Here is a 516548-nt window from a genome sequence, read left to right on the forward strand (position 1 = left end):
TATTTCCTCTGGTGTCCCACTACCTGACATTACACATGTCTCAGCTCATTAGTTGCCAGCACCCTCAACAATGTCTTTGATAATGCAAGACCTGTGGTGTGTTTGGATTTTCTGAAGGCTTTTGACAAGGTCCCTCATAAAAGATTAGTGGGAAAAGTTAAAAGGCATGAGATAGGGAGTAATATATTGTCATGGATTAAGAATTGGTTATCAGACAGGAAACAGAGCGGAAATGCATTTTTTTTTCATTGGGTGGCAGGCAGTGACTAATTGGAATACCGAAACAGCCAATACTTGTGCTCCATCTATTCACTATATCCATAAATGACCCAGATGAGCGAACCAAATGCACCATTTCTAGTTTTGCTGTTAACACAACTCTGGGCTGGATTGTGAGTCTGAAGAAGGTACAAGGAGACAGCAAAGTGATTTAGAAAGGTTGAGTGAGAGGGCGAATGCATGACTGATTCAGTACAACATGGCAAAATATGAAGTTAAAAATCACACAACACCAGGTTATAGTCCAACAGGTTTATTGAAAACACTAGCTTTTGGAGCACTGCTCCTTCATCACCACCTGATGAAGGAGCAGCGCTCCAAAAGCTAGTGCTTCCAAATAAACCTGTTGGACTATAACCTGGTGTTGTGTGATTTTTAACTTTGTACACCCTAGTCCAACACGGGCATCTCCAAAGCAAAATATGAAGTTATACATTTAGGGGTGAAACATAAAAAGGAAGATTATTATTTAAATAGTGATATCTTGGGAATTATTGATGTACAAAAATATTTCGGTGCAACGTCACTTGGAATATTACATGCAGTCTTGGTCTGCTACTTAGGAAAGGATATACCTTCAGTTGTGGGAGTGCAGTGGAGGTTCACCAGGCTGATCCTGAGAATGACAACACGATCCTGTGGGGAGAGATTGGTTTAACTGGGCCTCAATTCACTTGATTAAATGGATGAATGGGAGCTGATTGAAATGCATAAAATACTAATATGTTTGAATGCTGTTGATGCAGGGAGGACGTTTTCCCTGGATAGGGAGTCTGGAGGCAGTATGTGAGGTACACCATTTAGAACTGAGATAAGGAAATGTTTCTTCATTCGAAGGGTGGCGAACCTATGGAATTTTCTAATACTAAAGGGCACAACACTGAACATGCTGTCCAAAAAAATGTGAATTGGCCATGCTAAATTGCCCATAGTATTAGGTGAAGGGATAAATGTGGGGGAATGGGTCTGGGTGGGCTGCTCTTCGGAGGGTCGGTGTGGACTTGTTGGGCCGAAGGGCCTGTTTCCACACTGTAGGTAATCTAATCTAAGTAATCTAAAATATTACAGAAAGAGATATTTTTAAAAAAAAACTTAAAGGCAACAGGGGTAAGGGTAGAAATTGGAAATATGGCACTGAGGTAGAAAAACAGGCATGATCTAACTGGATGGCAGAGCAAACTCAAAGAACCAAATAGCTTACTCCTGCTCCTAGATCTAATGTTTTTATGACTATTCCAGTGTGCTCCAGTTTGATCTTATGGAAACTTTGTAAAATTGAACTCATCCAAATTCTTGTTGCCTATAATCTACCTCACCCATCAACCCAAACATATTATTTTCATTTCAGAGGGTTGTTAAAAGTATGTTGTATAAAGTTAGTTTCAACAGTGTCTTAGGTCCATTTTAACAACTGAGAAACAGATTGTATGATCTATTTTTATGGGCCAACAATTTTTTCATTATCCTCAACACTCAATCCACCATTGCATCATTATAGTATTTAAACAGTTGGACTAAATTCACTTATGTGCTTTTAATGCAGTCTTGTCCTTGCTTCTAATGAAAGTTTTGAGGGTCCATCTACATAAGACCATGTGTATCGTAGGATAAGGTATAAGAACATCATTCTATAATGGCCAGGAATGTTGTCTTTCTTTTCTCTTTCTGTTTGGGAACTCCCTCATCTCTACTGTGTATTTGCTCATCGTTGCTAGAGCCAAAGTTTGCATCCAGTTCCTACTATAAAACAGCACATGGGTCTTCTAACAAGCTGCATTATCACATCATTTCAATCATTTACCACTTGTCCTATCTCAAATATAATTCAGGTTAAGGTGTACAGTGAGATACAATGTTACATTTCTGATGGCCAGACTAATATTTCATGAGAATCCAATTTGTATAAACTGAAGGAGAGTTTTCAGCAGAGAAATCTTAAACTGTTTGGCTTAACAGCTCCATGCTGCTCTTTGTGGTTTACATGAGCCTCCTCCAATCTTACTTTATTTTATTCTGTCAAGACTGTGTCAATTGTGGTCTCCCTGCTATAGGAAGGATGTTGTGAAACTGAAAAGGTTGAGTAAAGATTTACAAGGATGTTGTCAGTATCGGAGTGTTTGAGCTATGGAGAAAGGCTGAATAGGTTGGAGCTATTTTCCCTGGAGCGTTCGAGGCTGAGGGGGTGATCTCCTCGAGGTTTATAAAATCATTAGGGACATAGATAGTGTAAATAGTCAAGCTCTTTTTCCCAGGGTGAGGAAGTCCAAAACTAGAGGGCATAGGCTTAAGGTGAGAGGGGAATGATTTAAAAGGAGAGGCAACTTTTACATGCAGACGGTGGTGTCTGTATGGAATAAACTGCCAGAGGAAATGGTGGAGGCTGGTATAATTCCAACATTTAAACAGCATCTGGATGGACATTGAATAGGAAGGATTTAGAGGTATATGGGCCATGTCCTGGCAAATGGAATTAGATTAATTTAGGATATCTCGTCCACGTGGGCGAGTTGGACTGAAGTGTTTGTTTCTGTACTGTACATCTCTATGACTCTATGTTATTCCTGATGTATTTAATATACGTCCAACTTAAACTTATACAAACCATTTCCACAATGCCATGTGCTAATCAGTCTCTTGGTAAAGAGGTTTATCCTAAATTGTATTAGCTATTTTACGCATAGTTATATTCCCATTTTCATGGAAAATGCAATATACTCCGCAGAAGATAAAGATGAAAATAATGTCCATTGAAATGTCAGAAAATAGCAAGAGTCTATGTGATCTGTCAGATCTGTGTTAATGCCAGTTGCTCAACTGAAGCCATCACTTTAATTCATTTTCTTAGCATTTTAATTTTTTTTTTTGATTTACTTAATCAATTCCATTTCAATGTGACAGCCTCTGCCTCAATAGAAACTTGTGATGAAACATTCCATCTTGTAATATTCAGCTGTGTGGAAAAGTTTTCTTACTGATTTACATACTTCAATTATCTTTACTCACAATATGATCTTACAAGATTCAAATAGATATTCCCAGATGACACACAGTCAGAAAACATTGGAGCATGAAAGATTTTTAGTCACTGAAGGAAGTAGAATACAAAAACATGCCATATATGTGTATGGAAAATGATAGAAATAGCACAGCAGGAGAGAAACTATAAATTGGTGAGTTAGAGAACTTACAGTAAATGGTAGTTGGGAGCTCATGAATTTGGTTCAACCCTACCAATAAATCACGAAAGTAGAAAGTCACAATAAGCATCAACATGCCCCTTTTTTACAGCAGATTGGAAGAAGGACAAAAAAAGTAGATGGAGCAACATGACATTTTCCAATCAGAAGAATGCGAGAGTGGGAAGCGGGGAGAGTGGAGGGAATAAATATAACTTCAACTATTGTGTATAACAGGTGAGGGAGAGTCAGCTGCCTGTTAAAACTCTCACTTAATTATATTTTCCATTCAGTTCAATAGACAAAAATCAGAAGAGGTATATGTTGGTATGTGTCGACTCAGTTGGTAGTGTTTTTTCAAGAAGGTGCTGAATTAGAATGTTCTGAGGTTTCAAGCTCCTTGCCATTTCCAATGCCAACACTGCTGTGCTCTTCCAACACCACTAATCCAGAATCTGGTTTCCAGCATCTGCAGTCATTGTTTTTACCTAGTTGATTTTAACCCTACTGCGAATCCTCTTGCAAGGATGCCTGCCTTGAAGAAGTTTTCCTCCTCTCTCCACAAGAATCTCAGGGAGTCCCTCTCCCACTGCAACTCCCAGGTCATTTCCTCTGCCCTGAAGCTCTTACTCTATGCTACTTTGTCCCCACCCTCCTCTCATTTATCTCTCCACCCTTTAGGCTCTCTGTCTGTATTCCTGATGAAGGGCTTTTGCCTGAAACGTCGACTTTAATGCTCCTCAGATGCTGCCTGAACTACTGTGCTCTTCTAGCACCACTAATCCAGAATCTGGTTTCCAGCACCTGCAGTCATTGTTTTTACCTACTTCAGTGCAGTGGTGGTTTGTAGGAATCCAGTGGTTTTGAATGCAATGTCAAACTGACACCCCATTTCCTCTCTCAGGTGGATATAAAAACTCTCATCACTATTCTGAAAAAAGTTTAACTTTTTTTTAACTTTGTCCATCTCAGTCCAACACTGGCACCTCCACATCATATTCTGAACAAGATCAGGGAGAGCTCACTGACATCTTGGCTAATATTTATCATTCAAATAAAATCACTAAGACCCAGACAAACTCTTTCGAGTGTTGGCCCTTGGGTTCTCAAATCTGAGTGTCTTGAGCACCACTTTATACCCAACAGTTGAATTTCATAACATTTCAGTTTCAGTGTGCAAACTCTAACTAACTTATCTTCCGGTTTACATTGCCATCTGTCTCCTGCTTACGACAGCTATTTGCAGATGGAACAAAGGGTGACTGCTAACAGTTAATCACAAGTTTATCACAAGTTGACTTAATCAGCAAGGAGCCATATTCCACAAGAATAGACATCGCAAAATAGGTTACAAGTTGTCGTGATCAGCACATTTCACAGTACTAACTCATTGTTGTCATGTCACGGTTACAAGCTTATCTGGTCATTATCGCATTGCTGTTTGTAGGAACTTGCAATGCTCAAATTGGATGCTGTATTTCCTACATCGGAACAGTGAATACACTTCATCGTGTGCAAAATGTTTTAGGAGTCTTTTGATCATGAAAGATGATATAAAAATGAAAGTCTTTCTGCTTTTAAAAAGCATAAAAATTGAGATCATTAATTTTACATTTTCACAAAGTTAAATTTACCCTATAAGACACAAAATAACTCAGGAGGATGAGATAAGGTAATGAAGTGTTCTTTGGAGAACAATAAGTAGAACGTAAAAATAATCCAAGCACTTAGCATACCACCAGACAAGAATAATGTGGATGTAGGCATGTTATTTAACATAATCTTTGACTGCATTAGCAGAATATGTGAGTGCTTATGAGGTTTTGACTGAGAAACCGAAATGTTTAACATGGAAGAGGTTCCATCAGAGTTAATCAATACACTTATTTATTTTGAAAGGAGCTGAACGCGTATCTCATTTGCTGATTGTTAAAATGATTAGATGCATAGATAAATAAATATTTAACAGACTTGTAGATGCTGTCCTTTTCTTTATATTCATTTTTTGGTGGAAAACAATTGATCAAATGAATTAGATTATATTGTTAGACTGATATTGAGGGGAGAATATGGACATTGGTCAGCTGTGTTGGTAAATAAGATAGTAAAAGCAAAGTAAGAGGATGTTGGATGATTATTGCATCGAAGTAATATGGAATGGTATGAGAATACAACAAGAGATGAGATAATGCTGTTTGTTGGAAGAGCTGGTGGAGGCATGATGAGCTGAATGACATTTCACTGCACCATAACAATCTGTCACTCTGATTCTCTGGATGTTGGAGATCGGAAATAAAAACAGAAAGGCTGGAGAAACTTAACAAGTCTGGCAGTGTCAGTGGAGAGAAAACAGAGTTAACATATCAAATCTGATGTGAGAATGAAACAATTTCTGTTCTACATAATGGTAAATAAAGAAACTGGAGAATGCTTGAGGTAGAGGTAATGTGAAAACAAGAAAGTTGGCAAATATGTAAATCTCAATATTGGTGACAGGGAGATAGGGATTGGAGAATATGGGTTGGATGGCAAATGTACAAATCATCAGCTGCTCTTCATAAATAATGACATTTGAAAAATGGATGTATAGGATATATTAAAGAATAGATGTACAAGCTTGTGAGAGATGAGCACCTTGAAGAAAAACCATTTAATAATAATAAATGTGTCATAGGCATTTCCACTCATTTTTTACTATACTCAAATTCTCTCATATTTTCTGAACATTTTTTTAATTGAGTAACAACAAAAAAAAGTTATATCATGTCTTTAATATAATCAATGTCACAAGGAGTGTGACACAAGATATGACACAAAGCTACTCACAACCAAAATCTTAGAATGTTCCAGGGTTTAGACGTTTCAAAAGGAATGAGGTGGGGTGAAAAAGAGGTGGTGGAGTGGCATTGCTAATCAGGGATAGTATGACAGCTACAGAAATGGAAATCATCATGGAGGGTATGGGTGGAAGTCAGAAACAGGAAAGGAGCAGTCATTTTATTGGGAGTGTTCTACAGGCTCCCCCCCCCCCCCCCCCCCCAATAACAACAGAGACACAGAGGAGCAGGTTGGGAGGCAAATTTTGGAAAGGTACAGAAGTTGTCATGGGTGACTTTAACTTCCCTAATATTGATTGGAACCTACTTAGTTTAAGTAGTATGGATGGAACAGTTTGTGTCAGTGTCCAGAAAGGGTTCCTGACACAATATGTAGATAAGCCAACTAGAGGGGAAGCCATATTGGATTTAGTGCTTGGCAACAAACCATGGCAAGTATAAGATCTCTCAATGGGAGACCATTTTGGAGATAGTGATCACAACTCCCTGACCTTTACTATTCCCGTGGAGAGGGATAGGAGCAGATGCTATGGGAAAGTATTTAATTGGGGGAGGGGGAGTTACAATGCTACTGGCAGGAGCTGGGCCACCTAAATTGGGAACAGATATTCTCAGGGAAATGCATAACAGAAATGTGGAGGTTGTTTAGGAAGCAATTGCTGATAGTACTGGGCAGGTTTGTCCCACTGAGGCAAGGATGGGCTGGTAGATTGGAAGAACCGTTGGTGACAAGAGAGGTGGGACATCTAGTCAAGAGGAAGAAGGAAGCTTACCCAAGGCTGAGGAGACAAGGATCAGATAGGGCTTTAAAGGGTTACAAGGTAGCCAGGAAGGAACTGAAGAATGGACTTAGGAGAGCTAGAAGGGGGTATGAAAAAGCATGAGTGGGCAGGATTAAGGAAAACCCTAAGGCATTGTCCACTTATGTGAAGAAGAAGAGGATGGCCAGAGTGAGGGTAGGGCCAATCAGGGATAGTGGAGGGAACTTGGGTCTGGAGTCGGAGGAGATAGGGAAGGTCCATACTGAATACTTTGCTTCAGTATTCACTAGTGAGAGGGACACTGTCATTATGAGGACTATGTGAACAAGCCGACATGCTTGAACAGGTTGATGTTAGGAAGGAGGATATGCTGAAAAATTTAAAAAACATAAGGATAGATAAATCCCTTAGGCCACATGGGATATACGTGAGGATACTATGAGAGATTGATATGTTTTTGGCGATAATCTTTGCATCCTCACTGTCCACTAGAGTAGTGTTAGATGATTGGAGGTTGGCAAATGTTATTCCCTTGTTCAAGAAAGGGAATAGGGCTAATCCTGGGAACTACAGACCAGTCAGTCTTACATCAGTGGTGGACAAAGCACTGGAGATGATTCTGAGAGACAGGATTTATTATTACTTGAAAAACTATAGTTTGATTAGAGATAGTCAGGATGGCTTTGTGAGGGGCAGGTGATGCCTCACAAACCTTATTGAATTATTTCATGAAAGTAGAGCAGAAAGTAGAATCATAGAATCATAGAATACCTACAATGTGGAAACAGGCAATTACACCAACAAGTCAACACTAGCTCCCATTCCCCCCCTCCCTCCCCCAGAAGAGTATCCCACCCAGACTCATTCCCTTACACTATTACTCTACACACCCTGAACACTATGGGTAATTTAGCATGGCCAATTCACCTAACCTACACATCTTTGGACTGTGGGAGGAAACTGGAGCACCCGGAGGAAACCCACGCAGACATGGGGAGAATGTGTAAACTCCCTAGAGCTCGGTAACCAGTGGTGTTCCACAGGAATCAGTTCTGAGACCTCTGCACTTCATGATTTTTAAAAATGACTTGAATGTGGTGTACATGGATTTCAGCAAAGCGTTTGATAAGGTTTTCTCATAGTAGGCTCATTCAGAAAGTAAGGAGGCTGGCTGAAACCTGGCTGTCTGGATACAGAATTGGCTGGCCCATAGAAGGCAGAGAGTGGTGGTAAATGGAAAGTATTCAGCCAGGGTTGTTCCACAAGGATATGTTCTGGGACCTCTGCTCTTTGTGATTTTTATAAGTGACTTGGATGAGGAAGTGGAAGAATGGGTTAGTAAGTTTGCCAATGACATGAAGGTTGGTGGATAGTGTGGAGAGCTGTTATAGATTGCAACGGGGCATTGACAGGATGCGGAGCTGGGCTGATAAGCGGCAGATGGAGTTCAAACTGGAAACGTGTAAAGTGATTCACTTTGGAAGGTCGAATTTGAATGCAGAATACAGGCAGGATTCTTGGCAGTGTGGAGGAACAGAGGAATCTTAGGCTCCATGTCCATAGATCCCTGAAAGTTGCCACACAAGTTAATAGGGTTGTTAAGAAGGCGTATGGTGTGTCAACTTTCATTAGCAGGGGAATTGAGTTTAAGAGCTGTGAGGTTATGCTTCAGCTCTATAGACTACATTTGAAATATTGTGTTCAGTTCTGGACGCCTCATTGTAGGAAAGATGTGGAAGCTTTAGAGAGGACGCAGAAGAGATTTATCAGGATGCTGCTCGACTGGAGGGCAGGTCTTAAGAAGCAAGGTTGACGGAGCTTGGGCTTTTCTCATTGGAGTGAAGAAGGATGAGTGGTGACTTGATCAAGGTGTACAAGATGTTGAGAGGCATAGATAGAGTTGGTAGCCAAGAGATTTTTCCCAGGGTGGATATGTCTATCAAGAGAGTCATAATTTTAAGATAATTGGAGAAAGGTTTAGGGGAGATGTCAGAGGTCGGTTCTTTACACAGAGAGAGGTGGGTGTGTGGAATGCACTGCCAGCAGTGGTAGTAGAGTGAGATACATTAAGGACGTTTGAGTGGCTCTTGTATAGGCACATGGAAGATAGTACAATGAAGGGTATGTAGGATAGTTTGATCTTCGAGTAAGATAAAAGGCCAGCACAACATCAAGGGCCAAAGGGCCAAGGGGACTGTACTGTGCTGAAAAAAAAGAAAAAAAAAGAGGTAGGTTCGAAGCAGTGTCATAAAGGAAGAAGGCAAGTCTGAGAGAATGATATTCTAGAGCATGGGGTACCAACAGTGCACAAGAAGGCAGAATTCGAGGAGTGCAGTTATCCTCAAGGGTTATGCGTCTGTACAAGATTACACAAACAGGAAGAAGCAAGGCCAAGGACGGATTTGCAAATAAAGATGAGAATTATAAAAACCAAAACATTGCTTGACCATGTGCCAAGGTGAGTCAGTGAACACAGGGCTGTAGGGAACAGGGCTTGCTGCAAATTAAAACGTGAGCAGCAGACTTTTGGATGACTTCATAGAATATGGAAGGCCAGTCAAGAGTGCATTAGGATAGTCAGATCTAGGTAATGAAAGCACAACTGGGAGTTTCAGCAGCGGGTGAACAGAGACAGCAGCAAAGTTGGATATTGTCGCAGAGGTGAAAATAGATGGTCTTGGTTGTGGCATGACTATATGGTCTAAAGCCCATTTCAGGATAAAGTGTGGCACCGTGGTTTCAAAATTGTTCTTTCAGATAGTTACGAGGAAGTGAGATTGAGTCACAGAGTTTGGCCTGGAGACTGGAAGAAGTGGATTCAATCCTGACAATATGTGATTGAAGGAAATCTCTGCTCATCCATTATAGCATGGTGGATAAACAGTCTGAGGGTTTAATAGAGTAAAGGAATTGCGAGAGATGGTGGTGAGGTAAAGTTAGCAGTCAAAGCAGTCTTGAGAAAACTAATGTGCATCTTTCAATGATGTCAATGAAGAACAGCATGTGGATGAGAAATGGGATGGTAGCAATGGCAGATCATTGGGGGACATCAAAGAACTGGTATTTTCACAGGAAGAGAAACCATTCCACATGCGGGTGGCACGGTGGCACAGTGGTTAGCACTGTTGCCTCACAGCGCCAGAGACCTAGGTTCAATTCCCACCTCAGGCGATTGACTGCGTGGAGTTTGCACATTCTCCCCATGTCTGCGTGGGTCCCCTCTGGGTCCTCTGGTTTCCTCCCACAATCCAAAAATGTGCAGGTTAGGTGAATTGGCCATGCTAAATTGCCCGTAGTGTTAGGTAAAGGGAATGGGTCTGGGTGGGTTGCGCTTCGGCAGGTCGGTGTGGACTTGTTGGGCCGAAGGGCCTGTTTCCACACTGTAAGTAATCTAATCTAATCATGTTGTCTGGCTACAAGGAGACAGATAAAAATGGAGACAAATCCTAAGCCTAAGCAGCCAATTGATATTGGAGAAGTATTAAAAGAGGGCAGTTAATCATCTCAAAAGGTTACAAACAGATCAAAAGAATGACAGTGCAAGCCCACTTTTGATGCAGTCACATAGAATGTCATAGAGTCATAGAGACAGAGATGTACAGCATGGAAACGACCCTTCAGTCCAACCCGTCCATGCCAACCAGATATCCCAACCCAATCTAGTCCCATCTGCCAGCACCCAGCCCATATCCCTCCAAACCCTTCCCATTCATATACCCATCCAAATGCCTCTTAAATGTTGCAATTGTACCAGACTCCACCACTTCCTCTGGCGGCTCATTCCATGTCCATACCACCCTCTGTGTGAAAAAGTTGCCCCTTAGGTCTCTTTTATATCTTTCCCCTCTCACCCTAAACATATGCCCTCTAGTTCTGGACTCCCTGACCCCAGGGAAAAGACTTTGCCTATTTACCCTATCCATGCCCCTCATAATTTTGTACACCTCTATAAGGTCACCCCTCAGCCTCCGATGCTCCAGGGAAAACAGCCCCAGCCTGTTCAGCCTCTCCCTATAGCTCAAATCATCCAACCCTGGCAACATCCATGTAAATCTTTTCTGAACCCTTTCAAGTTTCACAACATCTTTCCAATAGGAAGGAGACCAGAATTGCACACAATATTCCAACAGTGGCCTAACCAATGTCCTGTACAGCCACAACATGACCTCCCAACTCTCGTACTCAATACTCTGACCAATAAAAGAAAGCATACCAAACGCCTTCTTCACTATCCTACCTGCCTGCAACGCCACTTTCAAGGAGCTATGAATCTGCACTCCAGGGTCTCTTTGTTCAGAAACACTCCCTAAGTCCTGCTAAGATTTGCTTTCCCAAAATGCAGCACCCCGCATTTATCTGAATTAAACTCCATCTGCCTCTTCTCTGACCATTGGCCCATCTGGTCCAGATCCTGTAGTAATCTGAGGTAACCCTTTTCACTGTCCACTACACCTCCAATTTTGGTGTCATCTGCAAACTTACTAACTGTACCTCTTATGCTCGCATCCAAATCATTTATGTAAATGACAAAAATTTGAGGGCCCAGCACCCGATCCTTATGGCACTCCACTGGTCACAGGCCTCCAGTCTGAAAAATAACCCTCCACCACCACCCTCTGTCTTCTACCTTTGAGCCAGTTCTGTATCCAAATGGCAAGTTCTCCCTGTATTCCATGAGATCTAACCTTGCTAATCAGTCTCCCATGGGCTACCTTGTTGAACGCCGTACTGAAGTCCATATAGATCACATCCATCACTCTGCCCTCATCAATCCTCTTTGTTACTTCATCAAAAAACTCAATCAAGTTTGTGAGACATGATTTCCCACACACAAAACCACGTTGACTATCTCTAATCAGTCCTTGCCTTTCCAAACACATGTACATCCTGTCCCTCAGGATTCCCTCCAACATCTTGTCCACTACCGAGGTCAGGCTCACCGGTCTATAGTTCTCTGGCTTGTCCTTACCACCCTTCTTATAAAGTGGCACCACATTTGCCAACCTCCAGTCTTCCGGCACCTCACCTGTGACTATCGATGATACAAATATCTCAACAAGAGAAATGTGTCCTGTGACTTTGAAAAAAGCTATTTCAATTCTGCAGGGGCAAAAAGCTAATTAGAGGGATTCAAACATGGAGTTCCAGCAATGATGGATTTTGGAGGTGACAACACGTTCAAGTAATTTGTTGATGAAAAGTAAGTTGGAGATGTCCATAAGATCATAAGACACATGAGCAGAATTAGACCTATCAAGTCTCCTCTGTCATTTGATCATGACTGATATATTTTTCAACTCCATTCTCCTGCCTTCTCCCCATAATCTTTCATTCCCTTGCCATTCAAGAACCTATCCATCTCTGTCTTAAGGACATTCAATGACTTGGCCTCCACAACCTTCTGCAACAATGAGTTTCACAGATTAACCACCCTCTGGCTGAAGGGATTCTTCCTCATCTCAATTCTAAAGGATCATCCATTCACTCTGAGGCTGTGCCCTCAGTTTCCAGACCCTCCTACCAGTGGAAACATTTTTTGCCTATTCACTTTATCCAGGCATCTCAGTATTCTGAAAGTTTCAGTCAGATCTTCCTTCAATCTTCTAAACTCCATTGAGTACAAACTCAGAGTTCTTAACTGCTCCTCAAATGACAACCCCGTCATCACCAGGATCATTCTTGTAAACCTCCTCTGAACCCCCTCCAATGTCAGTACATCCTTCCTTAGATACGGGGCCCAAAACTGCTCACAATATTCCAAAGGTAACCTGATCGCAGCCTGTACATCCTCACCTGTCTATCTGTGCTCCTGTATTCTACTCCTCTTGAAATGGATGCTAACATTGCATTTGCCTTCCTAACAGTGAACTGAACCTGCATATTAACCTTTAGAGAATCCTGAACTAGGATTCACAAGTTCCTTTGTGCTTCAGATTTCTGAAACCTTTCTACTTTTAGAAAATAGTTTAACATTTCTATTCTTCCTGTAAAGTGTATAACATCACACTTTCCCACATTGTATTCCATCTGTCACTTCTTTGCGCACTCTCCCAGCCTATCCAAATCCTTCTGAAGCTTCCCCCACTTCCTCAACACTAATTGCCTCTCCACCTATCTCTGTGTTATCTGCATTCTTAGCAACAATGTCCACAGATCCTTTGGTCAGATTGTTTATGTATAACGTGAATTGTTGTGGTCTAAACATGGACCCCTGCGCAACTCTGCTAGTCACCAGCTGGCATCCTGAAAAAGATTTTTGTACACTCTCTGCCTTCTGCCAGTTAGCCCATCCTCTATCCATGCCACTACTTTGCCCCAAACACCATGGGTCTTAATTTAATTGGCAGGCTCTTGTATGGTAACTTGTGAAAGGCCTTCTGGAAATCAAATTAGATCACATCTAATGGTTCTCCTTTGTCTAATTTACACCCCCATACTTCTCAAAGAATTCTAACAGATTTGTCAGGCATGACATGACTTCCTCCTGATGAAGCCGTGCTGACTCAGCCCTGTTTTACCATGCATTTTCAGGTACTCTGCAATCTTATTCTCAGTAACGGACCAAAATCTTACCAATAATCAAGGTCAGGCCAACCGACCTACAGTTTCTTGTCTTCTGCCTCCCTCCCTTCTTAAATGGGGGGTGTTAAATTTGTTATTTTCCAATCTTCTGGAACCCTCCAATAATTCTTGAAAGATCACCACCAGTGCCTCTACAATCTCCTCATCTATCTCCTTCAAACTCTGGAGGGTAGTCCATCTGATCTGGATGATTTATCCATCTTCAGACCTTTCAACTTCCCCAGCGCCTTCTCCCTTGATAGCCAGTACACTCACCTCTTCCTCCTAACTCTCTTGAAGTTCTGGTAAGCTGCTGTTGTCTTCCACTATAAAGACTGATGCAAACTGATGGGATGGAATACTGAAGCGTGTCAAGGATTTTATTTTAAAGAGAGAGGTAATGTCTCTACTGAAGAGAAAGAAGCATATATAATCCAAACATCACACTGCAGGACAGCTTCAAAATTGAAAGAGGCAAATTTCATTTATATCTTGGAAACATAGAAATACTGAAAATAGGTGCAGGAATAGGCCATTCAGCTGTTTGAGCCTGTACCACCATTCAATACGATCATGGCTAATTTTGCAATCTCAGGATCCCACTCCCGCTTTCTCTCCATATCCCTTGATCCCTTTAGCTGCAAGGACCATATACAGCTCCCTCTGGAATATATCTAACAAACTGGCCCCAACAGCTTTCTGTGGGAGAGAATTCCACAGGTTCACAACTCTCTGAGTGAAGAAATTCTTCCTTACCTCAGTCCTGAATAGCTTTCCCCTTATTCTTAGACTGTGACTTCTAGTTCTGGTTTTCCCCAACATTAGGAACATACTTTCCTCATCTAGCCTGTCCAATCCTATCATGATATTATATGTTTCTAAGAGATCTCCCCTCATTCTTTTAAACTCCAGCAAGTACAAGCCCAGTTGATCCAGTCTTTCTTCATATGTCAGTCCTGCCATCCTGGGCATCAGTCTGGTGAACTTTCGTTGGACTCCCTCAATGGCAAGAATGTTCATCCTCAGACCAGAAGACCAAAGTTGCACATCATATCCAAGGTGTTTCCTCACCAAGGTCCTGTGTAACTGCAGCAAGACGTCCTTACTCCGATACTCAAACTCTCTCACTATGAAGGCCAGTTTTCCTCACTGCCTGCTGCACCTGCATGCCAACCTTCAGCGACTGTTCCCCCATGACATCCAGGTCTCATTGCACTTCTCCTTTTCCTAAGTTGTCAGCATTCCAATAATATTGTATCTTTCACAATCATGGGATACCCAAAACCAATTTATAACCAATGAAATACATTTGGAATGTACTCACCATTGTAATGCAAGGAAACACAACAGCCGAATTAGCAAAAACCAAAATTCCACAAAAGAACCAGGAGAACCCATGGAGATGCCCACCCATCCCTTTGCTTTAACAGTTGAACAATGATACTGCCATCTGTACTGCACCCCATTATCACTGCAATTCTGTGTTAGCCTGGATTCCCATGTAGCTGCTCCCATTTTACCACCATGATCTCACTAGAAATGGGCAGCAATCATCAAGGAACGTTTTGCTCTTGGACTCAAATCTCTGAATTGGGAATGGGAGCCTCCAACTCAGAGGCAGGAGTGTTCCTACTGAGTTGAGGCTGAAATAAAATTTTATAGTGACATGCTTACTAGTTATGTGATACTGAGCTTAACTTTAGGAGAGAAACGATGCAAAGAGGTAGGTAATACTAAGTATATGTAGGAAAAGGTTTTTTTTTAAGTCCTGGTAAATAATGAGTTTGAACAGCAGAGACCACAATTAGCTGTGATTGCAACATAATGCAAGGATAGGAAGGAACTTACATAAACATTATGTTTTCCTGCTGTATTAATACAGAAATGTAAAGCCAATGATTTAGCAAGCACCTTTGAGCAGTCAGTCATTAGAGCAGCAACTGTCACAAACCTCATAGTTTGGCTGTGAAGCTAAGAAAAAAGAGGATGTTTATACTGAGAGAGAAGTAGAGATGGGAGTCGCAGAGGTGACAAACAATCCATTTTTACAAGCTAGAGTCCTAGAATGTTAACTCCCCTTCTGGAATAAAAAAACCCAGAAAATTATGGAAGTATACAGCTAGCCCATCAGCAGCTGAAAAGTGAAAAAGCAAGCTGTTTTTTGAATGCAGCCTTTTAATCAGAACTGGATCAGATAATTGCAGCAGACTGGAAAGGAAACGCAGACTTAGGACTTGCTTGTGCGTGGCAGGTCCTTTTAATGTAAAATATAAAAACAAATCATTAAAATGCAATGACTTCATAATTATTATAATTAAAAAAGGGTGAAATTGGCAGGCCGCAGTGGTATGTCTAAGGCTTTTTTGTGAAGACTTGATGTAGATTGTGAATCTCTTGATTAAGATTCAGCACAACATGCACACTTTGGTGTCTGCAAAGAATCATCATGAAAACAACTTTACAAACCACCCACCAAATGCCAAAATTAGCAGGTGCAATTAGCAGATAGAGAGAGCTGCCTCCAAACCCTCTCCAAAAGCCACTTTCTAGAATTTTCAAATTGCATTTGTGTAGACCATCAGAAAAATTCTCAGTTTAATTTTTCCTGATGAGAGAAAAAAACATTAACCCTTATATATATTTTATGTTTCAATTGATTCTACTGCTATCAGAAAGTCGTCTAACATGACAAAATCTCAATTACAAAATTAGAAATTTATCACTTGCCAAGCTTCAGGAATAAATATAGAATATTTCTTCAACGTATTTTATTTGTCCTCATAATATGAGTTTTCTCTTTCCATTGCCCTTTTCTTTAATCTGGGCATCAGTCCACATTCTGCCCTGAATACTTCTTGCCAGTCTCCAAATTGAGGTTTGGTGGAAAGTGCTTGTAAGTGACCAATTATGGGACACTACAGAATAAGGAATAAGGAAGGGCATGCTGGCCTCGACTCTATGTAATGCTCCTGCCAAGTTGAAGGCAGGCAGATAGATTAAAGGACTGCCACCCTGGGAAATGTACGGGATCCGGAGCTTACCAACTGGAAATCAAGGAATGGTAAAATTAGTGTTTAAGGTTGATTTGGCTCCAATGCAGCCAATACTGCAGCTAGAAAGGGTGGCTAGGATTGTATTTGTAAATGGCTGTGATGGTGTTTCTAGTCGTGACCATTTATGTGTCTCGTTCATTCCAGGCTGTAGCAAATTGATATTTAGATCAAGTTTAAGATTTCCAATGTCAGTGAAGCTTTGTTTTCAACGAGAGCTCAATATTCTGTCTTGTAAGATTGCAGCAGGCAGAGTGAGCATGTGACTTTATGAAGTCACAGTTTTCCCCATTGTGCAAAATGCCTTTGAGTGCAAGCAAATTGCTTTACAGGTGCCAAATTTTAATACTGAAAATTACAGCAACCCACACTCAAATGATGCAACTCAATATCCTGGCAGCAGTCATGATGCCCTCATTTGTGAGATTCCAAGCCGCCATCTGCATTTGAGTCATCACAACAAACCAAAGACCTGTTCGTTCAGTATGTGACTCAGAACTCCATGGCGCAGCCCACACACAAGAAGGCAATGTACCATGAAAAGCAGCTGCCACACAAAATGGGATAGAGCACACCACTGGGATGCTGAAACAATGTCTGCTGCCTGAATCACACTGGCGTATCCAGCAAAACAGGTAGCGAGAGTTATGGTGGCCTGTTATATGTTGTATCTTTCCACTAACAGGCCACAGCTCCTAATACCAGCTATGTAGTGACCAGTTGAGGGTGAGAGAGAAGAGGAAAAGGAAGAAAAGGAAAGGAGGATGCAACCAACGCAATCCCTTTCTGAATAGAGCTGTGCATGAATGTCTTCCTACATGCAATCCTTACTTCCCATTCACTAACTGGACCTGTGTTCCTGACCATCACAGCAACCTTCTTGGCAACTTTAAAAAATAAAACCAGAACAAAATAAGCAAATTGAATCCAATGCTTTGATCAAACTATGCCATTTTACATACAAATCTCAAGAAAGCTTCCTTGTATATTCACTTTGTGTTGTTTCCATCTGCTATATGTCTGTCCTGGTTTTCCCTACTGTGCAATGTGACCCTACTGGCTCCAGCAAGGCTGGCTAAAGCCTGCTGACTTTCATTGGGGAGGATTGTGGATGACCTCTCAGGAAAACGATGAACAGTTCTGCAGTGGGCATACCTTAAGATCACTCTGCCTTAGCATGGGAAGCACCAATATGTCTGACTGATTGAAAGGCCAGATCGTAGAGGATCAACAGGACTGGGATTGCAATTGCTGTCAGTGTGAAAGAGGACAACAGGGTTGTGCTCCATGAAATCATTGCCACTCCTCTGGGTTAGCTCCTCAACAGTCCTGATCACTGTTTGAAGGAGAGGTTGCGTCATTCCTGTAAGTCCCTTTGAACATTCCTTCCCACAGCTATGATGGCAGTAGTCTGAGCTTTTGCAAGAGTAGTCTGCATCTCTGCTGCAGCACCGAGTTACCAGTGACCTCTGCTTATACCGTTAAGGAAACTGAGACATCAGTCAGCTGGTTCAACCAACACTGGAGAGGATAGGATTGAGATTTCCACCAAGGCCAGTATAAATGTAGCACCATACTCTTCCAGGCACCTCAATAATTCAGACAGACTTTATGAAAATTCTGCCAATGCACCTAATATTTCACTGAGCACATCAAGCAGCCTTATGATAGTCTATCCCATTGAAGTCTTCATCGCAGTTCTCCACAGCAGAACTTGCAGGGTGGGAGGAGTGGTTTTGCAATAGATGTCAGTGTTGAGTCAGTCCCAACCTGGTTCCTGTAAAAACGCTATCCCTTATTCCCAATTCCTCTACCTCTGCTGCATCTGCTCCCAGGAGGACCAATTCCACCACAAAACATCCCAGATGGCCTCCTTCTTCAAAGACCGCAATTTCTCCTCCCATGTGGTCTACGATGCCCTCCAGCACATCTCCTCCACTTTCTGCACCTTCACCCTTGAACCCCACCCCTCCAGTTGTAACAAGGACAGAAGATCCCCAGTCCTCACTTTCCACCCCGCCAGATACACTGCACCATCCTCCGCCATTTACGCCATTTATAAACACACCCCACCACCGGGGTATATTTCCCTCCCAGCCCTATCTGCATTCCAAAGAGGCCATTCCCTCCGCGACTCCCTTGTTAGGTCCACACTTCCCAACAACCAACCCTCCACTCCTAGCACCTTCCCCTGCAACCACAAAAGGTGCAAGACTTGTGCCCACACCTTCCCTCTCACCTGTGTCCAAGACCCCAAAGGATCCTTCCACATTCAAGAGAGATTTACCTGTACGTCCTCACACATCATCTACTGTGTCTGTAGCTCTCGATGTGGTCTCCTCTACATCAGGGAGACAGGATGCCAACTTGCGAATCATTTCAGAGAACATTACTGGGACACACGCATTAAACAACCCCACTACCCTGTGACCAAACATTTTAACTCCCCCTCCCACTCCGCCAAGGACATGCAAGTCCTGCGCCTCCTGCACTGCCAAATGCTAGCCACTCAATACTGGAGAAAGAATGCTTTATCATCCTCCTTGGGACCCTCCAACCACACGGGATCAATGTCGATTTCACTCGTTTCCCCTTTTCCTCTCCCCACACCTTATCACAGATCCAACCTTCCAAGTCGGCACGGCCCTCTTGAACTGTCCTACCTGTCCACTTCCATTCCTACATATCCCCTTCACCCTTTTCTCTGACCTATCACCTTCAACCCCACCTTCATCTACCAGTTGCATTTGTTTCAGCAGTTTATTCCTTACTGACACTGCTTCCAGGGCTTGTTGCAGAAATTACCTATTTCTGGTGAAATAGATTAGATTCCCTCCCATGTGGAAACAGGCCCTTTGAAGAGTAACCCACCCAGACCCATTTCCCTCTGACTAATGCATCAAACAGTATGGGCAATGTAGCATGGCCAATTCACCTGACCTACACATCTTTGGACAGTGGGAGGAAACTGGAGCACCTGGGGGAAACCCATGAAGACACAGGGAGAATGTGCAAACTCCACACAGACAATCGCCCAAGGCTGGGACCCTGAGGCAGCAGTGTTAACCACTGAGCCACCATGCCGTCCACATTGTAATTCTCTGGTATGCACCAATCAGTCCAACTCTCATAATAGAAATCCTGACACGTTGCCCAGTCAGAAACTCCAGGCTGTGAAATCTAGAAACCTATTAACAATGGTAACATTTTTATGAATGGGGCAAAATGTTCCGTAAGTCTTGCATATCCAAAAATGAGATGGAAACCTGCAGAACTTAGAACATAGAACAACATACTGACTTGGGGCAAAATACTGACTTGGATTGGAAATTGTCTGGCTGACAGGAAGCAAAGAGTGATAAACGAGTCCCTTTCAGAATGGCAGGCGGTGACCAAAGGGGAACGCAAGGTTCGGTGCTGGGACTGCAGCTGTTTACAATATATATTAATGATATAGATGAAGGCATTAAAAGTAATATTAGCGAATTTGCTGATGATGCAAAGCTGGGTGGCAGGGTGAAATGTGAGGAGGATGTTATGAGAATTCAGGGTGACTTGGACAGGCTAGGTGAGTGGACGGATGCATGGCAGATGCAGTTTAATGTGGATAAATGTATGGTTTTCCACTTTGGTGGCAAGAACAGGAAGGCAGATTACTATCTAAATGAAGTCAAATTAGGTAAAGGGGAAGTATAACGAGATCTAGGTGTTCTTGTAGATCAGTCAATGAAAGTAAGCATGCAGGTACAGCAGGCAGTAAAGAAAGCTAATGGCATGCTGGCCTTCATAACAAGAAGAGTTGAATATAGGAGCAAAGAGATCCTTCTGCAGCTGTACAGGGCCCTGAGACTGCATATGGAGTATTGTGTGCAGTTTTGGTCTCCAAATTTGAGGAAGGACATTCTGGCTATTGAGGGAGTGCAGCGTAGGTTCATGAGGTCAATTCCCAGAATGGCGGGACTATCATATGTTGAAAGATTGGAGTGACTGAGCTTGTATACACTTGAGTTTAAAGGATGAGAGGGGATCTGATTGAGACGTATAACATTATTAAAGGATTGGACACTCTGGAGGCAGGAAGCATGTTTCTGCTGATGGGTAAGTCCAGAACCAGAGGACACAGTTTAAAATTCCAGGTAGGTCATTTAGAACAGAGTTGAGGAGAAACTTCTTCACCCAGAGAGTAGTGGATATATGGAATGCTCTGCCCCAGAAGGCAGTGGAGCGCACGTCTCTGGATACTTTCAAGAAAGAGATGGATAGAGCTCTTAAAGATAGTGGAATCAAGGGTTATGGAGATAAGGCAGGAACAGGATAGATCAGATTAGATTCCCTATAGATGGAAACATGCCTTTCAGCCCAACAAGTCCACACCGGCCCTCCAAAGAGAAACCCACCCCCCTCTGACTAATGCACCAAACAACTATGGACATGGAAACCGGAGTACCCAGAGGAAACCCAGCCAGCCACGGGGAGAATGTGCAAACTCCACACAGATAGTCGACAATGGTTGGGACTCTGGCACTGTGAGGCAGCAGTGCTAACCACTGAGCCACTGTGCCAGCAGGATACTGATTGTGAATTGTGAATGGTGGTGCTGGCTCGAAGGGCCGAATGGCCTGCTTCTGCACCTATTGTCTATTGTCTATAACATGCATGCTAAACAGTCAAAGCAGCATGCAATAGAAAGATAACCAATAAATCAGAACAGTCAGTAGTCCTGCTATATCTGGTCATGAACAAATAACCAAAGGAGGATTCTTCACATACTTCCTGTCCTTTAAGCTAGGAAAGCCCAGCATGTCAGGAGAAAAGACAAGGTTGAAACATTTGCAATCATTTCCAGCCAGAAGTGAAAAGTGGGAGATCGATTTCAGTTTCATCCTGAGGTTCCCAATGATCACAGTCATCCATCTTCAGCCAGTTATATTCAATCCACATGACATGAATATAAAGGCAATTGGACCTGACCACCTGAATAGTACGGAAACATCTTCACAGCTAGCTGTGCTTTGGCCAAGTTGGTCCAGTATACCTGCAAGATTGGCACCTACCTGACAATAGGAAAAGTTATCCAGGCATAGCCTGTGCACGAACAGTAGGACAGATCCAGCCCAGTCGGTTTTGTTCCATCATCAGACTCAATCATCAGCAAAGTGATAGTTTGAGTCCTCAGCAGTGCTGTAACGCAGCATGAAAACCTACACATGGATATTCATTTGGGTTCCACCAGGGACACTTGACTTCTGACCTCATTTGCAGCCTTGTCCACAAAGGGATAAAAGACCTAATTTCAAGAGGTGAGGTGAGAGCGACTGCTCTGGACATCAAGGCAGCATTGCATGGAGAATGGTATAACGGAGCCCTAACAAGGCTGAACTCAATGTGAATCAGGGGAAATCTCTCCTCTCGGTGTCAAACCCAGTGCAAAGGAATTTGGTTCTCGGGTTTGGAAAACAATCTTCTAAATGCCATAACATAGTCCCAGGACATTTCCAAGATCGCCTCTTAGGCACAACGATCTTCAGTTGCTTAATCACTAACTTTCCTTCCATCATGAGATCAGAAGTGAGGATGTTCATGGAGCTATTGTTCATGACTTCCTACAATCTGAAGCAATTTGTGTCCATATTCAGCAAGAAGTGGACAATATTCAGACTTGGGCTGATCAGTAATAAGTAGCAAACATACCACAAAGTGCAGAGCAATGAACATAACCAACTAGAGAAACTCTAACCATTTCCCTGTGACAGGTTCAATGACATTGTCAATGCTGCATCCCTGAGGGTTGTCATTGAACATAGATGTAACTGGACCAGTGACGCATTAGCTGTGGCCACAAGAGCAGATTGGAGGCAGGGGGATTCTGTGACGATGTCCCAATTGCCAAACCATCCCCATGAACTTCAAGGCACACCAAGAGTATGAAAGAATACTCCTCAGCTGTGTGGATGAGTACAGTCCATCAGCAGTCAGACAGCTCAATACCATCCAGGACGGAGCAGCCACTTTGAGCATTCACCTCAATCAACATTCACTTCCTCTACCAACAGCACACATTGTTAACAATGCATTTCACATAAAAGATACACTGCAGCTGCCCTCCAAATCTCCCTCATCGTTAGTTTCCAAACCGTCAATCCATACCAAATAGAAGGATCTTTCGGAGAAACACAACCTGTAAGGGCCCCTGCAGGTTGCACATTACTGTGGCTTGGAACTGTATTGCCAATCCTTCACTTCTGCTGTCTCATAAAGATGGAATGACCTGACAGCACTGTGGAATACCTGTGGACACAACTACAGCGGTTTGAGTAGTGGTTCACCAGCACTACCTCAGGGACAGGCAATCATTGCTCCTTTTTCTGAGATCAATGTAGCTGTTTGGCCATGGATCATCAAGCATATGGAAGCAGCTTCCCTTCATGAAAGAAGCTGTGAAAAGATATGAAAATAATTTAAAGGATAAATAAGAAATCAGCAGCAGCTAGAATATCAAGAGCAGTAACAGCAGCAAATGAACTCTTGGTTAATCTAATGACCAAGACCGCTGATCACTTTTACCTGGAGGCTGTTTGAATGTGCAGCTGGTCTTTCATCTCCTGGCTCTGTAAGAAGGAATACCATTTGGTTTCCAGCGTTCCTCTGTGTGTGGCTTTCATGGACACTTCAAAGGATTCCTTGTCTTTGATGATCCGATTTTAATTAATTCAGAAATAAATGATAGTGAAGGTGGTGACAGCTCATTGCTAGGATCTTAGTAAACCGGAATTCATCCACCAATGTGGATGTTCAAGCTCTTTTTAGCAAAAGCATGTTCCTTTTACAGATCTGGAACCATTCAATCAAAATGAGGAAGTCAGCCCACCCAATTTCAAACTTGCACCTCAAGTACTTTTATATGACACAATCTCAACTCTCCATTAAGGGCCTTGGAGATTTGTGGAGTACTCATAAAATTAACAACTGAATAAGAATCTGGCAGAATTGATCACTGGCCATTGTAGGACCTTCCTGATTCCTCCTCCACCAACATACCCTCACCCCTACAACACTTCACTGCCACCTACCCTTCTGACAACACCCAGCATTGCAATGAATGGAAGAAAAGCTATTTGTTCTATAATGGTCTACTGATTCTACGTGCGGAGCCAGAAGAGGTAGGTGAGTGTCTTAAACAAATATTTTGTGTCTGTATTCACCAAAGAGAAGGAATTGGTGGAGGACGATCTCAGGGAAGGGAGTGTTGAATTTCTAAGCCAAGTTGCTAATAAAAAGGAAGAGGTGTTGTGCATCTTAAAATATATTAAGATAGATAAGTCCCAGAATATTAGAGGAGGCAGGAGAGCAAATTGCTATAGCATCCATAGACATCTTTGTACCCTCTTTGGTCAGAGGTCCTAAAGGACTGGAGAGTAGCTAATGTTGTCCCTTCATTTAAATAGGGTAATAAGGATAGTCCAGGGAATTACAGGCCTGTGTGCCTCACATCAATGGTAGGGAAATTATTGGAAAAGATTCTAATGGGACAAGATCTATAGGCATTTAGAAGCAGATGGACTGATTAGTGATAAACAGCCTGATTTTGTGTGAGGGAGATCGTGCCTCACTAACTTGATCAAGTTTTTTGAGGAGATACGAAGATGATTGATGAGAGAAACGTGACTGATGTTGTCTACATGGATTTTAGTAAAGCCTTTGACAAGGTCCCTCATGGCAGACGGATACAAAAGGTAAAGTCACATGGTATCAGGAGTGAGCTGGCAAGATGGATACAGAACTGGCTTGGTCATAGAAGACAGGGTAGTGGTGGAAGGATGTTTTTTGGAATGGAGGGCTGTGACTAGCAGTGTTCCAGAGGGATTAGTGTTGGGACCTCTGCTGTTTGTGATTTACATAATTTGGAGCTGGTCTAATTAGTAAATTTGCAGACAATACAATGATTAGTAGGATTGTGGATAGTGAGGATGATTGTCAGACAGCAGGGAAGATCAGTTGGAGGCATGGGCAGAAAAATGGCAGATTAGGTTTAATCCGGACAAATGTGAAGTGATTCATTTTGGAAGGTCAAGTATAGGTGAAAATTATACAGTGAATTGCAGAACCCTTAGGAATATTGATACGCAGAGGGATCTGGGTGTACAGGTCCACAGATCAGTGAAGGTGGCACCGCAGATAGATAAAGTAGTAAAAAAAGGCTTATGGCATGCTTGCCTTCATTAGAAGGGGCATTGAATATAAGGATAGACAAGTTATGCTACAGCTTTATAAACATTTAGTTAGGTCACACTTGGAACATTGCATACAGTTCTGGTCATCATGCTACCGGAAGGATATGGATTCTGTGGAGAGGATACTGAAAAGTTTTACCAGGATGTTGCCTGGTATAGGAGATTTTAACTATGAAGAAAAGTTGGATAGGCTGGGTTTCTTTTCACAAGGACACCTGAAGGAAGTTTATAAGATTGTGAATAGCATGGGTAGAGTGGAAAGTATGAGGCTTTTCCCAGGGCAGAGAGGTCAATTACTAAGGGATACAGGTTCAAGGTGCAAGGGGGTAAGTTTGAAAGAGACGTGCGAGGCATGTTTTTCACACAAAGGACAGTGAGTGTCCGGAATGTGCTGCCAGAGGAGGTGGTGGAAGCAGACGTAATAGCAGCATTCAAGAAGTACCTGGACAAATACATGAATAGGAAGGGAATAGAGGCATTCAGATCCTGTAAGTGAAGACAGTTTTTAGTATGGAAGGGCAAAATATAGTTGTGCAGGCTTGGAGAGTCAAAGGGCCTGTTCCTATGCTGTATGATCGTTGTTTTCTTTGATTTCTGCTGGATTACTGATCAAGTGGTGAATTTGGAAATTACCTCCTTTTCAAGCTATATTAAGAACTCTGCTGTGGGCGAGCAGAACTCGAAAGGAAGCTCAATACAAAAGGCCATCTTTTGTCATTATGTCATTATCCCATCACAAACCTTTGGTTAAAAAGCTATCAGGTGTATAGTTTCTCCTACTTATGATGAAAGGTCAGTGACCTGATGGTAAAAATCCATTGAGTATTGCAGCTCCTTTGAGGTTTTTAGTGTGAACCCTGGCAGATGTGTGAGAAGTAGAAGCACAGTGGTGTCAGTAGTTCTGTATTGGCAGTTACAATGAAGAGACTGGCATTGAATGCATCAGGCAATGATAGAGGTGCCTGGCATCCAGCCTCCTGTATGATAGTCCTCTGAAATGGCGACTTTAAAATGCTAACTCAGACAATGTAGCATGTGGCATTGAGTAGACAGTGATACATGTCCTGGCTGGAGACAGATATACTTGAGATACCCAAGAGGGCTGGCATCCACAACCATCTCTGTCCAGGCTGTCTTCCAACAATCAGGATAGCTTCTTGTTGCCATTGCTAGGAAAGAGAATCTCTTTTCTCACGTCGACAGTCTTCATGAGAACCTCACTTTTTGCCTGGTCTCCAGGAGTGGGTGGGTATAATGAGTGGAAGTTAAGTGGTGCTGCTGTGTTGCAGAAATTGAAGTGGGTGTATTTAAATACAGCTTGGAGCATGGAAGGTCCTGGCAGGTTTCAGAACCTCCTGTTCATAACGTTTGATGTTTTACCCACAAACACATATGTAAAAGGGCTGAGAAGAATATAATCACACAGGAAAACCTGGCCCGGCCCCAGTCAAAAGTCTCTCCTATTTTTATAACCGCCTCAACATTTAGTCTAAAAACATTCCACTCATCAGGTCTAAGAGACATTCCATGTTTTCAAGTATATTTTGCAGCTTAGACTAAAAAAACTGTACAGAACATGGAATGTCATAATAGACAAAAAACAGTTTATTCTGTTATATACATATATACACATGGCCACAAGAGGATGCTATTACACTCCTCCATCTTAAATGAATATTTTACATAATCTTCAAAATTATATCCAGTTTAGATCTTATTTCCTTTTATTTACAATTCTAACTTGATCACTTCTTTCTTGACTTAAACTTTCAGAACTTGAGAAGGACATTACCTCCAACCAGATCAGACTTTGCCCTTGACCGACCATCATTGGCAGACATATTGGTATTCCATTCACAACTTGTATTGGAATAACTATTAGTACTCTATCACAGCTTTCTATTCATTGAACTCACTTGACTCTTCCCAACTCATTTCTTCTTCATGAATCTCTGAAGGTAAAATATGGTGTACATGTAAAAATCTAACCTTTCCAACACTGAAAAGTTTGGCTAAATATATGTTTGTTTTATTACTTGCCCTATTATCTATTTCAACCACTTGTGTTGATGTTCTTTCATCTTAACTTGCCGGTCCAACTCCATTCCTCTTTCTCTCACTCCACTCCCGTCTTAGCTATCTTTTTGTCTGGATTTTTTTTGCTGACTGTGGCAAATGTGTCTTCAGCAATTAAACCTTAATGTAGATGCCTTCTAAGAAACAATTCATCCAGCATTCCACCAGTTATAATATCAGATGTGTTACGATAAATAAACAAAAAACTCACCAGTTTGTGGTTCAATGGCATCTGATATTTCTTCCAGTTTGTATCTAGCATTTATACAGTCATAGAGTCATAGAGATGTACAGCATGGAAACAGACCCTTCGGTCCAACCTGTCCATGCCAACCAGATATCGCAACATTGTTTAACAAGAACAGCTTAACAATGTGTATTGTGCATTCTGCTGTTCTATTTAAAGCAGAATGATAGAGTGGAACCTGATTGTGTTTTACCTCACTCATTTCCATGAAATTTCAAAACTTTTCTGAACAAAACTGAGATCCAGTGTCAGACACTATTTCCTCTGGCAAACTACAGCAGCAATCAAACTACGTTCAATCTGTCAAGCTTTCCTAGTTTTTTTGATTCATTGGAAACAGGTCACCCCACTTCAAATGGCTATTGGTCACAATGAATTGCTGATGTCATTTCAAATTCTATAGTAGGTATGTCCAGTTGTAAAGATCACCAAAGTAGTTTATGAATAAAGTATATTTTTGAAACTAAAAAAAATTAACAGTGTGGCAAAGGTATACCACTGATGACTTATTTTCTACAGCTTGGCACACAGTTCACCATTTCATTGCATTTACTTAGCATTTATCTAATTCTGGTCACCAAAGATGACTTCTTGCTGGGATCTATGTCAAGCTTATCCCTAAGTATTGACCATAAGCATCACATAGCAACTGTAATCTGTATCTTTCTAATATTATAAATCTGGCTTCCCATGTTACACATTATTTATTAACACAACTCATTTTTACAAATTTTAAAAAGGGCTGATTTCCATTAACTGTTTTAGCTATCATCTGCACTATAATTCTATCCTCTTTGACAATACAATGTTTCTACAAGGTGTTCTACCAAGGTCATCTGCTGTGACTGGCAAGTCAACTATATATGTGAAGAAACCTATGTGTACTTCATTGGAAAAGAATGATAATCTAGCCATTGCTTTGGTGTTATGATGACCTACCAATCATCTGTACTTAATTTAATTTAATTTGTGAGCAAAGTCAAAACCCATCTCTGCACTTTGTAGGTAAAGTGGGAACCAGAGCCACTCTTTGCAAAATGGAATCGGTATTTCATGATAATTTTCAGCTGTGAAGCTACAAGTATTTAATTATCTATGAATCTTCTTGGTCCATAAATCAGAGACAATGCTTCATACCCTGAGCAGAATTTCACTCATTAACACTGAGGATGCATGAAGCAAATACAGCTGGTCATTCCTGAATATTTTCTAGCATGACAGATTACAGCACCTTCTGCAAATGGAGAGGAATCACAAGCTGGCTTAGTTTTTCTTTAGAGCACGTCTAAAGTACAAGTATTGTACCATTTTCCAATTTACTTTTGAACAACTTGAGTATGGCATCATCCTACTTTGTCCAAAAGAATACAACATCCTTCACAGGACCTTATTCAAGAGATGCAAATTTGATAAGTATGTTGTAATAAGTCTCAAGTCTCAGAAATATTCTGAGGCACATTTCTTTTTGTCTGAATTTTACCCTGGGTAGAATGTTTGTCCTCAATGTGACCCATACACTCAATGGAATTTTGAAACATTTCACATTTGATTGCCTTTGCTAAAAATGCATGTTTTTCCAAATGTTGGAGCATTTTCTGCAGCCTGTCATCATCAGCCTGCTAATTTGGAGATGACATCCAAATAAAACACTATCCCCCAATTCATTGCAAAACTTGGTTCATTTGCCTCTTAAAAGTTGCCGGGCCTGAAAAAAGACCAAGTAAACAAAAATGGACCCATGTGAGTATTAATTGTCGATTATGACTTTTACTCATCGTCTAATCCAAATTGCAAATAGATATTTGTCAGATCTAATCTTGAAAACTCTGGCTGCCTGACAATTTACTGAAAAGTTCCTTAATGTTTGGCAAGTTGTCACATAGTGCCTGATTTACTGTTACTTTATAATATCCGCAAACCTATGCTGCTGCCTTCAAAGGTCTCTGGATATGCACACCAAGATACTAGCCATATCCCCTACCGAGATATTACTTGCCCTATTATCTATTTCAACCACTTGTGTTGATGTTCTTTCATCTTAACTTGCCGGTCCAACTCCATTCCTCTTTCTCTCACTCCACTCCCGTCTTAGCTATCTTTTTGTCTGGATTTTTTCTGTGGCAAATGTGTCTTCAGCAATTAAACCTTAATGTAGATGCCTTCTAAGAAACAATTCATCCAGAGATCATTAATGTCCACAACAAACAGCAAAGGCCTCAGAGGATACAGGTTTCCAGTCACGAAGTTAACCTTTGACCATCACCCACTTCTTCCTACCACTAAGCCAATTTTGGATCCAAACTGCTCTGGATCCCATAGGCTTTTACCTCCTTGACCAGTCTTCCATGTGAGACCTTATTAAAAGCCTTACTGAAGTCCATGTAGATCACATTAATTGCAGTACCCTCATCAACACACCTCGTCACCTTCTCAGAAAACTCAATCTAACCTGTCAGACGTGATCTTACTCTGACAAAGCTCTGCTGACTACACTTGATTAATCCTTGCCTGTCCAAGTGGAAATTAATTCTGACCCTCAGAACATTTTCAATAGTTTTCCTACACCGATGTTAGACTCACTGGTGTACAGTTCCCTGATTTATCCCTAACACCCTTCTTGATGTACAAGCACAGTTGGCTGGATTCCTGGTGAAAGCGTGGTCTCAATTCCCTCATTGGCTGACTCTTCTTCTCAACCTCTTCCCTTGCTTGAGGCATGGCGACCCTCAGGTTAAACCAATCATCTCTCTCTGATGAGAGAGCAGCTTTGTAGTTGCTAGAAAATGGTGATTTTAGTTTTTAGTCGCCTGGAACCTCTCCTGTCTCCAGCGAAGGTCTGGAAATTAATGTCAGGCACCTTGCAATCTCCTCCCTTGCCTTCCACAGCAGCCTGGGACACATTTCGCCTGGGCCTGGGGCATCCAATTTCAACTCCACTAAAACTGTTAATAACTCCTTCCTTTCAATTTCAATTTGTTCAATTGTATCCTAGTCGGCTTCCCTGATTTCTATCATGAATACAGATGTAAAGTATTAATTTGAAACCAGCTCTAGGTCTTCTGGCTTCAGCCACAGATCACCACTTAGATCTCTAATGGGCTCTACTGTTTCTGGTGGCTCAGTGGTTAGCATTGCTGCCTCACAGCACCAGAGACCTGGGTTCAATTCCAGCCTTGGTTAACTGTTTGCACATTCTCCCTGTGTCTGTGTGGGTTTGCTCTGGTTTCCTCCCACAATCCAAATATGTGCAGGTTAAGTAAATTAGACATGCTAAATTGCCCATAGTGTTCAGGTAACATAGGGTAGAGGAATGCATCTGAGTGGGTTATTCTTTGGAAGGTTAGTTGGGCCAAAGGGCCTGTTTCCACACTGTGTATGGATTCTATGATTCTTTCTCTGACAATGGTCTCGCCTCTAATATTCTTAGAAAATGCCTTTTTTCATGCATTTTACCTACTGCTGTTCTTTCTTTCTTTGCTTCTTTGATTTCTTTTTTAAGTAATCCCCTACACTGACTAAATGCTTCGAGAGTTTCTAATGTTCTGAGCCTCACTATCTACCATAAACTTCCCTGTTTTTCCTTATCAAGTCATGTACATTCCGTGATATGTGGAATTTGTTTTCGCCCAGCTTCACCTTTACAAGAATATGATGGCTCTAAATTTTCACTTTTCTTTTGAAAGGCTCCCGCAGCTATGATGTAGATTTTCTTCAAATTGCTACTCCCAGTCCACTTTGGCCAGATCCTGTTTTATCATATTAAAATTGGCCTTCCCCAAATTCAAAACCTTTACTTCTGGACAATATTTGTTCATTTCCATGACTTGCTTAAATCTTACTGAATTACGGTCACGTATTCATTGGCAATGCTGTTTGGAAAGCTATGACAAAGGTAAACGTTGGCAAAGTCAATAACTTACTGTGAATTTCCTCACTGTTTAAACTGCATGCAGATTTGTCCCAAAATATGTTATCTTGAAACTTTCCAAGTTTACAAAAAATGGGAAGTTTTACAAAGCCATGATTAGCTCTGCAATATCCTCACTAGGTAATTAATCCCTTCCTCCAAGCTGATAGCTGTCTTGAAGTCTCCAACAGCTTGGGGCTGTTGCACTACTCAATCTTACAGAAAATGTTTGACAGGGACATGTCTTTTGGCTTCGCAGGGACAAGCAAATTCTTGAATGTTACATACAATTCTGGGCCTGCTTCAGTCAGAAATGTCATCCTTTTCCTCTTCTCCATTTCCAGGATAAAACTAACAGTAACACTCAAGCTGCCACACGCATGCACCTAAATGCCTTGTTAATGGCTTTATCATTACAGTTCTCTACAGCATGGACCAACTGTGATGGAATCCTAGCATTGGAATGAGGATGATGGCTCATTCTGCTGTCTAAACCTCACGGCATCCGCCCTCATTGTATTATCTGACCTGATGGAGTGTAGCCAAAGACTTCTTCCTTCCCTGCCCACTCCTTATCTGTCAACAGCCTTTAAGACAGAGATGGAGAGGAATTTCTTCTCTCAGAGGATAGTGAATCTCTCAAATTTTTTAAAGCAGAAGACTGGTGAGGGTGGGTCATCAAGTATATTCAAGGTTGAGATAGACAGATTTTTAATCAGCAAGGGAATCAAAAGTTATGGGGAAAAGCCAGAGAAGTGGAATTGAGGATTATCAAATCAACTATGATCTTATTGAATAGTGGAACAGATTCAATGGGCTAAGTGGCTTATTTCTACTCCTACATCTTATAGTCTTGCCTGAGCTTTAGGCATAGATTCAGTTAACAGGGTTTTGGAATGCCTGGCCATTTACACCCTATTTTCCTCAACCTTCAATCTCCTGATCTATGCAGAACCACAAGATCAGAAGCAATTTCTAATATTCTCTCCTGCTATTTACAAAGTAGAAAGGTAACATAATATCTTCTATGTTGGTGGGCGCTCAGCTCATTGACCAAATGACAGGAAGTGATCACGATTCATATTTGCATTTAACTTGTGAATTGTCCAGTTGTTAATGTTCTCCAAACTGATCAAGAATCTGGGCTTCATTTAGTTCAGTCCTGCTTTTGATTTTTTGATGTGATTAGATTCCCTACAGTGTGGAAACATTGGTGTCTGACCTTACTTGGAGGTTAGTGTAGAGTTGATATTGGAAGACTCAATGGCCACAAGTAGGCTGCAAACAGTGTAGAAATAAAGGATGGCTTATTTCCTTGCTCACTTACGAGGAGAAGAAGCAAACTAGAAGTTGGATGTGGATCTTAACAGGACAGCATTGAATAATCAAACACTGAATAAACAAAAAGTTCTGGATGCATTGGTTGCCCTGTACAGATGTATACCTGAAGTGGCAGTGGAATTGCTATTTTAGTAAGGCAAGCAAGTCAAGACAAAGCAAAGAGCAAAGAAATGAGAAGCAAGTATCGAACTAGACTTACATTTCCCAATGTGCTCACAAATTGGGATCTCCTGGATAGAATTGTGTGTGGTAGTTTATAATGCAATACTTATTATTAACATCATGCACATGCAGGAAATCTTTACTTAAAACATTGATTTGAGAGTGTAAATATATTGCACACCACTGCTCAAATTAAGTTGTATGGTATGTTCATATCTAACTGTGTATATATATAATATTGACATCAAGGCTTGCTAGGTAATGGTGTATCCATAGAAGACCCTGTACAAAATAACCCAATAGTAAGGCACATATGTGGTAAGTAATTTCCTGCTCAACTCCTCCCCGCCCCCCCCCACCCCACCCCACAACCTCGTCCCCTCCACCACCAGCTCCTAGATGTTAGTAACAGGTGGACCACTGAATCTCATTAACACTTCAAATGTATTACAATTCTTCACTTTTGACTTTATCATGGAGTGCCACAATGTTTTTGCATGCTCTGAAGTGCATGTTTGTGTTTTCCTGTGATTTGACTCCCTTGCATTCTCTGAAACTGTTCTGCAACACTTCTTCGCAGGAACAGCTCTGGCTTTTTGTAAATAACAAGCCACAAGCAGAAATACTATCCTCAGATTTGTTCCTGAACTTTAATCTGGTTCAGTTACACAAAGTATACACTGATCTGTTAGTGACACATGCTTCTTCTGAGCCCTGACAGCTCTCGGGACTTCCTGGAGCCTTGACTCCTCACTTTGCTGTCTAATAACACCATGGACCTCTGCTTGCATGCTGACAGCATGGAGTCATCAAAATGGAGTCCACACTGTGCAGACGCACTATGGTTCACTGGTCTTTCAGAAGTAACTGTTAACCGTTCTTTCCTGACTGGAGTTTGTTTCTCTCTTTATCTGTCAAATAACTGGCTGTAAGGAACATTCCCCTGTCATTATTTTGAGTAACCTTTTGAAAACTTTTCATCAACCCTGTCATTGTTGCTAGGCAGCATTGAATGCAACTATTATTTTGGAACAGTCAAATGTAGCAATCAGCAGTAGAACTTGAATGTTACAACACTTTGGAACTGCCTGTCCCTGTAATGTTACAATGCTATCCAATGGCTGGCTCTGGAGAATGCAAAAATGCATACTAAAGAAAAAATTGCACACAGGAAGATCAGGTCCCTCAAGAGATGTCTACACATCTTCAGGATACCATGAACAAATTTTGCTCACTTTGTTCATCTAATGTTCAGTATTCCGCATTAAGTTGATGTACTAATCTGATAGCATCAGTTTAAATTACCAAAACTCCTTAAAAAATATATTTGTAGCAAGATTAGATTTGAGTTGTTGATATAAGGTAGGGTTAATGAATATCAGCAACCTTTATTAAGTATTAATAATATGCAAGAGATGTATAAGAGGACACTTCTACATATTGAGGACCCATTTCATGTGATCTGACTTTATCATGACATAGCAGCTTATACACATGCTAAGTAGTTGTTACCTGAGTAAAGGTATAGTTAACCCTTTACTCCTCAACTGGAGCATGCCCTATCTCCATGGATCTGAATGATGCGCTGGAATGTTCTATGTTCGTGGTTAACACTGCTGCCTCACAGCACCAGGGACTCAGATTCAATCTCACCCTCGGGCGACTGTCTATGTGGAGCTTGAACATGCTCCCTGTGCCTGTGTGGGGTTCATCTGGGTGCTCCTGTTTCCTCCCACAGTCCAAAGATGTGCACGTTAGGTGGATTAGCCATGGGAAATGCAGGGTTAAAGGGATAGGCAAGGGGGGTGCATTTGGGTTGAATGCTCTTCAAAGGGTCTGTGTGGACTCGATGGGCTGGATGGCCTGATTTCCCACTGTAGGGATACTATTAAATGAAAATGGCGAAGTGATTAACAGCAACATAGCCATATTAACTACATTCACCAAGGTGTCACTATGACAAGCATTTGGTCCTCTTACTTGGTCTGTGGAGACTTAGCTTCACCAAGTCCAGAGAGGTTAAGTAAAAGGTTGTGCTAGGAATTGCTAGGATACCTGAACTACCTACAGCTTCAGGCAAGAACAGCTAATGATAACACCTGACGAATGAATATGCATGTGGACAAAAACAAATCTTTCAGGAATTTTGGATGCTTGGCTTTGAATTTTTATCCATCCACCATTTTTCAGTCGTATCACTAAGATGACAGCTATGATGGAACAATGCTGTGTTTGTTTTACAAAACCCCTTGGGTAGCAAATGAGAAGTTTGTCTGATTGGCACAGGATTTGTTGTTTTTTGCATTGTCCCAAAAGCTATTGATAGTGCATTTTATTGTGGTAATCTGTTGGACTACATATAACTCTGCAAATTATAATCATAGTCTTCAAGCAAAGATGATTGAGTTCTGTAAATACGTAGAAAGCCTCTCATCATATAAATAGCTTCATTCAACCTTGCTATAATTTCTCAGTATTGTAGCCTCATTTTATTCTGGATCAGTCTACGTTAACTCAAAAGTTTCAGACAGACAGCAACTTACAAGGCTGGATGATAGATAAAGATTCTTTGTTAACTTAATTTTGCTCAGATTGGCTGAAGCTGTTTGCATTGCTGCTTTAGCAATGGTCTCAGTTTATTTTTCCACTGCTTGGCTTTTTCCATAAACTAGTGATCACTGCTTGCAAGTTAAACCACTAGATCGATTATTTTACCTTCAGAGTCCTGTGGAAAGGAAATATGACAAAATGTACTTTTTCCATTGAAAACATTACCACAATAAAATGTACAGCATGCTAAAAATTTAGTTTATTCTGTGGCTAAATCATGTGTGTTACACTGAAAAGCTCAGAAAACTTATCTCTTTATTCCCAATTATGTCCTTCACAGCATCATCACCCACTGAGAGATAATGTTAACCTTCAATAGGAACAGGTAATTGCTTTTAAATCACAGGCAGTGGATCTAAACAGACCCAGTTTCTCGTGTGACCAGAAATTTAAAGACTCAATAATTTTGCATAACAGTAGGAATTTACTACTTGCTTTAGATATTACTGTCTTAGAAAATGTTGCTGCATGATTGTCTTCAGTATATGATTTGGTTAGTCTTTCATACTTGGTGATTGTGAAATTGATTAGAGAGAAAGAAGAAAAGGAAATCAATGGTTCCAGTATTCTTTTTGTCTGTATTCAAGTATTGATTCTGTCAGTTACTTTGGCAAGAAAGCCAGAGAAAAAAAATCAAAGCTGACAGTGCACCACCAGTCCAAATTGGAGAACATCGGGTATGAAGACAATTGAGAAAGTTTTAAAAAACAGTCAATGCATGTGGAATGGAGAACTGAAGGAAATGGGTTCTAATATTTTCAGACTTCGAAAATGCATTACATTCCAGTAATATTTCTTCCTCCTCCAGAACCAGCTGTGGAGGCCATGACACCAGACTGTGCCAGCCTGGCCCAAGGTTAAAATCAACTGGGAGGAAGTGAGCACTGCAGACGCTGGAGATCAGAGTCGAAGAGTGTAGCACTGGAAAAGCACAGCTTGTCAGGCAGCATCCGAGGAGCAGGAGAGTAATTCCTGATGAAGAGCTTACGCTCAAAACGTCGACGCTCCTGCTCCTCGAATGCTGCTTGAGGGGCTGTGCTTTTTGACCCTTGGTCCAAGGTTAAAGTATTCTGAGCTTTTTGGAGGAATGCCCAGCAATGTAGCAAGAAGGTCAATATCCTTCTCCACTTTACCAGTGTAAATGCCACCATCTTCTCTCCAATGCCTCACACTCGGTCTGTCTCCGCAACAGTCCTCACCTCCCCACCGAGGCTCGTGCTCTGCTCTGCCCATCTTGCACACATGCTCTTCCCACCCCATTCCCTGACATCACTAACCCTGCATCCCCTATGCACTGGCTACTCATTCACTCTTCACCTGCACCAACAGTAACACACTTTCATCTCCCATAATATATTTTAAAAAGGCAATGCAAGGCAAGACAGGAATGACATGAATATCCAGGCAGGCTCAGAGTGAGTGATTGTATGAGAGTAAGTGAAGAGCCCAAAAATACAGCCTGGTCCAGAAGTAGGTGTGTGTACCTCAGCACAACAAGTCTTTGTAAAGTATTACAATGTTCATTGCTATTTAGTGCAAACTGTAACATTGGCATGCAAAAGTATCCTGTGAGTGGATTAGAGATGTGCCAATGTCTGTGGAAGCATAGTGCGTAGAAGATGGGTGTCCTTAGGATTTGAACTGAGATGTTGGGGCTTGGTTTCCAACATGGAGATCATTTGAAGCAAACAGAGTTTTCAATCCACTAGGTTCTCACTCTAGTTTCCTTGCTGAGTTTTCCCAACTCTGAGGTTCTTTGGCAAGTTTGCTCATCTAGACGACTCAATATCAATTGGGCAAGTTGGACTGTTAACAAGGTGTTTACCAAGCAATGATCACTGTCAATTGGCAACTTGCCGCTGTTTAGTGAGTATCTTGCCATGGCACTTGTAAGCATTAAAGGTTGTGCAAATTGTTTTCAATGTCAGGATTAACTTTAACACACTGCTGTCTGATTCTGCCACACTTCTTATTATAGTTAATGTTGCTCAGACCCCTATAAGATTTCAAACTTTATGTTTATGATTATGCAGTTAATTTGAGCAGAAAATAGAACTATGAATTTGATTCAGAAAACAAGTGTCATTTGCTTTGCACATTTTGACTGTTGTAATGGTGTTCTAAGATAATTCCAGAACAGATTCTTACAACCAAGAATTTTTGTTAAATGATATACAATACTTACAAAGATGGGTAGTAGAGAGCATTCTGGGAACCCTACTACTCAGGCCTCATGACCATGCTGATCGATGTCAACAGGCACCATGTTTACTATTCATCAGCCGAACAGGACTTAACCATTGTCCTGTAAACCCTTCTGCGTCTTTGTTCTATCACTTTACAATCATTATGGTTTCATGATTAACATCGCTTAGCATTTAGCTACTAACATTTCCCTTATTTGTGACTCCCCCTACTGAGTTCTGTAGTATTCTGGAGTATTGGAAAGGTCACGATGGCTTCAGTTTCCTGTGGATCTGCCATTTTTTCCATTGCCTGAACCTCACAGCCCAAGAACTTGATCACTGACCTGGAGAACTCTCATTTGTTGATGAATGCCAACTCCACATCCTGTGACTTAGCAAGGCACTCCCTATTCCACCATCACATTGAGCTTCAGTAGTCCAGTGGATGGAAACACCCTCCTTGCTTTCTAATATATTGTACATGTCTCCATGGAAAACTTCATAGGCTGAATTATAAGGTTTTATTAGCTAAAGTTGAGTTGACTTTGTTGGTCACACTCTTGCCATGAGGCCAGAAAGGCTTCTTGCTGAATCTTATCAAACTTGCTGATTAATTACCTACTATACCCCTATTTTATTCACATGGCATTCTCAGAATAAGTCGCCATTCACTGGAGCTCTCTGGGGTGTGTTAGGGTTGTCACAAAACATGGGGTTGGCGGAAAACATGTTGGGGGCAGAGAGCTATGGGTTGAATGTTGGGACTTAAGAAGTGACTCTGTTAGGACAGTTTGGGGTATGCTTGATCCTTAGGCCAGATGGACTGATGGAGTGTCAGTCCTGGGATGTTGGAATTGTGTTGGCTAAGGGTATGAGGTCACGGGTACAGGAGATTTAAGGAGAATAGCAGTTAGAGGAGTGTGGAGGCTGTGGAATTTGGTGTTCTGCAGAGTCCTGATACTCAATTCCAGTCCATGATGCTACAATGGCTATCTAGCTATTGGGAGATCCAAGCCAATTCAAAAGCAGTAAGCTGAAGTCAGAAAAAGATTTAAACCAAAGAAATGTTTCTGAGGCAAAAAGAGCGTTCTTAAAAGCCAGAATATATTCAAATACAGAAAAGAGCGCCATTTTGTTGAGAAAATAAGGTGTGAATCATCCCCAGAAGATTAAAGGTTCAAATCCTCAATTTTGTTCAGGACAAGCAGAAAATGTGATACTCCCCCATTCTGATCCCTAAAACTAGTAAGTTCTTCCTTATTCTTCAGAACAAAGTATTTAACAGAGGTTTACAAAATTATGAGGGGCATGGATAGGGTAAGTTGGCAAAGTCTTTTCCCTGGGGTCGGGGAGTCCAGAAGTAGAGGGCATAGGTTTAGGGTGAGAGGGCAAAAATATAAAAGAGACCTACAGGGCAACTTTTTCACACAGAGGGAGGTAAGTGTATGGAATGAGCTGCCAGATGAAGTGGTGGAGGCTGGTACAATTGCAACATTTAAGAGTCATTTGAATAGGAAGGATTTGGAGGGATATGGGCCGGGTGCTGGCAGGTGGAACTAGATTGGGTTGGGATATCTGGTCGGCATGGACGGGTTGGACCAAAGGGTCTGTTTCTATGCTGTACATCTCTATGACTCTATGACTCTATGACTCTATTTAAAATAATTCTTCAAAATTTTTTGAAAAATATTGCTATAGTACAGAATTTTAAAGCTCTATTTTTTTAAGAAGTGCAAGTGCTTTACAAGAAATAATAAATCACCACAGAATAACAGTCAATCCAAATTATTTAGAAAAAGTTGATTTGGTTCAAGAGTGATACAGACTGAGACTGAGAAGTCAAGAAAAAGCTGCAAAGACATTAGTAAGTTCAAAGAATTCCTGAATACAAGAAGAAAAACTGACAGAGTATCATATTTAAAGCAAAATTGAAGTTACACAGGTTAAAATACTTTCACTGTAATAAATGTAATCAACATATAAAGGAGACTGGAAAAGAATCAGTAAATTCTACCAGATTTACCATCAGAAATGGTCCAAATAGAATACACAATGTCAGCAAATCTGAAGAAAACATTTCCTCAGATATAGAACTGTTGCAAAATTGATAACAAAATCAGAAGCAGAACAATTTAATGCATTATTACATCCAAGATCAGTCCAGTGAACCTTCTCTGGGCAGTCACTTCTACTGCCAGTATATCTCTTCTTAGATAAGGGACCCAAAACTGTTCACAATCTTTCGGCTATGGTCTGATTAGTATCTTGTACCATTTTAGCCAAAACTTCTTGCTTTTATACTCCATTTTCTTTGAAATAAAGGCTAACATTCCATTTGTTTTGTCAATTACTCGCTTTACTTGAATGTTAGGCTTTTATGATTCATGGATGAAGACTCTCAAATCCTTTTGTTTTGTAGCTTTCTGCAATTTTCCTCTATTTAAATAATGTTCAACACCTCTATTCTTCCTGCTCAAGTACATAACCTCATATTTTCCTGCATTACATTCCATCTATATAGCTTTTGTCTACTCACTTTACCTGATAACATCCCTGTGTAGACTCTTTGTGTCATCCTCACCACTAGCCTTCCCAACTATATTTGTGATAATCTCAAACTTCACTGTATTCACTTTTGTTATTCAAATCATTAATATATATTAATAATTGTGGCAGCAGCACTTCTCCTTGTGGCACTCTACTAGTTACAGGCTGCCATCCTGAAAATGTTTACCTTATCCCAAAGTCTGTCTTCTATTAGTTAGCCAATCCTCTATCCATGCTGATATACTACCTCTAAAACATTGGACTCTTATCTTACAAAGTAGCCTAATGTATTAGGGTTAGGGTGAGGGTTTGGGTTAGACATTATCAAACCGCTCCTGAAGATTGAATATATGACATCTACTGCCTCCTCTTCACCTAACTTGCTTGTTATCTCTTAAAATAATTCTAATACATTTGTCAGGCATGATTTCCCTTTTATAAAGCCAAGCTGACTCTAATTGTTCATATTATAGATTTCTAAATGCTCTGCTATTACATCATTTATAATAGACACTAATATTTTCCAGTAATAGATATTAAGCTAACTAGGAGAAAGTGAGGACTGCAGATGCTGGAGATCAGAGTCGAGAGTGTGGTGCTGGAAAAGCACAGTAGGTCAGGGAGCATCTGAGGAGCAGGACAATCGATGTTTCGGGCATAAGCCCTTAATCAGGAATGCTAACTGGCCTATAGTTACATTTTCTTGTATTTTTTCTCTTTTAAAATAAAGGTGTTATGTTGGCAGTTTTCCAATATTTAATCCTTTACAGCAGATTATCTGATGATTTATCTAATTACTGTTTGTGGGACTTCGCTGCACATAAACTGGATATTTCACGTTCCCACATTACACCAGCAACTCAATTCAAAAAGATCATCATTGGCTGTAGTGTACTAGGGGGCATCGTGAGGGTGGTTGATGTGTTATATAAATGCCAGCTTTCTTTTCTTTCTATAGAGGCATTACATAACCTTTCAGAAATCATTAAATATCAAATGATAAATTTCAAACTCAAAACTAAACTGAAGGTGAGGTTATTATCCCTGTTTTTCAGTTCAACATTTATGCTCCTGTTCTTCATATCCTGAAGGCAGCCTTTTACTGTGGCTTTCAATTTGCTTTTTGCTTCAGTGACAGAGTAGTTGTGTTGGATTTCAAGCCAATGTTGCTAAGCAATTCAAGGAGATGTTTGGAATCAGGCAAAATCTCATTAAATTCCTCGCTATTGTTTTACTTTAAATCTATTTCAGAATTATTTCATTTCAAAAATTTGAATTGAATGTTTGCAATGCAGTATGTTCTGACAATTTATGCTCTGCATAACCTGAACATTCTCAGAATTCTCTCATCAGGTTCTATTGTGTTATAAAGGAACTGTCATTTAATAACTTGGTGAAATTGCTTAATTGTTTTATGCTCTTGTATTTTGTGTCCAGTGTATCCACTTTATAAATACTAATGATTAAAAATTACAATACAAATCAATTTATCTCATCAGCATTATTTTCAAAAAGATCCAGCCAGGGAAACTCTTACATCATTTCAATCAATGTACTTCTCAGGCAACTCCTGAAGCCAAGTCAGTTGTGGTGATGAAATGAATATCAAAGTTTGACAAAATCAATGAGATGCTCAGTTTGGCCAAGGTGCTTCCATGTTATAATTCAGAACAACCAGCTATAATAGCAGCAGACACCTCACTCAGTTTAATGTTTTGACCTCAACCATTTTCTGTGATAGAGAATTCTACAGGTTAACTACTCTTTGGGTGAAGACATTTCTCCTTATTTCAATCCTAAATGGCCAATTCCATTTTATTAAACTGTGACCCTGGTTCTGGACTCCCCAGTCATCAGGAACATCCTGCTTGCTTTTATCCTATTTAGTCCTCTGAGAATTTTATAGGTTTCTAAGAGATCTCCCATGATTCCTCAAAATCCAGCGAATATGGCCCTAACTGATCCAGTCTCTCATACATTTTAGTCCTGCCACCGCAAGAACTCATCTGGTAAACCTTTGTTACACTCGCTCCATAGATAGAACATCCTTCTTCAGATAAGGAGGCCAAAACTGCACACAATGCTCCAGGTGTGGGCTCACCAAAGCCCTGTATAAATGCAGCAACACATCCCAGCTCCTGTACTCAAAGTTTCTCACAATGAAGACTAAAATGCCATTTACTTCCTTCACCACCTGCTGCACCTGCATCCTTACATTCAGCGTCTGGTGTACACACAGTTCTCATTGCACCACTCTCTTTCCCAGTCTATTCCCATTCAGATAATAATCTATCTTATTGTTTTTATTACCAAAGTGGATAACCACACGTTTATCCACATTATACTTCATCTGCCATGCATTTACAATCTCACTCAAATCACATTGAATCAATTTCTGCATCATCCTCGCAGTTTACTTCCCACCCAACTTTCTGTCATCTACAAACTTAGAGATATTACATTTGCTTCATTCATTTAAAGCATTATGAACAGTTAGGGGCCCTTATGGTACCCCACTTGTCACTGCCTTCCAAATAGAAAAAGACCTGTTTATTCCTACTTTTTATTGCTATTTTCCAATTAGTTTTCTATCCATGTCAATACACTACCCCAGGCCAATGTGCTTCCATTTTACTTGATAATCTTTTATGTAGGACCTTATTGAAAACCTTCTGTCCAAATCCAAGTAAACCACATCCACTGGCAGCCCCTTATCAAATCTACTTGTTACATCCTTCAAAAATTCTTGTAGATTTGTAAATCTAAGCTGACTCTGTCCAATCCTGGTTCTGGTTTTCCAAGTCTTCTGCTATTAATTCTTCTATAATAGTCTCTAGCATTTTCCCAACTAAAAATGTCAGGCTACTCAGTCTGTAATTCCATGCATTTTACCTCTTTATTTTTCCAACAGATGTTGATGGAAGATGGCGCTGTAATAGCATTCATATAGGCACTTAGACACTTTTTGCAAGTTGTCCTTATATTTTGTAACAGAATTAATTACTGGACTGTAATTTTGAAAAAAACAAGCAATTGCATTCACATCCTCATATTATCCCAAAGTTGATTTTAAATTAATTTTAAAATGTATTCACTGCAATGTAGCCAGTTCCCACAAACAGCAATGTGATAAATACCAATTCATTTGCAGTTCATCACAAATGATGAATGAATTAGATTTTTAAAAGTCTTGAAGATATATCTATGCTTTAACTTTGTTGGGTCCGCTATGGAGGAATTCCTGTTGGGACTAGGGACATACTTTAATTCTCTGTTGGCTTGTTGTTTACCTTTTGTCCTACTTTTTCACTTTTGGTGAAAGACCTACAATTTAGTTTGATTGTGTCTTGGACTAATTTGCTCTCAAGTGCAAGTATTACAGAATGGCTTCAAGATTAAATGCATAACTGATGTGATTTTGCTTGTTGATTATGTCCATACTGAAAATGTTAAATACCAGAATATAGAGACAAAGAGTCAACAATGAACTAAAAGAGATATGACTGGCTGTAAAACATATTAAAGTGATATTATTTTAAAGTATCTCTTCCTACTGTAGTAATAATATAACTTCTGTAATGGCACATGTTTCAATATGACAGCTTATGAATTGAATCTGAAACTTCTGAGGAGTTGCTAACAATCTAAACTAAGGGACTAGACAAATGGGTGACAGATAGGAGTGGCTGGTGGGAATAAATCCCACGCTTCCTTTTTATTGACCTGCCTCCTGAATGGCAAACCCCTTCTCTGTGATCAGGATGTGAGGCCTAGTTATTTTTTTCTCTCTAGCTCTGTTTTATCACAGAAAATGAGAAAAAAGAGTTTATTAGTTCTGTCTGCTGCTTAGCATTTTAGAATTGTCATTTGTTTGCATTTATCATTTAAACAATCAATATATTGTTCAAATTTTTCCACTAAAATACATGTTTACTGTTGTGGAAAATCTAATAAATTTAGTCTCTGGCCCCTTCAGTGAGCAGAATGGAAATGTGCCCCCTGCTGATGCAAAAAGATTGTACAAGCCTAGTTTGAAGGATTGGAGTCATTCTCTGCAATATTCAGAACAATGTGTCAGTGCTTTTCGTCAGAATTCATTATTGCACTATATTGACAATGTCTGTAACACTTTCTTTTAGAGATCATTCTTTTCTTTCAATGGAGGAGAGAAGAACTTAAGAAAAATAAGTTCTTACATCAATTACTAATGCTCTAAAGTGCTATTTCATACCCTAAGAATTTAATTATTCTTTTATTTATTCTCTCTTACTTTTTAAATGCAGGAAGATTCAATTACTTGTGTATTGGTTACAGCTCACTGCTTTTGTTGGCAGTGCTTTTGTTTCAATACAAAATGACAGATACTAACATAATAACATAGGAGAGTAGCCTTAATGTCCAGTCCTTTTAAGTGGGATTTTAGCAGTTGTTCTTAATATTTAGAATGCAGTATTTTTTAATGTTTCTAACTTCCTGATATCAATTCTTGAATATGTTAAAAAAAACTGCAGTTGTAAAATTCAATTCTGCAATGTTGCAATTTGTCTGTTCATAAGTGTATCAGATAATGAAATCTGAAATTTGATTTTAAAAAGATCAACTTTTAATTATAGTGACTGTAATGCATCAGATAATACACCATAGTAAGGGGTAATGAACTCTTACAGTTCAATGACTTACAGCAGATCAATGCAGATGTAAAAATTATCTGATATTTGTGCTGGTCAGTGCAAAGCAACAGATAAATTCAACCATACTTCTAGCTTGACTGAAGAATATTTTTAGCAATCACTATTATAAAATTGGAACTTCTTCCAAAGTGATTTTTTTTTGCTATTAGAATAATAGTAATCCAAAGTCATGGACTAATTAATCAAAGAATACGAATTGAAATTATATCTTTACAGATCAGGAATTTAGTTATTTTTAAACAGTTCAAGAACTGTAAAGAAGTTGATATCCATGCCAAATCTTTGTACAACTCAATTGATTCAAGACTCAAATGTCTGTCAATATTTGCTGGGTTCATCCTAATATGCCCTCGAAGAGGTGACAGCGACCTACCTTCATGACTTGGGTCAGTCCAAGTAGTTTTACATACTGCTGCTGAGAGAACAGTTCCAGGATATTGGCCCAATAAAAGTGAAGAACGCTAATATAGTACCAAGTCAAGATGATGTGTGGCTTGATGGGATCTTGTGGGTGGTGTTCAAACGTTCATCATACAAACAAGAATAAGCCACTCAGCTCTTTGAGCCTGCTTGCTCCATTCAATACGATCATGACTGATCTGATTTTAACCTCAACTCTACATTACCACATACCCTGCTAATCTTCCAACCCCTTGGTAATCAAGAACCAATCAAACTCTGTCTTAAAATTATTTTGAAAATTATATCCACTGCCTTTGAGGAAGGGAATTTCCGCGATCTCAAAACTCTGACAAAATTTTATTTCCTCATCTTTGTCCTAACTGGGTGTCCCCTTATTTTGCAACTACAGGAATCATCCTTTCAACATTCTTTTATTTTTACTCTTTCTTTTACTTCATCTCCTTCGACAGCAGCAGAAATGGCGACATCGCAGAGGAGAGCAGCCAGAGCGGTCCGCTCGGGAAAGTGGCAGCCTGGCTTGGTCATGGAGCCAGGGACTCCCAGGTGAAGTAAGCCAAGGGCCAAGGACTCCTAGTTATCGGCAAGGCAGCAGCGATAGCAGTGCCGTGGGCTCCTGATTGTGGGGCAGTTGTGGGTCCAGGATGGGATCGGGCATCGGCGGCCCAACGGTGAGGTGGGCTCAGAGATGAAGAGATGGCACCTGCAGAGTGGTGACTCTTATGTTGGTGGGTCCAGCACAGGTAGCAGAGGGGTAGCAGTGAAGGTATTGTTGGTCTGCCGGCTCAGGACTCATGGGGTGGTGGCGGAACGAAGCTGGGCTTCCTTTCAGCTATATCTTTTTATTCTTTATATTCATAAGATATTCAAATGACACTGGATTGTGGCGACAGTTGAAGCTTTTCACTATATTTTACTGTGTTGTTCATTGTAGTGTACAAATTATAATAAATCATCATTCATTCATCCGTTTAAGCCCCCTCAGGATCTTAGACATTTCAATTAAGTCACCTCTGACTCTTCCAAACAACAGAGGATGCAGACCTAGCCTGTCTAGCCTTTCATCTTAAGGCAACTTGTCATTCCAGATATTAATCTAATAAACTTTCTCTGAAGTGATTTCAACAAATTAGCATCCTCGTGTAAGTACAGTGACCAGCAGTGTGCACAGTTGCGATTGGATTAGGGTTAGATGTAGTCTCACTAATGCTCTGTATGACTGAAGCATTACCTCTCTATTAGCATTCAATTCCTTTTGCAATAAAACATAATATTTTATGCTTTAGCCAGCTTTCTTGATTACTTGCTGTACCTACAGATTAACCTTCTGCTATTCACACACTAGCACATCCAGATCTCTCTGCATCTCAAAGCTCTGCAACTTCTCACCACTTTGCCAATATGCTTCTATTTTATTCTTTCTGCAAAAATGAACAAGTTCATACTTGCCCACATTGAGCTCCATTTGGCAGATCTTTGCCAATTCACTTAACCTATCTATATCCCTTTGTAGGCTCCTTATATCCTCTTCATAACTCATTTTCCCATCTGTCTTTGTGTCATCAGCAAGTTTAGTGATCAATTCTTCGATCTCTTCACCCAAATCATTCATTTTATATTTTATATTCATAATTGTAGAGGGTTGAGGGCCCAAAACTGACTCCTGTGGCATTGCACTCATGACTTCCTAGTAAACCTAAAACAAGACACGGTGGCACAGTGGTTAGCACTGCTGCCTCACAGCGCCAGAGACCCGGGTTAAATTCCCGCCTCAGGCGACTGACTGTGTGGAGTTTGCACATTCTCCCCGTGTCTGCGTGGGTTTCCTCCGGGTGCTCCGGTTTCCTCCCACAGTCCAAAGATGTGCAGGTCAGGTGAATTGGCCATGCTAAATTGCCCGTAGTGTTAGGTAAGGGGTAAATGTAGGGGTATGGGTGGGTTGCGCTTCGGCGGGGCGGTGTGGACTTGTTGGGCTGAAGGGCCTGTTTTCACACTGTAATCTAATCTAAAAAAAAAGACCCATTTATTCCAACTCTCTGTTTTCTGTTAGTTGGCCATTTTTTCTATTCACGTCAATATGTTATCCAACACCATGAGATTTTATCTTAAGCAACAACCTTTGATGTGACACCTTATCAATTGCCTTATGGAAATCTAAGTACTGGTTCCCCTTTATTTGCAGAGTTACTTCCAATAACTCTAAGAAATTAGTTAATCATGATTTCCCTGAGACAAAGCCATGTTGGCTCTACCTGATTACCTTGAACTTATCCAAGTGGCCTATTATAATTTCTTTAATAAAAGTGTCTAACATTTTCCTAATGACAGATGTTAAGCTAACTGACCTGTAATTTACTACTTTGTGCCTCCCTTTTTTGCATAAAGGAGTTGCATTGGCCATTTTCCAATTGAAATATATCTTCTTAACCTAACAGGTTTTGCAAAATTACCTAGCCACTTCTTTTAAAACCCTAACATGAAATCCATCAGGACTTGGAGACTTGCAACTCAAAGTTCCAACAATTTACTCAGTAGTAATTTCCTGATAATTATAATTTTTTTGAGTTCCTCCCTCCTTCCAATTCCAACTATTTCCATGATGTTATCTGCGTCCTCTCTAATGAAGAATGATGCAAAATATCTGCTCATTTCATCTGCCATTTAATCTCTATCTTCCATTATGAATTGATCAAACTCTTTTTCTAGAGGGCCAACGTTTACCTTGTCACATCTTTTCTTTTTTAAAACATCTGAGGAAACCTTTTCGATATACTTTTTAAATATTTTTAGCTAACTTTCTCCTGAACTCTCATCTTTCCCTCCTTTTTAATCTTTTAGAAATTACTTGCTTTTCTTTATATTCTATTCAACCTTCTGATCTACTATCTATCTTTGCAGAATCATATGTCTTTTCTTTAAGTTTGATAATATCTTCGACTTTTTTACTTAACAATCAGAAGAACAGAAGAAGCCAGGGAAAGAACAAGCACAGTCAGGCTTTTCTCGCTTGTTAGCGTGTAGAGCGATGGCCGATATGTACTGTAGTGTTGTATTCAGTTCATTCTCAATTTGAAAATATTTTAGATCATTCACTGTCGAAAATATCTGCTGCCAACATCAACTGCAAATGAGCTGATGCCTTCAGACCACAGAACGTTTGATGGACAATAATTTCTCATTGTCTCAAGCAAATACTCAAAAGCAAGTCAGATTTGTGTACCACCAAGCCAGAATTTAATATCCATTTAAGTTGATTAGATTAGATTCCCTACAGTATGGAAACAGGCCCTTCATCCCAACAAGTCCACACTGACCTTCCGAAGAGTAACCCACCCAGACCCATTTCCCTCTGGCGGTACGGTGGGTTAGTGGTTAGCACTGCTACCTCACAGCACCAGGGTCCAAGCCTTGGGTGACTGTCTGTGTGGAGTTTGCACATTCTCCCTGTGTCTACATGGGTTTCCTCCGGGTGCTCCAGTTTCCTCCCACAGTTCAAAGATGTGCAGGTCAGGTGAATTGGCTGTGCTAAATTGCCCATAATGTTAGGTGCATTAGTCAGAGGGAAATGGGTCTGGGTGGGTTACTCTTCGGAGGGTCTGTGTGGACTTGTTGGGCCGAAGGGCCTGTTTCCACACTATAGGTAATCTAAAGTTAAACATTAATTTGGTGGCTCAGTGGTTAGCACTGCTGCATCACAGCACCAGGTTCCCAGGTTCGATTCCAGCCCAGGTGACTGCCTGTGTGGAGTTTGCACATTCTCCCTGTGTCTGTGTCCAAAGATTGGCCATGGTAACTTGCCCGTAGTGTTAGGTGCATTAGTCAGGGGTAAATGTAGGAGAATGGGTCTGGGTGGGTTGCTCTTCGGAGGGTCAGTGTGGACTTGTTGGGCTGAAGGGCCTGTTTCCACAATGTAGGGAATCTAATCTAATGCACCTAACACTATGGGCAATTTAACATGGCCAATTCACCTGACCTGCACATCTTTGGACTGTGGGAGGAAACTGGAGCACCCGGAGAAAACCCATGCACACGGGGAGAACATGCAAACTCCATACTGGCAGCCGCCCGAGGCTGGAATCGAACCTGGGATCCTGGCGCTGTGAGTCAGCAGTGCTAACCATTGAGCCACCATGCCTCCGAAGAGTAACCCACCCAGACCCATTTTCCCTCTGACTAATGTACCGAACACTATGGGCAATTTAGCTTAGCCAATTCATCTGATCTGCACATCTTTGGACTGTGGGAGGAAACCACCGACAGTGGGAGAATGTGCAAACTCTATACAGACAGTCGCCCGAGGCTGGGATCGAACCCAGGTCCCTGGCTAGGAAACAACAGTGCTAACCACTGAGCAACCATGCTGCCCTAATTGCTAGAAGAATGTAGAACAATAAATTTCAGATGGATTTAACTAAGCCCATGAAAGTAAGAAAAGTTACATATGGGGGTGACTTAATTAGGTGAAATGTTAAACCTTGAGTTCCTGATAGCCGGGTAAATTGGAGTGATAAAGTTTGTAGCCTATTTGGAGCATGTTTTACATCAGCCTGGGACTGCTTATAATATATTTACATACCTTGAAAACTAACATGAGATTATTTTTAATAAACCTTGAATACTTGAAGATAAAGTTAGGGGCCCAGTCAGTTCCCATTTGTTTAAAGGTGGCATGCACCTGTTGTATCCGAGGTCAGTGCTTTTCCTAGTGGAGCTCTGCACATGAGGAATGGGAGCAGGAAGCTGGCAGCTCACCTGGAGGCTCAGGTTCGGCAAGTGTAAGTCAGCGGTGCGTTGTTTTGTGGAACGGGATGTCATTGTGGTGACATGGGAATGGAGGAATTAAGTGGGAAAGGCCGGATGATGTGGGTTTGGTGGGAAACAGGGGACAGTCAGTCAAAGTATTAAAATAATCGGGCAGAAGTCAGTGCCTGTAATGTGGAACACTTCAGGTTATTGGTTGTCAGGTCCTTACATGGCTTTAAGTTTACCTTATTTTCATTATCCCTGTTGAGAGTGATCTTGGACTATATCCTCTGAAAGGAAAGTTCAGTTATGTCCCACAGACCAGAGTACAACACTGGCTTCTAATAGTAAAGTTCAGGTACAGAGTGAAAATAAAGGCACAACATTATATCTTGCATAATAAAGGAAAATTCTCTAAATCCCCTGTCAGCATCCACGTTTGCCAAGGCATGCCAGTACATATAGCTTTCTGAAGAAACTAGTCTAGGCAGATAGTGTTGAAGCACACAAGAATAAAATGAAACCAATACAATATGAAATATTTGTAAATTATTTGTAATTTGTAAAAAAACCCATGCCACCTTTGTGATCTCAAGACTTATCTTAAGAGTAATGTTGTTAGGTAGAAACATTGTGGCTGTGATGCAGGACTTTCCTGTTGGAACACAAGGCTATTTAATCAACTTTCCAGAGACGGAGTATGGTCAGCTGATAGTGAGTTTCATTGATGCAAAGTTTCCCCACTGTTGAATTAAATGTGTTTAGCATAGACACCTTTGGCACTTAGAATTTTAATTTTTAGGTTGTGGGAAATGGCAAAACTAGAGAAAAATAAGACTATGGTGCACTCACTCTAATCATACACCCAGGGTCAGTAGTGAAGTCACTTCCATAAACAATCTTCTTTTCACACTGTCAGAAGCATCCCATACTGCCCATGGTCTAATCAATTAATAAAATAACTCAGAGCCATAATAATCAGATCTTAACATAGTCGGGAGTGGACATTATGCCATTACATGTTCACTCCTGAGTGATTCTCTAGTTTTTCAGTGAGTAGACTGGCAACACACCAGAGAGATGTAACCTGAGGCAAACAGTTAATTTTTTTTATATCTTGTTTTTTCTTTCTGCATAACCATTTATTGCCCTATCTCCTGGACAGGAAACTAGCAGCTGATCTCTGACACAGGTCCACTTAGGCATTCCTTTCAAGTTGTTCAAGAAGTTGACTATTACTTCCTCTCTTAACTTGGATGTAATCCCTAAAAAGATCAATTTTAGTTTTCAAATGATTGAGACCAGCTTGGTATAATAACATGATTTCTTTTGTGTGAAACAGTGTGGAGGAGAGGCTTTCTTGCAAGGTTGAGGAAGGTATCCATCTTAAAGATAACTGCTGAGATTTCCTTTTGATGTTAATTGTATTTCTCTATCTCACATGTAGGTAAAAGCAGAGAGCTCTTGCCATGTGCTCCACAATAGCTTCCTCACTTTACATTGAAGTCCCGACCCAGAAAATACTATAAATGTAGTTGTTATTATTTGCAAATAAGAGAAAGAGAGAATAATCTTGGAAAAAAATTGAGCTATCCTAATAATTCTATCCACCTTTAGGTTTAGAAAAGAATCTGATATTGACAGGTGGGAGTCAAAGAAAATGCTGATAGCCAAGAGTCTTAAAGCTAGAGAGCAGGCAAACCATTGGCTTCTATGTCAGTAGCTTGCTAGCCCAGGCAGGTTTCGTATTGGTTTCTTCTATAGACAGTGTAACAAACATTGGAACTAAGTTTACAATCTCTTTCCGTAAGAGGCTCAGTCACTGTCAAAGTAACAATTGATCTTATTTTTTCTCCAGGCAGCATTTGATCTCATAAAATAATGAGTAGGTGACAGATGCCTCCTGTAGGAAAGTCATAAATTTCAGCTGTTTCCTAATGGACCCACCTTAACAGAAATAACAAACACTGAACTATTATTATAGTGGGATTTCTGTATATATAGGATGCTATGGATGTCACTGTGAGGCATTAAAGTTTCTGAGTGCGTCATTAGGCAAGGTCTTCATTCTATGATTTTACAGCTAATGAGTGATGCCAATCACATCATTCTGCAAAAAGAATTCATTCTACCCTCCAAGTATGACTATCTGAATTGTTCAGCAATGGAAATACATATGCTTGGAGACCTTGGCTACGTATTTCCATTGTTTTAGAATAACTTCAGGGACTAAGATTTAGAATAGGCTCCATGAAATATTTAGTACTGTGTGTATCAACTTTGAAGTGATTGTCAAAGTTCTGAAGTAGATTTTGTTTGGCTGGATAGAATGTGGGAGAGAAGCTTGCACTATAATCCAGCAAGAGTCTGAAGGGTTAGAGTGGAACACTAAATGTGGCATAAATTCTGCAGTTAGGAAAGGATTGAACTTTCTACTCGTAGAAGATCAAGAACAAATAAGTGGAAAGTCATTTCTCACAGCTATTCACTTGTAAAGGTAATGGTAGCATATTGGCAATGTTACTCGACTAATCCAGAAAACTGAACTCATGTTCTGAATTCCCATCTTGGCAGTTCATGGAAATTCAATTTTTTTAAAAAGTAAGTAATTTGTGATGCATGGATATCACTGGTCAGACCAGTATTTATTACCCAGAGGGCAGTTAAGAGTCAATCACATTGTGGTTGGTCTGTAGGCCAGACCAGATAAGGACAGTAATTTCCTTCCCTAAAGGACATTAGTGAACCAGATGAGTTTCTTTCTGACAATTAGCATTTGCATCATGGTCATTATTAGACTTAATCTCAGATTTCTAATTGAATTCAAATTCCATCTTCTGTCATGGTGAGATTTCGATTAATCTTTGGATTAATAGTCTAAAGATGATACTATGAGGCTATCGACTCCCCTTGTTTATGATTATATCATAAGAATAGAGAGTTCTAGTAAAACCTTTGCAAACTGTGAACAATGTGATCAGCCACAGATCAGTTCAAAAAATATCACAAGACTGGGAAAATGGGATTTTCAACTTTAATAAAAAAAAGTCCAACTTACTGAGCAAAGTTTAACAGTTAGATGAGAATCTCGCTAGTGAACAGTGAGAAGCCTTTTTGCATGCATTTAGCATGCATTTATATTTCATTATTATCTACTCTAACTTCGTTATTATGCATGTTGCTTTTCTCCCGTGCAACAGGAAGATGCTAAAGAGCGATAATTGCTGACATAAAAGTCTGAGTGGGTACCTGTCAGCTCCAGCTTGTCTCTCTGGTCAGATTTTCCCAACATCTTAAGGCACGCTCCATGGGCAGTGACTGTATGCACCCCTTCCATCCATGGAAGTTGCCACCAGACACACACCAACCTCAATATGCCAACATGGCTCATCCTGACTCACTTATAGTTCAGCACTTCCAAATGTCACTTTGGAACTCAACAATAGCTTTCATTGCAATATTGCTGTCTGACACATTTGCACACAGAGACAGGGATCTACCCTATACATTGGAATGGACTGTGCTTCGGGATGTGAGGCATGCTTTCATAGTGCTTACTCACCTCGCACTGATTTGCACCGCTGCTGTGCCTTGCCTTATTGTTTCTTTTTGTGCATTGCTGTATCATTCAGTCCCTACAGGCTTACAGGACTTGTCTTGCAATGGCATTGCTTTGTCTTTCAACACATGTACAAAGTCAGAAGCCATGTCATGTTCAGCAGTGATCAGTCACAACTATACTGTGTGTCAGCAGCTTACATGGCAAACACACTGAATGTGCTTTGATTAAATAACAACGTTTCAGAATTAAGGGGAGTGGTCCTTCGTCACATCAAAGAGCACTATGCTCAATCAAGGGTTCCACTCCAGTGAATTGTCTGATCTCTGTCCAGGGACATGAACAGAGTTAGTTAGCCACTTGGGTTGTTCAGGTTCAGTGGTTCAATATAATTGCAGTGAGGACACTATTTTAAAGTGGGGTCAGAAACAGTTAAAAAGAAGAGTTGAGAAGGAGTATAAGGAGGTTCAAATCCTATGGTTTTGATTGGGAATGTCAGGCGTAAATAAATTGAAAGGTTTGATAAGTTACCTGAATTAACAGGTGAAGCCTGTAGTGCCTTCCATCCTCATCTGACTTACAAATTTGCAATGGGAACAGAACACAGCTGCCACCACATCTGGAGTGGGCAGTGGATTTTCTCCTGTTAGAGGGAGCAGGTTCTGCTTCCAGTGATAGTCATATCCCATGAGTGATTAATTTTTAAAGAATTTTAAAATGTTCTGAAAAAAAAGATGAATTGTGCCAACGAGTGACCTGCAGCCTGATAATCAGTAGAAGTGATCAACGATCATTTTTACTCTAGAATTGAGGGACTCCGTCTTTACACCTCCCAATGCTATTGAGCAAAATTGACAAAAAACAACTCGCAAGTATTATAAACTTCACATCTTCTCAGAAAGGTAACACTCATAATGCTGCATAAACAAACAAAGCGAACGAAAGATTTCCTGAAAATAATTAACAAGTAAATAAATCTACATCCTTCATTAATAGAAAGAAATCCCACTCTTCATAACTGAGCAGTGCTTGAAAATGCAGCATTGACACTGACTAATAAAATTGTTAAACATTAAAACAGAGATGTTATGCTATAAGTCAACAAATGGCAATAACCATAGATCCTTTAGTGTTATACACTTTCCTAATTGTTCTGTGATGTTCATCTGCTATTTGCAAAGATTATATTGAAAAGTGTAATCTTAAAAAGGATACAGCTATTGTTGAGATAGATTTTAATGGTTTGAAGACCATTTGATTCCAGTCATACGAAAGTGTTCAATGTCAGCAAGGTGGCTTGGTCTATTTTTAGAATAAATGAGTAAGCTCTAAAAAGAAAACTGGATTAAATGACAAAGGGTGATATAATTATAATATTAATGAACCTCAAATTGATTTGGTTATTGATATAATTTTTCATGGTTTGGTCCTGAATGAATGAAGTGTAATAGGAAAGAAGTGGAATTTTATGACATTTTGTTCTTTTTTAGGGGCAAGGTTCTTTAATTTGAAATTTAGCTGAGTGTGAATTATAGTCTTGGTTCATTGTTGCTAAATTTAGCTAGATGTATGATCTATCATAGTCTATGTCTAAATACTTTATAATGTGACAGGCAAATTAGCTTGTGTTTTCTTCATTGCCTACTGCTTTCCTCATGCGCTGTAATTTCTGTGCATTTCTAAAGGTTTCTTGTTCTTTATTCAATGTATGGTAACCAATGCTTCACAATACCAAATGTTTTGTAATTTTAACGTTTCTATAACCTTATTGATGATATCACCTAGGACAATTACAGGACCAGAAGTGCCTGATCAGATGAAATGTCAACTTACCGCTTCACATCAATTTGCATTCTAGGCATGCGAAAATTCCTGTTGTTTTATTGCTTTAAGTACTATGATGCTTCAAGAGATGGGTATGCTAATAAACCAGGGACCAGAGTAATTTACTAACATATGCAGACTCGCTGTGCATACAAGAAAACATGGTTAGCTGTAACTCCAAGTTGCCATTATTGGTAAGCTATTACTTACTAATAACACATGAAATCCACCTTGGTGATCAGTGCTTGGGGTTTCCTTAAAAAAATCATACTTGAAAACTACACACCCACCTGATGAAGGAGCAGTGCTCCAAAAGCTAGTGTTTCCAATTAGACCTGTTGGTCTATAATCTGATGTTGTGTGATTTTTAACTTTGTACATGAGAAAATTCGTACAAGGCTTTAAACCAACCAGAGTTTCACTTAAAAGAGAAAACGCATCCCTCCCAATAAAGAATTCACTACACAAATAGCGAGGAGATGATGTGTAAATAAAAAAAAACCTCAAGCTACCATTAGAAACAGCACAGATCAGAGTATTAAACAAAAAGCTAAAGAAACAAATAGCTGCATGGTTGAAACTTCACACATCACAAACATATAGTAGCAAGATTACTTTACATTAGCTAAACAGTATTTTCAAAACATCAGAAGGATGACTACTAAATTCCCCAGCATGAATTGGAAGACGACAGATCTGAGTTCAGACTTTTTGAATAAAGGATGGAAATATCCTTTTTTAGATTTGATGTTGCAGAATCAAATATGCAAGCAGTGAAATAAAGACAGCCATTGAAAACGAAGGGTTGCATGGAGACAATACTTCTGCCCATCTCAAGAGAGATCTTGCAAAGCAGGAGAAAATGATAATCTGCTTAATGAAAATTAAACTTCAGAACTTTCTGTCCAGAGCAAATGTCAAAACAGTCAAAGAACAAAAAACAATACAGCACAGGAACTGCCCCTTCTGCCGTCCAAGCCTGCGTCAACACATTTTGTCCTTCTGTACTAACGCTGTCTTCACTTACAGGATCTGTTTACCTCTATTCCCTTGCTATTTATGTATTTGTCCAGGTGCTTCCTGAATGCTGCTATTGTGTCTGCTTCCATCACCTCCTCTGGCAGCATGTTCCAGGCACTCACCATCCTTTGAGTGAAAAACTTGCCTCTTTTAAACATCCACCCCACCCCCCCTCCAACCATGCACTTTGAACCTGTGTCTCAATTGACTTATCTAACCTAGAAAAGAGCTAAGCAGAGACATGCACAAGAATTCCTAGAGGCCTGGCATGTAAACCGGAACTCCATCAATAAACACATCAATTTGGACCCCATTTACCAACCTCTCAGAAAAAGAACTGGAAACAGTATCACCCACCACAACAGACCAAGATAGATAAATAGAAAGCAGGACAGAACACCAGCGCTTCACTGGAAGCTCACTGATGATGTTACCCGGCATGGTTACAAAATGTCTGAAAACAAACCTTCCAGCGCAGTGAGCAAACTTACAACCTGCTCCATAGCCTAAGCTACAGATTTGAAATAAAAATTGTATCCATATCCTTCTGGTAGTGTGGTGATGAGAACTGTATGCAATATTCCAAGTGTGGCCTAACTAAATTTCTATAAAGCTGTAACATAACTTGTCTATCCTTATACTCACTGCCCCTTCCAATGAAGGCCAACAAGCTATTAGCCTTTCTTACTATCTTATCTTCCTGCACTGCCACTTTCAGTGATCTATTAACTTTCTTACCCAGATCCCTCTGCATATCAAAACTCCTAAAGGTCCTGCCATTCACTGTATGCTGTGGTTCTGTTCGCCGAGCTGGAAGTTTTTGTTGCAGACGTTTCGTCCCCTGTCTAGGTGACATCCTCAGTGCTTGGGAGCCTCCTGTGAAGCACTTCTGTGGTGTTTCCTCCGGCATTTATAGTGGCCTGTCCCTGCCGCTTCCGGTTGTCAGTTTTAGCTGTCCGCTGTAGTGGCCGGTATATTGGGTCCAGGTTTATGTGTTTGTTGATGGAGTTTGTGGATGAGTGCCATGCTTCTAGGAATTCCCTGGCTGTTCTTTGTTTCGCTTGCCCTATAATGGTAGTGTTGTCCCAGTCAAATTCATGTTGCTTGTCGTCTGCGTGTGTGGTTACTAGGGATGGCTGGTCGTGTCGTTTCGTGAGAGACGACATCAACTAGCCACGAAACGACACGACCAGCTATCCCTAGTAACCACACACGCAGACGACAAGCAACATGAATTTGACTGGGACAACACTACCATTATAGGGCAAGCGAAACAAAGAACAGCCAGGGAATTCCTAGAAGCATGGCACTCATCCACAAACTCCATCAACAAACACATCGGCCTGGACCCAATATACCGGCCACTACAGCGGACAGCTGAAACTGACAACCGGAAGCGGCAGGGACAGGCCACTATAAATGCCGGAGGAAACACCACAGAAGCGCTTCACAGGAGGCTCCCAAGCACTGAGGATGTCACCTAGACAGGGGACGAAATGTTTGCAACAAAAACTTCCAGCTCGGTGAACAGAACCACAGCAACGAGCACCCGAGCTACAAATCTTCTCACAAACTTTGATTCACTGTATAATTTCCACCTGTACTTGACCTTTCAAAATGTATCACCTCACATTGCCTCACCTCACCTCATGCCTCCAATTAATCTATAACCTGCTGTATCCTTTAACAATCCTCCTCACCATCTGCAACTCCACCAATCTTTGTATCATCCGCCAATTTTCTAATTAGACCAGCTACGTTTTCCTCCAAATCATTTATGTCAATCACAAACAGCAGAGGTCCCAACACTGATCCCTGTGGAACACCACTAGTTACAGCCCTCCATTCCGAAAAGCATACTTCCGCTGCTACCCTCTGTCTCCTATAAGTAAGTCAATCTGTATCCAACTTGCCAGCTCACTCCTGATACCATGTGACTTTACCTTTTGTACCAGTGCCATGAGGGACCTTGTCAAAGACTTTACTGAAATCCATTTAGACAACAGCAACCATTTTTCCTTCGTCAATCATCTTGGTCACCTCTTCAAAAAACTCGGTCAAGTTAGTGAGGCACAACTTCCCCTGCACAAAACCATGCTGTCTATTGCTAATATGTTCATTCGCTTCTAAATGTTTACAGAACTTGTCCCTGAGAATCTTTTCCAATAATTTCCCTACCAAGGGCCTGTAATTCCCTGGATTATCTCTGTTACCCTTTTTAAACAATGCATCAACATTAGCTATTCTCCAGTGCTCTGGGACCTCACCTCTGGCCAAAGACGATACAAAGATATCTGTCAATGCTGTAGCAATTTGTTCTCTTGCCTCCCTCAGTATTCTGGGACAGATTCCGTCAGGACCTGGGGACTTACCTATCTTCGTACTTTTTAAGATGGAAAACACCTCTTCCTTTTTAATAGCAACTTGGCTTATAAACTCAGAACTCCCTTCCTTTAGATCATCCTCCACCAATTCCCTCTCTTTAGTGAATACCAGGACAAAGTATTTGTTTAGGACCTCACCTATCTCTTCTGATTCCCTTCTTTGTTCTTGAGTGGGCCAGCCCTTTCCATTGTACCCTATAGCTTTTCATATTTGTATAAAAGCCTTCGGATTCTCCTTAATTCTGTTTGCTAATAATTTTTCATAACCCTTTTATCCCTTCTAACTCATTGTTTAAGTTCTTTCCTACGTTCCTTATATACTTCATCAGTTCCCAACCTCCTAAACCTTGTGTATGCTTCCTTTTTCTTTCTGACAAGGTCACAACATCCCTCGTCATCTACAGTTCACATACCTTGTCATACCCATCCTTCATTCTCACAGGAATGTGCTGCTCCTGAACTCTTAGCAACTGCCATTTGAAATATTCCCACATGTCTGATGTCGACTTAATCTCAAACAGTTGCCTCCAATCAATATTCTCCATTTCCTGCCTAATAATGTTGAGGTTCACCTTCCCCCAATTTAACACCTTCACCTGAGGACTGCTGTTATCCCTATCCATGATTATCTTAAAATTTATGGTATTATGATCACTACTCCTGAGATGCTTCCCCACTGAAACTTCACTCACCTGGCCCGGCTCATTTTCCAAAACCAGGTCCAGTATAACCCCTTCTCTGGTTGGCCTGATTGCATGCTGTGTCAAGAATCCCTCCTGAATGGTCCTTAAAATTTCTGCTCCATCCAAGCCCCTAGCAAGAAGAGAGTCCCAGTCAACATAGGGGAAGTTAAAATCACCCACCACAACAACCCTGCAGTTTTTACATCTTTCCAAACTCTGCCTACATATTCTCTCCTCTCTCTCCCACTGACTGTTGGGAGGCCTGTAGATACCCCCAGCGTTGTGAGTTCACTTTTCCTATTCTTGATTTCTACCCATACTACCTCGCTGTATGAGTTCCCTGATGTGTCCTCCCTCAGTACAGCTGTGAGATACTCCTTTAGCAGTATTGCACACCCCCCACCCCCCACCCCCTTTTACATCTCTTTATACCACACCTGGAAGATCTGAATCCTGAGACATTCAGCTGCCAGGCCTGTCCCTCTTTTGGCCATGTCTCCATAATACAATATTGTCATAGTTCCAAGTACTAACCAAAGCTCTGAGTTCATCTACCTTACCTGTTACTCTTCTCCCATTAAAACACATACATTTCCAACCACCACCTCTGCTCTGTTCAGCAGTGTTTCCTTGCCTGTACTTGTTCTTAGTCTTGTTTGCCTTGGTTTCTACTTCTCCCATAATTTCTGTCTCTACTACCTCACTCCTCTGGTTCCCATCCCCCTGCTACACTAGTTTAAACCCTCCCTAACCATTCTCTACCAAGTATCTCCAAGGACATCAGTACCAGTCCTGCCCAGGTGTAACCCTTCCAGTTTGTACAGTTCCCACCTCCCCGGAACTAGTCCCAATGCCCCATCAATCTGAAACCCTCCCCCTGACACCATCTTTTCAGCCACATGTTTGTCCTATATATCCTGCTGTTTCTATTCTGACTAGCTTGTAGCACTGGTAGTAATCCTGACATAACTATATTTGAGCTCCCACATTTCTGCTTTCTATCTAGTTCTCTATATTCTGCTTTTAGGACCTCATTCCTGTTTTTCTCAACCTTTGTCGTTCGTACCAACATGTACCATGACCACTGGGTGTTCGTCCCATTCCCCCCCCACCCCACCAAGAATATCTCACAATCACTCTGAGATATCCAGGACCCTAGCAGCAAAAAGGCAACACACTATCCTGGACTTTCTTTTGCAGCTACAGAAACGCCACCATTCCCCTTCCAATTGAATCTTCTATGACACCAGCATTTCTATGGCTGTTTCTCCCTCCCTCTGCAGCAGAGCCAACCATGGTGCTATGAATTTGGCTGTTATCCTCTGAGAGGCCATTCCTCTCAACAGTATTCAAACCAGTATATCTGTTTTGCAGGAGAATAGACACAGGTGATTCCTGCTGTGTCTGCTTAGCCCTCCTGATCTGCCTGGTGGTCACCCACTCCCTTCTTGCCTGGGGAATCTGAGTTTGCAGTGTGACCACCTCTCTATATACTTGCTATCCACAACACGGTCTGCCTCACAAATGCTCCGTAGCATCAATCAATTGATCATTTTGTCAGTAGGTGCCATGATGAGGGCAAGGGCTATGATTTTTCAGAAGTTGAGTTGCCCGAGCAGATAATGGAGATGGTTATAATCGCAACCCTTTTCAAAGCTTTCCAAAAGACTTCCTCAAGGAAAAGAAAGGTCACAGCATCAAAACACAGCAGAAAACATTTTAAACCCCCATAAGACCATAAGAAATGTGAACAGGAAGAGGGTGGAGTAACCTTCACCCTAACCATTTTCCAGGCAGCAGTAGATGATATTTACAACATTTTACAATCCGTTATTTGTCATAGCATCACAGAGCTAATAGAAGTTCTGCAAATAACAGGAAAGGGCTTCAATGTCTCCTTACCTGCAATAGCGAAGAGTGAGCATGTAGTCTCTCCAGTCTAGCACCCAATCACTTATCAGGTGTCAGTAACTATACACTCACTGATTATGACTCTAAGCTATCTTCTAAAGTATGCAGAATGTCAGTACCTGACCTATTAGCTATTGGTGCCAGAAAAAGAGGCAGTGGTTCTTCATCAGAGGATCACGGTTGTTCTCACTCCTCTTGATGAGGCTGTGTTGGCAGGCCTAGTGACAGTTCTTCAGCATCTGAAAGTATAAAATGGGAGGCAAGGGTTGAAGTGAGGAAAGGAAGAGCACTCACTGCAAAGCAAAAGATCCATGGACGCACCATCTGGTGTTGCATGTTGTGCAGATTACAGTATGAGGGTGAGGTAGCATTGCATATAGCGCACATTCTGCATGTTCTGTCTGACATCAGGTGTTGTGGCTTCAGTCATATCCAGTCCAATAATATTGAGCACCATATGACCCAGAATGCTCGAAGGATACAGGGCGGCATTGTAACTTTCTGCTTCTCGCTGTGATTCTGCGAAACTGTGTCCTGCAAGTGAAAGGGAAGGATGTCACTGCATGTACTGTATTGCTTTGTATTCTGCCAGCTGCAGCTGTATAATAGGGGTCATGTGAGGGCTGCAAGAAATGGGTCTGAAGCTGACAGCACTGGTGTGCAATAGTAGACTTGAATTCTGAGTTCTGATTGTTGGGGCATAGAGAGGTGTTTCATTGAGCAGTGTGAGAAGCTGACGATCCAAAGGGTAAGAGATGTCCTTTGAGGCTGGAATCACTGACCTTTTGCCACCCATGTGATGCTTTTAAACTTTTCGAACACTGCAGTCAGACTCTTGGGCCAAACATTTGGGAATTGCCCTTTCTAACTTTTCTATTCCAGTTCCATTATGAGGTCTGCATTGGGGGCCATCTGAGAAACAAATAATCTCTCTCCAGTTTTCAATTTCCATTACTAAAGCACCCAATGCTGCATCTATATACCTGGAAGTTCTCTGTCTGTCTTATTGCAATGTTTGCAGTTCTCTTTCTCCCAGACAAGTCTTTCTGAGACTGTTCAAATGGTTCCTTAGCATGAGCACACCTGCCCTTTAAGAAGTGTAAGGTCCCTTTAAATGTGCAGGCTGGTTGTTGATTACTTAGCCAGACACTTTTCTCAGATGCTTTGTGTGTGCAACACGTCAGCAGCACATTTTATGCTGGGCTATCTCTGCAATAATTTTGATCAGCAAGCAGTACAAGATTGGCGTGTTGCCTGTCTTGATAGGACTGAGTACAGAGTAACCAGGTATCACAATCCTTGTGCCGATTGTCATGTCCAATTCTATTTTTCCTCCTCTGTACCTCATAAATACAGAGCAATGTATCAGGTCTGACAGACACAATATTTGTCGTGTTAGTCATCTGTCATTTTAAAAAATTGCCCTGGATCCAAGCACCCAAGTTTTTTCCCTTCTGCAGAATATTTCATTCTCAGTTGTTTGTGTCATAATCTAATGCTGTTTTTTTTGCTCTCTTCCCACAGGAATTATCCATCTTTACTTAAGATGCAAGTATTTTCTCGATGTGTGACATATGGAAATAAAATTCCAAATTGGATAGAGGAGCAAAGGGATCTGAGAGGACAAAGACACAAATCATTAAAAGTTGCATGTATGTTAATAAAACCATTACAAAAGCAAACTGATCATTAAGGTATAATCCAGGACGGACAGAATTGAAAGGTAGAAAAATTATGCTAAGATAATATCAAACCTCAATTAGATTCCACATGGTGTGCAATTCCAGTCATCATTTTATAAAAGGCTTCATAATTTTACAAAATAAAATTCATTTCATACGTCAATTATCTCAGCTCCAGGATGTCCCTCAAGAGTTCCTCAGGGTAAATGTTTTCTAATCAAGCTATCCATACAGGTTATGACAAAGCTTTGGAGCAGTGGCACTTAAACCCCATACTCTTAGCTCAGAGTGAGGGACATTACCAATGTTCAACAAAAGCCCTTCATCGGGGCAGTGTTCTAGGACTAAACATCTTAGCTGTTCCATCAAGGACCTTCCCTCCATTATAAGGTCAGAACTGGGATATTCCTCAATGACTGCTCAACGCTCAACACCATTTACAGCTCTTCAGACCTGAAACAATCTATATGCAAATGCAGCAAGACCTGGACAATATCCAGGCTTTGGCTGATACGTGGCTACAAAATTTGCAACATAGATGCCAGGTAATGACCATTTGCAACAAGATACTATCTAATTATCGTTCCTTGACATTCAATAATAATTACCATCACCAAATACCCCACTATTAGTATCCTGGAGTTACCATTGACCAGAAATTGAACTACAAAGCAGGTCAGAAATCAGGAATCCTGGTGAGTAAGGGTGAGTAACTCATGTCCTGACTCCCAAAGGCTGTCCACCATCTACAAGCCTCAAGCCAGGAGTGTAATGGAATACTCCCCACTTGCCTGGATGAGTGCAGCTCCAACAACACTCAAGAAGCTTGACATCATCCAGGACAAAACTGCCTGCATGATTGGCGCCACATCGACCAACATTCGCTCCCTCCACCAGCGATTTTCCATTGCAGCAATGTTTACAATCTACAAGATGCATCACCTTCCAAACCCACCACCACTAGAAGGACAAGGAGAGCAGATATACAGGAATACCACATTGCATCTGGGGCCTCAGCTATTTACAATCTGTATTGTCTGTTGGACAACTTAGATGAAGGGATTGAATGCATGGCTAAGTTTTGCTAATGACATTAAGATAGGTATAAAAGTAAGTTATAAAGAGATGGTAAAATATATGCAAAGGGATATATGCAGGCTAAATGAATGGGCAGAAAATTGTCCGATAGATACATGTGAGAAAAAGTGAACTTCTCCACCTTAGCAGGAAGAATAGCAAATCAGTATACTACTTAATTGGAGTGATATTGCAGATCTTGTTTCTACATTGATGTTACAGTATTCTGCTTCATCAATCACAGAAGTTATTATACAGGTATAGTTAATGATTATGAAGGCCAATGGATTGTTGCTGCATATTGCAAGGGGAATGGAATATAAAGGTAAGGAAATTCTCATGCAGCCGTACAGGGCTTTATCGAGACCACACCTGGAACACTGCGCACAATTTGGACTCATCTGAAATTTACATAATTGTGTTAGAAGCAGTTCAGGACATATTCACTTGACTCATTCCTGGGAATAAAGGGATTATCTTATGAAGAAAGACTGAACAGGAGTTGGGCCATTTTAGAGTTTAAGCGAATGAGAGATGATCTTATTGAAACATGTAAGATCTTGAGGGGCCTTCAAAATGTGGATGCCAGGAGATTAGAACTATGGGGTGCAAATTAAGGCATTTTTAAAATGTAAATTTTCTCTTTTACAACAGAGATGGGAATTTGTTTTCTTTCAGAGAATTATCTTCCCCAGGAAACAATAGAGGCTGAGTCATTTAATTTATTCAAGGCTGAATTGGAAAGGGTTTTGACAGACAAGGGAGCCAAGGGTTATAGGGACCAAACAAGGAAGTGGAGTTGCTGTGATCATATTGGATGGTGGAGCAAGATGGAGGGGCCAAATGATTCACTCCTGTTTTGAAGTTTAGAATTAGAGTCAGAGTATCCTTTATTGTCACGTGTACTCCATTGTAGAAGTACGGTGAAAAGTTTTTACAATATCTGCCTCTTATGGCACCATCTTAAGTACAAGTGCCTGGGCACAACTCTTGGGTGCAAAAGAAGAATAAAACGCAGTTGCATTTCTTTACAGAGTTAAAAAATAAGTTAGAAATAAGACATCATTAAGGAATTGACAACTATAGTCAGGTAAAAAAAATTCAAATAAACATTACATTGTAGCTGTTCGGCGAGGGGCCTCCACATATAGTCTGACCACCCCCAACCTGACCCAAGTCCAATAGCCGTCCCTGCTCCCCTCCAATTTCCCGTCCACTCCATATTGCGTTCAGATGCTTCAAAGTTAGTTCCAGGACTGCCATCCCCACGCCAGTCTCTGCCTGAGACTTGCTGTCCGCACTGCTCTGGGATTCCCTACCCATGCGCTGCCCTGGGACTCGCTTGCCACTGCCTCAGGATTCAAGAAAAAGTAAGAAAAAGGACAGGCGGAGCAGAAGAGAGAGATGAAAAAAAGACATGAACAGCAAATGTTTTACACAGAAGGTGGTTTGCATGTGGAATGAACTTCCTGAGGAAGTGGTGGATGCAGGCACAGATACAACATTTAAAAGACACTTAGATAAATCCATGAATAGAAAAGATTTGGAGGGATATGGACGAGGGGTAGGCAGATGGGACCAGTTTAGTTTGGGATTATACTCGACAAAGACTTGTTTGTCCAAATGGTCTTTTCTGTGCTTTATGATTCTATGAGTGTATGACTAAGAGAAAAATTAAAATCTGGCAATGCAAGAGAGTGACCAAGAAATCCATTAAAGACTTTACAAGAAATTTCTTCACAGGAAGAGTGATGAGAATGTGGAGCATACAATAACAGAGAGTCGTTCAGGTGAATGAAGTTAATGTGTTTTAGGAATAACTGGAAAAGAATGTGAGGGTGAATGAAATAAAGGGTTAGAGAATATTTAGGAATGATAGATAAAGATGAAATCCAAATGGAGCACTGAAGCTGGCAGGGACTGGTTAGACAGAAAAGCTCTACAGATATAATCAACAAATGCTCAATATGAACAGGTTAATCATCAACTGTAAAGAAAAAAGATAGGGATTATTCCCAGTGTCAGCCTTCACTGCAAATGAAACTAAAAGAGTAGAAAGGAAAATAGAACAGAAAGATTTTGCCTGAATGTAGTGTGTTTCGTGGTCTCAGTACGCCACAAGTAACTTTTAGCCAATGGCAGATTTTTGATCTGGAGTCACTCTTGTAAAATAGAATTGGAGAAGAAAAGACAAAAGTGAAAGCAACATTTGGTCATGAATAATCATTCTGTCGTCATAAGCAAGTTACAAGACCTCACTAGCACACTCTGCCCTCTGTCAGTGCCTGCAGCTGAATGCTGTTATCACTCTTAGATTCAGATCTTCCTGTAAATTGTCACACTATCTTAGCTTTGGTATTCCAAGTTATCTTATCCAATTTGGGCTTATTCCATCAATTTCTGGCTAGTATTTTGCCAAAGGGCACATATGCCTTTGCCATCACGATCATCTCACTGAAAAATGTATATTCAGTCAACAGACTGTAGCTTCTCGTTAACTCATTGCTGAGAAATCTATCTTGCCAGCTGATACATTGAAATATTCCTGTGTGACAAATAAACTCTGCAGTTAAAATGTTGTTATTCTGTTATATTCTTGAAGTGGATGGGGAGAGATACTTACTCAAAATTTGACGCAATCATATGTAAAGTCAAATTTGGCAGAATATAAAGTATTGACTGAGGTGATTACATCAGGAAAGTTAAATTAAAATCGTCCATCACCCTATCTCCCTTCACATCAGCTGTTTGCCTCCCTTCTCACAACCATTCAAACAACTTGCACAGTGCATGATGTAGTATCTTTTACAATTTGTTCTTTCTTTTTCAGTCTGCATTCTGAGTGGAACGACCTATTATAGAGGCCCAAGCGTTCTTCTGCTCAGTTACTGATACAGCTGCCCACAGATTCCATGAAAAACTGTTGGTGAATTTGACACAGTAATGCCATGTGAGTGACAGTGCCAAAGTGAACAGAAATTGTGGATGCAGAGGTGAAGCTGTTATTGACATCAGTCCTAATTATACTCTCACTCTTTCTGATGGTCACAGCTCACTGTGACAAAATGGAATTGCTGAACATCATATATCTTCTGAAATTCTTGAAACATCAAGATCAAGTTAAGTATTTTTTTCTCTTTTTTTTTGCAAAGCTCGACAGGTGCTTTTACTTAAAAGTTAACATTTTCTGTGAGACAAAATAATTACTACCCTGGGTCATCACTGCCAGGTCTCCCTGAAAACCAGTGTTACCTGGGCACGGTAATGGAGTGGCAATATTACTTGACAAGTAGCTTAGAAATTATAAGCTCGCAATTTTCGACAGCAAGTTACGCCACTGGTTTTGATACATCTAATAATTTGTGACCTAGCAACAGGAAAATGAATGCTGTTCGCTTGTTGAAAAAGAAGCTGCTTAGATTCACAGGAAGTTTGTATATCACTTTTTCGAAGGCTGACCTACTTCAAACGAAATGAAGAATCATCCCACGGTGACAACTAGTGTTATCTGTTCTATAAATAATATTCAGGTTGCACACGAAATGCAGTTCTACCATCATCATACAAATTCTGTAAGTTTTTCTTTTAAAACTGCACAAAGGGGAGGGGGATCGAGGGGGATCTGCCTTTGGAGGTAGTATGGGCTGAAGTCAGAAATAGGAAAGGAGCAGTCACCTTGTTAGGTGTTTACTATAGGCCCCCCAATAGCAGCAGAGATGTGGAGAAACAGATTGGGAAACAGATTTTGGAAAGGTGCAGAAGCCACAGGGTAGTAGTCATGGGCAATTTCAACTTCCCAAATATTGATTGGAAGCTCTTTAGATCAAGTAGATTGGACGGGGTGGTGTTTGTGCATTGTGTCCAGGAAGCTTTTCTAACTCAGTATGTAGATTGTCCGACCAGACGGGAGGCCATATTGGATTTGGTACTTGGTAACGACCGGGACAAGTGATGGGCTTGTTAGTGGGTGAGCATTTTGGTGATGGTGACCACAATTCTGTGACTTTCACCTTGGTTATGGAGAGAGATAGGTGCGTGCAACAGGGTAGGTTTTATAATTGGGGGAAGGGTAAATACGATGCTGCAAGACAGGATCTGAGGAGCATAAGTTGGGAGCATAGGCTGTCAAGGAAGGATGTTGTTGAAATGTGGAACTTTTTCAAGGAACAGATACGACGTGTCCTTGATATGTATGTACCTGTCAGGCAGGAAAGAGATGGTCGTGTGAGGGAACCTTGGTTGACGAGGGAGGTTGAATGTCTAGTAAAGAGGAAGAAGGAGGCTTACATAAGGTTGAGGAGACAAGGTTCAGACGGGGCATTGGAGGGATATAGGATACCCTGGAGGGAGCTGAAGAAAGGGATTAGGAGAGCTAAGAGAGGGCATGAAAAACCTTTGGCGGGTAGGATCAAGATTAACCCCAAGGCCTTTTATGCTTATGTGAGAAACATGAGAATGATGAGAATGAGGGTAGGTCCGATCAAGGACAGTAGTGGGAGACTGTGTATTGAATCGGAAGAGATAAGTGAGGTCTTGAATGAGTACTTTTCTTCAGTATTTACAAACGAGAGGGACCGTATTGTTGAAGAGGAGAGTATGAAATGGACTGGTAAGCTAGAGGAGATACTTGTTAGGAAGGAAGATGTGTTGGGCATTTTGAAAAACTTGAGGATAGACAAGTCCCCCGGGCCTGACGGGATATATCCTAGGATTATGTGGGAAGCAAGAGAGGAAATTGCAAAGCCTTTGGCAATGATCTTTTCATCTTCACTGTCAACGGGAGTGGTACCAGGGGACTGGAGAGTGGCGAATGTTGTGCCCCTGTTCAAAAAAGGGAATAGGGATAACCCTGGGAATTACAGGCCAGTTAATCTTACTTCAGCGGTAGGCAAAGTAATGGAAAGGGTACTGAGGGATAGGATTTATGAGTATCTGGAAAGACACTGCTTGATTAGGGACAGCCAGCATGGATTTGTGAGGGGTAGGTCTTGCCTTATAAGTTTTATTGAATTCTTTGAGGAGGTGACCAAGCATGTGGATGAGGGTAGAGCAGTGGATGTAGTGTACATAGATTTTAGTAAGGCATTTGATAAGGTTCCCCATGGTAAGCTTATGCGGAAAGTCAGGAGGCATGGGATAGTGGGAAATTTGGCCAGTTGGATAGAGAACTGGCTAACCGGTCAAACTCAGAGAATGGTGGTAGATGATAAATATTCAGCCCGGAGCTCAGTTACAAGTGGAGTTCTGCAGAGGTCAGTTCTGGGTCCTCTGCTGTTTGTAATTTTTATTAATGACTTGGAAGAGGGAGTCGAAGGGTGGGTCAGTAAATTTGCAGACGATACTAAGATTGGTGGAGTTGTGGATAGAGAGGAGGGCTGCTGTCGGCTGCAAAGGGACTTAGATATGATGCAGAGCTGGGCTGAGGAGTGGCAGATGGAGTTCAACTCTGTCAACTGTGAGGTTGTCCATTTTGGAAGGACAAATAAGAATGTGGATTACAGGGTTAACGGTAGTGTTCTTAGTAAGGTGGAGGAGCAGAGGGATCTTGGGGTCTATGTTCATAGCCCTTTGAAAGTTGACACTCAGGTGGATAGAGCTTGTAAGAAGGCCTATGGTGTATTAGTTTTCATTAGCAGAGGGATTGAAATTAAGACTCGTGAGGTGATGTGCAGCTGTACAGGACCTTGGTAAGGCTACATTTGGAGTACTGTGTGCAGTTCTGGTCGCCTCACTTTAGGAAAGATGTGGAAGCTTTGGAGAGGGTGCAGAGGAGATGTACCAGGATGTTGCCTGGAATGGAGAATAGGTCATCCGAGGATAGGTTGAGAGTGCTAGGCCTTTTCTCATTGGAACGGCGAAGGATGAGGGGTGACTTGATAGAGGTTTATAAGATGATCAGGGGAATAGATAGAGTAGACAGTCAGAGACTTTTTCCCCCGGTACAACAGAATGTTACAAGGGGACATAAATTTAAGGTGAAGGGTAGAAGGTATAGGGGAGATGTCAGGGGTAGATTCTTTACCCAGAGAGTGGTGGGGGCATGGAATGCGCAGCCTGTGGGAGTGGCAGAGTCAGAATCATTGGTGGTCTTTAAGTGGCAATTGGATAGGTACATGGATAGGTGCTTAAGCTAGGACAAATGTTCGGCACAACATCGTGGGCTGAAGGGCCTATTCTGTACTGTATTGTTCTATGTTCTATGTTTAACTCTGTCAGAAATCACAGTGCGATTGAGCATTACATTCAGTTTAAAAGAGAGAGGAGTAGGTCCAAGACTACTTTTTTAAAATTTCCATCAGAAAGGTCATGAGGGCATGAAAGCAAAACTGGCTAAAGTGAATTGGCAAATTAAGTTAAAGAACAAGTCAATGGCTGACACTCAAGGGGATATTTCAGAACGGACTGTTCAATGAATAAGAAAAATGCAAATAAATTGACCCACCTTTCTTGGTGAACTAGAAATCTTTAACACAGTATCAAACTAAAAGAGAAAAGATATAATTGTGCAAAGACTGGCCCCAGGTCAAAAAAAAATCAGATTATAAAAACATCAACAAAGAATGACAAAACAGTGAAAAGGGGGAAAAATAGAGTATGAGGGAAGACTGGTCAGAAAAGCAATAACAGATCCATAAATATTGAAAGAAGAAAAACTTAACAGAGTGTTGATCAGATAAAAAAAATGAGACTAGGGAATTAATAATTTAAAATAAGGAAATAAAAGATTAAATAAAAACAGGCATTTTTCATCAGTCTTCACAATAGAGGATCTAAGTGGCATCTCAGGGACAATGATAAACCAGAAAATAGGAAAGAACTTGGAAAAATCACAATTATCAATGAAGTGTATTAAATTGAAGTGTACTTAACAAGTTGTTGGAACTGGGGGCTGATAAGTGCTTAGGTCCTAAAGTCTTAAGAGAAGATTTTAATTTTTCAAAATTTCATTGATTCAGGGAATAACCCATTAGATTGGAAGATCGTGAATGTAACGCCTTTATTCAAAAAGGGAGGGAGACAGAAAGCAGGAACATAAAAGCCAGTTAGTTTAAATGTGAGAAATATGTTTAAAGAAATTATGGCAGGGCACTTGGATAAGTTCAAGTAATCAGACAGAGTCAACATCGTTTTGTGAAAGGAATATCGCATTTGACCAATCTATAGGAAATTTTTTCAAAGGTAATGCATGATGTGGATAAAGAGAAACTGTTGGGCGTTCTGTTCTTAGATTTCCAGAAGACATTTGATAAGGTGTCACTTCAAAGGGAAAATTGTGGAAAATAAAAGCTCATGGTGTGGAAGGAAGATCGTCCAGCTAACAGGAAGCAGACAGTAGGAGTAAATGGATCTGGATTAGTGGTGCTGGAAGAGCACAGCAGTTCAGGTAGCATCCAAGGAGCAGCGAAATTGATGTTTCGGGCAAAAGCCCTTCATATTTAACCCGGTAGGAGTAAATGGATCCTTTTCAGGTTGGCAGGATGCAATGCATGGTGGTCCACAGGGACTGTGACTACTACCTCAAAAGTTTACCATTTACATAGATGACTTAAAGAAGAGATAGAATAGATAGAGATGTCATGGTCACATTTGTTGACACCACACAGATAAGTAGGAAAGGTAATTGTGAAGAGGGCATAAGGAGCTACAAAAAAGTTTAGGTTAGTACAAAAAGGTATAACAAACTGAGCATAAAGTGGGAAAATGTGAAATTGTCAATTTTTGCAGGAAGACTATAAAAGAAGCAAGACATCTAAATGGTGAGAGATTTCAGAGTACTAAAATATAGAGCAATTCTGGGCCCAATGTATAATCTTGAGTTTAAAGACAGAACCAATTAAACTGGAGAATTAATATAAAGGAGGATCAACCAGGGAAATTCAGAGGAAATGTAGAATGAGAGTTTGACGTCTGTCATTGTTAAGAGTTTAGACTCCATTATTAAGGATGAGATTGTGGAATACTTGGAAATGCCTGATAAGCTAGGCCTGAGTCAGCATGGCTTTGTCAAGGTAGTCATGTCTGATAATCTGTTAGAATTCTTTCAACAAGTAATGAGCAAGTTAGACAAAGGAAAGCCAGAGGACGTGGTCTATTTGGATTTCTAGAAGGCATTTGACAAGTTGACACATATGAGGTAAGTAAATAAAATAAAAGTTCATGATATTAGGGGCAAGTTAGTAGCATATATAGAGGATCAGATGACTGACACAAGGCAGAGAGTAGGATTAAAGTGGCCTTTTTCAAGATGGCAGCTGGTGACTAGTGGAGAGGTCAGTATTGGGATCATAAGTATTCACGTTATACGTTAATGATCTGGATGGAGATACTGAGGGCATTGTCGCTAAGTTTGCTGATGACACAAAGATAGATGGAAGGACAGGTGGTGTTGAGAAATGGGGAGGCTGCAGCAGGACTTGGACAGACTAAGAGGGCGGGCAAAGATGTGGCAGATCGAATACAATGTGGGAAAATATGAGGTTGTATACTATTGTAGGAAGAATAGGTGCAGACTATTTTGGTAGGCATTGATATTTTCTAAATGAGGAAAGGCTTCAGAAATCTGAAGCATAAAGGATCTTGCGAGTCCTAGTTCAGGATTATCTTAAAGTTAACTTGCAGGTTCAGATGGCTGTTAGGAAGGCAAATGCACTGTTAACATTTGTTTCAAGAGGACTAGAATACAAGAGCAGAGATGTACTGCTGAGGCTATATAAAGTTCCATTCAGACCATGTTATGGAATTTTGTAAGCAGTTTTGGGCCCTGTTTCTAAGGAAGGATGTGCTAATATTGGAGGGGCTCCAGAGGAGGTTTACAAGAATGATCCCGGGAGTGAAGGACTTGTCATATGAGCTCTCTAGGTCTGTCCTTGATGGAATTTAAAAGGATAGGGAGGATCTCATTGAAACTTGGATAGAGTAGATGTAGAGAAATGTCTCCACTAGTTGGAGAGACTGAAACCTGAGGGCACAGACTCATATTGAAAGGACAACCCTTTAGAATTGAGATGAGGAGGATGGTGAATGTGTGGAACTCATTGTTGCAGAGAGCTGTGGAGGACAAGTCATTGATTGCATTTAAGACAGAGATAGGTAGGTTTTTGATTGAGAAGGCGGTTCAAGGATTTCGGGGAGAAGGCAGGTGAATGTGGTTGAGAAACATTTCAGCCATGATCAAAATTTGGATCCGACTTGATGAGCCAAATAGCCCAATTCTGCTTCTATGTTTTACAGTGTAATTGGCTGGGTGGTAAAGAAAGACAGGGGATGGAACTTAAAGAGCATTATTGTTGGAGGTGCAAAAGAGATACTGGCAAATGGAGTAAATAAACACAGATGTGAAAGAGGATCCATATGGTCAAGGAGGATAACGAAGAGTGGGAGCTGGATGTTAAGAGTTTTGGAGCACAATAGGCTAAATTGCAAACCACATCAGGGAGGGAGAAAGACAAGTGAAACTGAATGAAGGGATATTGTAGTGTGAGAAAGAGGCTGGGCATAGAGATCTAAATGGTAATGCGATCAGCAGGGAGAGCAGGAATTTCTAGGGATATAGTTAGGGGCTGATAGCTAAAGGGAGAGATTGAAGCAGAACAGAGTGATGGGAGATGAAAAGAGAAGGTTATCGAAAGTTATGATGGTGAGGAGTATACTCAAAAAGGAGAGGGTAGAAGATCAAAAGAAACATTTATCCACAACATTTTGCAGCAAGGCATTTTCCAAGTGAGGGAAAAAGGGAGGCACCCAGATTTGTTTGTTTGTGTTTAGACATAGCAACATATCTCCAAAAGAAACCATCAGAACTAAATATCACTGCATGGTTAGGATCACCATCAGTCACACCTGCCACAGTCTGCAAGCTGGCTTGTAGCCATTGGAGGAAGCACTATTCCAGGGACCGTAAGATCATAACAACATTGAAATTATTCACCTGTGGCATTTTTTGAAGCTCAATCAGGGACACATGTAGCATCTCTCAGTCTACAGCCTACAAGGACATTCATGGGGTTACCAATGCTGTTTACAGGAAAGCAATTCAATTTGTCCTGATCATGATGGACCCCGAGGGAAGCTCCCTGAGCCTTAGGAATTGCAGCTCCTGCCGGGTTCCCTCAGGTACAATGGGCTATCGATTGCTCAGAGGAGGTGGTCACAGCTCCCTGATATCATCCTGCCAGCCTCCTGAACAGAAAAGGATTTCACTTCCTCAATGTCCGGCTTGATTGTAACCATAGCCAACAATTCCTGCAGCTGTTACCTAGGAAGCTGTCATGACATGTACATTCTTTGAAGCTCTCAGGTTCCTCAAATGTTTGCAATGGGCCTAGCTCCATATCATCTCCAGGGCTGGTGTGTGGGTGACAAGCATGGCCTCTACAGAAAGCATGGCTCATAACGCCAGTGTGAAACCATCAGACTGATGGTGAACAGCACTGCAATGCAGTATTTTTATACACTCAGGTCATTGCTGAACAGACAGCTGAGCTTCCAAAGATGTACTTCCATGATCAGGACCGTACAGGGGGAGATCTTCAGTACTCACTGGACAATGTCTCCTGAATATTGAGTTTCCTGTGTACTCCACAATCTAGCTTGATAACAGGAACTTACAGCAATCCTCTTTCTCCTCTGATGAGGAAGGAGAGGAGTCTGAGAGAAATGCTGAAAGAGTGAATGCTGATGCTAAGGATGCTGAGGAAGTCGATGCAGTGGTAAGCTGAGGCAGACAGACCTGAGACAAGCTAATAGCAGCTAGATTTAAGAACTGATGAGTCATCACAAACATGGGAATGCACAGAAGTAATTGACAGTTGCGATGTATAAGCCTTACATCTCTGAAGGGAAATCTTGTTTCATTATGATGAATCTTTACATTCTCTTAATTGAGCACTATTTTTACACCAATAACTGCTTGTTCAGTTTAATGGCCAGAGCATCAGGATGGAATTCTGTGGGTTTATAAGGGAGTGAAGCGTGTGCCACATAAATCTTTTGCAAGGGACCTATCACAGAGAGGTAAATGAGCCATGTCATTCTGATTGACCATTTATTTTATTCTCCTGCTTCTCAGACAGTTTTCTCCTCCCAGATGAGACCCATGCATGACAGCATCAATGCTTTGTGCATCTAGAGTGACCATTGACCCTCAAGGCATTCTATAAAGGAACGCGAAACTACTACATTGCACAAGAGCACAGAAATGCAGAAAACCATGGTGGATTTATTTATATCAGTGTTTTGTCATGATGACTTTCGAGGTAGTCCTGTGATGACCCTGAGCCACGAAGGCCCCAGTCTATTAGGGCTTGTGTGCAATCTCCTCAAACTGAGCTGAGGCCAGATGTTCCAATGCTGGCCTACACAATATAGTCAGCTTATCACTGGCTGCTTCGAGAAGCTGGTCACCTGTAGTGGCCTCAGCAGGGGCCTGTTTTCCACAGATCTCTAAGTGCCAGTTTGATAACAGTGCAGAGCTGTTGGAGGCAGATAAAAGACTAACAGAGGAAGTGTAAGATAGAGGAATGTTGATGAATGGGAAATCAAGGTTATATTCTCTGGCTATGCACTCACATGAGATGCCAGGGAACCAGACTCTGCAAGGGCTGTCTAATTTGCCTTTTCTTCTCCAATTCCTTTCCTTCTTCTCCTCCATAGATCATAGAAGGCGAAGGCTGTGCCCTCAGGATGATGAGGACAGTGCAGGAGAGAGAGAGAGAGAGAGAAAACCTGCACAGTTACCACCTTTGCTGTTTGAATTCGTGTATCGCTGGACATCGGAGTGCATCTGGGAAAATTAACAAACAGTGAAATTCAGAATTAAACTTGGAGGAACTGTTGAGCGAAGTTCAAAGCACAGAATCAGATAAGTTAGTTGTTGTTTTAAGGTAAAAACAATGACTGCAGATGCTGGAAACCAGATTCTGGATTAGTGGTGCTGGAAGAGCACAGCAGTTCAGGCAGCATCCGAGGAGAAGCTGTACCACTAATTCAGAATTGTTGTTTTAAGTCTGTCCAAGAGAAAGGCTGCAGTAGTGGGTACAGTGGATTCTTTCTTGATTAGATGCTTTTGGAGATAAGTCTCTTGATTAAACTTAAAATATAAGTCATAGCTATTAATTTAACCTGGGCAGTGTTTGGAGAGGAATAAGACGGTGTAATTTTCTGGGTCTGTAGATTGTGAAGGAGCAAAAATGGCCTTTGCAGTGATATGTGCTTCTTGTCAGATGTGGGAAGTTAAAGAGAGTTTAAGAGTTACTGCGGATTATAGCTGCCATAAACGCTGTTGGATGCGAATCTTATCAGATCGAGTGGATCGGTTGGAGAGACAGATAGAAGCGATGAGGAATTTGCAACAGCAACAGTATGTGATGGATGGCAGTTATTGGAAGGGGGGAAAGTCTCAGATACAGTCACATAGATGGGTTAACTCCAGGAAGGGTAAGAGAGGTAGGCAGCTAGTGCAGGAGTCTTTTGTGGATATACCCATTTCAAACAGGTATGCTGTTTTGGTAAATGTAGGGGGTGATGGATTCTCAGGGGAACGTAGCGCAAACAGCCAAGTTTCTGGTACTGAGAGTGGCTCAAATGCAATGAGGGGTACGTCGGCTTCCAAGAGATCAATTGTGTTCAGGGATTCTGTAGTCTGAGGTACAGACAGCTGTTTCTGTGGCCAGCAGAGAAAAAGCAGAATGGTTTGTTGTTTCCCTGGTGCCAGGATAAAGGATGTCTCAGAGAGGGTGCAGAATGTTCTCATGGGGGAGAGGGGCCAGCAGGAGGTCATTGTCTACATTGGAACCAACGACATTGAAAGGGAAAAGGTTGAGACTCTGAAGGGAGATTACAGAGAAATTTTAAAAAGGAGGTCCTCAAGGGTAGTAATATCTGGACTACTCCCAGTGCTACGAACTAGTGAGGGCAGGAATAGGAGAATAGAGCAGATGAATGCATGGCTGAGGAGCTGGTGTATGGGAGAAGGATTCACATTTTTGGATCATTGGAATCTCTTTTGGGGTAGAAGTGATCTGTACAAGAAGGACGGATTGCATCTAAATTGGAAAGGGACTAATATACTGGCAGGGAAATTTGCCAGAACTGTTCGGGAGGATTTAAACTAGTAAGGTGGGGGGGTGGGACCCAGAGAGATAGTGAGGAAAGAGATCGATCTGAGATGGGTACAGCTGAGAACAGAAGTGAGTCAAACAGTCAGGGCAGGCAGGGACAAGGTAGGGCTAATAAATTAAACTGCATTTATTTCAAAGCAAGGGTCCTGACAGGGAAGCAGATGAACTCAGGGCATGGTTAGGAACATGGGACTGAGATATCATAGCAATTACAGAAACATGGCTCAGGGATGGGCAGGACTGGCAGCTTAATGTTCCAGGATACAAATGCTACAGGAAGGATAGAAAGGGGGGAAAAAGAGGAGGGGGAGTGGCATTTTTGATAAGGGATAGCATTACAGCTGTGCTGAGGGAGGATATTCCCGGAAATACATCCAGGGAAGTTATTTGGGTGGAACTGAGAAATAAGAAAAGGATGATCACTTGATTGGGATTGTATTATAGACCCCCCCAATAGTCAGAGGGAAATTGAGAAGCAAACTTGTAAGGCGATCTCAGCTATCTGTAAGAATAATAGGGTAATTATGGTAGGGGATTTTAACTTTCAAAACATCAACTGGGACTGCCATAGTGTTAAATGTTTAGATGGAGAGGAATTTCTTAAGTGTGTACAAGACAATTTTCTGATTCAGTATGTGGATGTACTTACTAGAGAAGGTGCAAAACTTGACCTACTCTTGGGAAATAAGGCAGGGCAGGTGACTGAGCTGTCAGTGGGGGAGCATTTTGGGGCCAGCGACCATAATTCTATTTGTTTTAAAATAGTGATGGAAAAGGATAGACCAGATCTAAAAGTTGAAGTTCTAAATTGGAGAAAGACCAATTTTGACGGTATTAGGCAAGAACTTCCGAAAGCTGATTGGAGGCAGATGTTCGAGGGTAAAGGAACGGCTGGAAAATGGGAAGCCTTCAGAAATGAGATAACGAGAATCCAGAGAAAGTATATTCCCGTCAGGGTGAAAGGGAAGGCTGGTAGATATAGGGAATGCTGGATGACTAAAGAGATTGAGGGTTTGGTTAAGAAAAAGATGGAAGCATTTGTCAGGTATAGACAGGATAGATCGAGTGAATCCTTAGAAGAGTATAAAGCAAGTAGGAGTATATTTAAGAGGGAAATCAGGAAGGCAAAACGGGGACATGAGATAGCTTTGGCAAATAGAATTAAGGAGAATCCAAAGGGTTTTTTACAAATATATTAAGGACAAAAGGGTAACTAAGGAGATAATAGGGCAAGATCAGCAAGATGGCTTTTGTGTGGAGCCACAGAAAATGGTGGAGATACTAAATGAATATTTTGCATCAGTATTTACTGTGGAAAAGGATATGGAAGATATAGACTGTAGGGAAAATGATGGTGACATCTTGCAAAATGTCCAGATTACAGAGGAGGAAGTGCTGGATGTCTTGAAACGGTTAAAAGTGGATAAATCCCCAGGACCTGATCAGGTATACCCGAGAACTCTGTGGGAAGCTAGAGAAGTAATTGCTGGGCCTTTTGCTGAGATATTTGTATCATCGATAGTCACAGGTGAAGTGCCGGAAGACTGGAGGTTGGCAAACGTGGTGCCACTGTTTAAGAAAGGTGGTAAAGACAAGCCAGGGAACTATAGACCGGTGAGCCTGACCTCAGTATTGGGCAAGTTGTTGGAGGGAATCCTGAGGGACAGGATGTAAATGTATTTGGAAAGGCAAGGATTGATTCGGGATAGTCAACATGGCTTTGTGCGTGGGAAATCATGTCTCACAAACTTGATTGAGTTTTTTGAAGAAGTAACAAAGAAGATTGATGAGGGCAGAGCAGTAGATGTGATCCATATGGACTTCAGTAAGGCGTTCGACAAGGTTCCCCATGGGAGACTGATTAGTAAGGTTAGATCTCATGGAATACAGGGAGAACTAGCCATTTGGATACAGAACTGGCTCAAAGGTAGAAGACAGAGGGTGGTGGTGGAGGGTTGCTTTTCAGACTGGAGGCCTGTGACCAGTGGAGTGCCACAAGGATCGGTGCTGAGCCCTCTACTTTTTGTCATTTACATAAATGATTTGGATGCGAGCATAAGAGGTACAGTTAGTAAGTTTGCAGATGACACCAAAATTGGTGGTATAGTGGACAGCGAAGAGGGTTACCTCAGATTACAACAGGATCTGGACCAGATGGGCCAATGGGCTGAGAAGTGGCAGATGGAGTTTAATTCAGATAAATGCGAGGTGCTGCATTTTGCGAAAGCAAATCTTAGCAGGACATATACTCTTTCTGGCAAGGTCCTAGGGAGTGTTGCTGAACAAAGAGACCTTAGAGTGCAGGTTCATAGCTCCTTGAAAGTGGAGCCACAGATAGATAGGATAGTGAAGAAGGTGTTTGGTATGCTTTCCTTTATTGGTCAAGAGTATTGAGTACAGGAGTTGGGAGGTCATGTTGCGGCTGTACAGGACATTGGTTAGGCCACTGCTGGAATATTGTGTGCAATTCTGGTCTCCTTCCTATCGGAAAGATGTTCTGATACTTGAAAGGGTTCAGAAAATATTTCCAAGGATGTTGCCAGGGTTGGAGGATCTGAGCTATAGGGAGAGGCTGAACAGGCTGGGGCTGTTTTCCCTGCAGCATCGGAGGCTGAGGGGTGACCTTATAGAGGTTGACAAAATTATGAGGGGCATGGATAGGATAAATAGACAAAGTCTTTTCCCTGGGGTCGGCGAGTCCAGAACTAGAGGGCATTGGTTTAGGGTGAGAGGGGAAAGATATAAAAGAGACCTAAGGGGCAACTTTTTCACGCAGAGGGTGGTACGTGTATGGAATGAGCTGCCAGAGGATGTGGTGGAGTCTGGTACAATTGCAATATTTAAGAGGCAATAGGATGGGTATATGAATAGGAAGGGTTTGGAGGGATATGGGCCGAGTACTGGCAGGTAGGACTAGATTGGGTTGGGATATCTGGTCGGCATGGACGGATTTGACTAAAGTGTCTGTTTCCATGCTGTACATCTCTATGACTCTATGACTCTATCAGTCAGCATGGAGCACACCAACATGAATCTTGACAGTTGTTCTGCTAAGCAATGCAGGGCTCTTCCACTGATTCAGAACACAGAGATCCCTGACATAGTGTACGTGGAGAAGGTGTTTCCACAAGTCGGAGAGACTAGGACCTAAGGGTACAGCCTCAGAGTAATGACACAATGCTATAGAATGGAGAGGAGAAGGTATTTCTTCAGCCAGAGAGTGGTGAATCTGTGGAACTCATTGTCACAGAAGGCTTTGGAGGCCAGGTCATTGAGTGTATTCAAGACAGAGATTGATAGGTTCATGGTTAGTGAAGGGATAAAAGATTATAGGATATGGCAAGAGAGTGGATTGAGGAACATATCAGCCATGACTGCATGGTGGAGCAGTTTTGATGGGCTAACTGGCCTAAGTCTGCTCCTGTATCTTGTAGTCTTATGGTCAGATCTATAGAATTGATTTGGTACCCAACAGTCTGGTTCTATCTCAATTCATGTGACAGCATAGTTTGAATTGTACGCATTCTGACCACTGGTTTGTGTGTTGTCTATTGAGGTATCACCCATGTCACCAATATCTCATCCGCATTGCCCTATAGCCACCTCTAGTTTGTAATTGCAGTTCAAATGTGATGGCATAGCTGGTTCCTGAACATGAACTGACCTGGAGTGGGCACATTTATGCAGCATTACCCACTTGATTCATTGTGTTTGGATGGACCCCAGCTGAAGGGTGAGGGAATGAAGTCCTTTCCATTTGTGGTATACCTTGGAGATGACGTGAAGTACCTGGAAAGCAAAGGGTATGCAGTCCATGATGCTCTGCACCTCAGGGAAAGTTACATTCCTCATGAAGCCATGTGTTCAGTCCACATCTCTGCTTATCTCTGAACAGAGACAATGAAATATACTCATTTCCCTTCAAATACAGAGCCCCAGTGACAGTTTCATGCAACATTGAACATCAAATGTACTACATCTCCAAGTCCATCTGCCATGGTGCAAGTCTCCCCACAGGGCTGAAAATCCTCACAATAAGCATCCAATCTCATTTGTACTTGCATGTCAATATTTGCCAGGCCATCAGAGTTAACTTTCTTCTCTTCAAACAGTTTTATATCTATCCAGGACAGACAATGGGCCTGTAGTTTAATATTTCTCCAGTGCCACAGACCTCCACACAGCAGCAAAGTGTCAATGTAGATTTTCCAGAATGGATCTCAAACCTACAATATTTCTAAATCAGAGTAAAGAGTGCTGTACACTAAGCCATTATTGGGATGAACAGCCAGCAGATTTCAGTAAATATGGAATTCAGTGAAGTACATACATTTTTTCATGCTGAGGATTGGGTATAAAAAATGTTTCCTGAATTCATGAAGTGAAAATGGCCTCCTGTTGACAACCTGTCCCCCTCTCTCCAGCAGGCTTCTGTGCAGGTCCTCTGTTCATTCAGCCAGCCACGCCATATTCCAAAAAGAATGGCTACTGATGCACAAGTCCTTGAACAATTACTTTGTGCTGCGGTCTGGAAGACAGGACAAATTACTTCAGCACATCTCTCACCACTTCTACTAGGGTCCAATGTTTCCCAGAGACCTTTAAAGTTGCTCAGGGTTTATATAATTGTAGCAATAGTCAGTTAAATCCATCTGCAACTAACCCAAGTAATCGACGATCCCTCTAAGTAGCCCTGTAGCAGGTTCCTTTCTGCTGCTGAATGCATGTTCAGCCAAGAATGATTAAGAGACAATGTTAAATGCTGATTGACATCATAAGTTGTCTCTTCATGCTTCCAACAGACGCTCATTGGGTATGACTAATGCCCTCACCAATATGCCATCTGTCTCAAATTCCACCAAAGTGTTCACACATGCCAACAGAAGCCATTTGGATGTCTAAAAGTAATTGTAATAATTACAACATAGGAACTAGACATCCAACTATTGCATGCAAAGACCTTCCTTTGAAGTTCTATTATTATGTTATTGACAGCATTGATACATATTCAAGGACAAAGGCAGCAAATTTATTTTTTGTTTGGGATAATTTTGTTTCACAAATACTTAATATTTCAACAATGACACTGCAAATAAGACAATAATTCATAAAAGCAATGCAATAACAGACACCAGGCAGTTATGGAACTATTCACAATTGAATATCTGAATTTAACTTGCACTGGTTTGGTATCAACCATCAACTTTAAAAGTTCAATTGTTCTGACTTTGATTATGAGTCTAGTCTTTGACCTATCGCACTGTACTTTACTGGTGTTGATCTGGGTGCAGTCTCAGAGAAAGATAAATGGTCCCCACAGAGTTAAAAATCACACAACATCAGGTTATAATCCAACAGATTAATTTGGAAGCACTAGCTTTTGCAGCTCTGCTCCTTCATCAGGTAGTTCACCAGGAGCAGCATTCCAAAAGCTAGTGCTTCCAAATAAACCTGGTAAAAACAATGACTGCAGATGCTGGAAACCAGATTCTGGATCAGTGGTGCTGGAAGAGCACAGCAATTCAGGCAGCATCTGAGGACAGGCAAAATCGACATTTCGGGCAACCGCCCTTCATCAGGAATAAAGGCAGAGAGCCTGAAGTGTGGAGAGATAAGCTAGAGGAGGGTGGGGGTGGGGAGAGAGTGGCATAGAGTACAATAGGTCAGTGGGGAAGGAGATGAAGGTGATAGGTCAGGGAGGAGAGGGTGGAGTGGATAGGTGGAAAAGGAGCTGAGCAGGTCGGAAAAGTCCGGACAGGTCAGGGGATCGAGTTTCTGGAGGTTAGAAACTAGGATGAGGTGGGGGAAGGGGAAATGAGGAAACTGTTGAAATCCACATTGATGCCCCCTGGGGTTGAAGTGTTCCGAGGCGGAAGATGAGGCGTTCTTCCTCCAGGCGTCTGGTGGTGAGGGAGCGGCGGTGGAGGAGGCCCAGCACCTCCATATCCTCGGCAGAGTAGGAGGGGGAGTTGAAATGTTGGGCCACGGGGCGGTTTGGTTTATTGGTGCGGGTGTCTCGGAGATGTTCCCTAAAGCGCTCTGTTAGGAGGCGCCCAGTCTCCCCAATGTAGAGGAGACCGCATCGGGAGCAACGGATACAATAGATGATATTAGTGGATGTGCAGGTAAAACTTTGATGGATGTGGAAAGCTCCTTTGGGGCCTTGGATAGAGGTGAGGGAGGAGGTGTGGGCGCAGGTTTTACAGTTCCTGCGGTGGCAGGGGAAAGTGCCAGGATGGGAGGGTGGGTCGTAGGGGGGCGTGGACCTGACCAGGTAGTCACGGAGGGAACGGTCTTTGCGGAAGGCGGAGAGGGGTGGGGAGGGAAATATATCCCTGGTGGTGGGGTCTGTTTGGAGGTGGCGGAAATGTCGGCGGATGATTTGGTTTATGTGAAGGTTGGTAGGGTGGAAGGTGAGCACCAGGGGCGTTCTGTCCTTGTTGCGGTTGGAGGGGTTGGGTCTGAGGGCAGAGGTGCGGGATGTGGATGAGATGCGTTGGAGGGCATCTTTAACCACGTGGGAAGGGAAATTGCGGTCTCTAAAGAAGGAGGCCATCTGGTGTGTTCTATGGTGGAACCGCTCCTCCTGGGAGCAGATACGGCGGAGACGGAGGAATTGGGAATACGGGATGGCATTTTTGCAAGAGGTAGGATGGGAAGAGGTGTAATCCAGGTAGCTGTGGGAGTCGGTGGGTTTGTAGAAGATGTCAGTGTCAAGTCGGTCGTCACTGATGGAGATGGAGAGGTCCAGGAAGGGGAGGGAGGTGTCAGAGATGGTCCAGGTAAATTTAAGGTCAGGGTGGAATGTGTTGGTGAAGTTGATGAATTGCTCAACCTCCTCGCGGGAGCACGAAGTGGCGCCAATGCAGTCATCAATGTAGCGGAGGAAGAGGTGGGGAGTGGTGCCGGTGTAATTACAGAAGATCAACTGCTCTACGTAGCCAACAAAGAGACAGGCATAGCTGGGGCCCATACGTGTGCCCATGGCTACCCCTTTGGTCTGGAGGAAGTGGGAGGATTCAAAGGAGAAATTGTTAAGGGTGAGGACCAGTTCGGCCAAACGAATGAGAGTGTCGGTGGAGAGGTACTGTTGGGAACGTCTGGAGAGGAAAAAACGGAGGGCTTGGAGGCCCTGGTCATGGCGGATGGAGGTGTGGAGGGATTGGATATCCATGGTGAAGATGAGGTGTTGGGGGCCGGGGAAACGGAAGTCTTGGAGGAGGTGGAGGGCGTGGGTGGTGTCTCGAACGTATGTGGGGAGTTCCTGGACTAGGGGGGATAGGACAGTGTCGAGGTAGGTAGAGATGAGTTCAGTGGGGCAGGAGCATGCTGAGACAATGGGTCGGCCAGGGTGGTCAGGCTTGTGGATCTTGGGAAGGAGGTAGAACCGGGCAGTGCGGGGTTCCCGGACTATGAGGTTGGAAGCTGTGGGTGGGAGATCTCCTGAGGTGATGAGGTTCTGTATGGTCTGGGAGATGATGGGACCTGTTAGACTATGACCTGGTGTTGTATGATTTTTAACTTTGTCCAACCCAGTCTAACACTGACACCTCCAAGTCATGGCCCCACAGAAGTGAATTTGGATAAGCATGGTGCAGGCATATTAAGCTGAATCTTACTGTTTTTGGCTAAACTCAAATTGTGTTCAGTTTTTTAGAGGGTTTCTTATCGCAAGTGGGTCAGGCAGGAATGATGAAGGGCTTTTGCCCGAAACGTCAATTTTCCTGCTCCTCGGATGCTGCCTGACCTGCTGTGCTTTTCCAGCACCACTCTAATCTAGACTCTGGTTTCCAGCATCTGCAGTCCTTGTTTTTACCTTCTTATCACAAGGCTGAATGCTATTTCTCACCAAATCTTACCTCATTAACTAACCTTGCTAACACTAAAATGGTGTCCCTCATGACCAATTCTAGCCCCAATTCTGTCACGCCTTACTCCCAGGACAGCTTAACACTGCCGAGATATCCTGGACTTGATTGGCTTCAGTTGCGTCCATGTGATCGTTATAAGCAGTGTTAGGTAAGTACTGCCAGTCTAAGCTTCCCTGCAGAGTCCCTAACATTTGCCCTGATAGACAGGGAGAAATCAATGCCCGCTTTGTGGGCAGAGACAAGCAAGTCCTGCTGGATGGGTTGGTACACAGGCAGGTCATTCTTCTCCCCCAAGCGCCAGCAGTGGAGGTAACGACATCAGACCATGCCAGGTTGATAGATGGTACCAGCTGGGTCTGTACTATCTCAGCCATCTGGAGGAATGCCCAGCAGTGTAAAAAGAAAGACAATATCCTTCTGCACTCCACTAGCTGAAGTGCCACTATCTTCTCTCTGTGGCTTCACATTCACTCAATCTCTGTTACTGTACCCACGTCCTTCCTACCAGGCTCCTGCTCTTCACTCACACCTTCACCCTTCACTCTCACACACCCCTTTGCTCCAACACTACTCAGCCTGCACATCCTCATCATTGTCGACTCACTCGCTCAAGACACATCCCCATCTCCACTGAAAATAACAGCTGGGGCCAAACACTTCCATCTCAATAATATCTGCCTCTCTTTCATTCTGGTCAGAAAAAAAAAACACAATAAATCAGAAATTGTGAAGATGGGACATGTGCTGAGGAGACAATCCTGATTCTGATTAATCTGAGAGGTTTATTGACTGGGTCCAAGCCCCTGGACTTAGAGTTCGGATACCTTGAGCAGAGGCATTCCCCCTTGATTTTACTAAGGCCTGCAGTTAACCATGACAAGCTTCCTGGCTTGGGGTCTGCACTAAACAGCAACGCAGGCAGATATAATATGAACCTGGTCGCTCTAGCTGAGAGGGCAAAGTGCACAAAGGCAAGGCAGTGGCAGACAGGGATGCTGTGAGCATCCAGAATTAGGCTCAGAGTTAGTGAGCACTAAGGGAACAAGCGAAGAACTCAGAGATGCAGCCTGGTGAGCTGAACATATATCCATGATACACGCTGTGTCCTTGCTGCAGTATTTCAATGATAGTTGTTGGTGCAGCACTGAGGTACAGAAGTTTCCTGTCAGGGGATTAATGATATGCCATGAGGGAAATTCGAGCCAGCCACATATCGGAGACCAATGTCAGTAGACGTGGATCCCATGCGGGCAGTGCCCGTGGAGCAAGCCATTTGATGTTAATGCCAATTTGAAGGACAATTGCATCAAGTGATGAACTGAAATTGGAAGGTGCTCTGATTTCATGTCGACATTTCCCAATATCTGGCATGTTCGGCAAATTCAGAGGGTGAATATTAATGAGATGATTTTTTGCCTTTAATAAGGTATTTAATGAGCAATAATCCCCATTAATTGACAACTCACTGCTGCCTAGCAAGAAACTTGCCACCCTGCTTGGTGTGGTAATATAAGCATAAAAGCTGCAACAAAATGCTTCTGTCCTCAAGATGGGCCTTATTAGACTTCTTGTCTAATTCTGCCCCAATCTCACATAGCCTATGTTTCTTCCCTTTCTTTTATTTTACTTGCTGCGTTCTCTGTCCCCAAGTCTTTTCTCCTCTCCCCCCAGCCCAGGCTGTTCTTTCCAATCTGGCAGTTAGACACATTGTTCTGCCATTCTCACATTCCAATCTCTTCATTTGAACCACCAACATCTTTTCTCCACCAACACTCTGCACTCCACCACATCACAATTCCTCCCCTCCCACACGCATCCCCCACCCCACCCCACCAACCACATCAACTATAGCATAAATGCTGTTCCCTCTACATTTCATTTTAGCTCTGATGAAGAGTCATCTAGACTCGAAACATTAGCTTTCTTTCTCTCCATGGATGCTGTCTGTCCTGTTGTGTACTCCAGCATTTGCTGTTTTCGGTTCAGATCTGCAGTAATTTGTTCCTGCATTGCTGCATGGTTCAGTCCATGGAATTGCAGAATTTTAAAACTTTTCTCAATAAATCTGTTGCACACAGTGTTATGTCTCCATTGATATATAAAATATCTGTCATAAGTAGGCCCAGTAACTGAATTAACATCAGCCCTACAAATATAGCACATGAAACAAGTCAGCCTAATACAAATATTAAATATTAATGTTACTAGCTGCATCCAAATATGTAGTTGCAGTTGGAAAATAGAAAACTTTGGATTTAGATGTGAAACAGCCTTTGCTCTGTCAAAACATTATTAAGGAAAGTAATCTTCAAGCAAACTTCCTAACTGAGTGTAAGTTCATAACATGGTTTGAAGAGTTTTGAACAGTGTGAAGACTATTAGATTCTTCTATACAAAATGTATTCAAGAAAATTTCAATAGACTAACATAACAGATGTCATTTTGGACACCCCTCCAAAAATAGGGATATGGAGCCATAGAGATCTACAACATAGAGAAAGGCCTTTCAGCTGATCGGGTCTGCACCAGTGAAAACAATGACCTAACTATTTCAATCCCATTTTCCAGCTCTTGGCCCAAAGCCTTGTCTGCCTTGGTGTTACAAGGGCACATCTAAAAACCTTTTCAATGTTATGAGGGTTTCTGTCTCTACCACCCTTATAGGCAGTGAGTTCCAGATTCCCACTACTCTCTGGATGAAAAAGGCTTTCCCCCATCCCCTCCAGAACTCCTACTTTAAATCTTTCTCCCCGGTTATTGATTCCCACCAAGGGGAAATTTCTTCCTGTGGACCTATCTATGCCCCTCATAATCTTATACAGCTCAATCATGTTCCCTCTCAATCTCCTCTGGTCTAAGGCAAACAATCCCAGTCACGTTATAACTGAAACTCTTCAGCCCAGGCAACATCCCAGTAAATCTCCTCTGAATCCCATCCAGTGCAATCACATCCCTCCTATAATGTGGATTCCAGAACTGCACACAATCACCTGATGAAGGAGCAGTACCCCGAAAACTAGTGCTTCCAAATAATTCTGTTGGAGTATAACCTGGTGTTGTGTGATTTTTAACTTTGTTCACCCCAGTTCCAACACCAGCATCGCCAAATCATACACACATTATAGTATGGTTCTTCTCCAAATGCAGGACATTTCCATGAAGAAGCCAGAAATGCTGCATATTAAACTGTACCATTTTGTATATATCTATATCGATTGAACTTCAAGATTTGAGTTATGTTTCCGGTAATAATTAACTCCAGTCATTGGCCTCCTCCAGTGACACTCCAGCATTACAAATACCAGTCATCAGCCAATTCAATTCACTCCATGTGGTATCAACAAATGCTTGTAGGTACTGGATCCAGCAAAGACTACAGACCCTGACAACATTCTGGCAATAGTAACGAAGACTGTGCTCCAGAACTTGCCGCTCCCCTAGCCAAGCTGATCCAGTCTAGTTACAATTTGACATCTACCCGACAATGTGGAAAATTGCCCATGCATGTCATATACAGAAAAAACAGGACAAATCCAACCCTACCAATTACCATCCCATCTGTCCACCCTCGATCATCAGGAAGATATCATCAACAGAGCTATCGAGCAGCACCTGCTCAGCAATAACCTGCTCAGTGACACCCAGTTTGGGTTCCACCAGGGCCACTCAGCTCCTGACCTCATTACATTACAGTCTTGGTTCAAGCATGGACAAAAGAGCTGAATTCCAGAGGTGAGGCGAGAGTGACAAACCATGACATCAAGGCCACATTCGACTAAGTGTGGCATCAAGGAGCCTTAGTAAAATTAGAATCAATGGATGTTGGGGGCAAACTCTCCACTGGTTAGATTCATACCTGACACACAGAAAGATGGTTGTGGTTGTTCGATTGCAACCATCTTAGTTCCATGACATCTCTGCAGAAGTTCCTAAGAATAGTGTCTTAAGCCCAACCATCCTTAACTGTTTTATTAATGACCTGTCTCCATCGTAAGGTCAGAAGTGGAGATGTTTATCGATGATTGCACAATGTTCAGCACCATTCATGACTTCTGAGTTGCTAATCAGTCCATGGCCAACTGCAACAAGATCTGGACAATATCCAGGCTTGTGCTGACAAGTGACATTCATGTCACACAAATACCGGGCAATGACCATCTCCAATGAAAGACAATCAAGTCACTGCCTTATTGACATTCATTGATATTACCATCACTGAATACCCACAATTAAAGTCCTTGGGGTTATCAGAAACTGAAATGGACATGCCACATAAATACACTGGCTACAAAAGCAGGTCAGAGGTCAGAAACACTACTTCCTAACTTCCCAAAGCATATCCATCATCTACAAAGTACAAATTAGGAGTGTGACGGAATACTCCCACTTGCCTGGATAGGTGCAGGTCCAACAACACTCAAGAAATTTAACACCAGCCAGGACAAAGTAGCCCACTTGATTGACAGCATTCACTCCCTCCATAACAATGCTCAGTGGCAGCAGTGTGTATTATCTATAAGATGCACCAAAGGTGCACCAAATTCACCAAAGGTCCTTCGATAGCACCTTCCAAACCCCAACCACCTCTGTCTAAAAGGACAACGGCAGCAAATACATGGAAATACCACCATCTGCAAGATCCCCTCCAAGCCACTCACAATCTTGACTTGGAAATATTTCATTGTTCCTTCACTGTCACAGAGTCAAAATCCTGGAATTGCCTCCTTAAGGGCATTGTGGGTCAACCGATAGCATATGGAGTAGATCAGTTCAAGAAGGCAGCTCACCACCACCTTCTCAAGGACAAACAGGGACAGGCAATAAAATAAAATCACTTCTGAAGAAGGGTGTCTGGAGTTTAAGTATTAAATCTGCTTTCTTTCAACATGTGCTGCCATACCTGCTGAGTTTTTTGTTTCTGATTTCCAGCATCCACAGTTCTTTGGGTTTATTTGTTACAGGCAATAAAATGCTAAGCAGGTAGTGATGTCCAAGTCCCACCAGTAAATAAAAATAATACAAACGGTCGTTTTAGTTCAGTCACCAAGTTTGTGAGCATTTTATTCTATCTCAGTTTGTCCTCTCAATTATATGTTGCATATTTTGCAAACCTCACTCTACTTAACCTTTTTTAAACTTGCTAGATTGAACATGCCCATTTATAAAGATATACAACTAACAGATCCAGCAATGCGACTTTTGCAACATCATTAGAATATTCGTAGATTTTATATTCAAATGTAACATAACCATCAGTTTTAATGGCATAGTAATAACTGAATGTCAGTGTTAAATATACCTGATTTTCTTGATTCCACATATTACCAATAATTCCTCTCACGAGGATCTCTTCAGATCATTAAAGTTCTTCACAAGTAGCTGCATTTTGTTTTGCCATTTTGAAGGTAATATTTTCTTTTCTTCCTGTTTCTCAATCCCCTGCTGAGGGAATTGAAAAGCGAAATGTGCTGCCCTTTACTAGTGTTGCTCTTTAACTTTTATCTGGAAAGTGCTTGAGGATGATCCCGACTCACTCAATCTCTAATTTTCCCTCTCATCGTGGGACTGTTTTCCTGCACCCTCGTACTGTTTAGGAGACTGAAACTGATTCTGGAACGTGGAATAAAACTACTGTGAGGTACAGCTCATTTATACATTCATTTCAGATTCATCAACCATTCTACTCTTAGCCTGGAGCAATAATAGGACTGTTCAGGACCATTCACTCTTATCTCTCCTCAGTAAAAGGACCACCCATGTGAGTGCATGTTGGAACATATCCTATATTTTTATTCAATACTATTCACACTAAGCCATTATTTCAGCTCTGCTATGCAACAACGCTCAACATGACAGATATAATCAGCTTAAAGATTTTCTAATTCTATAGGAAAAGGACATTGTTTGAGGTTAATTTGAATAACATCATTTATTAACTAGATCTCTAAAAGAAAAATGTTGCTTTTATTTTAATCACATTCTGTCATCAGAATGCAAAATTGACCTTTACAGGTTGCTGTAGGATGTTACAGAGAATTTGAAAAGTGTACCATATTTTTTTCACACAGAGGGTGGTACACATATGGAACAAGCTGCTAGAGGAAGTGCTGAAGGCGGTGACAATGACAACATTTAAAAGACATTTAGACAAGGACATGAGTCGGAAAGGTTTAGAGAGATATGGACCTAATGCAGGCAAATGGAACTAGTTCAGTTTAGAAAACCTGGTCAGCATGGATGTGTTGGGCCAAATGGCCTGTTCTGTGCTGTATGCCTTTGTGACTCTATATCATGGTATTAGGACAGGCTATTTGTATATTAAATACATGGAAAGTTTTTTTGCAACAGCAATGAAAGTTTGTGTTACATGTTGCAATTAGAGACTGAGCTGATTCTAAATTCTTCTGGTTTTACTGATCATATTTTTGAATCACCTTCTTGAACCATTCCAATTGTGATGATTCTGTGGCATTAAGAGGTCATTTTGTCCTATTTGTTTCTAAAGATAGGTTGAGCGAGATCTCTGTAAGAAAATAAACAGCTTGTGAGGCCTTAAGATTTTTTTTTAAGTTGAATAGGTGTGGTCAAACTCCCATAGAGCGAGGATCTTTAGGTTAGCTTTCAGCAGTTGTTGCTGGGGTCTCAGCAGGGTTGGAAGGCAGTGAATCTTTCTCTCTGAGTTTTCTCTGGGCTGCTGGAGTAGCATCAGAGACAATTCTGTTTTCTGAATTTGCCTTTTGCCAAGAGTGTGTTTATGGGATGTTACGATGTTGGAACAGTTACCGTTTAGTGGTAAAATAATCTATTATTCTATTAAGTTTTCCAATCAAGTTAAGTTATTCCAAGTTCCTCTTTCTTCTGTTGTATTATAATTATAGTGATTGAATAAAGTGCATTTTGCTTTAAATCCAGTAGCCTGACCAATAAAATTGTATCTGGAAAGCAACATTTTGCATTTACCTCTAAAACAAGAAAATGTTAGAGTCTAGACTATCTTTTGAATATTTTGAGAGGATTTGGTCTAGTCCATAATACAATCTATGCCATATGCATTCCCATACTGCTGTTAGAAAAGTAATTTCTAATCTTTAACTCAATGTCAGTGAAGGAATGATGATACGGTTCTAAGTCAGATTAGTATGTGACTTAGAAGCATAGAATTCAGTATTCAATACAATAGAATTCAATACAATTATTGCTGATCAAATGCTTCAATTCCTTTTACCCCTACCCAATAATCCCTTACACCACTGATAATCAAACATATAACAATCTCTACCATAAACATACTCAAAACTCTAAGCTTCCACAGCCCTCATTGTAAAGAATTCCAAATATTCATAACTCTGAGTAATAATAATCCTATTCATCTCAGACAGAAGTGTCATTCATCTTGTTTTTAAATCACTCCACTAGTTCTAAAATCCCAACCAGATTAAACTTCTTATCTCTAATACGCTATCTATCCCTTTAAGTACTTTCTTGAAGGGTATCTTTTCATCCGTGATACTCCCTTGCACCTGCCCTTCTAGGTGGTAACTTTTGTGGGTTTGTTAGATGTTGCTGATGGAGTCTTGGTGAGTGGCTGCACTAGCTCTTAGAGATGGTATACACTGCTACCAAGGTAAACCAAAGTAAAGGAGGGACAGATTGCTTTATGTGGTGAATGTAGTATGGATCAAATGGAAACACTAACAGAAATTGCTGGACAAACTCAGCAGGTCTGGCAGCATCTGTTAAGAGTAGCCAGAGTTAACATTTTGGTTCCAGTGGCCCTTCCACAGAGCTCTAACTCAATCAACCAGCCTATTTGTATTGAATGTTGCTACATTTTCTGAGTATTAATGGAGGTGTACATGTCCAGGTGAGTGGGGAATATCCCATCACATTTCTGACTTGTGATTTGTTGATGGTGGAATTGTGCATTAGGCCTCCTGAATAGCAATTTTCAAAACAACAAATTCTACCAACTAGAAGAACAAGGCAGCAATTGTGAGATGAGTTACATTCCATAGAATTCTCAACCTCTGACCTGCTCTTGTAGCTGGTCCAGTTACTATTCTAGTGAATAGTAGCCCTGAGGATGTTGATATTGGGGGATTCACTTATAGTTTTGTCATTGAATGTCAAGCAAAGATTGTTACACTCACTCTTGCTGGAGCTAGTTATTGCTTGGCATTTATCAGATGCAAATGCTATTTGCAACTCAAGATTGAATATTGTCCAAATCATGTTGCATGTGGGCAAACACTGTTTCAGTATCTGAGGAATTGTAAATAGGGTTAAACACCAGGCAATCCCCACTTCTGGCCTTATTGTGGAGGGGTGGTCATTGTCGAAACAGCTGAGGATGGTCATTGTTGAAACAGCTGAGGATGGTTTGGCAAAAAGGAACACTACCCTGAGAAACTCGCACAATAATGTAATGGAACTAAAATGATTGACTTCCAACAACCACATCTATTTTTCCTTAAGGCAGGTACAACTCCAACCGGTAGAGAGTTTTGCCCTCGATCTCCATCAACTTTAATTTTGCTAGGGCCCCTTGACGCCACTTCGTGATTGGTCAAATGTTACTTTGTTGTTATCATTAACAACCCTGGAATTGAGAATTTTGTTCATGATTGTGTTAGGATTGTAATCAGGTCAGGAGCCAAGTGGCCCTGGGGGAACTCAAACCGAATATCAGTGATAGGTTATTGTTGAGTAATCATCCCTTGATATCACTGCCTTCTCACATCATTTTTCTGATAACTGAAGATATATTGTTGGAGTGCTGGTTAGCCATGTTGGATTTATCCTTCTTTTTGAGGACATATCTTGGCATTTTCATGCATTGTTGACTAGATTTTGATTTTTTTTTACCACACTAGTCATTTTGTTTGGTCAATTCTACAAATATGTGAATGATCATTAACAGAAAGAGAAAATAATTAAATGAAATGAGAATATATGCTTGATAATTAAAGAGTTATTGGAAAATTGATTCAAAAACATTATTTTAATCATATCAAGTAAGTGGAAATGATTTAGTTTCTGTATTCACTATTTATTTAGAATATAAAGCATACATATGTAATATACAACCACTCTGTGAGGACTATTTGCAGGTAAAATTGTAAAATATTAACATTCCCATGTATGAGTCAATAAAGAATGATTCAAAAACATGCAAATAAAAATTACAAAGTTTCTTGAAAAGGATATCATAAGTCAGTGATCCCATAGGAAAGGTGCTATCCTTTGTGATATTATATTGACATCAATTTACTATTAATTATTTCTGCCTCGTTTGCACTTGAGTGTAAGCAATTACTTTAATGAGATGCATTGGTCCAAAATTAAGTAAGTAGAATACAACACCAGTAACAAAGCCTATCCAAACTAACATATGCAAAATCGAGTAAAAGTGCACAATCTCATCCAAATTTCCTATATGCGCAATGATCAGGCATGCTATTTAATGCTCAAGGACAAAAGAGGGCATCTGCCCTTTCATTCAATGCTCAGTTCTCAAAGCGACAGGTTTATTTTTTGTTCACACTTTGAGAAAGCAAAGGTTTCTCATTTTGTGGTCCTTCCATTTCGATATCAGTACCTTCACTTTATGGTATTCTGATGCATTTTGTATCATTCAAAAAAATAGAATTGTTAAAGTGACTGAAGAGATACACACTAAAAAGATTTCAATACAACTGGAAATTCATTTTGCCAGATGACTGGTAGCCCTCCAAAATCGTGATAATTTTAACATCATTCACACTTACATACAGAAATTCACTAGAATCTGAATATTGCTTTAATAAACAATTGACATTTTAAGTCAAACCCCAAAATTGAAGTACACGAATAATGCATGAAGTTTTTTTGCTTGCAAAATAACATTTGTCTAGGGCCTGCACTTTTCAAGTACATGGTATGTTAATCAATCAACACATTTATTCAATATCACATTCAAAAAGTACATTTAAAGTGTGAAATGTGCATGTTTACATTACATTCTCTTTCATTGTGGTTGTTTGAACTGTCATTAATGTCATACAAAGTCTATAAAATGTAATGTTACATTCAAATAAATAAAATAAAGGGCCTGGGATAGTTAAATGCTATAATGGCAAGCATTTTTAATACTTTATTCATACAATAATTTTATTTTTTGCAGGGGCTTCATTAGAAGGTAGGTAACAGTGAGGCACACATTTAGTTAACAAATATGAAAACTTTGGATTCTCAATAGAAGGAATGCAAAGGAGGTTACAGAACATCGTTCTTTAATGACTGAAATCAAGTGAATTAACTTGAAAAGATTCACCAATATAGTCTTCTAAAATCTACTGTGATCGGTAATGTTACATACATATATGCATTGAATAACATATTTATTCAGAATATTTATACATTGTATGTACAATCAAATTTCACAGTTCCACAGGACATCAATCAATATCACAACCTAACTTAGCACAGAACTTTATCAGGGGACGTACAACACACAGGCAAGAGTACAATGTTCCACATGATTCAAAAAATGGATTTGGGTTTCTGGAGTACCCTCAAAACTCTTTGAAGCTTTTGATGTGAATGTTTAATATTTGTACTACTAAAGTTTGCCAAAATTCTTCCAACAACCTCCCTTCAAAAATTATTTCTCAATGTTCATCAGATACGTTCCTTATTTGTTTACAAAGCCCGGTAATTCAACAGAAAACATAAATCATAATTTAGGCAACAAACTGATAATATAATTATTGTAAAAGAGATCCTGTGAAGCAAAAATGCATTTTTTTAAAAATGTGGAATGTGAACTCATTTAATGTTTCCTCATAACTGAAAAGAATTATAGCAATTTATATCATTCGTTGAATCTACCAATACATTTCAGCAAGACAGTGCAATATTTTATCTTAAAGTATTATTTTTCCTCATATACATACAGATTGGCTATAATATATAAATAAATCTTTACCTTCAAAATCAAACATACTCCTATTTTTTGTCTTTAAGTTTAGCAATGATTCAGTAATGTTATTTCTCCATTTTGAATTGTGACATAACATTAAATCATCATATTTTTAGAAAACATACTCAAGCATAAAGATTAAATGAAACAAACAAATATTTTAAAATGGCTGATAGAACTTTACATGTTCAAATGAGAATTGTGATGGAGACACCCTGATAAACAAATAATAACTGCTGACTAAGACTCGGAATTAAACAATGTTCAAGAAAAAAAGGAATGCAAGTATAATAAGCAGTGATAAATAGAGGAACAAACTGAAATGTTTTAATGTAGTTCATGGATAATTGAAATAAGCTGTTAAAAAGATTGATGTGCTAGCAGGCTTCAAAGAGACAATTGTCAAGGAATGAAGCAAAGATGGTTTGAAATGTTTTGTAAATACAGATGTCAATTGGAGAAGAGATATTATTGGTGAAGCATAATATCATGAGCATTAAAGGGTGAATAGCATAACAGAAAAAAAACTGTTGGGAGCAATTTCAGTTAATATGATTGAAATAATGCCAACAAGTAATAATAATTTGGACTCTGCCATAACTGCCAGCTCAGACAGGTAAATGCTTATGCAGAAGTAGAAAAGCTGACATCACATCATCACATGAAAGATAACTAAGATAGGGACACAACACTAATGATTCCATAATGATAGTGAGGGAGATATCTTACATTTTTGGCGAAACATCTTTCAAACAGCAGAACTTTTGTACACCACAAACATGTGGGCAACCACCCAATTTCCCAGCCTCATGCTGATGAACATACTGGAGGCAGAAGCCACATTGCACAGCATACATTAATGTTAACTATTTCAAAACAGGAATTATGAACTAAATCAAGCAATCTGATAACACAAAAGCAACAAAAGCAAATGCTGGAAATGTGAAATAAAAACAAAAATGCTGGAAATACTCAGCAAGTCAGGCAGTATCTGTGAGAGAAACAGGTCTGAGTATTTCCAGGATTTTTTTTGTAGTTTGAACATCCTGTTGATTAGCAAAGAAACATGTAGACATATTTAAATGTTCTAGTGCTCAATTTATGAAACCATTAACTTGGTGCTTAGCTGTAGTAATAATGGCAAATATGTTCCTGGGTTAAATTAACAGAAGAATAAAGTATGAATGTGAAGACATTTATTGCTATTGTCAAAAGCACTGCTTTGAATTGATCTAATGTTCTGTATTGAGTTCTGGACCCCACATTGTAGGAATGGAATCATTCCCATTGATAAGGACACAAGGGCAAATAAAAAGGTAAACTTGGGTATCAAGACTTTAAGTTTGATATATTAAAAATATTGAGTTTGAACAGGAAGATGCCAGTGGTAGTACTAGAGTCAGATACATTAGGTAAAAACAATGACTGCAGATGCTGGAAACCAGATTCTGGATCAGTGGTGCTGGAAGAGCACAGCAATTCAGGCAGCATCTGATGAGCAGCAAAATCGACGTTTCGGGCAAAAGCCCTTCATCAGGAATAAAGGCAGAGAGCCTGAAGCGTGGAGAGATAAGCTAGAGGAGGGTGGGGATGGGGAGAAAGTAGCATAGAGTACAATAGGTGAGTGGGGGAGGAGATGAAGGTGATAGGTCAGGGAGGAGAGGGTGGAGAGGATAGGTGGAAAAGGAGCGAGGCAGGTCGAACAAGTCCGGACAGGTCAAAGGGACAGTGCGGGCTGGAAGTTTGAAACTAGGATGAGGTGGGGGAAGGGGAAATGAGGAAGTTGTTGAAGTCCACATTGATGCCCTTGGGTTGAAGTGTTCCGAGGCGGAAGATGAGGCGTTCTTCCTCCAGGCGTCTGGTGGTGAGGGAGCGGCGGTGAAGGAGGCCCAGGACCTCCATGTCCTCGGCAGAGTGGGAGGGGGAGTTGAAATGTTGGGCCACGGGGCGGTTTGGTTGATTGGTGCGGGTGTCTTGGAGATGTTCCCTAAAGCGCTCTGCTAGGAGGCGCCCAGTCTCCCCAATGTAGAGGAGACCGCATCGGGAGCAACGGATACAATAAATGATATTAGTGGATGTGCAGGTAAAACTTTGATGGATGTGGAAGGCTCCTTTAGGGCCTTGGATAGAGGTGAGGGAGGAGGTGTGGGCACAGGTTTTACAGTTCCTGCGGTGGCAGGGGAAAGTGCCAGGATGGGAGGGTGGGTCGTAGGGGGGCGTGAACCTGACCAGGTAGTCACGGAGGGAATGGTCTTTGCGGAAGGCGGAAAGGGGTGGGGAGGGAAATATATCCCTGGTGGTGGGGTCTTTTTGGAGGTGGCGGAAATGTTGGCGGGTGATTTGGTTTATGCGAAGGTTGGTGCCTTTATTCCTGATGAAGGGCTTTTGCCCGAAATGTCGATTTTGCGGCTCATCGGATGCTGCCTGAATTGCTGTGCTCTTCCAGCACCACTGATCCAGAATCAGATACATTAGGGACATTTGAGCGACTCTTGAATAGGCACATGGATGATAGTAAAATGAAGGGTATGTACGTTAGTTTGATCTTACAGTAGGATAAAATGTCAACACGACATCAAGGGCCAAAAGGCCTGTACTGTGCTCTACTGTTCTACATTCTGGGAAGAGGTTGATTGTGATATCTCCTCTCTCACTTTTTCCAAACTGAAATAGCTCACTGACATGGAATGGGTCAATTTCTATCAGATTTCCCATTCCACTCATTGTATGAGTAACAGAGTTCCAGAAACTCTGGGACAATAACAGAAATGATGTTTATAGCATTTCTCTGAGGTTTTACTAGCTTTTATAGAGTCATAGAGTCATACAGCATGAAAACAGACCCTTCGGATCAACTTGTCCATGCTAATCAATTTTTCCAAACTAGACTAGTTCCACTTACCTGCATTTGGCCCATATCCCACTAAAGACCATAAAACCATAAGATGTAGGAGCAGAAATTAGGCCATTCAGCCCATTGATTCTCCTCCACCATTCAATCATGGCTAATAAGTTTCTCAAGGAGCAGCAAAATCGACGTTTCGGGCAAAAGCCCTTCATCAGGAATAAAATATGGTTTGAACATTAAACATACTCCTATTTTTTGTCTTTAGCAATGATTTCAGTAATGTTATTTCTCCATTTGGAATTGTGACATAACATTAAATCATCATATTTTTAGAAGAAATACTCAAGCATAAAGATTAAATGAAACAAATATTTTAAAATGGCTGACAGAACTTTACATGTTCAAATGAGAATTGTGATGGAGACACCCTGATAAACAAATGATAACTGCTGACTAAGACTCGGAATTAAATAATGTTCAAGAAAAAAAGGAATGCTTTTATTCCTGATGAAGGGCTTTAGCCTAAAACGTCGATTTTGCTGCTCCTCGGATGTTGCCTGAACTGCTGTGCTCTTCCAGCTCCACTAATCCAAAATCTGGTTTCCAGCATTGTTTTTACCTAATAAGTTTCTCAACACATTCTCTTGCTTTCACCCCATAACCCTTAATCGCCTTGATAGTCAAGAACCTATCTATTTCAGCCTTAAATATACTCAGTGATCTGGCTTCCACAGCCTTCTGTGGCAATGAATTCCATCGATTCACCACTCGCTGGCTGAACAAATTTCTCCTTATCTCCATCCTAAAAGATCTTCGCTTTACTCTAAGCTATGCCCTCAGGTCCTAGTCTCTCCTACCAATGGAAACATCTTCCCAATATCTACTCTGTCCAGGCCATTCAGTATTCTGTATGTTTCAATTACATCCCCCCCTCATCCTTCTAAACTCCATCAAGTACAGAAGCAGAGTCCTCAAACATTGCTCATATGTTAAGCTTTTCATTCCTGGGACCATTCTCATGAATATCCTTTGAACACACTCCAAGGTCAGTACATCCTTCCTGAGATATGGGGCCCAATCTGCACACAGTACTCTAAATGTGGTCTGAGCAGAGCTTTATAGAGCCCCAGAAGTACATCCCTGCTTTTATATTCAAGTCCTCTCAAAATAAATGCCATCATTGCATTTGCCTTCTTAACTACTGACTCAACTTGCAAGTTTACCTTGAGAGAATCCTGGACTAGATCTCCCAAGTCTCTTTGCACTTTAGACTTCTGAATTTTTTCCCCATTTAGAAAATAGTCCATGCATCTATTCTTCCCACCAAAGTGCATGACCTCACTTTCCACATTGTACTCCATCTGCCACTTCGTTGCCCACTCTCCTAACCTGTCAAATCCTTCTGCAACCTCTCTGCTTCCTCAATGTTACTTGTCCCTCTACATTCGTTATATTGTCTGAAAACATATCCAGAATGACCTCCGTTCCTTCATCTAGATCGTTAATGTATAAAGTGAAAAGTTGTGGTCCCAACACTGAGCCTTGTGGAACACCACTTGTCACCAGCTGCCATCCTGAGAAGAAGCCTTTTATCCCCACTCTCTGATTTCTTCCAGACAGCCAAGCTTCTATCCATGCTAGCACCTTGCCTCAAACACCATGGGCCCTTATCTTACTCTGTAATCACCTATGCAGCACCTTATCAAAGGCCTTGTTGAAGTCCAGGTAGATAACATCCATTGGTTCTCCTTGGTCTAAACCCTTCCTATTCATAAACTTATCCAAATGTTTTTCAAAATACTGTAACTGTACTTGCACCTATTACTTCCTCTGACAGTTCATTTCACACAACAACCACCCGCTGTGTAAAAAAAGTTGCCCCTCAGGTCCTTTTAAATCTTTCTCCTCTCATCTGAAAAATATGCCCTCTAGTTTTGAACTCCACTACCCGACAGAAAAGGCCTTTGCTGTTCATCTTATCCAACCCCCTTATGATTACAATAAAGGTAAAGTAAAATCCAATGTGAAAAGCTACTCTTTCAATCTTTGGGCTCTCACTTAATGAATTTATTAGATGACAGCTGATGCCTGGGCTGTTAAGACCAGGTAAGACTCAACTTCTCAGAGAGGAGAAATAGAGAGGGGCAAGTGGGGAGGTAATGACCTTGTGGTATAGCTCAACAATAAAAACCCAGAGACCTAGATAATTTTCTGGAGCTTGGGTATGAATCCTGCCATGGTAGATGGTAGAATATGAATTTAATAAGAGTCTGGAATTAAGAGTTTAACCAAGAAATTGTCAATTGTCAAGATTCCAGATTCCAGAATCTCAGCAATATGGTTGGCTTTTAAATGCAATAAGAAATTGGCATTAAATACTGGCTTGGCCGGTGACATCCATATCCCATGAAATAATGATTTTTTAAAAAGTGAAGGAAAATGCATTCAGAAGTAAATAAACAAGAAGGTGAAGTGATCTTCTTTCACACAAAGGACAGAAGTGAAATAAAGGTCATTAAAGTGAGCATTTTCAATATCTATTAGACTGTAAGCATTCCTGAGGAGAAAAAAACCTTATGAGTATGGTAACAATGCTGCTAGACATGACTGATTTAGAAAAACTATACAAATTTGATACATCGGCATCTCGTTTCAGGTCTGAGGTCGCCAGTTTAGCTACATTGAACCTGAACCTTTGACAGAAAGATTCTCCTTCATCCATGACAGTCAATGAAGAATCCTACAGACCTATTTCATTGAGGGTGCTAAAACAGAATGCAATGGCAAGGCAAAGACCTTCATCAACAAATAGTTATTGCTGACTAAGAATTAGAGTCAAATAACATTCAAGGAAAATGAAATGCAAAGTGTAATAAGCAGTGATAAACAGAAAAACAAGCTGAAATGTTTTAAGGTAGGTCATGGATAATTGGTATAAGCTGTCATAAAGATTGATATTTCTACCAGGGTTCAAAGAGGCAATTGTGAAGAAATAAAGTAAAGATGGTGTGAAATGTTTTATAAAGATAGGTATTTAATGGAGAAATGACATTATTGATGAAACATGATATTACAGGCGTATTCATTCAAACATCTAAAAGGCCTAGCATCTATTTTACGTTACAACTAAAGATACACTACTTTTGAGTGCAACATGTTTCACATATCAATGGGGTGCAGGACATTGGTATGTGAATTGAGCCTTACACTTCTTTATGCCAACAGAAAGAGTGCATTGAGATCCAATTTCAATCTGAGTGGTTTTATGGGCTACAGCAATTCTAAGTGGGATGAAATAAAAGCACAGTAAAAATAATATTATGTAGGTAATTTTTTTGTGTGGCTAGCCTATTCAAATGATCAATTTTACATTAGAAATTCAGTACTGCCTGCTAATGGTGCCATGGGCCAGCTTAGGATCAAACTTGTTGTTATATATTTTCCTAACAAACCTGTTCAGAGATAGTGTTACACACCTCGGGAGCAGGTGGGACTTGAAACTAGGTCATCTGGCTTACAAGGTAGGGACACTACCATTCCATCGCAAGAGCACCCATGTTTGTTGTTATAAAAAGGCAGGCTAATGTGCACTGTAAAGAGAAATGCAATGATCGAGCATGAAATCAATTAACAACATCTAGTCAGCCAGAAGATGTTAACAGATTAACTGGCATACATGTCACAGTAGCAAATGAAAAGAGGTAATTTAACCCTGCAATTCTTTGGTAACACTATAGTTGGAATTGGAGACAATTTTGGCACTTTATATTAGAAAAGGCAATTATGATTTGGAAAGAAGGGAAGCATTTATAATTCTGCAATGCAACACATGAAGTGTATACCTTTGAAACAGTTTTGGAGGCAGACCTTGAGAGATGAAATAACCTAACTCCATAAAATACTGAAAGGCATCACTAACATGATAAGAGGGGCAATTCTTTCTTGATTTTGCTAACTTTTATGGAAATGTTGATATGAAAATAAAGTACAGACATTGTTTTATATTAATGCCTACTTTTAAAAAATAATGATCTAGGAATATGTACTGAGTTATCTTAGAGAACCAAAGGATGCACATTGGACTTGAAACATTAACTCTATCTCTCTCCACAGATGCTGCCAGACCCCATTGAGTTTTTCCAGCACTTTCTGCTTTCATTTTAGAAATTTAGGCTGCTCCTCCCAGTCCCACAAAAAATATTGTAGAATTATTTTAGAGATGCCATCTTCTTCATAACTAACCTTTAATAAGTGGAACATTCATGTTGCATAGACCACTCAGTGGGCCCAAAAAACTACCTGATCCATGTGGAGCTGCCCAGTGGAAAGCCCAAGCAAAAACTGAGCAGAAAGGGGACAGTACATCAACCATCTGATGTTGTCTTGAGCAAGAAGGACATGAACTCTTTGCTTGTTTGTTCCTGTTGCAGGCTGTAGAATGTCACTTAACCATTTGCTTGCTATCAATTTTTCAAGTCATTAACATTCCCATTCTAAAAAGAGAAGTGCAATCAGCTGTACAGAAATACATTGTCTACAAAACAAACCAATGAACCTTTCAGTGTTACATTGTCAAGTTCAAAAGCTGCCTGATATCATGGTGTGGAAGCTTCATGGGTTTCAGTAAATGTGAATGCAAGGAAAAATTGATCTTGCCGTCATGGCTTAACTTCTGTTTTTGACAGTTTCTATTTATTCAATGGTTGTGCATCCTACCTGCCACTAGAAGTGAACATAGGTTTACTAATGATGCTCTGGTCTCACCTTGTTTTAACTATATTTGATTTCTATTGAGAATTCATAGGCACTTTTCCAATTATTAGAAACACACCCACTTTAAAAAATTTTGTTGGTGTCTCCAAATATATCTTAAAACAAAATATAATTTTAAATTAATAGTAGCTATAAAAATACTAAACTATAAATTATTTTCCTTCGTTATATTCTGGATAGCCTGGAAAAGAGGACATTGCACGTTAAAGTATTTGCACAGCCACAAAATATTTAATCTTTTGTTCAGTGGATCTTCAAGTTGAAACTTACTTCATTTGATCACTTGAGTCTGCAGTTAAAAACAGAAGTCAGAAACTCAGTTCTGCTGAAAGGGCTTGGTTGTCACTGGTAACATTTCATTTCTCCTTCAGATACTGATGAGCTTGCAGTTTTGTTTCTCAATATTTCTGTTTAGTTTTCTTAAATACAGATGCGTATCTGTTTTTGCTGCTTGTGCCACTTGCTATCTTTACATATATTCTTTATTTGAACCTCGCAAAACGATAATACCAGCTATACACATTTGTCCTCAGCAATAAGCTATGGTAGCTCTGTCTGAATGACTATTTTTCAGTTGAAATCAGCCATTTCTGAGAACCCTGCTGTCTGTACACATTGGATTAATAAACCTTAAATGAAACCCCTGCATTTTTTGATGGATTATGAAATGTTCTAACAGATAATATGGTTTTTCTGTAGCAGCAAAATTACATTTCACCTTCTGTTTTCTCCATGGTGTCTTTTGAGAGGTAGACTACCCAGTAGACCATGTTAAATGCACCAAACGTAACCGGAAAAAGTATGCGAGCATATTTGTCAATTTTGCTTGTTCCACTATTTGCAGGTGAAGCTGGAGGAAGGACTGGAGCAGATGAAGTGGTGGTGGGTGAAGAATGCTTTGAGGTTTGTCCAAATAGTCTAGATGGTAGCAGGTTCTGCTCTAGTGTTGCTCCACATTGGCGATGAACTGGAGTGGGTCTCAATGAGGCTATTGTTGGAGTGCAAGGAGGGGGTGGTGGTGTGCTTCTCACCAATGGCATTGTAGGGGATGCATGTGTGTGCCCAAATTTCCTGGGTGTTGGCACAGAAGAAGGTGAAGCAATAGTTGAGGGAGGTACCTGGCCAATTATAGATGGTCTTGATATCTCACTCTTGCTATCATTCTCCAAGTAATCTTTTTCACTGGCAAGAATATCTGATTGCACCAAGAAGTTCATTCTCTTCCTCAAATTGCCATTTGAATCAGGGTGCTTCAAGAGAATGGAGAAAAAACATTGCCTCAGTAGCTGAAAGTAAGAATTCATGTTGCATCTCATGGCAAAAAATGATTACTTAGAAATAATTTTGTGAATCTAACAGTAATAATATTTATCAGCCTAAATTTCTTCATTGCCAGCTGTTCATCAGGAAAAGCTGAACTATTTAATCACAGAACACTTTAAAATCTGGATTCTAACTTACAATCTCGAGAAAACCAACTTCTCCAATATCTTTTCATTCCCTTTTCAAAACTTTGGAGAAATGACTGAGGTCCAATAGATGTAGGAATTTGCTGTTATACCTTGAAGCAAAGTACACTGCGCACACAATATTTTTCACCCAGTAATTATTGGCTTGCATCAGTCAGTCACAAAGTAGAACTCTGCTCAACAGGTGGTTATAACAACAAAAGACTGAGCAGAACAGTGTTGCTTATGAATAGGAAAGGAACATTTAACTCACCCCCACCGTTTTTGCATACCTATCATCCAAATCCAAATCAACAAAGTTGAACTTCCGCAAATTGACCAGCATTGCATTGAACGCATTGAGAAGAAAGGAAATTACTTTGAATTATAAAAACTTATGCAAACTATGCAAATTGGTTCAGTGGGTGCCTGAAGGTTACAGATCAGAACTCTCCAATGTTGACCTTCAGTCTGCAGACTTAGCTTCTCAACCTGAAGGAAATGCAAATACCCTTGCTTTTCCTTCCTGACTGCTATTATAAAATCATAGGCAAATTGGAGGCTCAGAAAAAAATATGGGAATTTCATAGCAATTGTGTACCATACTGTTTTTCGCTTTAAAATATCTCTGAGGAGGTATAATCAGACTGCACAATATCCACAAGAGAAAGACGCTTTATTTCAAAAGGTGCCTTCAAGAAGCAGAGTTGCATCTTAGGTAATTGATCCCTTTGAGGTTAACTATTATAGTTAACTATCAAACTTTCTAAGTAATGCATACATTCTAATCAGGCAGCTGCACATTTGGAATTTTTCACTTTAACTTCCTGTAATTTTGAATCCTTTTGTAAAAAAAAAAATTGAAGAAAAATTAGAGAACAGATTTCAAAAGCTTTATTCAAGTAAGGATTATAATGATTTTCTTTGAACCACATAGGCTATGTGAGGGTCAGCTGTAACCTAGAGAAGCAAGTCACCCTCCTATGATAGAACATTCCTAATTTTTATTCCATTTATATTAATAGTATAGATGTTGAATGGATTCTACATTAAGTCAGTAAATAACCTCCTGTAATCCAGATAGAATGAAAAATATGACTCCACCTGCATGTGAATGAGTTTGTACAATTGATTATAACTTGAAGAACCTGAGGTTGCAGGGATGATAATAGACTGGAAATAGGCTTACTGCCCCATAAATGTCAATAGACAGCCTATTTCACTTTCATTCACCCAGTGATAAACTGAAATGCCTGCCTCTTTTTAGGCCTTCCTTAAAATGCAAATCAGGGATCTGTAACTAACAAAGCATTGCAAAGTTTCTGAAGGTTTGTAGCTCAGGTTGAGGTTTGCTCACTGAGCTCTAGGTTTGATATCCAGACATTTCATTACCTGGCTAGGTAACATCATCAGTGGCGACCTCCAAGTGAAGCGAAGCTGTTGTCTCCTGCTTTCTATTTATATCTTTCTCCTGGATGGGGTTCCTGGGGTTTGTGGTGATGTCATTTCCTGTTCATTTTCTGAGGGGTTGATAGATGGTATCTAAATCTATGTGTTAGTTTATGGCGTTGTGGTTGGAGTGCCAGGCCTCTAGGAATTCTCTGGCATGTCTTTGCTTAGCCTGTCCCAGGATAGATGTGTTGTCCCAGTCGAAATGGTGGTTTTTTCATCCGTGTGTAGGGCTACGAGGGAGAGAGGGTCGTGTCTTTTTGTGGCTAGCTGGTGTTCATGTATCCTGGTGGCTAACTTTCTTCCTGTTTGTCCTACGTAGTGTTTGTGGCAGTCCTTGCATGGAATTTTGTAGATGACATTGGTTTTGTCCATGGTTTGTACTGGGTCTTTTAAGTTTGTTAGTTTTTGTTTGAGAGAGTTGGTGGGTATGTGTGCTACTAGGATTCCGAGGGGTCTTAGTAGTCTGGCTGTCATTTCTGAAACTTCTTTGATGTATGGTAAGGTGGTTAGGGTTTCTGGCTGTGTTTGGTCTGCTTGTTGTGGTTTGTTCTTGAGGAATCTGTGCACTGTATTTGAGTATCCGTTCTTCTTGAATACGTTGTATAGGTGGTTCTCCTCTGTTTTCCGACACATCTGTCCTGGGACAGGCTAAGCAAAGACCTGCCAGAGAATTCCTAGAGGCCTGGCACTCCAACCACAACACCATAAACAAACACATAGATCTATCAATCCCTCAGAAAACGAACATGAAATGACATCACCACAAACCCCAGGAACCCCATCCAGGAGAAAGATATAAATAGAAAGCAGGAGACAACAGCTTCGCTTCACTTGGAGGTCGCCACTGATGATGTTACCTAGCCAGGTAATGAAACGTCTGGATATCAAACCTACAGCTCAGCGAGCAAACCTACACCCTAACAAAGGATTGCCATGGCCACTGGAAGCTAAAGGTGGCTGGAGCGACTTCTGCTGAAAACTGTAATCCAGTCTGCTGCATCCTCATCCTCTTCATTTCAATGAGCAAAACCTATCCTGAATGTACCTTATTACTAATAGGGTAACCTTGGAAATAAAAACAGAACATGCTGGGGAAACTTAGCAGATGTACCAGCATTTTCTCCATGTGAAGCAAAATTAATGTTTCAAATCTAAAATGACTCTTCTGTAAATTTTTCTCTGGACTGATCATATTTCCTGATGTTTGGAAAAATACATTTGGAATGCCACTGGGTTTGACTGAAATGAGTCTGGGTTGTGGTCACAGCCTTAATGAAAGACCATTACCATGCTCCTCATTCAAAACCCATGCAGAAGTTAAAATGAACTCTGCTAAATGTTTGTGTCTGTGTACAGAAATATCATAAAGAGATCATCAGAAATATCATGCATTTTGAAGTCATAGTATAACTGTGCAGCCCCAATGCATTGACTGATTTCATATGTAGGATTTACTTTTGAAAGCAAATAATTTTCAATGAACCATGACCTAGTTTTAAAACATCTACTAAGGTTACCTTGATATCAAACTGGTCAAATACCACAAGGAAAAATAAAATAGATATCTAAATGCATCAATAGGAGACTGCTTTTCATGAAAATAATTGAAACTGACTATGTGTAGACATTAAGTCAGAAATTCAAAATTCGAAACAAAATGGATGTACTGAATAAATATGTTCTGGTCGCTTTTACAGGGACATGGCTGTAGGATTAGGACCTGACTCTTGAAGGGTATAGGACATTTAGGAATGTTGGGAAACTAGGAAACAGTGGAGGGATGGCTTTGTTAGTTAATGATGACGTTCACACAATGGAGAGGGAAGAACTCAATTCAGGAAATCAAGATGTGGAAACTGGTGGAGGAGATACAAAATGATAAAAACCAAATCACTTGTAGGGATGATGCAGAGGGCTCCCAACAAGAACCATAGAATGAGGTAAGGCATAAAGGAATAAATAATGAGAAATTGTCCATCATGGTTGTTCACTGGGCAAGTGTAATTTGATCCCATTCTCATGCATTACTAAAAGATTGCTGCTCACTCAGCACTCTTTGTCACTGACATTTAGTCTGCACTGTCAGGTCATTCACCAAAGAGTTTTGCTGTTTAAACAATATCAGTTAAAGATTCCTGAATGAGTTCAAGTAAGTTTGACTGCTCAATTGTGTTCTCAGTACTGACATTTCTCACTAACTTAGCTCAGTTTTATCTTCTGATCTGACTGCCATGATAACAGGAATGTTTTCCAGACTTGCCAATCCTGTATGATCACAGATTCTACAATGAGTGAGAAGATCTTCAATCTCGTTTTAAGATCTTTAGCCAGCATACTGTTACCGAGCTCTGGCTTTAAGCCATAAGTATCCCCAGTGGATTCTTTCCAATGCATCTTCCAGAAAAGACATTGAAATAACTTGTCCCCTGCCATACTTTAGCAAGTCACCTCAGATGGTGTAATGTTGCTGGTGATCATTACGTTCTCAGCCAGGTCAATGGACTCTTGGTCTGGCCATCCTTCAACCAGTCAATGGTAACAAACTGCGGTCGAACCTCTTTTTTCTCATTTGTGGGATGTGGGCATTACTGGCTGGCCAGCATTTAGCAACCATCCCAAGTTGCCCTGAAAAAAGTGGTGGTGAGCTGCCTTCTTGAACTGCGACAGTTCACTTGCTGTGGGTTGACCCACAACGTTCTCAGGAAGGGAATTCCAGGATTTTGACCCAGCGACAGTGAAAGAACGGCGACATATTTCCAAGTCACAACGGTGAGTGACTTGGATGGTAACTTGAACATGGTGGTGTTCCCATATATTTGCTGCCCTTATCCTTCAGGATGGAAGTGGTTGTAGGTTTGGAAGGGACTGTCTGAGGATCTTTGGTGAATTTCTGCAGTGTATCTTGTGGATAATGCACACTGTTGCTACTGAGCATTATAGGTGGAGGGAATGGATGCTTGTGGATGTAGTGCCAATCAAGGCTGCTTTGTCCTGGATGATGTCAAGCTTCCTCAATGTTGTTGCGGCTGCAATCCCCTGGGCAAGTGGGGAGTATTCCATCATACTCCTGACTTATGTCTTGTAGATGATGGACACGCTTTGAGGAGTCAGGTGGTGAGGTACTCACCACAGTATTCCCAGCCTCTGACCTGCTTTTGTAGCCACTGTGTTTATGTGGTGAGTCCATTGAGGTTCTGGTCAATGATGACCCCCAGGATGTTGATCGTGGGAGATTCAGTAATGGTAACACCATAGAATGCCAAGGGATAGTGGTTAGATTGTCTCTCATTCATGACGGTCATAGCCTGGCATTTGTATGGCGCAAACGTTACTTGCCACTTGTCAGTCCAAGCCTGGATATTGTCCAGATCTTGTTGCATTTGGATATGGACTGCTTCAGTATCTGAGGAGTTCTAATTGGTGCTGAACATTCTACAATCATTGGCAAGCATCTCCACTTCTGATCTTATGATGGAGGAAGGTCATGGCTGAAACAGCTGAAGGTTGTTGGACCGAGTACACTACCCTGAGGAACTCCTGCAGAGATGTCCTGGAGCTGAGATGGCTGACCTCTAAAAACCACGACCATCTTCCAATGTGTCAGGTATGACTCCAACTAGTAGAGAGTTTGCCCCCTGATACCAATTGATTCCTTGATGCCACACTCGGTTGAATGTGGCCTTGATGTTAAGGTCTGTCACTCTCACCTCACCTCTGGAATTTAGCTTTTTTGTCCATGTTTGAACCAAAGCTGTAATGAGGTCAGGAGCTGAGTGGCCCTGGCTGACCTCAAACTGGGCGTCACTGAGCAGGTACTGTTTGATAGCACTGTTGATTACACCTTCCATTACTTTATTGATGATCATGAGTAGACTGAGGGGTTGATAGATGAAATCCATTGTTTGTTTATGGCGTTGTGGTTGGAGTGCCAGGCCTCTAGGACCTCTCTGGCATGCCTTTGCTTAGTCTGTCCCAGGATGGATGTGTTGTCCCAGTCGAAATGGTGGCTTTTTTCATCCATGTGTAGGGCTACGAGGGAGAGAGGATCGTGTCTTTTTGTGGCAGGTTGGTGTTCGTGTATCCTGGTGGCTAACTTTCTTCCTGTTTGTCCTACGTAGTGTTTGTGGCAGTCCTTGCATGGAATTTTGTAGATGACGTTGGTTTTGTCCATGGGATGTACTGGATCTTTAAAGTTTGTTAGTATTCAATAAGAACAGATACTCAAAAAATACAGTGCGCAGATTCCTCAAGAACAAACCACAACAAGCAGACCAAACACAGCTAGAAACTCTAACCACCTTACCATACATCAAAGAAGTTTCAGAAATGACAGCCAGACTACTAAGACCCCTTGGAATCCTAGTAGCACACAAACCCACCAACACTCTCAAACAAAAACTAACAAACTTAAAAGACCCAGTACATCCCATGGACAAAACCAACGTCATCTACAAAATTCCATGCAAGGACTGCCCAAACACGACATAGGACAAACAGGAAGAAAGTTAGCCACCAGGATGCCACAAAAAGACACGATCCTCTCTCCCTCGTAGCCCTACACACGGATGAAAAAACCACCATTTCGACTGGGACAACACATCTATCCTGGGACAGGCTAAGCAAAGACATGCCAGAGAATTCCTAGAGGCCTGGCACTCCAACTACAACGTCATAAACAAACACATAGATCTAGATACCATCTATCAACCCCTCAGAAAACGAACAGGAAATGCCATCATCACAAACCCCAGGAACCCCATCCAGGAGAAAGATATAAATAGAAAGCAGGAGACAACAGCTTTGCTTCACTTGGAGGTCGCCACTGATGATGTTACCTAGCCAGGTAATGAAACGTCTGGATATCAAACCTACAGCTCAGTGAGCAAACCTACACCCTAAGTGTTGTAACTTTATTGGAATGGATTGGCTAGGGGAGCAGCAAGTTCTGGAGCACATGTCTTCAGCATGTGATGATGCTGCTCCTTTAACAAAGTTATGTTGTCGTTTGTTTTTTTCAACAGTGTTGTATGAGGCAGGAGTTGCCAAGGTTTGGATAGGTTTTAGGGTCAATTTGGTTACAGCTAACAGATACTGCCTTAGGAAAAGGCTTTCAAGTTTTTAAAATGAAAAACACTTGTGCAATGAAAGGGGAGTGGCTAGTTCTCCCAGCTAAGCTTTTCTCTGGTTTGGGTTGGTTTGGTTTAGGTTTTAGCAGTCTGGTTGTTCAGAGAAAGCAGTCAATCCATTTTGAGGCAGCTGGTCAAAAACACAGCTACATGGCAGAAGGTGTTCCATGCTGAATCTCTCTACCGTCTCTCTCTGTGAATATTCAGCCTTATTTGCTTGACTCTTCCATCATTGAGGATGGGGATTATTGTGGAGTCTTTTCCTTCAGTTGTCCACCATTCACAACTGGATGTGGCAGGACTGCAGAGCTTAGATCTAATTATTGGTTGTGGGATCACTTAGTTCTGTCTATCACTTGCTGCTTATGCTGTTTGACATGCAAGTAGAGTTATTTGGTGGCTTTACCAAGGTGACACCTCATTTCCAGGAATGCCCTCCTGTACTCTCCATTGAACCAGGGTTGATCCCATGGCTTGTTGTTAATGGTTGAGTGTGGGACACAGATTTTGCTGGATGTTAATGCACACCATGCCTCATGGATGCCCAGCTTTGAGTTGCTAGATCTGTTTGAAATCTGTGCTGGATAGCTCAGTGACAGTGCCACACAACACGATGGAGGTTCTTCTCGATGTGAAGGCGGGACTTTGTCTCCACAAGGACAGTGCGGTGGTTGCTCTTACCGATACTGTCATGGATAGATGCATCTGTAGCCAGCAGATTGGTGAGGATGGGATCAAGTATGCTTTTCCCTCTTGTTAGTTCTCTCACCTCCTGCTGTACACCCAGTCTAGCAGCTATATCATTTTAGAGCTGATCAGCTTGATCAGTATTACTGCTGCTGAGCCACTCTTGGTGGTGGACATTGAATTCCTACATCCAGAGTACATTTTGTGCCCTTGCCATCCCCACTGCTTCTTCCAAGTGTTGTCCAACATGGAGAAATACTGGTTCATCAGCCAAGGGAGGACAGTCCATGGTAATCAGTGGGACGTTTCCACGCCCATATTTAACCTGAAGCCATGAGACTTCATGGGGTGCGGAGACAATGTTGAAGACTCCCAGAGCAATTTCCTCCCAACTGTATACCACTGTGCTGCCATCTCTGCTGGGTCTGTCCTCCTGGTGGGACAGGACATATCCAGGGATGGCAATGGTGGCATCTGGAATGTTGTCTGGAAAATATGATTCCATAAGGATGACTATGTCAGGCTGTTGCTTGACCAGTCTGTGAGACAGCTCTCCCAATTTTGGCACTAGCCCCCAGATGTTAGTGAAGAGGACTTTGAAGGTCAACAGGGCTGCCTAGGTCAATGCCGGGTAATCTGTCAGGTTTCATTTCTTTGAGACTTTGCAGCAATTGGTATAACTGAATGGCTTGCTGGGCAATTGACAGTTAACCATGTTGCTATGGATCTGGAGTCACATGAAGGCCAGATCAGATGAGGATGGCAGATCCACAGACCCAATATACCGACCACTGCAGCCGTCAGCTGGAACTGACAACCGGAAGTGGCAGATTCAAACCACTACAAATGCTGGAGGAAAGCTCACAGAAGCGCTTCACAGGAGGCTCCCAAGCACTGAGGATGTCACCTAGACAGGGGACGAAACGTCTGCAACACAAATTCCCAGCTCGGCAAACAGAACCACAACAATCACAATAATGATTGTTGTCAATATGCAGTTAGGAAAGGAAATCTGTCACCTTTACATGATGTGAACATTTTAGGACCCAAATCCACACTAACTGCCCTCAGAAATGGTCTATGAAGCCAGTCAGTCCTAGGGCATTTAGAGATGAGCAATAAGTATTGGCCCAGCCAGCAACATCCACATCTCATGAATGAAAGAAGAAAAGCCTCCATTGACATAAACAGGTTCGGTGTATCTTTGATCATTTGCATCACCAATTTCACTTTAAATGGCTCAGTTATCTTTTCTAGAGGAGATTGTAGTATTGTATTAAGCTCTTTGCATGCGTAGTCTGATCATTTTCTGCAAATCAGTAACGATGTGCCACTTTTGCACTTAAGGATTAATTTTGAGGCAGTGCTGTATCTTAAGAACTCTTGCCTCAATGAAGTTCAATCAAGGCTTTCATCAGTTTTTCACATTCAACTTCATTGAACAACAAGAAAAGCAATGGAAGAACAAACTGGACAACTGCATTTGCAGTTGGGATTAAACTAGGGATGCTTGCCTCTCTTGACCTGGGGAATGATGCTAAGAGACCTTAGGGTACAGGTTCATTGTGCCTTGAAATTGGACTCACAGGTAAACATGGTAGTGAAGAAGGCATTTGGTATGCTTGCCTTTATTGGCCAATGCACTGAGTATAGGAGTTGGGAAGTCATGTTGCACATTTGGAGGGTTTAAGCTATAAGATGAGCTAAATAGGCTGGGGCTAATTTCCCTGGAGTTTTGAAGGCTGAGGGGTGACTTCATACAGGCTTATAAAATCCTGAGGGGAATGGATAAGCTGAATAGATAAGGACTTTTCCTGGGGTGTGGAGTCCAGAATGAGAGGGCATAGGTTTAAGGTGAGAGGTGAAAGATTTAAAAGGGACCTAACGGACAGTAGTTTCACGCAGAGGGTGGTGTGTGTATGGAATAAGCTGCCAAAGGAAGTGGTGGAGGGTGGCATAATTACAACATTTAAAAGACATCTGGACTGGTACATGAATAGGAAGGATTTAGAAGGAAATGGGCTAAATGCTAGCAAATGGGACTGGATTTATTTCAGACGTCTGGTCAGCATGGTTGAGTGTGATGGAAGGGTCTGTTTCTGTGCTGTACAACTCTAAGACTCTCTAGTGTTCTGTACATTGCTGAATTTGAATCCGCTGGATACTATTATATCTTCATCCATTGCTTCTAAATGTGCTGATTAATGTTATTACCACTAATCTTTAACATTCTATATCATTGTACTATGACTTGCAATCTGCAGTTCCTTAAATTCATATCCACCAATGCAGTTTTAAATTAAATAATAGTTGAATTTGTTAGGTTATGTGCATTTATCCTTTTATTGGTTAGTCTTTTTAAAAATTCTTATAGTTGTACATTGTTATAATTATTTCATGGGATGTCATTATTGTTAGCTGGGCCAGAGATTATGCCTATCCATAGTTATCCTTGAGAAGGTGGTGGTGAGCTGCCTTCCTGAACCACTGGCTGAAGTCCATTTTCTGTAGGAAAGCCTACAATTAGAGAGAGAATTCCAGGACTTTAACACAGTGACACTGAAGGAATGGCAATATACTTCCAAATCACAATGGTGAGTGTCTTGGGATTTGCAGTGATTGTATTCCAATGTATATATTGCCATATCCTTCAAGATGGTAGTGAGCACTGATTTGGAAGATAATATTAAAAGGAGTCTTGTGAATTTCTACATCGAATTTTGTAGATGGTACACACTGCTGCCACTTAGCATAAATGGTGGAAGGAGTGAATGCTTGTGGATATGCTGCCAATCAAAATGGCTGTTTTAGTCTGGATGGTGCATTTTGCATGTTGTCAGTTACAAAAGCAAATCAGGAGAATTTCACCACACTCCTGACTTGAACATGGGGACATGCTTTGAGCAGTCAAGAGATGAGTTACTCACTGTACGATTGCTAGCTTCTGACCTGCTATTTTGGGCACTATAACCATTTAGATTGGCCAGTTCAGTTTCCAGTAAAAGGTAATGCCACCCTTACCCCAGATTGTTGCTAGTGAGGGATTCAGTAATGGTAACATCACTGAATGTCAAGGGAGGATGGCTAGATTCGCTCTTGTTGGAGATGGTCACTGCCTGGCATTTATGTTCTACAAATGTTACTTGCCACTTGTCAGTCTAGGAGAAAGTGAGGACTACAGATGCTGGAGAGTCAGACATGAAAAGTGTGGTGCTGGAAAAGCACAGCAGGTCAGGTAACAGGATAAAGGGCTTATGCCTGAAACATTGACTCTCCTGCTCCTTGGATGCTGCCTGACCTGCTGTACTTTTCCACTGCCACATTCTCGACTTGTCAGTCTAGACCTGGATATTGTGTAGGTCTTACTGCATATGGACATGGACTGCTGCAACAATTAGTGCAGTGTGCAAAGAGTGTATCACTGCAACTCTGCATCAATGTTTTCAATAAACCTTAAATTATATTAATTGCACTTCTGTAGTAGTTGTCTACTTGCAAGCATATTTAAATTTGTTCCTTTGTAATATTGTATCTCTGTACTGCTTACTGGGTTTTCTCATCGTCTTTAATGGTCAGAATGGAGGTAACCTATTCTAGGGTTTTCCAACCTTCTGCAGCCAAGTTGGAGTTTCAGCCATTTTTCCCAATGTAAAATGGATGTTTTCTTGCCTTTCACAGTCTAAACCACCAGCTCGTCTTTTCCATAAACCTTTAAATAATGCTCTCCGATTGCGGATTTTTAAACCTGCCCAGCAAGACTGTGGCTTAATGGGAGTCCCAGTAATTTTACTTCATTAACTCATCCTGGCCTTTCCTTTCCTGCTAGGATTTTTGTCACTAAATTGTTAAACAAATTCTGAAGTTTTCCAGAAACGGAGGCCCTGATTAAGACACTGATGAACATTGCTGGCACTGGAATGGAGGTGTGAATTCTGGATCAGGGTACGATCCTTTTTTTTCCCTATTGATGCAAGATAACTTCACATCAGGTTGAGAAAATCTGGCCATAGCTTTTCGTGACACACTTGTAAACTCATTAAGTAGGCAAATATCACAAAATTCAACAGCCACAACACGTACAAGTAACAGCACAACCATTGCTTTAGAAATTATCCATCTTTTAAAATTAAGACTTGCACTATTCTGTATCATTCTCTTAACAATTGATATCAAGGTTACCTGAATCACAACCTCTGAGGCAGACACTGTTTTTATTGGAGTCAGTGGAGATGTAGCAGGCGGCTTGGCAGCCCTTTTTTTGGCTTTTTCGGCTTGTATATTTGTGAAGTAGTTAACAGCAGCAAATTCGATCAGAGCAGAGAACACAAATGCAAAGCAAACTGCAATGAACCAGTCCATGGCTGTAGCATAGGAGACCTTTGGCAGAGAGTGTCTAGCACTGATGCTCAGTGTTGTCATAGTTAGAACTGTTGTTATACCTTCAATGGAGAAAATACATTATTTTATTCAAAAACAGGAATATAAGCAGGCACTTCAAGCTCAAAAAACAGAAACATTACACAAGTACATTTTAGCAATATGTCCATACAAATAAACCATTCTTCTGTTTCAGCTATCTTTTTTTTAATTTGTACAGTTTAGGAAAAGAGATCTTGATGAAGAATATTCCAATTGTGAACTTTAAACTTTTGTCAGGATATTCAAGCCAAAATGATGGCATAGAAAATAACCTGGAGCTTAAACATGTTCGGACATTCAGTATAATGACAATGTTTACAATGGCACAGACTATTGGAGGGTTCACCATTCAAACAAGTGTAAACCAGATATCAAAATATTCGAGAGCTTGCAGACTCTGTGTGCATTTGTCAACAGAAATGCCATCCACCCTCCCAGCTCTGGTCACTATCATATTAGTTTAGGCATAGCAGATTGAAGCTCCTGTCCATCCTCTCTTAAGCCTAGCTTGTGGGGTCAATTGCAAACTTATGAACAACCACCAGCTTCAGCAAGTGATTAAAAAGAGCAGTCGAGCCATCCGAAGCCACCATCCTCCAAAGGTGAAATAGAGAACCTTGTGCAGCGCAATAGATTTGGCTAGTGTATTGACAGCAGTTGATAGCAGATCTTCACCTGCTTCTGTGTCAGAAGGTTGTTTTACTTTCTAAAACTTCATCTCAGTTTTCAGTTCAGCTCAGAGTACTACACTCTTCATTGCATACTCCATCCGTTTGTGCCAAGTGGTGAAATGGAAGAGGCCTGATGAAGTAACACCAGAGTGAAATATCTCTGCACCCCATCACCAATCACTTCTTATTTACAAATGTATAGCCTATGACAATCACACTGCCTCTCACTGAGTGGCCATCACCATTCAGGGGGCCCAAAACCCCTGACATTCAGCTTTTAATGCTAGCCAGGGCTCGCTGATTGGACAAGGCTAGCAGCCCCTATCAGGCAACTCATATTCTCTGAGGTCCAGCTGGCTGACCACTTTAAAATCACTGTACAGAGTTATCTGGGAGCTGACAGGAGCAGAGGTAAATCATCCTGCTGCATCCAGACTACACTGCTGCCAGATTATCTCAGCATGCACAGCATAATCAACTGTGGGATGCTTTTTTGCAACTAACAAACACTATTGTAATAATGGGGTTGGCATTCTTGCTGTTGCTCATTTCTTCTCAGCCAGATGTAGTAGTTATCAAAGCCCTCCAGACCCTACCCCATTATTCCCTTATGCCATATGCTCTATGCACCATCCATGTCAAGTCATGTCAACCCATGCCCTCCATGCCATCCTATGTTCGTATACACATACTCAACAGTTCTTCAAACTCGCCATTCAATTCTAAACTCCTCTACCCATCCCAAATGTGCCTATGTGAACAACTTCCACAGTACCCACAGAATTAGTCCTGCAAAGCCCCTCTGTCATCACATGCCCTTATGCCAACAACCAATGACTTCATATCATCATTAATTCCAATGCTCTATTGGCCATCACCATCATCCAGCAGAGTCTCTATTCCCCCCATACTAGAATTCACACAAATTTAGCCCTATAAAGCTCCTAAGACACTCAAAGCCCCAATGCCATCACTCTGACCATTATGCAAACTTCTGGTAACACATGATTATCACTAACTCACCCACAAACATTTGCCCTTTCCTCTCCACGCTAACTCATCTAGTTTCCACTATGGGCAAGCCTTAGTGTCTATTCTGACTTAAGATCAAGTTATTGTATCTATTGATGGAATCAATATTTAAAAACATTTGCACCGATTAAAAAAAATCTATTGAAATTATTTCACCTAAACTATTATGAAAACAAGCATTTCATTGAGCAGATTAGTGCAATATTAAAGCAAACATGTCATGTAAGTGGTTACTGTCTTATGAAAATATTACCAGTGTAAAACTGCTTGGTACTGTTCATCAATGTACTCATTTGACATGAACCCCATTGTGGAAATGATCGGCTGGGAAATCAGTCTTGCAGCAGAAATCCTGTATTGGTTTATGCCAATGGGTACACTGAAATAACTAGCTTTTTCAAAACAAAATTTCTACAATTATTACTACTCAGCTCTTTGACATTATTGCTGAAAATGTGTTGCTGGAAAAGCGCAGCAGATCAGGCAGCATCCAAGGAACAGGAGAATCAACGTTTCGGGCATAAGCCCTTCTTCAGGAAAGCCTGTTCTCTGGATGCTGCCTGACCTGCTGCGCTTTTCCAGCAACACATTTTCAGCTCTGATCTCCAGCATCTGCAGACCTTACTTTCTCCTCTTTGACATTATTAACAACTTTAACTGTACTTTGGAAGCTTTGATAATTCTTTAACAACTTGCAAGTCCCAATGAGTTTATGCTTTTTATGGACATAAAAATACAAACACTGAAGAAAATGAGAAGATTTGACAATCTTGTGGCCAGAAATCTGTTATTAATGGAAAATTACAAGTGCACATCCTGTGCATATTAGACCATACACGTAGAGTAAAGCCTTGTTCAGAATGTAACAAGGATTTACTCAGAAGAGGAGCCTAGATGAACAAAAGGAAGTTGCAAATCAAATAGTAAATCACAATGTTCACATGCTACTGATTATTCTTAAGCCATCAATGCCAGTTAATGAGAATGTCAGAGTACATGAAAAACAAATGAAATCACAAAGTGACAATATAAAGCAAAGACATAAATGAACAGGCAGAAGGGAATTACGAATTGAGGCTAGAGATTAGACTCAGGTAAACTGACCAAATCACATGCACAATGTGCACCATCTATGTCTGGCCCTTTACCAATGTTTATCTCAGTTTAGATTAAAGACTCTTGATAGCAAGTAGGCCATAATACTTTAAGAGGATGTGAAGAGGATATAGTTCATTTGCTAATGAGTGATACTGATCATCCACTTCATCAGGTTGATGACACAGAAACACAACTACAGCTTCTTAGCAAATGTAAATCAAAAAGACTTTTATGTCCCAAAAACTATTTATGTTCTTAGAGAAAACAGACATTTTAAACTTTAAGAGATAACTTGACAGCATGGTTTTTGTTTAGAATGATTTAATTGAAAATAAGGTCTATCATTGAAAAGACATGACATTGTACTCAATGGTATAAATGCTCTGGGTTTGCTTAGTTAATATTGTTCACTGATCCTTGTAAACCTGCTTGATTACTTAAGCCTGTGGATGAAGTGAGGGAGTTAAGACACTGACTCCAGACATTGAACTCCAGAAAGGGTCTGGGCTCTGAACTCTAAACATGTGTATGTTGAAGCTCCTGCAAATTCTGAGATATTTTAAGAAATGTAAATAAACTGTTTGGATTTAAAACTAGATTCATCTCTATATCTCTCAGTGACAAACAAGATGCACAGCAAAGTGGCAAATGATAATACTCCTCGTCCTAAACCTAACCCTCAAATATTCTTTATCATAGATAACATTTACATCAATAATTTTAACCAATTGAATAATAAACAAATAGTATTTTATAGTGGAGTGCCTATAACTACAAAATATATTCTTTGAATAAGATCAATCTAAGCCTAAATTTCAAATACATTCCATGTCCCTGAATGAACAGGGACTTGAAGAATACAAATAAAAACAAATAAAGAAAAAATATAAAAGTAAAAGGCTTGAATAATGTCTCTAGGTTTCACTTCTCACATTATTTTCTAGCAAAATGGCTTATTCATAAGTAATGTTTCAAACCGATTACTGAGTCTAATTTTCTAATCCCGTATTAATTGATAGTTTTAATGGCACATTTAAGTATCCAGTTCCAAACTTCAGATCAAATTTATTCCATTCAAAATTATTTTGTGGAGAAATTAAGCATCTTATGACAAAAAATAAATGTCTGCTAATTCACAAAGCAATGATTTGCAATACTATGATTTTGAGGGTTTGGTATTTATTCAAATTTTAATGTAAATAGCCTTAGGTAGTCAGGGACTAAATAGCAGAGGTTTTGCATGAACTTTATTTAAATAGCTGATTTTAAATCAACTTCAGAAATCTTGAAGTCATATTAATTGACACAAGACTATTCCCATCTATCCAGTCAACAGTGTTGAATATTAATTCCAAAAATCCTGTGGTTATGGCAGAGTTTAAAATGAAAATAGAATCTGAAATGAGGATCCCATTTCTGAAGCCTTTAATATTCGGTTTTAATGAGGTAGAAAAAGATCGGAGCAACCAAGCAGTTTATTGGAAGCAGGTTAGTCATTGAAACCCGACAGTGAGAGATGTGCCTCCTTTTAACGTGTAATTATTGTTAGTTTTTTATTCCAGGTATTGAGGTATCGCAAGCCTTAGGAAACCTAGCAGTTTAATGGAGGTGAGCGAGTTTGAATCCATAAGGTTAATGCCTTTCCAGGAATGCTTGTGGACCAGAAAGAGCAGCAATATTTCCTTTAGCCCCATCCCCCATCACTGCAATAGATCTGATGCCCACTGCCAGTCACCAGGAAAGTCACTGGGGACCAACTGCATCTGCCAACCACCAACAACATAAGCACAGTCTTTAAAACTATGGACTACAATGAGAAAGAACTGTTCCTAAAAAACAGGGATTCACCAGAATGGCCACATAGTTACTACAGAAAGGAACTGGACACTTATTGTGCACTCTGCATTTTGTGATTATAGATTCCTGCAATGTGCAGTCGACTAAGAGCCAAGGAATTGTTTATAAGTGAAGCTGATTGGTTCACAGCTAACTGAGCAGATTGGAACTGGGAACAATTTACAGAGACACAGACACGAGGAGAGAAAGAAAGACACAGAGGGGTGAGCCGCCATTCTCCCTAGCCAAAGCTGCTAAATCTCCACAGGGGCAAAAAAAAGCTCAGTCATAAGAATAGAAAGAAGTAGGAGTAGAAGTAGGCCATTCGGCCTACAGTATTTGATCCACTATTCAATCACAGATGAAATGTTTCTCAACCCAATTCTCCAGTCTTCTCCCTGTAACCCTTGAACTCTTTACCAATCACAAACTCATCTATCTCTGTCTTAAAGACACTCAATGACTTGGCCTCCACTGCCCTCTGTGCCAATGAGTTTCACTGATTAGCCACACTCTGGCTGATGAAATCTCTCCTCACTTGGTTCTAAACAGTTCTCCATTCACTCTAAGGCTATGCCCTTGGATCTGAATCTCGCTCACTAGTACAAGCATTGTCCCGATGTCCACTCTATCCAAATTTCTCAATATTTTATAATTCCCCCCACCCCCCCAACCCCATCCTTCTAAACTCCACTGAGTACAGACACAGAGTCCTCAGCCACTCTTCATAGCCCTTCATCATGAGGATCACTCTTGTGAACCTCCTCTGGACCTTCTTCAAAGCCAGCAAATCCTTCCTTAGATATGGGCCAAAACTGCTGACAATATTCCATAATGAAGTCTGACCAGAGCTTTACACAACCTCAGCTGTACATTTCTGCTCTTGTTTTCTAGTCCTCTTGAAATGAATGCTAACATTGCACTGGCCTTCCCAACAGCCAACTGAACCAACAATTTAACCTTGAGAATAGTAAATTTGGATTCCTAAGTCTCTTTGTGCTTCAGATTTCCAAAGCCTTTCCCCATTTGAAAAGTAGTTTATATCTCTAATCTTCCTACCAAGAGTAAAACCTTACACTTTCCCATATTGTATTCTATCTGCCACTTCTTTGTTCACTCTCCTAGCCTGTTCAGTCCTTTTGTAGTCTCCTCAAATCCTCAACATTACTTGTCACTCCATGTATCTCTTTGTCCAGATCATTAATATATAATGTGCGTAGCTGTAACCCCACAATGACTCCTGCAGAACTCCACTAGTCACTGGATACTATCCTGCATAAGATATCTTTATCCGCACTCTCTGCCTTCTGACAGTCAGCAAATCTTTATCCCTTGCCTTGCCCCTAACACCATGGAACCTTATCTTACTTAGCAGCTTCCTACATGGCACCTCTCTGGGAACCAAAGAGATCACGTCCACTGACTCTCCACTGTCTAACTCAATCATTACCTCCTCAAAGAATTCTAACAAATGTATCAGGGCATGACCTCCCCTTGACGAAGTCATGCTCACTCAGTGCTACTTGATTATGCACTTCTGTACCCCACAATCTCATCTTTAATAATGGACTCTAAAATCTTATGAACAATTGAAGTCAGGCTAACCAGTCTATAGTTCTGTCTTCTACCTGCCTCTCTTCTTAAACATGGGTGTTACATTAGCCATTTTCCAGTCCTCTGGACCCTCCCTGACTCCAGTGTTAATGAAAGATCATCACCAATGCCTCCACAATCTCCTCAGCTATCCCCCTTCGGAATTCTGGAGTGTAGTAAAACAGATCCAGGTGATTTAGCCACTTTCAAACATTTCAACTTGCCCAGCACTGTCTCTTTAGTGATGGCCACTATACTCACATCTGCCCCCTACTCCCTTAAAGTTCTGGTATGCTACAGGTGTTTTCTACTGTGAAGACTGATACCTACTCAGTTCCTTCACCATTTATTTGTTCCCCATTGCTATATCTCCAGTCTCATTTTCCAATGGTCCAATATCCATTCTTGCCTCTCTCTTACCTTTTGTATGTCTAAAAGAACTTGTGTAATCTTCACTTATATTATTAGCTATCTTAATCTCATATTTCATCTTCACTCCCCTTCTTGCTTTTTTAGTCATCTTCTGCTGGCATTGAAAGGCTTCCTAATTCTCTAGCTTCCCACTAATCTTCACCACACTGTTTGTTTTTTATTGTGCTTTTATGCAGTCCCTGACTTTCCTTGTCAGCCATGATCATCTCGTGTTCCCCTGAGTATGTTTCTTCTTCCTTGAGATGAATCTGAGTGTGCATCCTGAATTACTTCCAGATACTCTTGCCATCGCTACTCCACCATCTTCCCTGCTTGGGCTCCCCTTCCAATCAATTCTGGCCAGCTCCTCCCTCATGTCTTTGTTGTTACCTTTACTCAATTGCAGTACAGATATATATGATTCCAGCCTCACCCTCTCACACTGTAGGGTGAATTCTATCACATTGTGGTCACTGCTCCCTAGGTGTTCCTACACCTTCAGCTCCCTTATCAAGTCTGCCGCATTATACGTCGCAAAATCCAGAAATGCCTGTTCCCTAGTTGGCTCTATCACAAGCTGCTCCAAAAAAAAACATTGTACACATTGCACACATTTCTTGGGATCCACTTCCATCTGATTTTCCCAGTCCACCTGCATATTGACTTTGCCCATGATTATTGTAATAGTGCCTTTCTTATGTGCCTTTTCTATCTCCTGATTTATTTTCCTCCCTACGTTCTGCCTACAGCCAGGAGCCCTGTATTTAACCCCCATAAGGGTCCTCAACTTGAAGAAAACCAGTTACTTTTTCTGCAGCAGTTGTTGTGCGCTGTGACTCTGAACTGATAAATCAGAGACAACTTCCAAGTGAATCAGTCGCTCTGTTCTTTTTACAAATCAGCAGACACTTCCAGAGAAAGACAAATGAACTTCAATAAAGGGAGAGTTTATAAAGAGATTAGAGTTTTAGTTTGCAGTGTTATAGGCCAATGGTTTGTATCTATTTACCTGTGGCTAGAGTCTAATTATTTGTAATTAATAATAATTCTTGTTCCCTACAGGCACCTGGTCTGTGTCTCCTATCAACCTTGAGCTGAAAGTCAGGGAAACTGCAGTACTGTACATACTTTAGTAAAACAACATTCCCACAATGCCAGGAATATCACGGCACAATTTACAGCATGCTACCCAGTGGGTCATAAAACCAATACACTTACACTGTTCAATGATGCCCTCTGACAATCTGCAACAGACTTCCTGCACTCCAGTGGCTCAGAAGGGAAAGGGAGAGAATAGAAAAGTGCCAGTGGTAGGAGACTCAGTACTCCTACCTAGACAGGGGACGAAACGTTTGCAACAAAAACTTCCAGCTCGGTGAACAGAACCATAGCAGCGAGACACAGTACTTAGAGGAACGGACAGGAGATTCTGTGGTTGTAAACGGGACTTCTGGAAGATATGTTGCCTCCCAGGTGCCTGGGTCCGGGATGTCTCTGATCAAGTCTACAAGATTCTGAAGGGGGACGGTGAGCAGCCAGAGGTCGTGGTGCACATTGGCACCAATGACATAGCCAGGAAAGTGAATGAGGATCTAAAAAGTGATTTCAGGGCATTAAGTTGAAAGCTAAAAAGCAGGATGAACAGAGTAATAATCTCAGGTACCACGTACTAGTGAGCAAGTGACAGGGAGTGAGTGCAGCTAAACACGTGGCTAAGGGGCTGGTGCAGGAGGGGTGGCTTCTGATACATAGATCATTGGAGTACCTTCTGGGGAAGGTGGGACTTATACATGAAGGACAGGTTACACTTAAACTGGAGGGGTACCACTGTCCTGGGCTGTAGATTTGCAAAAGCACTTTGGGAGGGTTTAAACTTGTTTGGCAGGGGGATGGGAACCTCAGCTACAGATCAGAGGAGAGGGTAGTTGTTGAGTGGGCTGAAATAGAATGTCTGTCAGGAAAGATACATAGTTGATAGGGCAAATGGATGATTAAAGTCTCTTTCAATGCAAGGAGAGTTGGGAACAAGCATAATGAACTTTGAGCATGGATCAGTACTTGGAACTACGATGTTGTGGCCATATCGGAGACATGGCTTTCACAGGGGCAGGAATGGTTGCTGGATGGTTTCAGGCTTTAGATCTTTTCAAAAGTACAGGGAGGGGCGTAAAAGTGCGTCAGGGCTGCAGAAAAGAAGGTTGTTGAGGAGGGTTTCTCCACTGAGTCAGTATGGGTGGAAGTCAGTAACAGGAAAGGAGCCACTCACTTTATTGGGTGTTTTCTAAAGATGCCGCAATAGCAGCAGAGAGATGGAAGAACAGATTGGACAGCAATTCTTGGAAAGGTGCAGATGTAACAGAGTTGTTGTTATGGGTGACTTCAACTTCCCCAGTATTGATTGGAACCTCCTTAGTGCTAATGGTCTGGATGGAGCTACCTTCCCCCCAGCCCCAACCCCCTCCCATTTATCTCTCAGCCGCCTGGCCCACAAGCCTCATGCCTGATGAAGGACTTATACTCAAAACATTGATTCTCCTGCTCCTCGGATACTGCCTGAACTGCTGTGCTTATCCAACACCACACTCTTAACTTTGATCTCCAGCATCTGCAGTCCTCATTTACTCCTGAAGCCGATTTTGTCAGGTTTGTCCAGGAAGGATTCCTGACTCAATATGTAGATAGGCCAACTAGGGGGGAGCCATATTGGATTTGGTGCTAGGCAGCGAGCCAGGCCAGGTATCATATCTTTCAGTGGGAAAGCATTTCTGTGTCAGTGACCACAATTGCCTCACCTTTACCATAGCCATGGAGAGAGATAGGAACAGATAGCTTTATAAAGTATTTAATTAGGGGAGGGGAAATTATACCACTAATAGACAGGACCTGTGGTATATAAATTGGGAACAATTGTTTGAAGGGAAATACACAACAGAAATGTGGAGGCTGTTTATGGAGCACTTATAGAGTCATACAGATATACAGCACAGAAACAGACCCTTCAGTCCAATTCATCCATGCCGACCAGATATCCCAACCCAATCTAGTCCCACCTGCCAGCACCTGGCCCATATCCCTCCAAACCCTTCCTATTCATATACCCATCCAAATGCCTCTTAAATGTTGCAATTGTACCAGTCTCCACCACTTCCTCTGGCAGCTCATTCCATACACGTACCACCCTTTGCATGAAAAAGTTGCCCTTTAGGTCTCTCTTATATCCTTCCCCTCTCACCCTAAACCTATGCCTTCTAGTTCTGCACTCCCCCACCCCAGGGAAAATACTTTGTCTATTTATCCTATCCATGCCCCTCATGATTTTTATAAACCTCTATAAGGTCACCCTTCAGCCACTGATGCTCCAGGGAAAAAAGCCCCAGCCTGTTCAGCCTCTCCCTTTAGCTCAAATCCTCCAACCCTGGCAACATCCTTGTAAATCTTTTCTGAACCCTTTCAAGTTTCACAACATCCATCTGATAGAAAGGAGACCAGAATTGCATGCAATATCCCAAAAGTGGCCTAACCAATGTCCTGTACAGCCACAACATGACCTCCCAATACCTGTACTCAATACTCTGACCAGTAAAGGAAAGCATACCAAACGTCTACTTCATTGTCCGATCTACCTGCAACTCTACTTATAACGAACTGTGAATCTGCACTCCAAGGTCTCTTTGTTCAGCAACACTCCCGAGGACCTTACCATTAAGTCTATAATTCCTGCTAAGACTTGCTTTCCTAAAATGCAGCACTTCGCATTTAACTAAATTAAACTCCATCTGCCACTCCTCAGCTCATTGGCCCAACTGATCAAGATCTCATTGTAATCTTTGGTAGCCTTCTAAGTTGTCCACTACGCCTCCAATTTTGGTGTCATCTGCAAACCTACTAACTATACCTCTTATACTAACATCCAAATCATTTATATAAATGATGAAAAGTAGTGGATCCAGCACCAATCCTTGTGGCACTCCACTGGTCACAGGCCTCCAGTCTGAAAAACAACCCTCAACCACCACCCTCTGACTTCACTTGTTGCGAGTGTTGGAGAAATTTGTCCCACTGAGACAGGCAAGGAATGGTAAGCTGAAGGAGCCTTGGATGACAAGAGCAGAGGAGGTTCTCATCAAAAGGAAGAAGGAAGCTTACTTAAGGTTGAGGAAGCAAGTATCTGGCACAGCTTTAGAGGATTACAGGACAGATAGGAAAGAACTCAAAAATGGACTGAGGAGAGCCCGGAGGGGGCACAAAAAGGCCTTGGTGGGAAGGATTAAAGAAAACCCAAAGGCGTTCTCTACCTACGGGAGGAATAAGAGAATGATCAGGGAGAGGGTAGGGCCAATCAGGGATAGTGGAGAGAACTTGTGCCTGGAGTCTGAAGAGGTAGTGGAGGCCCTAAATGATTTTTATGCTTCAGTATTCGCTAGAGAGAGGGATCTTGTTGATAGTGAGAACACTGTGGACCAGGTTAATAGGCTTGAACAGGTTTATTTTAAGGAAGTGGATGTGCTAGAAATTCTGGGAAGCAACAAGTTAGATAAGGCCGCAGGGCTGGACCAGGTATACCCAAGGTTACTACGGGAAGTGAGGAATGAGATTGCTGTGCCTCTGGCGATGATCTTTCCATCCTCACTCTCCACAGGAGTAGTACCGGATGATTGGAGAGGCGAATATGGTTCCTCTGTTCAAGAAAGGGGACAGGGAAATCCATGGGATTTACAGACCAGTCAGTCTTAGGTCTGTGGTAAGCAAGGTACTGGAAAGGATTCTGAGAAATAGGATTTATGACAATTTGAAAAAACATAGTTTGATTAAAGATAGTCAGCATGGCTTTGTAAGGGGCAGGTCCTGCCTCACAAGCCTTATTGAGTTCTTTGAGAACGTGATGAGACAAATTGACGAAGGTCGAGCAGTGGATGTGGTGTATATGGATTTCAGTAAGACATTTGATAAGGTTCCCTATGGTAGGCTCATTCAGAAAGCTAGGAGATATAGGATACAGGGAAATTTGGCTGTCTGGAATTGGCTGGTCGAAAGAAGATCGCAACTGGTAATAGATGAAAAGTATTTGACCTGGAGCTCGGTGACCAGTGGTGTCCTGCAGGGATCTTTCTTGGGCCTCTGCTCTTTGTAGTTTTTATAAATGACTTGGATGAAGAAGTGGAAGGTGAAGTAGTAAGTTTGCCAATGACACAAGGTTGGTGGTGGTGTCAATTGTGTTGAGGGCTGTTACATGCTACAACAAGACATTGACAGGATGTGGAGCTGGGCTGAGAAGTGGTAGGTGGAGTTCAACCTGGATAAATGTGAAGTGATTCATTTTGGAAGGTTGAATTTGAATGTTGAATACAGGGTTTAAAGACAGGATTCTTGGCAGTGTGGAGGAACAGTGGGATCCTATGGTCCACGTACAATGATCCCTCAAAGTTGCCACCCAAATTGATAGGGTTGTTAAGAAGGCACACGGTGCTTTGACTTTCATTAGCAGGGGGACTGAGTTTAAGAGCGGTGAGGTTTTGCACAGCTGTATAAAATCCTGTTTAGACCACACTTGGAATATTGTGTCCAGTTCTGGTCGACTCATTATGGGAAGGATGTACAGGTAGTTGCTTTAGTAAGGATGCAGAGGAGATTTACTAGGATGCTGCCTGAATTGGAGGGCTTGTCTTATGAAGCGAGGTTAAGTGAGTTAGGGTTTTTCACACTGGAGAGAAGAAGGAAGAGAGGTGACTTGATAGAGGTGTACAAGGTAATGAGAGGCATAGATAGAGTAGAGACTTTTCCTCAGGGCAGAGATCATGAGGAGTCATAATTTTAAGGTGATTGGAGGAAGGTTGAGGGGAGATGTCAGAAGTATGTTCTTTACACAGAGAGTGGTGGGTGCATGGAATGAACTGCCAGAGGTAAGTTGTAAAGTCAGAGACATCAGGGCCATTTAAGCGGCTACTGGACAAGCACATGGACAGCAGTATATTAAGAGGTGTGTAGGCTAGGTTGATCTTAGATTAAGATAAATGTTTGGCACAACATCAAGGGCCAAAGTGCCTGTACTGCGCTGTACTGTTCTATGTTCTATGTCCTGCTGACAGGACTATAATCAAAACCCTCCATTATTCATAATCACCATCTCGCAATCTGTGCCACACACTCCCCCACCCCTTAATGTGGTTGTGCTCATTTTTAGGACTACCTGTCCTCACAGCCTTCAGCCCTGTAAATCAGGCTTCTCTCACAAAAAGCTTCCAGTCTGTCAATCAGGCTGCTTTTGGGTGCAAACTCCAGTTAAAGGTGTTCTGTAGTTATGTTTTGCAGTACATCTAAGAAACACATCCTTCCAGTTTCCCAACCCCACAATAGCATTCCCACTCAACAGCACAGATTACACATTCAGGTTAAAATCCAAGCTGCAGTTCCACTCACTGTGTTGTCGCTTGCTAAGAACTGGAAGCTGACCATAAATGAAGAATCAACAGGAGTTTAGTACAATATAAGAAAGGAGGGAATGTGAATCACAAGCTCTTTCAATACAGATTTCAGGTTCTGAAGGAACTACAAGTCATTGAGCTGCAGCCTAGAGACACCTCAATGAATTTGGGCATGGAAGGAAAAAGTCTTAAAGACAAAATTAATCAAAAATGGCTCAGATGCATCACTGAATACAACTGCAAACTCCTCGATCCTACCAAACTTTGGTGCAGTGACCTCTGAATGGCTAAGGTCAGTTTCTTCCCTGTACTACACCAATGGCTACACTTTACCACTTGTGGAGCATATTAAGATGACACAAGGACTTGAAAACTGCAATGTAAATGTAATGCTCTTTCCTTTTTTCTTCACCTGCTTTGAGGTGACAATGAGCCAGTTAGAGTTTTACCATTTCAACATATGGGATATCAGATGTCTGTGACAGTCAAGGTCATCACATGCTTAAGTTTCTAGTGCCACTCTGATATACACCAATATGATAATCACACATGTCATAGACAGGTTAATTGTCTGTCTATCATCATGATGTTGGTTCATTCACATTGCCTGTTCACATGTATGTCACAATGAAATTGACATCTGGATTTGTGAGATAATGGAAACAGTATAAAAGGTCCTGGAAAAAGGACTCAGCATTGTGAAGAAACACTTTCTTAACTGGTTTTCCTTTTATGTTCTCTCTCTGTTTTAACACAGCCTCCCATTAGCCTTGTGCCATTTGCTGTAACTTACCTTATTCCCTACTCTATTACTGACAACAATGGCTTTTCCAATGGACACCTCCTTATCTGATGTGCTTGAAAGAAGAAGATGCAAGGAGATCAGTCATGAGAGATGATGATTTGTACCCATCTAGAAGCTCAGAACAAAGATCAACACAAATTGCATTGACAAACTGGGAAGCTCAGAGTGTTTGCAGAACTGAATAATTGGGAATTTCATGTGGGTGGAAATTCAAAGAAAGAGAACAGGAGTGCCTCCTTTCACTTTTCTCTTTTATCTTATGATTTTTGTTAAAATCTCTAAGGCTCTAATTTTCTGTTACTTTTCCCTCTAAATTATTATCTTAAACTAGATAACCAGTTGATTGATTGAAGTAAAAACTTAGAAGCAGATGAAAACTAATCAACTGATTAAACTAATAAACGGATAAGGTTAGCTAAACATGGAAGGGAAGGCAGTGTTCCATAATTGCAGCATGTAGATGCTTGTAGGGAATGTTAAGATCCCAACTGATATTTCCTTTGATAAGTAACTGCACCTAAGGAACCTCAACTCAAAATTACTGAGCTGACATCTAAGCTGCAGACATAGGTGTAGCATCAGGGAGGGGGGAGTGTTACTTAGACACTTTATTCCAGCAGACAATTGCACCACTTAGGCGAGGTAAAGAATTTGAGTTGTTCAATGGTTGGGAAGGTGTGACTGTGACTCAGGTAGGGAAGAGGATCCAGCAGAAACGATGGAGAAGCTTTAGCCTTTGAATTTGTCCAACAGGTACAAGGTACGCACTCCTTGTGTCAATCGGAACAACTGCAGGGAAGATAAACAAACTAATCACAGCAACATGGTACAGGAGGTCTTACAAGTGGGAAAGTGGACAGAATTGTGGTAATAGTCAGAGTCAGTACAACTGGAGGTGGGGCAGCGAGGGGGGGGGGGGTCACTCGATATTATACTCCATAGCCTTGACCAGGAGTTCTGAAGGTTATGTTCCCTGCCCAATGTCAAGGTTAAGGGCTTCTACCCACAGGTGGACAATGGTGGATCCCTTGTCCACATAGAAACCGATGAGATAGGTACAACGAGGAATTAGCATTCTTATTAGAAAGCTGTATCTCAAAATTAGAAACTGCTGAATTATTACCCGAGTCACATGCTAACAATGTATGGATAAACAGATTAGAAAGTTAAGCATAGTGCTGGAGTAGTGATAGGGGAGGGGCTTTGATTCATGGGCTATTGGTATCTCTACTAGGAAAAGATGGAGCTGCTCCATTTGGATGGTCTCCACTGAAACAAGACTGGGCCAAATGTCAAATAAAATACTAACGTAACAGACTGAACTTTAAACTGATGAAGGTGCATTGGGAGGATTCAGGAAAGAGGTAATTCAAAGACATGAAGCGAAATTCAGGCTTTAGAGCAGAGCAGTGTTTTGCGTGAAACAAGCAAACTGGGTTTGGAAGGCACGGTGAGAGGACCAAAATAATAAGGCAATAGAAACTAAGATGACATCAAGGAAAATTAGAAAAATACCAAAGTTAAAGACACTACCTAAATGTGTGAAGCATTCACAATACACAATATGTATTAATAAAAGTTATTAGCATTGGTCTAATATCCATTGTGGAGGAGTTGTCATAAAGTGACCACAATTCAGGACTAAGTATTCCAGGTGACTCTTTGGAAGAGAGAGTTAAAATGGAAAAAGAGGACAGTTGGTGATGATGGGATAAAATAAAGACAGCCAAAAGAAAGGATCTTAGCTCAGAAAATCAAGAAGGCAGCAACAATCTGAACGGAGATATGAGGAGGCAAACATTTGTGGGAGTTATCCGTAAGAACATAAGAACTAGGAGCAGGAATAGGCCGTCCAGCCATTCGAGTCTGCTCTGCCTCTCAATAAGATCATGGCTGATCTTTATAAATCCCTATAACAGTAATTGAAGTGTAGGGCAGATTATAATTTGGGAAATTTGAAGCACTTGTAATAAAGGGAAGAAACCAATACTGAGATCTTCAATCTTAACATAGATGGGCAAACCAAATCATAGCAATAGCATGGAAGATAAGTTAATCAAATATATATAAGATAGTTTACAAGCTTGGCATATGAGGAACCAACTTGGGAACACACTGCTTTGGAACAGAGTGTTTTAGACAGTGGTAACCTGTCTAGGGAAGAGTAACCATAATTTAGTAGAATTTTATACTGAATTTGAATGAGATTTACTTAAGCCTGAAACTAAGACCCTAAATCTAAACAAATCAAATTATGTAGCTATGAGGGCTGCGCTATATAAGGTATATTGGAAAAGATAATTAATATTACAACAGTAGAAAAGGAATGACTAGCATTTAAAGAACTAATATATAACTGGCAACAAGTACCCAGTCTTCAGGAAAACTCTACAGAAAGAATTGATGTAATCATGTCTAACAAGAAGGTAGTATTAGATCAAAGGATGAGGTCTATGATTTTACAAAAAGGATTGAGGCCTGAGGACTGGGGGAATTTCAGAATTCAACAAGAAAGACCAAGAATTTAATAAGGAGGAAAAGAAAAGGGTATGAGAATGAACTAGCACAAAGCATTAAGATATGTAAATAGTTTAATAAAAATATGAATAGCAAATGATTAGTGAAGGTAAACATGAACTCTTAGAGGCAGAGACAATTGAAATTATAATGGGTGATGGAAAATGGGTGATGGAAACATTACCAAATACTTCATTTTTATTCATTCACAGGATGTGGGCATCTCTGGCAAGGCCAGCATTTATAGCCCATCCCTACTTGCTCAGAGGGCAATTAAGAGTTAATCATATTGCTGTGAGTCTGGAGTCACATGTAGGCAAGACAAGATAAGGATTGCAGTTTCCTTCCCTAAATGACATCGGTGAACCAGATGGGTTGTTTTCCTGGCAATCGGCAATGGTTCCATGATCATCAGGCTCTTAATTCCAGAATTTTATTGAATTCAAATTCCACCATCTGCCAACACGGAATTTGAATCCGAGTCACCAGAACATTACCAGGTCCCTGGATTAACAGTCCAGTGATAACATCACCTGGGCCATTATCTCCCCAAACTTTGTATGAGCCTTCACGATAGGAGGTAAAATACCTTCTGGAAATAATGAGAAACCAAGGGGTGTGTCAAAAACAAGGAACATAAAGAAATCAGATTCAGTAACTCGATAGTACTAGAGAAATAAATGTAAATAAAAGGCAATAAATCTCTTTGAACCTTATGACCTGCATCCTCAGTATTTAAAATAAGAAGCTTCTGAGGTAGTAAATGCATTTGTATCGAGCTTCCATAATACTTTGGATGCCAGAACATTCCCCAAGGAATGAGATGTAGCAAAAATAACCATTCTGCTCTAAAGGAGAAAGGGAATAAACAGGGAGCATCAGCCTAACATCAATAGTAGGCAAAATTTTGGAATCTGTTATTAGGGATATGATAATAGGTCAAGGGGGAAAAGCTAAAAGTCATGGAGCATATTGACAGCCCCTATGGGATGGAAAAAGTTGAGGTCCTACAATCTAGATTGAGCAGCTGTGGAGGAAGCTAAAAGCAAGACCTCAAAGGTATTAACTAGACTATGTTATGCATTAGTAAGAGTGGAAGTAGGGGAATTTAACAGTTGGTAAGAGACATGGTGCATGACTCAGAGGCATGACTAAGTTGAATCAACTCAGACTGTGCAAAAAGTCATCATGTTGACATATCTGTTAGGAAGTTTTGAGAATGTAAATATTAAGATGGAAAATGGGCAATCAGTGGATGCAATGAAATGAATTTTTAAAAAAGCATTGAATAAGGTTCCAGACAAAAGGTTGCTACGTCAAATTAGGACTTGTGATATTGTTGTATGATATTTGCATGGACTGAGGATTGATTAATAGACAAAAGAAGATATTTGCAATTATAAGGAATATTTTGGGGTTTTAGGGTATAACTGCAAGGTACGTCATGCAGCTGTACATAGGACTCATTTGTCAACAATCTAAATTAATGGTTTGAATGAAGGGACTGACCACAATGTATCCAAATTTAAAGTTCCTTCATCAAAACATGAGTTAATCTTTTTGATAGTATATTGGTCCCAACTCAATTCAGACCTTGAGCAGGCCATTCCACCTATAGGTTAGTTCCAAATTTCCCAGGAATCTGGAAGATGTCTCTAATTATATGTTAATCTGCCACAGACTGCTACTTCTACTTTCGCTGATGAATAACAATGAGTGGGAGTAATCCAGAGGTTATTACCATTCAGAACCTGCTTTTAACTTGCTCTTTGCCTTCTTAATTCCAGGCTGCAGAACCTCAATACTCTTCTGCCCCATGTCTGTTCTTCTGACATGCTCTATGACTTCTAGCTCTTACCCTTCATTCTACAGAATGTTATACAAATCCTCTCTGTTAACCTTTAACCTCACAGAACTGCCTGTCTGTTCTCTTGATTGTGGAGTGTCCAGTGATTACTGCATGCCTACACTCTTCCATTCCCACTGTCCAGCCCTTTCCTCATGGTACCAGACATGGTGCTGCACACCATCGACATTTCTTCACCTTCAGTGGTATTCAATGGTAAATGTCAGATTGAAAGTGGCACATTCCTAACAATTTCCTGCATAGTCTGCTTCTTTCACACAATATGTACTTGCTACTCTGTTCTCTGTCTGGCAGTTGGATGGCCACCTCTTGGAACCTGTGATTAAACCTCATGTTCGCCCTCAGGTTCAGAAACTCTAATACTCACAGCCTGGGCTCAAACACCACTGGAAATCAAGAAATAACCTAAAGCACACACATGGTACCAGAACTGTGGACTATAATGGCAGTTTGTAAACTTATTTTCAGCTACTAAAAATCAGGTTCCTTTTCTCACAGGTGACAGACCAATCACACTTAATGGAGATATTTATATAATATCAAACATATTTTTATGTCATATTCATAAAATATATCAGTATACCAAAGAGAAATGTATTTAAAAATGTAATGCTATCAATAAAATAACATGCTACTACATTCTATAATGCTGCTCCATGGAAACTTATTTGTGTGTCACGCTACAGATGGAGCTTCAATTGCTTCCAGATTGTCAAATACGCCCAAAACAATGTTCCTCAGGCATGCACTATAAAATGTAGCAACATCATCTATACACCGGATTGAAAATGATCGATGACACTCTGTAGGTGAAGGTGGCACATAACATGAGTGAGAGGTGGATGATCAGCTTAATAGGGCACTCAGCAAGCCATCACCTAATCTGTCTGGAGAAAATGATCCAAAATATCATGGAACCAGAAACAAAGCAGCCTGTGGCACCTGACACATCAGAAGCATCCAGGATGGCAGAAACGGGCAGCTTCCTGTCCGTTTACAACTCACTGTTCCTACCCTCATCCTAAGAAATGGCATCAAATGGATGGTGAAGATGTGAATCTTGTTTACTTCACCACTCCCTTTCCTTCTCCCCAGCCATCGCTTGTTGATTTTAGACTTTCTGATTCTGAAAGGTTGCTCCCTAACTAACTCAGCAGAGGCAACAGAAACAAGTAGGACTATTCCATAGAAGTAATAAGCATGTACCATCTTAGACATGGAGGCAAGAGTTCTGATATTGACACTGCAAGGGCTTACAGGATATTATGAGTCAAAGACAATACTTAGTGACCACATGGCCATGTTATTACACTGTAGGACTGAAGAATGTCAACTTTCAGACTGGTCAGCAGTTCTTGAAGGCATGTCCTCCATCCTTATTTTGCCTACTTATTTTCTTCTTATTTTCTTATCTACTTCTTCCAAATATTGTACTGCACTCTTACTTTTACTGTAAACTTAAACACTTGCCCTTCAGAAGATGGAAAAAAATTGAAAGTATCAGAAAATGGCATAAAATCTATTAGCTGTAGGTTAGAACCAGGCTCCACATGTCAAAATGAGAAATGTCTGCCTCTATCTCCTGCTTGTAATGTTTGGGACAGCATTTATACAAATTTGGCTTCTCAGCATCTGTCAATGTCATGACTATCCAAGCCTTGAGCTGCATTTTGACACCAGTCTTAAAATTCACATGAAAACTGGTTGCATAGGAACCGGTCTTCTATGGAAACTGACTGAAAGATCGGACAGTTGAGCAGCTCTAAAAAGGTCAGGTTGCCATGGCAATAATAGCTTCAATTACATAAAATATCCACAAGAGGCAGAACTGACTTACCAAGTGCAGTGAGGGCAATTTGTTAGCCTGAAAAGATTCACAAAGTTCAAATTCAAATCCCAGGATTTGATGTGCCAAAGCTATGTTATTTTCACACATCCCTCAGCTTCCTGCCCTGCCCCGTTTTTGTTTTAACTGAACTTAATCAAAGAATGCAATGGAGATCTGATATGTGTCCATTTGCCATTCTAGCACCCCAGAGAGTTAAAATCCATCCCATCTTAATTAAATAATAGTAAAATGACACTAATCTCCATGACAAACAAATTACCAGTGACTGACCCCAATGAATAAGTCTCGTTTATTATGTTTTGTGGGCTAGATGCACAAACAAAAGTGAAGGATACTTCAAAGTGATTAGAAAACAACTTAAATCCAGGTTTTTCAACCTTGAAACCTCAATAATAAATCAGCTGCTTTCACATGTTGCAACCCCTCCTTCTGCATGGTAATCCCCACCTACATTATTTCCATGGCAGGGTGGTTGGGGCAGGGTGGAGTTAGAACTACTGCCCATGGAAACAGGCTCAAGTTGGAAAGTGAGGATAATAGATGCTCAGGTGGGCAAGTTAGAAGGCCCATCTCCAATCATAAGAATATTTTCCCTGTTCAAGCAGAAGAATAGGCACTTTAACCCTCGCCTCCCTTATTAACACTCACCCATGCCCACATTTCACACCCCCTCATGTATCCCCTTGCCCACTGCTTCTGGTTATGCCCCCTCTATACTCCTATTTATTCTCATACCACTCCCATACCCAGTCAGCCATCATCTACCTATTACAGAATGCATAAGCCCTATTATAATACTGGGAAGTCTGAGAGATGCATGTGAACTATCAAACACAGCAAACAACCATTCAAAAACCACTTTAAAAATGTCAATGTCAAATGGCTCATAAAACTGCCAGTCAAATACACAACTATTCAAACTCAACTTGAAAACGGGTTAGTCCTCCCAATAATGGTCAAAATAAACTTCTTCAAAAATGTTAATTCTATTAACTGTTCATAAACATTCACAGTTCCCTTATTAGCGTGCCAACAACTCCTACTCAACGAAAGTCATTATTTAGATTTGATACTTAGTCATGCATTCATAAAGGGATCCACTACAGAGTTGTATCAACAGAACCTCCAAGGCTGAACACATTAACATTTTTGTTAGTTCGAAGGACCTCAGCCATTCGTTTAAATATTGAAGCAGGAGAACAAATGACCATCTGTTCCATTGCTACAAAGCTGAAACAAATAGATGAACTGCCAAATAAAAATATGAATTCTAAAGCAAATTAACACATTAAAATCCAAGTCTCAATATTTTTATCAAAGAAGGATACTTTCTCTTTGGATAAAGTACTCCATTGTGTCTGAACAATTCCACAATGCTGGCTAATTTACTGATCACTTATCATTCCTAAACCAAACCCTGGCATTCATTCAGTAGAACAAGCATATGAGCTTATTATGCACCATTACATTATAACCTGTGAATGTGTCAAACACCTTTTGAACATATCAGTCAAAAGGTTCTCAGTTGCAGACTGCTTTGAGATGCTGTGAACCATATATTTCCTACTAAAGTGGGACCAACTGCATGGGAATATTGAGATGTCTGAAATGTCAACCCTTGTGGAATAAGCATGTTGGGATTCCTGCACAGTAGGTTCACTACTTGCACCTTTGTCCTGAGACAATAAAAAGCCCTGCCTGCGCTCTGACACAAATCGAGTTGAGAAGATGTTTCTTAACCAAGCAGCAATGCAAGATTGTCAATCGGTAAGCTATTATGCAATTCATTGGGCCCAAATTTTCTGTAGCAGGAAATTTAACATCAGCTTATTATCAGTTACACTTTCCCCTGTACCCTTCAGCTGAAAAACCTTTTGCTCAGAAGTTATTGGAAATTTGAGCTAAGATTGATCTAATAAGAGACTCAGCGCAGTTGACACTTGACTAAGTGTCATAATGTTTCTTATTAACCAATCAAATTCAAGAATTTGGAAATTAACGTATGAAAGATTGAAATAAAAGGGTGATTTTAGTGGATGAATTCAAAGCAAATGAGATACAAAAATGAAATAAAGAGAAGGTAAGAAATATAGAGATACGAAGGAGTGAAAGAAGAGGTGGAAATTATAGCAATAAAAAGCATTCAGTATAAAATAAGACATTCTTGAAATCATTGTAAAAATGTGGGAACCTAAAGAAATGAATTTTCAAACTTGTAATAATTTTTGCTGCCTTAAAGCTTGATTAATAGTCAGTAACATTAATGTTAAATTAGTAGTTTGATGTCTAATGTCAAGTATTAGCTTTCTGTGGCAGGTTTAACGGCAAAATATAGTCAGTTCATAATGAAATAGGGAAGCAAAGAACAAAATGCCATTTTTTGCAAGTTATTAATGGAGCTGGCAGGTGGGGATGGGGGGTCAATTAGTTCAGTTGGCTGGATAGCTGTTTTGCATATCAGTGTAGATTCAATTGTCACACCAGCTGAGATTAGGTCCCACCTTCTCAACCATTTCCCTTGCCTTAGATGTGGTGACTCTCAGGTCTTCATTACTTGTTTGTGAATTAAATCTATATCTCACAACTTGAACCTTGATTTCTGTACAGGCTTTTCTTGTGTTACCAACATCAGGTCATAACCTAATGCATGCTTCAGCCATTCTGATTCAGCAGGTTAAACCTCAATACACAAAACAGCAAGTTTTGTGTTTTTACTGGAAATTCTGTAAAACTAGGCTATCATTTGGGAAATGCTTCCCAAACATTTTCCCTTTATGATCCCATTTTGGTGCTTGAAAACTCTCATGCAAATCACTTTGGGGGCTGGGGGAGATGAAGTGGGGACATGGGTGGGGGATACAGGGGTTATAGTTGTATTATTCAGAGATTTTAAGTAAAAAGCATCTATCTTTCCACTGAGTATTATAATAAGACAAGCTTGTTTCAAGAGTCAATCAGTTAGGCTGTGATTACTATTAAAATAATTGCAAATGTTTAAAGGGGCTGCCCAGCTATAGCACTCAGAAGTTCCATTGCCTTGGAATCCCTGGCTCCAAACTTTCAACTGGTGACTCTACTAGAGTCAACTTCGAGTCAATGCAACTTAGAGTTTGGGAAATGCTGTTATAGACTGATTCGGAATGCTTTGTGTAACTACAGTAATACTTACTGATCCCTGAAAAACACATGTATCAAGATGTAAGTTTCTGAATCAGAGTGGACGAAGCAAGCATTAGGATATGGCCTGATTTTGTATCTCAAGAAAAGCCTGCACAGAAAGGGAAGGCTCAACTAATCACTACCAACTTATGGGTTGACAGCTCAGCTAGATTTCTCCAATGTTGCAAACTTTGGTCACTCGTGGACTATTCTCACAAATTCCTCAGCTGCTTTGACTTTGCTTTTCACTGTATACATGGAGTTGTGATCGTCTTTCAGCTAAAAAGCAGAGCTATTAAACATATCACTCCTCCAGCCAAACTTCCCACCTGTCCTGCTAAATGGATATTAATTATGGGCATCAGGTCAAGGAGCTAAGTGTTTGCAACTGAAGAGAATTTAAAACATCATGGTCAATATTTCTTAAGAGTAGTATTGGTCTGATCTGCTTAGCACAGCTTTTACCAATTTTATTTCCCATTGATAGACACCTTTTTTGGCTTCTCTTCAGTACTTCATCAAGAGATACAAAATATGATTGTCAACTCATCTCTACTTCCATTTATATTTAAAGCAAAATATAACTATACACCAACTAACTTTCCAAACAGATGATCCTCATATAGGTTTTATAAGTTGAAAGTTAAATGTTCAAGTTACGTAGGGTTTGATTTGTGATTTAGGAGAGAAATCAGTCAATGTCACTAAGATTGGAGGTTACCAGTGTCAAGCAATAAGATCAGGTGAAGAATGGAACTAAGGGCTGTTAGAACTAACTGGAATAGTTAAAATGAAATAGTGGAAACTGACAAAGCAAATCTGATCAGTTGGAAGTGGAAATGGATGATGTCAGAGTCAATTGATCAGACATTGATTTGTTTTCCCCAATTTTGTTTGCACTTGAACTTGAGGGAAAAAGGTATATCTTCTATAAGGTATTTTTCCAGTGCCTTTATTTATTTATATTCATTTATTAAGGTTGAGAAACAAATATTTACTTAAGATTCTATCAACCCTCCATATTTAGAAGGTCTCCAATGTTCTTTAGTGATATGTCAGGTAGATCATTAAGTGGCCTGCCTTATTGCTTGAACATGTGCTATAATTTTTACAGCAATTTTCAGTTTGCTTATCTGTGTTTGGTTAAGGGTTCAGGGACCTTCAATAAGCTGGAGTACTTAGAAGACAGCCCATAAATCTATGGTCAACATTGATTCTAAGGTTTAATTTTGGTAACATTGACATACCCCTTATCCCCCTTCAAATTACACAAGCCAAAATAGATCAATATGGCCCAAATTCAAGTAACTCCTGCTATTGCAATAGGATCAGGATCAAAGGCAGATGGACTATTGTGCCACTTTTGTGAGCATAGAATACATCCAAGTTGAGGTCATAGTATGTACATCATGGTGAAGGTTTCTGTCCACAAAATAATATGGTGCATCTAAGATTTGGTTGTCAATGAAAGGGACTGAATATTTTCACATTATACTGAAATTCAAACAAACATGTTTCTTCTCATATTAAAACTTGGGCACTCAAATTGGCAAAATGATTTTGATCTAGAATTCAGGATTGTATTTTGCATAATACATCAAATGAAGTACATAAACAAATTAAAGAAACTTAACTTTAACAAGTTACAAGAGTAGGAAATGTGGCATGTGTCATGATGCAATTAGGTAGGATACAAAAATTTGATTTTCAATAGTTGAGATACAGCGATGAGCTGTGTGTTTACAGTGCACTGAAAATAACAACCGGTCATGGTGGGCTCGTATTTTTAATACATTGGTATATCTCGAGTACTCAATAATATGAAACAATTTCCAATCATGTCCTATCTTCAAGGGCAGCACATAAGAATCTGATGGCATTCGGTTCATGATCATATGAAGATGGCATTCACTTGTTAGCTTTCTGCAGTTGTGTGTTAGTTTTGCTTGTTTAACTCAACAGCATGAGGAGGAGGAGGAGCAGAAGAATGGGCTCTTGCATGGAGGCTCTGGACAGATTCAAGTGAGTTAGTAGTGAGAGGGCTGAGGAGTGAGAACATGAGAGCAGTGGGAAGGTCCTTGCGTCCTTGGTGCATTGCGGCTGAGTGGGTGGGGAAGGCAGGTAGCAACTAGGACAGCCAGTTAAGGTCAGAGAATGAGGGGTCTTAATTGTAGTGGCAGTCCTATCCAAATGTGGGTCCACCTTACAGTGTTCACTGGCAGAGTCCTTACAGGGCTTTCCGTTGACCTACACTAGTTCAATTATCCTAACTGAGAGTGATTGTTGACAAAGCCCTTTACAAGGTATTGAAGCAGGAGCCAGCTGAGCCTGCGATTTCAGCTATGTTCCATAGAGAAGCATGCACAATACTAGGTACTAATATGAAGAAACAAGAAACACAATATTGTATCTTCCACAATAAAGAAAAATTCCATGTTCCCATATAACTATCAAGGCATGCTAACCGACATGTTGTTCATCTTGAAAGGCACAGAAAGGATTTTCAAGAATATTGTCAGGGTTTGAGAGTTTGAGCTGCAGGGAGAGGCTGACTAGACAGGGGCCATTTTTCCCTGGAGAGTTGGAGGCTGAGGGATGACCTTATAGAGTTTTATACAATCACGCTGTAATGTAATCTAATCATGAAGGACGTGGATAGGGTGAATAGATAAGGTCTTTTTCTCAGGGTAGGAATATCCAAAACTAGACAGCATAGGTCTCAGGTGAGAGGGGAAAGATTTGAAAGGCACCTAAAGGCAATGTTTTCACACAGAGGGTGGTGTGCGTATGGAATGAACTGCCAGAAGAATTGAGAGAGGTTAGTACAAATACATCATTTATAAGGCAGCTGGACAGGTACATGAATTGGGACAGTTTAGAGGGATATGGGCCAAATGCTGGCATTTGGGACTAGATTAATTTAGGATATCTGGTTGGCATGGACGTGTTGGACCAAAGCTGGCATCAACAAAAAAGCAATGACACAGACATGATTAAAGTAAAACCAATCCAATACAAAATGCTTACAAGCGATTCAGTATTGAAAAAGACATCCATGACTTCAAGCACTCTTTGTGCTGTCAAGACTTGTGTTAACAGCTGCAGAAAGGTTGCAGTTGTGATGCAGAGCCTCCTTGTTGGATTACAAGACTTTTTAATAGGCTTTAATAGTATTGTGAGTTGATGGTGGGTTTTATCAATGAAAAGCTTCCCCAAATTTTGAATCAAATGTTTTTAGGCTCGACTGTTCATAACTGTTGGATCTCTCTTTGCAATCTAAATTTGCATTATTTCACCACCTATTTTAGGGACCAATTCTAAAAATCTGAAAATTGGACAGATGATAGTAGTGGGAAGTTGCATGTGGAGGCTGAAGAGATTGGGGAGACACTGAATGAATACTTTTCTTCAGTATTTACTCAGGAACAGGGCATTGTCGTCGATGTGAATACTGAGTCACAAATAAGTAGAATGGATGGCTTTGAGGTATGTAGAGAAGAGGTGTTGGAAATCCTGGAAAAGGTGAAAATAGATAAGTCCCCTGGGCCTGATGGCATTTATCCTAGGATTCTCTGGGAAGCAAGGGAGGAGATTGCAGAGCCATTGGCCTTGATTTTTATGTCCTCTTTGTCTACTGGAGTAGTGCCAGAAGACTGGAGGATAGCAAATGTGGTTCCCTTGTTCAAAAAGGGGAGTAGGGATAACCCTAGTAACTATAGGCCGGTGAGTCTCACTTCTGTTGTGGGCAAAGTCTTAGAGAGAATTGTAAGGGATAGGATTTATGCACATCTGGATAGGAATAATGTGATCAAGGATAGTCAGCATGGTTTTGTGAAGGGCAGGTCGTGCCTCACAAACCTTATTGAATTCTTTGAAAAGGTGACGAAGGAGGTTGATGAGGGGAAAGCGGTAGATGTGGTATATATGGATTTTAGTAAGGCGTTTGATAAGGTTCCCCATGGTAGGCTACTGCAGAAAATACGGAGATATGGCATTGAGGGTGAGTTGGAGGTTTGGATTAGGAATTGGCTGGATGGAAGAAGACAGAGGGTAGTAGTTGATGGCAAAGTTTCTTCATGGAGTGCCGTCACTAGCGGTGTTCCACAAGGATCTGTTTTGGGACCATTGCTGTTTGTCATTTTTATAAATGACCTGGAAGAGGGGTTAGAAGGTTGGGTGAGCAAGTTTGCGGATGATACGAAAGTCGGAGGAGTTGTTGACAGTGAGGAAGGATGTGGCAGGTTACAGCAGGATATAGAGAAGCAGCAGAGCTGGGCAGAAAGGTGGCAAATGGAATTCAATGTAGCTAAGTGTGAGGTGATTCACGTTGGGAAGAATAACAAAAAGATGGGGTACTGGGCTAATGGTCGGATACTTGGTAGTGTGGATGAGCAGAGGGATCTTGGTGTCCATGTACACAGATCTTTGAAAGTTGCCACCCAGGTAAATAGTGCAGTGAGGAAGGCATATGGCGTACTGGCTTTTATTGGTAGAGGAATTGAGTTCCGGAGTCCTGAGGTCATGATGCAGTTGTATAAGACTCTGGTGCGGCCGCATCTGGAATATTGTGTGCAGTTTTGGTCGCCATACTATAGGAAGGATGTGGAGGCACTGGAACGGGTGCAGAGGAGGTTTACCAGGATGTTGCCTGGTATGGAAGGAAGATCGTATGAGGAAAGATTGAGACACTTGGGGCTGTTTTCATTAGAGAAAAGAAGGTTTAGGGGTGACTTGATTGAGGTGTACAAGATGATTAGGGGTTTAGATAGGGTTGACAGTGTGAACCTTTTCCCGCGTATGGAGTCGGGTATTACAAGGGGGCATAGCTTTAAATTAAGGGGGGGTAGATATAGGACTGAAGTTAGGGGTAGGTTCTTCACTCAGCGAGTCGTAAGTTCATGGAATGCCCTGCCAGTAGCAGTGGTGGACTCTCCCTCTTTATGGGCATTTAAGCGGGCATTGGATAGGTATATGGAGGATAGTGGGTTAGTATAGGTTAGGTGGGCTTGGATCGGCGCAACATCGAGGGCCAAAGGGCCTGTACTGCGCTCTATTCTTCTATGTTCTATGATTTTTAAAGAAAAATATAGACTGCAGATGTCATTTTAAACATTGTTATCAGCTCTGGATGTGCAATCTGAATTTATAGAGTGGTATCCGGTTCCAAAATAAATAAACAGAGACCTCATGACATAATCCCAGCTAAAGATTACAAGAACATCATTGCAGTTGTACAAAAGTTATTTTACTTACTAATTTACGATATCATTGACTGGTTATATTATTCTTGAACTGTTTTGAAAATAATACTTTGCAAATCAAAGGACACTGTCTACAGCATAAACAAAGAACAAGTTGCTTCACTGGAGATATTGAAGCTGTAATACTTTGAAAGAGACAGAGACATTCAGTTTGGGATAAAAAATGTTTTTTTGAGCACAGAGAGAATTTGCTACAGAGAAAATAGCTTTTGCCCTCTCTTTCCTTCTCTGAAATCCCTCTGATCAAAGTTCTGTAAATTGAAATCCTACTGAAATATCCCATCTCCACAAGTAGAAGGTTATTAAAGGAGAAGTGTAAATCTACACCGCTGTATCCAAAATGAAGCATCAAGCAATCATTACTGATTCAGGAAGAAACCCCCATTCTTGAGAGGAAAGTAAGTTCAGCTGCATTTAGACATCTCTATGATTGATCCTTTTTTTTGGAATTTAACAGTTACTTGGCCAAGGGTTTTATTTCAGATTTAGAAGATGTTGGGGGGTGCTATTTCCATGTAGCATGGTTGAATATATTTACACATTTTAAAGCTTTTGTTAATGGTTTTCACTGCTTTGTCCAAGTTATTATTTTCCAATAAACTAATTATTTATTTGTCAATTTCAAGAACCTGGAGGACGTGTTTCTGATACTAAGCTACAGACAGTCTAAGATACAGAATACATACATTAATTGTGATGTCACACTCCCCCCAACTTTTGAATTCAGACTTTTCTGTGATCAGTAAAGAGTGGGACAAGTAAAATAATTAGTTCATCCCTCCTAACTGAATTATAACACAGTGAAAACAATAAGTGTCTAATTGTCAAAGGTTATAATTAATATTTTTATCTTATACAGCGTATGGTGGTCCACTGCTCAGATGATTTCTACAGGTTAGAGGGAAAGCCAGGGGGAAATAAAAATTTCCACATTGATACATTACATTGTCAAGGCTAATTGTCATTATTTCTCTTTATCCTATTTACTTCGAGGGAATTTACCTGAGGAGTTAAGTCTGGTTCAAACTGTCCATATTATAGCCATTGTACAGAAAGTTAAAAGTCTTTTTTTTTGCATTTGGCCTTCCTTTTTGCTTCCACTATCAAAATCATAAGCACTTTATTTTTACAGCTTCAGAAGAAATAGGAAGCAGGACACATTTGGCATTTGTTTATGATTTTGCTATAGGTAGTAAGTAAACAAAGTCAGTCCCGTAGGTTATCAAATTACTTGTTGCTTGGGTATTTATAACCAAAGCCATGATAGATTCAGACTGATCTGTTACTTCTATAATCTGCTTGATGTAAATTCTAGTACAAAGATCAATAGCTTCATATTTAATTGAATTTGCAATTCCCCAAAGATAAGACGCTTGGAATTCCTTATCTTCCAATTTATCATTGAAAAGAAGTTGCCTTTAAGTCTATTTTCTGGAATGAATATTGTACCAAAATTGAATTGCCCTTAAATTTCGAAAAATGACTGTTATAAAATACATTTAGAGAAAGCTATAAAACAATAATAAGCTAAAATGACCAAAAGATAATTTGGCTATTCGATAAAAAAGTTCTAATGGGAGACTGCAATGAATTCATTCTGTTCTCCTCACTCTCAGAGTAAAAGAACAGAAATCCAATTGTTACTGCTGTCTCATAATGACATTGGGTAATGCTTCAATATCGTTTATTTTCACTGAACTTTTTTATGTCCATTCTTTCAAGTATTCTTGTAATATGTTAACAGTAAGGTGACAAAATCAAAGCTATGTTTTAGAGGAAATGACAGAGTAAATTAACTTGCTGATAGTAACATCCAAAATCATTATGGGAATCACTTGACTAATATATTAGTTTATGTGGCAAATTATATTACCATATATAATTTTATTTCCAAACTCAACTGAATTCTTGAATAGCATGTAACTAAGGATGTGAGTTGATTTTCTAAAGAGAAATATCTCAATCATTTCTTATTTATGACTAATTACATGAGTGATTAAATAGGGCCAAGAAATTTGGTGACTCTGTACCATTTTGGAGATGCAAAACAGGTGACAAAGCTTTCAAAATGGCCAGCAACATGTGCATGCACATTCTGACAAGGAAGTTTTTCAATATTCCTTATGCTTGTCTAGGTAACTTAAAAGTCAGCAAGAGGATGCATTTGAATCAGCCATTAGGCTAAGTGGGAAAATAAATAGCTTAATGATCAAAGTTTGTGCGAAGATTTGTAGCTCGGGTGCTCGTTGTTGTGGTTCTGTTCGCCGAGCTGGAAGTTTTTGTTGCAAACGTTTCGTCCCCTGGCTAGGCGACATCATCAGTGCTTGGGAGCCTCCTGCAAAGCGCTTCTTTGATGTTTCCTCCGGTGTTTACAGTGGTCTGTCCCTGCCGCTTCCGGTTGTCAGTTTCAGCTGTCCGCTGTAGTGGTTGGTATATTGGGTCCAGGTCGATGTGTTTGTTGATGGAGTTTGTGGATGAGTGCCATGCCTCTAGGAATTCCCTGGCTGTTCTCTGTCTGGCTTGCCCTATGATAGTAGTGTTGTCCCAGTCGAATTCATGTTGCTTGTTGTCTGCGTGTGTGGCTACTAAGGATAGCTGGTCGTGTCGTTTCATGGCTAGTTGATGTTCATGTATGCGGATTGTTAGCTGTCTTCCTGTTTGTCCTATATAGTGTTTTGTGCAGTCCTTGCATGGTATTTTGTACACTACATTAGTTTTGCTCATGTTGGGTATCGGGTCCTTCATTCTGGTGAGTTGTTGTCTGAGCGTGGCTGTTGGTTTGTGTGCCGTTGTGAGTCCTAGGGGTCGCAGTAGTCTGGCTGTCAGTTCCGAGATGCTCCTGATATATGGTAGTGTGGCTAGTCCTTTTGGTTGTGGTTTGTCCTCGTTCTGTGGTCTTTCTCTTAGACATCTGTTGATGAAGTTGCGCGGGTATCCGTTTTTGGCGAATACCTTGTATAGGTGTTCCTCTTCTTCTTTTTGCAGTTCTGGTGTACGCCTAATGATGCTTTGTGGCTCCCTTTACAAGACTGGTTCAGTCAACGTTGAGGAAAAGCAAGTCTCTATACATTCAAAGTGCAATCCTTAGGGGACATCTTCCAGCTCTACCAAGAACTACGTTTTCAGAAACTACTTACCTGAAGATGGAGCTCGGGGTGTATGCTCCTATCAGTTGTACAGAAACCAAAAACCCAACATTAGCTCCCTTTCCTAAGTGTTGCTTTCCTTCCTCTCTTGATCTCTGTCTCCCCAACAAATTTCCCAATCACTGCCACAGCAACTCAGAATTCAAATAGTCTTGACCATGGAGAGTCCTATCATGTAAGTCACCAAAGCATCAACAACAGTGAGCATGGTTTTGTTAAGGAGAGGTCATGTCTGACCAACTTGCTGTATTCTTCGAAGAGGTGATCAGGTGTGCAATTGAGGGGAAAGAGGTGCTGCATTTTGGGAAAGCAAATCTTAGCAGGACTTATACACTTAATGGTAAGGTCCTAGGGAGTGTTGCTGAACAAAGAGACCTTGGAGTGCAGGTTCATAGTTCCTTGAAAGTGGAGTCGTAGGTAGATAGGATAGTGAAGAAAGTGTTTGGTATGCTTTCCTTTATTGGTCAGAGTATAGAGTACAGGAGTTGGGTAGTCATGTTGCAGCTGTACAGGACATTGGTTAGGCCACTTTTGGAATATTGCGTTCAATTCTGGTCTCCTTCCTATCGGAAAGATGTTTTGAAACTTGGAAGGGTTCAGAAAAGATTTACAAGGATGTTGCCAGGGTTGGAGGATTTGAGCTATAGGGAGAGGCTGAACAGACTGGGGCTGTTTTCCCTTGAGTGTTGGAGGCTGAGGGGTGACCTTATAAAGGTTAGAAAAATCATGAGGGGCATGGATACGAGAAATAGACAAAGTTTTTTTCCCTTGGGTGGGAGAGTCCAGAATTAGAGGGCATAGGTTTAGGTTAGGGTGAGAGGGGAAATATGGAAAAGGGATTTAAGGGGCAACTTTTTCACGAAGAGAGTGGTACGTGTATGGAATGAGCTGCCAGAGGACGTGGTGGAGGCTAGTATAATTGCAACATTTAAGAGGCATTTGGATGGGTATACGAATAGGAAAGGTTTGGAGAGATATGGACCAGGTGCTGGAAGGTAGATTGGGTTGGGATATCTGGTCGGCATGGACAAGTTGGACCGAAGGGTCTGTTTCCATGCTGAACATCTCTATGACTCTAATGCTTTTGATGTAGCCTACTTGGATTTCAGCAAGGCATTTGATATTGCCCTAAATGGGAAACTAATAGTGAAGCCCACAGGATTCAAAGAAGTTTGGCAAATGGATCCACAGTTGGCTGAGTGGCAGGAAGCAGAGGGTGATGTTTGAAGGGTGTTTTCCAACTAGAAGTCGGAGTACTAAAGGGGTCCCACTGTGATCAGTGTTGGGGCCTTTGCTGTTTATGGTTTATATGTATGATTTCGACTTGAATGTAGGAGAGTTGGTCAGTAAGTTCACAGATGATATAAAAATTGTTGGCTTGGTAAATTCTGGAGAGGATAGTGTTAGATTATAAGAGGACATAGATAGGCTGATCCATGGATCAATATGGATAAGTGTGAGGTGATGCACTTGGGCAGGACAAATAAGGCAAGTGCACACATGATGGAAATAGAACCCTGGGAAACACCAAGGATTAGAGAGACCTTGGTGTACATGCTCACTGGTCCCTTAAGGTATCTGAACAGGTGAATAAAGTGGTTAAGAAGGCAGATGGGATACCTTTATTAGCCTTATATATTGTTATCAGCCAAGGTATTGAGTTTAAGATCAAGGAGGTTCTGGAGAGTTTCAGTTATGAAGGGACTCAATTTGTTTTCCTTATAGCAAAGGAGATTGAGAGGGAACATGATTGAGATATATAAAATTATGAGGAGAAGAGGTTGGGCAGACAGGGAGAAACATTTCCCCTTAATGGATGGCTCAATGGCCAAGGGGAAAGATTTAAGGTAAGAGACAGGAGGTTTCGAGGAGATGTGAGGAAAAACCTTTTTACCAGAGGGTAGTGAGAAGTTGAAACGCACTGCCTGTAAAGGTGTAAAGGCAGAAACCCTCATAACATTTAAGAAATATTTAGATGTGCACTTGTCATGTCAAGACAGTCAAGGCTGTAGGCCAGGTGCTGGAAAATGGGATTGGAATAGTTAGTGGTTGTTTTTGACCAGCATAGACAAGTGCTGTTGATCTCTATCAGCCTATGATATATGCAGCTCAACAGTTTAGCTAAGACAGGAGTTCCAATATCAAATGGTAACATTAACCTACATCTGTCAAAAGTAATACATACAGTGCATTAAGCTCACTTTCATAATTGTGGCATGCAGCCCAGTGTTAAATGAGCTGCTGAGTGGCTGCACTTTCAACAATGGCTCAAGTTCCTACAAAGTTAACACCAATTAAAATTAATTCATGCTTCTTAAAGAGAAAGTTGAATGCAAGAGTTCATTCAACTGGCTGGGAACCATTTTAGGAACAGGAAGAGTTCTGAGTAAAGGGATTGCAGACCAGAAGAGGGTTCCTAAAGGAACTAATGCAGAAAGATGAAAGGAAGAGAGAGCTGATCTATCCACAAGGGTCCAGGCGGTCTTCCAGGCAAACACTGGAAGAACTGGGTCAATGCCAATGATTTAGTCATGAGGACCTGAATACCGTGCCAGAAAATACTCAGTGATCTCAAATAGTGGTTAGGCTCAAACATTTAATATTCCACATGTCATATCCTACCACTGGGCTGGCAATCTCACCAACTGATTAATGTACATGCTCCGTCATTCACTCATCAACAAATCTAGCAATCCACATTGACTGTATGCCCCACCTCACCCTCACACACTTGGCAATGCAGCAAGCCTCACACCCACTTCTCACAACATTCGCATGCACATCATCCTAAAACATTGCAATACATTCTCTGTTACATTTTCCACCCTTTAGCAGTATTCCGGAAGCTATTGAAGTGACAGAATACCACTGTTTACAGAAGTCTTATATGTGCTTATAAAAGTCTCATGAAGAATATTCTGTACTGTTGAGGGTAAAGAAGGCACCATCAACTGTTTCACTGAAGCTGTGTGAATTTAATTTGGGTGGCTCGGTGGCTCAGTGGTTAGCACTGACACCTCACAGCACCAGGGATCGGGGTTCAATTCGAGCCTTGGGCAACTGTCTGTGTGGAGTTTGCACATTCTCCCCTTGTCTGCGAGGGTTTCCTCCCACAGGCCATAGATGCGCAGGGTAGATGAATTAGCCATGCTAAATTGCCCTTAGTGTTCATGGATGTGTAAGTTAGGTGCATTAGTCAGGGGTAACTACAGAGTAATAGGATAGAGGAACGGGTCTGGGTGGGTTACTCTTCAGAGCGTTGGTGTGAGCTTGAAGAGCCTGTTTCCACACTGTAGGGATTCTATGATTCTCTAGGGTTGCGCAATAAAGCTGACCTACCCACATCCTATGAGTGAATAAAAATAACCTGAACTCAGTTAAAGCAGCAAAAAAAAAGTCTAATAAGTCATAAGTAACACTCATACCACACATGCCCCAGGCAATGACTATCTCCAACAAGGGGAGAGCCAACCATCTCCCTTTGACTTTCAGCAACACTGCCATCAATTTCACACATTCATTCACCCATATCCACCCGTTCACACCCCCTCCCCAATACCCCCAGAATGACCATCCTATGGATAAACATTGATAAGAATTTGAACTGTACCAGCCACAAAAAAAAGTGTGGACGATGCAAGCAAGTGAGAAGCTGCAGGTTCTGCAACAAGTAACTCACCTCCTGACTCCCCAAAGCCTATTCACATCTATCAGGAACAAGTTAGGACTGTGACTTCCCTAGATTAGTGGAGCTCTAATGGGACTCAAGAAACCTAATGCCACACAAAACAAAGTGACTCTCTAAATCAATATCCTATCCATAGCCTGAAACATTTTTTTCCTCCACTGCTTGTACACAGTGGAAGTAATGTGATGCATTACTTGTAATGATCCCTGTGATGATAGCTTCTTCAAAGTGTGAACTTTCTCGAAAGACAGGAGCAGCTGACACATGGGATGACTGTCACCTTCCCCCATCTAGTGAAGGGCACATATCATCCTGACTTGCAGCCAATCCCAGGATTTTCCCTAAGTAGCTGTTTTAATGACTGAGATGACCCTCATCTCTAACAGTGATAAAACCAACTGGAATTAAAAGTCAATCAGGTATTTAAATGGTCATCTGATGGGTAATTTGGTAAATGAATTCCCAACACCCATTTCCCCCAGAAGCAGTTGGCCAATCAGAGGTCAGCAAACATTATAAGGAGCATTTCCACTTCAGACTATCACCATTCCTTTAGTGTCCCTGGGTCAAACTCCTAAGCCTACTTTTCCAGGAGCAGTGTGGTCATACCTATACTGAATGGATGAAGGAATTCAAGAAGGTAGCTCACTACCATCTTCTCAATGAAGGGGACAAGGAATGCTGACAACGCCAGCAATGCCCACATCCCATCAGAGAACTTATAAAATGCTTCAAGAATTACCCATAGCCAGAAATCTACGTAGAGACTTAATTGCCTCCATCGATGTTTTAGGTGTTTGTGTTGTGTTTTTCTGTGCAGAAGGTAGAGGGAAGGGTTTTCACACAAGCAAGATATTAATTCATATATGAACATAGTAAAGATTCCAAGGAGGTGCTAGGGATGCTTAAAATAACTAGTAGGATGATGACAACCATGTTTTGTGTGCACATCCAGTGCACACAAGGTGTCCAGTTGCAAGGTCAATGAGTGTAAGACAAACGTTGCCCCTAAATATGAGCAAACCACAAAGAAATTTATCCCCAGTTTCATCTTCTGTTTACTGCGTTGCCGTTTACTGATTTTTCTGATGATGGTCCAGAAAATGCTTGTTGCAAGGTATCTTTTACTGGATGAATTTTGTTCAAGATCTCAAAGAAAAATTGATCTAATGTTTCATTAACTCATAATAAACTCCTCTTATGTTTCTTCAAAGATTATTTGAAACAGGCATTTCCATATTTATCAGAATTACTGTCAAAATCAAACCAATAGCTTTGGGTGCTAGAAAAGTCAATATTTATCTTTCAATTCTTCCGCAATGCTCAATGTTATTAGCAAAGAAACAACTCATGTTTCTTTGCTAATAGCTCATGTCAGAGCTAGAAACAGCTTTAGAAGGTGAGACAGCTTTGGAATAGATTAAAAATGACAAAGGTTTTTGGCAGGGTAGTCAGAAAACTTTACAAAAGAGATATGGGAACAAAATAGACATGTGGGACACACATAGACACATGCGCATATATAGCATTACCATTTAAATGAAGAGATACCAACTAAATTTGGGTTTCCATGTTGGGCAAGTTGTCTTTAGTAGTATCTTAAAATAGGCATGAGTTCCTTTAGCTAATGCAAGAAAATACAACCACGTTTCCTTTCCTTTCTCCTGACTGAATTCTAATGAAATATGTTTGTGTGTATTGGATGCATTCCAGGGTGTGTTCTACCCATGGTCAACAACAACTAGTATTCAGAGAAAGTGTTTAAAATGTCCCAAGAGTTTTAGCTATCAAAGTTTGATACCAAGCCACATAAGGGAATATTAGGACAATTGAGCTGAAAAATTTAAGTATATTGTCAGAGAAAAAAGAGGATGTAAGGCAAAGTAGTTTAAGAAAAAAATTAGAGATTTGTCTCATTCCCACAGAAGGCATGGCTGCCACAGGTGGAGTGATTAAAATTGGGGATGTTCAACAGGGAGGGTCCACTTGCAAGAGCAAGGGGATACTCAAAGCAGATCTCCATCCCCTTCCCTCACTCTGACACTGAATACTTTTGAATGAGTGAGAACCACCATTAGTCCCAATCCCTGTGAGCCTTCAAACAGCTCCACATGTATTTTTTTCTTTGTCATATTCCTTGTATTGTGCACCTTCCTGCCCATCACAGCGTTAACATCAGCAGTGATGGATAGGGTAATAAAGCGAGCACTATTTACCACATAAAGGATTCAGAAAAGATCATCCAAAGGTCTTCCCATTACAGATTTCATCACAGTGGAAGTGAAAAGCAGCAGGATCCACACTCACTACTCTCCCTGCTGTCTTTGTGTACCCTCCAACCATTACAGAATTTGCCATAGGTAAGAGATTTAAGGTCTGCTAAACAATCCTGCACAAGGAAATCTTAAACCAAAAATATGTCCCGGTTAGCAAGAACCTTAAGTTCTTGACTGAACTCTCATCAACTCAAACTTCCCGAAGACTTCTGAGGCCTAGAGAGCAAGTGTTCTGATCCTATAGTAAAAAGGATTCTCATGAGTGAATTAAGAAATGTGGAAACAGAAACCACACTGACAAGCAACAAAATATTAACACTTCAATTTTGGGGATGGAGAGACAGAGAATTAAAATGAAATTACCCAACATACATCTTACAGGTTAAAGGTACATACCAAAAACTGTTCGAGCTGGAACCGATTCCTTGTTAATCCAAAATGACACTTGAGAGAGAATAACCGTCATAATACAGGGTATGTAAGTCTGAATCATAAAATAGCCCATTTTCCTTCTCAAGTGAAAATAGACTGTCATCACCACATATTCTCCTAAAAAAATGAAAAAGAACTCCATTCCATGAGCATTAATTTGGATTTAACTTTGATTAACTGATATGGATAGAAGTACATTAACAATCTGGCAATAATTATGTATTATATAACAAAAATAAATCTTCAAAGTGTACTCTGCTGTTCAGAGATTGTAATGCTTGTTTAAGAATTCCATAAAGGTAGGCCTTTACCTGTGATGGATTTAACTGTGCCACTAGAAACTGTTTGTCCAACAAGATCATATTGCACCAAGCTAGAAGACTCTTTAGGCACCTCCACTGATCGTTCAGGACCTTTTGTCCATGTGTATATTATTTCACTTTTAGGATATGCATCTAAAACATAAAAATACTAAACTTATCACAATATTATATAAATTTTTGAACAACAAAATAAATATGTGTAAAAAGACTTATTCAGCATAGTTTATTTTAAAATTATTACATAGTTGCCTAAATATTCAAGACATTTTATGGTAGTGTGCAAATCTATTTTGGTGTTAATGCTGTGATCTAAATAAAGGAAAATGATGATCATTCCAAATCCAGGAATAATTATTCTGCCTTTTTTTTCATCAGTTTACAGTATAGTCAACTGCTTGCTCATTTTGTTTGTTTAATTTCTTCAAATCAGTTCCAAGCAAGGAAATAAGATATTAAACCTTTTCCATTTTAAGAAATTAGAACATATTTGAAATTTTATCTACAACAAGCACAAATATATTTCCCCAAAGGTCACAAGAAAAATTGATTTCTTATTAAAATATGTGCACGATTCCAAAGGTTAAAAATATTGAATAGTACCAGTGAAGTTCTGCATGTGAAGCCAAAAACAGGGTCAACTCACAGCTTCCAAACTTAAGGGGACAAGCATGGCCATCCATTGGGAAATCAACCAGTTTCATAGGACACTCTGCACTAATGGTAAGTCTAAAATTTAAAAAATGAAAATCACATTAGATTATTTTAAAAATTGGAATTAGCCTCTTTCAGTACTTTAGAAATAGTACTAAACACACCTGACTTTATACAATGCGCAAATCCTACCTCATGGTGTACAGAATTGTGCCATTCTGCATTATTCTGAATAGCTTATTTGGAGCGGTCATGTTATGGGAAATTGATTTTTTCCCGTTCCTGAAGAACGTGTCGGGTGTCCAGACTTTAGTGACCATCATGTTATTGAGACGAAGAATTTCAATAGGGCCGTCGTACTTCAGTCTCTTGTCCACCCAGGTTTGGCGGAAAAACACATCCATTGTGTACTCCTTTGGAAGGAAACAGGGCAAGAAGCGCAAAAACTGGATGACTGAAGTAAAACACGGTCGTCTAACGTGTGAAGTTGCTTTAAATAAATATTTAGTATTATAACGTTTACTTTATTTGCCAGAGCGGCATTATGTCACTGTACAATGTGCACTGTTCCTGTGTAAAGTATTATTTAATGTTCAGCCGCTTCCAAAGCACTACACAACAGGACACCGGGCTAGAATCTACATGGGCTACATCATGCAATCATATTTATCTTTTTTATTTCGTTTTCTCTTCGAGTAAAATGAATGGTGTAGCATTATTCCATGTATGTGATTTATTTTCGAGGTAAATGTTATAATATGGTATGTATTGACTTATCTATGGACATTTGGAATATGTTGATTCCGTGTTTGAGTACTAATATGTTAATACACGCCAATTAAATAGCATTTTGCAAAATGTCTGAAGGTGGAATGTCCACTTGAAACACTTAAGTTTTAAACGTGAAATCCTACCATCTCAACGTCAGACACTGGCCCAAAACTCGTTACGTAGATATCTGTTTTCACTTCAGTCACAGTACCTGTGGAATATAACATGGCAACCGTTTTACCATCTCAACAGCAACCTGTCCCACAGAGGTGGCCAAGAACAAGTGGACACTTGGATTTTCAGTTACTCCTAAATACTGGTGTATGGAGCAGTCTGCAACCACCCTCTGTTTCCCACACATTTGGTGTACTCTCTCCCAAGTTTTATTGACAGTAATCACCAAGTTACACGCTTCGGGCTCCTTTCCTTAACACAAATGCGCACGAATTCAACTTTGCTAGTGTGCCTTTCTTGCAAGGGTGCGTGCACACCTATAGAGATGTGTTCGGATAAACCCGCTCCCGAGCAAAGCTCTTCGGAAGGGAGTAACAGAGAAGCAACAAGATAGCGGAATGCACTTCTCTCCAGCACTGATCTCCATATCAGCTGTTAACGGACGGGTGGCCTCCTCGGCGATAATGACATGGGCTTGTATCTTTATCATCGCTATCTACTCTCTGCCAACCAGTCCCCTCCCCACCCAGCAGCCCCCCCTCGCCGCTTCCTATTCATGGCGCCTACGTGTTTATCCATCTAACCCCCCCTCCCCTCTCTCCCCCGCCCCAGGGTAGATTAACTGTCCTGTTTATAATCATACTTGAGACATGAAGCTACAAAACAGCCATCGTTTAAAAGAAAAAACACAAAATGCCAGAGCGGGCAAGATGCTCTGAGAAGTCAAGCTATAAAGGTCGGAAATAAATAAATGTGTAACCTTACCGCCGAATCCAGGTCGCAATCGGTTGTCATAACCGTCCAGGAGTCTGTCCAGTATACGGGTAAAATTCTCTGGATATAATTTCTCATCTTTCTTGGTTTCTGGGGAGCTCTCACCGATACTGAAAGTGAAGACATGAACCTGGTGAGACCAGACAATGACAAGGCGGCAGCTCCTGACCGGCCACCTACTCCCGATCGATCTTTTTTAGTCCCCCCACGCCGTCCTAAGGCACAAAGCAGGGACACTGGCTAAACAATTGTGAGAAGGGGCGGCCGGGCCGCTGTCCTTCCATTACTTACCACGCTGTCACGTAGATAAAGTAAAGCAGAGTGGAAATGTAACTGGAAGACATCCTGATCACAGACTCCTTGGCAGGAACCATCTTTGCATGCCATACTTTAAGCCTCTTCCCTTTCCCCGCCGCCGATTGCCTTGTCCTGAGGAGAGACCACAGCCGTGAGAAAACACAAGCCCCATGCACACGCTGGGGTTTATGGAATGCTTCCCTCCCTCTCCTTCCCTTCCCTTCCCTCCCCGCTCCACCCCACCTCCCCTCTTCCACCTCCTCCTCCTCCTGGCAGCCTTCACTAAGAGGCGAAGGCTCTCGCATCAGCCTGACCACTTCCCCAAAGCGTTTGGCAGGCGCCGGGCTGGTAGCACAGGGTCAGAACTGAACCGCAACTTCACATCAGCGCGGAGAGATCAGCAACTCACTCTATCACCTGCTGCATGGAGTGGTGGGGGCAAAAGGAGGGGGTGCCAACTAGAGCTGCTGGCAATTATAAGACACACATTTCTGCTTTGAGATGAACACGTAGAGATGAACCAGTTCCTGTACTTTTTTTTTTGCACAGGCGCCTTGCGATAGTTTTGCGGTCAAATGAATGGATAGAGATCGATAGGCAGCTAACCTGGGATTGGATCTGTTGTCACTGGTCTGCCCACGACTGATTCTGCTGCTAGTATTGAGCTGCTGTTTTTTTTCAGGGTTTTGCCTGGTGTCCCTTATCTCGGCTGTCCTCACTACCGGCTAGGGGAGTGCACAGTTTCTGTCATTCGGGCTGGCTGGAGCTGATCTGACGATATGAGGGAACTGAGTTCTCTGTCCTTGCTCAGCTCCTATGACCGGGGGCTCAGTGTACCGGTTCTGCACCAGGTTAAACCCCATGTTTGCACTAAATCGAGTCACGCAAAGACGTTGCATAACGAGCAACCAGGTTCTCTGGAGTTTCATAACCGTGTAGTCCGCATGAGAAACGGCTGGGAAACAAACAGCGCCAAATAAAAACACTCTCACGTTGTCTCATACATTTCACCTCTTGCCCAGCTATGAGTTAGTCTGTGGTACACAACAAATCATTTGGAATATTAGCTAGCATTGGTTTCAAGCGTGCCTTTGCCAATTGAGATTAAATGTTGCATGTTCCAAAGTCAAACAATAAAATCACAGCTATGGAAAAAGTAAGCAACATGTATTTAACATTGCCTCTTCTACAGAGGGTTCAAAGAATGCGTCCCATGCTATTCTGTTTAAAAATAATATTGTCACAAATCAAAAAGAGAGTGAGTTTCCTGATCTCTCTGCGTCTTTTGATGGCTCGTCATCACTTTTGACCGTTATCAATTTTAAAAGCTTGAATTGAATTGCGTGGCTCCTCTGTCAGAGTGAAATACGCCCCAATTTCGCAATTTGTATCTTTTTTTTCCAGGGTAAGTAAACAATAACATTTGCTGCCAACAACTGCTCAGTGTTTCGGATGGTCTTTACCCACTGTTCAGTGAAATGGTAACATTGCGGTATACCTTTGGAAAAAGCTTTCCTACACTGTACCAAGGCACTGTTTTCAATGTCATTCCACCTTCCTGAAGCAGTCTCACCACCTTAATACAAATTGGAGCCACGCTCCGTTTTTCCTGTTGAAGGTAATTCAGCTAACACCGAGTTGAGACCTTGTGATTTAATTAGCATAATAACAACCCTGTAATCATTTGAGAGAGAGAGAGTAGAGAGAGAGAAAATACCTTGAAGGGTCTGATTGTTTGAATATTTTGCAAGGGAAATTGTTTCCACAGCAAACAGTGTTTGATGTTGTGGAAGCTGCGCGCATGCGTAGCGCCTCGGAATTATTGTACTGCTTTGGACTAAGTTGCATTCCTTGAATCTTCGCTGAAAGAGCTTTCAATAATCAAAGTTAGGAATGTGGAGAGTTCAGGACAGAGGATGCTTCGGGATTTTGTCGATCCCCGTGATGGTGGCCATGGTTTGCTATGCCCAGAGGTGAGATGTGATCTCTAACCGTTCCTTGCCATTGTTTGTTTTCTCTGCTTTCACATTTAGTGCCAATAAAATCCACATTTCTCCCCTCCTCAGAGTTAACGAGTCCAACAACATGTCATATGTGAAAGACACCGTGGATAACTTGCTGAAAGGATATGACATTCGATTAAGACCAGATTTCGGAGGTAAATCAGCTCCTCTCGGTATAGTCCCATGTATCTGTGTATAGTTCCTGTTCTCCGGCAGTCAGTAACTAACCAAATAAACATGACTTACTGTATATACATAATAAAGAATAACTACAGCAGTGCAACATCTGCTGCCCGCGGTGATGTGCACCGATGTATATTTTTTTTAAAAAAAACGTGGATTGCAATATCACAAGTAGATAATGTATTGTTTACCTCAAGGTCTCCCTGTGGACGTTGGTATGAACATAGACATTGCCAGCATAGACATGGTCTCTGAAGTCAATATGGTAAGTGCACTCTTTAAATACCGGTCTGTGGAAATGAACTCTACAAGCGTGTTGTTTTAAATATATTTATCTATTTGAAATGCGTAATCCCCCATTGTTCCCAAGGACTCGATGCTGATGGTGAGTGTAGAGCCGTTTCCCGAATATTGTATTTACTGGAGTTACATGAATTTGTTCGGTAATTGAAACAATTACTACGTCGCTGTATACTACTCCCGTGTAGACGTGGCTTCCTTACCTATGGATGCTTAAATCTACTCAGAGTAGTATTATAATAAGGCGTTTAACTTCCTAGAATGTATAATACCGCCATCTGGTGATTATAATAATTCACTACGTTTCAGTGCCAATGACAGACCATACCCAGAACACGATTGTTATGCAGGTGGGGGGCTTTAATGGCATGGACAGATCATACACCTGATCCTAGTTATCTAGAGCCTGCTCGTGCCAATAACGTAATGTTCCAGATAACACTAGTTGCAAACCCCAGCAACAGCTGCGACTTATATCCCAGTTCCACAGTGGATCTAATCCAGACTACAAGATGAAAGTATATATTAGCAAGAAAATAGTGTACACACCTGTAACAAGGGATGACCCCTGTTAATTGAAAAGTCAAGGTGAAGGGCAAAATTCAGTGCTGCAAGACCAGCAACATGATTGAAAGGGTAAAGAAAAGAAACTGCCAACTAGTGATGGATGATGTCTAGTGTTTTAGTGAAAAGACAAAGACTGGAGGAGTGAAAGGACATTAGGTCATATGGATGAATTGAAAAGTTGCAGACTTGAACCATGAATCTTCAATGTAACATATCATGGAGGAAATTATAAAATAAGGTAACCATATCTTCATATCTATGATTAAAAATAAGGAAGATTGTAACTGAAATAGAGGAACTGGAGCTAAGTAGAGAGGAAAAAAATCTTTTATCAGATAGATCACTTGATTTTTGACAACAGTGTAGAGGAATGCCATTTCCAGATGCAAAGATGCATTACATTTTAGACAAATGAAGGAGATTTAAGAAATTTTGAAAGCATTGAAGAAAACAGAGGGTCTATTGCAATTTACACATTTGTCATTATTATCTATTATGGATAATTATGAATCACATTTCAGTTGTATATATTTCAAATGCATTAATACAAAAAAACTCTCAATTTCCTTTGCCACTAAATTTATAGAATTATATTTAAAATAGAGGTTCCATTCAAATTCAAAAAGTAGCACTACCTGTAATTAGTGTCAGTTATACTACAGATAAATAGTTATCATTCTGCATAAATTCCATTGTTTGAATGAGCTTAACAAAGGGCAGTTTTACTTTGGGGATGCAATGGACCCATAACTCATCCCTTATTTGGTGAATTTGCCTGTTTCAAAAGATCATATGAATATATTTCTCAAGTCTAGTGTTTTACTGTTTGTCAGGTGTGAGTAAAAAGAAAATGATAACTCACCAACTAATTTTCTGACATATTTTAATTATATGGGTTGTAATAAGTGATGGAGGAGACATAAATTGCTTTTGGGGTCTATGAACTCATGGAAACAGTTTCTAAGCTACATATTTATATCCTTCATGCACCTTGCAATACATTTCTTTTTCATCTGCACTAACCGTTAAATTGTTGTACTGTACATGAAGTCCCGTAGATCATAAGCCTCCCTATGGTCTCCTTATTTAAGGAGATGTATTGGCACTGGAGGGGTCGAAGAGGAGGTTCTGTAGGTTGTTTTCGGAGTTCAGAGGGTTGGTTAATGAGGACAGATTGAATAGACTGGGACAATATTCATTGTAATTTAGAAGACTGAAGGAGGATCTTACAGAAACATATACAATATGAAGGGAATAGATAACATAGAATCAGGGACATTGTTTCCACTTGCAGGTGAAAGTACAACCAGGGGACATAGCCTCAAAATAATTAGGGAGGGATATTTAGGATTGAGTTGACGAGGGACCTTTTCACCCAAAGGGTTGTGAATCTGTCGAATTCTCTGCCCAGTGAAGTAGTTAAGGCTGCCTCATTGAATGTGTTTAAGACAAAGATACATTTTTGAACAGTAGGGAAGTTGAGAGTTATGAGAAAGATGCTAATGGGTCAGTGTCAAAAAGTGTGGTGGTGGAGAAGCACAGGAGGTCAGGCAGCATCCGAGGAATTGAGGGTTACGGTGAGAGGGCAGGTAAGTGAAGCTGAGTCCATGAACATGAATGGCAGAGCAGGCTCAACAGGCCAGATGGCCTGCTCCTGCTCTTATTTCTTACGTTCTTATGCTTTCATAACAGAGTGTATTACTGATTTTGAAAACATAAGCTCAATACATTAGTGTTCTACCTTCATAATCAAGGTATGAGTATTCAAGACATTTCACTCCATCTCCTAGTGCAATCATTTATAAATCTCTCTTGCCCTCTTGTTAATATAGTTCCATGTAAGAGAATGATCAGGGAGAAGGTAGGGCCGATCAGGGATGGCGGAGGGAACTTGTGCGTGGAGTCTGAGCAGATAGGGGAAGCCCTAAATGAGTTTTTTGCTTCAATTTTCACCAAGGAAAGGGAACTTGTTGTAAATGAAAACTTAGAGGAGCTGGGATACGGTCTTAACCAGATCAAGATTGATGAAGATGATGTGCAAGACAATTTGGAAAACATTAAGATTGATAAGTCCCCAGGGCCGGACCAAATTTATCCTAGGCTGCTCCGGGAAGCAAGAAAGGAAGTTGCTAAGCTGTCGGCGAGGATATTTGCCTCCTCACTCTCCACGGGATTCAGACCGGAGGATTAGAAGGAGGCGAATGTTGTTCCACTTTTCAAGAACGGTAATAGGGGAATCCCTGGCAATTACAGACCAGTCAGTCTCACGTCTGTGGTCAGCAAAGTTGTGGAAAGAATTCTGAGGGATAGTATTAAAGGCAGTCAGCATGGTTTTTGTAAGGGACAGGTCATGCCTCACAAATCTTATTGAGTTCTTTGAGGAGGTGTCAAGACAACGGTCAAGCAGTGGATGTGGCATATATGGATTTCAGCAAGACATTTGATAAGGTTCCCCATGGTAGGCTAATTCATAAAGTCAGGAAGTATGGGATACAGGGAGATGTGGCTATCTGGATTCAGAAATGGCTGGCTGACAGAAGGCAGAGAGTGGTTGTAGATGGAAAGTATTCTGCCTGGAAAACAGTGTTGAGTGGGGACCCGCAGGGCTCTGTTCTTGGGCCTCTGCTCTTTGTAGTTTTTGTAAATTACTTGGATGAGGAGGTTGAGGGGTGGGTTAGTAAATTTGCAGATGACACAAAGGTTGGAGGTGTCGTTGATAGTATAGAGGCTTACTGCAGGCTGCAGCGCGACATAAACAAGATGCAGAGCTGGGCTGAGAAATGGCAGATAGAGTTCAACCTGGATAAATGCGAAGTGATGAATTTTGGAAGGTTGAACCCGAATGCTGAATATAGGATTAAAGACAGGATTCTTGGCAGTGTGGAGGAACAGAGGAATCTGGGTGTGCAAGTACATAGATCCCTTAAAGTTGCCACCCAAGTGGATAGGGTTGTTAAGAAAGCGTATGGCATTTTGGCTTTCATTAACAGGGGGATCGAATTTAAGAGCTGCGAGGTTTTGCTGCAGCTCTACAAGTTCCTGGTGAGACCACACTTGGAATATTGTGTCCAGTTCTGGTCGCTCTACTATAGGAAAGATACAGATGCTTTGGAGAGGGTGCAAAGAAGGTTTACCAGGATGCTGCCTGGACTGGAGGACTTGCCTTATGAAGACAGGTTGAATAAGCTTGCACTTTTCTCTCTGGAGAGAAGGAGGAAGAGAGCAGACCTGATTGAGGTGTACAAATTAATGGCAGGAATAGATAGAGTCAATAGCTAGAGACTTTTCCCCAGGGCAGATTGACTGGTATGAGAAGTCATAGTTTGAAGATATTAGGGAGAAGATATAAAGGAGACATCAGAGGTAGGTTCTTTACGCAGAGAGTTGTGAATGCATGGGATGTGTTGCCAGCTATGGTGGTGGAAGTGAAGTCATTGGGAACATTTAAGCGACTGCTGGACATGCACATGGATAGCAGTGAGTTGAGGGGTGCGTAGGTTAAGTTACTATACTTTAGGATTAAACCTCAGCACAACACCGTGGGCCAAAGGGCCTGTTCTGTGCTGTACTTTTCTATGTTCTATGTTCTATGCTCTAATGTTCCATGGAGTAAATAGACATAAAGGTAGACCATATAGCTGTTCAATCCTGCTCCACCAGTCAACAAGATCAAAATACTTGTAACTATTCTGAAATTTCTCACCTGGATGACTATGTCCAATACTAATCAATAATCATGATTACAATGCACATAAGCATAAAGAAAGTTTCAATTCAATTTATGGTAATGTGATAAGCAGCTGTAAGTTCATTTTTTTCATGGATCTTATTTACATTAAGATTAAGCTGAAACTTAGAGATTTTTGGAAAAAATGTCAAGTGATAAATTAATCCTGAAGACTGCGCAGATTTAAGAAAGAATTACTCAATGAGAAATATTCTTCAATGCCTGAATTCATACATTCATCAGTTAAAAGAGCACAAGACAAAAGTAAGAAATAAGGCATGTTGGGGGCCGGCAAGTGAAAGTTTCAAAGCCAAAGATGACATACACCCAAGGATCAGCATGGGGGATTCTGATTGCTAGAGATATTCTACCTGGAAAAAATGAGACAGGAAGTATCATGGATATCAATATTTAAAAGATGGCATTGAGCTATGTGATTGGTTCAAGAATGGATACCGAGGACATTAGAGAAAATTGCTGAAGTTCAGTAGAAAAAAATCCGTAAAAATGTAGAAAGTAGGCGCAGGAGTAGTCCATTGAGCCTGCTCCACATTCAATATGATCATGACTGGCCTCTATCGCAATTCCTAGTCTTCCCAAACCCCTTGATCCATTAAGTATGTAGAAATCTATCTATTTATTGCTTCAATATGTACAGTGACTTGGCCTTCACCATCTATGTGGTAGAGAATTGCATAGATTTGCCACTCTCTAAATAAACAAATTTCACCTCTTCTCAGTCTGAAATAAATGGAGGATCAACCATGATCATATTGAATGGCAAAGTGGGTTCAATGAACAAGGTAGCCTACTCCAGCTACTATTTTCTATATTTCTACATTTCTAAATGATTTACCTAAGACTGTGACCTCTTGTTCCAGACCCAATCCAATTTATACTATCAGCTTGAGCCTCAAAAAGAGTACAAGAGTGAAGGTGTAAAGAGATTATATGAAGAGACTTGGAGAAAGTGAGTAGTTGCAAATACTTCGGTCAGTGGTGGCAGAACATGGAAGTATGGAAATGGAAACTTGGGTGGCATCAAGCAGAGAGAGAAAAAATGCCTGGCTATTAATGAGATGTAGATGCTGAAATGCATGTGTGGATTAAGAAGAAAGAACAAAATCAATAATTAGCACATCAGAGAGTCAATGAAAATTATAGAACCTTCAGAAAATGTAGCAAAGAAGAGATTGAAATAGTACAGTCATCGGTTGCAGAGAGAGTACACAAGTTGAGCCAAGTGATGAAGAAGGAATTATCAGGAAGAAGGAGGAGATGCAAAATGTCATCAACCAACCTTGTGACAACCCCCGGTATAATGAGAGAGGAGGGCAGAAAACATAGTAAAGCCACTTCTATAAATACATATTTAAACAAATGTAATGTTTCAAGGAATAAGAAATAACATAATAGTACAATCAAATTGAATCCAAAAGATCAGATAAAGTTCCTCAGACCTGGCTTCCCCATTTCAGTATCTCCTCACAGGACTGTCGGCAAATTTGACAACGAACATGAAATGGGGGATTAAAGTCTCATATGCTTTTGGTGCTATTACAGCACAAAATCCAGAAAAAATTTATTTATCAAATTTCAAATTCTATACCTTACCAATGTACTGCACCATATTTATCCAGAACCTATTAAAGTTTAAAATCTTCCAATCCTTTGATATGTGACATTGTTTCTAGCTGCGGTCTAAAAGATCAAAAGTGCTGAACATTGTACATTTGGAAAAAAAGTAAAAGAGCAACATACCAAAGAAGGTTTGAAATTTTGTAACAACACAAGAAAGTTTGATCAATAAGTAAATTAACTCTTAAAACTGCAAATCATCTTGAAAATGCTGAACAATTTTGCCTGTACCAATACCTACATTAAATTTGGAAATTGTAAAGTGAGTATTGAAATTATATTCCACAGAATTCAAGTAAAATTATTCAGCTCCTACCCAGCAACAAATTGCGCAGTGGTCATGTGCCTAATATCACTTAAAATATTCACACGGTGTTTCAAAGGTTCCTTTTGATAAGGTCTACATTTTTATATATCAACCATGGAAATTGTTCAAAAATCTAGTTCTGATAAGGAAGTGCATATTTTGTACAGTTTATTTAAAAGTAATGAAACAAAGGAAGCAATCCATTTATCTTCATTTGTACTCCATACTAATCTGTGTATGTTTGTAAATAGACAGCAATTAATTATAACATCTTAATGAAAAGGCTTTTAACATCGACAAATCATTTTGTAAATAAGATAGAACTTGTAATATAATTCACCAAGAAATATTTCAAAGTATAAACAATATATCACAAACCAATGGCCATCAAAATCATTTTCATTACATTGAGAATTGAGTTGGGAATTGGCATGCACTGTATTACATTCATTTGTTGTACTGCTGATATATATATATATAATGGAAATAGAGCTATAAACATTTATTCTGTCTTCATAGCTAGCAATAAAAATATAATGTTAGTCTTACATTTGAAGAAGAGAAAGATTCTAATATAACAATATTAGAACAATTGTATTGACATTACCATAACGAAAACTAATGTTTTTGAATTTCACTCTTGAATTCAGGAAAGGCCAAATAGATTGCTGTTGTGGAATTTATGTAAAGGACATAAAGCAGCAATACCCTTTGGATAATTTTTTTTAATTGTTCATTTTGTGGTGCATTTAATTAACAAACTGTTGTTTTCTCATGTGCAAGTCCAGAGGCTTTTTGCTCAAAAGTTACTCATACAGTTTTAATTGGCCGAGAAGTTGATAAATGGAATAAAATATTTCATTAAATCATAAAATAGTCGAAGCACAGAAGGGAGTCATTCATCCCATCTTGTCTGTGCTGACCCTCTGAAGGAGTAATTCCCTTGCATTTTGTCTGTAGCCCTGTAAATTGTTCCTTTTCTCATGATGATCAAATTTCCCTTGAAAAGTTCCAGTTGACATTGTTTCCAACATTATGGGCTGTGAATTCCAGATGCAAACCACTCACTGCATGGCATTTCTTTAGTATTTTGCCATTGCTTTTTTTGCCAATTGCCTTAAATCAGTACCCTTTGGTTCTTGATCCTTCTATGAATGGGAAATTTCTCTATATCTATTCAGTCCAGATACCTCATGATTTACAGTATCACTATCAGATGTTGGTGGTGGAGGGAGGGTATGTTTGTGGATGTAGTGCCAGTTAAGCAAACTACTTTGTCCTGGATGGTGTCAAGCTTCTTGACTGTTGTTGGAGCTGCAATCATCCAGGTAAATGGGGAGTATTCCATCACACTCCTGACTTGTACCTTGTAAGTCAGACTGGCTCTGTGGAGTCATGAGAAAGGTTACTCACTGCAGTATGCCTAACCTCTGACCTGTTCTTGTAGCCATTATATTTACATTGCGAATCCTGTTGAGTTTCTGGTTACCTCCACGATGTTGATAGTGGAGGATTTGGCAATGGTAACACTACTGAATGTCAAGGAGTGGTTGTTAGATTGTCTCTTATTGGAGATGGTCATTGCCTGCCATTTGTGTGTTGTGAATATTACTTGCCACTTTTCAGCGCAAGCCTGGATGTTGTCTAGATCTTGTTGCATTTGAACACGGACTGCTTCAGTAACTGAGGAGTCACAAATGGTACTGAACATTGTGCAATCATCGGTGAACATCCTCACTTCTCAACTTATGATGGAGGGAAGATCATTGATGAAGCAGCTAAAGGTCGTTAGGCCTTGGACATTACTGTGAGGGACTCCTGCAGAGATATCCTGGAGCTAAGATGACTGACCTGCAACAACCACAAACATGTTTCTATGCATCAGGTATGACTCCAAGTGGCAGAAAGTTTGCTCCCTGATGCCCATTGATTCCAGTTTTGCAAGAGATTCTTTGTGCCAAACTTGATCAAATGCGAACTTGATGTTAAAATTGATTGATCATTATTAAGGCTGATTAACCATTGATTTTTGTTTAAAATAACATTTGGCTCAGTAAAAAGCTTTCAGGAAGGAAATTTTTCATTCCTACTCGGTTTGGCTATTGTCTGACTCCAGATCCAGATCAATGTGGTTCACTTTGAACCCCATCCCTCTCTAAAATGGCACAGAATGGCATTCAGTTCAAGTGTATTTAGTCATGGTCAACAAATTACAAAAAGAGTAAAGGAGAAAAAGTGACTGTTTAAGAATTAGGAGTCTCCCATTTAAAACTGGGATATGGGACATTTTTTTCTCAATATGATTCATAGGTCATGGCATGCTCTTGAGGGCAGTGGAGGCTGAGCTATTTAATATGTTCAAAACTGGAATAAAAGCAAAATACTGCAAATGCTGGTATTCTTAAAATAAAAACAGAAATTGCAAGAGAAACACAGCAGGTCTGGCTGCATTGGTAGAGATAAAAGCAAAGCTAACATTTTCAGTCTATTACAATTTTTCTTCAGCACTGTCCTTTGCAGCCCTGTCCAGGTTTACCCCCGATTCTCACACACTTCCCAAATAATCCCTAAAAGCAATACTAAATCAGCTCCTCAAACAAATTAGTCCTAATTTAGTAAAGCTCTCAAATCCCTAAGACCTGATCTTATGTTGTGAGAATGTAAAGCCCTTGCTCCTGCAGCATTTCTTTCAGCCACAATTCCCTCTGCTGTGTCCTTCCTCTGTACTCAGTTGCACATGGTACAATGACGCTTCTGGAGCTTACTGCTTTTGAAGTCCTACTTGTTATTTTCCAACTTAGCTCCCTAAATTCTGACTGCAGGACAAAATGCCACTTTCCATCGATGCTGTTGGTACCAATGTGGAGCACAAATGCTGGCTGTTTATCTTCTCCCTTCAGGGTGCTTTGCCAATATTCAGTGATATCTTTGATCCAGGCCTGGATCCCAGCTTGGATTGATGTCAGTCGCTATAGAAATATTTGTCTGTTCCTCGAACGATTGAATGTCTTGTCGCTAATTTCCTCTTAGCCCCTTTTTGTGCCCCCTGCCATTAGTACAGAAGGAACAGCCACGGTTACATCGAATAGAACTAAATATGATTTAGAAAGTGAAATGAAACCTAGGTATCCCTTTAATTCCTGCCTATTTCTCTTCACTGCCTCTACCCTGCATACTCTGCCATTGCAGTGTAATGACATGTACAAAAATGTAACCCACAAAACTCCCAACCTCACAGGAACGTCACAGTTATGCCACCATTGTTCAAACTCTGAAAACCAGACACAATTTGTTTTGTGCATCTTATTCAGAACACAGTAAATGTCCTCAAATTCTCACATGGAACAGGATTTGCACTCTGAAATAACTTCACAGAAGCCGATATCCTGTCACCCCTTATTTACACTGATCCAGCTCCCTCAGAAACTACTCTCAGAGTGAACAGAACTTCTGACACTCCTGTTTATTTATTTTCTTCTTTGTTCTTTCTTCAGTCCCCTCCCTAAAATGGAGAGTCCTTCACCACTGATACAGTTCCCTCAGAAGCAGCTCTTACAGTGGACAGTCTGACAACTCCTGTTTATATTTTTTTCTTCCCCCCTAACACTGCTGTTTAACAGCAGTAGTGCTTATTTTTCCCCAGCATGCATGTTGTGTGTGTGCAGGTGTTGGACACAGCGAAGAACAAACAAGTGTGTAAATCTTTATTCATATTCCACCATCAGGAAGAAGGAAACAACCAAGTGGCCAGTGACAAGCAGTGCCCTTCTCAGAGGGCAATGCTGCATGGTCAAACAGTGAAGGGGAGGGCAGGGATTAAATCAAAATAGAGCTGGAGGAGGAAATAATACACTCCACTCCCTGCGGAGCCCACATTTCCCTGAAAATCTCAAGGGTGTTGGTGGACACCGCGTGCTCCTTCTCCAGAGACACCCAGGCTCTGACATAATCACAGAAGATGGGCAGGCAGTCAGCCCTAACAACCCCCTCCAGAGCCCACTTCTATACCTGCTTATGGCCAGTTTGGCCAGGCCCAGGAGCAGAGCCATGAGGAGGTCCTCTGACCTACCCTCCCCCCTCTGCACCAGGTGCCTGAAGATCAGAAGCGTGGGACTGAAGCGCAACCAAAAACAGAGAAGGAGGTTTTTAAGAAAATCAGGAAGGGGGTGCAAGTGCCCACACCCAATATATACATGGTTCACAGACCCCACAGCACCACAGAACAAGCGGTTGGACTGGGAGTCCGTGAACCATCATAATCTGCAGTTTCAGGGAACTGTTGCATGCAGCACCCTCCATCCCACATCCCCGAGAGAAAGGGGAAGGATTTTTGTGCAGAGGGCCCTCCACTGGGGATCCCCACCACCGATAGCAAATGGCCACGCTAAGGCATGTCCGGGCGGTGGATGAGGGAGAAGAGGTGGACGGTCTGCAGCAGTAGTCGATACAGGGCCCATCGTTTTATGTCCCTAAGAGGGTTAACACAAAAATCCCGGCTCAGGTTGTGGGGCACAGGTTCCCGCGGGAAGTATGGGATCTTGGGGCCAATGTGAAATTCCGTCCGGGCTGGGGTGAGCGCGGACGGGATCCCACCGCACACCTGATCGTCCTCCAACTGGTCCACTACGTCGGGTCCGAGCACCGCCGTTTTAAGGCGTTGGATGGTGGTGGCCACGTACTGGATGTCTACCGCTGCCCTGCTTGCTATGTCCTGCGGCAGCGTCCAGCCCAGGCCCCCGGCACCCAGCATGTCCCCGACCCTGGTCACCCTCGCCGCCACGGCCCTCCCCTCCGACAGCCACTCGAACCCGCGAGTACGGAGGTGCGGATTCCTGAGCAACGGCTCCCTGACGACAGCCGCTACTCCAGCCGGAGGGTAGGCGCGACGCGATTCGACCATGTTCCAGACAGTGATCAGGTTCTGGTAAAAGACAGGCAGCATCCTGCAGGTGACCTCCAAATCGTCACGGTCGATGAACAGGAGCTGTGTGTCGTAGTTGAGGTTACACACCTGGTGAAAAAAAATATATCACCAGGGCGCACCACCTCAGAGAAGGCTCAATGTAAAGGTATCGCTGCAAGGTCTGAAGGCGGAAAGTCGCCACCAAGAAACTAGCACTCATTCTCGGATGTGAACCCGGGACCTCCCAAACTTTGACACTGTGGAAAGCCCAAAGCAAGAATCATATCCCTAGACCAACGAGACACAGGCCTGATGGGACTCCTGTTTAATTTTTTTTTTTTTTTTATTTTAACCCCCACACTACCACCTAAGTGCGGTAGTGCTTATTTTATCCCCAGCACCCATGGTGTGTGTGTGCAGGTGTGAGACACAGTGAAAGACACAAAGTGCACCAATCTTTATTCAATTTCCACCACCAGGAAGATAGGAAGACACCCGGGTGGCCAGTGACAAACACTGCCCTTCACATCAAAGGGCAGTGCTGTGTGATCAAAACAGTGAAGGGGAGGGTAGGGACTAAATCAAAATAGAATTGGAGGGAGAAATGATGCACTCCACTCCCTGCGGCGCCCACCTCTCCCTGAACAACTCCAGGGTGTTGGTCGACACCGCGTGCTCCTTCTCCAAGGACACCCGGGCTCTAACATAACCGCGGAAGAGGGGCAGGCAGTCGGCCCTAACGACCCCCTCCACGGCCCGCTGCCTGGACCTGTTAATGGCCAGTTTGGCCAGGCCCAGGAGCAGACCCACGAGGAGGTCTTCAGACCTGCCCTCCTTCCTCCGTACCGGGTGCCCAAAGATCAGGAGCGTGGGACTGAAGTGCAACCAAAAACAGAGGAGAAGGTTTTTCAGGAAATCAAAAAGGGAGTGCAAACGCCCACACCCAATATACACGTGGTCCATGGACTCCACAGCGCCACAGAACAAGCAGTTGGGCTGGGAGTCCGTGAACCACCGCAATCTGCGGTTGCAGGGGACTGCTGCATGCAGCACCCTCCACCCCAGATCCCCGAGAGAAAGGGGGAGGACTCCCGCGTAGAGAGCCCTCCACTGGGGATCCCCACCGCCCGGTGGCAAATGGGCACGCCAAGGCGTGTCCGGACGGTGGATGAGGGAGAAGAGGTGGATGGTGTGCAGCAGCAGTCGATACAGGGCCTTTCTCTCCACCTCCCTAAACAAAACAAAATTAAAATTTCGGAGGCGGCTCAGGTTGTGGGGCACAGGCTCCCGCGGGAAGTACGGGACCTTGGGGCCAATGTGAAATTCCGTCCGGGCTGGGGTGAGCGCAGACGGGATCCCACCGCACACCTGAGCGTCCTCCAACTGGTGCACTACGTCGGGTCCGAGCACCGCCGTTTTAAGGCGTCGGATGGTGGTGGCCACGTACCGGACGTCTACCGCTGCCCTGCCTGCTATGTCCTGCGGCAGCGTCCAGCCCAGGCCCCCGGCACCCAGCACGTCCCCGACCCTGGTCACCCTCGCCGCCGCGGCCCTCCCCTCCGACAGCCACTCGAACCCGCGAGTACGGAGGTGCGGATTCCTGAGCAACGGCTCCCTGACGACAGCCGCTACTCCAGCCGGAGGGTAGGCGCGACGCGATTCGACCATGTTCCAGACAGTGATCAGGTTCTGGTAAAAGACAGGCAGCATCCTGCAGGTGACCTCCAAATCGTCACGGTCGATGAACAGGAGCTGTGTGTCGTAGTTGAGGTTACACACCTGGTGGAAAAAAATATATCACCAGGGCGCACCACCTCAGAGAAGGCTCAATGTAAAGGTATCGCTGCAAGGTCTGAAGGCAGAAAGTCGCCACCAAGAAACTAGCACTCATTCTCGGATGTGAACCCGGGACCTCCCAAACTTTGACACTGTGGAAAGCCCAAAGCAAGAATCATATCCCTAGACCAATGAGACACAGGCCTGATGGGACTCCTGTTTATATCTGTTAGCCAGGGCTCTCTGATTGGACTAGATTGACAGCACTAATCCAGGAACTCAAATTCTATGAGGTCTACCTAGCTGGCCCTGTTATAATCACTACAGTAGGCATTGATGAAGACTGAGTGATTCAACAATATATGAACAAGCAGCCATCAATTAAGGTGGCTAAAACAATTTCAGCCATCTTCAGCCATGTGTATCAAGTAATGAAGTAGCTGCTCTCCTCTTTTAAAGTCATCTGTATCACAGATACCAATCTTCAGACATTTTGATTCACTCCACGTGATGTCAAGAAACAGCTGATGGCATGGGATATTCCAACGCTATGGGTCCTATCAACATCCGAGCAATAGTACTGAAAACTCATGCTTCTGAGCATGCTACGTCTTTAGTAAAACTGTTTGGCACAGCTACAATGATTAGCATTGACCCAACAATGTGGATCATTGCCCAGGTCTGTCCTGCGCACACCAAATTGAACCCAGCCAATTACTGTCCCTCAGCCTTCCTTGTGATCATCAGCAAAGTGATGAAAAGTGCACATTCACATGGCACTTGCACAGCAATAATCTGCTCACTAATGCTCTGTTTGTGTCTGTCAGAACCATCTGACTCCTGACCTCAATGCAGTTTTGGTCCAAAAGTGGAAAAAAGAGCTGTAACTCAAGAGGGGAGGTGAGAATGACTGTCATTGGCATCATGGCTGCATTGACCAAATATGCCATTGAGGAACCCTAGAAAGGATGGAGTCAATGGGAATCATGGAAATGTCTCCACTGATTCGAGTCATTCCTGGCATACGGGAAAATGACCGTGGTTGTCAAAGGCTAGTCATCTCAAGTTTTGGAGGATTTCCTCAGATCATTGTCCTGGGCTCATAGCTACATGGATAGCATGTGTAGGTAAATTGTCACACCATAGATTAGAAGTGTGGAGGCTGAAAGTGTGAAAGCTGACTGCCAAGCAGTTCAAGAAAGTTCAGGGGTCATCTCAGGTTCATGCTGATTAATTGTTCTTTTTGTTTTCGGTACTGATTAGAGCATTTGTTTCTCAGAAATGTGCAGTCAGAATCCGGTTTATAGTACCAACGGTGGCTCAGCTGTACAGGAGGAGAGCAAGAAGAGTACTGGAACAGTAGCGATGGGGGAATATGTTAGTTAAGGGAACCTGCAGGCATTTCTGTAGCTGTAGTCATGACTCCAGGATGGCATGTTGCCCCCTTGGTGACAGAGTCAGGCATTTCGGAGAATGGGTGCAGTACATTCTTCTGGGGAAAGATGAACCACCAAAGGTCACAGAAACAGAGAAGGTAGGAGCAGATGGAGGCCATTCAGCCCTTCAAGCCTGCTCCACCATTCATTACAATCCTGTCTGATTGTCAAACTCAGTAGCCTAATCCTATTTTGTCCCCATAATCTTTGATCGCATTCGCCCCTAGTGCTATATCTAGCTGTCTCTTGAGTACATTTATTGGGTTTGGGTATCAACTACTTCCTTTGGTAATGAATTCCACTCCTCACCACTGCTCATCTCCGTCCTAAATGGTCTATCCCGAATCCTCAGACTGTGACCCCTAGTTCAGGACATGGGGAACATCCTCCCTGCATCTACCCTGTCCCTTTCTGTTAGAATTTTATAAGTCTCTGTGGGAACCCCACCCCCACTCCGCATTCGTCTGAACTTCAGTGAAAACAATCCTAATTTAGTCAATCTCTCCTCATACGTCAGCCGCGCCATCCCCGGAATCAGCCTGGTAAACCTTCGCTACACTCCCTCGAGGGCAAGAGCATCCTTCCAGAAAAGGAGACAAAAACTGCACACAATATTCTTGGTGTGGCCTCACCAAGGCCCCGTATAACTTCAGTAGCACATCCCTGCTCCTGTACTTGAAAGCTCATGGACCACGTCTTTACTATTGACTCAAGTAGATAGGGGGATGAGGTTCTGAAAGCAGATTTCAGGGAGATAGGAAAATGATTAAAAAGCAGTTAAATGGGTAAGATTTAATTGCCATTATAGAAATATGGCTACATGGTAATCAAGGTTAGAACTGAAATATGCAAGAATATTAATCAATTAGAAAGAATCTGCAAAAAGGAAAATGTGTTGAACTTGGATTCTTCATTAATGTACAAGATTAGCAAGAGTGGATCTTAGACTAAAGGAACAAGATGTAGAATCAGTTTGGGTGGAGCTAAGAAATAGCTCCATTGGGAGTTGCCTCTAGGTCACCACACTGTAATAGTTATAATAGTCAAGATTTTAATCAGGAAATTAGAGTTGCATGTAACATGGTTAACACAATAATCAATGTGACTGGGTTAACTAAATCAGCAGTGATGCTGGAGAGGAGTTTTTCACCCAGAGGGCAGTGAATGTTTTGAGTTTCTACAGCTGTCTGGCATAGAGAACTCCATCATTGAACATGTTCAAAACCGAAATCGAGTGATTGATGACATCAAGGGATACAGAGATGGTGTAGATATATAGAACTGAGGTAGGTGATCAGCCATGATTGAATTGAAAAAAAAAATCTAATTGAGTGATGAATCAGAGTTGCAAGAATGAATGGCCTATTCTTGTTAATTTGAAACTAACATAGTGTTAAATTACAATAGCCCATATAACCTTTCTCCATTGCATCTTTCACTGGAAATAGAAAACACTGCATTTCAAAACAAAGGCTTTTCTAATTGATACTAATTCGTACAATTTCATAGAGCATATAATCAGTTAGGTAATGCAACAGCTGTTGTCATCCTATATTGTGTTTGTTAAAATAATTAAGTTAAACAGCATCTTTTAAGAGATGTAATTAGTTAGTATTCTTCTCTGCATGTTTCAGCAGGTTGGTTTAATTAGTTGTTGTAAAAATGTCCACCACAGAGAGCAATAACTGGGTTGCCTTATCACTTTAAGACCTAACTCATACTTATAACAGCATCAGTGTATAATTCAATCTGACCAACAAGAAAAGACAAAAAAAGTTACTGAAGATTTATGAAAATAATGGTCTAGTTACCATGAAACTCCATTAGGTAAAAGACAGTATTACATTGAGGTGACTTGAATGCTTTCATTTTACGAGGTAAAAACAATGACTGCAGATGCTGGAAACCAGATTCTGGATTAGTGGTGCTGGAAGAGCACAGCAGTTCAGGCAGCATCCAAGGAGCTCCTTGGATGCTGCCTGAACTGCTGTTCTCTTCCAGCACCACTAATCCAGAATATGCTTTCATTTTACGCAGGCAGTGCTTTCTTTGATGCAATATGTTCACTTGTTCTCATTCTGAGTAATCCCTTGCAAGATCTCAAAGTTGCTAGAAATCTGAACTGAAAGCAGACAATGGTAGGAATATTGAACAGATCAGGCAGCATCTATGGAGGTAGGCATGCTGAATAATTTCAGCATTTTCTCTCTTCCTTCATTACCAAGAGAAAGTCTTCACCTAGGAATATGAATATTTCAAGATGAATGTTATAATGTTTTGCTAAAATGCTACAGAAGAATAAGAGAGTCATAGAGATATACAGCACAGAAACAGACCCTTCAGTCCAACTCATCCATGCAGACTAGATATCTTAAATAAATCTAGTCCCATTTGCCAGCATTTCATACATATCCCTCTAAACCCTTCCTCTTCATGTACCTATCCAGATGTGTTTTAAATGTTGAAATTGTATCAATCTCCACCAATTCTTCTGGCAGCTCATTCCATGCAGGAAAATGTTGCCCCTTATGTCCCTTTTAAATCCTTCCCCTTTCATCTTAATCCTATGCCTTTTAGTTTTGGACTCCCTCACCCAGGGGAAAAGACTTGTCTATTTACCTATCCTGCCCCTCAGGATTCGATAAACCTCAACAAGGTCATCCCTTAGCCTCCGACACTCCAGGGATAATAGCCTCATTCTATTCAGCCTCTCCCTATTGCCCAAACCTTCAAACCCTGGCAACATCTTGGTAAATCTTTTCTGAATCCTTTCAAGTTTCGCAACATCCCTTCTATAGGAGGGAAACCAGAATTGCACGCAATATTCCAAAAGTGGCAGAACCAATGTCCTGTACAACCGCAATGTGACCTTCCAACTCCTGTACTCAATACTGTGATGAATAAAGGAAAGCATACTAAATGCCTTCTTCACTATCCCAGCTCCCTGCAACTCCACTTTCAAAGAGCTATAAACCTGCACTCCAAGATCTGTTTGTTCAGCAATACTCCCCGGGACCTTACCATTAAGTGTATAAGTCTGCCTTTCCAAAATGCAGCACCTCACATTTATCTAAATTAAACTCTATTTGCCACTCCTGAGCCCATTGGCTCATCTGATCAAGATCCTGTTGTGCTGTCCACTATACCTCCAATTTTGGTGACATCTGCAAACTTATTAACCATACCTCCTATGTTAGCATCCAAATCATTTATTTAAATGACAAAAAGTGGTGGACCCAGCACCGATCCTTATGGCGCATCGCTGGTCATAGGCCTCCAGTCTGAAATATAAGCCTCTGTCTTCTACGTTCAAGCCAGTTCAATATCCAAATGACCAGTTTTCCCTGTATTCTGTGTCATCTAACCTTGCCAACCAGTCTCCCGTGGGGAACCTTGTTGAACGCCTTACTGAAGTCCAAATAGATCACGTTCACCACTCTGTCCTCATCAATCCTCTTTGTTACTTCTTTAAAAAACTCAATCAAGTTTGTGAGACATGATTTCCCATACACAATGCCATGCTGACTATCCTAATCAGTCCTAGCCTTTCCAAAATCATATAAATCCTGTCCCTCAGGATTCCTTCCAACAACTTGCCCACCACCGACGTCAGGCTCATCGGTCTACAGTTCCCTGGCTTTTTCTTTCCACCTTTCTTAAATGGTGACACCATGTTAGCCAACCTCCTGTCTTTGGGCATCTCACTTGTGACTGTCGATGATAAAAATATGTGAGCAAGGGGCCCAGCAATCACTTCCCTAGCTTCCCACAGAGTTCTAGGGTACACCTGATCAGGTCTTGGAGATTTATCTACCTTTATGCATTTTAAGACATCCACACTTCCTCCTCTGTAATGTGGACATTTTTTCAAGATGTTGCTATTTGTTTCCCCAAGCTCTCTATCTTCCATATCCTTCTCCACAGTAAACACTGATGCAAAATACACGTTTACTGTCTCTCCCATCTCCTGCGTTTCCATACATGGTCTGCCTTGCTGATCTTTGAGGGACCCTATTCTCTCCCTAGTTACCCTTTTGTCCTTAATGTATTTGTAGATTCCCTTTGGATTCTCCTTAACCCTATTTGCCAAAGCTATCTCATGTCTCCTTTTTGCCCTCCTGATTTCCCTCTTAAGTATACTCCTACTGTCTTTATACTCTTGTAGAGATTCACTTGATTTCGTCTGTCCATGCCTGACATATGCTTCTTTCTTTTTCTTAACCAAACCCACAATTTCACTAATCATCCAGTAATCCTTAACCTACCAGCCTTTCTTTTCACCCTAACATGAATGTACTTTCTCTAGATTCTCATTATCTCATTTTTGAAGGCTTCCCATTTTCCAGCTGTCCCTTTACCTGCCCCCAGTCAGCTTTTGAAAGTTCTTGCCTAATACCCTCAACATTGGCTCTCCTCCAATTTTGAACCTTAACTTTTAGATGTGGTCTATCCTTTTCTATCGCTATTTTAAAACAAATAGAATTATGGTCACTGGCCCCAAAGTGCTCCCTCACTGACACCTCAGTCACCTGCGCTGCCTTATTTCACAACAATAGGTCAGGTTTCCACCATCTCTAGTCAGTACATCCACATACTGAATCAGATCATTTTCTTGTACACACTTAACAAATTCCTCTCCATCCAAGCCCTTAACACTATGACAGTCCCAATCTATGTTTGAAAAGTTAAAATTGCCTACCGTAACTACCCTATTATGCTTTCAGATCACTGGGATCTCCTTACAAATGTGCTTCTCAATTTCCCACTGACTATTGTGGGTCTATACTATAATCCCAATAAGGTGATCATCCCTTTCTTATTTCTCAGTTCCACCCAAATAACGTCCCTGAATGTATTCAGAAGGAATATCCTCCCTCAGTACAGCCATAATGTTATTTGTAATCAAAAACGCCACTCCCCTTCCTCTCTTGCCCCTCTTTCTGTCCTTCTATTGCATCTATCCCCTGGAACATGAAGTTGCCTGTCCTGTCCATCCCTGAGTCACATCTCTGTAATTGCTATGATATCCCAGTTCCATGTTCCCAACCATGCCCTGAGTCCATCTGCCTTCCCTGTTAGGCCTCTTGCATTGAAATAAATACATTTTCATTCATCAGTCGTAACTTGTTCCCTGCTTTGTTCCTGCCTGCCCTGACTGTTTGACTTACTCCTTTTCCCAACTGTATCAGTCTCAGACTGATCTCTTTCTTCACTATCTCCCAGTGTCCTAATCCCCACTCCCTTTTACTAGTTTAAGTCCTTCTGAGCAGCTCTAGAAGTATATTGGACCCCTTCCAATTCAAATGCAATCTGTCCTTCTTAGACAGATCACTTCTACACCAGAAGAAATTCCAATGATCCAAAAATGTGAATCCTTCTTCCCTGCACCAGCTCTTCAGCCACACATTCATCTGCTCTATCCTCCTATTCCTACTCTCACTAGCTCATGGACTGTGAGTAATCCAGATATTACTATCCTCCAACTTCTTAAATTCCTGCCTAACGTCTTATATTCTCTCCTCAGAATCTCGCACTTATCTCTTCCTCTGTCGTTAGTTCCAATGTATACAACAGATTCTTGCCGGTCTCTCTTGCCTTTGAGAACATTCTTACCCTCTTCAAGATATCCTTGATCCTGGCTCCAGGGACACACCATTCTGATTTTTCACTATTGGATGCAGAAATTAGAGAGTCCCCTTTCACAATTGAGCTCTTGGAACCTGGCATATTCCTCATCACATTAGAGCCCGTCACGGTACCAGAAACCTGGCTATCCATGCGACATTCCTCCGAAAGTCCATCGGCCCCTACCTTTTCCAAAACGGCATACATGTTTGAGATGGGAATAGCTACATGAGACTCCTGCACTACCTGCCTCCCTCTCCGATCTTTTCTGGCAGTAAGCCATCTACCTGACAGTATCTGTGGTTTATCTCCCTCCCTGCAACTACCATTCATCACACCCCCAGCTCCTATAAATTCCTCATTGCTTCTAACTGCCGCTCCAACCTATCCAAGTGATATGATAGGATTTGCAACCAAACACATTTCCTGCAGACACAATCATCAGTTACATGGAAACTCTCCCTAATCTCCCACATCCGACAGGAACAGCTATCTTAACAATCTACAGACACAGAAAATAGGACAATCTTACTGCTCCAGGCTAACTTAGTACCTTTTTTTATATTTTAAAAGTTTAATCAAGTGACAAATCTCAATAAAAGCATATAATCAAAAAGGAACCCACTCTACTCACTATTGTAGATTTACAAAAAAAGTGAGGTTACACCTTAAAACTAGCCACTGAGCTGTTCCACTGCAGTGAGCGGTCAGCTGTGAATTTCATGATACTTGAAACCAAACAGCAAAGACATATCGATTATTTTTAGCACTGGGAAACAGATTCAATTCCAAATCACCCAATTATCATTTGGATAAAGGAAGTTCAGGAGTTAGAGATAGTTTCAATGACAATTAACCACACTATTTGCTTGGAGTAATAGTTAACACTACTAACTATTTGGGTTGAAAGGCTTGTTTCCAAACTGTAATTTCCACATATTATAAATCAAGTATCATTTTTGTGTTCCTGATTACCTTTTCCATCTGTCCAGTAACTTCAGAGATCTGTGAACATCAGTTCCACAGTCACTCTGTTTCTCTACACTACTCAATATTCATCACTTAAGTGTTCCCATGTCTTGCTATGCTTCATGTAATGCATTATTCACACTTCACAGGATGGTTTCCCATTTGCTATCTGGTCCATTGAGAGCTTCCTACCATCTTCCTACAGCTTTGTTCCACACTATCAACCACACAATTTTATATCTGCTGCAAATGTTTTCCTATCTCTTACATTCAATTCCAAATCATTGCTACATATCACAAAAGAAACAGTATCTAGAACCAAACCCTATAGAACCTACTGAAAATAGTTTTTCAGTCACAAAAATAATTATTGACTCTAATGTTTGATTCCTGTCTCTAAGCTAATTTTGGAGTCAACTTGCTACTTCACCTTATACTGCATAGACCATTACCTTTCTGAACAGTCTGCCAAAAGCTTTGTTCAAATCCATATAAACTCCATATAATGTACAGCTCGCTTAAAAACCTGCATGTTAAATCCTCCAACAATTCAATATTGATAGAAAGACATGACTTTGCCTTCTCAACTCTGTGCTGACTTTTGTCATGATTCATTGGGATAGCAAGCTGGAAACAAGCCCTCCTGTTCCCAGAGTCATCACAAATGTGAACATTTCATTTAAACACCAAATTGGCTCGTTCGAACTAACAGTCTAATTCTGGTTAAAAATTTTTAACTAAAAGTCTAATTCAGGTTAAAAGGTTCTAACTAAAAGTCTAATTCAGGTTAACAGGTTCTAACTAACAGTCTAATTCAGGTTAAAAGGTTCCACGTTGTTTATTGCAAATAAATTATTTTTAGCCAGTGGACTTCCCCCTTATCTGGTACTGACTTACCTTTCTGATTTCTTTGTATTTATTAATGAATCATATATTGCCCTTATCAAAAATCTTTCAGAAATATCCATAAAATATCTCAACTACAATCTGTTAAATGTAATGTTTCTGTTACCTGTTCAGTGAATTCAATGGAATTCCTCTTGTGAAATTGACAGCTATTCAATATTTTCTTTCAGTTTATAGATTTTGTTCCTATTTATCCTCCAATAGGGATTCCATTATTTTTCCTTTCATTCATATTAGGTTGATTGGATAGTAGTCAGTTGAGCATGTTCCATTTTTCATCTTATTCACTCACGACAACTCTCAAGATTGTAGTTTAGAACCCATGTACACATGCACATTTGCACACCGTGCCAACAATAGGAGCATTACTGCCACAAGGAGTGATGAACATCATGCCATTGGCAATGTCAAGCAATGGTTTGGTATCAGGACAACTCTGGAGCAAACCTTCATGTATCAAGATTTGTGACAGTGAGCAGCTTGCCCCATAGTCTCATCATTAAGAGGAGCAACCCTTGCCAGTGTCTATCAGGGCAGAGCTTTAAGGAGATGTGTGATCTTGAAAAAGCGGACAATGAAGACAAGGATATGCAGCAGAAATTTGCAAAGGAAAGAGTACAAAGTAATGAGTCCCTTTAAGTTTGTGTCTAAATGATCAAAGAGTTCACGTATGATTACAGAGTTGTAACTACAGCTTTCTATTTGACCAGTCACATGCTTCTTAATTTCTCTATAATTGGCCATCAATTTGACCTTTGTCTGACAATGCAAAAGTAAAACCTACAGAAGGTGGGCATTGTAATTCAGGGGACAGACTTTCCCCTCCCAACACTGACTGCACTCGCATCCAGAAGCATACAGGTCCACAGTTTTAAAGTTGGGCCATTCAGAACTGACACCATTTTCTCATAGTTGAGAACTGTAATGTGTTGTAGTGCAATTCTCACATAAGGTGACATTGGAATCATCATTTAAATGCACACATCAGATATAATTTTCCTTAACATTGGTATTTTCTTCGAATTATATGGATTTTGGAAAGCAGTGGGAACCATATCAGGTTATTTAATTTACAAAACTTGTTGGGAGCTAATGGTGGAATTAAGAACCGCTTAAAAGATCTTACTGACTTCAAATACTATTATGTAATAGTGTGCGATGATTTAACTATGTTTACAATGTTGTGATTGATGATAGTGTTCTCTCCTAATTAGGTGATTGACCAGCATGATGTGCGTGTTCAAATTGTTATGACAGTGGATTAGTTATTGATGTTTTTTGAGGAGTTATGTCTGCAATTTATGAAAATTGACTCATTTGAGATGCTGAGGATATACTTGCACCTGTTTTTTTTTAAAGGCAACTGAAGGACCAGTGTGGGACTTCTTTAAAAAAAGGATACTTTCTATAAGTCACATGACTTAAGCTAACTAATTAGACTAGTTGGAAGTCATATGTCTGTGTTTTTGGCTTTCAGGATTATGATTATTTGATATCATTTTGGAGTTCAGGTAGTGTCAACAAAATTGCCTGGCTTCCTACTCTTCTCTCAATACTTATCTGAGGACAGGTGCTGGCATAGTGGTAATGTCATTGCAGTAGTAATTCAGTGGTTGGGTTTGAATGCCACCATGACAAATGGTGAAACTTGAATTCAAACAAATAAAAAACTAGTCTAATAGTGGCCATGTAAACACAGTCAATTGTCTTAAATAACCGCCGTACTTTAAGGAAGGAAATCAGGCCGACATTTGTTTCCAGACCCATAGACTCTTAATTGCCCTTTGATATAACTGGCCCAGCCTACATCACATGAATGAATAAAAAGAACAGGCATTTCAATAGAGGCCTGAACTAAAATGTTATCAGCAATTTCGTAAAATGAGCTATTTCCAATAACATGTTCCTTTGTCAGTACTGCAGCATTAGGCAGCTGCTGGTGAATATGTTCACTCTACACTTGAGGCAGAAAGAAACTTACACCTGCTGTATCATTTTTCATATGTTATTCTTCATCATCAGCATCTTTGCCCAAGAAAGCTTGAGACCGTGTGGCATTCCTTTGGCATCTGATCCAGGTTGACAGGTTTTCCTGGACTAAGGAAAAGATGCCAGATGACCATGTTGACATATTCCACTTTAAACAACTAGTTTTTTATTTTAACAATAATCAGCAGCAGAAAGAACTATGTAAGACCTGAATGGTCAGGCATTGATCTACCACAAATAAAATCTGTCACAAAATTCGACACAATACTGTGTCGACACAAGCTTAGCCAACTAGGCCCATGCAGGAATGGCTCTGCCAAGGTAGCTGCTGTGTGACTCCATAGTCTACACAAGCAGCGGTCTGCCAGAATCCTGCAGCGCACAGTCAGATCATACAGGTCACAGATTACTTGTTTGCACAGGCTATTCAATTAATCTGTTTCCCAAGTGAAACAGAGAGCAGTGCAACTTCACTGTGCAATAACAGCAGGATTACTTGGATTACAAAGCAGGAGTGATAGTTGGCATACTTAGGTGCTACCAGCTATCAAAGCAAGCTGTAATAGATTGGACATTTGCAAAGGTACCCAGAACATTTCATGTATTGCAGTCAACTTCACACGTTGCCAATCCTCAAACCAACACTGATTCAACCTTGAGTAAGTCGTATCAACGTCGACACACATGGCTGCGGACAAATATGGCCACACCATTTTCATGCTGGAGTTAGTTGATAGAACTGTGCTCTTATTTCTTACTGAAGTGTTCATATAACCACAAGTATTTTCAGAATAGAATATGTGACAATAAGGACTATTCTATTCATACTCACACTCATTCTGATGCAATTGTTCTTGCGCACTCATATCTTACAGCCACCTTCACAAATGGTGGCCTTCCTCCTCTCCACAAATGCCATTTCTAATATCTTAACTGGCTGCTTTCTCTCTTTGCAATGAAAAAGGTTACACAACCTTGGTCAAGGGCAGAAATCTAGTGGAGGGAGAGTGTTCCTCCAGTGATAGGCACCTTATTGCTGACTGGCAATATGTGTTCTGCTGATCCACTGGGTCAGTCTAGTTCCAGAATGACAGATACAAGTTGGAGCTGTGTAAGCTGTTCCCCAGCCCTGGTGAAGACTAACTGTATGGAAATGCAACTGAAGATGAAACTGTTAAGCTTTGAAAGCACTTGATCAGAGAAGAAGTGTTTTTAGCCATAGCCTCTTACCTGGCCTTGACTGGAATTCTTCATGATGTGGAGGTGCTGGTGTTGGACTGGGGTGGATAAAGTTAAAAATTCTTCAGTTCAGGGATCAAAGCTTTCCAACCTGTCAGTTTCACCAAAGAAGCTCATCGAGCCTGGCAAAATGTGTACAGGTTGGGAATTAAGTATCTAAATTTTAAATCTGGAATTAAGTATTACGACATAACTTTATAAAAAAACTTAATTACTTACTAGGCTTTTCCATTTGTTTTCAATCCTGCCTCAGTGAAAAAGAGGGTAGAATGATGACCCAATCTTGATCCAACATTATGTTTAGAGTCTTTAACTCTGCTGCATGTATCAAAATTTGCTTTCTCTTGCCTGGGAAAGTTTTACCCATTATGCTGTATCTTTGGAGAATTTCATATTCATGAGAAAGATTGTTAGCTCTTGGAAGTGGAACACATTTTTCTCTTTTGATTCCAAAATGGTCATTTTCCAACTGAGTACTGCTGTTGAGTTGTCTCCCCTAATGGGAACACACACCAGGAATTCAATTTTGTTGCAAATGATCTTCCAACCATTCATTTAAATGGCTGGAAATTAAATCTCCAGTCTGTGCTCATGGTGAATGAAGCTATCCACTAGGACTGGAATATTAGAAACTTACATTTCAGCATTGGCAACAGATACTCCCTGATCAGTGACAGCATGAGCTTCCTTTATACTGCTCCAAATGTCTTTCTTCAGTTTACAACAAAAACACCTCTTGTATGCTAAATGACATTTTGCTCTCCAAAACTATCTTTTCCTGAGTGAGGCTGCCAGTAACAATTAGACCTTAGTCATCTGCAATGTTGCATTGTTGATGTTCACCCACTGGGAACTGCGTTGAGGCTGGCCAATTTCACTTGGAAAGCAGTCAGTAAAGATCCTTGCCCATTAGTCAGAGCTGAATTAGAATCCAGTTCCAAAACTAGTACAATCAACTATCTTAGTGTCCTTTTTTCTGTATGGCATTAGTTCATTGAAAGCTGGTAGATAAAGACAGAGATTCCTACTAATTTCTGCTTTGGATTTTTATGCAATTTATGAAAATAAAGCCAGTGGCTTTCAAGTGCAGAAGGCGTATACAATTTTATGCATTTACTCATATATTCATTTTGCTGTGGTACACCAACATTCATTTATTGCTCACGATCTCAATCTGGTCTCAAGTGGCCACATTTCACAAACAACACTGAGGCAGACCAGTGCAAAGAAAGGAATGAAACCAAATGGACTATCTCACAGTTACTGGAAATGAAATAGCAAACATAACCCCATTGACACTGTAAAGTCCTTCTTATTGCATATGGAGGCTTGCACCAAACTTGGAAGCGCTGTCCTCAGACAGGTTTGACAACTGTCTGACATAGGAATCACTCCTTATAGTTAATGTGTCAGACACCACCATCACATCGCAGGGTCTGTCCTGTCCCACTGTCGGGGCATACACTCCAGGGGTGGCAGCACAGTAGTAACCGTCAAGAGGAAACAGCCTTACGAGTCCTCAACATTGACTTCAGACCCCATGAAACCTCACGACATCAGATCAAACATGGGCAAGGAGATCTCCTACTGATTACTACATAGTGCCCTCCCTTGGCTGATGGATCAGTGCTCCTCCATGTTAACACCACTTAAAGGGAACACTGAGGATGACAAGGACACAACATGTATTATGGGTGAAGGCTTTCAATGTCTATCATCAAAAGTGGCATGGTAGCACCACTGCCGACTGAGCTGGTTGGGTGCTCAAGAACATAGACTGTGTCTGTGACAGGAGGCGAAGAAACCAGCAAGAGGAATACTTGGCCTCATTTTCACCAATCTACCTGTCACAGATTCATCTGTCCATGATAGTATCCGGTGTTCTGGTGTACTAGCCCATGAGCACAGCTGACTCCCACCCTTGGAACTAAATGTTTATAGAATCTCAACCATTCCCTTCGCCCATTTATTAACCTCTTCAATTGTAAACCTATACTTGCTAGCATTTTACATTGATAGTAACCTTGATCACTACATTCAATTTTGTGCTCCATAATCTATTTTAACTCCTATGGTTTACATCTTGTTCCACTGTTCTAAAATGACTCAAAAATTAACTGATACAAAATGGGATCAAAACAACTACATTTCAATTCATTAGTGAAAATCATGTTTCACCCTCAGAGTGTAAAATTGAAAAACAGGAGGAGTAGGATCATTGGCTCCTTGAGTTCTCCACCAACATTAAGATCAAGACTGTCTGACTGTGCTTATGTCTTTACTTCCCTACCTGGCCTGACCCTGCACCCCCTTTCTTCTCTCTCCATAACCCTGGCCTCCTTTGAAGATCAAGTATCTGTCTAACACAGCTTTTAATACGTTCAAGGATCCAGCCTCTAAAAGGTCTTTGTACGGGAAAGTAGGATTAATGTAGGTAGTAGTGTATCTTTTGGCAGTACAGACTCGATAGGCCAAAGGGGTCTCTGTATTTTGTGATACTCTGTATGGAGGAGAATTCCAAACATTAACTGCTTTATCTTGTCTTTTAAACCAGTACTGCTACCCTCACATTGAGGTACTGTGCCAGAGTATCAAGTGTTATTGGCATCTCGCATACACTTTCCTTGAGGCCCCTTCTTCCTTATTACTAAGTAACATTCTTTACCTCCTAATATACTGTAACACTGCTTACATCTGGTACAGTGATATCACAGTGGCTTATCAAGTACAGCTCTTTAGTGCATTGTCTCAGACCTCCCCCTTTGCATACACATGCTAGACCGGTGTCTTCTCTTGTCCTGATGTCAGAGTCATGTGGTCAGTGACATCATCATGACTTACATGTATCACAGTGTGCTGTATCTCGTGTATTTCCTGTTAAGGGTTAAACAGCAACCATTTCCAATAATCAGCCATTAATTTATTTCCTTATGCCGGCATCTACATTTTTTTCCAATTTGACTCTATGCAGCTTTCAATTGTCCTGTCCTTTCCTGGTTATTTGGGATGAATGTTTGGGATTCTCCTCCATACAGAGTGAAGGCTGGACCATTGACTATGTTCAAAGCTGAGTTGGACAGATATTTGGTCTTTAAAGGAGTCAAGGGTCATGTGGATAGGAGGAAGGGGGAGTAGAGTCAGGGTAGACAGGGAACTGGAGATGAGAGCACAATTAGTTGGTCTTGACCTCAATGTTTGATGGAGAAGGATTAAGAAACCAGATGGTGCCAGTTCACAACACACTTGAAGTGGTTACCTGGTGGTTACGGCTCACCACTTGCTCCTCCAGGTCATCACCACAACATGTCTGCCTGTTTTGTGAACACTGCCCCCCCCATCCTTTGTCTACACAATTCGGCATCAGGAAACCACATGATGAGAACCAACTCAAACACCACCTCAACCCTGCAGCGCATCACTCTAGAGCTCAGGGATACTTACAACGTGTATGCTTCTGCTGTGTCACTTTCAGTGCAGGGACAAAACTTCATGTCATCATGTACACAGGGTGCATCTTATGCCTCTTAGCTGTATTTCTTAGTGCTCACTCACTGTGCTTACTCGGAGGCTGCCAGCTTCTGTGATTTCCATTGTAGTTTCACATGGAGGGGAGGCAGGCAGCTTATCACAAGGAACATTGAACAGGCAAAGGACTGGATATCATTGTACAGCACAGTGTTTAAACAAGTCCACATCAAAGAGTCATAGATACAATGAGTCATTGAGTCATGCAGCACAGAAACAGACCCTTCAGTCCAGCTAGTTCACGCCGACCATAATCCCAAACTAAACTAGCCCCATATGCCTGCACTAGGCCCATATCCCTCCAAACGTTTCCTATTCATATACTTCCCCAAATGTCTTTTAACTGTAACTATACCTGCATCCACCACTTCCTCTGGCAGTTCATTCTACACATGAACCACTCTCTGTATAAAAAGGTTGCCCCTCGTGTCCTTTTTAAATCTTTATCCTCTCATTTTAAAAATAGTTTTGAACTCTCCCACCGTAGGGAAAAGACTCTTGCTTTTCACCTTATCTATGCCTCTCATGATTTTTTTAAAAACCTCTCTAAGATTCCCTCTAAGAGTCCTACATTCCAGTGTAAAAAGGCCTGAGCCAACAGCTTAGATGGCCAACACACTTCAATGTGCCTCAGCAAAATAGCCATATCTGACATTCCAAGGGGAGCAGTTCTCAGTTGGTCTAAGAGGCCTGCAGTCTGTTCAGGGTGTCACCACAGGGTGAGCAGTTTGGGAAGATGAGGTTGGTGAGAGCTGCTGAGTGGACATGATGTTCTGCACAAGAATAAGTGCACTTATAATCCACACATTGAGTACCACCTCTGCTTTGTACTGTGGCTTTTCTCTTTTGCATTCTCCTGATCTTGAGAGATTGTGTTTCACCTGAGGTTGTGGTCTAAAACTGAGACATCTGTTTTTACCCTTCTTCCCATTTATAATTTCATTAGCATCAAGTCTCTATTATTCAATGGTGTTACTCTGTGACTGAGCAGACCTAATTCTTAATCTGAGTTCTTATGTACCAGGGACTTCACAGTCTTGACTGTTCTTTCTGCCTGTCTGTTCAACTGAGGATTATGTAAAAAAAAAACACATTACATCTAGATGCCAACCTACACATGAACTTCCTGAAATCCCCATTCACAAATTGACGTCCATTTTCCCATACTAGTTCTTCAAGAAAACCTTATATCACAAAGTTCATTTTCAGTGCTCTGATCACTGAATCTGCTGAAATTGCGTGAAGTCTTGCCACCTCAAACCATCTTGAAAAAAGTTGTGAAATATATCTTGCTTCTAAAGTCAAATAAATTATTGCTTGCTTTTCCCATGGTCTTTCTGGAAATGTTCATGACACCATGTGCCCATTTAGCAAGATGAAATGTAATCCTGTCTGTCTTTTGAAATGCCTGATAACCACTGAATATTGTTCTCTTGCTCTGCACTTCATAATACCTACATGCTCTCTATGGAGGTTCTGTAGGATTTATCTTCACATAGACTTTGCTATTCCATGCTCATACATTAATGAACCTTCCACTATTGAAAATTGTTGTTTCTGCTCTTGGCGCCTGTTCAGCTCTTGGTCTGCTGGACTATATTTTGACCACTCTTGTGGACAGAGTTGGCTGAATTTTTTATATGGGGAGAAAGTGAGGTCTGCAGATGCTGGTGATCAGAGCTGGAAATGTGTTGCTGGAAAAGCGCAGCAGGTCAGGCAGCATCCAGGGAACAGGAGAATCGACGTTTCGGGCATAAGCCCTTTCTGAAGAAACGTCGATTCTCCTGTTCCCTGGATGCTGCCTGACCTGCTGAATTTTTTATATTTCTTGTCAGATTTTAAGTTACATGACTCTGTCTGAGTTTTCCCTCAGTTGCTGGTAAAGTGTCAGTTATTGCTATGGAATAAGGAATTCCATCTTCTTTTACAATAAGATCCTGTTTTTCTGCTGAATCTATTGCACTCTTGAGTGTGCTCATTGTTAGCTGTCTGTTGTCTGGATCATTGATTATTCTATAATTGTATCTCATCAGTTGAAGCCTAAATATTTGTATGCATTTTAGAGATTTACTTCAATCCCACTAATGTTCCCAAGACTTGTAGCTCATCTTGATCTGGAATTTTAATCCCATGAAGTAATCTGTAAATGTTTCACATCCCCACATAACTGCTAATACTCCCTTCTGTATGATTACATACTTCTGTTCACTCTTTGCCAAAGTTCTTGACATAAAATAGACCCATTTATGTGTTTCATCAGTCTTCACTTGAGTAAGGACTGGTTTTAATCCTGTGATGTGGAGGTGCCGGTGTTGGACTGTGGTGGACAAAGTTAAAAATCACAACACCAGGTTATAGTCCAACAGGTTTATTTGGAAGTACTAGCTTTCAGAGCACTGATCTTTCATCAGGTGACTAGTTACTTGATGAGGGAGTAGATCTGTGAAAGCTAGTACTTCCAAATTAACCTGTTTCACTATAACCTGGTGTTGTGTGATTTTTAACGTAATCCTGTGGACAATGCATCTGCAGCTACTATCACAAATTAACCTGGACTGTAAAGTGTAAGAACATCAGTAGAAAGCAATTTCTCTTTAATATTTTTAAAAGCTGAGATCTGTTCCTGACTGCAATATCATTGTGAGCTTCTTCTTTTGAAAGCTCTGTGATGGATTGAGTAAAACTGGCTAAGTTAAGGACCAAATTTCCCAGTTAATTCGCCATGCCTAAGAAGCACTATACAGCATTGGCATAGTTCAGTGCCAGAAATTTACTGATGCCTCTGGTCTCTCTTGGATCCATTGTGTTGCCTTGTCCTGGGGTAATGAGGCAGATTTCCCATTGACCAGACAGTTGTTATTATGGGGAGATGGCAGTTGCACAAGGGGACCCAGGGGAATCCCTATTGTAACATGCTCCAAAGGTATTACCCAGGGAATTGAAAATTTTACTGGGTTGCTTCTCTATGCTAAGATCGCTCTGAAAGACTGCACTTAAAATGGATCCAGTTAAATTAGGTAAAACAGTTAATTAGGAAAAGTTAGGTTATTAGATATGTAATGTATCTCCTGAGGAACTATTAACCAGGCTCCATACTTACCTCCCACATCCCCAATTAGACCACCCCAAAATCCATTTACCCCCAGGACCTGATTCCCTCTTAACATCACCACCAAAAATTGATGTGATCTGAACCATTCCCCCCCACATGGGAACCAAACCCCTTCCCACCACAGTGGACTCTGATTCCATGACAATCCTTGGGAGGTGTCATTCCTCAGAATATTTGGCCCAATATGTTCTAACAATGGTTTCAGCATTCTAGAGGTTGGCATTTCTCCTCTACGGTAAGTTCTGTGTTCACTTGCAACTCCCTCACACTTTGTTGTTTTCTTCTCTGTTTGGCTACACAGTAAGAAATTATCCTTCAGGCAAGTGGTTCCCCGGTTCATTCAGGATTCTAGATATCACTTCAAGTTTAGTGGAGAACCAAAATGGTAGGCAGGTAAAGCAATACTGCCTGAATAGTGTTGAACTGAGTGATATCTGTGTACGTTTTTTAACTCTCCGTTGGGAACAGTTATTAGTTGTGAGCACCAATGTGCCAGTTCTGTCACTGGTGATATGACCCTGCTTTTAATCATGCTGTCGAACTGCGAATTTATTTTTTCCCAGTCAAAGAATGAGGATTTTTTCTGAGAATATACAGTCAGAGTAATGTCATCAGTTACATCATCATGGTTCACATGAAGATATTCCTCCTCTTGGCCATCTTAAATGCAAGATCCCTTGCAATGTACGGTCAGTACCTAGCCTGTCAACCCCACCCACCCTGTGTCTTTAACGTTTCAATAAGGTCATCTCTCATTCTTACCAACTTGAATAAGTATAGGTTCAACCTGCTCAACCTGTCTCCAGGACTCTGCTGATTTTTGCTATACTGGGTTCTTGCAATGCAATCGCCTCTCACTTGTACAATGTTCTGAATCATTTTATACAACATTATCAACAAAAACAGCCAATTTAAAATAGGTACCACATTCAGAACAGCATAGAATGGAAAAATCACTCTTCACTGACCAGTACTTTGCTCTGTAGTGAGCAGTTCGGTTGTCTATCAAGCGGCCCACTCAGTACTTAAGAGAGAAAAACAACAAGTAACAATCATCTGGTCAAAAATGATACTTCAGTAATCACTCACTCCATACAGTTCAGGTCATGTGTCTGTATTCACTTCAGTGCCAATCCTTACAAAATTCAGTGCCAATGTCGATACAAAAAGGGTCTGTGATTGATCAGTAATATTGCCTACAGTTGTTTATAGATGTCACACTATAGATTGTTTTAGCATCAGTAATTTGTAAGTGTGAATAAAACATAAACAAGTCAATTGTTTTACTCTCCCGAAAAAACTGTCAGCCAAAAAATTTTGATAGACGCCTTTGTTTTGTATTTCACTCCAATAATTAGAGACAAAACCATGGAGGTAGATGTCATTTCTTATGCTGCTTTACAATAGTCAGTGTCAGGACTAGGGGGAAGTGAGTGCTCAATTCCATCTACAGGGAATTAGGAAACTGAGAACAAAAAGGAAAGTTGATACAAATAGTACAGTGAAGATGCTTGGGGGAAGATATACAATCCAACTGCTGCAAGTTTATAGTGAAATAAACCAGTTGAGTTGGTGAACCATTTACCAGTGGTGTTGTACTGTTATAGTTAAATGGATGAATTGTACTAAACTCCATTTTTAAAAATAAAAAGTTGAAAACTTCTATTCATAGATATAAGAATGCGGGAACTAATATTGCAGGGGATACCAAAAGGGAATCAATGTCTTGAACATGACTTTGTTGGGAGATGAAGTGCATTTTACTCTACAAAAGCATTTTGAATAAAGTTCATCACTATTGTTTAACTATGAGGAAAAGTTGTAGAGTCACATACTCATAGACATGTAAAGCATGGAAATAAACCCTTCGGTCCAACTCATCCATGGTCGATATCCTAAATTAATCGAGTCCCATTTACCAGCATTTGGCCTATATCCCTCTATATCCTTCCTATTCATATACCCAACCAGATGCCTTTTAAACGTGGCAGTTGTACCAGCCTCCACCACTTCCTGTGGCATGCACCATTCTCTGCATGAAAAAGTTACCTCTAACGTCCCATTTAAATATTTCCCCTCTCACCTTAAACCTTTGCCCTCTAGTTTTGGACTTCCCAACCCTGAGAAAAGAGCTTGGCTACTCACCCTATCCATGCCCCTCATGATATCATAAACTTCTATAAGGCCACCCCTCAGCCTCCAACACTCCAGGAAAAATAGCCCTAGCCTATTCAGCCTCTCCCTATATATCAAACCCTCCAACTACAGTAACATCCTTGTAAATATTTTCAGCACCCTTTCAAATTTAACAACATCTTTCCTATAGCATTGAGACCAGAACTGAATGCAGTATTCCAAAAGTGATTTAACCAATGTCCTGTACAGCTGCAACATGACCTCCCAACTCCTATAATCAACTCACTGACCAATAAAGGCAAGTGTACCAAATGCCTTCTTCACTGTGGCTCCACTTTCAGGGAATTATGAACCTGCACTCCAAAGTCTCTTTATTCGGCAACACTCCCCAGGACCTTACAATTAAGTGTATATGTACTGTCCTGATTTGCCTTTCCAAAATTTTATCTAAATTAAACTTCATCTGAGACTCCTCAGCCCATCGGCCCATCTGATCAAGGTCCCATTGCACTCTGAGATAACCTCCTTCAGTGTCCACTCCATGACCAATTTTGGTGACATCTGCAAATTTCCTAACTATACCTCCTACATTCACATCCAAATCATTTATATAAATGATAAAAAGCAGCAGACCCAACACCTATCCTTGCAGCACACCTCTGGTCTCAAGCCTCCAGTCTGAAAAACAACCCTGCACCACTATCTTTTCTCTCTGACCTTCAAGCCAATTTTGTATCCAAATGACTAGCTCTCCCTGGATACCACACGATCTAACCTTGCTAACCAGTCTACCATGAGGAACCTATTGAATGGCTTGTTGAAATCCATGTAGACAAGGTTCACTGATCTGCCTTCATCTTATGCTGGAATATGTACTTTTCCATTTAATACTTGCATTTCCTTTTTCCTCTGCAGTGGTGAATGCTGTGTGGGAAGAATGTATTATTGAACCCTTTAAGGTACAGAGATTCTTTTTCAGATTAGGATCAGAGCTTGAGTAGTAGCTTCTCCTCATCTCTCCACAGTATGGGTACCTACACGAGAGAAGTGAAACAATTAATTTGCAAGTGGATCAAGGGTTACAGGAAGAAGGAAGGTGATTGGGGTTGAGAAACATATCAGACATAATCAAATGGCAAAACTGACTTGTTAATCTGAATTAGACATGCAAGAGGCTGGAAGAACAAATCAAGCCAGGCAACATCAGGAGGTGGAAAAATCAATGTTTCGGGTGTAGCCCTTCTTCAGGACTGGGGGTCAGTGTAGAGGGAGCTTCAGATAAAGGGGGTGGAGGGGGTCAGAGTGGTGAAGTGGGGATAGGTGAAGACAGGTAGAGGGTACAACCTGGTTGGTCAATGGGAAGAATGAATCCAGTTGGTGGCAGGGAGGAGTGGAATGGATGGGGAGAGGCTTGGAAGGGAGTTGGGAGATGGGACGGGAGTTTATTTGAAATTGCAGAACTTAGTGTTGAGTCCTCCAGACTGTAAGCTACGCAGTGGAAGATGAGGTGTTGTTCCTCCAATGTGCAGTTTGGCTTGTTGTGGTAATACAGGAGGCCAATGATGGTAATGTTGGAAAGGGAGTGGTTAAAATGGGTAGTGACTGGGAGGTCCAGTCAGCCCCTGTGGGCCTGGCTGAGATGCTCAGTGAACTGCTCCTAAAGTTTACGTTTGGTCTCCTTGATGTAGAGAAAACCACATTGGGAGCACACTCAATGGGCTGAATGGCCTAATTCTGCTCCTATTTTTAAGGTCTTACAATTAGCACCTCTGCCTTTCAAACACCTCCTCCCATCCATGGGTATAGAGATCTGCCTGTCTGCCAAAAAGGGTTAATGACACTGTTGTCCTCCTCACTTTCAATGCCTTAACACTTTGGACTTTGTATTGGAGATGGAACAAACTCCATCTCAAACAGGGTCAAATTTCAAATATCTGGCATTCCTCCTTCCGCGTTCGTGTTTATATAATTTTTGTGAACCCTTAGACTACAAGATGGTCTAAGGGGAAAGCCATAGTGGCCAGGTCTCTGTTACTGAGCCTGGCTTTATGGCTCAAAAGGGAAGGGAGAAGAATAGGAAAGCACTAGTGGTAGGTGACACAATAGTTAGAGGTACAAACAAGAAATTCTGTGGTCGCGAACAGGACTCCCGAAAGGTATGTTGCTGCCCAGGTGCCAGGGTCTGGGATGAAGTCTACAAGATTCTGAAGGAGGAGGGTGAGCAGCCGGAAATGGGGTGAACATTGGCACCAATGACATAGCCAGGAAAAGAAATGTGGATCTAAAAAATGATTTCAGGGAGTTAGGTTGGAAGCTTAAAAGCAGGATGAGCCTATTAGTAATCTCAGGCTTACTAGTGAGGCAAGGAACAGGGAGCAAGTGCAGCTGAACACGTGGCTACAGGCTGGTGCAGGAGGAAGGGCTTCAGATACGTAGATCATTGGGGTGGAATTCTAGGAAAGGTGGGACCTGTACATGAAGGACGGGTTACACTTAAACTGGCCGTAACGGAGACATGGCTTTCACAGGGGCAGGAATGGTTGGATTAGAACAGACAGTATTGGAAGATATTTAATCGAGGGAGGGGAAATTACACTGCTACTGGACAGGAGCTGTGGAGTATAAATTGGGAACAATTGTTCTATGGGAAATGCACAACAGAAATGTGGAGGCTGTTTAAGGAGCACTTGTTGCGAGTGTTGGATAACTCTGTCCCACTGAGACGGGCAAGGAACGGTAAGGTGAAGGAGCCTTGGATAACACGAGCAGAGGAGCTTCTCGTCAAAAGGAAGAAAGAAGATTGCTTAAGGTTGAGGAAGCAAGTATCAGGCACAGCTTTAGAGGATTACAGGGCAGATAGGAAAGAACTCAAAAATGGACTGAGGAGAGCCCAGAGGGGGCACGAAAAAGCCTCGGCGGGAAGGTTATGGAAAACCCAAAGGCATTCTAAACTTATGTGAGGAATAAGAGAATGATCAGAAAGAGGGTAGGGCCGATCAGAGATAGTGAAGGAAACTTGTGCCTGGAGTCTGAAGAGGTAGGGGAGGCCCTAGAAGAGTTTTTTTGCTTCAGTATTCACTAGAGAGAGGGATCTTGTTGATAGTGAGAACACCATGGACCAGGTCAATCGGCTTGAACAGGTTGATATTAAGGAAGCGAATGTGCTGGAAGTTCCCCAGGGCCAGACCAGGTATACCCAAGGTTACTACGGGAAGTGAGGAATGAGATTGCTGCGCCTCTGGCGATGATCTTTACATCCTCACTCTCCACGGGAGTAGTACCGGATGATTGGAGGGAGGCGAATGTTGTTCCTCTGTTCAAGAAAGGGAACAGGGAAATCTCTGGGAATTACAAACCAGTCAGTCAGTCTTAGGTCTGTGGTAAGCAAGGTACTGGAAAGGATTCTGAGAGATAGGATTTATGACTATTTGGAAAAACATAGTTTGATTAAAGATAGTCAGCATGGCTTTGTGAGGGGCAGGTCATGCCTCACAAGCCTTATTGGGTTCTTTGATGATGTGATCAGACAACTTGACAAAGGTCAAGCAGTGGATGTGGTGTATATGGTTTTCAGTAAGGCATTTGAGAAAGTTCCCCATGGAAGGCTCATTCAGAAAATTAGGAGATATAGGATACAGGGAAATTTGGCTGTCTCGATAGAGAATTGGCTGGCTGAAAGAAGATAGCGAGTGGTAGTGGACGGAAAGTATTCCAGCTAGAGATTGGTGACCAGTAGTGTCCTGCAGGGATCTGTTCTCAGGCCTCTGCTCTTTTGTAGTTTTCAGGAATGACTTGGATGCAGAAGTGAAAGGGTGAGTTAGTAAATTTGCTGATGACACAAAGGTCGGTGGTGTTGTAGATAGTGTCAAGGGCTGTTGCAGGCTGCAGCATGACATTGACAGAATGCAAAGCTAGGCTGAGAAGTGGCAGATGGAGTTCAACCTGGATAAATGTGAAGTGATTCATTTTGGAAGGTCGAAATTGAATATTGAATACAGGGTTAAAGACAGGATGCTTGGCAGTGTGGAGGAACAGCGGGATCTTGGGGTTCATGTACATAGATCCCTCAGTTAATAGGGTTGTTAAGAAGACGTATGGTGTTTTGGCTTTCATTAATAGGGGGATTGAGTCTTAAGAGTCACGAGGTTTTGTTGCAGCTCCATAAAACCCTGTTTAGACCACACTTGGAATATTGTGTCCAGTTTTGGTCGCCTGATTATAGAAAGGATTTGGATGCTTTAGAGAGGGTGCAGAGGAGATTTATCAGGATGCTGCCTGGATTGGGGGGCTTGTCTTATGAAGAGAGGCTGAGTGAGCTCGAGCTTTTCACACTGGGGAGAAGGAGGAAGGGAGATGACTTGATAGAAGTGTACACATAATGAGAGGCATAGATAGAGTGGGTAGCCAGAGACTTTACCCCAGGGCAGAAACGTCTGTCACGAGGGTCCATAATTTTAAGGTGATTGGAGGAAGGTTTAGGGGAGATGTCAGAGGTATATTCATTATATAGAGAGTGGTGGATGCATGGAATGAACTGCCAGTGGTAAGTCGTAGAGTCAGAGACATTAGGGACATTTAAGCAACTGCTGGACAAGTGCATTGACAGCAGTAAAGTGAGGAGTGTGTAGCTTAGGTTGATCTTAGATTAAGATAAATGCTTGGCACAAGATTGTGGGTGGAAGGGCATGTACTGTGTTGTACTGTTCTATGTTCTATGTTCTCTATGTTCTATGTAGGAGCCGAAGTTGGCTATTCAAATATATTGCAATCAATGTTTCCCCTTTATCAATCCTGCCTGATACCTTCTCAATTAGTTCTAATAAATTTGTCAGGCATGATTACTCCTTTGTGAAGCCTCTGCTTGATCATATTATGTATTTCTAAAAGCTCTGCTGTTGCATAATTTATAATCGACAGTAAAAATTTCCTAACAACAGATATTAAGCTAACTGCCCATAATTATTGTTCTTTGTTTCCTTTCCTCTTTGAATAACAAAGAACATAGAACAGTACAGCACAATACAGACCCTTCAGCCCACAATGTTGTACTGAGCATTTATTTTAATCAAAGACCCTTTATCCTACTCTAAGGTCAAACTAAGCTCCGTACCCTTCATTTTATTATCATCCATGTGCCTATCCAAGAGTGATTCAAATGTCCCTAATGTATCTAATGCTACTACCACCATTGGCAATATATGCCACGGACCCACCACTCTCTGTGTAAAGAATCTACCTCTGACATCTCTCCTAAACCTTTCTCCAATCACTTTAAAATTATGCCCCGTTGTGATAGTCATTGTGAAAAAATCTCTGACTATTCACCCTATCTATGTTTCTCATCATCATGTACACCACTATCGAGTTACCTCTCATCCTTCTTCGGTCCAAGGAGAAAAGCCCTAGCTCCCTCAACCTGTCTTCATAAGACATGCCCTCCAGTCCAGGCAGCATCCTGGTAAATCTCCTCTGCGGCCAGAACTGAACACAATAGTTCAAGTATGGTCTAACCAGGGCTCCATCAAGCTGCAGCGTAACATCACGGCTCTTAAATTCAACACCTCTGCTAATGAAAGCCAACGTGCCATATGCCTTCTTAATAACCCTATCAAGCTGGTTAGCAACTTTGAGGACATGGACATGGACCCGAAGATCCCTCTGTTCTTCCACACGGCCAAGAATCCTGCCTTTAACCCTGTATTCTGTATTCAAATTCGACCTTCCAAAATGAATCACTTCACACTCTTCCAGGGTGAACGCTATCTGCCACTTATCAGCCCAGTTTTGCATTCTGTCAATGTCCATTGCAATCTCCACCAGCCCTGCACACTATCCACCACTCCACCACCTTTGTATCATCGGCAAACTTACTAACCCACCCTTCCACTTCCTCATTCAAGTCATTTATAAAAATCACAAAGAGCAGAGGTCCCAGAACAGATCCCTGCATTGCACCACTGGTCACTGAGCTCTAGGCAGATAACTTTCCATCTACTACCACCTTCTGTCTTGTTTGGGCCAGCCAATTCTGTATTCAGACAGCCACATTTCCCTTTATCCCATGTCTCCTTACTTTCTGAATGAGCCTACCTTGGTGAACCTTATCAAACACCTTGCTAAAATCCATATACACCTCATTCACTGCTCTACCTTCATCAATGTGTTTTGCCACATCTTCAAAGAATTCAAAAAGGCTTGTGAGGTATGACCTGCCCCTCCCAAAGCCAGGCTGACTATCTCTAATCAGACTATGGTCTTCCAAGTAATCATAAATCCTGTCTCTCAGAATCCTCTCCAGTAATTTTTCCATCACAGATGTAAGACTAACTGGTCTGTAATTCCCAGGATTATAGTATTCCCTTTCTTGAACAAGGGAATAACATTTGCCATCCTCCAATCATCTGGCACTACTCCAGTTGGCAGTGAGGGAGCAAAGATCATCGCCAAGGACACATCAATCTCTTCCCTCGCTTCCTTAGTAACCTTGGATGTAACCCATTTGGCCCAGAGGATTTATCTATCCTTATGTTTTTCAAAATTTTCAGCACATCCTCATTCTTAACATCAACCTGTTTGAGCATATCAGCTGTTTCATGTTGTCCTCACAAATGTCAAGATCCCTCTCAGTAGTGAATACTGCAGCTAAGTATTCATGAAGGACCTCCCCTATCTCCTCTGACTCCAGATGAAAGTTCCCTCCACTATCCCTGATTGGCCCTACCCTCACTCTGGCTATCCTCTTCTTCCTCACATAAGTGGACAACGCCTTAGGGTTTTCTTTAATCCTACCCACTCAAGCTTTTTCATGCCCCCTTCTAGCTCTCCTAAGTCCGTTCTTCAGTTCCTTCCTGGCTACCTTGTAACCCTCTAGAACCCTGCCTGATCTTTGCCTCCTCAGCCTTAGATAAGCTTCCTTCTTCTTCTTGACTAGATATTTCACATCTCTTGTCACCCAAGTTTCCTTCACCCTTCCTTGTCTCAGTGAGACAAACCTGTCCAGCACTATCAGCAAGTGCTCCCTAAACAACCTCCACATTTCTGTCATGCATTTCCCTGAGAACATTTGTTCCCAATTTAGGCACCCCAGTTCCTGCCTAAAAGCATTGTAATTCCCCCACCCCCAATTAAGTAGAGGTTTTACACTGACAGCTTTCCAATCCTCTGGGACTTCGCTAAAATCTAAGGAATTTTGGTAGATTACTAACTGGGCCAGCCACTTATCTCTGTAGCTACTTCTTTTAGCATCCTGGAATATATCCCATCAAGCCAAGGGCACTTATCAATCTTTAACCCCATTAGTTTCCTCGCAGTTTTTGTCTAGTGATAGTTATTGTATATATTTCCTCTCCTACTCTTGCCCCTTGATTAATTAGTAACTCTAGCATGTTACTAGTGTCTTTTACTGGGAAGACTCTTCCACAATATTTATTCAACTTCTCTTCCACTTCCTGGTTCTCCATTATTAATGCCCCAACCTCTCTCTCTCTCAGGGTCCTATATTACCTTTGGCCACTCTTCCTTTTTAGATATTTAAAGAATTTCATGTTATCCATTTTGATATTACTTGCAAATTTACCCCCTGCAGTTTATTTATTCTCGTGTTATTATTTGTGTGGTCATCTTTTGTTGACTTTTAGATCTTTGCCAATCCTTTGGTTTACCATTAATATTTACTACATTGTATGTTTTATCTTTCAATTTGATGTTATCCTTAATTTCCCTACATGACCAAGGATGTCCTACCCGCTTCCTGGAATCTTTCATTCTCACTGGGGTGTATCTTTGCTGTGAGCCATGAAATATTTTCTTGAACCTTTACCAGTTTTTTGCCAAGCTTCTTTGTTGTTAAACTCCTTGCCCAGTCACTCAGCTCAACCCTCATTCCTTATCTAAGCTTAGCACAGTTGCTTTTCACCCAACTTCCTCTGTCTCAAACTGAATGCTAAATTCTAACATATTATCATCACTGTTTCCAAGGGGATCTTTTACTGTGACAACATTTATTAAAACTGCCTCATTACAGCTATTGAGATTCGAAATAGTCTGATCCCTGGTTGGATCCCAGGAAATTGTCTTGAACATACTCTGTGAATTCTTCCTTGTGTCTACCTCTGCCAAGCTAAATATTCCAATCTCTATGAAGATTAAAGTAACCCATGATTAATGTATTGTCTTTGTTACATGCTCTCTTAATTATTCTCAGTCCCACTGAATAGCTACTGTTACCATGCCTATAGATTATTTCCACATGTTTTATCCCCTATTTCTTATCCCCACCTGTGTAGATTCTATAACTGCTGATCAATGATAATTTCTTTCTATAATATTTATTCCAACCTGTACTAAGACTGATACCACACCATTGCTTCCTTCCTGTTTCCTTCTTAAAGTCACATACCCCTGAATATTTAGCTCCCAGCTATAAAAGCACGTACTGTGATGGCTGTAAGATTGGACATATTTATCTGTATTAAATGGGAGAGCAAACTTCAAGAGCATAGTGCATTAAATCTATTTTTGTTGGCCTTCTCTCAGGCCATGATGGGTACATATGTCTTTCTCACAGTTCCACATGAGACTTGATGTTGACACTAAGACTGAGAAGCCTGCAATCGACAAATAGTCATTGCTCTTGAGGAGTCCAATGCAGGGAACAAGTGTGCATGCAGCTGCCCTTGTAATCTCATCTAAGTTATTGATTTTCCACCAGTGGCCTACCTCCAACCCCAATGCACATCTTGTTCACTCAACCTCGCTCTTGAGTGCCAAGAAGATCATTCACCCTCTTCCTAAAGTGGAACCAGAACCCATGGCTGCTCAACTCTGCTAAAACTTCAACCCATGCCTCTTCAGTTAGATGGAAAGTGGAAACAAGATGTCCCACAGTTCCCAAATTTAAATTTGATAGGATTCCCTATAGAGTGGAAAGAGGCCCTTCGGCCCAACAAGTCCACACTGATCCTCCTAAGAGTAACCCACCCAGACCCATTCCCCTACATTTACTCCTGACTAATGTACCTAACACCACAGGCAATTTAGCATGGCCAATTCACCTGACTTGCACATCTTGAAATTGTGGGGAGGAAACCCATGCAGACATGGGGAGAGTGTACAAACTCCACACAGACAGTCACCTGAGGTTGGAATTGAACACTGGTCCCTGGCGCTGTGAGGCAGCAATGCTAACCACTGAGCCACCGTGCCACCTTTCCAGGAGACATCTTTGAATGAAGGAATTACCCCGTGTGTACCTTTTGACATGGCTTGTTTTTAATGCTTTGGGTATCATTTCTCTAAATGCGCAAAATGATTCTGAACTTTGTTATGATCTCCATGGAGATGGACAAATCTAAAGAATTGAATTCACTGAAGGCCCCAATAAAAAACCAATGGACAATGTTTCACTTATTTTACTCTAAACAATCAAACCAGATTCAACATATAAACTACAGATAAAGTAACAGACAACTCATGGGCAACATATGTTATAAGTTGTACATTAAATAGCAGCTACAATAAAGATCGATCCTGGGTATTTACCAGGTGGTCCACTCAGCAGATATGACATCAAAGTTTGTGAGAAGATTTGTAGCTTGGGTGCTCGTTGTTGTGGTTCTGTTCGCCGAGCTGGGAATTTGTGTTGCAGACGTTTCGTCCCCTGTCTAGGTGACATCCTCAGTGCTTGGGAGCCTCCTGTGTAGCACTTCTGTGATCATCAACGCCACACTCACAAGAATCCGATTCACGAGAGAGGAAGAAAAGGACAACCAACTCCCATTCCTAGACGTTATGGAACAGAGAACACCGAACGGAGAATTCACCACAAAGGTATACAGGAAAGCCACACACACAGACCAAGTCCTAAACTATGAAAGCAACCACACCAACACACACAAAAGAAGTTGCATCAAGACACTATTCAAAAGGGCCATAACACACTGCAGTACACCAGAACTGCAAAAAGAGGAAGAAGAACACCTATACAATGTATTCGCCAAAAATGGATACCTGCGCAATTTCATCAACAGATGCCTAAGGGAAAGACAACGGAATGAGGACATGCCGCAACCCAAAGGACTAGCCACATTACCATACATCAAGAGCATTTCCGAACTGACAGCCAGACTACTGCGACCACTAGGACTCATAACAGCACACAAACCAACAGCCACTCTCAGACAACAACTCACCAGAATGAAGGACCCAATACCCAGCATGAGCAAAACCAATGTAGTGTACAAAATCCCAATGCAAGGACTGCACAAAACACAAAATAGGACAAACAGGAAGACAGCTAACGATCCGCATCCATGACCACCAACTAGCCACGAAACGATACAACCAGCTATCTTTAGTAGCCACACACGCAGATGACAAGCAACATGAATTCGACTGGGACAACACTACTATTATAGGACAAGCCAAACAGAGAACAACCAGGGAATTCCTAGAGGTATGTGGCACTCATCCACAGATTCAATCAATAAGCACATCGACCTAGACCCAATATACCGACCACTGCAGCGGACAGCTGAAACTGACCACCGGAAGCGGCAGATTCAAACCACTACAAATGCCGGAGGAAAGATCACAGAAGCGCTTCACAGGAGGCTCCCAAGTACTGAGGATGTCACCTAGACAGGGGACGAAATGTCTGCAACACAAATTCCCAGCTCGGCGAACAGAACCACAACAGATATGACATTAATGCAGTCAAAAAATCCTTCAAAGATATAATCTTTTTCCAGTAGAAGCCCAGCTGCTTTTCCTCAAAGATTTAGCTATTGATTTTCATGTGAAAGCAGCTCCTGAGTTTCACAGGTTGTTCAACAAAATGGTGCACTTTTCCAGAGGTTCCTCAGTTCAGCTTTGAATGTGTGTGTCCACCAGTCTGACCTTGTCACTGAGGCCTCAGTGACAACTTTGTATTGTGTACCCTGAGACTGGGCAGTCAAATACTTTAAGTAATGACAAAAGCTGAAGAAACAATGTGCTTATTTATTGTATGTCTTGGTTTTTCTCATTCATTGCATTATTAGGTGAGCGGAGTTCAAAAAGTACTATGCTTTTTCTCTAGTTTCAGTTTCCCATTATCCTGAAGTTTCCATTTCATGAGAAGTGTTTATGGTTCTGTGGTTATAAAACTGAAGTTTCAATCTCCCATTCAGTTAGGGTCTGACTCAAACAATACAACCTTTGAAACCACAAACAGTGTGCCCAGCAGCAGAATGAATAAGTCATCTGTTCAGGCAAAGCCCACATGTTTTTCTCACTAGTTCTGCAAACTAGGGATTCCCGGTGCCTGAAACATTGATTCTCCTGCTCTTTGGATGCTGCCTGACCTGCTGTGCTTTTCCAGCACCACACCCTTGACTCTGATTCTCCAGCATCTGCAGTCCTCACTTTCTCCTAGGGATTTCATCAGAGGATGAAAGTGACTAACTTTGAATCTAGATTGTTCAGTTCTACATACAGACAGGCCATTCATAGAGCTGAGGTGTACCACTGTGAAATTCTCATGTCTTTCCCTTGAAGCAGTTGTGATGATGCTGCCCCTTTAATAAGGTTGTTTTGCCTTTGTGTTTTTTTAAGAGGAGTCTTAAAGGCAGAGGTGCTGATATGTCTGAACTGGCCAGTTTAATAATGGCTAACAAATACACCCTAAGGCGACAATCAGAGAAAAGGGCTTTTAGGTTTGGTTTTTTTTTAAAAGAAATCTTGCACAAAGAACTGCTAGTTCTCCCAGTTCAGGGATTTTTCTAGTTTAGTTTAGTTTTGTTTTAGCTGGGGACCCCAAGAAGGTGCTGGGAAGAAAGAGGATTCATGTTTCAGCCAATGATCCCTGATTAATTCTCTCTGCAATCTCTCTCTCTCTCTCTCTCTCTCTCTCTCTCTCTCTCTCTCTCTCTCTTTCTCTCTCTCTCCTGTAAGAACCTGTGTTTCAATTTACCTTTTTCCCAAGGGGTGAGGAATATCTTGTCGGTCAAGTTTTCAGATAGTTGTTATTCAAAATACTGTTTTATTTTGCCTGTGTTTCATGCGGTAGTCTGTGAATAAATGCTGCTTTGTTTAAAACTGAATGGTTTGACCAGCTGCATCACTCGTGGAATATCCACTTTACACCTGATTAAAACCAGCAGCAAAGCTAGGCTCTGGCCTGCCTTCTTGAAATGTTTTGAGTGGGTCTGGCCTGGTCCATAACACAGTGAAAGAGTACTTAACTGTCCATGCAGGGCCAGTTGCCAATTAAAAATAACACCACCGGGTGCTTGACATCCCCCCCCCCCCGGCTCTCAGCACAATCTCAGAACAAGCACCATGCCTTCTGCCTGGTAATTGGACAGTATCCATTTAAATGCATTTTGCTAATCATTTCTATCCTGCATTGCTATGTCATCTATTTTCATGTATGGGAGCAGACCCCCATCTGCATGATTAAATTCTGTCCATGTTCCATTATGTGATGAGCTACAAAATCAACACAAAATAGTCAACAGAACTTCAATACAGAGTTCAGCCAAAACTTCTTTATCTAGAGGCTGGTGAGTTGGTAGTGCTTGATACCATGGAGAGGGGTTGAGGGGAATAGTACAGGTGCATTTAAGGGGAATCTAGATAATAATATTTAGAAGCAAAATGTAAGAGGATTACGCTGATAGAGATAAATAGGACAAGGTTTGAATTGAATATAAATCCTGAACTGTATGATATGTTCTGTGCAATTTTAGTCATTAAATGACATTCGCTTAAAGTGTTTTTCTCCTTCAGTTTTGTATCTGTCCACTGGACTACCAGAGAAATTCTAAATTTAACATCTCACCTCAGTTATATGCTATTCAGTTTCAAGCTCAGAGTGTGTGTAATAATCTCACACAATCATATTTTAGAGTTGAATTGGGACCTGACTCTGCAGTAATGTGCTTTTGCATAATCGAGATCGAGAAATTGTATAATAAAATGGTCTAATAGCCTCTATTCTTGAAACAGAAATTCTAAAGTGGGGGTGGTGATGGAGGGAGTTTCTTAATTAGTTTTCCTGCTGTTGCATAATTTCTGACAAATTAGACTATGGTTCAAATTGCTGAGGAAATAGAAGTTAATCAGGAGATCAGATTTCAGCCTGTAGTTAATTTTTCAGCTCCATGACAGCTAATAGGAGAGTACAACACAACAGGGGTGTAAAGTAGTATGTGAGCTAGCTGAATGGATTAAAACCACAACCTGTCTGAATGATCGGATATGCTTTAGAGCTGAATAATTTATACCAGACCCAACCATATGGTGGACTGCAGTGTTTTGAATGGTCAAATGAAGGGTTATCCAGATAGCTACAACATCATGGCTACTTTGACTGAAAGTGAGGTACCGCAAAAGTACACCAAATGGGAGATATCCTTGTCCATAGGACATGGCAATGCAACTGGCAGGTGCTTATTGAAGATTTGATCTGACATGACAAAGAGATGCACGTGTCACTAGCTAGTCCAGAAATCATTGGCTTCCATAGGAGGCATCCTAGAGAGCAGTTAAGAGTCAACTACAGTGTCGTGGATCTGAGTCTCACGTCGGGCAGATGAGATAAGAATAACAGATTCTTTTCGTTTTCTTTTTCAAGAGCATTAGTGAACATGATGGATTTTTTTTGCAATAATCAATAGTAATTGACATTAAACTAGTTATTAATTCCATTTTTAAAATTGAATTCAAATTTTGACAAGTGCTATGTTAGGATTTGAACCCATGATAAGGACACTACCACTGTGCCACAAGAACCCCTTGCTTCCACTTTGCATCTACCCAGCCAATTAATTAGTGAGTGGTTGGGTGGCACGGTGGCACAGTGGTTAGCACTGCTGCCTCACAGCGCCAGAGACCCGGTTCAATTCCCGCCTCAGGCGACTGACTGTGTGGAGTTTACACATTCTCCCCATGTCTGCGTGGGTTTCCTCCGGGTGCTCCGGTTTCCTCCCACAATCCAAAAATGTGCAGGTTAGGTGAATTGGCTATGCTAAATTGCCCATAGTATTAGGTGAAGGGGTAAATGTAGGAGAATGGGTCTGGGTGGGTTACGCTTCGACGGGTCGGTGTGGACTTGTTGGGCCGAAGGGCCTGTTTCCACACTGTAAGTAATCTAATCTAATCTAATACAACCCTAATCATCTGCTTAACTACTTGCCATGTCAGAAGTTAGAAACAAGCTCATCCTACCCTCAAAATATTTCTGATCGGATTGAAATAATAAATTGTTAATGGAATAATGGAGTCTTTTAAGACATTTAATCAATATGACATCAACTTAGCAGTGTGTTTGAAATATTCCAAGAGTTATTTATGTGTTAATTGCCTGCATTGTTATACACACACGATAATAAATTTCCAATGCTACCTTGTCATATTATTTTACTCTAAGGAAAGAATGATGAAATTTCAGGCAGATTGCTGTTACAATTCACACATGTTGAGTGATTCTAAATTTGTACACTCCAGTCCAACATCGGCATCTCCAAACCATGGCTGTTACAATTAACTGAGTAGTAGCTTTAAAGGAAGAAGCCAGTAATCATTATGCTCATTGCTAAAATGGACTTTTCACCATTTCATTTGTTTCTGTAGAAATCTCTATATATTCTCAAGGAATGCATACTTATTTATTTAGTTATAGATATACATATACATCATGTCCATATAACATTTGGTCAATACAAGGAACGCAATACAAAGCAAAGACTTTTTCAAATCATTAGGAACTGTTTGCATAGAGGCTGGGGAGCAGTGATGAAGTGTTTAGGGAGCTTTTCACCTTTCTAGAACAGACAGACAGTTGACGGAGTTAAAACTGACCAATAATGCCAATCCCACCCATGCGTGTTTTTAATGGGTTGCCAAGGCAGATGATTAAATGTCTTACTGAAGCTGTGTGGACCAATTGAAGTCCTGTGGGCTGGATTTCTAAGGACCCAGAAAACCCAGCAGCTGCAGGGAGCCAGAATAGCCACATGCCACTGTTAAAGTGAATTTCCAGCACAGCGTATATACCAAAAGCAGCAAGAGCACTTGCTTCATCTTCTCAAGCTAACCTACTATCCTCGATATGAATAATACCTTGACCCTGCAATCGGGACAAACTCCAGATCCACCCCTCCCCCAGCCTTTCCGGTTTTCTTAAAATCCTGCTAATCACCCCCATGGCCTTCACAGCAGAGTACTACCTGAGATCTTGCTCTGTGGTATGTAGTTGTGTTTCAGATCTTAATTCATTGCGTTCCTCTCATTACCAAATCACGTCTCAGGTTTAAATTGTAAACACTCCTGAAACATGCCTGCTCTTCACAAGTTTCTGATTTGACAAGCTAAGGATTATAATCACTTACCGTAAGAAGTACAAACGAAGCTTCCTAATTCACTTCTAAATGAGTCACACTAGTTTAGATTTTGGACATTCACTGTGTTGAATAACAATTGGACGAAGTACAGTGGATGGCAAGGGTATAGAGTGTCCTTCCACAGGTGGATCACACTGTCCACCACCAAGTGTGCCTTGGCAACAGCATTATTGAGGGAGCTGGTCAAGTCCTAAAGGACATAGCTGTGAGACTGCGTCTGCAGCAGGTGGTGAGGAAATGAACAAGAAGGAAAAATATACTTGACCTCATCCTTACTAATCTGCCTTTTGCAGAAGCAACTGGCCATAACAGTATCGATAAGAGTGACCATCACACAGTCCTCAATGAGACAATGTCCTGCCTTCACATTGAGATTACCCTCCATCATGTTGTGTTATCACTGTGCTAAATGGAACAGACTTCAAACCGATCTGCAACTAAAGACTGGAAATCCATGAGGCACTGTGGGCAGCCGCAGAATTGTACTCAATACAATCTGTCGCCTCATGGCCCAGCATAGCCCCATGCAACAATTACCATCAAGCCAGGAGATCAACCTTGGTTTAGTGAAGAGGGAGAGAGGGCATGCCAGGAACAGCAACAGGCATACCTGAAACTGAAGTGACTTGCTAACCTACAAAAATTGATAATAACAGATGGTGAGACATTTGATTATTTTATGTTAACTTCTGATTTTTATTCACTGTCATATGTTGAATGCATGCACCAATGGTCAATAAATGATCAGAAATTAAAATAGATGATTTATGCTCCTTGATTTTGAAAGCTTTTATTCAATGTGTTCTCCCAGGTTTAAAAATGAAAGCTCAATAACAATGTCGCAGAAGCATTTCAGCAAACTGACAAGTTGTTGTTATGAAGAGTGTTAGACATGTGATAGCATCAGAGCACAGAAATGATCAAATAAAACAGAACAGAGCCTTTGCAGTGAATATGCGGTTTAGTTGCCATGGAGTTTAGACCTCTGTCTGTCTGTTAATGTTACTGCTACCATAAATGGTCATTTTGAAAGCAGTTGCTGCCATGTAAATGATGCTTTGTGCACTAACTATACAGCATGTTTGTCAGCTATTCATTATGTAGTCCAAGGCTTTCTACACAGGACATTCGTCATTGAGGTAATGATTTCAAAAACATCTCAGAAGCAGGGTAGTCAAAGCAGCTGTCACAGTATTGAAGTCTGACATTACGTAAAAGAAAAACAAGACATCATCACGTCTGACTAGGTAGAGTGATGTGCTCTGTCTGTTATAGCATCTTTGCTGCTTGTTAAATGATGGCAGTTGGACAAGTAATAGGGAAACAATTTGCAATGAGTAGCCAGATGCTGGTGCTATTTATGTTGTATTCAATGGTGTTCGAAGTTCCAGTGCAGTACAGACACATTTATCTGAAGGCAGCACATACATTTCTGTTAAAGGTAATTACCAACAACAGCTCACTTTAAATGAAAATAGATTAGGTGTGCTAGCCACTAAAAAGGTAGTAGATTCTTTCCTGAGGTTGTAGTGTTACAAATCCAAAGCCCAGTGAGTCTTATAAATTGAGGCTATAGCTGCCCTCTCAGATAGGTGTGAAATTCTTATATCCCAACAATGGAATAAGAGCAGAGAGCCCTTCCTGATAGCCTGATCCAATGTTTATCCTTGAACAAACATCACTAAAGATCACTTTATCTGGCCATTAGCACATTGCATTATATGGCATCTTGCTGTTTGCAAATTAGCAGCTGTGTTCCAACATTATGATAGTGACTACACTTCAAAGGTATGAAAATTATTAATTTGATGATAATGCTTTGAGACATTCTGAAGCAGTATATATAGAAATGTAAGTCTGACAATGTCTTTCTTTGATTATTTTAGTGTTATTGATTGTCAGAAAGTTAATGTTTACATTCATTGTGTAACAAATTGCAATGTCAACAGAAAACAGTGCTCCCGCTGAATGTTGTGGTAATATCATGTATTTTGTGGCAACTGTGGTACAAAAGAAGACAGTAACTTGATCAGTCAATTCCACAAGGAAACAATGGGGGCAATAAGAACTGATCTCAAGGCAACTAGATTAGGAAGAATACTAAATAAAGCTGCTGTGTGGTAACCCTCCACATCACACATATTAAGGACGTTGACTATGAATCAATATGAAACTGCATATGAAAGAAGGTGGTGGCTCAGTGGTTAGCACTCCTGCCTCACAGCACCAGGGTCCCAGGTTCAATTCCAGCCTCGGGCAACTGTCTGTGTGGAGTTTGCACATTCTCCCTGTGCCTGTGTGTGTGTTTCCTCTGGGTGCTCCATTTTCCTCCCACAGTCCAAAGATGTGCAGCTCAGGGTGAATTGGCCATGCTAAATTGCCCATAGTGCTAGGTGCATCATTCAGAAGGGAATGGGTCTGGGTGGGTGTTTTAAAAAATTCTCAAGGTCAAGGACCAGGCTCGCAGGAAAGTAGTCTGACACAGAACAAACAGCCAAGAGGCGAGTCTGCTAGAATATAAGTGTTTTATTCCCCGCAGCGTCGCCACAACCAGGTCTCGTACTTACAACGGGTCTGGTTTATACTCACTCTACGTGTTACCGGAACTGGGAGCCGTCAGTTCTCGTAGAGCGGTTGCCAACAACCCACGCTCGGCGGTTAAACGCAACCCCAGAGCAGACTCTACCGAACTGGAGACTTTTCCAGCTGATATACTCTTTTCGAGATCTAAACATTCATGTGAACAGCAGAGCAAGGCTGAAAAACACATTCCATTCTGGTCACATACAGATAAGAAGATTCACATGGGAAGGTGTGTAATAAGATTCACACGGGACTAAGCGACACCTTCCATTTTCGGTTAGATTCACACATGTATTGGGACACAATTTTAACCCTTTCACCACATTCCACTGCTTGGCCCAATACATGTGTTACATTATGATTCACACATGTATTGGGACATAATTTTACACCACATTCCACTGCTTGGCCCAATACATGTGTTACATTATGAGCACACATGTATTGGGACACACCACATTCCACTGCTTGGCCCAATACATGTGTTACATTATGCCCATATGTATTCTTTCTAACAAGCGCCTACGTACACGCCAAATATACAAGCAAGTCAGGACATTACAGCATGTTAAAATCACCAGGACCGCTACCAGGATCGACAAGGGTGGGAACAGGAATGTCCCCGCAGTGGAGGACATACCACTCAATATGTTCCACCAATGATGAGCTGACTCCACGTCCACTACACGGGCAGCATGTACTACCTCCTGTCCATGTGTAAAGGTAGACACCGTAACCTTGGTGACATTGGTTTGATGCTTTCGTAATATCTGCTTAAGCTCCTCGGATCGGTCCAATGCTCGCTTAAACCGGTCCAGGGAAATGTTCCAAGGATTCATCAGCACTTTCCACTGCACCTTGGTAAAGTGGCGAGCACTGCTATAAGTGGTCAACAAATAGGTCTGATTCTGCCAGTGCCACTGATAGACATTTGAGAGGCATCCCGAGAACGGTGCTGAGGGAAGCATAGGATGTGGATTATTGGTAGCCACACAGAGCGTGTGTGGCCCAATCTGCCACATCATGTCCCTTGGAGTTTCAACAGTCCATTCGCACAGGGCCATTCCCTTAGTCAAGCAAGGGTCCCGATACCTGTCCATCAGTAGGCAAGTTTTCCCCTGATCAGTCTGTTCACAAGCGGACAGATCATAGGTAATATTGGTATCTGGGCTAAACCACTGTCCCCTTGTCTTCAGAAAATAATATCCAGAAGATGTAATCACTGGTAATACATAATATCGACAGACCGTAACAGTGTGGGTTACATTCATGGTAACAAAGTATCCGTTACACATAGTTGCGTTACACCATGTTCGTTCTGGATGGGTTATCATCCACAATTTCTCAGATACATTCCATAGTCCCCTCCACGCTTGTACATTGGGGGATGTTACCACACGCAAAAAGCGTTCTTTCTGTATTTGAGCATGCAACATTTGAATATGACAGGCAGTCCAATTTAACTGAGCCGTAATGTTCTCAAACAGTTCCTGAGTGGCACCCCAGACATCCAGTTCCCATTGCAGAGATCGTATCATTATTTCAGCTGTCTCTCCTTGAGTCATCATTACGGATGGCATCCACCTTCCAATAGTATGTAGTCCTTGTGAGTGGCCTGTCCCGTGTTAGATAATTTAGTACGGGTTACCTCAGAGTCAATGGCATTCGAGATACCCATAACAGTTCCTGCGCCTCCCAGCAGGGTGTCGTACCACGCTCGTCGCCGCCTCTTGGTATGACACTCGGGTATGAGGGGCAACTGTACCCGCCAATGAACATCAGTGTGCAGTACCGCCCGGGCCATCTGTTGACAAGTTGACATAATAGGGGCCAACTGTGTTCGATGCGACCGCACGCCCCCCGTGGCACCCCTCTTCGGTGCTGGCCCGCCCCGCGTGGGGTTTAATAACGCCTCAGATGGGGCGTTCGTCGAGGGCAGTACCATTATTAACCACATGAATCGATGACGATTCCGAATATCGGTGGCATTGCGCAGCCACAGATCTTCCCCCCGAGCTGTGACGCTCCAATGAGTCCCCGTTGTCCCGCATGTCTGGGTGCGTCGGTCCCACAAACACGTCTTGACTTGGGCATTTACCACCAGGGTGCAATTAGGCGGTATGAACGATATGTCATATTTTTCCCCATCCCGGCGCATGTAGCACTGTGCACACGTGTACAATTGACAGTCGCTGGTGAGAGTCAGAACAACGCACTGCTGACCGGGTTCACATGTAAAATTGTCCTGCGTCCGTCGCTGGCTACTGGCCTCCCACCGCACCTCGTGGCGGGCGACCGGTACCAGCGTCCAGGCCGTGATACCGATGCCCTGGAGTGGCCATCCGATCGCGAACATCGCCAATAGGAGTCGCAATCCCCATGACCACCCCATGTTCAAGGCGGAGGGCCAGCCTGCGGGTGCATAGCAATTACAACATTATTTAGGTCTCACGTAAGTAGCACTGGTTCGCCGGGACGTTTGCCCAGGTCGGGTCCCCGGGGTACATAATGGTGACCAGACTGTCCTTCCCCTGTGCTATGATTTCGGCCGGCCTGGGGGGGCCGGTCGTCTGGCGCACCCATACCTTGGCCCCCTTAGTGTCAGTAGACCCAAATCCCCCCGTCCCACGCTCCGTAACCGTAACGGGAGCTCCCGTCTCTTCCACCGTTGTAAGGTTACATGGCTTAATGACCAATTGCGCTATTCTGTCCCCCTTCTGTATCACGTAAGGTTCAGCAGTGATGTTGACCAGGACCACCCCCAACTCCCCTTGGTAGTCCGCGTCAATTACGCCTGCCATCACATCAATCCCCTTTAGTGACAGTCCCGACCGCGGGAGGATATGCCCATAGGTTCCAGGGGGACAAATCAATCCTAATCCGGTCTTAATCACCGTAGGTTTCTGTTGGATCAAAGTCTGGGCAGTTAGTGCTCGTAGGTCCAGTCCAGCCGAAGCCTGCGTGGCCCTTACGGGAATATCAGCTTCCTCAGCGAATTTCCACATTTTAATAGGCTGAGTCTTTGGGGTATCACATACTCGTATCATCCTATTCAAGGGTGTTACCCCATTTCCTAATGGGCGGTTATTAATTTGTTTCACCACCCGAATTAGTTGCTTCTTCCAACCTGTTAAGTCATTGCAACCTCCTGCTTTTCGTAGTGAGGACTTCAGAAGCCCATTCATTCGTTCTATAAGTCCCGCAGCTTGTGGGTGATAGGGTACATGATAAACCCATTCCACGTGGTTATCGTGACACCACTGCTTTACCGCCCTTCCTGTGAAATGGGAGCCATTGTCACTCTGGACCTGTATGGGCAATCCATAAAATTGTTCAATCAAATCTAAACATCGCAAGGTAGCCTGTTGATTGTTGTGACGACAGGGATGGGCTACCAAAACCCCAGACATAGTGTCCACAGCTGTACATATGTGGTTACATCCTTGTGAGGAGGGTAAGGGACCCACAAAGTCCATTTGCCAGCTCTGTCCCGGACCATCCCCCCGATGGATATGTCCCATCATGTGTTGGGGCACTCCCTGCCGCTGATGTTGACACTGCTCACACTGGTTTACTGCAGTCTTAACATCATCTACCATAAGATCTATTCCTCGGTCTCGAGCCCATTGCAAGGTTCCTTGCACTCCCCAGTGCCCAGCCTTAAGGTGTGCCCATCTAGCTAGGTCCACTGAGGTGCCCCTTTGCACAATCATGGTTCGGACGATACCATCCACATATCGGTTATGTAGAGCTTCCACATCATTTCGAGATGTATGGGCATCTACGTGGGTGATGTATATGACCAGGTATTGAGCTTTCTCCCATATATCTTCCCATAACTGTTTACCCCATACTTCCCTATTCTGGATCATCCACTGATTGGCCTGCCAAGTTGGCATCCATTGTGTCATGCCGTTAACCACTGACCACGAGTCAGAGAACAAACAAACTCCCATGACCCCTGCTTGCATGACTACCATATGCACTGCTTTTAATTCTGCCCACTGACTACTTTTTCCCTCCCCTAATTCTTCTAGGGTAGTGCCTTGTTTTGGGTTAAAGGCGGCAGCTTTCCATCTACGCTGTCCCGCTTTCCATTGGGCTGACCCATCTACGAACCAAGCCGTGGCTTGTTCATCCGGGGTCAGTTCATCATACCGTTTTCCCATCTTAACGGGTGATTCCTTGTATTCAATCACCTCAAACCGTTTTTCCCCTTCCTCAGGGGCCTCCGCCACTTGCTCATGTAGGACTGACACTCCTTTCTGTCCAGTCCGCACTCTCTCCGACACATACCATTTCCATTTAATGATGCTGCTCTCTTGGGCAGTTCCTATTCGGTGGGTAGTGGGGTCACTAAGTACCCACGGAAGAATAGGGATAGCTGTTCTCATGATCACTTCATGTCCAATGGTCAGGGCTTCGGTTTCCACCAAGCCCCAGTAGCATGCTAATAACTGTTTCTCAAAGGGGGTATACCGTTCCCCTGCCGGGGGTAATTTTCGGGACCAAAATCCCAATGGCTTACGGGTTCTTCCCTGTTTTTGCCATAAGCTCCAATTGGCATAATCCCCCTGTGCTGAGACTTGCAGTTCTACAGGTCCTGACTGTATCTTTCCCAAGGATACAGCTTGCTGTATCGCTTGCTTGGCCATTTCAAATGCAGTTTGATGGACCTCCGTCCATTCGAACGCTGCCTTTTTCCTCGTAACTCGATACAAAGGTTTTTAAATTTGTCCTAAATGGGGAATATGCTGTCTCCAGAATCCGAATAACCCAATAAATTGCTGCACGTCCTTCTGGGTGTGAGGGACGGCAAAGACCTGAATCTTATTTTTAGCTTTCGCAGTGATTTCCCTTTCCCCCTTGTTCCACACGATTCCTAAGAATTTTACCGTTTGTGAGGGACCCTGGATTTTGGCTGGGTTGATCTCCCACCCATATCCTCGCATATGTTGAACCAGTTGGTCCAGCAATTCCTGAACCTGCTTCTGACTTGTCCCCTGTATCATCATATCGTCAATATAGTGCGAGATCATCACTTCGTCAGGCACTTTAAAGGCAGCCAAGTGTTCTGCAACTATCCGGTGGCAGATAGTAGGGCTATGCAGATATCCTTGGGGCAATCGCGTGAACGTGAATTGTCTACCCTCCCAAGTGAATGCGAACTGTTCCTGCCTATCTTCGGGAATAGGAATTGTGAAGAAGGCATTAGCCAAATCAATTACTCCGTACCACACCCCTGGATGATGTTGGATTCGTCCTATAATAGTGACGGCATCCGGGACCGCTGCCGTCAAGGCCGGAGTGTGACGGTTTAGTTGCCGATAATCTACCGTCATCCGCCATGACCCATCGGCTTTATGTACGGGCCATAAGGGGTTATTCCACGCCGTGGTGCATGTCCTAAGCACTCCCGCTTCCAAATAATCCTTAATTGTGGCGGATATTTCTTTATGTCCGCCGGGAATCCTATACTGTCTAAGACTTATTACGCGATCGGCGATCGGGATGGGGAAGGGGTCCATTTTAACCTTTCCCACTAACACCGTCCTACAGCGCAAAGCCATTTTCGTGATTCCAAATTCAAACTTCCCTTGTTGGAGGTGAAGTGTTAAACCGGCCAGAATGTCCATTCCCAGGATCCATTCTCTAACTGGTGTAATGATAATTGAATAAGTTTTAATGGGCATTGTACCTATCTTTAGGGGCAATTGTACTGTTTTTCCTTCAATCAGATTACCTCCCAGCCCAACCAGCGTGACTGGGGTTCCTTTAAACTTATGGGGCGTCCCATAGATTAAGGTGGCCTCCGCCCCTGTGTCCACTAGAGCCATAACGGTTTGGACGGATTTGCGCCAATAGATAGTCAATGATACATGAGGTCGAATGTCGTCTGCTGACCATTGGCTCGTTCGTGGGCAAACCCTTGGGGCTTGGCCCGATTCCTATTGTTCCTCCCATTCATCTTCCCCAGACAGCACTGGGTAAAGACGTTTGCCTCGCCCTTCTTTGTTCTTGCCTTTCTTACTAGGTTTCCGGCCACGCCTATCCACTTTATAACACTCTCGGAGGGGAGGCCGTACCTCCTCCTCCTCCTCGTCCTCCGAGGATTCCCACCGCTGGGAAGTGGAAGTTCTACCCCTTCGAGGCTCATTAACAACCGGACCCCGTGTCTGACATTTTTGTGTTAGTAATTCCACTAGGTCTTCCATAGTGGGTCGGGACTCCGTCTCTACCCGGGACACCTTCAGTCCCTTTCGTCTGCATAAGTCTTTTAATTCCGGTGTAGGTAGGCCATCAATCTCCGATGCTGGGACCTGCGCCCGTATCAAAGCTTGCCACAAAGCACGCCGTGAGGGGCCTTGGTTACTTCCTTGATTAGGGTTTACTTTTCCCCCTGCCCGAGCCTCAGGGCGACGCCCCTCCGTGCCCCCCTGAGAAGCACGGGTTGTGGGTCCCCAATCCCCCAAACCACCCATCTCCCTCATCATACTACGGGCATCTCCTAGGGTTTCTCCCCGTCCACTCAACATTATGGTTAATAACAGTGGTTTATAATGGGGGGGGGGCAGTCTTCACTAGGTGGTCTCTAGTCTGTCTACTAACATTTGTGTTATCTACCTCGTCCAGCACTCCCAGCAACAGGGCATCCCGCACACACAAACGGGTTAGCCTCTGAACCCCTTCTTTAATTGTTGTCCAAGTTCCTTCCAAGGGGGGCCAATCGGACGGGAAGGGATACTGTTCGGCCACTGTCCTGGCATACATCCCAAATAAGGTCCCCATACTGCGATCTATTACCATATCCTTGGCTTGTCTGCGGTACCCCAGGTCTATGGCAGCATCCTTTGCTAATCCACCAAACTTGGGAGCATCCTGATAGTCTACCTGCACTTGTTGCCCCCCTTCCTCGAGGAGCCGAATTAGCCATAGCTCTAACGGCTCCCCAGGATTACGTCGGGTTTTCTGGGTGATAAACAGCACCTCATCGGTAGTGAAGTCTTCCGTTAATTCAGAGAATTCTGCAGGAGGCTGAGCCCGCGGTAATTCATGCATAATTGCCTCCCCTTGTTCATTCCGTAGAGGGTTTCCTTCCTCATCTAACATTACCTCCCGTTGCACTGGGAGACGTCTCTGAACCTGCTTTCTCCTAACCACTGGTTTAGCTTGGAGTACGGGTGGGTCCTCTTCGTACTGATCATCTGAATCTCCCCAAATGTTCCCATCCCAATGATCGATATCCCACCGATCCCCGTTATTTAACTGGGCTACAAACGCCCGTACTTGTACTGGGTCCGGGGTTCGAGGGACCTTCCTTTTCTCTTTCCGTTTCTTAGCAGACAGATACATAATAGTTCGTCCTGCTAGTTCAGTTAATGCTGTCAATTCAGCTTTTAACTTCATAATTTCCTGCCTCAACATAGAGGCATCTCCCGAACTGAGTCCCTGCTCATGTTTCAGGAGGGCTAATTCTGCTTCAGCTTTTTGGCGCTTGTCTGACTGTTGTCTACAAGCCGCCGCACAGGCCCACATCCTCCGCTGTACCCCAGGCAAGGGGTTCTTCGGCAGGACTGGGATCCTCTCAAGGGTGGACAGCAGCGACCCTGGGGTTCCTACGCCCTCGGCCTCCCAGTTCTCCGGTCGCCCCCCACCATTTCTCAAACAAACTGCCACGCCATGCCACGGTCCATGCCATCCCGGGACGGTCGGGACCTCCACAGTTTGTTCCTCTGGTTTCTTAGCCTTTTTCCAAAACATTGTTCTGTATCAAAATCTTTCCTCAATTGCGATTGATCCTGCCGACTACGCCAAAATGTTTTAAAAAATTCTCAAGGTCAAGGACCAGGCTCGCAGGAAAGTAGTCTGACACAGAACAAACAGCCAAGAGGCGAGTCTGCTAGAATATAAGTGTTTTATTCCCCGCAGCGTCGCCACAACCAGGTCTCGTACTTACAACGGGTCTGGTTTATACTCACTCTACGTGTTACCGGAACTGGGAGCCGTCAGTTCTCGTAGAGCGGTTGCCAACAACCCACGCTCGGCGGTTAAACGCAACCCCGGAGCAGACTCTACCGAACTGGAGACTTTTCCAGCTGATATACTCTTTGAGATCTAAACATTCATGTGAACAGCAGAGCAAGGCTGAAAAACACATTCCATTCTGGTCACATACAGATAAGAAGATTCACACGGGAAGGTGTGTAATAAGATTCACACGGGACTAAGCGACACCTTCCATTTTCGGTTAGATTCACACATGTATTGGGACACAATTTTAACCCTTTCACCACAGTGGGTTACTCTTCGGAAGGTTGGTTTGGACTGGTTGGGCTGAAGGGCCTATTTCCACAGTGTAGGGAATCTAATCTAAAAAAAGTTAACATATCTATCTGTGCAATGTAGGGTCTTGTATATCAAAGGAGTTCTGTCCTAAGAGTGCATTGGCTGAAATGGTGTGTAACCGGGAAGATTAATTGAAATTATTACTATTAAATAGATCATGTATCTATTTAATCAAGGTCTACTTACATCCAAATGTCCAATAAATCTCATTAATGTATGCCAGAATGTAACATAAAATTTCACCAGATATCAATGAAGTGTTAATGTTGACATGTTAACATGGAATGTTTCTTTCTATGAACTTCAGTGAGTTTTCTCATGGTATTCTTTGCGCAACTCATTAGCTGTGCACCACACCTTTCTGACATACCACTTGTCCTATACTCCCTCTCATCTGAGGCAGAAGTACTCACCACTGCAAGCGTATCCTTGGCATTCTGTCATTTTTAGAGCCCAGTCAGGCAGAGCAAGATCTGCAAGCCAAGAATTGCCCTTCACAGTACAGTGAGAAAGGTACCAAAAATAAATACTTCTGAGGCAATGGAGGTGGCACAGCTGACTGTTCCTTGCAAATACAGATGCACATTCATAAATGTATTGCTACTTAGGAACCAAGCTCTCTAGGTTTCCCATGCTTAGCATTAACCAAACTTAGAACCCTGTCTAAGGGAGTGCTACTGTTTCCCCAAAGCCCAATGTATCCAAACGTTTGTTTTCATTCACTCATGGGACATAGGCATCACTGGTTGGGTCAGCATTTGTTGCCTGTCCTTAGTTGCCTTTGGGAAAATGGTGGTGAGCAGCTCATTCTTCTTCTCATTGTTCAATGTGGGGGCATCACACACTGGAAAGCCTGCAAATGGTTGAAAACATAATCAGCAACAGCAAAAGTGCAGAATAAGCAAACAGACAGAAGCCGCATTTGTTTCTGGGAACACATAGACACCACTTTGGACATCAAATAATTTCTACTCAATGAATGATCACTTCACCTAGCTCAGATCTGTCAGAACTGAGTGTTAGTTAAATCCTGCCTGGCTTGTTATGCCTGACACTACATTGCTCTGATGGTGAAGGTGATGTTCTTCTGACCTACTGTCTTTATTTTCCTCTTTGGAAAATTGCTCAGGCTCTCCTAGCCTCTCAGCATCCATCACATCTCTTCTTAGCCTGCTCCAGCTGTGTCCTGCACAGCTTGCTCAGGTTGTGCAGCACATTGTATGGAGTGTAATGAAATGCCCCGACATCAGACTGATCCAAACCTTTGAAGCTCATCTTCTGGAGATCTATCATCCTCTCCATCTTGACGCTGGAGGAAGGACGGGCAGCATTGCATCAACACGACCTCAGTCAGAGGATTCCATAGTAGAGTCATCACCTTAGTCTCCACTCGTCTCCTACTAACTATCCTGGTTAGCATCCAACCCTTGATGGGTTTAGCATACTCCCACTAAAGTATGTGCATGTGAACGTTCTGATAAAGGGGGCTATAGAACATAAATTGCTGGAGAAACCCAGCAGGTCTGGCAGCATCTGTGGAGAGAAACAGGTGATAATGTTGAGTCCAGTGTACCTTCCTCAGAACTTAAGCAATGGAAACCTTTGACAGTGACCATTACATACAAACACAGGAGGAGATTGGACATGCTATATGACCACTGAAACCATACTCCTACCCTCCACATCAGTCAAGAAAGGTAGCATTGCAAATCGGAGCATGTTGGTGAATACTTACATTCCAAGGTGAGAGGAACTCAGCTTTTGTTGGATTGTTTTTGTGGTTTGTGGCCTCTAGGTGACATTTCCAAAGTGATTACTTCTGCTTCACGGAAATGACTATGTTCAAACCACAATGACCAATGACATGCTAAGATTGCTTGTGACCAGTGTTTATATGTCACACAGTTGGACACTGCAGGCTTTCACATGCAGGGTACTATGATTACAGATGTCTTCAACCAGTGATGTGAAAGTGCCTGATTAATACAATTGCCCCTTGAAGGACTTCACATTTCACCCCAGCAGACCTTGTGTGTGCAGATGGAAAAGAAACACTTACCTGCCCACTGAGGGTCATTGCAGCCATTTTCCATTCTCATTGTACATTTATGATTTGCATGAATAAGGCAATGCAGATCTCACAGAGTGCAATGACTAGTAATCAAGGAGCCCTACCTCCCCCAAACCTCCATATTCCTTTCTTCCTTGCTATTGAGCCCATTAGTACTGAGCTTCTGCACATCTCTTTGAATGACAACTTTACCTCCCACATTACGCCCTAAGCCTGGTCCTACATCTGTTATGTCAACCAATACTGTATTGTCACCCTGTCAAGGCCAGGGTGGTTGTGACCATCAATGACCACCCTCATCCTCAGTAACCCATGACCCCCATTGCACTATTATCTCTTCCATTCATATGTCGAGACATAATTATTGTCCTCTCAGCACTTCCTCCAATGCTCAGGATTGACTAAGCCAGCTTCTTTATCATAGCAGTGGCCCTGATAACCTCTCTGTTAAACTTTCATTGAGCTGATTGTGGGTGAGCCACTGTCAGTCCTGTCAATCAACCAGCTCTGACTGATGACTAATCAGACTCCTGGATGACATTTGACTTTCCATGACTCCCTGGAATGATTGCACTGAACAGGCAATATAGACGGTGGCCCTATATCTGACTGTAGTGATACAGACTCCATGACCTTGACTGCCCAAGACAGCCAACTAACCATGCCCAAGCCCCTGGATGATATCAGATGATGCCCTTGATCAACTCTTCTGGCACGTCTTGACTGAAGGTTGTCTCCTTTGATCTCACTCAAGATTACTCCCCTTAGACTTTGAGACATTTGGTTGATGCATATACACTGCTTTTCACATATGCTGCTGGCACATGGTGCAGGTGTAAGACTGACATAGCAATGACATACAGTGACATTTCCATTCCCTTCACTAATCACTGCTGACAAGAATGACAGGCTGCCTAGCTTTGTGTCTATGTTAAATAGTGAGGCAAGTCAGACATACTGTGAGCATTTAAGCACTTGCTGAGAGGGCAAAGCACAAAATAGCAAGGTAAAAACAATGACTGCAGATGCTAGAAACCAGATTCTGGATTAGTGGTGCTGGAAGAGCACAGCAGTTCAGGCAGCATCAGAGGAGCAGTAAAATCAATGTTTCGGGCAAAAGCCCTTCATCAGGAATACAGGCAGAGAGCCTAAAGGGTGGAGAGATAAATGAGGGTGGTGGGGGTGGGGAGAAAGTAGCATAGAGTACAATAGGTGAGTGGGGGAGGGGATGAAGGTGATAGGTCAGGGAGGAGGGTGGAGTGGATAGGTGGAAAAGAAGATAGGCAGGTAGGACAAGTCATGGGGACAGTGCTGAACTGGAAGTTTGGAACTGAGGTGCGGTGGGGGAAAAGGGGAAAATGAGGAAACTGTTGAAGTCCACATTGATGCCCTGGGGTTGAAGTGTTCCGAGGCGGAAGATAAGGCGTTCTTCCTCCAGGCGTCTGGTGGTGAGGGAGCGGCAGCGAAGGAGGCCCAGGATCTCCATGTCCTCGGCTGAGTGGGAGGGGGAGTTGAAATGTTGGGCCACAGGGCGGTGTGGTTGATTGGTGCGGGTGTCCCAGAGATGTTCCATAAAGTGCTCTGCCAGGTGGAGTCCAGTCTCCCCAATGTACAGGAGACCGCATCGGGAGCAACGGACACAATAAATGATATTAGTGGATGTGCAAGTTAAACCTTGATGGATGTGGAAGGCTACTTTGGGGCCTTGGATGGAGGGGAGGGAGGTGGTGGGGACGCAGGTTTTGCAATTCCTGCAGTGGCAGGGGAAGGTGCCAGGATGGGAGGGTGGATTGTTGGGGGGTGTGGACCTAACCAGGTAGTCACAGAGGGAACGGTCTTTGCGGAAGGCAGAAAGGGAAATATATCTCTGGTGGTGGGGTCAGTTTGGAGGTGGCGGAAATGTTGGTGGTTGATTTGGTTTATGCAAAAGTTGGTAGAGTGGAAGGTGAGCACCAGGGGCGTTCTGTCCTTGTTACGGTTGGAGGGGTGGGGTCTGAGGGCAGAGGTGCGGGATGTGGACGAGATGCATTGGAGGGCATCTTTAACCACGTGGGAAGGGAAATTGTGATCTCTAAAGAAGGAGGCCATCTGGTGTGTTCTATGGTGGAACTGGTCCTCCTGGGAGCAGATATGGCGGAGGCAGAGGAATTGGGAATACGGGATGGCATTTTAGCTGGAGGCAGGATGGGAAGGGGTGTAATCCAGGTAGCTGTGGGAGTCGGCGGGTTTGTGGAAAATGTCGGTGTCAAGTCGGTCGTCATTAATGGAGTTGGAGAGGTCCAGGAAGGAGAGGGAGGTGTCAGAGATGGTCCAGGTAAATTGAAGGTCAGGGTGGAATGTATTGAAGTTGATGAATTGCTCAACCTCCTCACGGGAGCATGAGGTGGCGCCAATGCAGTCATCAATCTCGCGGAGGAAGAGGTGGGGAAAGGTGCCGGTGTTCTACGTAGTCAACAAAATAGAAAGGTAAGGCAAAGATGCTGTAAGCTTCCAAATTAGCACAAAATGAATGAACACTAAGGGAGCAAGCAAGGAACCCCTAAGGTGCACTCTGTTTGAATCCACGACATGGATGCTTGTTCCTGGGTGCAAAATATCCTGAGAGCAGCATTGCGATGAAATGGGCCAGTGCACTCCATAGTGCAGAACAATATTCTGGGTGGGTTGAAGATGTACCACAAGGGTGTGGTGAGGCTGTTAAATGTTCAATATCTGTGGATGGTGGGTATGTACATATGGACTATGCCCTGAGTTGATGGAGACTTCTGCCTAAGATGAGAACCTAGATGCGGTAACCAGGCACCATTTCTGGCCTTCTTGTCAGAAATTCTCACCATCTAGTTTCTATCCAGTACTGGGGAGAATGGGAAACTGCATTTCTTGTAAATGCATGCAAGTCAATGAAAAAAGGCTGTTCACTGCTAACCAGTGAGATTCTTGTCTTGCTGATCAAAGCTTAGTTGGAGAATCAGACTTTTCTCAATGTCAAGAAAATCCTTTCTGCAAATCCCACTCTATTTTCCTGACTGATTCACCAAAGCCCATGTCATTCAGTAGCTGGGAAGATTCCGCCAGACTTTCGAAAGCTGAAATCAGAACCAATGACTGAGCCTAAGGAAAATGCTAATTCACACTAGATATTACTTCCTTTAATACTGGTAAAAAAGTACATGTCACAAGCCATTACTTTCACACATTTCACTCAGAAGAAGGTTAAGAACCTACCCTTGAGGAAACTTTTCAATTTTTATAGTGTCATCAAGCTGCAGTTAAATGATCAGAAAATGCAGGGCAAAGAAATTGATTAATAATGATAATAAACAAGAAAATGCACCAAAACAAGTTTTGTTTCCAGTTTTATCGAGAATTATAGGCTTAATTATTTATGGGCTGACCTTGCATAATTGTGGGAAATTCACAGGTTTAAGCCAGTTTCATGAGCCAATTCAAATTTGGACAAAGGAATTGAGAGATGAGTAGAAAAGATATAGAAAATTACTGCATTACACAATTGCAGCCAAATTTTCTTCATCTTTTGTGCTGGGAATTTTCTTTCTCTTTATAGATAGGAATATCAAAATCGGCACCTGCAATTGAATAGGACATTTTAAGGAGCAAGTGACTGAAATCCAGTATCCCCCTTGGCATACAGAACTGTATTCAGAGCATTACAGAAGAAGAGTAGTGTCATTCCCTGCAATTTTCTTCTGAAAAATTACAATGGGAAGAATTGCAGTGTTATGAGTAATAGTGGGATAGATCAACTATACAACAGTGTTCGACAGACTCTCCGGAGTTTCATAAAAAGATTCATAGAATCACTACAGTGAGGAAGCAGGTCATTCAGCCTATCAAGTTCTCACCAACTCTCTGAAGAGCAACCCAATTCCCTACCTCTGTAACCCTGTATATCCCATGGATGGTCCACCTAACCCTGTATATCCCATGGATGATCTACCTAACCTGCGTATCCCTGGACACTATGGACAGTTTAGCATGGCCAATCCACGTAACCAGAGTTGGCAGCCTGTTTTACATCCTTCTGAACTTTAATTTCAGTTGATTTACCTAATAAATACACCTAATGATATATCTAAGATTAAAATGGATGAACAAACTCCAATTAAAACATACAATGTAAATGTAATAAGAGAACTGCAGATGTTGGAACCTTGGAATAAAAACAAATTGCTGGAGAAATTCCACAGGTGTGCAGCATCTTTGGAGAGACTGCACAGATGCAGAGTTGATGTTTTGAGTTCAGTGACCCTTCTCCAGAACTAATTGCAATGAGGAAAAGATGGCATGTGTGTTGAAGACTGAGTGTGGGAGATGGGTGGAGATGGAGCCCAGACAGACAGAAAGAAAATTCAGCAGACAAAATGGGTGGGCAATGGTAAGCAAAACTGATTATGAGGATGAGAAGTAGGTGAAAAGGAGTTGGCTGTGCTGACAGGGCCTGGGGTGTGGGGGTGGGAAAAGGACATACAGGAAGATGTGTAATATAAATGTTATTTTTTACTTGTCACTGGAAAGCCACTTATAATTAGTTTGGGCAAAATCTCTATTTGCCTTAAAGGAATAAGACTGTACTAATAGGCTAGGGAAACTGTAAATCAGCTTTACGTTAAATGTTTCCTATTATGTCTGTAGCAAAATGAAAAGGAAAAGTTAAGATGATTCAACTTCAATTAGGCAATGGTCTGCATAAACTTTAATCTGCCAGTACACAATTTCTGCGTTGATTTAATTTTTAATTTTTTAAAAAATACTTTTGCTGTTTAGTCATAATGATGGTTATAAAGTTCCTAGGTTGGATTATTTTGTAATGAGTTCTTCTTATAACAATGTTTTGTTGATAATATGTTTTTAATAAAATCATATTATTCAAACGTCCAGCCTCGATCCTGGTTTTTGCTCATCCTCCATTTTCTACTCTTTGATAGTTAGGTGATAAGTGTAGCTGAGCAAATTAGCCTCCACAGAATTAGCAACTAATACACACAAAATTCATGGCTGTATTACAGTACATGGCAACCTGCTCACTCACATTATTGCATAGCTCTGCAACAGAAACATTGCTTAAGGTTTTTTTAAAATTAAAATCTCCATTGCAATAGGAAAACCACACAGTAAGTTGAATGATCCCTGCATGTAGAAAATCCTATTTGCGCTATTATGCCAAACAAATGTGTGAAACTGTGACGTGCTGTTTGGTATAGATATTTCAGAGAACTATATATGGTTTGTTATTCCATTGATATAGACTGAACAGACTAGAGTTTATAATAGACCATAACCAGTGGAGAACCAGATTTAATGTTCAATGTTTGGTTATATTCCTGTGAGATTTCTGATCAGAGTAGTCTGGAGATTAGAACGTGTGGAATATTGTGCTGTTGTTTATTGTTTTGTGTTGTTGAAAGATATGGGAACAATTTATATATTTTACTTTAAAAATAAAGTGCCAAGTAGTTTGTGGACAAATTTTGAGTCTTGAGACCTGAGTCTATTGATATTGTAGTAGAGAGGAACGATGAGTGTAAACGCTAATCAAAAAGCTGGCAGCTCTACATAGCCCGAATGGTAGGTAGGCATTGCAGAGATATGCTTTACACTATCAGGGCTCCTTCATGGAGGTCTTTTGGGAGGTGTAGATTGAAAGTAAAATATTCGGAGGAATAAGGTCAATTGGCCCCTGAGAGAGAAAGAGAAACTCTTTTAACAATACATTTGATCTTTGGATGTAACTTTGCCTGCCCTTGACATTGTCATTCAGCCAGAGTGCCTGTTCTTCTAACATGTGTTGCCACAGGGACACTGCTTCTGCTGAGCCACTGAGCAAAATGCAAGTTTGGTCACAAAAAACTGTCCCGAAGTGAGGTCTTGAAGCTTTAACTATTGTAATTGGGCATACAGCTCTGTCCCAAAGCAACTCCCTCCACTCTTTTAATACTCTCTCTTCATATACACACATACACTATGCCTGCCCAGGAACAGGAAAATTTAGACTTTGCTTTCTCCCCACACAGTCCTTTCCCACTTACGTTTTTATCAACAGTAAATACACTCACTCTCTTTATCCAAGGCATTACTACAGGTTGTAAGCAGCTGATTCCACAACAAATCCCTGTGGCATCTGGCTGGTTCCCAAAAACATAGGGATAGTATGGTAGCTCAGTGGTTAGCACTGCTGCCTCACAGCATCAGAGCCCAAGTTCGATTCCAGCCTCGGGTGACTGTGTGTGGAGCTTGCACATTCTCTCTGTATCTGTGTGAGTTTCCTCTGGGTGCTCTGGTTTCCTCCCACAGTCCAAAGATATGCAGGTAAGGTGATTTGGCCATGCTAAATTGCCCATAGTGTTCAGGGATGTGTAGGTTATATGCCTTAGTCAGGGAACATGTAGAGTAGTAGGGGAATGGGTTGGTGTGGACTCGTTGAGCTGTAGTGATTTTTTAAAAAGTCAATCCTGAAAATGACCCATTTCATAGTCATCTGTTTTCCATCAGATAGCCATTGTTGTATCTTAGCTTTTTTAAAAAAAAAAAAAAATCAGCCTTTACATTGGAAAGTTAATTATTTTGCAAAATATTTGGATGAAAAATTCCCAGAACATAATTTGTAAGATTTATACAGCAGGATGATAAGGCACCACATGGTGACCAGAGAGGTAACCACAGCAGTCAAACAGGCTAGTGATGAATAATTGTTGAATGATGATAATCATGCTGTTTAAAATGATTAAAAGAGCTGTTAGGACAGAGCGACAGAAATTGTTTCCTCTGTTCAGAATTAGGAGGTATCATTCTCTCTTAGGTTTAGGCCATTCAAGTGTGAAATCAGGAACACTTTCATAAAGAGGAAAGAAAATCTAGATCTCTTTCCCTTATTCACTATGGATTCCAGAGAAATTAAAATTTCCACTTCTGTAATCAATACAATTTTTTTTTAAGTGAAGAAATCAAAGGATATAGATCTAAGTTGTGTAAATGAAGCTGATGCACAAATCAATCGAGATTCATCTGTGAATGCTGAAACAGACTTAAGGAACTGAATAGCCTACTCCAATTCCAGTGAATATGAAAAATACTACTAGAGGATGACCTATTAGCATCATAGAGAAACAAAACAATTTGTTATTTTGATATGGGCATATATATTAGAAATGTTCACTGGCAGATTTATAATGGATAAATGTACATTCATTAGTTTTTGTGTCAGCTTACAAATATCCTGCTTTTTTTGCTTCTTCTCTGGACAATTAATTAAATTCTGCTCCATCTTTGTCATAGACCTAGGTGGTATACAGATTGACACTGGTGTTTTGCTATCTACAACCTGCTATCTGCGAGAATATAACAGTGTGAATTATCAGAGATTTACAGAAATATGTGTTACAACCAATTTGTAGGAAACCCTATTGATTTTCTTTTTGGAAAAGAATTATGTGGTGCATTGATGGTAATATTGTTTGCAATTTTGTTTGTTTTGACATATCTTGAAAAGTAATATGTCCTTTACTGATGAAGAAACATAAGATATGATGTGTTACCTTTTTATTTCATTATTTCTTTAGTGCTGTCTCAATACAGTTAGGACCTGTCTGACTTAGGATACAAAGATCTGGAGCACTATTTTTTTTTAAGTTCTGAGCTCATTCAATTTAATAGCTTCAGTGAAGGCTGCCCGATATAACAAAATATTTAATGCAAGAACAAATTATGCCACGAAGCTTGTCCACATAGAAAATTCAATAGCCTCTTCTTAAATCGGTCTTTTATTAATATGGCAACGGCCTTATTTTTCCCCTTGGTGCAGCTTCACAAATGTTATTTGTCCCTGGTTCAGTTTATTATTCAGTCCCTGTAAGCATACACGACACTTAAGCCATATAGTTTTCATTGCCAGATTTTGGTTTTCTGTCTCCTCTTTGTTCATAGCACCATACCATCTCCTTGCACCAGCTCCTGGGAACAGTGAGACGGAAATTGCTTTGGGGGATAGAAAGTGCAAGCATATCAATCTGAGCTTTGCTTGTGATTTTAAATGGCTTAGCACATCTGCTAATATATTAAAAAGTAGAATCTCTGACAAAGGCATAAAACATTTGTTGTTTTTCTTATTATTTTGCACATTTTCGGATGGCCTTTAAAGAGGAGCTTCTCAGGCTGAACTCTCTGATCAGCACAAATAGTTCAGATTCCTAGTTCAGATACCAAGGGATTTTTCATCTCAATTTCACTTCCTTAGATGACATAAATGAGAGAAGCAAAAGCATGATAACTGCTTCATCATTGACCTGCCTTCTGTCATAAGGTCAGAAGTGGGTATATTTGCCAATGATTGCACAATGTTTAGCACTATTCACAGTTCCTCCAATACTGAAGTAGTCTGTATTGAAATGCAACAATATCTGGACCTGGACAATATTCAGGCTTGGGCGAACAAGTGGCAAGAAACATTTGTGCCATACAAATGCCAGGCCATGACCATCTCCAATAAGGGATGATCTAACCAACCCCTTTGACATTCAATATATTACCATCACTGAATACCCCACTAACAACACTCTTGGTATTACCATGATCAGAAATTCAGCTAGACTCGTCACATAAACACAACAGCTATAATAACAGGTCAGAGAGTAGGAATAATGCGGAAAGTAACTCAAGACACAAGTCAGGAGTGTGACGGAATCCTCCCCACTTGCCCGGATGAGTGTAGCTCCAACAACACTCAAGAAGCTTGACACCATCCAGGACAAAATAGATGGGCAGGAGGCTGGAAGAACACAGCAAGCCAGGCAGCATTGGGTGTAGACTTCCCAACCTCTTGATGCTGCCTGGCTTGCTGTGTTCTTCCAGCTTCCTGCCCATCTAATGTGGATTCCAGCATCTGCAATTTTTTTGTTCCCTAACTATCCAGGACAAAGCAGCTTGCTTGATTGCTATGGCATCCACAAACATCTACTCCCTCCGCCACTGATACTCAAAAGGCAACAGTGTGTACTATCTACAAGAAATTCACCAAAGATCTTTATACAGCATCTTCCAAACCCATGATCACTTCCATCCACAAGGACAAGATCAATAGATGCATGAGAACATCACCACCTTCAAGCCAATCACCACCCTGACTTGGAAACATATCGCCGTTTCTTCACTGTTTCTGAATTTCCTCTCCAATGGCCTTGTGGGTCAACCCACAGCAGGTGGACTTCAGTGTTTCAAAAAGGCAGCTCGCAATCACCTTCTCAAGGGCAACTAGGCACGGGCAATAAATCCTGGCTAGCCAACAATGTCCATATCCCACAAGTGAATTTGAAAAAAGCTAAATATGCAAACATCAAGATAGGTAGGAAAGTATGTTGTGACAAAGACATAAGAAAGTTGAAACAGAAGTAGATAGATTGAGAGAGTGGGTAAAAATCTGGCAGATGAGCTAATGTCGGAAAGTGTATAGATTTCACTTTAACAGGAAACATGAAATAGCAGAGTATTACTGGTGTAACATGACCGGAATCCAAAATGCAGAAGGATTTGCAAGTTTCATTGCATGAGTCACAAAATGTTAATGTACTGTTTCAACATACGATCAAGTAGGCTAATGGATACTGTCCTTTATTATGAGGGGAATTGAACAAAAAAGTGAGGATTCTATGCTTCAATTACACAGATCATTGATGAGATCACATCTTGAATATTGTGTGCAATTTTGATCTTCTTTAAGGAAGGTGCAAATACATGGTTCACTAGAGTGTTGCCTATGAGTTGGTTTATTTGGTAGGTTGCACAGGCTGGGCCTGTGTCCCTTGGAGTGTAGAAGAGTGAGGGGTGACAATCAAAGTGTATAAGAACTGAATAGTCTTGACAAGGTGGAAATGGAAAGGATATTTCCTCTTGTGGCCAAATCCAGAACAAGAAGGCTGTGTTTTAAATTTAGGATTATCATTTGAAGAAAGAGATTAAGAGAATATTTTTGTCTTTCATGACGTTGGGTCTCTCTGTCTCAGAGAACAATGAGGTGGATGAACTAAATATTTTCAAAAGAGGTAGATTGAAAGTTGTAAGCTTTATACTTTTATAAATATATCTGAGCAATTACAAAGATTATCTTATTAATTACACTCAAACTATGCAGTGAAAAAGTGCTTCAAAAAGAAACAAAATGGAAAGAGAAAACTGAGTATATTCAGTGAGCAACAAAAACAGATTGCTGGGAAAACTCAGCAAGTCTGGCAGTGTCTGCGGTTTCAGTAAATGATATCTAAAATATACAGTAAACAGGTGGGCAGCAAAATCAGCAGCCTGACTGGTATTTTAAAATGCTTTTTAAATTAATTATTTAAATGTGCTCAGGACAGTTCAGTTTAGCTTATTGAATGAAAGAGGTAAGTAGTGTTAAGTTAAAGGTGAGATTTACTATTACTGTTCGACTGTACATTTACAATTGAATAACACAGTTTAATGACTTATGTCTCAGCTGATCACTAAAGCTAGTTCAGCTTTTAGAAGGTTAAAGAAGTGCTCATAAATTTACCATTTGGAAGAAATCAGGAGATGCTCCATATAGAATAGAGATAGATATAGGGCAGATTATCAAAGCCTGGGTTGTAAAGGTCGTGTGGTCTGCATAAAAGAATGATTCAATTTTTAATAATGGAGAAAACTAGCCTTGTATTATTGATTTAAACTGAAATATTCTAATAAGCAAGTAACTAGGAGGTAGAACATGTGGCGAGCAAACATTACACATTGTTAACATTTGGAGTCTGTCTGTGAAAGATCAGAAAGACCCTGTTACACCATAGAACCTGCTATGGGATCAACATGATTCATCTTTTCGAGCTGATGGCTTAGAGACAACTAAAAAAGAATTCAATTGATCAGTCTGTCAACAGGTTCCATGACACCAGCAAGGTCTAGATTTCTCAGAAGCTGAGCAGTCTGAATGGAAAGTAGATCTGGTTATAGTGTCTTTGCTGATCAAAGCTTTCCAAGAAGGTCACTGGAGAAGAGGAAAGGTCATGGTATTGACACAGTAATAAAACCTAAGACAGTACCCTCAAGAACTTAGTGTAGCTGCCAGTATTGGTGCAATAAAAAGAACTATGGATGATGGAACTCAAACAAAAACCGGAAATGCTGGACAAACTCAGCAACTGTGGAGAGAAAGACAGAGTTAACATTTCAAGTTCAGTGATCATGGAACTCAAAACATTTGCCCCGTGTTTCTCTCTACAGATGCTGCAAGTCCACTATTGATGTGGTAGCCAGGATACAGAAAGCAAGTGAAGTGAGCTATTGCACTCACCACAAAACTGTCTTGTGTTCCAAGATCTTTGCAAGTTATTTGAGCAAAATGAGACTGGACTCTGGGCTGTACAGGACATCTGGTTCTAGAGGTGCGACCAGATGATAAAATTCAACATAACCAAAGACAACGGGCAAACATTGAGAGGGAGTGTGGCAGTGATTCCGATATGCAATCAAATGCATGATGTTAGCAACTTGAAATAATACAGTGAAGATTCAGAGTAAAAAAAGTGACTAGGCTTTTCACATTGAAACAGAAACAGTCAGAATGTTTTGCTACTATCAGCAATGATATGCCCAAAGCAAAGCAAACACATATGTATTTTCAAAGTTGACAAAGGAGTAAACTCAACATCTTACCAATAGGATTCTAAAGGATATTATCAAAAGTCAACCTATGTTACCAGATCACCATGTATGATGTGTGATTTGAGGTGTCCGATTTATACATATTTGTGTCTGGGATTTGATTTAATGGCGTGTGGGTTTTGGTTTCCGTGATTAACTTGTCAGTGTTTCTGGAACCTTTTATTAGATTGGTGTGAGGGCAAGGGCAAGAGGACCTAGAGTGACAATGGGAACTTGTTTGTGTTGTGAGAACTTTAAGGTCTGACAAAGTAAATACTCAAAAGAATTGGCTTGCTTTCAGTTTAAAACAGTCATGACTTTCTTTCACTTAAGGGAAAAACCCATACCTTAGAAAGCTTTGTTTTCAGTTTGCAGAAATCCTGTTTGAATTTAGATGTAAGAAATAGTTACTCCTGATGAAAGGAAATAGTTCAGAACAGTTCGGAAAGAGGTTATCTAAGTGTAAAGATTTTACTTTGGAAGTTTCAGACTAAAAGTATTTGATTCAAACTCTGAAGGGATAATGTAGAGCTGAGAAAATTGAAGCTCAGTTTTGCAATAATCAAGGAAGAGGCTATTAAACCCTCAAAATTAAGAATTGAAAGGAACAGTTTAGTAAAACCTAAAGATATGGCAGAGAAGGAATTCTCTCTGGTAGTTGAGTATGGGAAAGTGATAGTGTTGGGATAAATGGAATTGTATTTTATTCTGTGTTTCGAAATCTTTCCCTAACCTTGACCGTAACTACTTCCACAATGAAATAACCAGATTCCTAGAAATCACCCCCTTGACCTTTGAAGATGAGCAGAGTGAGCCTTCAGGAAGTGCCCACCAACACAGATACTGATACCTTGATGGGAACATCAGTCCATAGAAATTTTGAGAGCACAGTCTGGTGAACACCTCACTGCGACAGCTCTGCAGCTGGCTGAGGAAGCCTCCCTGCCACCCCCAAATCAGGCTTACCCTGAAGCCATGTTCTCCCAAGATCCCACCAGTTGTGGAATTTAATACAGTATTCATGGGAGCTAAGTTCTTCTCCAAGTTGGAAACCAAATATGAGTATTTGTCAGTTCACTTGGTGGAGTGATCTCAAGAAAACACTACCCCTTCCAGGACACCATTTAAAACATACTGCTATCAGAGATTACATTATGGTTTATCCATCAGTCCAGACCTCTTCCAGGGGGATGTGGACAGAATCGCAGGAAATCTTGTCGAATGTATCTGGATTGCTGATTTGATTGTAGTTACAGTGCTAATCAAAGAAGAGAACATCCAAAATTTACACTCAGCAGCTTGTTGTGAATGATTCATCTTCAACAACAAGAAATAACATGTGAATGTAGATGAAATGCACTGTTTGGCTCTATCTCTTCAAGTTCTGGGATTGGGCAAACTCAAAGATGTATGGCACACAAAACTTCCCAGCACCATACTTGCCAGACTCTGCCAATAAAGCATCATTATTAAGAGAGTTCTTAAGGAAGAACATTCCATATGTATGGCAGAAGAACCACCAAACAGTGTTCAGGTCACTTAACCAGGTATTGTCAGGCGAGATATATTATGACCAAGGAGAGAGATAATCTTGGAAGTCAAAACATCTCAACAAGGATTAGAAGCATGTATTGTCTCGAATGGAAAAAAAAAGTGTTCCATGTAAATCATGTCCTGAAGGCAATTTAGTAAAACGTTTCCAAGGCATCCAACTTCTCAGAATTATAAACAAAAACTCAAAAAAAGGGGAGAATGAAAACTGATATGCAGTCACTGAATATATTGAGCCAGGGAATTTATCACCCACTGAAGTATCCAAAATATGCAGTGAGACTGAATCTTATGAAGTCACAATTAACGGGGTGATGTTAAAAACAAACAGAACTTAGGAGAAACTGTAAAAATACACAATGTCCAGTTATGCACAAAATATGTCCAAAGGTCATCTTGGAGAATGAAATTGTGGAAGATGACCATGAAAACAATCAGCCACCAACAATATATGAGATACCAACATACGTACAAGTTGCACGAGTCTACAAGTCAACAGTACTTAACTAATAAGTCTAGATACTAAATATTTACAATGAATCTGTCTGCTGAGCAATCATATGATGCTCCTCCAGATAATAAGAATTTACATTTAGGTTACCAGTGTTGGCGTGAGATTGGTAAGCTTGTTTTTAGAAAACAGAATCACAACAAATGGAATACAGTAGATTTTCATTCATTCCAAACAAGAAACAACAATTTATGATCTGATTAAAGTTTTTTTTTGTTCTTGTGGCCAGCCTTAGATTCTCAACCATCCAGCATCTTCAGTTAATTGAAACTTCTATCTTCATTGACTTACATCAAATTTAAAATGACCATTCTTCCGTTTGAATCTCCTTGTGTCCTTTCTGTTCTTGATCTATCTAGTGCCCTCTAACTCTGCAGCGTCTGACTTTTGCACTGTCCACAACCCTCTCCACTGTGACTCGTGCTTTCTTCAGTCTGCACCTCACCTCCTGGAATTACTTCTGCAATTTTCTCTGTATATTGACTTTTATGGCATTCCTTGAAAACCATCTTTTTGATCAACGTGTTGTTCCTCAATCCTGTTACCTGATTTTCTCACTCAGTAACTAATAATTTATCCTCTGCAAATCACAATGGTCATTTAGTTTTATATTGCAGGTGTTATAAATGCAAACTGCTGCTTTTTGTTATTGGAAAATGCTTCCTTTACCATGCGTTTTATTAGGTGTGGCCAAGACTGGGCACCCCACCGTAGATCAGGAAGTCTTCAGTCTAGTGAGAGTGGACATTGACACCAGGATGATACAGAAGATCTCTTAATCCATCAATGTAGATGTTAACATCCTTAACAACAGGGCAAGATATTTATCCAATCAGGTTCAGTATATCCATCCTCAACACTCCCCATACCTCTGAAACCATACCCTAACTCCATCCCAACAGCCATTTGGAGTAATACAGCCAGACCAATATGTGTACATATGAGAGATGACAGACATGATTTCACGCAGCCAAAAATATTCTACAAAAGTGCCAATAGCGATTAGTGACAGAAGCCTACATTGAGAGATAGTTTCAACCTGGAGCAATTTGATTTCTAAAGACAAATCTATAGAGGTAGTACTGCAGGTTTATATATTGCTGAGTTTTTAATGTCCTTTCTGAGAAGCAATAGGAAGATAAATCACTTGAAGCTAGATCTATAATGCTATGTAATAAAGCAGTCACAGCTGCTAAAGTCTCTGGTAAGATTTTCAGTTACAAAGGCAAAAGCAATGCATAGAATTTCCACTCAGTATCCAACTCAGCACCTTCCACAGGATTTCCCGCCCATTAAATGGAATGGTTGAAGAATCCTGATGCACACACTGATCTCAATTCTTGACCTCCCAGTACTGACCCCTGAAGAGCCCTGTCCCTAGGGAAACTAATTCAAGTAAAATTGCCTCCTGAAGATTGCATTGGCTGTCATGTCTACCACAAAATTTAACTTCAAAGCATGACATCTTTTCCAGAGGACCAAGCAGGAATGAGGCTGATTAAAATCTCTCAGTTGAAGGGAAATCTTGTAGAGAGAAAATATTTTCAGTTTAAAGTGACACTGAATGTCAGATAATTTTGTTTATAAAAAGTATCTCTATCTCTAAAGTATAAGCATTTGTTGGAATAGCTCTATGTCTGCTGAATTGTTTCTGTGAATGAATGTTTGACAATGAATTCTTCACTAACTACACCAATCAGTTTTACACTAGTTTCCTTTTGATGCTGCCATTCGTGAATGTTTCTATTTAGTAACTGATAGCAGCACAAAACTGAATACTGGTGACTATAAGAGATCCATTCGAAGATATCCTTTGATATTGCTCAGGTTGAGTAAGACACATGACTAACTGACTTGTAGTGGAATGAATGTCTGGGGGCATGAGAGACTGCAGTGTGAGAGTTCTTCATGGAGCGTAGAAACAGTGAAGGTATGGTGGCTGTTGGAGAATGATAAAACCATGGCTGTGATTTACAGCACCAAATTTGGGAAATATAAGAGCAGAGGAAATAGGAGCAAGAGTAGGCCATTCTGCCCTTAAAGTCTATGTTTTCAACATGATCATGGTTGATCATCCAGTTCAGTACCCTGTTTATTCTTTCCCTCCATACCCTTTGAACGCATTTTAGCTGTCTCTTGGAAACAAGCAATGCTTTGGCTTCAACAGAGAATTCCACATTTGGGAATGAAAAATAGGAGAGAAACTGTAGAGAGAAACAGAACCTGCTAGGTGGGAGACAGAGGAATCGGAGTTATGCACCAGTTTGAAGAGAGGTATGAGCCACAGGCGCCAAGCTGTCACTTCTAAACCAATTTAGTAAACAGCTTGTGAGGCCTTAGGGATTTTAATTTTAAAGTTGGAACAGTAGAAGCAGCATGAATGGATGGAGTCAGTCACCCACAGAACCGAGGTTTAGTTTAGTTTTCAATGGTTGGGTTTTGGAACTACACGTGGAAGCTGCTATGTCTCTCTCCCTCTGCTACAGCCAAAAGCATGGGTTCTCTCACTGCTGCCAGAATTATATGTGAGACAATCTGTTTTACTGACTTTGCCTTTGCCAAGGGTATGTTTATGGGATGTTACCATTTTGGAATGGTTACTGTTTAGTAGTTAACTAACCTATTATTCCGTTAAGTTTTCTAGTAGAGTTAAAGCCTAGTTGTGTGCCCAATCGAATCACATTTGGAATTCAGTGCCTTACACTTGCCTGTAAATAAGATAAAAGTTAGAGTCTCGGCTATCTCCTGAAAATATTTTGAGGGATTTTGGCCTGGTCCAGAACAGTCTGTGGCTCTAAAGACTCTTTATCTGCTACCCTGTTGTTTTATGTTAATGTGGGTCACAGTCATCTGGGTTCTGAGGCAGTGGACACAAACAAATTGAAGTTAAAGCCTTTAAGGGCATGCAGTGGGGGGTCAGAAGCAGAAGATTGACCCTTTCCAAAATGAAATGCAGCTAAAACCAGAATGAGAATACTCAGGCTACTATAGCAGGTGGCTGCATATGGAAGAGGGAACAGGCATAAGCAGTGAAAGGTGTCAGGCAGCATAAATAACAGGCATCAGAAAACAGGTGACTATTATTAAAAAATAAAAGAAAGACTCAAGGTATCTTTCATGATTCCTAGGCATCCTAAAATGCCTTAGTGTTAATTAAGGTACTTGTGAAACATGGTCACTTGGGGAATCGAGAAAACATGACAGCCAGTTTGTGCACAGCAAGATTCCACAAATAGTGATGTATAATGACCAGATAATGTGTTTGTTGTGATGTTGTTTGAAGAATAAATATTGGTCAGGTTAGCATGGGAATCTTACCTGATCTTCTTTCCATTTCCTCATGGAATCCTTTGTAAAACTTTGCATCACATCCAAAAGAGAGTGACTCCAAACCCAAACTCATATTGACCTTGATTTTGTGCTCAGGTCCCTAGAGTGGATCCTGAATCCACAAAAGAAAAAGTGCTGCCATTAAAAAAAATGGCTGACACTAAGTCATTTTAGATTAGGAAGCTTAGATTTATTATGACTGATTAATCTTGATTGCCTGATTTATCATTAAGTACCTTCCACATTGTCTGAGGTTGCTAATCATAGCTTATGGAATGAAATTAGTGTGATGCATGGCCAGGAGGCAGATCCTTAGACTAACCTTAACCAGGAATTGGAGCCATATTATTGATGTTAACCTGCAACACACTTTAAACATCTCAGCAATTGAGTTACCTGGTTTATCAGTAAAGGTACAAATATGATGGAAGTGCAGATGCAGTGACACCAACTAGTTTTTAGAGAAGTGCAAGTTAAATGCCATATTAAGTCTGGATAGCTTGGAGGCAACCAAGACATATAGATAATAGATCAAGAATCAAGTGTGACAACAGGAAGTATATGCATTTGCAAGGCATTTAATATAGATTACTAAAATAGATAGCTATGATTTTAAAACTTGCATTCCAAACATGGATTAATTTCTAGATGATCCTCGTGGCATCTGGATTTAATTGCCTTGAAGGAAAGAGAATATTTAAATTTGATTTTTTTTCCTCTTAAGACTTAGCCTTATAAGTTTTCAGCTCGTAAATAGCTTCACAAGGACATATTCCTTGTCAGTAAACCGTTACCTTTCATTGGATAAAATGATAATTAATCCAGTTTCCATGGCACTATGTGACAAATTATAACAACAGCCCAAATTATTTCAGCTGCCAATGGTAACAAACATTAATGAACTCCAAGCATCAAATCAGATGGCAAGTACTTAACACAAAAAGAATTGAAACTTTGCAAATGTCAGTAACTGGAGAAATTACTATATTGAATTAATGTTTTGTAATTTTATAATAAACACAATTTTACAAAATAATTTTGATTTTGGTAATATGGTTAACCACTAAAATGCTTCTACAGTCAACAAGTGTGTTCTGAAAGTTTGTACAAAGATGTTATTTGTCTTGTAATAGTTATAATAACAGTTGATTTGTTAAATTATATGTACTGGCATGAAAGTCAGAAAGTGTGGTGCTGGAAAAGCACAACAGGTCAGGCAGCATCCGAGGAGCAGGAGAGTCGAGCGATTCGGGCAGAAGGTGCATAAGTCGAATCTCCTGCTCCTCGGGTGCTGCCTGACCTGCTGCGCTTTTCCAGCATCACACTTTTTGACTCTGATCTCCAGCACCTGCAGTCCTCACTTTCTCCTGTACCGGTATGAAAGCATACTAAGAACAAGTTACATTGATAAAACACCTTTGAAATAATAAAAATTTCCCAGCATTCTCCACAGGTATAAAGTCAAACTAAATTTGATATCAGGCCAAACATTAGGCAGATAACCAAATGTCAGCGATAAGATTCAAGAACTTAAAGGAGGAAATTTCAGGGCTCAGGGTTGAAGGTTTTTTTTTAATGTATTTGGTTAATTGACATGCTGCTTGTGTCCATTTATTTTCATGCAAAAAGTCATTACTTAAAACTAAAAATATACACACATTCCATCTTCACACAAGGCTGGAGCTTCTGCCTCTTTCCAGATCTCTTATACCTAGTCATGTGACTCTGACATGATTGTTGACACCACCATCTTCCTGTATTTTTCTGTTGCTAACTCCATTAATCTACAAAAGATGCCAGTGGTAGACAAAATAAAATTGGGGTGCTTTAAGCATAGGTGTCTTGAACATAGAAGGCTTAGAGGAGATTACAGAGATAGGAAGGAGCCAAGCCTGGAGTAATTGGAATTGAGAATGACAATTTAAAATCAAGCATTGCTTAACTGGAAATTGATTTAGAACCACGAACGCATGTGTAATAAGAGAACAATAATTGGTATAAGTTAGGACGTGGGCAGCAGAGTTTTGCAAGTGTGCAAATTTATAAAGGGTAGAAGATGGAAAGCCAGTCAGCAGTGTGTTCAACAGTTAAGAGAAACATGCATGAATGTCCCAGCAGTAAATGAGTTGGGACACGATTCTGTAGGGTGGAAATATTTGATCGATGTGATTCGACAAATATGAGATTGAAAACCAACATGAAGTCAAATATAAGATCAAGGATGCACACAGTATGTTCCTTGCATGTTGCGGTTGTACATGACATTGGTTGCCCACTTTTAGAATGCTATATACAATTCTGATTTCCCTCCTATAGGAAAGATGTTGTTAAACTTAAAAGGGTGCAGAAGAGATTTACAAGGATGTTGGGGGGTTTGAGCAAAAGGGAGAGGCTGAATAGGCTGGGTTTATTTTCCCTGGAGTATTGGAAGCTGAGGAGTAACATTATAGAAGTTTATAAGATCACAAAGGACATGGATACGGTGAATAGCCAAGGTCTTTTTCCCAGGGTAGGGGAGTCCAAAACTAGAGGGTATAGGTATAAGGTGAGAGGGGAAAGGTTTAAAAGGGATATAAGAGGCAACCTTTTCATGCAGAGTGTGGTGCGTGTATGGAATGAACTGCCAGCGGAAGTGGTGGAGGCTGGTACAACATTTAAAAGGCATCTGGATGGGTATGTGAATCGGAAGGATTGACAAGGATATGAGCCAAAAGCTGGCAAATGGGACTAGATTAATTTAGGATTTCTGGTCGATATGGACAAATTGGACTGAAGAGTCTGTTTCCATGCTGTACATCTCTATGACGCCATGACCCAATCAGATAGTTGCTACATTCAGAAACAAAGACAGTAACTGGGAATAGAGATTGAATCAGGAAAAGAAAGACAACCAAAGGATTTCTTTTGGTTATCATTTAGAATTAGTTTATGATTTTGATCCAAATTACACAGAGAAAGTCTCCCCATGATTTATTTTTTATTTGACATGTTGCAGGTAAACTGACAAGTAAAATTTTTACAGGCGACAACACTTGCTTTTCAACTAAAGGAATTGTAGTAGTGACTGCTGTGCTTTTTCAAAAATAAAATTAGCTTCTGGAACAAGAAAAAATGAACTGATTTGAAAATAGCAAGTGCATCTGCAATTGAGCATTCATAATTGGAACAGATGTTTCAGTCCACAGTTTGATGGAAAATGACGGATTTCATTAATCTGAAGAAATGAATGAGCAAACCACAGACATGCTATTCATGAGTTCACTGATTACATTTTTGCAAGGTATGGGTCAAAAAGCATGTTAAGATTTTTAAAATTCAATGCATTTACTGTCCAACAGATTTCGGATTACACTGTAATTGGATTTATAATGTTAGACAAAAAGTTACAAATGGTACTTGAGGATAATGCCCAAATTAATTGTAATTCTTGGTAATGGGACAGAGCTACATTTCATGATCGGTGTTTCAGTCAGACAATGAACAATCAGCAAAGTAACCACTGTACTGCTGGACCATAGGGCTGCTCTGTCCTTAGAGAGAGAGACAACTGGTGGTAGTATAACTGAGGGTTACTATGCCTCAGGTAAGAGAAGAGGTTGAGAAGGAGAATCCTTCATGGTAACATCAGCCAGTGCAGGAATTGGACTCAAGCTGTTAGCATCACTTTACATTTGCAAACCAGTCATCTAGATAACTGAACTAGATTAGATTAGATTCTCTATAGTGTGGGAACAGGTCCTTTGGCCCAACCAGTCCATACCAACCCTCCAAAGAGTAACCCACCCAGTCCCATTTCCCTCTGACTAATGCACCTAGCACTATGGGCAATTTAGCATGGCCAATTCACCTGACTTGCACATCTTTGGACCCGGAGGAAACCCGCACAGACACAGGGAGAATGTGCAAACTCTACACAGTCACCCGAGGCTGGAATCGAACACACACACACAAACCCACATGCACACATACATATATATGTACTTGCAGAGTTACATTATATTTTGCTCAAAAACTGCATGAATCCACGTAAGACTCTGTTAACTCATTTTTTAGATTAGAATCAGTCTAAACATTATGGCATAGACAACAGCCCACAGGGAGCTAACACCTTCAACACATTATCTGGGCTGACACCAATTGTTAAAGTTAACCTGAGAATGCAACTTTTAAAAAATGTTTTGTGATTTCCATATGAAAGAAGTGAAACTATCATGGTCATTCTAATAGATGAGAGATTTAACAAACAATCAAGGTATTTTTCAATGATAATTTAAGTTACATCACATTGTAAACTTTTGCTATAAATTCTGTGCCTTACAATTGTGTACTCCACAACCACCTGATGATGGAGCAGCACTCTGAAAGCTAGTGCTTCCAATTAAATCTGTTGGACTATAACCTGGTGTTGTGTGATTTGAAACTTTGTACACCCCAGTCCAACACCAGCATCTCCAAATGATGAAACAAAATCTCCCAAACGGAGGAATAAATGTGGGAAGCAGTCTGAATTTCTTGTCAAATGAAGCCTGCCAGTCACCATTGGCATCAGATTTAGTGAAGATCTTGTTTTTTCTAGAACTTGGTTAACCGTTAATTCATAGGGTGGGTTTCTCTAACCACTGTCTTATTGATACATGTAAGATCAACACATAATCTGATCGAACAATGAGGTTTTTACATGGTGACCATGCCAAATACTATGCTATTGGTCTTGTCACCTGTGAAATGACACCCATGTTGGTCATCTCACTGAAGAGGACTGGGAAACTGTGTACTTGCTCAACAATAAACTCTGCTGATTATGGATGAAATATACCTTTTTTCTATATAACAATAATCTTTGGCCTCAAAGACATTGTTAACATCCCTGTAATTTTGATGGTCGTTCCACCTCCACCCCTCCCTGACTAGTATTATCCCAAGAAGGATGCAACTTCATTTTCTTCAACTAAGGATTTTTTTAAGATAAAACAGTAACACTCACCTTTATGACACTTTCAAAATGAATTGAATGACCGATATGCTGTATTGTCTCTTTCATATCTAGTTCAGATGAGTCACCCAAGGAAAGCTTGATTCATGTTATCTAAATGTAGTATATTATCATGTAACAATATGTGTCCTCATGATGATATGTCTTGTATTCTGGATTTTCTTCCAACATGCTTGCTGTAAGATGTTAACCTCTTTGTGCACATAGCATTATTAATTCCATGGTTGAAAAAAAAATTGTCTTTGACTCTTGCACAATCTCTGGAAATGTTCCACTTTTCTACCAAAGTTGCATAGGTGTGATAAAACTGGTGTGTTTTAACTCCATGTCTAGAATAGTAACTTGCAGCATCAAAACAGTTAAAAATAAGTTGTGCTGGTCTGCCATATGATACTTTAATTTTTTTGTACCTTAGAAATTTGACAAAGTCTGATGAGCTTCTTGACGTAGTTTGACTTTCTGTTCGCATCTTGTTCTGTTTTCAGATTTTACCTTCCAGTACAATTTGGAAATCTCATCCCAATGTGTGTTTATCTTTGATTGAAAAATCCAAAAGATGATTCTGTCTCTAATTTGATCTGGTGATAGAACATCACAATCACAAAGTTCTGACAATATGCCAATGTAATTGATAACATTGTCAACAAGATCTCCTTGAAGCTGTATCCTTCTATTAAACCTTGGCCTTTTCATTTTATGATTGGTACTTTATGTAAAGTAATTGCCTATTACTCTTACCATACTATTAAAGGTATCAAACTCCAAGAATGCTGGAGAAACTCAGTAAGTCTGGTAGCATCCATGGAGAGAGAATCAGTTGAAAATGTAGTAACAGACTCACACCATTAACTATTTTTCTCTTCACATACCCTTGCAGACCTGCTGAGTTTCTCCAGCATTCTTTGTGTTTATTTCAGCTTTCTGTTATCTTGAAACATGATTTTCTATCAGACCCACAGAATAAAAAAAAAGTGTTCACTTGTTATTCTCTGGGATTCTTCCATAATCCTTAGGCAATTCTATATTGCAGAACTGTATATGTTTCCATATAATCCAGTTTATTTTACAGTCTGAAATGTTTGAGATTTGCAAATCTACTTTACCATTGTGATGCAGTATTTTGGCAATAATTCCAGCTGCATTGACTGCCATGTTGATCCTCAGCTATCAGATTGCCTTTTCAACTTCATGGCAAATTGGGATTGTGGTGAGGTGGTGGACAGCTGGATCAGTGATAATCCACTGGACAGTGTGAAACAATCATTAAACCTTGGGAGGGCTCTCTGAATGAAGGCAGAATTAACAGTGAAGTTCAACACCCTATCTTCAGCCATCTGAGGTGCAATATATTTGAAAAGAAAATGCTCAAACTCATGGCCTACAGGGCAGCAACATTACATTCCAATCTGCAAATGTCACAGACAGGGGCAATGTCCAGCAGACACCTCAAATCTACGGAGAAATGTCACTAACAAAGGATGAGCAAATTCCAGTAGCAGAATAGGTGTTCCTCTCTCAGGCCAACAGCCCTAACATTGAGACACTGATAGAATCAATCAGATGCATTGGTCAATCATAACATACACATGCCTGATACAAGATTTCCAAAACAAGCTTTCCATTCTGGGTTTCATCACAGCAAGCAATTACCTGGAGGGGCATGAAATGCTTCAAGAACATCGTCAAAGTCTTATTGATAAACTTTCTACTGACCCATGGGAATCTCTTGCCCAAGACTACCTAAACTAGACAGGAAGTATCTGCAAAGGTACCAACCATCTCAAGCATCTCCAACAGACCCAGGTAGAGGCCAAGCACAAATATTGGAAGGACCAAGTGCAAACCCAACCTGTCCATTTCATCAAATACTACTCCCCCTAGTGGTGGCAGGGTGTGTGCATCCAGTATTGTGGTGTTTAAGCACCTCAGGACGCACAACTGCCAATGGAAAGTCATTCTCAGACCCAAGGGACCACCGAAGGATAAGACTTCAATGATTTATATTTTACAATCATGTCAGTTCTATTAAATGTTGTCTTCTTCAGAAAGTTTTTAAATACTTTCATTTTTGAATATGGTAACTATTTTTAATTGCTGTATCTTAAAGATGAATTGTTAATAAACGCTTGTGTTAATAAAGATTTTTAATTGCTATCTTTTATTCTCTTTTTCTAAATTTTCATTTAATTTCCGTCATTTAAAGCTGAAAAAAGTTTAAGTACTTCAAAATTATCCTCTTGGTTCTGCTGAAAAAATATTCAATAATTTAAAGATTGTGGAATTGTTTAAAATTGAAGGTACACTATAATCTATTTCTTCAGAGATGAAGGGAGAGTGTTATTTCAGAGTCTTTTCCCCTTCTTCCATGGTTTTCAGGTCCTTTTTTTTGCAATATGGATTATTTATGCTTTTCTGCTTGTTTCCAACATACTTGTGCTGGTTTAGATTTTAAAAATGTGATATGCTGTTATCATGCCTTTAAGAACATTTTTCATGGAACAATGAAACTTTGATTTTCTCTCAAAATGCTCATTTTTAAAGAATTCCTCTTTTGCTTTCAGTTTTCTGATCGCACTGTACTCTTTTTTAATCATTTTAATGGGAGCCCTTTTTTCCTGAAGTATTTTGAAGATTCTGTGGAAAATTTAAATGAATTTAATAATGTTCATTTGCTTTATCTGTAATTTGAGCTTTTGTTCAGCATCTCAGCCGAGAATTTTTCCACAAAGATAAGAACTTTCAGTCTTCCACAAAGGGTATGATCTTACTTCAGGTATCTGATATCGACTACTTCTCCTTGGTTTTTTCCCTTGTGCTTTCGGTAAGACTCTCCTGGATCTGCACATGCTTCTTCAATAGTTCTAACCATTTCTAGCTCTCCTAAACTCCTAGAGGCAGGCTGGCTTTTTTTTGTTTTTAAGCTGCTGAATATTTAAAGATATTCTCAGAATGTTGTGACTGGAATGTTTATGTTTCTTCTTTTCCTCAGGTGTCTGTGACTTTTGTAGAGCTGAAGGTTTCTTCAGACTAGCAGTATCAGGTTGCAATCCACACTGCCATTCAGTAGTTGTTGCTGAGTTATCTGTTCAGACTGCCACAGCTGCTACCACATGAAACCCTTGTGCCAACTGTTGTTACTGTCTTATAAATGCTGTAGTTAGCTTCATCTGACTATCCAGGATACCTTAGGTAGATTCACTGCCACCAATCCTTCTTGTTTGTATCAGTCTAAGCTACTGATACTGTGTGGGGAAAGATGTCCACACAAGTCTTTCAGCAAAATATTGCCTCAATTTTGTTAAATGCTAGAGGTTTATTACATGGCACTTAATAACTATTAACATTACATCTACAATACCATGACTTGCTCATGTGAGACACCAAGCTCAACTCAAAAGGAAGTACTCATGAGTGCTTCTGAAACATTCTCATACTTTTTTGGGAACTAACACAGAACTGCTCCCTTGTTTAAGAAAGGAAGCGAGGATAATCCAAGAAATTATAGGCCGGTAAGCCTAACGCCTGTGATGGGGAAGCTCTTGGAAAAGATATTGAGGGACAAAATTTGGAAGAAAATTAACTAGTTAGTGACAGGCAGCATGGTTTTGTATGGGGAAGGTCATGTCTCACCAACCTGACTGATTTTTGGAAGAGGTGACAAAGATAATTGATGAGGGAAGAGCTGTGGATGTGGTTTATGTGGACTTTAGTATGGCATTTGATAAAGTCCCAAAAACTAAAACTAAAATCACATGGGATTCAGGATGGGCTAGCTAGATGAATACAAAACTGGCTTAGTCATAGAAAACAGAGGGTTGTGGTGGAAGGATGTTTTTCAGAATGGAGATCGGTAACTATTGGTGTTCCAAAGGGATCAGTCTTAGGTCCTCTCTTATTTGTGGTACATATAAATGATCTGAAGGAAAATGTGAGTGGTCTGATTAATAAGTTTGCAGATGACACAAAGATTGGTGGAGTTGCAGATAGTGCCAATGATTGTGAAAGGATACAACAGGATATGGATAGATTGGGCAGAGAAATGGCAGATGGAGTTTAATTCAGATGGAGTTTAATCCAGGTGATGCATTTTAGAGGATCAAATTTAGGTGTGACTTATACAGTAAATGGCCGAACCCTTTGAAACATTAACATACAGAAGGATTTGGGCGTGTAGGTCTACATTCCTACATTGGCAACGCGGGTGGCCAATGTGATTAAGAAGGCACATGGCATGGTTTGCTTCGGGGCACGGAATACAAGAGTTGGCCAACCATATTGCAGCTATATAAAATCCTTGTTAGGCCGCATTTGGGATATTGTGTGCAGGTTTGATCAGCAGAGTATCAGGAGGACGTGGAAGCTTTGGAGAGAATGCAGAGAAGGTTCACCAGGGTGATGCCTGGTCTAGAGGGCATTGGCCACGAGGAAAGATTAAAAAGACAGGAATGTGGAAAGATGGTGGCTGAGCAGAGACATGATAGTGTGGACAGTCAGAGGCTTTTTCCCAGGGTTGAAGTTTCAATTACAAGGGGGCACAGGTTCAAGATGTGTGGGGCAAGGTTTAATGGAGATGTCCTAGGGAAGTCTTTCATGCAGGGAGTGGTAGGAGCCTGGAACACACTGCCGGAAGAGGTGGTGGAAGTGGGCATATTGGTGATTTTTAAGAAGTATCTGGATGGTTACATGAATAGGGATGGAATAGAGGGATGCAGATCAAATAAAGACAGAAGGTTTGTTTTTTAGTTTAGTCAGGACATGATGATTGGCACAGACTTGGAGGGCCGAAGGGTCTGTTCCTGTGCTATACTTCTCTTTTGTTCTTTCTACATTTAATGAGTTCAGATCATATAACTTCATCACCCAGAGTTTCGCCTATTGCAAATAACTCAATAACATCTGTTTAAGATCCTCCACTGTGGATTAATTGATTCAACTGAACACATATTCACCAGCATTTCCAAACAGAATGCAGAAGCCTAATGGAACATTCTTCGATATACAATTTACAGTCCCTCACTCTCAAAAGATCAGAAGCAAGAATGAAAAAGACTTGTGACTAATATTGCTGTAATGATTTGTAATAATATTGCTGTAATGATTTGCAGGTGCCGGTATAGGACTGGTGTGTATAAAGTTATAAATCACACAACACCAGGTTTTAGTCTAAGAGATTTATTTGGAAGCACTAGCTTTCAGAGCACTGCTCCTTCATCAGGTGGTTGTGGAGTATCGGTTCATAGGACACAGAATTTATAGCAAAAGTTTACAGTGCAATGCAACAAAAATCATATATTGAAAAAGGCCTGGATTGTTTGTTAAATGTCTCATTTTTAGAATGGGTATGCTGTTTTCAGTTCTTTCATATGTAAATCCCAGAACTTTCTTAAAGTTACCTTCTCAAATGAACTTTAACAATAGGTGCCATGTTGGCCCAGATAATGTATTGAAGGTGTGAGGTGCCCTGTGTGAGGCTGTCTGTGCTCCAATGTTCAGATTGATCCTAATCTAAAAAAGGGATTTACAGAATCTTACATGGATTCATGCAGTTTTTGAGCAAAATAAAATGTAATTCTGCAAGTACAAATTCACCCCACAAATTTATATGTGTGTGTGCATGTGGGTGTGTGTGTGCTGAGGGTATAAGTGTCAGTGAGAGAGTGTGCATATGTGTATGTATGTGAGTGTGAGTGTAAAGGGGTATAAGTCTGCGAGTGGGTGCCTGTGTGAGTGTGGGAGTGTATTTGTGAGTGTATGAGAGAGAGCTTGTGCATGAGAGAGGGTCTGCGTGAGTGGGTCTGTAGGGGTATGTGTGTGTGCGTGCATGTTTGCCTAGTGCAGTGGGGTTACCTATAGTGTGACATAATCAAAGGTCTCGGTTGAGGCCGTCCCCAAGGGTACCGAACTTGGCTATCAGCCTCTGCTCGGTCACTGCTCGGCATTGTTGCCTGTCTCGAAGTCTGCCTTGGAGAATGGTCACCCGAAGGACCGAGATTGAATGTTCTGGACCGCTGAAGTGTTCTCCAGCTGGAAGGGAACATTCCTGTTTGTTGATTGTTGTGCGGTGTCCGTTCATTCATTGCCGGAGCCTCTGCTCAGTCTCATCAGTGTACCATGCCTCAGGGCATCCTTGCCTGCAACGTATGAGATAGACAACGTTGGCTGAGCCGCATGACTACCTCCCACGTACACAGTGGAGATGACCCTACATGTAATGGTGGTATCCATGTAAACACTCTGACATGTTTTGCAGCGTCTACCATGGCAAGGTTGTATGGTGTTGTCTTGAAAGCTGAGCAGTTTGCTACGAACAATGATCTGTTTGAGGTTTAGTGGTTGTTTAAAGGTGAGAAGTAGAGGCGTGGGGAAGATCTTGGTGCGGTGTTCATCCTCACTGATAATGTGTTGCAGGCTGTGAAGAACATGGTGTAGTTTTGCGGGTCCTGGGAAGTACTGGACAACAAAGAGTACCCTGTTGGTTGCAGTTCGTGTTTGTCTCCTGAGAAGGTCATTACGGTGATGGAATGTGTCTATGAAGCAAATAACATTACATTCTTGTTAATTACAACAAGGATCTGAGTTCAAAAGCTCTGAATGCTTTAAGTGCTGCACAAAGTAAAATCCAATGAACTAATGGCTATTGGTTACAATAGTAGAATACCCTAACATCCTCCAATACCAGGATGAAGGCATGTATGAAAGGATCAAAAAGGCAACAGATCCATCAGCAAAGAAATTAGGCTGTACTAAAACCAAAGGAGGCTGTTACCAATTGCAACAAACAACTGCAATTGAACTGAATTGAATTGAATTGCATTCAATGGAATTGAAATGAATTGAATTAGCTTTATTGTACTCAAATAAATACAGTGAAAAGTTTACAAGTTGTCACTTACAGCACCATCTCAAGTACAAGGTACCCAGGTATAAATTCTTCAGTACAAGTTCTTAGGAAAAATAATGAAAAAATAAAGAAATACGAAGTCCAGCATGACAGATCATAGGAATAAATTAGAAAATTGAGAAATAAAATGTTCAGATCAACAGTCTTTCCCATCCAGTCCAGTAGAACACAGACTTGAGTTGTACTCTAGAGCCAACAAGATCACTTTGGAAGTATGGTATGGAAATCAAATGGATATGTTTAAAAAGTTCACCAGATAATGATGTGAGAATTTGGGGGTATTGCCTCACACTAATCTGCAGAGTTGGTGGATGTCCCCATAGAGGGAGGAAGGAATTTTAATCTGGCCATTTGGCATTGGTCTGTTTCTAACAGCAAGTCTGACTTCTACATCTGTAAATCAAAACTCCTCCTAGCCAACCCTCTCCCAATTTCCACAACAAAGCCGCAAATCCAGCCCTTATTGTTTAGGAAGGACTATAAGTTAAATGTTCCTCAGCCGAGGGACATCAGTACCTCCCAGATAGTTGTCTAAAATCAGAATATGATTTGGAGATGCTGGTGTTGGACTGGGGTGTCCAAAGTTAAAAAACACACACCACCAAGTTATACCCACATGCACACATACACATATACGTTTCTGGGCTGAATTTGTACTTAGAGTTACATTGTACTTTGCTCAAAAACTGCATGAATCCATGTAAGGCTCTGTTAACTCATTTTTTAGATTAGAATCAGATAGATTATGGCAGACAACAGCACACGGGGGTGAACACCTTCAACACATTATCTGGGCTGACATCATTTGTTAAAGTTAACTTGAGAATGTAACTTTTAAAAAAAAAGTTTTGTGATTTACCTATGAAAGGAGTGAAACTAACATGGTCTTTCTGCCAGATGAGAGACTTAACAAACAATCAAGGTATTTTTCAATGTATAATTTCAGTTACATCACACTGTAAACTTTTGCTATAAATTCTGTGTCTTACAATTGTGTCCTCCACAACCACCTGAAGGAGCAGCATTCCGAAAGCTAGTGCTTCCAATTAAACCTGTTGGACTATAACCTGGTGTTGTGTGATTTTTTAACTAAAATTAGGACAAGTTGTGACCCTACTTGTAATTCCTAGCGGAGACCCATTCAGAAGACATTTCTGCACCTATTCGCAAATTGGGGATTCACAAACTCTTTTAAAGCAGTCAAGATATTGTAATTTCTTATCATCCCTTGTTCACATTTCCCACCATCCATGTTGCATCAAACTTTACAGAATTTCTCTTCAGTGTTTATGTGGACAAGCAGAGTTTCATGTTTGATTCAAGTGGCATCAAGTTACTATTTCAGCAAGTCTGAGACAGTAGATTTTGGAAGAACAAGGTGTGCTGGCAATTTGTGCTGGTTAATTTGGAGCATCTCAGCAATTTTATCTAGCAGGACAGTCTTTTTCAAGCTGAGATTAGTGACATTCCACTTTCCAGTCATGTTTTCTTCTATAACCTTCAACTGCTTATTAGGACAGGAAGCACAGAGGATAATGGCAATTTATAATGTGCTATCTATTCATTGAATATAGTTGTTATTCCACTCAGTACTGAATATATAGTACAGAAACATAACAATTTTACAGCAATGAAAGAGACTCTTTGGTTCATCAGATCTGAGGTGTTTCACTGTGTCTGTGAAAAAAGAGAGAGAGATCTAGCCTATAGTTCCACTTTCCACCTCTTAGTCTGTAACTATGTATGTGTAGTTTAAGGCATTTCAAATGCATGTCTTAAGCATTTTTACACGTGATTAGAGTTTTTGCCTCTACCAATTTGAAGGAATATCCTCTTTAAATACATGTGGTTCAAGAGATAAGGACTATATGTCATTATGTTTTGAGAATACTGGGCACTATTCATGAACCAATTGTATTTGGGCTGAACTCTTAGTGCAGTTTGAATCCCAGGATCATAAAGTAATGACTCTATAGTGGCTGAAGTATCTTATTTACAACTTAAAATAGTACATACATGCAACCTCTTAATTAAAACAAACGAAATTAAATGTAAATGCTACTCAGTGAATTGTTTATTAGTTTATTTGCAGGTGAATAATTAATATGGAAAAGTCTTATGTGGAGAAAACTTATTAATATATGAATTTTCTAAATTCAGTAGAATATGAATCTGAGACTGAGAATTGCTGTTACTGCACCAGTCTGTTTAGTGTAAGCACAACAGATATATAGGTTACTGTTTTGGCTATTGTATTTTCCTGTGCCTTCTATACTTTACTTTTTCTTTATTTCCTATTCACTTGCATTTCTGTTTTCTGCATAATCCAGCTCTATCCTTTGCAGCAGTGAATTTTCCAAAATGAATTTGCCACCATTATCACCCCTCGCTTAAATAGATATAAAATTCACAGAACTCATTCGAGAAAAGAGTCTGCATAAAATAGTGAAAATGTTAAACATTGACACTAAGGGAACTATAATTTTAAATATTTTATTCTCTAGTCCTGACAAAGGCACATATAAAGGAACACAAAAATGAATCATGACAAGCAAAACTAAGAAGACTGGATATACAGTCCACAAAGCAGTTAAAGAATACCACAACACAGCTGTCACAAATTTTGTGTGACCAATAATTTCTGAGAAAACTATGTTAAGGCTGCAAATCCCCATGTATCTATTTTTACGTAATGCATCGGAGCATGCATTCAAACTAATTATGCTTATTTTAACCTGTAAAAGCACATATAGTGATGAGTAATTTAGTGCTGCAATTTGCATTGCATTCTACACTGATCCACTGCAAGGATAACTGTGAAACTGTCTGGCCTTTTTCTTGGGGAGTGTGCACGAGAACAGAGAAGCCTTTGAAACTGGTCCCCTGTCCTGCATTATAATCTGGCAAATCGTGATTCTAATCACCTTACTCTTCACCCAAAGCCAAGAATGCTGCAGATTGATACATGTCTCATGGACATGGCCAAATCAATCTTCAAATTCATTAAATGTTATTGAAGAAATTTCATCATTAAATGAGTTTTCTTACTGATAGTGCCAGCTGTCTAAACTGGTCCACATGAGATAAGTCAGTAATGCTGGAGTAGGTTTAAGCTAATTTACTCCTACATAAGCAAATACACATATGCTGTGTGAACCTATTCACTGGCTCCTGATGTGCATCTGTACTCACAAATTATTCTTTTGCCTTTTTTAATTATGAGAAATTGACTCAAAAGTTCTGCTTACATTCATTAAAGACAGCTTGTGTGCACTGTGTTGTGTTGATATAAAATATATTTACTGCAGATAAATAGGCAGGACGTATTTGCTCATAGGAGGAAATATTCCACAAAGTTAACAATTTTTTATCAGTTCTGAGGAAGGGTCACTGGACCAGAAATGTTAACTTTGATTTCTCTCCACAGATGCTGCTTGACCTGAGCTTTTCCAGCATTTTATGTTTTTATTTAATAAAATTGAGATCCATTTGATAATTGTTCATCATAAATTTAGTGTCACTAACCAGGCCACAGTTTCATCATTATAAAATTTGACTATTATCTGCCCTTTAATGTTTGGGTAACTTTTTCCTATTGCTTAGTTTAAGTTTAAATTGCACAGTGACCATAAACAACAGCAAAATTAGGCACAGTAAATTACTCTGTTTAAAAATACAAATTCAGCATGTTACAAAAAAAAGTGCAGGTCCAACCTGATGTACCAAGATGTAGACTCAAGTAGCAAAATGGTCAAAAATCTTTATAATACCAAATTGTGAAGGCATATTGAAAGTAGAAAGCATGAAATGGAGGGATAAAAGCCCACTCATGTTACATACATGTATATCAAAACAAAGGGCCCTGCCAATTCTTTGATCTATATTTCTAATCAATCTGTTTGGCAATGTTATTACACACCACTGGAGCAAGACCCCAGGCCTCCTGGCCCGGGGTAGGGAACTACCACTGCACCTCTGCCAATACTTTGAAACTCTTAAAAGTAGATTGGGTAAATAGTTAATGAGTTCTCAATTTGTCATTCTATGAATGCCAATGTTCTGCCAAAGTCGGGCTAATAGTTGACAAGGACAAGTGTCATGTTCCAGGAGGAAGTTGCTTTAATGTATAATGCACGGTCTGACATGCCATACAATTTGGTTACTAGCATAGGTTACTCATTTATTCGGTGACACAAAGACCAGGAAGTATTTTTAAGAGAATTTCAATGAAGCAGTAGGGGTTCCCAGCCTATCCAACCGGTCTACTATGTGCCTGTAATTCATAAGCAACTTACAAAGAAGCACAGATCTGGAAATGGTTTCGGAATCACAAACCTGGCTTGGGGCAGATGTGCACCTAAACTATGATCTCCTCATTTATTTTGGGACGGGACAAAATCTACTGTACCATTCCACCTCCCTTGGCAAAAGTGAATTAATTTGCTTTATTTTCCTCTATTTGCCAAAATTCTGAAAGACTCATAAGAACTAGGGCATGGCTGACAACAGTGTGGCAGACATGGCAACTGCATGTATTAGTGTATACCCTTTGTAGTCATGATGTTACCAAACTCTCCCTAACGGGAAAAACATCAGAGGTATGAACAGGAATAAAGAAAAATGTGTCCTCACGAAATTCCAACTGCATCCACCCAGATCATTGAAAATAGCTGCCAGGTGGAGCACACAATATCGATGCAGTATTATTTGCAAAGCAAGAAAAATGCAGCCCCCACTGGTGTCAATGCTGTTTGCTCATGATAGCCTGTGTGTAGCATATCACCTACAGAAAAATAGATTTTCTCTCTGTCTCTCTCCCCACCGCAAGCTGCATGTTGTTACTTTCTGCATTTAGAAGTAAATATACCAATCAAAGACAAAGATTCATGAGACGATAATGAGATTTTTTTGAAGATAAAATAAACCACAGATAAATTTTACTGGGTAGTACATCTAGTACATTCTTTATAGTACGGTTTACTCCTATGCTTTAACTGCTGAAAACTTCATGGGATAAGTGCATCATATCCTGTATAGCTGTGATTTTAAAAACTCTCACAAAGGAGCATGCATATCATTTATTTATTCATGGAATATAAGCAGAGCTGGATAAACCATAATTTATTCTGCATCAGTAAATTACCTTTGCTAGTGACCTGCCTTCTTGAACTGCTGCAGTGTTTGGGGTGTAGATACATCCCAGTATTGTTCTGGAGGGAGTTCCAGGATTTTACCCCAGTGACACACAAGGAGTAACAGTGTGTTTCCAAGTTAGGATGCAGATGATGGTTTGCCATGTATCTGCTGCGTTTTTTTCCTTTGAGGTGGTAGACGTTGTGGGTTTGGAGCATGCATTTGGAGAACACTTAGTGAGTTGCTGTTATGTATCTTGTAGATAGTAGAAACTGCTACCACTGTGCATCTGGGGTAGAGGGAATCAATGTTGAAGGTGATAGATGGAATGCCAGTCAAGGGGAATGACAATATAACCACAAGGTATTTCGTCACTTGTGCCTGCTCCGCTATTCAACAGGATTACGCCTGAATCAACATTCCTTATGTTTTGCTCACAACTCTTGACTCCCTTACCAATCAAGAATCTATCTATCTCAGCCTTATATATACACAAAGACTGCCCCCACAGCTTTCTGTGGCAAGGAGTTCCAAAGATTTATAATACTCATCGAAAAGAAATATCTCCCCATCACGGTCTTAAATTTGGCACCCTTTTGTCCTGAGACAATGCCCTCTGGTTCTAGACTCTCCCATGAGAGGAAACATCATCTCAGCATTTACCCTGTCAAGGCTCTTAGAGATCCTGTGTGTTTCAATGAGATCTCCTCTCATACTTCAAAACTGTGGAATAGATTTCCAACATGTTTAGTCTTTGCTAATAAGACAATCTCTCCATATCAGGGGTCATCAGAGTGAACCTCCCCTGAACTGCTTCTAATGAAATGAAATAAGGAAACCAAACTGTTCACAGTACTCTAGATGTGGACTGACCAGCACCTTGGACAGTTGCAGTAAGACTTCCCTATTCTTATACTCCAACCCCATTGAAATCAGGGCCAACATTCCATTAGTCTTCCTGATTACTTGTTGTACCTATGCACATAAGAGCCCATGCACAAATTCCACCAAGTCCCTTTATGCATTTTTATACTTTTTCTCCATTTAGATCTTCCTTATTAGCATCTGAGGGATAGTGCCAAAACTGGGAGAGCTGTCTCAGACTAGTCAAGCAACAGTTTAACATAGTCATGCTCATGGAATCATTCCGTACAGACAATGTCCCAGAGACTACTCTCACCAACCCTGGATATGTCCTGTCACATTGGCAGGACAGACTCGGCAGAGGTGATAGCACAGTGGTATAGAGTCGGGAGGGAGTTGCCCTGGGAGTCTTCAATGTTCATTCCAGACCCCATGAAGTCTCATGGCTTAAGGTTAAAAATAGGCAAAGAAACCTCCTGCTGATTACCATGGACTGTCCTTCCTCAGCTGATGAATCAGTACTCCTCCACAGTGAACAACAGTTAGAGGAAGCTCTGAGGATGGCAAGGATAGGTAGGGGTTTTCAATGTTCACCACTAAGAGTGGCTCGACAGCAGTAATACTGATCAAGCTGATCGGCTCTGAAAGGATATAGCTTCTAGACTAGGTCTGTGGCAGGTGATGAAGGAACCAACAAGAATGAAAAACATACCTAACTCCATCCTCACCAATCTGTCGGTTGACAGTTTTGGTAAGAGCAACCACTGCATTGTCCTTGTGGAGATAAAGTGCCGCCTTCACTTTGAGAGTAATCTCCATCGTGTTGTGTGGCACTGTGCTAAATGGGACAGATTTCAAATAGATCTAGCAACTCAAGACTGGGCATCCATGAGATGCTGTGGGCCATTAACAGCAACAGAATTGGACTCAAGCATAATCTATAACTTAGTGGTCCAGCACATCTCCCACTCAACCATTGCCATCAAGACAGGGGATCAACCCTGGTTCAATGGACAGAGCAGAATAGCATGCCAGGAGCAGCACCAGGCATACCTACAAATGAGGCCTCAACCTGGTGAAGCCACCAAACAGGACTACTTGCACACCAAACAGCATAAGCAGCAAGTGATAGACAGAGCTAAGTGATCCCACAACCAATCTAAGCTTTGTAGTTCTGCCACATCCAGTTGTGAATAGTGGCAGACAATTAAACAACTCACAGAAGGAGGAGGCTCCACAAATATCCTTAATGATGGAAGAGCCCAGCACATCAGTGCAAAAGATCAGACGGAAGCTTTCACAGCAATCTTCAGCCAGAAGTGCAGAGTGGATGATCTCCATCTCGGCCTGCTTCAGTGGTCCCAAGCATCACAGATACCAGTCTTCAGCCAATTCAATTCACTCCACATCATATCAAGAAATGGTTGGAGACACTCAATACTGCAAAGGCTATGGACCCTGACAACATTCCAGGCATAATACTGAAGAACTTGCTGCTCTCCTAGCCAAGCTGTTTCAGTACTGTTACAATACTGGCATACACCTGACAATGTGGAAAATAACAGGACAAATACTACCAGGCCAATTACAGCCCCATCAGTCTACTCTCAATCATCAGTAAAGTGATGGAAGGAGCCATCAACAATGCTATCAAGCAGCACATGCTCAGCAAACCTGCTCAATGGTGCCCAGTTTGGGTTCCACCTGGGCAACTCATGCTCCTGACCTCATTACAGCCTCAGTTCAAACATGGAAAACGGAGTTGAATTACAGAGAGAGGTGAGTGTGACAGCCCTTGACATTGAGGCTACATTCAACTGACTGTGGCATCATGGAGCCCTAGCAAAACTGGAATCAATGGGTATCGGGGCAAACTCTGTGGTGGTTAGAGTCATACTTGACACACAAGAAAATTTTTAAGGTTGTCGGACGTCATCTCAGCTCCAGGACATCGCTGCAGAAGTTCCTCAGGAGTCCTCAGCCCAACTATCTTCAGCTGCTTCATTAATGACCTTTCGCCAATGAGTACACAATGTTCAGCACCATTCATGACTCCTCAGATACTGAAGCAGTCCATCTACAAATGTGACAAGATCTACACAATAGCTTGGGCTGATAAGTGGCAACTAACATTTGCACCACAAAAATACCAAGCTATGACCATCTCCGATAAAAGACAACCTAACTATCGCCCCTTGACATGCAATGGTGTTACCATCACTGAATCCCCCATTATCAACATCCTGGGAGTTATCATTGACCAGAAAGTCAACCAGACTCACTACATAACACAGTGGCTATCAGAGCAGGTCAGAGGCTGGGAATATAGCGGCAATTAACTCACCTCCTGACTCCATCTACAAGGCACAAGTAGGAGTGTGATGGAATATTCCCCAATTGCCTGGATGAATGAAGCTCCAACAACACTCAAGAAACTTGACACCCTCCAGGCCAAAGGAGCTCATTTACATCCACAAGCATCCATTCCCTCCACCACTGACACGCAGTAGCAGCAGAGTGTATTATTTCCAAGATGCACTGCAGAAATTCACCAAAGACCCTCAGACCGCACTTCCAAACCCACAACTACCTCCATCTGGAAGTACAAGGGTAACAGGTACATGGGAACATCACCACCTTCAAGTTCCCCTCCAAGCCACTCACCATCCTGACTTGGAAAAATATATCACCATTCCTTCACTGTCACTAGGTCAAAATTCTGGAATTCCCTTCCTAAGGGCATTGTGGGACAATCCACAGCATGTAGACTGCAGCAGTTCAAGAGGTAGCTCACCATCACCTTCTCCAGGGCAAATAGGGATGGGCAATAAATGCTGGCCCAGCCAGTGACATTCACATCCCATAAATGAATTTTTAAAAACTGTTCTTTTGTTCTCCCATCATAAATGAATAACTTCACATATTCCCACATTATACCCCATTTAACACTTACATAACCTATGAATATCTCTCTGTAAACTGTTTGTATCCTTCTCATAAGTTGCATTTCCACATATTTTTGTTCTCTTTGAAAATTTGGCAGTGGTATATTCAGTTCCTTTCTTCAAGTTATCAATATATATACTTTGTCCTAAATGGTGTCAAGCTTCTTGAATGTTGTTGGAGCTGTGCCCACGCAGGCCAGTGGAGAGTATCCCATTAAACTCCTTGTTTTGCCTCGTAGATAGAAGACGTGGATGGGGAGGCAGGAAGTGAGTTATTCACTGCACCATTCCTAACCTCTGACCTTCTCTGGTAGCCACAGTACTTGCATAAAAACAAAAGACTGCAGATGCTAGAGATGGTTCAAATATCTTTCATGTTGAGTTGCTCACTGCCTGGTACTTATTGGGGGCACAAATGTTATTTGTCACTATCAGCCCAAACCAGGCTATTGTTCAGTTTTTGTTGTATTTGGACATAGATTGTTTCAGTATTTGAGGAGTTACAAATGACACAGTACATTCTGCAATTTTAACATAGTTTAATTTAAATTTTGCATTTTTGCATTTTGAATTTATGGTATATGGGATTTTATAAAAATATGAGTGGTTCAGTGATTAACTTATAAGTATTTATGTAGCCCCAGGGATTTCCTCTTAAAACAACTTGATAAAGCAGCTTCCAGGAGTTATGGGGGTACTGTTTAGTTGGAAGAGTGTTTATAACACAGCAAGATAGCAATTGTGCATGAAGGTTTTGGTTAGAAGCTTCTGCACATTTTTTTAATCTTGGGGGCCACACTCATAGTTTGGAAATGAAAGAAAGTTTTGATTTCAGTTTGGAGTCTTTCTGTGGAAGTCTCGAATGAAGTTAGACATGTAAAGCAATTGCCCCTGAGAAAGGAAATAGATAGTTAGATTTGTTTACAATAGATTACCTCAACTTAAGGAGTTGAATGATTGGGAGTGTTTGATAAAACCCTGAAGAGGTGTGATTAGATTCCCTACAGTGTGAGGACAGGTCCTTCAGTCCAACAAGTCCCCACTGACCCTCCAAAGAGTAACCCACCAGACTCATTTCCCTACGTTTATCCCTGACTAATGCATGAACACTATGTGCAATTTGGCATGGCCAATTCACCTGGCCTGCACATCTTCTGAAACATGGGAGGAAACCCACGCAGACATGGGGAGAATGTGCAAGCTCCACACAGGCAGTTGCCTGAGGCGGGAATCGAACTCAGGTCCCTGGTGCTGTGAGGCAGCAATGCTAACCACTGAGCCACCATGCCACCCTTGAAGTTGAGAATGTCTATAACCTCACGTTTAGCCATGTTGTGCTGCATCTGCCATGTTATTATCTATTTACTCAACTTGTCTAAATCGCCTCAAAGCCTCCTTTCATCCACCTCACAACTCAATTTTGCCCAACTTTGAGTCATCTGTAAACTTGAAAATGTTTTATGTGTTTCCATCAGTCAGGTTATTTATATATATCGTGAATAGTTGAGACACAAGCACTGATCCTTGCAGTACTCCACTAGTCACTACCTGCCACACAAAAAATGACCTATTCATTCTCACACTGTGTCTTCTGTCTGTCAACCTATTCTCCATCCATGCCAATATATTATCCCATACCCAATATGCTTTAATTTTGCCCATTCCTATTATTTATCAAAACCTTATCAAAGCCTTCTGAAAATCAGAATGCACCATGTCCACTATTTCTCCCTTATCTACACTACTAATTACATCATCAAAAAACTCCAGTAAATTTATTAAACATGATTTTCCTTTCATAAACCCATGCTAGCATTGTCCAATCCTGCTATTCCTTTCCAAATATTCTGTTATCAATTTCATAATTGACTCTAACATCTTTCCCAATATTAACGTTAGGCCAACTCTATATATTTTGCTCCCGAGCTTTTTAAACATGAGCCAGCTTCTGTTTGCAAAGGATGTACATTTGTTTTTACTAATCTTTTCCTCGTCACATATTAATAGAAGTTTTTAAACTCTGTTTCTGTGTTGCCTGCAATTTTACTCTTACATTCTATGTCCCTACCTCTTGATTAAACCATTTGTTCTCTTCTGCTGACACCTGATTTTCTGACACCTTTGCTAACAATACGACCCTTACCTCCTTTCCCTTTTTGCCTGTTCTTCCTAATAAGCCAACGTTTATTATCCAGAGTGCAGCTAAAAGCCAGACACATTGGTGTGCCTATGGAGGTAGCTATGGGCCAGGCCAGGTAAGGATGGCATATTTTCTTCCCTGAAGGAGATTAGTAAATCAGATTTTTTAAAAATACATAATTGACAGTAGCTATATGATCATCAGTAAGCTGACTTTTTAGTTCCACATTTTTATTGAATCCATGTTCACCATCTGCCATGGTGGGATTCAAACAAGGTCACCATAATATTAGCCCAGGGTTCTCAATTACTAGCCCAGTGACATTACCACTGTGCTACCATCTCCCCTGGTATACAGATTCCTACAAAACTGCAAAATTACTTACGCAATGAGCTATTTTCTTGAACTGGGTGAGAAGAATTGAGTCTTACATTCTGTTCAGTCAAGCCTTCAAAGTCATATTGCCAGTTTGTTCCATTCTTCTTTGAGACATGAACGTACAAATCACACACAAAGGTTGGTTAACCAATAATGTGGGCTCTTCATTTGTAAATAAGACTATTTAGGGATAACGTTTACTGAGAGCCAAGTGTAATAGATCCTACTGTTATCAATGTTGATTGAAACTGACCAACAATTCCTCATGTGACTAACACATCGTCTCCTTTGAGGTGGGTAATGTTCAACCGCAGGTATACCCCAGAAACGTTCATACATATCATGTCACAATACCTGCAGCTCCCAGTTTTCAGTTCTACAATTGGAATGGAAATGAAGCTGGTGAAAAGCTTTCATGTCTGCAATGGTGACTGGATATGTTCAGAAAATAAATATGGAAATTTAGCTTCTCAAGAAGAACTGTTTCTCCTGGAATTATCAGAGCACTTAAGAACTATAACCATTGGTTTTGAGATTGATAGTTAAGTGAATGAGGTTCTCATATAAAATAAGTGGTTCTAAATCATGCAAAATATAAAATCAAATGTCTAAAATGTTCTAACTTTGGTTTTGACCAACATTACAGAGTTGGAACCATACCAACTTACGACTAATAATCGTCTGTGAAATTTACTAATCTTTCTCTATAGTTAACTAAGCATGAAATTTCAAACATGGATCAGCTGATTAACAGCAAGAAACCAGCATACCTCTGACCTTACTGAAACTTTCCCATTGTCAGCGGGCGGTGCTTTTGATTATTTGTTTCATTCACCTTAATTTTGAACCAGAAAATTAAATCATCTATCCATCCAGAACGCCTCAGGTAAAGCTGGAAATGAGCATGAAGCTACTTTTCTACCCCAGAAGATTTTTAATTATACTGTATACAAATAAGACATCACTGGGAGTCGCCCGCCTAACTGTCCATATGGAGCTTTATTGATGACTAATCAATGATCAAGTAGACCGACATTGTGGAGCTGACAAATGAATGCAAATAAAGCTAGAGTGTGATAAAAAGGAACTTTTCACACAGTGAGTAATTAGATTATGGAATGCACTGCCTGGAAACACGGTGGAGGCAAATTCAACGGAGGCATTCAAGAGAGCATTTGAATAGTATTTGGATAGGTAAAAACAATGACTGCAGATGCTGGAAACCAGATTCTGGATCAGTGGTGCTGGAAGAGCACAGCAGTTCAGGCAGCATCCGAGGACAGGCAATTTGGATAGACCTGGCCTGCAGGCCTGGAGGAAGAACGCCTCATCTTCCGCCTTGGAACACTTCAACCCCAGGGCATCAATGTGGACTTCAACAGTTTCCTCATTTCCCCTTCCCCCACCTCACCCTAGTTCTAAACTTCCAGCTCAGCACTGTCCCCATGACTTGTCCGGACTTGTCCTACCTGCCTATCTCCTTTTCTGCCTATCTCCTTTTCCACCTATCCACTCCACCCTCTCCTCCCTGACCTATCACCTTCATCTCCTCCCCCACTCACCTATTGTACTCTATGCTACTTTCTCCCCACCCCCACCCTCCTCTTCAGGCTCACTGCCTTTATTCCTGATGAAGGGCTTTTGCCCGAAACGTCGATTTCGCTGCTCCTTGGATACTGCCTGAACTGCTGTACTCTTCCAGCACCACTAATCCAGAATCTGGTTTCCAGCATCTGCAGTCATTGTTTTTACCTCTGTAGAAATATAGACTATGTGTTAAGCAACACTTCAAAAGAGATTGACTTGTTACACAGCATCACATGGAATATAAAGTACTTGAATATACCATATGTCTCAACTAGCCCTTACTGGTGTTTTTTACTCTATAAGCTTGCCATCACATTGCATCTGCCTCACCATGTTTTTTCAGCATATATTCCAGTTCACTTTCCTCTCATGTACTCATATTCATTTACTCACTTTGGTAGAAATGTAACTGCAGTGACTTTGTTAGCATTCTTAAATGCCTTGCTGACGCGTGATGCTACTTGTAATGATTTGTTTACCAGTGTCTTTAGATGCCTTTGTGCTTCCCCTCATTAAGTCCCTTATTTTCCAGGGAATAGGTAACTTTTTTCTATTAAATTGCACTACCTCATATTTATCACTGTTAAAGTTCATTTGTAATTTAACTGCCCAGTTTGCAAATTTTCTAATGTCATTTTGTGTGATGTTTCACACTTCCTCAGTATTAGTCATGGCCCCAGTTTGTACTTGATGAAGGGCTTTTGCCCGAAACGTCGATTTCGAAGCTCTTTGGATGCTGCCTGACCTGCTGTGCTCTTCCAGCACCACTAATCCAGAATCTGGTTTCCAGCATCTGCAGTCATTGTTTTTACCCAGTTTGTACTTGCCAAGTGTAAACCATTAATCTAAATTATAAATGTCAGCAGTTCCAGCACTGATGAAGTATGTTCTACCTTTCTCTAATTTTAACAACAACCATTCCCCCTATATTCTACTTTATAGTTAGTAGCCAATTTACTAGCCATTCAGCTGTGTGTCACCTGATTCCAAGTCATAACGTCATAGTCATAGAGATGTACAGCACGGAAACAGACCCTTCGGTCCAACTCATCCATGCCGACCAGATGCCCTGTTCTTTGTCCTTACCATATGGTAGCTTGTCAAATGCCTTTAAAATATTTTGTTATGATATTGTAATTGACTGCATTGCCTTTGTCAATTCTTCCTTTTATTTCCAGCAAAACCTCCATCAAGCTTGTTAAACATATTTTAAGCTTTTTGGAACCCGAGTTACATTTTATTAGACTTTCTGCTCTTAGGGTACTCTTCTATTATTCCTTTCAGCGTAAATTCAGCATTTTTTTTCCCATTGACATAAAACTGCAGGTTATCTTATTGCAGAGTAGTTAAGACTCCATAGTTTATCCAAAATAGCACCAGGACCTGGTCATAAAATGAGGTAAAAACAATGACTGAAGATGCTGGAAACCAGATTCTGGATCAGTGGTGCTGGAAGAGCACAGCAATTCAGGCAGCATCCGAGGAGCTTCGAAATCGACGTTTCGGGGCTTTATTCCTGATGAAGGGCTTTTGCCCGAAACGTCGATTTTGAAGCTCTTCGGATGCTGCCTGAATTGCTGTGCTCTTCCAGCACCACTGATCCAGAACCTGGTCATAAAATGCCTGTCCTCATTTCTGACAGATCTTAATTTCACTTGTAAAGAAACAAAGGCAGAACATGACTCGCACATGGGAGAAATCTAAATTCAGCATGGCCATGCAAATTCAATGCTGAGTTCAAGCAAACCTGATTTCTGTCCAAGTGAGAACCTTATCCAGAATTATTTGCCTTAACAAACTTTTAGAGTGGATGTAAATGCTCATAAACACAGATAAAGCCTTTGGAACTGTTCAGCTGTCCAGTTATTTAAAATCGCCTGCTGTTTATTTAAAGTTTGAAAAAAGAAACATTCTGTCGTATCCCTAAGTTGCCAAAAATTGTTTTCTGAAGTCTCATTGGATGTTTGTTGATTTAACACTAGGTGTTATCATAAGCATTATTATTATTCAGCTGCTTTATTCTGCGGAGGTTCAAATATGCAGAATTTTGTTTTACCTAGTGAAGCCTGCAACAGATAATAAGAGCATTCTTTTATTTCAGTGTGGCTCCTGAGATCTATCCATGAAGAAGTTTGCATGGAGATTCTAATAGCAAAGGGTGGTGAATTGGCATGGTTTGACATGAACTCATACTAAGTTGGCATTGGACGTAAAAAGAACCTTGGGGATAAGTGGGGATCCATAAGTTGACACTAAATTGACATGGGGCTATAAGGAACAATGGGGATAGTTGTGCCAGATTGGCAGACTACGAGGTGGAAAGCAGGAGAAATCTCCAGAGTGGGTGAGTCCTGTGACAGTCCTGAAAACTACAGTCTTACCTTCAGTTGTTAGGTCATGAGCCAGGGGACGATAGAAGGAAGTGTCTGAGAGTTGGAACTCAGCCTCTGTCACATAGAGGTCAGCAAGCCAGACAACAAGCCCTTATTGATAGCTTTGATAATAAGGTCAGGGTTGGACCTGAGAGAATAGAAAGCAGTTAAGAGTCAACTATGCTGCTGTGGGAGGAGTCACATGTCGGCTGGGCCAAGTAAGAATGGCATTTTTCCTTCCCTGAAAGACATTAGTGAACTAAGTGGCTTTTTAATGACAACCAGTAGTGGTTATATGTTTACCATTATGAGAGCTTTTAATTCCAGATTTTTATTTTAATTGAATTCAAATTTCACCAATTACCATCGTGAGATTCAGGCCCATGAAATTAGATCATTAGCCTGGCGTCTTGGATTACTAGCCCAGTGATATTACCACCACACCACCACCTCCTCCATCAGGACATGGGATTTTTATCCCCTTTTTGATTTGCTTATTTGTTGATTACTTTATTTCCTTTTTAGAATACTGTTTAAGTATTGAGTATTGCTGAAAAGAGACATATAGTCGGTTCTGCTATAACACGGTAGTTCTGTTTTCGTGCAACCCCGTGTTATAAGAAACTCGTGTAATAGCAGCACCATTTAAACTAATGGGGGCAGAATCACATTACAACCAATACACGCTTTAAAAGTTTGCGCTTTAGAAACAGTGTCCCCAATTCATCAATCGCATTATAGTTATAGTGCATGAACAAAACATACTTTAGAGCAGAACGACCTGTAATTGTCAAACCTTTTTGTCATCAGGGCATGAATACCAACTGAAAACTTAGCCTTGGCCTCTCAATCCAGTGACATTATTGTTCTGACATCAAGCCCCACCAAAATTTCATTGGTGCTGACTGGCCCTCTGAGTATTTTCAGCATTTTAATTATGTCAGTTGTCCAGCATCCTCAGTGGTTTGCTTTTGTATAAACTTTTCTCGTGAACTTTATTGATTACACTTTATAAGATTCTCTATTGTTTTACCAACTTGTAGTTTTTTTCAACACCTTTTCCAAAATTATCTTCTTCAATTCAACCCATTTCTTCCTAATTTGCTATTTCCATCTACTGACCTTAGTCTTTCTTCAGATTATGTCATTCTCAATCCTAATCTCATTATCTTGCGATCACTGCTAATAAGATGCTTGTCTATTCTTAGTTCTAGCTGGCTGTTCTCATTCATTGCCCAGTAGAAAATCCAATGTTAATTCTTTCCTCATTAGACTTCTGATATACTGAGCAAGAATGAGATTCTGTAGACATTAAAAACTCAATTCCGTTATGCTCTTTTTACTATCGCTTCATACCAGACTATATGTGATTATTTGAGTTCTGTCATAATCATTTAATGCCCATTAGCCGTTTGCCATATAGTATAGTCTGAAAGGGTTAATACTGAGAAGTTCCATAAGTACCACCTACTAAGATGACAACATGTGGACTTGTAGCTAGAACAGCTTTGTATCTCCCCATGAGTGACATCCAACATCCAACAAAAGTCTAGCAACAAGTATGTCACATGGCTATAACTAGTTGCTAAAATGCAATAAATTTACTTCCTGTTCAAGAGAAGAGACTGTTCTAGTTAGGCCAGTGTTACGATTCCCACTGATCTTAGTATCAGATCCCAGACTGAAAACTGACTGAAAACTCAAATCCCAGAACAAGTTCCTTTCACTATCACATCTATAGGTTTGACTTAACTGTATCTTTCAATTTTCACTCTTTACTGTTTCTTACCCCCTTCTTTGACTGGCAGAACTGAGCTTAAATTTTCTAAGTTTCAATTAATCACTTCATATTTCTAACCATGCACTTCCAGTCTGAAATTTTCAATCAAAAATACTTTAACTAAAATAATCTATCTCTGAAATAACTACTTTATCCAGGTGAAGTTGTTCTTACATCTAACTACATCTAACCAAAAACTTTCAATCTCTGGGAGTTTAGTTCCTAATCAATAACATCAATTCCTGATTCTTCCAAATTAAAAGCAAGCAAATGCTTTTTATTGTTGACTTTCTTTGATCATAAAATTCTCACAGTGCAAACCTATTCCCATTATTACACTAAAAGCTGCATTCTCACACATATTGGTTTAAAAGTAATGGCTCCAGAAAGACTGACAAGTTAATTATTAAACCCCCCTCAAGTACATAGACTAAATCCCCCATGTGATTAAATCAAAATCAAAACTCTAAAATAAATGATACTGCTGTTCATAAATCACACCCTAAATCATACTTCCTTTTACCAAAGTAGACCAAGCAGCCTCTGTAATTCCCTACTCTGACAAAGGATGGTGGCAGCAATCTTTATCATGATCAGCAACTCTACAATGTAGTGCATTGGTATGCCCATATGACAGAGTGCAACAGTTAAATCCTTTTCCAGATCCTTTCTCAACATTTTTCAATGTTTTGTTTTGTGGCATCAGGTCTGACTGTAAAGAAAGCAAGCCATCCAACTAATCACAGAATTTCCTTTTGAAATTATTCTGCATTCTCTTAGACTCATAGAGATATACAACACGGAAATAGACCCTTCGGTTCAACTCGTCCATATCCTAACCTAATCTAGTTCCATTTGTTAGCAGTTGGCCCATATCCCTCTAACCCCTTCCCTATTCATATACCCATCCAGATCCCTTTTGAATGCTGTAATTGTGCCAGCCTCCATCACTTCCTCTGGCAGCTCATTCCATAGATGTACATCCCTCTGTGTGAAAAAGTTGCCCCTTTAGTCTCTTTTAATTTTTTCCCCTCTCACCCTAAACATCTCCTTGGAGACACCACCTTTGTCTGTGTTCTTGTTGTTCTTCAAAACGTTCTTCCCTCACAGGTAATGAACAGTTTGTACCTGTTGAATATAAGCTGTGTCTATTAAATCCTTCACTATCCTTCCTTTATATAGGCGTACAATATGATGAGAGACATAGATAGAGTGAATAGTCGGAGACTTTTTCCCAGGGCAGAAATGGCTATCACCAGGGGATATAATTTTACAGTGATTGGAGGAAGGCTTAGGGGAGATGTCAGAGGTCGGTTCTTTACACAGGGACTGGTGGGTGCATGGAATGCACTGCCAGCGGTGATAGTAGAGTCAGATGCGTTAGGGATATTTAAGCAACTCTTGGATAGGCACATGGATGATAGTGAAATGAAGGGTATGTAGGTTAGTCTGGTCTGAGAATAGGATAAAAAGTCAGCACAACATCGAGGGCTAAATGGACTGTATTGTGCTGTACTGTTCTATGTTCTATTTTTTATGTTCTATGTATCCCTCCCACATTCCCTTAATGATGACTAACATTTATTGATGGGCGGCACAGTGGTTAGCACTGCTGCCTCACAGCGCCAGAGACCCGGGTTCAATTCCCACCTCAGGCGACTGACTGTGTGGAGGTTGCACATTCTCCCCGTGTCTGCGTAGGTTTCCTCCGGGTGCTCCAGTTTCCTCCCACAGTCCAAAGATGTGCAGCTCAGGTGAATTGGCCATGCTAAATTGCCCATAGTGTTAGGTAAGGGGTAAATGTAGGGGTATAGTGTGGGTTGCACTTCGGCGGGTCGGTGTGGACTTGTTGGGCCGAAGGGCCTGTTTCCACACTGTAATATAATCTAATCTAATCTAATTTATCTTCTTCCCTTGCACATCTCTGCCTTTGTTTGCTGTATGGCTGCACCATGGAGTAAATGATGCAGTAATTTCTCCACCTCTCTGTGTCCTAGCTCAAACTGTATCTCAACTGTACAAAGTGTCCAGATGCGGATACATTCCTTGTAGATTTGACTGTTTGGTGCAATCTTGTTGTACACAATTTCCCATTTTCTTTCATCTTTATACACAGGCTGCATTGTTTTATTTATTATTCTTAATTAATTCATTCATTTGTTATGTATCGGTAGTTTATTTCGTGAGTCAACTGGTCACCAGTGGGCTATATTTGTTGGAGGCAGGTTTTCCAGATTATGAAACAAAATTTCTGTATGATCTCTATTCTGTGCTGTAAGAAATATTGCATAATTTAAAATGAACAAACGTATAATTTCTTCACCTTGATAACATCGCATTAGAATTGTGATATATATCTATTTCAGTTGAAAGCTAATTGAACTGTTGTACAATGCAGGTGTTACCCCTCTCCTGCTGTGTAGCACGGCAGAGTTCCAGTCACATAATGATATAGCTTGACCTACTCAGGGCAGCTCAACATGGCAAAACAGATGGCAAGTTAGAAATTGTGCTACAGGCAACATTGGTTCATCTCACAGGGTCAGAGACAAAACATTTGACATTTTTATTACCAGAAATGTAATGCTGCATTGGTTTCATGGCATACATTAGACGTGTTATTCACATATAATATTGTCTCTGCTTGTTGCATTCCCAGTGGACTGGTGGGTGTCTCGAGTCATTATGGCTACATGACAGACTTTGTAATGTCATCAGCAATTTCTCCGATACTTTTCTCCTCAGTGCCAAGAACAGATGTTATGGGTTTGATCGTGACTATGTTGTCATTCACTTCCCTATCGTCCATTTGCGCTTGCAGTTCTTTCCTTTAGATGTCACTTTCCTAATTGTCTTAGAAGAGTGGGCATCTTCATCCTATTGTCTATCAATCAGCTCATTAAGAACTGACAGGCAGAGCATGGGAAAGTTTCTAGGCCAACCAGGCACCTTGAAACTGGTGGCCTATCCTTCAGAATCAGCTGTCAAGGCTTATTCCTCAGGGGATCCAGCCATGAGAACGTAAATATTATCACATTCTTCTCACTGCGGTTGTGGGTGGGACAATTTTTAAAAAATCATTCATGGGATGTGGGTCTAGGTCAGCGTTTATCACACATCTCTAATTACCCAGAGGGCATTGTGGATGTAGGCCAGACCAAATAAGGATGGTAGATCCCTTCCATAAAGGGCATTAATGAATTAGATGGGTTTTCTCAACAATTGATGATGGTCATCCTTAGACTCTGAATTCCCCAGATTTTTATTGAATTCATCTTGCACCAGTTGCCATGGCAGGATTCAAACCCATGTCCCCAGAATATTATATCTGGATTAATAGGCTAATACTATAATACAACTAGGCCATCGCCTCCCCTGGGTAATTAGAGGCAAGGGCAGGAGGGTTGGCTTTTTGATGGCAGGAGAGCGTGACGACTGCAGATGCTGGAGATCAGAGTCAAGAGTGTGATGCTGGAAAAGCACAGCAGGCCAGGCATCATCCGATGAGCAGTAGAATCAATGTTTCAGGCAAGAGCCTTTCATCAGGAATGCCACCCCCTTACTTTGGCAGCTCTTTTCATATATACACCATTCTCTGCATGAAAAAGTTACGCCTCAAGTCCTTTTTAAATTTTTCTCCTCTCATCTTAAACCTATGCCCTCTAGTTTTGGATTCACCTACATTGAGGAAAAGACCTAGCTATTCACCTTATCTATGCCACTCATGGCTTTATAAACATCTGTAAGGTCATTTCTTAGCCTCCTACCCACCAGGCAAAAAAGACCCAGTCTATATAGCCTCTCCTTATGACTCAAACTCTCCAGTCTTGGTAACATCCTTGTGCATCAGTTTTGCATTCTTTCTGGTAAGCAACGTCCTTCTGATGGCAGACCAACCAGAATTGTATGCAGTACTCCAAATGTGGCCTTACCGATGTCTTGTATAGCTGTAACCTGATGCCCCAACTTCTGTACTCAATCGTCTGACTGATGAAGGCAAGTGTGCCAAATGCTGCCTTCAGCATCCTGTCGACCTGTGACGCCACTTCAAAGGACTACATTCTACACTCCTAGATCTCAGTGTTCAACAACACTCCCCAGGGCCCCACCATTTAATGTATAAGTTAAACCTGCCCTGGTTTGTCTTACCAAAATACAACACCTCGCATTTATCTGAATTAAACTCCATCTGGCCCACTGGCACAGTTGACCAAGATCCCAATGTACTCTTAGATAATTTTCTTCACTGTCCACTACACCACCCCAAGTGTTTAAGATCTATTCTATTCCTAGGTTTAAAATAATGCAAAAAACTGGTGGTAGATTTAATGAAATATATAAAAAAAAGGAAGATAATGAATTGACTAAAATAATTAAGTGGTAAGCTAAAACATATGAAAAATGGAAGAACATAGCAAGTGGGAGCTCTTGCATGCCACTGCGATCCAGGACAATCGTGTCTGCAGAAGGTATTTACTCAGGATCTTTGCCTCACATTGAACTAAGGCCCCATTGGCAGACAGTGTAACACATCAGGAAGGGGAAAGATTATCGAGTTATTTTCTACTCGGTAGCATCACACACCTTAGGGTAGGGTTTTCTGATTTGATCAATGGTCGGAGACATAGGAAGCTAGGAGCAAGAGTTATCCACTCAGCCAGTTGAGCTTGCTCTGCCAATTAATATGATCATGACTGATCAAACACTTCAGTGCCTTTTACCCATACTGTCCCCCAGAACCCTTTATTCTTTCTTAATCAAATCTATTTAAACATACCCAAATGTTGAGCTTCTTTTGGCTAAAGAATTCCAGAGATTTGCAAACCTCTAAGTAAAAACAGTTCTTCTCATCTTGGTCCTAAGTGGTGTCCCTTTCATTTTAATTTATCTGTTCCAATTTAGTACTCCCCAACCGAGGGAAACATCTTACCTCCATCTATCCTGTCACTGCCTTTAAGCGTTTTTTAGGTTTCAATCAGGTCATCTCTCATTCCTTGAAACTCGAGAGAATACAGCCTTGGTTTGCCTAGTCTCTACATTCTCTCCATCCTGGGAACAAGTCTAGTGAACTGGTGTTACACTGCATGAGACAGGGGAAAGTAGTTGCTGCTGAAGCTGGTGAGTGACCTCAGAGGTCAAGAGTGCAGGGGACACCGCCTTTGCAACTGTCCACCAGTTTTGAGGTTATTTCAGTTTGTTTGGTTGAGAGTGGGGCTACAGGATTAATACATTAACTGGCCATGGCACTCTGCTACAGGGATGACAGGAAAAAGGAATGTAGTGAGAGTAGGGATCAGTATTATAATAGGGATTGACATGTCTCCTGCAGCAAAGAGCAAGATCCAGAATGCTGTGTCACCAGCTGGTGCCAGAGTTCAGGCAGGGTATCAACTCAGGCTGCTGATATCACTTGCTCATTATAGATTTTGCACCCAGAAACATGCAAATAATTTTTTAAAAAACTGAGGAAAAGACGCATTTCAAAATTTCAGTGTAATTGCACTGTAATTACCAGTTGCTCCCAATGCAGAAAATTTTACCATTATTCTGGCACTAAATGACATGAGAATAGCAAGTTAAAAATTTAGCTGCTTTTCTTCATTAATGGTTGAGAATGATTCCAATGCTTTGTTACTGTTGATTATTTCAGCAATTCAATTTTAGTCTTTAGTTATTTATGAAAAGAAGTATTCAACAAAAAGCAGATTTGTTGAGGACTGATCTTCGCACTAACTGTATTATCTGTGGAAAATTCAATAACATCCTCAACCTTTAAGGAATTGGTTTCTAAAGGTCTATAGAATGTCATCAAGTGAGAGAGAGGAATGCAACAGCAGAGAGAAACAAAAGATTGATGGCATCTTGCGAATAGACGATGAGGCAAGTGAGGCATGTATAAAATAAAACTTTTGAAAGGGGAAGGGATTGTGACCATGAATTGCATGAAATTAATTCAAGCCTTTGCAGGTCACCTGGAGCTAGAAAAGAATTAGCTGATCTATGGAGAATTGGCTTTAAAACATTCTCATCAGATTCATTGTCATTTGGAATATCAAATTGTAATTGGGACATATTCTGATCTATAATAAAAAGTGAATACTCTGAATTGTCAAATACAGGCAGAAATCAGAAATTAACTGTGATATTAAAAAATTATAAATGTAAAAATATAGTTCAGAGATGTTCAAAGATGCTTTCTAATATCTTGTGTGTAAAGGGGGAGGAAGAACCAAGTAGAGTTGTCACAAATTCACAATTAGAAATTCAGGTCTTAGATATTCTTTATGTGGGTGAGTTGCTTCTGCAGGCAGCTTTACATTTTACAATTTGATAGTTGTTTGGCTGTTTCGAGTTTTCAGTTTTGCTAAAGCCTTTGTTTTGAGTGCATCAGGACTCTAATTCTAACCCTAACTCTAACCCTGCGCCTAACCCTAACCCAATCGCAAGTTAGGTTCAAGAGGACAACCAGCAATTATACTGCACAAGAGTAAATGCTGATTGGTGATAATAGACTTAATTCTATTAATTTGAATGAAGGGATATGTAAAACAGCATGGTGAGGTGAGACCAGATGTGAATCATTAAGCTACTTTATTCCTTAAATCAACAGATATAGAACCTGATCATATTTACTTAACTCATCAGAGCAAGTTGCTGTTCCAAAACCATTCAAAATAAAGAATAATTTCAACATCAGTTATTGTCTTAAATAAAATATAATTCCTCATTCCTCCATCCTAACCTTATCATAGTCTTATTTGGACCTATTTGCACTTGTGACAATCTGGTTTTGTTTTCTTTAAATTTCTCTCTGTCCACAAAGATAACTCATCAGTGAAATCTCAATTTAGTGAATACATGAGATTGTCAGTTGCTATGACAGCTAATGCAGTACTAGTTATTATTTCTGTGTAAAAACATTATCAAATTTAAATTGTTAGTATTTTGATCACCTATCAGCTCAGTGCCCTTTTTTAAGTAGATTATGAGTTTGAAAATCTTAAAGTCCATTCCTGTTCAATTCCTATTCATTGTCATATTAACTGAGCTCCTTTTTTTAAGTATCATGGACCCCATCTGATATAGGTAGGAGCCTTAATATATCACATCTAAACTATGGCCCTATATCCATATATGGATCTTGATTACAATTTAATTGAATGGAACTTGTAATCATTACAGTGATATATTATCAACCTTTTTGATGTCTAGTTCTATCTTACTAAGTTTTCCATAGTCCATCTAAACTGCGATTGCCTTCAGTAGTCATCTTGATAGCTTTTTTTCTCTTTTTCTGCACAAATAATTCTCCAACGACTTTCTTTCTCAATTGAGGGTGATGATAGCATACCTACATGAGCAAGTCTTATTAGTCATCTCTAGTTGCCCTAAGAACATGGTCTATCTTCTTCAAGTTTGCAACCCAAAAGATGCCGCCTAGAAGAGAGGGTATGAGCTGGAAGGAGAGGCTAAGAAAACTTAAGATGTTTTCTCTAGAGCAGTGAAAGCTGAGAGGAGACCTGATCAAGTCTAGAAAATTCTAAGATGAATAGATAGGGTTGACGGTCAGAATCTTTTTCCCAAGTTGAAATATCTAATTTAGGGGGCACGTATTTGAGGTGAGATGGGGAAAGTATTTCAGGAGAAATGAGGGGCAAGTTTTTTTACACAGGGACTGGTGGGAGTGTAGACTGCACTGCCATAGATGGTGGTGGAGGTAGATACGATGGGGACATTTAAGTGACTTTTGGATAACCACATGAATATGCAAGGAATGGAGGGATATGGACCAAGGGCAGGCAGAAGAGATTAGTTTAATTTGGTGTCATGTCAGCATGATGGGCTAAAGGGCCTGTTCCTGTGCTGTACAGTTCTATGTTCTACGTTCTATGGTATTCCTTCAATGCTGCTAGTTAGGGGATTCCAGGATATTGACCCAGTTATAATGAAAGAATTGCAATGTACAAGATATTGGTGATTTGAGAACCATGTGAAGTATGAATATGAGTGACAGTCAAGTGAAAGGACAAAAACGGGCATTTAGTGAAGGCCAATGGAACAGGCTTGATGGTAGCTGGGCCTGTTTAATCTAGGGGAAGGCTGTGCAATGCAGATCCATCAGCAGGTAAACTGACCCCACTAAGTGGCAATGGGAGTCACTGATGCGGGGAACCAACCTGCTGACGAATTAGGCTTATCACTTGACCTCTAATTGATGAGCAGCTTTTATTAAGAGATATTTCTGTGGCTAGGGTTCTAAATCCTGGGGAAGGCCCATTGCTGCCAGTTACATTCTTAATTTTGTCAATACCTCTTCACTGAAGCAATGCAGGTTTCCCTTGTTCTAATGCCAGTGAGTAGAACTGTTTGGGGAACATTAAATCAAGCTCCTAATCTTAAGGTTTTGCTTTGGCTGATGGTAATTACCTTGCACATTCATGGATAGCACTTTATAACATTGATACTTGGGTCATCCACATCATATGTGGGTGTAAATTACCTGACAACTTTCTGAAGGTCTGCTCCGTTCTTCAACATCTGTTACCAGGCCTTATTGGGACTGAACAAAATACCAAATCACACCCTTGAGTCCCTTAAAATTATCTAACTATTTGTACAAAATGTCTGTGTCCCTTTATCATGATTTATCTCAATGAATTGGTTTGTTAAATTTAGATCTGTGTCTCTGATGCTTTAATAGGGCTCAGATACCATTCTTCAGTTAACACAATCTAAATTTTACACATACTTATTAGCAAAGTTCAAATGGGTCATCCAGTTGCTAAGCTGTTTAATTTGGCTCAGTACATTTTACATTCCATTGGCTGGCTTAGCTGACTATGAAACAAACAGGGAGATGGCATGCTGGTTGTGTGGTTATTATGTGTAATTATCTCAAAGCTATCACCAAAATAGCCTTAGCAGCAATGAAAAGGCCAATCATTCTAATTACCTCCTCAGCAATGTGCCAAGCGAACATTAATACGAACACTCAGCAATAAGCATCAAAGTACATTTATGTATTAGAAAAAATTAACTAAATGCAATTCCATGTTAATGTCTGTAAACATTATGAGGGAGCACTTAACTCCCAAGTGTGAAACAGGTAGCCAGATTGTACAAATACTTAAAGCAGCCTATTTAAGGTTCAGCATCATTGGAATATAGTGATGACCAACAGGCAGGTAGTTATGAGAGGGATCAGAAGAAATTGAACACAATGGGGGAGAACCTGTGGCAGCAATCTTGTGGATTACAGAGCCACATTCTTGAACAGAAAACAATCAGAAATGTTCTATTAAGTCCCATATACATTCTATGATCTCAATGGGATTTTCATTAACCAATGTGTATGTACAAGCCTCATCAATTGATATTTGGTTATGGAACAGTCCAAACAATGAACTGTAAAGAGGTTAAGTTTCAATGCTCCCAATATTTTTGTCTTTTCATTTTTCTTAAGACACTGTCAATCACCCACAAATCTCCAACACCACATGCTGATGTAATCGGAGTACCCAGTTTGGAAGATTGGTGATGACGATTGTGGGGCTGGAGCAAAACTGATCAATCCTCATTGCTGAAACAAAGCAAAATCTATGCCAAGTTGCTTCAGGACTGTGACCATTCCATCTCACTCAGGCAGGCCAAGGTAACATCAACCCTTATACTGAAGTAAAGCTTCACAAAAACAAAAGAAGAAATTGCTGGAACATCGGAGCAGCATCTGTGGAGAGAAGTCAGAGTTAATGTTTCAGGTCCTGTGACACTTCTTCCAGATCTTTCTTCTTTCAGTGATTATTCTGACATTAAACCAAGACCCCAATTGCTCTTTCAAAAGGATGGAAATGTTTCATGAGAAGTTTAAAGAAGAGCCAGGGAGACCTCAACTGTGACTTGTTCAAAATTTATTCCTGGATCAAAATCAAAAATAACTCAATGATTGTGTGATTATCACATTGTGGTTTGCTGGGACTTGCTGTGCATGAATCTGCAGCTAGAATTTCTATGTTACAACAATGACTCACATTCAAAAATAATTAATTGGTTATGAATTCCTTTGGGACATCCAGAGGGTGCTATAAAAATGCAAATCATCCTTGTTTTTCTCCAAGCACTTACTTGCCCACTGAGAGCCTAGATGCACCACCCTTTCCATCCAACTAAAACCTTCCAGAAGCTCCTGGAATGGTAGCAGTATGGGGATAAGTGGAGTAGTGTAAGGTACATTGTTGATGGCATGATGCCATCATTGATAGATCCACACATCCATTCTGCCACCTGCAGATGTTCCAAAGTATTCAGGCCATGGTGACCAAGAATGCTCTGCACAGTCAATGCAGTTCATCGGTCCAACTTAACTGATTGGGTCCATATTGAATTTTGTTTCCCAATGTTCTATTATAGGGAGAGAACTCAGATGTAATTGATTGGTGCACATCTGGACTCCAGGAAAGATCCATGCATATCTGTGGTACTCACGCAGGAAGCCTAAGCTCTAATTGCTAGTTTTACTTCGTCTGCATTGTTGCAGGATTCCTACGTCAATGGGATTACATGGCCAGCCACACAGACATGGGAAGGTTTATCCAAGCTTACTGTGGTTTTAACACAGATTTAGGTTAGGTTTCTCAGAGCAGGCTTAAAGCCTGTGTCAAAGCAGCCCAGCATCCCCGGTAATGTTCACTTCCTCTCCCACCGATGTACTTCTTGACCATGACAAATTTCAGATTGTTGCACAAAGCCAACTGTTCCAATTCAATTGAAAATTCAACAGTCAAGCATTGGTACAAAGAGGCACAGTCATCAATTAGAGTGAGTGACTATTAAGAAAACTGTTGGCATTCTGGAGGACAGGTTTGTTATTTTCATAGAGCTGGAGATTCAGGGAAATATACAACTGGGGTTTTCTCTTGCATTGGGATTATGTGCTGTGTTCTTCAGAACTTCAGAATTCAGAGAGAACCATGGAAAAGGACTTAGCTGCAGGGCATCAGGTGTTGAAGCTGAAAACCAGGAACTTAACGTTGTGAGAATTTTCTGTGTTAGCTGCCAAGGAATCTTGGAGGCAAAACATGAGTAATTGGCAATATATTCTCCTCAGAATAAAGCTGCAGAGAAATTGAAAGATGTTATTTAACCAGTTATGATAACATCGTCTATTTCATATAAAACATTAGAATGAGGAAAAGCATGAGCTGGTCGATTTTTTTATGGAGCAACTTTAATGGTGTATGAGTTATGAGCACAAGTAGAGCAAGAAAAAAAGACCTAGAGTGTGGAAGGGAGCAGATTACTGCATTTTGTTATGTATTTCAATGCTTACAGCATATGGGTTTATTTTATTTATACTTCTATAAATTATTCCAATACAAGCATTATTCATTTAAATGAGAATCCACTTCTGGGAGGACTGTAACATTGTTCACCTTTGCAAGGAGATGGTGAAGTAATACATTGACCTATATATGTTTACTCAAGTAGTGTAGTGACACAAAGCATTGTTCTACCATGTGCCATTCCCAGAGCAACTCTTAACTCAATGGATATCCGTTGAAACACCATCATCTACACCTCCCATAACATTTTTAAAAGGCTGTTGTGCACCGAGAGAAGCATGGCAATCCAGCATTGTCCATCATGAGCAATATACTGACACAGCAGTCACAAAGCTGTGCAGCTCACAGCTCATCTAACAGCATGACTAACTCCCTCACACATACAAAACCCATTCTCTCATCCTAGTCACTGTTTAATCATCAGGCCACACAGTTAGCAACTGTCCTTAGCAACATCCCAGCTAAACATACTCTCTAGATCCCTGCTACTCTTTCCCAGTGCCAAGTGGATAACCACATTTCCTCACAGAATATCACATAGAGGCCAGCAATAGGATAATTACAAGCATGAGCTTTTATTTACAACATCAAAAGCAAAAGCAAACAAATTCAATAGAGGCTGCAGTTTACACCATTGTTCGTACCATGTCCAAAGACTAGTTGACAGTCCATGATTGTCTTTTGCACCCAGCCCTCCTCGACTGGCACTGGGTCTGACCCCTGTCTGAATTGTAGCCCTAAAGTGTCTGTGCTCTGTCGTGGACCAGGAGAGTTTCTTCTTCCCCAATACCTCTTGGTCCTCCTCAGGAAACTGCTCCCATTCACCCAGTTCCTCAGCATCTATCTTTGTCTCGTTACCTGCTCGGATTATGTCAAGTACAGCACTCCAAACTCTAGTCTGCATGTCACTGGAGGACCCCAGGCACCAGGTTCTAAGCATTCACTCTGCTTTCCTCCCGCAAATGCTGCAGGTTTCCCCAGCAATTTCTGTTTTTATTTCAGACCTCCAGCATCAGTAGTTCTTTATTTTATTTTAGTGATATACAAGACAAGGCTGTGGTGGTTGTGGGGGAATGGAAGAGAAATGGAGGAGAGATGTCATGTGATCAGCTGTGAAGTTGTGAAGTCCAATATTGAGTCTGAGAGACTGTAAAGTGTATAGTGGAAAAAGTGGAGTTGTTCCGTGAGCTTGTGTTGTGCTTTGTTGGAACATTGCATGATGGCCTTTGCAGGTACCTGCCCTGACTTGCATGTTGAGGATTAACAGCATATACCTTATGTACATAGTATGATAGAAAGCTGCATATTAATAAGATGAGATGTGCAGTTAGTAAGGTTTTTAACAAGAAATAATCCCTCGCTTCTGCCTAGTAACAACTTCAATTTGGTTAAAAGCCACAGCAAGTTGTTCCTGACATCAAAATAGGCCTCACAGGACCTCTCACACAATTCTGCCACATTTTCTCACCCAAGCCCAGGTCATTTAGGCCACTGTTACATTCTGATCATTAATGTGTAACGTGAAAACTTTTAAAGTTTATGTCAAAGTGCTTCGTGAAAAGATTTTTCTCTGTTGTTAAAGGTCATTTGTAAAAATGTTCAGTGTGTTCCAGTATGAATAATACTCCCCACAAAAGGTTGGAATAAAGGCCCACTTCTGGTGAAAACCAGTGGACTCCATCCTTTAAGCAGGCACTGAGGAAATGTTATAGCTCATGATATTTATCAAGGTCACCTCCAATTTGTTGTTTCTTTTCAGCTGGTGATACAAGCAGTCTGCTCTGCCTGACTTGGCGTTGGTCTATACATTCAGCACCCTTTGCAGAATGTGATTAAATCTATACTAACATTTCCTCTCCCCTTTATATTCTAACTTTTGTTGTGTTTGTACAGGTAACCAAAAATGTTGAAGACTGCATATCTGGAACCATTAGGCAATTGGTTCTTTAGTGCACGCAGTAAATATTGGCCCTGACTGTTCTTTGCTTTTTAAGTACCTTGTATGGGGATGAAAACAGCTTGGTGCACATTTAGTGGTCATTTCCAGAGTCTGTAATAACAGTGAGAGATTTGCCCATTCACTTAGAACATGAATTCATTGGTGGGCTGCTAGACAAGAAATATCAAAGGAACAATAATGAAGATTCAAATGGATGGTACTGCACTGAAGCAAGTAGATACATTTTTCTATTTAGGACAAATGATACAGAAGATGATAGATGAGATGCTGAAGTCAAAAGAAGGATAGAGAAGTAATTTCTTGAAGTCAGAGCATATGTTACCAACAAGGAAACACAAGCTCTTAATGAAAAAACTAAAACGTGACACAGTGTCTTCTTTCCTCTGTGATTCAAAACTTTGGACTTTAAATAAGGATCTGTGGAAGGAAAAAAAAGGTGGCCTTTGAAATGCAGATAGTAAGACTTGTGGTTAAAATTGTATACACAGACCATAGACAAATGAAGAGGTTCTTGCAACTGCAAAAGCTGGAAAGGACTTTGAAGAAGTCACAACCAGAAAAGAAAATGTCACTGTTTTGGCCGTTAAATCAAAGCTTAAAATCTGCAGAGATCTCTTCTTGAGGGCAAACTGGAGAGCAGCCCAGAGAGGGAGTTCCCTCATTCATGATGAAGGGATTTTGCCCAAAACATTAATTCTCCTGCTCCTTGGATGCTGGCTGACCTGCTGTGCTTTTCCAGCGACACATTCTTGACCCAGAAAGGGATATGCCTAGGCACAGAAGTACCATGACTGCAGATCGTCCAATAGGAATTCCTACAAGCAGTAGCAGTGTAGTGTAGAATTTAATAATTTGCGTTGTCTCCATTTGGGACAGCTTGAAGTCATATTGGCTTTCCAAGAAAAACCTTTTTTCAAAAGAAAAATCCCATGAATTCAGGATTGAAGTTGACAGTATCAGCCTGAGCTGATGAAACTCTCTCTGTCACTAATTTGAACATGCTGGGTAACTTTTCATCTTTAGAACTCCCTGCTCAGAGCTCTGTATGGCAGAAATACATTTTGGAATTTGGTGAATACATGGGAAGTGCTTCCACTGCATGAAATCCAGTGCCAGATACACGATAAACAAAACTTTGCCTTATTGTTCCAGCCACAGCAATTATATTTCTGTGTGCTGGAGAGATGTGGCTTACACACTAGTAAGAAGAAAAGTGATAAAATGCTGCAAGGACATTGCAGGATAACTATGTGAAAGTATCCATTTTCCTAGTGTTCTATGGAGCTGAGTTATCTTGCTATGACACTAGCTCATTTACTCAGGAATGTAACAATGTCCCTTCCAACATCCACCCTTTCATCAAAGGTTTGCACCACTATCACTCTACCCACATCTTTACTTTGCATTTTAATCAGTATTTTCATGGAGATTACTTCTGCTCCTGTTTAGCCCTCTGATTGGATGGCGGTTTATAGAGTCATATGGCATAGAAACAGACCCTTCAGTCTAACCGGTCTAAACCAACCATAATACCAAACCAAACTCGTCCCACCTGCCTGCGTTTGGCCCATATCCCTACAACTGTTTCCTATCCATGAACGTATCCAAATGTCGTTTAAACATTGTAATTGTACTCACATCCACCACTTTCTCTGGCTGTTCATTCCACACATGAACCACTCTGTGTAAACAAGTTGCTCCTCAACTCCGTTTTAAATCTTTCTCCTCCCACCTTAAAAAAAAGCCTGCTAGTTTTGAACTTCCCCACCCAAGGGAAAAGATCCTTGTCATTCACGTTACCTAAGCCCATCATAATTTTATAAACTTCAATAAGGTAACCCCTTAACCTCCTACACTCCAGTGAAAGAAGTCAAGTCTGTCCAATTATTTTTATACTTTAGACCCTCTATTCCCAGCAATATGCTGGTAAATCTTTTCTGAACACTCTCCAGTTTAATAATATCCTTCCTATCAACACATCGACCAGAGTTGCACACAGTACTTCTGAAGAGGCCCCACCAATACCTTGTCCAACCTCAAATGATGTCCCAACTCCTGTGCTCAAAGGTCTGACTAATGAAGGCAGGTGTACTAAACGCCTTTTTAATGATCCTACCTCCCTGTGATGCAAATTTCAAAGAATTGTGTACCTGAGCCTCGTTCCACTACACTGCCCAGAGCCCTACCAGTAATTGTATAAGTCTTGTCCTTGTTTGTTTTACCAAAATGCAATATCTCACATTTATCCAAATTAAATTCCACCTGCCATTCCTCAGCCTATTGAGCCAATTGATCAAGATCTGTTTGTAATTTTAGATAACCTACTTCACTGTCCACTATACCATCAATTTTGGTGATATCTGCAAACTTACTAACCATGCTTTCTATATTCTCATCCAAATCATTTATACAAATGACAAACAAAAATGGACCCAGTACCGATCCATATTAAATATCGCTGGTCACAGGCCTCCAGTCCAAAGCTGAAAATGTGTTGCTGGAAAAGCACAGCAGGTCAGGCAGCATCCAAGGAACAGGAGAATCGACGTTTCGGGTATAGGCCCTTCTTCAGGAATCCAGTCCAAAGCACAATCCTCCACCACTGTCCTCTGTCTCTTACCATAAAGTCAATTTTGTATCCATTTGACAAGCTCACCTTGACTCCCATGTGATCTAGTTGTATTACTTAGTCTACCATGCTGCACCCTGTCAGAGGCTTTATTACAGTCCAAGTAAACAGAATCTACCACTCTGCACTCATCAATCATTCTGGTTACTTCATTAAAAAAAACTCAATCAAGTTTGTGAGACAAGATTTTTCTCACACAAAACCATGCCGACAATCTCTAATCAATCCTTGCCTCTCCAAATGATGTAAATCTGATTTGTCAGAATTGTCTCCAACAACTTACTCATCAGAGATGTCAGACTCACATTTAGGATTCAGTTGTTTGTTTAAACCATGCTCTTTGAACATAGGTACGTAATTATTCTTTCTGCACATCACTGTAAGCTTTTGAAAGGAACTACTGAGAAAAAAAAACTAGCTGCAACATTTTTGTTTCTCAGAAAGCAGGCGATGAGATATTACAGCAGAAGCTTTGGACCTGAACCAAATCTGGGCAAAACACAATCAACATCTTGACAATGCCAAGAGGCATTACAATGTAAAGAAGGGATCTGGTCAGAGGGAGTGAAAAGTAGGAAAAGTTTAAAGGGCTGATGGTGACTGAAAGATGTTGAATCTTGCCTTTTCTCTTGCTTTCAGATGTTAAGAAAGGTATTTGTGTAAATGTATTGGATGGAAAGATACAAGTCAGTGGTCGAGTGTGGTTGTGTAGTTGTGTGGCACAATAGGTGTGGATATCAGAATTCAGCAAGAACCATGGTCCGAGGAATGTCATTTATCTCAAAGATTGCTGTAATCCTGATAGTTGTAAAGCATTAAGGGTGAAATTTTAAAACATTAGTTAGAGGTTTGTTGTAAAGGGAGACCTAAAGAAGGAAAAGGAGGTCGAGAAGTGAAGGTATTTAGGAAAGGAACTGCAGAGGTTAAGGCCACCAATGATGGAGCAATTCAAATCTGGTTGGCAGAAGAGGTACATCCGCATAGATAACCCAAAAGATTGCTGGCGAAGTGCAATCACAGAGAAAGCAAGGGGCAAGAGCATGGAGGAATCTGAATACAAAAATGAGAAGCTGTTCCATTGGCAGAATGGATGAAAGACCTAGCATACAGTTTTGAGTGATTGTCAGAAGAGCTGAAGTGGACCTTCAGAAAGCCTGGTTTACACAGTGAGCAGTTAAGGTCCAGAACACACTGCTTGATGGATTGGTAGAGGCTGATTTAATCTGGGCTGACAAATGAAATGAGTAAAACTCTTAAAGAAAATGAAATATTATAAAGGCCATGTGGAGAGGGCCTGGGGGCTGAGGACTAGCAAACGTGAGAGGCCAGGCATGCTGGATCCTCTGTGCTGCAACTGTTGTATGCAATAAGTCATAAGTTAAAAACGCATTCAGAAATGGAAATGTAAAGTATTGGATACAATAACAGGTTAATGGTATACTTGTAAAGAACAAAGCTTACCAGAATCACAACCAAAAATAGTGATGTGTATTTGCTCTGAATATTGGTGCCTTCGTGATCATTATTGTCACACAAGGGCAATCCTGCTTTCTGAGGCATTTCTGTCAGTCTCAAAATCTGTAAGGTTATTGTCAGAACAAATCCAAGACTGATGACTTTGTAATTGTCCCATAATTATATTGTTCTGAAACTGCACTTTATTGCTGAATGATGGAACCTAATCTATTCTTTTCAAAATTCTAACACTGCGTTTAGCTATTCTTTCTTAAAAGGAAAGAGGTGTCATCTATTGTTATTCCTATTTTTGTGATTCAAATTATTCCTATTTTAATGAAGTTTAGTAGTGCATTTTTATCAATTAATGCAAGTTCTCCACTTGTTCTCAAAAAAAGGTTTGTCCAAAGGGGAGAACATTACACTGAATGTCTAGTGGGTGAAATACTGTAAATGATTGTACCACTCCCACGCGCACAGACTAAGCATGAATGTGAAGTAATTTTGTGCATTAGCATTAATGGACTTTCACTCAGAATCCCGAATTACTCTGGGGAGTAATCTGGTTTAATGTAGTTTAACACATGGCCCCATTGGTAATGTTCTTTTTGCATTGTTAAGTATTAATTAAAGACAAATGCACTCAGGCTGCCTCAAAATGCAACATCAAAATGGCATGCTTTTAAACTTGACATCAAGGTAGCAGAGAGAGTCAGCAATGTTTCAGGAGACCTCACTGCAGGAGACACTGTAAGAAAAGGCTCAAATGTTCCAGGAATCAACAACATATACAATATCAGAAATGGTAACAACACAGTGTTACAAAGGACAGTCAGGAGAATTTGTTGCCCTAGAACCTGCGACCACAGGAAGTTACCGATATGTTACAGAAAACAAATTTATTTCCATTCCACATATATGAGGAGACTGTGGCTACAAGATTTTCCTCAGCAGCTCAGTTTGTTTAAGTTACATGCTTGAGATTTATGGACACTCTCAGCATAACTGCAATGCTTCCCAATTAGGGAAAGTCAGTAGATTGAGGGAAAAAGAAGAAAAGCTGTTCGCTAAAGGAGGAGGTGGAAAGTTCGAAAGGTGATCAGCAAGCGCCTTTATTCATTCAGGATCTTCTATTAACACTGCTCAAACTTCAATCTAAGCTAGGTTTTACAGGTGGAGTGTGGACATGGCGTTACAGGATTCTGCTCTACCCCATGGCCCAGGGTGCTATTGACTACACACAGGTTGTGAAGTAGCAAGATGCAAGGTTGTGAGGCTTGCAGCACTGCTAAATATATCAGGTTGAACTGAGACTTTGGATGTGTAGTAGGATTGGTGTTTAATTCAGGATGTTGATATGTTATTGAAGAGGGCTGCAGTGAATAGGCCAGTGTGGAAACTGATTGTTCATTTAGAGAATGATTCAATTCACCTTGATCACACATTTTAGGTTGCTGCACCTCTTCCTGCACTGTTCCTGAGGACAAAATGGCTTACATTGACAGTCAGAGCTTCCTGTTCCCACTGCCTTCTCAGTGTCTGTCTGAAGGGCCTGTTTGGGTTGAAGACCTTTGACCTCCTTTCTACTGATACTTTAGTGCTGCATCAGGGAATCTTAGAACATACCCTCTGCAATTACATCAATTGCACTGTTCTTCCTGGTCAGATAGACCTCCTCAGGCACTTTCAACACTTGCTGCACCCCAAATTCATTTCCTCTTTAGAAGGTACAGATTACCTTGAAGGAGTGCTAGTCTCACATGAATTTGTATCCCTGATCCAATGTGCAACCAATCAGCAGGAGAGCATAATACTTGCGTATAGCCTGCATCAAAACGAGTGAGTACAGGTTAATCACTAATCTCGATCCCCACATGTTATCGGATCCAATTTTCACCGAGGACTATATTGATGTGATTTGGAAGTCTGGCTGTAGATGATGAATCAATAATCATTTCTGTTGGAATCCAATGTGTTCCATTGGATAATATCAGGACTGAGTTTATAGAGGCAACAAGAACACAGCAACAGCACCAGAGCCTTTCAGGTAGTGGCAGGCTTGGGATCAGCTTGTTTGTGAACACTGATACATTGCCAAGTTCACAGGTTCTCTCTTCAGATATTTTCTCATCAACCTGTTCAAACATGCTATGACACACCCCTGAAACAGGTGGGACTTGAACATCAGCCTGTTGGCTCAGAGATAGGGACACTACCACTGAACCACAAGACCTGACTACAATAAATTCAGTTAAAAGTCACACAACATCAGGTTATAGTCCAACAGTTTTATTTGGAAGTGCTAGATTTTGGATTGCTGCCCCTTCGTCAGGTAGATAGATGACAAAGGAGCAGCGCTCCGAAAGCTGGTACTTCCAAATAAACCTGTTGGACTGTAACCTGGTGTTGTGTGATTTTTAACTTTGTCCACCCCAGTCCAACACCAGCACATCCTCTTCATACTTAATAAATTCAACACTGGGCTGTAGCAGGAGAAGGAAACACACAAATGTTTTTCAACAATATAGCGTTTCCAGTGTTTCCGTGTCTGTTACGTTAACATCACGGAATAAAATCCATATTCCACTTAGTACATAATGAATATTCTATAGTTAACAATGTAGTAATGGTCATATAAACTTATATTGTGATGTAGATTGAAGGATAGATATCAAAACACCATGGCTTTTCTAGTGCCAGGGGATCTTTCAGATCCACCTGAACAGGCTGATGATAGACCCTCGGTTTAACATTTCATCCAAAAGATAACACATTAACAGCAAATACTGTACTCACATGGTGGGGCAGAGAGGGTCAGCCTTGGATTTTGATGTATTCACGCAGTGGAGTTTGACTTAAACGTTTGTTCTCGTGACTCCAATGTAAGGGTGCTACTGACAGAGCCACAGTTGACATACGTGGTTTACGTCACTCCCACACATGTTACCGTTCAAGTGCATGTGTAACATTCTATGGTGTTAGCCTACAGAAAAGCATACTGCCAGTACTGCCAAACAAGTCTGCATGTCAATGTGTGACTTTGAAGATTATACCAATGACATCCATATTAGAATAGAATTGTGCATTTTTTTTTACACATTCAGTTTGGAATGCTTAGTTTCTGAAGGGTTTAAGGAGTGACCTCAACTTTAGTGTACCTTTGGAATAGCTGTACTCTAAAGGCACGCTGAAATGTTACACTGCAGAAGGCCATTCATCCCATTGCACCATGACTATTCCAGGTGCAGCAAAGAGCCACTAGAAGATTTGTTTTCCTCATCCTACTCCTCCCCCTTCTCCATTGGCATTTCCCAGCAAAAGACAGTGCTAAAGTGCCACAAGTATCATAAGGCAGGGGTCAAGAAAATAGGCCATACCAGTTAAATTACTTATCAGTAATGGGTTTACACAGAGCACTTCAGTTACTCTGTATTTTAAAAATGCGATAAGGATCTCTACTGCTGACAATTTTTTTTCAGGCAGTGGGTTTCAAAGTTCTACCACCCTCTAGGTAGAAAGAATTACTCTTCAATTCCTCCACAGTTCTCTACCAATTACTTCAAACCATGCCTTTGGTATTTGACCACTTTGCTAAAGGGAAATATGTTCTGCCTATTTAACCTATCTATGCTGAAGCATACTTTTGTGTCCCACAATTAAATTTCCCCTCAGCCTCAAATATTCCAAAGAAAACCACCACTATCTAATCTTTCCTCACAGCTAAAATGCTCCTGGTTTCTACTTTGTCTCATGCAATTGCATCGTTCCTGTACTGCAATGACCAGAATTGTCGCAGCTTGACCTTTCACCTCTATGAAACCTCTGAGAGCATATGCCCTAAAATTGTGAGACTCCATTACCAGATACCGAATCTCACTCAAAAGGAGCACAGCTCACACAGCCAGATGTCAAGATCTGCACACAAAATTTGTTGAACTCAGCATCAACATTACTACTTGGAAGTGAATAAAATTCAAATTTTTTTATCCTTTGCATTTGAAGTATAGAAATAAATCACATGATTTCTGACCCAAATTGCAAATATGTGCATGATATCCTGCACAGAGGTACAAATATATAAATCTACCCCATTAAATATGAATATTATTGACTAAACTTTATGTAGATACATAATATGAATAAGCCTGTCTTTTGACGTTGTAGGTAAAAATGCAACTATAGGACACAATTTATACCAAACTTATAAAAGATAATTTTAGAAGTCCATATTGCGAGCAAGAACTTATCAAACAGAAATTGGACATTTGGGTAATCACTGCCTGAACTTTTACGATTATTAAAATTAATGATTAAAAACTCATGGTCCTGAATTTTCAATTTGCACTGCCAATATATAAAGCTCTCCCTTGTCAGTATGGAGTCATAAAATTAATACTGATGGTTAATGTTCATCTCTCATCCTGCAATTAATAAGTACGTATTGCCATCTCTCTCCTGGTATATAGTTGCTCAGATACATAGGTTGTAAATTCCCACTTCTTGAGGGACATGAAGGGATATATCCTCTGCCCAATTTTGCAATGCATTGAGGAAAAAGTTGGGCATAAGACTATTGGGTGAACAATAGATGTTGCCTGTTTGATACCACAAAAATTCTGGTCAATTTTTTCATGTGGACTGAAAGAAGCATAACCTGCATTCCCTAAATGGCATCCAACATAGTCACCTCATAATTTCACATATATGTTGATAAAAATCTAGCAATTCAATTAATTTTCCCTCTTTCCTGCTTCTTAAATAACACCATATTAAAGCAAAACATAGATTTTATGTCACAGTAGATTCTAACTAATAAGTAGCAGCATGAAAAAAGTATAATTAAGTAAGAAAATGATCGGATAAGTGTCTTCTATTTGCCTCTGCTTTCAGAATTGCAACTGCTGCAAAAATGGATTAGCAGAATAAAGGAGAAATTTGTCTTGGATAGTGGCATAACATGGGCAGTACGGAGTCATAAAGTTGTACAGCACAGTCTAACTCATCCATGCTGACTAGATATCCTAAACTAATCAAGTCCTATATGCCAGCAATGGGCTCATATTCCTCTAAACCCTTCCTATTTATGTATCCGTCCAGATGCTTTTTAAATGCTGTAATTGTACCAGCCTCCACCACTTCCTCTGGCAGCTCAAGTCATAGATGTACCACCCTCTGTGTGAAAACGTTGTCCCTTAGGTCCCTTTAAAATCTTTCCCCTCTGACCTTCAACCCAAACCCTCTAGTTTTGGATTCCCCACCATGGGAAAAAGACATTTTCTATTTACCTTATCCTTACCCTTCATGATTTTAAAAACCTCTACAATGTCACCCCTCAAACTCTGACCCTCCAGGGAAAACAGCCCCAGTCTATTTAGCCTCTCCCTATTGTTCAAACCCTCCAATGTGGCAACATCCTTGTAAAAATGGAATGAACTGTGGATGCTGTAAACCAAAGACAAAAACAGAAATTGCTGGAAAAGGTCAGCAAGTCTAGTAGTATCTGTGGAGAGAAATTACAGTTAACGTTTTGCGTACCATGACCCTTCTTCAGAACTTATCCTTATAAATCCTTTCTGAACCCTTTCACGTTTAACAGCATCCTTCCCAGAGCAAGGAGACCAGAGTAGAACACAATATTCCAAAAGTGGCCTAATCAATGTCCTGTACAACTCCTCTACTCAATGCACTAACCGATAAAGGCAAGTGCACCAAATGCCGTATTCAGTCATTTGTGTACTTGTGACTCCACCTTCAAGGAACTACGAACCTGCACGCCAAGGTCTTTTTGTGCAGCAAATCCCCAGGACCCTACTATTAAGTGTATAAGTCCTGCCTGATTTGCCTTCACAAAATGCAGCATCTCACATTTATCTAAACAGAATTCCACTCTGCCACTCCTTGGCCCAACGGCCCATTTGATTCAAGGTCCCATTGTACTCTAAGATAGCCTTCTTCACTGTCCACTAAACCACAAATTTTAGCATCATCTGCAAACTTACTAACTATTCCTCCAATATTGTCATGCGCTATGGCTCTATGACTCTATGACATCTTTTATATAAATGACAAAAAGCAGTTGACCCAGCACCAATCCTTGTGGCACACTGCTCATCACAGGCCTGCAGTCCAAAAAGTAACCTTCCACCACCATCCTCTGTCATCTACCTTCAAACCAATTTTGTATCCAATGACTAGCTCTTCTGGATTCTATAGATGTCCAATTGAACACAACGCTGGACATGCACTGCAGTCAAAGGAACTGAATATCTGGCATTCGTGTACACGACGTGACAGATGTGATATTGTCTATTTTGCCACTGATTGAGACAAAGTTCTAACCCATTAAATGCAAATCAGCAGGAGCAATGCTCCTCTATTCAGTTCTCTGATGGAAAGCACCCTTCATAGTTACACTGTCATGTCTGAAGAATGTGGTCTAACTCCCACTTCACTATTTCAGCACTTAATTTATGCTAATATCACACTGTAGTGTTGACAGAGTGTTGCAATTCTGAAAGTGCCATTTTTGAGGTGTCAAAGCAAAGACCCCAGATGTCTTCTCAGATAGATACAAATGGTCTTGTGCACTATTCAAAGAAAAGGAAGCTTGTTTTCCAAGTCTTCTGATTAGTGTTTAACTTTCAATCAACATTTTTAAATCAGGCTATCTCTTTATATACTAAAAAGGTGTTGCTGGAAAAGCGCAGGTCAGGCAGCATCCAAGGACCAGGAGATTCGACGTTTCGAGCATGAGCCTATCTTCAGGAATCTGATTCGTCGATTCTCCTGCTCCTTGGATGCTGCCTGACCTGCTGCACTTTTCCAGCAACACATTTTCAGCTCTGATCTCCAGCATCTGCAGTCCTCACTTTCTCCTATCTCTTTATATAACTTATTGATGCTTCTAGAAATTGATTGTTTGCCGGTGACATTGACTGGACTTTGAAAATGCTTAACTGGCTGTGAAATGCTGTGGAATGCCATATGGTCTGAAAGACACTACATAAATGGAAGTTTTCTTTGCTTATGACAGTAAACTATTGTGAAAGAATCATTGATTTACTTTAACTAACACACTAATAAACTATTCAATGTTTCACTCTTCATTAAGATCATTTACAATGGGTGTTTATGTTAATACTCAGATATATGGTGGTATTTGCATAGTGCATTTTTATTTACTTATTAGATTCCTCATATCCCCTGAAGTGAGTATATTATACATAAAATATTGGAGCCTTTCCTAGTTTCCTAGCCAATATTTTTCCCTTAATCACTAAGACATATTTTCAAGTCATTACCTCATTACTACTTGTGAGACCGTGTTGTGCACAAAATGACTGTCAGGTTTCCTTTCATTACAGCAGTGTTTATACTTTGGATATACAGCAATGAGTATTGGAACATTGTGAGGATGCAAAAGGTGCTACCTGAATACAAAGGAAGTTATTTTGATCGAAGGCAGGGACTAATGTATACAACGCTAATAAGACATGCCTGATTGAAAGTCTGATATTAGTACAAAAGTTTGGTTCTAATTGATGATTGCCAGAATTTGAACTTGCCTGGAGGTGCAGAAACAAATACTTGTTGTTTTAGTACTCACTCACGAAGCTGATAAAGTGTGTATGTCGACTTCACTCAGCCATTTCCCTGTATTTATTGAAAGGCTGGATGAATCACCAGGTTCATTTCAGAAGGCTAAGGGACAGAGTGAGAAGGGAACAGGGTTTCAGACACACCATTGTCAGATCTGCTGGAACAGGGTCCAGAGATGGAGAGACGCACACTACCTTGCACTCCTATCCTTCCTGCCTCTGTCTCTCTTGCTCTCACTTATGCGCAGCAGCTGGTGCTCTTCCTGACCCCATCTCTTATGCTCATATCTCCGACTCATCAAGTGGGTCCCCAAGCTAGGTGCCAAACACTGCCTTCCTCCTGGTGTCCCCTTCACACCACCAATCAATTATAATAGTATAACACTCATTCTTTCCAATGTTCTCAGATAATTTTCATAATAACAGTTCAGTGATGTGACAAAAAAGACTTTGTCACCAATGTTTTATACATTGATTTAAAACAACTTCTTTGCTTTTGTACTCTATATTCCTAATGATAAAGGCCAAGATGAATTCTGCTTTATTAACCACTTTCTCACTCTGTCCTGCCATTTTTAATGACTAATGCATGTGTACCACATTCTATCCTATTTTGGTTCAGATGCACACTGTCCTGCTTGTACAGATGCAACCTTCCCCAGGAATTATCCCAATGATCCAGGAACCTGAAATGCTCCCTCCAACTCTGAATCTTGAGCCATACATTCATCTGCCTTGTTCTGCTATTTCTGTACTCTCTAGCACACGGTTACTGGGAGTAATCCAGAAAACCTGTGAGGTCCTGATTTTAATCTACTGCCTAGCCTCCTGCAAACACAAACTGTGCCTGTTTCAGCTCAACTGAACAGATGACAGCCATTCTCTGATTCATTTCCTAGGGCGATGTCTTGATCAGAGTTATGTTGGCTGGTTTAATATTGAAACAAAGCCTGGCATTTAACTGACAATCCCCAAAAGTTAATGAATTCTCCACAGTAACACCTCCACCAATCAGAGGCCACATTTTCTCATACACTATAACCCCTGTTTTCTTCCTTAAGTTGATGTCCCTGCTGAGTGCAAGACAAAAAGCCTCAACAAAATATGAGCACTAATTAAATTCTGTACTACTTTTGATAGGAAATATTTATTTAATATTGAGACTACACTTTGTGATGTATACATATGCATCATGATTGGCCAGAAACTTTCATCACAATTAATTGTACTTCAAACATGTGTATTTAGAAAAATATGAAGTAAAGAAGAAAATGATGAGGCATGGAAAGAGTGATCAGAGTTGGGAACTGTTATAACAGAACTGGTTAGTCACAATTCAGTTGTCAACATACTGTATCCAGTATTCTTTGTCCAAGTACCTAGAATCTGGTAAAAATATTGTTAGCTCATAACAACGTTAATCCTCAGTCAATGTGGTTTCAGACAATTGCCGACATGTATCTTCTGTCATAAATCCCACACATTACTTTGTTGACTCGCTTCCCGAGTATATCTCACAGCATTAATAATCCATTGTAATCAAATTTGGTCATCTTGTTGCATTGGATACATTTTTTCACACGAGTAAATCTGCTGGTAACTCTCTCTGCACAGCTGTTTTTGAAATTCAACCTCAATTTTTCACACTTTCAGGAATGACAACATGCTCAGTTTGCCTACAAAATCCAATTTGCTGCTTTAGAAGCTGTGTTAAGCACATAGTTCGAACCATGAGATCTCCTGTAGCCAGGGATGACAAGGGCACATTTGTATTTTGAATGTGAGTCAAGGTAAATAGTTTTCACACTTTAAGGTCTTTTGATTCGTTTCCATCTCTTTAGATTATGTGGCCCTGTGTTTTGTCAGTCTGCATCTCACAAAATATGGTAGATTTCCTTCCTTGAAAGATTTTTTTGTTCTTTAATGGGTTGTGAGTGCCACTAGCAAGGCCACCCGTAAGTGCTCCTGATCTGAGTTTCTCACTAGGTCATTTCAGAAAGCATTGAAGAGTCAATTACATTCCTCTGGATCCGGAGGCAAATGTAAACCAGACCATGCAACAAAGACAGATTTCCTTCTCGAAAGGACACTAACAATTCAGATGAGAACTTATAATTATCAATGTTGGTTTCTTGTTTTCTTTATTAGCTGAGTTAAAATTGTATTTGCTAAACCCATGTCACATGAATACTAATCTGGCCCTCTGGATTCCTAGTCCAATGACAGTACCATCATATTTCCCTTGTGAGATTCTGAATGACTGAGATGGGTTTCTCTAATAATTCAGTGGTTTCATGTTTCCGTTAGTGATACTAACGTTTTATTTGAACTGGTGGAATTTTAACAAAGGGCTACAGATTATTACATCAAATCCTGAGTTACGAATCCAGTAATATCTGACTAGTATATCTCCTCCCTTTGACTTTATATCTTAATATTTGTGTTTTTTTTTATAATTTAATGATCACTGCCTCAATGGTTCCTCATTGCAAAACCATTCCAAGTTCCAACTTTTCTCCATGTAACAAATGCACAGTGTGATAAAATCCCTATTTTGTTGTATCCATTTGGATTATGTCACTTAGCAATCTGTGAATAGTGGATCATTCAGGAAACAGAGTTCCAATGTTTTTGACATTCAAATAGCAATGGTTGCTCCATTCAGTTCAATCTGATAATAGGTATAGGGCTTGTTAGATTTTCAGTAGGTCGTTCAGAACAGTTCGAAGGTAAACAGTCAATTGGTAGTCAGTTAGATAGTTCAAGACAGAGTAATAAGCAATCTGTATGCAGAAGGAATGCTAGTCTTTGCACTGCTGAGAAAGTAATTAAAGGTTACTGTGAAGCTAGGGTTGATGAAGAAGTTCCAGGAACTGTTTAGCAGCTTAGTTCAGTTATGATTCAGGCAAAGTCTTAAGAACTAATAGGTACAGCTACATATTGGAGTGTCAGGTAAAATCCTGGGAGCTGTTGGGCATCTCAAAAGAAACTTCTGGGCAATTCAGAGCAATGGAGGGTGGAGTGAATGGAGTTCACAAGCAGTAGCACTTGATGCAGCTGAACAAGATTACAACTGGGTAGAAAACAGGGGCAATACCAGCTTGGCAGCTTATGATCCCATCTGATGGTAACTCTAGACAAATCAGATTCCAGATTGAGAGCTGTCTTGGTGGGCCAAAAGTTTTACATTTCTTATATTTACCATGGAGGTCAGTCACTGAATAAATTATCAAGAGGCTGTCAATGTGCATTTAAGAAAATAATGTAAAAGTTTATAACAGCAAAAAAAAATTCACTATATAAGGAAGATTAGAACAAACTGATTACAAATATCAGAAAGAAAGATCTAACCCTTTAATCCCAGGAATAAATTACAGACACTCCAGTCTCAGTGAAGAGTCACCCCATCTCCACAATAAGTCTTCTTGCTCTGCTAACTCAGCTCATTATTGCTTCTTAACATGGGTTAATAACCTCATCTTTTCAACAGCCTTTGGGATGTCTACTTTTCTGACACAACTGTAGCCTTCTGTTTCTAGAGACTTCCTCTCAGCAACTCAGTTTTATCCCAGTTCTGACACTTGGAAACTGTAACTAACAGGACCTCTGCTGTTATGGATATCTTCTTTCTAAATGAGCCTGTTTCTGGCCTGTCTTTCTCGCCCTTTCTTTCTCTGCTTGTAAAACTCAAGTCAGTTTAGTAATGATCTCTGCAGGTAGCTTATTAGTTATTAGTTAAGATCACATGACTTCTTGGAATGCTGTTTTTTTAAACTCATTGCTCAAAATGATTTTCTGGCCATTTAGAACAAAACAAGTCAGAACTTCACAGGACTGAAAACAAAATTCAATTTATCTCCCACTTCAGGACCTAAATTCCCAAATAAGAACTTCCTTTACAATGTCTGTGAACAAGGTGAAACTGTGCCCGTGGGAATGTGCCAGAGTATAGTTTCCAGAATCCAAGGGAGTGTAGTCCCAAATTGGGAGCATGAACTGCTAGGGTGTGAGCAGTTGTTGAAGCAGTCTGTGACTGAGTAACTTTTAATGGAGCATTGAAGTTAGACCTTTCAAAGAGAACATTAGAAATCCTTGTAAAGCTTTAAGGAGATTGGATAATCCAAAGTTTCAATAATGTCTGAGGATGTCAGAATGTAAAGTGTCTGTTCAGTCTAGATTGTAAGTACCTTTCTACCTATTATGTATTAAAACTTATTTTCATTGATTCAAAACTATAGAATTTGGTGGCTTTATCCTCTTAGTAAATGCCATGGTTCTCAAAGTTTGCAGCATTGAATATAAGAGTTGCAGTTGTACAGGACATTAATGAGTCCACTTTTGAAGTACTGCATGCAGTACTGGTCCCCTTTCTATAGGAAGGGTATTATTAAATTGAAAAGAGTGCAAAAAATATTTACAGCGGTGACACCAGGACTGGAGGTTCTGAGTGATAGGGAGAGACAGGATTTTTTTTCCCTATAGCATAGAAGGCTGAGGGGTGACTTTATAGAAGTTTATAAAATCATGAGTGGTAGAGACAAGGTGAGTGGAAGGTCTTTTCCCTGGGGTAGGAGAGGTCAAAAGAAGAGAACATACGTTTAAGGTGAGAGGGGAAAGATTTAAAAAGGGACCTGAGGGGCAATTTTTTGACGCAGAGGGTAGTGCATATATGGAATGAACTGCCAGATGAAGTGGCATATGCAGGTACAGTTACATTGAAAAGACATTTGGACAGGTACATGAATAGGAAAGGTTTAAAGGGATATGGGCTAAAGGTAGGCAAATGGGACTAGTTCAGTTTGGGAAACCAGGTTGGCATGGACTGGATGGAACGATGGGTCCCCTTCCATGCTGTATGACTCTACTGGTCCCTACCCAGATGCTAACATGAATTTGGCAGCCTAACCTGGAATCATAACACCTGTTTCTTGGGATGGTTTTAACCCTAACTAAGCTATTAACCTACTGTTGTCTTTGTGGGCGGCACGATGGCACTGTGGTTAGAACTGTTGCCTCACAGTGCCAGAGACCCGGGTTCAATTCCGGCCTCAGGCAACTGTGTGTGGAGTTTGCATGTTCTCCCCGTGTCTGTGTGGGTTTCTTCCAGCAGTCGAAAAATGTGTAGGTTAGGTGAATTGGCCATGCTAAATTGCCTGTAGTGTTAGGTGAAGGGGTAAATGTAGGACAATGGGTCTGGGTGGGTTGCTCTTCGGAGGGTCGCTCTTCGGAGGGTCGCTCTTCGGAGGGTCGGTGTGGACTTGTTGGGCCGAAGGGCCTGTGTCCACACTGTAAGTAATCTAATCTGAATGAAATTGCTACAGTTCTGTTGAGGGGAGTGGGTTTGCCGGTAAGGGAAATGAGTTTAGTGTTATCATATGCTGCAGAGCTCAGATTATAGTTTTCACCACAAATTTGTTGCCAAGAGTTTGGAAGCGTTTTAGGCCCAAACCATTGCTGCATTAAGAAAACTCTTTCGGGTCAGGTCTAAGCCCACTGTGAGGTCACCCTGAGAATTTAACCCATTTCTCAATCTAAGAGGTCCAATGCAATCTGTCTGCGACAAGGGTAGATGTGAATTGCTTGCTGGGCCTTAAGGAGGCCCCAGCATTACTAGCTGTAAAAATTTTCAATGTCAGACAATAGTCTCCCTATTGCTACAGAAGCATTTAACGTCAACTCCTACCGCATCAGCAGGCCTTTTAATGCTCTACAAACACAGGATGCTTCTGTGACTGTGTAAAGGAAAGAAGAACCATCATTTGTGAACAGGATGGCCAAGGCAATGTCATGTTAATGAGAAGATTTGCAGATTGTGCGTTTGTTGGCTGCATTTTCCTAGATGACTGGATGAGTGTCAGCTTGTACTTAAAACATTTCCTCTGACTCCCTACTGTCCTACCGCCTGTCATCTACTGATTATAAAATGCAGCTTTGGAAAACCATTCATTTGACATGTGTACAATCCAACCGTGCCTGTATAACTATGACTTCAATGCTATGTCAGTGATTTGGAGCCTGTCAACGTTCATTATCCTGCCTTGCCACTTAATTTTGATGAGAGATAGTTTTCATGGAACCTTTCCAACTGTTTCATTTGCAGATTGAAAGTGATCCTGGAGTTGCAGCCATACGAACAGCTGAACACTACAACAAAATAAATTGACATCTGTCCCTTTAACTTCACAGTGGGTCCAAACATGCTGTTGCAGACAGTCACACATTACATCTCCTATTGAAAGAGTCTTTAATATATAAAAACACCCCAGAGATCCTCACAAGAGCATATCAAAGAAAGTTAGTGAGAAGATTTGTAGCTCGGGTGCTCGTTGTTGTGGTTCTGTTCACCGAACTGGGAATTTGTGTTGCAGACGTTTTGTCCCCTGTCAAAAAGGCCACAACACACTTCAGTACACCAGAACTGCAAAAAGAGGAAGAAGAACACCTATACAATGTATTCGCCAAAAACGGATACCCGCGCAATTTCAGCAATAGATGCCTCAGGGAAAGACAACGGAACGAGGACATGCTGCAACCCAAAGGACTAGCCACACTACCATACATCAAGAGCATTTCAGAACTGACAGCCAGACTACTGCGACCCCTAGGACTCATAACAGCACACAAACCAACAGCCACTCTCAGACAACAACTCACCAGAACGAAGGACCCGATACCCAGAATGAGTAAAACCAATGTAGTGTACAAAATCCCATGCAAGACCTGCACAAAACACTACATAGGACAAACAGGAAGACAGCTAACGATTTGCATCCATGAACACCAACTAGCCACGAAACGACACGACCAGCTATCCTTAGTAGCCACACACGCAGATGACAAGCAACACGAGTTCGACTGGGACAACACTACTATTATAGGACAAGCCAAACAGAGAACAGCCAGGGAATTCCGAGAGGCATGGCACTCATTCACAGATTCAATCAATAAGCACATCGACCTGGACCCAATACACCGACCACTGCAACAGACAGCTGGAACTGACAACCGGAAGCGGCAGAGACAAACCACTATAAATGCCGGAGGAAACATCACAGAAGTGCTTCACAGGAGGCTCCCAAGCACTGAGGATGTCACCTAGACAGGGGACGAAATGTCTGCAACACAAATTCCCAGCTCGGTGAACAGAACCACAATAATATCAAAGAAAATTTGACATCAAGCCACTGAAGCAGATATTAGTACAGGTGAGCAAAAGCTTGATAGTTTTAAAGATCATCTTAAAGGAGAGACTGGTCAAACAAACTTAACTGTTTTTGTTCTTTGTGGGGCTTAGGTACATGGGTTTGGAAGTTACTGCCAAGGAGTCATTGAGATGTATAGCACGGAAACAGACCCTTCGGTCCAACTTGTCCATGTCAACCAGACATCCTAGATAAATCTAGTCCCATTTGCCAGCATTTGGCCCATGCTCCTCTAAATCTTTTCTATTCATATACCTAGCCAGATACCTTTTAAATGTTGTAATTGTACAACTTCCTTTGGCAGCTCATTCCATACATGCACCATCCTCTGGGTGAAAAATTGCCCTTTTAGGGCCCTTTTAAATCTTTGCAGTGCATTTTGTTGATGTAAATCACACCAACTTCACTATAAGCAGCTGTAGAATCAACCAAAAAAAACAAAAGAATTGCAAACGCTGAAAATCAGAAACAAAAACATAAACGGAAATTATGAGAATAACTCAGCAAGTCTGGCAGCATCTGTGGAGAGAAATCAGAACCTAAAACGTTAACACTGATTTCTCTCCACAGATGCTGCCAGACCCACTGCGTTTTTCTTGCAATTTCCGTTTGTGTAAAATCAACTATTTTTTTTAATCATTTACAAGCACTAAGTTTGTCTACATAAGGTTTCAAAATTCTGATACTGGAGGTGGGAAAACTACAGATTCATTAGGTAACAGTCAATTACACTTCTTAAAAACTCCAATTAAGCAATTCCTAATTGCTGCTTTTATTCAGGTAAGGACAAATACTTAAATATAAAGTGCTGAGAGAGAGAAAACATAGGCAGTTGAGTAGGTAATTACCTTTGCAACAAGTAACATGTTTTCTTATTTTTAAAATCATGAATAAATCTACATGATATACATTATCAGCATTCAAAGCTGTAGAGGCTATTTTTTTTTCAAACTACGTCCTTTAATTTTCCCATCTACATTCAGTGGCAACACCACACTATTTCTTGACTTATCTTCCATCCAATTGTTCTCAGCTTTGGTGCTGCATTATAGTTTCACCTGTGGAATCCAATCCCACAGAAAGCTGTTGCAGCCAATTTGTTCGATATATTCAAGAGGGAGATGGAAGTGACCCTTCCGCCTCAAGGGATCAAGGGGTATGGGGAGAAAGTGAAATCGCATGATCAGCCATAATCATATTGAATGATGGTGCAACCTTTAAGGATCAAATGGCCTACTCCTGCACCTATTTTCCCTGTTTCTTTGTTTCTATTCTCCACCTTGATTATTTCATTAAAAACAAAATTAATTTCTGTGTCCAAAATAGTAGCCAGCTAAAATCTCAAGACAATAGATCGAAGAAAAAATACATTTTGGTCCCAAATTTCTGGCCGATGTCTGCTGCAACAGATCTGAAAAGACAAGAATCTACCGTTATTGAAGTTTGCCAAGGTATACATTGTTGAAGTCTCATAGCATCAGATCGAACAATACCTCTTGTCTTACCACATACTGTCCTCCCTTGACTCGTTTTGAGCAACACTTGGACAAATCATTGAGGGTGGTGTGCAAGTTGTGCTCTGAGGACTTCAATGTCCAAGAGTGACTCAGTAGCAGCATTACTGATCGAGCCGGTCAAATCGATGCTGCTGGACTGAGTCTCTGATATGTGGTGAGGGAACTAACAAGAAAGAAAAATGTACTTGATCTCATCCTCACCAATCTATCTGCTACAGATGAATGTGCTCATTAGTGTTGATAAGAGTAATTTGTGGAGATGAAGTCCTGTCTTCACATTGAGATTCCCGACATCTCCAACACATAGATCACAATCATTGGTTGATCACAGAGCCCCTGACAGTTAATCTCACCACCCAACCATGCTTCCCCCCCTCCTCCTGCCGGCTCACATATCGATCATCATGCTACTACATGATTTCTGCTTCTAATAGTTCTCCTATAATGTATGTTTATTAAACGTGACATGACTGAAATACAATTTGTGACTTGTAGACCTTTTTTTATAAACTGAACTCCAGTTCACTGTTCCGTGATTCTCATCCCCATCACTACTTGTCGCGGTGCGTGGAGAACTGGATGCTGCGTCAGCATCACATGATCAGAGGGCTAGTGTGCTTTCTTGAGAAGAGCTTCGTGAAAGGTATTGTGAAATGGTTGTGCTAGTGGACTTGGAAAGCATCATGAGGATGTCTCTACACCCTGAGGACAAGAAGCTGGGAGTAATCTGTTAATTTGAAAACTAAAAAAAGAGTCGAGATAAGAGTGAAATTTCACTGAAGTTGATAACAGTAAAAGGACAGTGTTGAGGAGCAGTTTGAAACTTGGCTTTGCTGTTTGCATTAAGAGTTTATTTTTCTTTTTGTTTAAAAAAGCATGTTTAGATGTTAAAGAATATGTGCAGACTCAAATGAATCTGTTTCAGTGACTAATCATTACGACCAACTGTAAAGAAATACCAGTGCAGGGGCTTGGACATGGTCAGTCAACTGCTCAGGGTGGTCAAAGCCAGGAAACTCTGCACACAGTGGGTCAGGGAGAGGAAGGTGAGGGGCACACTGTTACTTTTGGTGCTTGTGCGGAGATGTCCTGAGGGCATGGGTAGGCTGTGCAGAAGAGATTCAGGGTTAGTCAGAATCAGATGTTTAGCTCGGATGAGAGTGAGTGGGGAGGATGTTGCAGGAAATGGTGGGTACAGTAGCAGAGATAGAGTGAGTGTGAGGTATCAACAAGAAGATGGTGGCAGTTCCATTGGCAGAGTGGAGAAGGTCATTGACTTTCTCCCTACATTCTGTGCATTCCTTCAGATGGAGAGACTGCACTGGTCTGGATGATAACCCTGGTCCAGGTTAACATGGTCCCAGCAGAATGGTGTCCTCTGTTGGCCTGGGAGGAAAGGACATCCTACCTCTGCATCACCCCATCTTCATCAGCAGCATCTCCATGTCCCTGCCCACAAAGAGAGGCACCAATTTTCCATTGTTTGCCACATCCAGGGCCAATGTCAGGAACCATGCAGGGCAGCTCTGGACTGACAGCTCTAGTCTGGGTGCACAATATCTTTTTAAAGATGGTGCTGCACCACAGATGTTGGTCAATTCTGGGACATCCAGGAAGTGGTGAGTTGTTTTGGAAATAACATGGTATGATGGTGCTAGAATGTGTGAAAGACGCACAAAAGGGTGGGGCAGGTAACCAATCAAGCGGGTTTTGTAAAGCAAGGCGATAGATGTCCCCAAGCAGCATGATGTGAAACCCTCTGAAAAACTTGACAAAACTGACACTTAGTGAAAGAAATTAAGATTCAGCCCTTGATCTATCAAGGCAGGTTTCATTCTGGGATCTGACTTGTGAAGTGTTACCATTGAATGGGGTCAGAAGTTTGGCTAGAATGTAGTGCAGCCAGCAGGTATAGATGCCAATTGAGAGTCATCAGTTGAAGATTCTGATGAATTGTACTATACAGTATCATATAACAGTTACAACAGCTCAAAGTTTACTGAGACTGTGCTGTTATTTGTGTTAGGCTAACTACTGGTTTTGTTTCGAGGTTTACTGGGATTTCTGATGGTTCGTCCCAACCATGTTTTTCCCATTATTTCTGTTGTGCATTTTTCTATTACATGATATTGCACAGAACGCAACTATGACATTATATGAGAACTATCTGTTTTGGGTTTTGCCAGGTTGTTACATCCGGTTTCCATTTGGTCCAGATCATTGCAGGATAATGTGAGTTTTGAGTTGGCAGTGCACACAAGTGAATACGAAATCTATTAGGAACTGACGTGTGAAGCCACTATATTTCAGTACTAGAAACATAGGAGGCCATTCAGCCATCATGTGTATGTGGGCTAAACAAGAACAGCTCAGTTAGTTCCACTCCCTTGCCTGGTCTCTGTAGACCTATGTTTTTTTTTATCAGCTGCTTATCAAATAGGCCTGTGCAGGACCACCATCAATTTCAAAAATGGTACTGTTTCCTGTCAGAAGGATGTTGTGAAACTTGAAAGGGTTCAGAAAAGATTTACAAGGATGTTGCCAGGGTTGGAGGATTGGATCTATAGGGAGAGGTTGAATAGGCTGAGGCTGTTTTCCTTGGAGTCAGAGACTAAGGGATGACCTTATCAAGGTTTACAAAATCATAGAGAATAGAACATGGAACATAGAAAAGTACGGCACAGAACAGGTCCTTTGGTCCACGATGTTGTGCTGAGACGTAATCCTAATGTAAAATATAGTAACTTAACCTACGCACTCCTCAACTCACTGCGATCCATGGGTATGTCCAGCAGTCGCTTAAATGTCCTAATGACTTTTCTTCCACCACCATAGCTGGCAACGCAGTCCATGCATTCACAACTCTCTGCGTAAAGAACCTTCCTCTGACGTCTCCTTTATACCTTCTTCCGAATATCTTAAAACTATGACTTCTTGTACCAGTCAATCCTGCCCTGGGGAAAGGTCTCTGGCTATTGACTCTATCTATTTCACTCATTATCGTGTACACCTTGATCAGGTCTCCTCTCTTCCTCCTTCTCTCCAGAGAGTAAAGTCCAAGTTTATTCAACCTTTCTTCATAAGGCAAGCCCTCCAGTCCAGGCAGCATCCTGGTAAACCTTCTTTGCACCCTCTTCAAAGCCTCTGTATCTTTCCTATAGTAGAGCGACCAGAACTGGACACAATATTCCAAGTATGGTCTCACCAGGGACTTGTAGAGCTGCAGCAAAACCTCACAGCTCTTAAATTCAATTCCCCTGTTAATGAAAGCAAAACCCCTTATGCTTTCTTAACAACTCTATCGACTTGGTGACAACTTTGAGGGATCTATGTACTTGCACACCCAGATGCCTCTGTTACTCCACACTGTCAAGAATCCTGTCTTTAATCCTATATTCAGCATTTGAGTTCGACCTTCCAAAATGCATCACTTCACATTTATCCAGGTTGAACTCCATCTGCCATTTCTCAGCCCAGCTCTACATCCTGTCTATGTCATGCTGCAACTTGCAGTAAGCCTCTATACTATCAACGACACCTCCAACCTTTGTGTCATCTGCAAATTTACTGACCCATCCCTCAACCTCCTTATCAAAGTCATTTATAAAAACTACAAAGAGCAGAGGCCCAAGAACAGGGCCCTGAGGGACCCCACTCAACACTGACCTCCACTCTGCCTTCTGTCAGCCAGCCAATTCTGAATCTAGATAGCCAAATCTCCCCGTGTCCCATACTTCCTGACTTTATGAATGAGCCTTTCATGGGGAACCTTATCAAAAGCCTTGCTGAAGTCCATATACACCACATCGACTGCTTGTCGACCTGTCTTAACACCTCCTCAAAGAACTCAATAAGATTTGTGAGGCATGACCTGCCCCTCACAAAGCTATGTTGACTGGCCTTAATCACACAATGCTTTGCCAAATAGTCATAAATCCTATCCTTCAGAATTCTTTCCAAAACCTTGCTGACCACAGACGTAAGACTGACTGGTCTGTAATTGCCAGGGATTTCCCTATTACCCTTCTTGAAAAGTGGAACAACATTCGCCTCCTTCCAATCCTCTGGTGCGACTCCCATGAAGAATGAGGAAGCAAATATCCTCGCCAGTAGCTTAGCAACCTCCTTTCTCGCTTCCCGGAGCAGCCTAGATAAATCTGGTCTGGCCCTGGGGACTTATCAATCTTAATGTTTCCCAAAATTTCCAGCACATCAACTTCAATCTTGATCTGGTCAAGCCTGTATCCCAGCTCCTCAAAGTTCTCATTCACAACAAGCTCCCTTTCCTTAGTGAAAACCAAAGCAAAAAACTCATTTAGGGATTCCCCTATCTGCTCAGACTCCACGCACAAGTTCCCTCCGCTATCCCTGATCATCCCTACCTTCTCCCTGATCATTCTCTTATTCCTCACGTATGAGTAAAATGCCTTTGGGTTCTCCCTAATCCTTCTTGCCAAACCTTTATCATGCCCCCTCCTGACTCTCCTCAGTCCATTTCTGAGCTCCTTTCTAGCAAGCCTGTACTCCTCTAAAGCTGTGCTAGGTCCTTGCTTCCTCCACCTCATGTAAGCTGCCTCCTTCCTTTTGATGGGAAGCTCCTCTGTTCTCTTACTCCTTCTTACCTGTCTCAGAGAGACAAATTCATGCATCACTCGCAACAACTGCTCCTTAAATAGTCTCCACATGTCTGCTGTGCTCTTTCTGTGGAATAATTGCTCCCAGTCTGTACTTCCCAACTTCTGTCCGATAGCGTCATAATTTCCTTTTCCCCAATTAAATATCTTCCCTCGGTAACTGCTCCTTCCCCTCTCCAAGTCTATGGTAAATGTAAGGCAGTTGTGATCTCTGTCACCAAAGTGTTCGCCCATCGCGAGATCTGACACCTGTCTTGGCTCATTGCCAAGCACCAAATCCAAAATGGCCTCTCCCCTCGTCAGTCTGTCTACATAGTGAGTAAGGAAACCCTCCTGAACACACCTGACAAAAACGGCTCCATCCAAACCATCTGCACTAAGGAGGTTCCAGTCGATATTGGGAAAGTTGAAATCACCCATAACAACAACCCTGCCACTTCTGCATTTGTTCCAGAATCTACCTGCCTATGAGTTCTTCAATCTCTCTACTGCTATTAGGTGGTCTGTAGAAAACTCCCAATGTGGTGGCTGTTCCCTTGCTGTTCCTGACTTCCACCCATACTGACTCAGTAGACAGACCTTCCTCAACATCTTTCGTTTCTGTAGCTGTAATGCACTCTCTGATTAGCAATGCTACACCCCCTCCTCTTTTTCCACCCTCCCAGTTCTTTTTAAACATTCTAAACCCTGGAACATCAAGCAAATATTCCTGCCCCTCTGAAACTCACGTCTCCGTTATGGTCCAAGCATCGTAGCCCCAAGTACTGATCCGTGCTCTAAATTCGTCACTCTTATTTCGGACACTCCTTGCATTAAAACAGACACACTTTAACCGATCCCTTTGTTTCATTGCGTGAAAAACCTTTCTGATACATCCTGTCACTGCCCCATCTGCGACTGTCCCCGTCTTAGACATGTGGCTCTGATTCCCACCCCCCGCCAAACTAGTTAAACCCTCCTGAATCACACGAGCAAATCTCCCATCTAGGATATTTGTGCCCCTCCAGTTCAGGTGCAACCTGTCCTTCATATACAGGTCCCACCTTCCCCAGAAGGTATCCCAATGGTCTAGGTATCTGAAGCCCTCCCTCCTGCACAAGCCTCGCAGGCACATGTTAAGCTGCATTCACTGCCTGTTCCCCATCTCACTATCTCGTGGCACCAGTAGCAAACCCGAGATCACTACTCTAGTCATCCTGCTCTTCAGCTTCCAACCTAACTCTCTGTAGTCACTTTTCAGATCCTCAATCCCTTTCCTGGCTATATCATTGGTGCCAATATGTACCACTATTTCTGGCTGCTCTCCCTCCCCCTTCATAATCCTGTAAACCCGATCGGTGACATCCTGGACCCTGGCACTGGGGAGGCAACATACCTCCAGGAGTCCCGTTCCTGACCACAAAATCTCCTGTCAATCTGTCTGACTATTAAGTCCCCTATCACTAATGCTTTTCTATTCTCCCCCCTTACCTTCTTAGCCTCAGTGCCAGAGACCTGACAACTGTGGCTTACCCCTGGTAGGCCATCCCCACCAGTAGTATCCAAAATGGTATACTTAAGACCATAAGACATAGGAGTGGAAGTCAGGCCATTCGGCCCATCGAGTCCACTCTGCCATTCAATCATAGCTGATGGGCATTTCAACCCACTTACCTGCATTCCCCCCTTAGCCCTTAATTCCTTGTGACATCAAGAATTTATCAATCTCTGCCTTGAAGACATTTAGTGTCCCGGCCTCCACTGCACTCCATGGCAATGAATTCCACAGGCCCACCATTCCCTGGCTGAAGAAATGTCTCTGCATTTCTGTTCTGAATTTACCCCCTCTAATTCCACGGGTCCTAGTCTCCTCGCCTAACGGAAACAATTTCCTAGCATCCACCCTCTCCAAGCCATGTATTATCTTGTAAGTTTCTATTAGATCTCCCCTTAATCTTCTAAACTCCAATGAATACAATCCCAGGATCCTCAGCCGTTCCTCGTATGTTAGACCTACCATTCCAGGGATCATCCGTGTGAAAGTTATTGCTTATTACTTATTGCTGAGGGAAATGGCCACAGGAGATCCCTGCTCTGACCGTCGGTTCCCTTTCCTCCCCCCGATTGTAATCCAGCTGTCCTTATCCTGTATCTGAGGAATGACCACCTCCCTGTATATCCTCTCAATTCCCCCCTTAGCCTCCCTGATGATCCGAAGTTCATCCAGCTCCAAATCCAGTTCCCTAACTCGGTTTTCGAGGAGCTAGAGTTGGGTGCACTTCCCGCAGATGTAGTCGGCAGAGACAGGTGAAATGTCTCTCACCTACCACATTCTGCAGGAGGAACATGCAACTGCCCTAACATCCATATCCTACTATGATGAAAGCCTGCACAGGACTAAACAAAGGAAGAGAAGAAAAAAAAAGAGAAACATGAAAACTTACCTAGTTTACAGACTCTTAGTAAGGTTAGAGGAGGTGGGTGGGAGGGAAGTCCTATGGCGTAGGTTCTTGGGTTTAAATCTCACCTACTTAAAAACTTCCCAGTCCTTTGCTCCTCCCTCGCACCTCTCGGCAAATGGAGGCCCCGACGCCTGAAGTAAGTGTTTTAGATGCTTAGACTCACCTTCCCAGCAATCCTTTGCTCCTATCTCACACCTCTTGGCAAAATGAGGGGCATGGATAGGATAAGTAGACAAAGTCTTTTCCCTGGGGTGGCAGAGTCCAGAACTAGAGGGCATAGATTTAAGGTGAGAAGGGAAAGATGTCAAAGACCTGAGGGGCAACTTCTTTCACACAGAGGGTGGTACGTGTATAGAATGAGCTGCCAGAGGAAGTGGTGGAAGCTAGTACTATTGCAACATTTAAAAAGGTATCTGGATGGGAATATGAATAAGAAGGATTTGGAGGGATATGGGCCAGGTGCTGGCAGGTGGGACTAGATTGGGTTGGGATATCTAGTCAGCATGGATGAGTTGGACTGAAGGGTCTGTTTCCGTGCTGTATATCTCTATGATTCTATGACTCTACAACCCCCGCACCCTCCATCCAATATCCAAACAACGCAAACTAACTTGAGATCCCAGAAACAAATTACAACCACAGGAGTGACCGCCCATGCCTCCACACTTGAAAACAGTCAGCAACATTCCAGATGTTCCAGAGGTACAGATCCAGAGGCCTACCTGCAGTGTGACCAGCAGCAGAGTGAGATCATGAACTGCAATGGGAAATAATGAGGAGTGATGAACCTGGAACACCTACATAGAAAGCAGAACTATACAGCTTCCGTATGGAATGGGAGAAAGGATTTATGTCCCCAAATATAAAAAATAAGAACATTTACCTTATATATCATGAAAGTACTCTATATTGATAAATAAAGCTGAGAATTTGGAATGACATACACAACACTGCACAATAAATTCAAAAGAAAGTAAATTCAAGGGTAGCTTTCCTTAAAACAGTATGTTTTAGATAAAGAAAGTTGATGAATTGAAGGCTATTTTGAAAAGTCAATTGTACCATTTCCCCTAAACTAACAGCAAAAGGTAATGACTGCACCAAAACCTCATTTTCCATTACCTGACAAAACCAAAGAAATCATTGACAGATGATAAAGTAATGAAAGAAGCAATGGCTGCTGATTCTCCTTCTTCAGAGACTTTAACAACAAAGAAGAAATAATAACAGCAATCCAGAACATGTTACTTGGTGCTTCCACAGCAGCCATATAAGTAGAATCATTGTAAGAAGACATATTTTAGCAACTACAGCAGGTCCTGAAGAGCTATGAATGTTTCTCACTGAATTCAATGAATGTATCAATAAGCTTGACCTAGCCCAGCTGGTGGTTTTTGTAAGCATCGTTTTTAAGGACACAACAACTAAAGAGAATCTTGTCACGCTTTCACACTTTAAACAGAGAACAAAGAGTGAGAATAATTACAATGAAGATTAAATATTCATGCTTGAGAACCAAAATTCTAATTAAGCAACATGCTTGGTACAAATGTGGGCTTCAATGCATTCTGTACAAATGATCCTGATTTCCCATTTTTTGTCAATTATCACTGTATAACCTTTTAGCAAACATTAGTGAGTAAAGATATGGTCTTTTCTCAGGTAATGAAAGTTGTTGTCAATATTGTAAACTTGATTTGAGCAAGAGCCCATCAGCATAATTTGTTTGAGTCTTTAATCAAACTCAGTGCTGCCCATTGTGAACTAATCCTCCAAACTAATGCGAGTTATGTAGAGTTATGTAGCATGGAAACAGACCCTTCAATTCAACTCGGTTGACTAGATATCCTAAATTAATCTAGTCCCATTTGCCAGCTTTTGGCCCATATCCCTCTAAATCCTTCCTATTCATATAGCCATCCAGATGCCTTTTACATGTTGCAATTGTACCAGCCTTCACCACTTCCTCTGGCAGCTCATTCCATACACACACCACCCTCAACATGAATGAGTTGACCCTTAGGTCCCTTTTAAATCTTTCTCCTGTGGTTCTGGACTCCCCCACCCCAGGGAAAAGACCTTGGTTATTTACCCTATCCATGCCCTGCATGATTTTATAAACCTCTATAAAGTCACCCCTCAGCCTCCGATGCTCCAGGGAAAATAACCCCAGCCTATTCAGCCTCTCCCTATAACTCAAACCCTCTAACCCTGGCAACATTCTTGAAAATCTTTTCTGAATGCTTTCAAGTTTCAGAACATCCTTCCTAGCAGGGAGATCAGAATTGCACACAGTAGTCCAAAGTGGTCTATCCAATAGCCTGTACTACTGTGACATGACATCCCAATTCCTATACTCAGTGCCTGACCTGCTGTGCTTTTCCAGTGCCACTCTTTTCGACTCCTATACTCAATGCACTGACCAATAAATGCAATGATATTATGAACTTTTATAAGGTCATCCCTCAGTCTCCAATGCTGCAGGGAAAATAGCCCCAGCCTGTTCAGCCTCTCCCTATGGATTAAACCCTCCAACCCTGCAACATCCTTGTAAATCTTTTCTGAACCCTTTCATTTTTCACAACATACTTTCTTTTGAGTCCTTGCAAAGATTTTTATGAAATCTGATGTCTGAAATAATTACCATGTCTCAATGAAGTGTCAGACCATGCCTGGTTGCTTGGTGTCAGTTCCTTACAGATATAATGTCAAATCTATACAAGCTGCACTATGAACTGCAGGGAAAGAACAAAGACTTAGTACACATGATCAATACTGTGAATGCACTTTAATTTGATTCTCTCAACAAGAAAATAAAATAATGCAACAATCCCCATGTCTGAAGAAATACTAGAACAAAAAAAATCAAAGACCAAGAAGGAAGGTTCCACCCAGAAAGCCTCTGTGCAATCCTGGAATTCTCTCCCTAAGAGCATTGTGGGTCAACCTACAGCAGGTGGACTGCAGCAGTTCAAGAAGGCAGCTCAGCACCACCTTCTCCAGGACAACTTGGGATGGGCGCTAAATGCTGGCTGGCCAACCAGTGATGCTCACTTTACACGAGTGAATTTTAAAAAAACCTAGGGAAGTTAGCAATCAGCAGGTGATTTCAGGATTTAGGTATGATGGAATAAATCATCATGTTTGCCTTCCACCCATTCCTTCAAGTAGACTTTGGCAGTTGACTATCAAATTCTTTCAACTGTTTGATTTACAAAGTATAGAGCTCAGTCCTCCACTCTGCTAATCTGGCCAACTGAACTAACCAATGCAACTCCCCAGCCCCAGGAAATAAGCTCACATGACCAGCAAGAAGGATTTTTTGATTTTAAACATCTCCCTTGTTAATGAAGGAGACCGATGGTTTTCTGAAGTTTTAGATTTGAATAACATTATTTTCAGGTGCTGCATAGACACTTCTGATTGTATTCCCATATTTTCTGTCACTTGACTTCAAGAGGAGCAGAAGGATTCTGCTTGCCCATATTCTGCTGATATCCTGCAGCTGGGGAAACCATGAATGAAAGTCAATAGACCAAAGAGAACAGTAATTCTGATGAGAGTAACTGCTGAGAAAGAGAGATGGACTACAAAGAGCAACCAGCACATTACAAGTAACAGTGCTGTGCAGCAGCATGTTACATATCCATTTAGGAGAACGTGAGGTCTGCAGATGCTGGAGATCAGAGCTGGAAATGTGTTGCTGGAAAAGCGCAGCAGGTCAGGCAGCATCCAGGGAACAGGAGAATCGACGTTTCGGGCATAAGCCTGAAGAAGGGCTTATGCCCGAAACGTCGATTCTCCTGTTCCTTGGATGCTGCCTGACCTGCTGCGCTTTTCCAGCAACACATTTCCAGCTACATATCCATTTAACCAAGTAGAATCTAGTATTTTGTACAACAGCAAAACACTAATATTGCCCTGACAATCATACTATCATGAAATGATATAATACAGAAGAAGGCAATTCAGTCATAATGTCGGTCTTTACAGGAGCTTTGTAATTAGTCCCATTCCCTTCCTCGATTGCCCATAGCTCTTCAAGTATTCATCCAGTTCCATTTTGTAAGTTATTATTTAATCTGTTTCCACCACCCTTTCAGACAGAGCATTTAGCATCATAACAGATGTACTGAATAACTCAACTGAGATAATATTCTAGGCTTTGCTTTCAAAATTTAACAATTCATGTTGGCAAGCTATATATTTTCCTTGATATTCTTCTTCAAATAAATTATTTTTTAAGGTTTGCCTTTATGTTTTCTTGGCCCAATTTATCTCTCTGTAAAGGACTGTTGAATGATGTGCCAAGGCTTTGCAGTTACTTCCCACGCCTGCAATTAATGTCATAGTGAGGGTGATACAAACTTAACAACAGAACCAGTGTGGATGTTCCTGAATATTGTAAACCATTTAGACTTAGAGATGAGTCAAGTGAAAAGAATTTCAAGGATAGCTCTACATTATTGGAAAAGTCATAAAATATAGGAGCAGAATTTGGTCATTCGGCCCATTGACTCTGTTCTGGCATTCGATCATGGCTGGTAATTTTCTCGATCCCCTTTTCCTGCTTTCTCCCCATAACCTTTCATCCTTTTACTAATGAAGAACCTATCTCTGTCTGAAATACACTCAATGACTTGGCCTCCACAGTCTTTTGTGGAAATGAGATCCACAGATTCACCACTCAAATCATTATGATTAAAAGTATTGATTCCTTGTGACAGTGGTAATAATGTGGCAGAGATCAGCCATGGAACTGTGAGTTGCAGAAGAGTGAGAGTAAAACATAGAAAAGCAGTCCAAATATATTTACAGGTTTGTTCATTTAGCCACCCATATGCCATCATGTGGGATAACATGAAAAGGGCCACAAAAATGTGGGAGAACAAAGGAGAGTTATCAAGTATCATTGACATAGGAGGAAACAGAACTGAAGACCTCTGACAGAAATTAAGAAACAAAATCGACATGGTTTCAGGAACATTCTTAATGCCACAAGTTTATCAATACAGAAGGAGTCAGATAAGGGAGGTCACTACGTGATCAGGGAGGTAGAATAGTCAACAAGATTTGTGGGACACATGGATCAGCAGTGGATCAGTAATGACCTGTGTTGGAGTGATATACTTCACACAGACAGAACTGCAAGACCGATACCCTCACTGAGAAACTGACAAATGATGCTGAGAAAAGTTTAACTGAAAATGGAAGGGTAATAGGCAGGAGAAAGCCAAGGGAGCAAGAAAAACAAAGACAGAAGAAAAGTATATGACAGAGAAAAGAGAATCATTGACTGCTACAGCCTAGAAGTATCCATTTGAACCCACTATGCAACAGTGAGAGTGGTACATCATGAATCTTTGTGGACAATATGTCCAGCAGCAGAGATAGAGTGAGTGTAAGGTAACAGAAGGAAGATAAATGGCACTTACTCATAGTCCGTGCTGAGCAGCTATAAACTAAGCTCTAAACATTCAGTTGGCTACACCACAGCTGATTTTAAGATGTTGTCAGCCCCGGGATGATGGGATATCCTAGCAATGGTGAATACTTCCAGCTACAATGACTGGGAATATCGGGCTAGCATTGAGCGAGAGGACACCACTGGGTGCGGTAGGTAATTAATGAAGCAATGTTGGGATGATAGCCTGAGAAAATCCACCAGGTCTTCAATGGAATGTGAAGAAATGACTCTTGACAAAATATAGTAAGAATCAGCCCAATGTTACAGGGCCAAAAGGAATTATGATGGAACAGCGGATGAAACAAGGGGCAGAATATTCTGATTTTCAGACTATGATCAAAAGCAGATGAAATTAGCAGGGAGAAGCTGGAACTTGTTAGCTCTGGAAAACTCACCAGATCTTTCAAGAATCAGGTACCTGATTGATCACCATCTGGCTTTTGACTTGGATTAGGACTGTCATTCAGGAAGTCCTGCGCTCCAAAACCCTGCAGGTCAGTCAGAAACCAAGATCTCGCACATTGCCATGGAAGAGGAGACCATGGTTACTGACAGTACAGCACTCAATGGACTCCCACGTCTGAGGAGCAATCCAGGGAACAGTTGAATGTTACTGGGGAGAGTTCTCACAGATGGGGGGAGGGAAGCCATGGGGTTCAGAAGTATCTTGACCATGCATAGGTTAGTGTAAACTGCAGGACAACTGTCCAACTGAAAGCCTGCCCCAAGTTACCACAATAGTTTACCAGTCAGGTAGGTATGCAGTATCCAGTTTACCCATCTGGTTTACTGGTCAGGTAGGCCAATATATCATTCCCACCTGGAACTGAATAAACAGGGACCAGGCCAGGATGAGCCCTTAAGTTGTAATTAATTGAGGGTTATCAGATCAGGTATGATTGCTTTGAATGATATGGCAGACTTGATGGGCTGAATGGCCTACCACTACTCATACATCTTATGGACTTAAATGTGGTGGATGCAGACAGATGGTGAAGTTCTGGGACTCCACCACCTAACCTGAGGCGGTTTCCTGGTGTCCTCCTGGCTGCTGCTTCCAGGACTGGCAGGCTCCGTCTGAAAACAATGTCTGCAGCCAGTGTGCTGCTCTCTGAAGTAAAAATAAGAAACAACTACAACACACAAAAAAAGAAATCAAAATGGGGGCAAGAAGTTTGCATTCTGAAATTGTTGATCTCAGCGTTGAGTCTAGAAGGTTGAAAATCAGCATTTCTTGATTTTCTCCTCATTAGCCTAAGAATATTAAAGCTCGATGTAGCAACTTCATCAGTATTTACACACAGCATAAACAGACAATAAAGCTGAGAAAATAGCTCCTCAAGGCCCTGCAAAAATAACATTTATCCCCTTATGTTGCTGTAATAACTTCTTACGAATCCCTAGATCCAACTTCTCTGCTATGTGTTATGAATGAAGGGAATACTCTGCAACATTCTCTTGTTTTAAATTAGAATCTAAAACCTCATTTGAATAACGTAAGTGGGTTATGGTCAACCTTATCAATCTAATCGTCCAAAAACAGTAAGTGTTTCAGCCATATCTCAAGACTGTTGGGGAGTAATGTTAATTTGATCCTCACAGGCCATTATCACATTTGGAACACAGTGGTTTGGTCATTTCATAGTGAAAGAGGTGTGAGAAAGAAACTTTGAACTTGATGAGTTGACATTTTTCTTTCTTCTTTCTGCAGGATTATACTCTGACAATGTACTTCCAGCAGTCCTGGAGAGACAAGAGGCTTTCATACTCTGGAATACCTCTGAACCTCACTCTAGATAACAGAGTGGCTGACCAACTCTGGGTTCCCGACACCTACTTTATTAATGACAAAAAGTCATTTGTGCATGGAGTTACAGTGAAAAATCGAATGATTCGTCTGCACCCAGATGGCACAGTGCTGTACAGCCTGAGGTTTGTTTGAAGTTTATTTGAATAGTTGTGTGGATCACCGACTGGGATTGAATGTGGGTTATAGGTAGCCATGCAGTTTAGGTGTTGCTAATGCAAGATAATAATCTTTAGATTATTGTTCTCTCCCTGTCAAATTTGTTATATTTCTTCTTTCTTTGCAGGTCACCCCTAATCATTCACTTTCTAAAGAAAGTAATTGCCTGCTCCCAGGCCCAGATCAATTCCATTCTTTAGGCAGCAATTAGAACAAGGTCAGCAGATCTGGTGATCCCACACTCTGCTCATTCCCTTTTGTTGTGCAGTAGCACAGCTGAGCCGAGTATATGAACCATGGGAGGCACATTTATACTTTGATGCTGCTATTTGTTTAAAACAAATACACAGCGACACCACCACTATAATTGGCACAGATACTTATTATTTGATGTTATTTGGAAGAACTAATTTTTAAAATCAGATGTGCTTCAATATTGGTGATATAGGTGATTTAGGTGTGAAAGCTACATATTTACATATATGTAGGTAGCATAAATATTTGTGAGATAGTGATTGTGGACATATATTGGAGAGCAGTGTGGATATATCCATTAGATTCCAGAATAAGCGTTGTCGAGGTTGTTTTGCTGTGATGCGATAATTGTATTCCTCTGCAACCTCATGCTGTAGAAAGTCGCGCTAAGGAAAACCACTGTAGAAAATTGCACTGTCGAACAGAAAATCCCTAGAGCCGTTCAGGAGAAAGTTTGCATTATCCAAACAACATCCACAAATCGTCAATTGTGTTATAGCCAATTTGCGTTGACAAATTGCACATTATACCAGAAAGACCTGGATTGTCATTCTATTGATGGACAAGAAATAGCATATATATTTCGGTCATACAGTCAACTGGATGTATCTCAAAGAGACAACAGTTCAAATCTTCCATTTCATGGAATTCAGACACTTAATCTGGATCATGGGACCTGCCAAGACTGTGGCAGCTCTCACAGAATCAGATTCAACTATTTTGAGCTGATCTTCATGCTGATTCTAAGTGATCTATCAGTGATCAAAGCAGACAATATTTTCTTAATGTATCCATACATACAAAGGGATACCTATAACCCACACTCAATCCCAGCTGATTCAACGTTGGAAGCTTAGTGAACACATTATCTTTCCCTCTCTGGACAACAATCATCATTGCTTAAGTACCCAGGGTCCCTGATTTACGAATGTCTGACTAACGAGTACTTCTATGTACAGTGATCCCATGCAGGGGTGTAATTTAAAAGATCCAACATATGAACATTTATACACTTAAGAATGGCTACTTTATATTGTCCTGAATTGTGTTCCAGCTTGTGTACAAACTGGCAATCAGACTCAAGATTGGAACCCCCTTCGCAACCTGGGACTGCCAATATTTGTAATTGTGAGACAGTCATATTGATAAAAATGTGAGATACAGTGTAGATATCAAGTACAGGATGGGTTTTACAAGTTCATGATCCAGATTCAGAGCTTCATGCTTTTGGACAACATATGAGTATTTGTGCAGAATGATCCACAAACTCTACAGATTTTCCAGAAATTAGAGGTGGAGAAAAGTATATGATGTCTCTACCTCCCCAACTAGATTCTTAGTAGGTTGTCCTAGTTTGTAAAAAGCCAGTAGCACAAATTCAAAAGACCACGTTCATATATTAGACAACAGTGTGGTCTTGTATGTCAGGGATAATATAGATATAAATGTAAGGCAGCAGAGTGTTTTTACATGAAAGGTTGTGTAGGTGTATATATGAGAGCAATAAATGAAAAGCATTATGCACATACATTGAATTGAATCGAATCGAATTTATTGTCACGTGTACTGAGGCACAGTGAAAAGCTTTGTCTTGCGAGCAATACAGGCAGATCACAGAGTTAATAGAACATAGAACAACACAGCACAGAACAGGCCCTTCAGCCCACGATGTTGTGCTGACCATTGATCCTCATGTAAGGTAAACCTGATGTACGAATCCTCAAATTTCTGTGACCATATGCATGTCCAGCAGTCTCTTAAATATCCCCAATGACCTCGCTTCCAACTGCTGCTGGCAACACATTCCATGCTCTCACAACTCTCTGCATAAAGAGGAGAAAGTGAGGTCTGCAGATGCTGGAGATCAGAGCTGAAATGCTTATGCCCAAAACGTCGATTGTCCTGTTCCCTGGATGCTGCCTGACTCTCTGCGTAAAGAACCCGCCTCTGACATCCCCTCTATACTTTCTGCCAAACAGCTTAAAACTATGACCTCTTGTGTTAACAATTTCTGCCCTGGGAAAAAGTCTCTGGCTTTCAACTCTATCTATGCCTCTCATTATCTTGTACACCTCAATTAGGTCCCCTCTCTTCCTTCTTTTTTCCAATGAAGAAAGTCGGAGCTCAGTCAACTGCCCTTCATAAGATAAGCCCTCCATTCCAGGCAGCATCCTGGTAAACCTCCTCTGAATCCTCTCCAAAGCATCCACATATTTCCTATAATAGGGCAGCCAGAACTGGACACAGTATTCCAAGTGCGGTCTAACCAAAGTTTTATAGAGCTGTAACAAAATCTCACGGCTCTGAAACTCAATCCCCCTGTTAATGAAAGCCAATGCTTTCTTAACAACCCTGTCCACTTGGGTGGCAATTTTAAAGGATCTATGTACCTGCACACCAAGATCCCGCTGTCCCTCCACTCTGCCAAGAATACGGTCTTTAATCCTGTACTCGACTTTCAAGTTTGATCTTCCAAAATGCATCACTTCGCATTTATCCAGGTTGAACTCCATCTGCCACCTCTCAGCCCATCTCTGCATCCTGTCAATGTCCCGCTGCAGCCTACAACAGCCCTCTATACTGTCAACGACACCTCCAACCTTTGTGTCATCTGCAAAGTTGCTGACCCATCCTTCAATCTCCTCATCCAAGTCATTAATAAAAATTACAAAGACGCCCAAGAACAGAGCCCTATGGAACACCACTCACCACTGACTTCCAGGCAGAATACTTTCCTTCCACTACTACTCGCTGTCATCTGTTGGCCAGCCAATTCTGTATCCAGACAGCTAAATTTCCCTGAATCCCATTCCTCCTGACCTTCTGAATGAGCCTACCATGGGGAACCTTATCAAATGCCTTGCTGAAGTCCACATACACCATATTCACCACTCGACCCTCATCAACTTGTCGAGTAACATCCTCAAAGAACTCAATAAGATTTGTGAGGCATGACCTGCCCCTCACAAAGCCGTGCTGACTGCATTTAATCAAGCCATGCTCTTCCAGATGGTCATAAATCCTATCCCTCAGAATCCTTTCTAACACCTTGCAGACCACATATGTGAGACTGACTGGTCTGTAATTGCCAGGGATTTCCCTATTTCCTTTCTTGAAGAGAGGAAGTACATTTGCCTCCCTCCAGTCCTCAGGTACGACTCCAGTGGAGAGCGAGGATGCAAAGATCTTCGCAAGCGGCGAAGCAATCACATTTCTCTCTTCCCAAAGCAGCCAAGAACAAATTTGGTCTGGCCCTGGCGACTTGTCAATCTTAATATTTGTCAAAATTTTCAGCACATCAGCTTCCTCAATCTCTATCCGTTCCAGCATGCTTACCTGCTCCTCAATGGTTTCATTCACTACAAGGTCCTTTTCTTTCGTAAAGACAGAAGCAAAAAACTCATAGGGCTTCCCCTACCTCCTCAGACTCTATACACAAGTTCCCCATGCTATCCCTGATCAGCCCTACTCTTTCTTTGATCATTCTCTTATTCCTCACATATGTGTAAAATGCCTTTGGATTCTCCCTAATCCTTCCTGCCAAGCCTTTTTCATGCCCCCTCCTGGCTCTCCTCAGACCATTTTTGAGCTCCTTCCTCGCCTGCCTGTGATCCTCTAGAGCTGAGCAAGACCCTTGCTTCCTCCACCTTACGTAAGCTGCCTTCTTTCTTTTGATGAGAAGCTCCTCCGCTCTTGTCATCCAAGTTACCCCTTCTTGCCTGTCTCAGAGGAACACATTTGTGCATCACTCGCAACAACTGTTCCTTAAACAGTCTCCACATGTCTATAGTGCCCTTTCCATGGAGCAATTGCTCCCAGTCCATGCTTCCCAACACACGTCTGATAGTATCATAGTTTCCTTTTCCCCAATTAAATATCCTCCCATTGTGCCTGCTTCTCTCCTTCTCCATAGCTATGTAGAATGTGAGGCAGTTGTGGTCACTATCACCAAAATGCTCTCCCACCGCAAGATCTGACACCTGTCCCGGCTCATTGCTGAGCACCAAATCCAAAATGGCCTCTCCCCTCATTGGCCTGTCAACGTACTGAGTTAGGAAACCCTCCTGAACACACCTTACAAAAACAGCTCCTTCCAAACCATCTGCTCGAAGGAGGCTCCAATCAATATTGGGAAAGTTAAAGTCACCCATTACATCAACCCTACTACATTCACACTTTTCCAAAATCTGCCAAAGTATGCTTTCTTCAATCTCCCTGCTGCTATTGGGGGGCCTGTAGTAAACCCCTAATGAGGTGACTGCTCCCTTACTGTTCCTAATTTCCACCTATACTGACTCAATAGGCAGACCCTCCTCGACAATGGAAACTTCTGTAGCTGTGATACCCTCTCCGATTAGTAGTGTTACACCCCCTCCCTATTCTTTTTAAATGTTCTAAACCCTGGAATATCCAGCAACCATTCCTGCCCCTGAGAAACCCACGTCTCTGATATGGCCACAACATCATAGCACCAGGTACTGATCCATGCTCTAAGCTCATCACTTTTATTCCTGATATCATTGCATTAAAGCAAACACACTTTAACTGATCCCTTGGTTCTCTCCCAGGAAATTCCTTCCCACTGGCTGTGCTACCTCTTGCTATTGCCTCATCTCCATCAACTCTCACTATCAGTATATAGCTCAAGTTCCCACCCCCCTGCCATACTAGTTTAAACCCTCCTGAACCACTCGAGCAAACCTTCCACCCAGGACATTGGTCCCCTTCCAGTTCAGGTGCAACCCGTCCTTCATGTACAGGTCCCACCTTCCCCAGAAGGTATCCCAATTATCTACATATCTGAAGCCCTCCCTCCTACACCAGCTGCGCAGCCACGTGTTAAGCTGCGCCTGCTCCCTGTTCCTCGCTTCGCTTTCTCGTGGGACAGTAGTAAACCCAAGAACACTACTCTGTTCGTCCTGCTCTGCAGCTTCCACCATAACTCACTTTTTATATTCTCAATCCTTTCTTGGTTATATCATTGGTGTCAATATGTAACACGATTTCTGGCTGTTCGCCCTCCCCTTTCAGAATCTTATACACCCAATCGGAGACGTCCTGCACCCTGGCACCAGGGAGGTAACATACCTTCCGGGAATCCCGATCCTGACCACAAAATCTCCTGTCAATTCTCCGAACAATCGAGTCTCCTACCACTAGCGCTTTTCTATTCTGCCCCCTTCTCTTCTGGGCTGCAGTGTCAGGCTCAGTGCCAGAGAATCTTTGAGAATGCTGGCGGTCTTTCCTTGACAGTGGGCCTGGTAGATGGATTCTATAGATGGGAAGTTGGCCTTTGTGATTGTCCAGGCCGAGTTCACCACTCTCTGTAACCATCTCCGATCTTGAATGGTACAGTTGCCATACCAGGCAGTGATACATCCAGACAGAATGCTTTCAATGGAGCACCTATAAAAGTTGGCAGGGGTATTCGCTGTCATGCCAAATTTCCTCAGCTGCCTGAGGAATAAGAGGCCTTTGTAAACAGTGCGTCCACAGGAAGAGTCCAAGAAAGCTTGTTGTGGATGACCACTCCCAGGAGCTTGACACTCTCCACTCGTTCCACCTCTGTGCTGATGATGTGTAGGGGTGCATTATTGCCAAAAGTCAATAATGAGTTCCTTGGCTTTGCCAGCATTGAGAGCTAGGTTGTTCTCAGTGCACAATTGGTCAAGATTTTCCACCTCCTGTCTGTAGTCTGTTTCATCGCCATCAGAGATTCGACTGACTATGGTGGCCATAGACCCATAGAGATGTACAGCACAGAAACAGACCCTTCAGTCCAACTCGTCCATGCCATCCAGATATCCCAACCCAATCTAGTCCCACCTGCCAGCACCTGGTCCATATCCCTCCAAACCTTTCCTATTCATATACCCATCCAAATGCCTTTTAAATGTTGCAATTGTACCAGCCTCCACCACTTTCTCTGGCAGCTCATTTCATACAAATACCAACCTCTGCTTGAAAACGTTGCTCCTTAGGTCTCTTTTATATCTTTCCCCTCTCACCCTAAACCTATGTCTTCTAGTTCTGGACTACCCCATCCCAGGGAAAAGACTTTGCCTATTTATCCTATCCATGCCCCTCATGATTGTATAAACCTCTATAAGGTCACCCCTCAGCCTCCGACGTTCCAGGGAAAACAGCCCCAGCCTATTCAATCTCCCCCTATAGCTCAAATCCTCCAACTCTGGCAGCATCCTTGTAAATCTTTTCTGAACCCTTTCAAGTTTCACAACATCTTTCCGATAGGAAGAAGACCAGAATTGCATGCAATATTCCAACAGTGGCCTAACCAATGTCCTGTACAGCTGCAACATGACCTCCCAACTCCTGTACTCAAAACTCTGACCAATAAAGGAAAGCAGACCAAACGCCTTCTTCACTATCCTATCTACCTGTGACTCCCCTATGAACCTGCACTCCAAGGTCTCTTTATTCAGCAACACTCCCTAGGACTTTACCATTAAGTGTACAATCCTGCTAAGATTAGCTTTCCCAAAATGCAGTACCTCACATTTATCTAAATTCAACTCTGTCTGCCATTTCTCGGTCCATTGTCCTATCTGATCAAGATCCCACTGTAATCTGAGGTAACTTTCTTCACTGTTCACTACACTTCCAATTTTTGTCATCAGCCAACATGTAAATGGCATTACTCTGGTATTTAGCGATGCAGTAATGGGTATACGTAAATATAGTAGGGGGCTGAGTATGCACCCCTGGGGGGGTCCAGTGTTGAGTGTTAGTGAGGATGAAATGTTGTCTCCAATCTTCACTGACTGATGCCTGTGGGTCAGGAAACTGAGGATCCAGTTGCAGAAAGTGGGGCTCAGTCTGAGATCACTAAGGTTAGTAATCAGTCTCCAGGGGATAATAGTGTTGAAGGCTGCACTGTAGTCAATGAATAGGATTTTTACATAGCTGTTCTTGGTGTCAAGATGTTCTAGGGAGGAGTGAAGGGCAAGTGATATGGCATCTGACATGGATCTGTTGGTCCAATACGCAAATTGAAGTAGGTCAAGAGTACTGGGGAAGGCTGGAGTTGATTAATGCCATGACCAGCCTTTCAAAGCATTTCATGACCACCGGAGTTAGGGCCACTGGGCGATAGACATTCAGACATGCTGCATGAGCCTTCTTCGGCACAGGGATGATGTTGGTCCAATTGAAACAGGCAGGGACAGTGGCCTGTTGCAGGGAGAGGTTGAAGATGTCCGAGAAGACCTCTGCCGATTGCTTTGCGTATGCTCTGAGTGCACGGCCTGGTACTCCGTCTGGTCCCATCGCTTTCTTTGGGATTCACACGAAGGAATACTGATCTGACCTCTGATGCAGTGACTGGGATAGGCTCATCAGGACTTGTCGGAATAGGTGTTACCTCTCCACCGAAATTCTGCTCAAAGTGAGCATAGAAGGCATTGAGACAGTCTGGGAGGGATATGTCATCGTCTGCTATTTTGTACTGTCTCTTTTTAGAACCTGTGATGTCATGCAGTCCTTGCCATAGTCACCGTGTGTCTATCTGGGTCTCTAGTTTCGATCGGTATTTGACCTCTGCGAAGGTCTTACTTGGATTCTTTATATTTGAGTGGGTGTCCTGCTCTGAAGGCCTCCCACCCGATTTTTAGCAGGTTTTGTATGTCCTGATTCATGCAGGGTTTCTGTTGGAGAACACCCAGATTGACTTCCTTGGTATGCAGTCCTCCACACACTTGCTGATAAAGTCAATGATGGTGATGGCGTACTTGTCCAAGGTACCTGTGGATTGTTTGAACATGGCCCAAACAGCCGGTTCCAGACAGCACCGGAGTTGATCTTCTGCCTCCTCTGACCAGCACTGGATCTGTATCCACGAGGGAGTCTCCTGCTTGAGCTTTTGCGTGTAAGCCGGGAGGAGAAACATGGCATTGTGGTCGGAATGCGGGGGATGGAGCGGTAGGCATCTTTCACAGTGGTGTAGAAATGGGCCCCTGGTGGGGCAGGTAATGTTTTGGTGGAACTTGGGCAACACCTTCCTTCGATTGGCTTGATTGAAGTCGCCAGTTACAATAATCTGGGCCTCTGGGTGTTTCGTCTCCAGGGTGTTAGTGGGGGAGTACAACACATCTAGAGCTTCCTCAACCTTTGCTTGTGGTGGTATGTACACAACAGTTAGTATAGCAGCAGTAAATTCCCGTGGTAGATAGAAGGGGCTACATTTGATGATGAGGAATTCAATGTTTAGGGAGCAATGGCTGCCCAGGTTGCAATGTCTGTGCACCACAAATTGTTGATTAAAAAGCAAACCCTGCACCCTTTGTCTTACCCAAGGACTCTGTATGGTCCATACAATGGATAGAAGAACCATCAGCCTAAAGTGCGCAGTGGGAAATGGATGGGTTGAGCCAGGTTTCTGTGAAGCAGAATGCACAGCAGTCCTGCAGTTCATGCTGGAAGCTGAGCTGTGATCTGAGTTTGTCCATCTTGTTCTCCAGAGATTGTACATTTGCTAGGAGTAAGCTAGGAAGAGGGGGCCTCAGTCTTACCAGCATGTTTACCCGCTTCCTTGCAGGTTTCTTACATTTGAGTGGTCTGGTGGTCTGGTCATGTGAAAGGAGAATCTGGATATATGTGTGAGATGTAGTTTCAATATCATGTTAATGGGCAATATGGAGGTATATATGTAGGAACACAATTCTGCAGAGCAGTATAAGGTCAGGAAACAAAGCCAATTATAAGCACAATGGATGTACCTACATCACAGACTACAGTGGTTCAAGTGGGATATAGTTTACCACCACCTTCTTACTGGCAAATAGGAATGGAAAATGAAAACTGACCTTGTCCCAGTGTCCACATCCCATGAAAGATACAAAATAAAATACTTACGTAAATAGATGAATCACAGTTGATAATTATTGCCTAATACCATTATTTTCATTGGAGGAAAAATTTTCTTTTGAATTATGAAATAACTAGTCTTTTATGAATTGAGGCCAGAACTCTACAATTTCTAATATAATTCAAGTAGATGATTGTAAGATTCAAAAACCAATTATTGCGTGAATTCAATGGACTATTTACAATATACTGAGCGGATTTGAAGCTACAGCAATCCTCAAAGGACCAGTATTTGATTTTTAATCCTTATGTAACTAAAGAGGCATTTGATGGATCATCACCCAAGGCTTCAGAGACAAACAGCTTTTTGTTGTCAAAGCTGAAAATCTAGTGAAGCATGAGAAAGCCAGAACTGAAATGAAGCAGTGCGTCTACAGAAATCTTGGAAATGGTCTCTATTTCATGACTGATGTTTTATCTATCCAAATCAGGAGACAGATATTTTTCTAGCATTAATGTGCTAAGGAGTGCTGAAAACCAGCAAATTCGAGGAAGGTCCTATACATTTAAGGCTGGTTAATTCGATTTTTCGGCTAGATAAGGGAGCCCCAGTTTATTAAAGTGGTGCAGCGTGTAGAAAGGTGAGTTAAGACCACGACTAGATCAGCCATAATATAATTGAATGCTGGATCAGGCTCTAAGGGCTGAATGACCTCCTCCTGTTAGTATGTCCTATATCCTATGTTCCTATAACAATGCAGATTTAACAGCACCTATATTGACACCTCTACTTGCTTTGATTTGTCACACTGGTTGGCTGATATCTAATACTGGAAGATCATGTAACTCTGCTAATTAAGTATTGTCTTTGGTTTTCAACACAAACTCTGTTCTCTTTCCCCAGACTCTCTCTCTGATAAACCTCGGAGTTGAATATAGTGTACACATCATAGGGAACCTATTGCATCCTGAGCTTAGTTTCTTACTTCATCATCTCCATCACCAAAACTAACCACTTGTAACTCAAAACGTTGCCTATCTCAACCTTACCTTAGGCCATTTGTTGCTGAAATCCTCATTCATTCCTTTGTTACTTCTAGAAACATCTATTCCAATATCTTCCCATCTTGTACCCTCACTAAAACCCCTCATGGTCTTACTCAAACACTGGCCTATCCACCCACCATATCTTTGCTTGCTGAATTAGGAGCAATTAGAGATGGAGAATCATACATGACACGCTTGCCTCCCCAAATAGATTCTTAGGAGATTGCCCTAGTTTGTAAAAAGCCAGACAGTAGCACAAAATCAAAAGACCACTTTTGTATATTTGACAATAGTGTGTCTTATATGTCTGGGATGATATGGATAGATGTATATTAGGCAGCAAAGTGGATTTAAATGAGGGTTTCTGTAGGTATACACATGACGACAATATGTAAACGATGGCAGTATAATATCGGCTCTCAACCTGGCAATAGCTCAATTTGAAACTATTTGTCCTTGTATTCTAATCTCTCCACGATATCGCTCCTCCCTATCTCTGTAATCTGCTCCAGTTCTACATTTCCTGAGATTTCTTTATTCCTTCCATTCTGGCCTCCTTCACATCCTTGATTGTAATTTATCCACCATTATTAGAGATGGGTAAGATATGCTGGTCTTACCAACAATGCTCACATGTCATGACAGGATGATAAAAACAGTGGCTGCTTTGTCTTCAGCTGCCCTGGATACTGACTCCAGGAATTCCTTCCCAAAACCTTTTTGCTTCTCTCCTCCTTAATATATTCATTAAATCTAACCCTTTTGATCAAGACTTTAAGCATCTGGAACAATATGTTACATGGCTTGGTATTCATTTGCAAAGATAATCAATTCTGTGAAGTACCTTGAGATGTTTTACTGCATGAAAGGATACTCAAATGCAAGTTTGTATTGTTGTTGAACAATTTGATGATAAGTAAACTTGCCCCAGTGTAATAATCCTAACCAGTTTTAATGATTCAAAATTAGTCATGACTTTGTGCTGTGCAACACAACAGTGTATATTAAATATCAAATAAAAGCTCAGACAAGCATTCAACAGGATAATAGTGTCTGTTGGGCAACTTCAAAAATAATATTATCCCCTAGATGCCAGTTTGTTAATAAATTGTGCAGGATAACTGATTAAAAAGCAAGCTTGATATTATGTAATTTAAAAGTGTTTAGTATTTAATATAATTGTGGCTGTATTATTATTGGTATCACAGCAACATCTTTACTGCCTTTGGAAATACCTATAATACCTTCTACATGGTACCATAAAGTAAAGGATAATATAAAAGATAATACAATTGATAAAATAACATAAAATAAATAAAGGGTAAGAACAATGCCACCAGGTTAATTTAATATAACTTACTCAAAAAAGCAAATTTAAAAGCAAATCATATCTGACTAACTTGATTTGTTTATTAATGTATTAACAAAGAGAATTGATGAAGCTAGTACAGCTGATTTATCTACAATCTTTAAGAAGACAATTTATAACTTATCACATAAATGCAAAGATAAATCCGATGAGATTAAATGGGCTGTGACAACCTGGATACAAAATTGACAAGGCAACGAAAGCAAAGTAGTGGCCAATTGTTCATATTCTAGAGAGTGGTATTCTCTTATGCAGAGGGTAGTAACATACTTTAGGAAGAGAGTACTGATGAAATGAACAAATGATATAGTAAAGAAATCTCAGCGTCACACCTGTCAATGGTTTTTACTTTTGTGTGTGGTTTGCTTCAAGAAGCTGAAGAAGTTTCAGTACAGTCTTGACAGCATTCAGAGACAAAGTTAAAGACAGTGGTGATTTCACAGCTATGGGCCTGGTATGGCTATTGGCTTCAGCCACAGCAGATCCTCCTCCAGCAGACATCATGATCCTGTGCAAAGTGCACCTCATGCGGCATCTTATGTTTCCTTAAACGTGACTGAAGTATTAGAAGAAGTTCAGCATTCGAAACAGTAAATAAAGTTCCACTTAACTGATTCCTAGAATGAGACAGTTGTCTTATGAGACAGGTTGGACAGGGTTAGCCTTTATCCATTGGTGTTTAGAAGAATGAGAGGTGATCTTATTGAAACATGTAAGAATTTGAGGGAAATTGACATGCTGTAAGTTGAGGATGTTTCCCCTTGTGAAAGAGACTAGATTTAGGAGACACAATAAAAAAAAACAAAGTCTCTACCACTTAAAATGGAGATGATGGGACTGTTTTTCCTCTCAGGAGATCCTTGATCTATGAAATTCTCCTCTCCAGACAGCAGGAGAGACAGATAACTGAAAGTCCTGGAGAGACTCATCAGGTCTGGCAGCGTCTGTGGAGACTTGAAACAGAGGCAAATTTTCAAGTTCGACATGACTCTTCTTCGGAAACCACCACCAGAACTGCTGGATTTCTCCAACACTTGTTTTTTGTAAAATTTCAGGTGTCAAGCATCTGCAGTTCTTTGCTTTTATTTCAGCATCATAGAATATTTTTAAGGCAGAGATTGATATTGTCTTGATTGACAAGGGAGTCAAAGGGTATAGGAAGTAGAAATAAAAGTGGGGTGAAGGCCACAAACAGGTTAAACATAATCTTATCCAATGACAGGGCCGAATTGAGAGCCTGAATCTACTGCTGTTCTATTTTTGTATGTAAAATGCATATCCTCTGTCGGAAGATCTGGTGCCCTGGTTATATCACATGCAAGTTGTGTCTCTCTGCTGAAGCCTTTTTTTCTTGTGGAGCAGTAGGACTGTGAGCAGTTTTTTTTGCAAATCTCTCTGGTTCTCATCTGAGATCCAATCTAAGGTGACATAAGCTGCACTGATACTGATCTGATATAAAAATGCTCCACAATGCAGGTCGAACCTTCAAGCATTGCGAACAATATGTAAAGTAACCTCCCAGCACAAATGTTTTGCAGAAGCTATTCCTCACAAGCAGCTAAGAAAGCTGCAGTGAGTACTTACAGTCGATTCTTTGCCCTGTCATATAGTTTCAATGATATGAAACTATATAATTTCCCCTCTGTTGCCACTGTTCTCCCTTTCAGTGGCGCGTGTCAGGGTGTTTGGGAAGCCTGATATGTTTCAGCAAAATCCAAAGGTTGGTGGGTTGGATCCAGCATCCCAATCACAGTCAATTGCTTACCAACTCCTAAACTTTAACTACAATGTGTGAAGATTAAAAGTAATTCAAACATTCAACAACATTTTGAATACTAATTGTCATGTGTTGTCAAAGGCAGTCCATGATATTATTAAAGGTATGAGATGAAAGGAAGGATGCTCTGGTTATGAAAGGAGTGCAGCGAAGGTTTACAAGGTTTACTCCTGGGAGGGCAGGACTGACGTATGAAGAGGGACTGCATTAGTTAGCACCATATTCAATGGAGATTTAAAGAATAAGGGGGATCTCAGAGAAGCCTGAAAAATTCTAACAGGACCAGACATGACAAATGCATAATGGATAATCCCAATGACCAGGAAGTCCAGAACCAGGGGTTGCAGTGTAAGGATAAAGGCCATTTATCAAGGGGAGGAGACATTTCTTCACCCAGAGTGTGGTGAGCTTGTGGAATTCTCTGCCTCAAAAAAAACCAGTTAGGGCCAAAATGTTGAATATTTTCAATAAGAGTTTAGATATAATACTTAGAGATAAAGGGATCAAGAGGGAACAGAGTACTGAATTAGATGATCATATTGAATGATGGGGAAGATTCAAAGGATGAATGGTCTCTGCCTTTTCCCATTTTCTGGGATGCATCTGTCCCATCCATTCTTAAGAATAGTCACTCTCACCTCCCCTATGGAATTCAGTCATTTTGTCCATGTTTGAACTAAGGCTGTAATGAGGTCATGAGCTGAATGGCCCTGGTGAAACCCAAAACTGGGCATCACTGAGCAGGTTATTGCTGAGCAGGTGCTGCTTGATAGCACTGTTGATGTCACCTTCCATCACTTTACTGATGATCGAAAGTAGACTGATGGTGCGGTAATTGGCTGGATTGAATTTATCCTGCTTTTTATGTACAGGACATAGCTGGGCAATTCTTTAAACTTATTAGGTACATTCTTCTTGCCAAACAGTAACTAGGGAATTTTTTCATTCCAATAATTTAGACATTTGTGACAATAATTTTGAATCATGATCATTAAAGTTTGATGCCTGTTTCAAATGTTGTTTGAGATTGTTTATGGTAAGCTGAAGCCATTCCTCATTTTATTCCCAAATAGTTCATTATTTCATTGAATGTTTGTGACATAAAATTTTAACCATGAGTAATCCATATCTTGTAAGAGTGTGCTTACAAAATTTTTTGTACAATTTTTCCAAGACAAAAATTGCCATTATTTGCAAAGATATGGCCTTAGGAAAGCTTGTCAAAACATCCATAATTGTTCAAAGACACTGAATCACATCGCTAAGTTAAGGAAGGTGTCCAAGACCAGTTTTTACAAAACTGCTGAATAGTTCACCAAAAGCAACATCAGATTTAAAAGTGTAAGTTTAATTTATAGTTCAGGTTTCCCACCCACCAAAACAATCACATTTTTTTAAATCTTGGCCAATAAAAATGTCTATTATTGTATATTGTGTTTTCCTAATACTCAAGTGACTTGCAATTTGATTGTAAGGTAATCGTAAAATTTTGTTACGATACTGAGCTGAAGTTGCCATCTGCTATCCTACTATTCAATCCTCATCCAATGGGGATTTAGGTGTTCTCCATTTCTTCATTGATACTTTGTCTTTTAAATACAACCACTTATGTGTCAGTTTCAATTTCTGAGTAGATTATTTGATATCTCTCAATTCAGGATATGTCTGTTATATTTCTATTACGGAAAATGGGACAAATATATCAGCCTCTTTCTGTTTTCCTTCAGCTTTTTATGTAGTCTTTCAAAAATAATGTCAGATAATTGAATTTCCAAGCCATAGCTTTTTCTTATAGATCTCTTATTTTATTGACGAATTCTATGTTTCTGGGATCTAGTTACAACACAGTCAGGAAACAATCCAGGATATTCCTGCTGCAGGCATCTCATTTTGTTTTACTTTATTAGTTGTCCCTCTTAGTGAGGCCAATAATTTTGAATCAGTCTAGTTGTTTAGAGTCAGAGTCATGGAGATGGAGTCATACAGAAACAGACCCTTCGGTCCAACCCATCCATGCCAACCAGATGTCCCAACCTAATCTAACCCCATTTGCCAGCACTTGGCCCATATCCCTCCACACTCTTCCTATTCATATGCCCAGCCAGATGCCTTTTAAATGTTGTAATTGTACCAGCCTCCACCACTTCCTTTGGCAGCTCATTCCATACATGCACCACCCTCTGCATGAAAAAATTTCCCCTGAGATCCCTTTTATATCTTTCCCCTCTCATTCTAAACCTATGCCCTCTAGTTCTGGACTCCACCACCCCAGGGAAAAGTCTTTGTCAATATACCCTATCCATGCCCCTCATGATTTAATAAACCTCTGAAGTCACCCTCAGCCTCCGACACTTCAGGGAAAACAGCCCCAGTCTGTTCAGCCTCTCTCTATAGCTCAAATCCTCAAACCCTGGCAACATCCTTGTAAATCTTTTCTGAACCCTTTCAAGTTTTACAACATCCTTCTGATAGGAAGGAGACAAGAATTGCACGCAATATTCCAACAGTGGCCTAACCAATGTCCTGTACAGCCACAACATGACCTCCCAACTCCTGTAGTCAATACTCTGACCGATAAAGGAAAGCATACCAAACACCTACTTCATTATCCTATCTACCTGCAACTCTACTTTCAAGGAACCCGGAACTTGCACTCCAAGGTCTCTTTGTTCAGCAACACTCCCTAGGACCTAATCATTAAGATTTGCTTTCCCGAAATGCAGCATCTCACATTCCAAGATAAAATCATTCCTTCTTCAGGGATTTGTTGCACTACTATGATTACTTCCTCTCCACTTACTAAGTCACTCTTTAGTCCAACTCTACATAACGGGACTAACTTATAGTCTTATATCCCTCCAATAAATATTTCTTTCTTCATTAACCCCACTGGAAGAACCATTGTATCATCAGCCAGCATCAGTGATTGACTTGTGGTACAACAATTTATTCCAAACCCCGAGCAAACTGTTCAATTTTAATTGCTCAGCCACATTTACTGCTGATTCATCTCACTTTGTTACAGAATCTTTGGTACAAAAACAGTGCTTTGCAAATAAAATTCAATTTTAAACAAAATATATTTTGTTTGATAAACAGTGATTTCCGATGTCATAAGTTACAATTAAACAAAGCATTTAAGTTTTCAAATTTGGCACAACTCTAAATGACCCCTTCACCAATATACGTGGCATTGTCTGTTCAATACATCTCTCTGATGCAGAACTGAATTAAAAGCCCGATAACAAATGAGACAATCATTTTTTATTTACAACCACAACACACTTATTGAGGAAGGATGAAATGCTGTGGCAAAAAGGGCATATTATTCCGGAAAATTATTTGCAATATTGCTAAAATAGTAACATGTATTTAATAAAAGATTTATTGGTAAGGTCATTTCTTAAGGTCTTAACCAGAAACACATGTACATTTCATGATCTATTTATCTGTACCAAATTCATACCTGTGAATGTGTTCCATATCAAAGACAAAACAAATAACTCTCCTTGTCAGAATGATAAGATGAAATTTACAAGTAGCTGTGGTCATCAAATAGCTAGCCCATAATAAAACCAAAACAACACCAGATGCTGTAAATCAAGAACAGAAACAACAACAACTGAAAAGCTCAGCTTGTCTGGCAGCATCTCAGGACAATTAATGTTTTGGGTCCAGCGACCCTTCCTCAGGCCATAATAGTTTCCTGTGTTGAAGTCAGAAATATGTACTAGGTACTGAAAGAATCTACTGGAGTTGAAAGAATCAATTGACAGTGTGACATAGTGACAAGATTGTCATAGAGATATAGAGATGCACAGCATGGAAAGAGACCCTTCGGTCCAATCCGTCCTCGATCAGATATCCCAACCCAATCTAGTCCCACCTACCAGCACCCTGCCCATACCCCTCCAAACCCTTCCTATTCATATACCCATCCAAATGCCTCATAAATGTTGCAATTGTACCAGCACTTCCTCTGGCAACTCATTCCATACACGTACCACCCTCAGTGTAAAAAGGTTGCCCCACGGGTCTCTTTTATATCTTTTCCCTCTCACCCTAAACCTATGCCCTCTTGTTCTGGACTCCCCAACCCCAGGGAAAAGATTTTGCCTATTTACCCTACCCATGCCCCTCAATTTTGTAAACCTCTATAAGGTCACCCCTCAGCCTCCAACGCTTCAGGGAAAACAGCCCCAGCCTGTTCAGCCTCTCCCTGTAGCTCAAATCCTCTAACCCTGGCAACATCCTTGTAAATCTCTTCTGAACCCTTTCAAGTTTCACAACATCTTTCCCATAGGAAGGAGACCAGAGTTGCATGCAATATTCCAACAGTGGCCTAACCAATGTCCTGTACAGCTGCAACATGACCACCCAATTCCTGTACTCAATACTCTGACCAATAAAGGAAAGCATACAAACACCTTCTTCACTCTCCTATCTACCTGTGACTCCCCTTTCAAGGAGCTATGAACCTGCACTCCAAGGTCTCTTTGTTCAGCAACACTCCCTAGGACCTTACCATTAAGTGTATAAGTCCTGCTAAAATTTGCTTTCCCAAAATGCAGCACCTCGCATTTATCTGAATTAAACTCCATCTTCCACTTCTCAGCCCATTGGCCCATCTGGTCATGACTCTGTTGTAATCTGAGGTAACCCTCTTCGCTGTCCACTGCACCTTCAATTTTGGTGTCATCTGCAAACTTACTTACTGTACCTCGCATCCAAATCATTTATGTAAATGACAAAAAGTAGAGGACCCAACACCGATCCCTGTGGCACTCCACTGGTCACAGGCCTCCAGTCTGAAAAGCAACCCCCACCACCACCCTCTGTCTTCTACCTTTGAGCCAGTTCTGTATCCAAATGGCTAGTTCTCCCTGTATTCCGTGAGATCTAACCTTGTTAATCAGTCTCCCATGGGGAACCTTGTTGAACACTTTACTGAAGTCCATATAGATCACGTCTACCGCTCTGCCCTCATCAATCCTCTTTGTTACTTCCTCAAAAAGCTCACTCATGTTTGTGAGACATGTTTTCCCAAGGACAAAGCCATGTTTCTCCCAATTTGTTGTTGGCTTTTCCCCACCCCACTCCTCCTTCACACCCTTCATGTTGCATTCTCAGCAATGTCTTGGTTTCATTTCCTTACTAATAGCTTCCCTGCATCTTCTCATAATTGAATGCACTGAATCCCCGAAAAATCGGCATTTCATTGCTGTACAACACAAAAATACATTCAAGTGCATTGTCAATTGATAATTAACATCAAATATTTAAATTATTTTTTTTCAATTTTTGGCTCTTGATTAATTGCTACCTACATTTACAACTCTAGAAAGGAATTATTGTGGTACTGTGCTACCTAAAAAGGTCAAGATCTGGGTCTTGTGATGCAGTGTTAATGTCCCTAACTCTGGGCAGAAAGATCCACCTTCAAGTCCCACCTGTGATGGAGGTGTGTTATAACATCTCCAAAAAAGGTTGATTAAAAATAAAAAAATTAGGCAAGAGTTCCTGTTAAACAATTAATCAACTCTGCTGCCATCAGTGAAGAATTTGTTTTGTGTAAGTTTTGGTGATTTCTAGAGACACTTAAACAATGGTATCTTCTCCCATTGTCAAATTGTGTTATATGTAGTTGCTAAAATGGCTTTCAAATGCTCCTTAAGGGCTATGTATCAAAAAGAGAGGGAGGCAAACAATGGAAAACTATAGGCCAGTTGGCTTAACATCTATTAATTGTAAAAGTATGAGAACCAATTTTTAAGGAAATAGTAGCAGAACATTTGGAACTTCATAATCTGAGCAAGCACAGTCAACATGTCTTCATGAAAGAGAGATCATGTCTGATTAATTTATTAGAACTTTTTGAGGAAGTCTCAGTGAGAGTGGATAGAGGAGAACCAGTGGATGTGATGTATTTGGGCTTCCAGAAGGTAATTGACAATGTACCCCACAAAAGCTTAAGACCTAAGATAAGACCTCCTGGTGTTGGAGGTAATATATTGACATGGATAGAGAATTAGTCCATGGGCAGAAAGCAGTAAGTAGGAATAAGATGTTCTTTTTCAGGTTGACTATCTATGACCAGTGGGATTCCATAGGGATCAGTGCTGGGGCCACAATGTTCACAATATATGTTAATGGCTTGGAGGAATGAAGTCAATATACAGTAGCCACATTAGCAGGCAATACAAAAAGAATTGGAAAAGCAGTTTACAAGAAGGATATAAACAATTTAGAGGGACATATTGATAGGTTGTGTGTGAAAAATATTGGCAAATGGAGAATGATTTGAAAAAAATGAGAAGTTGTTCTTTTTGGAAGGGAAAACAAAATATTATTTAAATATAAAAAAGCTACAGAAAGCTGCAGCACAAGGGGACTTGTACATGAGACACAGAGAGCTAGCAGACAGATACAGCAGGTGATCAGGAAGGAATAAGCTAATGAACAAACTGTGAATGTTGCAGATCTGAAACTAAGACAGAAATTGCAAGCAAACTCATCAGGTCTGGAATGTTGGCGCTTATTTCAAAGAGGATTGGAATATAAGAGTAGGGAAATCTTACTGCAACTGCACAAGGTGTTGGTGAGGCCAAATCTGCAGTACTGTGAGCAGTTTTGGTCCCTTTAACTAAGGAAAAATACCATTTTATTGCAGGCAGTTCAGAGAAGGTTCATGAGAATGATTGTTATATGAGTAAAAGCTAAACAGATTGGGCCTACACACACTGGAGTTTAGAAGAATGAGAGATGATCTTGTTGAAATACAGTAGATAGGATTCTTAAGGGGCTTGACAGGGTAAAGGCTGAGAGGCTGTTTCCCCTCATGAAGGAGTCTGAGACCAGAGGGCATAGTCTCAGAATAAAAGGGTGAACATTTAAGATTGGGATGAGGAGGAATTTCTTCCTTCAGAGGGCTGTGGGACTTTAGAACTCCTTGTCACAGAGCTGTGGGGGCAGTGTCCTTGTGTATATTTATGGATGAGCTAGGTAGATTCTTCACCATTAGGGGAATCAAGGGTTATGGGGAAAACACAGGAAAGTGGACATGAGGAATGTCAGATCAGCCATGATCCAGTTCTGAATCAAAGAATCATGGAATCACTACAGTGTGGAAACAGGCCCTTCGGCCCAACAAGTCCACACTGACCATCCGAGCAGTAACCCACCCACCCACATTCCCCCACCATATTACTCTACATTTACCCCTGGCTAATGCACTCTGTGAAGGTACTGGCCTTGGACGTCTGTCTAGCATGTGGGTCTATCTCTGTCACAATCATTTCAAGATCCGTGGGGCGTCTGGTCAGGGCGGGCTGTTATCCTGCTCTCGCTCTCGCTCTCTCGCGCTCTCTCCCCGTTGCTCTCCCCTCCTGTCTCGCCCTCCCCCCTTCACCTCTCTCTTCCCCTGTCTCTGCCCCCATTTTTCTCCCCTCCTGTTTCTCACCCCTCCTATCTCTTTCCCCCTCTCCCCTCCTGTGTCTCTCCCATGTCTTTCCCCTTCTCCTCCTTTTCTCCCCCCCCCCCCCCCCACATATCTCTTCCCCTGTCTCTCTTCCCCCATCTCTCTCCCCTCCTTTATCTCTCCCCTCCTGTTTCCTCGGTAGAGCAGACCTGAGGAGCTGAATGGCCTACTCAGGTCCTATTTCCTATGGTCTTATGATGATATGTATCATTCATGTCTTCTTAATGGCACTGACATTTCACTCAAATAGAAACTAATTACTATCTCTATCATATATAGTTCACACATAGGACTTTTTAAAATCAATTGGTCAAAAGTCATTTTATCATTGCCTTTTTCTTCTGGCCAACTTTAGACTGACATCCTTGAAAAAAAAAAGGGAATTCATTGCTGTTTTTCTAGTATATAAACAACAAGTAAAAGGATCGATGCATCAACTGTGCTTAATCAATTCTCAGCTAGGCTCCCACAAGAGGAAGCAAATTGGAAAATGTTTATGAGCTCCTTTGTCAGCCGTGCATACTGTATCTCTTTCAAGTGATGTGTGTTTTCTGACCCCCATAGATTGCACACAAAGGTATTTATCAGAGAGGTGGAGGTCACATGATTATGGCAAGCCAGCTAGTACACCAAAGGTATGATTCCATTTCTCCAAATATCCTCTTTTCCATAAACAAAACACAATGCGTCCGCTAATATTCACAGTTACAGATTATGTCAGTTACCCAACAGACAGGATCACAAATGAAACTATCATTCATGATCAAGACACCATGTTAATTCTAGTCAATTGTCCTTTTGTCATTCTCAGCACATACATTGATTATGTATTCTTTAAATTATGCAGCTCTCCGAATGGCACATGTACACGTTGTTGCTGATTGTTCTTCCAGCATCTGTTCAAACCTAAGCTGATGTTCCTTCTGCAGAGAATATCTTTCCTGTGGAAGTTCTCATTGCCATGGTAACTAGTGTTCCTGATCCATTTTTATTACTGGGGAGCAGTGGACCTCTGGGACTAATAATCATTCTGTCCTCTGTTCAGATGGTGAGATCACTTCATCCTGATTCACTGCCTATAGTGAAGGTGCAGATTCTCTCATTGAACAAATATGCACATGGTCATGATGCTATATGTGGCCATTCACATCGACTGTATACAATCAATAAGTACACAGCTCCCAACCCTCAGAAAAAAAAAGTTTCCTCATCTCTGTCTTAAATGAGTAACTCCTTATTTTTAAGCTATGACCCCTAGTTTTAGATTCTCTCACATGAGGAAACATCTCTTCAATATCCACCCAGTCAAGTCCCCTCAGAAACTTATATATTTCAATTAAGTCACCTCTAACTCTTCTAAAGTCCAGAGGATACAGGCCTAGATTATCTAGCCTTTCCTCATAAGACACTTTGTTCATTCCAGGTATTAGTCCAGTAAGCTTTCTCTGAGCTGCTACCAACATTAAAATTCATTTGTCAATGTGGCGACCAGCACCATACGCAATATCCCAGATGTGGTCTTACCAATGCCCTGAATTATCGTCGCATAAACCTCCCTACTCTTATGTTTATTTGTCTTCTCAATAAAACAGAACAAATTATTAGCTTCCCCAGTTACTTGCTGTACCTGCATATCGACCTTCTATGATTCATGCACTGGCACAGCCAGATCTCTCCACATCACAGAGCTCTGCAACCTCTCCATGTAGATAATTTGCTTTTTAAAATTCTTTGTCATAATGGTTAACTTCACAAGTTCCCACATTGTGTCCATTTGCCAAATCTTTGCCCACTTTCTGAATGAATCTATGTCCTTTTATAGGGTCCTCACATCCTGTTCACAACACTCTTTCCTACCTATTTTTGTGTCATCAGTAAATTTATATAATTTGTAAAGAGCTGTGGTCTCAGCATCAATCCCTATGGCACTAGTCTGGTGACATCCTGCCAGCTGGAAAACAATCCATTTATTCCCATTCTCTGCTTCGTGTCAGCCAGCATATCTTCTGTCTATGCCAATATATTATACCTTACTTTGGGAGCATTTGTTTTCCACAATAACCTTTGATATGACACTTTGTCAAATGCCTTCTGGAAATCTAAATACAATACATCCATTGTTTCATCGTTAGCTCCAGCACTTCTTCACTTATGTTTCTAATCGACCAGAGATGTTATTACACACCTCTGGAGCAGGTGGGACTTGAACCTGGGCCTCTTGGTCCAGGGTTAGAAACTCTACTCCTGCACCATAAGAGCCCCTGAAGTATGCCTTTAAAGAACTCCAATACATTCGCTCAACATGACTTCACTTTGGCCAAACCATGTCAAATCTGCCTAATTACCTTGAACATATCCAAGTAACTTCTTTAATATTAGCTTCTAACATTTTCCCTATGATTGACCTTGATTTTGTCACTCACCCCTGTTGTTACCTTTGGTTCCAGTAGTTATTTAGCTTTGAGAAGAATAGTTTAGGCATGATACGACATTAATCTTTGGACTGGACTACTTTCCTTGACTTCAATAGGTATATTTTTTCACTCAAAGATTGTTTTATACAAGTGTGTGATGGATTTACTTGGGTTTGTTCAGGATTCCTTTGGCAATTCTCAATGGCACATGAGCCTTCTCACTTAACTGGGAACAGTGTGAAGATAATGTAGAGCGTGGAATTTCACCTCCTTCTACGACGTAGCAGAATTCCTCACTCATGAATTGAATGCCACTGTCACTCAACATGTCTGTAATACCATAGCAACCGGATATTGGGCTCTTACATGCACTTAAAGTGTTTAATCGAGTGTTTCATGATGCATGATATTGTGGTGTGACAAATAGCAGCTGTTTTATGCAATAATTTGGGCTTCACCTCACTGGTCTGTACAGCATCCTTCTTGCTGAATTACATCCAGTCAAGGTGAAAGTGAACATCACCTGCTGGACCTTCCAGTGGCTCATGCTGCTGGCACCATGTGTAAAACTGACGAGCATGCCATTTCAGGGACTGTCGTGATTTCTATGATATATCCACTTTGCGGACACTGACAGTGAATATGCATTTGGGCAGGATACTCTCAGCAAGCCTGCGTTCTACAGGCTCAAAGATACCAGTAACAACCATCCACATCTTCCAGACCAGCAGATCAGGCTCCGTCCATCCCTGCCAAGAAAGTTGGGATTGCAGTTACACATAGTGGGTTTGGGTACTTCTAATGCTCAAGAAATTCTTAATAATAGTAATAGCAATAATGAGTCATTGAGACTCTATTCCTACTATGTGGAGTCATACAGCACAGAAACAGGCCCTTTAGCCCAACTCATCCATGCTGACCAGATTTCCTAAAACTGAACTATTCCTATTTGCCTGTGTTTTGCCTGTATCCCTCTAAACCTTTCCTATCCAGTAGCTTTCCAAATGTCTTTTAAATGCTATAATTGTACCACTTCCTCTGGCATCTACCACTTCCTCTGGCAGCTTGTTCCATTTGTACACCACCTTCTGTGTGAAAATGTTGTCCCTTTTAAATCTTGCCCCTCTCACCTGAAACCTATGCCCTCTAGTTTTGTAAACCCTACCCTGGGGAAAATACCTTGGCTATTCACCTTATCTACGCCCCTTATGATTTTATAAACCTCTGTAAGGTCATCCTTCAGCCTCCAATGCTCCAGGGAAAAGAGCCCCAAATGTTTCAGCTTCTCCCTATAGCTCAAACCCTCCAACCTCTGCAACATCCTTCTAAATCTTTTCTGAACCTTTTCAAGTTTCGCAACATCCTTATCGCAGGGAGATCAGAATTGCACACCGTATTTCAAAAGTGGCCAAACCAATGTTTTATACAGCCATAAAATAATCTCCCAAATTCCCATACTCAATGCACTGGCCAATAAAGGCAAGCATAGCAAACACCTTAACCACCCTGTCTACCTGCCTCTCCATTTTTAAGGAAATATGCACCTGAATCTCTAAGTCTCTTTGTTCAGCAACACTCCCCAGGACCTTATTAGTAATTGTATAAGTCCTTCCCCGATTTGATTTTCCAAAATGCAGCACCTCACATTTATCTAAATTAAACTCCATCTGCTACTAATCAGCCTACCTTGCCCATCTATTCAAGGTCCTACTATGTCTGAGGTAACCTTCTTGGCTGTTCACTAGAGCATCAATTTTGGTACCATGTGCAAACTTACTATCCATACCTCCTATGTATACATCCAGATCATTTAAATAAATGATGAAAAGCAGTGGATCCAGCACCGAATCTTATGGCACACCACTGGTCACAGGCCTCCAGTCTGAAAAGCAACTCCCTACCACCACCCTCTAGTCTCCTTATTTTGAGCCAGTTCTATATCCAAATGGCTACTTCTCCCTATATTCCAGGTGATCTAACCTTGCTAAACAGTCTACCATGTTAAGCAAGGTAACCTTGTCGAACACCTCCCTGAAGTCCCTATGGATCACGCCCACCACTCTGCCTTCATCAAGCCTCTTCATTACGACTTCAAAAAAACTCAATTACGTTGCGTGATTCCCTGAGAGACTGTCAAAGTAATTTGACAGAATGCCTCCATACCAGAACTTTCCAATAAGCACCAAGGCATCATTTGGCTGGTAGTGAGAAGGGCACTACCTGGTGAGATCATTCATATATGCTTGGACACTCGGAGCCACTGCATATTGTTCTTGAAACAGCTGTAGGGGGGCAGTGTGTATGACATTATCACAAGTCTCCGTCTGGAATATGCCTTTGCAAAGGAAGTCTGGAGAAAGATGCAGTGGTTTTTGTCAAAGTTCATCCCAACCAGCTCCATGTCACAGGACTCTGGTCTACAGTCTGTTCCCTGGGACACACACCAAGACAAACATAGACTGTGCCTGGAGGACCATCAGCTAGGTGAAAAATGCTCTTTGGTCTGTCCAAAACTTGTTGCTTTTCGATTGCAAGGATTTCACTTTGACCGAGTATTGCAGACTGGCACATTCCAAGGACCAGGACTACTTGCTGAGGGATGCACTAAAATTTGGGGCAGCTGCCCCCACGGCGCAGTGGGAAAAGACCGTTGACAGGAATTTCCCAGACCTCTCTGAAGACAGGAGCAGAGGACAGGAGGATTGCGAATTGGATGTCATTGTTTCAGAAATGGGCAATGGATAACCCAGGAAACTACAGACCTGTCAGCTTCTGGGAAAACTGACCATAATACAGGATAAAATAAATACACACTTGGAGAAAAATAAGTTAATACTAAACAGTCAATATGGCTTTCTCAAGGACAGGTCATTTCAGGCAAATTTGATTGAGGTCTTTGTCAGTGTGACATAGGCAGTAGATAAGGGTCGTGCTGGTTATTTTGTATATTTAGAGTTTCAGAAAGAATTTGATCTAGTGCACATGGCAGGCTGTTTGGCAAATGAAAAATGTTTGATATTGATGTGCTCTTGGCATCATGGATTTGATGTTGGCTAAAAGATAAGAAACAGAGGGTAGGTATAGATGGGCATTTCTCAGATTGGAGACAAGTTGGAAATGGTGTTCCTCGGGGTTTGGTGTTGGGTCCCTTGCTTTTTTTGATTTATATAAATGATTTGGAGATGAGTATTGAGGGCAAAGTCTCTTAATGTGGAGATGAAATTAAGCTAGGGAGAATAGTGAATAATAAGCATGATGTTGACCAACTTCAGAGGGATATTGACAAGTTGGCCAAATGGGCAGACACCTGACAGATAAAATTCAAAGCAAAGAAATGTGAGGTAATGCATACCGGTAGAAGAAACATGGAGAGAGAATATAGGCTCAATAGTACAACTTTGAGGGGAGTACAGATGGAGAACGACCATGGGATTCACACATATAGTTCTCTGGAAGTGACAGCAAGTTGAAACAGCTGTTAAGAAGGCTTTTGGGATCCTTGTGTTGAGAAGCAAAGGCATAGGAAGACAAGGGAGTGATGCTACAGCTATATAAATCATTGGTCAGACTACATATTCAGTATTATGTTTGGCTCTGGGCACCTTATTTAAAGAAGGATGTTAAAGTCCTGGAAAGATTGCAATGGAGATTTATCAGAATGATACCAGGAATGAAAGATCGTAAATATAAGGAACATTAGAGAAATTGGGTTTATTCTCCTTGGGTTTATTTTCCTGGATAAGATTAAGAGGTGATCTTATTGAAGTGTTCAAACTTATGGACAATTTTGACAGGATAATAAAGTCATACAGTCATGGAGATGAACAGCACGGAACAGACCCTTTGGTCCAACCCGTCCATGCCGACCATATATCCCAAACCAATCTAGTCCGACCTGCCAGCACCTGGCCCATATCTTTCTAAACCCTTCCCATTCATATACCATCCAGATGCCATTTAAATATTGTAATTGTACTAATCTCCACAACCTCCTCTGGCAGCCCATTCCACACACGTACCACCCTCTGTGTGAAAAAGTTGCCCCTTAGGTCTCTCTTACATCTTTCCTCTCTCACCATAAACCTATGCCTTCTATTTCTGAAGTCCTCCACCCCAGGGAAAAGACCTTGCTTATTTACCCTATCCATGCCCCTCATGATTTTATAAACCTCTATAAAGGTCACCCCTCAGCCTCAGACGATCCAGGGAAAATGCTCGTATTCAGCCTCTCCCTATAGCTCGAATCCTCCAACCCGGACAACATCCTTTTAGATCTTTTCTGAACCCTTTCAAGTTTCACAACATCTTTCCGATAGGAAGGAGACCCCCAGAACTGCACACAATATCCCAAAAGTGGCCTAACCAATGTCCTGTACAGCCGCAACACGACCATCCAACTCCTGTACTCAATACTCTGAACAATAAAGGAAAGCATACCAAATGCCTTCTTCACTATCCTATCTACCTGTGATTCTGCATTTAAGGAGTTATGAAACTGCACTTCATGGTCTCTTTATTCAGCAACACTCCCTAGGACCTTACCATTAAGTGTATAAGTCCTGCTAAGATTTGCTTTCTCAAAATGCAGTACTTTGCATTTATCTAAATTAAACTCCATCTGCCACTCCTCAGCCCATTGGCCCATCTGATCAAAATCCCATTGTAATCCGAGGTAACCTTCTTCGCTATCCACTGCACCTCCCATTTTGGTGTCGTTTGCAAACTTACTAACTATACCTTTTATACTAACATCCAAATCATTTATATAAATGACGAAAAGCAGTGGACCCAGCACTGATCCTTGTGGCACTCCACTGGTCACATGCCTCCAGTCTGAAAAACAACCCTCCACCACCACCCTCTGTCTTCTACCTTTGAGCCAGTTCTGTATCCAAATGGCTAGTTCTCCCTGTATTCCATGAGATCTAACCTTGCTATCCAGGCTCCCATGGGGAACCTTGTTACTGAAGTCTCTATCGATCATGCCTATTACTCTGCACTCTCAATCGTCTTTGTTACTTCTCCAAAAAACTCAATCAAGTTTGTGAGATTTGATTTCCCACACACAAGATATTTTGTTTCCTCTAGTTGGTATGTCAGTAACTAGGCCCACAATTTCAAGATTGTTAGCAAAAGAGCTTAGAGTGAGATGAGGAGAAACTTCTTTACTCAGAGAATTGATAGGATTTGAAATGCATTGCCTGGGAGATTGGCGGTGGCTGATTCGACAGGAGATTTCAAAAGAGAAATGGATATATATTTGCAAGTGATTAATTTAGAGGACAGTAGAATTGGGTTGGAGAATGGGACTAGCTGGGTACCTGTTTCGGGAGCTGATACAGACACGATGGGCTGATTGGCCTCTTTCTGCTCTGCAAAATTCTATGATTCAATAATTCTACCTTTTAAAACAGTGCTGTTGTGGGTGGGGTGAAGGAAGATGTCAATCATACTGCTGAATGCATGTTCACCTGTGTGGACAGTGTGGATATTTTGAGATAAAGAGGGTTACAAAATGTAGTTAATCATGGTTAGACACTGACAAATGCTAAAATCGACCTTCTCTTAAATTCATTCACAGAATGTGGTCAGTTCTGACAGGACAACGTTTGTTGTCCATCTCTCATTGTCCTTGGGAAAGTATTGGTGATCTATCGTTCTCATCCCACTGTGATCTATGGGCTTTAGGCACAGGGCTGTAAGGAGGGAGTTCCTGGGCTTGGTATGGTTCCAAGCAAAGGTAGTGTGTGGCTTGGAGTGGAATGTGCTGGTGGTCATGTTCCTACCCATTTACTGTCCTTGATTTTCAAGGAAATTAAGATTGCAGGTTTGAAAGGTGCTATCAAAGGAACCTTGGTAAGTTGTATTGCAAAGGTTCATGATGACACGGATTGGATCCTGAATATCAGGAAACTACTATCTTCAAGAAAAGTAGGAAGCTAGACAAAGGTAGAGGAGGAGTGCTGTTAATCAAGGATGGAAATGATGCAAGAGTTAGAAATGAATTTGCTTCAGGAAGTCAGGGTGTCTGTTGGGTTTTGGTGGTGATGAGGAATAGTCAGTGAAAGAAGTTACTGGTGGGAGTAATCTACAGCACTCTAACTAGAATGACAATGTAGGATGAAATATAGAAGAAGACATTTTGGCCGATAGTGATGAGGAGACAGCAATAAGCATTGGGAATCCCAGATCAGCAGTAGCACCCTGGATTAGGAGTTCATGCAATGGCTTTTTTGAGAATTTCTTAGAACAGCACATTCTGGAACCCGACCAGAAAGCCAATGATACTATACTTGGTATTGTGTAATTAATTCATTAACTCAGAGTAAAGGCACCCCGAAGTAAGAGTGACCACAGCATGATTGAATCTAGTTTTAAAAGGGCAAGGCCTTGACTGATATGTTAAACTTAATTCAGGGCAACTCTGTGGGCATGAAGAGATAGGCAGCTGAAGTGAACTGAGATACCAGGCCTAGGGATAGTTCCATTAAGACACAGTGGCAAACATTTAAGGAGATACTTCAGAATAGCCAGCTTAAGTATATTCCTACTGTAAAAATAGACCCTAAGGAGATAATCTATCATTGTTGTTAAGAAGCTAAGGAAATCATCCAATTGAAGGAAAAAATATATATTTGCATATGTGGCAGGTTGGATTATTGGGCATAATTTTTAAAATAATAGAATGTCTAAACAGTTAATCAGGAGAAATAAATTAAAGTGTAAGAGGAAGCTACCTAGAACTGTAAATATAGATTACAAATATGTCTACAGTACTTAAAAAGGATGTAAAATGAGTGTTCATTCCTAAAGCGTGCAAATAATAGGGAAATAGCAGATGAACTTAACAAATGTTTGGTGTCTGCTAAAAAAATTACAAAACAAAATGTTAGGGTGATAGCTGTGAATCAGGAAGTGGAAAAGTGAGAAGAATTTGGTGAAACTGCAATAACTCAGGAAGCAATACTGAGTAAACTGATGGAACTGTGGGCTGATAAATCTGCACATCTTGGGATTTCATCCTAGAGTCTTCGAAAAAGGTGGACATTGAAGTAGCAGATGTATTGGTGTTAATTTTTCAAGATTCACTACATTCTATCAAATTGGGGAAGGTGGCAAATATAACTATTATATTCAAAAATAGAAAGGCAGAAAAAAGGATACTATAGATTAATTAGCTCGATATCTGGGGTGGCGCAGTGGCTCAGCAGTTAACACTGCTACCTGATAGCACCACGGACCAGAGTTCAATTCCACCCTCAGGTGACTGTGTGGTGTTTGCACATTCTCCCCATGTCTGTGTGGCTTTCCTCCAGGTGCTCCAGTTTCCTTGCACAATTCAAACATGCACAGCATAGGATGGATTGGCTGTGCTAAACTACCCATTGTGGCCAGGGATGTGTAGACTAGGGTTATTAGGGAATTACAGGGAAAGATCGGGTGGGATATTCTTTGGAGGGTTGATGTGAATGCAATGGGTCGAATGGCCTGTTTCCACACTGTAGAGATTCTGTCTGTAGAAGAGATGTCTGAATCGAACATTGCGGATGTTATAGCTGAACACTTAGAAAAGCTCAAAATAATCAGGAAGAGTTAGTATGATTTCAACAAAGGAAAATCATCTGTAATTTGTTTTTTTTTAATGTCAGACCAGCTGTGCTAGCGACTTTGAAACTTCTCAGAGAGTGGTGTTAAGGAACATGAATGATTGTAAGGCTGTTCACCTTGTAAAATGTTTTTCTCAATTTCTGAGAGGTGTTGGCTGCAAAGAAAATTTCACATTCATTCTATGTGTGCAGGTCTAGTATGCTAAAGGGTCTCATTAATAAAACCTAACTCAATAAGTAGTAAGTTCATAATCAGGACCTTGAAGAGTTATAATTATTCTTTAATCCAAGAATTATTCTATTACATAATAGAATTTTTATTAAAAAGCCGTTTGGTGTTTTGCCTTTCATTAACTGGGGGACTGAGTTTAAGAGCCGCGAGGTTTTGCTGCAGCTCTATAAAACCCTGGTTGCACCACACTTGGAATATTGTATCCAGTTCTGGTCACCTCATTATTGGAAGGATGTAGATGGTTTAGAGAGGGTGCAGAAGAGATTTACCATGATGCTGCCTGGATTGGAGGGCTTGTCTTATGAAGAGAGATTGAGTGAGCTTGGGTTTTTCACACTGGAGAGAAGGAGGAAAGAGGCGAGTTGATAGAGGTGTGCAAGGTAATGGGAGGCATAGATAGAGTGGATAGCCAGAGATTTTTCCCCAGGACAGAAATGGCTGTCACGAGGGGTCATAATTTTAAGGTGATTGCAGGAAGGTGATGTCAGAGAGGGAGATGTCAGAGGTAAGTTCTTTACGCAGAGAGTGGTTGGTGTGTGGAATGCACTGACAGAGGTGGTAGTAGAGTCAGTGACATTAGGGACATTTAAGCAACTGCTGGACAAGCACATAATTGGCATTAAATTGAAGGGTGTGTGGGTTAGGTTGATCTTAGATTAAGCTAAATGCTCAGCACAATATCGTGGGCCGATGGGCCTGTACTGTGCTGTATTGTTCTATGTTCTATGTCTAACCAATTGATTGGAGCCTTTGAAAGGATGATATGTGTTGTGGATAAAGGGGAACTGATCATTCTGAAAGGTGTTTAACTAGACAATTGTGCAACGTAGTAGCTCATGGTGGAGGGGGTAACATATCAGCATGGTTGAAGATTGGATTGCAACAGAAAATATAAAGTATGCACAAATGGGTCCTTTCTGATTGACAGGATGTGATAAATGGAGTCATATCAGCACACATACAAGCATACAAAATAAAAGCAGAAGTGACCCATTTCACCATTTGAACTTGTTTTGCCATTCAATAAGATCATGGTTGATCTACTTATGCTCTGAATTCCAAATTCCCATCTGCCCCAAAAAACCATAGATTCTTGTTCGGCACGGGACTCAATGTACAAAAACAGAAGTTGCTGGAAAAGCTCAGCAGGTCTGGCAGCATCTGTGAAGAGAAATCAGAGTTAACATTTTGGGTCTGGTGACCCTTCCTCAGGATTTTGTTTCTGATTTACAGCATCCGCAGTTCTTGGAGGTTTTACTAAGAATCTATGTACTTCTGTCTTAAATATATTTAAAGACCCTGATCTCCACCACCTTCTGAGGCAGAGTTTCAAAGTCGTACAACCCTCGGAGAGGCACAATCCTTTATTGAGATAGTATTATTCATGCCTGAGACTCAATGAGTTTCAGTTACCATGTTGACACATACACACTCTTGAATTGCATTGGCTGATTGTTCTCTATCTTTTTTCTCATGTATGTTGCCAATTACTACCTTGGCTGTGATAGTCTAATTCAGCACATTCTGACTGTCAAACATGCTGTTGGTTGCGAATCTTATCAGATTGAATGGATTGTTTGGAGAAACAGATAGAAGCAATGAGGAATTTGCAACAGCAACAGTATGTGATGGATGGCAGTTATAGGAAGGGGGGAAAATCTCAGATACAGGCACATGGATGGGTTAACTCCAGGAAAGGGCAGGAGTCTTTTGTGGAGATACCCATTTCAAACAAGTATGCTATTTAGGAAAATGTAGGGGATGGTGGATTCTCAGGGGAACGTAGCACGAACAGTCTCTGGTATTGAGACTGGTTCTAATGAAACGAGGGGTATGTCGGCTTCCAAGAGATCAATTGTATTAAGGGATTCTTTAGTCCGAGGTACAGACAGATGTTTTTGTGACCAGCAAAGAAAAAGCAGAATGGTGTGTTGTTTCCCTGGTGCCAGGATCAAGGATGTCTCAGAGATGATGCAAAATGTTCTCACGGGGGAGAGGGGCCAGCTGGAGGTCATTGTCCACATTGAAACCAATGATATAGGAAGGGAAAATATTGAGACTCTGAAGGGAGATTACAGAGAGTTAGGCAGAAATTTAAAAAGGAGGTCCTCAAGGGTAGTAATATCTGGATTACTCCCAGTGCTACGAGCTAGTGAGGGCAGGAATAGGAGAATAGAGCAGATGAATGCATGGTTGAGGAGCTGGTGTATGGGAGAAGGATTCACATGTTTGGATCATTGGAATCTCTTTTGGGGTAGAAGTGACCTGTACAAGAAGGACCGATTGCACCTAAATTGGAAGGGGACTAATATACTGGCAGCGAAATTTGCGAGAACTGTTCGGGAGGATTTAAACTAGTAAGGTGGGGGGTGGGGGGGGGGGTGTGGGGGGGGGGGGGGGGGGGGTGTGAGTGGGACCCTGGGAGATAGTGAGGTAAGAGATTGATCTGAGATGGGTACAGTTGAGAACAGAAGCGAGTCAAACTGTCAGGGCAGGCAGGGACAAGGTAGGACTAATAAATTAAACTGCATTTATTTCAATGCAAGGGGCCTAACAGGGAAGGGAGATGAACTCAGGGCATGGTCAGGAACATGGGACTGGGATATCATAGCCATTACAGAAACTTGGCTCAGGGATGGACAGGACTGGCAGCTTAATGTTCCAGGATACAAATGCTACAGGAAGGATAGAAAGGGAGGTGAGAGAGGAGGGGGAGTGGCATTTTTGATAAGGGATAGCATTACAGCTGTGCTGAGGGAGGATATTCCTGGAAATACATCCAGGGAAGTTATTTGGGTGGAACTGAAAAATAAGACAGGGGTGGTCACCTTGTTGGGATTGTATTATAGACCCCTTAATAGTCAGAGGGAAATTGAGAAACAAACTTGTCAGGAGATCTCAGCTATCTGTAAGAAAAATAGGGTGGTTATGGTAGGGGATTTTAACTTTCCAAACATTAACTGGGACTGCCGTAGTGTTAAAGGTTTAGATGGAGAAGAATTTGTTAAGTGCGTACAAGACAATTTTCTGATTCAGTATGTGGATGTACCTACTAGAGAAGGGGCAAACCTTGACCTACTCTTGGAAAATAAGGCAGGGCAGGTGACTGAGGTGTCAGTGGGGGAGCACTTTGGGGCCAGCGACCATAATTCTATTAGTTTTAAAACAGTGATGGAAAAGGATAGAGCAGATTTAAAAGTTGAAGCTCTAAATTAGAGAAAGGGAAATTTTGACAGTAGTAGGCAAGAACTTTCGAAAGCTGATTGGAAGCAGATGTTTGCAAGTAAAGGGACAGCTGGAAAATGGGAAGCCTTCAGAAATGAGATAACGTGAATTCAGAGAAAGTATATTCCTGTCAGGGTGAAAGGAAAGGCTGGTAGGTATAAGGAATGCTGGATGACTAAAGAAATTGAGGGTTTGGTTAAGAAAAAGAAGGAAGCATATGTAAGGTATAGACAGGGTAGATCGAGTGAATCCTTAGAAGATTATAAAGGCAGTAGGAGTATACTTAAGAGGAAAATCAAGAGGGCAAAAAAGGGACATGAGATAGCTTTGGCAAATAGAATTAAGGAGAATCCAAAGGAGTTTTACAAATATATTAAGGACAAAAGGGTAACTAGGGAGAGAATAGGGCCCCTCAAAAATCAGCAAGGCAACCTTTGTGTGGAACCGCAGAAAATGGGGGAGATACTAAATGAGTATTTTGCATTAGTATTTACTGTGGAAAAGGATATGAAAGATGTAGACTGTAGGGAAATAGGTGGTGACATCTTGCAAAATGTCCAGGTTACAGAGGAGGAAGTGCTGGACATCTTGAAACGGGTAAAAATGGATAAATCCCCAGGACCTGATCAGGTGTACCCAAGAACTCTGTGGGAAGCTAGAGAAGTGATTGCTGGGCCACCTGCTGAGATATTTGTATCTTTGATAGTCACAGGTGAGGTGCCGGAAGACTTGAGGTTGGCAAACGTGGTGCCACTGTTTAAGAAGGATAGTAAAGACAAGTCAGGGAACTATAGACCGGTGAGCCTGACCTCGGTGGTGGGCAAGTTGTTGGAGGGAATCCTGAGGGTCAGGATGTACAAGTATTTGGAAAGGCAAGGACTGATTTGGGATAGTCAACATGGCTTTGTGCGTTGGAAATCATGTCACACAAACTTGATTGAGTTTTTTGAAGAAGTAACAAAGAGGATTGATGAGGGCAGAGCAGTAGATGTGATCTATATGGACTTCAGTAGGGCGTTCGACAAGGTTTCCCATTGGAGGTTTGTTAGCAAGGTTAGATCTCATGGAATACAGGGAGAACTAGCCATTTGGATGCAGAACTGGCTCAAAGGTAGAAGACAGAGGGTGGTGGTGGAGGGTTGTTTTTCAGACTGGAGGCCTGTGACCAGTGGAGTGCCACAAGGATCAGTGCTGGGTCCTCTACTTTTTGTCATTTACACAAATGATTTGGATGCGAGCATAAGAGGTATAGTTAGTAAGTTTGCAGATGACACCAAAATTGAAGGTGTAGTGGACAGCGAAGAAGGTTACCTCAGATTACAACAGGATCTGGACCAGATGGGCCAATGGGCTGAGAAGTGGAAGATGGAGTTTAATTCAGATAAATGCAAGGTGCTGCATTTTGGGAAAGCAAATCTTAGCAGGACTTATATATTTAATGATAAGGTCCTAGGGAGTGTTGCTGAACAAAGAGACCTTGGAGTGCAGGTTCATAGCTCCTTGAAAGTGAAGTGGCAGGTAGATAGGATAGTGAAGAAGGCATTTGGTATGCTTTCCTTTATTGGTCAGAGTATTGAGTACAGGAGTTGGGAGGTCATGTTGCGGCTGTGCAGGACATTGGTTAGGCCACTGTTGGAATATTGCGTGTAATTCTGGTCTCCTTCCTATCGGAAAGATGTGAAACTTTGAAAGGGTTCAGAAAAGATTTACAAAGATGTTGCCAGGGTTGGAAGATTTGAGCTATAGGGAGAGGTTGAATAGGCTGGGGCTGTTTTCCCTGGAGCGTCAGAGGCGGAGGGTTGACCTTATAGAGGTTTACAAAATTATGAGGGGCATGGATAGGGTAAATAGGCAAAATCTTTTCCCTGGGGTCGGGGAGTCAAGAACTAGAGGGCATAGGTTTATGGTGAGAGAGGAAAGATATAAGGGAGACCTAAGGGGCAACTTTTTCACGCAGTGGGTGGTACGTGTATGGAATGAGCTGCCAGAGGAAGTGGTGGAGGCTGGTACAATTGCAACGTTTAAGAGGCATTTGGATGGGTATATGAATGGGAAGGGTTTGAATGGATATGGGCCAGGTGCTGGCAGGTGGGACCCGATTGTGTTGGGATATCTGGTCGGCATGACGGGTTGGACCGAAGGGTCTGGTTCCATGCTGTACATCTCTATGACTCTAAGTATGGTTCGATATAGCATGTGGTAGGTGCATTATGTAGCATTTCCATCAATGTTGCTCATTCGGTAGTTATACTACTTGAAATAATGCTTTTCCACCTGGGTTCCTACAGAATACTAGATAATGTTGTCCTTAACAGGAACCACACTATGATAGTCAGTTAAGTATAAAACTTTTTTTTTTAAAGATATTCTCATTCAAAATCTAATTCTGTGGCATAACAGTTGTCAAGATATATATGGGAGGATATTCTTTCTCATTGCAAGTTCTGTCTGATAACGTAGTCATTTTCCACACTAGTATGAGCACGTCAGAGAGCAAATATGGAATAATAGACTGTCATAGTGTATTATGAAGATACATGTTTCCATAAATTGATCTGGTGCCAGTTTGTACATGAGTAATGCAGTAACTGTAAGAAATCAAAAATCTACTCACACCTCATGGAGCGAAGTGGTAATATTTACAGAACTGGAAGCTCTTCGAATTGATTAGACTAATTCTTTCTAAGTGATAGGCAGAAGGACACACATGCGTACACATACTGACACACAAAGTCACAGGACTATGCACAGAATTTTTTGTACTAGAAGATATGATTAAATATATAGATTTATGTAAAACATAAATGATTTAATTCTGAAGTTTAAATGATGTGAAATCAATAAATTACTATCATTATATTATGCATGACTTTGGAAATAGGAGATCAGGGAATACAAATGAAAATGAGGAATATAAATTTTCTTTGTCAGTAACCCATGACCAATACACATGTATTGGTTGAATAATCAATGGAGTATTTCAATTATGTTTGTTAGTGCCTTGCATCTTCAGTCAAGCCTTTGATAAATTTATTGTTTTCCGAAATTCTTGCACAAGACAATTTACCAGCTGTACATTAGATGCTTGTTCTAATTTAGTATTGCTGCAGATTAAATATCCTTAGCTGTAAAATATAGCCCTGTCATGCCAGTTTATAAGAAAGGTGACATCTGTCCTTACCCACCATGACCCACATCGAACATCATCTCGACAACACCATTAGCCTGGGCATTACAAAGGTGTACAAGAAGTACACAGCCTATTTGATTTACACCCCAGCATTTTCAACATTCACTTGGTTCACCTCAAAGAACAAAGAAAATTACAGCACAGGAACAGACCCTTCGTCCTTCCAACCCTCTGATGCACATTGGCTGCAGTGTACCATTGACAATACACATGCAAACAAAATATGAATTAGGAACTTAAATAGGCCATTTGGTTCTGTTTGCTCTGCCATTAAAAAAGATCATGACAGATCTCTTTGTGCCTGTATTCCATATTCCCAACTACGCCCAATGACCTTTGATTCCCTTTCCTGACAAGAAACTTTTTACTTTTCACCTTAAAATTATTAAATTATCCCACTTTCACTATCTTCTCAGACAGAGTGGTCCAAAATCAAAAACTCAGAGAGAAAAAGAAATTCTCCTCATCTCTGTACGAGAAGAGTGACCCTTAATATTTGAACAGTACCCCCTGTTTCCCCCAACTCCCCAGTTCTGGACTCCCCCACAAGTATAGAGAACATTTCCACATCCATTTTGCCCACTTCGTTCAAGATTTTATACATTTGAATCAAATCATCCCTCACTCTTCTAAAACATTGCATTGCCCTTAATTTCCTGAGATACCTGCATTTGATATTTTTGTGACTCACGCATAAATTTCTCTGTACCTCGGGACTATTGTTGGTCTCTGTTTGATTAATGCCCTTTTTTTTGTTCTTCTCACCAAAGTGAATAACCTCTCATTGCCCCACATCCTTTACATTAACATGTAGGTGCAGCAGGCAGTGAAGAAGGCAAATGAGGTGTTGGCCTTTATCATGAGAGGATTCAAATACAGGAATAGGGATGTTTTACCTAGACATAATTGTCTAAGGAAAAAGTGAGGACTGCAGATGCTGGACAACAGAGTCGAAAAGTGTGGTGCTGGAAAAGCACAGCCGATCAGGCAGTGTCTGAGGACCGGGAGAGTCAATGTTTCAGGCATAATCCCTTCATCAGGAATGAGGGTTGTGGGCTAAGGGATAAATGGGATGGGGATGGGGATGGGGACAAGGTAGCTGGGAATGCAATAGGTAGATGAAGGTGGGGTGAAAGTGATAGGTCAGAGAGGAGGGTGGAGCAGATAGATGGGAAGGAAGGTGGACAGGTAGGACCGTTCAAGAAGGTGGTGCCAAGTTAGAAGGTTGGGACTGGGATAGGTGGGAGGAGGGGAAATGGGTAACCCGGTGAGATCTACATTGATACTGTGTGGTTGAAGGGTCCCAAGGCGGAAGATGAGGCGTTCTTCCTCCAGGTGTCTGGTGGTTAGGGTTTGGCGATGGACGAGGACCTATTGGTCTGGGGCTTTAGTGGGACCACACTTGGAGTATTGTGTGCAGTTTTGGTCTTTTTTTCTGAGGAAGGACATTATGACTTTAGAGAGTATGCAATGAAGATTTACCAGGCTGATTCTTGGACTCACGTATGAAGTGAGATTTGATCAGTTCAGACTATATTCACGGAAGATTAGAAGAGTGTGGGGGATTCTCAATAAAACTCTAACAGCACTAGGCAGGTAAATGCAGGATGTTCCCAATGACTGGGCAGTCCAGAGCCAAGGATCACAGTCTGAGCATATAAGGTAGGCCATTTCACACTGGGATGAGAAGAGGTCTCTAATACCAAAACATTGATTAATTTCAAGCAGAGTTTAAATATAGCTCTTAGCACTAAAAGATCAAAGGCTATTGGGAGAAAGTGGGAGCAGGGTGCTGAATTGAAAAATCAGCCATGATCATAGTGAATGGTGGAGCAGACTCAAGGGGTCACATGGCCTATTCCTGTTCTTACTTTGCATGCTTTTATGTTTCTATTTTCTATTTGTCAGATTTTTACTTACTCATTTGCTCACTGAGCTGTAAGTTTGATATCCAGACGTTTCGTTACCTGGCTGGGTAACATCATCAGCGGCGACCTCCAAGTAAAGCGAAGCTGTTGTCTCCTGCTTTCTATTTATATCTTTCTCCTGGACGGGGTTCCTGGGGTTTGTGGTGATGTCATTTCCTGTTCAGGAACAGGAAATGACATCACCACAAACCCCAGGAACCCCGTCCAGGAGAAAGATATAAATAGAAAGCAGAAGACAACAGCTTCGCTTCACTTGGAGGTCGCCGCTGATGATGTTACCCAGCCAGGTAACGAAACGTCTGGATATCAAACTTACAGCTCAGTGAGCAAACTTACACCCTAAACCTCAATCTGAGCTACAAACCTTGCATTTACCTACTCAGCCATGCTATCTGTATCATTTTGGAACATCATGATGTCCTCGCCACAACATACTTCCCTACCTATCTTTATGTCATCTTCAAATGTACCTACTATGCCTTTGCTCCACTCATCTAAGTCATAACTTTATATTGGAAACAGTGGGGGTACCAGCCCAGTGGTCTATTGGGACTTAATGAAATTACAATCACTAGGGAAGCGATACTAAGCAAACTGATGGAGCTGGGGGCTGACAACTTTTCAGTTCCTGATACACTTTATTCTAAGACCTTAGATAAAATGGCTAATGTTTAACAGACCAATATCCAGATATAGAGTTAGGCAGCTAAATTGTCAGATGATGCCAAGATAGTTAGCAGAATATGTTGCAAATAAAATATAAGGAGGCTGCCAGAAGATACGAATAGGTTTGGTGAGTGGTCAAAATTGTGGCAGGTAGAATACACTATGAGAAAATATGAAGTTGTTGACTTTGGCAGGAAGTTTAAAAATCCAGAACATTACCTAAGTTGAGAAGGACTGTAGAATTCTGAGGTGAAAAGGGTTTAGATGTTCTAATGCATGAATCACAAAAAGCTAATATGCAGGGACAATGCAAAATCAAGATGGCTAGTGGGGTGTTTTTGTTTATTATGTGAGAAATTGAAAACATAAATAAATATTCAGTTATACCAAGGTACTGGTGAGACCACACATCGAGTGTTATGTCTAGTTTTAATTTCCTTATTTAAAAAAGGATATAAATTGATTAGATACAATAGACAATAGGTGCAGAAGTAGGCCAATCTGCCCTTCGAGCCTGCACCACCATTCATTATGATCATGGCTGATCATCCTCAATCAGTATCCTGTTCCTGCCTTATCTCCATAACCCTTGATTCCACTATCCTTGAGAGCTCTATCCAACTCTTTCTTAAATGGATCCAGAGACTGGGCCTCCACTGCCTTCTAGGGCAGAGCATTCCACACACCCACCACTCTCTGGGTGAAGAAGTTTCTCCTCATCTCTGTCCTAAATGGTCTACCCTGTATTTTTAAGCTGTGTCTTCTGGTTCAGGACTCACCCATCAGCGGAAACATGCTTCCTGCCTCCAGAGTGTCCAATCCTTTAATAATCTTATACGTCTCAATCAGATCCCCTCTCAGCCTTCTAAACTCAAGGGTAAACAAGCCCAGTCACTCCAATCTTTCAACATAAGATAGTCCCACCATTCCAGGAATTGACCTTGCGAACCTACGCTGCACTCCCTCAATAGCCAGAATGTCTTTCCTCAAATTTGGAGACCAGAACTGCACACAATATTTCAGGTGTGGTCTCACCAGGGCCCTGTACAACTGCAGAAAAACCTCTTTGCTTCTGTACTCAATCCCTCTTGTTATAAAGGCCAGCATGCTATTAGCTTTCTTCACTACCTGCTGTACCTGCATGCTTGCCTTCATTGACTGGTGTACAAGAACACCCAGATCTCTTTGTACTGTCCCTTTACCTAACTTGACTCCATTTCGGTAGTAATCTGCCTTCCTGTTCTTGCCACCAAAGTGGAAAACCATACATTTATCCACATTAAACTGCATCTGCCATGCATCTGTCCAATCACCTAACCTGTCCAGGTCACCCTGTAATCTCCTAACATCCTCCTCACATTTCACCCTGCCACCCAGCTTTGTATCATCAGCAAATTTGCTAATGTTACTATTAATACCATCTTCTATATCATTAATATATATTGTAAAAAGCTGTAAAAATACATTTCGGAGGAAGTTTACTACATTGCTACCTGGAATGAATGGGTAATTTTGTGAGGATAGACTGAACATGCTGGAGTTGTCTAAAAACATTTTATCACATTTGTAAGGCTTGACCTCCCTCTAACAAAACCATGCTGACCTTTCCTGATCAAAACTTGCCTCTCCAAGGGGAAATAAATTCTGTCCTTCCAAAATATTTTGCAATAATTTCTCTAGTACTGATTTGAGACTCACTGGTTAGGCCTAGAACACTATGCTGAGGTACTGCAGAGATGTCCTGGAGCTGAGATTACTGACCTCCAACAATCACGACCATTTTCCTATATGCCAGGTATGACTCCAACCAGTGGAGAGTTTGCCCCCTGATACTCATTGATTCCAGTTTTGCAAGGGTTCTTTGAAACCATACTAAGTTGAATGCAACCTTGATGTCAAGGGCTATAACTCTCACCTCACCTCTGGAATTTAGCTCTTTTGTCCATGTTTGAATGAAGACTGTAATGAGCTCAGGAGATGAATGGCCCTGGTGGAACCCAAACTGGGCGTCACTGAGCAGGTTATTGCTGAGCTGCTTGATAGGACTGTTGGTGACCCCTTCCATCACTTTACTGATGATCAAGAGTAGACTGATGTGGCAATAATTGACTGGGTTGAATTTGTTGAATACCACCCTTTTGTGTCCAACAAATACCTGGGCAATTGTTGGGTAGATGCCAGTGTTACAACTGTATAGGAATAGCTTGGGTTAGGGTGTGGTAAGTTCTGGAGCACAATCTTCAGTACTATTGCTGGAATTTGTCAGAGCCTATATCTTCTCCAACAATTTCTTGATTTCATGTGGAGTAAATTGCTTGTCAAAGATAGTATTACAGCGGTGGAAAGGACGATGGATGAGGACTTGCCATCTGAGGTAGTTTGGGCTGAGGTTAGGAATAGGAAAGGCGAGGTCACCCTGTTAGGAGTCTTTTACAGGCCTCCTAATAGTCCTAGAATCATTGAAGAAAGGATTGGGAAGGTGATTCAGGAGATGAGTGACAGTCATAGGGTGGTTGTTATGGGGGACTTTAACTTTCCTGATATTGATTGGGAAAGCTATAGCTCAAGTTCGTTAGATGGGTCAGTGTTTGTTCAATGTGTGCAGGAGAGTTTCCTGACACAATATGTAGACAGGCCAACAAGAGGTGAGGCCATACTGGATTTGGTTCTGGGTAACGAACCAGGCCAGGTGTTAGAATTAGAGGTAGGTGAGCACTTTGGGGATAGTGACCATAATTCGGTGATTTTTACACTCGTGATGGAGAGGGATAAGTGTGTACTACAGGGCAAGAATTATAGCTGGGGTAAGGGAAATTATGATGCGGTGAGGCATGACTTAGGATGTGTGGCTTGGAAAAGTAGACTCCAAGGCAAGAGTGTAAATGATATGTGGAACTTGTTCAAGGGGCAACTATTGAGTGTCCTTGATAATTATGTACCGGTCAGGCAGGTAGGAAAGGGTCGTGCGAGGGAGCCGTGGTTTAATAAGGAATTGGAATCCCTTGTTAAATGGAAGAGGGCGGCCTATCTCAAGATGAGACGTGAAGGTTCAATTGGGGCGATTGAGAGTTATAGGGTAGCCAGGAAGGACCTGAAGAGAGAGCTAAAAGCAGCAAGGAGGGGACATGAAAGGTCCTTAGTAGATAGGATTAGGGAAAACCCTAAGGCTTTCTATAGGTATGTTAGGAATAAAAGAATGACCAGGGTAGGAATAGGTCCAGTCAAGGATAGTAGGGGGAAGTTGCGTGTGGAGGCGGAAGAGATTGGGGAGACACTGAATGAATACTTTTCTTCAGTATTCACTCAGGAACAGGGCATTGTTGTCGATGAGAATACTGAGGCACAAATAAGTAGAATGGATGGCTTTGAGGTATGTAGAGAAGAGGTGTTGGAAATCCTGGAAAAGGTGAAAATAGATAAGTCCCCTGGGCCTGATGGCATTTATCCTAGGATTCTCTGGGAAGCAAGGGAGGAGATTGCAGAGCCATTGGCCTTGATTTTTATGTCCTCTTTGTCTACAGGAGTAGTCCCAGAAGACTGGAGGATAGCAAATGTGGTTCCCTTGTTCAAAAAGGGGAGTAGGGATAGCCCTAGTAACTATAGGCCGGTGAGTCTCACTTCTGTTGTGGGCAAAGTCTTAGAGAGAATTGTAAGGGATAGGATTTATGCACATCTAGATAGGAATAATGTGATCAAGGATAGTCAGCATGGTTTTGTGAAGGGCAAGTCGTGCCTCACAAACCTTATTGAATTCTTTGAAAAGGTGACGAAGGAGGTTGATGAGGGGAAAGCGGTAGATGTGGTATATATGGATTTTAGTAAGGCGTTTGATAAGGTTCCCCATGGTAGGCTACTGCAGAAAATACGGAGATATGGCATTGAGGGTGAGTTGGAGGTTTGGATTAGGAATTGGCTGGATGGAAGAAGACAGAGGGTAGTAGTTGATGGCAAAGTTTCTTCATGGAGTGCCGTCACTAGCGGTGTTCCGCAAGGATCTGTTTTGGGACCATTGCTGTTTGTCATTTTTATAAATGACCTGGAAGAGGGGTTAGAAGGTTGGGTGAGCAAGTTTGCGGATGACACGAAAGTCGGAGGAGTTGTTGACAGTGAGGAAGCATGTGGCAGGTTACAGCAGGATATAGAGAAGCTGCAGAGCTGGGCAGAAAGGTGGCAGATGGAATTCAATGTAGCTAAGTGCGAGGTGATTCACTTTGGGAAGAATAACAAAAAGATGGGGTACTGGGCTAATGGTCGGATACTTGGTAGTGTGGATGAGCAGAGGGATCTTGGTGTCCATGTACACAGATCTCTGAAAGTTGCCACCCAGGTAAATAGTGCGGTGAGGAAGGCATATGGCGTACTGGCTTTTATTGGTAGAGGAATTGAGTTCCGGAGTCCTGAGGTCATGATGCAGTTGTATAAGACTCTGGTACGGCCGCATCTGGAATATTGTGTGCAGTTTTGGTCGCCATACTATAGGAAGGATGTGGAGGCATTGGAACGGGTGCAGAGGAGGTTTACCAGGATGTTGCCTGGTATGGAAGGAAAATCGTATGAGGAAAGACTGAGGCACTTGGGGCTGTTTTCACTAGAGAAAAGAAGGTTTAGGGGTGACTTGATTGAGGTGTACAAGATGATTAGGGGGTTAGATAGGGTCGACAGTATGAACCTTTTCCCGCGTATTGAGTCGGGTATTACAAGGGGGCATAGCTTTAAATTAAGGGGGAGTAGATATAGGACTGATGTTAGGGGTAGGTTCTTCACTCAGCGAGTCGTTAGTTCATGGAATGCCCTGCCAGTAACAGTGGTGGACTCTCCCTCTTTATGGGCATTTAAGAGGGCATTGGATAGGTATATGGAGGATAGTGGGTTAGTGTAGTTTAGGTGGGCTTGGATCGGCGCAACATCGAGGGCCCAAGGGCCTGTACTGCGCTGTATTCTTCTATGTTCTATGTTCTATGTTCTAAATTGAATATCTGTAATGCTGGGTACCACTGGAGCAGTCCATGATGGATCATCCACTTATCAGTTCTTATCCTTTGTACTGATGTTCTGGGTTCTGCCAATATTGAGGATGGGAATATTTGTGGATTCTTCTCTTCCAGTGATTTGTTTAATTTTCCACCACGATTCACAACTGGATGTGGCAGGACTGCAGAGCTTGGTATGATCCATTTGCTGTGGGATCGCTTAGCTCAGCCCATCACTTGCTATTATATCGTTTAGAGTGCAAGTAGTCCTGTTTGGTAGCTATTCTAGAGTGACATCTTGTTTTTAGGTATGCCTGGTACTGGTCCTGGTCCTGGCATGCCCTCCCACACTCTGCATTAAATAAGGGTTGATCCCCTTGTTTGATGATAGTGGTTGACTGGGGAATATGCCAGCCAGATCGACTGACTGTGTGGAGTTTGCACGTTCTCCCCGTGTCTGCATGGGTTTCCTCCGGGTGCTCCGGTTTCCTTCCACAGTCCAAAGATGTGCAGGGTCAGGTGAATTGGCTATGCTAAATTGCCCGTAGTGTTAGGTAAGGGGTAAATGTAGGGGTATGGGTGGGTTTCGCTTCGGCGGGTCGGTGTGGACTTGTTGGGCCGAAGGGCCTGTTTCCACACTGTAATCTAATCTAATCTAAAAAAAAGCCATGAGGTTACAGATCATGCTGAAGTACAATTCTGCTGCTGCCAGTGACCCACAACGTCTCATGGATGCCTTACACGCATTTGACCTGATGTTACGAGACTTCATTGTGTCTGACTTAATTAGATTAGAGATTAGATTACTTACAGTGTGAAACAGGCCCTTTGGCCCAAAAAGCCCACACCGACCCTCTGAAGAGCAACCCACCCAGACCCATTCCCCTGCACCTAACATTTGGGCAATTTAACATGGCCAATTCACCTAACTTGCACATATTTGTGACTGTGGGAGGAAATCGGAGCACCCAGAGGAAACCCACGCTGACACAGGGAGAATGTACAAACTCCACACAGACAGTTGCCCAAGGCGGGAATTGAACCCAGGTCTCTGGCGCTGTGAGACAACAGTGCTAACCACTGTGCTGCCCCTGTTGCGTGGTTCTAGGGCTATTAACTCCTGACTGCATACAACTAGAGTAGACAATGTCAGTCAAATGGTCTCCTTCTGCATTAAAATAGTTCTGTAGTTCCATGCAGCCAACTCTGCTGAGTCTGCCTTACTAGCGAGACAGAACATACCATGGAATGATAACATGATAGCGTAAAAGTCTCTGGAATTTGCTGTGCAATATTATTCTATGACTATGACCATATCAAGTTGTTTTATTTGTCTGATATGTCTTTCAATTTTGGCATAAGTCACCAGGTGTTTGTTAGGAGGATTGTGCTGCTTGTGCCCTTGTGATATTCTGATGCCTCCTTAGTTTTATTCTAACTGGAATTCCTTGTAGTGACTTGATGCAACTGAGTGGCTCAGTGACCTTTTAAATAAGCAATCAATAGTAAATGACATTCTTGTGGGTGTGGAGAGATGTCAGCCAGATTGGAGATCGGGTAGGAACAGCAGGTCTCCTTCCCGAAACTCCAGTTCCAGCTCCAGAGTTAACATTAGAAGGGAGGATTGACAATCACTTTACTGCAGCGCTAAATAGTAATCTGTCCTAACACAATTTAATTCAAAACCGATTGTGTTAAATTAACACTGTCCCTTAGCAGAATGCTATGACACCCAAACATTTATCTCTCGCTCTAAAAGTGCTAAACAAAAAGTTTAGACTGTGAAGGGCTTGCTCAATGGCAAACATTTTAAATTTTTGAGCAAGTCTATTCCTGCTGCAAAGTACATATCCTTGCAGTAATGCCTATTATGATTATTTAGAAGGCAATCTATTAAGACATAGTGAATACAATTCAGGATGAATTCTGAGAAGTTAAAGACCCACGGCCTTGCTCGATGGAAGCACAGATCATAGAATTTGGGATGGAAGGCAGCGTATCTAATTCATCACATTAGCAATTTCCCTATCATCAGAAATACAGGGAGCATTGAGAATTTGACACACTAATATCCAGCACATACAATGTTCCCTCAAACACAGATTGAGAATTTAGTCTTACACTTATTCCATTATGGCTTTGATCCCAGTATTGTTGTTTGCCCAACACTTTATGTGTAGAGTTTTGCTTCTGCAGGAACCACTTTATCACATATGGAACACCGCAATATATTTCTCCTCAGAGAGATTAGCAACTAGAAAAAATAATCGATGGAGGTAACTTTCAGTGGAAAGGAAAATCACCCAGAGAGAACAGTTGGCAACAAATCTTAAACCAGTTTGCCCAAAGTCATAATTATCTTCCACCACAGTGACAAAACAATTCCTTCACAGTTAGTAACTGCTTCACCCAAAAGTCCTATATCCAGCATTTATCAATGATAAAAAGAACACTGGAAATACTTGTAATGCAGCAATGTGGCCAACGTCTGGATTCAGTGGATGTTTGTAGTGTGGACTTCTCAACACTGCTACATAATAAAAAAATTAGATTAGATTCAATGCTAAAGATCCCAGTCCTTGAGTCTAAATTAGAACCATTTAAGAGAGTGGTCGATCCTTCAACAATGTAATCTGACAAACTCTCCTGATTTCAGAGGTATGCAAGGATGGCTGTCTAAAGAAGAAGCAGCTGCAATTGCTTATCTGTTTAAATTGTCTCTGAAACCAAAGCTGTTAAAGGTGATTGGGCAATAAAGATTATGCTTCTTTTCAAGCAGAGATCAAAGTCGGAGATTGAAATTACAGATTAGCATCGCTACTACTTCATTTGTCAAACTGCATGGAAAGCATGTTAGACAAGAAGCTCTAACAATATATTGTAACAGTCTGCTGGCTGCTTGCTCATGGAATATTTCCAGGCCATCCAATTAGATATTGCATCCAGGGTTTTTCTGTGAATCTTGGTGTGTGTCAACAGTAATACTTCTTGATAAATGGATGTTTATCTTATCATAGCAAGTATACACAGCGGCTCTCAGAAAAGTTGTCCTGAGCATAGTTACTCTTAGCTATCTCGGTGACCTACTGTATGTCCTTAAAAATGATAACAAGAACAGAAAATGCTGGAAATATTCAGCAGTCAGCAAGCATAGAGAATCTATATAAAACATTGTAGGTGTGAACCCATCTCTAAAATTCACTTTGATTTATTCTTTCATGGGATCTGGGCATTGTTGGCATCATTTGTTGATCACCTCTCATTGCCTTTGATGTGAGTGACTTCCTAAGCCATTTCAGAGGGCATTGAAGTATGAATCCCCTTGAAGGATTTAAAGAGATTGCACCTTTAGTATTAACTCTACAGATGCTGTCTGCACTGCTGAGTACTTCCAGAATTTTCTGTTTTTATTTCAGATTTCTGGAATCTGTGAATATCTTTCTGCCTTTAAAAATTGACATTTGTTTATTTTCTCTGCAGTGTTTTTCACTCTTTAGGCTACATTTGGGTATAAAGTGAATCAGCCCAGGGATACAGTAACAGAATTGGGCAACAAAGTCTATTATGTATTTAAAAAAAATCTAAATAACTCTGTCAGTAATGTTGGACTGTATTTATGTGCTCCAGTTTCCTTCTTGATAACGTACCAAACATTCATTAGTTATAGATACTGGCTTCTGTTCGAAAGGAATCAAATTAGAGGTACACCAGGGAAAACAGGTAGCTGGGTGAGTCAATAGAAGAGGAAGCATCCCTGAAAGAGGCTAATTCTGCATGTTACTGTTAGCAACATCACTACCCATCAAAATCATTACAATCACTGCACTCGATGAAGTTGGCCAATCCATATATCATCTGAAACACAACAGGGCTGTGTCTGCGGTGCCAGATCTCTACAAGCTCATTACCAGGCTAACAGATATGCTATCACTTAAACCAGATCTCTACACACATGCCAAAAACCCAAAAGCTGCTGCAGCTGAATTTTAATTTCTGGCATCAATCCACCACAAAATGGTGATAACAAATCTTCAAAACGTCGGAATCCCAGTTTCCAGCCTTTTCCAAGCCACAGGTCATCTCCAGCTTACATTCCAGAAACAAATCCACATTACAGCTTTATTTACTGCTAATGCATAACAAAAACTGCACCAGGATTTTAGTTTTAAGCTATCAACTATGTTCTGATAACTATAGTGGCTTGTGTTTCTCATACTATAATCTATGCTTTTAGTGGATGCATATGTCTACACAGAGATAGCAGCTTAACATATCAAAGTTTGTGAGAAGATTTGTAGCTCAGGTGTTCGTTGTTGTGATTCTGTTCGCCGAGCTGGGAATTTGTGTTGCAGACGTTTCGTCCCCTGTCTAGGTGACATCCTCAGTGCTTGGGAGCCTCCTGTGAAGCGCATCTGTGATCTTTCCTCCAGCATTTGTAGTGGTTTGAATCTGCCGCTTCCGGTTGTCAGTTCCAGCTGTCCGTTGCAGTGGTCGGTATATTGGGTCTAGGTCGATGTGCTTATTGATTGAATCTGTGGATGAGTGCCACATACGTCTAGGAATTCCCTGGCTGTTCTCTGTTTGGCTTGTCCTATAATAGTAGTGTTGTCCCAGTCGAATTCATGTTACTTATCATCTGCGTGTGTGACTACTAAGGATAGCTGGTCATGTCGTTTCGTGGCTAGTTGGTGCTCATGGATGCGGATCGTTAGCTGTCTTCCTGTTTGTCCTATTTTGTGTTTTGTGCAGTCCTTGCATGGGATTTTGTACACTACATTGGTTTTGCTCATGTTGGGTATCGGGTCCTTCGTTCTGGTGAGTTGTTGTCTGAGAGTGGCTGTTGGTTTGTGTGCTGTTATGAGTCCTAGTGGTTGCAGTAATCTGGCTGTCAGTTCGGAAATGCTCTTGATGTATGGTAGTGTGGCTAGTCCTTTGGGTTGTGGCATGTCCTCATTCCGTTGTCTTTCCCTTAGGCATCTGTTGATGAAATTGCGCGGGTATCCGTTTTTGGCGAATACATTGTATAGGTGTTCTTCCTCTTTTTGCAGTTCTGGTGTACTGCAGTGTGTTGTGGCCCTTTTGAAAAGTGTCTTGAAGCAACTTCTTTTGTGTGTGTTGGGGTGGTTGCTTTCGTAGTTCAGGACTTGGTCTGTGTGTGTGTGGCTTTCCTATATACCTTTGTGGTGAATTCTCTGTTAGATGTTCTCTGTACCATCACGTCTCGGAATGGAAGTTGGTTGTCCTTTTCTTCCTCTCTAGTGAATCGGATTCCTGTGAGTGTGGCGTTGATGATCCGATATGTGTTCTCTGTTTCTGTGTTTTTAATGATTACAAAAGTGTCATCCACATATCTGACCCAGAGTTTGGGTTGAATTTGCGCTAAGACTGTTTGTTCTAATCTTTTTGCATTACCACTTCTGCTATGAGTCCAGAGATGGGTGAGCCCATGGGTGTGCCGTTGATTTGTTCATATATTTGGTTATTGAATGTGAAGTGTGTTGTGAGGCACAGGTCCAGTAGTTTGAGTATGCCGTCTTTGTTGATAGGTTCAATGTCCTGTTGTCTGTTCTGTATGTCCAACAGGTGGGCCACTGTTTCTCTGGCTAGGGTTTTGTCAATAGAGGTGAACAGTGCCGTTACATCGAATGAGACCATGGTTTCTTCCTTGTCTATGTGTATATTTCTGATGATGTCCAAGAATTCCTGTGTTGATTGTATAGAGTGTCTGGATCCGCTGATCAGGTGTTTCAGTTTCTGCTGTAGTTCTTTAGCCAGTTTGTGTGGTGGTGTCCCTGGTAGTGATACTATGGGTCTGAGTGGGATGTCTGGTTTGTGCACTTTAGGTAGTCCATAGAACCTGGGGGTGTTGTTGCTTTCAGGTTTCATTCTTTGTAGGTCAAACCTGGTTATCTGTCCGTTTTTTTTGTAGGTTCCTCAGTGTGTTGTTTATCCTATTGGTGAGCTGTGGGGTGGGGTCAAACTCCCTCTTTTGGTAGGTGTGGGTATCTGCAAGTAGTTGTTGCGCTTTTTGGATGTACTCTGCTTTGTCCAGGATGACCGTCATTCTGCCTTTGTCTGCTGGTAGTATGATTATGTCCTTATCGTTTCTTAGTGATTTTAGTGCTTCCCTCTCCTTGGTGTTGAGGTTATGTGTTTGTCTTTTCCTTGTTATCAGGGGTACGATACTTTGTCTCACTGTTTGTTGTGTCTCTTCTGTCAGTCCATTGTTCCTGAGTGTGCATTCTAGTGCTGCTAGGAAGTCTGCTGTCTTGGCATCCCTGTGGTTGTAGTTGAGGCCCTTGGCCAGTATTGTTCTTTCAGTGTCTGTGAGCTGTCTGTGGGAGAGGTTTCTAACCCAGGTGTGTGTTGTGGTGTCCTCTCTGTTGTGTGTTAGTTTGTCTTTTAGTGCCGTTTTTTTGCGGTGTGTGGTCCTGTTCTGTCCTGTGGTGACGGCCTGTTCTATGGTCCGGGTCCATTCCTGATTGGTGGTTTTTGAAATTAACGATTTTTGGCCTGCAATTTCTTGTCTGAATTTGTGAAGTCTGTTATGAGCGTCTGTAATCATTACCTGGATCATCCTGAATCCGTTCTGTTTAGCTGTGTCCCTAGCTTGTGGATTGTTGACTGGTGGTCTGTATCTGACACATGGTGGAAGGATTCGATTCTTTCGGCATTCATGCAGGAACTGGAGTTGTTAGTATGTGGCGCTTAGGCGGTTGGCACAGGATTCCCATTTCCTGGCTTGTCTTAGCATCTCGTGCCCGTAGGTGTTCAAAGTTTGTGAGAAGATTTGTAGCTCGGGTGCTCGTTGTTGTGGTTCTGTTCACCGAGCTGGGAATTTGTATTGTAGACGTTTCATCTCCTGTGACATCCTCAGTGCTTGGGAGCCTCCTATGAAGCGCTTCTGCGATCTTTCCTAGCCACGAAACAACACGACCAGCTATCCTTAGTAGCCACACACGCAGATGACAAGCAATATGCATTCGACTGGGACAACACTACTATTATAGGACAAGCCAAACAGAGAACAGCCAGGGAATTCCTAGAGGCATGGCACTCATCCACAGATTCAATCAATAAGCACATTGACCTGGATCCAATATACCGACCACTGCAACGGACAGCTGGAACTGACAACCGGAAGCGGCAGATTCAAACCACTACAAATGCCGGAGGAAAGATCACAGAAGCGCTTCACAGGAGGCTCCCAAACACTGAGGATGTCACCAAGACAGGGGACGAAACATCTGCAACACAAATTCCCAGCTCGGCGAACAGAACCACAACAGCTTAACATATCAGCTCTTATCAATTCCTTGCTACATTTCACTTCCTTTCCATTTAAATTTTACTTGATATCTGCTTGGTATCAACATAACTGATACTAATTGTTCCCAAATGTGTGTCTGTGTACATGTCAGATATGATACATATCATTTACATACGACATATACATTCATATGTAGTCTAGAAAGAAAGTCAGTGCCATAACATTCCAAACAACTTAAGGAGGAACAATTGGCCTTTACTAACAGAGATGTAGGAGGATTTGAGGAGCCCAGTACCTGGTAAACAACCTGCCAAAGTTGGAGAAATGGAGACTCTGCTGAACTTAATAGCTTAATGGCAGAGCCTCAAGTGAATATGTGCAGATTCCCACACAACATCTGGTCTACTTGTATAGGCAATAAATAGGCTCCTGTGGCTATGGTCCCCACTAGTCAATTGGGGATTGCGGAGGAGGAAGCTTTGGGGTACAATTGAGGGGGAGACGTTGCCCTAATGATATTGTCACTAGATATTACACCAGGGATCCAGGTAATGCTCTGGGTGCCTGGGTTCAAAATCTTGCCATGGCAGATGATGAAAGATTCAATTTAAAAAAAAATCTGTTATGAATCTAATGATGGTTGTTGCTGATTGTCAGGAAAAATCCACCTAGTTCACTAATGTCCCTGAAGATGGAAATCTGCCTGTTCTGACCTACATGTGACTCCAGACCCACAGCAATGTGGTTCACTCTCAACTGCCCTCTAGACAATTTGGATGGACAATAAATACTGGCCTAACCAGCAAAGTCCACGTCCTGTGAATGAATAAAAATGAGAGGTCTGAGGGTGGATGATAAATCGGGTTGAAGGACAAGGAAGGCCTTGAGCCGTGCCATTAACATTGTTTGTTCTAAGTCAGTCAGATATTAAGGCAGAAATTGGGAGGAGAAACGTTTGGTGTAGCATTTTGACAGCCAAGAGGAGGTAGGAGCACCTGAAACTACTTACAGCACCTGAGAAGTTTGCTCCTATTTTTCCTGACATGCCAGGAGTTCTAAAAGGAACATTACTTCCTCCCTTCCTCAGAACCTGAGAAACACGCACTCGGCCTTGTTATCACATGGTCTGCTATTACACGTGACCTATTGTTAGTCACTAACACTCCCCACTTAGCAGCTATTCATTCTCCTCCGTGTCTGAGGACGGGTGACTCGACCTGAAATGGTAACTGATTTCTTTTCACAGATGCTGCCAGACCTACTGAGCTCTTGCAGCAATTTCTGTTTTTATCTCTTTAAGTACCTTGGAAAGTTGGACTCTCCACCTTGGATCTGTTGCCAGGCATCCAACAACGTAAGCCTCTTCGTGAATCTCTAGCACTCTGACTTCATAATACCAATAATGACATCTTTGAATTTAATCTGGGCCCCCACTAGCCTTCCACAGGAATCTAATGAATGGCCTAAACCAGTGCAGTATAATTAACAGGCCAGCAATGTCAACGGTTTGCTTGATCCTGAGAGTTTAAATTTCACTTTTCCAAAAGTCCGAGAGTGTAGGAGATTATAAAATTGAAGGCAGCATTTCTCGTGTGGTTAATAGGTATGAAATATAAATTTAACATAGCTACCACCCACTGTCAGAACAGCACCTGTTCTTTATTGCCTTATTCCACAACTATGATGAAATCTTTTGGCCTTAGATGGTATACTAAGCTCTTGTGTAGATTTATCCAAAGAGTATTGTGAGGGGTGATAGTGCAGTCATGATATGGCCAAACAAAATAGCAATAAATAATCAATGCTGCTGGAAGGTTTATCAACAACTCTTTAAAACGTATTATATTCTTCTGTTGCAGAATCACAACGACAGCAGCATGTATGATGGATCTGAGGAGGTACCCCTTGGATGAGCAAAACTGCACACTTGAAATAGAAAGCTGTAAGTTTGCTAATAGGGTTCTTTGTTCTCATTGTAACGTAGTAATGATTGAGATCAAGTTGCGGTGTTGTGATGACAAACTACTTAACTAATACCTAGCTCATTGAAAACTATATGTTAATACTTACCACATTTCTGGTCTGAAGCCATGGTACTAGCAGATTTGTTCAGAAAGCTGTATCTTAGATGACACTTGTTCAGTCCTTGCCAAGCTCAAAATGCTGAGCAGATGCAAGATATAGAATTAGCTAAAGTTCAAATCCAGCACATACACGGCTGTGCACAGGTTTCACAGTCTGGGAAGACATAAAACACATTTTTAAAACATCAAATTAACTTAATTTACGAGCACTTCTTTTTACCTCTCCTCAGTAGTTGAACATTAGGCATTAGACACAGCACTTCAAAATATTGTAGTGCCTGTCCATCATATGAAAAGTCACAGTCCTAATCATCAATGATAGATAAATCTCTCAGTGCAGGGCAACAGTTTTATAACAGCAAAATTCAATAAGCCACCCATTTCAGCACACAGGGACAAGAGTGGGCTATTCAGCCCCTTAGACATATTCTGTCATTCAATTTGATCATGTAGCTAAATTTGATTTAATTTCTTTTACTCCATATCTCTTAATGCACTGAACTAACCAATCCCAGCCTTGAAAATTTCAATTATTCTATTATCCACAGCCTTTTCAAGAAAGAGTCCTAGATTTTCTCTACATTTTGAGTGAATCCGTGTTTTCAGATTTCACACCCAGGTGAACAAGCTCTGATTTGGTGTGAACATCACAAAAAGAAGAAATACTTTCACTGTATCTATGCTATAAAATCCATTTATCATTTTGGTCGAAAGAACATAGAAAGACGGTATAATGTCAAGATTATATATCCAAATGGGATAAAGGAGCAGGACAACCAAGACGTTTATATATATGCATATATATAAATAGAGCTGAAAATGTGTTGCTGGAAAAGCGCAGCAGGTCAGGCAGCATCCAGGGAACAGGAGAATCGACGTTTCGGGCATAAGCCCTTCTTCAGGAAATTCAGGATTCCTGAAGAAGGGCTTATGCCCGAAACGTCGATTCTCCTGTTCCCTAGATGCTGCCTGACCTGCTGCGCTTTTCCAGCAACACATTTTCAGCTCTGATCTCCAGCATCTGCAGACCTCACTTTCTCCTCCTATATATAAATAGAAGATGACAGGACATATTGAGTAAATGAAAATAAAGAACACAGGATCCTAGTTTTATAAATAAAAGCATTCAGTACCAAAGCAAGTAAGTTTTGATGATCATGTATAAAGCATTGGTTTCACTTAAACTGATAATTGTGCCTAGTTCTAGGAATTACACTTTAGGAAGGAGATGAAGGCATTTGAAAGAATTCAGAAAAAATTAATGAGAATGCTTACCAGAGATGTTGAATTCCAGTTATGTAGATAGATTGAAAAACCTGGGAACAGTAAGATTTGTCAGATGTATTCAACAACTTAACAGGTTTGTACACAGTAGATAGGAAGAAACCATTCCCGGTAACAGGATTAAGAACCAGAGGACGCTGATTGATAAAAGAAGCAATGGTAACACGAGAAAGTAGCAGCAAGTGGTTAGGATGTGGAATTCACTGACTGGGATTGTGGTGAAGGCAGACTCGATCAAGACTTTCAAAAGGCAGTTGGGTATTATCTGAAGAGAGAAAACATGACGGAAAAGGCAGGAATTAGACTGAATAAGTTGTTTTTCTTCATTCATTCATGGGATGTGAGCATCACTGGCTAGACCAGCATTTCTTGCATTTCCCTGAAGGGAGCTGCCTTTTTGAACTGCTGCAAGTCCTTCAGGTATAGATACACCTATAGTGCTGTTAGGAAGACAGCTCCAAGGTTCTGATAAGTGACAGTGAAGCAATGACTATGGTAGAACAGCAATATATTTCCAACTCAGGATGGTACATAACTTGGAAGGAACTTACAGTTAGTAGTGGTGTTCCCAAGTACCAGCTGCCCTTGTCCTTTTAAATAGTAGAGTGCATGGTTTTAGAAAGATAATCAATGTGATGTCAATCAAGCAGACTGCTTTCTCATGGATGGTATCAAGCTTCTTGAGTATTGTTAGAGCTGTATTTATCCAGTGGGGAATAATCCATCATCATCATCCCGATTTATGCCTTGTAGATGATGATCAGGCTTTGGGGATACAGGAGGAGAGTTATTCACTGCAGAATTCTAAGCCTCTGACCTGGTCTTATAGCCATTGTATTTATCTGGCAAATCCATTCGGTTTCTAGTAATTCCCAGGATAGTGGGGGATTCAATGATATCAATGTCATTGAATGTCAATTGAAATAGAGGCATATATTGTTTTCCAGGAGGGGAAAGGCTTTGAAAATCTGAACCACAAAGAAACTTAGGAGTCCAAGTTCAGGATTCTCTTAAGATTAACATGCGTGCTCAGTTAGTTGTTTGGAAGGAAAATGAAATGTTAGTATTCATTTAAAGAGGGCTAGAATACAAGAGCAGGGACATACTGCTGAGGCTGTATGTCACTCTGGCCAGACGGCATTTAGAATATTGTGAGCAGTTTTTGGCTTCATATCTAAGGCATTGTATTGGTATAGGAGGGGGTCCAGAGGAGGTTTACAAGAATGATCCTGGGGTTGAAAGGTTTGTCATATGAGGAGCAGTTGAAGACTCTGGGTCTGCATTCAATGAAGTTTAGAAGGATGAGGGGAGAGCTCGTTCGAACTAACAAAATATAGTTAGACCTGGAGAGAGTGGATTTGGAGAAGATATTTCCTCTAGGAGGAGAGACTAAGACTCAAGGCCACAGCCTCAGAGTGAACGGACAACTCTTTCAAACTGAGATGCGAAGGTATTTCTTCAGCTATAAGGAGATGAATCTGTGGAAATCATTGCCACACAAGGCTGTGGAGGCCAAGTCATTGAATGCAATTAAGACAGAGATACATAGATTCCTGATTAGTAATGAGATCAAGAGATACAGGGAGAAGGCAGAAGAATGGCATTGAAAAAGCATATCAGCCATGATTGAATGGCAGAGCAAAGTCAATGGCCTAATTCTGCTACTTTATTGGATAGCCAAATGGTATAATTAAATAATATCTTTCATATACCTTCTTAACCTAATCCATTTACCCAGTCACCTTCAGTATCTTTGTCCTATACTCCAAAGACCCTCTGATCTTTGAAATCAATTAGCATATCATTGTTGATTATGATTCGGAGATGCCGGTGTTGGACTGGGGTGTACAAAGTTAAAAATCACACAACACCAGGTTATAGTCCAACAGGTTTAATTGGAAGCACACTAGCTTTCGGAGCGACGCTCCTTCATCAGGTGATTGTCCTGATGACAATCCAGGTGACAATCACCTGATGAAGGAGCGTCGCTCCGAAAGCTAGTGTGCTTCCAATTAAACCTGTTGGATTATAACCTGGTGTTGTGTGATTTTTAACTTTGTTGATTATGTACTGTATTGTTTTTTTGTCTTCCCTAAATACATTACATCACAACTTTTCAAACTGAATTCCATTCGACTATTCCATTAATATCTTCCTGCAGTCTACAACTTTCATTCTACATTATCAACCATGCTCCCTTTTTTTTATATTATGTACATTTACATATTGAGTATGGAGGAGATGATGTAATTGATGATAATCAAAGGAGTTAGTAAGATAGATACAGAGAGAGGAGGGCATGGATGAGGGCATGAAGAGAATGGTAGAAGAGCACAGGATGGGTGAACTGAGAATGGAGAAGAGACAGTGAGGGGACGGGAGATGATGCACAAATAACATGAGTTAGAGAAGGAGATAGAGCAGCCAGAATTGTTGGAGGAGTCAGAAGAAGGGATAATCAGAAGGTATTTTCATTGAAGAGTGTTAGAAAAAGATACTCATTGAGGATGGAATGCAATAGATTGCCAATTAGGACAGCAAAAATGAAAATAAAATGCCTTTCTTTACCAATTAATCCACCTTGTCGAAGCAAATGCATTGGTACAGTGCCACCCAGTGACGCTTATTAGGAATTGTACTGAGACTCTAAATAAACAGATTCACAGTCACATAACATCAGAGAGCCTCACAAAATGAATGGATTACATAAGATTTTACTCATAGTTGCCACCATTGACAGAATACTATGCTTTGCATTCTTTCAATCACAATAAAGGTATTAAACTAAAGAAACAAAAAGTAATACAGGAGTCAGAATAAAAGAGAATGTGTTGTTTTCCTCACTTGATGTTACTTCAATAATTTCATTAAATCACATGTTGAGTTTTGAAGCCTGCTGATTATTTCTATCACCAGACAGTTAGATAAGTTCAAAACTAATTGTATATAATTGTATCTATTTTTTCATGGCAGAAATGAGTCAATATATTAACATGACTTTAACAGACCAAAGATATCAATACACCTCTAAGGAACATACTATCGCTATATGCAACATGACAGCATAAAGGTCTTAGACACCATCTTTCATGGGATCATTTGAAGCATGCTACTATTTTGTAACTAAATAGCTGAATATCAGCCCAGTCACATCTGTATCTGTGAATATAGTAACTGTCCATAATAGCTAGTTGTAACAAGCGTCTGTTGAATCCTTCAATACCATGTAATCCATGCTCATATCCTTATCTTATGAGGGACAATATAAGCATTGTAATGGCAAGATACCCTGCTGGAGGCAAACACACTTCGCAAACGATAAGCTGTATCTAAAGCAAAAATTACATTTAGCACAAGCCAAGTTTTCATGGTGGGCGGCACGGTGGCAGTGGTTAGCACTGCTGCCTCACAGCGCCGGAGACCCGGGTTCAATTCCCGCCTCAGGCGACTGACTGTGTGGAGTTTGCACGTTCTCCCCGTGTCTGGGTGGGCTTCCTCCGGGTGCTCCGGTTTCCTCCCACAATTCAAAAGATGTGCAGGTCAGGTGAATTGGCCATGCTAAATTGCCCATAGTGTTAGGTAAGGGGTAAATGTAGGGGTATGGGTGGGTTTCGCTTCGGCGGGTCGGTGTGGACTTGTTGGGCCGAAGGGCCTGTTTCCACACTGTAATGTAATGTAATCTAATCTAAATGACCTTCTCCTGAAAAGCCTACTAGAGTACCTCAGTGAAAAAATAAATAGTTCTGCATGGATTTGTAACTGATTTTTCAGTTAAAATGGGCTATGAAGACCTAGTGTACCAGACACTCATTACAAATTATTTTTTTGTGATAGATCCTTTTCAGCTATATTAACAAAACCAATTACCACTCTTAAATATATCAAATAATATTTTACATTTCAATCAAACAAGATTACGTTCCAAAATACTGCCCAATTGGGCTAATTCACAAATGGTTTTATGCGCACAACTATGCAAATATGTTTTCAAAAATTCAAAGCATGAATTCAAATCAGAAAACTGATGCAACTTTGAGCTCAATTTTGCTGCCTATATCTAAAATAGGCCATGAAGCATTTATGGAGAAAGAAACAATGAATTGGAATTTTGCTTGTGATTGGGAATTCAACACTGTGATCATTCCTGGGTCCTGATTCCGAATGGTGTTGGTATGACACAACATAGAACATAGAACAGTATAGCACAGAAACAGGCCCCTCAACCCACCCAGCCTACACAGATGCATATCGCCTTTCCAAAGCAAAAACCTTTTGCCTCTACATGATCCATGTCCCTCTGTTCTCTGCCTATTCATGCATTTGTCAAAATATCTCTTAAATATTGCTATCCTATCTGCTTGTACCACCTCCTCTAGCAGTGCATTCCAGACACTTACCACCCTCTGTGTAAAAAAAAAACCTGCCTCTCATGTCTCCTTTAAATTTTCCACCTTTTACCTTTAACCTACATTCCCAGGCAATGGTAATTTCTATCCTGGGAAAAAGATTCTGACTATCCATTCTATCCATGCCTCTCATAATTTTGGTAACTTCTATCAGGTTGCCCCATAGCCTCCAATGTTCAAGTGAAAATAAACCAAGTTTGTCCAATTTCTCCTCATTGCTAATTCCCTCCAAACTAGGCAATATCCTGGTAAACTTTTTCTATGCCCTCTCCAAAACCTTTATATTCTTGTAACAGTGTGGAGACCAGAACTGTACACAGTATTTCAAACATGGCTAAATTAAAGTTCTGTACAGCTGCAAAATGACTTGCCATTTTTTATACTGTGTGCCCCAAATGATGTAGATAAATGTGCTACATTTGTTTTGGCCATGTTATCCACTTGTGTTGCCACTTTCAAGGAACTGTGAACCTGTATGCCTAGATTCCTCTGTAAAATAATGCTTTTAAGTGTTCTGCCAGTTACTATATACTTCCCTCCTGTATTAGACCTTGTGGTGTAAAATTATGTCCCAATACATGTGTGAATCATAATGTAACACATGTATTGGGCCAAGCAGTGGAATGTGGTGAAACGGTTAAAAATTATGTCCCAATACATGTGTGAATCTAACCGGAATGGAGGTGTTGCTTAGTCCCGTGTGAATCTTATTACACACCTCCCCGTGTGAATCTTCTTATCTGTATGTAACCAGAATGGAATGTGTTTTTTAGCCTTGCTCTGCTGTTCACATGAATGTTTATATCTGGAAAAGAGTATATCAGCTGGAAAAGTCTCCAGTTCGGTGAGTCTGCTCCGGGGTTACGTTTAACCGCCGAGCGTGGGTTGTTGGCAACCGCTCTACGAGAACTGACGGCTCCCAGTTCCGGTAACATGTAGAGTGAGTATAAGCCAGACCCGGGAGTCTGCTCCGGGGTTACGTTTAACCGCCGAGCGTGGGTTGTTGGCAACCGCTCTACGAGAACTGACGGCTCCCAGTTCCGGTAACATGTAGAGTGAGTATAAGCCAGACCCGGGAGTCTGCTCCGGGGTTACGTTTAACCGCCGAGCGTGGGTTGTTGGCAACCGCTCTACGAGAACTGACGGCTCCCAGTTCCGGTAACATGTAGAGTGAGTATAAGCCAGACCCGGGAGTCTGCTCCGGGGTTACGTTTAACCGCCGAGCGTGGGTTGTTGGCAACCGCTCTACGAGAACTGACGGCTCCCAGTTCCGGTAACATGTAGAGTGAGTATAAGCCAGACCCGTTGTAAGTATGAGACCTGGTTGTGGCGACGCTGCGGGGAATAAAATGCTCATATTCTAGCAGACTCGCCTCTTGGTCGTTTGTTCTGTGTCAGACTACTCTCCTACGAACCTGACCTTGAGAATTTTTTAAAACAGACCTTCAAAACACATAACCTCGCATTTGTCCTGATTAAATTCCATCTGCCATTTCGCCACTCAACTTTCCAACTGATCTATGTCCTGTTGTACTCTTTGACAATTTTCCTTACTATCTGCAGTTTCCCAGTCTTTATAACATCTTAAACATACTGATCAGATCACTTATATTCACATCCAAATCGTGTCCAGATATTACAAACAATAGGGGTCTCTACACTGATCCCTGCAGAACACCAGTGGTCACAGATCTCCAGTCAAAAAACAACTTGGTGAGTTTTGAGAAGATTTGTAGCTCAGGTTGAGGTTTTGGATGTAGGTTTGCTTGCTGAGCTAGAAGGTTCATTTCCAGACGTTTCATTACCCTACTAGGTAACATCTTCAGTGGGCCTCAGGCAAAGCAATGCTGAAAATTCCTGCTTTCAATTTATATGTTTGGGTTTCTTTGGGTTAGTGATGTCATTTCCTGTGGTGATGTTATTTCCTGTGGTGAAGTCACTTCCTGCTCCTTTTCTCAGGGGGTGGTAAATGGGGTCTAACTCGATGTGTTTGTTGATAGAGTTCCGCTTGGATGCCATGCTTCTAGGAATTCTCATGCATGTCTTTGTTTAGCTTGTCCTAGGACGGATGTGTTGTCGCAATCAAAGTGGTGTCCTTCTTCATCCGTATGTGAGGATACTAGTGAGAGAGGGTCATGTCTTTTTGTGGTTAGTTGGTGTTCATGTATCCTGGTGGCTAGAAAAACAACTCTCTGTCTTCTATGACTAAGCCAGTTCTATATCTACCTTACCAGCTCACTGCAGATCCCGTGTGACTTCACCTTCTGTATCAGCCTGCCATGAGGAACCTTGTCAAATGCCTTGCTAAAGTCCATGTAGACAACATCCACCACCCTGCCCTCATCAATTATCTTTGTCACTTGCTCAAAAAACACAATCAAGTTTGTGAAACCTGACCTCCTCCACTCAAAACAATGATGCCTATCACTAATCAGTCCATATTATTCCAAATGTGAGTAAATCCTGTCCCTAAGAATCTTCTCCAATAGTTTTCCTACAACTGATGTAAGGTTCACAAGCCTATAGCTTCCTGGATTATCCCTGTTGCCTGTCTTGAACAAAGGAACAACGTTGTCTATTCTCCAGTCTTCTGGAATCTCACTTGTGGCTAAACAGGATACAATGATACCTGTCAAGGCCCCACAATCTCTTCCATTATGTCCCTAAGTATCCTGGGATAAATCTCATCAGGCCCTGGGGATTTACCTACCTTAATGCTTTTAAAGACAGCCAAAATACCTTCTTCTTAATATCAATTTGCCCTTGAATATCAACATTCCTAGCCCTAATTTTACCATTATCCATTCCTTTCCACTTAGTGAATACTGATGCAAAGTATTCATTAAGGACCTCACGCACTTCCTCTGCTTCCATGCATAAATTTCCTCCTTTGTTCTGAGTGAATCTACCCTTTCCTCAGTTACCCTATTGCTTTTTATGCACATATATAATGCTTTGGGAATCTACTTAATCCTACTTGACAAGGACATTTCATGGCCGCCGTCAGCCCTCCTAATTCCTTGTTTAAGGTTTTCCTGCTTCATTTATATTCTACAAGGGCCTTGTCTGAATTCAGTTTCCTAAATCTTGAAAATGTTTTCTTTCTTTTTTTGATTATACTTGTCATACTGTCTTGTCATCCAAGGTTCCCAAATCTTGCCATCCTTATATTTCATCCTCACAGGAAGATGTTGGTCCTGAGCTTTGTATTACTGGCCTGTGAAAAACTCCAACATGTCAGATATAGATTATTCTCAAATAGCTGTCCCTGATCTAATTTATCCTATTCTTGCCTAATATTGTTATAGTTAGCCTGTGCACAATTTTCCACTTTCACCGAAAGACCAGTTTTATCCTCATACATACCTATCTTAAAACTTATGGAATTATGATTACTATTCCCCAATTGCTCCCCCACTGAAACTTCAATCATCTGGTCAGGCTCATTCCCCATTACAAAGTTTAGTACAGCCCTTTCTCTAGTTGGACTATTTTTTCAGGAAACCCTCCTGAATGCACCTAACAAATTCTGCCCCATCTAAGCCCCAGGCACAACAGGAGTCCCAATCAATATCGGGGAAGTTAAAATCACCCATTACAACAACCCTGATGTTTTTACATCTTTCCATGATCTGCTTACATGTCTGTTCCTCTATCTGCCACTAGTTATTGGGAGGCCTATAATATAACCCCACCATAGTATTTGCATATTCCTTATTCCTGAGTTCTACCCATATTGCCTTGCTAGATGCGCCATCCAATATGTCCTCTCCAGTACAGCTGTGATATTTTCCTTAGTCAATAATGCAACTCCTGCATCCCTTTTACATCCTTCTGTATCACTCCTAAACATTTAAACTTTGGAACGTTAAGCTGTAATCCTGCCTTCTTTCAACCACATTCCTGTAATGGCTTTCACATCATAGTCCCAGGTACTAATGCAGACTTTAAATTTATCTGCCTTATCTGTTATACTCCTTGCCTTAAAATAAATGAACTTCAGAATGCCAGTTCATTATCCTGGCCCTGCCTGTTAAGACCATAAGATATATGAGTGGATTTAGGCCATTTGGCCCATTGAGTTATTCTGCCATTCAATCATGGTTGATATGTTTCTCAATATTCTGACTTCTTAATTTTTTTGAATGATGATGTTGATTTCTGTTTAAATATTGCTGAATGGTATTCTGGCTATCATTCAACTTTGATCATGTAAAATGATGTATATTAATTTAAATATTTATAAAATTTGAGCAGATTTAGCAGCTTTAACAAATTTATCTCACCTTGGCTTCTCAAATTTTACCTTTTTCTCAATGGAGAAGATGGTGGCTTCCACAATGGGTTCAGCTCTGTCATGAGAACTGCCATGTCATTCTTTATCCTACCGCAACCCATATCCTATCAACCACAACTCCAATCTGCAACATCACTTTGGGTTCTTCTGTCAATTTCTATTGATATTGTTGCCACATGAAGGATTGTCATAAAATTCCATAATTAAAGATGCCACTGTTTGTATAAATGAAAAGATGTGACTACAAAGGCAGAATCATGCTAAGGCAGAATAACCCACACACACACAAAAAAAGTTCCTATGTAGCCTACGTACTCTACTTAACAGCCTATCTGGCACTACTATGAATTGAAATTGATGAGATCAGAATGTTACTTCTGGAATGTCGACTTTGATGATCTTTCTATTCTTCAGAACTAAAGGTTAAATGATGACAGCTGTAAATTCATGAGCAGTATGTGACTTACATACACTTTTCTGTTCGTGTTGTTGTATGGCCAGTTACACTGGGTGAGAAGCAAACAGAGCAGGACCTGTGTCCACTGCCTGATAGAAGCAATTTTCTTGTTACTCAAATGTTTCATTTGTATTTGATAGGGAAAACTAGATAGGTACATGAGGAAATAAAAATAGAAAAATGTGTTGATGAGAATTAAATGGGACAAGGTTTATGTTAAGCATAAATGTGTTGATCTAAAAGGCCTATTTCTCTGTTCTGAATAATGGCTAACACAATATAATACAATATAATCGATTCCTTAACATCTTTATGATTTTCAAGGGACTAATGAATCTTGGCTATAAGCGCCCAATATCATTGGGCTGGTTGTCTAGATCTGATCTTGTGGGCCATTTCAAATGTATCTCTGCTCAATAACACAGACACCACACCCCACTGACAACCTCAAAAAATTCCACATCTCAGCAACTATCAAGTCTAATCCATCTCAAAAAAGATGTAGATTTAAATAGTGCCTTGGAATATCTCCCAAAACACTACACTAGAATCCTTGCCTTATGCAAATTATTGATGCTATCAGGGGATTTGTAAAGCTTCACAAACAACAATATGATTGTATGGGGGAAGAAGCTCAGATCGAATCTGTGATCTTCTTCAGATAGAGCTGCATTTCTTTCACATCCACCTGAAAGACAGTCAGAACCTTGGTTACTTTCCATTCTTGGACTGCACCACATTTAATACAGCAGTCCTTTAGTGTTGTAAGGTAGTATGGAAAGGTCCTGAAGTGGGACTTAGACGGACAACTAGCTAACTTAAAGGCACGAATACTACCAATTGAGCCAATGGTATTCAGTGACAGTACAAGCAACAATTGGAAAAACAGGGAAGTCTTATTCATTAACGTATACATTCTAATATCCTGAAACAATAGTAGCAGCATTCTCTGACCAGGTAAGCTGCCCTCTCTATAATAAGAAATAGTGCATGATACATCAAAAGAAAGGCCAGGAAATAACTTGAAAGTATAATGTTTTCCGAGTCGATCAAGACTGATATGAAAGTCGATCTTTCTATTCTGACAGTTGCTAGAAATGCACTTATCCTTAACTAAGATCCCTGCTCGCTGGATAATACAACTGTCCTCTTGGTATTCATAAATTTTATATAATGGACATGAGAATGATCTATTTTTGTTTTGTAATTCCAATTAAGCATCTAGTACAAGTATTATGCTCTGAATAAGAAGTTATTGCAGTAAATATTCAATTCAATATCCAAGCATAAATCAGATTTTTCAGACTAGCTACCCATCATAGAAACACCCAACCTGGATTTCCACTGATTGGGCAGTGTGTCTGCAATGGACATTTATCTTAGCAGTAAATTGAAAACTTACCCCATATAAATTCTGGTCTGATATTTGCAGGTAGCTAATACGTTACATAACTATGTGGTGCATTAAGATTTTGTTCACTTTCCTCACAAAATATTTCGTAAGCCCAGTTTCATGTATGTGGAATAAGGCAGCCAGTGATCTTTCCAGATGGATGCAGGTATAAATGATAAATGTATCACTGCTATAAAACATTGATGCAAACATAGTGCAAAATAATAAAACATTAAGGCCAATCAGTCTGCTGTCATCTCACTTCGGAGGAAAATGGTACAAAACAAATACACCAAAATATCTGTATTTTTGCGATGGAACAATTCAGTTAGAATCATACATGGATATTTCTTAACTGGTAGAAGAATAATGTTGGGGTTTTTTGGAAGGGGTTTGAATATATTCTCTGCATTGCTTATGCTCATAAATATAGTCTAATTATCAGTGCAGCGTCATTATCCGATTTTTGAAGGGCAAAAGCTAATTATAAGGAAACTAGCACCATAACTGACTGCAGTTATTGTTAAACTATATTATTTGACCTGTTAAGCACTTGAATAAAATAATATGTTAATTTTTTTGAAAAATTCATATTTTAAATGTGAAATTGCCTTCACAGTTTGCATTCCATTATGGTGCATATTGATGAATAATGAATGGGGAGTTCGAGAAGTAATGTTGTATTCTGATATGATCATTAGGGAGTTGATTTGAATAATGATACATAAGAATGTAGACAGAGATGATGAAATTCATCCTGAACTCCAAAGTGCCAGCTCAGCTATTGGCCAGTTGAGGAACAGAGTACCAAACCCAAATTAAGGTCATGGAAGCAGTGATCCTTATGATTCTGTATATGCTTTGAAGACTTGGCCAACACACAGCGGGCACCTCAAAGTAATGGAGAAGAACCACCAGCAGTATCTGTACAAGTTTGATAGCAAGAAAGATGGTCCAACAGAAGTGTCCTCCCAAACTAAATGCCAGCATAAAGGTACAAAACACTCAAAATCAACTCCATTGTGCTCCATGTGTTCCTGGCACCAGGTTCCTGAAACAATTACTCTGTTCAGAATTCAGTTATGATAGGAAATGTCCAGGAGAGCAGCAGAAAACTTTCACAGGAACACAAGAAACAAGAGTAGGATTAGACCAGATGACTCATTAATCTTGCTTTGCTGATCACTATGGTCAGGGTTAATTCTGAACTTTCATTCTATTTTCCTGACTTCTTCCCCCCACCCCCCCCCCCAAACCTTTATTCCCCAAAATCTGTCTGTGCCAGCATTAAATGTATTCAACAACAGAGATTTGAAAACCCTCTGGACAGAGAATTCCCAATATTTGGCAACCCTCTGAGTGAAATAATATCCTCTCATTTCTGTCCTCGAAGTTCAACCTCTTACCTTGAGACTGTGCCCTTGTGTTTCGGCTCCCTGACCAGTGGAAACAATTTCTCAGCATCCACCCCGTCAAGTCCTTTCACAACCTTATTAATTTTTCATTGGGATCACCACTCAGTCTTCTGAACTCCCGAGAATATGAATACAGCTTGCTCAGACTTTCATCATAGGGAAATTACTTCATCCCAGGGAGTACTTTAGTGAACCTCCACTCTACTGTCTCCAATGTGAGTATATCCAAAACTGCAGACAGTATTCCAGATGTGGTCTTACCAAAACCCTCTTCAATTGTATTAAACTTGTAATTTGACTACCTAATGGTTAGCATCTACATGCTAACTTCTTAAGTTCTTTATTCAAGCACATCCAAATCTCTTTGAACATCAACCTGTACAAGTTTCATAACTTTTTAAAAATACATTGCTTTTTGTTTCTTGTGACTAAAGTGAATGAAACTTGACACTTCCCGACATTAAAATCCATGCGCAGTCCTGTTGCTCACTCAGTTAACCTACTTGTATCTCTTCGCAGCCCCTTTGGGCCTTCTGCAGTTTACCCTTCTGTCCTGGTACATATGATCAACAAACTTAGATACATTATTCTCTGACTCTTCATTCAAGTCAGTAAATGGAAGTAATATAGGGCTGAATCAGCACAGCCTCATCAAGGGGTGGTCATGCCTGACAAATCTGTTAGAACTTTTTAAGGAGGGAACAAGCAAGTTAGACAAAGGAGAGAGAGAGTGGACATGACTGTCTATTAGGCTTTCCAGAAAGCCCTTGACAAGGTGCAGCACAGGAGGATGCTAAATAAGACAAACATCCGTGGTATTAGGGGGAAGGAGGATTGCTAAGTCTAAGAAGGCAGAGTGTCAGGATAAAGGAATCTTTTTCAGGATGGCAGCTAGTGACTAGTGGATTTCTGTAGGGGTCATGTTGGGATTAACGATCTGGATGAGGGAACAGAGGGCACTGTTGTTAAATTTGTAAATGACACAAAGGTATGATGTGGAGATGCTGGTGTTGGACTGGGGTGGACAAATTCAGAAATCACACGGCACCAGGTTATAGTCCAACAGGTTTATTTGAAATTACAAGCTTTCGGAGCGCTTCACCTTTGTCAGGTGAAACACTTCAGGAGTTAATGAAAGCATTGTCACTTGTGAAAAAATGGTGGTTCACTTTAGGAAGAAAATCTGACAACCTTACCTGGTTTGGCCTACAGGTGACTCCAGAACTACAGCAGTGTGCTTAACTGCCATCGACCCTCTGAAATAGTCTAGCAAGCAACTTAGTTGTATTAATGGCTGAGAAATGTCCCAAAAAATTCAAACTGGATAGAATACCTGGCATCAAACTAGGCACTGGAAATGACAACTGTAAACACAGCCCTGTCAACCCTGCAAAGACCTCCTTGATGACATCTGGGGGCTAGTTCCAAAATTGGGAGAGCTCACTGACTAGTCAAGCAATACCCTGACATAGTCATACTCACATAAGCACACTTTACAGTTAGTGTCCCAGACACCACTATCATTAATCATGGAAATGTCTCTGTTCCACCAGTTGGTCATATCCAGCAGAGGTGATAACACGGGAGTACAGATTGGACAGGAGTTGTCCTGGGATTTCTCAACATTGAAGTGTCATTGAGAATGGGTAATAATGGGATGCTAATGTATGCAAATAGGCCCCTCACCACTCAGAAGTGAGGTTCACAACTTGTCATTCAAAATTTGGGTGGAAAATTCTTTTCATGACATCAAGAAATCATTTTTCTGATCTCACTAAACTTTCCCAATGAGTTTGCCATTGCCCATATCATTCAACGGCTGAAAAAATACCACCCATGTTCATAATTTTCCAGAGGATCTTGTACTACAACATTTCTAATGAACCAGATATATAGCACAATAATATTTACCATATATACTTATTCAAAGTCAAACCTTTTAGTCTATTTTTGAGGTTAAATATATGGGGTCGACTATTACATGGATTCTACTTTTGAGGAGCTAAATTCATGTACAATGAATGACAGTAATTCCATGAATGCTCCAGGGGAACTGAGCTCAGCTGAGCTGCAAACAAAGGGAGGTTGTCACCTGACTCTGACCTGATGCATCTTAAACTTTCGTGCCAAATTCTTCCATTTCCCCCCATTTTCTCTCATCTACTGTTGTTTAACATTTTAAGCTTTTAGAGTCATAGTCATCGAGATGTACAGCATAGAAACAGACCCTTTGGTCCAACCCATCCATGCCGACCAGATATCCCAACCCAATCTACTCCCACTTGCCAGCACCCGGCTCATATCCCTCCAAACCCTTCCTATTCATATACCCATCCAGATGCCTTTTAAATGTTGCAATTGTAATGGCCTCCACCACTTCTTCTGGCAGCTCATTCCAGACATGTACCACCCTCTGCGTGAAAACGTTGCCCCTTAGGTCTCATTTATATCTTTCCCCTCTCACCCTAACCTATGCCCTCTAGTTCTGGACTCACCCACCCCAGGGAACAGACTTTGTCTATTTATCCTATCCATGCCCCTCATGATTTTATCAACCTCTATACAGTCACCCCTCAGCCTCTGATGCTCCAAGGAAGACAGTTCCAGCCTATTTAACCTCTCCCTATAGCTCAAATCCCCCAACCCTGGCAACATCCTTGTAAATCTTTTCTCCCTTTCAAGTTTCACAACATCTTTCCGATAGGAAGGAGACCAGAATTGTACACAATATACGAACACTGGCCTTACCAATGTCCTGTACAGCCACAATATGACTTCCCAACTCCTGTACTCAATACTCTGACCAATAACAGAAAGCATACCAAAAGTCTTCTTCACTATTCTATCTATTTGCGACTCCACTTTCAAGGAACTATGAACCTGCACTCCAAGGTCTCTTTGTTCAACAACTCTTGCTAGGGGTAAGGTCCAACCAAACCTTGAATGACAAGTTGTGAACCTCACTTCTGAGTGGTGAGGGGCCCATTTGCGTACTTTTATTTATGCTAAAAGAAGTTTTCAGACATTTGACTGCCAGACAGTCTCACCAATCATTGTAGCTGTGAGAAATAGTCATCGCCCCTTGGTAATTATAGTGAATTAAATGTATAAAGGCCTATCTTATATAGACACCAATGGTGTGATAAACTTTGTATCAAACTAATTATAGTGCTCGTTCAATAATGGACTTAAGAAATCTGTAACCTAACGTTGATGTGACTTTTGCATCAAAACACATAATAGCACAAAAAATGAATTTCTTATTGTAACATTTATATACAGGATAATACCTTGGCTCAGAAATGTTGATCTGTCATTTGTGAAGAACGCAGGTTGAGATGTATGGAAAATTCCTGATTTGTTTGGCCTAAACAGAAGGTCGACTTTTACACAAGATTGACTTTTACTCGAGTATATACAGTAATACTACATCTAAGACAGCTATATCTCCAGTCACTTCCATAACGTACTGATTCAAGAAACTGTCACGAAACAATCCCATAAACTCATCTTCTAGATTACTCTTGCCAATTTGATTGTCCTTGCCTATATTAAGATTAATGTCGCTCACAATTATCACATTGCCCTTATTACATGCTCCAATAACTTATTGTTTAATACTCTGTCCAGTGTTATAACTACTGTCAGGGAATTTATAAACTACTCTCACTGCTGTCATTTTTGCTACTCCTATTTTCCAACCACACTGATGTATTTCATGATCCTCTAAGACAGAGCCTGTCTCACTAATACCTGTATGTCATTATTTACTATCAAAGCAACTTTTCCAAATTTGCTATACTGCCTGCTTCTCTGAACTATTTTATATTCTGAAATATTTATATCCTAGCCTTGATGAATTTGTAACCATATCATAGAATCATAGAATCCCTTCAGTGTGGAAGTATGCCATTCAGCCAATCAAGTCTATCCTGCCCCTCCAAAGAGCATCCCATCCAGATCTATCCCATCTCTGTAACCTTGTATTTCCCGTGGCTAACCTAGCACATCCCTGGAGACCATAGGCAATTTTAGCATGAACAATCCACCTAACTTGCACACCTTTGGTCTGGGGAAGAAATCAGAACAGCCAGAGGAAATCTATGCAGACACAGGAAGAATGTACAAACTTCATGCAATCACCCAAGGATGGAATTGAACCCAGATCCCTGGAGCTGTGAGGCAGCAATGCTAACCAGTGAGCTGCAGTGGCCATCCATGTCTCTGTAATAGTATCCTCAAAGCATCTCTGAAGAGGCTATGTATCACCACCAACTCATGGGAAACCTTGCCTTGTTCTAACCAATATGGAGCAAGTTCATTTGGGAAGAGTGAAGACATCAAGTGTCTTAATTTGGAAGATGGGATGATGACCTCAAGGTGTTTGAAGAAGGGCTCAGACATTCAAACAGTTCACCCCTTCAAGCACCACCTGAACCACGTGGCAAATGACATAGATCTTGGATTAGACATAGCTGACTTTTCAGGCCACATCCTCAATCCCAAGGGATTGACTGAAAAAGAGAAACAACAACTAATGGATCTATGCTACTGAAGCATATATCTTATCAGTCCAGAAATGGAGTGTTCAAAACATATGTTAATTTTTTTATGGAGAGTTTTTTAGATCCTTTGTTAAAGTTTATTACCACGAAGATTTAACTGGAATGGAATACATCTGTACGACACGCGTGTCAGCTTCCTCCAATTTTATACAATCTGTGACAGAACTATTGACTTTGACAGGAGCTCAGGCAAACAGCCTGATTTTGCTTTCTTTATCCTCAAGCTGAATACTGAGGTGCTGCCACAGGTAATAGAGACCTCCACAATGATGACATTTTAATTACTTTACAGTTATTACTTTTTCATCTTTTTGTGATTACAGAGTTGCCTTGACAATATATATATATATATATATATATATATGACAGCAAAGAGGTAACAGTGACATTTTAACCCCTGCTTCATCATGGATACTTACATTGTGAAGGAATCTCGCTTGTCTGTAATAAGGCCTTGGGTATCTGCAGGAAGGTATCCCACAGCGTACTGTACTGCATTCGTTCTCATGTTGCATATGTCTGTGAATGTACAAAAGCCCTAGACATTCTAAAGGAGCCCAGAGCACAGAATGGATAGAATTTAATAGTCATAGTCTTAGCTCCATCCACTTTCTGGAGACCAATAGCAACAACACTCAGGCCATTTCTGGGAGCCCTAGCATGATTAAACCCTGATCATGCAATCTGCTGCACATTGTTGGGCTTTTTAGGTGCTGCAGAGCAGATGTCCCAAGTCTGACAGATGCCGTCCAATCAGAGGAAAGCAGTTTTTCAGTACCAGCAGCGCCATCAGGAACAGTGGCCAATGCCAGTACTTTCCAGGAGACTCTTAGAAGGAGGATGATTACTGGAACCTAAGAACACCAGTTAGGACAGCCCTGGTAAGGAGAGGGGAGCTGTTGGTGTGAAGTCTGTGAGGGTTCTTCCCATGGAGACAGACCCTGCCACTGATGGTTGTCTCAATTTGACATTGTTGACCTCAATAGGAGTGAGTACCCCTGCCAGGCAAAAAGGCCCCTCACCAACGTTCCTACCCACCTGCCCAACCTCGCTACTGGTACAGTATCATCAATAGTTTCAAACGACCACTTAGCACAGAAATGCCATTCTCAGACCTTCCTATCCAGGCTTAATTGGGGGAGATGCGAATGTGACAGGGTCTCCACCCAGAGCCTTTCCAGCACATAATGTGCTTGCCCACCCTACCTCTTGGCCGACTCCCTTAACTTCTGAACATTGTATTTAAAGGAAGTAAACACATTTAAGGAAGTTAGTCTTCTGCTATGGGAGATCAGTCAATTGTCTATGGACACAACAATTTAAATTTATGTTGAAAAATGTCGTGCTGGAAAAACACAGCAGGCCAGTCAGCATCCGAGGAGCAGGAGAATCGACGTTTCAGGCATAAGCCCTTCTTCAGGAATGGGAGCGTAGGGGGATGAAGATGAGGCCTCTGCTGAGGACTGATCATTCATCCTTAGAGAGGGAGAGGTCTGGAGGGATGGTGAAAATATGGCAAGGCTGGGAGCTAGGACCTGGTGTGGGGCTGGAGTTGGTCGTGGGGCTGGAGTTGGTCGTGGGGCTGGAGTTGGTCGTGGGGGCGGAGATCGACGTGGGAGTGGCGTAGTGTGCGGTGTGGTCCTTGAGCAGGTGAGTGACATCACTGGGGGCGGAAGTGGCTGCGGCGGCAGCTCCGGGGGCGGAAGTGGCGCACCGGGCAGAAACAGCGCTGGTCCCGGTAGCCGTGGATCCTGCGGCGGCTGCGTATCTGTCGCCGATGGTCTTCCTGGCGATCGTGGAGGTGGTTGTCTGGGCGCCGATCGCGGAGGCTGCATGGTCGGTGGTGGCTGTTGTCCGTGCGGCGGTGGGGGCGGAAGTGACATCACCGTTCACCGCGGCGGTGGTGGCTGCAGTGGCCGCGTGGGCAATGTCGCCCCATTCCTGAAGAAGGGGTTATGCCCGAAAGTCGATTCTCCTACTCCTCAGATGCTACCTGGCCTGCTGTGTTTTTCCAACACGACATTTTTCAACTCTGGTACTCTCGCATCTGCAGTCCTCACTTTCTCTCAATTTAAATTTATGTCACATCTCATGGATTGTGAGGTGTGGGTCAGTTCCAGTGATCATCATTTTTAAAGTAGAAGTGGTGTCTCTAAGTCAGTATATTTTGTCTGTTCTATACCTTGCAAACACTGTTATATCACAAAGCAATGGGGAGAAGCAATGGATCAGGGTATCCACAAAGAGCGTATCACTGATTCCCTCATCCCCAGCACCTCAAATCTCACTAACCTACATTAGCTCCCAATTCAGCAATCTTGTTTAATTTTTTTTGTTTTCAGTTCCCTTCATGACCTGGCCTATCCCGATCTCTATGATCTCCTCCAACTTCACCTGAGAGCTGTGCTCTTCAAACACTGGCCTAATGATCAGTCTTGATTTTAATTGTTTCAGGTCTGGCAATTGTTGTCTTTAACTGCCCAGACTCTAAACTCTGAAATTATCAACTTTAATCCCTGAATTTCTACTGGACTTTTCACATTTTTGACTATGGTTTTGGTCATCTGCCTGAATATAACTTCATGTGGCTGAGTGTCATGCTTTATTTTATATAACACCCCCCTCGCCACCACCCCACCCTGCTATGTGTCTTGGGAGATTTTATTATATTAAAGACTTTGTGTAAATACATGTTTTTGTTGAATCACCGAAAGGGCTTTGGTTTAGCTCCCAGTGACCCATCACTCACTTTGACTTCCAGATTTAGCCTGAAAATTGAAGCAATTTTCAATACTGTCTTTAGTCCTTTTTATAATCTCCCAATCATTTCAGTGTGAATAAACTTATTTATATCAAAGTGTCAATCCGGAGTTTAGTATTCATTTAATATAATTTTATAGACATTTGTTGGATGCTTAAGTAGAAATCAACTACCTATTTAACTGAATTGAATTGAATTAGCCAGGGTATGACCTCACTGTCACTGTCACCAGCCCTGAATGGCGAGAGGATGATGTCACTGTCGCTGTCACTGGCCCTGAATGGTGAGAGGATGACGTCACTGTCACTGGCCCTGAATGGCGAGAGGATAATGTCACTGTCACTGGCCCTGAATGGCGAGAGGATGATGTCACTGTCACTGTCACCGGCCCTGAACAGCAAGAGGATGACCTCACTGATGGTGTCACCAGCCCTGAATGGCGAGAGGATGACCTCACCGATGCTGTCACTGGCCCTGAACAGCGAGAGGAGGACCTCACTGATGCTGTCACCAGCCCTGAACGGCGAGAGGATGATATCACTGTCAGTGTCACCAGCCCTGAATGGCAAGAGGATGACCTCACTGATGCTGTCACCAGCCCTGAACTGCGAGAGGATGATATCACTGTCAGTGTCACCAGCCCTGAACAGCAAGAGGATGATGTCACTGTCAGTGTCACCGGCCCTGAACTGCGAGAGGATGACCTCACTGATGCTGTCACCAGCCCTGAATGGCGAGGGGATGACCTCACATCCGTCTTTCTCTGTTGGCTCGTTTTCACTGCTGTGACGACCAATCTGCCACAGAAAATAATTTAAAAAGATCAAAAGGAAAGAAAAATAAAGCAAAAGAAAAGAGCAGAAGCAAAAGTGAAACAAAGAAGGAAAGCAAATGGGCAAGAGCCCTGTTTCTCTGCAGCCATCTTGCTGGGCAAAGACCAAATATTACCAATTATTAGTAAAATACTTTGTCAGTTCTAAATGTTTCCTTTAATGACCTGCACCAATGAGCAGAAAAGAAGAAAAAACCTAGCCAACTGGTGAAAGCAAAACCTAAATATACAGTAATGAAAAATAACCAATATAACAATTTTAAATCAGCTAATCACCCGTAACTCAAATATTGATATCGGTATTAACATTATACCAAAAACCTCAGTTCATTATCACATTTTTCTTTATTAAAAGACATTTTATGAATGCTAATATTTCTGTTTAAATGCAGGCTACAGTGAGTTGAATATTACACCCCCTCATATGGGAAGATTGATTGTTGGTACAAGCATTAAATTGGGCACCATGCCATAGGCACTGCTCCTGCCTGTCTGCCCTCATCGCACTGCAATCTTACACGTAATGAGGACTACATCAGCCTGTAGGCCAGCGATTCTTTGTGTCTCTGACCACTGCAGTTTTTCCTGGGACACCAAATGCAATACCTGAACTGGAATGCATTCACAACTCTCTGTAAATTTTTGCTGTCTTAGGCAGAGCAATTACTATGCCAAGCTATGGTGTATCCAGATGCTTTCTATGCTGCATCTATAAAAATTGGTAAGAGTCATTGTGGACATGCCAAATCTCCTTAGCCTTCTGAGGAAATAGAGGCATTGCTGTGCTTTCTTCACTGTAGCGTCAATGTGGATGGACCAGAACAGTTTGTTGATGATACTTACTCCTAGGCACTTGAAGTTCTTGACCACCTCCACCTCATCACCATTGAAACAAGCAGGGGCGTGTCCTCCACTCCACTTCCTGAAGTCAATAACCAGCTCCTTTGTTTGGCTGACATTGAGGGAGAGATTGTTGTCTTTACACCATGCCCACTAAGCTTGCCTGTATATATTGTTTGAGTTCTGACCCAATACATTGGTGTCATCAGCAAATTTATAAATGGAATTACAGCTGTATTTGAACAAACAATCAGAAATGTATGATGAGTGTAGTAAAGGGCTGAGAACACCTATCCTTACTGATTGGGGTTTGTAGTCAGGAAATCAAGGATCCCCAGTTGAGAGGGGGAAGCAGAGTCCTAGGTCTTGGAATTTGGAGAGGAGTTTGGTTGAAATTATGGTGTTGAGATGGGAGCGAAAGTCAACAAATAGGAGTCTGAAGTCAACAAATAGGACTCTTGTTATCCTGATGTTCCAGGGATGAATGTAGGACCAGGGAGATAGTGTCTACAATGGTAGGTGAATTGTAGCAGACCAAGGCAATCTGGGAGGCTGGAAGTGATGTGTGCTATTACTAACCTCTCAAAGCAGTTCATTATGATGGATGTTAGAGCCACTGGGCAGTAGTTATTAGGACACATCAGATTTTTCTTTGGCACCAGGATAATAGTAGTCTTCTTAAACCTCACATCATAGTAAGGTGAGGTTAAATTTTCAGCGAATGCTCCCTCCACTGGTCTGCACAGGATCTGAGTGCACGTCTGGGGACTCCATCTGGGCCAGTCACTTTCTGTGGGGTCATGCTCAAGAAGGCCGACCTGACGACTACGGCTGTGACTATGGATAGAGGTGCATCTGAGTCTGTCAAGGCAAGTGACATCATTTCACTGACCTTCTATTCAAAATGAACATAGAACACATTGATGGAAATGTGTTGCTGGAAAAGCGCAGCAGGTCAGGCAGCATCTAGGGAACAGGAGAATCGACATTTCGGGCATTAGCCCTTCTTCAGGAAGGGCTAATGCCCGAAACGTCGATTCTCCTGTTCCCTAGATGCTGCCTGACCTGCTGCGCTTTTCCAGCAACACATTTCCATCTCTGATCTCCAGCATCTGCAGACCTCACTTTCTCCTCATAGAACACATTGAGCTCATTGGGGAAGGATGCATTGTTGTCAGCAATTCTACTCAACTTCGCTAGTGGCCCGTTGTGTTGTGTAAGCCTTGCCGCAATCAAGCTGTGTTAGTGTGGTTAGTCTGGGACTCTAGTTTTATAGTGTATTGTCTCTTGGTGTCCCTGATGACTTTGTGAAGATCGTACCTAGATTTCCCATTTGATCAGGGCCACCTGACTTGAACACCTGAGACATGGACTTCAATAGGGAGTAGATCTTCTGGTCCATCCATGGTTTCCGGTTGAGGAACGATCAGATTAACTTCTTTGGCAGGTAGTCCTCTACACACTCACTGATGAAGTCTATTATGATAATACTCATTGAAGTTGCCCATTAAGTTCTTGAATAAGGGCCAGTCCTCTTACTCCAAGCAGTTGTATAGGAGCTCGTCTGTTACCTCAGACCCAGCACTATATGACCTTCTATACCGGATCCTCACACTTCCGTTTCTGCCTGTACGCAAAGAGAAGGAGCACAGCCTTTTGGTCTGATTTACCAAAGTGCAGGCAGGGGATGGAGTAGTAAACATCTTCAATGGTTGCATGGTTGCGTAGCAATGTCAAGGATGTTCAGACTTCATGTGGGACAGGAGACTTGTTGATAATATTTTGGTAACACATACTTGAGGTTGGCCTGCTGGAACTCAACGGCAACAATGAATAATGCCTCAGAGTTTTCCGTCTCAGCATTGAGTTCTCCAATTTCAAGTAACTTTGCTTCCTATCCCCTGGCTTCCTTCCCAGCCCCTCCTTCTCCCTTCCACTCCTCCCTGCCACCAACTAGATTCATTCCTCCCATTGACCAAACAGGTCGTACCCTCTACCTGCCTTCACCTATCTCCATTTCGCCACCCTGCCGCAGCCTCCCCCTTTTATGTACAGCTCTCCCCACACCCACCCCAGTCCTGAAAAAGGGTTGCACCCGAAGCGTTGACTTCTCCACCTTCTGATGCTCCCTGGATTGCTGTGTTCTGCCAGCCTCCTGCCAGTGTACTCAAGGCCATTTATAGCAATGTATATTTCATCACGTGTGCTCTTCACTTCCACATAGTGTGGGATGTAAATTGCTGTCAGGATAGCAGAAGTAAACTCCCACAGCAGATAGTAGGGACAGCACTTCACTGTTAGGTATTGTACATACAGGAAGCAGTAAATCGCCAGGGTCATCACATGTGAGCACCAAGAGATGCTGATCAGGAGGCAAACCCTACTGCCCTTTGCCTTAACCGAGGATGCTATTCAGTCCATCCAGTGGACTGAGAAGCCCTCACGTTGTAGGCCCCACTCAGATGTAGCAGGAGTGAGCTATTTCTCTGTAAAACAGGGCACACAGTAGTCTCGCAATTCCCATTGTAGGTCAGGTCATGTTGCTGGGAAAAGACAGCAATCAAATGGCCAGCAGCTCCTGGAGGCAGGATTTACTCCCTTTTTGGGGAAGAATGTTTGTCGACTAAATTGCACCAAGGAAAACTGGCACATTACAATTTAGAGTTGAAAAGTGTGGTGCTGGAATTGCACCGCAAGTCTGGCAGCATCCGAGGATCAGGAGCAGAAGAGTTCACATTTTGGGCATAAGACCTTCAACCTGCTACTTAGATGCTGCTTGATCTGCTTTGCTTTTCCAGCGCCACACTTTTTGACTCTAATTCTCCAGCATCCAGCATCATTTCTCAGACTTACAATTTACACTGGGTGAAATGAGGATCCTAGTGCAGTGTAGAAAAATTCCACCCAGTGAAACTGCATCTTGCTCATTGTTATTTTGTAAGAGAATTCCTTCCAGAAGTTGACAGGACTAATGCATTTTGCAAATAGATTTGGGACTTGTTTGTTCATTTCATCTTTTGTTTCAATGTCATATTTTGAATTTGAAGTTACCAGCAGAAAGATAAACAGTTGAAGGATGAAGTGATAGGCATGTGCCAAATCCAAAATCTTGACTATGATCTCTGAAGCAATTTTCCTAATTTTTAATGTGCTGCTTTGGGGAGAAAAAGAAACATGGTTGTGACAAATGTATTTACCCCAACTACCATCTCATTTCCACCTTTTCCCCAGGGTTCAGACACATCTCCTGGCAGACCACTCTTAAACCGATATTACAGTAAGCACAGAACTAGCCTTTCAGATACAGAGGATGGGAGACAGAGGATGGTGGTGGAGGGTTGCTTTTCAGACTGTGCCCCAAGGATTGATGCTGGGGCCACTGCTTTTTGTCATTGATATAAATTATTTGAATGTGAATATAGGAGGTATGGTTAGTAAGTTGGCGAATGACACCAAAATTGGAGGTGTAGTGGACAGCAAAGAATTTTTACCTCAGAGTATAATAGGACCTTGATCAGACAGGCCAATGGGCTGAGGATTGGCAGATGGAGTTTAATTTAGACAAATGTGAGGTGCTGCATTTTCAAAAGGCAAATCAGGAAAGCATTTGTTCGCTTAATGGCAAGGTCCTGGGGAGTGTTGCTGAACAAAGAGACCTTGGAGTGCAGGTTCATAGTTCCTTAAAATTAGAGTTGCTGGTAGACGTGATAATGAAGAAGGCCATTTGGTGTGCTTGCCTTTATTGGTCAGTGCATTGAGTCGAGTAGTTGGGAGGTCATGTTGCAGCTGTACAAGACATTGTTAGGCTACTTTTAGAATACTATGTTCAATTCTAGTCTCCCTATAGGAATGATGTTATGAAACTTGAATGGGTTCAGAAAAGATTTAGAAGGATGTTGCCAGGGTTGGAGGATTTGAGCTATAGGGAGAGGCTGAGTAGGCTAGGGTTTGTTTTCCCTGGAGCGTCGGAGGCTGAGGCATGACCCTATAGAAGTTTATAAAATCATAAGAGGCATAGATAGGGTGAATAGCCAAGGTCTTTTCACCAGGGTAGCGGAGTCCAAAACTAGAGGGCATAGGTTCAAGGTGAGAGGTGAAAGATTTAAAAGGGACCTAAGGGGTAACCTTTTCACACATAGACTGATACTTATATGGAATGAGCTGCCAGAGGAAGCAGTGGAGGCTGGTATTTTTACAACATTTAAAAGCCATCTAGATGGGTATATGAAATATCCCTCTATTTTAGAGGGTTATGGGTCAAATGCTGTCAAATGGGACTAGGTTAATTTTGGATATCTAGCCAGCATGGACGAGTTGGACTGAAGGTTTGTTTTCCATGCTGTACAGTTCTGTCTCTATAATTGGAAAATCAGTCTGTCCTCTCCAGACTGGCTTTGGGAGGGAAAGAATTCCAAGAAAAGTATTAAAAACTTTGTTTTTAATGTGTTTTTTTATTAAACCATTATGTTCAGCCAGAAAGCAATTATGTGTTGAATAAAGTCACAAAAATACCAAATTAAATGGTGTCATTTCCTCCAGTTTGTGTTTGCTACCAGTTCCTGATAATGTTGACAGTGTTGCATTCACCATAGCAACAATGTCTGAGAGCCAGCTCATCATCCATCAAAAAAACAAGCAGTTTATTTCATTATTTAGAAAAAAATTATGGAACAAAACATGGAAAATAAACATCACAAACATTCCTTAAACATGGAATTATTGCAAAAGAAATGAATTTAGCTTGTTGCGTTAAACCTTTTCCTACAAACATATGCTCAGCTTCTCCAGCCTGCTCCTCTATTCAATATGATCATTGCTGTTCTAATTACGCCATTTTCCCGTCTACTCTCGGTAACGTTTTACCCCTGACTTATCAAGACTCCATTCACCTCTGCCTTAAAAATGTTTAAATACCTGGCTTCTACTGCCATTTGGGGAAGATTGACCCAAATGACTCATGAACCTTTCAAAGAAAATAAATTCTCCTTTTCTCTGCCTTAAATGGACAACCACTTATTTTAAAACAGTGACTGTTAGTTCCAGGTTATTGCAGAAGTGCATAATTTCCACCTGCATCCTCTCATAAACCCTGAGAATCTTATATTTTTCAGTCAAATCACTTCTTACTCTTCTAAACTCCAACAGATACAAGCCTAGCATTAAAGTTTTCTTCATAATTCAAACTAGCCATTCCAGGTTTTAGTCCAGTAAACCTCCTCTGAACTATTCCCAATGTGTTTACATCCTTCCTCAAATAAGAATATCAGCACTGTGCACATTACTTCTGATGTAAGTTAGTTGACTAAATAGCTAGGGTATGGTTCAGAATATTGCCAATAGGACAGGTTCAATTCTACTTTTATTGAGGTAGATTTGGGATCTGCCTCTTTACACAGTTCCTTATATTGTAAAGCAATACCAAATTATTACTAAGGAAAAACAGAATAGAAGCATTGGCAGACCATGAACGAAGAACAACCTTTTGGCAAATCACGCAGGGATGTTTCTTATATTTGAAAGAAAATTTGACATCAATTGTTTAAGATATAGCACAGTAAACAGGACCATTGGAACTGTTAAGAATGAAGATAGGTTTGGATTAAAATATTAGTTTGAAGTGTTCCCAAATTTGGTTTACACCACTTCAAATCCCAACAATCTTCCTTTGTATAAGTACTAATGCCTGCCTAGGTGATACTAACAGTTCATGCCATGGCCTGTCAGGAATCCTCAGTACATAATTCATGATCTTCTGTGAATTGTTTTTTAGGGACATAAAATCAGACACTATGTACTCAATTTTTCCTCAAATCCATGGTACTAAGAGTACTACCTGACATATGATTTCTTACTTTTCTTCATTCATTCACACTATGTGGGTGTCACTGACTAGATCAGCTTATGTTGCCTATTCCTAAATGCCCTTGCAAAGATGATATTGAAATGCCTTCTTGAAAAGCTGCAGTCAATGTGATATATGCATACTCATAGTACCTTTAGGAAAGGAGTTCCAGGATTTGACAGTAGATGAATGCGATATAGATTGAACTCAAGTTGGTGAGTGGCTTGGAAAGGAACTTGCAGATAGTGGTGTTCCCATGCAGCTGCTAGCCTTTGTCCTTCCTAGTGGTAAAGGTCACAGGTTTGCAAGATGCTGGCAGTGGAGCCTTTAACACAGCGTATCTTTACGATGCTACACACCGCTGCTACTGAATGTTGTGATAGGAATGATGTGATTCAAATGAAGTGAGCTGCTTTGTCCTGGATGGTGTCAAGCTTCTTGAGTGTTGTTGGACCTGCACTCATTCAGGCAAGGGGGAATATTCCACCACACTTCTGACTTGTGCATTGTAGATGGTGGACAGGCTTGGGTAGTCAGGAGGTGGGCTACTCACTGCTTTTGTAGCCACTGCATATTTTTGGCCCCTGAAGTTCAGTTTCCTATCAATGGCAATGCCTACAATGCTGATTGTAGAGGATTCTACTATAGTAATGCCATTGAATGTAAAGAAATGATAGTTAGATTCTCTTTTGTTGGAGATAGTCATTTCCCTGCCACTGTGTGGCATAGATATAACTTGCCATTTATCAAAGTGAGTCTGAATATTGTTCAGATCTTGCTGCATTTTGGCAAAGGCTACTTTCATATCTGAAGAGCCATGAATGGAGCTGAAATTTGTACAATCGGTTGCGATTATCCCCATTTCTGCCCTGATAATGATGATGAGGGTCACCGTTTTATTCTTTGCTAGCCATGACAAGACACTCAACACAATGGAAATAAAAGCAATTTGGAGCATTGAGAATGGGTGGAAGGGAGTTCCTACATGGAGACACCAACATATGGATGTTTATTTTTGATATCAGGTATAATAATACTGACTTATTATCAAATTTAAGATGCTACCCTCAAGAATAATTTGTACTGATACTGATCCTGCACCACTAAAAAAAGACATGCTTTACCACCAACACAGACAATTTTAAAGTGTGCCATTCTACATGAAGTACAGAATTACTGAATTTAATATTGAAATGCAACTTTGAGGTGATATTTTTCAGAAAATATGCACAATTACATAGATTACAGGATCTCTGGCCTTTTCAGATCTCAGGGACAGCATATTACTTCTGACTCAAAAGTTAGTGGGTTCAGTTTCTCCTTCATAAGCTTAAATAATACAAGGCTGACACTTCAGTGCAGTACTGAAGAAATGCTGCACAGTTTGTCTGGAGTGGCTATGTTAAGTTCCAATTGGTGCTTGCAGGGCATTACTGTAAAGTAAAGGTATAGCTGGACTCTCTGGGTATTTTTTAAAGCAGTTGTTGACATCAAATGAACTATCAATATTATAACTATATACATGATCTAAGCTACTTAGATCTTTCACTGGAGTGTTGACATCATCCTGTCTATCATCATGTGGTCATGTCATTACCAATGACATACATGTTCAGGAGTTAAGCCTTTAATATTGCATGTGCTGGCTTTCAAAATTTTAAAACAAGGCAACATTTGCCTTTATGTAAGGTTCCCTTGACATTAATTTGCAGAAGAATAGGGGACTTGGTGTCTTAGCCAAAGATACCCTTCAACTAATACCATGAACACAACTAAACACATCATTATTACATTGCTGTTTATGGGAGCATACTGTGCATAAATTGGCTTCTGAGTTTGTCTCCATTATAATAATAACTATGTGGCAAAAGTACTTCATTGTTCTGAACTCTGTTTTACTGGTCCCAGCCTAATGGTCAGCACATCAGCGCATCTGCCGTGCTGCCTGTCTGAAAATGTTAACAGGGACCCAGCAGCGTCTATGGCTAGCATCTATTTCAGTAAAGGAAAGCTGCAATCATTACACTGTTGACAAGCTCTAGCTCTAAAGAGGAAGATAGTAAACGAAAGAATAACCAAGAAAGAGAGCTCCCAGGTTCTCTATCGTTGTACTGGAGGCCTCAGACAGAAAGCTGGCGGGAAAAGGAATGCCAAATCTTCATTCGAGACCAGGAGGACTGAAAGGAATATATTAGAAGGAATGTGAGTGAGTTGTTAGGAGGTCAATTCCCACAATCTGATCCTGAGGCATTGGCTGAAGTGCCAAAAGAATCCAATGATGTCACACACTAGTAAAAGCTGGTGAAAGAACAAAGAAAGATTTAAAAATTAGTCACTTGTTTTGTGAGTTGCCCCACTTTGTGGAATCTTGTGTGTCTGTGGGACCTTGCAATGATGTACGTCTACATACAGTGACTACTTTTCCAAATTAAATAATTGTTCATTGCTTTGGAAAATCCAGAGGATGTGAAAGATGTTTCAAATTAGCGATTTGCAGTAGGTGTTCGTGGTTGAAATGCGATATTGGCAAAGTGATTTCTGGCTGTTCCTCTTCTAGTGCAATATACAACACTTCATTTGCATATAATCAGTGTTTCTGATAGATAATGTGGTGCCGAGTGCCACAGCAGTCAACAATTCAATTGATTGAAAGGTTATTTGTCACTGTTAAAAATGTAGCTGTTTGCAAAGTAGAAGATAAATGCATTGAACAGAGGAGTCCCTGAAGTGCAACCAGAGCAACTTCTGAAAATTAGGTTTGTTTATTCTGCAATTGTATGTCGTCTTTCATTAGAATTAAGGACCAGAATAGCCAGAATGGAAGTCCAGAAACAGTCAATAGTATCACATACATACAGTGAATCTGGAAGAAGGTGTGCATGTGACTTGACAAGTTCCTACACATATTACTCAATTTTAAAATGTTGCCTTATCAGTTAATAGCATTTCATCTTTGCCAGGACGCTATGTATTGATATTATGACAAGGTGTTTTGTTGTAGTGGTATTAGGGAGTTAGTTAGAACACCTGTAAATACAGCGTTGCCTCCAAGACGCCAAGGTCAGGAACATGAAGAGGGTTGTTGGGAAAAATTAGGGAATATACCAACTAGAAGCACAATAATTGTTCTTATGAAATGGAGAAATTAGATTGAAATTCAATCAGTGGGGAATTTTCTCCCTGATAACGTTGACTTCAATTTTGTTCAGGCTCCTTGTTACCCTACTCAATGAAGTGTTGTCTTGATGTTAAATGTTAAATTCTCACCTCATGTTAGAGTTCAGCTCCTTCGTTCATGTTTGGATCAAAGCTGTAATGAGTTCAGATGTTGAACCATCCCGGTAAGCTCAGCATCAGTGATCACTGTATTGCTGTATATGTACTACTCAATTACACTGTCCATAATACCTTCCATCAAATGCTGATAATTGAGAATATACAGGTGAAGCGGCAACTGGCTGGGTTGGATTTGTCTTGCATTTTGTGTCCAGTACATACCTGGGCAATTTTATACATTGTCTGGTAAATCCCACTGTTGGAACTATACTGGAAGAACAGCTTGGCATGGCCAGTTCTGGCTCATAGAGTCAGAGAGTCATACAGCACAGAAACAGACCTTTCAGACCAAGTCATCCAAGCCAACCAAACATCCCAATCTGACCTAGTCCTATTTGCCAGCATTTTGTCTATATCCTTCTAAACACTTCCTATTCATATACCCATCCAGATGCCTTTTAAATGTTGTAATTGTACCTGCCTCCACCACTTCCTTTGGCAGCTCATTCCATACATGCACCACCCTCTGCATGAAAAGGTTACCCCTCAGGTGCTTTTTAGACTTCTCCCTCTCACCTTAAATCTATGCCCTCTAGTTTTGAACTCCCCCACCTACGAAAAAGACCTTGGCTATTCACCCTATCCATGCCCATTCATGATTTCATAAACTTCTATAAGGTCACCCATCAGTCTCCGACGCTTCAGGGATAAAAGCCCCAGTTTAGTCAACCTCTCCCTATATCTCAAACAGGCAACATTATGTTAAGATAGTCCAGAAGTTTGACAAAACGGACTATATCCATCCAGATGCCTTTTCTTAGTCTTTTCTATATCCTCACGTGTTTAACAATATCCTTCGTACAGAAGGGTGATCAGAATTGTACACGGTATTGCAAAAGACAGAAGTATTCAGTACTAATGCTGAAGTGTTGTCAGAACCCATAGCCTTTGCAATATTTAGTGCCTTCAATTATTTCTTGCTATTACTGAAATGAATAAAAATTGATTGAAAGCCAGCATCTGTGATTCAGGGAACTTCAGGAGGAAGCTGAGATAGATTATCCACTGAACAATTCTGACTGAAATGGCTGCAGAAGCTGACTAGCTCCCAAATTTCCACTGACAGCCAAACTGCTTCAGAAGGTTAGCCTAGTCCATTTTGTCAAACTTCTGGACTATCTTAACATAATGTTCCATCAAAGCACAACACAAGCTCAAAGACAACACCTGATTTTCCTCTTAATCATTTTACAGACTCCAAGATTCAATATTAAACTTCACAACTTTAGAGCATGATATCTATCATCCATTTTACTTCCAATCCACCCTTACCATGTCTTGGTTAGGTCTTGTTGATTTTGCTCTCAGTAGAGTGGACCCATTTTCTCATTTTATACAGATATCATTTATACCTATTCTACATCCCTACCATTCCTTTACCACCAGTAGCACTCCTTCGTCTTTTGCGCTGGGCACCTTAAAAATCTATTCCACTTGCTCCTCCTCCCCTCTATTGATAGCATAAAAAACATTATTTTCCAGCCCTTTTCAGTTCTAAAGAAGAGTCGTGTTGGACTCAAAACTGTAATGCTCTTTTCCTTTCTCCACGGATGCTGCCATACTTGCTGGGTTTCTCCAGCATTTTCTGCTTTCATTTTGTACTTTCAGTATCTGCAGCATTTAGCTGTTATTTTCATGCTGAGATTGAGTGGATAAATGTACACAAGACGGGAGTTGGGTGCCAGACTCCTGGATTGTTACTCTAGTGCACTGTGATTGTGAGGAAGCAGCTGCCCACAGTTCCTTCTTCCTCAGGCCATGTGCATACCCAGATGGAGAGCCACTGCTTGCAAAGGCATGTGCATACAAACCTTGGTGGGAATGGGAGTGCAGCTGTAGGCATTCATGCCTGCACCTGTGTACTGAGAGGAGGCTGCTAGTCCCCGAAATCATCCAGTTCAAAAGAGTACAAATTAAAATGAATATATTCTCTCAAATCCTCTGCCTAACCTTGTACTATCCATTTAATAGCAAGCTTTGGTTAGGTGTCTGTGTACAGGGACTCAAAACTGTGTACAGGGACTCAAAACTGTTTCTTATTGAAAATCAAGCAGGACATAGTTTGAGGAAGTCCCCAGGTTATGCAATCTGTGAAGATCTGATATAATGGGACTCTATCCCTTTTATTTTGCTGTCATCCTTTAAGTGTGAATAAGCACAAGATAGAGAAAACACAAGCCCAAGTAATTGTGTGGTCAGATTGCAGCTAATATTGTGGAGTTATTCATGAAAAGTCCCATCAACAAGTTTGACAACATTGAAATGGAAATGATCACACTGACAATTAGAGAGTGTCTGCAGTTACACTGGCTGATCACAGTTTCACTATCACTGTACAAGAAGTCACACCCTAAGGACTTGTGCTAAGACTATCCACTATAAGTTGTAAGACCAACTTATGACAGAATATGACAGAAAGGCAGAAAAGTGCAATTATTTAAAGTTTAATAGAATGCATGAAATTACCACTAAAAGGAATTTTAACCATAAGATTTATCCGTCAATCTATGGTTATGTCATGTCCCACAGGCAGAGCAGACCCACCAGAGATGATAGCACAGTGCCATGTAATCAGGACGGATTTGCTATGTGAGTCCTCAGCATTGACTGCATGCTGCATGAATTCCCATGGCATCAGACCAAACATAGGAAAATAACCCTCTTCCTGATTACCACCTTCTCTCATGCCACCTTATTGCTCCACCCCAGCTGGTGAATCAGTGTTCCTCCATGTTGAACATCAGATGGAAGAATGACTGAGAATAGCAAGGGCAGTGAATGTATTCTCAGTGAGGGAATTCAATGTCCAACACCAAGAATAGCTAGATACGGCTATCGCTGATCAAGCTTGCTGAGTCCTAAAGGACAAATCTGCTCGTCTGGGTCTGCATCTGGTGCTGAAGGAACCAACATGCGTGAAAAGCCTGCTTCAACTCATCCTCACCAGTCTACTGAACACTTAGAAAAACAAAGCTTAATTCACCAGTGTCAGCATAATTTCATGAAGGGCATGTTTGACAAACTTGATGGAGTGCTTTGAGGTTATAACGAGCAAGATAGATAATGTGAATCTAGTAGATGTGATATATCTAGCTTTCCAGAAGGGGCATTTGACAAGGTGCCGCATAAAAGACTGATCCAGCAGGTTAGATCCCAAGTCTTAAGGGTAGATATTGGTTTGGATAGAGGATTGGCTGATTGTCAGAAAGCAGAGGGTCAGGATAAATGGGTCCCTCTCTGCATGGCGAATTGTAACTAGTGCGGTGATGCAGGGTTCAGTTCTCAGACCTCAACTATTGACAATCTCTATAATTGATCTGCAAGAGTTGTAGAGTTTAACATAGCAAAGTTCACAGCTGATACTAAAGTAGGTAGAAAGCAGGGTGAGGAGATAAAGAGTTTACAGATGGATATTGATAGACCTGGAGAATGGGCCAGAAGTTGGCAGATGGGGTTTAATGTGGATAAGTGAGAGATTGTCCATTTTGGCAGGAAAAATAAAAGGGCAAATTATTATTTAAATGGGAAGCAGATTCAAAGTGCATCAGTGCAGAGGTATCTGGGCATTTTGTGCATAAATCACAAAAAGTGAGTATGCAGCATATAATAATAAAGGTAAATGGAATCCTGGCATTTACTGTAAAAGAACCGAATTGTAAGAGAAGTGTTTTTACAATTATATAAGGCATCAATGAGACCACACCTGGAATATTGTGTCCACTTTTGGGTATCCATATATGAGAAATGATATGATGGCACTGGAGACAGTTCAGAGGAGGTTCACCAGATTGATTCCAGGGATGAAAGGGCTGTTGTACAAGAAGCAGTGGAATAGCTTAGGCCTATTCTCACTGGAGTTAAGAAGAATGGGTGGGGGGGGACCTGATTGAGGGATATAAAATGCTAAAGGAGATTGATAAGGTGGACGCTGAACAGATATTCCCCTTGTGGGGGAGTCTTCAACAAGAGGTCAAAGATATAGTATGAGAAGAAGTAGGTTCAGAACTGAGATGAAAACAAACTCTGTCTTTCAGAGAGTTGTGAATCTGTGGAACGCACTGTCACAGAGTGCAGTGGAAGCAGAATCAATCAACAGATTCAAGAAAAAAAATAGATATGTTTCAGATGAAAAGTGGGAGAAAGGGCTATGGGGAGCCGGCAGGAAAGTGGAGTTGAGACCAGGATAAAATCAGCCATGATCATGTTAAATGGCAGAAAGGGCTCAATGGGCTGAATTGCCCGCTCTGAATTCTTATGCTCCTATATTCTAATGTATAGCATTACCACCTTGCTAAATGGATTAGATAGAAAACAGATTTGTAAGGTCAAAACTGGGCCCCCATGAAGCATTGTGGACAATTAACAGCAGCAAATTTATATTCAATAACAATCTGTAATCTCAGGGACTGGAATATCCATCACTCTAATATTTACATTGAACTGGGAGACCACGCTTCATGCAATCAGAAGAATGGGAGAGTGTGTCAGGAGTACCATTTTCCAAACCACAAAAGCAACCTGCCAACCTGATCAAGCAACAACATAGGATTTCCTGCATGCTGACAGCAAAGGAATCATGCTCTAGACAGAGCTAAGCTATTCATCAACTGGCAGATCAGATGAAATTTCTGAAGTTGTGATTGATAGTGCTCAATGAGAGAGATCTTACCATGTCTGTGTAAAGTAAAGGCTGAGCAATTTGCAGACATCATCATCCAAAATCCATGACACCCTCCTCCCACACTTCCCAGCATCACAGATGCCAGCCATCAGCCATTTCCACTCACTATGCATGATATGAAATTTCACATACAGAAATGCTACAAGCCATAACAACATGCTGGTGGTAATAGGGAAGCCCTGTGCTCTGGGGTGGACTAACTCAGCAAGAACATGCAGACCAATGCATAGTTTTGGTTCTGCCATAACCCCACAGATCCAGACAACATTACAGCTTTGTTTCAAATATGTAGTAGACAGGCAGGAGGCTGGCAGAATACAGCAGGCCAGGTAGAATTCGGAGGTGGAGAAGTTGACGTTTCAGATGTGACCCTTCTTCAGGACTGGGAGTGGGTGTAGGGGGAGCTGCAGATAAAGGGGATGGCAGGGGCAGGGTGTTGAAGTGGGGATAGGTGCAGACAGGTACAGGGTACGACCTAGTTGGTCAATGGGAGGAATGAATCCGGTTGGTGGCAGAGAGCAGTGGAAGGGACAGTGAGGGGGTGGGATGAGAGTCAGGGAATGGGAAGGGAGGTTAACATTGAGTTCTCCAATCGCAAATAACCACCCTTTCCATCCCCAACTCTCATCCGAGCGCACCCCTTCCCTTCTACTGTTCCCTGCCACCAACCGATTCATTCCTCCCATTGACCAACCAGGGTTATACCCTCTACCTGTCTCCACCTGTCCCTGCTACCCCTTTATCTGAAGTTCCCCCCACACCCACCCCCAGTCCTGAAGAAGGGTTACACCCAAAACATTGACTTCTCCACCTCTTGATGCTGCCTGGCTTGCTGTGTTCTCCCAGCCACCTGCCTGTCTACTTTGGATTCCAACATCTGCAGTTTTTTTTTGTCTCAATCCAAGTTTGTTGCAAATATGGACAAGAGAGCTGAATTCCAGAGATGTGGTAAGACTGACCACCTTAAGCATCAAGGTAGCTTTTGACTGAGTGTGGCATCACAGACCCCTAGAAAATTTGATAAAACTGCAATGAGGGGAAAATCTTTCTGCTGGTTAGAGCCATACCTACCTCAAAGGAGAATGGCTTCCACAACCACAACCAATCACCTCCGTCCTTGGACATATTGCAGGAGTTCCTCAATAAAGTATCTAGGCTCAACCATCTTCAGTTGCTTTTTTAATTATCTTCACTCCATCATATGGTAAGAATATTTAGATCACACATCAATCAATACACACTGACTACATGCATGTTTGGGCTAAGAAGTGTAAAGTGATTTTTTTTTTACTGCATAAGTGCCAGGCATTGATCATCTCCCCTTAACATTCAATGGCATTACCATACTTTAATTTCTCTACTAAAACTTGGGGGTTACCATTGACCTGAAACTGAACTGGACCTGACATATTATATAATACATATACTGTACTTATAAGAGTTGCTCAGAGGCTGGGAATTCTGTGGTTAGTGACTCACCTCCTCACTCTCCAAAGTCTTTCAACCATCCACAAGGCATAAGTTTGCAGCGTGATGAAATGCTCTTCAGTTGCCTGGATGAGTGCAGCTCCAGAAACACTCAGAAAATGCAATACCATCCAAAGCACTCCATCTACTCATTTCAATGTTCTCACCCTGCACCACTGGTGCAAAGCAAAAGCAGTGAGGGCCATATGCAAGATACACAGCAGCAATTTGTCAGGTTCCCTTCAACAATACTTCCCACAAATTCTATCACCTAGAAGGACAATGGCAACAAATCCATAGAAACACCATGATCTGTACATTTCCCTGCAAGACCTGAACCATCCTGATTTGGAACTTATATTGTCATTCAACCACTGTCACCAGGTCTTCCTGACAGGTATATTCACACCAAAAAGGGTGCAGGGATTCAAGAAGGTGGTTCACCACAAACCTTTCTCCAAGCCAATTAGAGGGGAGCAACAAACATTGGCCTCAATACTCAGTCTGATCCCAAAAATAGTACAGCAATTATCTAAAAAGCAAACTACTGCAAATGCCAGAAATCTAAAATTATAAAAAGGGAATGGTGGAAATATTCAGTAAGTCTGGGTGAATCAGTGGAGAACAAAACACCAATAATATTTTAGCTTGATAAACTCTCATCAGACTTAGAGAAAGTTAGAGATGTGCCAGATTTTCATCAATAAAGATCTGGGACAGCATTGCCACTGCAGTAAACATTACGGCAAAGTGTTTGTTGCAGGAGAATGAGTTATTAAGGCTTGTAAACCTTTTATTAAATCCAAAGGTTCATAAGGCCACAGTTCAATAAGATCCTTCCATAAATACTTACAATATGGCATTTGACCTTGTATATTCCCAGAAGGAACTATAAATTATTTTAGGTTATGTTGGAAATAATTTCATTTTGCTTCACTCAGCTGCAAGTGACGAGTGCCTTCTGCTGGTTAACCCAGGTCTGAGGTGCTGAAAAGAACACTTGTGTTTTCCCTTACCAAAGTTTACACAGACTGACTGCTGGCAGGTGCATAGGGATACTACAAATAGCAAAAAGCAATTAGGAATGGTTAACCTTTAGAAATGTGAAGCAAGACTGGAGTACTGATGGTAGCTTTTATTTCATTGTTATGTTTGAAAAGTGAGGTTTTCATTTATCAAAGCACTGATAAAGCACTTGGACTCTGCAGAAAGAGTTTAATTCCATACTGATTTTTTGGCTTTACTTTATAGATGGGTACACAACGGATGACATTGAATTTCAGTGGACAGGTGGTAACTATGCAGTCACAGGAGTAGAGAAGATTGAACTGCCGCAGTTTTCCATTGTCGAACACAAGCTGGTTTCAAAGCGAGCAGTTTTTGCTACAGGTAAGCCATTCAATTGGAAATAGAGGCTCCATCAATCATTTATGTTACTGAACTCCAGGGGTTCGTGGTTGTTAAAGACACAGAGGGATAGGAAATGCTCTGATTTGCACCCATTTTTCAGGCTTAGCATGAGTGTAGAGCAAAGCAGTTCACCTTTGGGATCTTTTGAGCAATCAGTGCTTGATGAGAAGGTTTCAGGCTTTCTTCATCCATGGTTCAATACTAGCTGCCAACTAAAAACAAATATTATTTCAAAATAATTGTGTGAACCCAGGAGTGTGGGAGATATCCATTCCTTCTAAACATCAGAGTCCCCTGCAGCAGAAATAGTCGCCATCTCACTGTTAGTTTTTCTTTTATTCATTCATGGATGTGGGCATCACTGGCTGGACCAGCATTTAGTGCCCATCACTAATTGCCCAGAGAGCAGTTAATTGTTAAACATATTGCTGTGAGTCTAGTGCACATGTAAGGATGGCAGATTTCCTTCCCTAAAGAACATTAATGAACCAGATGGGTTTTTCCTGACAATCAACAATAGTTTCATGGTCATCATTCAAATCTTATTTCGAGATTATTATTGAATTCAAATACCAACATCCAGAGTGGTGGGATTTGAACCTGAGTCCACAGAACATTATCTGGTCTCTGGATTAAACCCTGGATTAACTGATCTATTAATATGACTAGGCCATTGCCTACCCTGAAAAGTTATTTTAAGCAACGTGTTCAGACATGATATGGCACATATCTGGGGCAGGTGGGATTTGAACCTGGGCATCCTCAGCTCCAGAGGTAGGAGTCTACCTCGGCATCACAAGAGCCCTCTAAATGTAAACTTTTAAGGTGAATGTAATTAATAAATGTCGATGTTTTCATTGCATTTAGATGAACAAACTGAGATACATAACTAAAACCTCAGGGAAAAAAATAAGACGGGAGGATAATAAGATATAGATTGGCACTTGAGTTTAAAAGGCCATCTGCGTGCAGCACATTAAATAAAGTCAGGCAGACTCAGTTACAGATGTCCGATCCTCATCACCTAATCTTCCAATGTTCTCTATGCCTTGACACTGTTTTGTCTCCATATACAATAGGAAAAAATACCTGCTCCAAAACAGCTTCAGGAACATTTTGTTAATGTATTGGAACATAATTCAAGGTTGTTCATTCGATTTGAACATAATTGCACAATGTGTCATCCTCTTGTTCCTTTTGAATATTGACTGAAATACGTGTCTCTGAAAAAGAATTTGATTGTCTGAGAAAGGACTGACCTCTTTCCCGCTCCAAAGAAACAGAATAAAGAAAGTGAAAGAGAAAGAAAATATTATCGTTCTTTCGGATAATGGTCAGTCTTCCTCTTTTAAGCTTGCTAACTGTGAAATGCTTTTGCTTTTTGCAAAAGGAATAATCCAGAATATATATGAATATATCAACAATCCTGACAAAAGGAGGGAAAGTTGCATTGCCCTGGCATAAGCAATCTTCAAAGAGGTCAAGAGGGTGATAATGATGTAGATAATATTATGCCAGACCTGTTCCTATCAACATAACCATCTGCCACATTGAAAGGGGTGGGGAGGCAACCATTAAATACAGAAGCAGATGGAAGGTCAAAGGGAGGAAATGCCAATATCAGGTCAGCAGCTGCACACCCTTTGAACTTTCTTCACAGGAACATTTTTTTTTTAAATACTTCCATTCTTATTGTTACTGGCTGCTTCTCAGATCAGTATGAAGAAACTGAGCAACTGATTTACTTCAGGGCCACTAAAGCAATGCAAGACTGTACATATGTAAATTAAATGCCTGTTTCAGGTGAGATAGGAAATGCCTCTTCCAGTATGGTAGCCTAAATACGTTTTATTGATTGAACACAGGACTTTGTTTCCCAAGCTTGATATTTAAACTAAGATTCTGGATTAGTGGTGCTGGAAAAGCACAGCAGTTCAGGCAGCGTCCGAGGAGCAGTAAAATTGACGTTTCGGGCAAAAGCCCTTCAGCAGGAATACAGGCAGAAACTAAGATACCATTTCTACAGAAATATTTGCTTTATAATTCTGATTTATGTTTTTAAAATTATATTCGGTTTACTTCAACAAGACCTTATAGAGGTTTATAAAATCATGAAGGGCATAGCTCGGCATTTAAAAGGCATCTGGATGGGCACGGTGGCTCAGTGGTTAGCACTGCTGCCTCACAGCACCAGGGTCCCAGGTTCAATTCTAGCCTTGGGCGACTGTCTGTATGGAGTTTGCACATTCTTCCCGTGTCTGCGTGGGTTTCTTCCGGGTGCTCCAGTTTCCTCCCACAGTCCAAAGATGTATAGGTCAGGTGAATTGGCCATACTAAATTGTCCATAGTGTTAGATGCATTAGAGGGGAAATGGGTCTGAGTGGGTTACTCTTCGGAGGGTTGGTGTGGACTGGTTGGGCCGAAAGGCCTGGTTCCACACTGTTGGGAATCTAATCTAATAGGAAGGGTTTAGAAGGATATGAGCTAAGTGCTGACAAATGGGACTAGATTAGGTTAGGACATCTGGACGGCATGGGCGAGGAATCTCAAGGTTCTGAAGGGTCTATTTCCATGCTGTACACTCTATGACTCTACGTGGACACGTTTAGGAAGAAAAGAGACACAAAGGAGTTAGATGAGTGTTATTTGGCTGTGAATTGATTATAGCTTTATTGTGTAAGGGTATTATTTAGCTTCACCAAAATGTAAATGGTCTAGTTGATCTGCATTTGTACCTGACATTTCTTGAATGAGTGCATGATTATTATTTGAGATGTTATCAGTAGGTTAAATTAGGAGAACAATTTGCAACGACAACTATGATGACCAAATTCTGGATGAAGTTCCCCAATTTATTATGATTTCAGACGAATACACCAAACCATTAAGCTCCCAGGGAAGCAGGGATGATTTAGATCCCTTTGTTTATTCACCCACCACCTCAGTTGGTTGCAATATGGTTAATTTAAAAAGGATGCCTTCCTTTGTGAATACCTTTCTCCCAGTCTACATGAACTTGTGCTTTAAAAGGAACCAATTAAATCAGACTTCCTTAAATTAGCAAAGTGTGCATTTATTATTTACTGAACGCAATAAGTAACCTAACACACAGTTTAGAAGTAAAAGGTGATTCCAAAAGATGTCAGGAAAAAAATATATAGAGATCAGTCACAAAGAGCAAATACCTCCAGATGCATACTTTTTCTATTGGACAGGTTTCTGATCACCTGTGTTTCCTGTTTTTGCCAAACAAGTTTGAGCCTGTGAATACAAGCAGACCAACAATGAATTCAACCAGCTCCAGAGCTACAGCTCTTCACAAAATGGTCATTAGTATTCATTCAATACTTATGAATGTAAAACAGATTCTCAATAATGATGATCATGAAACCCAATTGACGTGAGAGGTTCTGAGAATTTACCAAAAGTCTAACCCACTGTTGGGAAACTGCCCAATTAAGTTCCCCTCTGCCCATCCTTCTAAAAACTCCAAATAGGCTTAGGAAATTCCAGCCAATGTTTCAGGCCAATGAGCTTTCATCAGTACTGAGCAACATAACATGTTATGAGCAAATAAAAGGTGGTGGGGGGCGGGGGGTGGGTACGAAGCACTAATGAAAACTCTGTGATGGGGTAGAGTCAACAAAAGCTTTCGTCGGTACAAAAGCAAATGGTGTGTTGTGATAATGGGCAAAGTAAAGCATTTGTCTTGAATCATTTATTTGTTTCATTTTTAGGTTCTTATCCAAGACTATCACTGAGTTTTCGACTGAAAAGAAATATTGGCTATTTCATCTTGCAAACATACATGCCCTCAATTTTAATCACAATTTTGTCCTGGGTGTCCTTCTGGATCAATTATGATGCTTCTGCTGCAAGAGTTGCATTAGGTATTTAAATAACCTTCAGCAATCCTGTTCTGTGCATGAGATATAACATATGAAAGTATATACGTGGGATGCAGTGATAGGGATCATAAAGTGATGGCCAGCCCAAGGGTGCAATATTGAGGCAAATTAAAGAGCCACATAAAATACCAGAAGCTGGTTTTACAATCTTCGGATACTTTTAAATGGACTGCAAAAGAGAGTGAGTGGTTTAAACAGCTGTTGGAGAGGACCCCTCTGGTTTATTAGTCTGGAGGTTATGTAACCAGTGTATAAATATACATCACAGTGCTGTGATTTAAATGACTGCCTACACTAGGAATTTCCATTTTATTGGCTCATTTGTGACTCAGCTGAAAGGCTAGTGAGATGAGGTGTATCAATCACAAGCTGGTCATATGTTGGTCTCAGTAGTGTGGGAAAGGGTGAGTCTTCATTGCAGGAACAATCTTCGCCTCCAGAGAATAGGATTTCGTTTGATAGATTGTGATCAACCTTAATTTAAAGTCCTATATTTTGTCCTTGTATTCAGTCATACGTTTATTTAATATTCTTAATACCAATAAAATAGCAAAAGTTTGGTGGCTTTTGGAAGCAGAGATGTTAAGTTGATTGAAGTATCAGGGCTTGTTTGAAGGGCAAGGCAAAATTGACAGTGTACCAACTGATGTTTTGCATACACAAAATAGAAAGTTGGCTCCTGAGTCCTGGCCATACCTTGCTGCCTACCAGAGGATCCCAGAAGAGCTACACTTTCCGCTCCCTCCTCCTACAATCTGCTGCAGTGATGTGAGGCTCTTACCACCAAGTCAGACATGATCCAAAAATGGGTCGGTTTCCACATGGATGATGATGGCACTCAACTCGAATCTGCCACATCTCTCTGAACTTGGCATTGCCTCTGTGTTGTTAGATATATTGTCCACTATCCAACCTTAGCCGTGCCATATTTCCCCATAACTAAATGTAGCGTCCCACACTGCGTGCTTTAAATTGTTGCAATTAATCCTAGCTCCTCCCCCAACTCTGACATTTTGTCTCAGTTTGAACCAGACTCTTTGCAAACTTGGTGGCTTATGAGATTCCCACTTTCAACCCCATATCTACTTCATTACAGAAACTGTAATACTACCCATATCAAGTTGTACTTCAATTAGTCATGCATTTATCACCTTTAGTTTTGACTAATCCAATGGCATCCAAATATTGTCCAAGTAACAGCCAGACCACACAGTGCTGGGCATTGTCCTTAAAGAGAGAATCTGATTAAATTCTCTTGCCATTAAATGGCAATACTATTATGAAATACTTTACTATTTGACCAGAAACTTAACTGGACCTGTTATGTAAATTATCTTAATTGCAAGTGAAGGTCAGAAGCTGAGAATACTATAATAAGTAACATACCTCCAGGCTCCCCAAACCCTATCCATTATCTGCAATTGCAAGTCAGGAGTGTGATAGAATACTCTACTTGTCTTGATGAGTACAGCTCCAATAACACTCAAGACGCTCCACACTATCCAGGACTAAGAAACCTACTAGATTGCTACACCATTCATTAACATAAACAACCATTTCATCCATAACTAGTTCAGAGTATAACCAATGTATACCATTTACAAGATTTTTTTAATTTACTCATTTCCAATGAGTGTATTGCTGATTAGGCCAGCATTTATTGCCCATCCCTAGTTGCCCAGAGGATTGTTAAGAGTCAACCATGTTGCTATAGAGTCTGGAGTCAAATGTCAACAGGACCAGGTAAGGACGGCAGTTTCCTTACATAAAAGACATTTGTGAACCAGATGGATATCCCTGACAATTGACAATGGATTCATGGTCATCATCAGACTCCTAATTCCACATTTGTATTGAATTCAAATTCCACAGTCAATGGAATTCCCATCACATTGCCTGGGTCTCTGGATTAATACCACTTGGCCATTGCCTCCCCTGTACCTCAGCAACTTTCCAAGGTTGTTCTGACAGCACCTTCCGAACAATGGCTTTTACCACAGATAGGACAGGATTAGCAGATCCATGTGAACCTCACCATTGACAAGGTCCCCCCAGTCTGGCTTGGAACTATCACACCATTCCTTCATTGTCATAGAATCAAAATCTTGGACCTTCACTCTCAGCAGAGGTGTGTGTGTGTGTGTGTGTCGGTGTGTGTGTGTCGGTGTGTGTGTGTCGGTGTGTGTGTGTCGGTGTGTGTGCGAGAGTGTGTGCCTGTGTGTGTGTGTCTGTGTGTGTATCTGTGTATGTGTGTGTGTGTGTACCAGATGAACTACAAAGCAGTTGACTCACTGCCACCTTCTTAAGAGCAAATGGGTCTGGCCAATGAGTGCTGGCCTTGACAGTAATACCCTCATCTGAAGAAAAACATATTCAGCACCATTTGCAGATTTGAGTTTATCCAAACTCTGCTCCCTTCTATTCAGTCCAAAACCAAATCCAGCCTGTCCGTCATTCCTGGCATTTCACACCCTGCAGTTTCAAATTCCAAACTTTGGTTAAAATCTCTCAAACTGAAATGTCCTCAGCCTTCTTGTAATCTCTTTCAATCCTGTTATCTCCCCCCTCTGTTCCTCTGACAATGAGTTGATGCAATCTTTATCCCCTCACGCCATCACTGGCAGTTATGTCTTTGACCATCTGAGATCTCTGCCTATTCATCCCCTATTGTTTTCTAAGACCCTCTTTAAAACCCACTTTCTTTATTATGCTTTTGGCTACCACTTCTACTATCTCCATCTGATACAAAGATTATATTTCCGCAAAGCAATTTGAAATTTTTGTTTTATTTTAAAATTACCGTATCAGTTGCTTTTGTGTGCAGATGTCGTACTTTTTAAATATGGAATAGATGTAAGTAGATATTTTCTTCCAAGTTGCTTATTGATTTTTTTTCCAACATTTTACAGGAATCACAACTGTACTTACCATGACAACTATCAGCACTCACCTCAGGGAAACCCTTCCCAAGATCCCCTATGTTAAGGCTATTGACATTTACTTAATGGGTTGTTTTGTCTTTGTATTCCTGGCTTTATTGGAATATGCCTTTGTCAACTACATATTCTTTGGAAGAGGACCACAGCTTCAGAAGAAAGCAACTCAGAAACCAACACAGCCCCACACGAAAAGCAGACTTGGAACCAACAAAACTCAGGTAAACAAATTTAGACTTGCCAAGCAAGGCTGAGAGGTAAAATAAATTAGCTCCTTATTTTACATTTGTTTCCTATCTCTGCTGTAATTTAGAGTTTGAAGAATCATTATTAAGCATGTTTCTTCAGCTCTTAATTGGGGTGAGGTCTGGTTAGGGTCAAAACTAACAAGAGGAAATGGTGAAATTGAACATATCCCATAGCAAGTACTTCTCTTGTAAATTTTTATATATTCTTTCATCCATTAGGGTAACACATGAATCTATCATCAACTCATTCTCTTTGTTGCAAGCTGGTCAGAATTGATTATCCTTCTGGAACTTACATTTTACTTACCAGAATTCAATATATCAAGTCATCAATACATCAAAGATTTTCAACAAGCAGTTTTATTATCTCAGTCTAAATATCCAACTCCATTGTCCAAGGCAGCTCTGATATCGAGATTTGGAAATGCATATGCTCAGCAGCTACAGCTTACCATTTAGCAGCTGAAACTGTTTACTTACTGAATTTCAATTATTTCTTTCTTTTGTGTTCTAATGCTGTGACACTGCTAATGCTAGCACAATAATAGGGGTTGTACAACCCATTTTTCAAGTCTTCAACACATTGGCTTGAAACATTAACTGCATAATGTACACTACATCTTGATTGTGATCAGAATGTATAAGATTTTCTGATAGTCAGATGCCCAGATTCAAACCACAGTAGCATCTAATTGATTACCATCTTTGTTGAAATGTAAATCAGTTCTCTTTTTCATTTTCATAAAAGCCTGAATACTGCAGTGCCTCAATATATTACAGACACAATGTTTAAGACATTTGGATAAGATCATAAATAAGAAATGTTTGGAGGGATATGGGTCACATGTAAAGAGGTGGGACTAATTTATTTTGGAATTATGGTTGGCATGTACTGGTTGGAACGAAGGGTCTGTTTCCATGCTGTATGGTTCTATGACTCTACATTAAGCTACCATACCCATCTATTTGTATTGCTTGCCTTGAATATACCTAAATATTTTAAGACGAGAGAGACCTCTTGAAGAAGGTTACATAATCCAAAACAAAATATTGCTGTTAATTTTGACAGTCAATATTAGTAATTTGACTGGAGCACTAGCTAGTATTGAACTGAAATTTACAGTTTCAGAAAAAGAGAGGCTGGAGGGGATTGATGAAAAGCATATGACAAGTAATGAGTGTCTGAAAACCAGTCAAGGAGATACTGAAACAATGTCAAACAAATCTAATAACAGAAAGGAAAGGATCTAAAACAGAAGATTCAATGGAGTGCAAGAAGGCATGCCAGAAGTAGCACGTGCGTATCTAAAAATTAGATGTCAACTTGGTGAAATTACTTCACAGGACTATCTGCATGCCAAATAGCATAAGCGGCAAGTAATGAAAAGAGCTAAGGGATTCAACAAACAGTGGATCATATCTAACGTCTGCTGTCCTGCCACATCAGTTATGAAGGATGATGAATGATGAAACAACTCTTTTGGAGGAGGAGGCTCCATAATATTAGATTAGATTACTTACAGTGTGGAAACAGGCCCTTTGGCCCAACAAGTCCACACCGACCCTCCGAAGAGCAACCCACCCAGACCAATTCCCCTCCATTTACTCCTCCACCTGACACTATGGGCAATTTAGCATGGCCAAGTCACCTAACCTGCAAATCTTTGGACTGTGGGAGGAAATCGGAGCACCTGGAGGAAACCCGCACAGACATGGGGAGAACGTGCAAACTCCACACAGAGAGTTGCTCGAGGTGGGAATTGAATCCAGGTCTCTGTGCTGTGAGGCAGCAGTGCTAACCACTATGCCACCGAGCCACTCAATCTTCAATATTGGAAGAACCCAGTGCATCAGCACCAAAGAAAAGGCTGAAGCATTTGCAGCAATCTATGGGCAGAAGTGCAGAGTGGATGATTCATCTTAACCTCACCTGTAGTCCCCAAGATCACACATGTCAATGTAAACTAATTTGATTCACTCAATATGATATCAAGAAATGACTAAAGACATTGCATAGTGCAAAGCTTATAGACCCTGACAACATTGCAGCAAAATTGATGAAGACTTGTGCACCAGAACTAGCAGTATCCCTAACCAGGCTGTGCTAGCATAGGTACAATACTGCCATCTCTCCAGTAATATGAAAAATTGCCCAGGCATGTCCTGTATACAGAAGACCAGGATAAATCCAAACAGGCCAATATTGTCTGGTTCCTCTTTAAATAAGTTGCAAACAACTTCAACCAGAATGTTATGAATGATTATGCCCGGGTGTCCCACAATACCGAAGCAGTCAAATCAATACAAGCTCAAGCCGGTACCAAAAGCAAAACATTCTCACTTTATTAGGAACAAATTTAGAATATCTTTAACAATAAGCATACTACCCCAAATCCTACTTGGCCCCTTAAGGCTACAGTACTTCCTGAGTCATTGTAAATTTACACAGTCGCGCTCTCTGTGACTCTGGCTCTGGGTCTGTGAAGCTGCTTTCTACCTCTCTCTCCCTCTGGATGGTCAGCTGGTCTCTGCTCTTGCTATGCTGATCTCCTCAGAAGACCTCAGACAATTCCAAGAAAGGTTCCAAGAGAGAGCTAAGCAGGTGAACCCTATTTTTCTACCTTTTAGATGTGTTTTTTTGGACATTTCTGTAGTTCTGACGAATCAGGGAGATATACTTAATAGTTTGAAACAAGAGTCAATCATTTAGATCAAGAGATGAATGAGCTCAGGGCTTTTGCTTGAAACGTCGACTCTCCTGCTTCTCGGATGCTGCCTAACCTAATGTGCTTTTCCAGCACCACATTCTCAACTCTAATCTCCAACATCTGCAGTCCTCACTTTTGCTTACTCAATCATTTAGATGGCATGCTACGGTCAGTTTGTTTGTGTCGCAGGACCTGGTGTCTTTTTATCTGGGCTGTCCTTAGTTTAATGGATAAATTGTTGGGGGTGGTAGTGCAGACTAACTGATGCCTATTACATTATGCTAATGTCATTAGCAACTGGCTGCTGTGTTTGCACTCTAGTATGTGGGCTTTTGTGATTTCAGTTTTTCACTTGGCCAATGTACCCAGCATCCCTTGCTGTTTGGCCAAGTTGACAATCTATCTGTGTTTTAGCAGCCAGGAAGCTGCTACACCAATTACCAATCCATCAGACTACCTTTTATCATCAGTAAAGTAATGGAAGATGTCATCAACAATGCTTTCAGTTTGGGTTCTGCTAGAGCCACTCAGCTCCTGACCTCATTATAGCCTTGGTTCAAACATGGACAAAAGAGATGATGAGAGAGTTACAACACTTGACATCAAGGCTGACTTTGACTGAGTTGACATCAAGAATCCCTAGCAAAACTAGAATTAATGGGAATAAGTGGAAAAACTCTTTGTTGGTTGGAGACATATTTGGCACATAGGAAGATTTGTCAATGGAAGTGGGCAATTAAAAGACCAAATGGAAGATAAGGTTTCAAACATAATCGACATCTTAAATGATGGCAGAAACCAGCATATCGGTGCAAAAGATAAGGTTGAAACATTAGCAAGAATCTTCATTCAGAAGTACCAAGTGGATGATCCATCTCAACCTCCTCCCGAGGTCCCCTGCATCACAGATGTCAGTCCTCAGGCAATTTAATTCATTCCACTTGATATGGAGAGCAAGTTGAACTCACTGATACAATGTAAAGTCTAATTTATAGATGTCACCATCTAGACGATAATGTTTTTATCATGTTCAGTGCCATTTAGAGTTCTTTAGATACTGAAGCAATTCATGCCTCTATGCAACAGGTCCTGGACAATGTTAATGTTTGGCCTGATAAATAGCAAGTGACATTTACATAATATCAGTGCCAGTAAATGATCACCTCCAACAAAATAATTTCACCATTTCTCTCTTTCAATGGCATTACCATTGCTGAACTGCCACCATCAATATCTTGGGAAGCACTATTGTCAGAAACTGATCTGAACTAATTACATAAATACTGTGGCTGTAGGAGCAAGTCAGAGGCAGAAAATCCCTCTATTTGATATTCACCTTCTGTCTCTCCGAAGTACGTCTATCATGTACAAGGACAATGTAAAGAATTTGCTGGAGTGCCTGGATGAATGCTTTCCAAAATACTCAAAATGCTTGATATTATGCAAAACAGAAGAACAAACTTGATTGCCACTCCATGCACCGAATTAAACATTGACACCATCCACCAGCAGCAGCGGTATATACCTTTAAAAGGTACAACTGATGCAAATCACCAAGGCTTCTTCGACAGAACTTTCCAAACTCATGAACTTTGCAATGAGGGAGAACAGTGTGCAGCTAATACATGGGAATACCACCACATTTACATTCCCCTCCAAGGCATGCACCATCTTGAGTTCAAAATATATCACTGTTTCTTCATGGTTGCTGAATCCAAACCCAGGAATTCTCTCTCCTCTCAGCAGCAAGGTACCTACACCACATGGACTGCAGTGGTTCAAGATGACACCACCACCTTCTCAAAGGCAATTAGCAGTAGGCAATAAATGCTGGCATTGCCAGCAACACTCACACCCCAATAACAAAAAATTTAAAAAGGTTTAACATATCACAGGTATAATGAAGACATTTAAACTTAATCCACCCATCTGCAGATTGACTGGATCAGGTAAAATGCTGCTTTATCACACCAGCTGATTTTCTTCTCTGTTGAAGTCAATGAAAACATTAGGTGGAACAGAACACCAGTGATCCATCTGATCCCCATGATTTCCGGTCAGGTGAGGCGAGTTAAAATTACCAGCATGTTTTCCACTGGCTGTCTTGTAAATGGAGTCAGTGATATTCTAAAGCAAGAGAACAAAAATGCAGTTAAGATTAATTTGTCATTGAAAGACATTTCTATGTAAGCTTCAGCCTTGTTTTTATTGTACAATACATTTTCAGAGCACCAAGCTAAAGAAGTAATTACATCTATTAATTTTGCTTTTTACAGTGCCTTTTATACATTTACTTGGTTGTGTTTTATCTTAATGAAATGTGCCTTACTGCCATTAACCAAGATTTGGTTAATCCATTTATGTATAGAACATAGAATATCACAGCACAGTAAAGGCCCATCATCCTTCGATGATGCACCGACCTATGAAACCAGCCAGAAGCCCATCTAACCTACACTATACCATCTTCGTCCATATGCCTATCCAATGACCATTTAATGACCATGGGTGGCACGGTGGCACAGTGGTTAGCACTGCTGCCTCACAGCGCCAGAGACCCGGGTTCAATTCCCGCCTCAGGCGACTGACTGTGTGGAGTTTGCACGTCCTCCCCGTGTCTGCGTGGGTTTCCTCCGGGTGCTCCAGTTTCCTCCCACAGTCCAAAGATGTGCAGGTCAGGTGAATTGGCTAAGCTAAATTGCCCATAGTGTTAGGTAAGGGGTAAATGTAGGGGTATGGGTGGGTTGCGCTTCGGCGGGGCGGTGTGGACTTGTTGGGCCGAAGGGCCTGTTTCCACACTATAAGTAATCTAATGTAATTGTATTTCAGTGTTCAAACGGTTAATGTAGATTATAGTTGGAAAGTACATCTTTATGTAACCTTTTAAAGGCAGCTTGGTCCTGATGTAAGTGTTGAGGCAGTGTACAATTCCATGGATGACTTCATGCTTGATGACAGACTGGGAGTTGAGCTAATCATATCCAGTTACTGTAATTACACTGAAATGACATTGCGACCATATGTTTGTAAAGCTATACAATTGTCAGAGTGTTCAAGGTGAAGCTTGTATATATGTCTTGTTTTAAGCTGTTTTTCTAGTCATCACTGCTATAGCATCTTGCCATTTAGTTACAATTTGTTGATTCTATTTGCATCCATAGTGCTTCATGGCTTTTTCCAAATTAAGACCAATTTAGGGTGTTCAGATAAAATCTACACAACCACCAAAATGCAATAGTTCCGCAGTTAAATTACAATTAAAAATGGCTTTCCTCAAAAGAAAATTCTAGCTGTTACATTTTTAAAATAATTTACATTTCATATAAAATTAACGTCAGCCTCCTCGTGGAAGATCGTGTGGTTATTACTAAGATGTACAAGACTTACAATATTTGTAAGCAAAGCTTTGTCAGAGAATGATTGGGAGGATGATGAAGGAGTTTTTAAAACATTTCATAACAAAGATAAGTAAGAGAGTAAGATACATCAACTACAATCTTCAAAAGTGAATGTTCATTGTTCAGTGCAGCCTTACATCATTTAAGACATGTTCCTGAATGTTTTATCCACAGGAGGTGAAAGACATTGCTTCTGATATTGTTCAGATGATTCCCTTTGAAACATTCAAATTGAATTGAATTAGATTTATTGTCACATGTACTCAAATGAGTTACAATGAAAAGCTTATAAATTGCCACTTACAGCGCCATCTTAGTCACAAAGGTACAGTCCTTAGTTACAGATTAGAGAAACGAAAAAAACAGTTACATTGTAGCTATACACAGTATAACCATAGAGCAGAAAAACAAGCAAAGTTACAATGACAAACATCTCCAAAGGCTCTCTGTAGTAGACTAGCGCAGGGGGGCCTCCACCTGGTCTGACCCATTGGCTGCTGCCATACTCTGCACTGGGCCTCTGGTCGCTGGCATCCTCGCTCTGGGCACTGGTGTCTCTGCTGACCCATTTCTAGCATCCATTTTTAAAAAATATCTACATATTTTTAATTCTTTACATAAAATACATTCAAAACTCACTGGCAATCATTGCATCTAATCCAATATTGATCTTCCTTTGAAGTCTGTCAGTAAAATATTGAGGTGTAATTCTTGATAGGAAGAGTATGTGCCACGTTCAGATAGTGAGAGATAGCTGTAGTCCTTCCATAAATAATAATTTATGAGTCCCTAGTCCCTTACAGTTTGCTGATGCATTGATTTATCAAAATGGGGATCATGGTTTCAGTTTGGGAACCACCTATGTTCAATGATTTCCAAAATTTTGCATACTATTTGTAAACAGTAGCTGGCAAACTTAAAACACTTCAATTATTGACCATATTCCCCAGTCTGACAAACATTTACACTAACTTACATTTCTAGTCTTGTTTCTGAATTTAAAAAATCTAATTTCAACTGAGCAAACATTGAATTAATCCAATTGAGATAAGTATAATCTTTCTATAAAATGATCACTTGCACAATAATGCAAGAAGAATGTAATATTTCTGGACAAATACTGGGTATTTTCATTCACATTTAATTTTTAATGAACATAGATAGTAGAGAGTGCAGTATTTACCAGCTTAAGGCTCATTAAAAATTGTGGGAAAACTGTAAAACATCACACATATTTATTTTGGTCTTTCAAATCCTCAGACAGAAAAATAATTGAGAATTACTTACTTCTGGTTTCCATTTTACCAAAAGACTATTTACAGAATGTAAACCTTTCCTAAGGCTGTTTTCATCCAGTGAAGTATGAATGATGTTTACTTTCATGTAGATATCCTGTGTATGGTTGTTTTTGCTACTAATGAATATTCATATGAAATAACATCACAGTAGTTACCGAATGCATGTTGTATGTCGATATACCAGAACCATTGCTCTTGATGGTTCAACCCAAGGCAGTAGTTTGAAAAAAAAAACCAAATTAATCATAGACAATGGAGTTTTTCTTCACTGAGTGAATTGCTGTGATTGCATTTTATATTTTAATAAACGGAACAAACAGGGATATTGTTGAATTGAATCTTGACACAAATATTTTTATTCCGTGCTCTGTAGCTAAATCAATATTTTTCTAAGCTTTATAAAAGATAAAATTAAATTCCTTCAAGTAGGTCAACTGTTTAAAAGCCAAGATTGATTTTGCTAGAATCCACAATGCCTCAGTCTACCTAATCAAGCCTGCTGATAGATGTAATTGAACATGATTTTACTTCTGGATAGTGCTCTTTAACAATGGAAAGGATCCTCACTTGTCCCAGCAAAGGAAAGAAAATACAAACTTCTGTATTTCCACAGAATCCCTACTTGGATGCTAACTTTTTTCATTGAATCCCTACAGTGTGGAAACAGGCCCTTCAGCCCAACAAATCCACACTGCCCCCTGGAGGGTTAACCCAACCAGACCCATTCCTCTACATTTGCCCCTGACTAATGTACCTAACCTATACATCCCTGAACACTATGGGCAATTTAGCATGGCCAATTCATCTCACATGCACATGCACATGCACACAGTGGGCAGAAACCGGAGCACACAGAGGAAACCCACACAGGGAGGAGGATTGGTTAAAGATGGGTAATCTCACATACAGAGACTCTGAATATGTTATTTTTGCTTGCAACAGTTTTTTATTATTTATTCTTCATATATTTTGCAATTACAGAATAGTAGTCCTTAGTCACAAATGAAAGGCATTGTCTGCTGACAGTCAATACTTGCTCGACAAATGTCTTTCTACCAGTTAAGAATATATTATTTCAGTGAAAGCTGTTGGAATCCTTTTCAGACTAAAATATAATGTTCCTAAGTGCACACATTCTTGATCACCATAGCTACTGGATATGAAAAACGTTGAAGACTGAAATCTATTTTTGCTCCTTAATAACAGGTTGTTCCACACAGATGAAAGAATTCTTCAAGTCTGACAATTGTCAATTAAAGCTCTCCACTGCACATCTGCGTGTGCTGATCTGATTTTTTCCAACACAGCTAGGTTAAGAATCAAGACACTTTCCACCATTTAGGCAGATCAGTGCTTTTTCACTTCTTAAGAAGGCTAACAAGATAGTTCCTATAAATATGTCATCACCAGTAAAAAGACACCTTCTCAAGGATCTCAGGGGGTCTTTAGCTACGACCTTGGTGCCAGCTGTGTATTAAGAGTAACAAACACTACTTTGGGATGGGCCTAGTTACATATTTAATATTGGTGCAAGCTCAATGAGGCATTTTCATTTGAATGTGATGCATTGTTATTGATCTTGAGATAGAAAAGATAAGGTCAAACGATAGTTCAATGAGATTTTGGGCTAAAGTTTCCCGACATAAGTGTCAATTTGGGAGTTTCATGGAGAGTTTCTCTCCAGGAGTTCCAGCACATGTTCTCATGTGATCTTACAAACCTCACCTCAGTAAGGATGTATTACACCTCCAGGGCGCCACTCGCATGCTGTCATGCACTCACCAGCCACGGAAGTACAGACTGTCCCTGGAATCTTCCAGGTCTCCTCTCACAGTTGAAACTGGAAGCTCTCTCTCCCTCTCTCCTTCTGCCCTTCTAATTGCAAAAACTGTAAGCTGCCTGTGTCATTGTTTACTGTTTGTACTAAGGGATTTGTGTGTTGGGACCGTTGCAAGTATTTTCAGAACAGCATCGTTAAGTTGAGTTTGGATAGGATAAGTTATCCAGTATTCTGTTTTTGGTTCTTTGTGTTTCATTCCATGATTTTGTAAGTAAATTTTGTTTGTTTAAAACTTGGCAGTCGAACCAACTAATTTATTTTGGGAATATCCACTATATACCTAGCTAAAACAAATAGCAAATTTACGGTTTGGGCTACCTGCTTAAAAATGTTTTGAGGGGTCTGGCCTAGTTCATAACAGATTGGGAACTCTTTGCGGGATTTAAACAGCGGGTGGTAGGCGTTAGTGTCTTTTATTTCGGGTGTTTATTTGGTTGGTTTAAACAGCGCTCAGATAGCAATGGCTCTTTCAGTCACCAAGGAGGTTCTGAAGGTGGAAGAAGTGACCTTTGGGGTTTTACAAAAGGCAAATGAGACCAAGCTGCAGGAATTAGTAGACAAGCCGGAGTTGACGTTACCTCCTAATGTGAGGAAAGATTAGATGATTGCAGCAATAGCTCAGCATATAAGCTTGCTGGAAACACCATCAAGATCTGTAGAGATGGCAAGAATTCAATTGCAAATTAAGCAGCTTGAATTAGAGGCGAGAGATAAGGTAAGGGCAACAGAAATTAGACAGTTTGAGTTACGATTAAAATCGGAAGAGAAAGAAAAAGAACAAAGGGCTTTCGCAGATGAGAGAGAAAAAGAGAGTATTTGAACTTCAGAAATTGACACAAATAGGGAAGTCAGCTTAAAAGGCTGGAGATGAAGGCTGAAGGTAAGATTAGTAATGAACAGAGTGAGGATAAGCAAGCCCCTGGTAGTTAAAAGCCTGGTGAGAAACTGATTAAGTATGTTCAAGCATTACCTAAATTTGATAAGAAGGATGTGGAAGCCTTTTTCATCTCAATTGAAAAAGTGGCTTAATAAATGCAGTTGCCAGTCACCATGTGAGTTTTGTTGATCCAAACCAAACTTGTAGCTAGACTAGTGAGGTATTTACATCCCTATCAGAGGAGGGTTATCTGGGGAGTATGCAGAGGTGAAGAAAGCTATCTTGAGTATAAATGAGCTTGTACCAGAAGCCTGCAGACAAGGTTTCAGGAATCTAAGGAGGGACCCTGGTCAAACCGATATTGAGTTTGAAAGGATCAAGCAAAGTAATTTTGATAGGTGGATAACACCATTATAAATAGAGCAAACTTACAATGCCCTTAGAGAGACAATTATTTTGGAGGAGTTCAAAAATTCACTCCCTGACATAGTGCGAACACGTGTGGAAGAGCAGAGAGTTAAAACAGTAAGGTTAGCAGCTGAAGTGGCTGATGACTATGAGCTGGTCCATAAAACACAGTTCGGCTTCATGAATCAATTTCAATCCATTGGGGATTGAAATTGGGCCAAAGAGAAATCCTCACGTGAAATGGGTAAGGTAGGTCTCAGGGAAGATCATAAGGATAATTTACCACAGGGTAAAAAGGAAGCCCTTGAAGGTAAAAAGCTCCAGTGTTTTCATTGCAATAAAGTAGGTCACATGAAATCATAGTGTTAGTGGGCTAGGAAAAGCACAGGAAAGCCAGACGTGGGAAAGCAGGACAAGTGGGAAAGCAGGACAAGTCTGGGAGTTGTGTTGGAATGGTAACAGAAAGCACAGTGAAATCTAGAAAGCTGTATCAGAGTGCACAAGATGATCAGAGTCTGGTTAAGGAGGAATTGCCAGAACTGCTTAAAAAATATACCTGCAAAGGTAAAGTTTATTCACATAGGCTAGGAATAGCAGGTAAAGAGGTTACAATATTAAGAGACATAGAATCCTCTCAATCTGTGATGCTGAAGGATGAGGAGATATGTACTCCGGAAAGACTATTGCCAGAAAAGGTACTGGTAACAGGAATTCACGGTGAGACAAAAAGTGCTCTTTTATGTAAAGTGAGGTTAGAGTGTCTAGAGCTGAAAATGTGTTGCTGGAAAAGCGCAGCAGGTCAGGCAGCATCCAGGGAACAGGAGAATTGACGTTTCGGGCATAAGCCCTTCTTCAGAGTGTCTAGAGAAGAGTGGAGCATTTGTGGTAGGAGTACTGGACAAACTCTTAGCTCCAGGAATACAATTTGTCCTTGCGAATAATATAGCTGTTTCACTGGTAGGCGTGCTGTTTACTATAGTTGAAACACCAATGGAAACTCAGGCAACTGAAGCAATGCAGGATTCTTATCCGGATATCTTCTCTGATTGTGTAGTAACAAGGTCACAGAGTCAACAGTTGAAGGAAGAGAGATCACAGAGTACAGATAAGGAAGCTAAAGTAGCATTAGCAGAGACTGTGTTCAATCAGTTAGTTGAGATAAAACAGGAATAAATAAATAATCATGCAAATATCTTTAGCTCTGCAAAACTCATTGAGTTGCAGCAGAAAGATGAAAATTTAAAACAGTTGTATGAAAAGGCATTTACAGAGAAGGAGTCTGAATGCAACTCTGTGTTATTACCTGAAAAATGATGTCTTAATGAGGAAATGGAGACCGTTACATATTCAAGCAGATGAGAAATGATGCAACAAATGGTTTTGCCAATGGGGTATAGAAAGGAGGTGTTGCAAATGACGCATTAGCTACCACTTGGAGGGCATTTAGGAGTGAGAAAAACACAGGCTAAAATACAAAGACATTTTTACTGGCCTGGACTGCACAAGGATGTAGTTGAATTTTGCCAGATGTGTCATTCATGTCAGCTTATTGGTAAACCACAGGCAGTAATAAAACTGCACATTCCAGCATTTAAGGAACCTTTTACAAGAGTCTTAATTGATTGCATAGGTCCCCCACCTCACACAAAAAGTGGGAATCAGTATTTGTTAACAATAATGGATAGATCAACGAGATTCCCAGAGGCCATTCCATTATGCAATTTCACAGCTAAAAGGATTGTAGAGGAATTAATCTTTTTTTTTAAGAGATACGGACTACCATTAGAGATGCAGTCAGATTGAGGTCAAACTTCACATCTAAACTATTCAAGGAAGTTATGGACAGCTTGGGCATAAAGCAGTTCAAATCTACTGTCTACCATCCAAAATCACAGGGAGCACTAGAAATGTGGCATGAAACCATGATGAAGGCTTATAGCCAGGATTATCCAGATGATTGAGATAAGGGAATTCTGTATGTCCTTGTTACAATCAGAGATACACCAAATGAATGGTCCAAATTCAGTCGAATTCAATTAGTTTTTGAGCATGAAGTGAGAGGACCATTAAAATTGATCAAAGAGAAATTACTAAGTCAGAATTCAGAGACCACCCATTTGGATTATGTGTTAAAGTTTAGAGGATGATTAAATAGAGCTGGGGAGTAGGCTAGTCAGCATTTAAAAGTACACAGCATACAATAAAACAGGAAGCGGACAAGAAATCAAAAATTCACAATTTTGCTATCGGGGATAACGTATTGCTGTTACCTCCTGTAATAGTTGAATCTTTAGATTAGATTCCCTACAGTATGGAAACAGGCCCTTCAGCCCAACAAGTCCACACCGAAGAGTAACCCACCTAGACCCATTCCCCTACATTTACCCCTAACTAATGTACCTAACCTATACATTCCTGAACACTGTAGAAAATTTAGGATGGCCAATTCACCTGACCTGCACATCTTTGAATTGTGGGAGGAAACCCACACAGACACAGGAAGAATGTGCAAACTCCACACAGACAGTCACCAAGGTTGAAATTGAACCCAGGTCCCTGGCGCTGTGAGGCAGCAGTTCTAACCACTGAGCCACCATGCCACCCTAAAGCAAGGTTTAGTGGACATTATCAAATCAAAAGGAAATTAAGCGAAGTGAGCTACTCAATGAGGACTCCAGGCAGGAAGAAAATCACAGAGAGTGTCATGTGTGAAGATGCTCAGAAGGTATTTTGACAGGGAAGGAAAGCAAGAGGAGAAGGTGTTCATGATTACAGCACAGAAGGAAGAACCAAGTTCAGAGGATTCTGAGTTAGACATTCCTCACATCAAACTGGATAATGAGGAAGTTATCAAAAATGGGGATAAATTATTGAGTTACCTTCCTGAGAAAAATTGAAATGACCTGAAAGAGTTATTACGATCACATGGGGAGACATGTGGAAATAAATTGGGAAGTATGAACTTAACTGTGCATGACGTAGACATAGGAATTGCTGTTCCAATTAAGCAACATCCTTATAGGCATAACCCTCTAAAGTTGGCACAGGTTCAGACTGAGTTGGACACATGCTCTAAGATGGCATAGCTGAAGTGAGTTACAGTGACTGGAGCTCACCCATAGTCATGGTACCCAACGGTTATGTGTGGACTATTGCAAAGTCAATGCAGTTAAAAAAATTGATGCATATCCAGTTCCACGGTTGGAAGACTGTGTTGAAAAGGTGGGACAAACAACTTACATTTCTAAGTTTGATTTGCTCAGAGGCTAATGTCAAGTACCTCTGTCAAAAAGAGCAAAGGTAATTTTGGCTTTCGTAACGCCAAATGAAAGTGAGGACTGCATTTATTGGAGATTAGAGTCAAGTTTAGAGTGGTGCTGGAAAAGCACAGCAGGTCAGGCAGCATCTGAGGAGCAGGAGAATCGACATTGCCCAAAATGTTAATTCTCCCATTCCTCAGATGCTGCCTGACCCGCTGTGCTTTTCCAGCACCCCACTACCGATTCTGATCTCCAGCATCAGCAATCCTCACTTTCTGCTACGTATCAGTTTAAACTCATGCCATTTGGTATGAAAAACGTTCAGACCACATTTCAGATATTAACTAATAAGGTCATTGGTGTATTACCCAACTGTGTGGTGTATATTGATGACCTGGTGATTTTTAGTCATTCATGGAAGGAACATTTACAAAATTTATTGGATTTGTTTGAGCGACTTGGTGGTAAACCGAGCTAAAAGTGAATTTGCCAAAGCCCAAGTAACCTTCCTGGGCCATGTTATTGGACACGAACAAATGGCCCCACTGAATGCGAAAACAAAAGTAATTGGGGAATTTTCCTGGACAAAAAGAGCAGTACTACGTTTCCTGGAATTGAGTGGATTTTACCGAAGGTTTGTGCCAAATGTTCGCAGTGTGGCTGCTCCACTCACTGAATTTCTAAAGAAAGGCAAGAAATTTCAGTGGACAGTGGACTGTCAGAAGGCGTTTGACAGCCTGAAGACTGTGTTAACCACTGCCCCAGTATTAGCCACACTTGATTACACAAAGCCTTTCAAGATGGCTAGCGATGCCAGCGATGTGAGGGTTGGTGCGATGCTCTTGCAGGAAGCCAATGAGAAGATAGAAAGACCTATCAAATATTTCCCCAGGTAGTTGAATGTTCATCAGCAGAAATATTCGATGGTTGAGAAAGAGGCTTTAAACTTGGCATTGGCATTATTTCAATATTTCAGTGCTTATCTTACCAACAACATACCTGAGACAATCGTATACACTGATCATAACCCATTGAAGTATTTGGAGAAATTTAAGAGCAAAAATGCCAGACTGTTTGGAATGAACTTGTTATTACAGTGATTAAGTTTGAAAATTGTGCATGTAGCAGGATGAGAAAAAGTGATTGCCAACACATTGTTAAGACTTGAATGAGAAATAGTGACATTCTGTGGTGGGATACAGTTAAAGTTTGTAATTAATGAATGTATACGTAGCTTTAAAATACTAATCTATTTTTAATTTTTGAGGGGTTTTGAAAAATGAAGCCATCTTTGGATATTGATGGTTCACTTTTTTAAAGGGAGGAGGTGTCATGATGCTAGTGTTTTACAAGGTTACTATGTCCTTGAGTTTTTTTCAGAGAGGGGGTAATCTGATGAAGGAGCGACACTCCAAAAGCTAATTCTTCCAATTAAACCTGTTGGACTATAATCTGGTGTTGTGTGATTTTTAACTTTGGAAAAACTGGTCAAGTCAAAGGGGTGTGGCCAGCTCTCTCGCTGTGCAGTTCAATTCAGTTCAGGGGTTAGTTGAGTAAGAGTCTCAGTTGAAACTGGAAGCTCTCTCTCTCCTTCTGCCCTTCTAATTGTGAAAACTGTAAGCTGCCTGTGCCATTTTTACTGTTTGTGCTAACGGATGTGTGTATTGGGACTGTTGCTAATATTTTCAGAACAGCATCATTAAATCAGGTTTGGATAGGATAAGTTATCCAGTATTCTGTTTTTGGTTCTTTGTGTTTCATTCCATAATTTTCCAAATAAATTTTGTTTGTTAAAAACTTGGCAGTTGAACTAGTTAATTTACTCTGGGAATATCCACTATACACCTAGCTAAAACAAATAGCCTATTTACAGTCTAGACTACCAGTTTAAAAGTGTTTTGAGGGGTCTGGCCTACTCCATAACACCTGGTATACTGATGATCACAGATGACTTTTACATTGACTGAATGTAGCTCTTTTCTGGTGATAAAGTCAGCCGCAGCAAGGGCTTCTAACCTGCTGCGCTTTTCCAGCAACACATTTTCAGCTCTGATCTCCAGCATCTGCAGTCCTCACTTTCTCCTTCTAATACAACCGCCATGCACCTGCAATAGCTTTCGCATCAGACATGCTTGCCATCTGGGTTCTTTCTGTTACCTGAGAAAATAGCAACTTGTTTATAAATGGGGTGTGATTAGTTAATAATAAGATGTTTTGACTGGGAAACACAATCATACTAGGACAGGCTAAACAAAGAATAGCAACGAAATTCCTGGAAGCAAGATACTCAGCCTCAGACTTCATGAACAAACATTGACCTGGGCCCAATGTACAAACCGCAGCAATGGAAAACCAGAACCTCCACCAACCGGAAACAGCTCAAACTGAACCACATCAATTCAAAGCAGAACAGTACAGCAACACTTCACAGGAGGCAACACAGCTCTGGTGATGTAACCTAGAAAGGGGATGAAGCATCTGCCAACAAACCCACCAGCTCGGCGAGCAGACCAACAACAAATGCCCCTCACTGTGCACGATCGAGATCCTCTTCATGCTGTTGAAATCTGATGCCAAAAATCAAACCTTTTCTCTTGACATCGAGAATCTCATTTTCCAATCTCCCCATCCTTTCTCAAATGTCTCAGCACTGTCAACATTATTCAGGGCCTATCCCCCTAGTCCAGGAACTCCCCACATACGTTCGAGCCTCCACCTCCTCCAAGACTTCCGTTTCCCCGGCCCCCAACGCCTCATCTTCACCATGGATATCCAATCCCTCTCCACCTCCATCCGCCATGACCAGGGCCTCCAAGCCCTCCGTTTTTCCTCTCCAGACATCCCCAACAGTACCCTTCCGCCGACACTCTCATTCGTTTGGCCGATCTGGTCCTCACCCTTAACAATTTCTCCTTTGAATCCTCCCACTTCCTCCAGACCAAAGGGGTAGCCATGGGCACACGTATCGGCCCCAGCTATGCCTGTCTCTTTGTTGGCTACGTAGAGCAGTTGATCTTCCAAAATTACACCGGCACCACTCCCCACCTCTTCCTCCGCTACATTGATGACTCCACGTGCTCCCGCGAGGAGGTTGAGCAATTCATCAACTTCACCAACACATTCCACCCTGACCTTAAATTTACCTGGACCATCTCTGACACCTCCCTCCCCTTCCTGGACCTCTCCATCTCCATTAATGACGACCGACTTGACACTGACATTTTTTACAAACCCACCGACTCCCACAGCTACCTGGATTACACCTCTTCCCAACCTACCTCTTGCAAAGATGCCATCCTGTATTCCCAATTCTTCCGCCTCCGCCGTATCTGCTCCCAGGAGGACCAGTTCCACCACAGAACACACCAGATGGCCTCCTTCTTTAGAGACCGCAATTTCCCTTCCTACGTGGTTAAAGATGCCCTCCAACACATCTCGTCCACATCCCGCACCTCCGCCCTCAGACCCCACCCTTCCAACCGTAACAAGGATAAAACGCCCCTGGTGCTCACCTTCCACCCTACCAATCTTCGCATAAACCAAATCATCAGCCGACATTTCCACCACCACCAAACAGACCCCACCACCAGGAATACATTTCCCTCCCCACCCCTTTCCGCCTTCCGCAAAGACCGTTCTGTCCGTGACTACCTGGTCAGGTCCACGCCCCCCTACAATCCACCCTCCCATCCTGGCACTTTCCCCTGCCACCGCAGGAACTGTAAAACCTGTGCCCACACCTCCTCCCTCACCGCTATCCAAGGCCCTAAAGGAGCCTTCCACATCCATCAAAGTTTTACTTGCACATCCACTAATATCATTTATTGTATCCGTTGCTCCCGATGCGGTCTCCTCTACACTGGGGAGACTGGGCGCCTCCTAGCAGAGTGCTTTAGGGAACATCTCCAGGACACCCACACCAATCAACCACACCGCCCCGTGGCCCAACATTTCAACTCCCCCTCCCACTCTGCCGAAGACATGGAGGTCCTGGGCCTCCTTCACTGCCGCTCCCTCACCACCAGACGCCTGGAGGAAGAATGCTTCATCTTCCGCCTCGGAACACTTCAACCCCAGGGCATCAATGTGGACTTCAACAGCTTCCTCATTTCCCCTTCCCCCACCTCATCCAAACTTCCAGCTCAGCACTGTCCCCATGACTTGTCCGGACTTGTCCTACCTGCCTATCTCCTTTTCCACCTATCCACTCCACCCTCTCCTCCCTGACCTATCATCTTCATCCCCTCCCCCACTCACCCATTGTACACTATGGTACTTTCTCCCCACCCCCACCCTCCTCTAACTTATCTCTCCACGCTTCAGGCTCACTGCCTTTATTCCTGATGAAGGGCTTTTGCCTGAAACGTTGATTTCGAAGCTCGTTGGATGCTGCCTGACCTGCTGTGCTCTTCCAGCACCACTAATCCAGAATCTGGTTTCCAGCATCTGCAGTCATTGTTTTTACCCCATTATTCAGGGCCTGGCAATGTTTCACTCTCCGTCTTCATTCCTGGCTCATGATTCAATTGTGAAAGCTGCAACCACTATCAGAGCAACGGTTTAGTGAAGCACAGGGGCAATATTGACCATATACAGAGGAACCTCAATTATCTGAACGAGATGGGCGGGCACTATTTCGTTCGGATAATTGATTATTCGGATCATTGATTTTAACTTAAACAAGGGAAGCCGTTTATTTAAACCTATAATTTTAACATACTGAGTGCAAGAGAACACAGATTTCATGTGATGAAGAAAATAAAGGAATGATAACACAAGAAAACTTTTTAAAAATGCAGCAGTACTTAGCATTTGGCAAGGAGTAGTGAAGACAGCAAAGTCCCGAACAGCTTCTACGATCGCAACAGTATTTGTCAGTTTCTGGGAACTCAGTTCCGTGATACAAAAATAGAAGCACTGCCTCGTGCATGTCTTTACGTTCTTGGCTGTTTTTTAATGAACAGCCTGGTAAAGTGACGGGAATACCCTGTACTGTAATGTAAAACACTTACTTGTGTAAAGGGCTGTCTAACTAACCCTTATCTAAAAATATCCAGTCGCTGATGCTTGAGTTGCTTGTGTTTCTTTGTTTTCACATGTTCTTCAGTACAAGTAATTGAATACACTTACCTCTTTAATATAACGTTTTTGCAGAACTTTGAAATCCACTTTGGATAATCTGAAATTCGGATAAACAATATTTGGATAATTGAGGTTCCTCTGTAATATAGACATCTTGAAGCAGTATTTCTGATGCATTAGTTGCTCATTGTTATCATTGTTGGTCATATATTACATGGCTTTGCCAATAGAGACACCTGAACATGGAGTAGGTGAAAAAGGAAATGGCTCATTTATAGCCAAAGCTCAAGCAGGATCCCAAAAAGAAGATATTTCTTTTGAAATACCAAAATCCAAAACCAGAGATCATAGTTTAAAAATAAGAGGTCACCCACTTATATCAGTTATTAGTTAAAAACTGCCTTCCTTAAAAAGCAGTAGATGCAGAATTTTAAATGTTTTTTTTAAGATAGAGGAGGATAGATTCTTGATTCCCAAGTGGGTAAAAGGTTATCGGGGGTATAAAGTTGAAGTTAAAATCAGATCAGCCATGGTCTTATTGGATCAAGCTTGATGGGCAAACTCTTATTCCTAGTTTGTATGTTGAGATATGCATGTGCACTTGTCCTAAGTAATGAATCAGGACATACAGATCTTTAGAGTCTAGATTAGACTGGTGCTGGAAAAGCACAGCAGGTCAAGCAGCATCCGAGGAACAGGAAAATCGATGTTTCAGGCAAAAGTCCTTCATCAGGAATGAGGCAGGGAGTCTCCGGAGTGGAGAGATAAATGGGAGGGGTGTGGGGCTGGCGAGTAGGTAGCCAAGAGTATAATAGGTGGATCGAGGTGGGGATGAAGGTGATAGGTTAGAGAGGAGGGTGGAGCAGATAGCTGGGAAGGGAGATTGGCAGGTAGGGCAGGTCATGAGGATGGTGATGTTTCAGGACATGGTTGAAGAGCTTCAGGGCAGAGGAGATGACCTGGTGGTTGCAGTGAGAGAGAGACTCATTGAAATCCTTGTAGAGAGTGGAGGAGAACTTCTTCAAGGAGATCTTTACTAAAGGATATCTTTACTAGCCAGATCCACTTAATTCACAGGCAGTGCATATGTTTGCTGGAGTTGGGGGCAGTGAGGGGGCAGTGTAGGGGGGGTATAGATGCTAAGGACAGGTTGGTTATCTGTTGACTTGAGGACTAGCCATCAACACTAGATGCAATGCCTGTTCTGACTGAGGTAGGTTTGACTAATAATTGCCAAGGATATTTCTTTGGGTAGAGAAGCAAAGAACAGGAAGACCAGGTACATAGTGCTGAGCAGCTTTATATTAGGAAATGGCAACAAGATTACCATCAATAAGGTGCTGGCATTTGGGGAAGCCTGTTTTGTGGAACCAAGAGTCCTCTCATTCTATTGTTATTTATTGGGAGAAGTAATGGAAGTGTTTATCCTGATATCACTTTAATGATGCAGGCTTCTCCAAGGAAACCTGCATTGAAATTTAAGGGGAGATTGTGTACAGGTCAAACTCCAGCATCCACGACAATTCCTTCACTCTCTACCCCCAACCCATCCCCCCCACCCCCATCCCCAGTGAAGCAAAGGCAAGAGAGGATAATTTTCCTGGTCCCATAAGACAGTGTATCAATGCCTGCACTCTTGATTTCAACAGTGAATTCAGTCACCATCTTGGCTCATATTTTAGACTCTGGTAGTCAAATTTTCTCAAAGCAAAACTGCTTAAATAGCAAAGAGCTAAAGAAAAATGGTGGGGGATCTAAGATGGTGGTGATCTGAGAAGATCACACTGCAGAGCTTCACATCGCAGCAGGAGCAGGACAGTCCTTTAACCCACCCAACCCAGGTCATCAGGATTTCTTGGGGTGTTGGAAAGATTGTGGAGCCCCAAGAAACATTTAAAAATTGACTTACCTGTATTTTCAGCTGTCCAGAAATGCCTTAAAAGGGAGGAGGAGCATCTGATGCCAGGCCTGCAGCTCAGCCTGCAGCAGCCTTGGAGCCGATTACTCTCCAGGACCTGGTGAACCAGGTCTCGAAATCTCACGAGATGTTGGGGAAACAGATTGAAGAGAAGCTGGCTCCAGTCTCTCTCATGCTGCAGAAGCATGAGCAGCAGCTGGGAGTCCTGGAGAAGAGGACGGAAGAGGTAGAGCACAGGGTCACAGTGAAGGAAGCTGATGCCAGTTCATTCAAGGAAGAGATCCAAGCCCTGAAGATGCAGGTTCGTAACTTGCATGACCAAGTGGATGATCTTGAAAACAGGGGCAGGAGAGAAAACATTTGCATCATCGGTCTGCCTGAGGGTAAGGAAGGTGAGCGGCCTGCAGAATTTGTTGAAGATTGGCTTCCGAAATTCCTTGACTTGGAGACTGGCATGAGAGGTTTGAAGATAGAGAGGGCTCACCGGATCGCAGCACGGAGGTCGGGTCTGGGTCAACGCCTTCGTCCTTTCCTGGTGCGGTTCCATCATTACCGGGATAAGGAGAGAGTCATGGAGACTTCCAGACTCCAGGGGAAGGATCCAAAGACCCTAATTTACGAGAGGTCTAAGATCATGTTTTTTCAGGACTTTTCAGCGGTGGTGATCCAGAAACGAAAATCGTATGATGGTGTCAAGAGAAGATTGAAGGGGCTTGGGATTCAGTACTCCCTGAGATATCCGGCAGTGCTTCGGATCACCTTAGATGGATCCATGCATCTCTTTGACACATCGGAGAAGGCAAGAGACTTTGTGGACAAACTAACCTAATTTAAACAATTATAGTATGTATAAATATTGTTGCTTGGGTATGCGTTTATCATTCTGTAAAAGAAATGGAGGAAATCCAGTTGGAGCTTTGTTTTTTCCCCTTTTTTTTACCTCTATTGATAATAATTTAGTTCAAACTATGTCTGGCAGTGGTTAAGATGTACATTTTAAATTTCCAAGTTAGGACATACCAAAGGATGGGTGAGGTATTTATTCCCCCTTTTTTTTATAAAAGAATTTTTTTTATTCATATTGATATTCTATGGGGTGTTTATTCATTTTAGCTTGTGCTTGCGATGCGGTTCTAGCTGGGAGAAGTGCAGGTGGTTGAGATGGTTAGATGCCTATTTATGGGCAGTTCGGGACGGGTAGTTGCCCCCTCCAGGCAGGGGGTGAGTTCCCCTACTATTGGCGCTTTATATGTTGGTTTGTTTTCTGGTTTTTGTTGGTTTTTATTTTAAATAATTTTGTATGTTTGTTAAATGCAGTGGTTTTAGTTTATGTAGTTTTTATATTTGGTGGATCATGCGACACTAAGGCTCAGCAATTTGTGGTTCAGGTTCCTTCTCTCTGGAATTTAAATGTAATTGCAGAAGATTATGGCTAATAATTTGATTAAATGGTGTACCTGGAATATCAAGGGAAGTCACTCACCAATTAAGAGGAAGAAGGTACTCTTGAGTCTTAGAAAGGAGAAGGTAGATATTGCTTTATTACAGGAGACACATTTGGATGACAAGGAGCATCTGAAATTACAGCAGAATTCAAAACAGTACAAAAATAGTACAAAACTAAACCCAAATAATAAAAAAAATTCCCCAACCCACCCTCCTATACGAATGTATAAACATATATAGAGAAGTATAAAATTTTTAAAAATCCTCCCAAGCCTTTGAAGAAACTTCAACACCCAGCTCTCTTTCCCACATCTTGCAGAGTCGATCAGACTCATCTGAGGTGGCACCCCCCAACTAGTGATATAGAGTACTGACAAAGAGTGTACTCTTAGCCCTTAGTACCCCCTCTTTCTATGTCAGATTTGTAGGGATCAATCAAAAGTGTGGTCCTTTTTTGAATAAAATCCCTAACTTGAAAAAAATGAAAGAGGTCTCTATTAGGTAATTTTAGAATTCTACAGTGATTCTAAAAAGATTAATGTGGCCTTCCAGAGATTCTACACTAGGTTATATCAGTCTGAGAATTGTGAGGAGGGGCAGGCCAAAATGGAATCCTTTTTTAGAATTCTGAAGCTCCCGGGTGTGACTCCAGAACAACAGTCCTTTCTCAATGCCCCATTATCAGGGCAAGAAGTGCAGGAAGCTGTGAGGCAGCTTCAGAGTGGAAAGGCGCCCGGTCCTGATGGACTTCCCAGTGAATTCTATAAGGAATTTATAAGTATACTGTCAGGCCCGATGCTGAATACGTTTAATGATTCATACAGTCATGTTTGTCTCCCACCATCTCTGAGAGAGGCCAATATTTCACTTATCCTTAAAAAAGGGAAGGATCCGGAAGACTGTGCATCATACAGGCCCATCTCGCTCTTAAATGTGGACTTTAAGATCCTCTCTAAGGCTCTTACGTTAAGGCTGGAGACTGTGTTACCCTCTATTATTAAAGAGGATCAGACGGGCTTCATAAAGGGTCACAGATCCTCCAATAACGTGAGGAGGCTGCTTAACGTAATTCAAGCATGCCAACAGCAGTCAATACAGGGATTGGTGATTTCTTTAGATGCAGAGAAGGCATTTGACCGAGTTGAGTGGCCGTACCTTTTCTATACTCTAGACCGGTTTGGTCTGGGCGAAGTTTCATCAGATGGGTAAAAGTTCTCTACAGTGTACCTCTCGCTGCGGTCATTACCAACGGGGTACGATAAAGCAATTTTAATATTTCTAGGGGCAGCCGGCAGGACTGTCCCCTTTCACCATTACTTTTTACATTGATGATTGAACTGTTAGCAGAGGCCATTCGTGGGGAACTCAATATATCAGCTCCAGAAGTGGGGTCAAAATTACATAAGATCTCGCTGTATGCAGATGATGTTCTAATTTTCTTGACAAATCCAGCAGTCTCAGTGCCTTGCCTGATACAATGCATTCACACATTTGGCACTTTTTCAGGGTAAAAGATTAATTTTGCTAAATCAGAGGCTATGCCTATGGGTGGTCTTACGAAAGAGTTGGCTCTTGAGAGTAACTATAGATTCCCATTTAGGTGGTCACAGGGGGGTTTTGTGTATTTGGGCATATTCATTACTCCGGTTCTGGATTGGCTGTTCAAAGCCAATTTTACTCAATTATTTGAAAAAATTAAACAAGATCTCCAAAGATGGGAGGCACTTCCAGTCTCATGGTTGGGTCGGATAGCCCTTATTAAGATGAATATTCTCCCTTGTTTGCTATACCCTATACAGATGCTCCTCCTGATTTTCAATAAACGAACACTCAGGAGACTGAACAGTTGGTTCAGCTCCTTTATCTGGCACCGTAAACCGCCCCTCATTAAATTAGTCAAACTGCAGTTGCCTCACAGATTGGGGGGAGTAGACCTTCCGGACGTTAAAAATTACCAATTAAGCTCGCTTTAGACCTACGTAAGTGATTGGGTTTATGGGGACACTCTTTCAATATGGCTAGATATCGAAGTCTCCCAGGCAAGGTGCCCCCTTACCAGTTTGTTGTTTTTGGACAAGGTGAGGACAGTTAGGGAATATTGCCATAACCCAATAGTCATCAATACTGTTAAAGCACGGAGGGCAATTCAGCAGAGGGAAGGTAATATTGGCAAAACATCTTTGTTTACACCTTTAGTGGGTATGCTGAGTTTTCAACCAGGTATGATAGATTCAGGATTTAAACATTGGGCAGCTAGGGGTATATTTTGCATGGGTGATTTATTTGAGGGAGATGTAATGATGTCCTTCGATCAATTAGTATGGAGGTACGAGTTACCTAATAGAGACCTCTTTCGTTTTTTTCAAGTTAGGGATTTTATTCAAAAAAGGACCACACTTTTGATTGATCCCTACAAATCTGACATAGAAAGAGGGGGTACTAAGGGCTAAGAGTACACTCTCTGTCAGTATTCTATATCACCAGTTGGGGGGTGCCACCTCAGATGAGTCTGATCGACTCTGCAAGATGTGGGAAAGCTGGGTGTTGAAGTTTCTTCAGAGGCTTGGGAGGATATTTGGGAGAATGCAAGGAAGATATCAATTTGCAATAGGACCCATGCTTTACAGTTGAAGATTCTCCACAGGGTCCACTTAGCCCCAGACCCTTTTGTCAAAATTTAAACCAGGGGTATCTTCAGCATGCCCCAAGTGCAAGGTCTGTACGGGTACTCTTACCCACTGTCTTTGGTCTTGTGACAGGCTTCAAACAAATAGGACCCCTGTAGTGGGTGCAATGGAGAGGATTTTAGGTGTAGGGGTGGAGAAGGACCCTATTTTGCTCCTTTTGGGCCTACCCATTGTATTTCCTGCAGACTTGCATAAGGCAAAACCTTTCAATATTCTTACATTCTGTGCAAGGAAGAATCTCTTGCTAGGTTGGATATCAGAAAACCCCCCAAGCCTGTTGGGTTCGCGGAAGATTGTTATGGAGCATATTCCCCTGGATTTTCTTACAAATATGGTACACCACAAAACTGAGAATTTTTACAAGACATGGCAACCCTTTTTGAAATACCTGGACACAGATTTATCTGCCACACTAACAAGGGCTTTTATATAGCTGTAATGATTGTGTTTCATGAGTCCAATATCCAGGGAGGAGGAGCTGTGAATGTATGAGTGTTTTGTTTGGCTGGGCTGAGTTATTACTATTTATTTGTTTGTTGTTAGGTATTTATTTAGTTAGTTAAATAGCTAGTTTAGGTTTATTTTTAATTTTATACTTTTCTATATATGTTTATACATTCGTATTGGAGGGTGGGTTGGGGAATTTTTTTTATTATTTGGGTTTAGTTTTGTACTATTTTTGTACTGTTTTGAATTGCATTGTTTTGTATTTGTTGTAATATTTAAAAATCAATTTTTTCTTAATAAAAATATATTATAAAAAAAAGAAAAATGGTGCTGTAACAGAAATCCATCCAGGTCAAACCCTGTAAATGAAGTTATATTTACCTTCCTCTAATTGAGTAACCCTGGCTGTTATCACACCACATTTCCCATGAGAAAATCAGCGGATTGTGTAGTTCCTCAATGGTGTCCATTTTCCATCTACTTATATAAAGATAACAGCTGTGTCCAAGCACCATAGGCCATCAGTAACATTGTACAGTTTGGGAAAGGATCTGGTATTTCAGATTGAGATCTCTGCCTGTTTCTCTTTGCTTTATTCACTGTTTTGTACGGCTACCCAGTAATTTCAACTTCCTTGTAGCACTTGCTGCAGGGTTCAAAACACAGAATGACTGCAAAGTGCAACCTTTTCTGAATGAAGATGTTTTATTTGTTATTGAGCTTTAATTATGTAATTTCAGCTGAACAGGTTTTATACTATTGGCAGATTGATCGTACTTCAAGTTACTTATATTGCGCAAAATATAATTTTTTGAAGGTGATAGCTTACCACAGTTTTAAATTATGCATTACATAATAATCCAAGCTCAAACTGTGCATTAACTAATTTTAATATGTATTAATTGGAGCTTTATTAAAAATTGACTAGGATTGTTGCAGCTAAATCAAGTCATGACTTTGTTTGGTGCTATTTTAATTAGTGTCTTGTACTTCCTGCCCTCAAATGTTGCTTTGTTTGATTGACATTGGTAAGATGGAGTTCCCGTGGGCCACCTTATATTACACCTCAACAACTCATTGCCTGCAAGTGCTGGAATCTTCTAACATAACTGAATTGTTGCCTACACTTAATAGGACCAAAAGTTCTAATATCAAACATGCATTTTCTTTCATGAGTTCTGCAAAACCTTTCACATAAATTCTATTAACAGGATATTATAGATGGGTGAGAGAAAAATGGTATCATTGTGTTGCATAAGCCCCACTATTCAAGAATTTCTGACATCTCCCATACAGATGTGAGAACAGTTCAGAAAAAGATTATAATTTTTTATTCTTCCAGGAATATGGATGTCACTGGCAAAACCAACATTTATTGTTCATCCCTAATTATCCTTGAGAAGATTGTGATGACTCAATGTATTGAATTGCTGCAGTCCATGGAGCGTGATGAAGGTACGCCCACAGTACTGTCGGCCAGAGATTCCAGGATTTTGACCCAGAGACAGTGGAGGGATGGCAATAGTATGTTTCTTCCAAATCAGGATAGTAATAGAGAGTGGAACCTGAAGACACCCTTATCCTTTGAGGTGGTAAAGGTCACACCTTTGACCCTTGCTGTTGAACAAGGTTTAGCCAATTTCTGAATCTTTTAGATAGCAACCATGCTGTCACTGTGAGTTGTCGGTGAGGGAGTGGAATTTTAATTTGGTCAGTGGACTACTGATTAAGAGATCTGTTTTCCTGAATGGAATATTCACTTTCTTGTGTATTAACACTCAGTTGGAGCTGCAGTCATCCAGACAAATGAAGAGTATTATGTCACATTGTTACTTGTGCCTCATATATGATGGACATAAAGTTGTGAAGTCTGGATAACTACTTATCACAGAAAACCCTCTTCTCACCTGTACGTCTAGTCACAGTATTTATGTAGCTGGTCCGGGAAAGTGAATGGTCAACAGTGGGCCCAGTGTAGAAGGGGTATTCAGAAATGCTGATCCAACTGAATGTCAAATTATGAAATCTTATTAGTCACACAGAGGCAGCCAAGGAATTAAAAGAGCATTACAATTCAGGAAATCTTTTATCAGAGTGGCACCATACAGCATTTCCATGTCTGAGGGATCTTGATAAAGGCAGGCTTTGAATGATGGACAGAAGCTGTCTATCAAGTTATCATTTAAATTGCCACTTAAAAACAAACTGGTGATATTCCTGAGTTGTTAGTAGTGGCAGACTGACCACCACTAGTGGCCAAGTCCAGGCAACCGCTTGGAAATTGTCTTATCTGTGGGCAGTGGCAAGAAGCCTGTTAATGGAAATTATTGCTTGTTATCAGTGCAATTAACAACAAATCTCACTTCATTGATGCACAGCTTCCTATTCCACCTCCTACCACAAGGAGACTAGTTGACAACAATTCCAAACAGGAAAGTCAGAGGGGGTATCTGCAGATTCCAGCTTGCCGCTTGCTCTTCCAGGCAGCCATCTTAGACACCCAGCAACATACCAGGGTACCAGCCCATGCACTCCACATCCATGAACTCTGGCATCTGGCACTTGCTAGCCTCTCAGGACCCTCCTTTCAGACATCTTTCTGACCCACTTATTGGATGTTTCCACACTTTAAAGCTGCACATCGGGACCTACAAGCAATTTGCATGGAAATGCTACAGCAAGGACATTTTGCAGGCTGAGGTAGTCATCCAGCTCACAGATTGGACCAGGCTGAATCTCAGCCTGCTAATTTTTCCATTTAGTTCTTCAGCTACAGTTCTTCAGCTGCTTCATCAATGACCTTCCCTCCATCGGAAGGTTACAGGTGGGGATGTTCATTGATGATTGGACAATGTTCAACACCATTTGTGACTCCTCAGAAACAGTCCACATTCACGTGCAGCAAGACCTGGACAACATCCTCGCTTAAGGTCAATATGTGACAAGTAACATTCATACCATTGAAGTGCAAGGCAATGACCATCTCCAATGAGAGAGAATCTAACCAATGCACCTTGTTGTTCAATAGCAATATCATTATCTCACTATCAACGTCCTGGAAAGGATATCACTGACCAGAATCAGAGCAGGGCCATCTTTATGAATTTTCACATGCATAAGACAGGGAGAGAGAGCCTGAATTGTTTATTTAATAACATACAAACTGGTGAGTACAGAATGCAAGATGGGATCATTCAGCCCTTGCTCCAGCTTTTCATAAGATCATGACTGGTCTGTTTATGTTTTGAATTATCCTAATAGCCCTTGATTCCCCAAGTCTAACAAGAATCTATCTGCAATACCTTAAAAATATTCAGTGTCCTGCTTCCACCACCTTCTGAGGCAGAGAGGTCCAAAGATGCACAACCCTACGAGAATTTCCATACATGCCTCACACATGAATCTCGTGCTCAAAATTCACCTTTGAAATGGAACGGTCAAATGAGCTTGCTTTCTTTGATGTCCCAGTTGGGAAATCAGCCAGGGGTCTCTCTATTACTGTCTCCTGCAAGCCTACCTTCACAGCCTAATGTTGGAATAGGGTGCACAAAGCCATCCTGCAGGGTAGTAGCTACCCTGATTAAATCAGATATTGTAATTTATCATGCTCACTTATGAATGTGCCTAGGACCCCCACTTTTGGTCCTGAAATGTGACCAGTCTACATCAGATTATCCTGGATAAAATGTTTGGAAAGTTTGAGCCACAGGTGAATCTATTCCTATTGCATGCTGCTACAATGCTGTAGTACCACGAGTGGTGTTCGCCACTAACAGGATGCTGTTGTCAAGCCAAAAGACATTTTGCCCATGGCGTAAATGATTAACATAATGTCTGATTTCAGTGCCAGTGTGATGGCACATATGTAGTCTGCATATCCCAAAGACACCAGATCATATCAAGCAGCATTTTCCTTCAGCTGTTTGCAACAAGCAAGGTACTGACCATCCCCAACATATGTAAAACCCACAGACAGTATCTAACATCAGGTATGTTTCTGTGATTGGACAGTATTGGTTAAATAATCCTGAGAGTGGGAAGAATGACACTGAACCATTTTTGCCAGTTGAGCCCATAGTAAGATGCATTTGGACATACTGGAAGCTGCATAGTTTAATATACAGGGTGTTGTTCTTTGCAGATAGTAAAAATGTATTTTTAAAAATGTGACAACTTTTCTGCAGTTTACTTCTGAAGGCAATGCTTTCATGAATCAGACTCAACCTGTTTGGTTAAAAATTTTGACAAAACCTGGCAATTAACTGTCAATCATCATTAACTGGTTCATCTCCAATAGTGATACCTCTAACAGCCAGAGAACACTTGCCAACCAATGAGTACTTTCCTCCTGTGCAGCATAATTGTTGTTTGCCCTTTATTTTGTTATTTCTTGTGAATTGTCCTGATAAGTGCAAGAAGAAACGTTTTAAGAAAATTTGTTTTTTTTCAGCAATACTTCACTATTTATTTTATTCCAGAGTCAAGTGGTCAAGTATTAGATTCTAACAAAGGGTGAAGATAGTTCCACATAATTTCAAGTACTGTCTTGTTCTTAGGGATGTAAAGGTGACAACAGCCGTGGAACAACATCTTTTAATTATTTTAGCAACATAGCTGATTATTTCATTGTTTGAAATGACTGTGATTGGATTATGAAACCAAATCACTAACGATTACCATGGATGAAGAGGAGTTGTATGCAACATTAACATGCATAATGAAAGAGCAAATATTTGCTAAACTTGCCCATTATTGGGTAACTAGAATACATTGATTTACTGGATATGAGACTGAAAGCCAAGTGCTACCTCAGCAGTGAACATGTAGCAGACCAATTACTGTTGTGATTGAAATGAAAGCATTTGTGAGACAGTGGGAGATAGAGAGCCACATTTATATCATAATAACAGGGAGTGAAGCAACAGAAGCCATGAAGAAGCATGGGACTTGAAAACAAAAGATGTTTATAAAAAGATCAGAAGAGGAAACAGTTGAATTGTCTTAGATATATCTTAGGGCAAAATAAAAACTATACTGAGAATAAAATGAAAGAACATCTGGTTATGGAGGTCATTGCAACATTGAAAAGCCAATTTGTGAATGTATTGAAAGGATGTATGTAACCAGTTTAATGGAGTTATGGGTGAACCTTTACGAGATTCAGCTTCTGGCATGAGCAGAGATAATAGAATTGGATGCAGAAATTGAGCTTTTTTATTCGTGTGCACGAATCCCTGATCTTTTATCCCATTGAGTAAAGATCAGTGCTGAGAGGAGAGTCTCAACAATTACTGCATGTGGTTACAAACAGAAGAGATGTGAGTCCCACTCTCAGAATGATCAGAAGACATAAAAACACATTAAATGCAGGAGGGTACTGTGCTCATCAGGGAGGATCTGACAGTCAATAAAATGCCAGCCAAATCCACAGAGGGGAAGTTGCCACATCTGATTTGTATAGAAAAGTATGACAGCACAAGTGGAAAACAAATAATAGTAGCCTGCCACAGATCATTGAGGCAAAATGATTAAATCAATATTGCATTGCTTGAGTAGGTTGGAATCCTTTTGACAAGAAGGATGTTAATCGTGGACAGTTTTTAATTAACTGGAATTAAAGTGAAAAGATTTGATGTCATTTTTGAAAAAGACAATATTATGGAGTTTGTGCAAAATTACTCTTTGCCTCGGTAAAGAGAATTTTCTGATGCTGTGTGTCAACAGTGGCAGTACAAAGTATTAGATTGTCCACCCACAGTGCATTGAATTCCCAGCATGAGTGTTACATCTTGTTATGCACTACAGAAGTTGAATGTGGTTGAATTCAAAGTAATTGATGGGTACAAAGATAACAGCACTCTGTTCCTTCCTCGGTCTCTGAATTTAACTAGAAAATCCACCCAATACATTAACAAAGTTACATACAAAATTTAATTTCTAGTACTTGACCTGATACAGTTTGCAATAGAACACTTATTCAGATTTTGCTGTACTAATAGCAGTGTCGGCTGTCAAACACACATTATTATTGCTAGATAACACTGACAACCACTTCTGGTTTCCGCACATGTGCAGTTAAATTTGGAAGTTGCTGTCAGTAGTATATATTTATCCCAGATAAAGGACTTCTATTTAGGAGAGTAAGCCACAACTTCTTTGAAACAAATGAAATATCGAGTGGTCTTGACTGGATCGATGTGGAGAGGATATTTCCTTTAATGGCAGAACATAGAAGTAGAGGTCATTGTTTAAAAATCAGCGTTGCTCATTTAAAACAGAGATGAGACTTTTTTTTCTCTGAGGATCATTTGTCTTTTGGAGCTCTTGTCCTGAAAAGGTGGTGGAGTCAGAGTCTCTGACAGTTTTAAGGCAATGGTAGATAGATTCTTTATAAGTAGGTGGTAATCCCTCTGATTACGGATAATCAACATGGCTTTGTGCGTGGGAAATCATGTCTCATAAACTTGATTGAGTTTTTTGAAGAAGTAACAAAGAGGATTGATGAGGGCAGAGCAGTAGATGTGATCTGTATGGACTTCAGTAAGGCATTCAACAAGGTTCCCCATGGGAGACTGATTAACAAGGTTAGATCTCATGGAATACTAGCGATTTGGATACAAAACTGGCTCAAAGGTAGAAGACAGAGGGTGGTGGTGGAGGGTTGTTTTTCAGACGGGAGGCCTGTGACCAGTGGAGTGCCACAAGGATCGGTGCTGGGTCCTCTACGTTTTGTCATTTACATAAATGATTTGGATGTGAGCATAAGAGGTACAGTTAGTAAGTTTGCAGATGACACCAAAATTGGAGGTGTAGTGGACAGCGAAGAGGGTTACCTCAGATTACAACAGGATCTGGACCAGATGGACCAATGGGCTGAGAAGTAGCAGATGGAGTTTAATTCAGATAAATGTGAGATGCTGCATTTTGGGAAAGCAAATCTTAGCAGGACTTATACACTTAATGGTAAGGTCCGAGGGAGTGTTGCTGAACAAAGAGACCTTGGAGTGCAGGTTCATAGTTCCTTGAAAGTGGAGTTGCAGTAGATAGGATAGTGAAGAAGGCATTTGGTATGCTTTCCTTTATTGGTCAGAGTATTGAGTACAGGATTTGGGAGGTCATGTTGTGGCTGTACAGAACATTGGTTACTGGATTAGTGGTGCTGGAAGAGCACAGCAGTTCAGGCAGCATCCAAGGAGTAGTAAAATCGACGTTTCGGACAAAAAGCCCTTCATCAGGAATACAGGCAGAGAGCCTGCAGGGTGGAGAGACAAGTGAAAGGAGGGTGGGGGTGGGGAGAAAGTAGCATAGAGTACAATAGGTGAGTGGGGGAGGGGATGAGGCACCAGCACCACTAATCCAGAATCTGGTTTCCAGCATCTGCAGTCATTGTTTTTACCCAGGACATTGGTTAGGCCACTGTTGGAATATTGTGTGCAATTCTGGTATCCTTCCTATCGGAAAGATGTTGTGAAACTTGAAAGGGTTCAGAAAAGATTCACAAGTATGTTGCCAGGGTTGGAGGATTTGAGCTACAGGGAGAGGCTGAACAGGCTGGGGCTGTTTTCCCTGGAGCGTCGGAGGCTGAGGGGTGACCTTATAGAGGTTTACAAAATTATGAGGAACATGGATAGGATAAATAGACAAAGTCTTTTTCCTGGTGTCGGGGATTCCAGAACTAGAGGGCATAGGTTTAGGGTGAGAGGGGAAAGATATAAAAGAGATCTAAGGGGCAACTTTTTCATGCAGAGGGTGGTACGTGTATGGAATGAGCTGCCAGAGGATGTGGTGGAGGCTGGTACAATTGCAACATTTAAGAGGCATTTGGATGGGTATATGAATAGGAAGGGTTTGGAGGGATATGGGCTGGGTGCTGGCAGGTGGGACTAGATTGGATTGGGATATCTGGTCGGCATGGATGGGTTGGACCGAAGGGTCTGTTTCCATGCTGTCCATCTCTATGACTCTATGACTCTCACTAGTGAACACCTACACAAAGTACTCAATTAGAGCCCAACCTACGTCATTTGGCTCCATGTACAAATTACCTCTATGGTCCTCATTGGGCCCCATTCTTTCCCTAGTTATCTTTTAAACTTAAACATGCTTGTACGGTAACTTCAGATTTTCCTTTATTCTTCATGCCATTATTTTTCATGATCCCCTTTGCTTTCCTAACTTCCTTTTTAAGTTTCCACTTGCACATTCTGTACTTTTCTAGAGCTTCTTCAGTTTTGAACCCTCAGTTTCTGCCATAAACCTCCTTTTTTCTCTTTATCCAAACTTATACATCCCACGATATCCAGGGTTCACAGGATTTGATGATCCTAACCTTTCCCTTTATTGGAAAATTCCCTTTTCATTTCCTTCTTGAATGAAGCTACTGCTCTGACAAAGATTTACCTAAAAGTACCTGCTCCCAGTCCACTCCAGCCAAATTATACCTGCTTTTATTAAAGTCAGTTTAGAATTTTGATTTTATGCCCATCATTGTCGTTTTCTACAACAATCTTGAATCTATTGGAATTATGACTGCTGTGTCATGACTATGCTACAACTATGCAAAGCCTTCGGCATAAAAAATAGGCAGATTAAATCTTTACCGCTAACCATGAGATTTGGGCTGCAGTCAAAAAGGCTGCAGAAGAGATTTTCAAAAATAGTTCATGAGGCTAAAAATGTCATTTATGAGATAAATGAATGAGATTTATACTGTTACTGTATAGAAGAAATTTAAGAGAGGTTTTCCAAATCATAAGAGCACTAGATAATGTTTATAGGTATAACTTGTTCCCACACATATAAGGATTGAAAATGAGACTTCACAGTTTAAAATTATTTGAAAATGTTGCAAATATGGTGTGAGGGGAAACCTTTTCATGTAACAAGTTGTTCAGGTCTGAAATGCCCAACCTGAAAGCTTGATGGAGCCAGAGTCAATTGAGGCATTCAAAAATGCATTGCTTGTTTAAATTAGAACATAGAACTGCACAGCACAGAAACAGGCCCTTCAGCCCATGATATTGTGCTGAACATGACGCCAAATTAAATGAATCCCTCTGTCTGCCCTTGTCTATATCCCTCCATCCCTTTCATACTCATGTGCTTACGTAAAAGTGTAATAAATGCCCTTTCATAACTACCTCCACCACCACCCCTGGCAGCACGTTTCAGACTCCTAGCACTATTTGTGTAAAAGACTTGCCCCTCACATCTCCTTTGAACCTTCCCCTCTCACCTTAAATGCATGTCCCCTAGTATTGGACATTTCAACTCTGGGAAAAAGATTGTGACCATTTACCCTATCTATGCTTCTCATCATTTTATAGATTTCTATTAAGCCTCCCCTCAGCCTCTGCCATTCCAGAGAAAACAACCTGAGTTTTTCTAGCGAGCCTTGTAGCTCATACCCTCTAATCCAAGTAGCATCCTGCAAACCTCTTCTGCACCCTCTCCAAAGCCTTGACATCCTTTCTATAATGTGGTGACCAGAATTAAATACAGTACTTTAAGTGTGAGTTAACCAAAGTCTTAAAAAGTTGCAACATGACATCCTGACTCTTTTACTCAATTCCCTCACCAACAAATGCAAGCATGGCCACTTTCAGGGAGCTATGGACTTGAACCCCAAAATCCCTCTGTACGTCAATGCTGTTCAGGGTCCTGCCATTAACTGTATACTTTTCCTTAACATTTGATCTCCCAAAGTCAGCACCTCACATTCGCATGGATTAAACTCCATCTACCACTTCTCCACCCTAGTCTACAACTGATCTATATCTCACTGTATCATAGAATCATAGACCAATATTCCAACAGTGGCCTAACCAATGTCCTGTACAGCCGCAACATGACCTCCCAACTCCTGTACTCAATACTCTGACCAATAAAGGAAAGCATACCAAATGCCTTCTTCACTATCCCATCTACCTGCGACTCCACTTTCAAGGAGCTATGAACCTGCACTCCAAGATCTCTTTGTTCAGAAACACTCCCTAGGACCTTACCATTAAGTGTATAAGTCCTGCTAAGATTTGCTTTCCCAAAATGCAGCACCTTGCATTTATCTGAATTAAACTCCATCTGCCACTTCTCAGCCCATTGGTCCATCTTGTCCAGATCCTGTTGTAATCTGAGGTAACCCTCTTCGCTGTCCACTACACCTCCAATTTTGGTGTCATCTGCAAACTTACTAACTGTACCTCTTATGCTCGCATCCAAATCATTTATGTAAACGACAAAAAGTAGAGGGCCCAGCACTGATCATTGTGGCACTCCACTGGTCACAGGCCTCCAGTCTGAAAAACAACCCTCCACCACCACCCTCTGTCTTCTACCTTTGAGCCAGTTTTGTATCCAAATGGCTAGTATTCCATGAGATCTAACCTTGCTAATCAGTCTCCCATGGGGAACCTTGTCGAACGCCTTACTGAAGTCCATACAGATCACATCGACTGCTCTGCCCTCATCAATCTTCTTTGTTACTTCTTCAAAAATCTCAATCAAGTTTGTGAGACATGATTTCCCATGCACAAAGCCATGTTGACTATCCCGAATCAGTCCTTGCCTTTCCAAATACATTTACATCCTGTCCCTCAGGATTCCCTCCAACAACGTGCCCACACCAAGGTCAGGCTCACTGGTCTATAGTTCCCTAGCTTGTCTTTACTGCCCTTCTTAAACAGTGGCACCACGTTTGCCAACCTGCAGTCTTCTGGCACCTCACCTGTGACTAACGATGAAACAAATATCTCAGCAAGAGGCCCAGCAATCACTTCTCTAGCTTCCCACAGAGTTCTCAGGTACACCTGATCAGGTCCTTGGGATTTATCCATCTTTAACATTTCAAGACATTCAGCACTTCCTCCTCTGTAATCTGGACATTTTGCAAGACGTCACCATCTATTTCCCTACAGTCTAGATCTTCCATATCCTTTTCCACAGTAAATACTGATGCAAAATATTCATTTACTATCTCCCCTATTTTCTGTGGCTCCACACAAAGGCCGCTTTGCTGATCTTTGAGGGGCCCTATTTTCTCCTTAGTTACCCTTTCGTGCTTAATATATTTGTAAAAACCCTTTGGATTCTCCTTAATTCTATTTGCCAAAGCTATCTCATGTCCCCGTTTTGCCTTCCTCATTTCCCTCTTAAGTATACTCCTACTTTCTTTATACTCTTCTAAGGATTCACTCGATCTGTCCTGTCTATACCTGACATATGCTTCCATCTTTTTCTTAACCAAACCCACAATCTCTTTAGTCATCCAGCATTCCCTATACCTACCAGCCTTCCCTTTCACCCTGACAGGAATATACTTTCTCTGGATTCTTGTTATCTCATTTCTGAAGGCTTCCCATTTTCCAGCCATCCCTTTACCCTCGAACATCTGCCTTCAATCAGCTTTTGGAAGTTCTTGCCTAATACCATCAAAATTAGCCTTTCTCCAATTTAGAACTTCAACTTTTAGATCTAGTCTATCCTTTTCCATCACTATTTTAAATCTAATAGAATTATGGTGCTGGCCCCAAAGTGCTCCCCCACTGACACCTCAGTCACCTGCTCTGCCTTATTTCCCAAGAGTAGGTCAAGTTTTGCACCTTCTCTAGTAGGTACATCCACATACTGAATCAGAAAATTGTCTTGTACACACTTAAGAAATTCCTCTCCATCTAAACTTTTAATACTATGGCAGTCCCAGTTGGTGTTTGGAAAGTTAAAATCCCCTGCCATAACCACCCTATTATTCCTACAGATGGCTGAGATCTCCTTCCAAGTTTGTTTCTCAATTTCCCTCTGATTGTTGGGGGGGTCTATAATACAATCCCAATAATGTGATCATCCCTTTCTTATTTCTCAGTTCCACCCAAATAACTTCCCTGGATGTATTTCTGGGAATATCCTCCCTCAGCACAGCTGTAATGCTGTCCCTTATCAAAAATGCCACTCCCCCTCCTCTCTCGCCTCCCTTTCTATCCTTCCTGTAGCATTTGTATCCTGGAACATTAAGCTGCCAGTCCTGCCCATCCCTGAGCCATGTTTCCGTAATTGTTATGATATCCCAGTCCCATGTTCCTAACCATCCCCTGAGTTCATCTGCCTTCCCTGTCTGGCCCCTTGCATTGAAATAAATGCAGTTTAATTTATTAGCCCTACCTTGTCCCTGCCTGCCCTGACTGTTTGACTCACTTCTGTTCTCAGCTGTACCGGTCTCAGATCGATCTCTTTCCTCACTATCTCCCTGTGTCCCACCCCCCACCCCCCCCCCCCCCCCCCCCCCCCCCCACCCTCCTAGTTTAAATCCTCCCAAGCAGTTCTAGCAAATTTCCCTGCCAGTATATTAGTCCCCTTCCAATTTAGGTGCAATCCGTCCTTCTTGTACAAGTCACTTCTACCCCAAAAGAGATTCCAATGATCCAAAAATGTGAATCCTTCTCCCATACACCAGCTCCTCAGCCATGCATTCATCTCCTCTATCCTCCTATTCTTGCCCTCACTAACTCGTAGCACTGGGAGTAATCCAGATATTACTACCCTTGAGGACATCCTTTTCAAATTTCTGCCTAACTCTCTGTAATCTCCCTTCAGACTTTCAACTTTTTCCCTTCTAATGTCATTGGTTCCAATGTAGACAATGACCTCTTGCTGGCCCCTCTCCCCCGCGAGAACATTCTGCACCCTCTCTGAGACATCCTTGATCTGGCACCAAGGTAACAACACACCATTCTGCTTTTTCTCTGCTGGCCACAGAAACGTCTGTCTGTACCTCTGAATCCCCTAACACAATTGATCTCTTGGAAGCTGACGTACCTCTTGTTGCATTAGAGCCAGTCTCAATACCAGAAACTTGGCTGCTTATGCTACGTTCCCCTGAGAATCCATCACCCCGTACATTTTCCAAAACAGCATACCCGTTTGAAATGGGTATATCCACAAAAGACTCCTGCACCAGCTGCCTACCTCTCTTACCCTTCCTGGAGGTAACCCATCTATGTGACTGTATCTGAGACCTTCCCCCCTTCCTATAACTGCCATCTATCACATACTGTTGCTGTTGCAAATTCTTCATCGCTTCTATCTGTCTCTCCAACCGATCCACTCGATCTAATAAGATTCGTATTCTACAGCATTTATGGCAGATATAATCCGCAGTAACCTTTAAACTCTCTTTGAACTCCCACATCTGACAAGAAGTACATATCACTGCAAAGGCCATGTTTGCTCCCTCACAATCTACAGACCCAGAAAATAACACCGTCTTATTCCTCTCCAAACACTGCCCCAGGTTAAATGAATAGCTATGGCTTATATTTTAAGTTTAATCAAGAGAATTATCTCCAAAAACATATAATGAAGAAAGAACCCACTGTACTCACTACTACAGCCTTTCTCTTGGAGAGACTTAAAACAACAATTAACTTATCTGATTCTGTGCTGTGAACTTGGCCCAACAGTTCCTCCAAGATTAGTTGTGAATTTCACTGTTTGTTAATTTTCCCAGATGTACTCCGATGTCCAGCGATACACAAAATCAAACAGCAAAGGCAGAAACTGTGCAGGTTCTCTCTCTCTCTCTCTCTCCTGCAATGTCCTCACCATGTGTTTCCTTTGTCTGCTCTTCTCCCTTTTAAAACTGCTGTTGTTTTGACTTTTTTTCCCCAAAGTTCCAAAACAATACAACAGCATATAAAACAGTAACTGCTGCTCCTGGAATTCAGGGAAATCACCTCCAACACCTAAAATACCTCAAAAAAAGGAGCAGCTCCAACAGCCAGAAATTTTTCCCATCCTCCATATTAGTCTTTTCAATTCCATTTCCCTTTCCTTGATTTACTCTTTGCTGTGGAATTCCATCTCCAGTTTTTTTTAATCTCTTCATCCTTAAACTGCTTTGACCGCAACTGAATATCACCTGATTTCAATGCTTCACTACTTAGAGTGCCTGGTCTCTCTTCTGTTTTTTCTAAACCCAAGTGTTGTGCTTGTACCTCAATCATCTCTGTCTTCGCTGTGTCAGGTAGTGCTGCTTCCAGTTTACTCACCAAGTCAATTAGTCTGAGTTTTCAATGTACCCTTAAAACAAGTCTACCATTTGCAGAAAATCCATTTTACCTATCTTTTAGACCCAGGTTAAGAGAAAGTGTCGATCAGGTGTCTATACATAATGAGGGTTACTATTTATTACAAATAAATAACTTCTAGTTAAGGATTAGCAATTATGAACACTTGACATATAACTCCACTACTTAAAATTCTAACCCCTCTCTTGTGAAACTCCACAGCACAACAACATATAGATATGTTTAAGCCATGTTCAGGAGGCATCTGAATGTTACCTTACTGGTTTGCTGCAGGAATTGTGACTTTATCAGTATGTTGCTCCCTACCTGATCACATGAGTCCCCAGATGCTAATGAAAGTCACTTTTCAGAATTAGTTGTAATTACTGAATTTTATTACAACTCAATAATTGAATTATTCTGCATTGTTAGTGAATAAAACATGGGCAGATTCATGAAACTTCATTTTAAAACTTGCACTTGACTTAAACTCATGTCTGAATCCGTCACCATTAGACGATATTTCCTTTCAGAGCCAGATGCAGATTTTAAATGTGAGGGGGTCAGGTGCTTATCAGTGTGCCTTTCATCTATTCCATGATATCATAAGGCAAGGCTAATTGGATAGCCTAACCAGCTGACAATACCACCAATTCTCACAATATCCAACAATGGCACGTTGTACAGTATTGCCTTGTAATTTTCCAATGCCTGTCGGTCTCAAAGAGATTGGTTCCATTCTAAGAAATTTATATTTGAGGATGAAAACCTTTTCTTCAGAACTTAACAAGACACCTTCTTCCACAGAGTGGTGAGAGGGTGCTATTCCAAATTTTCAGACTCCTGTGGCAGGAAATATCATAAATATATCAAGTCTTTGTGAACTCATCACTATCATTTTGGACAAACTCAGTGCTAAAGTGGACCGGTGGGCTGAACAAGCATCCTACCATTTGCCTGGTGCTACAGCTGCCAAAATGGAATTTCTAGGCCCTTCAGTTTATAAGCTGCAAGTTATGAGATGCATCAAGAAAGTCAGTGTTACATCAAGATGACCATGGGTTGTGTACAGAAATGCCATTTAATGACTCATCAGTTTGTGAAAAGCCCTTGTTACTGCATGAACAGTAATAGCAGCCCTAAATTGCATTGTCTCAATCAATACAAATTTTCTGTTTCTCAAAATATTTCTCTTTTCACCACAGGTGGATGCTCATGGAAATATTCCACTAACAACTCTTGAAATTCGGAACGAAGTGAAAGCTTCTGAGGTGTTCACGAATATCAATGATCCAAGAGCGACCATGTTTTCTTATGACAATACCAACATCCAATACAGAAGGCCAGCTACCAGCAGAGATGGCTTTGGTAGAAGCACACTAGAAAGGCACACAGTTCAGAAGAAGGGACGCTTACGGCGACGAACATCACAACTGAAAATTAAAATCCCAGATTTGGCTGATGTGAATGCCATAGACAGGTGGTCACGGGTGGTCTTTCCAGTTACATTTGGGTTTTTTAACTTGGTGTACTGGCTGTACTATGTGCACTAACGCAGACAGTATGTACAGTACAGATAGGATTCCTTCTTTCTTTTGATTTCATTTATTAACCCTTAAAGAACTGTAGTAGCAAAATAGCAACAAGTTCAAGGTAAGATATTCAGCTCTTATATTATTGTGGGGATTAAATACATAAGCGTATTTGCCAATGAACTTGTGTCTAGTTAGGATGAATAGTTCAGTTTTGAAATAAATTGCTTTCATTCGATGCTTAACTCCTAATGACAGCTATTCAATATCTTCTGCTTTGAAAGATTAGGGTTGACAATAATGGTTAAGATAGTGGCCTCATCCACCAACTTTCCAACTGGAAAAATGGTGGCAACCTTGTCATAGCTGCTTTTGGGAGCCCTGACACGATGACATTCAGCAGGTAACTGTTGCCAGGGCTCCCATACCTTGAGAATGAAAGAGCTGCTGGCCAATTGGCTGCAGTTTTCCACCTAACTGTGGAGCTGTAGCCAGGAAGGAGGGCCCAGGAGGCGGGTACGGTGATTCACCAAAGCCAGTGGACAAACCTTGGTAGCGAGACAGTGAGCAAAGATTGGGGGGTGCACAGGAGAAAACCAGTTCCCTTCATTTAAATGTAGGCTCAGAAAGGTCCCAGACCACCTACCCACCTGAAGGCCAATTAATCCCTTTAAGTGGCCAATTGAAGGACTTGGTTCATTACTACTGGCGACATTTTACCAGGGGCAAGTGAGAATGCTCAAGTCACATGGGAGGGCCACCCACTATACCCTGAGGGTTCAGGGACTAGAGTGGAGGCTTCTGCGAAACTGTACCCTATGGAGAGCCCCACCAAAGACAAGAATGTCTGCCACTGAAAAATGTTCCCTTCTCCCCAAACTGACATCTTAAACACACACCAGACATTATTGTCTGACTGACTGTAAAGAGCCTGCCCTAGTTATCTAACTCTGCATCACACACTCCCTCCCCCACCCACCATGGCTGCGACTTAAGGTTTCCTGCAGAACCAGTAGTGACAACTACTGCTGGCGGTGAAGAGTTGTCAGCCCTCTGATTGGTGAACAGATTTGTGGGGGAGGAAATAATCATCTTCTTTAAAAGTTCGGAAATACTGAGCTGCCTGATTAACATTTAGATTCATCTGGGCTCCCCAGAAATGCAATGGAGTTGCCACCATCTTTCCAGCTCGTGATTAAGACCACCAGTATTGACATTAAGCATAGCTGGTGTATGGCATCCCACTACTATTAGAAAACCAATGATAATGTGTTGACGCACAAGTGGCAATTGACTGTGTACTGAATGGTCTCTGTTTTCCCACTGGACAGGATGACTATTCATGACCATTCCCATCCTGCTAGGACATTAAATACCACACATTGTGTCTGATTAGGAATCAAATCACTTTATTCCTTCATAAAGTGTATGAGCATATGATCTTCAGACTTAATTTTCCCTTCTTACACATGCAGGAAAATAAAAAACACTAGCTAGAAATTACTATTCACAGTTTTAGCGTGTGAATGCTGTCAAATATTTTTCAGTATTACCCATTTCATTTGAAATGAATTGTCTTCTGCAAAATGACAGCAATTGCAATGTGTGTGTCAGCTAATGTTGGCAATAGTATTTTCTAGGCCACATTGGGTAACTGGAAAGAGAGTGTCAGGTTTGGCAGACTGGATGAGTGGATGGCTGTGAAGGTTAAACTGTTAAGTTTGAGCAACTTAACCAGCACCCAACTATAATTCTCTCCTTATGATATCCTCAGCACTCAGGCTCGCACAAAATCCTGTTGGCAGCTCTAATATCCTTGCTCTGCCCCAAACCTAACTGCAACCTCAATACAACCCAAAACCTTCATGTCCTCACTTCCACCAAAGTCCCAGTGGTAAATCCAAAGATACAGGCCTGATATCCAAGTTCATTTTTTACCCCCACCCTGCAGTCCTAATCAGAGCCTGGCACCTTTAGCTTCTACTGACAAGAGAAAAAGTGCCCATGGATCTCTGGCTGTCTGCCTTTGTTTTTGCAACCACCCAGCTGCCAAGCTGCCAATCACCACCAATTAAAGGAGGTCCTTTAAAATGTGACACCATGCTCCTTCTCAAATCACCCGCCACCTAATTAATATCTGGATTCTGCACAAAAAAAAACTATTTTCTAATCAACCTGTTCAGAAATGTTGTTACAACACCTCTGGAACAGATGGGACTTGAACCCTTATGAGATACACTCGGACTCTGCTTATTGGACCAGATTTTGCTGGTTTTTGTTCTGCTCTGTTTTTGTATTATTTTTAACTATTTTGTTTTAGGAGAATTGTTTTATGCTTCCTCATGCAACTGCATTTTTACTACATTTCCAACATGTTTTTATTTAGTTTTACTGGTCTACATACTTGTTATCAGTGCAATTGGATGGGCCGTTTTATATATTTACAAACTTCATAGTTAACTTACAGCTGTTACAACATGCATTTTTTATAGTGTAGTGATTGTTCTGGCTTAAAATATATCGAAACATAGGATATATAGAACGTACTCATCTCTCCCATGTTTATATATCAAGCTATTTTCATTTATAGGTAAAAACAATGACTGCAGATGCTGGAAACCAGAGTCTAGATTAGAGTGGTGCTGGAAAAGCACAGCAGTTCAGGCAGCATCCGAGGAGCAGTAAAATCGACGTTTCGGGCAAAGGCCCTTCATCAGGAATACAGTCAGGAATACATTTATAGTCTTTTCAGGTTTTATATTATGAATGCTCCCAAATTAAGCTCTCCCAGAGACTTTAACATCAGTAAGCGTGAGATTCAAAGCAATTTAACAAAGTGATCATTGTTATTTTGAAACATGCGTGGAATTTTTATCACAAATAGCAACTGGAGGAAACTGTCCCATCTATTTTTCTCTTTACACTTTAAATCTAGTTTGCAGAAGTGAAAAAGCAGAACTCTAATCCTTGCCTCATTCTGTGTAGCAAAGTTTCTATTCAATCATATTCCCAGGTTTTGCAAGAAAACTAACAGATTTTATAAGTGTATTTATCCTTACATGTGGCTGAATATAGTGCCTTAAAGAAATAAGTCACACATTTTGAGAATGCAAAATTCATACAATACTGCAATTTACTATAAACTTTATATAATAATTAAATAATGGAAAATATAGACTGAAAAAGCAATGTGTTTAGTACTCTCAGGCATTCCAGTGAAAAGTACATCCCTTGTGTTTGACGCTAAGAAGTTACAAATGCCTGCACTCAGAATGATGCAGCATCGGTCATAAACAATGACAGATACTGTTGTGTCACAGCTAACTTGCTGTGCCTGCAATGTTTATGGACAGCAGTTAGTGCTGTTTTACACACTGAAGTTAAAATCACTGAAGATTAAAATAATTCCACAAAGGCTACATCCCGTCACCAAGTCACCCTTTGTTTATATGTGGTAAATCCTTGACATTAATCCAGCTTCCACAGAGCCAGCTCTCAGAGTATCAGGATGGCCAACATTCCTGGGTTTTTTTCTGTCAGCTAAAGCTCCCTAATTGGACCAGATTAACAGCCCCTATCAGGGAACTCATATTCTATGAGGTCCATCTGGTTTACCTCATTACAATCAGGTGGGAAGGGAAATCTCAAGCCAAGTAGGGATCAATCAAGGAGTGGATGAGAGGGGGAAACATATGTGGGAGGTACAGTCGGGTTTTTGAGGCTTGACAACAATTATAGGCCAAAGCTGAATTAACTTTAGATGCCTCATAAGTGGCAGGTTCATAGACCAAGGTGACAAATAGAATACTTTGTGGTGAAAGTTTTGCAACACTTGAGATATCCAGCCAATCACAATAGAAAATCTTAACAATAATATTATGTTTAAAATACAAACATACGTCTTTGGAGGGCATTTGTCACCCACTCTCCATCCAGGCACAATTAAAGATAGAGGTGAGTTTGCATAAGGAAAAAGATATCTCAAACTTGAACCTTCCGCCTAACTCAAACCTGCTTTTCTTTGTGCATTAAAAACATCACTATGTAGACTGACCTTGCACTGTGCTTGTAAAGGTTTGTGCTATCTCTCTAGCAACCGCATCAACCCAATGACTCCGTGACATAGTTTCAATATCTCGTAATTAAAAAAGGGCTGAGTTGGCTCTGTAAATAATGAGATTGAAACATCCCCTGTTATAATTATCATCTAAACCCTGAGCTAAGATTATTGTGGAATAATTATATCTGTTGACAATTACTGCAGGACTGTTGTACCAGGGAAGTGAGCACTATTTCATTATCAGTGACTATGATAGTCACTGTGTAATTTTCCACTTCACTTCCTTGTCAAAAACTGTGTTTCTATAATTTTATCCCATTGAAATCTATAGAACAAAAAAATCAGATCAGTTCGATAAAGGCAGGATATTTATATCCACTACATCAGGTTATTGCCCAAGTAAAGTCATTGACTATAGGGCGTATTACGTTCCTTATCACTGATGTGTGATATAGTGGACTCTTGAATTTTAATGATTATGACATATCCACAACAAATGATAACAACTTGTTATCAGAATGGGATTCTTTCCCACTCCCATCCTTTGCCTGAATGTTTCCAAATAGACTGAGGCTAGCATTCAGATGATAGGTAGTTTGAAGTTGTTTGTGAGAGTCAAATTACATAAAGGTTAAGTATTTAGCAATGCATTTGCCCAAACCATGTAATCTAAATAAAACTTTCATAATAGATATTACCTAACCTAAAACAAAAACAGTTGCAAGATATGGAAGTCTACAGGTGATCACAACTGTTCTTTGTTCAAACTTAATTCTTGGAACAGAAACTTTAAGGAAGTGAAGGATAAGAAGAAGTTATTAATCCATAGGGGACAGTTCCTAAATTAATTCCACTTATCAACAATTCTGTCAAATAGAACCCTTAAAATCATCATCCCTTAAAAGGAACACTGTATCCGTCTTTCACATTGAATGGGAAGCTGTGATGTAATTATATTATCATGTGATTAGTGATGCAGAACCCAGTCTAATGTTCTAAGGATGTGGGTTTGAATCCGACCTTGACAGATACTGAAATTTGAACTCAATAAAAAAAACTGGAATAAAAATGTCATGCATGTAACAGCTGTTGGTTGATGTAAAGCTCATCAGGTGCACTAATATCCTTTCAGGATAAAGTTAAAAATCACACAACCCCAGGTTATAGTCCAACAGGTTTATTTGGAAGTACAAACTTTCGGATCGCTGCTCCTTCGTCAGGTAGCTAGTGTGTTAGGAATGTAAATCTGCTGTCCTTACCTGCTCGGCTACATGTGACTCCAGACAGAAATGAAGTCAACCTACAATGGGAATCAAGTGCTAGCCTAACCAGTGTTCCCTATATCCCTAAACTGAATACAAATAAAAGGCAGTCTGGTTTACCTGACCGTCCATTAGAGGCAGCTAACAAAATTGGAGGCCCACTGCCATTTTTAAATGAATAATTAAGCCATCTGAACTTGTGACCTATGCTACTTGATCCAGACGATACTCTGTCTATTCTATTGTATGATTGGCGCAGACATTTGGGCAGTAAGAAGAATGGGTAGGTTTTTTTTAAAGAAATTGTTGAAAAGTTGGGAATGAATAGGGGCAAGCATCCTTTGGGGAATGCCACGTGTGCATTAGGTGTATAGCCCCTTCAACCCCTGAACTTGTAGCCACCCTTGATTTCTTTGTGCTTTGCCTCCAAAACCAGCACCTCCAGCACCTCCGACCTCCCCCCATCTCCTGGTCTCCATTTCCCTAATATTCACTATGCCTTCCTACGCTCAACTTACCAGCTTCCTTATGTTCCGGGCAGCATTTAATGTCAGCGTCTGGCAATGGCAGGACTACCAGAGCTGCCGACAATCAGATTGTTCGATGACTGTTATGGGCAGTGGGAGGAGTGTACATCCTGCTCTCACCTGGTTTCACCCACCGGCACCACATTATCTCTGTAGGCCAGGCTTCTTTAATGTATATTGGCTGCTGATCACCTTTCCTTTCAGGGGGTGGAGGGGCCCACCATACCAACCCCACCCTCCCATTTATAAGTTCCAGCTGAGCATTTAGAAGTGTATTACTCAGAATATCTTGTTCATTTCCATACTGGCATACTGTCGCAATCTTATGCTGCGCCAGTTACTATAATCAGGTTGTATGAGCTTCAGGGATGCATTTTCCAAAATTAATAAATTATGCCCACATCATCACAGCATTAACTCCACATCCATTCATGAGAAACTTCAAGAAGTATCAAATTTATTTCCCTTTCTTTGCTAATTATAGAGTCATAGAGGTGTACAGCATGGAAACAGACCCTTCGGTCCAACCCGTCCATGCCGACCAGATATCCCAACCCAATCTAGTCCCACATGCCAGGACCCAGCCCATATCCCTCCAAACACTTCCTATTCATATACCCATCTAAATGCCTCTTAAATGTTGCAATTGTACCAGCCTCCACCACATCCTCTGGCAGTTCATTCCATACTCGTACTACCCTCTGCGTGAAAAAGTTGCCCCTTAGGTCTCTTTTATACCTTTCCCCTCTCACCATAAACTTATGCCCTCTAGTTCTGGACTCCCCCATCCCAGGAAAAAGACTTTGCCTATTTATCCTATCCATTCCCCTCATAATTTTGTAAACCTCTATAAGGTCACCCCTCAGCCTCCGACGCTCCAGGGAAAACAGTCCCAGCCTATTCAGCCTCTCCCTATAACTCAAATCCTCTAACCCTGGCAACATCCTTGTAAATCTTTTCTGAACCCTTTCAAGTTTCACAACATCTTTCCGATAGGAAGGAGACCAGAATTGCATGCAATATTCCAACAGTGCCCTAACCAATGTCCTGTACGGCTGCAACATGACCTCCCAACTCCAGTACTCCACACTCTGATCAATAAAGGAAAGCATACCAAACGTCTTCTTCACTATCCTATCTACCTGCGACTCCACTTTCAAGGAGCTATGAACCTGCACTCCAAGGTTTCTTTGTTCAGCAACACTCCCTAGGACCTTACCATTAAGTGTATAAGTCCTGCTAAGATTTGCTTTCCCAAAATGCAGCACCTCACATTTATCTGAATTAAACTCCATCTGCCACTTCTCAGCCCATTGGCCCATCTGGTCCAGATCCTGTTGTAATCTGAGGTAACCCTCTTCGCTGTCCACTACACCTCCAATTTTGGTGTCATCTGCAAACTTACTAACTGTACCTCTTATGCTCACATCCAAATCATTTATGGGTAAAAACAATGACTGCAGATGTTGGAAACCAGATTCTGGATTAGTGGTGCTGGAAGAGCACAGCGGTAAAATCGATGTTTCGGGCAAAAGCCCTTCATTAGGAATACAGGCAGAGAGCCTGAATGGTGGAGAGATAAGTGAGAGGAGGGTGGGGGTGGGGAGAAAGTAACATAGAGTACAATAGGTGAGTGGGGGAGGGGATGAAGGTGATAGGTCGGGGGGAGGGTAGAGTGGATAGGTGGAAAAGAAAATAGGCAGGTAGGACAAGTCATGGGGACAGTGCTGAGCTGGAAGTTTGGAACTGAGGTGAGGTGGGGGAAGGGGAAATGAGGAAACTGTTGAAGTCCACATTGGTGCCCTGGGGTTGAAGTGTTCCGAGGCGGAAGATGAGGCGTTCTTCCTCCAAGCATCTGGTGGTGAGGGAGTGGTGGTGAAGGAGGCCCAGGACCTCCATGTCCTCGGCAGAGTAGGAGGGGGAGTTGAAAAGTTGGACCACAGGGTGGTGTGGTTGATTGTTGCGGGTGTCCCGGAGATGTTCCCTAAAGCGCTCTGCTAGGAGGTGTCCAGTCTGTCCAATGTAGAGGAGACTGCATCGAGAGCAATGGATACAATAAATGACATTGGTGGATGTGCAGGTAAAACTTTCATGGATGTGGAAGGCTCCTTTAGGGCTTTGGATGGAGGTGAGGGAGGAGGTGTGGGTGCAGGTTTTGCAATTCCTGCAGTGGCAGGGGAAGGTGCCAGGATGGGAGGGTGGGTTGTAGGGAGGCGTGGACTTGACCAGGTAGTCACGGAGGGAACGGTCTTTGTGGAAGGTGGAAAGGGGTGGGGAGTGAAATATATCCCTGGTGGTGGGGTCCGTTTGGAGGTGGCAGAAATGTCGGCGGATGATTTGGTTTATGCGAAGGTTGGTAGGGAAAGGTGAGCACCAGGGGCATTATGTCCTTGTTACGGTTGGAGGGGTGGGGTCTGAGGGCGGAGGTGCGGGATGTGGACGAGATGCGTTGAAGGGCATCATTAACCACGTGGGAAGGGAAATTGCGGTCTCTAACGAAGGAGGCCATCTGGTGTGTTCTGTGTGGAACTGGTCCTCCTGGGAGCAGATACAGCGGAGGCAGAGGAATTGGGAAAATGGGATGGCATTTTTGCAAGAGGTAGGGTGGGAAGAGGTGTAATCTAGGCAGCTGTGGGAGTCGGTGGGTTTGTAAAAAATGTTGGTGTCAAGTCGGTCGTCATTAATGGAGATGGAGAGGTCCAGGAAGGGGAGGGAGGTGTCAGAGATGGTCCAGGTAAATTTAAGGTCAGGGTGGAATGTGTTGTTGAAGTTGATGAATTGCTCAACCTCCTTGCGGGAACACGAGGTGGCGCCAATGCAGTCATCAATGTAGCGGAGGAAGAGGTGGGGAATGGGGCCGATGCTCTTCCAGCACCACTAATCCAAATCATTTACGTAAATGACAAATAAATTTCAAATAAATTGAAGGTTGGTGTAATATGTTGCAAATAAGACAATGGAATAGTGCACTAAGTATGGTTTTAAGAGGCTTACATGACAGTGTAGCTATTACCCAAGTGCATATGGGTTTGACACCTAAGGCCGTCCGCTGCTGCTTGGGCAAAAATATTACTGGCTTTTTAATCTCTCCCAAAATGTAGATGCATAGTTGCTTCAAAATGGAATCTCAGGTAGACCAGGTGGTGGAGAATGCTCTTGGCATGCGTGCCTTCATTGGTCAGTGCATTGAGTATAGGAATTGGGATGTCATGGATATTGATTAGATCACTTTCAAAATACTGCTTTCATTTTGCAAGTATGTTGCTGAGATTTGGAGAGTTTGAGCCAAAGGCTATAGGGAGAGGCTGAATAGGCTGGGGCACTTCTTCCCTGAAGCATCAGAGTCTGAGGGGTGACCTTATCGAGGTCTTTAAAGTCATGATGGGCATGGATAAGGTGAATAGCCAATGTCTTTTTCCCAAGGTAGGTGAGTCCAAAACTAAAGGATACAGGTTTAAGGTGAGAGGGGAAATATTTAAAAGGGACATGGGGGCAAATTTTTCATGCATTTAAACTTAACAAGGATTCCATTGTTCCATTTTTCACTTTTGAAAGCCTATTTATGCCGATTGCCATGTTTTATGTTGTTAAAGTATGTCTGGGGGAGCAACATGTAAGTAGTGACCCATGGCCTTTATACACAGACCTTCCCTGTTGGCTTTTCTCTTTGCTCCTGTTCCAGATTGAGGCTGGCATACTTGGTTTTCTTTTAAAGTAGAGAACCCAATTGATCTTCTAGCAGGAGACCCAGTGACAGTGATCAAGACTGGCGGAATGTGCCTCGCTCATGCTAGGGTGTCTCTGAGGATTGGGCCATTTATAATTAATAAATGACATAATTACAGGAATAATGTCAATTATTAATCAATCAGCAAAGCTGTCTATTTTCTAAGGGAACATGTGGCATATGCTATACAGTACTTTAAGGGTTAATTTATTTCCTTATTATTTGCTTGTAATTGTGTACTTATTAAATCCAACACTCAAGTAAGATGCAAATTTGCACTTGCTATTAATTCACATTTTTCTACTCTTTGTGAAGCTTCATAATTAAGGGGTTGAGATCTATTGTGGTTTAATTAAATGGATCCTTTGAAACACCTTTCAAATCTCTTCAATTTTCTTTCAACAATAGTCAGCTGTCACATTAACAGTATCCCATTGAAGCAACTGCTCTTGTAAGTCACAGCAGCAAGGCATTTATAACTGTACAAAAGCAACTTCTGTCATTTCCTAGTGTCTGATACCAAGGCTTTGCCATAGGTGTGAATGCCAATCACAATGCATTTGCAAAAATCGCAATCTGAATGTTAGATGATGGTTCAGAAGAGTGTCACTCCTACCTTAGCTTATTTCTAGAATTCATTGGCTGAACTCAATTAATTTTCCACTGGCCTATTGGTTGGAATGTTCTCTAAAAGTAGCATGTTCCAATTCAATTAAACTGTGGGCTTCAGCTCCCCCTACCCATTATCCAGTCTTGCTGGTGGCAACTTGGGAGGAAGTTGCTATTCTGTCCTCAATGTCAGAAAACACTGAGGTTTAGAGTGACCTAGGGCAGGAAAGAAGGAATAACAACTATTTTAGAAATAGATCAAAATCCTTCTCAGATCATAAAATTCCCAGTATGGAAGCAGGCCATTCAGCCTACACACCACGTCCCCACCCCAAACAACATATCACCTAGACTCACCCCCCTGCCCTATAGCCCAGCATTTCCCATGACTATCTACGTAGCCTGCACATCTCTGAACCCTGTGGCCAATCCACCTAACTTCCACATCTTTGAACTATGGGAGGAAACCCTCACAGTCACGTGGAGAATGTCCAAACTCCACGCAGACAGCCACCCGACGGTGGAGTCAAACCTGGGTCCCCAGCACTTGTCACCCTGATATTCTAATACCATGATCTTTGTCAACATCAAATTTTAAAAAGGGACAATTCTCGTTTTTCAGTCCCTACAATTGACAAGGGGATGCAGTAGCATTGTGCCAGTTTTACTGGACTACAGGGTAGTAATCCAGAGGGCCAGGTTAATATTTGATTCATGACAAATGGTGAAATTTGCATTCAACTAAAATCTGGCATTAAAATTAGTCCAATGGTGACTATGTAACCATTCTCATAAGGGAACAACTTGTTCATTAATGTCCTTTAGGGAGAAAATCTGTGACCCTTATCTATTCCAGCCTAAACATGACTCCAGATTAATGACCTGCTGAAATGGCTGAACAATGCAGTGAGCAACAAATCTTTGCCCTGCCTTGGGATGCTGGTGTACAATCAAAGAATGTTACAAAAAAGTGGTAATGCTTAAACTTGTAGTTTGTCAGTGATCAACTAGAAAAATGTGCATCCGAGAATTCAATATAATAAGATCACATATTTTAATATGTTATTATTAAGAACTTATAACAAACAAATATTAATTGTTTTCTGGAAACAAATGCAAATATATATTACTTTTGCTGTGTTTTGTCTCTGCTTTTCTCCTAAATTAAATGGGAAAGGAAATTGAGGGGAAAAATGTGATTTCAAAGTTAAGTAAAATGACAGACTTTTGGAACATACATAAAGGATGAAATGATTACTTAACTGCACTTAACCTTCTTGAGATTGGTTAAAATGTTGGAAGATTTTGCAATTTTAATTCAACAACTATCCAATGTATTGGCACTGAATTTGATTTGTATAGTGCTGAATGCTTGAGTTTTTAGTTCAGTCAATTTTCAGAAACATAAAGAGATAGCATTAAATTTATTTTTTATTTTATTTGACACAAAGTGCCATTTTAAAATTACCTGCCATACAGTTACAAAATTCACTGGGGAAGAAGAATGTCATTTATATGACAGCATTTCTGTCCAAACAAATGCCTTCTGAAATCTGTTCTGTGAAAGCACTCTTTTAATATCAGTTTTGTTATTTTATATCATTGTACATGGACTTGATGCTAAACTCAGTTCCCAAATATTGAACTGTCACATGGTGTAAAAGTAAATTGTTGTAAACGTATTTTAATAATACTTTTTACAGTATGAAATCCTGAATCTGCTTTTCGTATTGCTTACATAAAATGGTTAGTAGTCTTTGAAAATCATGAAAAGCAATGAAACCAGTTTTTATTTGTTCTTTTCATAAATGCTGCATTTATAATCTTCATTACATATGATCAATGCTCACATTTTGAGGTTGTTTCTAAAACAGTGCCACATTTTTTTGACGTAAGGGATGTGTCAGCTCACTGATTACAAGTTATCAATAAAATAAGAATGGAGAAGGTCAATATAAAACCAGTTGTTCTTTCTGAACCATTATCTAGTGACTCCAGCTGAAAGAGCATGCACATGGCGATTGGTGGAAGATAGGATTAGGCTTCATATTAAACATTTTCATTAACACATTGAACTGTAAAAGTTATCACACAACTTCACACAAATTTCTGCATATGCTCAGAAATAAATAATGTCCAGTTGGTGAGATACCTGTGAACAACCAATGCTTGTGAAAGCAGAACAAGGCATGGAGTTGCTGCTTGAAAAGAAGAGGTAAAAGTCTTGTGTGAGGGAGGAAAAGCAAATTCCAAAATATTTCGAATAAATGAAGTATCCATTTACTGAAATACACATAAATCTTGTTGTAATGGGTTAACCTTTAGATTTTCTAACCATGGAGAATCCTAGATAAAAAGTTGAATGAACATGAGCAATGTTTCAGAATGAAAGGAAGGGGGAGCCAAAGGAAACACACTGGCAGTCTGCTAGTCCCAAGTTGAATGGGTCATGAGCTATTTGTTAACTAGTGGTTACAAAACGATTTCAAAGTGTGAATTGTTAACAAAAATGTGTTGGAAGCTTTTTCTTGTTACTTTTCCATATACTTGATTTGAAATTCAATAATTTCTAAATGTTTCGTGACATTAATTTTTGATGTTATTCTTATAAAAGGTTATCTAAGTTGTTCTGTGATATATGATGTGATATGTGATGTTTTAATAGCCATTTTGAGAATGAACGTAGAAATTTACATAATATGGGCAGTATCAGATCAGCCACCTGTAATCCCTGATAGATCAGTTTCATTAGAGTCGATTGCGTCAATTATCAAATACAATAAGCGTATAATAGCTGACCAATCTGATCCCATCCAAAACTGCCTGGCGAACCACACATTTCTGTTATAAATCAAAAAGAAAAACTCAAGAGAAATGCAGCAAGTGGAATTAGAGAAATAAAAGAACAAAAGCAATGGATATTGTGGATAAAATGATGAGGTTCTCTCAAAGCTATTCATTCTTCAACTTTCTACAGTAAAATTTGTTAATGTTCTGTTTTAATGTAGTGTAATTGTGCAAATCAAAAGACTTGAGGTAGCAACTTTGATAATGTGACTCCTGTGGAGAAGCTGTTTGTCCAACAATAGTCTTGGATGAAGACAAAAGATGCAAGAGTTTGAAACTGTGGGATAGATTTTCAACATGTTACCTGGACATAAAGCAAACTTTGGAGATCGGATGTCCATTATGGAAATCATGTCATTTTCAAACTGTTTTTTTTAATAATGGGTCACCAATCTTAAAAACATTCTATGCCCAAGAAACAAGTTGAAAATATACCCCTAAATTCTTTGTATATCTTTCCTGCTTTTTTTTCAGCAAACCATCTTTATTTTATTTTCTAACTCTAGGAGGAACAGGAACCAAAATAAATTAATTTATGGTTGGTGTGTTTTCATGTATTACATTTCTTGTTCCTCCCAAATGTTTTCTTTTGTTAAGTTTTCTGCAAAACATGACAACGTTGCACAAATGAAAATGATAAGCTACAACCATTTCTCTGCCAAAAATACCTATCTTGAATATTCATTACAGCAAATCTGCAGTAAATATTTAATACTTCCCTCCAGCCTTGTATGTCGTAGTAGCAGAGCTGCTCAAAATCATGTAGGAAGGCCATCTACAGTCTCTCCAGTGAAATTCAACACTTTTGCACTGGCCATGCTGCAGTCACTGGCGTGGCCATTAATACGGATCGAGGAAAAGAGAAAGGAACCTAGAAGACAAGGCACCAAGGGGATGCACATGAATGCTTAGCTTAGTTTTTTTATATTATTGATGTATTTGGGGTCAGTAACGGGACTGCCGGAAGGTATGTTGCCTCCCCGGTGCCAGGTCCGGGATGTCGCCAATTGGGTTTACAAGATTCTGAAGGTGGAGGAGGAGCAGCCAGAAACTGTGGTACCTATTAGCACCAATGATATAGCCAGGAAAGGGATTGAGGATCTGAAAAGTGACTACAGCGAGTTAAGTAGGAAGCTGAAGAGCAGGATGACTAGAGTAGTGTTACCCGTGCCACGAGATAGTGAGATGAGGAACAGTCAGCGAATGCAGCTTAACACGTGTCTGCGAGGCTGGTGCAGGAGGGAAGGCTTCAGATACCTAGACCACTGGGATACCTTCTGGGGAAGGTGGGACCTGTACATGAAGGAGGGGTTGCGCCTGAACTGGAGGGGCACAAATATCCTGGGTGGGAGATTTGTTTGTGTGGTTCAGGAAGATTTAAACTAGTTTGGCAGGGGATTGGGAATCACAGCCACATGTCAGAGAGGAGAACAGTTGCAGATGGGGCAGTGACAGGATGTATTGAATCTATCGGGAAGGTTTCTCACGCAATGAAATAAAGGGATCGGTTAAAGTGTGTCTGCTTTAACGCAAGGAGTGTCCGAAGTCAGAGTGACAAACTTAGAGCATGGATCAGTACTTGGGACTATGATCTTGTGGCCATAATGGAGACGTGAGTTTCACAGGGGCAGGAATGTTTGTTTGATGTTCCAGGGTTTAGAACATTTAAAAAGAACTGGGAGGGTGGAAAAAGAAGAGGGGGTGTAGCATCGCTAATCAGAGAGTGCATCACAGCTACAGAAACGAAGGTTGTTGAGTAACGCCTGTCTGATGAGTCAGTATGGGTGGAAGTTAGGAACAGCAAGGGAACAGCCACCGCATTGGGGGTTTTCTACAGACCACCTAATAGCAGTAGAGAGATTGAAGAACTCATAGGCAGGGTAGATTCTGGAAAAATTAAAAGTAGCAGGATTGTTGTTATGGGTGATTTCAACTTTCCCAATATCGACTGGAACCTCCTAATTGCAGATGGTTTGGATGGAGCCATTTTTGTCAGTTGTATTCAGGAGGGTTTCCTTACTCAGTATGTAGACAAGCCGACGAGGGGAAAGGCCATTTTAGATTTGGTGCTTGGCAATGAACCAGGACAGGTGTCAGATCTCGTGATGGGACAACACTTTGGTGACAGTGATCACAACTGCCTCCCATTTACCATAGCCTTGGAGAGGGGAAGGAGCAGTTACCGAGGGAAGATATTTAATTGGGGAAAAGGAAATTGTGACGCTATCGGACAAGAGTTGGGAAGTACAGACTGGGACCAATTGTTCCACAGAAAGGACACAGCAGACATGTGGATACTATTTAAGGAGCAGTTGTTATGAGTGATGCACGAATTTGTTCCTCTGAGACAGGCAAGAAGGGGTAAGGTTAAGGAACCTTAAATGATGCGAACAGAGGAGCTTTTCGTCAAAAGGAAGAAGGCAGCTTACGTAAGGTGGAGGAAGCAAGGATCTAGCACAGCTTTAGAGGATTACAGGCTTGCGAGAAAGGACCTCAGAAATGGACTGAGGAGAGCCAGGAGGGAGCATGATAAAGGTTTGGCAAGAATGATGAGGGAGAACCCAAAGGCATTTTACTCATATGTGAGGAATAAGAGAATGATCAAGGAGAAGGTAGGGCTGATCAGGGATAGCGTAGGGAACTTGTGCATGGAGTCTGAGCAGATAGGGGAAGCCCTAAATGAGTTTTTTTGTTTCGGTTTTCACCAAGGAAAGGGACCTTGTTGTGAATGAGAACTTGAGGAGCTGGGATACAGGCTTGACCAGATCAAGATTGATGAAGTTGATGTGCTGGAAATTTTGGAAAACATTAAGATTGATAAGTCCCCAGGACCAGACCAGATTTATCCTAGGCTGCTCCGGGAAGCAAGAAAGGAGGTTGCTAAGCTGTCAGCAAGGATATTTGCCTCCTCACTCTCCATGGGAGTCGCACCGGAGGATTGGAAGGAGGCAAATGTTGTTCCTCCTTTCATGAAGGGTAATAGGGAAATCCCTGGCAATTACAGACCAGTCAGTCTTACGTCTGTGGTCAGCAAAGTTTTGGAAAGAATTCTGAGGGATAGAATTTATGGGTGTTGGGCAAAGCATTGTGTGATTAAAGGCAGTCAGCATGGCTTTGTGAGGGGCAGGTCGTGCCTCACAAATCTTACTGAGTTCTTTGAGGAGGTGGCAACACAGGTCAATGAAGGTTGAGCAGTGGATGTGATGTATATGGACTTCAGCAAGGCATTTGATAAGGTTCCCCAAGGTAGGCTCATTCATAAAGTCAGGAAGTATGGGATACAGGGAGATTTGGCTATCTGGATTCAGAATTGGCTGGCTGACAGAAGACAGAGAGTGGTTGGAGATGGAAAGTATTCTGCCTGGAGGTCAGTGTTGAGTGGGGTCCCGCAGGGCTCTGTACTTGGGCCTTTGCTCTTTGTAGTTTTTATAAATGACTTGGATGAGGAGGTTGAAGGGTGGATTAGTAAATTTGCAGATGACACAAAGGTTGGAGGTGCCATTGGTAGTATCGAGGGCTACTTCAGGCTGCAGTGCAATATAGGATGCAGAGCTGGGCTGAGAAATGGCAGATAGAGTTCAACCTGGATAAATGCAAAGTGATGCATTTTGGAAGGTCAAACTCAAATGCTGAATATAGGATTAAAGACAGGATTCTTGGCAGTGTGGAGGAACAGAGGGATCTGGGTGTACAAGTACATAGACCCTCAAAGTTGCCACCCAAGTGGATAGGGTTGTTAAGAAAGCATATGGTGTTTTGGCTTTCATTAACAGGGGGATCGAGTTTATGAGCCGCAAGGTTTTGCTACAGCTCTACAAGTCCTTGGTGAGACCACACTTGGAATATTCCAGTCACCTACTATAGGAAAGTTACAGAGACTTTGGAGAGGGTGCAAAGAAGGTTTACCAGAATGCTGCCTGGACTGGAGGGCTTGCCTTATGAAGAAAGGTTGAATAAGCTCAGACCCTTCTCTCTGGAGAGAAGGAGGAAGAGAGGAGACCTGATCGAGGTGTACAAGATAATGAGTGGAATAGATAGAATCAATAGCCCCAGGGCAGGATTGACTGGTACAAGAAGTCATAGTTTGAATATATTAGGAGGAAGGTATAAAGGAGATGTCAGAGGTAGGTTGTGAATGCATGGAATGCGTTCCTAGCTGTGGTGGTGGAAGCAGAGTCATGAGGGACATTTAAACGACTGCTGGACATGCACATGGATAGCAGTGAGTTGAGGAGTGCATAGGCTAAGTTATTATATTACACATTAGGATTAAACCTCGGCACAACATCGTGGGCCAAAGGGCCTGTTCTGTGCTGTACTTTCCTAGGTTCTATGTTCTATGTATCATTGATAAAATTGTTACCTGTAGTTCTTTGAAGTCATTTTTTACGTTGTGATATTAAGGTCTTGTCACAGCATGTTGGAAATAAATCCAATGTTAGAGAATTATGGGAGCATACAGGAAACAGGGAAATTCCTCTTCACTGAAGCAAAACCTCACAAGGCAGTTCCTCTCACCCTTTCCAGTTGTGCTTGGGTTATGTGGCAACTTGAAGTTAATGAGTGGCAGGTAATTAGGCTAACAATGAGCTACTATCAATAAGGTATTGTTATAGGTATATTTGAGATACTTCCTACAAGGGGGAAAACACAGCAAACAAAGCCACAGTTTTCTGAATGATGAGCGTACGGGCATATGAATTAGGAACAGAGTTATGCAACTTAGTCTGTCATTCAGTAAGATCATTGTTTGTGTTTGAATTCCACATTTCCACCTATTCCCAATTACCTTTGATTCCATTGCCTTCTTAAAAATCTATCGCTTTTTGATAACCTTGTCTCCACTACCTTCTGAGGCAGAGAGTTCAAAGTTGCACAACCCTCTGAGTTACCCAACCATGGTTCTGAACTTTCCCACAAGAGGAAGCAGGGCTGAATTTTACCAAATGATTGATGAGTGACAATTTCAGGGAGTTTCTTGGAGACTACTCGCCTTAGTATGTGAGCACTACACCCCAATATCACCCTACTTACATTATCATGTGCTCACTTGCAGCAGAAATATTTCATATTGCCAGGAAGGTGCAGGATTTATACCATTCGTGCCATATTTAAAGGGCAGCTGTGCACTACCTCAAATGCTGCCAGCTAGGAATAGCCCTTCACAGTACGCGCAGTGGGAGAGAACCAAAGAAATTAAGCTTCTCAGGACACACGGGTAACACAAGTGATACTTTATGAAATAGAATCTCACATTCATCAATGTGTTGCAACTTTACATCATCACCTACTTGATCAACAGTCTTAGTAATAATATCTGCAAGAATAGGGGCTACCCATCCTTAGCAAAAATATGCCATGTTCGAACGCTGTATACAATTCTCTATTCTCTCACTCATGCCCAGCAAAGCACAACATCTTGTCATTGTTCAATTTGGGAGCATCAAATCTTTTTAGGCCTTCTAGTTGATGATATGAATTTCTATTGAACAACAGGAACCGCAAATTAAAAAAAAACGAGAAAAGCTAGACAAAATAGGGACTAGTTGGCATTCAAGCAACAAAAAAATTTACAATCAATGAATGATAACCTCATCCAACACACATTTATTGGAAGTGGGTGCCATTTAATCCAAACTGGCTTCTCATACTGGATGCTGCACAACTCCATCATGATGAAGGTGATCTTCCTCGTAATTAATGTCCTCATTTTCCTCCTCAGAAGACTGCTGTCACTCTCACAGCTCTTCAGCATTCATCACATTCTTAATTTGTCGGATCTAATTGTGCATAGCACAGCATTGGAGGATTACACAGCATGTTGAGTCTGGTCTGTACTGCAAGGCCCTCCAGACTAATCGAAGCTCTGGAATCTCATCTCAGGAGGCCTGTGTACTCTGCTATTGAACAGCCAACTGCATTTTATCAACACTTGGCTTCAGTCAGGGTGTTGTGCAATGAATTCATCAACCATGGTAGCAAAGAGTACACCTTGACTCCCAGTAACCTTCCTTATATCCAGCTGTTGACAGGTAGCTGGAACCTGAGAGTTATTAAGGATAAAGGCATCATGGCAATGTCTATGGTGGCCCAAATGACTTGTATGTTGGCTAAATGGAAGAATTTTCTGTTGAAGGTTGCTGTCATGATATGGAGCTCCCAATGCAACATGTGAATAAGCTAATGCACCCTGCTCCTGAGTGAAGCTGACTATGTTGACAAAGGCTCCATCCTGGGTTGTAGCTCTGTCCTGGTCACAGGGAATCAAGATGAAGCAATTTGATCTGGCAAAAATTGCATTGGTAATAACCTTAATACATATGCAATTTGAGAATTGAGAGATTCCACACAAATCCCTAGTCAATCCTTGAAAGGAACCAGTTGCATAAAAGTTTAGCACAACACTGTGACCTTGATGACCACTGGGGTAAGACCACCACCCAACTCTTCAGGTTACACGTCCCGCTCCAGCAGATGACATAATTCTGTGATGGTGTCCCAGGATGTCCTCAGTCTGTGTCTCATTCACCTGGAGTGAACAACATCAAAGACAATAGATTCTGAGCCTCCTGTATCTTGAGGGAACCTTCAGCAGCAGCTCCTTCAAGTGACATGGTAGGGCAGCTGTTCGAGGTTGTTTCTGGCCTTGCTGGTGATTTGTTCCACTTCAACCTCTCTGATCCTTTGTTGAACCATGTTCACAGTGACAATAACTCCTGCTGTGACTGGATCCATTGGTTCCAATTAATCCACGGTCACAAAAACAGAAACTGAACAGCTGCGGAGTAATGTGAGCAGCCAGCATTCACATGACACACAAATGATAATTTACCATAGTCCTCAATGTAATAGGACATGGAGGACTCCAACTAGAATGGCCGTGGCATCCCTGAACCAGGACCTACAACATATTGGACTTTATTCTGATTTATGCAGCATGACAACCCTTGTAAATACATTGGGAGATTGTAAGTGCTGTCGGATTTCTGAACATTGTCCCCCACAAACCCACCATTCATATCACCAGAGAAAGGCAGAATTGCATTTAAGAGCATGTTGGCAAGAACTTAATAATTCAAAGAAGACTAGCTCCCACCCTTGTGCAGCCTGAGATTTTGGGTTGTCTTTGCGAATTGCAACCCACAGGCAATATTTTTAAAGTTGCTTGTGGTTAGAATTTCTTCACAGAGATATCTGTGATCAATCTGTAATGACCAATGACATGATCAAGGTTGGGTTTGTGGCCACGGTTTCTATTTGATATATTTGGTCCCTACATGAAGTTCACAGACAGAATTCTAGGATTACAGATATTTAAATCTGAAATGTGTAAGGGTCTCATCTCTCTCAAATAAAACCTTCATTCCTAGGCAGAAAAAAAAACATTTGCTTCCACCTACTCTTACTGTGATAACAGTCATTTTTAGTGAGCATTTGCAAGCTGAATGAGGATGAAATGCAGCACAAGACACAGGTCATAGACTGAATTGTAGACTCAACCTGGCAATTGAAGTGACCCACCAATCCTTCATGTTCGTTTCTTATAGAGTCATATAGCATGGAAACAGACCCTTCGACCCAACTCGTCCACACTGTCCTGAGATCCTAAACTGATCTAGTCCCATTTACAAGCATTTGGCCCATATCCCTTTAAGTCCTTCCAGACCATGGTGGGCAGTACAGTGTCTCACAAGCATGAGGGACTCAGATCTGATTCCACCCTTAGACGACTATCTGTGTGGAGTTTGCACATTCTCCCCGTGTCTGCGTAGGTTTCCTCCGGGTGCTCTGGTTTCCTCTCACAGTCCAAAGATGTGCAGGTTAGGTGAATTGGCCATGCTAAATTGCCCATAGTGTTCAGGGACATGTCGATTAGGTACATAAGTCTGGGTAAATATAGGATAGAGGAATGGGTCTGGGTAGGTTACTCTTTGGAGGGTCAGTGTGAACTTGTTGAGCCAAATGGCATGTTTCTGTGATTCTATGAAATTGAAACCAGATAGTTAACTCAAAAGCCTGAGGGTGCACACTTCTGTATACCATTCATCTGAAAACCGAGGCAGAAGTAATAAGGCTGGTGAACAGCAACCTTCTCAAATTATTAATCTCCAGTTATTGGGCAACCCCATTTTAAAACACAACTGATCAATCTGAATCCACAGTGACTTTAAACTCACTGTTAATCCAGCACTAATTGCAGATAAATGCCCATTGCCTTTGAACTGTTCAGTGGCCTGGCGGGTGGAGCAAAACTTCATAAAGATTTGTTTCACAGGCCAACCTGCAGATGGGACTGGCTGCTGAATCCCAATAGCAGGTGACTATAGTCACTCGCTGGGGTTTGTTTTACAATGCAAGGCTCCCTCTGGGATCAGTCTATTTCACAGGGCAAATCCTGAATGGATTAACAGGGTCTGCAGTAATGCTACTCGATGATACTTCGATCACAGGCTTCACTTGAGGAAGAGCTCTTGAGAAACCTGGAGGAAGCCTAAAATGAGTGCATGCTCACAGATTATGAGTAAAAATAAATTGAATGTTCTTCAAGAACTTAATTGAATACTTTGAGCACATCAACAGCAAGGGGCTTTACCAAAGAAAATAGAGGCAATCACGGAGTCTCCTCAGTCTACTAATGAATCCCTATTAAGGTCTTTCCTGAGTCTCATGAGTTATTAATACAAATTCATTCTAAATTTTGTGAATCTTTTGAAGCTGTTACACAATCTTCTGTGCAAAGTTCAACCTTGGAAATGGAACCAGATGTCAGACATTTTGGTTCATTTTGACACTCATCTGCTGTTGCGATTGGCTTGTTATGCCTCATCCTATGGAATTGATACAGTGCTATCACACACCCTACCCAATGCAGGAGACAGGCTGATTGATTACACTCTGCACTCTCTCACTACTGTATAAATGTGATATCACCCATTGAGGGTGGCATGTGGTTCAGTGGTTAACACTGATGCCTCTCAGCACCAGGGACCTGGGTTCAATTCTAGCCTTGTGTTAGAGTGTGGAGTTTGCATATTTACCTAGTCTGCTGTGGGTTTCCTCCAGATGCAGCAGTTTCCTCCCACAGTCCAAAGATGTGCAGGTTAGTTGGATTGGCCATGTGAAATGAAGAGTTGTGAGGAATGGGGGGAGGGGAGGTGTGGTTCTGGGAGGAATGCTCTTCAAAGGGTCAGCGTGTACTCAAAGGGCCAGCTCTGTAAGGATTTTATGATCTAATTAGAGAAGAAGCATCATGTTCATTGTGAGAAGAATTTTACCACCATTTGTACAGCGCCCACTTCATTCTGCTAATGAATAAGTCAGCTCCTCAAGTCCATCTTCGGCCTGGACACAGGGATTCCCTCAATGGTGACCAGTCAGCTTCAGAGATGGGCCCTAGTCCTTTTGGAGTACTTGTATGATGTAGAATACAGGCAGCCAGAGTAACACACAAATGCACATATGTTGTGCAGCTGCCCCTGTCCTCAAGTAAAGGACAACCCAGCAATGGCTTGAAGATTCTCTACTTCTCCCATTCAGAAAAATGTGCTACTGACAGAAGCACCAGTGAGGAATGACAGCAGAAATGGCCCGGCTTTGAGCCAGACGATGGATCCACCCACCCACTTCTTCAAACAGCACCAGCCCTGTCTGTGGTAACAGCATCAGATTGTTTAATCATCTCAGAATACACAACTCCAGAGAATTTGTGGTGGTGGAGGTGATTGGAGTCACAGATTTAGTGAGAGACAAATACATTTAAATCAGGTGGTCATCACTCAATGGCAAGGTTCTGAAGTCTCCATTTGTGATTTGAGGGGAGAATTGCAAAAATATTTCTCAACATCAAGATTCTGATATTTTCATTCTCTATTTCCCCATGTTTCTCACCATTGCTTATGCCACACCAGTTTTAGCTAATTCGAATTTATGATCCACCTAGCACTATTTACCTGTCTCATTCCACCCCTCCCTGCTAACGCATGCTGAGGTGAAATAACATGAAGTTGACATATCTATTACACCATTTCTAATGTGAAAAGTAAGTCTCAATCATGAATGCCCATTCAAAACATTGAAGTCCACTCAAGCACTTCGTTCATTATCAGATGATCAGACTTGTATTCATAATGCCACTTCAAGACAGCTAATCCTTAAATAACCACTTTGAGTGATCAATAGTGATCTTACTTATACATCTTACCCCACACAATTGTGACAATGATGGGTTGTGATTAATAAAGTTAAAATTACAGCAGTTAAGATTTTGTCAGCAATTATTGAAACTGTGAGAACATTTTGTTTCCCCCAACTTATGGAGCGAGAAATTTAAACAACTTTTTTTCTGTTTGTATGTATGGTGTGGGCTTCATTGGCTAAGCCAGCAGTTGTTGCCTGTGCCCAACTGCCATGGAGAAGGTAATGGTGAGCTGTTAAGTTGACCTGCTGCAGTCCTTGATGTGTAGGCACATTCACAGTGTTCCAGGGTTTGGACACAGCAACAAGATGGAATTGTGACATAGTTCCACTTCCAGCTTGAAGAGGCACATGCAGGAGGTGGCGTCCTCAAGCATCTGCTTTCCTTGGCCTTCTAGATAGTGGAGGTCATGAGTGAGGCAGATGGTGTCTGAAGAGCCTTGGCAGCTTTCTGCCATGTTTCTTTTGAAGTATATACTGCTGCCATTGGGAAGTGAATGTTGAAGGTGGTGAATGGGGTGCCATTCAAGCATGCTGCTTTGTTCTGGACAGTGTTAGTTTTACTGACTGTTGTTGGAGTTGCACCCATTCAGGCAAGTGCAGAGTATTCCATGACACTGAATAGTGTCTTGTAGTTAGTGGACAGGCATTAGGGAGGACATAATGAGAGCAATTCATTGCAAAATTCCTAGCCTCTGACCGGCTTTTATAGTATTTATTTGCCTGGTCTCGTTCAGATCTGGTCAATGGCAACCCCCAAAAATGTGGAGCTGTCAGAGATAGTCATTGCCTGGTTATTTGTGTGGTGGGAATGTTACTTGCCGCTGATAAGTGAAAGTCTGTCCTATGTCCAGGTCTTGCTATGGCTATGTACTGCTTATGTGAGAAATTTTGATTGGTTTTTGAGCTTTCTGTAATGATTAGTGAAAACCCAATCTCTGACCTTATGTGGAGGGAAGGTAGGTTGTTGGTTAAGCAACTGAAGCAGGTTGGACCCAGGACATTGCTCTGAAGAATGCCTTCAGAGGTATCCTGGAACTGAGATCATTGTGTCTAACAATCACGACCATCTTCCTTTATTCTAGATATTACTCCAATTCCTGGATACATTTCTCCAATGAACTGAAGGTTTTAAAAAGTTCCTTGATGTCAAAGGCAGTCGCCTCATATTCTCCCATGAGTTCAGCTTTTTTGCTGAAGTTTGGACCAATATGTCAGGAGCTGAGTGGATCTAATGGAGCCTAAACTGAGTGTCATAGTGTAGGCTATTGCTAAATAAGTGCTATTTGCTAGCATTGTCCATGGTACTTTCAATCACTGTATGGATGATTGACAGTAGATTGGCATGGCAGTAATTAGGTTTGTTCGTCCTGGGCAATTCTTCACATTGCTGGGCAGATGGCCAGTATTGTGGATGTACTGGAACAGCTTGGCTAAGATCACAGCTACTTCCAGGGCAGAGCCAACGCTGAAGTATTGTCAGGACCAGTCTTTGAAGTTTCCAGTATCAAGCTGTTTTTTGATATCATGTAGAGAGAATTGAATTGACTGAGCACTGGCAGCTGTGATTTGGAGATAACTTGTCCATGTGGCACATCTGGCTGAAGGTGTTGGCAAATCCTTTAACTCTCTATCCCTCCTTCCATTTCCTAAATTACACCAATTACTGTGATGTTTCTAGTATTCTCCAAAGTGAAGACCGTTTCAAATTGCCTGTTCAATTTACATGCCTTCTTATTTTCCTTAGCTGAGACTATGGGAGGAAAACTCAATTTACAGTTGAACAGCCACTAAATAGTCAACTTTAGGGAAACTAGCCTAGGTATAGCTACAAAGACACGATTTCATTGCAGTTGCAGATCACCAACACAATTTACTTTTAAAGTATAACATTACAATTTGCATTAAATTTACATTTGATAATATTTTTCTTTAATTTTATGATTACTGGGCTTCATTCTTTCAGCAATCAATTACAAATAATATAGCAGTATTCTTAACTGTTGCATTAACTTTCAGTGAGAAACTGAAGTTTCACTGAGTTCTCTTAGTTTTGAGCTATCACCTTATGTGCCTTCAATTGTAGCTCTATGTGGAATTCAGGTGGGTCAAAGAGATGAATCACTGGCAGAAGAAGAAAATTGTGAACAAGCCAGAATTATTAGAGATGGGACAATAAAGGGAGTGTCACAAGCAAGAGGACAGCTGCTAGCTTTGACAGAAAGAGGCATTACACATTACTTCTAACACAGAGAAAGCAGGGGGATACCTCAAGGGACCAATGTACAAAAGAAAGCTGATGGGCATCCAGCAGGATATATTCAGTGCTGAAGGCTTATGTACGATGTCACAGAGTACAGGAGCGGACCCTGGATCCACTTAGCTCAAAGCTTTGCATAGAGCATGAAGATCATTTTGTCCAATATGCACAGAATGATCAGTTCCTCAATACAACTCAGTTGCCTACCAACACGGAGTCTCTCTTCTCAGTTCAACAGCAGCTATGGCAGCACAAGAAATTACCTCGAAAGCCAAGATTGGAATGATGGCATCTTACACTCCTACAAAGGAAGAACAAATGGTTACCATCTCAGATGTGAGCGCAACTATGGGCAGGAGCTTTCAGAGTATTCAATCATTTCTGCCGTTATCCAATTGGGTCCTCTGCTGTTTCAGAAAATCAGACTTAACTCCACAGGGGAGACATCTGCTACATTCTATCAGCATGACTGTATTGCATCTGCCCTTTAGTATCCCATAGCATGTCATCCTACACTGTTCTGGCTCACACTAGGTGCTGTAGTCTGAGCTGGTTTGCTCAGGTTTATTGCTGCTCAAGATAACCCATGCTAGAATAATCTGAAGAATATTTGAAGCTCAGCAGTTTTCCAGTTCTGAAGCTGTAACCACTGGAGAAAACACTTTGTAGGTGTGCTAAAATAAGAAAATAAGTACACAAGGCAGACACAAAGGGTTTACACATGGCTGATTCCAGATTTGATTGTTTATGATTAAGAAAATGACAGTAATAATCTTTTCTTAATATGAAGTAAACATGTTCTAAACTGTGCTTTCATGATAAAGCCAAATGCATGTAAAGTGTAGGTTTACTGAAGGTAGTGTTACTATATGGAATATCAACATGTTAATACCAAGTAAAACTAAATAGATTGATGCCTCTATTAGGGCAACAGAGATAGGAATTTGACATTAATGTATTAAGCTGTTTTAGTTGAAGTCATTACACATCAAATGATACTGATGGTCAAGAACCATGGATAATTTCTCAGTCTCTGGTACATTATGAAATTTCTCACATTATATTATACCTCATGTCATTCGATATGGAAACAACCAACAGTAACAATGGACAATAACATTCCACAAAAATCCCATTTGACTGAAGGCAGAAAATATGAGGACAGAAAGATAGGAGATTATGGAAATACCTCATAGCCAACTGCCGCCACGATAGAAACCGCCACCTGAACTCCCCCACCCCTCTCACCCACTCCAACCTCTCACCCTCAGAACGCGCAGCCCTCCACTCCCTCCGTTGCAACCCCAACCTCACTATCAAACCAGCAGACAAGGGAGGCGCGGTAGTAGTTTGGCGCACCGACCTTTACACCGCTGAGGCCAAACGCCAGCACGCAGACACCTCCTCCTACTGCCCCCTTGACCATGACCCCACCCCCCACCACCAAACCATCATCTCCCAGACCATCCATAACCTCATCACCTCGGGGGATCTCCTATCCACCGCCTCCAACCTCATAGTCCCACAACCCCGCACCGCCCGCTTCTACCTCCTGCCCAAAATCCACAAACCTGACTGCCCCGGCCGACCTATTGTCTCCGCCTGCTCCTGCCCCACCGAACTCATCTCCGCATACCTTGACACGGCCCTGTCCCCCTTAGTCCAAGAACTTCCCACCTACGTTCGGGACACTACCCATGCCCTCCATCTCCTCCATGATTTTCGCTTCCCCGGTCCCCAACGCCTTATCTTAACCATGGACATCCAGTCCCTGTATACCTCCATCCCCCATCACGAAGGACTCAAAGCCCTCCGCTTCTTCCTTTCCCGCTGTACCAACCAGTACCCTTCCACTGACACCCTCCTTCGACTGACTGAACTGGTCCTCACCCTGAACAACTTCTCTTTCCAATCCTCCCACTTCCTCCAAACGAAAGGAGTAGCCATGGGCACCTGCATGGGCCCCAGCTATGCCTGCCTCTTCGTAGGATATGTGGAACAGTCCATCTTCCGCAACTACACTGGCCCCAACCCCCACCATTTCCTCCGCTACATCGATGACTGTATCGGTGCCGCCTCGTGCTCGCACGAGGAGGTTGAACAGTTCATCCACTTCAACAACACCTTCCACCCTGACCTCAAATTCACCTGGACAGTCTCAGATTCCTCCCTCCCCTTCCTCGACCTTTCTATTTCTATCTCAGGCGACCGAATCAACACGGACATCTACTACAAACCGACCGACTCCCACAGCTACCTGGACCACACCTCCTCCCACCCTGCCCCCTGTAAAAACGCCATCCCATTCTCCCAATTCCTTCGTCTCCGCCGCATCTGCTCCCAGGAGGACCAGTTCCAAAAACGTACAACCCAGATGGCCTCCTTCTTCAAGGACCGCAATTTCCCCCCCGACGTGGTCGACGATGCCCTCCACCGCATCTCTTCCACTTCCCGCTCCTCCGCCCTTGAGCCCCGCCCTCCAACCGCCACCAGGACAGAACCCCACTGGTCCTCACCTACCACCCCACCAATCTCCATGTACAGCGCATCATCCGCCGTCATTTCCGCCACCTCCAAACAGACCCCACTACCAAGGATATATTTCCCTCCCCTCCCCTATCAGCATTCCGTAAAGACCACTCCCTCCGTGACTCCCTCATCAGATCCACACCCCCCACCAACCCAACCTCCACTCCCGGCACCTTCCCCTGCAACCGCAGGAGGTGCAAGACTTGCGCCCACACCTCCCCCCTCACCTCCCTCTAAGGCCCCAAAGGAAACTTCCATATCCGCCACAGATTCACCTGCACCTCCACACACATCATCTATTGCATCCTCTGCACCCGATGTGGCCTCCTCTATATTGGGGAGACAGGCCGCCTACTTGCGGAGCGTTTCAGAGAACACCTCTGGGACACCCGGACCAACCAACCCAACCACCCTGTGGCTCAACACTTCAACTCCCCCTCCCACTCCACCAAGGATATGCAGTTCTTTGGACTCCTCCATCGCCAGACCATAACAACACGACGGTTGGAGGAAGAGCGCCTCATCTTCCGCCTAGGAACCCTCCAACCACAAGGGATGAACTCGGATTTCACCAGTTTCCTCATTTCCCCTCCCCCCACCTTGTCTCAGTCAAATCCATCGAATTCAGCACTGCCTTCCTAACCTGCAATCTTCTTCCTGACCTCTCCGCCCCCACCCCAGTCTGACCTATCACCCTCACCTTGACCTCTTTCCACCTATCGCATTTCCGACGCCCCTCCCACAAGTCCCTCCTCCCTATCTTTTATCTTAGCCTGCTGGACAAACTTTCCTCATTCCTGAAGAAGGGCTTATGCCCGAAACGTCGATTCTCCTGTTCCCTGGATGCTGCCTGACCTGCTGCGCTTTTCCAACAACACATTTTCAGCTCCTATGGAAATACATAATCAGTCATACATTCGAATAAATCTCCCCAGTCCTCCTGGACTGCCTTCATACATCATCACAATTATTTTAATTATTCATTAGGTTGGATTTACTTTTCTGATGACATTCACTGAGGCAAAATTTACTTACATTAAGTAATTTTTGATGGCTTTTTTAAGGAACTGCTGATATTTTGAAACTATTGTAATTTGAAAATGAAACTAAATATAAATGGTTTTAGTTTTCCATTTTCTGTAACTTTATTTTGTGCACCAAACTTAAATACCACCCTATAGAACATGAAATAGGTCTTAATGACTTTTAACTGAGGAGTCAATGCAATTTGTGGGCAGCATTGTAATATGAACATGCTGTCCACAATCCAAAGTACCACATTGAAATTATCAAGTACACACACAGATAGCTGCGCCAGAAAAAAGAGAATTAGCTAATATTCAAATGAATTAGCTTCCTCAACTGCAGTGCTTTTAACACAATGAATATGGATTAATGAGCTAGAGGAAGTTAATAATGTATCAGTTAAGTAAAATGACAATAATTTAATTTCAGTTTGCAAGACTTTAAATTATTCCTTCCACTCTATGCAACTATTGCAAATAATGATAATGTTATGGTGCAGAATATGTGAGCTCAATCTACACCATATATAACTTAATTTGCTTGTAAGACCTTTCGTAGCATGGTTTCCAATCATTATGGAGTAATATCTTTGTCTTTACCAAATGGTCAGTTCGTTGCTTGAGCAGAAGCTACCAAGATTTCATTCCGTTGGTTACAGAGTTCCACACATGCCAGAGGCATTCCACCATCTGTCTCCCCACGCCCATCTCCCATGAGTTACCTCAGAATGTGTTACAATAAGATTTAGGTTCATCTTGTTAGGCTTCAGTAAAGAAAAGTCAAAAAGTTTTCTAAACATATTTTGGGATGTGATGGGGTGTGATTGTCACAAGCCAGGCCAGCAGAATATAAATGTTCATCATGTGCCACATATACATTTTGTTTTGTACACTTAGAGTCATTGATGTCCATAGCACAGAAAAAGGCCACTCAGCCCATTAAGTCTATGCCACTCCAAACTATTCTAATCCCATTTTTCAGCATTTGGACCATAGCCTTCTCTGCCTTAGTATTGCAAATGCACATCTCAGTACCTTCTTAGATGTTATGCAGGTTTCTGCCCTACATGCAGTGAATTCCAGATTCCCACTACCCTGAGTGAAAAACATTTTCCTCAAATTCCCACTATACCTCCCACCTCTTATCTTAAGTCAACATCCCCATCCGTTGATCCCTCCCTCAAGAGGGAAGGTTTCATTCTCTCTACCCTGTCTATGCCCCCTATAATTTTATACATTCATTCATAGCACCTCTGAATCCCCTCTACTCCAAGGAAAGTTCCCATTATGTGTATAATTTTGTAATCAAGTATCAAATTGAAGTGGAAAAAGCCTTCAAAACTATTATATTCAAACAATGATGAATGACACTTTGAGATCTTGATGTTGTCTTAACATTTTTATACAACTATGAATATCTATTCTGAACACTCCCAAACCTCTGTCACGTAAGATTAGGGTGGCATGGTGGCTCAGTGGTTAGCACTGTGGCCTCACAGTGCCAGAGACAACAGGTTCAATTCCTTGGGTGATTATCTGTGTGGAGTTTGCACATTCTCCCCATACGTGTCTGAGTTTCCTCTGGGTATTCCTGTTTCCTCTCATCATCCAAAGATGTGCTGATTAGGTGGATTGGCCATGCTAAATTGCCTATAGTGTCCAGGGTGCAGGCTAGGTGGATTAGCCATTGGAAACACAGGTTTACAGGAATGGGATGGATTTGAGTAGGGTTCCCTGAGACTTGATGAGTTGAATGGCCTGCTTCCACACTATAGGGATTCTATGGTTATTACAACATGTATTGCCACTATTAAAATTTACTTTCTTAATTTCTTATTAACATTTTAAACCATTCCACTCGATTACTGTAAATGACCCCTATTCTTACAGAGTCGTTACTCATTATAGAGATGGATTGTATCTTTCATGGAGAAGTGCAGAATAAAATTGATATTACCTTAATATAATGGCATTCTTTGCATCATTGGCGATTTAGAGTATGACCAACTAATGCCATTTTGGATTTAGTACATTATATGTTTCCAAAATCTGTAATTTGTGCTAGAGAGCGCGAGCGTGTATATGTGGGTGTGAGTGGGAAGATTGCATCACTTTAAAGAGATACTCAAGTCTCTAATTACGATGAAATTATGTTACAGTAATGAAATATTGTTAAAATAATTAATTAATTATAAACAACTTTTCACATATTAGCGTTGATCTTTCTCTGCATCTTCTTTGTAACTGTAACACTACATTCTGCATTTTGTTCCATTATCCTGATGTACTTGTGTAAAGTATGATTTGCCTGGCTTAGCATGCAGAACAGTACTTTTCACTGTAACTCAATACATGGGACAGTAATAAATCAAATACAAAAAATGCAAATACTGCAAATACAAATTTCAGAAGGCCATGGACTTCAGTGTGAAGAGAATAAAGAAAACTGTCCATTGTTTGACTTTTGTGAAGAATTGTGTTGCAGCAATCTCCTGGCTGTTTTATCCCAGAATATTTGGGTTGGCTATGAAATCAGGGTCCAAATCAATGCCTAAACTTAAAATTTTGAGGGTGTATATTTACATAGATTTAGCAAGCGTAACCAAAATCATAACAAACTAAACTGTTCATCTGACAGGATCCTGTGATGAAAGTAATGTTCATTGACACTGAATGAAGTAAAACATGATGTGATTATAAAGCAGTGTTTTTTAGTTTATACTTATTCCTAAATTTTTGCTACATTTAATAACTGAAGGAGCAGGGGGATGACAGAAGATTTTTACTGTGGACACAAGTAGAAAACTGTATTGGCTGACCACAAAGGAAATTGGGTAAGGTGAAGAATGGCCTACTAATCAACAATATCAACCTATCCTCAAAGTGAAAATTGTAATATTCCTCCAATGAGCTTAAGCTTTCAACACATAAGAACTGGTTTCAAGTTTTTGACACAAATGAAAACTTCCATGGTTTCCCATTATGGATTTCATTTTTAATTAATCTTAATATAAAATTACCACAAAACCAAGCACTTTCAGATGTCAAAAACAAGAGCATGAAAACCTTTCCAATGCAATTACAACATGACGTCAGTCACACGGGAAGCTGGGCTGCCAATAGAATTGCAATGGATGATGAGCAAACGTTAGAATTGTTATCCTGAAACATGCTTCAGAAATAATAGAAGTGATCCAGACAGATGTGGATTAAGATACAGATTCTAAATGAGGTAAAGTACATGTTCCCAGGTTTAGAATGATCTTTTCCAGGATATCACAACAGACCATGAATAAGATTTATGAAATACTGTACTGACAATCATGATGCATAGGATACTGAATGCTGAGGAAATAACTCTAGACTGGAACTAGATTTATAATCAAAACGGAACATACCTAAAAATAGAAATATAGAATGCTCCATGATTAATCTGACTAATTGGAATCAGTTTGATGAATATGTAATTATATGCTAAATTCAGTAGGTCAGATATATAGTTAACTAAAAATGAATACCGATGTCGGTAAAAGGCTAAAGTAATTCTAACTCTTAGCAATGAGAAGGAAATTTTGTACAATTATCAAGCAATATGTTGTAAAACAAGACAGCTCCTCCAAGGTAAATGAGAATATTAGAATAAAGGAATCAGAGCATATTAAACAATAAATCAGTGCAGATATTGACTGAAAAGTGTCAGGCAAGAAGTCGAAAAATGGAATAGTCTTTCAGATAGAGTGGTGAAAACAAAAATCTGAGATTCATTGAAGGTAAAATTGATGATGTGTGGGGTACTATCTGAAAATGCGTATACCATAAAAGAAGCCTTGCACTTTATTTAACTCATGAGGAAACATTTGTCAAGACTAGCCTTCAGATGCAGTGGCCATAGTACTTGACCGCCCTGCACCTGACTTGATCAGCAAACTGTGCTATCTTCCTTAGCTAGATGGCTTTGCCTGTCCTCGGATGCTGCCTGAACTGCTGTGCTCTTCCAGCACCACTGATCCAGAATCTGGCTTCAGGATACTGCCCAGCACAGACTTCGCTGAGCAGATGGGCCATATGGTATGTGTGGTTATTGCACATTTCCACTAACCTACGTGTCAGAGGCAGCTTGTCCCTCTTAAAATTGAGCTGGGCTGCAATCCTCTCAACTGGAAAACCCGGAGAAGCAAAAGGGCAGAAACTGTGGCCACAGGAAGTATGGCATTGGAAAGATGATGAGAGGAAAGAAAGAAAAGTAATGTTGCTTCAGGAGCAGGAGAGCAAAGTGCACATGATGACTAAGAGCAACAGGAATGAGTGCTAACTTGAGATATATAGTGAGTTTTCCTCAAGTTAAAATTTAGATTAACAGAGACAAGTGAGAGCTCTAAGGCATTAATTCGATGAGTTGGTTGGTGAGTTTTAAGAATTTAACTGTCTATACAAGGGCCATAGTTTAAGCTGGTAATGGGCAGATATTGTTAAATTTGTAGCTTAACCAATTGAGTTACTTAACTTGGTTACAGATAGCAGTAAAGTGAAATTTCCTCATTAAATAAAATACAATAAAGATGCAGGCCAGATAGTGTGTTGCAGTTATAACATATGAGTGCCCCTGGACTGCTGTGTGAACCATAGCAACCACATCTGCAGTAAGTGTCCGCAGTTCGAGGAACTATGGCTCAGAATTAAATGAGCTATGGCTGAGTGTCTAAGAAATTGCAATGTAATAGGGAGGGGAAACGTTATCTGGACACTTTGTTCTAGGAGGCAGTTAAACCACAAAATCTAGTTACTTTAGATCATATTCATGGTCAGGAGCAGGAAGATGATGTGACAGTGAGTAAGGTGGTTTTAAAGGAGCAGTTGGTTGCTTATTCTCTAACATTGTCCCGTCGGCTTGAGGCTTTTGCACTGATGGTCAAGGTCATCAAGAGTGTTCATCAAATGGCACTCTCTGTAATAATCTGTGCAAAACATGGCTCAGTTTAGATCCCACTGGGTCACACAACTCCTGAACTCATTATTATTGCCTTACCCCAAACATGGATAAAAGAATTGAAGCCCAGTGGAGAAGGAAAAATAAATTCCTTTGATGTCAAGGCATCAATTGACAGAGTTTGGCATGAAGGTGCCTAAGTAAAACTGGAGTCAGTGAGAATCAGGAGAAAAGTTTCAACTGTTTTGAGTAAAACTAGACAAAAGGGAAAATGCCTGTAGTTATTGGAGATCTGTCATGTCCATCCCAGGGCAACATTGCAGCTGTTCCTCAGAATAGTGGAACATCTTCAGCTACTTCATAAAATAATCTTCCCTCCATCATTTGATCAAAAGTGGGGATGTTCACTGATGATTGCACAATGTTCAGCACCATTTGCACCTCCTCAGACACTGAAGCAGTATCCACAAGCATCCACTCCCTCCACCACCGACATTCAGTAGCAGCAGTGTGTACCATCCACTCCCTCCACCACCGACATTCAATAACAGCAGTGTGTACCATCCACTCCCTCCACCACCGACATTCAGTAACAGCAGTGTGTACCATCCACTCCCTCCACCACCGACATTCAGTAGCAGCAGTGTGTACCATCCACTCCCTCCACCACCGACATTCAGTAGCAGCAGTGTGTACCATCCACTCCCTCCACCACCAACATTCAGTAACAGCAGTGTGTGTACCATCCACTCCCTCCACCACCGACATTCAGTAACAGCAGTGTGTGTACCATCCACTCCCTCCACCATCGACATTCAGTAGCAGCAGTGTGTACCATCCACTCCCTCCACCACCGACATTCAGTAACAGCAGTGTGTGTACCATCCACTCCCTCCACCACCGACATTCAGTAACAGCAGTGTGTGTACCATCCACTCCCTCCACCACCGACATTCAGTAACAGCAGTGTGTACCATCCACTCCCTCCACCACCGACATTCAGTAGCAGCAGTGTGTACCATCCACTCCCTCCACCACCGACATTCAGTAGCAGCAGTGTGTGCTATCTACAAGCTGCACTGCAAAAAATTAACCAAATATCCTCAGACAGTACCTTCCAAACCTACAACCACTTCTATCCAGAAGGTCAAGGGGAGCAGATACAAGGGAACATCACCACCTTCAAGTTTCCCTCCAAGCCATTCACCATCCTGATTTGAAAATAAATCACTGTTCCTTCACTATTGCTAGATCACAATCCTGGAAATCCCTCCCTAATGGCATTGTGGGTCAACCTACAGCAGGGGGGACTGCAACAGTTCAAGAAGCAGCTCACCACCACCTTCTCAAAGGTAACTAGGGACAGGCAATAAGTACTGGCACAGCCAGAGATGCCCACATTCCTCAAACTGAATAAATAAAAAGGAAGTCCTGTGTTCATGTGCAGCAAGACCCAGACAATATCCAGATTTAGGTTGATAAGTGGCAAGTGACATTTGTGCCACAGAATTGCCAGGCAATGTCATATCCAATAGGAGTGAATCTAACCAATTCTCCCTGACAATCAATGGCATTACCTTACTGAATGCCACACTGACAACATTCTGGAGGCTACCATTGAACAAAAATTATAATATGCCAGCTATATAAACACAATGGCTGTAGTCTCAGGTGAGAGCCTAGTAATCCCACAGGGAGTAACACATATCCTGACTCCCCAAAGACTATCCATCATCTACACGGTGCAAGTCAGGAGTGTGATGGAATTTTCTCCCCGCTTGCCTTGGTAAGTGTAATTCGAACAAAAGTCAAGACACTTGACACTGTCCAGGGCAAACCAGCCTGCTTAATTGACTCCCCATCTATCACCTTCAACATTCACCTCTTTCATCACTGCTGCACAATAGGAACAGAGTACCATTTATAAGATACACTGCAGCGACACACCAAGATACCTTTGACAGGACCTTCCAAGCCTGGAACTATTTCACTGTTCCTTCACCATTATGGGACCAAATTCAAGGACTTCCTTTCCAACAACATTCTGGATGTACCAACCTACAATGACCTTTAGTGGTTCAAGGAAGCAGCTCACCACCACCTCCAGAGCAGAGAGGGATGGGCTATAAATGGTGGCCCAGCCAGCGATGCTCACTTCCTGTAAGATAAAGATTAATATACCCAGAGAGCAATTATACAGCTACCACTGCATTAAAATGAAATACTTTAAAAAATATATTGTTGTCGAATTGCCCATTTAACTGAACTGTTGAATCCCATCTTCTTGTCTTGCATGTTAGTGGATCACTGAAGCTGAAGGGCCTCTGATTGGCTGTCCAACTTCAACAACCTACTTACCAACCTTAATTGGACAGGGAGCCTGTCTGAATGTCAATTCTGGGTTCACCCATGCAAAAACCTTAACTCCAATTAAGTTTCTCCATTGAAGGTTGGTTCAACACCGAAAAACAGTCTTTATTTTTATGCCTTCTCTGGAGGGAATATCCAGCCTGCTGTTTCCATCACAATTTGTAAATTCTTGAACATTGTTTTTCCAAAGGAGATGGTATTTCATTCCATATACATATATGAATTCTGTTGCCTAGCTATATATCCAGATTGTTATTTTCAAAAACAGGTTCTGGCAGTTATTATTTGTAATACTGCCCTAGCACTGGTCCCAGTCATTAACTTCCTTCACTTTATGCACAAATTCCAATCAGGTTAATGAGCCAGGAATTTCATAGTTAAAGTTAAAGAATAGCACAAGTAAATTTCATAATTTCATTTCCGCTGTGTCCTGGGTAAGTTATCTTGCACAATCACACATTACTCAAATTGTTATTTTTGGCAAGGGAGATATTGGGTGCATTACTCGGGAATCGTGTAGGGAATGAAATAAGATGCCCACTACAGCTGGTACCTTGTAGCCTCCAAGGCTCTGGCATTATATTTAAAACCCCTCTGTACACCTCTTCAAATGCTGCTCACACTATGCTGCTCACTATAAAGTTTCAACACATAAGTTTCAATACTTAAGAGGGAAATCAGGAGGACAAAAAGGGGACATGAGATAGCTTTGGCAAAAAGAGTTAAGGAGAATCCAAAGGGTTTTTACAAATACATTAAGGACAAAACGGTAACTAGGGAGAGAATAGGGCCCCTCAAAGATTAGCAAGGCGGCTTTTGTGTGGATCCACAGGAGATGAGGGAGATATTAAACAAGTACTTTGCATCAGTATTTACTGTGGAAAAGAACATGGAAGATATAGAATGGAGGGAAATAGATGGTAACATCTTGAAAAATGTCCATATTACAGAGGAGGAAGTGCTAGATGTCTTGAAACACATAAAACTGGATAAATCCCCAGGACCTGATCAGGTGTACTCTAGAACTCTGTGGGAAGCTAGGGAAGTGATTGTTGGACCTCTTACTGAGGTATTTGTATCATCGGTAGTCACAGGTGAGATGCCGGAAGACTGAAGGTTGGCTAACATGGTACCACTATTTAAGAAATGTGGTAAGGATAAGCCAGGGAGCTATAGACCGGTGAGCTTGACATCGGTGGTGGGCATGTTGTTGGAGGGAATCCTGAGGGACAGGATGTACATGTATTTGGAAAAGCAAGGACCGATTAGGGATAGTCAACATAGATTTATGCGTGGGAAATCATGTCTCACAAACTTGATTGAGTTTTTTTTGCAGAAGAAACAAAGAGGATTGATGAGGGCAGAGCAGTAGATGTGATCTATATGGACTTTAGTAAGGCGTTCGACAAGATTCCCCGTGGGAGACTGGTTAGCAAGGTTAGCAAGGTTTCTTTCATGAAATACAGAAAGAACTAGCCATTTGGATACAGAACTGGCTCAAAGGTAGAAGACAGAGGGAGGTGGTGGAGAGTTGTTTTTCAGATTGGAGATCGTGACCAATGGAGCGCCACAAGGATCAGTGCTGGATCCACTACTTTTCATCATTTATATAAATGATTTGGATGTGAGCATAAGAGGTACAGTTAGTAAGTTTGCAGATGACACCAAAATTGGAGTGTAGTGGACAGCAAAAAAGGTTACCTCAGATTACAACAGGATCTGGACCAGATGGGCCAATGGGCTGAGAAGCGGCAGATGGAGTTTAATTCAGATAAATGCGAGATGCGAAAGCAAATCTTAGCAGGAATTATACACTCAATGGTAAGGTCTTAGGGAGTGTTGCTGAACAAAGCGACCTTGGAGTGCAGGTTCGTAGCTCCTTGAAAGTGGAGTCGCAGGTAGATAGGATAGTGAAGAAGGTGTTTTGTATGCTTTCCTTTATTGGTCAGAGTATTGAGTACAGGAGTTGGGAGGTCATGTTGTGGCTGTACAGGACATTGGTTAGGCCACTGTTGGAATATTGCATGCGATTCTGGTCTCCTTCCTATCAGAAAGATATTGCGAAACTTGAAAGGGTTCAGAAAAGATTTTCAAGGATGTTGCCAGGATTGGAGGATTTGAGCTATAAGGGGAGATTGAACAGGTTGGGGCTCTTTTCCCTGGAGCATCGGAGGCTGAGGGGTAACCTTATAGAGGTTTATAAAATCATGAGGGGCATGGATAGGATAAATAGACAAAGTCTTTTCTCTGAATGGGAGAGTCCAGAACTCGAGGGCATAGGTTTACGGTGAGAGGGGAAAGATATAAAAGAGACCTAAGGGGCAACTTTTTCACGCAGAGGGTGGTACGTGTATGGAATGAGCTGCCAGAGGATGTGGTGGAAGCCAATACAATTGCAACATTTAAAAGGCACCTGGATGGGTATATGAATAGGAAGGGTTTGGAGGGATATGGGCCAGGTGCTGGCAGGTGGGACTAGATTGGGTTGGGATATCTGGTCGGCATGGACGAGTTGGACTGAAGCGTCTGTTTCAGTGCTATACATCTCTATGACTCTAAGACATAGAGCAAAAGGGAAACAAGCTCACTCCCAGCTTCATGAAGAAAGTTCCCAAGATGTTAGTGGACAGTATGGAGGAGAGAAGGTCAGCCCTTTCCCTCACTGATGACCACAAAAGGCAATCCACATGGTCCAGTCAGCCTGGGCAGAGATAGCAGCATAGGTCAGTGCTATCTTCACTGTGAAAAGGGACAGCCAGCAGTGCAGAAAGAAGGTCAATGACCTCAGCACTATCTTCTTTATGGTACCTCACACTCACAGGGCCATCACTCCCACCGCCAGTGCCACAATGTACACACCTCACCAAAGATTATAATGCTCAGCATCACATGTATCATGTGCATTCAAAGGCTCACACTCATCTCATCCTCTCCAACTACAAACCCTTCCTTGGCCTCCACACTTCCTATTGACTCACCGGAAATAGTTTACCATCTTGGATGTTCATGCATGCCGTGGAACTGATCTTGCATCCAACTCCATCACATTCTGTGCTATATTCCTCTCATTGCAGGAAAAACTGGCCACAACTGGATTGAGCGGTCTAAGTCAGGGATTGGGGAGAGGAAGGGGATGGAGGTCATGATGATGGACATTAAGCTCCTCACTCTTTTCACACTGGAGGTGAAGAAAGTTGAGATGTCCAGGAGTAATTTTTTTCAAAAAGTGATCTCATAGAGATGTTCAAGGAAATCAAGACAACATTACAGTCTTTGCGTTTGCCGAAACATTGAAGGGATACAGTTAAAGGAAAAAGTCAAACAGAGTTTCCTCAGAATTTGAGTCAAACCAATAGCTTTTAGGAGGAACTTGACTTCAGATGACTCATTTTCATGTTATAGTTTAGCAGATACAAGACAGTGTACCTAGATTGTGTGACACTAATATGTGATTGCTGCCTTTTCCCTGATCCTCATTTAGGTTCAATTGTAGCTACTTTAAGTTCAATTCAACTAAAGGTAGCATTAACGTGGATAGAATAACATTTAATCTGCACGACAAAAAGTGAAGAACAGAAGGCAGCAAGATAGACATGGAGTTTACACGAAGCAGGGGGGCTGCCTAACAGATGAGCAGCTTATTTACAAAAGCAAACAAAGTCTGAACCCTGCTCAGTCCCTCTAGAGCAGACCTGGGCATTTTATGGCCTGTGGGCTATATCCGGCCCTTTGGTCATTCCTGTCCGGCCCACATGAGGTCAATCTTAAATTAGAGCATAAATGAAAAAGTATTTATGCCATGCACGCAATACAATTGTGTTGCTTTTGTTTTGAAAAGGATGCTTTTTTTATTTATGTATGGACGCACATGCGCATGTATGTGCATGCGTGAACAGCTAAAAGTGATGCTTGCTGGCTAGCCCTCAAAATGTCAGCTCACGCCAAGACAAGTTATGTCATTTTCCACAAAATCACCAGAAACAGTAAACCGTTTTCTGATGGAGAGTTTATTAAGGAGTGCTTATTGGACTCTGCAGAACTAATATGCCAGGAGAAAAAGGAGGCATTTGAGAATGTGCCCCTCTCCCAACGCACTGTAACGAGAAGGATTGGGGACATCGTGAGAAATCTGGAGCTTCAGCTGCAGCACAGAGAGGTCAACTTTGACTTTTTTCCTTGGCTTTGGATGAGAGCTGCGACGTACGTGACACAGCCCAGCTACTCATCTTCGTACTTGGGGTAACTACAGACTTTAAAATCACGGAGGAGCTGGCAGCCATGCAGTCAATGAAAGGAACAACAACTGGTAATGATTTGTTCATGGAGGTAAATGTATGTTTGGACAGGTTGGGACTAAAATAGGACAAGCTGGCGGGTGTGACAACAGATGGTTGTCCAAATCTAACGGGAAAAATGTTGGACTCTTAAAGAGAGTGCAGGATAAAGTGACAGAAATTGACCCTGAATCGAAATTGGTATTTTTGCATTGTATTATACATGCAATGTTGTGTAAGTCAGTGTTAAAAATTAACCATGTGGTTGATGTTGTAACTAAAATAGTTAACTTCATCAGGGCAAGAGCTTTGAATCACAGGCAGTTGGTTGCACTTTTGGAGGAAAATGACACTGAACATTGTGACATAGGCTACCACACAGCTGTCAGGTGGCTCAGCCTGGGCAAAATGCTGAAAAGTGTATGGGACCTGAGAGAAGAGATTCAAGATTTCTGTGTGAAGAAAGGGAATGGCATTCCACAGCTTTCAGATGCAGACTGGATTGCAGACCTTGGTTTTGCTGTTGATGTGACTGCACTTATGAATGAACTAAATGTGAAACTTCAGTGCAAGGACTTTTTTGTGCATGAAATGTACAACTTGGTGAAGGCTTTTATGAGAAAGTTGCAGCTTCTCTCAAGCCAAATGGAGGACAACATTCTCACCCACTTGCCAATACTGAAGGAAGCCACACCTTCAGCTGATCACCTCCACAGGTACACATCTATGTTAGAAGCACTGCATGGTGAATTTTCAAGGCGATTTCAAGACTTTAAAATGGTTAAGATTGAAATGCACTTGATTTTTTTTCCCCATTTACATGCAATGTAGAGAATGCACCTAGTGATGTTCAGTTTGAACTCATTGACCTGTAGTCTGACACACTTCTGGCAGAGTACTTTAGGTCAGTCTCACTGCTTGATTTTTACTCTTCCCTCAAAGAGGAGAACTTTCCACACATGAGGAGGCATACTCAGAAGATTCTAGTCCTCTTTGGATCTACCTATATATGTGAACAGACATTCTCATTGATGAAGTTCAACAAATCCAAATACAGATCCTCTATCACTGATGATCACCTCTCAGCTGTCCTTCGCATAATTACCTCAGACATTTAACCAGATTTCAGTGCACTTGTTCAAGCCCAAAACAGACTGGATTTTTCTCACTAAACAAGTAAAATGAACAGAAAAACATCAAGATCACTTATTGCTTTTTGTAAAGAGTTGTTTGTTGTTTGTAATACTGAGCAATAATGAAACAACTTTTCATTATTGGGTTGTGAGATTAATATGTTAAAAATAAAATGAAATACTGAAACTATTGTTTTAACTGTTTATTTCTTCTATATTTGACCTACTCCACAATTTCATATCTTTATTGAAACAGAATATCCTTATTCCTTTGATTATAAGTTTCAGTGTAAAACTATATAACTTAGTACTTTTTACAATGGAAGAAAATTAATACTGAGCAGAATTATGTTCAACTTATTGTTGGTTCGGCCCTCCAACATAACTCAGGTTTCTCATGTGGCCCCTTGGAAGAATTAATTACTCCCCCTGCTCTAGAGGTAGATGGATGTGGGATTGTCCCTAGCTCCCAAGATCTGGCTCAGGTCTTGAGAATATGGCCTTGATTGTCAGAGATTAAGTAAACATTAAGGGAATGTTCTTATCACCTTGGGGTGTGGTGGCAGGGTGGTAATAACTCTGCCTTTGGACTAAAGCATTTGAAGACAAGGGAAGGAAATTGGCATCTTTATCTGGTCTGGACAACTTGTGACTCCACACCCACAGCCATGTGGTTAACTCTTAACTGCTCTCTGGGATGGGCAATAAATGCTGGCCTAGATAGTGATGCCCTCATCCTGTGAATGAATAAAAATACTCTCAATTTTTAAACTGTCTTTCACTCAATGCTGCTTCTTTCCATTGATTTATTTCCCGTGTCTACAAAAATAAATCTTGACTGCATATTTCTGGAAAAAAAGCAATACTGTCTAATCTCAGCCATTCCTAGCGTGTCATGTTCCTGAACCTCCTCCTTAAAGATTAGCAACTTTCACCAGCTCCAACCCTAAAGGCTGACCTAGCTGAACAAAGATATTGTTGACACATTCTTCAAGAACTCAGGAAGAATGCCACTTGCAAGGTCAAAATTGTTATCTTTAATGATTTAAATGTCAGAGTTGGGCCTGGCAGCCAGGCATGGAAGGGAGTGCTCTGAAAATATGCAGTTGGCAACTGCAGTGAGATGAAGTCTGCTTTTGGGACACTGCAGAAAAGCAGTTGTCCAAAACTCAACACCGTCTTTCAACAAAATCATCACTTCAACACACATGGATACATTTCTGTCCTAAACCCCGGCAGATTATATTATGGTGTGCCAGTGTAGCCAATAGAATCTCCTGAATGTGAGAGTGATGTCCAGTGCTGATGTCATATAGACCACTAACTCATTCACTGCAAAAAATGAACTTCCAATTCAAGCCCAAGCTGAGGAACAGATATAGAGACAACTGTTCAAAGAAATTTCAAGTCAACCATCTGCAAACCTCAGTTTGCAGAGATAGTTATTGAGCAGATTTACAGGCCAGACTGGAACACCCTGATCACATGGATTCCACTCCACAGGAGTAACATAGTACGGGATACTTTGACTGAGGTCACTGGGCCCAGGGGTTTGGACAGAAATCACTGGCCCAGGTGCTTCTCAAGGCCCCCCCATCTTTGTCATCACACACTCCCCGCAAAGCAAAGTGACCCACCACAGCATGAGCACAATGAGTCACTGAAGCCCTGGACCCCAGTTATTGGGCCCTGATGGACTCCACAACCACCCCTCCACTTCCCATCCCATGCCCTGGTCATAGCCAACACCAGTAAGAACGGGGACTGGTTTGATAGAAATGACAAGGAAATCCTAGTCACGCTAACAACAGAGAGGTTATCAGGGCCAACTGCAACATTCCCTCAAAGTTATGCAGTCACATAGCCAGCTCTGTGAGTCCATGCATGCTAATATCATGCCAACACATTCATTTTGGTTTCACCAGCTGGTGCCAAGTGTGGATCTTTGGTGTCTGTAAAGTGGTTGGAGAAATTATGGGAATATGAGTCAGCTAGCTCTGCCAGCCAGCCATTAGAAAAAGAAGGCCTACATTAAGCAAGTAGCACACTTTGACATAAACTGAGGAAGATTTAAAATGACTGATGGATGGCACACCCTTGAAAAAAACCCTTAGCTGCACACTGACATAGTGGCATAAGCAACTTCCATGAAGCACTGAAATCTGTGTACAGAGCAATACATCATATAGAAACCCACCTGAGGAGAATTAATGATAAGGTACTACACACCAATGAGGCGTCGGTTCTATATCACTCATTGGAGTCTTTGAAACATCACACAGCATCAAGTGCACTGATATGGACATCAACCATATCAAACAACAGCCTGACAAAGAAGAACTAAATGGGAGACCAACTCTGGAGGAAACTGATTGCTGTCAATCAAATGAAGACCAACCAAGTCCCAGAGTTGATGGAATTCCACATGAAGTCTTGAAGCTCGGTGGCTCTGCCCACATTCTAAGCTCCATGAGCATTTCATGCCCTTCTGGGAACTGGGCAGGATTCAACAAGGTCTTCCTGATGCAATTATTGGCACTTTTTTGAAAAGGAGTAAAGTCAGACTATTCCAACTGGCTATTGCTGGGAAAATTCTGGCTGGGATTGCAGAAGAAAACCTCTCGGAGAACCGAAGTTTCAGAGCAAACTGTGGCACCACCCACACGGGATTCACACCCGAAAGAACACAAGGAAATTGACAAGTCAACAAAGGTCTGAATTCACTTTCACAGACCTCAGCACAACATTCGACACTGAGTAGAGATGGACTTTGGAAATCCTTGAAAAATTGGTCACTGTGAAGCAGTGGACAAGTGAAGCTCAGAAAAGCTTTCAAATTCCTTCCAAATCTCCAACAGTGTGAAGCAAGAATGTGTGATGGCCCCAATCTTATTCACCAACTTCTTCAGCACAATGCTGCAACAGGCAAGCGAAGACCTTAGGGAATGAGCGTACATACACTTTCAGGCTGACAGAGGCCTTTTCAGCCTTAGGTACTTTCAGGCTTACACAAAAGTACAAGGATAACTCATCCGTAACTTTTCACTGATGTCTGCACTCTCCTCACCCGCAGTCAGTCAGAACTGCAACAAGCAACTTGATTTTCTGAGGCAGCATAACTCTTACTAAAAATCAATCTAAATAAAACAGAAGTCCGACATCAGGCATCACCTAAAAGGACATGCAATAATAAGCACTATTAACTTATAACTGTTGCAATGACACAAAATTTGTGTAAAATGGGCTGGTGTTCCATTTTAAATTGAACAGTTTAATTTATTTGAAGCATTCACTTTGGTTTAATGCTAGCACATACCCTTCTGAGCCAGAAAGTTAAGGTTCACCTCACAAACTTCAGAGTAAAATCTAGGCTGACACTTCAGTGAATACTGAGACAATGCTGTACTCTAGGAGCTGTCATCTTTCACATGTCCATTAAACTGACGCCCAGTCTGTTCTTCTTATTAGACATAAAATAATCCATGGCACTATCCTTCTTGCATTTTAACCAGGACATATCCTCAGCTAATGTCCTTAAAACAAACCATACTATTCTTTTGCGACCCCTTGCAGTTTGTAAATTGGCTGCTGTAATCCATGATTATAATGGGGACAACACCTCAAGAGTATTTCCTTGGCTTTGAAATCATTTTGAGATGTTCAGAATATGTGAAAGGGCTGTATTAATAAAGGAGGTGTTCTCTCTACATTTTCATATTTTAACCATATACCAAGTTAAAATAACAAACGTGCACTTGGAGAGACATGAATTAATCTGGGCTATGAATGAATAAATTATTTTATTGTCACATGTATTTTAGATTAAATTGCTTACAGTGTGGAAACAGGCCCTTCGGCCCAACAAGTCCACACCAACCCACCGGGGCACAACCCACCCCCCTAAATTTACCCCTTCACCTAACACTACGGGCAACTTAGCATGGCCAATTCACTTAACCTGCACATTTTTGGATTGTGGGAGGAAACCCACACAGACATGGGGAGAATATGCAAACTCCACACAGACCGTTGCCTGAGGCGGGAATTGAACCCAGGTCTCACGGTGCTGTGAGGCAGTAGTGCTAACCACTGTGCCACCATGCCGCTCACAGGTGAGAAAGACTGTAAAATACAGTGAAAAGCTTTTCCACTGTCGCTGTGATCCAGTGCCATTTTGAATTGTTTAAGAATAAAAAAAATAGAAATAGCTTAGGGAGAGTCTACCAGTCTGAGCCAGTTCATCATCAATGATGCTATTCCGCCCCCCCCCCCCCCCCCCCCCCCAACCATCTCACCACGATATACATGAGACACAAGCAACAATGAAGTCGCCAGTCTTGACGCCACCATTCGCCTCTGGACTCATTTTCCTCCGTCATTGCTTCACCGCTGCCTGCATCAAACCTGCCAACCTCACATCTCTTGCCATTGGGTCCACTTTACTGATGTCACTGTGATGCCCTTCCAATGTTGTTCTATCATTGCCAGTGCCAGGTCCAAACAATAGCAGTCCTCAGGCGCCATCTTTCACCTCTCGGCCTACTTCACTGATATCTCCTCCGCCGATGTAGCAGCCACCGATTCCAATGCCGGGCCCCGTGCTTACCCCAGAAAAGTAATTAAGCATTTGCTCAAGTCCATTCTGGGCTCATTCAGTGCCACCAGGAGATCCACACTGGGATCATTCGAGTCAGCGCTATGCCCACTCGCTCAGGTCAAGAGGTAAGTAAAGAAAAGGAGAAGAGAAAAAGAAACAAGAAAAGAGAAAAGAAGAAATGAAAAGTGGTTGCAGTGGACAAGCCCCAGCCCAGGAGGCCTACTCTGTTGCCATCTTGATGAGGATAGTCAGCATAGATTTGTTAAGGGAAGGATGTGATTGACAAATTTGATTGAAATTTTGAAGAGTTTTGATGAGGGCAATGCATTTGATTTGGTCCACATGGACTTCAGTAAGACTTTTGACAATGTCCCTCATGGCAGACTGGCCAAGAAATTAAGACCCCCATGGGATTGAAGGCAAAGTGGTATTTTGGGTCCAAAGTTGGCTGATAGACAAAAGTGGAGTATGATGGTTGATGGATGTTTCTGTGAGTGGAAGTCTACCTATAGTGGTGATTTGCAGAGAACAATGCTGCAGCCCTTGCTGTTTGTTTGGATGTTAAAAATTGATTTAAATAATCACAAAGTTCATGGATGATTAAAAAATCAGTAATAGTAAGTAGTGAGAGGAATAGTCTTAAACTGCAGAAGGACATCAATGAATTGGTCAACTGGGTACAGCAGAAACAACTGGAATTTAACTTTAGAAAGTAATGCACTTGGGGAGGGATGACAAGGCATGCAATTATGCTATGACTGGCTAGAAAGGAAAACCCTAAGACTTTCTATAGTTCATTGTAAGATTCTTGGCAATGTAGATGAACAGAGAGATCTTGGTATCCCGGTAAATAAAATTCTGAAAGTTGCCACCCAGGTTGATAGGGTTATTAAGAAGGCATATGGTATTTTGGTGTTTATTGGTAGGGGGATTGAGTTTCAGAGCCACAAGGTCATGCTTCGGCTGTACAAGACACCGGTAAGGCCACACCTGGAGTATTGAGTGTAGTTCTGGTCATTGCATTATAGGAAGGATGTGGAAGCTTTGGAAAAGGTTCAGAGGAGATTTACTAGGATATTGCCTGGTATGGAAGGAAGGCCTTATGAGAAAAGGCTGAGGTAACTGAGGCTGTTTTCATTGGAGAGAAGTAGGTGACCTAATGGAGATGCATAAGATAATGAGAGAGTTAGATAGGGTGGACAGCGAGAGCCTTTTTCCTCGGATGGTGAAGGCTAACACAAGGAGACGTGGCTTTAATTGAGGGATAATAGATTTAGGACAAATATTAGAGGTAGTTCTTCATTCAGAGAGTAGTAGGGGTGTGGAACGGCTGCCTGCAACAGTAGTAGACTCACCGATGTTAAGGACATTTAACTGGGCATTGGACATACATTTGGATAATCATGGAACAGTGTAGGTTAGATGGGCATCAGATTATTTTCACAGGTCGCGTAACATCTAGGGCCAAAGGGCCTGTACTGCTAATGTTCTTTGTTCTATGTTCTAAAACACTGAGGTTCAGAGAGATCTCAGTGTGCATTTCCACAGATCCATGAGGGTAACAGGGCAGGTAGATAGGTTGGTTCAGAAGGTACGTGGGATACTTGCCTTTATGGGAATGCTATTTAGGACTAAGATGGGGAACAATTACTTCACCCAGTGAGTGGTGAGGCTTTGGAACTCTCTGTCACAGAGAGATGGTTGAGGAAAAACATGGAATGTTTCCAAGAATGAGCTAGGTGTAGTTTTTTAGGATCAAAGGGTATGAGGCGAAAACAGGAACACGGTCCTGAGTTGCATGATCAGCTGTCAGCATATTGAATGGTGGAGTAGGCTTGAAATGCTGAATGGCCATTCCTGCTCTATATTTCTATCTTCTTGCTTAGAGCTTGTGGGAGTCTAGACCTCTCTGCCTGAAAAAGCAGTGGAGTCAGAAACCCTGTAACATTTAGATATTTACTTGTGTTACTATAGCCTCCAGAGCTGGAAAATAGTCTGATTTTTGTTGACCAGCAAAGACATAGTGGGCCAAATGGTCTCCTATGTTGTGAATGGCTATAAGTTTATACATCTTAATATTTAAAATTTGACCAACCTTGTGTGTTCAAAACCAGTAGTTATTTTAATTGAACTAGAGCATATTGCTAAATTATTAGGCAAACTGTAACAAGAGCAGCATGTTGTGACAAAATGATTCGTTCAATTATACATTAGGTTCACTCAACTCCTGTCATAACAACTGCTGAAATTACATTTACATTTTGCTCAGGTAAGGGCATAACATCATATGGATTTCATTGCTAATCAAAATCTCTGAAATATTGCAAAGCATGCTTGAAAAGTTGAAAGGTGGAAATGTAGCAACCACAGCAGAAAAATATTTGTTGCTGTCATAATCATTTCTCTCAAACTGTTGACCAGCCTCAGGGGTTGCACATTGCAATGGTTCAATCCACTGCCTTCTGGTTCAGGAGTAGTGGGTTCAATCGACTGCACATCTGACTGAAATGTTTTGGATTTTCTTAAAACCCATTGTAGGGGGATGGAAATTGGATGTAGTGGGGCTTATGCTTGATAATGATCTCTGATGACACCCCTTTCCAGTTGATCAGCAAAGGTACACATTCGGATAATAGCCAGAAAACAGAAACAACACTTTGGTAAATTGGAGGACAGAGTGCAAGCTAGTACTTCAGTAAGCTTTCATTTCTTTATTCATGCATGGGCATTGGCCATTGTTTGCTATGCCAGTATTTATTGCACATTCATTATTGTTCTTGAGAGGATCGTAGTGTTCTCACTTGTTAAATTGCTGCAGTTCTTATGGTGTATTTATAATCACAGTGGTGTTAGGTAGGGTGGCTAATTTTACAATTGTTTTGCCATGGAGAGACTGTGTGGTTTTCACAAAATAATTGGACTTTTGACCTGAATTCCAGGACAGCAGTGCAGAGATCGAAATCTGAGTTTTCCCCAACTCTGAATTTTCAGGTAGATACGGTCTTTGCAAAATGGACCTACAAAGTCAGACTATGTTCTATTGGATGCTAGCATAAACTTCTCAGATATATGAAAACGGAAAACAGTTCACAACAAGACATTGAGTTGTTGCTGATACTGTTCCTTTCAAGACTGAGTTTAGGCTGCTTGAATATGCGATTCCTTCTATATTAATAACAATGTTATAAAAAGAAAGATAAAGGACACAATTTCACTGCATTATAAGATATCAGGTTTGTTTTGTCTTCACGCATGGAACGTGGGAGTTGCTGGCTGGCCAGCATTTATTGCTTGCTTCTGAGAAGGCGCAGTAAGCTCCATTCTTAAACTACTGCTGTCCATCTGAAAAATGCAATAAAAAAAATCACTGGAATTTTGGATTTTATGACCTGAAAATATGATAACACCATTCATCAGAACACAGAGCAGAGCTGTGCAATCTTTACAAGGCCAAAAGGAGAGGCCTGCACAGTTGGATCAGGACAGTGTTACACTTAGGGTTCCAAAATACAGAGGAACTTTGACTATCCGAAGGACACAGAGGGGGAGTATTTCCGTTGGTTAATTTGATTCCAGATAATCAAATGTCAGATAACGTAGTTTAATCAAGCACCGGGACCTTGCGATCTTGCCAGATAATCCGATATTTGGAAAATCAACTGCTGGACAATTGAGGCTCCTCTGTATATTTTTTTTTATTTCAAAAATATACTTTATTCATAAAATAATTTGATGGTCTGTACAGTTGGTCATGCCATACATATGTAAACATGTACATACAGAGATCAGAATTTATCATTTTTATACAGGTCTGTACATTTTTCAATCATATGCCCATATAATTAGCTGAGGCGTCAGCAGAGCCCAAATGACTGCATGGGCCCCCTGTTCTTGGTTAGGCAGGCAGACTTTACACAGTGGTCTTTCCCCACCGGGCCTTGGCGACAGCTGCCCCAAGCTTCAGCGCATCCCTCAACACGTAGTCCTGGACCTTGGAATGTGCCAGTCTGCAGCACTCAGTCGGGGTCAACTCCTTCAGCTGGAAGATCAACAGGTTTCGGACCGCCCAGAGAGCGTCCTTCACCGAGTTGATGATCCTCCAGGCACAGTTGATATTCGTCTCGGTGTGCGTCCCGGGGAACAGGCCGTAGAGCATGGCGCTGCTCGGGACGAATCTCGACAAACACCACTGCATTCCTCTCCAGACTTCCTCTGCATAGACACATTCCAGAAGGAGGTGTGTGACAGTCTCCTTCCCCCCGCAGCTGCTTCGAGGGCAGCGTGCGGTGCGGCTGAGAGTCCGGGCATGCATAAAGGATCTCACAGGCAGAGCTCTTCTCACCACCAGCCAAGCCATGTCTTGGTGCTTGTTGGAAAGTTCTGGCGATGAGGCATTCTGCCAAATGGCTTTGACAGTCTGCTCAGGGAACCGCTCGATAGGATCCGCTCTCTCCTTTTCCCGAAGGGTCTCAAGGACACTACGTGCTGACCACTTCCTGATGGACTTGTGGTCAAAGGTGTTTTTCTTCATAAACTTCTCCACGAAGGACAGGTGATACGGAACGGTCCAACTACTCAGAGCGTTCCGTGGCAGCGAGGCCAGGCCCATCCTTCGCAAACCCGGGGACAGGTAGAACCTCAGTACGTAGTGACACTTGGTGTTTGCGTACCGGGGATCCACGCACAGCTTGATGCAGCCACACACAAAGGTGGCCATCAGGGTGAGGGTGGCATTGGGTGTATTTTTTCCCTCATTGCCCAGATCTTTGTATAGCGAGTCCCTTCGGACCCGGTCCATCTTTGACCTCCATATAAACTGGAAGATGGCTCGGGTGACTGCAGCGGCACAGGTTCTGAGAATAGGTGAGGCTCCTTTGTATATGCAAGAGCTATGAATGAGTACACCAGTTAATAACATTGAAATGACTGCACAGAGGCTGGGTCACCCCTTTTTCACTAGTGCACAATACATTGGCAATGACTGGCCAGCTCAAACGCAGTTCTCAATTTTATTGGTCAGCTTTCCTGATTGGTCCAGGTTAATATCTCCAATAAGAACTTTGTAGTCAATGAGTTCCACCTAATGCCAATGACAACATCCCTCCCCTACACCTGCCCCACCCTCCACCACCCCTTCCAACCCTCCCACCCCCAAAATCCAGGGACGTAGACCTGGCCTTTCCCTTGCATCTTCTGTTGTGATGTTTTCGCCTCAGGTCCCAGTTCTCTGACTTGAATGTGGACACAAGTGGTATGCACCAGACCGTGGCCCATCTCTTGCATCTGGAACATCTCAGTGTGAAAATGGAGGCCAGGTTATATATCAATTTTCCTAAGCTCCGGTACAGACGTGGGAGCTGGGGCTCCTTTGATCCAATGAATATAACCCAGTTTTGTCAACTCTGTAACCCAAGCAGGTCTAAAACTTATGCCCACTTGGGGGAAACATTTAAGCACTATGTCCAAATGCCCCAAGTGCTCTTTATTGGTCTTCCCTGTTCTTTGTACATCATTGAGATAGATGGCAACCTGACGCAGCCCTTGTAAAATGCCCTCATGGTCTGCTGGAGGAGAGTGCAGGCTGATGATGCCCCAAATGCCAGTCTCATATATTAATATAAACCCTTATGGATATTAATTTTTGCATACGTCTGGGATTCCTCATCCAGTCATAATTGCAGGTGGATGTGGCTCATGTCCAGCTTTGTAACAGATAGAGGACTTGTGCGCATGGTAATGGGGGAAGCTATGTGAGGACTCAGGTATTTATCAGGGTGTGAGAAATAATTTACAGTTTGCTTAAAATCCCCACAAAGGTGAACTGAGCTGTCAGGTTTCACATTTGATACAAGCAGTGCTGCCAATTCCACAAACTGCACTGGCTTGATTATCCCTTCCCTCTCCAGCCTCCTGATTTCTACCCCTACTTCTGCCCATGAGGAAATGGCACCAGGCAGGCCTTACAAAATCTTGGAATTGTGTCCTGGTCAACATGTAAAGTGGCTTTGGCCCCTTTGATAATCCCAAGCTTTTCCTGAAATACTCCTTGGTATTTCACTAGGACTTCACTGAGGCAGCCACTTTCCAATCAAAAACATTGGGCCAAAGTGAATCTTTCTCTACCAATACCATCCCAGCAGACAGGGGCCCAAGCCTTTTACTACCATCAGTGGTAACTGCACCAACTGCTTCTCGCAGGAGACTGGAACTGAAATTGGACCCTTAATGTGCGACAGTTCCCCAGTGTATGTTCTCAGTCTGACTGAGGTCTCACTGAAACTTAAAGATTGGAATTCTGAGTGAATCTTGTTAAAGACAGATTCTACAAACAGTTACATTGGCATTGACCTCCTGGGAAACTGGGTGACCATTTAACCAAATCATGATTTTAATTGGCTCTGATTTGGGTGTCTCTAAGCAATTGATTTTCCAACCCACATTCGGGGAACTTTCCAAGGTGTGCACTCTCCTGGTTACTGGCTTAGGAGTTTTCCTAGTCAGGCTTTGTAGGATTGCTTTGCTGGCTCAAGTCCACATACTGGCAGCAACTACAATCGCTGGCTGGTCCAGTCCTGAAAAACCATTTAGTCACTTGGCCGAGGCTCAGCTTTGTTGTGGGGGTTCTGCTGTAGATTGGCCCAGAGTCCCTCTGCTCAGGACATGCTCTGCATGAAGCCCTGAGATTGCCTACACTCAAATGGTGCTCCCCAAGCTCAGTTGGGCAGGTGATGGTGTCCTTTCCATTGGAATGTCCTGTAGTTCCCATGCTCCACTTGCCATATTTCCTAACAACAAGGCCTGCTGTAGTGCCTTTTGAAGTCCAGTTGGCCTTTAGCTAGTAGGGGCTTCTGCATGGTTACATCATTAATCCCAATTACCAACAGTCTCAGCATCTCATTCAAAGTTCACCCAAAATCATATGCCTCTGCCATTCAGTATAACCTCATCAAAATCTCAATACAGATTCCCTCAGCTCTCCAACAGCAAATAAAACTGATAGTGACTCAGGATTAGAGGAGATTTGGAGTCGTAATATTCCTTAACCAACTCAACTCTTGGAATGTTTTAGTGTCTGGTGTTCAGGAAAGTTCAGTCCCTTATAACAGAAATGCTGCGGGTCCACATGCAGTCAGAAGAATTTTTTGTTGCTTTTTTTGTAAAAGTGTTTATTAGCAATTTTTTTAAAACTTTACAAACTTTGAAAAATACAATAATAATATCAGTATAATAAAAAATTACAATACAACTACAGTCTAACTACATTAATACAAAAACCCTAACTGTTGAAAGCAACACCAATAAATAACTAATAGATCAAAACAAAGAAAAAGGAAAAAACAATACAGAACAGCTATGCTCGGCACAAAGCTCCCAAACAAAGGAATGGGAGCATGGTATATGTACCTGGATTAACTCAGGAGACTCCCTCCAGGGCCCAAGGCTTGACAAACCTAACCATCCTGGTTAAACAAACACCCTAGTTAAGATAACTGACAAATCTATATCCAAATAGCTCAAGTAGGGCTGCCATGTCTTATAAAAATGTTCTGTTGTGTGGTGTGCCAGGTTTGTAAAAAGGTCCAATGGAATGTGCTCCATAATTAAGTTCTACCAGCCCAGCAGGTTCTCAGACCACCCAGTTCATCAGAATATTCTTCCATGCACAGTTTGCAAGAATATTAAATAGTTTCTTCCTATGCCCATCTAAAGATAGTAAATTGGGTAGACCGAAGAGGAGATATCAGGTCTAATTTGACTTTAGTCCTCAATACCCTCCCTATTTCTCCCACCACTGTGCTCCAATAAACAGATTCTGTGGCATGTCCAGAAGCAATGGGTAAGAGTACCGAAACTTACATTACATTTGGGGCACAGTGAAGATGCCACATTTTAAAAACTTCACCAGATGGTCTGGTGCCAGATGAACCCTGTGCAGAACTTTTAACTGCATAGTGCATGTCCTATTACAGGTTTTGATTATTCTCCCATGTTTCAGAAGAGATCTCTACTCCTAGCTCTTGCTCATAACTGGTTAATATCCTGGATTAGTGGTGCTGGAAGAGCACAGCAGTTCAGGCAGCATCCAAGGAGCTTCGAAATCGACGTTTCGAGCAAAAGCCTTTCATCAGGAATAAAGGCAGTGAGCCTGAAGCGTGGAGAGATAAGCTAGAGGGGGGTGGGGGTAGGGAGAAAGTAGCATAGAGTACAATGAGTGAGTGGGGGAGGAGATGAAGGTGATAGGTCAGGGAGGAGATGGTAGAGTGGATAGGTGGAAAAGGAGATAGGCAGATAGGACAAGTCTGGACAAGTCATGGCGACAGTGCTGAGCTGGAAGTTTGGAACTAGGGTGAGGTGGGGGAAGGGGAAATGAGGAAACTGTTGAAGTCCACATTGATGCCCTGGGGTTGAAGTGTTCCGAGGAGGAAGATGAAGCGTTCTTCCTCCAAGCGTCTGGTGGTGAGGGAGCGGCGGTGAAGGAGGCCCAGGACCTCCATGTCCTCGGCAGAGTGGGAGGGGGAGTTGAAATGTTGGGCCACGGGGGGGGGGGGGGGGGCGGGGGGGTGTGGTTGATTGGTGCGGGTGTCCCGGAGATGTTCCCTAAAGTGCTCTACTAGGAGGCGCCCAGTCTCCCCAATGTAGAGGAGACCGCATCGGGAGCAACGGATACAATAAATGATATTAGTGGATGTGCAAGTAAAACTTTGATGAATGTGGAAGGCTCCTTTAGGGCCTTGGATAGAGGTGAGGGAGGAGGTGTGGGCGCAGGTGGCAGGGGAAAGTGCCAGGATGGGAGGGTGGGTTGTAGGGGGGGCGTGGACCTGACCAGGTAGTCACAGAGGGAACGGTCTTTGCGGAAGGCGGAAAGGGATGGGGAAGGAAATATATTCATGGTGGTGGGGTCTGTTTGGAGGTGGCGGAAATGTCAGCGGATGATTTGGTTTATGCGAAGGTTGGTAGGATGGAAAGTGAGCACCAGGGGCGTTCTGTCCTTGTTACGGTTGGAGGGGTGGGGTCTGAGGGCGGAGGTGCAGGATGTGGACAAGATGCGTTGGAATATCCTGCCAGGCCCTGCCACCCAGGAGGCGATAGAGGGCACTAACCAAAACAGTGCTTGTGGAACATAACCTCCCTGTATCAGGCTTATAGGGCTTAGTGAGAAGCCTAGGAATTTCTTCCAGAAGACTAACTGGAAAAAAACCAGAAAAGATCTCTGCTGGGCAACCCGTATTTGCAGCTCAGTTGCTCAAAAGACATCATAACTTACCTCTCAAACAAGTCTCCCAAACTAGAAACTCCTCTCGCTGCCCATTGTTTGAACCCTGAGTCCATCATCCCTTGTCGGAACACTGGCATGCCAACTATAGGTGTAAGTGGTGAAGTCTTGGATAAACAACCCTCACTGACATCGCCCTCCAAGCCCTGACTGTACTAGTGACAATGGGGTTCTGGCAGTGGTCCATAACTGTCCTCATCTTATCCATGAGGCGTTATTAAGAGGGTTCTTTGCCTGGGAGGCCTCGATATCCAGCCAGAGAGAGTTCGGATCATTACGTATTCAATCGCAGACAAAGGACAGCAGGGAACTCAACTGATACCTCCTGATGTCTGGGAAAGCAACTTCGCCCCCTCCTTGAGACAACTGCAATTTGGTCAGTTTGATGAGGGGCCACCCACGATGCCAGACAAAGGAACCAAGCCATCCCATAAGCTTTTGCAGCGATGACCTGGGAAACATTATAGTGAGCATACACATTGGATAAAGCAAATGAGGAAGAACATTCATGTTAATGAGAGATATTCAGCCCAGCCATGAAATTGGAAGAGCCTCCCATCTCTGGAGATCTCACCTAACATTGTCAAGCAAGTGTGCAAAGTTAGTCTGAAATAGCAGCTCAAACTGGGGTAATAAAAATGCCTAGGTATCAGAACCCTGCCCGTGACCACTTAAAAGGGAACTTAGGGCCACCTTCAACTTCTGGCACATCCTTAAGGTTCCCCAAAGGCATAGCCTCCAATTTTGCAAAGTTAATCTTATATCCTGAAATAGCCCCAAATAAATTGAGACATTACATCGAATGGGGTATGGAGGTCATCGGGTTTGATGAAAACAGAAGGACATAATCTGCATACAGTGTATGCTTGTGTGCCCTTGATCCCACTTCCGGAGCAGTTATGTGGACGTTCTGAAGAATGGTCTCTGCCAGCGGCTGTATCACCAACGTAAACAACGGTGAGAGGGGGCAGCCTTACTGACTACCCCTTCCAATCCTAAAATTCCCAGACATCACCCTGTTGATGACCATGGCCAGAGGGTGGCAATAAAAAGCCTTCACCCACCTAGCAAAAACCCCAACCCAAACTTTTCTAAAGACATAAGATACAACCATTCCACCCAGTCAAATGCTTTCTCTGTATTTAAGGAAATCACCAAGCCCCGAATCGATCATTGCTGACAAACTTGGACCACATTCAGCAACCATCTAATATTAGGACCTAGGGCCCCTTATAAAGCCTGTCTGGTCCTCTTTAACAATGTGGGCAACACCTTTTCTAATCAGTGCCAGGATTTTGGACAGAATCTTGAAATCTGAATTTAATAGAGGAGATGGGCCTGTATGAGGCACAATTCTCAGGAACCTTCCCCTTCTTAAGAATTAAGAAAATATTAGCTTCTCTCAAAGATGGTGGTAGGCATTCATGCCTATAGGAGTGATTGTGCATCTCCAACATTGGCCTTGACAGAATCCCTATAAACCTCACCCAGGAGACCATCAGGGCCAGGTGCTTTCCCCATTCAGAATTTGCCTAGCTGCCTCCTGTATTTCCTGAACTGTCAAGAGGGCATTAAGGAGAGAGGCCTGTTCCAAGGTTACCCCTGGAGGTCCAGGTTCTAAAGAGGGTCTCCATTTTAGCCCTCCTGTCCTCGCAACCTTCAGACCGATAATTCAGAGCAAAAACTCCAAAAAAGTCTCATTAATGTTTTTATCATATGTAAGGAAATCAAGTTTAAAAAAGGAATGTATTCCAAGTTTTTTTCCCTTTTTCCAAAAAACAAAATTAGGGAGAATGAAAGGAATAAAAAAGAGAAAACATGGGAAGGAAAAGAGAATAAACATTAACTGTATTCTTTAGGCCACTCCATCTATTTTAAAGTGTCTACAAAGTTTTTAGCGTTATCCACTGAGTGGAATGTATAAACTGAGTCCTGGTGGTTGAAACACTGCACTGCAGGGTATCTCATGGAGTACTGGATGCCCAGGTTCCTCAGCCTCTTTTTAACTTCATCGAACGACTTCCTCTTCGAAATTAAAGCTGCTGAGAAATTCTGGAAAAACATGATTTTTGACCCCTTGTACAACAGTGCCTGCAGATCATTTCCCAGTAATTGAGAGGCTATCACTTTTTGCTTGTCCTTATAGGAGTGGAGGTGCACTTAGGACCGGGTGGGGGCACTATACCTGCCCTGTGCACAGTAACCCAATAAGCCCTTTCAATCTGCAGCCCACTAGACTCAATGTGAAGCCCCAAAAACTTCAGCAGCCAGCTTTCAAGGAAGCTGACTGGCTGCTCACCTTCCAGGAGCCCGACAATTCAGAGATTTATCCTCTGACCTAGATTTGAGGTAATTGATATGGTCTTGCAAGGCCCACACCTCTCGCTCCAGCACTTGGATCTGACTGGATGATGATGATGATTCCATCACAGCTTCTGAAGCCTTAGTTTGACCCTCCACCTCCTCCAGCTGCTCCCAGAATCTCCTGCTCATGCTTCTGCAGGATGGACACAATAGGCTGGACCTGGGCACAAATCTCCCCACAGATCTCCTCAATCACAGCCCCAACTTTCAAGGCAAGTCTCTCCATTGCCACAGCCAGTGCCTGTGAGACTGTAGAAATAACATTAACACTGAGTGTCTGTCTAGTTTATAGTCCAACGGGTTCTTTTGGAAACACTAGCTTTCGGAGTGCTGCTCCTTCATCAGGTGGTTGTGGAGTATATGGTCATAAGACAGAATTTATAGTTGAAGTTTACGTG

The 516548-nt window shown here is 41.4% G+C and overlaps 3 protein-coding genes across 8 annotated transcripts; 2 read left to right on the top strand and 1 right to left on the bottom strand.

The window, feature by feature from the left end:
- Positions 1–93982: 93982 nt before the first annotated feature.
- On the bottom strand, positions 93983–160319 carry gabra4 (gamma-aminobutyric acid type A receptor subunit alpha4). 6 transcript variants are annotated; one of them, XM_043691699.2, is made up of 10 exons: positions 160098–160319; positions 157715–157852; positions 157415–157533; positions 156619–156686; positions 155897–156117; positions 155697–155779; positions 155042–155185; positions 154695–154847; positions 116428–116687; positions 93983–104785 (listed from the first exon to the last, which is right to left on the bottom strand). In XM_043691699.2, the coding sequence occupies exons 2-10, from the start codon at positions 157795–157797 to the stop codon at positions 104243–104245; spliced, it is 1674 nt and encodes a 557-aa protein (XP_043547634.2). In that variant the 5' UTR covers positions 157798–157852; positions 160098–160319; the 3' UTR covers positions 93983–104242. The 6 variants fall into 6 exon arrangements, with proteins under 6 accessions (XP_043547634.2, XP_043547616.2, XP_043547651.2 ...); XM_043691681.2 differs by lacking the exon at positions 160098–160319 and adding an exon at positions 159438–159568; XM_043691716.2 differs by lacking the exon at positions 160098–160319 and adding an exon at positions 159219–159421.
- On the top strand, positions 159557–465595 carry LOC122550659 (gamma-aminobutyric acid receptor subunit beta-1). The gene is made up of 9 exons (XM_043691745.2): positions 159557–159693; positions 159787–159878; positions 160104–160171; positions 316547–316767; positions 370911–370993; positions 409963–410100; positions 413859–414011; positions 416939–417186; positions 457845–465595. The coding sequence occupies exons 1-9, from the start codon at positions 159614–159616 to the stop codon at positions 458190–458192; spliced, it is 1431 nt and encodes a 476-aa protein (XP_043547680.1). The 5' UTR covers positions 159557–159613; the 3' UTR covers positions 458193–465595.
- Positions 465596–498842: 33247 nt separating this feature from the next.
- Positions 498843–502462, top strand: LOC148152141 (general transcription factor II-I repeat domain-containing protein 2A-like). Its single transcript, XM_087991648.1, has 2 exons — positions 498843–499498; positions 502198–502462. Exons 1-2 carry the CDS (start codon positions 498843–498845, stop codon positions 502460–502462), a joined length of 921 nt encoding a protein of 306 aa, XP_087847774.1.
- The last annotated feature ends 14086 nt before the right edge of the window (positions 502463–516548 follow it).

Source organism: Chiloscyllium plagiosum, unplaced genomic scaffold (genome assembly GCF_037043375.1).
Source record: "Chiloscyllium plagiosum isolate Xiang-an unplaced genomic scaffold, Cpla_swu_hap1 HiC_scaffold_1, whole genome shotgun sequence".
NCBI lineage: Eukaryota > Metazoa > Chordata > Chondrichthyes > Orectolobiformes > Hemiscylliidae > Chiloscyllium > Chiloscyllium plagiosum.

Bases quoted from the DNA above. Each gene is read 5' to 3' on its own strand.
- gabra4 (XM_043691681.2), bottom strand. From the start codon at position 159,568: ATGCAACTTAGTCCAAAGCAGTACAATAATTCCGAGGCGCTACGCATG. The intron at 156,118-156,618 runs GTAGGATTTCAC...TTCCTTCCAAAG, and splicing joins CAGTGTCTGACGTTGAGATG to GAGTACACAATGGATGTGTT. The intron at 154,848-155,041 runs GTAAAGGCCTAC...TCATTTTTTTAG, and splicing joins CACAGTTAAATCCATCACAG to GAGAATATGTGGTGATGACA.
- LOC122550659 (XM_043691745.2), top strand. From the start codon at position 159,614: ATGTGGAGAGTTCAGGACAGAGGATGCTTCGGGATTTTGTCGATCCCC. The intron at 370,994-409,962 runs GTAAGTTTGCTA...TTTACTTTATAG, and splicing joins CACACTTGAAATAGAAAGCT to ATGGGTACACAACGGATGAC. The intron at 417,187-457,844 runs GTAAACAAATTT...TTTTCACCACAG, and splicing joins TTGGAACCAACAAAACTCAG to GTGGATGCTCATGGAAATAT.
- LOC148152141 (XM_087991648.1), top strand. From the start codon at position 498,843: ATGTTTGGACAGGTTGGGACTAAAATAGGACAAGCTGGCGGGTGTGAC. The intron at 499,499-502,197 runs GTACACATCTAT...AACATCACACAG, and splicing joins TCAGCTGATCACCTCCACAG to CATCAAGTGCACTGATATGG.